Source organism: Erpetoichthys calabaricus, chromosome 3 (genome assembly GCF_900747795.2).
Source record: "Erpetoichthys calabaricus chromosome 3, fErpCal1.3, whole genome shotgun sequence".
Lineage (NCBI taxonomy): Eukaryota > Metazoa > Chordata > Cladistia > Polypteriformes > Polypteridae > Erpetoichthys > Erpetoichthys calabaricus.
In genome coordinates, this window is record NC_041396.2 from 65,548,291 (window position 1) to 66,125,006 (window position 576,716).

At 37.9% G+C, this 576,716-nt stretch overlaps 4 protein-coding genes across 19 annotated transcripts in view; 2 read left to right on the forward strand and 2 right to left on the reverse strand.

Annotated features, from left to right (window-relative positions):
* asap2a (ArfGAP with SH3 domain, ankyrin repeat and PH domain 2a) overlaps nucleotides 1–20,547 on the reverse strand; it is a 220,762-nt gene extending 200,215 nt beyond the window's left edge. For both annotated transcript variants that reach the window (XM_028796885.2, XM_028796884.2), the window contains exon 1: nucleotides 19,959–20,547. In XM_028796885.2, the coding sequence (XP_028652718.1) occupies nucleotides 19,959–20,084 (126 nt within the window). In that variant the 5' untranslated portion in view covers nucleotides 20,085–20,547. The remainder of the gene's footprint in view (nucleotides 1–19,958) is intronic.
* Nucleotides 20,548–112,966: 92,419 nt separating this feature from the next.
* On the reverse strand, nucleotides 112,967–164,743 carry e2f6 (E2F transcription factor 6). The gene is made up of 8 exons (XM_028796887.2): nucleotides 164,134–164,743; nucleotides 139,380–139,498; nucleotides 131,570–131,622; nucleotides 122,096–122,306; nucleotides 120,772–120,930; nucleotides 118,857–118,971; nucleotides 114,953–115,109; nucleotides 112,967–113,786 (listed from the first exon to the last, which is right to left on the reverse strand). Exons 1-8 carry the CDS (start codon nucleotides 164,608–164,610, stop codon nucleotides 113,752–113,754), a joined length of 1,326 nt encoding a protein of 441 aa, XP_028652720.1. The 5' UTR covers nucleotides 164,611–164,743; the 3' UTR covers nucleotides 112,967–113,751.
* Nucleotides 164,744–165,074: 331 nt separating this feature from the next.
* On the forward strand, nucleotides 165,075–426,201 carry mboat2b (membrane bound O-acyltransferase domain containing 2b). 3 transcript variants are annotated; one of them, XM_028796886.2, is made up of 13 exons: nucleotides 165,075–165,299; nucleotides 323,598–323,743; nucleotides 331,889–331,966; nucleotides 375,520–375,615; nucleotides 380,874–380,929; nucleotides 386,342–386,396; nucleotides 393,521–393,704; nucleotides 402,962–403,154; nucleotides 406,004–406,107; nucleotides 406,203–406,267; nucleotides 410,231–410,363; nucleotides 411,323–411,474; nucleotides 419,873–426,201. In XM_028796886.2, the coding sequence occupies exons 1-13, from the start codon at nucleotides 165,222–165,224 to the stop codon at nucleotides 420,060–420,062; spliced, it is 1,530 nt and encodes a 509-aa protein (XP_028652719.1). In that variant the 5' UTR covers nucleotides 165,075–165,221; the 3' UTR covers nucleotides 420,063–426,201. The 3 variants fall into 3 exon arrangements, with proteins under 3 accessions (XP_028652719.1, XP_051780883.1, XP_051780884.1); XM_051924923.1 differs by lacking the exon at nucleotides 165,075–165,299 and adding an exon at nucleotides 289,703–289,781; XM_051924924.1 differs by lacking the exon at nucleotides 165,075–165,299 and adding an exon at nucleotides 313,308–313,407.
* A 27,864-nt stretch (nucleotides 426,202–454,065) lies between these two features.
* kidins220b (kinase D-interacting substrate 220b) overlaps nucleotides 454,066–576,716 on the forward strand; it is a 171,521-nt gene continuing 48,870 nt past the window's right edge. For 11 of the 13 annotated variants that reach the window (XM_051924905.1, XM_051924908.1, XM_028796888.2 and 8 more), the window contains exons 1-24: nucleotides 454,066–454,212; nucleotides 478,548–478,703; nucleotides 479,825–479,923; nucleotides 486,038–486,136; nucleotides 488,753–488,851; nucleotides 491,749–491,850; nucleotides 493,869–493,967; nucleotides 505,058–505,255; nucleotides 506,285–506,383; nucleotides 506,536–506,634; nucleotides 506,734–506,832; nucleotides 507,503–507,680; nucleotides 512,071–512,235; nucleotides 514,502–514,681; nucleotides 519,518–519,683; nucleotides 528,020–528,171; nucleotides 528,605–528,894; nucleotides 533,281–533,421; nucleotides 540,069–540,306; nucleotides 540,403–540,491; nucleotides 543,289–543,433; nucleotides 544,810–544,972; nucleotides 566,838–567,016; nucleotides 568,563–568,792. In XM_051924905.1, the coding sequence (XP_051780865.1) occupies nucleotides 478,596–478,703; nucleotides 479,825–479,923; nucleotides 486,038–486,136; nucleotides 488,753–488,851; nucleotides 491,749–491,850; nucleotides 493,869–493,967; nucleotides 505,058–505,255; nucleotides 506,285–506,383; nucleotides 506,536–506,634; nucleotides 506,734–506,832; nucleotides 507,503–507,680; nucleotides 512,071–512,235; nucleotides 514,502–514,681; nucleotides 519,518–519,683; nucleotides 528,020–528,171; nucleotides 528,605–528,894; nucleotides 533,281–533,421; nucleotides 540,069–540,306; nucleotides 540,403–540,491; nucleotides 543,289–543,433; nucleotides 544,810–544,972; nucleotides 566,838–567,016; nucleotides 568,563–568,792 (3,417 nt within the window). In that variant the 5' untranslated portion in view covers nucleotides 454,066–454,212; nucleotides 478,548–478,595. Of the gene's footprint in view, nucleotides 454,213–476,908; nucleotides 476,927–478,273; nucleotides 478,413–478,547; nucleotides 478,704–479,824; nucleotides 479,924–486,037; nucleotides 486,137–488,752; nucleotides 488,852–491,748; nucleotides 491,851–493,868; nucleotides 493,968–505,057; nucleotides 505,256–506,284; nucleotides 506,384–506,535; nucleotides 506,635–506,733; nucleotides 506,833–507,502; nucleotides 507,681–512,070; nucleotides 512,236–514,501; nucleotides 514,682–519,517; nucleotides 519,684–528,019; nucleotides 528,172–528,604; nucleotides 528,895–533,280; nucleotides 533,422–540,068; nucleotides 540,307–540,402; nucleotides 540,492–543,288; nucleotides 543,434–544,809; nucleotides 544,973–566,837; nucleotides 567,017–568,562; nucleotides 568,793–576,716 lie in introns of those variants that run through there. The other 2 variants (XM_051924906.1, XM_051924907.1) reach the window with 2 other exon arrangements.

Below are 576,716 nucleotides of genomic sequence, written 5' to 3' on the forward strand. Positions count from 1 at the left end.
CAGCAATTTTCTACCCTCTGGGGTTCAGATAACAGTAGCATTAACCCCCTATACAGTCTATAAGAGTTCTTGATGGTGAGCCCAAAAAACCTGTGTTGGGAAAAAACAAAGAATCACTTCATCCAATATAGAGATTGTTTTCATCAAAATAAACAAAAATCTTGATACCATCTGTTCAAAAAGTATCAAAATTTTCACATAATTTTTAAACCGCCTTTATCATGTCACCATCAGCTATAGAGTTAAGTCACACCACACTTTAGCTCTGGCAGCATATTTATTCACTCCTTTATTCATTTCTTTACTCACTCATCCCTCCATTTTCTGGATTTTATTTTCCACTACAGGTTTTTAGAGAGCCAACAACTATCTTGGCTTGAAAATTGGACATATTTTGGTAACTTTTAATGCTTTTCCTCCGTGCCCTCTAGCCTACAATCTAAAGCACCGAGATAGGCAAGATTTTTTTTAAAAGAAAACACTTAACTTTAGAACACAATTTTGTATAGCAAATGTTTATTTACCACCTTTGTGAAGAAATAATGTAGACTTCAAAAATACTGCACTTATCCTTTAATTGTCCATATTTAAAGAGAGCCCCTTCCCACTGCCAGGCTCCAATTTTCCAAGTGTTTTGTTGTTTAATAAACATATTACTCCAGCACAAAAAAAATCACTCATTTCTACCATCAGGCATCCAACAAAGGTAACAATACTACTTATCACAGTAGAAGTGTTTTAAGTTTCTATAGAGAAGGAGAAAAAAAGGACACTGCAGCCAAATGGCCTTCAAGCACAATTCTGGCAGTCTTGGTATTCTTTCAGAAAGTAAGCAGAAATAAGAAATATGCACCATGTCTGCTCAAGCAACCCACTGGGAGACATTTCACCCTACTTAATAAATGAGGACCATTTCTGTGTGTTTTGGAAAATAGGGATGGGTAAAAAGGGTCTCCATACAAGTACAATGTTTTACAAAAGTAAGCAAAATTGTTCTGCTGTCCTTCAGACTTCTGAACAGGTCTTTGTTCACTTTTTTGCCTAGTATGATAAGTTTATCTATGAAACCTATGAAAACAAGCTAATTTTCTTTTTATCTTATCTCCATATGTTTTTAATTCTCTTGATTCAGTCATCCTTCCGGGCACTAGGCCACTGCCTCAGTTCCGCTCCCACACCTGGACTCATAGAACAGCTATCAAGCAATTTTTTTATACATACTTCACATGAAATATTATGCAAGAGATGTATTGCCAAAGTTAGAAGTCACAGAATGTAGAGAAAAGCCTCTTAAAAGTCACACACTTCATTACACCCCTAGTCAGCAAATACAACTGAAAAGTCCAAGAAGATTAGAGCATATTCTGGATAGGTCAGCCATTCCTTTCTGAAGTGCCCATTACCCATTTACAGCTTCCCATGAAATTAAGTTTCAAGGGATTCCATGACTTTACCAGTGTGAACAGTTTGCGGATACAATGCTAACAAAGTCAGAAAGGGAGACACATGTTAGGCAGCAGGGAGACATATGTTAAGCAAGTCTCCCAACAGCCACTTAACAGCAAGTGAGACCCTAGACATGCTTCACATTGTCCCCCAGTGTCCCAGCTTTACACTAGAGTAACCTGCAGGACTCTAAACACAATACTATGGCATAGTACTCCCTTGCCAATGGTAGTCTTTTGTCACTGGCAATGATAATATATCCAGTGTTCTTCACAGCTTTTGTTGCATTTACGATCACTGCCAGGTCCCCCACACATAAGTTACTAATTTAGCCTAAGGCATTGGATCATAATTTGACAATGTAACCCTGAATAAATCACTTTACAGGCATGCAGAGTAGTCTAATAGCTAAGACTTTGGACTTTAAACACTTGTTTCAAGCATTGTATGTGACTGACTGAGTGACTCCAAGCAAGTGTTTGAGCTCCAGCTGTAAAATATATGTAAACAACAGTACATATCTCTGCACCTGTAAAGTGCCTTGGGTTGTTGAAAGGCCTAATCTGATCTTTCAGTTGCTTTTGGTAAAGATGTTTGCCAAATGTGAAATCATAATTCTCATAACATCAAAAATTAATGTGAATAATTGTTTGCACCTAAATGTACCATCCAAACAGATGAATGAATGCTCTCTGTATGTGATAATTTAATGCTGTACAAAATTCTGGTTTCATGTGCTTTGTAAAGTTCCATCTGAGTGTCTTCTCTGTGAAAGGTGCTATAAAAATGTAAGTGCATAAGTGGACTTGCCATTTTTAGAAATCTAGCAATAAGTATATAGTTTGTATTGGCTATGTATGGAACAATCTGAGAAGAATACACTGGTCACATCCATAGTCACAAGCACAAGTGTGACAAGTCAGGCTGCTTCTTAAGCAGTCAGCCATAAAAATGCATTAAAAGCACTTCACCACTGCTGCTTCTGAATGCACAGTTTCATCCTTATAAAATGGCTCCAGCAAAAATATAAAAATAGCAAAGTGTTCTATTTCTGACAGTTTAGTTGCATTCTCAAACAGGCAGGCTCCAAAAGTGCTAAGATTAATCTTTAAGTTTAAGACACTGCTTTCAAAAAAAATCTGTATGTTGTGTGTTGTCTAAAGTGAACAGTTATTACTGTTACTGATTTTGCATACACATTTTACTAAAGTAAGCATACATTATCTAAGTGTATTTTTTACAATAAAACCTGAGGCAAGTTATCCTCTTCCTCAGGGTCACACAGTGAATGTAAGGCAGAGATTAAAATAACACTTCTGAGATTTAATGTCTAAAGCACCAGCCACCAGTATGATAAATATACACCGATGCGCAAAACATTATAGCCACCTTAAAACACCTTAAAGGTCTGAAGATCAGTACCATATAAACATTTTGTACATAGAGTCCAAATCCTGGTATATTTTCACACAATAATGTTACAAATATTACAGAAGGAAACAGGCTTATTTTTTCGAAAGAAAGAAAAATTTCTAACCATTTGTGTGTGGTATCTTTTATACGTGTTTTCAGTTTGCATTGTTATGAATTGCACCCTTGCTGCTTTACCTGCACCTCTGTCTGCCAGTCACTAAACACTGGATTCTCTCTCTCTGACATTCGTATATAAGACACAAAAATGTTCCTGATTCAGTACTAAATCACAGATACTATATTTACATAAATTATATTTTATAATTTACATCTTTTGTAACAGTTTCAAGTACTTACATATATGATCTTTTTCATGTCTGCATGAAGTGTGTGGGTATTCTTTTGATAACATTCACCAGCATATTTGTGGCTGGGAAACTCATTTTTTGCATCTAGTGCTTTAATAGCTGAATTCTTCTTTCTCTGCAGTATAGAAAGGTACAGAAATTTATAGGATTGGGGCCAGGGAAAAATCTATCAGAGGGCTATTAAAATTTTGATGAAGAAGGTCGTTTTTCAGTGGAAGCAAAGTTGTTATAACTACATAGTGAAACTTTAAGTTCAGTTTCAATCAGAATAAACAGTGAAGTAATTGCAAATACTCAGTAACACTTCAGGCACTGCAAAAAGGCATCTATTACTTATTTATTCTTATGTAACATCAGCTTAACAAAGACTTTTTTGTTTAAATAACACAAAGCATCAGCAAAGTGGTTAGCCATCTGTACAATGTGGCATATTAAAATAATTTTAATTTGAGGCAGTAAGAAGTAGCTTAAGTGATACATATTTGTCTTGATATTGTATACTTCAGAAAAAGACCTGTGAATCTTTCATATTTATAAGTCATTTTACCAGCAAATCAAAGGCTCTTAATATGCCAAATTGCACAGGGATTAATAACCACTTTAATGATGCTTTGTAAGTGTTATTAAGACCAAAAAGAAGCCTTTGTTAAGGTCCTATTATGTAAGAGCAAATAAGTGATAGATGCCTTTTTGCAGTACCTTAACTAAAATGTTACTAAGTAAGGTAAATACTCTCTATTAAAATCTGGTATTATAAAATCAAACAGATTCATTTTCCATTTAATTTATACACAGAGCAAGATGTAGAGGACAGGAAGATATGGAAAAAGATGATCCGCTGTGGCGACCCCTAACGGGAGCAGCCGAAAAAAGGAGAAGAAGAGGAAGATATACTGCCTGGACAAAAAAAACTCACCACCTGGATTTAACAAAGCAAAAAGGTAACAGCCTTCCAATGGATAAGTACTGCAATGATTCATTTGTTTCAGTTGGCAGCAAGTTATTTAACTCTACCTGATGCAGTGAGTAGCTTCTCATTTCTTAAACAACTATGTCAGAACACATATTCTGTGGTCGAGGAAAAGAAGTTACGCTGTTTCAGAAGGGTCAAATTATTGGCCTACATCAAGCAAATAAAACAACTAAGGGTCTGCTGAAACTACTAAACTTGGGTTAAGAACTGTCCAACACATTTTTAAAACCAGGAAGCACAGTGGTGAATCATCATCTTACAGGAAGAAATGTGGTCAGAAAGAAATCGTGAATGATTATGATTGGAGATCACTTAAACGTTAGGTGAAATCAAATCATAAAAAAATCAACAGAACAACTCACAGCTATGTTTAACAGTTGAAAGTAAGAGCATTTCCACATGCACAAAGTGAAAAGAACCCAAAGTACTAGGCCTAAGCAGCTGTGTAGCCTTAAGAAAACATCTTATCAGTGAAGCTAATTGGAAAAAAGGAAGTATAAAAGATAGATAGATAGATAGATAGATAGATAGATAGATAGATAGATAGATAGATAGATAGATAGATAGATAGATAGATAGATAGATAGATAGATAGATAGATTATTAATCCCAAGGGGAAATTCGCAAGAATTACATTATATTATGGAGCAATGGAAAAAGGTGATGTGGTCTGATGAGTCCAGATTTAACCCTGATTGAGAGGGATAGGAGCATCAGGGTAAGAAGAGATATGGATGAAGTGTTGCATACATCATGCCTGTTGCCTACCGTACAAGCTTGTGGGAGCAGTGTTACGACCTGGGATTGCTTCAGTTGGTCAGGTCTGGGTTCAGCAATGTTATGTCCCCAAAAAATTAGGTCAGCTGACTGCCTCAATATATTGAATGGCCAGATTTTCCATCAATGGAGTTTTTCTTCTCTGAGGGGATAGGCATATTCCAAGATGACAATGCCAGGATTCATCAGCCTCAAATTCTGACACAGTGGTTCAGGAAGCTTGAGACATTTTCACACATGGATTGGCCACCAGAGAGTCTAGACCTTAACCCTATTGAGAATCTTTGTTATATGCTGGAGAAGGCTTTACACGGCTGTGCAACTCTCTCATCATCAATACAAGACCTTGGTGAAAGATTAATCCAGTTCTGTCAGGGAAAAAATGTTGTCACATTGCATAAGCTTATTGGAATGATACCAGTACAAATGCATGCAGTAAACAAGGTTAAAGGCGGTCTAACAAAATATTTTGGCCAGGCAGTGTATTTTATTATCCTATCAATAACCTTTACTCAAAAAAGTAATACGGTTTTATTTTTTACTTCCACCAACACATTCCCTTCATATTAATGTATAGGTATTAATATTAATATGTTCAACATAACGTGTTTATCATTTTATTGCAAAATGTTCAGTATATGCTATTGCAATTATGAAAGCTTTATTCACTTGTTAAAGAAACAATACACCTTTAAAATGAAAATAAAATGGCAAGTAATGCTCTTTATCCCATAACTGATACACAGACGTTGAGAAATTCACACCAACGATTGTTTGACAACTATGAGTGAGAATTCGTAAGTTAACCCTCCTGTTCAACAGGGGCAAATCTCTGAACTTAGGTTCAAGGTTATACTCAAACATGTGGTGTCAAACTTGGCATCACATAGAAGCATAACAAATTAACCAACTAGCTAATGTTCCAATCTAGCTTGTAAAGGTTAACAAGCCTATTCAGAGTTTCGATCAGCATGTAGACATTAGATTATTAAACCTGCTTGGTATGTTTCGTCTTTCTTTAAATTGTTCAGAGAAGTGCCACCACAGACTAAAGGACTTGCAATTCATCCAGAGCAAGTTCCAGAGTTTCATCTATCTTTTCATTATAAACTCTGTATTCCAAAGATGTTCAAATGGATTAATCAGGCAAATGGACAACCCAGTCCTTATGCCTAAAATGTCAGCACAATCTGCAAGGAAATGGGTTTGACTCCCAGTCTGGTTGCTCCCTGCATGCATTTATTTTCCACAACTCTGCAGTGGATATGAAAGTAAGTCATAGTACCTGGAGAAATCCCTAATCCCTAGAGCTGGTAAGCAATGCTTTACCAGTTCAGGATGACGACGTGTGGGTGTCCATGAGAATAACCTGCAATGGACAGACATCTTACGCATGATTGGCTCCTGTCTGTACTCAGTGTTTCATGATTTGGTTACTGTGACCTTGTTATGCAAAAAGTGGCTTCATAAACAAATTATGTAGCTATTATACAGATTATCATATACATTGAGAGAGCGGGGCGGAATATTTGCAATTAACTGCAAGCAGGAACATTAAACACAAGCTGATGCTGGACTGATAGTAGTGACTTGGTATATGGGATCTGTATAAATGTGTGTCAATTAAAAGAAAGAATGCCTGCACAGAAACCATGAGACATAAGTAGATTAATAATTACTTTACTTGTGAATGTGTTCTTTGCTCCACCTTACTGTCAATATCTATTCAAATAATTTCTGTTACCAAAAAGCAGTACTCCAATTTGCATGAAAACCAGCATGGTATATTAGCATGGCCAGTTATGCAAATGGCTTGGTTTGCATGTTGATTACGGTTGCAGCTGCTGCCAAAGGGCAATATATCAGAGTTTCTATTAAAAAAACAGAGATAAGTGTGAGTTACAAACACTACAGTGATGTTTCATGCTCTGTGGAGCCCTGGGATACACATAAGAACAGGCTCTACCATGAGGCTAAAAAACTCTGTATTTACATATGGAGACAAGAAAAACACTGGGGAAATCCACACAACATTCCTGAACAATACACTTTTGGTTTAATGGAATACAGCAAAATTACCTTCAATACTGTTTCTTGTTAGTTTCAATGCACAATTATATGATGAAGAGATCACATCACTCATCACATAAGCTTCCCTGTCAGTCCTGCCTGGTGCCATTTTCCAGTAAACCAGTGCCCAACCCCACACAGCAGTCATATTCCTGGAATGCCAATGTGAACCCTGAAACTGATCACCACACAAACCACTGATTATCTATAGGAACACTTGCTCAATGCTTTTTTAACAATGAAGAGCTGCTTATATTACCAAGCATATGTAGGTTAGCTCAGTAACCACCATATAGTTCCTTTGATTTGATATTAGAATAATTTCATATTTGTGTGTCACCAATTCTTTAAGTCAGTTTTCATACAAACTGAACCTCTACTTTAGGATGTATGTCTTTTCCCCTGCAGTGTTTATAAATGATATGCAAGAGGTGTTTATTGATGTTACTTTCATCTCTCTCCTACTGGCAAGCGCAGGCATGACTCAGCTAGTGGACATATTGCTTTGCTTTGTTTTCTACATTTGCTTTTCATAAATTTAAGGCCATTTTTCAAAGAAATCGGAAGGATAGTATTACGGCAGTGATAGGAATAAAGCTGAATCAGCCCCTGTAAAAAGACGCACATCACAATGAAAATATCTTGGTTTACTTGCAAATAAATGCCCCAATATGAAATGATTTTTCAAATGATAAAAGAATATAAAGCTGCAATCTAGTGTGCCCAAAGCTATACTGTGTGGAAATGGTTATCTAAGGAGAATGGCATTTGCAGAATGGTGTAGAAAAATGTGCCCAAATGAGACACAATATATTAACAAGAAAACAAGATCTTCCAAGCTTGCCTTTGAAGCCTACCCAAATGCAATTATGTATTCATTTACAAGCCCATTCACACTGTGATAACAGTATGCTGTGAACTATTAGACAGCCCCTAGCCACTTCCTCCATTTGCCCAGTTTACAGACCCTGTAAAGGTATTAAACAAAAAACAAATAATTAATACAAGATTAAGGGAACATTAGGAATTTGCATCACTAATATAAGATAAACCTTAATACTCCACCATTATTTTGATGAACAAAAGAAGAAAAAAAGCAAGAATCAGACATTTGTGACATCAGAGCTGTGAGATAAGACTTATTAACATCCATGCGAGACATTAGACAGCTGTCAGGCAACAGTCAGTGAAAACAAACTAGAAGATGTCAGCTGTTGCTTCAATACCTCCCACCCCCACTAGACATATGTGGGGAAGAAAAAAAATCAGCCTACATCACTTGTTATTTGGTTCAAAATACAATTGCTTACAGAATCTTATAATTTAAGTACAAGTATATTTGGAAAGACCTATTATGTCTCCCTGACTCAGGCCTGTGACTGAAGTAAGACTGTTGACCAACCTCTCATCAGTGGGGAGATGAGAATTGGGGAAACACAGAGCTATTGAAAACATGTGGCCATTTCTCTATATCAAGTTTTTCAAGAAGACCTTCAGATGGATATTGTACTTGATTGAGAATTTGTTTTTGTTGCACACATGCCATGTTTTAAATGGGAAGCATCTTCTCAAGGAGCTGTACAGAGCATTTAATAAGACTAAAAGATAAAACAGGAGATATACAACTGTACATAACCATCAACTCAGAGTATGTCAAAACTAAGTAAAATTGAATTGGTGTAAGAATTGTAGCTTTATCTGCCATCAATGGCACCTTTTCAGCCTTTTCAGCAAATTACAACAGAAGGAGCACAAACAACTTGTGTTGTATTTCTTCTTGAGCAAGCAGCATGTACTCAGCATCAAAAACTATAATGAAGTATGCAATTTATCCCCAGTGAGATATTAAACAGAAGCATTCTCTAATTATTACAAAGCAGTTTTCCAGACCATTTGGGGTTTAAAAAATTAACAGCGATTTTTCTCAAATGGCAAGATGAAGCCAATCTGGACCTCTCTTTTGAATATACTTTGGGAAACAAGATAGGCTAACATTGCATGACATTTAATTCATTTTCTACAGTCTGAGATATGAAAAAAAAACTGAAATTGTATTTTATGTATATTTCAAATATTACATTTGTCTATTATGTTGCCAAATTACTCAATTTTAGGATCAGGAAGAAATTAAATCAATGTTTGCAGCCACAGGGAAATGCCAGTTGAGTGCAAGTGGCAGATGAACACCATAGTGCTTGCATCAGGATAAATAACAAGACAACAATCATCCTGACCTCTCTGCTTTGGACTGTAAAAGGTGAGTGGACATAACAAAGGGAATCTCTATAAATATGATTAGAACCTGCAAACACCACATTTAAGGCAAACCTGCCAGCAGTCAAATTGTAAACTGGCACAAAATTCATGACAGAATTTATTGTATTTGGGAGGTAATGGAGAAAAATAGTTCAGTGGCGAGAACCAATGATAGCCTGATAAAATGATGTTTATAGATTGGTGGCAAAAGGGAGAATATTCACAGAGCTTGAGGTAATTAGTATGACCAAAGAGACAGAACTCTATTTTCTATTAGGTTCACATGGGCTTATTAGATATTTCTGTCAAATTCATCTCTGTATTTTTGATTTGTCTCCAACTTGTGTAGAAAAGGCCCAAAGCATATATACTATACAGGAAGCTCTGTGACAATACGTTATTCATGTTAAAGTACCTTTTTCATTTTTGTAACATAATTTACATTATTCATGTTAAAGTACCTTTTTCATTTTTGTAACATAATTTACATTCTTGTCAAACTACATTATGCACTGTAGTACAAGAATAAATTGAGTTGCTTGAAAAACTGGTTAAACAATATATTTTGCGCCAATATGTTAAGAAACTGTGGCACATCAGGGTTGGCTTGATTCCCTGTCATCATTTGCTGCCAGTCAAAACCAGATCTGAAAACACAGCCCCAGCTAATCCATTATATAATAGTTCTTTCATCTGCCAATAGACAAGAGATGTCTTCCATTAATTTGCCACAAACCATTCAATTACATTCATACTCTTAGATACCATTTAATGAACTGATCAAAAACAATGGAAAAATCAGGCTGTTACCAGCCATTATGAACAATACTGCACATCCTCTCTTTGACACATTATTATTAAGAACTTTCAATCAACAAAATATTCAGAAGAAGTGCATCAAGAAACACTACTGGGGCTCCTTTATACCAACAGCAATAGGTCTGCATAATGCCTCTCTGTGACTGTGACAACCAAGTCAGAACTTTTCTTTCTTTTAAGTAATTCTGCTGTGTATGACAGTATGTTGTTGTTAGTTATAATATTTATTTATTTATCAAACTTCTGTAAAAATCTAGATTTCCTCCTTGGGTCTGATAAAGTACTATCTTACCACTAAAACAGATGAGATTTTGTGAAATATTGAACATATAGTGAAGAACTCTACAAAAGGAACATCCATCCATCCATTATCCAGCCCACTATATCCTAACTACAGGGTCACGGGGGTCTGCTGGAGCCAATCCCAGCCAACACAGGGTACAAGGCAGGAAACAAACCCCGGGCAGGGCGCAAGCATGCACACACACACACCCACACACCAAGCACACACTAGGGACAATTTAGAATCGCCAATGCACCTAACCTGTATGGCTTTGGACTGTGGGAGGAAACCCACGCAGACATGGGGAGAACATGCAAACTCCACGCAGGGAGGACCCGGGAAGCGAACCCAGGTCTCCTAACTGCGAGGCAGCAGCGGAACATGCCAACCTGGATATAAGGACATTAAATGCAACTAGAATAAAAATTAACTTCAAGTTAAATTCTTTGTTCTGGCCCATACACAAGGTCATAAAAAAGATCTGCAGAATTTCTAAAAAAATACTATAAAAGCAAAGGTTAGGCATTTTTGTAATATATATAGACAATCTTGAAATGTGTTGATTACTAAGCTTTGATGCAACAGTTACAGGAGTGACTTCCATCTGTTTAAAAGTTGGCTGGTGTTGGGGTTGCAAACTCTACTATGTTCAAATGGATTTTAACAGAGTACAGTGGTTTTCATTGCACATTCCAAAGACATATTTGTTCGGTGAATTGCCTATTCTAATCTAGCCTTGACTGAATGTAGATTTGTGTGCATGAACAGACTCTGAGATGGACTGGCTTCCCATTCAGGGTTTGGTTCTTGCTTGTGCACAATATTACCAGGATAGTGGATTTGAGAATATACAGTATCTACACATATTTACTACATTGAACAATATGAAGACTTAGAAAAGGAAGAACCGTGTCCTCAAAACATTTGGACCTTCATTTAATTTCAAGTCTGCTCTGTACATGTTTGTTTAGGTGTCTTCTGGGTCCAAAAAAATACATGGGTGATAAAATAACACAGCAGCACACGCCAATCCACACCTAATCATCTGCATTCAACCCATAATCAATTAGTATCCTCTTCAGAACCAGTTTGTATCTTGTACCCACTACTATAGAGCCCTTCTTTAAGATACCCGGAGTTGTATAAAAAAATTGTATAATAAAAAGAATGGATCTACAGTAGGTGAGCATAAAAAGGAATGTACAAAGCATCTTAATGCTATGCTTGGGACAGTGTCTACAGACAAATATATTACATTCACTATTTTGAATCAATCATTTACAATATGTTTACTTTTTAACCTGCTTTTTCTATTACTGGGTCATGGCAGCTAGGGCCTAGCTCAGCACCACTGCAAGCTAGGTAGCAAACATTTGCAGATGGAAAGCTGTTTCAGACAGTTACTCATTCATCCTCTATCTTTTGTCGGATCACAGTCAGGTTCTCTTCTCCTCAGCCTGTGATGATACCAAACAAAAGAGAGAGGACAACCATACTACAGACAACAGCCTCGTGTGCAGCAGATATGCCAAGGTCTGCCACTCAGGAATCGGTTTTTAAGAACACAAAAAACAAAGCTGCTACTGTACACATGCAAATGAGTCCTTAACCGGATACATCCATTGTCTATCCAGAAAGACTGAGCTATCATCTACTCGATTACTAGCTTAACCTGCACATCTTTGAGATATGAACAGATACCAGACTGCTTTTAAAATTCGACAGAGAAAGAACGTGCAAAGATATAAAAAACAGGTATTTAGGCCTGAAACTGAATGGAGGTCCTGAGGGGTTATGAGGCAGCAGCACTAGCCACTATACTATACAGCAGGGGTACTCAATCACGGTCCTGGAGGTCCGCAGTGGCTAAAGGTTTTTGCTCCAACCCAACTGCTTAATAAGAAGCACTTACTGCTCAAGTAACACTTCTGCTTCACTTTAGTTGTCTTGCTTGTTAAGATTTTGAACCCTTATTGCTTATTTTAGTCTTAAACAGCTGTAGTCTTGGTTTTTAATTGCTCCTTATTAGCAGTAACATGCAAATGACAAAAGAGACCAGCATTTCTCCATTTAGCTTGTTACCATTTACACCTCTGTATTTATCGTGCACTGATTGGTTTAATTAAATATTTGGAAGGAAAGTGAAGAGAAAAAAGTGAAGGACTAAGAATCACTCATCCATTTTAGCATTCAGATCATTCGGATGATATCCTTAGAAAGAGGAAGAAAATCCAGGATATGAGAATGACCTGACATAGCAGAGTAAAAGCACTTACGAGCCATGAAATTAAATTATTGGCAAGAATTGCTTTCTAATTAAGCAACCGAGTTAGAACAAAAACCTGCAGCCACTGCAGACCTCCAGGACCGTGATTGAGTACCCCTGCTATACAGCATAATATTGTTTGAAAATAAAACTTTACTGCTCAGTAACTGACACTGTCATCTGGTTGATAAAATCTAGAGAAAAAGACTAATGAATAAGATGGTGCACATGGTAATAGCAAAATCTAGAACTTAACATATAATAGACACTACAATATTAAATGCCAAAGCTTGTTGTACTCATAATTCTTTTACTTATTCTACTAAATTTCTAAGTATGCTGCAGGGTGAAAGAGGTGTTCTAACAGAATTAAAGTTCACCAAATAAACAAATGAAAATGGTAGACATATTGTTATGACAAGGGCAGCTTATTCCCAATGTGTCAGAATGACTGTATTGATATTAGCTAGGCAAGTAAGCTTCCTATTCCATGTTTAAGTAAGCACAAGCTACTGGACAATTGCTTTACCAAGAAGTTGCATCAAACACAATCTGACCAGATGAAGTGCCATGTTTATAAAACACAAAAATTCAAAAGTTTTCTTAACACACATTTCCATGGCCTGTCACGTCACAAAGAGGTATGTTTTAGGCAGACAGGCAACTTTAAATTGAATGAGCTTGTACCCTGTGATGGGCTTGTTTATCCACACAGATAATTCCTGTTCTGTATTCACACCTTAAAGAAAAGCATCTGCTCCCTGCAGTGCTAAAACTGGACTAGATGGGAGTATACAAATTGATGAGTGAATCCTTAAGTTTTACCAATGGCAGACTGACTACACATTTTGGCCATTACAGATCAGTACTAGGAAGCACTAGTATTATATGCTTTAAAAAGTTTTCTTGTTAAATAACAATGAAGGACCCCAGAAAAGAACCTGTCAATTAAAAAGTTGCATGTACAATGAATGAAAGGCAGAGAATAAGTGCAGTTCAAGTTTGGACAAATCCTGCTTAAATGTTTGTTGTCTCACACATTAATTGTTAATGTTGTTTTTCAAATAATGGCATCTCCTGAGAATTTTCTTTTTCTTCCTGCTACTGATACATTGCATGTGGATTCATTACTGAGTACAAAGGGTACTTCCCTGTTTTTGGTTATGGCCTCTTTGTGCCAGCCACTGAGACCCAATATGCCATCCCCCAAAAAACACCCCAGTCAGACTCCAAAGCAGCCCTTACAGGACACTAAGCTCAAACTGCAAAGTTGGTTTTGGCACATTTATTTGTACTATGGGCAATAAAGAAGAAACTCAGATTACCGGTAAGTGCAACACTCTCGCGAAGCAGCGTTTATTCCTCCGCACCCAACATGCACAGTGTCAGTTTTGATAGCGCAGTTGCCCACACACTGCTTGCAATTCATATGGTAAATTAAAGAAGAGCACTACCTTAATGCTAATGGCTTGTTTTAATAATGAGCTATGCTAAAACCTACTGAAAAATGTATCTCAATAAGTAAAACAACAACCAGTCTGATCCTTTAATGCTGTCCTGTAAATGTTTCAGTGCACCACTTACTGAAAGTTAATTAATGACTTTACTGCCTTTTTATGTATATTTTATTTTAATTACATTGCAAATGAATATAGCCCAAAGAGAAAAATATACAGTGCAGCTTAAATCAGCATAATTACACTGCCCAGGCTGCGCAAGCTACATTTTTCTGGAAGATGTACCAGACTGGAAAGCTTTTAAAAGAAGCTTAATGAAATAATAGCAAGGAATTGAGCACAACAGATTACACAGTATGTGCAGAATGGAGAGGAATGGTGGGGGGCGGTGTAGCGAGACCATCAGATAGGATTGACTTAGGCAAAACAGTCCAATAAATCTGCACACTGCCATTTCTTTAAGAGGGGCAAAATAATCTTGCATTGACCGTTTCATTAAAAGAGAATATGTTTTACAGAAATCCTTTATCCGTGGTCAGCAATGCAAAACGGATTATTACCTGTGGCCTTATGACTTTGTCGAGTTAATCAGTAACGTCAAGGGACAAGGATTTACTCCAAATATCAATTAACAATGGCTTTGCCTTTCCATGAGCATCATATGTTCGCATCAGTAAAGTCCAAACTCTGTGCTTAAACAGGCTGATTATAAAATGCGGCCCAGCAGGTGACAGCCTAATTTCCCAGCAGAAAGGCAGCTTGTCTGGATGATGGGGTGAGGGTACTATTTCTTCAGCTGCTTCACTATTTCAGCTGCTGAAGTAGCAAGCATTGATCGCAGCTGTAATAAACTGGCATCAAGTATTAAAAAAATAAATAAAAATTCAATGTACTGGGTTGGAATGAAGCCGAGTTGAACCAAAGGGAGAAGCTTAGTCAGGCTCCTAATGATTCATTGTCACTAATGATCCAGGAGAAGCTTCATAAAGGCACCTTGCTCTCCAATTGAAAGAAAAAAAAATCTTTAACAGATACTGTGAAGTACATAGTAAGGCAGCAGATAAAAATTGAGAATGACAAGAAAAATTGAATAAAAGACAGAAAAAAACAAATCATTTGTAAACAGAGTTTAAAATACAAATGGAAATTTAAAGCAAATCAATAACTAAGAATGAAATATATATGGCCTTATCATTAACAGTATTAATTATCAATTCAAAATCTCAGCCATTAAGTGTGACCTAAACTACAAAGATACCAGTGTGCTTCTGCCTCTAAACCTGCAGTAGAAAATTAAACTAATTATCATGCTATATCTCTGGCCTATAACATACTTAGTGGGGGTATTCATGACATAAAATATAGATTGTTCATTAATCTTATTTCTTCCATTTTTTTATTCTTGCCGAAACAGGTTTTTATTGTCATTATTGAAGAACACACAAACTGAAACTGAGAAACCACAGACTGTGAAGAAGGGCATAATCTACTCAGGCAACATAAAAGTACAAAAACGCTTGAGTAGGGATGGTTATTTGGGGACCTAATCCAAGTCTGCAGTATTCTCTAAGGAGGAGGAGGAGGTTGGGAGCATTCACTGATACAGTGTGCTGTTGCATCCACCATATGACAAACCACCTTAGGATCCCAAAGTGCAGTTGGTGACACCTCAGCACCACATTAATTCAAATGGAGTTGAACAGTGTGAGGTTTTTTACAGTGGCTGGAGTGCAAATCCTGCCACCAACCCCCAAGTTTTCCCTACAACTTGGAGGACTTGCTGGATGCAGGTTAACGTTATACCCAGAATGGAGCAATTGCAGGTTAAGAGCCTTGCTCAAAGGGCCCACGGAGTGGAAACACTTCTGGCACTTAAGAGATTCAAACTGGTAACCTTCCGATTGCCGGAGCAGAGCCCTAACCACGGACAACCAGCACTTGGCCCATTCTCTAAAATAATAATAAAATTTGATTCACCAGGATTTTATATTTAACTGTGAGTTGTCTACTTGAGGTTGACAATGGAATATAGGGAGACAACATGAGGAAGCATGTTGATGCAGAAAGGATCATGATAATCTGATAATATCTATCCAGTGATACAGATGGAGTGAAGATTTGTTTGGAGTAAATAATGGGATAATGTTATATATCATAAAATGTATTTATATTATATATATGGTATGTATAAGCTTCTAGGACAGCCATTGGTCCTCTATGGTCTTATGTGGGTCTGAGAAGAATGATATGCAATACACAGTACTGTATATATATATACTGTGAATTCAGAGTGTATTCAGACCCCTTTACTTTCTGCACCCTTTACTGTGTTGTAGACTTAATTTTAAATTGATAAATTTGCCATTTTTGCTCATCAATCTACACTCCATCACCAAAATGACAAAACGAAAACATGTTTTTAAAAAGGTTTTTAAATTTATTAAAAAAACTGAAATCTCTCATTTATATAAGTATTCAGAATTTTGAGTTTTCTCAACCAGTGGTGTCATTAGGGGGCTTCTGTAGTCCTCCCTCCTGCATTGTGTAAGGACACTCCACATGTGAAGCCCCCCACACTCTTTGACAGCATGAAACAGATCTTCTATGGTCTGGACTTTGGCGGGACCACTCAAAGACAGTTAGAGACTTATCCCAAAGCCATGCCAGCACTGTCTTCACCATTTGCTTCGGGTCACCGTCATACCGAAAGATAAAAAGATGACCCAAGCTGAGGCTGCCTTGACTCTGGAGCAGGTTTTCTTCAAGGACTTCTCTGCATTTGGCTGCATTCTTCCTTCCCTCAATTCTAACCAGTCTCCCTGTCCCTGCACTGAGGAGCACCCTTATAGCATGATGCTGCCACCACCATGCTTCACTGTAAGAATGATATTAGGCAGGTGATAAGCAGTGCCTCATCTTTGCCAGACATAGTGCTTGAAGATATGCCCAAAGAGCTCAGTTTTGTCTCATCAGACCAGAGAAGCTTTTTCATCATGCTATGAGAGTCCTTTAAATGCTGTTCAGCAAATTCCTAGTGGGAGTTAGTCACTCTACCATAAATGCCTGATAGATAGAGTGCTGCTGACATGTCCATTCTTCCAACAGGTGCTCAGTTACTTAGTATGGCCCAACATTAAACTATACAAAGAGTTCTGGTGGTTGCGCACTTCTTTCATTTCACATATTGAGGCCACTGTATTCCTGAAAACGCTCAAAGCTTTAGAAATGAATTTATACCATTGCTCTGATTGATGTCTCACAACAATCGTACTGCAGAGGTCTACAGAAAGTTCCTTGGATTTCGAGGCTTGTTTTTTGTCCTAACATGCAGTATGACTTATGAGACCTTATACAGGTGTATGCCTTCCTAAACTATGTTAAATCAATTCAATTTACCACAGATAGGCTCCAATCAAGTTCTAGACACATTTACAGGATAAATAAAGAAAAACAGGATGCACCTGACCACAATTTGAAGCGCCACAGTAAAGGGTCTGAATACTTATATATGAGTCTAAAAACTTTCTGAAATTCACTGTACACACACATAAATCCATACACACATGCAGTAAGATTGTGTTTGTTTTTTTTTTTTGGTTTCCCTGCCTTCACCACCTTTTGCAGAAACTACTGCCACCTTTTTAAGAGTTACAAGATCACAAGGAGGTACACATACCCCTCTACATGAGGACAGTGTAAAAGAGAGATATTTGTTCACAGGCTTTGCAAAGGTGTGTTATCCTCCACTACTATTCCCCTGTGTTTTTGCCTTTAGGAAATATTTTTTCATCTTCACTTAAGCATCCACTACAAAAAGTCCCTTCAAGTGTTAGATGGCAGACTGTGGTGCCCATTTCTCAAAACAGAAAACACACGGGATAGATCATGGTTGAGGTTACATGAAGATGATGCCTAACAAACTTTGCAATGCTGAGAAATGGAGACTGATACTGGGTAAATGGCAGTACAAAGGGCTGTGATCAAATAGAATAAAAGCAATAAAATGTTAAAGTAAATTGAGTTAGAAGTTAGAAATAAAGAAAAAAGAATGAACAATGGTAAAAAAAGCATTGAAACAGAAAACCTAATGGATCTCACCTAGTTCATCTCACTGCACAACTAATCATTTGTTGCGGACTTTAAACCAATTGTTCTTAGGGATATGTGTTTCCTTCATGGTGGACTTGATTCCCATCGATAGCTGGCATGGGTCTTGTGTCTGTTGCCCTGTATTGCCAACTACAATTGCACAGGTATGATAAAATAGAAGAATGAAAGAGCTGTCTTTTAGGAATATAAATAGAGGCTGTGAGAAGCATTGTTTCCAAAAGGAATATTTGCAATAAAATATAACTTACTATTTATTTTTTTTTTATTTTTTTATTTATTAATTTTATTGTAATCATTCCATACAAATAGATCAATTTATAACAAAAAAAATTGAAGACATATATCTTACTATAAATATATATAGAAGAATATAACTTACTATAAATATGCTGTCTTTCTTGTTGCAAAGATAAATCAATACTTTTAGGAATTAATTTCATTATTAGTTTCAATGCCCATTTGGCATACATCTTTACCCAAGACATCTTAAATGTATAACTAACTGGTATAGCATGTGCAGATAATTACATGAATGTTTAATTCAGTGAGTCTACACCTAGGAAAAACTGGTTGAAAGTAGCCTGACAATTCCATAACTTGGAGCCCTTTCAACAAATATTTAAAAGGGAAAAAATTAATTACTTATAGTATTAATGTAACAAGCAGTAAATGACAGCCAATATTTTCCCTTTATCAGAGCACTGAACGATAATTAACATTAGATGTGACATGATAACTAAATTATTTGATTTCTCTTTGAAATAAAATACTAATAATTGGAACTAAACTGGTGATTGGCACACTGACACGTATATCTAGTTTCAACGTTACGGTGTATAGTATGATTGGTAATAACTGTCATTTGCAAATTCTTAAAATTTGAGAACTGGCATAACACAATGAATGACTGGTAAAATGTTTACAGATGACGGGGTATTGTGGTCAGATTTCAGCAACACGAATTAAAACATGTCAGATTCGACGAGCTACTTCATAATGTGGGGCATCTCCTTGCGGCCGACAGCTTCCGTGAACGGCACACTTTTTCTCCTCGTCCCGGACCAGCCTAGACCATTTCACAGCTATGGGAATTCTTGGAGCAGGAGGCGGAAGTGTTTGTTTTTCGCAGCAGTCAGTACACGCCCTCAGCAAGAAATGCATGGTGATCCCCTTTTAGAATTTACACTCACCTTTAATCACCTAAAATACACACCTCGCGGGTCATAGAGAGAGCATTTTTTATAACTTTTTTTCAGATTACAGTATCGAGTGATAATCGATTTATTATCGGTTCTGAAATTTTGATAGAAATTTGCCACCAACCTTCCGAAAACTAAAAAAATAAAACGGAAAAATTGTAACCGCTGTATGAATTGTAAGAAGCTTGCCTTCACAGGATCGGGGCGGTGGCGCCAGCCTGGTAGTCAGATAAAGCTGAAAAAGAACTTAAATATTTGCTGTACACCCAATCATCATTCTTCTTTCCATTTGACAAATCGTTTTTATTTTCTACCTGTAGGGCACCTGCTGAATAATGACTACCCAAGTGTACTCTCAACCATTATCGTACTCCTTCCCACCCCATGCGCATATACACACATACTCTTCCCCTCTCTTAATCAAAAGTCACCATTCAAACACTCCTGGCACACTTGCGGTGCCCACTGCAGCGGAACCTGCACTCTCTTCCCTTTTCCATGCACCCCGCCGATTCTTTTACCTCTTCCAGCGCAGCTACTGTGTTCCTGCACTGTGCCATCCGAGTGGTGAAGTTTGAAGCCGTAGGAGATTTGTAATCTTCGTTGGTCTCGGATACAAATTCCGAAATTGATATTAGATCCGGCATTGTTAAATAATGATTTTAGTTCTCCTCCAAAGATCACAAAAAAACGCTGGCTGTTAAATAAAAAATATAATCCTAAAACAAAACGTCCTTAAACAATAGCCCCAAACCGATCATTGCTAGCCTGCAGGTAACCCCAGGGGGAATAAGATATCCCATCCGAAAGTGCAAAATTACGTCCCCTTCTTCAGGCACTTTGCCCTGTGCGCCGTCGCAGCTGCTCGCCCAGTGGATTTCGTTCCTTTTTTGAATGGAAGATTATGGAATTCTCAGAGTGTGAGAAAAAAACTCACACGAAACACGATTTGTTGTATTTAATGTTTGTAATCCTTCAGAACTTTAAAAGAAACTCAAAGCACTGAGAAGGCGATACCATGAAAAATTACGCGCCTGTTGTATTTCAAAGCCTCTTGTCGCTGTAAAGTTGCCACCGCAGACAAACAAGGCTTTTCTATGTAGGCGCTGAACTGACAAAGTAAAGGTGGTGGTCTAGAAGGAGGCGGGAATATAAGGGTGGGACCTTCGTGGAACTCTGGCCAATAAAATTACGGGATCGTACTCCGGATAACCAATCATATGCTGTAGGGTGTGGTTTCAGTGGCACTCTTTTGGTCGTGTGCGTGTGTGTGTCTCCGTGCCCGTGTCTTTTTTTAAGGTGGAGTGCCGAGGTTATGAAAGTTCAGTCAATTCAGGTGTCTACTGAGGGCGTGCGAGCAAAAGTCGACGCTCGTGCAAGCCGGCTGTAGGCGTGGAGAGGCGCGTCACTGGGCTCGTCTACTCGCTGATACACGGGAGGCTGTCGCGTTTCGGCGTCTCTGCAGAATACTAGTAACATATATTTTTTAATCTTCTTCAACACTGGAAGCTTTGCAAAGGAGTTTTCAGTATATCAAGTAGTCAGTCCAAGATTTTCAGTTTTTTGTGACTTGCCTATTTTCTTTTACAGCACGTTAAATTAAAGTTCAACGTGTATTGAGTTGAGTTCAAATAAATGCGTGTTGTGCAGTAGTTTTGCAGTTAGTAATTTATTTAGAAATAAGACTTTTATTTTTAGAATGGTGGAGTACTCTGTGTTTTTTGTGTATTGTTGAATATTGTAGTATGCCTTAGTAGTTTTTGAAATACTAATTATAATGTTACCGTGACTGGTAATGTCCAAACCAACCATTTTTAATGTGGGAAGTTTGATTTCCTCAGAATTGAAGGATCTTTTTTGATAACTGGTGGCACTAATTTGACAGGGTGTGCACGTGACATGTCATGTATTGATGTAGCGTCCTAAGATGACATTGGCCTTGTTCTCAATGGCTTACCTACAAGTATAACACTGAACTGTAAAAGAACATTCAGAAGGTGGAATATTCCTGTCAAATTAGAGTGTAACAAAGACCAGCCTCTGGTCATTTGTATCATTAATAAGCAATTCATTATCAAATGCCATAAAAACATAAGATTATTAAATGTATTGCCATTGATGTAGTGCCATTTTTGTAGAGTTACCACTTATTGCTTAAATAAGACAACTTCAAATTGTATTATACCATTTGCTTTAAGTATCATCACTTTTCCATGAATGTTAGTACTGTTTTTACTTTTTTGTTTTTACCTGCATCTCAATAAAAATGTTTTATTTGTACTATTAACTTCAATGGAATGAACATCTCTTTCTGCTCAGTTTTAATTGAACAGGTTCTGATTCTTAATGAATATATCAAATTACAAAAAAATACATCCAGGGTCTGCCCTGTTTAAATTCAAGTAAAACATCATAACCAAAAAAAAGGCCAATTATTTTAAGATGGTGAATATACAGACCGCAACACAGCACAAGTGGCTTTTATAAAGCATTCTTAAGAATTCTTTAAGCTTTATTTTTCTCTGTGAACTGTTTATGTTCCAGACCTTTATTGTTGTTGGGCTGAAAAGGTGCCAGTGATCCTTCTGTCACCCATAACAGACTAGTAATCCAATTCAGGACACAGGACCTGCTGGGTTAGCAGCACAGCACAAACCGTTATATTCTTTTCTGGAATGGTATTCCCACATCCCTCTTTGGTTGCAGGCTCTCTTTGGACAGGCAGCCAGGGGTTAGATTGTATCTTTCCATGTAGATGGCCTCATACTCATACTTCTATTGTGAACATTGCCTAGAGTCCTACCTTTGACATGAACCCCACACATACTGTTCCTGCACTGACATGTGCAGAATCTTTAGTGTTAATGCCAATGTAGCTGTTTGTCTGTCCTGGAGGTCTGCTGTAGGATTTATCCCTGCCTTGTGCAATAGAAGTGGTGGACTCACCTTGGTGGTCTCTTGCTGTAGTGACAAGAACACCATCTAGGCTCCTAAAAAATAGTTCTTTAATGACAATTTACTGGTTTGTGTAGTTCCTCATATAACCTTTGCTTGACAAAGAACCATTTCATTACATTAATTATTTTTTTGAATATGACATTGTGTGAAAAAACAGAAATCTTTAATGTATAGTAGGCTACCTAGCAGGATATTGACCGATAAAAAAAATCAAACTTAGCCCGTGTTATTATATGCAGCTAGAGTTCTTTTAAAATCAGTAACCCACTGGTAATAACAAATCTGTTATTGTCTTTTCATATATATTTATGGAACCAGATATGGATCTAAATAAATTAAGGTTCTTTCTGGAACAGTTCATGGACAGAGTTCTTTTTGGATCAAAAAATGATTCCCCTATGGCATCGCTCTGAAGAACCACTTTGGCACCTTTCTTTTTAAGATTTTATAGTGTTTGCTGGTGACTTTTCATTTGCCAGAAAGGAAGAATGCAGAATGTACATGTAAAGCACTCATTACAGTCGACCTTTAGGCAGAAGCTGGGTGGATTTAATTGGTAGTGCCATTTATGAATTATCACAAGAATACATTTCAGATGTAGATGATGGCATGTGCTCTTGGCCTCTTCTTTGAATAACTGAACTTTTCTCCTAAGTGCTCTTTGTCTAAGAAGCATTAATGGACTGGGTCTAGTGAAAAAGAGGCATATGCTTCAAGACCTGCCTGTAATGAAGAATGTGGAACCATATAGCTGGTCAAGGTGCATTGTTACCTGTTTGATTTAGGAACCAATAAGGGTAAACTACTAATAAAAATTTAAAGTCAATCTCAGCCGAATATCTCCATTCAGGCTTGTGTGACAGTTTACATGTCATGAAGATGAACAACCTCCTACCTAAAAGCCACAGTCTAACAGTAGTGATTCTCTAAATCCCTCTTCTGAGTACTCTTTCTGAAGCTCTTTGAGGTTATACAGTGGTGTGAAAAACTATTTGCCCCCTTCCTGATTTCTTATTCTTTTGCATGTTTGTCACACAAAATGTTTCTGATCATCAAACACATTTAACCATTAGTCAAATATAACACAAGTAAACACAAAATGCAGTTTTTAAATGATGGTGTTTATTATTTAGGGAGAAAAAAAATCCAAACCTACATGGCCCTGTGTGAAAAAGTAATTGCCCCCTTGTTAAAAAATAACCTAACTGTGGTGTATCACACCTGAGTTCAATTTCCGTAGCCACCCCCAGGCCTGATTACTGCCACACCTGTTTCAATCAAGAAATCACTTAAATAGGAGCTGCCTGACACAGAGAAGTAGACCAAAAGCACCTCAAAAGCTAGACATCATGCCAAGATCCAAAGAAATTCAGGAACAAATGAGAACAGAAGTAATTGAGATCTATCAGTCTGGTAAAGGTTATAAAGCCATTTCTAAAGCTTTGGGACTCCAGCAAACCACAGTGAGAGCCATTATCCACAAATGGCAAAAACATGGAACAGTGGTGAACCTTCCCAGGAGTGGCCGGCCGACCAAAATTACCCCAAGAGCGCAGAGACGACTCATCCGAGAGGTCACAAAAGACCCCAGGACAACGTCTAAAGAACTGCAGGCCTCACTTGCCTCAATTAAGGTCAGTGTTCACGACTCCACCATAAGAAAGAGACTGGGCAAAAACGGCCTGCATGGCAGATTTCCAAGACGCAAACCACTGTTAAGCAAAAAGAACATTAGGGCTCGTCTCAATTTTGCTAAGAAACATTTCAATGATTGCCAAGACTTTTGGGAAAATACCTTGTGGACTGATGAGTCAAAAGTTGAACTTTTTGGAAGGCAAATGTCCCGTTACATCTGGCGTAAAAGGAACACAGCATTTCAGAAAAAGAACATCATACCAACAGTAAAATATGGTGGTGGTAGTGTGATGGTCTGGGGTTGTTTTGCTGCTTCAGGACCTGGAAGGCTTGCTGTGATAGATGGAACCATGAATTCTACTGTCTACCAAAAAATCCTGAAGGAGAATGTCCGGCCATCTGTTCGTCAACTCAAGCTGAAGCGATCTTGGGTGCTGCAACAGGACAATGACCCAAAACACACCAGCAAATCCACCTCTGAATGGCTGAAGAAAAACAAAATGAAGACTTTGGAGTGGCCTAGTCAAAGTCCTCACCTGAATCCAATTGAGATGCTATGGCATGACCTTAAAAAGGCGGTTCATGCTAGAAAACCCTCAAATAAAGCTGAATTACAACAATTTTGCAAAGATGAGTGGGCCAAAATTCCTCCAGAGCGCTGTAAAAGACTCATTGCAAGTTATCGCAAACGCTTGATTGCAGTTATTGCTGCTAAGGGTGGCCCAACCAGTTATTAGGTTCAGGGGGCAATTACTTTTTCACACAGGGCCATGTAGGTTTGGATTTTTTTTTCTCCCTAAATAATAAAAACCACCATTTACAAACTGCACTTTGTGTTTACTTGTGTTATATTTGACTAATGGTTAAATGTGTTTGATGATCAGAAACATTTTGTGTGACAAACATGCAAAAGAATAAGAAATCAGGAAGGGGGCAAATAGTTTTTCACACCACTGTATATTCAAGTCATGTCTTCTGTTATGTTAGTGCATGATATACAGTAAGATTAGTTTTGTTACATAAATTGAATAGTAAAGTACTTTGTGAATATTGTTCACTATGAAAGGAACTATCCAGCAGCAACATTAATTGATTCAATGTGATCACTATTGATGCATTTTGCATTTAAAAATCAATAAAGTGCTTTAGAAGAACGAAACAGTAAGTATGCTGCAAAATTCTCAAGGACAGCCAAAGTAATTTTGACAACACATTCATATGTAGTAGATATGTATTGGCTCCTTTTTAAAATATTTTGACATGCATGATTCCAGTTGTAGTTTGCATCCAAACATAAGAAGCCATGTTTACTATTTCCAGAATTCATGGTGCTGAAAAGACCAGGGACTATAGTTAGTCACAGGTTTTGTTCCCATCTAGTGTGCCTTCAGTGTTTCTTCTTTCATTTTTTCATTGTCTTCTAACACAATAGTTTTCTCTCAGTATCTCTGGAATCCTTCCATTGTTCATATACACATAACTGGGTTGTGAATTTACTCTGCTTAAAACTTGTTATTGTTGTGTTCTCTTTGTTGTTAGCTCCTTATGATTTTATAACAGATAATATAATTGTGAACATAGATGAAACATCCATCCATCCATTATCCAACACACTAGGGACAATTTAGAATCGCCAACGCACCTAACCTTCATGTCTTTGGACTGTGGGAGGAAACCCACGCAGACATGGGGAAAACATGCAGGAAGCGAACCTGGGTCTCCTAACTGCGAGGCAGCAGCGCTACCCACTGCGCCACCATGCCGCCCATAAATGAAACAAATGTGACACATTTTCAGACACATAGATTTGATTTCCGACTCTTCCTGGCTGTCTGTCTGTTTGGAGTTTTTATGTTCTGTTATGTTTTGGCCAGTTTTATGCACAGTCAATTTTTTTACTCACTACACACATCTTGTGAATATAGATGAGGGGTGTAATGTAGATTTCCGATAAAATTTGAGCAAGTTCTAGGTCCATGACCTAGATGACTTTTCACTGATATTGTCAGGTACAGTTTTTAATTGCAGTCGTTGCTCCTCACAGTCTACTCTACCTTCACTCATGAACAAAGTACTGAGAAAGTTATGCCCAACCGGGAAAGAGTCAGGATTTCATCCTTAGCTTGGGTATTTTTTCTATTTAGTTAATCCGTATGTTATGTTCTAAAAATTCTTTTTTAAATGATGGTATTGGTCATGTTTCTGTTTTTATTTTTTATTTATATTTCTTGATTAATATTTTATATAACTTATTGGTTACTGTTAATATTATTTGTTCTTTGAGGTACAGTATGTTGAAAGAAAAAATAAGGGGATGGGCTAACACTACAACTGGGGGACCTCCCCCACCACCATCTAAGAATGTAGTAAATCATCAGATGGCTGCTATGGCATTAGTTAATATTTATGTTTTTTAATACTCTTCTGCATTTTGGTTTTGTAATTTTCAGTTCTTCATAGAATGTGTGCCTTTTTCTGATTTTACTGATTTTTGGACATTAGCTTTGTTCAAGGATAAGATTTTGAAAGTGTAGACTGGATTTGTTTGTCTTAAAGAGTGTTTTTAGGTATAACTTCTATTTTGGTGCTCTCTTCCCTTTTAAATGAAAGATATTTTTGTAAATAAACAAAAAATTGTTTTAATGAAAAAGAATGTTTTTGTTATTGACAACTGGGGTTTTTGCAAGGTAACTAAAGTAGGTATTCTTCAGTCCCTGGCTGTGCCTTGATCTCCTGTCCCCACATATGTTTATGATTTTAACGGCAGTGACATATCCTTGGTGGAGTATTACAGACACATTAAGCAGACTTGACATAATGCAGAGAATGCAAGGGCAAACCTTCATTCTGCAAAATAAAGGGATCTTGCTCAACTGCAGTTTTGAATTCTGTGTACCCAGTCATATATCCATTATATGTCTATACATGTATAAATATGATTGGCAAATTTCCCTTATAAGACCAAAGTTCAGCTGTAGTGTTTGATGGCCTTTGTAGAATACAAAATATTAGGTTCACCTATTGCACTGATATTGACGTTCACCTATTGCACCAGTAGGAATTCGCCAGGCTAATACAGTGGAGCACTTTAAAAAACTGCTGAAAACACATTACTTTAACATGGCCTTCTCATAACTTCACTGTAATTTAATCCTGACACTCTGTATATCCAATTCATTATAATAACTATTCATTCAAAATTTGTACTAACCCCTACTCTCTCTTCTGTTTCCTTTTCCGGTGTCCTATTGGTGGTGGCTTGTGCCACCACCATCTACCCAAAGCACCATGATGTTCCAACAATGATGGATGGATTAAAAGCCAGAAGTCTGTATAACCATCAGCATAAAGTGACTCCGTGAGAACCCTAACTACAAAGAGGACTATTTCATTTATGTTAGGTAGAATGCCCAAAGGGGACTGGGCGGTCTCGTGGCCTGGAACCCCTACAGATTTTATTTTTTTTCTCCAGCCTTCTGGAGTTTTTTTTTTGTTTTTTCTGTCCACCCTGGCCATCGGACCTTACTCCTTTTTATGTTAACTAAGGTTGTCTTATTTTAATTTCTTATTTGTCTTTTATTCTTCTTTTCTTCATTATGTAAAGCACTTTGAGCTACTTTTTGTATGAAAATGTGCTATATAAATAAATGTTGTTGTTGTTGTTGTTGTTGATTTCCAGCACCCTGACCTAAGTTTTCCCAGGTGTTCTTGTAATTGGATACATACCCTTTGATCTGTATTGTATTGTATCTTATTTCTGAAAATGCACACCACTACCCCAGTCTGCCAATTCAGGGCTTCTCTCTCTCACTTTTATAAATACAGGCGTGTTCTGTCAGGTAATCAATTTTTACTTTATGTGTCACACTTCTTGGAGAAGGCTGTGATAGTGTTTCTACCAGTGAATGAGTTCAATTGATCCTAACAAAATATAGTACGATCATTCAATGAATGATAAATCACAAGGATACTAACTTTGAAGACTCCACCAAAGTAAACCTGAACCCAAATAAGTACAATAAGTGCAGCATGGCAGCCAAATTAATGGTTACAAACAAACTAATTGAAATGCAAGAGAGAAGGGGTGCCTTTTTCAAACATGATTTAATGCTGAAAAAGCTTCTTAGATAGACCAAGTTGTGAATTTCCCATTGGGATTAATAAAGTATCTATCTATCTATCTATCTATCTATCTATCTATCTATCTATCTATCTATCTATCTATCTATCTATCTATCTATCTATCTATCTATCTATCAAAAGAGGAAGTTCCAAAAAATAAGATAAACGAGCAGTTGTTGAAAATAGCATATTATGTCTTTGGAATAATAATAAAACTGAGGTCAGACTATGTCCAGTACCTAGGTAATAAATATTAAGCTGGCATCAAAGACATATACAGTAATTTGGGGTGTCAGAATGTATTACTTTGTAAAACAGTATCAAATTTCTGAAGATAATTCAATAGCATACAAGAAGTCAGCATTGTTGAGACATTTAAGAAGTGACATGTTTATTGTGTCAGGTCTGTAACAGAATATTTGTAAAGCTTTTGTCATCTGTTAATATTTTGTACAAAGTCATTTGAAAATTGAAGATTCAGTAGTTTCAAAGGTAATAAATACATAAACTGCAGTCACACTCCAAAACTGTATTATAAGTAAAGAAATGAAACAGTTAAGAATTTCCAAAATAAAAACATTACAAAATGTTTAAAAATTACAAAGGAAACAGAAATTCAATATTCAAAGTTCAAAAATTTTAAAAATGCAAAAGGTCAAAGTAAAAAAAAAAAGAAAAAAGAAATGAGATTAAGTGGAAGTAAATATCAAAAATGGAAAATTAGAACAAAAAGCTCCAAGTTCAAGAACCTCAAGTCCTAAAACAAAGTCAAATTTGTAAAAGCCAAAAAAGCCAAACTAAAGGTCAAAGATCACAAAATATACCATAGATATAAACATAAAGGGAATACAGTGCACAGCTAGAAATTAACTAATTGGTATAAAGGACCTTATATAGTCCCTAGGTGTTACTTAAAGGTTCAACTAGCATTTTAGGTTTGTAGTCCAATTAAGGGTCTTGGCACTCTTTCATCAAGCACACTAGCATACTTAATAGCATAATTAACAGATATCAAGGATAATTTTACTAAAGTAAAAAAAAAATTAAAGAATATGATTAGCATTTAGAAAATAATTAACTGTGTTAAAGCTAAAACAAAATTTTATTGAAGGCAGAAAAAAAAAAAAAAAAAACACAAGCATTAACAAACAACTTAAAGAAGATAGCTATAAAAAGTATGATGCCGTGTTTACTATTGTTTCACAGCTCCAGATCTCTGCATTCAAATAGTGGCTTGGTCATTTCTGTGTGTAGTTACAACATTCTGTTTCAACACTCTCTCTCATTTCTCTGTGGGTTTTCTCATGGTATTCTGATTTTTTCCCCAAATGTGTTAGATGTGTGTGTTAGGATTATTTGTGTCTACAAAGTGGTCCAGTGTGAGTGAGCATGTAATGGTTGGCTCCCATCTTGTGCCAGAACATGCTGTACCATCCCATCCCAACCCCCATTACTGTGTTTTTGGAAAACGGATAGATAGTTAAACAGAGAAATAATACATATTAATTCTTCCTACACCCAGTGCTATATAAAATATTTTGTGTTATGCCTACTTTTACACTAGTGAAATGATGAGCACTGCAAATGTTTTTTGCCCTTAACTTACTGAATGATATCAAATATAGGGCTTCCCAAAATAACATTCAGCAGCAGCAAGTTATTATCACTGTTACTGTTATAATAAATTAATCTGAAAGCTATTAACATCTCTGTTGTAACAAAGTGTGAAAATCAAAACAGTATGTTTTATGTGGCTTTCTAATGAGTATTTGTATTGGACAATGAACAGAGGCATGGTTAACCTACAAGAAATGCTTGAGAGAGAACTCTTGAAAGTGTGTACCACTTCATCTTTTGTTGCATTTAGAGCTGTTAAGTTAAGCTTAATTAAGTTAAAGCTTTACACTTGTGATTCATTTCAAAGGCATAGCACATTATTTTTTTCAGTTGAATTTAGTACATGTGTTGTTAAAACTCCTTTTTTAAATTTCAAAGGTTGTCTTTAACTTGCCTAGTTTTTAACTAAATATACTGTATAAGTTACTGAAAATGTTCTTTAATTGTTTCATAAAAGTAGTCATATATCAAGGTAGTTATACACAAGATCAGCAGTCCTCTGCCTGTGTGGTACACAAACAACTGTCATATGTTATGAGAGAAAAAAAACAAAACGGGTAAAAAGTGGTAATTATAAGGACTATTGCACTCTATCTAACTATGCTCCATCTCTTTCATCCTCATCCTCCTTTGTCTATCACCCACTCCAAATTGATGTTTTTCATTGCTCATATTGGCACTGCCCCTCCTTTAACCGCCACCTTATCGTGGTGGAGGGGTTTGCGTGTCCCAATGATCCTAGGAGCTCTGTTGTCCGGGGCTTTATGCCCCTGGTAGGGCCACCCAAGGCAAACTGGTCCTAGGTGAGGGATGAGACAAAGAGCGGTTAAACAAACCTCCTATGAAGAAAAACAATTTTGGACGGCATTTTCCCTTGCCCGGACGCGGGTCACCGGGGCCCCACTCTGGAGCCAGGCCTGGAGGTGGGGCTCGATGGCGAGCGCCTGGTGGCCGGGCCTGCACCCATGGGGCTCGGCCGGGCACAGCCCGAAGAGGCAACGTGGGTCCCCCTTCCCATGGGCTCACCACCTATGGGAGGGGCCAAGGAGGTCGGGTGCAATGTGAGTTGGGTGGTGGCCGAAGGCGGGGACCTTGGCGGTCCGATCCTCGGCTACAGAAGCTGGCTCTTGGGATGTGGAATGTCACCTCTCTGAAGGGGAAGGAGCCTGAGCTAGTGCGCGAAGTTGAGAGGTTCCGGCTAGATATAGTTGGACTCACCTCGACGCACAGCTTGGACTCTGGAACCAATCTCCTTGAGAGGAGCTGGACTCTGTACCACTCTGGAGTTGCCCCCGGTGAGAGGCGCCGAGCAGGTGTAGGTATACTTATTGCCCCCCAACTTGGAGCCTGTACATTGGGGTTTACCCCAGTAGACGAGAGGGTAGCCTCCCTTCGCCTTCGGGTGGGGGGACGGGTCCTAACTGTTGTTTGTGCGTATGCACCGAACAGCAGTTCGGAGTACCTACCCTTTTTGGAGTTCCTGGAGGGGGTGCTAGAGGGCATACCTTCTGGGGACTCCCTCGTTCTGCTGGGAGACTTCAATGCTCATGTGGGCAATGACAGTGAGACCTGGAAGGGCGTGATTGGGAGGAATGCCCCCCCCCCCCCCGATCTGAACCCGAGCGGTGTTTTGTTATTGGACTTCTGTGCTCATCACGGATTGTCCATAACGAACACCATGTTCAAGCATAGGGGTGTTCATATGTGCACTTGGCACCAGGACACCCTAGGCCTCAGTTCGATGATCGACTTTGTGGTCGTGTCATCGGACTTGCAGCCACATGTCTTGGACACTCGGGTGAAGAGAGGGGCGGAGCTGTCAACTGATCACCACCTGGTGGTGAGTTGGCTTCGATGGTGGGGGAGGATGCCGGTCAGGCGTGGTAGGCCCAAACGTGTTGTGAGGGTCTGCTGGGAACGTCTGGCAGAGCCCCCTGTCAGAAGTAGCTTCAACTCCCACCTCCGGCAGAACTTCGACCACATCCCGAGGGAGGTGGGGGACATTGAGTCCAAATGGGCCATGTTCCGTGCCTCTATTGTTGAGGCAGCTGACCGGAGCTGTGGCCGTAAGGTGGTCGGTGCCTGTCGTGCCGGCAATCCCCGAACCCGTTGGTGGACACCGGCGGTGAAGGATGCCGTCAAGCTGAAGAAGGAGTCCTACAGGACCCTTTTGTCCTGTGGGACCCTGGAGGCAGCTGATAGGTACCGGCAGGCCAAGCGGAATGCGGCTTTGGTGGTTGCTGAGGCAAAAACTCGGGCGTGGGAGGAGTTTGGGGAGGCCATGGAGAACGACTTTCGGACGGCTTCGAGGAGATTCTGGTCCACCATCCGGCGTCTCAGGAAGGGGAAGCAGTGCAGTGTCAACACTGTATATGGTGGGGATGGTGCGCTGCTGACCTCGACTCGGGACGTTGTGGGTCGGTGGGGGGAGTACTTCGAAGACCTCCTCAATCCCATTAACATGCCTTCCAATGAGGAAGCAGAGCCTGGGGACTCAGAGGTGGGCTCCCCCATCTCTGGGACTGATGTCACCGAGGTGGTCAAAAAACTCCTTGGTGGCAGGGCCCCGGGGGTGGATGAGATACGCCCGGAGTTCCTCAAGGCTCTGGATGTTGTAGGACTGTCTTGGTTGACACGCCTCTGCAACATCGCATGGACATCAGGGACAGTGCCTCTGGATTGGCAGACCGGGGTGGTGGTCCCCCTCTTTAAAAAGGGGGATCGGAGGGTGTGTTCCAACTACAGAGGGATCACACTCCTCAGCCTCCCTGGAAAAGTCTATTCAGGGGTCCTGGAGAGGAGGGTCCGTCGGATAGTCGAGCCTCGGATTCAGGAGGAACAGTGTGGTTTTCGTCCTGGTCGCGGAACAGTGGACCAGCTCTATACCCTTAGCAGGGTCCTGGAGGGTGCATGGGAGTTTGCCCAACCAGTCTACATGTGTTTTGTGGACTTGGAAAAGGCATTCGACCGTGTCCCTCGGGGAATCCTGTGGGGGGTACTCCGAGAGTATGGGGTACCGGCCCCCCTGATAAGGGCTGTTCAGTCCCAGTACGATCAGTGCCAGAGCTTGGTCCACATTGCCGGCAGTAAGTCGAACCCGTTTCCAGTGAGAGTTGGACTCCGCCAGGGCTGCCCTTTGTCACCGATTCTGTTCATAACTTTTATGGACAGAATTTCTAGGCGCAGCCAGGGCGTTGAGGGGGTCCGGTTTGGTGGGCTCAGGATTGAGTCACTGCTTTTTGCAGATGATGTGGTCCTGTTTGCTTCATCAGGCCGTGATCTTCAGCTCTCTGTGGATCGGTTCGCAGCCGAGTGTGAAGCGGCTGGGATGAGAATGAGCACCTCCAAATCCGAGACCATGGTCCTCAGCCGGAAAAGGGTGGAGTGCCCTCTCAGGGTTGGTAGCGAGATCCTGCCCCAAGTGGAGGAGTTCAAGTATCTCGGAGTCTTGTTCACGAGTGAGGGAAGAATGGAGCGTGAGATCGACAGGTGGATCGGTGCGGCATCCGCAGTAATGCGGGCTCTGCATCGATCTGTCGTGGTGAAAAAGGAGCTGAGCCGCAAGGCGAAGCTCTCAATTTACCAGTCGATCTATGTTCCTACCCTCACCTATGGTCATGAGCTATGGGTAGTGACCGAAAGAACGAGATCGCGAATACAAGCGGCTGAAATGAGTTTCCTCCGCAGGGTGTCTGGGCTTTCCCTTAAAGATAGGGTGAGAAGCTCAGTCATCCGGGAGGGGCTCAGAGTAGAGCCGCTGCTCCTCCGCATCGAGAGGAGTCAGATGAGGTGGCTCGGGCATCTGATCAGGATGCCTCCTGGACGCCTCCATGGTGAGGTGTTCCGGACACGTCTAACCGGGAGGAGGCCCCGGGGAAGACCCAGGACACGCTGGAGGGACTATGTCTCTCGACTGGCCTGGGAACGCCTTGGGATTCTCCCGGAAGAGCTAGAAGAAGTGGCTGGGGAGAGGGAAGTCTGGGCATCTCTGCTCAAGCTGCTGCCCCTGCGACCCGACCTCGGATAAGCGGGAGACAATGGATGGATGGATGGATATTGGCACTGAAGTAACAGCTCCCTCTCACTTCCATATCTCTTTGAGCCGATCCATGCCAGAATGGAGACTGCCTGGTAACCACACTTATTTTGACATTTGGCAATTGATCGCAACTAAAAATTTGAAGCATTTGACAGCCCAAGTTGCAATATATAAATATAAAGCAGGGTATAAATATAAAGCAGAAGCCTGCCGCCCCAGTTTTGTACTACATGTATGATTACTATTTTGTAGTTTAGTTCAAAAGAAGAATGGACACTACTGTATTCAAGATCATAGTCATAGCTGGCAGTTTTTAAGAGGGAAATCACTTATAAGGAAGGTATGGATTGAGGGTGCTCAGGATAACACCTGGCTGCCTCAGTAGATAGAAACAAAGATGAACTGCTGTGTGAGCCTTAAAGCTTTTTCCATTGAAATCTAGATTTGATTTACTGTAAATGCCTTTCTGAAAAAGCATTCATTTATTGCGCTTGAAATGCTACATATTTCAGCACTGTATGACACTGGGTCACAGGAGACTGGATTCTACTTATGAGCTGTTTGTGAAGAGTTTGCACTTTCTTTTCATTTCTATATGATCCTTCATAATGTACTCTGGCTTTGCTCTCCCTTCCCAAAGTTGTACAGACCATATTTACTGGCAACACTTAACAGGAGTGGTTGTGAGTGTAATTTGCAGTAAGCTACTAACAAATTATACATTAATGTAATATTGATTGCACATAAACTTTTTAACTTTTTAATAGTCAATATATTATTGAAAACAATATGCAATTTACTTTGACCAAATGCAGATGAATCAATTATTCATATTCATGACATTTATTAATTTACAAATGTAGTCAATCTGCAGAACCAAATTATTGTTTATAAACTAAAAATTATTCTTATACACCCCATTGAGGAGACAAAATACTTTTTCATTAATTAAACACTACATTTTTTTATCACTTACATTTTTAAAGACACAAAGCAGAGACTCCAAGTAGCCCCTAATATTTATCTGAAGAGGATAGAAATTAACAAATCAGAAATGAATTAAAGAAAGAAATCAATATCTTATTAAGAGACTGAGCGCATTTAAAAACTTGTAGTGATTGTGGTCTTTCAGGACCAGGACAAGACACAAATGGTCAACAAGCTGCTAACTCCAATAACAGTGTGTGCAGACCACAACATTATTTATTCCACCAGTTTAATGGAGGGATAAGTGCACTGAATAACAGACAAAAGTGAAAATGCTTAGTGACAGTTCTCAAAAAGAATTATAAATGACATACCTGTAATAAAAAGAAGAAACTAAAACATAAAGCTTGTGGAAGTCGGCCCGGACACAGACAGGCGGACACGTTGACGTCACCCACAACACATTTATTAACATTTTACAAAGTTAAGTGCACCACAAAATCCCCCAAAGTCCTGGCCAACACAATGCCTTATCTCCTTACTTCAGGCAGCCTCCTTGCCTCCTCTAGAGACCTCGTCCTCTTCCACCCGACTCCAGCCCTGAATGAAGGGAGGCGGCCCCTTTTATAAGCACCCGGATGTACTCCAGGTGTCTTCCAGCAATCTTCCACCAACACGTCCCAGTGTGGCGGAAGTGCCGGCTGCATCCCCAGAAGCACTCTGGGTGTCCCTGCTCTTCTTCCCCCCAGCACTTCTGGGTGTGGCGGAAATGCTGAGGTCCAGGGCTCCCAAGGCATCTGGGGGCCCCTAGGCAGTGACCACGGGCCCCTACAGGGTTGAGCTTCAAAGCTCGGTACCTGGGGCCCCAAAGCAACCAGGGCGGTTGCCCCCTCGTGGTCTGGAGGAGCCCTCCTCCGGTCCTCCTGAGCGTCCCAGCTGGGTACCACCCCCAGCCCCATGCCACAAGTTATTATGTGGAGTGTCAAGAGTTTAAAAATCTGATTTGGTCAGTACATTATCCATTGTTCTAACAGTACAGTATAGATTGTTAATTTACCAAAATGTTACAAAATGTAGTATCACAGCTGTGTCTGAAAATTTAGAACTTTAATATCGGGTTTCTCTGTGACAAAAACTAGAAATATCAAAAATTCATCTCCATGAAATTTGGGTGATCACTTTATAGACACACCTCAGTAACTTTATAAAGCAGATGCAGATAACAAGATTGCTGTTTTATGAAGTAAAAAAAATATAAAAATAACTAATAGAACATGTGCAAAATGCTGCAAACATCCTACCAAATGACCAACAAACCATGAACCTGACAGTTATAACAGCTGGCCATTAGATGACTCAAAGAAAAGACTTACAACAATATAAATTATTCATATTCATAAGGTGTGTAAAGAGGTTGCAAAAATGATTAGATCCAATTAAACCAGAGAACAAGAACAGAGTTGTCAGTTGTACTGCTTCTGGTTAAAGTAGAATACAACAAAAGATAACGTTTCTGGAGTTAGATTAATTTCAGTTTATTGTTATTAAGAATACTATACAATAATTGGATACAAACATTAAGCTTGGAGTAAATACTGTATATACTCATACACTGCGTACAGGGTGGTGAAAATACAAATTCTAATTATCTTTGTTCAGGTTAATTTCATAAAGGATTTCATACACAAATTAGTAATATTAAAAAAAAACTTCACCAGCATACGTATACAATGCCACTAAGTCTTAGTAAGTAGGTTTATACATGGTTTTATATATTGACTAAAAAGAAATAAACAATTGTTAGAGATATTGCTAAGATCAGTTAATATCACTGTCTAGTATTGATTTGTAATTGAATTGTTTTTGTTTTGTTATTACTAAATAAAACTAAGTCTGTGATGGCACATTGTCTGCCTTAGAGTGGCTGTGTGGTCAGACCTTTATAATCCAAATGAAATTGTCATTATTTGCCTAAAAACATTTTCAAAATGTAACTGACCTAGTAAAGTTGGAGATTGGACTTATATACAATATACATACGTTTCTCAGTTTATCCTTCAACAATGTTTATATTTATAGCATGTTTCATTTCTTTTTTCATACTATATTTAAAATTATTGTATAGCATGCTCAGCTGTTTTTTATTCTAAGTAAATGATGGGTCTCCTAAACTCAGAACCGCTTATAAATATTTTCACTAGAAAATGGAAACCTATGTTTTAACAGCTGTGGTGAGCAGGAACCATCAATGTTTTAACTTTATGTTTTTTTATTAAAAAAAAAAAAAGAACTTGAATATCCCAAGTCACACTTCTATACATTACAAACACAGCTGCAGCAGATGCCCATTTACAATATATTGGTTGGTTTACATTATAAATATTACATGGCTTCAGATGGGCACCAAAATGGGGGTGTTGCAAACTATTGTACGTCAACAGCCCTTCTACCCAATGAGTGTTCACTGTACAAAAATGCATGGATATGTTTACCTTGCAAGGCTGGTGAACTAAATAAATAAGAGCAAATAGTGTAAAAGAAAAAAAAAATAGTAAAATACACCTGCCCAATGCTCCCAAAGCTATTAAAACTGTGTGTACCTGTTACTCACATCTGTTTTTCTGTGCTGTTGACATACTAAAAAAGATAAGAGGAGCGTAGAAAAATGTAGCTAACTGCAGAGGCATTAAATAAATTTTCGTGGCTTCAATAACCAACTGGCTACACCAGTGATAATTTAAATGTTTGATATTAAATGTAGTGAATACTTATGCTATCAATGATTTTGTGTTTTACATTTGTAATTCACTTTGATCACTTTACAGCAGTATCAAAAAAGCCGAATTAAACACACTAGGATTCACTGTATATTCACTGTATAAAGTTGTTACAATATATATATATATATATATATCTGTATATAGTAACAACTCTATGGGACGTGCCAGCCACCCAACCCGACATAAACAGACACTAGAGGCACACTTATAAAACAAAAGATACTTTTATTTTCTTCACCAGGTGGGAAACGCCTTCCCCGTTTCCCACAGGCACCACTTAGTCCCACAAACACAAAAGCACACAATTCTTCTTCTCTTTTACTCCTCCACTCCTCCTTGGCAAGCTTCGTTCACCTTCCACCTGACTCTTGCTCACCAAGTACTGTCCACTGGTCCCTTATATAAGGTCCCTTGAAGTGCTTCAGGTGTTTGTTGCCCTACTTCTGGCAGCACTTCCGGGTGTGGAGGAAGAACTGCCCACATGGGCTCAGGAACAGCTGCAGCGCCCCCTGGCGGTGCCCCCGGATTCCAGTAGGGCTGTACAGGACTCCATCTCCCATGAAGCCCTGCGGGATTCCGAGGTATGGCTGCCACCCAGGAGGGCTGCCATCTAGTGTTTCGGGGAAGGTAGTGTTCTACCCACACTGGCTCCCCTGGTCCCTCCATAGCAGAGGTGTCCCGGCTGCTTCGTTTAGCTCGTCAACCCCCCCTTCTTGCACTACGTGCCAGCCACTTCGCATCTCTGCCATTCACGTATGTGGATTTCACTTTCACCAAAGCACTAATCATTTAATTCTCGCAGATACGCCTCTTCAGTGGGAAGAAACACTACTTTTCCCTGATAGCTACACGAATTAGATGATCTACAAGTCTCCGACTTAAAGTATTAATCCATACAACATATATGATCTCTTTTCGCTTTTCCGTTATTTCACCGAGTAATAATTTCCATTTGTTTGCGCTAATGCGATCTTTACTATCATTTTTTTGAGACTTTCGTATTTAAGTACTTTCATTATCTCTAACCTGCTCTGCATGTGTATCGCGCCAACGTTTTTGAATTCTTTATGATGATCTACTTTGACATCTACTCTTAGTCTTTTATTTGTGGCCCCGGGCATGGTTAAATCTCTTGGCACAAAGTCTCATCTCACAGAACTTGAAAGTATCTCCCTGAAAAAGTCATGTCTCGTCCCAGGATTTTTTTTATGTAAAAGAGATATATAATATATAAATATATATAAATATATAAAATATAATATATATTTAGTGACATATTGTGACAGATGGTTGTGTCCCTTGCCCAGCCAGGAGGCCGAGATACCGGAAGGACCGGGGGAGCAGATGTTCACTGGATACTGCCACCCCTGAAGCGCTAGAGGGCAGCCCCCCTGAGTTGCTATGGCTCCACAGATTCCCACAAAGTTTCATAGGAGTTGGATTCTGTGGGGTCTGCCAGGGAGAGCTGGAACCACACCTGGGAGTGATTTCATCACATGAAATAGCTAGTCCCATATGCTGTATTTTTGTCAAAGTTTTACCACACAGCCAAAGACAGTGGTGATCCATATGCCTAACTGGACAATGCCCAATCACGCATAACTGTTATTTTATTGGAGTACTTCAATGAGTATGCTTTCTTGTTAAACAATGTCTCCAGACCTGTCACTGATAGGGATTGCTTATGATATTCTTTGACTTCAGCTATAGTCTGCTCCACACCATCACATGTTTATTCCCTATCTTGAAGAGTGGTTTCACAGTGTTTGGCATCTGTATAGCTTCATACTATAATCCATAGCTGCTTTTATTGATGATCCTGAGGTTTTTACATTATAGTAATGACCCCAACATCGATGGAGGGAGCTCATTGAAGCCTTATGTCCCACAAGAAATGAAGAGGATTGATTGAATGACCCCAACGTAAGGTCCCATTCTGGACCAGTTATTTTTTTGTTATTTTTTTTATTTTGCTCTCATTTTGGACTAATGTTTTATTTACACATCATCCTTACTTTACAGCTATTTTCATACAGACTGGACAAGTTCTTCTTATAGCAATATTATGTGTATCCATTGGTCCAATAGCTGAGAACACCATTTTCCTTTTCTGAAGCTGTAGCCTAATCAATGAGCTCTGGATGATTATCAAGAACCACAATTGGACAGAACTCCAGTCTGTCTTAGTGTATTCTTAATTTCACATCCCCATGAACACATTCCCCTCAACCTAGTTTAGAGTTGAAAGTTAACGATGCCTGAAGCTCTTTGGGTTGTGGGATGAAGCCACAGTTTCAAGAAAATGTATCCCTTGCACTGGAAGCACATACCGTATTACCTGTGAATATGCACGTTCTTTGAACATGAACTTAACTCTTACAGTACCTGAACACACACTACGCCATTACTTTAAGCTCAAAGGTATAACTTGTACGTCTAGGAAATATTTTCCAGTGAATTAGAAATTGGTGAAGTAGCTCATCATTCATTTCCAAGAGACTCTAAAATTTTGTTTTAATTGATGACTCAGAGGTGTAAAGACAAGTCTTACAAAATACCACAACCTATCCTGTACTTTTCATCACATGAAAGTGTATTAGCACAATGTTTTGCCTGTGCCGCAAACAGAATGTTGTCTCACTGGTCTTTTTTTAGCTGTGAGCAGGAAATGATTAACCACAGAACTGTTGCTGCAGAAAAGCAAGTCTAAACCACTTCAAAGTTAGTAAAATCCAGTTAAAATGTGCAACATGTTCCAATACCAGTTTAGGTGCAATGAGGGCTGCAAAGGCAACCACATCACAAAACAGACAAAAACACTAAAAAACATGGAAAATATCACCATAGCACAATTTGGGGAACTCGGAAAAGCAAATTATACAACTTAAATGGAGTTGTAATTGAGCCAGTTACAACAACTCTTGGGAAAATAAAGAACTAATGTGCCATCCAAAGTGATATACTTCCAACAGCCAGAACTGGCCAAAAGATGAAAAAATTTAAAATGATAATTATTGTTAGACTGGTACCTGTCCAGGACTTATTTCTTCTTAGTGCTGTTGCTATTGGGATACAATTTGACTGCCATGACTCTGAAATGGATTAAGCAGTTTTAATAAATATAAAAATCAATAAAATTATTTTTACTTTAGGTGACTTTACAAAAACAGGGTATACAATATTACAATCATTAGTGTGGTTTTTCTTTACAGATCAAAACTTTACCATATTCTGGTTGAAAAGAGCTGTCATAAATGACTTTGGTGGACTTGCTAACAGATTACAGACTAAATCCTAATTGTATGCATTTTTTAAATAAGATGAACATAATGCTTTCTTTGCCTGCTTTAATCATGTTCACAAAGTGTCTCCTTTGCTACTTCCTGCATCTTTCTCTGTTTTTGTAAATGATGCAGGAAAGGTTTTTAAAGGAGTCAATGGGAATAAGGCCCCTGCTGCAGATTAATTTTCAGGACACATTTAAAAAAATCCATTCATGATTGAAATGTTTAAAATTATGAAGGAAATTAGTACAGTAAATCCCAGCCATTACTGTATTTTAAAATAACATTTTTCAACAAGAACCACAGGAACACAGTTGGAAACTTATTAAGGGCAAATTTCACACAGATGTTAGAAAGTTTTTCTTCACACAAGGAGCCATAGGCATAAGGAATAAATCTCATAGTATTGTAGTGGATAGTTGGACTTTAGGGAACTTTAAATCTCAACGTGATGTTTTCCTGGAAAATCTAGGTGAATAGGATAGGCAAACTTATTGGCCTGAATGGCTTGCTCTCGTCACAATTGTTCAATTGTTATAACTCTTAAAAATTTAAAATAGCCAATTAGCTGGCATTTTCACAGATATCTTTAATATTTCTTTTAGAATTGTATCCTTTGTTTTATTATGTTTCATTTTAGTATATTTTGTAATGTTCCCCATTATTCCCTATGAATGTACTTTGTATTACATGTAATTTTACCCTGATCCCTGAAATTTTAGAAAACAAAGAATTCTTAAAAAAGACCTATGCCTAAGCTAAAAAAAATGCCCGACATCTACACTTTAGAGAGAGGGGTACTGTAAGCAAAATCCCTGAGAAACAAAACAAATAATTCCTTCGTGAATTTTATTAAATAAAGAAAAAGTTTGGAGCCAGGTTGATTTTGTTTCTAGGCCTCATAAAAGAATTGGAGCCTAGTTTTGAAGGTGAAGCCTTCTTTTGAGTTTCATGTGATGCTAATCCTTTATCTACAAAAATCAGGCTATTTGCAACCTAATGTTAATGTTATTTAAGATTTTTCAGATAATATTACAGAAACTGTCCTCTCTCATATTGATCGACTAGACACGATAGTGACGTTAGCCAAGTTATGTCATTTGAATGAAGAATAAGGAAAGGGTGATCTAATTCTGCAGCCCCGAATCTCAACCCCCAACAGGATACCTCTTAAAGCTATTGCCCATTCTCCTGCCCTTGACCTACAATAGTCATCAGGTTCCCCAGAGTCATCTTTAAAACAGGATATTTCTGAATCTAAAACCATGCTCCAAAGTGAAGAAGCCTTTTTTGAACATTTTATAAAAGATGGGAGTCTGAGGTGTTGGAGGTGGGTTTTGTCATGGTTTGAGCTTCATATTTTGCACCTTTTCTACTTAATCATGTCTTTATGTCATTATGGTTTAGTTTGAATTTTGTTCATTTGTTTTATTTATTGGCTACTTGTTTGTAAATTACCCTTTGCTAATTTCTTCTATTAGTTTTAATTATTTTTCCTGAATATACCAATAATTATGTAATTTATTATTCAGAGGTATTTGATGGGGGTGGGGTGAGGCTTTTAATTAGACAACAGGCTCCAGCACCTAGCATACTATAAATAGTTTTCTCAATCACTCCAGGAGTGGATTGCCATTAGATTTTGTCAGTGTTCTTACTCCCCTTTCCTTTTTCACTAAAGTTGCTTTAATAAGTATTATGCTATAGTGGACAGATTTTTTATGTTTTTTCTATCTCACTCTGACAAATAATCACAACAGTCCCAAACACAGATCCAAATCCATCATTAAATTGTCCAGACAGCAAACTGGCAGGAAAAAGTTTTTAGACAAACCAGGGGATGTGTATACAAACAAAAAAAGGGTCAAAGGTGGGTGATATGTAGCAACCAAAATCAGAGGGTGAGACAGAAATCAAGATCAAAAAGGTAGAAGCAAGACCACTGAAACTGTACCCGTAGAAACATGGGACATGGACCTGGTGACGAGTACCAAAAATGGTGATGATCAAGGAATTTAAAATGGCATTTAATGCTTGGTGGTATCTTTTGCAAGTGATGATCTTTCCTTTTGGCATCTGTAGATAGTCACTTGTTTAAATGGTATATTAGAAAACTGCAAGTGCTAAGTTCTGCCTTACACCTTTAAAAAATTCCTGCAAAACTATATGCTGATTCTTCAAGGCTAAGCTTTCAGCTTTTACTAAATTTTGTGTCTGCTGTTACCAAATTCAGTTTGTCCAAAGTCTTAATTGCCTTTTGTTTTCCATATCGTTCATTTATCCTTGTAATAAGAAAACATAGTACATATTTATATGAATATTATTATCATGAGAACTTAAAGTTGACAGTGCTGTTCCGTGTGCTCATCCCAGTCATTTCAAGTTTCTCTTCAAAGTTGTCAGTATAACAAGCTGACAATGAAGGTACAGTATATTTGATCAGTTATTGATCAGTTCTGTTATTGCTTGAAGGGCATCACTTTGCTCTTTAGCCAAATGTATTGTGTAATGAGTAAATGACTCTAGGTAACTGGACCAGTGAGTACTCAAAAAATAAAATAAAATAAATAAATAAATGCAGACAAACACAAAGAATCTGCTAAAAGATAACATCTTGCTCCAGGCTGTCACTTTTTGCCAACTTACATGCTTAAGGTGAACAATTTATAAATACAAGATTTATTATTTGTCAGCTCTCTTCCTATGAGAAACCTCTAGGTTCTTAAAGTGGCTACAAGGTTAAAGTTAAAAAATGCACAGCAACTGATAAGTTAACTTTAATTGGCTTACAGAATCAGTATCCTACCCTGAAGATAAAGCCCTTAAACACCACTCTTATACTGGTGAAAATGTCCTTGAGGAGTGTACATTTTAGGTCACAGCAAATAAATAGGTTAAACTAACCTACTGAAACTTACTTGCTGATTAAACTCTTCAAAGACTGAGTGTTCTGTCCTTGGTGACTATGCACTATAACCAGAAAGTGGTGCCAAACCCCAGACACCAACACTCAACACAGTCCTGGGTTCAAATAAAGTTTTTTGTTTATTAAAGACACTATCTTTACAAATGAACAAGATCCATTTTTACAGCCACAGATGATATAATATTCCTTTCTCTCCTTCCACTCCTCCAGGTCAGTGTCGACTTCTGCCTCCCGACTATTATTCACCTGGATGAGGTCAAGTGGCTTCTCTTATGTTGGACCCAGGAGTACTTCCGGTGCCATAGCACTGAATGGTGGAAGTCCCACAAAACAGGGAGTTCTCCCTGTATCACCCTTTGGTAACACATCCATATTACTAAATGATCCATATTACTAAACGAGAATGGTAAACCGGATATGGACGCAGGGACATGGGCCGTGGACGCAAAAGACGTAGTGCACAGGCGCCACACAAAGCCCCCCTCCAAGCAACGGAAAATAAGAAATGAGGCGCCGCGCCCATAGCACACAAAAAAAAGGAGTCAGACGCAGGCGCCACACAAACCCATGGCACACAGCGCCACACGAAGCCCATAGCACACGAAACGGGACACACAAAAAAGAGGATTCAGACCCACGACACACAAAGCCCCCCTCCACTAACAGAAATAAGAAATGAGGCAACGCGCCCCTAGCACACCAAAAAGAAAGGAGTCAGACGCAAGCGCCACATAGCACACGAAACGGTACGCACACAAAAAAGAGGATTCAGACCCACGACACACAAAGCCCCCCTCCACTAACAGAAATAAAAAATGAGCCAACGCGCCCCTAGCACACAAAAAAAAAGGAGTCAGACGCGAGCGCCACACAAAGCCCATTGCACACGAAACGGGACAGACTACGGACATAGCACCCGAAACGGGACGTACACAAAAAGGAGGATTTAGACCCACGACACACAAAGCCCCCCTCCACTAACAGAAATAAATAATGAGGCAACGTGCCCCTAGCACACAAAAACAAGGAGTCACACGTAAGCGCCACACAAAGCCCATAGCACACGAAACGGGACAGACTACGGATTTCACACACTAACATAAATAAGAAACGAGACACAAAGCACCCCTCCACTAACAGAAATAAGAAATGAGGCAACGCGCCCATATCACACAAAACAGAGCAGTCACCCACACATACGGACAACACAACATATTTGAATCAGATTATCCCCACCTAACAGTGAAACGGGACAGTCTAAGGAGTCCACAAAAATTCACAAATCAGGCCCGAGATAGTACTGACAAAGAGGACTCACACCCCCACACCACAGTTAAACGGGACAAACTTCGGAGTCCTCAAAGGGTCACACATCAAACCCAACATATTACAGAAAGAGATTTGTGTTTCGGAAAATGGCAGATACTACGATAGAAGCATTCGCCTACAACTCGCATCTGAAATCAACGTACAGACTATACAGCACATTCCACGCACTTCTAAAAAGACGCACGCCGACAAATGACGTCATACATAAACAACAAGAGACCGGACTACAATACATATACAGGCACAACACCTGATGGGTAATAATACGAAGAAATGAACAGTCCGTGTTAAACATACGTCATCTAAACACGTTCAAACTATACAGCATAGGTGAATCTCATTACAATGATGCACTATTAACCGTACAACAACAGAAAAGGCTCCATATTAACAGTCAGTGCGATCCTCCTTATTACTTATCCATATTACTAACTAGCAAAATACCCGCGCTTCGCAGCGGAGAAGTAATGTGTTAAAGAGGTTATGAAAAAAAAGGAAACATTTTAAAAATAACGTAACATGATTGTCAATGTAATTGTGTTGTCATTGTTATGAGTGTTGCTGTCTTTTATATATATATAATATGCACACACACACACATAAACATATATATACATAAACATATATATATATACATATCTACATATACACATATCTACATATACATACATATATACACATCCACATAAACATATATATACATATACAAATTTACATATCTACATATATATATATATATATAGACATAGATATATACATACATACATTCACATATATATATATATATATATATACTGTATATATACATATCTACTTATTGGCTCCTGTATTTAGGATATGGCAGGTTGGATAATGGATGGATGGACATTTGTATGCATAGCCCTATTTGCCCATTTTCGTTTTTTTTCTTTCTTCAGTAATATTTCAGCAAACCCGGAGCTTGTCAGTTCAAATCCTGGTACTGACACCACTGTGTGACCCTGAGGAAGTCACTTCACCTGCCTGTGCTGCAAAAAACAAAAGTAATGTAACAAATTGTACTTGAGATGTTGTAAGTTGGTGGAATAAAGGCATAAGTCAAATAGATAAATATGTATTATACACATAGGAACTATTCATTTATTTTCAGTTAAGTCATCTGCAGCAAACTTTTATAAATGAGGGTTTCTCCTTTTTAGATAGTGCAAACTGTTTCTTCTTCATTGACGTTTTCTCTTGGAGAGCTTTTTTAATTTCATTGAAAATGAAAGCAGCAGCTGCCAAAATATGTAGCTTTCTTATTAATTTTTCAACATTGTGTAAAATAAATGTATAAAGTAACATAAAAGGTTTAAATACTGGTTATTCTTTTACACTAAAATATTACTACACAGATACAAAAAAAGTAAAATGGATATGTTCTTTTTCTTTAAGGAGATTAAATATTACTGAAGAAAGAAAAAAAAAATTAAACAGCCAAATGGGGCTATACATATGAACTTAAAAGGTTTAAATAAAACAGAAATATATATTTTATTTTTACTTGGTTAACTTGTGGAGGGTGTATCCTGTAGGAAAGCCCTAACTGTTTTCGTGAAAGCCCGTTTCAGTCAATAAGTCTTATGTGTGTGTTTATGTATGTGTGTATATATATGTAGATATGTGTATATGTAGATATGTATATATATGTATATGTATATAAATGTTTATGTGTGTGTGTATATTATATATATAATATATATATATATTTAAAAGACAGCAACACTTATAACAATGACAACACAATTACATTGACAATCATGTTACGTTATTTTTAAAATGTTTCCTTTTTTTTTCATAACCTCTTTAACACACTACTTCTCTGCTGCGAAGCGCGGGTATTTTGCTAGTATATATATATATATATATATATATATATATATATATATATATATATATATAAACCTGTATATATATTCACGGTATTCGAAGTCTGTGTCACAATCTGTTAGTGTGGGTGGTTACCTACCAGGTAACGCTTTGTGGTTGGCCAGCAATCTGCTAACATCCGCCACGGTGCCCTCAGTTTGTGAAGAGCAGATCATAGAATGGTTGCAATAGTTTTACTGTCAAATAAATGCAAAGAGTACACGACACGTGTTTCGCCCTCATTCTAGGCTCATCAGGTGTACACACTCCACTGCACTCCCTCTCGGGAATCGAACCTCGGACGTCAGCGTCAGAGGCGATGCCCCTAACGTTGCGCCACGGCGTGTGGTTCGTTTATTTGACAGCATGTAGATCGGGGTAATTACATTCACGGCATTCGACGTCTGTGTCACAATCTGTTAGTGTGGGTGGTTACCTACCAGGTAACGCTTTGTGGTTGGCCAGCAATCTGCTAACATCCGCCACGGTGCCCTCAGTTTGTGAAGAGAAGATCATAGAATGGTTGCAATACATACATATACACACATACATGCAGTTTCAATAACATAGAAATCAATATAAATATTAACATCATTATCATATGAGAATATGAAGTAATATATAAGAAGCACATTTCATATAAATATAAATTATTAAACAGTAAAATCTTGTTCTGTAATTTGCTACCGTGGCAATTTGTGTGTCTGTCCAGGATTTTAAATCACCTGTAGCTCGCAAACCGTTTCACCTATTGACTTGAAATCTGGTACACATATAGTACGTCACGTCTACTATCCGCTTTATGGGTGATGATTGTATTACTCTTTTTATGTTTATTTTATTTTATTGTAGAATCAACTCCTATCTGCGCACACCAGGGCGGCCGTGGGCGGATGCGTATGGTGTATTCACTCCATGTTATCGTGCATTGCGCTGTCACTGGTATTTTGATAAAAGAATTTGAACAACATATAAGAAGCGTATAAATTATTAAACAGTAAAACATTAACATTTAAGAAGTAAAGTTAGATTAAGTACTACTGCAGTGCCCTCGGGTATACCTCATTTTTTGTTTGTCCATTACATGCTTAAATGTATACATTTTTTGGTGTACCTACCTGAGAACACGCGACATATAACCGAGCGTGGGAGAAGCATGGATTTTAAACACGCGTTGAGTTCATCTGCTGGTCTCCCTCGTGGAATAACTGGTAATGTTTGAATAAAATCTACAGCGAGTAAAACGACATTACCTCCTTTTTTTTTTTTTTACGATCTCTGAGATGTTGCTTTTTTAGGTTCAAGGCTTCATAAGCTCTTTTATGTTGTATGGTGTACTTATCCCAAACCATCATCTTTGAATGTTGCAAGACTTGCGCCTTGTATGTAGATCGGGGTAATTACATTCATTGCATTCCTAGTCTGAATCACAATCTGATTGTATGGGTGGTTACCTGGCACTGTAGGGTTGCCACCTGTCCTTTAAAATACGGAATCGTGCCGCATTTGAGAATGAAATTGCGCGTCCCGTTTTGAATCAATACTGGACGGGATTTCTCCCGTATTTTTTTTATCATTTTTTTTAAAGCAGCGTCTCATGCAAATCATCCCACACGCATTTTATGAAGATGCCTCCTTTCCTACTTTTGATTGGGTAATACTTGATGTCATCGTTAGTTTGATTGGTCTTTTTAACTGTCCAGTGAGGAGGGCGTGTCTTTTAAGTAGAGTCTGGAAAGTGTTGGCACTGAGATGTGGCGTCAGCGCCAGAGTTGAAGCCCCTAATGTTGCGGTCAGCAAGTCGGCTAACATCCGCCATGTGCCGTCTTTCAGTTGCGAGAAGCAGATCATAGAATGGTTGAAACTGTTGCCCCTAACGTTGCGCCACGGCGTGTGGTTCGTTTATACCTCGTGTCTTCTCATTAAACTTTTATCTCGCGAATATGTTATTGCAATCCGCAGCGGGAGCGTTTCTATAAACTTAATTTAAACTTACGTTTTACACCGTGCTTTGTTTCCCTTATGAACATGCTTGAATGCTTCACTCGCTCCCTTCTCAATTGTTTAATTAATTTTTTGCTCTTCGCTGTTTGCGGCTCTTCCGTCATTTCCCCCTACTTCGTTCTTTTATCTCGCGAATATGTTATTGCAATCCTTAACGGGAGCGTTTCATTAAAGTGATTGAAAATAGTTTTGCATTTACCTTTTTAGTAAAAGGTGAGCTTTTAAGCCTGAGAAATCACCCCGTAAATGCACACGTTTAATTGCACATGTGTTAATATGTATGGTTACACAGTATTAAAAGACAGTGAACAACGTCAGTTACCTTTGTTCCCGCGTTTGATAAAAGGCGAGCTTTTAAGCCTGAGAAATCACCCCGTAAATGCACACGTTTAATTGCACATGTGTTAATATGTATGCTTACACAGTATTAAAAGACAGTCAAAAATTAACGTCATTTACCTTCGTTCCCGCGTTTGACTCGTGCTGTAAATCTCTTCCTTGTTTTTAGTTCACGTGATTACGTAGGAGGCGTGATGACGCGATACGTGACTCCGCCTCCTCCATTACAGTGTATGGACAAAAAATATGTTCCACTTTTGACCATTACGCGTAGAATTTCGAAATGAAACCTGCCTAACTTTTGTAAGTAAGCTGTAAGGAATGAGCCTGCCAAATTTCAGCCTTCCACCTACACGGGAAGTTGGAGAATTAGTGATGAGTCAGTCAGTGAGTGAGTCAGTGAGGGCTTTGCCTTTTATTAGTATAGATCAGGGCTACTCAAATATAAATTTGAAAGGTCCACTTACTAAATTTCCATTCAGTCTGAGGTCCGGAAAAGTGATGGTCAAATTCCAAATAGAGAACTCCAAAAAAAGGCAATCCCCAAACTTTAGAACTATACACAAAAAAATGACATGGTAGGCCTTTTAGTGTGAAAGGTGACACCTTCTTTGTGCCACCAGTTGTTTGAACTTGGGCATAAAAGGTGTGAGGGCAAGGCGGAGGCACTGATGTAAATGTTCATTGGTGAGGGTGTTGCGGTATGTGTTTTTCACCATGTTCATAGTGGAAAAGGCAGATTCACAGCAGTACGTTGAGGGAAACATTGTAAGAATTTGAAGGGCCATCTTCTGCAGGAGAGGAACACCTGCCGCAGTAACCATCTTTGTCCAGAAGGTGACAAGGTCACAGTGAGATTCCTGCAGTGCTAGGTTTTCTTGTAGCTCAATTAACTCTGTTTGCAGAGAAGCATCACTGGCCCATTGGAAGACTTTTGTGGCTTCATTTGAGAATTCTGCAATATTTTTGACAAGAAATGGATTTTCGATGCACAGCAAGACTTGTTTTCCCAAAGGGAAATCTTCAAAGCGAGTTTGGAAATTTTTAATCAGCTTGTCCAGGAATTCAGCATAATTGTGATGGTGATGTTTTCCTGCAGTCTGATCCAAAAGTCTTGGAAAGTGAAGCAGGTCCTGCTGTAAGTCACATTTGAACACCTCCAGCTTCCTCTGGAAAGCACGGACAGCTAACATGAGGTCACACACTGTGCTGTTTTTGCCTTGGAGCTTCATATTAAAGTCATTAAGATGGGAAGTAATGTCCGTTAGAAAAGCAACAATTTCCATTTTCTCGTCATTCTTCATGAAATCCACAAACGGTTTGGCTTTTGCACTCTTCTGATCCAACAGAAATGTCTCCAGCTCTTTCCGCAGTGCCCAAAAACACTCCAGTACCTTGCCTTTACTAAGCCACCGGACATTGTTGTGAAGGAGCAAATCATCAAATGTTGCATTCACCTCTATTAGAAATGAGCGCAATAAACGATGTTGCAAAGCAGAGGATGCTCTCAGATAATTCATTAGTTTCATGACTGTTGTCATGACTTCTGAGTGCCTTTCTCCAAGGCTGGCACACAAAACCATCTGGTGAATTATGCAGTGGTATGCCATGAGGTCAGGGTGGTGAGTTCTCAAGCGTGACACTAATCCCCTCTCTTTCCCAATCATACATGGTGCGCCATCAGTAGCAATGGAAACAACATGCTTCAGGTCTATCGCTCTGTCTCTAAGCATCTGTGTCACTGCTTCATAGATATCATCCCCCCTTGTGTGTCCATGGAGGTTTGTGAGACCCAAAACATCTTCATGAAATTCTCCCTTTTCTTCATCAAAAAATCTGACAAAGACCATGAGTTGTGCATTGTCCGTGATATCTGTGGATTCATCCACAGCCAATGAAATGAATTTGGCTTTTTTTATAGCAGAACTAAGTTGTTCAAGCAAATCATCAGCGAGTATTTCAGCTCGTCTTGCAGCAGTGGAATCAGAACAGGGTATTTGGTTTATTTTCTGGATTATTTCATCCTTTTGAGTCCCTTCAAACAGAGCAGTCACCACTTCACTCATACACTCTTTGACTACTTCAGCATCAGAGAAGGGTTTCTTGTTTTTTCCCAGGACCCATGCTACTCTAAGTGAGGCTTCTGTTGCCCGCTCCTGTTGTGTGGCTGATCTAACTATTACACTGCTTGTAGCTTCATATGATGATTTCAGCTGGTTTATTTTTATGGTCTTTACCTCTGAGTTCTGAGGGTAATTTTGTTCGAAATGTACATGCTTGGTTTCATAATGGCGTTTCACATTACCACTTTTGATTATTGCTACCGTCTCGTTGCAGATTAAACACATTGGTTTTCTGCTTCCCACGGGGAGCACGAACGCATATTTTTCTGTCCATTCACTCTTAAATTCGCGGTTTTCAAAATCAACTTTTCTTTTCTTATCAATGTACTGTCTTGAGCCAGCCATCTTCACTTTCAGTCAGCAAAAAAAAATTCAGTTATCGAAATTTGCACTGCCTACGAGTGATGAGACTGCCTGTTCACCGGCCTGACCCAGAGCACGTGACCAGTACATAAATCTGGCTGCCGTGAATGAGCGAGCGAGCGAGCGAGTATTGGGGGGGAGGCGGGGAGTAGTGGGAACGATACTGTTACAACTGCTGTGATTGGACATAGATGAAGCAACCAAACCGAGTAGAAACCTCAAAGATATATCGCGCGGAATCACAATTGCGCACTTCATTGAGAACTCATTTGGATTATGATTAAATTTGCATGTTTGTTTTGGCGTTGGTCCAGATTTAACCGTATTTGGGTCCGGATGCGGACCGGAGTCCGCCTATTGAGTACCCCGGGTATAGATGATAATGAACGAACAAGTCATGAATTCACGATCACGGGTACAAAACGATACGGCTCGAGTAACGGGACCACAAACACGAACCCGCATGAAAAAAAACAATAAACGTCGGCGCCTACAACGTGCTTCTGAAACCGCGGAAGAAAAAATGTCTCGGCTCCAAAAACGCATGTCACTCCTTATTCAAAATACCGGTCCCAATCACAGAAACATCGGTATCCACTATGAAAATGAACAGTAACAATGCACGTGACATCCGTCTTGCAAAACTGTTAATTATAGATGAATGTACAATAGCATCCAGTCACTTACTCAACACCATTAATAAACTTCTACAAACGTTGATGAATAATAATATTCCCTTTGGAGGAAAGGTACTTTTATTAGGAGGAGATTTTACACAGGGCTTAGCTATTGTTCCACATGCCATGCGCTCAGCTATTGTTCAGTCCACCTTAAAATACGCGGACAATTGGCATTGCTTTCAAAAGATACAATTGGTACAAAACATGCGATGTCCAGATCCAGAATATAACAATTGGTTATTACAACTGGGAGATGGGACACTCACCAATACAGATGGACTTCACCTAGATATTATTACAATTCCTCAAGCCTTTATCTGCGACGACTTAGTTACGGAGATATTTGGAACAACAATCTCATTAGACCAAATACCCCTTTTAACACACCGGACTATATTATGTCCAAAAAATATTAATGTTGATCACATAAATAACCAAGTCATTGCATTACTTCCTGGGGGGGCACGGCTCTTTCTAAGCTCTGACAAAGTTGATTCTGATGACGACAATGACCATCTTAATTTCCCCTTACAATATTTGAACGCTATTAACCCGGCCGGATTACCACAACACAATCTTAACCTTAAAATCGGAACAATAATCATGCTATTAAGAAACCTTAACACTAAACAAGGTTTATGCAATGGTACACGTTTAGTCATCAACACCATGACACACAATGTTATTGAAACAACAGTTCTTACAGGATCACATGCTAACAATACTGTTCTTGGCCTTCTCACGAGTTCGACGTTCATCTGACGTTATAGTTAAGGTTATAAATGATCCATGCCAAGGAAAACTCATTCAAGGACAACACACCATCTTAACTACTAATGTTGTGTACAAGGAAATTTTCCAATAAATCTTTACACTGTGCCATGCAGTTTATTCTTTGCTTCCTATATGCGTCATCTACACCTTCACACTATGCTATATCTCATACATACATCACGGTATTTGTAATTACCCAACACCAGGGGTTGGCGAGCGAAGCGAGCAGGGGGCGGAGCCCCCTAGTACCGTACTAAGACAGGGTTGTCCCTCAGGACTGCAAATCCCACTGATCTATCTGTTGTATTGGGGAGAAATTGTTCTGGATAGAGAATCACCCCCTGTCAGTCAACTATGGCCTCCTGGCCAGGACAGGCACCATCACCCAACCTAGTCTCTCCATTCAACTTGGCACCTACAGCACCTATGTTTTATGATAGGGGTGTCATCAACCAGAAGAAGAGTTGAAACATCCATCAGCGTTTGAGATTATGTACCTATTACAACTGACTGGCCAATGTTATTGCACTTATGAAAATCCCACTATCTGCAGCAGCTAGTAGCTGACTATTAGTATGCCTTCACAGATAGAGAAATATTCTCATCCACAAATTAACGGACCATTTAGAATAAAGAAGGTAGGGTAGGGTGTGTTGGCTTAAAACTCAAGATATTCCAAAGTTATCAGTAGCAAGTTTTGTGTGAAATGATTCTCAGGCTTGTCTTTATCAATATCCCTAAGAATATTCCTCCAGCATTCTAGGTTGTTATTTTGGAGTCTCATCAGCTTCTATAATTGTTCAAGTGTCCAGACTGGTGCTGACCACTCAAATATCTACCCAGATGATAGTTATTCAATTTAAAAGTGCTATTGTAAGCACTCATGAGTATCAAGGTGAGATACTGTTCTATTTAAATCTTTTCAGTTAGTTTGGGAATTTTGAACCATACCACAGGGTTGGCATTTTTCATGTGCTCCTTGAGATTTAGTCAGGTGGTAATAGGAGTAGTCATAAAAAAATTTTCAGAATTTCAAGGAACCCACCCACTCTCAATACTTTGTTAGCTGCACTTGACCCATCAGTTCCTCGGTGGTCGTGGTCATTATCTCTGAACCATCAGTCAAATTGTTCTGAATGGTTTGTTTGCTTTGGGTAATGATGCTGTAACTAAGAGAAAGTTTGTTCAGTTTGTGGAGGACGCTGTCGCATTCATTTTGAATTAAAGACATTTCATGAGTGTGCCGAAAGAATGAGTTTCATTATGCAAACAGGCTACAAATAGTTACAGGCAACATTTGGAATAACATTTGCAGGTACAACCAAGTGCATGATCTTTACCAGATTTATGCAGAATTTCATTTGTTTGCAGTGATAATTTGCCATGTTGTGTCTAAAATCTTGTCACTCATCTATAAGTAGTTGGTGAACAGTGCACTGAATAGGGTCTTGGAAGGATATTTGAGAACATGTCTGGTCAGGTTTTTAGCCTGACTTGATGCTCCAGGCCTCAAAAGGAATTTTGCCAGAAGACAGGTTGGTACTTGATTAGACCTTCTTTAGCCTGATGTTCACATTCAAGCTCTTTAGAGAGAGCAAAGAATGCTGAATGGCCAGGAGGCAAGTCACAAGTTGCAAGCTTTGTCACTGTTATTTGACCGAGTGAGCGACTTCTCAGTAACAAACAAAATTTCCTTTAGAGAGAACACTAATGCTCACTCCCACATGCACGCAGAGTCTCCATTTAGGTTAATGGACCTGTCTTTAGGAAGTTGAAATAAAAGCAGTCTATGCACATGGATACAGATAGTAAACAGGCCAGGATTTGAACCCAGGACTCTAGAGCTAACCGCTAAATCCTGGAATCACCCAGGTTCAAATTAGTTTAAAACAGCTATGGAAAACAAATGTTCAGGGGACATTCAATGAAGATAAACGTTTACAAAGATACGTACTTAACATAAAACAGAGCTCCTCCTGTGAAAGATCCCATAAGGGACATAAATATAAGAACTACGCTGAGTACAGTTTAACGGTTCTTGCTGAAATACAGGTTATAAAAATCCTTTGTTTTCTAGGCTTCAGGTGAAATGTGACAGTGTTTTTGATAGATTTTGGCAATCCTAGTCAGAAGTGTGTGTTTATTTTTGTTTAGTTTAGTAAATAGGAATGGCCATAGCAGCTTAGTGGTTATTTCAGAGCTCCACGGCACTTGGTTTGAATGTTGGCCCCAGTATTCCTCCCATAGTCCAAGAGTGCTGTTTCCATAGCATATGTAAAAAAAATGTCAATGGGTGGTAACATACAGTATATGTAACAATTGAGCTTTTGAAGCATTGGACCTGCCAACACCATAGAGCAAAAAATGGCCTTGGACGTACCCAGAATGTCAAAAAGCACCTTACCTACGCCATGGCACTTAGACCTTTACATTCTGAAAATCCATGAGTTTTTAAGAGCATATGCAGTTCTGCCTGATTTCAGACAAACACACTGTCCAGTGGGCCCCTGTAGCTGCAGGTTTTTGTTCCAACCAGTTTCACAATCAGTGAGTCATTTTTAACATTATGGGTATCACTGTTAAATTAGCTCTCCTTTTTAATTCATCTCTTATTTTCAATTCAGAATAGTGTATTTGTGTTAGATTTACATTTATAAGAAATTAAGACATTTTTGTTTTATTTGTCATATTAATGCTTAACTCTGCCTTTTTCCTTTTGTAATTCACTTTTTCTATGGAGTTCACTTTTTTAATTGTGTCCGAATTCTGATAATAAATGACAAATATACTAGACAACTGATTCTGTCTGTTAAAGAGAAGCTATTTTAGTATTATAAGTTTGTGTAATTATTAGTAAATAATGACATAAACTAATATGAAATCAAAAAGATGAAAATACTAAAAATCATAAAAAAATTGTATGCAACTAAATTCCTATTTCAAGAAGTAAAAAAAAATAACATTACCAGATTTTTTTGTTTTTTGTTTTTTTGTATTTTCTTAACTGATGCAAAACACATTGGGAAGTAACAGTTTCTTTAATTAACATAGAAGTTCAATTAAAAATACAAATTGGTTGGGATGAAAGCCTGAACATAAGAACCACTACACAAATATTGCAGATGTTTAAAGTATATAGTAGACACATTTTGCTAGGTCTGTCTACCTTTTTGTGTCACTTTGTAAAAGCAGACATTAATCACTTTTTGATAAAACAACATATGTTTTTGCTATACTGATCCCAAAAAGTTTAATTCAATAAACTTGTTTTGGCCAGGTTGCATGTTTTTACATTTTATAAGAATACATTTAATAATGGAAATTCTTTGGATTTTAACATCAGCATTTGTTTAATTTGGACTGTTAATCTGAAACTCTATTGCAGTATTTTCTGCATTTTTTAGTAAAAATTGTTTTGAGTATCCCTAATTTGTAATGTAGTGAAAAGTCAAGCAAAATGACACCTTTTATTGGCTAACTAAAAAGATTACAATATGCAAGCTTTCGAGGCAACTCAGGTCCCTTCTTCAGGAGCCTGAATAAGGGCCCTGAGTTGTCTCGAAAGCTTGCATACACGGTACAACACCCTAGTACTACCTAATTTGTAATGTAGCACAACATTCTTAGTCCCGTTTAACCCACTTCATGTTTATAAAAGGTCCAGGGCCCATGTTACCATAACTTTGCAGTGCCAATGCACTCATGCATTTACGACTCAGTCAGCATCTACAGCCGACCTAACCTGTACTCTATATCTTTCTTTCTGGGAGGAAAGCCTACATTGACACAGGATAACATGTAAACTCCACAAAAACTGGCGTGGGATTTGAACCCAGAGTGCTGAATACTGAGCTTTGGCACTTACTACTGTGATTATCATTACTGAAGAAAATAATAGACAAAACTAAAGCTTCATATTACAGAGTGCATGAAAAGCAATACATTATTAAATTGTAGTTTTAAATTATTTAAAAATGCACTAATAAGAAAAAATCAGTTAATTTGTAATACACATATCTACAATGACCAAGTTGGCACTTCAGAGACTTGGTTAATAACAAAGTAAAGAATTTGTTCAGATAATTAAAATCATGATATATTTTTTTCTGAAAATGTTACAGTGCACCCATCTTGAATATGCAGGCTTTCTTATTAGAGTTAATCCAAAAATAGCTTAGTCCAATACATAGTTGTTGGTCAAAAAATAAAACAACATAGGATGACATAAATTAATATACAAAAATAATTCTTTGAGAAGCAGAAGACAGTACAATGGTGTTTTTTTCAAACTCTTTCAGTAGGCTTAATCTCATCAACTCAAGCGAGGTTACTCAAGATCTGTTAACCAAAGAAGCTAAATCTGCTAAACACCTCCACAAGTATCAAACCGATGGTCGCTTACAGTCCACAGTGAATCCCTATGTTCTATGATATTGCAGGAAGACAGCAGACCACAAAACGCCATCCCAAATCACAAAACGCCATCCCTTTCATATATGCTGCTCTCACTCTTCAAGTAGGCCCATCTTCTGGGGATCTTATGCTAATTCTTACCCAGAAAACAAAGTCCTAAAAGTCAAGTTATTTTATAAGTCCAAAGATAAGTGGTGATTGTTAAGTTGCATACATTTTTTGGTCACTTATCACGTGGTATAGGAGCCAAAAATAAGGGAGTATTGTAAAACCTGCAGTGTGTTTTTTTATTGTTGTCATAAAGAATCCCTGAACAGTTAGTCTTATTTATTTTCAGCTGTTGAATGACACCTTTATTGAGTTCTCCAATGTAAAATATCCATTAGTCCAATATGTAGATGTCCTTCTGAAAATGGTTGTACATGGGGTATTGTAGTAGTTATTGTTGCATATTTTGCTGCCACTTTACCTAAGATGACTTATTAGATCATTTCAATTTTTTACATTCTTTTTTAACATTTGGAGCACAGATAAGCCACAGTAAGTGAATTATTCAGACAAAAACTGAACTGGCAGTCTGGTGAATGACAAGCCAAAGCCTTAGCTACTATACTAAATTGCTAGCCTGCTTAGTGGAGGTCTTCATCTGCTGAGCTGACCGAGCCTTTACATTTAACGTTTAATTGACAGAGGCTAATGAAGTAAGTGACGTGCCATGGTTTCACCAGTCAGATGTCCCAGGGCCAAAATGCAATTAGAAGGTTCACATAACTGGCCTGACAGACAAATTCAGACATGCTTTGGAGGCCGGCTCTGCTGTATTTCTACAGTATATTGTTGCAGAACTCTCACAAGTGTTTAACACTGGTTAATTATGTGTTTTCAGTTAGTTAACCTTTGATCCCTGAGTACTACAAAGATGCGTCCTCCAGGAAATCTCCTGACTTGCATATTAAGGTGGACCATATGCAAAGTGAGTCTTGAACCAGTTCACTGGCCTCAGGAAAATTACTTAGACAGCAGAAAGAACTTTTTTTTTTACTTGAAAATAAAACAGCAAAAATCTTAGTGTGCTGTAGGGTTGTTGGCATTTTAATTACCCAAACATCAAAAGCTATTTAGTTAATCGCTACTTTTAAATATTAGAATTCAGGTTTCACAGGCAAAAATGCTTATTTTATCCAGCAGACTAACACTAATGGTCGTCCTTTAGCACATGAGGATGTAGTGTGTATTTCAATTCATTTTCACATTAGCTCTTTGAAAAGTGCTTTGTTTTACCGTTGATTATAATAAACATTCATGTATTGAGTGGTGGCTAAACAACTAATGACATGCTTTAACCCAGCTGGAATGAGGTTTGCAATATAGCCCTAGAAAAAGATAAAACATAATAATGTAATATATATTCTTAGTAAAAAATGCAAATATTTAATTCTAATTTAAACTCAAAATATATTCATCAGTTTTGTGCAGAAGGAAGGTGGTAGTTGAAAAATAAGTTAATGTAATTTATACACAATATTTGGGGTTCACTAACAAAATTGATGCATGTGAATCTTGGGTGTATGACGAGAGACATTTCTTACAGTTGCATCTTTTGATATCACATCATGGGATTGTGGGTGGCATGGCTGCCTCACAGATCCAAAATCCCAAATACGGCACGCCAAGTTATGGTTTAGTGATATCTCAAATTGAACTTCAGACATCTTCAAATGCTGCTCATCTTTTTAGAAATCTGAAACTGAAATAGATATCTCAAAATAAGTCAAATTACATTTTAAGATATTCAAAATGAAGGACCTATGAAAAAGTATTCTTCCCCTTAGAAGTTTTCACAATTTATTATTAAAAAAAATTGAATCACAGTAGATTTAATTTGGCATTTTTTACACCAATCAGTGGAAAAAGACTATGTAATATCAAAGTAAAAACAGATCATTGCCAAGTGGTCTTAAAAAAGGTATCTCAAGTGCATTTTAGGACAAGATATCACAAACTGACTTTGAATGCATTTTAAGTTATCTGAAATGAACTCAAAGTCACTTTCTGTAAAATTTCCCATTTTTTAAATGAGACTTCCTGTCTTTTTTAAAATATCTTGAAATGCATGTGAGATATATGAAAATATCTGGAAACACTTTTAAGATATCTTTAATCAGATGTCTTGAAGTGCATTTTAGGATATCTCAGGTGGAGCAACGATCTACTTTAAGACAGGTGAATTTGAGATATTTAATAATATGTTTTAGATATCTCAAACATCATACACTATCTTGATTACATTTTGAGATATCCAAATAATATGTAGACCATTTTGAGATACCTGAAATGCAATTCGAGATATCTTATAACCAATTTCTTTATAGTTCACAATCTCAGAAATTCATTTCATGGTATCTTAAAATGAGAGGAAGTCCCATTTAAAACATAGTATCTTTTTAAGGTAGATACATTAAAAGTCACAGGAACGTATGTCAATACATCTCAAAATATTTTTTGATGTTGTAAAATTCATTTCAGATATCTATTATTTTGAGATTCAAAGTCAGTTAAAACATGGTTAACTGAAAACTCAGTCACTAGTCCTAAAACTGACTGAAAACCTGTGGTGTTAAATGAAGAGAGTCATTCATAAGCAAGCACAGGAGGATATTAAGAGTCTGGAAATTTCTGCATAGAGCAATGGTTCAAGACCCTGGACCTTCAATGTGATTAAACATTTTGGGGGAAGAAAACTTTGTTTTGCCCTTCATGGCAGAGGATGTTGCATCAAATGTAAAAGACAGGGACTGGTATGTTTTGAAAAATACATCCATCCATCCATCCAGTTTCCAACCCGCTGAATCCGAACACAGGGTCACGGGGGTCTGCTGGAGCCAATCCCAGCCAACACAGGGCACAAGGCAGGAAACAATCCTGGGCAGGGTGCCAACCCACCGCAGGACACACACAAACACACCCACACACCAAGCACACACTAGGGCCAATTTAGAATCACCAATCCACCTAACCTGCATGTCTCTGGACTGTGGGAGGAAACCGGAGCGCCCGGAGGAATCCCACGCAGACACGGGGAGAACATTGAAAAATACAAATAGTGTTAATTCAATTAAACATAACTTTTAAAATGATCACATTAAAATAAAGATTAGTAATTTTAAAATTAAAGTATAGCTTACTACCCATACTGTTTTCTATTTTCATTTTTATGAAGCTTGTCAATACTTACTGTGGTGGGCTGGTGCTCTGCCCAGGATTTGTTCCCTGCCTTGCGCCCTGTGTTGGCTGGGATTGGTTCCAGCAGATCCCCGTGACTCTGTAGTTAGGATATAGTGGGTTGGATAATGGATGGATGGACGGATGTCAATACATATATGCAAGTGCAACATTGGATGGAGTTTTGATGCATACTGTACTTGTGTGCAGTCTATTGCACCAGTGACCCTTGGTAGGTTGGCTAGCTTGTAAGACCCTTGACTAACTTTCACTTGCCTTTACCAAACATTTGAGAACTGAATGTAATCCAACATTAGTGTTAATTTACAGTTAAGTACTCCAGGTAGTATGCGGCTCATAGATGTCTCAGAAATCTCAGACCTGTCTACAATCTCCCACTGAAATGTCCCTGTAGCCAAAAAGACAAGTGTCGACAGGACTTGCAGATGTTCAGGTATGGTACGGCTTCTTGTTGTTTGTTGCTCTTTTCAGAATAGGATCCATAATAGTGCATAAATGCACCAGAATGGGTCTGGGTAGTCTAAAACAAGTAATTAATCATTCTCTGCCAACACATGAGCACAATCCTGTAATCTGCACTCTCTCCACAGTGTGCCCTGGGCCAAATCATACAGGAGTGCGAGATCACACATTATTACGTTCGGTCAAATCAGGTTCAAATTGATGCTCTTTTATAGGAAATACACTCAATTAAGTACAGACCTGTGTGATGTGTTTACTGGGAAACAAAATAAGACCCCTGTGTTGTTGAATAATCATCAGAGTACAGTAGTAGCTAATTTGAAGGATGTGTTATCTTGTAATTTATATTTCACACATTTACACAGTATTTATTTTATTCATTTAAAATGTGTTTTGTGCAAATAACATTCATATATCATGCTTTTTATTATTTATACATGCACCACACATGTGTGAGACCCGTTCATTTTTACAAACAGACAGTCCTTACTAAAACATTGATAAATACCAGATTTTCCCCTTAAGTATGCTTTATGAACAAATTTCTTCTCCTCTCTGTGATATCCTCCAGAAAACCACACGATGAAGAGACACCAGCAGGTTTCCATCAAACAACTTTAATTTGCCATAATTCAGCTTCACATCACAAACAAAGTCTCTCGGCCTTCCGAAAAAACAATAACTGACAACTCCCCCCAAATAATAAAGAGCAAATACAGATAATGATCTGTTATTACCCTCCACGTGATTGCCCCCTAGTGACAACCCTTTACTGTGCTCCTTAATAATGCTACACTCATGTTTCATGAATGTGACCCCTCTTTTCTAAAGTGGTCTCAAACTTGACCCGCAATGTCTTCTAAAATTTGTACCTTTCTCGCTAGCCCTTGAAGCACTTGTTTTATTTCAGTTTTTCCCTCTGCATCTGATCCCCCTTCCTGCAGCAGTCCCTGGTAACATGATGTCAATACCTGCCTGTCTACAGTCTTGGTCACACAAGTTTTTCACTTAAAAGATACGTTATCTAAATAAAACAGTCAAATTAAATATTATGAGGTCTTATTTCATAAACTAAAAAACTCAAATTTTTAAACCCCATTACATATATTTAGTTAGTATTAGTGAATCTTTCAACGTACAGAATAACAATTTGGTCCTATTAAATAAATTCTGACAGAGGTGAATGCAACAGTTAACTATGGATCTCCTGATATTCTGGCTGTTGTCTTCTCCAGATGCTTGTAGAGCATGAAAACATTTGGAGGGTAGAGGGTTACAAAGGGTCACAGTTTTCAAGTTCCTGGTTCAAATAGGTCAGCAGCTATGGTGCTCCAGTGTGCCTGTATTTCAACAGTAGTGAGGTCTCAGGTGTAAGGGTGTGTAGAAATATTTTATCACAACATAATAACGAAAACAAAAGCAAGAATGTATAATAAAAATGAAAAGCAAGCAATGTACCATAATAATAATAAGTAGAAATAGTGAATAATATTTCATGTGGGTTAAATGAGAGCAAAGGGTATTAAAATACATAAACCACGGTGACATATTGAATGTTAATTAAAGTAATTAGCCTGACTCAAGTCTTTGGGAGACAATGAAGTAAAAATTGTGTACATATGATAAAAAATGTGAAACTGAGTTTCTCTTATTTTATTGATACTGCATGAAGCAAGCCACTACTGCAGGCAACCAGGAAACCTCTGCTGCAGGGCTGTTTATGTTCATTTCAACAGGACACTTGAATTCATCACCAGCTATTGCAAATGTATATTTTAAATCTGTGGGGAATCCTATTATTTTCCACTGTCACAGGAGGCTGGGGTACAGACCCAGCTGGGACGCCTGGAAGGACCGGAAGGTGGCATATACGTCCTCCGGGCCACAAGGGGGCAACCGCCCTGGATCTTGAGGGGACCACGGGAGAAGTGGAAGTGCTGCCGGAGGGGCGTCATCAGGCAGCTGGAGCACATCCGGGTGGAAATAAAAGGGGCCGTCTCCCTACAATCAGGGAGCTAGAGTCGGGAGTGGGAGCAGGACGAAGCTCCTGTGGAGAGAGGAAAGGCGGCCCACGGACATTGAAAGAAAGGCCCGGATTAGGGGTGATTAGTGCTGGGAGCACTATGTGCTGTGCGGGACTGTGTTTATTGGTGCTTAATAAAACGTGTGCTTTTTGGAAAGATGTGATCTCAGTCTGATGGTGTCCTGGCATGTCTCACATCCACCAACATCATACAAGAGAAAAATCAGTTTAAATATAGTCTCACATACTTACAATAGGTATAATGTCCCTCCACTGTCACGTTGTTTTGATTCCTAGGAAATAAAGTGATATTACACCTAAGCAGTACTCCTGGAGGCACTGAATTAAGCCACATCCTCTACAGTTCATTAGATTGATGATTACTCTGGAGGGACATCTTCTATATGCTGAATTATTTAAAAAAAAACAAATTAAAATCATAGTATTGCAATGACCTGAAAAGTCCAGGGTTGTTGTTTTAAATACTCTAAGGTTCAGGGTGACTTTTACTTGTGGTTGAAACAACTGACTATGAAGAATGCCTACCCACTCCCAAAGATAGAGGAATGCCTTGACACATTGGAAGGAAACATCATGTTCTCCACCCTCGACATGTAAAGTGGGTATTGGCAAACAGAAATACAAGCAGAAGACAAGAGAAAGACTGCCTTTATAACCAAATATGGACTCTATGAATATACTTGTATTCCTTTTGGATTATGTAACGCACCTAGCACCTTTCAAAGGGCCATGGAGCTGGTGTTACAAGGACTGCAATGACAGACTCTATTAGCATATCTGAATGATGTCATTGTTTTAGGCAACAGTATTGAACAGGGACTTCAGAATCTTGCAGAGGTCTGCCAGCATCTAGAAGATGTGGATTAAAATGAAAGCTTTCAAAGTGTCATGTTATAATGAATGAGGTTTAGTTTCTGGGACACATAGTGAATGGTCAGGGCATTGCCACTAACCCAGTTCTTATACACTTCTTCTTTTTCTTTCAGCTGCTCCCATTAGGGGTTGCCACAGCAGATCATCTTGTTCCATATATACCTGTCCTCTACATCTTGCTCTGTCACATCCATCACCTGCATGTCATCTCTCACCACATCCATAAACCTTCTCTTAGGCCTTCCTCTTTACCTCTTGCCTGGCAGCTCTATCTTTAACATCCTTTTCACAATATATCCAGCATCTCTCCACTGCACATGTCCAAACCAATGCAATCTCACCTCTCTGACTTTGTCTCCCAACCATCCCACCTGAGATGACCCTCTAATGTACTTATTGCTAATCTTGTCCATCCTCGCCACACCCAAAGAAAATCTTAGCATCTTTAACTCTGCTACCTCCATACAAGTACAGCATGTAGTGAAATAACCGTCAATTTGTGCCAGCATTTGCAGAAATTGCCAGTCCAATAACTCCGCTCTTGCAGAAGGGAGTAGAAGTCAAATGGAGTCAGACTTAGCAGCTAGCATTCAATGAATTGAATGAAAAGTTAACAACAGCTCCAATATTGGCTTACCCACTGCATATAGGGACATTTATACTAGCTACAGATGCTTCCAACTTTAGCATCGGTGCAGTCCTCTCCCAGCTGCGAGTGGAAGTTGAAAGGATCATTGCATATGCCACCTCATGCTTACAAAGCACCCAGCAGCATTACCGAGTAACAAGAAGGGATCTCCTTGATGTGGTTTACAAAGCACTTCAGACATTATATTGGCCGTTGTTTTCTCAATTGTACTTATCATGACAGTCTTACTTGGCTCTTCTGATACAGACATCCAGAAGGACAGTTAGCCCACTGGTTAGAGAAACTCAGCCAGTATGACTTCCAAATTGAACATCTTGAGGGTATACAACATGCCAATGGAAGGAAGTGAAGGTCACATGTGAGTGCTATCAAGCTGGAAAAGTTCTTGACAGCCTGCCATACAGTGGCTACACACATTATCAAAAGCTGCAACGGCATTGGAGTCGCTTTGATAGTGATTTGGATGATGTGATCCCTCCTTGCAGTGTGGGGGAGTGCACCTGGGTGTGGGCACACTGAAAATGAATTCTTAACTAAGGCAAATTCAATAGAGCACAATGAAGTCAAGGAAGTGTCTCAACCACTGGCTGTGCTAGAAACTTGCAAGCAAGCAGCAGTTCGATTAGGTACAAAGGAAGGAACATACTCTATCCATGCTTCACTGATGGAAGGATTAAGATAGATAGATAGAAAGATAGATAGATACTTTATTAATCCCGATGGGAAATTCACAATTAAGGGGAGTTTCCTGCCCAAGAGGAAGTCTCACTTGAGAGCCCAGTCATTCACAAATATTGGTTGTACTGGTCACAGGTTAAGTGCTACCAAGGGCTTCTCTACTACCGCTGGGAAGGCACACTGGAAATGCCTTCTTCCCCCCAACTGTTAGTGCCTCAATCTTTACAAGCAGAAGTCATCCACTTCTGCCACAGCCCACCAAAGTCCAGCCATCTTGGAGAAGGGAAGACACTTTACAGGTTTCGACATCATTACTTCTGGGAGAGTATGAAACATGATATTTCTTTTTGTTAGAAACTGTAAGCAGTGCCAAGCTTGTAAATCTGTTGGGGTAACAGGAAGAGTCCCCCTATAAGCATATCAGGCAGGGGCACACATGGATTGCTTACGCATTGATGTGCTGGGGTCCTTTCCAGTCTCCAGTATTGGCAACAATTACATCCTGGTAATGATGGATCAGTTCACACAATGGGAGGACACCTTCTATGGTCCCTGATCAAAGCGCTGAAACTACTGTAAAGACATTAGTGTGCGAATTCATTGCACATTTTAGAACTCCACTGGAAATTCATACTGATCAAGGCCATAATTTTGAAAGTGACCTATTTACGGAAGTTTGCCATCTGTTGCAAATAACTAAAACAAGGACTAACTTATACGATCCAGCAATGGTGAGGTGGAACACTTTAACAGAACCCGCTTGCAGATGGTTAGGTGCTATGTTGATGAAAACCAAAAGAACTGTGACCAGCACTTGCAGCTCCTCACTGCTGTATGCTGAAGTTCACTACATTCTATTACTGGGTTCACTCCAAACTGGCTACTGCGGGGCAGAGAAGTCCACCATTCCCATGTAGTCCCCCAGTGCATTAATCAGGCTAATGCACATACAGTTTATCCGGAAAGTATTCACAGCGCATCACTTTTTCCACATTTTGTTATGTTACAGCCTTATTCCAAAATGGATTAAATTCATTTTTTTCCTCAGAATTCTGCACACAACACCCCATAATGACAATGTGAAAAAAGTTTACTTGAGGTTTTTGCAAATTTATTAAAAATAAAAAAACTGAGAAATCACATATACATAAGTATTCACAGCCTTTGCTCAATACTTTGTCGATGCACCTTTGGCAGCAATTACAGCCTCAAGTCTTTTTGAATATGATGCCACAAGCTTGGCACACCTATCCTTGGCCAGTTTTGCCCATTCTTCTTTGCAGCACCTCTCAAGCTCCATCAGGTTGGATGGGAAGCGTCGGTGCACTGCCATTTTAAGGTCTCTCCAGAGATGTTCAATCGGATTCAAGTCTGGGCTCTGGCTGGGCCACTCAAAGACATTCACAGAGTTGTCCTGAAGCCACTCCTTTGATATCTTGGCTGTGTGCTTAGGGTCGTTGTCCTGCTGAAAGATGAACCAAACGTGACGCCTGGCATTCACACCAAAGAGTTCAATCTTTGTCTCATCAGACCAGAGAATTTTCTTTCTCATGGTCTGAGTCCTTCAGGTGCCTTTTGGCAAACTCCAGGCGGGCTGCCATGTGCCTTTTACTAAGGAGTGGCTTCCGTCTGGCCAATCTACCATACAGGCCTGATTGGTGGATTGCTGTAGAGATGGTTGTCCTTCTGGAAGGTTCTCCTCTCTCCACAGAGGACCTCTGGAGCTCTGACAGAGTGACCATCGGGTTCTTGGTCACCTCCCTGACTAAGGCCCTTCTTCCCCGATCGCTCAGTTTAGATGGCTGGCCAGCTCTAGGAAGAGTCCTGGTGGTTTCGAACTTCTTCCACTTACGGATGATGGAGGCCACTGTGCTCATTGGGACCTTCAAAGCAGCAGAAATTTTTCTGTAACCTTCCCCAGATTTGTACCTCGAGACAATCCTGTCTTGGAGGTCTACAGACAATTCCTTTTGACTTCATGCTTGGTTTGTGCTCTGACATGAACTGTCAACTGTGGGACCTTATATAGACAGGTGTGTGCCTTTCCAAATCATGTCCAATCAACTGAATTTACCACAGGTGGATTCCAATTAAGCTGCAGAAACATTTCAAGGATGATCAGGGGAAACAGGATGCACCTGAGCTCAATTTTGAGCTTCATGGCAAAGGCTGTGAATTCTTATGTACATGTGCTTTCTCATTTTTTTTATTTTTAATAAATTTGCAAAAATCTCAAGTAAACTTTTTTCACGTTGTCATTATGGGGTGTTGTGTGTAGAATTCTGAGGAAAAAAATGAATTTAATCCATTTTGGAATAAGGCTGTGACATAACAAAATGTGGAAAAAGTGATGCACTGTGAATACTTTCCGGATGCACTGTAGATCTGAAATCCCTGAATATGTGAAAAATCATGATAAAGGGATGGATCAGGTACATGAGATGGCCAGGAAGCACCTAAAGGTGGCACAGATTCATCTGAAGAAGACATATGACTTGCGGGTTAAGGAGCGTCCTTATAAAGTTGATGATTTAGTATATGTATGGGACAGTACCAAGGAGGTGGGTCACATTCTAATGTTCCAGGCACCATAGTGTGGACCTCAGGTTATGTGAATTTCCCCTTGTCTGTCTGTCTGTCTGTCTGTCTGTCTGTTACTAAATACCTTGGCCCAGTTTTGTATCAGGTCTGGAATCAGCACAATTCAAAGGTTCTGCATCATGATTGCCTACTTCCATACACTACCGACAGTGTTCCAGGGTGGATGAGGAGGCCACTCCATTCTATGCTGTAGGAGGGAGAACCCTTACAACCTGATACATTCAACCAAAAGGAGGATTCAGGCCACATGCAGCTTCTCTTCACTGAAGACACTTCCAGCACACTAACACCCAAAAAAAACAGACAGTGGTCAATTGTAGGCATCATAAAAAAAGATGTGAATTGATTTATTCTGGGCATATAGTTAAGCTATTACAGTGGTGAAATGACTCAGCACAGCAGAATGAAGGGGACGTGTAATGACCAGAAAAGTTCAAGGTTGTTGTTTTAACTACTCTAAGGTTCAGGCTGACTTTTACTTGTGGTGCAGTTATCTTGGTTGTCATACGTAGTATAAGCGCGGGTTAGTTGATTGCTCCCAGGCCTGGTGTATGGACACATGCTAAAAGCACTCTGTACTCCGAGTTAGATCAACGACCTGTTAAGCAGCATCTGTTTAATTAAATTCAATGTAAATGTACAGCTTAATACTCCTGGATACCGTGCAGCTAAGTATTAATGGCTTCCTGACAGATATCTTTGTCGTGGACTAGTTTTTACCCACGCCACACAGAAAAAAAATGACAACAGTACCATTTAACTCTCAACCCATTATGCCAGTTAAAAACTGAAGTTTTTCTAGGTAGCCCACTTAGAAAACCAACTGAACAGTGGTGCAGTTAATATTGGCGCATTCATTCAAGATAATATATTTTTAGATTTAAAACCTCAATTAAAAAACAGATACAGTTCTGTACCTTAACAAAATCAGTAAGCTGTAGAAAAAGATGTCTAAAGAAATTAAACACCTGATAACAGTGAGTAGTTTAGGTCATTCACAAAACAAAGATAAAACACCAAGTGTTGCATTTAACCAAAGTCCCTAAGCAAGCATGAATTCATAGAAAAAATGAAAATGACAATCAATTAAAAATAGCAAATTAAAACCACATGCTTTGACTATTTAAAAGCTGAAAGAGGTCAATATCCCTTCTTCCCTCAATTTACTCTATGTGATTTTAAATACCCGGATTTTGGTCCAGCAATATTGGCTGCTCAACTAATCATGCACTGGTCATCAGTCTTCACTGAGCACTTTTGGACACAGCCCCATAGAGTCCTCATTAACCTAACACACATTTAGAAAAAAGGAGCAGGGTGGACAAGCAGAAAAAAAAACCATGTGGACATGGATGGATCAAGAAACAACCACATGGTCAAAGAATGATGCGAGAGTTGAAATCAGTCCTAATATGCACCAAAGCCAAATCACAAAATCAAAGTCAAAAAACAGTGTGTGATATTTGTGAATAAGAGTTTATGTAGAAAGCAGGAACGCAGTTAAAGGGTTTCAGATCTATCCAAATAATGGGACAAAGAGACTAGTGTGGCAAAGGCCTACATAGTATCCTGCTACTGTTGTCACATCTTACAATTCCGAGAGGACTGGCCTAGCAAATGAGATCCATTTTTTTGCAGCCACTATTCAAAATGGTGGTGCCCTTAGGAAAAATAGAATGGTGTCAGTGGAATGCCATAGTATAACACTAAAATAAAACAATAACTCCAAAAATATCTCATTCATAAAAAACAAATATGCCATAAGATTCCTCATACTTCAAAACCAAAAAAATCAACATTAGAACAGAATAAAGAAAAATATGTTCGTCTCAAAATAAATGCAGGAAACAAAAGCTGACTTAACACACAAGAGGACAATGTTCAAACTGAATGTAAATGGTAACCATTCCATCATTTGGACCCACATTGGTAGAACTGTGAAATAGCAATACTTATGACTCAACTACTGTGTTGCCCTGAGAACTAACATACATTTTATCTTATTTTCACCATGAAAGTAGGAGTTTCTATTTTCTTTTTGCAACTGCATGCTTCATTTTCACAAGACATTAATAGATAAGATTTAAGAGTCCACTGATTCCATTTTATTTACAGTTAGTAGCAGCTGGTTCATTTTCCTGCTAGTCTGGCTTCAGTCTGTTTTGGTGTTTCACTTGGTCTGAGCCACCAGGTGGCACATCATTCAAACTGTGGTAAAAAGAAAGAAAACAACCCAAAAGTATTCTCTGGGTCAAAATTTTGGGTCGGGACATAGTATATGGTCTTCCTTTGATCAAATGAGGAAGGTGTGCACATTTTGGTAGAGATTGGTCCAATGGTGGAGATTTGTTTAAAGGAACACACAGTACATATACAAGTGTGTATATATATGTAGACATGTCTCGTTTAATGATGGCATATGGTTCAGACCAGTGCGTTGTGTGGAACGAGCCCCGGACACAGACAGGCAGACATGGTATTATGCATTACCACACGTTTATTTATAATCCAAGAGTGCACACAGACAAACCCCAAGACTCCCCCAAAGTCCAGGCTTCTCCCTGAGCCTTCTCTCTCTCTCTCTTTTCAGACCTCTCCTTGCCTCCTCCCAGACCTCATCCTTCTCCTCACCCGACTCCATCCCTCAATGAAGGGAGGCGGCCCCTTATATAGGCGGCCGGCTGGGTACCATGCCCAGCCGCGTGCCACAGTACCCCACCACAAGCTGAGGCCCCTAGGGGACCGCACATGCCCCTGTCACCTCAGTCTGCTGCGGGGTTTCCCTCTGCCTCCGCAGAGGGTGGCCTTTCTCTGGACGTGAGTTCCCAGCATCACGTCCCTTCGTATCGGAGGAATGGGCTCTCTTCCCCCGATTCCTCCTCTTTCTCTTGGACGCCGTGATGGTTTGGGTCTGCCTGCGGCAAAAGTACAGACCTTGTCCCACCTCCGTCCCTACAGACTGACACGGGGTTGCCGCTGGCTTGGGGCATAGGGCGCTAGGACCCGGGGCACACATCAGGCCACGTCCTGCCTGCCCTGTCAATCTCATCCCTACCGCCACGCGGGCAGCCCCCGTGGCCGCATCCATTGTCGGAGACCCCCCTACTCGGTTCCGATCACGTATATCACAGGCCTTTTTGGTTGGATCTCCCCCATGCTTTATGGGGTTGGCTCTACTCACTGTCCCCGCAGTACCCCTCCGGTCGAAGGATCCAGCGTTGTGTCGTTCTGTTTGCGCATGCAGAGCCTGCCCTGACGCGACTGCCTTCCCCTCCAGTTTCTGCACCTCTGCTCGGAGAGCACATAGCTCCTGTGGCGGTGACCCAGCGGGCAGCAGGCGAACCTCCAGCTCCCGCAGAACTGCTGCTAAGGACAGAAAGCCAGCTGACGGTGAGCTTACCTGTCAGTCAGCGTCACACACCGGCTACTTCCTGTGGGCCTTTTCCCCTGGCCCAATTGGGTCTCTCGCTGGCACAAGACAGACATTTCTTGGTCCCGCCTCCATCCAATCGTTGGCGGGCACACAAGACACTCCATCCAATCCCGTGCCTGTCATGAGGAGGGACTTCCAGTCCGCGGCCATCTTGTCTCCCCTCCTGATGCGGTGACGAGCCTCCGGGCAGCTCCTTGGCTTCCGTGGCTGTTTGAGCTACAGCGTCTCCTTTCCGGCAGCTCCCCCTGCTGCCGCCGCGTCAACAAGGTGCCGCGGATCGACATGCGCCCGCCACCGACGCGGATCCGGGCAGCCCCTGCCTGCAACATATAAAACACACTCAGGCCCACAGGGCCGGTTGCCAGCAAGCAGGGAATCTACCTCCCAGGTCCCGTCTGTCCGGGGAAACGTCCCCGACGTGGCCTCGCTAGGCAACATGCCGTCCCGGCCGCCTCCTGCGGCAACGTGCTTGCAGGAGCCCGCTGCACTCCGGCTATTCTCGTCTTCCTCCCGCACCAGTGGAAAACGACCCTTCTGCGGTCTGATGGCGGTCCATGGTGCGAGTCTGTCTTGCAGGGCTGTGTGCACGCTGCTCTTGCGGCAAGTGGATGGGCTACCCTGCTACACCAGGCCGTCCACAGACTCATTTGTTACTGCAGGTCCTCGCCTTGAACCAGGCGGAGCATCCTGTCGGCTACGCCACTGTGGAACGAGCCCCGGACACAGACAGGCAGACATGGTATTATGCACCACCACACATTTATTTATAATCCAACAGTGCACACAGACAAACCCCAAGACTCCCTCAAAGTACAGGCTTCTCCCTGAGCCTTCTCTCTCTCTCTTCAGGTCTCTCCTTGCCTCCTCCCAGACCTTGTCTTTCACCTCACCCAACTCCATCCTTCAATGAAGGGAGGCGGCCCCTTATATAGGTGGCCGGCTGGGTACCACGCCCAGCCGCGTGCCACAGTTGCTAGTTAATTTCATTGTTAAGCGTATTGATACACATTAAGAGAAGCAGGGGCAGCCTCTATGTCTGATGTAATTTTCGATATACTGACCTTAGAAACTAGGAATTAAAGCTTGGATGCCTGGTTAATGGAAGCAGCTATCCACCACATGATGTCAGGGGTCAAATAACAAGTGCATTACATGCCCAGTAACTCTCCAGCACACAAGTGAGTAGACAAACAAAATGGCAGTGATCATACAAAAAATTAGAAAAAAAAAACACACAGAATTCTGGCACCCATGGAAGACAGTGATATTGCAAAGATAATGACAGAAAAATTAAAATAACAGCATCCTAACATCAATCATGTCTTCTGGTATGTATGTGTGTATGTCTCTCTCTCTTTCTCTCTCATTCTCTCAAAGGGTCCATCACTATAAACTACCAGAGCTGGCAGTTTGTTTCTGGGTCAGCATTATGTATTGCCTTGATGTACTGTAGAACTTCCAGCTGGAAGTTTATATAAATGAACCAACAGGTGAAATGAGTTCTTCAGTAATATATTCAGTGGTTAACAAAAAAGGAGAAATGTATACTGACTTGATAACAATCACTTTAAAGCCGTATCCCATTACATGTTGTAATATATTGTGGCGGACGGCTGGGGCCCTTGCTTGGCTGGGACACCTTCATTATGGAAGGAACGGGAGAGAAGCAATACCTCCTCCAGAACATGAGAGGGCAGCCCCCCTGGATTCCATCGGGGCCACCGCTAGGTGACACCTGGACAGTATCGGAACCTTGGAATGCAGCATTTCCGCCACCCTTGGAAGTGCTGCCAGAAGATCTGGGTTCACCTGGAGTGCTTCCGGGTGTCCATGCAGCCCTTCCACAACACCAGGAAGTGCTACCGGATGATTGTCAGGAAGCACCTGGAATGCTTTCGGGTGCAATATAAAAGGGGCCGCCTCATTCCATTCAAGGAGCCGGAGTCTGGAGGTGGAGGACAAAGCTTGTGTGGAGGAGCGGAGGCGGCCGAAGAAAGGCTGAAAAACACAGAAAGAGGAAGAAAGGAAGAAGAGACTGAGTCATTGTTGTGGGTGATTTGTGCATTGTGTGCTGTATAACAGAAAAAGCAAATTAAAAGTGTGTGTGTTTGCACTTGTGACTCTATGTCTGTTTGTGGTTGGGTTAATATTCCTTAATATTTATGCCCTACTTTTCTGCAAAAACTGGAATAAGGAAATTTCCACATATAAGCTGCATTTACTGAGTAAACAAGGGAAAACAGAGAATATGAAAAGGTGTAAGAGTGCATTTCGAAGACATTAAAGTGACATAGGTCATGGCAGGTCACACCCCCCTTGTGACTAAAACCTCTAAGGTACAGATTCTCCTACCCCAGGCTACTTGAAAACGTGAAGATTATTTTTTCAGTCATCGGCAACAGCAACTCATTTTCGAGAACTGTGTGTATCCAGTCAAACCTGTGTTTGTTTTTTAAAAGAAACAAACAATATGGAACGGTGGCCAGACCTCATTTGGAAAGTAACATGGTGGGATAACAAATCAAGGTCAGGTTTATCAGGATTTTGTTTTGCTCAATTTTAGTAATCCTGTCATTTTTGTCTTTCTAGCTCACAGTATCCAATAATCTGAAGATTATTTTTGCTGATCCAGACAGACATGAGCCATAAGGCTACATGATCCAGCAGTCTTCCTAACCCACTTATCCAGGGCAGGGTCCCTGGGCAGCTGAAGCCTATCCCAGCAAACAAGGCAGGAGCAACACCCGTAGAGGGCACTGGTCCATGACAGGTCAAACACAGAGAGGCTAATTTAGCAAAGCCAATTCACCTAAGATTTATGTCTTTGGATAGTGGGGGGAAGCCCATGCAGGTACAGGGAGAACATGCAAACTCCACACAAGACAGCAAGAACAAGAAACTCCTACTGCAAGAGAGCAGCATTACCACAGTGCCACCCAAGTTACATGATGCCTACAATAATTCATCTGTGGTGAATGATCTATCCACTTATCTGTCTTACTCGGGCTATCAGGACTGCTGCACCTGGTGTTAAGAGAGAACACCATTGTAGAACATAATATATAATCATTACTTTAACTCTGGAAGCCAATGTTCTCAGTATCAGTCAAAGTATTATTTTTCTATTGTATCTCCATAGAGATTTTACAGAAACCGTTATAAATGTTGCAATTAAGTAATCAGAGAAACAACACAGAAAACACTAAAGTAAAATGTGCAAAAAGTACCAGAAATAAAGTCTAGTGAACAAACAACATTTCACAATAAAATCAAGCTCCATCACATTTCTGTATAGAATCTTGTAAAAAGAAGCTGTCTAAGTCAATTATCTTTGGCTACCTTAAAAAAGATAATAATAACAGTAAAAAGAATCCACTGAGAGGCAGAGTTCCCAGTGGGACTGACCTCTCAGTCTTCATTCATCAGGCTTACAAGCATGCAATTATTGTAATGGATTTAATGGCAGCGCGACTTGAGTCTCTCTAGTGGTCTTAGCAATAACTCAATGAAGGGGAGATACTGTATGTCGATGACAGATATGTTCAAAGCAGATAATCCTGCGGGTCAGCCGAGACATATGGCTGCAGGGTATTGTGAATAGAATTTGAATATGCCCAGCAGGTCTTATTTATGAATTTACAAAAACAAGCAAAAATTCAAATCATTAATCTCCTTTACCCATACTAAACTGGAAATGTATTAATCTCATCTATAATCATTCAGCTTCTGTATCTCTTTTAAGTATTGTGTTAAAATACTGTATACATTACAGATGTTGTAGATGTTGGATTTTTGTATAAAAATGTGGATTAGGTTATATTTAAACTAAAAGCATTGTTTGTGTATGGTATCTGATTAGGCACATTGCATTATACACAACACATGTTTGTCTCTTTACATCACCAGTTTTAATGTTTATGAAAAGATTTTCTTCTTTTCTGTTATTTACTAATTATTTCCTATTTTTCTTTAAGTGACACATTGTTAATAATTGCTATGTCCCTCATGTGTTGCATCGAAACACGTTTTTTTGCTCTTTTTCATGCTGTTTTCAGAATTTTTCAGATGTTCATGAGCTAACAACCATTTTCCCTCATAGTTTTATTTAGAGTCATTTGGAATTTGAGCTCCTGTGATGTGACGTTATCCTGTGTCTTCTGAAGGTGACTAACCTACTATCCTTATAAGAACTGAAAAAATCTGACAAACAAGAGGAGATCATTCAGTCCATCAAGCTTGTCTGTTTAGCTAACAGCTAAGCTGTCCCAGAATCTCATCCGGATACTTCTTAATGGTTGTCAAAGTTTCTGCTTCAACTACATGTCTCGGTAGTTTGTTTCAGATTCCTACAACTCTTTGCATAAAGACGTACTTCCTGGCTTCAGCCCTAAATGGATTTCCCCTTAACACCCATTGGTGTCCTTGAGCACGTGATTCACCAAGTTGAAAGGATTCTGCTGTGAATGCCTCTGAGAATTTGAAATACCTGGATTAAGTACCCACACTGTCTCCTCTGCTTGAGACTAAACAGATTTAATTTTCTGAGACTGTCAGAGTACGATATGCCCTTAATGTCATATCTCAGCCAGGGGTCCTCCTCTAATGTCTCTTTTGTTCATTTTTGATTCATTAATTTATATAATTATGTTCATTCTTTATTTTGGTTTTAATTATGTTTATATGTAGCCTGTGTTATGTACCATGGAATTTATATGCTTTTGGGACTCTCAGTTTACAACACTTAAGTTCAGGGATGCACTTAGATGCTCTCCTCTGCACAGATCCAAGTGCTACTCTGTCTTTTTGTAGCATGAACTGCACACAATACACCACTATTGCATTATATAGTCTGAGCATTCTTTGTTTTTAAGGCTATGGACTTCAGGTCTAGATAACATGGGTTCAAATCCCATCACTGACATTATGTGACCCTGACCAAGTCGCTTCACCTGGCAGTGCTCCAATTGGAAAAAGAAAAGAAATGTAACCAATTGTATCTCAAATGTTGTAAGTCATTTTGGATGAAGGCATTGGCTAAATGAATAAATCTAAATGCTTAGATGTTGAAAATGATGTGTCAACATAACCCCCTAAATCCTTTTCAGAGGTTGTTTCCTGTATGACACTATCTCCCATACTGTATTTATAACTGATGTTCCTTTTGCCCATGTGTAGCACTTTGCACTTTTCTTCATTAAAATATATTTTTCGTGTGTTCTGAAGCTTGTCCAAGTCTTTCTGAATTGTGTTTGCTGCCTCCTCATTGTCTGCCATTTTTACAATTTTAGCATCACCTGCAAATTTCACAAGTTTACTAAATATACTGGAATCTGTCATTAAAGTAAATTAGTGAAAGTAACAGTCCAAGGACAGACCCCTGAGGGACTCCACTAGTGACCTTACTCCATGTCGTCTCCTGCCAGTGAAATCCAGATTTAGAGAAATAAATGCATGAAGCCACATTTCACAAAAACAACTGCTTCTCTCTCAAGTGTTTCCAATACAGGCCACAGTAAATTATTTTTCTTTTGTCTTTTTCCACTGATTTATCTCTATATATATAAAATCCAATGTCCAAATTTCACTCAGTTGGTGGAATGTGTACTAACTAAAAATTGTCTTCTGCCCATTTTCATGCAAGCAAGATCTGGCTGTTTAACATTTGTGACGTTTTCAGAATGTTAAATTTTACTTTGTATTTATTTTTAGGAACATGTTCTAAATGTCTAAAGTCTAGCAGTGGTGACAAATAAAAACAAGTCTGTGATAATAAAATTTGAATAAAGGGCATTAATTCTGACTTTCTGCCTGTCATTAGCATTATCTTAGGAGCCAGTATTTGCAACATCTTGAAAAAAAAATATGTAGTAAAAAATTAAAGAACTTACAAATAAGACAGCAATGTACTGTATTTAGTGGTTACATTTTTATTTAGGTTGATGAAAATGAGATTTCATTAATTTAGCTTTTATTAGCCAGTTTGAGATTGCTCAATGGCCTTTTGTACAGTATACTGTATATGTTTGATCATTAAAGACAATGACCATGATGCCTACTTTATGGCTTATGTGCAGCACCAAGAGACACAGTTTTTTTATCTTTTTTAGATTTGGAAAAAATGAACAAAATATTTTAAAACATATTATTTGCCCACATACTGCTTACTTTAACACACTGCATTTTTACTTGTGTTTATATTTCATGCTGTCTTTAAACTTTACAATCCCCATTTAAATTTGCCTGCATCTTTCTAGAGTCATTGTCTGGGGATAAGAATATTATAGTAATGGTAATTTAATTAATTAATTATAGTCATTAGGGCTTTAATTATCTGAATATAAACTACGGAAACCCAACAAATGACAAGAAACAGGAAGAGGGAGTCATTCTTGTATATTTTTGTAGCTCAGTACATCAGAACACCAACAAATTTGGACTGTATTTCCAATACAGGCCACGGTAAATTATTTTCTTTTGTCTTTTTCCATTGATTTTTCTCTCTATATATAAAATCCAACATCTGTCTTTCTGTATGTCTGTCCGCTTTTCAGGAGAGAACTACTTAACAGATTTAGATTGGTTTTTTTCTATAATTTGCTTGAACATGATTTTGCGACTTCTCTCATCACGCTAAGTGTCATAGTTCGCTTGCGGTACCAATTTATTTGCACGAATCTGAGAGAGACGCAGCGGGCTGTGAGGAGGAAGGTGAGGCCCTCCTCACACTACGTGCCAGCCTCGAGGCATATCTTACATCCTTTTAGCTAGTGAACAAGAGAACTACTTAATGGATTTAGATCAGGCTTTTTTGTAGAATTTGCTTGAACATGTTGGTTGATTTTGCGACTTCTCTCATCATGCTAAGAATTATAGTTTGCTTACAGGAGCGATATATTTGGCCTAATCCGAGGCAGAGGCTGTGGGCCGAGGGGAGAGGGAAGCATGACATCAGGAGTGGGGAGCCGGGTGGGGCCCTCTTCACTGTCATGTTTCACTTCTACACGGGCGAAGCCGCAGGGGACGGCTACTATATAATACTAAATTATAAAAATACTAGTCATTTAGCCCGTTACAATAACGGCCGCTAGAACAGTAATGCATAAACATTAGTAGGAACAGTCTATATTAAATGGCAAGGGACTTTGACCTCATTCTTTTTGCTTGGTCGTATTTTTCTTTCTTTCAGCCTTTCTTTTGTTGATGTTTACTTGCTGAGCTGACCGTTCTTTGTGGGCTGCAGCCGTATATTGTGTGTCTTTAATTTTCTGTGACAGTAATACTGTCTTGTACGGCTCTATTCAATAAGGGCGCTTAGATAATTTAGTTCAAATGGCTCTGGAATATGTAAAGAGCAATAGGTGCAGATCTTTATTTACACGCGCCTTTATTCGCTGCGCCCAATTGAGGTCGTCCTTTTGAGGCTCGCCTTTTTGTGCGCATATATTGTGCGCTGGCTTGTACGTCTGTAATATACCTTTAATTTTCTCTGGCGGTAATACAGGCGTGCGCATCGGTAATATTCCTTTAATCTCCTCTGACAGTAATACTGGCTTGTATGTGGCTGTAATATGCGTCACTGTATTGTGTACCTTTAATTTCCTCTCGCAGTAATACTGGTTTGTATTTCCGTAAAACGCCTCTAACTTTCTCTGACAGTAATATCGCGCATCGCACCGTGCCCCGCGCATGCGCACTTCACCAGAAGACACCCACACACGGACACCTGGACGCACATAGGGATTTTATATATATAGATATACTATTTTTCAAAGAAATGTGTTAAGGAGTTAAATGCTAGAAAATATCTGTGTAGAAGAAGCAGATATATTCTGTAAACCTGTGACTCTCAAGTTTACCCACCCACCCCCTTGGCTGTGGGTTTTTGTCCCAAACAATTTTTGTTTTTAATTAGACTCTTACCATAATCAAGCAAACTGTTATGTCTAGTTTCTATGGTTCTGTGTTAATCCAGAAGTAACAAAACAAGGTTTGTTAAATTTCTATTTGAATGAAGTAAACAGATAATTTAGTGTTTATTTACTTTGGTTTTAAGATTTTCATCCTCATTGTGATTTTTATTCTGCTTTTTCAGGTGTTGTAGTTGTTTATAGTATTGTTTCCTAACAAACACAGTTCTGGATCTGATACTGAAGGAATTGCAGGCTTTCAGCATTCCGTTCCATTTGACCTGGTGTCTACTCATCTTGTCATTAATTGTCAATAATAGTTAAGCATTTAAAGCTATGGAAAAAATACAAATGTATTTCTTATCAATGTAAATCTCGTAATAGTGTGTTTCTCTAAGTAAAGAATGGGAAATTAGAAAATAGACCAGCTAATTAAAGAATGAGCTCAGTCTGAGTAATTGTGAAACTAAAACCTGCAGCCACAGTAGGCCCTCAGGAATGAACTTGAAAAGCGCTGCTGTAAAGTATTTGTGCAAATTGCCTATTATATTCTTTGACCTATGTCACAGATGCTCTTTATTTTAAAAAATCCTTCTAGTTAAGACATAATGGCATATTTTATTTATTTTCCATTCAGGGAGAAAGTAGGATACTGTTTGAGGTTGATAGTGGTGAACAACACGGGGCACCACATGGAGCTATCCTGTCTGTCTTCCTCTTCTCACTGTACTGTACACAAACCCCAATGTATGTCATCAGCAAAAGTTCTCAGGTGACCCTTCCATTGCACAGTAAACAGTATCAACAATTGAAATGAGGAGAAGTATAGAAAGGTGATGCAACGAGAAATATCTGGGTGGATTTCTGGCATCCCAGGGAGCACCTGAGATACGTCAAAATAATGGAGGATGTAGAAGAGTAGGTGGAGGTGACGCAAGCTTATAAATATCAAGGTGTGCTTTCTACCATCAGACTGGATAAATGGCCTACCCATGCAACCCATGTACAAAAAAGTCAATGTAGACATTTCTTTCTGAGGAGACACAGGTCCATTAATATGTATAACAGACTTCTGTTAGTGGTCTGTCACTCCATGCTGGTCTATACTGCTGCTGCTTCTAATACCAACTCAGTGCATATCAAAATAAACTAATCAGACAGGTCATTTGTATTATGTGAGTGACCCTGGACAACATGAACACAGTGGCAGAAAAGGGGATGCTGTCTAAATCATGTCTAATGCTGTCCATTTTCTCCACTACACCTTTCCTAGAAGCACTTTTAGTCACTGGTATATTCTGCTGCTCTTTGCCAAAAGGTATTACTGCTGCTTTTTTCCCTTAACTTACTGTGTAATGTCTCCTCCCATAATACCGGTCTTAATCCTTGTCAGTTATAACACCCATGCTGCCATAGGGTCAATATTTCTCTATACAATTGTGTCATTTTTATTATGTACTGTATAGTTAAGGGCCCTGTACTTATGCAATGGTTTGCACTTTGGTTTTACTGTTTCACACACATTTTATTATTTGACAGAAAAACTGTTGCTTGTAATTGGACTCCTGTACCTTGAGAATGAAAATTAACAACTCTTTATTTTGCTGACTTTCCTTACAATGCCTGCTTTCAGTCTCTTGACATCATTCTACCAGAAGCCTCTTTTGTAAAGAAAAGTGAGGAAAGACATGCGGGGAGTTGATTTTGAAAAGTCGTGGCTGCCCTCTGCTGTACACTTTATGTAAAACAATGAATTGGCCTACATTACACGACTGACAATGAGAAAAACAGGTGCATGGAATTTCTGGGGTGGAAAAATAAAACGCTTAGTGACATATAGATTTGGCTATTGACCCTACATTATGTGAACAACTAAAATATTGTGTATCAAACTTTTTTTTTTTTACGTTTTTTTAGAATTTAAATTAACTTGACCAATTTATTCCTCTTGCAGATATATGCCAATGGAGTACAGAGTTGTTTTCTGCCTTCCATTTGTTTCTCTGCATTCTATGGAGTGGATTCTAAATGTTACAGAAGAAGGAAACTAATAAAAATGGGACCCCATGATGAGGTACATCACACACTTGTCTGTGGTTTTTCTTATAACTGAGGACATCTTCTTGAGTCTTGTCTAAGGTGCCATTTGGGTAAGAATCATTTAACACTGTAAACATTCTTTCACTATTGTATTAATATTTTGCTAAAATGTATTGCTTCATTTGAGCTTTTTACTTCAGGAGGGAGGATTTTTTCAGATGGGGACAGGTGGCATACTCTTCAAAATGGGAGAGTGTGACAGATCAGTGCATAATGGGGTAATGATCATTCAAAAAATACAATATATGCTAGACCCAATAAGCAAGCATCAGTGTCAGATATGGTCATGAGTGCAAGTAATTTGATGAACAATATCATTATCTCCCAGATCTCTAAAGGCATGAGGCCAACATACACATCTGATCACACAAGGTTTGCAGTTAATTGGGTGTTAAATGAAAGAAAAGTGTTTCAAGCACAGTGTCGATTTAAGAACTGCTATCTAGTGTATGTCTTACCATTTCTAAAAAAAACTAAAAGTGCCACTTTGTCTATCCATATTACTAACCGAGAATAAACCGGATATAGACGCAGGTACACGGCGATGGGACCATGAGACGTACTGCGCAGGCGCCTACAGCGCACGTCTCATAAACCGCAAGCGAAGGAGTCACGGCCCAAAAACGAAAGAGCTCAACTAACGTGAATGAATAATGAAGCAACAGCGCACCCATAGCTAACGACTAACGACACAGCCACACAAAAAAGAGGATTCTGCGCAGCACCCCAGAGTCAAACGGAAGAGGCTACGGAGGCCCCACAGGTCCACAAAGATAGTACAGAAGGTGCAGGAAAGTACGAAAGGCGCAGGTGTCCAAAACGCGCTTCTGAATAGGACATGAAGCAACAATTCGCCCATAGCTAACGACTAACGACACAGCCACACAGAAAAGAGGATTCTGCACTGCACCCCAGAGTCACACGTAAGACACTACGGCGTCCGCAAAGGTCCACAAAAATAGTAAGGAAGGCGCAAGAAAGTACGAAAGGCCCAGGCGCCTACAACGCGCTTCTGAACTAAACGTCCACACTACACAGCATGGTCCAGGTAATGAGAATAAACAAACTCTCCGTATTAAACGTACGGCATCCTCACACGTCCAAACCATATAGCATATGTGAATCACATTACAGTGATGCATTATTAATGGTACAACCACAGAAAATGCTCTATATTAACAGTAAGTGCAATTATCCATATTACTAACGGTAGACAACAGAAAACTAATAGAGTCACGGTCACGGCTCCAAAACGATCCAGCTCAACTAACGGCGCTAAAAAAGCGAGCCCGCATGGATAACAAAAGTAGACGTAGGTGCCTACAACGCGCGTCTGAAACCGCAGAAGCAAAACTGTCTCGGCTCCAAAACCAAACAGCTCCGCATGAACAAATACAATGTACATAGATGCCTACAACGCGCGTCAGAAACTGCGGAAGCAAAGCAGGCACGGGTTCAAAATGAAAGACCACAACTGACGGAGATACAAACACGAGCCCGCCTGGATATAATCAATGAACGCAGGCGCCTACAGTGCGCATCTGAAATGCCGCAAGCAATGCAGGCACATATCGCATACATTCATCAATGTATTTCGGGTTACGCCGACAATAATCTCTTTCAAATCTATTTCGGGTTACCCAAGACCAGGGGTTGGCGAGCGAAGCGAGCAGGGGGCGGAGCCCCCTAGTGTGTGTCATGACTAGTTGCTTTAAATAAAGTATTTACCTTATTTAGAGTTTTATTATCATCATTACAAGCAGCTGTGGTGGTAGTAACAGCAGTATTTTCACATGTTCAGAGTACGGTGAAATCCTTACTTTCATGGCCGACCAACATGCAATATGTTGCCACTTTCAGGCACCATTATAAACAAGAATGTTTTAAAGTAGAGAGCTTCATTATACTTAATAGAAAACACAAATCAGCTTACCTGATGTACTAATAGTATTAATTTTTCAGCTAGTGCTTTGTTTAAGATTTATTTATTTTAAATTATATATTTATACACTTTGCTGTAATAAAGAAACCTGATATGACAGCTTTATTAAAGTCAACAAGATTAAGTAGTTCAATAAACTTGGTCAGCAGTTCCATTAAAGAATGTGAATTGTTTGTATCTTTTTTTAATTTATGATGGTATATACAGTAGTTCTTTCATGCATGCAAGCATTGTTAATATCATCTCTAATGCCACATTTATTATTTGCCATTTCATATACATCATACTACAGTCAGAGCTTATAGCAATATATCCATATTGTGCTGGCCTACAGATTTTGCTCTCATTACATTGGCCTGGCACTTCATTTATGATCTCTTGAATTCTAAGAAAAAAATTGATAATTTTGACCAACTATAATGAAACATTGCAAATGTTTTAGATAGATAGATAGATAGATAGATAGATAGATAGATAGATAGATAGATAGATAGATAGATAGATAGATAGATAGATAGATAGTGTGATGGATGGCCGGCTAAATATTCTGGCCCACCCCTCCAGGCCGCCAGGTGGAGCTCTCCAAACAGCATGGAGGTTCCCCGAATTCCAGCAGGGCCTCATGGACCTTGTAGTTTGTATGCGCAGCCCTGCTGGATACCATGGGGGCCACCAGGAGTCGCTGTAGGGAGGCTGTCAGACTGTTATGTGCCCTATAACCTGGAAGTACGTCCTGGTCACATGAACAGGAGAAATGACGTACTTTAAGGTTGAAGAAAAGGACTTTGACTCTGACCCGGAAGTAATAAGGACTTATGGATTGTTGGACAGGATTCACTTCCGGGTCAGGGGGTGTACAAGGACTGTGGGAAAGCCCAGACACTGAGCTGAGCTGGGAGGAAGGGTGGCGAAGTGTCTGGGAGAGGAGGATTGGTATTTGTAGAGAGTATTGATTATTGTATGTATAGTGTGGAGTGGAGGGTGTCTTGTGCACGTAATTATTATAAAATAAATAAGTCTTGGACTTTTACCTGGTGATTGGCGTGGTAAACCTGAGGGTTCAAGAGGTCGATAACAACCTCTACTGCTACACTGGCGTAGCCAGCAGGATTCTCTGGCCATCGGTTGGCAGGGGACCTGTATTTAAAACAAATATTGTGTGGGCAAAAAATCCTAAGAAGGTCACGCTCGAACGCACGGAGGTGGAAACACTACCCTCTACGGAGAGCGCTGCGACTGTAAGCCTTAATAGACTTCGGACCGCGATGGGGAAGAAATTCGGCAAAAAGAATGGGAGTCACCCAAAGGAGCAGACCCTAATGGACGCCGACCGAGTGTGGACCCAGGGCGCTGATTAAAGCCGAGCAAGCCCGAGCGGCACGACAGCAGGAATACTGTTGGAAATCGGACACGCTGGACTGCCTAAAGGACCTTGGAACACACCATCAAAAGCCGGAGGTATGTGCCGAGAAAACGCCCGTTGTGCCGGGACCTTTCTTTAATTATTTTGCAGAGGCCTGCCGACGCAAAGCGGACTGTGAATCGGACACCTCATACCTAGGCAAGATGGCTGCGACTCGGAGAAGGCGAACCACTCTAGGAGTCTGCAGGGGAGCCTATTCGCTGAGAACAGTCACGTGATCTCGCGCGAAGGATGTCGGGAAGGAGAAGGTCACTTTTGGTCCTTCGGTGAGGTCGGTTATTCCCCGACGGATCCGAGCTCCCTGAAAGGGAAGGGGGAGACGAGTGAAGCAGTGTCAACAAGGACAAAAGGTAAAAAGGAGCGGGAGGTGACCGAGCAGTCCTCAGATAAATTAGAAAAGGAGGATTGCAGTCGGCCGGTAGCGACCACCCGATCCTCTACGGACTCCAAGTCCCAAGAGCTTTTGCGCGACCCAACCGAGCACGTGCCAGGAGCAGACGTGCTCATTGGCTCCCGGCCGGCAGGTAAGGAGAAGGCGGAAGCAAACTTACCTCCAGCCGAAGTAAATAACTTTGTGGACGTGCGGGCACTCGAGGAGGTAATCGAGCCCGTACGCAGTTTATTACAGATGCTGCTGGGACTGAAAAAACAAGTAGAGGAGCTGGGAGCAACAGCCGAGGTGCCGCTGAGGAGAATGGAGGAGTACCTGAGGCGATTAGGCCGAGAAGCCCCGGTCCTGATTAATGAGGTGGTACAGGTAGGTCCAACCCGTACCGTACAATATAAATGGACACAGTGTGATCCGGCCCCACGGTTAATAAGTAGCGGGTGCCAAAGCACTGTGTGCCCTACAAAAGAGAGTGGAACGATAACCGAGTGGTCAGGGGAAGGACCGATCGAGCTGGGGCAGCTGTATGAGACGGCTCCCCGGAGCGATGCAGACCTCAAGACCCTGACCCGTGCTATACGGGAGTTAACGGTGGTAATAGAAGGGGCGGGGGAAGCGTCGATCGAACCGGTGCAGCTGAAAAGTGCTGTCACCCGGAGCGATGTGGTGCTGATGACGCCGCCTCCGAATAAATGTAGGTCAACGGGCGTGCAAACAACAAAGGGGCTCTCTTCTTCCAATAGAGAGACCCAAACTGTGCACAAGCCCCAGAGTAAGCAGGAGATCCCCAAAATAAAACGCAGGTCTCCTGACAAATCGGAAGGAAGGGCTGAGTGTACCGAGGTGGCCTTAAAACCTCCCTTGGCGGAGAAAAGGGCGGAGTTGACGGAGTTCCCGCGGTGTTTCCAGTCTCGCGGAGGAAGACTACCAGGAGGGCGACATCTTTGCTACAACTGTTGTCGGCCGGGACACGTGTGGCGAAGTTGTCCTTGGAGGACAGGGGATCGGAGGAACAGCCGATACACCGTTCCCCCTAGGTTCTCTGGGGAGTCTCAACAACACAGCCAAGGCCCGACTGATGGGCTCTCCTGGAGGAGGACGTCCCTTGCAAGGCTGGACGCTCCACCCCTGTGGGCTTCGCTAAGGGGAGGGAACTGTGATGGATGGCCGGCTAAATATTCTGGCCCACCCCTCCAGGCCGCCAGATGGAGCTCTCCCAACAGCATGGAGGTTCCCCGAATTCCAGCAGGGCCTCATGGACCTTGTAGTTTGTATGCGCAGCCCTGCTGGATACCATGGGGGCCACCGGGAGTCGCTGTAGGGAGGCTGTCAGACTGTTATGTGCCCTATAACCTGGAAGTATGTCCTGGTCACATGAACAGGAGAAATGACGTACTTTCAGGTTGAAGAAAAGGACTTTGACTCTGACCCGGAAGTAATAAGGACTTATGGATTGTTGGACAGGAACCACTTCCGGGTCAGGGGGTATAAAAGGACTGTGGGAAAGCCCAGACACTGAGCTGAGCTGGGAGTAAGGGTGGCAAAGTGTCTGGGAGAGGAGGATTGTTATTTGTAGAGAGTATTGATTATTGTATGTATAGTGTGGAGTGGAGGGTGCTTTGTGCACGTAATTATTATAAAATAAATAAGTTTTGGACTTTTACCTGGTGTTTGGCGTGGTACCTGAGGGTTCAAGAGGTCGATAACAACCTCTACTGCTACAGTAGAGGCTTAGCAAAAGACTGTACAGTAATCCCTCGCTATATCGCGCTTCGCCTTTCGCGGCTTCACTCCATCGCGGATTTTATATGTAAGCATATTTAAATATATATCGCGGATTTTTTGCTGGTTCGCGGATTTCTGCGGACAATGGATCTTTTAATTTCTGGTACATGCTTCCTCAGTTGGTTTGCCCAGTTGATTTCATACAAGGGACGCTATTGGCAGATGGCTGAGAAGCTACCCAACTTACTTTTCTCTCTCTCTTGCGCTGAGTTTCTCTGATCCTGACGTAGGGGGATTGAGCAGGGGGGCTGTTCACAAACCTAGACGATACGGACGCTCGTCTAAAAATGCTGAAAGATTATCTTCACGTTGCTACCTTCTGTGCAAGCTGCTTCATGAAACGACATGCTGCACGGTGCTTCGCATACTTAAAAGCTCAAAGGGCACGTATTGATTTTTCACTGTTTGTTTTCCTCTCTCTCTCTCTCTCTCTCTCTCTCTCTCTCTCTCTCTCTCTCTCTCTCTCTCTCTCTTTCTCTGTTCCTGACGGAGGGGGTGTGAGCTGCCGCCTTCAACAGCTTTGTGCCGCGGTGCTTCGCATACTTAAGCCAAACAGTCCTATTGATTTGTTTGCTTTTGTCTGTCTCTCTCTCTCTGACATGCTCTGCTCCTGACACACACTCCTTTGAAGAGGAAGATATGTTTGCATTCTTTTAATTGTGAGACGGAACTGTCATCTCTGTCTTGTCATGGAGCACAGTTTAAACTTTTGAAAAAGAGACAAATGTTTGTTTGCAGTGTTTGAATAATGTTTCTGTCTCTCTACAACCTCCTGTGTTTCTGCGCAAATCTGTGACCCAAGCATGACAATATAAAAATAACCATATAAACATATGGTTTCTACTTCGCGGATTTTCTTATTTCGCGGGTGGCTCTGGAACGCAACCCCCGCGATGGAGGAGGGATTACTGTATAGGTATTTACTGAGTGCAGTCATTACAATTGCACATATTTATCAATTACAAATCTCACAGTACAGGATGTCTGTCACTGACGCAGTATATTGCCAGATAGCATCGTTGTCTGTTAAGATGTCTGCTAGACCAGCTCAGTACCATTCAGCAAAGAGGGCATAATGACAGCTGAGGGTAAAAATGACCTCACATGGCGCTCCTTAGTGTAATGCAGGTGTCTCAGTCTGTTTCTAAATGTCCCCTCTGTTTTAACTAAAACCTCATACGGGGGTGATAGTCGCTGTTGTAAGTCGCTCTCACTGTTGTAAGTCGCTCTGGATAAGAGCGTCTGCTAAATGATGTAAATGTAAATGTAAATGTAGTCAAAATGCAGCATAGTAAACAGATTGCTATGTGGCCATGACACATCTCTAAGTCTTTCTATAATCCACAGTGTTTGGGTTTTATTTGTATTTTCAAATTGAAATGGACTGGATTTGCCATGTTTGAAAAGTAATCTATTTGGATACATTTACAATAATTTCATCCCGAATTCACTTAGGGGTTTTTATTTTCATAAGGTTGCAATTTTGCTGAAAAACTCTACTTTTGCTCAGTTTTGTCTTTTATCCCTCAGAAGTGTCCAAGAACCCCACACAACAAATATCAATTTCCTGTGATAACTGGGAGGCAGTGACGAGATAACCTCGTTTTTCTCCACATTTCTTATTTCACATATTCTGCCATGTTCTTTGTGGTTTTTTTTCAAGATTGTTAGGTACATACTCTCCAATCTTCACTCAATAATAAATTTGCTCTATCGTACAGTAAAACCTTTTATAACATTGTACCTTTCAACTATTTCATTTAGCTTTTCCACTGTGAGAGGGTGAATATTTTATAAATATGAAAAAGTAATTCCCCTTGTTCTGATTGACACCATTTTTGATAAGTAGTATCATATCTTACATTCATGATTGTTGTGGAAAGCCCCACTGAAGCAACCATAATTATACTTGTGATTTCACAAGTATTTCAGATTTACATTTTTCATAATTCCCATGGATTTCAGGGTCCTCTGTCATATTAGTTTTTAAATTATTTTTTTTATGTTTCCTTGATAGCACACGTATCTGTCTGTTTACTACATGCTGCAGCCAGCCTATCTTTCACATTTATACAACCTCAAAGGTGGTCATTTTCTGACAGGTCTGTGTGGCCTTGGGTGAGCGTTAGCATTTCCCATCTCTTCTGGATTATATGCAGGCTCTCTCAGGGACAATTCATGCTGTGCTAAATCCATTTGGTGGACCAATCATTTTGATCATTTTTCTGTTTCTTCTTCATTTTTGTTCCCTTCTTGAGCTATCATACTGTACAACAGTAGTCTATTCAAATCCTAAACGTCATGTTAATCAATTTCTCCATTGGAGGTTTCCGATTTAGCTTAGGACTTTGAACCTTTGGACTTTGAACCTTTGTGGTTTATAAACAATCTCTCTACATTCCCACTGCTTTGCAGCTGCTGGTATTGTACTGATGACCACAGTGATGCACACATCCATAAACCCTCAGGCAACATTTTCTGCAATTACCCTTTCAAAATCACCATAAGGTAATAACACAAGGGACATGTTATTTCCCTGGCCAAATAACGTTTCTGCCTGATTGACTTCAATGTTTCGGTCATACAATGCAGGAAAAATGGACAGATTTAGGTGTTCCATAATGCTTGCTTGACATTGAACAATTCACCTTCTTAACTTCCAAAGCATAAAAATTATGTTTTTTAAACTCACTAGGTGCACAGCATCACATTGCAATATCAACTTAGCTATTTTGACAGAAGGGTTTTTAGCTTTTTTCTTTTAAATGATACTGACGTTTGGGACTGGGGTCCACTGGTATCTTTGTATGAACTAAAAATTGTCTTCTGCCCATTTTCATGCAAGCAAGATCTGGCTCTTTAACATTTGTGATGTTTTCAGAATGTTAAATTTTACTTTGTATTTATTTTTAGGAACATATTTTAAATGTCTAAAGTCTAGCAGTTGTGACAAATAAAAACAAGTCTGTGATAATAAAACTTGAATGAAGGTCATTAATTCTCAGCTTCTGCCTGTCATTAGCATTATCTTAGGTGTCAGTATTTGCAACATCTTGAAAAAAAAATATGTAGTAAAAAATGAAAGAACTTACAAATAAGACAGCAGTGGTTACATTTTTATTTAGGTTGATGAAAATGAGATTTCATTAATTTAGCTTTTATTAGCCAGTTTGAGATTGCTCAATGGCCTTTTGTACAGTATACTGTATATGTTTGATCATTAAAGACAATGACCATGATGCCTTCTTTATGGCTTATGTGCCACATCAAGAGACACAGTTTTTTTATCTTTTTTAGATTCGGAAAAAATTAACAAAATATTTTTAAACATATTATTTGCCCACTTTGCTTACTTTAACACACTGCATTTTTACTTGTGTTTATACTTCATGCTGTCTTTAAACTTTACAATCCCCATTTAAATTTGCCTGCATCTTTCTAGAGTCATTGTCTGGGGATAAGGATATAATAGTAATGGCAATTTAATTAATTAATTATAGTCATTAGGGCTTTAATTATTAATAATTTGCCATTCTTAGACTTAAAAATGTTGTTAGGAAAGTTCCATTTTTGTTGAAATATCATGAATAAAGTATGCCATACAAAGTTTTGAAATTTCTGAATCTCCGAGTGACAAGCATTGGTGAATTTTCAAATGTCTATTTGACAAAAACAACATTTATTTGTATATCACATGTTCATACAAAAGGTGTAGCTCAAAGTGTTTTAGAAGATGTCACATGCAAAGAAAAAACAAAATGAAATTAGATAAGAATAGTAATCAATAAATATGTAGTATTCAAAAATAAATAATGCACACTTGCATAATATAGTGTGGCAGGCGGCCAGGGTTCATGCCCTGCTGGGACACCCCTGCACTGTATCTTCAGGGGGAGCAGCCCTGGACGGTGCAATACCTCCCCCTAGACGCTAAATGGCTGCCCCCCAGGGTTGGAGAGGTGCCTCGGGTTCCCACAAGGCTCCACGGGAGTTGGAGTTGTGTGCAGCCCTGTTGGGTCCTGCAGGCACCACCAGGGGGTGCTGCAGCTGGGACTCCTGATCCCCTGTGGGCAACATTTTCATCACACCCGGAAGTGCAGCCAGAACACGGCAATCAAGCACCTGGTGAACTGTAAAAGGGGCCGGCAGCCACCACTCCAGGAGCCAGAATCTGGAGGAGGAGGATGAGGTTGCCAGGGAGGAGTGGTGGAGAAGAGAAGGAGTGTTTTGTTTGGAGTTGGTGCTGTGATTGGGACTGTGTATTGGCTGTGGGGTTCACGGGGAAGATGTGTCCCACAGGTGAAGAAAAATAAATAGTTGTTTTATTTTACCCGTCCCTCCGTGTCAATCTGTATCGGGTCGGGCGCTACATAGCGCCTTATCACAATAGATATATAATTAAGAGAAGTATAGTCCTTAAATATGGAATTGTTTTTTTAAAGTAACTAAATGCAATTCTATTGATTAGGTCAGGGTGGACAATAAAAACCAAAAAAAAAACTCAGCTAAGCTAGAGAAAAAAGCAAAATCTGTAGGCGGTCCAGGATAAAAGACCCCCCATGCCTCGCTGGGCATTCTGCCTAACTTAAATGTTCTCACGTTGATCTCTGTTTTTTTTTGTTTAAGGCTTTGCCTTAGAGGATTCATCACAGTGTGTCTCGTGGCAAGATGTAGTATCTGCTTTCGTTCGTTTCATTTTAAAAGAGAAACTTTCTGTGAAGCTTTAGTTATGGATTGATTTTTTCTGTTTCAAAATTCCCTTGACAGAGGTCACTTTAGGTTGTCTATTTTGTACATTTTGTTCTTTTACTTTTCCAACATCCACTCGTGATAAACAAAATGGATGCCTAATATACATTACTCAAATGCAGACAAGCCACTGGTACACCAGCTCACTTCTCCTGTTGTTTGAGGTAAGTTAATTGTAAGAGTAAAAATAAAAAGGTCACATATTTAGAAATGAATGTAAAAGGAAAGGGATTAGGTAAGCATTGCTCGTAAGTATTGAATGAACAAATAGTGTACACATTGAGTACTTACATTACACTAAAAGTAACCTCACAACTGATTATTATCAGATCATTCAAACAATTCACTATTTGTCTGGCATTATACTTTATTGGCAAAGCTCCAGCCAGTAATTTCATCTTGAAAAATGTACATCTCGCCTGAAGAAGGGGCCTGAGTTGCCTCGAAAGCTTGCATATTGTAATCTTTTTAGTTAGCCAATAAAAGGTGTCATTTTGCTTGACTTCTCACTACATTCATAATGGCTACAACACCCTTGTGCTATCTTGAGACTTAGACATAGATCTTAACTGTCCATTGAGAACTTCTTTCAAAATGTCAAGTTTAAAAAATTTCAACTAAAACTAGTCACACACCACTGACACACATCAATCGATGACATTTTAACATCACTTGAATTGTTGTCTGCTGTCCATAAATGCTGTTGAGCCACCAACGCCTATTTGAGTTATGTTTTCAACTAAATAATATTGTAAAATACCATTTAAAATTTAGTCTACAAAGGCATGGACTTGCATTTTATTTCACTGTTAGTCACCATCATAAAAATATTTAATAACTGATTCTGAATCGATGTAGTAACTTAAAATGTGAAAAAATGTTAAATACTCCAACTTTCAAATCAATTAACTAACTCTCCAAATGTCCCTGAATGTTATGCCATCAGTAATTTTTTTTAACTTGTTTATAAACAGGAGGCACGGTGGCGCAGTGGGTGGCCTCGCAGTTAGGAAACCCGGGTTCGCTTCCCGGGTTCAAAATGAGTGGAGTTTGCATGTTCTCCCCATGTCTGCATGGGTTTCCTCTCACAGTCCAAAGACATGCAGGTTAGGTGCATTGGCGATTCTAAATTGTCCCTAGTGTGTGGGTGTGTGTGTGCGCCCTGTGGTGGGCTGGTGCCCTGCCCGGGGTTTGTTTCCTGCCTTGCGCCCTGTGTTGGCTGGGATTGGCTCCAGCAGACCCCCATGACCCTGTAGTTAGGATATTGGATAATGGATGGATGGATGTTTATAAACATAATTCTCCTTGTAAGTGGTGTGCATGACGTTGACAGAAGGTTTGTACAAGCTGTTGTATTATCTTTTGCAGTGTATGATAAATTTTTATGTGAATATGGTTTGATATTTAACATTCATACATTTATTTTTATTTTATGTATTTATTTTCTAATTGGTTCACTTTATCCTAACATACAATGGTCTCATTGAAACTGTTCCACCTCTATTTGCATAGATCAGAGCTTGAGGTATAATTAAAAAAAAAGGTTTCTAATTCTGCTGGACTTCGCTTTTTCAAAGTCCTCAACTCCAAGAGGCACTGGTTAATTTTTTTTATTGGCTTGCATTATAAACAAGTCTCTCAATGGAATAAAGCCATGCGTCATCATGGGCTGGTGAGAAATGTACTGCTCAATGGAGGGATTTCACTTTAGTCTGTGGATAGAAAGGAAAAAGAATGAATGAGTGAATGAATGAATGAGACTGTGCTTGAATGCTCTAGAATTCCATTTCAACTTTGTAATTATCATCAAATGAAATGGACCAAAGCTCTGAAGGGGTTTGACAATAATGGTTAAGTGAAATTCCAAGCCATTATCTAATTTAACAAGCATGTGCGCATTGCCTCAGTGAACGCTATAATGCTCATTTCACACAATGGCCCCCTCAACACACTTAATGCTGCATGTAGGGAGAAGCCACTTCCAATAGTGTCATGTCAGCCTCCAACAACCCCTCTGACTTTTGCACTTCTTCTTAATTTCCCCAAATTGGTGTGACATTGTGGTGTAGCAACATAAGAAAACTGGTGTAAACATGAGGCAAGACCTTACAGTCCCAGTGAACGATACTGACCAAAAGATACATATGAATTAAAGCAAAGCCTGCCATTGCTGCTCACTTTACAGACATAAGGGGAAATTACACCACACTGGACAATAAAGATATAAAACTCACCTTTAGGACAAAGACTTCAATATGGAAGCCAAACAGCCAATGTGCCTTACAATACCTAGGATTCCAGGACCAAAACTATCATGCTGTTCCAGTCTTCATGTGCATTTTCATTAAGGAGTGCAGTTTCTTTCATTTCATTGGATGGATTTGTATGTTTGTACAAGGAGTCTTCAAAAGACTTTTTGGTCCATGATGTTAAATTCACACAATGGTTTCTGTGACTTCAGAGCGCATCGCAAAGACACATCATCTGCGTTATGTCTCATCTGTTCTACTCTGTTACTGTAGTGGGCCACAGTGTTTCTGGTCCTTTACTTTACCCATTTCTTTGTGCTTAGGCTGTCACAGCCATCACACTCTCACCTTTTAGCCTGGATGTCCTTCACGCAGGTTGAATCCTTCTACACCCATTGCTGTTTCAGTTTGGTTCTAATAACGCATTATGTCATTGACACATGTTGATTATCTTTGTTTAATCATGCACTGGGTGATAAACTGTACATACAAAGTCATCAAGTTTTTATCTGAAAGTGATCTATTTCTGAATATGTGAAAATGAAATGCAAAAAGTTCTCACATTTAATTTTTTTGGAAAATCTGCAATCTGCTCTTTTCTACTCACACAACAGTACAGAAGACGAAAAATAAACATCTAAGACACTTTTGTATTAAACTGAGGGCAGATCAGACTTTTGCACGAAATTGTAAACATACATATACTGCAATGTATGTACAGAGATGGGGTAGTTACTGAAATAAATTCATCCAGTATAAATTACTCAACTTAAATAATAACATGGTTACGTTTCTCACTATTTCCTGGAAATATAATCACATTAGTACACTAATTACTTGACTTTTATGTTACTCTCTAAACTGATGCAAATACGGACCTGTTGGAAAGTGCGAGGATGAGACCCAAATGTCCTGTCAGTATCTTAATAAGGATGAAATAAACAGTAACAGTGAATGTGAATTTACCAGTTAAGCAACTTATCTACACATCTTACTGTATATTAGCACTGTGACATTTCAAAAACAAGAACCACCAAGTAATAAAGAATTCTTAATAAAAAAATAAATCTTGATAATAAAACTGACTTAACTGAACTGAAATACCTGCAAACAAGGAGTCAATAAATGGTAAAATATTTGCTAGTGTGGTGTCCAGCAGACTGAGGACTTATTGATTGGTTGGGTTAGGATAGCCACCCGCAGTGTTTATGGTGTAACACAATCAATATGTCCGTGTCTGAGCGTCTCTACAGCTCCGGTGCTTACCATTTGTTCATTTGATTGGATATTTGAGACTTTTTCGCCTCTGTAAATGGAATTCCTTATTAACTCTTTGATCAAGAGGCTGTACTTGTATATCACAATGAACAGAAATACTAGGTGTCATATATTTCATTATATTAGTTTCCTGCAGTTCATTTCATTTCATCTCCCTTAAATTACAATTAAATTCTGTCTGTTAATCAGATGCTTTCAATGTGTTTTAAAATTGAAAGTAAAACTGAAAAGTTATTATCTTTCAAAGTAAAATGCTACATTTTTATTTCATATTTAAGACAAAGTCATCTTCACTACAAAACGATCTATGAAGCAATGCAGTACAGATCTGACAACATTGTAAATTCAGTATACTGTACTGTAGTCTGCATGAAAACAGTGCATATGTGAAGTGTAAATCAGGCAGAGGATGCAGATTGGGAAGACACGTTCACCTCCCTGAAAAATACATGAATTGGAATTCCTTCCTTTCTAGACATTTATGGCATGATGTACATATTGTTTAGAAACATACTGGCTATGTAACACAAGTAACGAAATTTTAGTTACAGTGGAAGTCAGTAACTGTACTGTGATTACAAGAATTTAATCTGTAACACGTTACACTACCTCATTACTGGTAAAAGTGATTAAGTTACAATATAATGTTAATTTGTTCTGCATTACCACCAACTCTGTATATGTAGGATATACTGTATATTTATTTTTGATAATTAGGAACAAACCAAGTTTGACTTTTGTGCTTTGGCTTTTAGTTGAGGGCCAGAGTTCTTATCCGCATTTCTTCCTCTCAGTTCTTATCTGTATTGATTTTTGTTTTAGAGGAGGCATGGTGGCACAGCTTATGAGTCCATATTTCAGTTATTGACCTGGCACTTTCTGTGTAGTCCTTGCATATCCTCCACATGTCTGTGCAGGGTTTCTTCTAGATATTCTCGTTTTACTCCCACATCTAGATTGTTGATTTGCAGCTCTCAGCTGTCCCTAAATGAGTGATTGTGAATATGAATGTGAATCCCCCCTGGGATGTACAATGGACCTGTGCAGGTTTGGTTCTTACCTACCTGCATAGGTACTGGCATCCTGCAACTCTGAACTGGGTAGGATGGACTAGAAAATAAATAGATAGATTATAGGAAATAGGATGCCAACACCGAAAACCAGATGAGCCAGTGCAAAGCAAAAACACTATTTTGTGTTACTGTAGTTCCTAAAATGGTGCCGGGAAGGCTGGAGGAAGGGGGTGAGAATGATGATTACTAGCTGTTCTTAGAAAAGCTAATAGGCCAACAGAGTTGCCAAACACCAGCTCATAGCTAATCTATTCACATGTAAAAGACAGGAATGATTCAGCACCAGCCACAAAAGCACAACTCTCTGTCTGTCTGTCTGTGTGTTGGAAATCCCAGATTATGACTCATCATAGAATTCTCTCATTTCAGGGGGGGAAGTACGAATACAAAGACTACTAATAATGTCAGTACCAGCTGTGTGGAGCTCATTTTATTGTCTGTGGCAATCACTAAATCAAGGTGCCAGCTATGCAGATTTTTCTCAGTTGGTCAGTTTATCACAGTTTATCAGGCCATGCAGTTATATGCAAAGCCTAAGAGGGGGCCTGATGTCCCACAAACAGCCCCTTCTCTTATAATGCTTCTTGGTCACTTAAATGTGACACCTCCGCCTAATACAGAACACAGTCTTTGTCATGATTTTGGTTAATTTTAAATATTTTTTTTCTCATTATTTTCTACATTTTAGTTTACACTGCAGGTTTTTCTGGGCCACTGACTCCAATTCTTATATTCATAGTTTGTTTTAAAGTTTCAATGAAGTCATAATCTTGTCAGCTTTTTTTCTGACATCACTTTATTTATTCATGGGTGCTACCATTTTGTCATTTCTTTGTATACTACTATTATCTTGGTTGCCAACGATAGATTACTTGAGTTTGCGAGCTGTGATGTAATCTAAGGTCAACAGTGTAACCATCAGCACCATACACTATCTGTACATCGGAGTCTCCAGTTTCTATTAAAGACTTTTTCTTGAGTTTTTCTTTGCTCAACAATTCCCAGTTTAGATTCTTTTACTTTCTTTTCTTTACTATGTTTCAGCCTTAGCGTTTTGTCTTCATTATTTGGATTAACTGACTTGCCAGTTTTTGATTTGATTTTGATATGATATACTTTGTTAATCCTCAAAGGGAATTTTTGACTGTGTTTCATCTTTTAGCTCCAAAACAAATCACAGTGGACAGAACAGTCTTACTCTGAAACAGACAAAATTAAATGCAGCATTGAATTACACTACACTAGACACTTTTATTTCCACAAAAAGGATTTGCCTAGAGAGTAAGACAATCCAGAGCAAACACAGTCCAAAACAATCACAAATCTAAAGCAAATTCAAAACACAGGGCAGAAGGTCAAAAATCAGTCATATCAAAAAAGCAGCAATAGAAACGCAGAACCTCTCCAAAACTCCCAAGCTCATTTGAATTGAACCCACCAGGAACTGTGGAAGACTCTCTGGATTTATAGGGCAAGGGGCAGTTCCTAGTTGGTGACTTGCAGGTGGCTGTGCCTCTTGAGGACCACCCACAAAACACATGGAATATTACAGACAGCTTACAGACAATATCAAAAACAAAGTATAATGTACATGATCAACAAAGGAAACATTAACATAAATAAATGAAGACATGAACAAACAAGCAGGCAGCAGAAGCAGTATTAATCAATGTTTATTCTGTTCCAGATAATACTACAAAAGCTGATCCCCATGCTGGGGACTGTGACTCCATTCGAGGATGATGATGATGATGCTGCTGCTTTGCCGAGCACATTGTCAGGCGCTGGTTGCTCACACACCCCTGCCTTGGGAACCGCTGGGCGACCACCTGGCTGTGTGCTGACAGATGCTGTTCTGGAATCACAAAATGCAATAGTAGATGCTATAAGAGATGTTGCTAATGAACTATGGAATATAAAAGCAGTACTATGTAATATTAAACAGAAATCAAATGAAAAGTTTAAAAAATAAATGATGCACCTACTTACATTCTGCTAATTACATTCAATATTAATGCTGTCCAATTTGGCTGATAAGTTGGTGGGTCAGGGTCAGGTTCATTATACGGCATCTCCTCAGGTATGGGCAAACCATGATGGTGTGCCACATTATGCAGCATGCTACATGCTCGCACAATGCGACACACTTTCTGTGGACTATAGAGCAGCACTCCAGCAGTTTTATCCAGGCAGCGCCAACGGCCCTTAAGCCGCCCTATAGTACATTCTACCAAAGGCCAAGCCCAAGAGCGGAGGTCATTATAACGTCATTCTTGTTCAGTCAGTGGATTGGCAAGTGAGGTGAGAAGCCACATCTTCAGAGGGTACCCCCTGTCACCTAAGTAATCATGCTATGTAGATACATCATTTAGATAATTTACAAGATTGACCAAAGGGATAATATTAAATGTCTTATCTTACCTAGAAGCCGGCTATTACGCACAACACCATTTTCAAGTTTTTTCCCAAAACTACTATTTCTCAGGATGAATGAATCCTGAGTTGAGCCAGGCCATCTCGCGACAACATTAATCAGATGAATTTTCGCATCACAGATAATTTGCACATTAATAGAGTGAAAATGCTTTTTATCTACATAAGCACATTCACTCTGTGATGGTGCCTTTATAGCAATGTGTGTGCAGTTAAACTTTGGAAAACTGCACGTTGCTGCGAATTGCGCTTTACTGTCTGCCTGTTCAAGCACAGTGTACGGAAGTCTTATATATCTGCTTGACAAGTGGATAATACCATCCCATACAGCTGGCATGGCGTGACTCAGTTATGCCTGAGAAATACCCGACTGGTCAGTCAGTTTACGCTGAAAAGCTCCTGTGGCTAAAAACCCGAGAGTGGACAGAACTTACAAATGAGCAGGTAGAGCACAATTCCTCAAAGTCTGCCTTTGTAAAGCCAGCACCAGTTCACCACACACCTTTAAGAGGATAGCTCTTGGAAATTGAAATTGACTTAGAAGCCAGTCATCATCATGTGCCAGTAAATCAGTATGATCTCTAAATACGCACTCTCTTCTGATTCGTCTGTTTGCGATGTCTTCTAAAAATGCTAAAGCAGTCATGGTAGTTGGAATGGTTTGGCCATTCCGCGCACCCTTATATTGTTACAGATTGATTACAATCAAGTGCCTTCAATTTGTAATGATAATGCAATTCATTTCGGTGTGATTGATACAACCCGCATCATGGATGCAAATCTGAAAAAGAAAGGGAAATGAAACAGAAACAATAGGACTGCTTTGACACTGGGTGCCAATCAGTGTGCAAAACCGAGCAGAAAAGTGCGTACATCAGGTGAGGGGCTGCTGTGAAAATGTGCGTGGCTTTGCGCCAAGTTTACTTTTACACTCACAAGAGTATAAAAACTTTTTATACTCACTTACAGAGCTCAGGCCATTATCTAACATTTCACATGGAGGCAAATTTTAGCTGTCCAGGAAAGGGTATCTGAATTGTCCATAGGATATGTGTGATAAACACAGTGCTGAATTTCACCCAAGTAAGATTTTATCTACACAAACAACTACTAAACCAACAGATAGAAGGAGATCAACAGCACACAAGCTTTGGTATGCCTGTGAATTTCCCCTTCAGCTTCTAATCACTGTTGCCAGCTGGAAAGAGACATGCCAGCCCGCCTGTCGAGCTGAAAGGAAGAATGGAGTAACACTCCAATAGGGCTTTTCACCAACTGAAAATGAAAAGGCTGATCTTTCTTATTAGTCAAAAAGCTGTCCATTTTGTAGATGAAAAAAAGCTAGCCATGGAGCCAAAATAGAAATATAAGAGAAGTTGATTTGAAAAATACAACAGCGTTGCATCCGGAGTAATGTAAAGCTAACTGGAGGCATTCAAATTTTATATTCAAATTTTGAATATTCAAATTGTACTACATTTTTTAATGCATGAAATTTGAATATGAAAGTGACAGCCTGTGTTTATACTTGATTTCCATATGCCAATACTTGCAGATTGCTCATTTCCTATCAAGCTCTTTCTTCCTTGAGCCCAAATGTTTAGTTTAAACGGGGACAATGAATTTTAAATCAGAATATTCACAGACATGCTCATGTTCACAGTTGCCATTGCACCTCATGCCAATAAAGAAAAGCTGAGCGTACATTTATCCTGTTCTCACAAAAGAAAAAAATATACATTCATTGCACTACCTAAGTGACTTTAGAAGTAATGCCTTTTGTTATGCAAATACCAAACAGGATCAAATAAGAGCAAAGTCTTAAAGTCCGTTTTTCCCTCCTACTTCAGCGTCAATGGGAGAAATGTCACCATATAAAAGATGCAACGCTATATCCAAGCTACAGGGTCGGGGGTCTGCTGGAGCCAATCCCAGCCAACACAGGGCGCAAGGCAGGAAACAAACCCCAGGCAGAGCGCCAACCCACCGCAGGGTGCAATGCTATATTGTCTCCTAATTATCAGCATGCCAATTTGGAAGCACATGCCCAGCTTGTTTACTTTGACTTTTACTGTATATTTCAACCTCACATTAAATATTTTTAATTCCAATGTATCAGATGTCACCTCTATATGGCAGATAATTCTCCATGCTAAAATGCTTGCCAGATGTTATTTGTATTGTTGTGAATTCACAATGCCATTACAAAAAAATCAGGAGTGGTCTCCCCTAGACTTTCTCGTATACTCCAATATAGGGATGGATATTTGAGGAGTAAACTGCAAGACAATGATTATATTTTTATTTTATGTACATTAAAGAACCATCAATAACAAATCAAATCAAATTAATAATATATTGAACAATTATTGTAAAAGTAAAGTTGAATAAATCAGTCTCTGCAGCTGCATGAATAAAACATTTGCCATGATAATTTTATTTTGGTGAACAATTCAGGTAAATTACCACTTGAAGTAAGCGGAAGTTGGTCAAAAGTTGCAAGAAACTTTAGTAATGTGTGTAATGTAATACTTGTACACAAAATTTCATTTACGTAAAGCAAAAACGTTCTCAAATATGTATGTATTACCATTTGAATGTCAAATGGAAAATTGTGATTATCTGGAAAACCAGTCGTGTTTCGAAAAAATGCAATGGGACAAAAAATGCTTAGAATGTGGTGCTTTACCATAGTATGATGTGGAATTATCATATTTTTTATATTTTTACGGAAATGTTTTAAGTAAAGTACAACTTCCAGTTAGCGGAAATAGCTCAACAGTTAATAGAAATCTATATACAGTACTTGTATGCAAAATTTGGTTGACCTAAGTAAAGGTGTACTGTACTCAAATTGTCATTTTTACACACACAGACACACACACACTGCCTCCTGACGACTGTTTCTGATCTGTCGAACAGGTGTTTGGGGCTTTTCTTTACCGTAGTGAGGATTCTTCTGCCAACAACAGTGGATGTCTTTCTTGGCCTTCCAGTCCCTTTGCGATTACTGAGCTCACCAGTGTGTTCTTTCGTTTTGATGATATTCCGGACAGTTGATTTAGGTTATCATAATGTTTTACTGATGGCTCTAATGGTTTTGCCCTTGTTTTTCAGCCTCATGATGGCTTCTTTGACTTTCATTGGCACAGCTCTTGTCCTCATGCTGAACAATGGCAACTACAGACTCCTAAGGGTAGAAGCAAGTTGAGGCATCTTATGAAGCAATACAACACACCTGACGAATCACAAACACCTGTGACGCCAATTGTGCCAAACATTATAGTGCCCTGAAATTAGGGCGTTGGGGCATACATATATAAAGTGTTGTCATTTCTACATGGTGTGACCAAAATACTTGCAGATACCCTTAAATGAAAGTCTGCAATGTGCTCTTTAATCACGTCTCAATTGTTTGACTTGTAATTTTAAACTGTGGTGCAGAGGAGTGAATCAAGGAAAAATGTGTCTTTGTCTCAAACATTATGGATGGCACGGCACTTATTCTGAAGTGCTTCTGACGTGCAAAGTTGTGACGTCAGAAGTTCTTCTACATTGAGAGTTGGACAGGACCACATGGGAGGTGTGGAAGGAGGAGAGGGATCTGGAAATTGTAGTATATTACTTTGGAAGAGGATTTGGATGTGTATGGAGGTTTAGTGCACAATAAAACATCTTGTGTTTGAAGTCAGGACTGTGATGTCTAGTTGTGTCTTGGGTTTTGTGGGGGGCTGCTGTATCCCCTGGTGGTCACAATTTCAGTAAACTAATTCCATTTAAAGTGCAATTTGAAAAAAAGTTGTGATTTACAGTGAAAGGCAAAAGCAAAATGAGGCAAATTAAAATTCTTCTTTTAAAGACAAATTTTCAGAAAAGAAGCGGCTACGTTTTTATTGGCAGATTCTGTCCTTTGCAAACAATTTCGGTATCAACAAGCACTTGTTTGTCCAGTACAGGGTCCAGCTGTTAACTGCTATTGACAGTAGGCGTTAGTGTTGGCGCGGAGGTTGTGCTCAGCACCTGAAAGTCTTTCTGTAAGCTCCCTCTCTGAAGTGTTTTCTTTGTGCAGCAATTGGCCTAAAAATCTGCATTCTGAACGCTCAACCTCAGCAACTGCGGGCATGTTGCTATGGCGATGGTAAACCTTACAGCAGACCCTTATGTTAATTAGAATTCCTTGCTTATACATTTTTAAAATCCAAAGATTCAAAATTCTGGGATTCCTTTAGTCCGCCTTGCGCCTGATAATGCTGGGATAAACTCCCACAAACCATGAACTGGATTAAGCAGGTTTGGGAATGTTATGGTTTATTTGTTATATGCCAGCTATTTATGTTTTTTTTTTCAGCCTTTTTTACCAACCCAATGTCACATTTAATTAGTAAGTCACTTTACAAAGTGAGGTAAATATCTAGTGTGGACACCAGGGGGCGCTCTGGATGCCCAAACCTGACACAGACAGACGCAAGGCACAAGTCCAGCACAACACACGTTTTCATTTACAAGGGGGAAACGCTTTTCTTTTATTTCCCACAGCAGAGTACCAAAACTAAAGCGCACACAGCACTTCTTTCTTTGTCTTTGCCTTTTCTTCTCTCTCTGCGTCTGTCTCCTTCCACCTCCACTCCTCCTCCAGCAAGCTTTATCTTCTCCCTCCTGACTCTGGCTCACTGAGTGAAGTGAGGTGGTCTCTTTTATGCTGCACCTGGGATGGAGGTGGCCCATTAGCATGATCCAGAAGCACAGAAGAAATAGGGCTCGGTGATTTCTGCAGCACCCCCTGGCACATCTCCAGGACCCAACTGGGCTTAGCCCACAAAGAGAACCTTAGGTGCTATCACAAGTTAGGGGTCTGCCACCTAGTGCTACAGGGGAGGTAATGTCCTCTGCCCTGTGGTTTCTTCCCCGTCCTTCCATTAACTTGGCATCCCGGCCTCCACATGAGCAAGTTTAAAACTATGGACACACAGTTTACTAAACTCTGACTGTGGGTCCACATTTTAACTGAGGACCTCCTAAAAACACTCAGTCAGAAAAAAGAAAAATAATTTTTTTTGTGGTGCTGAAAACTAACAAGCTACCTGTGCAGCTCTAGCTGACCAAATAGTCAGAAAGCACTCCCAGTACAGAGTAGTGGCCAAGTGACTGGACCTCAAACTGAGAGGGCACTGGTGTGAGTCCTGCTGCCTGACCCCGAGCAGTTCAATCAGTTGACGTGGCCTGATTATGGAAGTCCCCTTGGATGAAGTTGTCAAAAAGCCCTAAGCTGCTTGTTTTCTTCTATCAATCACAGGGAGCCAAAAACTAGCCTTAGATAAGGCGGTGTGGTCTACCGCAAGGCCTGCACATCCACACTCGCTCGCTTGGTAATGGACATTCTGCTTTCTTCCTTTCCTCTTTTTAATGATCAGAAAGTGATTTTAGAACACCCGTTTTAGTTCATTCTTGGAACTTTTACTGTTGTGTTGTTGACTTTTCTTTAGTGTTACTCCTATCCATCGGCTGATTATTCACTACAAAAGACTTGATTGGTGATCAGCAAATTGGCCGATCACGAAAAAACGATTATTGCAGGATCTGCTTTTCTAAGCTTTACGGTAATGTAGTTGTCAGCCTCCTTCGTGCAGGTATTATGGTGGGTTGAGTGAGCACATCAGTCTCTGTAAACAGAGAACAGTAAGGCAGTCTTTACCAGAGAGAGAGAAGACTGTTATATCAGCCTTTACAATAAAAAAGAAGAAAGTGATGAAAAGGAATCAGAGAGTCTTGTGCTTTGCAATTAGACAAACAGCAGAGACAAGCTATAGTAATACATTTAGATGTTTTCGTTTTATTCTTTAATTAAAATGGACACTGCTTGTCTGGGTTTGGGATGGTGAGAGAGCTTGTGTTTAGTACATCAGCTGACATTTTCAATTAGAAACAGATCAAGAAAAATTTGAAATGGCTGCTTAGTAAACAATACAGTAGGCTTGTTAGCTTAACAGCAAAATGTGTCTATTTTACTTGTAAAACTTCTACAAGAGGTGACTAGGAAGGCAGACAATTCAGAGAGCCAAATAAAAGTTGGGGTACCACCCTGCAACAAAAATGACAGCCAGTAACGGCTCAAACGAAAAGGTCACAAAGAACGACTTCAAGACTTGAATAAGCTCTGTCCTTGGCTAGAGTCCATTTGGCATCCGGCGGCACCTTCCCAGCTTTACAGGGCTGGCACCAGAAGGGGCGGAGCTTCCTCAGGGTGGTGAGGCGGAGTCACTCGTCCTCTTTGGATGTGGAGGAGGAAGCAGAAGATAATGTTAGGGTCAGCGCCACCTCTCGGCTCATTAGAGCCAGGAAGGTGGTCCCCAGACACACATGTGTGGCACTTGTTAGCATCTTCTTGATAAACATTTGATAGATGTGTGACCTTTTTAAAAGGTTTGTACTGCGTTTATTATTTGCTGCTCTGTGTCATGCAGTATAATTTTTGGTAAGAAACAAACATTACATAATTAAAATGGTAATCATTATTTATAATTACACCTCAAGAATTAGGAATGTCTAGCTGATACACTTTTAAACAAAAATGGTATAAAGACAGTGGTCAGGTGAGGTCCGCGGCTCATTGCCTTTTAAAATAAATAATTGCTGCACTTGTGGCTTACGGAGGGTGCGTGGTATTGTGGTTGGACTGGTTCCTGGGTGCAATGCGGCGTGGATGTTTCCGCACTGAAGTGCACAGCTGAGGAATCATCCGTGTCCATAATTTATGCCAGGAGCTGCTAATCGCCTTGAGAGGGAGGGTAGCACGAACAGGCCCCTGAAGGAGCGTAGGTTGTGGCACCCACTGAACAATGGCGTGAAGTGGGGCGAGCATGGTGGATGACCTCCTCAGGGCTCTGAGGTACGACAGCGGGTGCGTGAAGGATGATGGGAGGAGTGCTGACCTCAGACGGTCTGGCTGTGCTGTGAAGAGGCAGAAAGATGGGGGTCAGGGGATGGAGTTTGTGGCTGCTGAGTATCTGCGAGTCATGGAGGGGGGCTGGGATTATACTGAAAGGAACATGAAGGAGCCAGTGATTGCATTTTTAACCTCTGCTTTTAATTGATTTATTTATTGTGGTTTTTATCGCCCACTATTCACTTGTTTTTAAGGATTATTTATTCATGGAAGTTTTTGAATCACTGCACTATTTATTTGGCCACTGTTTTGATTTTGGTTGCATCGTCTCAAACACAGTAAATATACATTAAAACAGCAAAAGAAAGCTGTAGTGCAATTAATGATTGAAAACAATCAAAGCCTACAAGTGCATGTTTATTTATATAGTGTTTAACTGCCAATGTCATTTTAATTGAATCAATGTGAGAGAATTTATATATTGTTAAGGATGTCCAGGGACCTTGCCCCACCGGGATGTCGAAACTACAGGAGTACCGGAAGAAGGGCAGTGTTTTCCCTGGGCTACAAAGGGGCCACTGAGATGGGGGATCCAACCCTATGCTCCACTGTGGCCTCCGCCAGGGGGCGCCTGGATAGCCCCTGGACTTGAATATGCAGCACTTCTGCCACACTTGGGAGTGCTGCCGGATGTTAATCAGGGGCAACACATCCAGGGACTGATTAAAAGGGGCCGCCTCACTCCAATCAGGGAGCCGGAGTCGGGTGGGAGAAGGACAGAGCTTGCCAGTGACGAGTTGGAGGCGGCCAAAGAAGCAGAGAGGAGTCCTAAGAGACTGTGTTTAGGTGATTGTGCACTGTGTGTTGTCTTGGGGGGTGCGGGTTGTAATAAACGTGTGTTATTGAAGACTTTCTGTGTCAGCCTGTTGGTGTCCGGGTCCAACATGTCCACAATATATAAATATAAACATAAATATATACACACACATTTTTTTGTTAGACAAATGGTGAAAAGTACTTTTTTGAACTTGAGCTTTGTTTGTATTGATAAATACTTTCTCTGCAGTATATATTTAATTAGTTAAAAAATAGGTATTGTAAGAGAATTTTCTTTATTTTAGTATTTTTATGGTCATCGAACAATAAACGTACAGAATTTCATTTTTTTAACTCTAACCCTGTGGTCTATAGTTTAATTATAAAAATTCCCAAGTGAACACTTTAATATAGGACACAAGGGTTCTTCGCTTCTTTTTGTGTTGGAACTTAGTGTAAAAGCTTTTTAAAGAGATAAAGAAAAAAAAAATCAGAATCAGCTGTCCCAGTAACATATCGGTGACTAGTATTGGCCCTAAAAAATTCTGTTTGGGGCATCCCTGCACTTCATTATAAAGTCTCATTATTAGATTGACTCATTTAGCTGCACTTTGGCTCCAATCCATATTACTAACCGAGAATGGTAAACCGGAAGGCACGGACCCAGGTACACGGCGATGGACGCAGGAGACATAGTGCGCAGGCGCCTACAGCGCGCGTCTCATAAACCGCAAGCGAAGGAGTCACGGCTCAAAAACGAAAGAGCTCAACTAACGTAAATAAGACATGAAGCAACAACGCGCCCATAGCTAACAACTAACGACACAGCCACACAGAAAAGAGGACTCTGCACTGCACCCCAGAGTCAAACGGAAGACACTACAGAGTCCACAAAGGTCCAAAAAGATAGTATGGAAGGCGCGAGAAAGTACGAAAGGCGCAGGCGCCTACAACGCGCTTCTGAACTAAATGTCCACACTACACAGCATGGTCCGGGTAATAAGAATAAATGAACTCTCCTTATTAGACGTACGGCATCCTCACACGTCCAAACCATATTGCATATGTGGATCACATTACAGTGATGCATTATTAACAGTACAACCACAGAAAACGCTCCGTATTAACAGTAAGTGCAATTATCCATATTACTAACGGCAGACAACAGATAACTAATGGAGTCACGGTCACGGCTCCAAAACGATCCAGCTCAACTAACGGAGCTACAAAAACGAACCCGCATGGATACGTAGGCGCCTACAACGCGCGTCTGAAACCGCGGAAGCAAAACTGTCTCGGCTCCAAAACCAAACAGCTCGACTAACGGAGCTACAAAAGTGAGCCTGCATGGACAAATACAATGAACATAGACGCCTACAACGCGCATCTGAAACTGCGGAAGCAAAGCAGGCACGGGTTCAAAACGAAAGACCACAACTGACGGAGATACAAAAACGAGCCCGCCTAGATAAAATCAATGAACACAGGCGCCTACAACACGCGTCTGCAAAGCAGGCATTATGGACTGCATTAGATCCTACAATAGTTCATTTGCTTTTGCATGTACCGGGGTAAATATCTGGCCACCAGCTGGCAATGGCCCATACTGCTTTCGCGTATGCGGACAAATATTACATCGGATTGGAACTGTGCACCCTGAACCACATCACGAACGCAAATATGCACAGATCTACGTGTTAGATCCAGATGACGCAATCTATCAACGAATGAACCTTCCTGAAAACAAGCAATGCACAGAGCTGATAATGAGAAACGTCGCTGAAGTCATAAACAATCACCCATTAGCTAAGTCTATAAAGATGAGGTTGAAAGGGAGGCCAATACAAAAGCAGATGCAGAAGGTGTAGCGCCAACTACAATTGCTTTAGTGTTAATATAGGACAAAGAACACGATCCAAGACGATCCAATCTTCCCATCGTTAATGAAGTTGCAATTGTCTTTCAAAGTAAAGATGGTGAGCCTCCATTTGACCGCGATATTGTCCTGCATTTATGTCCTGATGGAACCAACAACTTTATGTAGCCTTCTCAAGAGTTCAGCGTTCATCTGACATTACAGTTAAAGTTATAGATACTCCATACCAAGGAGAACTCATTCAAGGACAACACACCATCTTTACTACAAATGTTGTGTATAAAGAAATATTCCAATATTTCTAATGTACCATGCTATGGGTTCTTTACTTCCTTTGTTCGTCATCTACACCTTCAATATATCTCCTACATAAATCAATGTATTTCGGGTTACCCAACACCAGGGGTTGGCGAGCGAAGCGAGCAGGGGGCAGAGCCCCCTAGTGCTTAGATAAGCAACAGAGAATAGAGTTTGTGTTTAGATGGTTTACATGTGACAGCCCCCCTGCCTGCTGAACAACTCTCCTTTCAGGTGGGGCTCAGTGGGGGACTGGCAGTTGAATGCTGACCAAAGAAAGCAGTTGAAGTTTCCAGAACACACTGCAAGAACAAGTCTCATTTCAGATTTGGTCTTAACATCTGACCAGTCTAAATGAGTGATCATGATAGAATTCACTGTTCCCTGGGAAGACCGGAAAGAGAAAGCAAACACCTCAAGCTGGTGCAGAAATGTAGGAGGACTGGGAGGAAGGCGTGATGCAAGCCCAACGAGGTGGGCTGCAGGGGGTTTACAGGGCGGCCTCTACATTGGACACTCAGTCTCCTTGGCATTCGCGGGTTTCAGGAAAGAAAAGCCACCAAGAACATGATAGATGCTGGAGAAAAAGCGTCAAGGTGGTTTTGTGGTTCAAGAGGGGCGATCCGTGGTGTAGCACGTACTTGGACACAATTATTGATAGGCAACGCAGTTAGGGGTGACCAGAGTAAAGGTGCCTGATGACCTAAGACCCAAAACACCTTATGACCCTGGCTTCATAACTGATGATTTGTCCAATTTGCACCAGTTGATGTATGAAGAAACTTTGGTGTATCCTTCAAGTCCAATGTTTTACATCAGTCTCTTAAAACCCTCAAAAGTCCATTCCAAAAAATGCATTTAATAGTCCCATTTAAAGCCATCAATCAGCATGCAGTGCCTCAAAAGAGTGTTCACCTTTTTGGAAGTTTCCACATATTATTATACAACACTGAATCACGGCAGATTTAATTTGGCCTTTTTAACATTCACCAACAGGAAAAAGAGGCTCTTTATTGTCAAAATAAAAACAGAAGTCTACAAAGAACTTTAAATTTATTACAAATAAAAATGTAGAATAACTGATCTCATTTGTATTTACCCCTTTCAAGTCAGTATCTAGTAGATCTGAGAGCCTCGAGTCTGGTGAGGTTGCCGGAGGATCGAGAGTGAAGAGCAGTTTTCAAGTACAGTCACAAATTCTCAGTTAACTAGAGATCTGCACTCTGACTTGGTCACTCCAGGACATTGACATTGTTGTTTTGAAGCCATTTTTGTCACTTTAGTTTTATACTTCAGGTTGTTGTCTTGCTGGAAATCAAAACTCCCAAGCCACAAGTTTCTTGCTATATCAGGTTTCCCTCTAGGATTTCTTTGCGTTTTGCTGCATTCATTTTACCCTCCTGCCTCACAAGCGGACTCTGGAGTGATCAGTATATTCAGGTCACATCATTTCAAATGGTCATTTTGTCATTTATTGTTTGACCTGTGATCTCCATGCTGTGTTTTAAACTACTTAACTTGCCAAGTCCGAGAACTGTCAGATATCTAGAAGCTACTTTTTGTGATTGACGTACGGTGTGTAGTATTTTAGGTTGTTATTATCATCACTGAATCACAAACCTGTCACTTTATTGTTGAACTGGTGACTATAGCTTCTCATTTAACAACACTGGTCTCCTTTTTACTGTTGCAGAGCTGGGGTTTTTTTGCCATGGCACAGTATTGTGTGCTCTGTAGCTTTGGTTTCTCATTCAGTATTGTTACATTACTGTACTGTTAATTGTACCATTGCTGGTTTTATTCTGCACATAAGAATTTCATTGTACTTGTATCCTCTATATATGACAAAGCTTTGACGGATTAATTTATTGCACAGATTTTACATTAAATGTTTTCAGCTCTTCACCCAATGCTAGATTGGGGCACCCAAGTCAACAAACAGCATTTTTTATTTATTAATTTAATGAACTAACCGCCATCACATGAAAAAGTAATTCCCACCCTCAATAAATTAAGTGAATTAAAAGGATTATTAAAGTCAGCCATTAAACAGCCACTCATGCTCAATTTAAACCTCTTATTATTACTTTTACCATCAAGAGCAGGATTCATCAAGCACATAATTCCTTGATCAAAGAAATTACAAAACAAAAAAAGTTATTTCTCAGTCTGTGAAGTACTACAAGGCTACTTCTAAAGTTTCGGTACACCACTGACCGACAATTAGAGACACAACCTCCAAATTGATAACGTTCTGAACTTTCCAAGGAGTGGCAAAGTTTCCTCAAAGATGTAGCATAGAAATCCATCCCTGCATTCACCTTCTTAACCCTCTCATCCAGGATAGGGTCATGGAGCAGCTGGAGTCTATTCTGGCACTTGCGAGGTGCAAAGTAGGAACAATACCTGGACAGGATGCCTGTTCATCTTAGGGTGAACACACTCAACTCTAGGGCCAGTTTTAGCAGCAGCCAAATCTGCTAACTTTAGAGGTCTTTGGACTGTGAGAGGCATCAAGCAAATCACAAAGGTTTGTCAAAATCCATCCAAAGAACCGTATTATGCAATCATAAAAACATAAGAAATTTGACAGACAAGAGGAGACCTTTCAGTCCATCAAGCTTGTTTGTTAGCCATTAATTAAGCTATCCCAATATCTTATTCAGATTCTTCTTAAAAGGTTGTCGAGGTTTCTGCTTCAACTACATGACTTGGTAGTCTGTTCCAGAGTCCCACATTTCTTTTCAGTCTTAAATGCACCTCCCCTTGATTTCCATTCATGTCCTTTAGTATGTGACTTGCCATTTAGTTTTAAGAACTCTGCTGGATCCAATATCAATACCCTTATGAACTTTCAAAACCCACAGGCTCTTCTGCTCAAGGGTAAAGAGATTCAGTTCTTTAAAATTATCAAAGTTTGATGATCAAAGAACACAGAGGAAATGGCCTTCAAAGAGTAAAGCAATAAGAACAAAAATGCTCATCTCAAATTCACCAGGATGCACCCTAAAACCTTTAGAAGAATGTTCTATAGGACCTTCTGTCCCCTTATGTCTGACGCAAGGCAAACACAGCTTTGTACCTAGAGTCAAATATGGTGGTGGTAGTGAGATGATGAAGGGAGGAGAATATACAGTCATCCCATTGCAAGTTGAAAAACAGTTAAGTCATGAAACAAGACACTAATCCAAAACACAAAAGCAGGCATTTCTGAATTAAAGCAGCCCTGTGAAGTAGAGTGGGCTAACATTCCTCCACCGTGATGCGATACACTGATGAAACACAGCAAGCAGTTACTGTAGTCATTACATCTAAAGGTTGGCACTGGACACACAAGTAAAATAAATCAATCAATCAATAAATGTGCTATTTGTTCTCTAAAGTGCCCCCTTTATATATCACATTTTAGATGAAGACCTAAAAACGCTTGGTGAGAAAAAGGAGAAATACTGTTTTTGTGGCGCTGTAAACAAACAAGTAGAGTTTAGGTAACAGCATATCATACAAGCATAAGACGACACAAAATCCACCAAACTGCAGAATACGTTGCAAGGCTTGACTAACATCTATAATGCACATTTTGTAATCTGCAATAATTTAAAATAAAAAGCGTTTATCAGATATGAATAAACAAACAAACAGCTTTGCCTTTTTAGTGAATAATGACTTTGGGATTTTAGCATTTTATTCACATTAACTGACATACATAAACTGAAGAATATCAATTCACTTTAGAGAGTCTGGTAAAGCTGTGCCCATTTAAGTTAACCACAACACTACTGCCTTTCCAGTGGCTTAAAAATAGACTACCAGATAGAACACACTTAAAATAAAATCTTAAAAACTTAATGGGTGATTACATTCATCATAAGACAGTTTTAACAACTGTCACACCATATTCATTCTGAAATTAAAACCAGAGAGCATAAATGGGAAAGGAATAGCAGGCCAATCTCATGAGTACTTTGCACATCAGCTCTTCTTTCCATGCTTTATACAAAAATGTGAACTACAGGAGCTTAGTAAATTAGTTCTGACATCCACATTAAAAGGATAATCTGTAGCCTTTTATTCTAACCAGGTTAAGATGTGATGAACTCCTAAACTCTGCCCTGACAAGGTATGTCAAATAAGAATGAGGAAAGGAGGCTTTGGTTTTGTTTAATTAAAAAAAAACATTACAAAATATTTTGCCATGTACATTATTTACATATTAACAATGTAAAATTAATTTACAATACACACAAATGTTACTAGAAATCTAAGCAACAGACCTTTAATGCTATCTGGCAGTCTTGATATTTACATTAGGATTTCGATCATATCATCACAGACTCATACCAATAACAAACTCATATTAAAAGAATATTCACTTTCAAACCAAATTACTTCACAAGTAAAAGTGGAAAAAGTCACTTTAGTCATTTACATGTTATAGTAGACTTCTTATAAGTTATAGCGAGTAAAAACTGCATTTCAAGAGCTGTTCAATACACAATGGTAACATATGCTGCGCCCCCCCCCCCCAAAATCAGTATCAATAAAAGTGATAGCAGCGTCATTTATTGCATCATTTTTAATGTAATTAACATTAGCTTTGAAAAAATTCTCTACAAAAAAGAATGAATAACAAATGAAATAAACAGACCAAAGGTTCAGGGGCTCCTTCCTAAACCTTTCAGATATAAAGAATACTTGAAGGAAAAATAATCTCAGCTGCATTACCGCTCATCTGAGGAAGAATGTACTTCAAGTTAACTGTCTTAGTGCAAGTATCACCATGGCTCCATCTCTGTTAAAGGAGTTTCAATCCATACTGTTCACAAATGGGCACAAATGAGCAAAGTGCCCCCGTCTCTCCAAATTGGAGAAAGGTGGAAAAAAAAAAAAAAAAAAAACCCAGCAAAGGACAAAAAAGAAAGAAAAAAAAAATCACTCAATATTTCCAATGGAAACTCTCTTCATATCTGAAAAAGAAAGACAAACCTTTTAAAATTTTTCTTTAGGTAAGCAAATCTCTTAAACATTAATATCAATCTACTTATCACAACTGCTACAGTTTTAAAGTAAATAAATATATTTTTATTTACTAGCTACACAAATTATTTTTATTTAAAATGTACTTTATTTTAAAAAGTCCAAACAATGATCTGCCAATGGAGTAAATAAGTATTCACTTTCAAAGACAAAACTGGGGGCCGTATACCCTCTACATGCCACCTAATGCCACAAAAGAGACAGAGAAAGAGAGAATGAGAATGGTGAACTGGGAAGATACTCGATGACAAGGATACCTGACAATCTTTGTAGCAAGGCAACAATGTCATGGATGACTGGGAAAAGATCAAAATACTTCAGACCTGACAGAGGATAACATGGGGCCAAAACAGTCAAAATCATTTCTTTGTCCTGGAACAATAAAACCCTGGCAGAGGCTAGATTTGGATGTCTAATTTCAGCTCAGTACAGTTGATGACATCCTGTTACTGGCCTGTAATTTGGTAATAACACTCATTACTTTAGTACACCTCAGCATAAAGATTCCGCCGATTTATTTTTTTCTTGTTTAAAATTGATCAATTAGTGGATTTTTTGGAATATTTTAAGAAGTTTTCACTGAATATACTAAGGCTTTGTGTTTTTAGTAGGATGTACTCCTGTCAGGACCAAACATGGGCCATGTCTTACAACACCTTAAGAGCTATTTCAGACTGTCAGAGCGAGAAAGGAGTGGAGAACAATTCTGAACACATTCAACACATGAAAATACGAGATCCACAGAAGAGAATGCTAACACTGCCCACAATCATTTAATAAACTCCAGTTATAGCTCTACTGTGTTCTGGTTATAAGGTGCATACACCCAAGTCCAATAAGTTGCTAACATTTTCAAAACTGACCATTCAAATTACAACATTTCAATTATCAAAATATAGCTCTACAGACTTTTTTTATATGTAGAATAACACAGTTCAATAGTTGAACAAGTACCTTTCCATCAGATACCATTTTGACTTTCTCAGATCAGAAAAACAAGTTAAAATAAACTAGTCAATCAAGTCATCGTATGTCAACTGCAATATCCAAGCACTCAGCTAGCCAAGCACAGTCACATATACAGCATATACAATACCTTTATCAGACTGAACAAAACTCTTCTCTATTGAAGAAAATATCCATGAAGCTTTTTTACATTGTCCTTGCTTTTGAGATTTGATTGTTTCATTTGAATGACAAAGAAATACATTCACAGGACCTTTGGTGCTTTTAATGTTAACCTGAATGCTGTCCTAAAGTTAGAAATAAAGACATGACTTCATTAGTAACAGGCACAGCTAAACTCTGGATACATTTCTTTAAACACTCCCCTTTTTAAGAATAAGGGCATATGAAAACTCAGAATTTAAACAAGTGTGATCTTCAATATCTAAAATTAAATGATAATTAGAGGCTATAAGAAAAATAATTGTAAAAAGTGTCTTATGCAAACCAAAAAAATATTTTAAACCTTACTTAGTCAGCAAGTGTGCGTTTGCTCATGATAGCACTATTTTAACACAAGAAGAAAATTTGCATTCCACTATATAGTATATATCTCTCTATTATAAAAAACAATCCTGGGAGAGAAAGACTAGGGAGACAAGACGTGATCTTCAGATCACGGAAGACACTTAAAAGACCCGCGAGACGAAAGAAATTGGCCACGGAGTGTCTCACGGGGACCTAAAACATGAGACTTTGTGCCAAGAGACTGACTCAGGACTGTCTCGCGGGGACGTAGAACATGAGATTCTTGCAAGACACACCCTACTTACAACCAATATCAAATAAGACCACAGGCAGCAAAACACTCAGTTGTGTCAAGGATTTGAGCACACACAGATCCAGGGCTCTCAGGGCATATAAAGTGTATAAGGACAATACGTTATAGATGAAACGTTGATGACTAAGGAAAGAAAAAAGAGCAGCGTGGAGAAAAGAGACTCAAAAGCGTTGGAGAGAAAAAAAGGCAAAAAAGAAAAAGAATAATCTAGGTGCAAATTCAGAAAATAAGGAAAGTAATCATCAGCCCGGAACAAGTGGAACTGAAATAAAAGCATTTCCAATCGGGCTCAGAGACAAAGTAGAACTTCATAAAGACTTCAAAAATGTTGGTGCTATACATATGCAGAGCAAGTTAGAGATTATGAAAGCAGTGGAATTCGAAAGGCTCAAAAAAAACGGTGTGATACCAATGCAGGGAAAGTTAAAAAATATGAAAGCAGGAAAATTTGAAAATATCACAAAAAAAAAAGTAAAGATCACAGTAGCACAAAAAAACGGAAATTATTACTCAAAAAAAGGGAAAATAATCACCACGGACCTGGTGTCATTGAAAAAAAAGTAGGACAAAGCGAGGAATGGAGATTGAATATATGGACATAGGTGATATGTCAGAAGTATGTAAATATTGTAAGGCTTTGAAGTTTAAGTCAGACAATTTCAAAAACGGGGTTTACCTCACATGCATTTATTGGTTACTTTGCAAAAAAAAATTATTAACTGCTGATCGTTTTGTCTGTGCTGAAATTCCAAACAGAGAAACCTATCCTGAATTATAGTACAAAGTCATTAAACACATGTCTCATGGACCTAATTTAACAGATTCAACATGTTGGGACTTGAAAGATTCCAAATATTGTTTTTAATGAAGTTCTGAAATAAAAGTGAAACTAATGAAATACCAACAATTCAAAGAAAAAAAAAAAAAATCTTAAAGTGTGTATCCGGAAAACCAAACACGGGGATTGGCAAATGAAGCAAGCAGGGGGCAAAGCCCCCTAGTACGTGTGCGTGTATATTATATATACATATATACATACATACATATACATATATATACACATATATATACATATGTATATGTAATATACACACATACAGAGAGAGAGAGAGAGAGAGAGAGAGAATATATTCTGTATTCTACACATTAATATGAACTACTTGTATTTTCCAAAAACGTATTTGTGTCTTTTGAAATTGCTGGAACAACGCAGGTTAGGATCACAAGCCTTTATTTCACTTTAGCATAAATAAAAATCACACTTGCATCAATAAAGCTATAGTCGGCACACAACGGATCGCCAAACCAAACTGTCCTAAAAAATTTAATGAAATTGCTCTCACATCCTCAAAGATGTGTAAACTAGGCTGAATGGATTATAGAAATCCCAAATGTGGATATGTGTAAGAGGTGATGATCCAGTGATGGACCGGCCTCCCGTTCAGGGCTGTTTCCTGCCTGAACTAAATAATGCAGGTCTGACAACATGTGCAAGTTGCTTATGAGTATCCATCCATCCATTGTCCAACCCGCTGAATCCGAACACAGGGTCACGGGGGTCTGCTGGAGCCAATCCCAGCCAACACAGGGCACAAGGCAGGAAACAATCCTGGGCAGGGTGCCAACCCACCGCAGGACACACACAAACACACCCACACACCAAGCACACACTAGGGCCAATTTAGAAATCGCCAATCCACCTAACCGGCATGTCTTTGGACTGTGGGAGGAAACCGGAGCGCCCGGAGGAAACCCACGCAGACACGGGGAGAACATGCAAACTCCACGCAGGGAGGACCCGGGAAGCGAACCTGGGTCCCCAGGTCTCCCAACTGCGAGGCAGCAGCGCTACCCACTGCGCCACCGTGCCGCCCGCTTATGAGTATCTACAGTTCATTTCAACTGAATTATTCTGATGTAGAATTACGATTTCATTGGTTTTCAAAAGTTGATATCACATTTCTATTTTTATCTTTCAGCAACTGGAGTAAAAATAATTTTATACGTTTTGCTAGAATTTTCCTATTATAATAAAATAAAATGTTTTTGCTAAAGCCTGCATTTTTTGAGCAAATTGCTTTCTGCTTTTATACTTAAACTGTTAATGACTCAAGCATTTTTTTCAAATGTTCACAACTTATTCTGACACATCAAGGAGTTTATTTTATGTACTGAAAATTTATGAACTGGCAATCTTTCAAACTCTCAGCTTCCTCCTCTAAAATTTGTTATTGGCAGACTGGAAATATTAAGACTTGACAAATTATATGTCCTCTGATCAGAAAAAGGAAGATCTGGAGAAGAAAACAAAGGTGGCTTAAGAAAGAGTAATAAGGTTCATATTAATGTACATGCCTATTTTCAGCGTTGTGGAACTTTTTCTAAACACTATTAAAATTCATCATGTTTTACATTCAGGAAAATAATGTAATACCAAAAATGTATTCTTCTACTACAATAATGACCCTGAAAACAGTAAAAACACAATTAGGAGCGACACAGGTTAGAACTGCATGAGGTTTGAAACTTCATAACCTTGAACTCTACAGTACCGTGGGTAATGTGGGCAAGGAAAGGAACAAAAAATAGCCAAAGTTACACAAAAAAAATCTGCAAGAAGATTTGAATTACTTACCACAGGAGTACTTAAATAAATAACTACATAAATAAAACAAGCAGTCATGTATCCAAAGCAAACTCCTTTGGTTTTACATTCTAAAAAGAGGCCTCACAAAATGGAAACTTGTCATTTTTTTTTGCTCTTACACACAATGTCAACAGTGGGACCTTCTATAGACAGGTGTGCACATTTCCTAATCATGTGCAATTAACTGAAAATACATGTCCCTACATGTACTCCAAAAAATACATCTCAATGATTATCAATAAAATGGAATGTACCTAAAACATATTTTAAGCAACAAAGCAATACTTGTGTCAAATGAATATTTGAGGTTTTTACTTTTATTAAATTGGCTAAAATTTCAAAAATCCTGGTTTCACTTAGTCATTCTGGGGTACTGAGTGTGGTCTGGTGGTGGTGGTGGTGGGGAATGAGTTTAAATGATTTTAGCACAATGCTGCAACACAGCAAAAAGTAAAAATGTTAAGCCTGTGAATACTTTCTGAAGTCACATTACATTATAACATTTTTTACACATGCCTACACCTAAATACATGGAAGAGTTTTTATTTTGCAGTTATTTGACCCCACCTCTTTTGGCCTGGGAACTTCCAATTTTGTTTCTTCAGGTGCTTTGACAGCAATTACCACTTGATCTTTAAAGGCTTCAATATTGTGAATATCCTGACTAGTGACATATGCTGAAGTTTTTAGTAGTAAAGGAATATTTAAAGTAGAATTTTCTGTTGTAAATATGGAACACAGAAAACATGGAAGTGAAAAAATAAGACACAATTTACCAAAGTAGCATCTTAGGTACTTACAAACCATATCCAGGACATATCAAGAAGAATACAAACAAAGGAACATATTAATGTAAAATTAATTTCTTCATATGGAATAAACATAAACTTGAAATACTCCCACTATTTTAATAAAAATGTAACTTTCCCCAAAGGTCGATGTATCTAAATTAAATGTGCTTTGAATCAAATATGTAGCTATAAATTCAATCTACTGTTATAGAATGCAAATGATCTTATAATAATAAAGAGGGGATGTTAAACCTCTGTAGACCACAGGAGATGTTACACAAAATATAAGCAGTAAAATAACATCCATCCCAAATTCAAACAACTTTGCCTTGAAAGCAAATTTCTAAATACTGTAGAATCTCACATAGATAAAAGTTAAGGTTTTTCACTTCTAGAGTGGTATGGTATGTCTTTCAAGAAACAGAATTAGTAAATTGCAAGTACTAACTTTCACTAGTAATACATTTTCTTCTAAGAAAAAAACATATGGATGTTCTTTATAAAAACCAAGCATTACATTAAAGTATTTAATGAGGCAGCATGAAAATGAAAATATGGTTTATGGTTTATTGCACTGACAGCCAGCATGCATTCATTTAAATGGTGAATTTGAAATCGGAGGCAGCAGAAGCCTTGTATTTTTCTTCTGTAGTTTAAAAGCATGGAATATGTTGCACAGTAGCCAGGATTGCTATTCTATAACTACGGTTACTATTATGAACTCAAATTCACTGTAAATAAATGATGTTCAGGTTAAGTTTCAATCAACTCACTCTACACAAACAATTTCAGCCATAACATTTTACAAGCTTGTTATGATTTTGCTAAACAAATATAGGCTGGACTAGCTTCAAAGTTAGAATTAACCTACAATTAACATCTGAATAATCAACAGTAACAAAATTTTGTCAGCAAGTTTATTACACTCTACTGTGAAGTAATGCCAGAATTTAGGATCAGTTTACATAGCTTACACATGTGATTTTACTGTGAAGTAGGCAAATGCTTTATACATAAAATCAGATGTGCGGCTGTATAAAAGTAACAGGCACATGGACTGTAAGCTAGGCATCTTAGCAGTGGGCAACACAAAGTACTTCAAAACAGCTTCCTGCATTCTATTTTAAATCTGGTGATAATTCTTGACAATTAATTAATTACAGGTAGATTTTAAAAAAGAATTCTTCCGATTTGAGAAATCTGGCCTTTTTAATGGATGTCTTATTTTGTTGCTGTAGGAGTTTGTGGTTGGGGGGTACTGAAAATATCTGAAGTTATGAAACAATATGCACTGTGCAGCTGAAAATCTTTGATGTCTCTGTACATAAATAAAATTCTATCATGAGACACAATTTCAATGTAAATTTATCTTAGTGATTACTTTTGTAGCAGCACTCATCACAAAAAGGACAGTTTATAGAACCTTGTATGCGGATTCTGTGGCCATTTAACAAACCCCAAGGTCACCATACATCATAACCATGTTAGGGTTTTTTCATCAGACACTGCTCCAAGCAAAGAACGTCACAAATATCATTAGAAGGCTGATACTAATAAATAAAATATGCATCAAAACCTAATTACCCAACACAGAACCATGATAAATAAAGAACATTTTAAGAGAATTCACTTCATACAGGACAGTTTGCAAGGAATCACATTGCTCAACACATGAATTGGTCAAAGGATATTTAGCATTTTCTTTGTTGTCTGTTAATTCAAATAATTGATGTGAACAGACTTTGATCAGCTCATCTAGTGCTTCTTCCATTGTAGATAAATTAAGCAGCTCATTTTTTAAGCACTTTCTTTTAGTGTCGTACTGTGCAGGCGAATCTAAATTAGTTCCTCTGTAAGAAAAAAAAAGAAAAGAAAAAAAAACAAACTTTTTTTTACTATTATATACAGTGTAAACAGGCGACAGCTACATTTATCAGTTAAATTTTCAAGATAGACATTTTACATTTTAAATGTGTACTTACAGTGAAAGGACCTCAAAGAAGCAAGTCTAATTATTAATCAATGACTATGCAAGGTATGACTGTATTTTGGCCACAAGTCTTGCTTGTATACAAGTAGGCTACGGTTTTACAGGATGATCACCTGCTGAGGGTATGGCATTAATACCAGATACTGCATGGCCTACAAGTAGGCCCATAGTGCATTCAGCCTAACGTGTTTGGGGTTCTCTTTTTGTTACACCCTTGAGCTTATTCTTCTGCGGGTCTTGTTAGTCAAAGCTCAAGATTTTTAAAGCAAGTTTTCTCATTGGATAAAACTTCCCGAGAGGTCATGAAACTTGTACTGTGTTGTATCCAAACCTCATGTACCACTCTTTAGGCTTTTAGCCTTTTGCAATAGTAAATTAATTACTGCAGAGACCCTACTAGGAAAAAAAACTGTTTCAATTAATAAAATTAAGATTTTAGAGTTATAATGGACTAACACACAGTTAATCCCCATATTTTCCACAAGAACAACAAAGAACAAACAATAAAACAAATAATAGCCACAAAGTGGAGAACCAATGCCACCAAAGGTTCTCATCAAACCTTTGAATTATCCAATAGTATTCTGACTACAGTAAATATTTTGGAAGATGGTTGGATGATTCATTTGATGACTTTCAACATGTGTTGACACTCAAGTACAAACTATCCTTTTAACAAGTTGGACTATCAGAAATTAGTAAAATCTGTTTATTAATTTAATGTCACTAGCATTACAGCTCATTTCTACATTAAAGGTGTTCTTCCCAGTTTTATACACCAAGAATCGTATTTGTGACAATAAGCTCTATACCAAGATTTCAACTTACAAATATCTGCAAGCCTTGGGTCAGACAACCTCCTAATTTCCTAATTTAATGCACACAGCTTCCACCTTCCTCCAGCACAATGAAGGTTTACTTTAAACTACAAGAAACCTAGATTATTTAAATATACAAGCACACAAACACAACACTAACATGTTTAATAAGAGTAGAAGAATGAATGCAAAAAAGAATACACTTACATCCACTGAATATGGTTTTTACTCCTCTTCTTAACAAGTTCAATTCCATCAAGGACATTTGTAATATCATATACTCTTCTCTTCCGTACTCCTAATGTTCGAGCTGCATTATTTAAATCAAGAATGCCCTCTGGAGCAACCTGGATCAACTCCATAAACCTTTTTGTTAACTGCACTAGTGATACATCTGTTCTTTTTCTAGTGCCTTTCCCTAGTGGATAAAAAAAGGAAGAAACAGATCAGTAATAACACAGGATAGTTTTAATTGTACAACTTCCTCCCCCAAAATGACTTTCAGTAACTGCATAAAAAAAGTCAAATTTTTGCTCCTGTTTTGTAATGTAAAGTCATCAAAAACAATTTAAAACTACAATGACATGAACTTTAATAACAAAATAATACAACTTGTTGGGCAAACTTTTTATTGCAATGTATTATCAATAAGCTGAAGACAGGTATTGTATTTTCTGGACACCATAAAATACATATCTGGTGTGACCATCCTTTACCAATTATCTTTGGTCCAACTTGAATACAGTTTCTGAAGGTGTGGTAGATTGTTCAAAGCTTGGAGAATATGGCACAATTCTACTGGAATTTGTGCAAGTAATCCCAGACTACCTCAATAAGGTTGTCAGCAGGGTTCTGCGGGGGCCATAGCATGTGTTGCAGAATTCCGGGTCGCTCTTTTCACTAGATATTTTTTAAATGATTTTGGCAGTGTGTTTTGAGGCGATGTCATGCTGCCTAATGAAGTTGGGACCAATCAGATGTCTCCTTGATGGTCTTGCATGAAGGATGAGAATCCCCATGTATTTCTTAAAATTGGAAGGGGGGGGTCATCAATTTTGATCAAATCAAACTTGCAGAGCAGCACCACTTGTATTCACTGTGGCCTCTCTGTTGTTTTCCAGTCCTTCTGTGCACAAACTGCCCTCTGCTAGAGCAAGAGATTTCAAATTTTGACTCCTCATCATCACTACCAACTACCCTTTTTTTGCACCCCAGTCCCTGTGTTTTCAAGCATAGGTAACTTGTTTGGCTTATTTCCACATCAGAGAAATGGCTTTTTGGTTGCAACTTTTCCATGACGACCACTTCTGATAAGACTTATACGGTACATGCTATTGATGGGTGTATCAGTGTCCCAATGGTTTAACCAGTCCTGAGCCAAGAGCAGTGCTGGATAACTGATTTTGAAGGGAAGTAAGCTTGATGCATTTGTCATATGATGGACTCAGTTTCCATGGTCCACCACTGTGCTGCTGGTCCTCAACCAAGCTTGTTTGTGCTTCTGCAGAAGAGCTTGGATATCACATCAGGAAACACCTGTCTGTTACAAATGCTCTGCTTGTAGAGGCATTGATGATACAGGGTGACACATTTACTGCAACCTTGCCCTTTTCAGTCTGATTGTCCCTTGTCCAGTTTTATTCTCTAAACAGCTATTTCTTTTAATGACTTTGGTTTAATCAAAACATCACTTGTTTATTATATTTGCTTACAATCAATCATCTGGCTGCATCTGTAAAAGATCTGTTTTTTCAAACTGAAAAGTGCTCTATTAATGTGTCAGTATCTTTCTTAAAGACATTCAAATATTTTATTGCATTGCTTCACTTTTTGGAAAAGGAATGTTTGGAACTCTAAAATATGCTATTTTCTATTGACACACTACTCCAGATAACATTAAGTAAAATGATTCTATTATAATGAGTATTATCTTGTTTACAACAATTTCTATCCCTAGCCATTTCACATTGTTTGTTCAGAACAGGCATAAATCATATGCTGGGCATTAAAATTCCATGCTTGCCTCATCTTAATTATATAACATACACAAAATTAATAATTAAAATGAATAACATATTAGAATAAACCAAATTTATAGGAATGTGAATCAAACAAGCTTAACTGCTATAATGTTAGGTACTAGTATTGACTGAAGGTCAGTAAATTTTAGATGGGAGGCTTTATTTTGTAACCTTTCCCAGATGGCAGCACTTTTTTCTTTTAACATCACACAAACTGATTTTCAGCATACTAATTTAAACTTATTGACTGAGACAACAGCCAGGCCAAATATCCTTGCATTTCTGAAGGTCCCTTTGATAATCCTGATTACCATTTATACTCATTTATAAGTCGGGTCTTGAAACCCAAAAAATTGATTATAAAATCAGACTCCGACTTATACGCCCATTCAAAAATGCGACACTTAATTTTTTTTTTTTTTTTACATCTTCTTGCCTCCTCCAATCTCGCACCAGTTTCTCAGACGCATCGAATTTTGTTGCAGCAGTGCAGTTACCAATTTCTTTCGCCACTTCACTCACGTTTAATTTAAAACCAGCTTCATATTTTCTTCTGAACGAACATTCCTTCGTAGATAAGGGATGCTCTTACGATAAAGGTGTATGAGGGTATGAGATACAAATAACATCACTTTGGAATAGTTTGGGTATTACCGTGTGGTCACACAGGCACACTACATAGAAAAAAAAGGCAGTGTGCTCCGTGGTTACTCTCTCAGGTGGGCATTAGCATATCATAATCTCTTGGACCAATAGCGCGAGATTTCCGCATTCGACTTATACGACCGACATTATAAAATACCAGAAATGGTACGGTAAAATCAAGTCCTGACTTATCCGTGGGAGAACTTATATGCGAGTATATATGGTAGCTGTTTGGAAGCAGTGCCTGGCATGCATTCAATTCCTATATACAGTGGAATCTCGGGTCATGACCGTAATTAGTTCCAAAACTCTGGTCGCAACCCGATTTGGTCGTGACCTGAACTAATTTCCCCCACAGGACTGTATGTAAATACAATTAATCCGTTCCAGACTGTACGAACTGTATGTAAATATAAATATATATATATATTTTAAAGATTTTTATGCACAAAAATAGTTAAATTATACCATAGAATGCACAGTGTAATAGTAAACTAAATGTAAAAACATTGAATAACACTGAGAAAATCTTGAAGAGAGAAAACTAACATTGTAAGAGTTCACGCTACAGCCTTACAAACCGCTTGCTGTAAACACTTTTTTTAATGAGTTTTAAGCACAGGGGAAAAAAAGGAAATTTGAAAAATCCTTAATTTATACAAAAACTAACCATAAACAACCAAGAAAACTAACCTTGCATGAGTCGAGTTCTGGCATGAAGGAAGTGAAGAGGAAGCTGGGTGGAGAGGAGGTTACAGTTTTGAGGGAGAGTCCCTCTGCGTGATGGAGGGATGTTCTCCTTCAGGTGTTTTCTCTCTTGTGATTTCTTGGGTTTCTGGTGTTTTTACCTGTTTAGCTGGTGGATCAGACTTCGCGAAATTGCGGTCTAATGTGACTTGCCTTTTCCTACGCATTACAATTTTTCGGAAATGCAAGACGACATGGTTGTTCATCATGTTTATCACTCTGTTCGCAACCGCTTTGTCAGGGTGGTTCTTCTCGAAAAAATCCTGGCACTCATTCCATTTTTCCATGACGGCTTTTATTGCATCACTTTTTATAACCGCCCTTTCCTCTTATTCGCCTGAGGACTGCTCCTCGGTGAGCAACTTATGCTGCTCCTGCTGGAGTTCAGCGAGTTCCTCCGTCATCAGCTCCTCCTTGTGATCCAGGACCAGCTCCTCCGTGTCCATGCTCTTGCCCATGGACACAATCTCATCCACAACAGGAGGCTCAAATCTTTCTAAATCCTGTTCAGGAACGCATTCAGGCCAAAGTTTCTTCCAGGCCGAGTTCAAGGTCTGGTATGTGATGTCTTCCCAGGCTTTAATCGATGAGGTTGACGCAATGAACGATATTAAAACGCTATCCCCTGCAAGTTGCTTCTCGTTCAACCATACTAGCAACAGTTTTTCCACCTCTTCCAGCACTTGAGGCCTCTGCTTGGTTAACACTGTAACTCCTTTTGCAACATCAGCTGCTTTAATGGCCACTTTCTTCTTTAGAATAATCTAAATTGTAGATTTTGACTTTTTGTACTCGGCAGCAAGATCAGTAACACGAACGCCATGCTCATACTTTTCAATAATTTCTTTAATTCGATTTCAATTTTCTTCGAACCTTTCTTCTCACCAACACTATCACTCTTCACTTGCTTAGAGGCTATGGTTAATTGCAAAATGAATGCAAAAGCACACAAAATAAAGCACAAAGAGTTCACAGCGAATGCACTGACGTCTGACCGAGAACAATGTACAGGGAGAGACTGAACACGTGCGGAAATCATCGGCGCATAAGAACCGGAAGGGAAACTGGCTTGTTCGTCACCTGAGTGTGTGGTCATGAACAGGTGCAAAATTTTGGCAAACTTTTTGGTCGTAACCCAAGGTTCTACTGTACAGTAATCCCTTGCTATATCGTGCTTCGACTTTTGCGGCTTCACTCTATCGCGGATTTTATATGTAAGCATATGTGAATATATATTGCGGATTTTTCACTGCTTCGCGGATGTCTGCGGTCTTTTTATTTCTGGTACGTGTATACAGTATGCTTCCTCAGTTGATTTGCCCATTTGATTTCAAACAAGGGACGCTATTGGCGGATGGCTGAGAAGCTACCCAATCAGAGCATGCGGTTAAACTCTTGGGTGCTGACTGGCTCAGCGACGGGGAGCGCAGAATTTGATTTCGCTTAAAGCCGGCATCTCGTCTCGCTCATTCAGCATCAACGTGTTTCTTTGTGCGTACTGTAGTCAAGCCCTTCGTTATGTCTACAAAACGATCTACTCCTGCTACCGCTTCTGGGGTCGTGCCGAAGCACCAACGGAAGATGCTAACAATTGCTGAAAAGGTAAAATTGTTGGACATGTTGAAGGAAGGGAAAAGCTACACCGCTGTAGGACGCCACTACGGCATCAACGAGTCCACGGTTCGTTATGTTAAGAAGGAGGAAAAGAATATACGATCTACGGCCACAGTGTCCTTTAACCAGGACGTGAAACGAACTGTAAGTGGACGTAATAAGGCCGTAGTCCGGATGGAATCTGCTTTAGGGATTTAGATCAAAGACTGCTGGAAGAAGAACATCCCCGTGGACACCAATATCATCCGAGAAAAGGCCAAGCAACTTCTTGATAGGTTTGCGGATGCCGGAGATGTTCTAGACGACGTCCCTCAACCTGGAACTTCTGCTGAATCCCCCAGCGAGAACCGTGAATTTACTGCCAGCAAGGGCTGGTTTGAAAAATTCAAGAAAAGGTTCAACTTGGCCAGTGTTAACCTGCAAGGGTTTAAGGCTCACAAAGATCGCATCACGCTGGTCATGTGCGGCAATGCTGCGGGCTTTATGATAAAGCCTGGGCTCATTTATAAGTCCAAAAACCCCCGGGCCCTGAAAAATAAGAATAAAAACCTGCTACCTGTGTACTGGATGCACAACCTGAAGGCCTGGATTACGAAACGCCTAACGTCGGATTGGTTTCACCAATGTTTCATCCCGGAGGTAAACATCTATCTGGCAGATAAAGGGCTGGATTTCAAAGTCCTTTTACTTCTGGACAATGCTGGAGGTCATCCCTTGGATCTATCCTACCAAGGCATAAAAATAGAGTTCTTGCCACCAAATACGACATCACTGATTCAGCCAATGGATCAAGGAGTTATCCGGGCTTTCAAGGCATTGTACACAAGGAACAGCCTGCAACACATGGTCGAGGCAATGGACACGGACGATGACTTTTCCCTGAAGGAGTACTGGCGTAAGTACATGATCACATCGTGTATGGTGAACGTGCAGAAGGCCCTTAATGATATGAAGAAAGAGACGGTTAATGCCTGCTGGAAGAAATTGTGGCCAGACGTTGCGCACGACAATAAGGGCTTTTCTGCAGAAGAAATTCATCACTCATTGGTTGACAAGGCAGTCAGGCTGGCAAAACTGCTAGGAGGAGAGGGATTCAAAGATATGACCTGTGCTGACATCAATGAGCTGCTCAATGCCCACTCCGAGCTGCTGAGCGATGAAGATTTGGCCGAGATGACCAAGTCAGCGAGCAAGGAAGAACAAGACGACTCAGCAGAGGAAGAAGATGACGCCGGCCTGACTCTCGAGCGTCTCGCGACCATTCTATGAAAGATCTCCAGACATCAGCAGAAGAATGGGACCCGCAAATGATTCGTTCTTTGCAATTTAAAAATGCTCTTGACTGCGCCAAGGAAGTGTATAAGAACCTCTTTACACAAATGAAAAAGCAGCGCCAGCAACTGCCCATCACGATGTTCCTTACCCGCAAAACACTGCCTAGTACGCCTTCAGTGGAAGACGACGGCGGTGCTACACAGTCGCCTGAAGAGGCTCCTTTAGAAGAGCTGTGACAGTGCAGTAAATGTCATCATTATCTGACAAGTCGTCGTGTCATTGTTGGTGAGTACCCATAACTATTTTTCTACGTACTTAGTACATGTACGTACGTTTATTGTAACTGTGCACACATTTTATACAATTTTTCTTGCATTGTAGGTATTTATTGCCGGTGGCCTGTCTATCGTAATGGCTGTAACAAATGTGATATGGGAGACGCTCTACAGTATCTTTAAAATAACATTTTGGTTTTATGTACAGCATTTACATGTTATAGATTTTTCACTTATTTTTATATTACCTAATCAATTACAATATGCTTAAAACTGTATTACGTATTAAATAAAACTCCTCAATGATATACGATATGTATGTTTGTGAGTAGTATATAAACTGTGTTTACATACATAATTTCAACAAATCTTACCTAATAACTAAGAGAATATACAGTACATCCGGAAAGTATTCACAGCGCATCACTTTTTCCACATTTTGTTATGTTACAGCCTTATTCCAAAATGGATTAAATTCATTTTTTTCCTCAGAATTCTACACACAATACCCCATAATGACAACGTGAAAAGAGTTTACTTGAGGCTTTTGCAAATTTATTAAAAATAAAAAAATTGAGAAAGCACATGTACATAAGTATTCACAGCCTTTGCCATGAAGCTCAAAATTGAGCTCAGGTACATCCTGTTTCCCCTGATCATCCTTGAGATGTTTCTGCAGCTTAATTGGAGTCCACCTGTGGTAAATTCAGTTGATTGGACATGATTTGGAAAGGCACACACCTGTCTATATAAGGTCCCACAGTTGACAGTTCATGTCAGGGCACAAACCAGGCATGAAGTCAAAGGAATTGTCTGTAGACCTCCGAGACAGGATTGTCTCGAGGCACAAATCTGGGGAAGGTTACAGAAAAATTTCTGCTGCTTTGAAGGTCCCAGTGGCCTCCATCATCCGTAAATGGAAGAAGTTCGAAACCACCAGGACTCTTCCTAGAGCTGGCCGGCCATCTAAACTGAGCGATCGGGGGAGAAGGGCCTTAGTCAGGGAGGTGACCAAGAACCCGATGGTCACTCTGTCAGAGCTCCAGAGGTCCTCTGTGGAGAAAGGAGAACCTTCCAGAAGGACAACCATCTCTGCAGCAATCCACCCATCAGGCCTGTATGGTAGAGTGGCCAGACGGAAGCCACTCCTTAGTAAAAGGCACATGGCAGCCCGCCTGGAGTTTGCCAAAAGGCACCTGAAGGACTCTCGGACCATGAGAAACAAAATGCTCTGGTCCGATAAGACAAAGATTGAACTCTGTGGTGTGAATGCCAGGCATCACGTTTGGAGGAAACCAGGCACCGCTCCTCACCAGGCCAATACCATCCCTACAGTGAAGCATGGTGGTGGCAGCATTATGCCGTGGGGATATTTTTCAGTGGCAGAAACTGGGAGACTAGTCAGGATAAAGGGAAAGATGACTGCAGCAATGTACAGAGACATCCTGGATGAAAACCTGCTCCAGAGCACTCTTGACCTCAGACAGGGGCGACGGTTCATCTTTCAGCAGGACAACGACCCTAAGCACACAGCCAAGATATCAAAGGAGTGGCTTCAGGACAACTCTGTGAATGTCCTTGAGTGGCCCAGCCAGAGCCCAGACTTGAATCCGATTGAACATCTCTGGAGAGATCTTAAAATGGCTGTGCACCAACGCTTCCCATCCAACCTGATGGACCTTGAGAGGTGCTGCAAAGAGGAATGGGCAAAACTGGCCAAGGATAGGTGTGCCAAGCTTGTGGTATCATATTCAAAAAGACTTGAGGCTGTAATTGCTGCCAAAAGGTGCATCGACAAAGTATTGAGCAAAGGCTGTGAATACTTATGTACATGTGATTTCTCAGCTTTTTTATTTTTAATAAATTTGCAAAAACCTCAAGTAAAAATTTTTCACGTTGTCATTATGGGGTGTTGTGTGTAGAATTCTGAGGAAAAAAATGAATTTAATCCATTTTGGAATAAGGCTGTAACATAACAAAATGTGGAAAAAGTGATGCGCTGTGAATACTTTCCTGATGCACTGTAAAGGGTTTATGCTGTATAACTGTGCGGGGAATATTTATAAACCATGTGGGAGAGTTTATAAGGACTTAAAATATATAAAAATAACCATATAAACATATGGTTTCTACTTCGCGGATTTTCACTTTTCGCGGGGGGTTCTGGAACGCAACCCCTGCGATCGTGGAGGGATTACTGTACTAGCAAAAATGACGCTTTTGATATTGTTGGTTTTTAGCATTAGTATTTTTTTTTAGTTTAACAGGATCTTTATGTTGAACATTAAATATTTAATGTTGATGCTTCTTTAATAAGAAATATATATTTAACTTTTATAATAAGTATAGTCAGTTGGAAGTTAATTTCTTTTTATTGTACTAAAGGATTTTTAAATTGTATTTTTTTTAATTTAAAAATGCAGTTTATCAAACATTTGTTTAAAATATTTAACATCTACCTAAAAAAAAAGTGTTTTCATAAGGGACTGGAAAATATCAAACCAAAGTATTTACACATACCATTTAATTCAAACTGTTAGTATGCCATCAATTTAATATTTGGTTTTCTATTTATCTTAATAGGTGTGCTAAAGCAAGCAAATATTATTTGGCTACAGTATTTACTTATATTATTATTACAAAATAACACTTATGAAAGATTACTTCTCCAACCTCTTTAAGAGGTAAAAGAAATTATGAGCACCAGAAAAGGAGGTATCTTTGCCACAGACTTGTTGGATACAAGTCCCATATCAATGAATACATATCTCTTCAGAAGTACTGATTATTAGGCCAAACTATGGCATGTTAACAGGCAGTCTGCTAGAAGAAAAGAAATCACAGAACTCTCAACCTGGCATGTTTAATAAGAGAAACAAAAATCATACCCCTATTTGAAAGAAATAATCCTGGCATAATATAATCAAAAGAATTACTGCTCACTCCTACTTGCCAGTCTAAAACACAAAAGCATAATACTGAAACACTTATTTACATAGATAAAAACATCACATGTATAATAAAAAACATGACAATTTCTAAAGGGTTAAATGCCTGGGTATTAATACAAAGAGCACAAAAATACCAATAAAAGACAAACTTACTTTTACTGTGAATCTTGCTGTTTGGACTACACTCCTCGTTTGTGACTGGAACACTTTGGAAAAAGAACATTAAAGTTGAAAAAATATATTCTGGCATCAAGACATAACATTTTCAGATTATTTGGGAGAAAAATATTTAATACTATACACAAGTGCATGAATTATAAAGTCTTTCGAACAGCACATTATCAGCTGATAAACAGGATTCCAGATGTATTTTAGGAAATACACAAATACTCTTCAATAACATTCAGGCTTTATTGTATATAATCCCTATGGCTATAATGTCCAATTAATGAGATTTATATACAAAATCTAAGGAAAAGAAAATCAGGCAAAATTATACTGGATTCATACTTCCAATACAACTCGGAGTCCTGCCATGTGCAAAAGTTCGCTGATGACACTGCTATTGTGGGCTGCATCAGGAATGGGCTGGAGGATGAGTACAGGGATCTAATCAATGACTTTGTTAAATGGTGCGACTCAAACCACCTACAACTGAACACCAGCAAAACCAAGGAGCTGGTGGTGGATTTTAGGAGGCCCAGACCCCTCATAGACCCCGTGATCATCAGAGGTGACTGTGTGCAGATGGTGCAGACCTATAAATATCTGGGAGTGCAGCTGGATGATAAATTAGACTGGACTGCCAATACTGATGCGCTGTGCAAGAAAGGACAGAGCCGACTATACTTCCTTAGAAGGCTGGCGTCCTTCAACATCTGCAATAAGATGCTGCAGATGTTCTATCAGACAGTTGTGGCGAGCGCCCTCTTCTACGCGGTGGTGTGCCGGGGAGGCAGCATTAAGAGGAAAGACGCCTCATGCCTGGACAAACTGGTGAGGAAGGCAGGCTCTATTGTTGGCATGGAGCTGGACAGCTTAACATCTGTGGCAGAGCGAAGGGCGCTCAGCAGGCTCCTATCAATTATGGAGAATCCACTGCATCCACTAAATAGTATCATCTCCAGACAGAAGAGCAGCTTCAGCGGCAGACTGCTGTCACTGTCCTGCTCCACTGACAGATTGAGGAGATCGTTCCTCCCCCAAACTATGCGACTCTTCAATTCCACCCGGGGGGGGGTAAACGTTAACATTTAACATTATACAAAGTTATTGTCTTTTTTTCACTTGCATTATTATCATTCTTTAATTTATTATTATTTATTGTATCAGTATGCTGCTGCTGGAAAATGTGAATTTCCCATTGGGATTAATAAAGTATCTATCTATCTCTTAAATAACAATTTGTTATTGTAAATTGAAATCTAGTCATGATGGGTAACTGCCTTACCTTGAGTAGGCGACCACTACTAGGGATGTACGCTACTAGTCAAAGTTTTCAGAACACCTCAGTTTCTCTTTAAATTTAATGAGCTGAAATGCAATGAATGACCTAAAATGAATGGTGTGTGTCTTTGGAAGAACCTCTGATAGGAAGAAATCTGGCAAACCCAGTTTCCAATTGCCTTTGGATTGTGGAGGACACTGTACTCACCGACGCTTTGATTTATTTTTTTTGGCAATTTCTCTAAATGAAAGGACTACACTTCTAAAGGTAGTAAAGCTCCGTCTCATTTCATTTGTGAATTGCCATTTTCTTTCCATTATCATTGGAATAGTGTCCAAGTAGTAATTCAGAGTTTGTAGTAACACAGTCTGTTCCAACTCTGCTTTAAATCAGACAGAGGGTTTTTAAGAAATCAACAGAAGTTGTGACATCTGTGCAGATTGTTTGCTTCAATTTGCAAGGCTTAATTTACTTTAATTGCTGCAGAACGTCTGTATGTTTTAACCTATTAGTTGTTCCTGAAGAAGGCCCATTTGTAAATTTCTGATATTTCCTATTTTTTTTCATTTTTTGCTAACCTAAACTTTCAATATAAACCTCTGGCACTTTTCTGCTTACCTTTTCATCATTTTACGTCATTCATTGCATTTTAACTGATTGAAAAAACTGAGGTTTTTCTAAAATGTTTGACCTGCAGTGTATGCTTAAAGATTTTTATTTTTTGACAACCCAATATTTCCCCGTCTCAAGATACAGGGACTACTATGTGACGCTGACAATGACAAAGGTCCTGCTTGACGACACATGCTGTACCATCTTGATTGTGTTAATTAAGTATATACTACAGCAGCAGATAATTTCTTAATTGTGAAAAATGAATTAAATCTTGAAAATATTGATCGTATTCCATGCATCTCACCTACATCCTAAATCAGTGTTATTATTCTTTCCTTATATTAAGCAAAGTTTCACTAGATGGAGCTCTTTTCTTATTTCTTAAGTCACAGAAAGTGTTTAATAGCGTCTGAACATTTGAAAATGAAAAAGAAGCCCAAACTAACTAAAAATGTAAAATGTCTCTCACACATTAGGGCCCAAAGGATCTATCGAGTCTATCAGACAAACTTCTCAAAGAATAAACTGAATTTACCAATTTATGCCTTGGACTTACTGTTTGCTCAAATTACCCAAATTTTATTCAACCTTGGCAACCCAAAATTTACAAAAAACATTTTTAAACATATATAATTCATTATTGTAACTCAAGTAAAATTTTGCTACCAAAAACTCTCAAAAGTACATTCCCAGAACAATTCCAATTTATTTAATTTTGCTGGCCTTTGTCAGTATGTACTTTGAAATTATTGCTTTGTGTGTTACTGCCTTGTTATTTGTTTGTTTTCTAATTTGCTTATCCTGTTTAAAGTTGCATAAAGATGCAATCAATGTCAGAAACATTGTGTACAAGGTGGAGACCAAAACTGAACAATGACAATAATGTGAATGTAGGCTCCACTTACATAATAACCCACACTCACTCACATTAGGCCAGTTATAGTCACTAATCAACCTGCTAAATACGTTCTTGGGACAGGAGAGGAAAACTGGCATATTATGACATACACAATGGTTTACTTGAATTCTACTGGCTTTGGTGTTGTACAGTGTGCTGATGTCATCATCTGCTGGTGACTGAGAGGAGCTTGTACTGGTTTCCATCTGTATTTGCAGCATTTTCTCCTGAAACCTTCCATTCTGGTTGACACTAGTATTTCATTTTCTTAACAGCTGCACAGAACTAAGCTTGGAAATCGAAGCAGCTAAAGGTATTTTGTATTTACGCTGGAGTAGAGAGTGGGGTAACACCCACCCTCAAATACATTCACATTAGGGTTATTTTATAGTTTTTTAGGGTCATTATTGTCATGTGCACCAAGTACAGTGAAATTCTTACTTGCATGTGCTAATCAACATGCAACATGCTGCTATTGTTTGGTGCCATGTATGTGTAGAAGTCGTATTTATAAACCAGGTTTTATGCCAAGTTGATCAAGAAGCACATTTCTGACATTTATTCTACAACAGTACGTGTGACATCAATGATGTTTTTTCAACAACCTGAGAAAAAGCATGTCAGGTAATATTGAACATCATGACTAGTGTTGATCAGTGAATTTCGCCAATTCATTTTTCACAGTGAATTTGATGCATACCCATTCGTCCTTGTATGTTGAATTATTTACCTGATAATTTGGCCAGTTTAGGCGATTTTTTTTTTTCTTCCAATACAAGCTCTCCATTATGCTTTGCGAGGACAGTGTGACATCCTCTGGAGCTGTAACAGCCAACATTGGTGGGACCGCCCCCCCACTGGGTATATAATGCCGATCATTTGCATTACAGACTCTGTAGGATGAGTTATATGTGCTTGTAGCCAAATGTGCAGGTCGATCTTTGAGTTCCATGTCAACGTAAGAGAAGGATGTGTGTGCCCTGTGCATGCATAACTGGCCACATTAAAAAAAACAAACCCTGAGGGAGCCTCATGAAAGCATAGGAGACGCTATAAAATAATAATTAAAGGTTTATTACTATTAAGATGTTTCTATCTTTTTGATGGAAGAAAAAAATGCAAAGCATCAGCACAGACAGTTTGGAGAGCCTTCAGCACAACTAGGGGGGTGGGGGGGAATGAGCCAGCGGCTTCAATCATGACAGCCACTTTGAATTTTCTTTTTGACTTTTGACTACGATTTAGGCATTTCTACTCTTGTTTTGATGGAATATATGATTGCGAGTCTCTAACTGCGCTCTTTCTTCTTTAATTTCAGAGAGCCATGGTGGTTCAGTAGTTGGGCCACAATAATTGGTCCAGTATAGTTGGCAGACATTTCCTTAGCCCTCAAGGACACTTTAAAGGCAATTTCTCCATTATAATCCAGTCAAATCTAGTTCAGTTGGTCCTTCCCCATTGACTTTAATGCATTTCGCAGAGTTCAGCGAAAATTGCAAACGTTTCTGTGATTTCGGGGGAACTCATGGCGAAGTGAACTCAAGTCTTTATCTGTTATGGAAAATGTATGGTGTTTGCTCTTCACACCATGTGAATCACTTTCTTTATGTATTGGAACCACGGCTGGGGCTAAATGTGACCAGGTTATAATATTAAATGCAGAAAAACAAGTAGGAATTAATTGGCATGTTTACGAGTTCATGCCAACAGCTGATGCTGCACCAGAGCCAAAATGGTAGTGGCAAGTCAGTAAGCAGTCCTGGGAAATTATGTCTGAATTAGCAGTTGACCAGATTAGCGATTTTAGAACTTCAGTGCATTTTACGCCAGGGTAGTGGTAGCTGGTAAAAGGAAGAATATCACTGTATGGGTCCAATTAAATTTTATGGAAAAAAACAAAAATCCATTTGTCCAAAGCCTCTTATTTCAAGTTTAAGTTCACAGAGGACTAAAAGTATATCCAGACTGCCCTGCGGACAAAACTAGGACCAACAATAGACAGATTGTTAGAACACTGCAGAGCACATACATGTGCACATCAAAACTGGACTAATTCAGAGTGACCAATTAACCAACTTTGTTATACAGTAATCCCTCCTCCATCGCGGGGGTTGCGTTCCAGACCCCCCCGCGAAAGGTGAAAATCTGCGAAGTAGAAGCCATATGTTTATATGGTTATTTTTATATTGTCATGCTTGGGTCACAGATTTGCACAGAAACACAGGAGGTTGTAGAGAGACAGGAACGTTATTCAAACACTGCAAACAAACATTTGTCTCTTTTTCAAAAGTTTAAACTGTGCTCCATGACAAGACAGAGATGACAGTTCCGTCTCACAATTAAAAGACTGCAAACATATCTTCCTCTTCAAAGGAGTGCGCGTCAGGAGCAGAGACTGTCAGAAAGAGAGAGGAAAGCAAACAAATCAATAGGGCTGTTTGGCTTTTAAGTATGCGAAGCACCGCGGCACAAAGCAGTTACAATGAAGGCAGCAGCTCACACCCCCTCCGTCAGGAGCAGAGAGAGAGAGAGAGAGAGAGAGAGAGAGAGAGAGACAGAGAAAAACAAACAATCAAAAATCAATACGTGCCCTTCGAGCTTTTAATTATGCGGAGCACCGTGCAGCATGTCGCTTCACGAAGCAGCTGCACAGAAGGTAGCAACGTGAAGATAATCTTTCAGCATTTTTAGACGAGCATCCGTATCGTCTAGGTTTGCGAACAGCCCCCCTGCTCAATCCCCCTACGTCAGGATCAGAGAAAGTCAGTGCAAGAGAGAGAGAAAAGTAAGTTGGGTAGCTTCTCAGCCATCTGCCAATAGCGTCCCTTGTATGAAATCAACTGGGCAAACCAACTGAGGAAGCATGTACCAGAAATTAAAAGACCCATTGTCCTTAGAAATCCGCGAACCAGCAAAAAATCCGCGAAATATATTTAAATATGCTTACATATAAAATCCGCGATAGAGTGAAGCCGCGAAAGGTGAAGCGCGATATAGCGAGGGATTACTGTACAGTACCACAAAAACCCAGTCAAGAAATAAAACATTAGTATTAAAATTGATTCTAAAACATGTATACAACAAAAAGTATAGGCATTTATAAAATTACGTTTATATTTTGATTATGGTAGTTCTGTACTACTATTACAGTGGGGGAAATAAGTATTGAACATGTCAACATTTTTTCAGAAAATATATTTCCAATGAGGCTAATCGCATGAAATTCTCACCAGACATTGGTTATTAACTCAAGAAGTCCACAAATAAAGAATTCACAACATTAAATGCCATAAATAAAGGTATGCGTCTTCTGTAATGTACTAAGCTGAAGCAAAGCTTACATTTTTTTATTTTTTGACAAAAAAGTTAAGTATATACAGTATTATTCTCACAAATTGATACAATTAATTGATACTGGCAGTTAAACACTGCCTAAATGTAAATATACACACTTTTAAGGTTTTTAACCATTTTAATCATTACCGTACACTCATGTATAATGTAGGGTCTAGAAACCAGAAAAATCTATCATAAAATCAGACCCCAACTTATACGCCCGTTCAATAATGTGACACTTAAATTTTTAATTTTTTTTTACATCTTCTTGTGTCCTTCAATCTCACATCAGTTTCTCAGACGCATCGAATTTTGTTTCAGCAGCGCAGTTACCAATTTCTTTTGCTACTTCAATGACGTTTAAATTTAAAACCAGCTTGATATTTTCTTCTGATTGAACGCTCCATCGTAGATAAGTGATGCTCTTACGATAAAGGTGCATAAGGGTGTGAGATACAAAAAAAAACAAATCAGTGTAAGCGTTGCTTCGAAATAGTTTGGGTATTACCGTGTGGTCACATAGGCACAATACATTGAAAAAAAAAAAAAGGCAGTGTGCTCTGGGGTTACATTCTCATGTGGGAGTTGGCATACCATAATCTCTTGGACCAATAGCGTGAGTTTTCCAATTCGACTTATACGACTGACAATACCAGAAATTATACGGTAAAATCAAGTCCTGATTTATCTGCAGGAGAACTTATTTGCGAGTCTATACGGTAATTGCAGTGCAGCTTTTTTGCTGTTAAAATATACATTTGCTATATTTATTACAGGTATTTTTGTACCAATTCGATATTCCTTGTTCTTGATGCATAATGATATTAACTATTAATTAATACTAATTACCAATTTTAATTATGCAATACTTGTTTCTCACCAAAACTTGTACTGTACGAGAAACAAATAATAAACACAGTATAAACTCTTAAAAAAAAGCTGAAAATCTATCAAATGTTCATGTTTATCAAGAAGATAAGGCTACCATGCTTAGGTAGTTTTGCTTTTAAGCTAACAAGCGTATTGCTTACTAGGCAGCAAATTCAAACTCTTCTTTACTTTTCCAAATTAAAAATTAGAGTTGCTGCACTGAACACAAGGCCACTCACAGTCCAAACTCAGACAAGTAATGTCTGTTTTAATTAAAGGACAAAATAAAAAAGTTCTAAATTCATTAAAGTAGCTTTTCTTTAATTCCATTAAAGTAGCTTTTCTTGTTGTTTGTCTTTACTGCACAGAATGACTCCCCGGATTCCTTTTTATCACTTTATTATTCCACTTTCTTTAAAATAAAGGCTGATATTCTGGTCTTCCCTCTCTCTGGTAATTTACAATATAGCTTAGAACAACTAAAAGTTACTGTAAAGCTTAAAAAAGCAGATGAAAAAATATTTTTTTGTGATCAGCAAATTTACCAATCACTAATTGACTCTGTTATGAAGAAAAAATAAATAATAAAAACAATTGGCTGATCACAACAGACTATACCACTCTGCTCTAAAATTGCTGGTGAATTTCAATATGTTTGTATTAGTTGCGCATATAGCATATACGTATTAATGTAAAACAGAAAAACTGAATTTCTAAATAAGCAAAGCACGCACCTCAAAAAACTTCCCAATATGAATAAAAAAATCTAACATCACAAAAACAGAAGTTGAGCTCACCTTGTTACCAGATTGGAAGATCCAACAGGAACGAGACTGTCAATTTTCCACGGAGGAGACTGTAGTCCTGAATGCTCTGTACTTTTGCCATCAGTCCTTTCCTTCACTTCTTCAATTTCCTTTGAAAATAAGAAAAATTACATTTAAAGCAATTTACAAATTGAATGTACGAGTAGTTAGACATTTATGTTTTTTTAAAGAATAGGACACAAACACAAATTACCCAAAACAGGTTGTATATATTTCAGATGTTGTTTGTGAGAACATTACTTTAGACCTCAGGTGTAGTTTTTCAGGTTCCGGGCTAAGAACATTAGTGCTGGAAGTAAAATTTGATCAAATTCAGAGTGACTACTCACTGAAGCAGCATATCAATTTTTTTGTTTGAAGTCATCTAAGATGATGTTCAGCTCCTGCAAAGCAACAGACACTTGAAGACCTTAGCATGATTTCAAATATGCCAGTAAGCAAAATTGTCTGCAAAAGATTTTGTGAAAATCAACTGCAAGAATGGGGAAATGAAAGAAAGGACAACTGCCTTGGAGTTGTTAACACATCCATTAAAATTTAAACCCTATGTTAAATGCAAAAGGCTTCAGACAAATGTAATACAAGGATTTTACATTCACCTTAAAATAAGAAGCTACCTGTGTTTTGTCCGTGTTGTTTGGTTTTGGAAAGCATAAAAACGAATGCATTATTGTACTGGACAAAAGAAATGTTTGTTCAGCCTGAAAAGCTATAGTTACTCTCCTCAGTACTGGGTAGGGACCTCACTTTCAATGCATAATTTTAATAACAATGTAATCCAAAAAATACAAACACAATATCATCACTGGAGGGGCACACTGACAGTGTCACAGATCCAGCAGCGAGTCCCATGCCCAGGCACCATGTCTGTGGAGTTTGCACATTCTCCCCATGTCTATCTACAAGGGTTCTCCTCCAGTTACTACATTTTTACCTACATCCCAAGAAACACAGGTTAGGTTAACTACACTGCGGTGGGTTGGCACCCTACCCGGGATTGGTTCCTGCCTTGTGCCCTGTGTTGGCTGGGATTGGCTCCAGCAGACCCCCGTGACCGTGTTCGGATTCAACGGGTTGGAAAATGGATGGATGGAGGTTAACTACATCCCAAGAAACACAGGTTAGGTTAACTGGTGAATTCAAATTAGCTCCAGTGTGAGTTTGGCTATGTTCATAAATGAGCTGTGTGATGGACTGTACCCTGTCCAAGGCAATTTCTGACTATGCACACCACAATGTCAGGATAGGCTCTTTTTGCAGGATGACCTTGATTTGGCTGAACCAGGTCTGAGAATACTATGTTTACTGCAGTCACTTGGGAAGAAGACCACTGCTCTATCTTCTGAACATGATTAACTACATGCCTGCAGAACAAGAAAAAAATACTGCAGTGTACACATTTTTGTTTTTGCCTGCAGTTTTTGTTTTTCTCTCCAGGCTCTCTGTATTACTCTGGCATGCCAAGGATGTGCAGGTTATGGAGACTCCATGTTAGCCTGGTATTTGTAGCTGTGATTGCATATGTGAGGTTATTTGTGATATTCAATATACTAGTACCCTATGATCATTGCTGCTGGGATTGATTCATATATTCCAAAATAATGTAATCAGATATGGAAAATGGAAAGGTGAATATTTTAGGATATTTGATGAGGACACTGTTGTCAATGGCAAGAGAACAGCTCCAAAACCAAAAATGATCCACTGCCATAATTATTTCTTTGCACAAACAATGTTACGAGTATCCCAGTGGTATATGAGGAGCTTGGCAGGTTCTATTTTTTTTTTTTTTTGATATTAGGGGTGTTCTTTTTATTGATTTTAAAGAAAACATTTCATACTTTGAATAACAACAAATGTTTTCATAAACACTGAATGTGATTTTACCTGAAGGAATTAACCTTAACTATTAAAATCTACCCCCACCATCAACACACCACAGAGTGTCAACAACATTTATACCAAGTACAGTAACAGTTGACAAAAATAGCTTATGGTAGTAAGATTTCATACTACTATCTATATTATTTGTATTAACAATTTAAAAGAACATGAATAAATAAATATTATAAATAAAATACGTGAAATATTACTTTTTTCTTTGTTCTATTAGCTCAAATCAGGCATTACCTCAGGAGAAAAAGCAAAGTAAATAAATTACATTAGCAGACAAAAGGCTTTTAAATCATGTTGACATTACAGAAGTACAATCTGCATAGAACCAATACAGATAAGCAAATAAAAAAAAAATTAAACCACAGTTAATAAGTTATCTCCGAATAAAAAAGTAGAACACTGATGAACAAGCTATGGTAAAATTCTTGCGATTCCATCTGCTTTTGTAAATTTCAGGAACTGTTCTTGTTTTGGGATACAGCTTACACAGCATAATCAAGCTGTGTCTTAGTATTGCTGGTACCACTATACCAAGAACTTGCCACTGCATCTTCCACTGTACAGGTATCTTCTGTTGCAACAGAAACAAAGTCACTGGAGACAAAATACAACTTTGGAATTTCTACAGTTCATATTCGGGACAATTACACTGTGCTATGGCGAGATGTATAAATCTTACTGAGTCAGAGAAAAATGCACCGCCATTACGTCATTTACTGAAATACTTCAAGCCTCCAGATTATGACCTACGACCCAAACTGCTTGGCCACTATGAACCCCATATTTTGAACACTGCCAATCATACTTTGTAATGACCCATCTTGTATATTTATTTAGAAACAAACATTACATGTTCTTTTTAAAAGAGTAAAAATTTTGGTATTTAAAAATCATTTAAAAAGTATAATTCCCTATACAATCTACTCAAGTATAGTAACAAATATAAATGTAAAAATTTGTTAAATTCCACCACTACAAATACAGGAAGAAATTGTAAACACCCTGTTCAGAAAAATGAAATGAGGAAGAAGAGAACGAGAACTAATTAACATAAGAGAAAAAAAAGAAAATTGACTGAAATTTACTTATGTAATGTCAGGACTGGAACGTCATTTGATTTTTGGCTGGTGAGGTAACTTACAAGATCAACTACAATAGTTATTCATATTTTTTTTTTTTTTTAAAACTGGAGCACAGGCAAGTTAGATGACAGGTTTGCACAGTAAGGCAGAAGTGGGAATCAAACCAACAACCAGTGCCCTAACCACCACGCATTATGTAAGTAACATAAATAAATTGTAAGTTGACATAGTACAAATTGAAAAAGGGGAAACTGAAACAAGGAAAACTTGGAGAATCTAAGAAAAGCAAAACAAACAAAAAAAGTAGTTTATTACAGATTATTAACTATATTACAGAAATAAGTAGAGAAAATCCAAGCAAAATGACACCTTTTATTGGCTAACTAAAAAGATTACAATATGCAAGCTTTCGAGGCAACTCAGGCCCCTTCTTCAGGCAAGATGTAATACAGAAACTGGAGTTTCCTATGTTTATATACACACTCTAGGACAAGAAACAACATTGGTAAATACTTAAATGAGAAATTTTGAATGTAAAAAATTAATAGATTCATTCAGGCTAGGGTTAATTTAACAAGAGAGAAAAGAACAATGCATTGTCAAGATCTCTGGATAAGATAACTGTCCAACAAAGTCTTTTGAAGTTTGCAACGAGTTTTTTCAAAACAATGTGGGTCTGTAGACAGGTTGTCTGTCATTCTGAGAGATGTAAACAATCCTCATATCTGGCCATAAAACTCTTGTCTTTATTCAATCCATGTTGTAAAGTATTAAATTTTAGCATGAGTTTAACTTCCCATTCTTTTCTCTCTTGCTGTGTTTTGAAGTTGCCCATAAGCACTGTGACTTTAAAGTCCTTCTCACAGTGTCCATGGCTGTTGAAGTGGGCCGCCACAGGAACATCTGTGTGGCCATGCTTAATGTGGAACCTGTGTAAATTCATTCTCTGGCGGAGTGTTTGTCCGGCAGTGTGACTTGAACATCACATTAAGGGATCATTTTCCTGCAGATCATCTAATGTAGTCTACCTAATTTTTTGCATGAAATGTCCTGACACTGCACTCTATGTGGGAGAAACTGGACAAACACTCCGCCAGAGAATGAATTTACACAGGTTCCACATTAAACATGGCCACACAGATGTTCCTGTGGCAGCCCACTTCAACAGCCATGGACACTGTGAGAAGGACTTTAAAGTCACAGTGCTTATGGGCAACTTCAAAACACAGCAAGAGAGAAAAGAATGGGAAGTTAAAGTCATGCTAAAATTTAATACTTTACAACATGGATTGAATAAAGACAAGAGTTTTATGGCCAGATATGAGGATTGTTTACATCTCTCAGAATGACAGACAACCTGTCTACAGACCCATATTGTTTTGAAAAAACTCATTACAAACTTCAAAAGACTTTGTTGGACAGTTATCTTATCCAGAGATCTTGACAATACATTGTTCTTTTCTCTCTTGTTAAATTAACCCTAGCCTGAATGAATCTATTAATTTTTTACATTCAAAATTTCTCATTTAAATATTTACCAATGTTGTTTCTTGTCCTAGAGTGTGTATATAAACATAGGAAACTCCAGTTTCTGTATTACATCTTGCCTGAAGAAGGGGCCCGAGTTGCCTCGAAAGCTTGCATATTGTAATCTTTTTAGTTAGCCAATAAAAGGTGTCATTTTGCTTGGATTTTCTCTACATTCATAATGGCTAACACGGTACAACTCCCTAGTATTACAGAAATAAGTAGAAATATACAAGACATTTTTGAAATACAAGTAAAATTAAGGAATGGAAAAAATTATACATTGAGAAAATTAAAAATGAGAGAGAGAAGATAAATCTGTTTATGGTTAGAGATGCATCTAGAGAGAGTACACCACAGGGACCTGTTCAGCAGTATTTTTTTTTTTTTTTTGTAATTAAACATCCGTTTAAACAAATGATTGCCAACTTGCCTTATAAAAGGAGTTAATGAAGTCAACTGGTCTAGTAACTTCGAGGTCAAATGCCTGTGTGTAACAGAACTGTGGGCTATTATCCATAGAGCATAGATTAGTCATGAGCATGACAAGAATATCAGTGGACCTAGATTGGGAAAACTGGGGTATATCGATGCAGGTGGTTTCTGTTGTGCTCTTCTGTAAAGCCAATTAAAGCACTGTACTGCAGCAAAAGGATTGTATACTCGATCCCAGAGGATAAAGAAATCCAGTACTTCCTTACTACTGAATGTCTGCATGAGGACTCTTGCTGCAGAGTTTTGAAGTAGAGCTAAAAACAGATTAGAAGGACTGCTGCCAAAACAGAGTTATAAAAGTCAATGTGAGATGTGATGAAAGGATAGATGACCTCTTACTATCAGAAATAGGTCAGGAATGAACGTGTAACCTGCGGTGGGCTGGCGGCGTGCCCGGGATTTGTTTCCTGCCTTGTACTCTGTGTTGGCTGGGATTGGCTCCGGCAAACCCCCGTGACCCTGTAGTTAGGATATAGCGGGTTGGATAATGGATGGATGGATGAATATGTAACAGGGTGCATGCCACAACAAAATTGAGAAGGACAAAACCACAAAGCAACAAATCCACGCAAGTACTAAGCTGCACTTTCCATCTTGGATAGCTGCTGTGGAGAAAATTGCAGCAATTTTATTTAGTGGACACATATAAAAATGACAAAAAGGCTCTTTTAAATGTTAAACTGTTAGTAGTTTTATGTTTTGGGCCTTCTGATTATCTGACCACTGTTTGTGAAAAACATGTCCCATCATAAAACATGCATATTCGTGCATGCAAAAAAGGGAAAATATAATTTTGTCAGTGTATTAGTGTCTTTGTTTATGAATGGCACCTGTAAGAACAGAATAGAATATTTGCCAGAGTATTTGAACCTGACTGGCAAGTTGATGCTGGCACTGATGTCTTATAACTCTGCACTGGATTAAGTGGGTATGACAGTGTATGTTTAAAGCTAGGTATTTGAAACAAAGAGCGACAAATAATAGGAAGAACCTGTGGGTCCAGTTCTGTGCCTGTTCAGATGCAGTGTGAGCAGGTGAGAAAGAAGCTGCACTTTATTAGTTCAAGCAAAATATTTTATTAAATTTGAGAAAAAATGTGTTAAAGGTGTTTTGAATAATAAAGGTGTACATTTCAGTCTGAAAAGTATTTACAAATACATTATGCTGGCATCAAACAAACCTGTGAGAATTTATCACTAACAATATAAAATAGATTTTTGGACAGGTCTGCCTCTCTACATTAAAATCAACACATGTCCATCTTAACTGCCTACAACTGTTTAAAGGAATATATAGACAGGTGCCTATCCAGTGACCCGAGACGAAGACTGGACTCCTTCTGTATGGTGTCTCTTTGGAGAATCCTTGGGTACTGTTGGTTTGACTGTGTCCAATGAGCGGTTAGGTCCGTAATGAGGCACATTACCTGCATTGTGAGGGAGCGTCAGTTATGGCAGTAGGCCATGTGGTTTACAGGTAATTGTTGGATCCTGGTTGTTGAGGACCTGAGCAGCTGGACCAGGCCAAGGGATAACTACGTAATACCTGGCTGCAGCAGATAGATGATCATTTCTGGGGGGGGGGTGAGACTGGACAGTGTGTGTGCCTAGGGGGTTGCCAACCAAGATATCGAGCTGTTATGTCGTGTGATTGGTGCAGCAACGCGCTGTACCAGTGCATGCTCCCCAACCTGAACCGACCTGCCTATTTTAGACTTGTTTTGAGGGACTGAATAAAATGTGGCACAATAAACTGTACAGTTACCCATTTATTTACATGATTCTTTTCTTGCTGCTTCTTGCTCCTAATGTTATGTTTTGCTTTGTCACATTTTCACTTCATTATTTATAATAAATAATATTGTTCATGAAATAAAGCCCAAAATAAAAGCTGAGAAGGGGTTTGATAGATCACTGTGCACATCTGTACCACTTTAGTGCAGAGCAAGAAAAAGACACGAGTAAGATGAAAATTATTGCTAAAAGACACCCAGGATACGCTCCAATCTGTACTAAAATATTATGATTGCTGCTATGAAATGCTGTACAAAGGTATACTGCATAACTATCCAGCACCCAGAAGTCTGACTGAAATTGTGCCTTTATTTTATGGGAATTTAGGTTATTGTTGAGCTGGGATACACTTGAGAAAGCAGAAACTAGACTTTTAACTGCAATTACTAAACCAGCTTCTAAATCAGCACCAATAGGACTTGATTAGGGAATCCCACATTCCATTCCCGGGAATCCCGGGTGCCCGGGGATGACACAGTGCACCTCACATTATTATTGTTATTTTACTGATATTGAAAAGAAGAAAAAAAAGACTGTTTAAATAAGGAGCTGGTGAGGTGAATGTAAAGAAGAAGCCAGCGGTAAAGCAAGTGAGACTCCGTAATAAGGATGGTTGGGTGCACGGAGAAGGAGTGCCGGGTAACCTAGAAGGACCTTCGGAGCACACGGCTTTACTTTGCTTTTATGGTGTGGGCGTCTGCCACAGACGGACACCAACGCCGAGACACCCGGGTGAGACAGACTTCTTCCTTCAACAAAGGAATCGTTGCCAGGCCGGTGAGATCGCTTCTTTTACATTTAAATTCAGTATACGAGTCAGCGGAACGTATCTGACTTGATCACTGGATTCATTGCAGATTTCCCAGGCTGTGTGAATTTAAACTTTAAAACAAGAACGTGCCGTTTGTAAATAGGGTAATTTTCCGTTTCTTTTCCTTGCTTGCTTTCTTTCTTTCTTTGCTGTTTCGCCGTTTTCTGGGGAGTATATTATAGAGTGTTTAAGGGGGTGGCATATTAATTAGGGTTTGTGTAGTTATTATAGATTTGACAAGGATTTAAAGGGTGTTTATTGTTTTGTTTGATTTATAATATATTCTTTTTTGATTGTTTAAAGAATTGTTGGGGGGATTATTTCCTTTGTATAAATTCATAAAAGACAACTCCAGATGAGGATATCAAATTGGGGCTAAGATTCGGTTGGGTTCCGTACTTAATAGAATTAATTTTCCTAAGAGTAAGAGATTTTTGTGTGTGCTGGGCTCCTCATTCAACTTAAGAGGAACGCGCTACACCTTGATAGTAAAAGAGATGAAGAAAACAGCTTTGCATCCTTTTACTTTTTAACTACGCCGAGCTGTAAACAGTGTGAAGACAAGACCGCCTTCAGCGGCGAGGGGTCATAAGAACAAAATGGACACTGGGAGGCGCGGAATGTCAGGCTGTTCCTCCTGGTCAACAGCTTTGCAGTTTCGGGCAGCGTTCTCTCTTCTTGCACTGTTTGTCACACTTCAAGTGCCCCGTCGGCTCCTGGGACAATGGAAATCTTTGCGAATAACTGTAATCGGTGCTATCGAAGCGGGACTCTCTTGGTAAATTGCGGTGCACGGCTACTTACTGTCCCTTAAGATGAATTTGGGTCACTAAAACCCCGCAACATTCAAGGTTGCTTTTGTGATGAATTCTTTTTAGAAAATGGAGGATCTAAAAAGATGTACTGACCTCTTTATGTTAAGTATTAGACTTGGGAATTCTTTGGACCTTCTGCCTGTTAAGCACGGAAAGGCAGCGTCCACATTTCTCAGAATAATTTTTCGCTTAAATCACAGGCATATAGTGCAAGGTTGACAAGCAGGTAGTTTGCCCGAAACCACTGCAGTAGTACTCAATGTATCTTTACTTCTTAAATGTTAATGTTTGACTGTTTAATAATTTATACACTTTTTATATCTTCTTCAAATTCTTTTATCAAAATGTTTTACTACTTAATAATTAATATTTATATAATTTCTATTTATTGTAAATGCTCTTTATTTGTTCAAAAACAACATTGGTAATTAACAAACTTATTTTATAAATACTACATTTTAGTTTTTTTCCCTTGCACTCAGTGAGCAAAGCCACTAGGTAATCAGCTAGTTTTTAATAAAACTACTGCAATATGTTGACACGAATAAAAGACTAACCTTATTTACAAGCAGTTCATGCTGTCATATAAGTACATGAATCTTTAGTTGCGGTAATAAGAGCGTAGAAAGCACAACATCCTCACAGGTGGCGCAGTGGTAGTGCTGCTGCTTTGCAGTAAGGAGACTGTAGAAGATTGTGGGTTCGCTTCCCGGTTCCTCCCCGTGTGGATAGCGCTTTGAGTACTGAGAAAAGCGCTATATAAATGTAATGAATTATTATTATTACCAATGTGTCCAGCATGCGGTCGTCCAGGCAAGAGCGTATCTTCGTGCAGAAGTATGCCAGCCGCTGAGAAAGCAAGCTCTGCCTCCATTGAAGTAGGCGGCACAATCATCAGATACTGATACATTTGTTCTAAACAATGCCCGTGCTTGCCGTTGCTCTGAAACACCACCATTTCAGTTTTTACTGATGCATCCAGATTCTTGTCATCATTCTGTGATGGCAAGTTTCTTGGCACAGATAATGCGGATGCAACAGACTGACTCATTGCAATTTCAAGTTGCTGTTCAAAGCTGTTGTCTGATGAAGTGCAAGCTGCAGCAATGGCGCCACCTTAATTATTTTCAACTATAACTCTGTTATTTCTTTTTTTTTTTTCTTATTTCAATTTTTACACACTATATATGCCAGCTTGGCCGTTCCCGTTATCCCGGGAATGAAAAATGTCCGGGAATCCCGGGGTCCCAGTAATCTGGAGCCTGGGAATGGATTCCCTAGACTTGATGCAATTGTTACGACAGCTAGATCTAAATATATTAAGGAAAGGTTTGTAAAGTTTGAAGTAGTCTTTTACCGATACCATTTTTTTTGACAACCGATACTGGGTACTTAGTATTTAGGCAAACACAGAACACGGAAAAATTAATTTTTTAGGGAGGAAAAAAAAAACAATGATGCTAAATTTTCATCAACATGCATATAAGAACAGTACATCTTTTTAATTGGTGATAGTTAATTTTTTTTTTTTTTGAAACATAAAATATTTTCAATGGTATCTACAAAAATTTACTCTCAAATACAGGATGGCATGCCTTATCTGCGAGTATATGGTTCTAGGACCCCCTGCAGATGGGCAAAAACTGTGGATGCCCAATTGCATGCAGGAAGCGAACACAAACGCTGACACAGTGGGACTGAGGGTTCGCTGGGCTTGGATATGCTGTTCCTCAGCAGCATCTTTTAATCAAGAATATTCTGGATTATTGTAAAAGGTAATTTCGAACCACAGCGGATCAAAACCCTGTCAAACCTGGGGATAAGGCGGGACGATTAAATTTTTAAGTATTTGGTGAACAAGATACATACAAAAAAAGAAAAACTGCAGCCTAATTGTAACTTTTTGAAACTGAACTCAAATATCAGAGACAGATTGTAAAATATGGCACTTTTACAATGATATTCAAATGCTTTTACACTACATTTTGTTTTTCCTTTTCTTTTTTCAATATAATAGTGACTTTTCCAATAAAAGCAGTAGGAAACTGAAAGGTCTATAAATTGTTTCTTTTCTGTCATAAAATTTATAATGACCAAGAGGAAATATTTGACCAATGTGAACCCTGTCATGTTAAACCAAAAATGATACAAATAAAAATGGCTGGGAATAAAAAATATCTACAGGGTTTGAAACATTTGAAATTATCAGCAATTTTTGAGCATTATTTGGAAGAAATTATCAAACCACTGGCAATAAAGATCCAACCATGTCCATTCAGCAACACCTGACACATCTTAAGTGCTAGAGATTAGGCATTTATGTCATATTTACTTATGCCAAGTAAGTAGTGATTTTAGTTTTGTTGTTTATAAATATATAATTATATAATTTATGATGTAGGACAGATGTAAAGTCACTAAGTGCGTTTACATGCACACACTTAAACTGGGTCAAGTTGAATAACCCATTTAAGACAGAAACCTGGTTTCTTAAAAATCCATGATTACACATGCAAGTAATCTTCTTGAGTTCTCCTTTGTGAAAATGCTCTGACATCATTAAACTGCATAGAAAAAAATGAGTTAAATGTCATTTTCAGCCGTGAATCTGAAAATAAACATGATAATTTTCTTGTATTTTTCTAAATATGGTAAATCAAATTCAAGCTTTATGTATTGGTTTATGTTACTGGATTGCATGCAGCACACTCTTCTCTGCTTGGCTATGTGCCGAGTCTTGCAACAGACCAAGAATGTGTGCTTCTTGACTTTTACCTATTGCTGCTGAAATAATAACAATACAGTTATTGAAGAAAAAAATAACTAAGTATTACATTAGGTAACTCATCACTTTATAAAGTAATCAGACTACATAATGCATGTTACTTTTAATGTGCTACCCTATGGCTCTTGAGATTGTGTTGCTGAGTTTAGCGCTGCATATTTATCTTATTGACAATATAGTGATTTCTGAAATATTGAGACAGATTATTTCAGCCAGGAAAACAATGTGATCGCCAGAACATTTGCCTCTGGAAACTTATTTTGTGGATTCTTCTACCAGTGGCTGCTGAGAGAGCATGCAAAACAAACACATACAGGCTGACAGAGTGCAACAAACATAACAGTAACTCAGTTAACGGGTTTACATAGCTACATAATAGACATATTTGTGGAGAAAATCAAACTCTGTTAACCTGGTTTCTCTGATCAGAGTATTGATGGAAGTTGCATGCCACCAGGCCAAGGCTTTATTACTTTTCTAATTCCAGGCATTCATGTACAAAACACTTTGTCCTAAAAAGGTACCCAAACCTGTTCGTTACCAGAGTTAAGTTATATGGAATAGCTAAAAGATTAGGACAACTGAAACATTGTGCCCCCAACCAGGTCCTGGCCCCCTAAAAATAGCAACCATTCTCTGGGTGAAAATAAAAATAAAAGCAAATAAAAAACCCTAACTTTAATTGGTAAGATTAATTTTGACACTCTGATTGCAAAATTGAGTCATATGAACTAAGGACCGCAATCACAGATAACTTGAAAACTCCAAAGACAAGTGAACAAACATCAAAGAAGCTAAAAGAAATGGGGATTATGCATAGCTTATAACCATGCAGAGAACAAAATTGAAATAAATAACATTTAGCACAATAATAATTTCCTCTCTATTATTCATGCAACTAGGTGAGCAAATATTCATCACTTATGTTTAGCACTATATATGTACATGTAATGTCTCTTTAAGCATTAATATTTGTAATGCAAATCATCGTGAATCAGGGTACTGGGGAACTTGATATTGTCACAAATGGATGAATGTTTTCATTTGGAAAAGTGTAATGTCTTTAATAAGATGTAACTTATTATATCTGTACACAAAATTTAGTTCTGTAAACTATAAATTATACAAGTTGTTTTAAATTTAACTACTGTCAGTTAACATATTTGTAGCAGATACAGAAAGTAATCATATTCCTTCGCTTTCTGAACACTTTATAGTGTTGTAAATTTAATTTTAAATTGATAAATGTATAAATGAAAGGTTTTAGAAAGGTGTACAAAATTATTAAAAAATGAAGAGCTGAAAACTCTAATTTAACACAAGCATTCAGCCGATTTACTCAGTTCTTTGTAAAAGCCCCTGTTAACATGAATTTCAGCTATGAATCTTCTTGGGCAGCTTTTACAAGCTTTGCACAAATGGATTTGGGCAGTTTATCTCATTCTTCTCAGCAGACCTTCTCAAGCTCCATTAGCTGGGGAGAGACGTATCTGTAAACCGCCATCTTCAGGTCTCTCCTCACTTGTTCTGTGGGGTTTAAGTTTGTGCTTTTGGCTGGCCTACTCAAGGTCAGTCAGAGACTGTTCCCAAAGCCACCATAACATCATATTGAATGTATGCTTTGGACCATTGTCCTGCTGAAAAGTGAACTGTCACCCCAGTCTGAGGCTACATGCACTGTGGAGCAGGTTTTTGTAAAGGACCTCTTTGGATTTGGCTGCATTCATCTTCCCTCAATTTTGACCAGTCTCTCTGTTCCTGGTGCTGAGAAGTACCCTCAAAGCATGATGCTGCCACAACCATGTTTCACGTTAAGGATGGTATTAGGCAGGTGATGACCAGTGCCCGGTCTTCTCCAGACACAGTGCTTAGAGCTATGCCCAGCGAGTTCAATTTTTGTTTCAGCAGACCCAAGAATCTTTACCCTTGTGCTATCAGAGACCTTTACATGCTCTTTGGCAAATTCCAAGTGGAACTTAGCCATTCTGCCATAAATGACTGTAATTCTACTGAGAAAGGTGTCCTTCTCACAGGTTCTCCCATCTCAGCAGGACTTCATAAACCTCTGAGTGACCATTGTGTTCTAGGTCAGGCGTGTCAAATTCACTACCATTGGTGGGCCGCTTCGACTGCCATACGTGCGTCAGCGGGCCGCACTGTAACAAATACTATTATACAAAGTTACTGTAGCTTTCTTTCCAATACTGAAAACTTTAAAAAAAAAATGTAACATTTAAAGTTTAAAGAAAAGCAATTTATTTCCATACAGTCTCCATACAACAGTGTAGAATTAGAGTCTTAGCCTCTTAGCTAGGTCCTTATTATATTCATAGCTTATATAGGAGCCTTACAGTGTGAGATTTATTTCTTTTGTCCTGACACTTGGCATCTCTTGTTAGTAACCAGTTCGTCAATATCAGGCTTGAAATCTTGTGCAGCTGCAACTTTTATGAGGGATGAAAGGTGCTCGACGGTAAGTCTTGAGCGATGTGGGGTTTTGGTAGCTTTCATTAACGAAAATAATTGCTCACAAAGGTAAGTGCTTCCGAACATTGACAGTACTCTCGATGCCAACTTACGGATCTGCACATACGAGGGTGGCAGGTAAGCATACAAGCCTGGCACACCAACTTCGTTGTATTTTGCCTTCAGAATAGAATCTGACTGCACCTCAGTCAATTCCATTTGGATGTTCTCAGGCGCATTCTCAACGTTGTAAGAGAACAGCGCAATACCCTGTTTGTGTGAACTGAAATCACGAAAATGCTCAGTAATTCAAGTTGGAAAACGAATCCTCCAAAAATCAAATTTTACTTTACTAAGTTTACTTCAAAGTTTAAATTGTAAAATAAGCCGATATGCAAAAAGCCACCTGACCTACAATAATTTTACAAACTCAAAAATTACAAAAATCCATAATACTAACCGAGAATGGTAAACCAGATATGGACGCAGGGACCTGCCCGTGGATGTAGGAGACATAGTGCGCAGGCGCCACACAAAGCCCCCCACCCCAGAGTGAAACGGGAGAGACTACAAACGTGCGCAGGCACCACACAAAGCCCCCCCGCCCCAGAGCGAAACGGGAGAGACTACGAACCGTCTGACATGCCGCAAGCAGGAAAAAGCGAGGTCAGAAATAAAAGACAGGGTAGGAAACAAAGTAAAACGTCCTAAAGAGGTTAAAGAATGGGGCCAAACACATGGAGAGCAGGTTACAGATGATGAAAACTGGAATGCAACAGCTTCAAAAAACCTAGGCACGAAACACATGCACAGCGAGATACAGAATATAAAGGCTGAAAAAACAACAGTTAAACGTCCACACCACACAGCGGAGGCAGACCCGGAAGGTGCAGGCGCCTACACAGCATGGTAAACCCCGACATAATACGGAAGGTGCAGGCGTTGCCGCCATATTGTGAGTGGCACTACTGCGTAGTGAAGGCGCAGGCGTCACCGCCATATTGTGCGTGGCACTACTGCGGAGTGAAATTAGGAATAATGTGCTGCTTGGGATCGTACAAAACGCCGAACGCGACCCACCGTCTGAAACTGCAGAGGCAAAGCAGGCACGGGTTCAAACCGAACGAGCTCGAGTGACGGATATACGCCTACAACGCGCGTCTCAAACCGCAGAAGCAGGGCAAGCACGGGTTCAAAACAACGCAAGCTCCTACAACGCGCGTCTGAAACTACGGCTGCCCAGCGGGCACGGGTTCAAAACGCCGGGGGTAGGCGAGCGAAGCGAGCAGGGGGCGAAGCCCCCTTGTATGTTAATAAACAACTCACCAACTTCTTGCGTCCACTTCAGATCTTCAGCTGTAGTCTGCACTATTTGTTACAATACTAGCACAAAATTACATGAAACTAGAGCAAAAAAACGTGAAAATATGCGAGCTATTACTACAGTTAGTTCCAGTGCTGCCGAGAGTAGCAGCCTTTTCAGCAGCTCCGTGTATGACTGTATGTGTATGTGTACTTTTCTAATTTTATTTTTCTATTTTTATGTATTGATCACTCCCATCACTTTATTTTATGTGGATTCGTTCCCTGGACACACTTACTTTTACAACGTGGGCATGGATTTTTACATGCCGAGCCTCGTCTATTCAAGTACTCAACTTCGAGTGCTGAGAACAAATGTCAGTGCCGGTGTGGTTCCCTATTTACCCGACGAGGTAAGAAGAAGGCAGTATCGTGGCAGCAGAGCCGGCACTAAGCTAAAAATGAAGTGGCTTGCGAGAAAGTGGCGTTTTAAGCCTTCGGTGCCTTCTGTGATTCTGGGAAATGTGAACTCAATCTCAAATAAGATTGATGAACTGGCTGCGCTAGTGAAAAATGTCAGAACCTACAGAGAATGCAGTTTGTTGTGTTTTTGCGAAACGTGGCTAACTACCACCGTCCCAGATGCTAATGTGGAGCTACCCGGGTTTAGCACAGTTAGAGCGGACAGAGATGCAAGTACCTGTGGGAAACACAAAGGAGGAGGACTCGCTCTCTATGTTAATACACAGTGGTGTAACTCTGGACATGTTAACGTCAAAGTCTCCACTTGCTGCAGGGACATCGAACTGTTGGCCGTAAGTTTGCGTCCCTATTACTTGCCCAGAGTGTTTGGACACGTCATCGTTGTCATCGTGTACATCCCTCCTTAGGCGGACGTGGAGACAGCGAGTGACATCATCCATTCTGCTGTTGCTAAGTTACAAACGCAGCACCCTGAGGCGCTTGTGCTAATTGTTGGAGACTTTAACCATGTGACGCTGGACAAAACATTACCTGCCTTCTCCCAGTATGTGGACTGTAACACCCGGGGAAATAAGACTATTGATTTACTGTATGCAAACGTTAGACGCATACAGCGCCACCCCGCTGTCTGCGCTTGGGAAAGCAGATCATAACCTGGTTCTGCTTCAGCCTCACTACAAACCAAAAGTGAGGGTCCTACCTGCAACCACACGATCATTCAGGAAGTGGACCCCGGAGGCAGAGAAGGCTGACAGAATGTTTTGGAACTACAGACTGGGATATCCTGCAGGGATCACATAGTGAGAACATTGAGGAAGTTGTTGACTGCACTACTGACTACATCAACTTCTGTATGGACATTGTAGTTCCAGTAAGAACTGTACGCTGCTATGCTAACAACAAGCCATGGATTACAAGTGACATCAAGGGCCTTTTGAACCAGAAGAAAGGGGCTTTCAAAGACGGTGATCAGCATGAGCTTAAGCACGTGCAGAAGGAACTTCGAGTCCAGCTCAGGGCCGGCGAAGGAGCAGTACAGTTGAAAGCTGGAGCAGAAGTTGCAGAATAACAGCATGAAGAAAGTGTGGGAGGGGTTGAAGATCATCACTGGCTGCAACTCGAAGCGGGTACCACCATCGAGAGAGATGTGAAGAGAGCAAACCAAATGAACAACTTCTTTAACAGGTTTGACCACCCTAACCCACTCTCACTCTCACCTCGGAGTATTGCACCCTCCACAAATCCTTCTGCTGATACCAGCATAGGAGACATCCCCACCCATAATTACAACAGCGCAAGTGAGCAGAGAGCTGAGGAGACTTTGTGCCAGCAAAGCAGCGGGTCCAGATGGAGTATCGCCACGACTGCTGAAGGTCTGTGCATCGGAGCTGGGGGGGTCATCTACAGCGCATCATCAACCTGAGCCTAGAACAGGGGAGAGTCCCGAGGTTTTGGAAAATATCTTGCATCACCCCAGTCCCAAAGGTATCACGTCCTAGTGAGCTGAATGACTTCCGGCCTGTTGCTCTGACATCACATGTGATGAAGACCATGGAGAGGCGGCTGCTGCTGCACCACCTGAGACCACAGGTTCAACACGCCCTCGACCCTCTGCAGTTTGCATATCAGGAGAAGGTGGGAGCGGAGGATGCCATCATCTATATGCTACATCGATCCCTCTCCTACTTGGACAGAGGCAGTGGTGCTGCAAGAATTATGTTTCTAGACTTCTCTAGCGCCTTCAACACAATCCAACCTCTGCTCCTTAGGGACAAGCTGACAGAGATGGGAGTAGATTCATACCTAGTGGCATGGATCATGGACTATCTTAAAGACAGACCTCAGTATGTGCGTCTTGGGAACTGCATGTCTGACATTGTGGTCAGCAACATAGGAGCGCCACAAGGGACTGTACTTTCTCTGGTCTTGTTCAGCCTATATACATCGGACTTCCAATACAACTCGGAGTCCTGCCACGTGCAAAAGTTCGCTGATGACACTGCTATCGTGGGCTGCATCAGGAGTGGGCAGGAGGAGGAGTATAGGGACCTAATCAATGAGTTTGTTAAATGGTGCGACTCAAACAACCTACACCTGAACCCCAGCAAAACCAAGGAGCTGGTGGTGGATTTTAGGAGGCCCAGACCCCTCATGGACCCCGTGATCATCAGAGGTGACTGTGTGCAGATGGTGCAGACCTATAAATACCTGGGAGTGCAGCTGGATGATAAATTAGACTGGACTGCCAATACTGATGCTCTGTGTAAGAAAGGACAGAGCCGGTTATACTTCCTTAGAAGGCTGGCGTCCTTCAACATCTGCAATAAGATGCTGCAGATGTTCTATCAGACGGTTGTGGTGAGCGCCCTCTTCTACGCGGTGGTGTGCTGGGGAGGCAGCATTAAGAAGAAAGACGCCTCACGCCTGGACAAACTGGTGAGGAAGGCAGGCTCTATTGTAGGCATGGAGCTGGACAGTTTGACATCTGTGGCAGAGCGACGAGCGCTCTGCAGGCTCCTATCAATTATGGAAAATCCACTGCATCCACTAAACAGTGTCATCTCCAGACAGAGGAGCAGCTTCAGCGGCACACTGCTGTCACTGTCCTGCTCCACTGACAGACTGAGAAGATCGTTCCTCCCCCAAACTATGTGACTCTTCAATTCCACCCGGGGGGTAAACATTAACATTATACAAAGATATTGTCTGTTTTTACCTGCATTATTATCAATCTTTAATATTGTTTTTTGTATCAGTAAGATGCTGCTGGAGTATGTGAATTTCCCCTTGGGATTAATAAAGTATCTATCTATCTATCTACTCGTGATGGTCAGTTCTGCCCAGTGGCCAGTCTCAGCAGCCCAGTCAGTAGTGTAGCCTTAGCAGGGGCGGCTCTAGGCTCGTGGCGGCCCTGGGCAGAGAAAGAATCGGTGGCCCCTTCGCCTGGCAATGTCAATATGGTATCTTATGCACGGCGGATGGCCACATCCGTTGCGGACACTGCATAGCCGTCTCGTGCTCATGACACTCTTCTATATACGTGTGTCCGTAACTTGAAAACCAAGTGGCAGCCCATGATATTCTCATTACGGCAGAACGTTATAATACTACATATAGCTTACTGCTCCGACTCTAGTAAATACAGCCTACTAATTAACAAGAAACACAATGTTTTTCGGCAACATTGCCGCCAGCTGTGTCGTTATCTTCTCTTTCTGTTTTATATTCAATATATATTGGGGTGGCGGCCCCTGGGATTTGGCGGCACTGTGCAGGTGCACAGTTTGCACATGCCTAAGACCACCCCTGCTGCCCGCTGCTGCAGCCTAGCACTTCAGTTGTGACGCTGCGGCTCATTAACTTTGGTCAAGGCTCGTGGCTATACTAGTTGATAACGTTTCCGGTACCGTAATGCCATGGGAAAATGCGCTTTTGTCAGAAGGCAGAAGTAAGAAAAGTCAATAAGTAACACGGAAGATACAGAATGATTCAATCACAAACGGTAGTAATCATTTTGTACAAGTTCAGTGCTAACTAGGATCTGTCATGCGGGCCACACAGATTTCTGTTGCGGGCTGCGTGTTTGACATGCCTGTTCTAGGTCACCTCCCTGACTGAGGTCCTTCTTGATCGGTTACTCAGCATGGTCAGACAGTCAATTCTAGGAAGAGTCCTGGTGGTTTCAAATTTCTTCTATTTCTCAATTATTGAGGCCACTATGTCTTGGGAATGCTAAAAACATTAGAAATGGTTTTATACCTTTGCCCTGATCTTCACCACTGTTTGATGACAGAGGTCTAGAGAGTTCTATAGACTTCATGACTTGGTCTGTATGTTGACATGCATTGTGATTTCTTGTACCTTATATACACAGATATGCATCTGCTAAACTATGTGGACTCCAACCAAGTTCTAGACACATTTCTAAAGCAAACCGGATGCACCGAACCACAATTTGGAATGACAAAAAAGGCTGAAAACTAAGAGATTTCAGTTTTTTATTTGTAATAAATTTGCACAACAGGTGTTCTGGTGTAGAAGCTAAAGCTTTGAACCTCAAATTCTGAGGCTGTGGGTTCAAATCCTGCTATTGACACTGTGTGCCGATGAGCAAGACACTTCACTTGCCTGTGCTCCAACTGCAGAAACAAAAAAATGTATTTGCATCTCAAATGTTTTATGTCTCCTTGAATAAAGGTGTCAGCCAAAATAAGTAAATTTGCAGACCTCTCAGAAAAGATTTTTTTACTTTGTCATTATGAGTTATTGAGTGTAGAACAGTGGTTCCCAAAATGGGTGCCATGTCACCCCAATATTAGACATCTTTTGCAACTGTAAAAATTCCAAAAATAATTCAAAATATATAGAAATAATAATACCACAGTTAGAAGAACAATATCCAACCCTTTTTCTAAGTTAAGTGTTTATCTGGTGCTATGATTGGTTTATTCATAATAAATGATGTGCCACTGATGAGACCAAACAGTATCATTTTGAGAACAGACCCAAATGAACTCATCCAGATGTCAGACAACAAGAGTAGATTCTTATGAATCAAATGAATATAATAGGCTTGTTCAATCAGTGATGCATGAACTATTCAGGGCCAATTAACATGCGTAAAAGAAGTCAGATGGTTGAAATTTGTGTTTTCTGATTGGTGCTTGTACTCCAATGATAATCGCAGTGTCTGTGTTCTTATTTATTGAAGATTGAACCCCCTTCATATGGTGTTATGATCAAAGTAGTTTCTAAAACTTGTTCTTGTTCTCCTAAAAATGGACAAGTTTTTATAAAACTTTAATAAGTACACAAGGACTGAAAATGAAGAGGATGCACCACAAAAGAGTGGTAGGTGTGTGAAGAAGTGGAAATATTGTAAATATGATGACAATTATATGGATTTTGACTTTATATCAACAAATATTAATGGTGAATAGAGACAGCTATGTGCAGTGTGTTTGAAGATTTTGGCTCCAGATTGCATGCTTCCAAGTAAGCTAAAATGCCATTGAGAAACCAATCATTCAAACATGGCTGTAAATTTTGCAAATTCTTTACCATAAAGTTTAAAGATTTACAAGGACAACAAGATACTTTTTCTCAGCATTTGTCAATACCAAACAATGCTCTACTGGACTCATACAAGACAGCATATAGAGTTGCTAAGTGTAACCCTACACCATTGCAGAACAACTAATTCTACCGGCTGCTAAAGATTTGGTGAACATTATAATCATCAAAACTGCGGGGAACAGAATTCAGCAAATAGAGAATCTCAATGATCAATAAACTGAAAAACTGAAAGTAAACAATTTGGCTTGCAACTGGATGAGGCCACAGACAATAACAAGGATGCACATTTGATTTGCTACGCAAGGTTCGTAGATGGTAATGACATTGTGGAGGACCTTTTTTTTTTGTAAAAGTGTGACTGCAAGTACAAAGGCTCAAGACTTGTTTCAGATCCTGGATACATTTATAGTTGAAAATAATCTGGAATGGATAAAGTGCATTGGTGTCTACACTGATGGTTATTCGATGTCCGACCATTATGGGGGATTGCAGGCGCTTATTCAAAACAAAGCTCTGGATGCACTGTGGACCCATTGCCTCATTCATAGAGAAGCACTTGCATCAAAGTATTTCAGCTCTTCATTGTATCTGGTTTTAGAATGTGTGGTGAATACGGTAAATTTTATAAAACCTCAGCCAGTGAAAGGAAAGTTTTTCAAAAAATTGTGCCAGGACATGGGAGCCAAATACACATCTTTGTTGTACAACTGCCACTCATGATGGTTTTCTCGTGGCAATGTACTGTCACGCACATTTCAATTATGGCAAGAAAGCTACATTTTTCTTGAAGAAAAAAAAAAACAAAAAAAAAACACACAAGTATGCCAAACAATTTGTAGAAACAGATTTTTAGTTAAACTAGCATACTTGTTTGATATTTTGGAAAAGTTAAATGCATTGAATCTCTTGCTGCAGGGGGGCAACATGAACATTTTGAAACTGGCCAAGAAGATTTTAACTTTCAAAGAAAATAAATTTACAACTATGGAGAAGAAAAATGGATGAAGATAGTGGCAAAGACTGGTCTCCAATGAAGTTAATTTCTCTTGCAATATAAAATCTGTTTCTTAGGCAATTTCACAATCAACATTTCCTTTGTACATAAGCAGAACCCTAAAGTACCTGAACTCTTCAACTTTGGGCATTTGCTTGTATTTTGCTTTTGCTGCATTATACAGGTGAAGTACGCCACACACCGACAGAAACAATACGTCCTTTTCAAGGGACAGGTGTCTATTACACACTGATAGTGATCACATGGTTACAGAAGGATCAGTTGACTTTTAATCTGACATGAAATCATACATGGAGTGCATCATAAAAAAATAATAGTAATTACTCTGTTCAAGGAGTTTCCCGATCTTTAGAAAATCTCCATAAATCAAAACAAGGGCGGCCATAGCTGGTACAAACAATCTGCAGTTTCTTGGAAGGTTGCTATTTCTCAGTGGGGTCATACCATCTCAGACTTCTCGCAATTGGGTAGCTAAGACTGTGACGTTTCCAACGACACATCATATGGTTTGAAGAAAGGAAGCCACCCAGCTTAACTTAATGGCATCCCGTCTCATCGTGTATATCTTAATTTTCGTGTGTTCTCGCATATAACTTTGCAAAACAACAGCAAATATATACAAGTTATAAATAAAAATTTAGAGCAGGTGTTCATGAGCAAAACAAGCCCAAGCCCAACCACGTTCTTCTCAGGTGGACTGATCGAGGGTTATCCTCTGTAAAAGAACACCTGGGCACGGCAGGCTGCAAGCTGGTATTTCTGGATGGGTGGCTCTGGCTCAGTGGGTCATGCCATCGTAACCTTTATAGCTGCAACTGAGACATTTCCAAAGATAGGTAAAATGCCCACGTTTATTAAAAAAAAAAAAAAAAAAAAAAAAAAAAAAAGGAGAAAAATCAAAGATGAGCAAAATGAACAAAAATGTGATTTTTTTTTTCTGTATGGGTGTGTGTGTATACATATGAAATAAATATATGTGTGTGAGAAATTATTTATATTTTAGATAAATATATTATTTTATTTACACTAATATTTTGGGCATCACTGCCTGGAAAGTTTCTGTAGGTGGGAATGGTGCCCATGTTGCCAAATGCTGTAACTATTTTTTTTAAGTTACCAACATGAAACTTTACACAGGTACAGTTGACAAGTCTGTGAACACCTCAGAGATGAAAAAACTCAGCTGGCATTGCATGTACATGAGATATACAGTACTGCATCATAAAACAAAAATTTGAAGAAAAAAAAAACTGAGCTATTTGTGCAGCATTTTGTAAGTAAATGAATGTTTAAATATGATACAAACACAAATTCTGCCACATTTGAGAAGTTATGTCAGGTTTTAAGGAAAATTTGACTTGTCCTTCCTTTGTTTATTTGAATAATATGGTTTTACTTTGTTCTCCCCTCAGGTAGAAACTGCAGACAAATGGCCTCAGGTGGTAAGGGGTGAGAGTTGGACTGAATAGGGAAGACCACTATTGAAATCGTTCAGTTAAGGTTAGCTTATTGCTGTTGTTTTTAATTTATAAGTCTATTTTTATTGTAATTTGTAAATAATCCTATTTTGTGTGTCTCAGGAGTTTACTTGGGATTAGCATGCTGTGGAGGGGAATTTGGAGAAATCCTATTCTTTCAATTTTATCAGAGATTGGCAATGGTAAATTTAAATACCATTCTTAAAAACAGTATTTCTAAAAAATAAAACCCCGATTTAAGTGCATTTGCTCAAATTAGCATACTTGGCAGGGTGAGAGCAGAACATACTGAGATTGCAAGCTTTAATACTGCAAAGCACAAAATGGGGAGAAGAGAATGGGGTGTTTGCAGAAGTCTAACAGATGCATCATCGCTAATGTAATATTCGGTGTTAACTTCCAGGAACATATGAAAATAAAGATTCTGTCTATGAGGGCAACTTCTGACAATCTACATAAGTGTTTATCTTGGCAGCTCACTCTCCAACCTTAATACGTAAATGTCTGTCCGGTTGTTATGTCTCTGGCATTCCAATAGATGGCGCATCATAAATACTTTAAGTAATAAAATGCATTGCATTTGTCATTGCAATACATGGCGCATCACCAACATCAATAATGCTTTTATGAATCCCATACCAAACACTATGTAAAAGATATAAATTGCATGGTGCAGTACAAACTTAAACACTGACGGATGAGGGTAGAAAAGACTGTTGCACTGCACTGAGTAACGCAGTTGCCTCAGTCTGTTATGAAATGTGCTCCTCTGTTTAGCAAAAGCCACATACAGGGGATGACAGTCATTGTGCACTATAGTAAGCATGTTCCCAAGTGACTTCTGTTCTACCAGTTCCTCAGCCTGAATCCCAACATTAAACTAGCCTTTACAATCCACCTATTTAATCTGTTGGCATCAGCTGCGTTGTCATTTGCCCACACACTAATTCATAGAAAAATAAACTGGCAGCTACTGGTAGAAAGGTAAAAGTGGCCTGCATATACCAAAAGACCTCTCAAACTATCAGGAATTAAAGGAGTCTGACTCTTGTACACTACCAGTGTTGATACTCCACTCAAGCCTTTCGTTCCGATGCACACTGAAGACCTTGTATGTCTTCACCACCTCCAAACCGTCACTATCAATGAACAAGTAGCCAGTATTGGGACCAACAGTAAGGCATGCAGATGATTGTATGCATCTCGGTAATACAGAAGGTAGCATTATGGATTATGTTTTTAATGTGCATTCTGTTGTTAATTTTTAAGTCTTTACCACTATACCTATATCGTGCCCTAGCGAATTCTTTTTTCCATTCATTTTTTACCACCCGATTAGCCAGAACAATTTTCGATCCAATCGTCATCACACAAGAAATAAATCTAGATGGGACGACCGTCCATTGGAGAACACATGCCGACGCTTCGCGGGACAATATAAACTTGAAGATCAAGCGAGGATTTTGGACAACCGGAGTTCACAGTGTTTACAGCAAGCAAAACCGCTGTGCCACCGTGATCTCAACGTTATAACGCGTGAGACCTGATAAATAATTTTTAGTGAATCCATGTTTTGGCAACCCGACCGACACTGCTTGCTGTGCGACTAACATTATAAACGTGTGTCTACCGATTTTAAAACTGAAGTTGAAACTCTCTTAAAGACAGAGGTCTCCTTTAATAAAGTAGCAATTTCGTACCGTTTCTTCTTCATCATCTTCGTCCTCCTCCTCCTCCTCCTCCTCTTCGACATAATCTTCTTCTCCTTCATCGTCCTCTTCCGATAGCTCGATAGGCTCAACCGAGTCACCCGCTGGCGGTTCGTCCAAATAAGGCGTAATGGGGATGGCATCTTTCTTTACCCCATAGCGCGTAATGTGAGTTTTAAGAAAATGGTCCTCACAGATACGATGATGGTCGGAGGGCACCCGTTCTGCTTCCCTCAGAGCGGCCAACCATATCTTCACACGACCCGGGTCACTCGGAAAGCTAAAAAACCGCTTGCGAGGTCGACTGGAAGACGAGTTTTTATTACTGCTTCTGTTTGAGCAGCCTCGCACGATGCACTGAACCATGATGACGAAGACGCGCGCGGGCTTTGTTTGATGACAGAGACGAGTGCGATCGGAACCGGAACCACTATCAGCCACGTGACCGCGCGGCAGCGGGATTTGCATCCACGCTGAGAGCCCAAATAAAGGGGAGGGGGCAGCCAGGACGAGAGGCGTCACTCATATCTTAAGTAACTCAAGAGGGAGTGGGAGTGAATGATTTAAATGCGTTGTTTCTTTGAAGTCGACATGCTTTTGAAGCAAGTTATGCGTTAGGTAGTGGAGCAAACTGGTTATGATCTTATTATTTCAACACGAAACTTTCAGCGTACGTGATAAATTTAATATCCCTCTCAAACTAAGTAACAGTGGCGCATACGTTACAACACAACAAATCATGCTTTGATCCCGCTTCAGACAGGCAATCCTGTCAATTACTTTTCTGGGGTTAGATAATAACACTCTTAGATTTGCTTATCCCCGTCCGTTACGCACTCATTGGTTCAATGTAATAGCAATCTTTGTGGCTAAGAACCAATAATGAAGCGCCTCGCCTTGCGTGGGTCGCGGCTAGAACCCGCCTTCGCGGAGTGAAGCTGCCTGTTGTGACTGAAAGCAACGGGCGGCGGTGCTGCAGCCTGATAGACGGCAAGGAGCAGTAAAAAGCGGGTGGGTAGTTGCTGGATCCGCTTGTCAGTTGAGGAAAAAGGGAGCGCAAAAGCAGGGCAGTTGGAATCATGGCTTCAGCTAAAACGAGCACAGGCTCAACGCTACTGCAGCCACTTAGCGACATCACCAATATCCCGATTGACCAGGTACAGCACTTCTTTTCCTTTTGCAGGTTTTGTATTTAATTATTTATTTATTTACCATATTTTTATCTCGTGATTTGGCGTTAAAATGACAATAAGCGATATTGACGATGCAAGAAAAAACGACGAACTCCCATATATTTCAAACGTAGTGAACCTATAGCGCTTCTGTCAAATGCATCGACGCTGCCTAGGGATTCTTTTTCTCTGTCTTATGCATTGCACTTTGCATTGTTATGTCCTTTCTGAGTAGCACTGACGTTGGAGGCAGGGGAATGCGCTCTCTTTACTTTCGCGTGTGCTCTGTTTCAAATATGGACGGTTTCCTCGGGCATCCAGGAGCAGTTTTCATTCATTTTTTTCGTGGCTTTCCCCGAAATGATGTCCCGCGTGTATACTGTGTATTCAGTTAAAATGCCCTGTCACAAGGTGGGCGGGGGTGGAGGTGGAGGTTCGGCTGGGGTGCCGAATCAGTAATGTAGGGTTTTTTAATTCCATCCCGATTCCAGAGTTTTTAAGTAAAGGACACATGAATAGTGAATTCATAAGTAGCAGCCCTGGGTACAGGGATTGAAGTCTTCAGCAGACCCATTTTGGGAGCTTAATGGCTGTCTTCAAGGTCTTGTTTGGATGTTGTTAAGATAACTAACTACACGATAACCGTCAACAAGCTCAGAAGAGTACTTGCCTTTAATTATCATTAAATGTCTTCTTGTTATCCGTCACAAAAATAGTGATTTGTTTTGGTCATTATTAAAACCTTGATTACAGGAAGTTCATGTGGACTTGCGTGAGCAATCAAGTCAGAATTCTACAAGGAACTTTAAAATATACTTGGAGAACCATCGGGTGCATTTCAGGTTTATACGATCTGTGATACCGTACCAGGTTTAGAGACCACAGTATCTTTAATCTTCAGTAGAGAATCTGCTTCTAAAATCAAAGTTTTTGTAATTTTCACATATTACAGAACAGTGAGATTACATACTGTGTCTCCCAGTTAAATATTGAAACATACTTTGTAGTGGAGGATATATGCTGCCAAATAAAGTGAAATTCTGAACAAAACACTGGGAAAATGTCTCTACACAAAGGAAGTCTCCTTAATGTTGTTAAAGTGGATACTTTGATAATTAAGTAGAGATTAAAGTAAATGATGTAACAAATGCGGACTGTTTGTACACTGTCTAGACATGGAAGTACAGTATAGCAACTTATTATGCCATTGGTGTTAATTGGAACAGATACCGATCACCAATGTTGATTGAGTTTTCCCCATTTTTTCTTAGCAATGCGCGTCTGTGAATTGTTAGGCCATCGTTTTATTTTATGCACATGTGTTTGAGGGTCAGAATCGAGAACAGTTTCTGTGATGGAGATCATGGTACTGGAAGCCCTTTTTTTCGAGATGTTTGAGCAAGAATCAGTTGACATTTTCTGCAAACCAGAATGTCTGATTGCATGGCTCTGACCAAATAAACAAAACAAAAAATGTTAGGTGTGAATTATGAATTTACTGTCCTTGTCTGCATATAATTTTCTTCTGGTGCTCCAGTTTTTTGTCCAAACCTCAAAGATGCATGTGTTATATAACTGACAACTTTGTCCAAATTAAAGTGGGTGTGGGCACTAGTGTGTGTGTCTGTCATTAGCCTGGTGCCATGTCTTGAGGCAATTCCTGCCTCCAGTTAGTTGCTGCTGAGGTAGACTCTTGCCTAAGAACTTAAATATTAGAATTAACGAGTTTTACAAAATGGATTAATGGGTTAAAGCTGATTGTTTCCTGAACCTGAACAGATTTGAATAAGATATGGTATAACAGATCTTACTGATGTTTAATCTGTTCATTGAAGTAAAATCTTTTAAATGAGTAAAATTTATTTTAAAAAATGGTTAATTTTTTAGGGCATGATGTAAAACCTCCTCAATAAAAAATATTTTAAAAATTAGTTTCTGATTGTACTTTATACAATATAAGCTTGCTGGCAGCTAGCATTTCTTCATAAAATTAGACATAAGATTGGAAAATATCATGATAAGAGAGTTAGTCAATTACAGGACATATGTATACACCTTCAATCAAAATTAACAACATATCTTCAGATTGCAGGAAGAGATTAGTGTTTAGAGGCAACTTTCATAATCCAGAGAACTCCACCTAGAGACAGATACAGAAACAGAGACAATGAACAGGCCAGGCCCCCTGGAGCTCTGAAGGAGTAGCTCATGGCAAAAACTGAGACTCGCATAAAAAAGTCACCATAGAGTACTTTTAATCAGAATGTCACGTAAAATTTCACAATCATTGTTTCTATTCTTATTTCTGTTAACAAAGAAATATACATTTTCAAGGTGGACATTAAAATATCATTTTGATTTTGTGAGTTGCTCCTATCTATCAGTTAAAGAGGCCTAAATATTCTTCAATATGTAAGTGGCAAATTCAAACATCTGTTTGGCGTAATTGTTCAGGCTGCTTTCCCCTAATTACTGTGTCAGTCCATATTTTTTGCATTTTTAGTTTAATAAATAATATTTAGTTTTTGTTTAATTTTTTTCTTAAGGATTTAGCCATTTCTCATTTTGAATTACTGGTATAACTCAATTAAGTTACACCAAAGTAAGCTATTTATTTAAATATATCTTCTATAAAGGAAATTAGTTGGCACAAAGGTCATCTACTTCAAGTAACTCGTATATTGAAGATAGGAGAACTCAACAAATGTATACAAATCTTTATTGTTCAGCTGTTTGCCCAGCATTGAAATGGTTTTGTTTCCTTTTAGTAATTTTTCTGAATTTGTGTTGCATTAACAGAATCAATGATTTTTTTCCACATTGACCTATCAAAATGCTTCTGTTTTAGGCCATGAAGTGGTTTAGAATTAAACGTGTTGTTTTGCTGCACTATTATTGCTTTAAATCCACTCTGGGCCATCTTTTGTGGACAATTTTATTTGCTCTATTTGTGAGAGTTGCAATGTTTTTTTTTTCTGGCGCCTTGGTTTCATCCCACTAGCCACACAGTGTTTGACTAGCCATCCTGATCAACTGTTTAAAAGTTTGTTTGCCTCCTTGTGGCCCAGGCAAACAATGATTAAAGTGATTAAATACTTCTCAGGAAGTAGTGTTGCCCAACTGGTGTTAACTTGGAGCTGCCACTGATAGAGTGGGCTATGAGTTCAATTGTAGTCTGTAATGGACTTAGCTAGAACTGAAAATTAATATATAATTTGATATTTTTACTTGCTAGTGGCAAATTGATTAAATCATAAGACAAAGATAACTTGATTCTTTTCATTGTGAACAACATCCAAAAGAAACATGAATCCCAGTGATTTAGGTACTTTGCACAGAATGTACAATCTGAATCTGTTTAGAATAACAAATCAGACCAATTTTTGGGATCTGTGCTTATGGTTGCAAAATTTAAGCCCACCTCTTTAGTGGAAGACCTGTTTAGAAGAACATTTCTTTATTGAATGCAAACCTTTAATGTGTGTTTTGTGTCCTGCTGTCAAAATATGGTTTTAATATCAGTAGTAAATGACGGTGGCCAATATTGGAAAAACAGACCAAAACAGGCCACTTGTGCTGTTTCTATTGTTTCTTTCTTACATTTTTTAATAAAGCTGTCATCTTTATGGTAGTTGATTTCAGGTACACATAATAAAGTATGGTGTATATTCGTAAAAATATATATTTTGTGTTGTATTTTATTTACATTTAATAAAGTTTGATGTTTAATGATCAGAGAACACCATAATTACCTGTTCAGAATTCATAATCAATTGTATGTATAATGTATTGGGTGGATGTGCTTTTATTACAGTAAGCTTTTCTAGCAACCAATAAAATGGCCACTTTGTTCCCTTAACCTGATATGTTTTGAATTTTCAGACCATATTATGCTATGTTCATGATTACATCTTGCTTGTCTATGTGCTTCATTGTCTTTCCTTCTGATTTTTGTAGTTATTTATCATTTAATCACCTTCTGCTATTTTTTTGATACTCAGCAGATGACACTGCTTTCACTTGGATTTTCAATCATTTTGCTGTTGATGCACAACTACAGGTCATTTTGTTATACTTTATGGGTCACCAGGTTGATGCCACCTGCATTTTTTTGAACTTCCAGAAAATATCAGGTCATAAAATTTCAAACAAGACCAAGATCAAGGTTCTAGCCATATTAGTTCATGAGTAATCCTGTGACACACGGACAAACCTTAACATTTATTTTTATAGACATAAGAAGAAGTTTTAAGATACAAAGGTCAGTTAATACTCGGATCACAGTATGGATAACAAAGATTGCAGTTTGTTAGTAGCTTATTTGTGCAGTTTCTCTTTCATATAGGTAACTGTGATTCATTAATTATTATATATAGAATTAGTTTAAACTTCAGAATTAGGGATGAATTTAGTAGTGATACAGTATATAGTGATGCTTTGATTGATTGGAATCAGCTGATTTTTCACTACAAATGACTTGATCAGCAATTGGTAAAATAGCTGATCACAAAAAATTATTTTTTTCAACGTGATTTTCTAAGCTTTATGGTAATTTAGTGGTAGTTTAGATGTAAAGTATTACAGTAGTTGAGCTAGTGCATGACTTTTTTTTGTGCAGCAAACTTCCTGTAAACAGTGCAGTAAAGAAGACTTTACCAGAGACAGAGAAGACAGGAGTATTAGCATTTACATTAAAGAAAATGGAGTAGTAAACTGTGAAAAAGGAATCAGAGTTATGCTATGCAATTAGACAAACTGCAAAGAAATCTACTTTAATGAATTCAGACCTTTTATGTTGTCCTTTAATTAAAACAAATACTGCTTGTCTTAAGTTTGAATGGTGAGTGAGCTTGTGAGCTGCTGTACTTAGAACATTTTCAATTAGATAAAGAAGAGGTAAAGAAGTATTTGAAATTACTGCTTAGTAAACAAAAGGCTTGTTAACTTAAAAACAAAATTTGTCTGTTTTACTTGTAAACTTGTTAAGCATGTTAGACATGATAAACATCTTATCAATGTTTTAAAGATTTTTGGCTTTTTTGAAAGTTTGTACTGTGTTTATGGTTTATGTATGTTGTCCAGTACATGTTTTCGTAAGAATCAAGTACATGTTTAAAAATGTTACCGATATTTATAATTGCACCTCAAGAATTAGGAATGTGTAGCTGATACTTTTGGGGGAAAAAAACAATAAAAGCCTGCATAAATCTTTCAGCTGCTCCCATTAGGGGTTGCCACAGCGGATCATCTTGTTCCATATCTTCCTGTCTTCTACATCTTGCTCTGTCAAACCCATCACCTGCATGTCCTCCCTCACCACATCCATAAACCTCCTCTTAGGCCTTCCTCTTTTCCTCTTACCTGGCAGCTCTATCCTTAACATCTTTCTCCCAATATACCCAGCATCTCTCCTCTGCACATGTCCAAACCAACGCAATCTCGCCTCTCTGACTGTGTCTCCCAACCGTCCAACTTGAGCTGACCCTCTAATGTACTCATTTCTAATCCTATCCATACTCGTCACACCCAGTGCGAATTTTAGCATCTTTAACTCTGCTACCTCCAGCTCTGTCTCCTGCTTTCTGGTCAGTGCCACTGTCTCTAACCCATATAACATAGCTGGTCACACTACCGTCCTGTAGACCTTCCCTTTCACTCTTATAGTAAATGTATATTTTAACAGCAAAAAAGTTGTAGTGCAATTAATGATTAAAAATGCTTCAGACCTATAAGTGCATGTGTATTTATTTTTACTACATAGATTATTAGTTAAAAAAGTATGCATTTAAAGAAAAATGTATTTATTTTAGTATTTTTATGGTCACTGAACAATAAGCCTACAGAATTTAATTTTGCTAATAAAAAATGTACAGGTAACACCTGTGGTCTGTAGTTTAATGATAAAAGTATCAAAGCTAACACTTTAATAAAGAATCTAAGTCTTCTCTACACCTGGTTATGCAGGAACTTAGTGTAAATAGTTTTAAAAGAGATAAAGGAAAAAAACAATGGAATCGGTATCAGACTCGGCTGATCTAGTAACATGATATTGGTGATTAGTACTGGTCCTAAGAAAACCCAACCAGAACATCCCTAGTGATTTGTATTTTGAAGTGTAAAGTAGGCCTGAGCTTAATAGAAAGTTTTACTTTTCCGATTGTCTAATCTGTGCCTATCAACATTTTGCAGTGCAGCAGAGTGGGATGTGCAGCAAGTGCATAGCCTGTGTCTTTATACAATGAATGTGGGAACCAGCAGAAAAAACTATTCTGACGTTGTCACACCACATTTTTCTGTCTACCAAGATAATTTATGCATTATTGAAGTAATGCAGATATTATCCAAGTACTGTAAACATGTTGTATGTTCAAATGGGTCAACTGTTGTCTGTAAATATTCTTGGATTATTTCTTAACTATTACTTTCATAATTTATTCTCTGATCTTGTATTTCCCACCTCAGTAATCCAGAAGTGTGAGGAGCAAATGTAGAGTACATGAATTCTCACCCCCACAATAACTCAAACATGATCATTTTAGAGTGATGAATCAACTTAACCTGCATAATTTAAGGATGTTGGGGGAAAGCACAGATGTGGGGCAAACATGTCAACTCTGTATTTAGGATTTGGGCGAGAATTTGAACCTAGGACATTGAAGGTTTGGGACAGCTGGAGCTAACCACTTTATTTAAATACCAGTATATATTGATTTTGTAAAGATAAAATTAAATATTTCTGATGGTTCTTCATAAAAAGATCATCCAAAAAGACAATTTCCCCCTCAAGGATTAATACAGTGTACATGTACCAAATAGCAAAAATAAATAAATAAAAAAAAATAAAGAAACCACATTCTTTCTTTTGTTTCTTGTCTGTTTTTTATTAATTTCAGTAACACAGCTCAGAATAAAGCTTGTTTCTGGTAACTGTCTAGTTAATTATTAGCTTAAATAAGACATTATTTTTTTCCTGACCTAAATTGCAAAATTTTGTCTTTCTCCAAATTGGTAAGTCTCTGAAAAAGTAACAAAATAAAATTGTTCATCATATGAAGCATTATAATGTGTTCACTATAGAATATTAAACATTTTTGGTAAGCATAATGTTATGACTTGAACTTGACATGAACTATTAATAAATATAACTGTCAAATTTTAACTTTGGACTACAAGTATATATATATATATATATATATATATATATATATATATATATAATATATGCAGTGTATATATAAAAGGAGTTGAAGTAAGCTCCATGAGATCTCTTTATTCTTTATCTTTGTTAAGCTAAAAATCATTAGAAACTTCCCAGATAAAATGGCAGACATTCTGTTCATTTCTTTTAACATGTTGTCAGAAAGGTATCATATAAAGTTACAGAAATTGGAGAAATGAGCAAAACCAGCATGCATTTAAAGTGTAGCTAATATTCTGCCTTTGTGGAAATATATAGCAGAGTACACTGTTATAGTGTACTTGACTGCTGATTTCTTGTTTCCATATGCCAGCTTGATCTTTGATATGCTAAGATACAGTGTGAATTATTTACCAGGATTCCTCAGGCACTGTAAAATCTAAGCTGTAGTTTAATTCTATAAAGCTTGCATTCTAAATGTAGAATGTTTAATACTACTGCTACTACTACTATTGCCTTTTTCTGACATCTACAGTAATATGAATATGAAACAGCTGAAATAGTCTTATGTTTAAAATAGTGTCAATTAGGTATTTCTCAGATGTGTAATGGAATTATCACTCCTAATCATATACATTCACTATGAATGAAGATAGATGATACCTATTACCAAAGTAAAATGTTCCATTTGGGGACTCCAGTCAAGTAAGATGGCTTCTCAGTTATGGACTTTAATTATGAGTGAAATGAATTTTCTAATAGTGGTAGAATACATTTTTCACTTCTTGAATGTGTGATTAGACAGGTAGTTAAAGACTCAGAACAATACTCTTAGACGGCCAGATTAAGCTGAACACATTGTATGTTTACCAGGCAATTTTTGTTAAGAATTTGAACCTACTTGTTTTAGTTGAGTACCATTTTCAAAAAGAATGAAATGTATTTCATTTGTAAACTCAATATTTATTGGGGAAAATTTGAGCTTTTGAATTGATGTCATCTTGTCATTAAAATATAGTTTTTTTTAATAATTACTGAAAAAATAGACATATACTGTAATTCATGAATTTCCTGGTGTTTGACTAACTGTATACTTTTAACATTCACAAAGAAATTAATTTACTCTATATTAAAAAAATCTGATTGTTTTAAATATACTACATGTTTTAAGTGTCATGCTTTTTTTTAAATCTGGAACAGCAATAAAGGTACTTCATCCTTTCTGGGTTTCTGCAGAATTATTGCAAATTAGTTCCTGTTACTGTAAATCAATATTGAGGTCCAATATGATGTAGCATAGCATAGCATAATATTCTCAAACCCATGTAATCCAGTTGAAGTTGGGGGGGGGGGAGGGGTCCAAGTCCTGGATGGGGATTTACTCTGGAAAGAGTGTAAGTCTAGTGCAGAACTCCTTCATCAACACTCACAGTCAGTCTAGGCTAATTTAGAATTGGCAGTGAACTTAACACGAAAGTCTTAGGGAAGTGGGGAGGACTATGTGCCTGGGGTAAAACTCCCCAACATTGGCATTGGCATTAAGCACTGCACCATTCTGATACCCTAGTAGGAGGACGAAATCAACCTTAAATTATCTTCTGCTATTGAAGCAGCTGATAATTGTCATTTTTATTGGTAAATGTTATAAATGCACAAATGCACAAGTTTAAAATACTTCTTTGTATAAAATAATTCATAATGTCACTATTCATTTCAGGAAGCATATACATATGCTAAAAATGTAGAATGTATTCAGCTAGATAGCCAGGCAAGAAAGAAATGTCTTTAATTTGTACATTTTGACACATAACTTATCATTTCATTATCAGTATACTGTGAGTTTTATTGATTTGTCACATATGTTTTTACTAGTTAATATAATATGTGGACAGTCATTTTTCGGCTGTTATGAATGAGAAAATGCTCAACTCTGTAATATTATTATAATTTTAAATCATTTAGTATTGTACAGTTTTAATTTAATAATAATAAAACCTTCAACAATATAGATAAAATACTGCAGCAAAAATGTAGAAACATCAGACTTTTTTTACTTACAAGTAAAGTGGGATAATTTGTAATTTGCCAGTGCTTTCTGAAACAATTGAAATCGAAAATATTTTTTTAAGAAATTTAACTATGTACTTTAATTTTAATTAAGCCTATTGCTGGTATATCTGCTTAATGTTTCATAATACAGAACAGGGTTTTGTCTTTATTTAAATACCTGCTTTGTAGTGGTTTTCAGCCATCCCTCACTCAGTTTACTTTGTTCATGTTAGTAGAAAAAAAGGCTCTAGCTAAATGTACACCAATGAAGGGAGACACAAGCTTGCTTTTGTTTCCCTGAGAGAGCTATAAACTTGACAAGTAATTTGATATTTATTCTTTAATGTACAGCATTTAACAATATCCATAGTGAGACCACTTTATTAGGCATACCCTTCCTTTTAGAAGTATACAAATGCTAGGTAAGTAACAGCATCGTACAACCACAATTCCAATGAAGTTGGGACGTTGTGTAAAACATAAATAAAAACAGAATACAATGATTTGCAAATCCTTTTCAACCTATGTTCAATTGAATACACTATAAAGACAAGATATTGAATGTTCAAACTGATAAACTTTATTGTTGTTTTGCAAATCTTCACTCATTTTGAATTTGATGCCTGCAACACGTTCCAAAAAAGCTGGGACAGGGGCATGTTTACCACTGTGTTATATCAACTTTCCTTTTAACAACACTCAATAAGCGTTTGGGAACTGAGGACACTAATTGTTGAAGCTGTGTAGGTGGAATTCTTTCCCATTCTTGCGTGATGTACAACTTCAGTTGCTCAACAGTCCGGGGTCTACGTTGTCGTATTTTGCGCTTCATAATGCGGCACACATTTTCAATGGGAGACAGGTCTGGACTGCAGGCAGGCCAGTCTAGTACCCGCACTCTTTTACTACGAAGCCACGCTGTTGTAACACATGCAGAATGTGACTTTGCATTGTCCTGCTGAAATAAGCAGGGATGTCCCTGAAAAAGACGTCGCTTGGATGGCAGCATATGTTGCTCCAAAACCTGTATGTACCTTTCAGCATTAATGGTGCCTTCACAGATGTGCAAGTTACCCATGCCATGGGCACTAACACACCCCCATACCATCACAGATGCTGGCTTTTGAACTTTGCGCTGATAACAATCCGGATGGTCCTTTTCCTCTTTGGCCCGGAAGACACAATGTCCATGATTTCCAAAAACAATTTGAAATGTAGACTCGTCAGACCACAGCACACTTTTCCACTTTGCGTCAGTCCATCTCAGATGAGCTCGGGCCCAGAGAAGCCGGCGGCGTTTCTGGGTGTTGTTGATATATGGCTTTCGCTTTGCATGGTAGAGTTTTAACTTGCACTTGTAGATGTAGCGACGAGCTGTGTTAACTGACAATGGTTTTCTGAAGTATTCCTGAGCCCACGTGGTAATATCCTTTACAGAATGATGTCGGTTTTTAATGCAGTGCTGCCTGAGGGATCAAAGGTCACGGGCATCCAGACAGATAGATAGATAAATACTTTATTAATCCCAATGGGAAATTCACATTCTCCAGCAGCAGCATACTGATACAATAAATAATATTAAATTAAAGAATGATAATAATGCAGGTGAAAAACAGACAATAACTTTGTATAATGTTAAATGTTAACGTTTACCCCCCCCGGGTGGAATTGAAGAGTCGCATAGACTGAGGAGATCGTTCCTCTCCCAAACTATCAGTGGAGCAGGACAGTGACAGCAGTCTGTCGCTGAAGCTGCTCCTCTGTCTGGAGATGATACTATTTAGTGGATGCAGTGGATTCTCCATAATTGATAGGAGCCTGTTGAGTGCCCTTCGCTCTGCCACAGATGTTAAACTGTCCAGCTCCATGCCAACAATAGAGCCAGTGTTGGTATTCAGCCTTGCCGCTTACATGCAGAGATTTCTCCAGATTCTCTGAATCTTTTGATGATATTATGGACAGTAGATGATGAAATCCCTAGATTCCTTGCAATTGTACGTTGAGAAACATTGTTCTTAAACTGCTGGACTATTTGCCCACGCAGTTGTTCACAAAGTGGTGAACCTCGTCCCATCCTTGCTTGTGAACGACTGAGCCTTTTGGGGATGCTCCTTTTATACCCAATCATGACAAACACCTGTTTCCAATTAAACTGTTCACCTGTGGAATGTTCAAAACAGGTGTTTTTTGAACATTCCTCAACTTTCCCAGTCTTTTGCTGCCCCTGTCCCAGCTTTTTTGGAACGTGTTGCAGGCATCAAAATGAGTGAAGATTTGCAAAACAACAATAAAGTTTATCAGTTTGAACATTTGATATCTTGTCTTCTTAGTGTATTCAATTGAATATAGGTTGAAAAGGATTTGCAAATCATTGTATTCTGTTTTTATTTACGTTTTACACAACGTCCCAAATTCATTGGAATTGGGGTTGTATATGCAAATGATACAATTTAATGTTGGTAGGCAGTTACCATTGAATCAATTTTGTGTTTAAGAAAACGGGCCTGACTAAAGAATTAAGAACCTTTGTGCATGGCATAGCAATGGATGGTAGTTAACCAACCGTAATTACATAAGGAATAGCAAGACTGCTGTTTTCATGCATGATAGTGTAATTTGGTTTACAGTGAAAGGACTGCAATCCAAAGAACAGCCATCCAGTAGTCTTGTGGCTAGGTATTTGGATTACCACATGCAAGTAAGAATTTCACTCATAACTGTGACCGTATATTAGAGGGTGATCAGTATGGTAAAAAATGTATACTAAAATATAATTAAAAATTCGTGGTTATGGTATATATCATGGTATCCTCCTATGTAAATACTTTTCAGACTGAATCCAGGTTAGGTGCAACTTTTGGCCAAGTTTTAAAGGATAACAATTGGTACTTCTGCTATGATGTTGTTGGTTTTTTTTCATAAGGACCTCTTTAATCAACTAAAGTAATAATACTAAATTTTATTTATTTAGCACCTTTCCCATGTTCAAAACTCTTAACAGAATTTCAGAATGAACAACAGGGAAAAAGCAGAAAAAGATCAAATATGAAATACTGGATACAAAATCATATCAGCATAAAACACTAAAGATAAATATAGAAAACACAAAATTTTGAATTAGAGTAACAATAAACCACAATAAACTACAACAGTACAAATACTACAAGATAATCCTGAGCAAATAACATAATCAGTAATACATACGCAAATCAACCTGAAAACCTGGGCAGAGAAGTAAATTAAAACAATTGTCATAATTTTCTGGCAAATTAAGTGTTTGCTTGAACAAATGAGTTTTAAGTTGTTCTTTTTAACAATGATTTAAGTCAGATGATGTCTTTAATTTATATTCAAAATATGCAAAATTAAAAAAAAAAAAGAAATGAAAAAGAAAAAGCAACAAATAAACATATATTGTACATAGGATACATCGTCTTTGAAAATGAGTACACTGTGGACTATATAGAAAAAAATTAAAAAGACTGACAATGAAAATACTATATAATCCAAAGAACTATGCTTTCCAGTTCCTTAGGTTCTCCATTGAACAAATATATGCAAACCTAACTAGTCTCTAATACTGCCTTCCAAAAACATCTTTAAGAACATGAAGAAAAATTCTATAATGACAAACCAAAGAAAAGATACATAAACACAAGACAAATGCAAGGCAGGTAAAAAAGCTATACAATACTGTAAGTAGATAAATAAATAATAGATGAGTGAATAGAGAGTAACAGTTTGAAAAGGGTAGTAATACATAAACAATAACAACAACTGTAAGTAAAAAAACAGTAGTAACAAGTGCAACACATGTACTACATATAAATAAGTTTCTATGAGCGAATCTGAGGGCTGGGGGGCAGTACAGAGTTCAGAGTCCATAGAACCAAGTAGTAGAAGCTGTTCCGGAATATGTTAGAACTGGTTCTACTGCCAGAGAGAAGTGGGACAAATACACCGCTTTTTTGGGGGGGGGGGGTATGGGGATGAGGGAGCAGTCATTCACAATGCTGTAGGCTTTGCAAATGCATCACTTTATATAGGTGATGTTTCCGACGTGGACTATCTGGAGTCTGTCTGTTGGAAAGTCCTAGAATGCAGTTGCATAGGGAAGTGTTGTAGCCTAGCAGAGTATATCTAGTATACTGTGCACCACTACATTATATATACTTTTCATATAAGAATGACAGAGGCTGACACAACTTTGCACAATAAAACTACTAACTTTACTACACTTTCATTTAAAAATGGTGCTTTTATTTGAAAACCCTGTGTGTCGACACTAGCATTTTCAAAATTTTTACAAAAGTATCTCTGTCTACGCTAAGAGAACCAAAATACATGACATATACATTCACCTACACTAGACATGCATGTAAATTCTTAAATGTATGGTAATGTATCCAGCCATGGGATTTATGGCAAAACTCTTACGACTGGTAAAGTATGTCTTCTGTGCCTGTATGCAGCGGTCAAACAATCAAGGAAGGAGTATGTAATAAGAACAAATAAATCAAAGTGCAGTTAGAATCGGCGTTTTAAAAAGTCAACATTTTCATCTGTCCACCTTGCAATGCCAAATCAACATTTTCAGAAGTGTACAGCTCTGGAGAGCATTTTCATAAGTCTCTGTTTTCAGGAGTTGAAAACGCTGGGGTAGTGTAGATGAAAGGTGAAGACAGAAACCCACAGTCTGCGTCTTTAAATGATGTGATAGCGTGGATATAACCTGATTTTTTTCAAAAGCTAAAATATGCTGCCCATTGAAGTCTTCATAGGCCTGGGTTTTGTGCTATCCCTTTAATTCTATTTAAAAATTTGAAGGTCAAATGGAGAACCATCACACTATTACTTAGATGTATCTAATAAAGTTTATACTTGGTGTATTAAGCATTAAAAACCTGTTTTTTCAATGAAATTGTGTTTAAAAATTGAATGCAAAAATATTTCTATCATATGTATGTCAAATTAAGTACAATATGTGGTGCATCTTAGCAGCAAAGTATTTAGGTGTTTCCAAATTATGTTTGTAACTTTCTTATTTAGGCCATGAGCAACATTACACTGAAACAAATCCGTTAAATATAGCTTCAAATTAAGTGGTAATATGGAACTGGTATAACACCTGGAATATTTAATAAACTGACTGCGGTGAATCTTGATTAAACAAATGTGAAGAAACATTCAGCTTCCACTTACAAAACAAAAGATGCTCTCTTTGCCTTGGAATAGTTGCTTCCCTGTTTTATCAAAAGTATTCTTGTTTGTTTCAAAATGTAGTATTTTTCTGGTATTTTGTACTCTCAATCAATCTGCACACTGAAAAGTCAAAAATATATTTTAGCAAATGTGGTGTTGTCATGTCTTACTTGTTTCAATCTAAAATATGTAGTTGAAGGCCAACCTAATAGAATTTGAAAAGAGAACTTTGAGTTAATTGCTTCCTACAGTTACTGAATAATGTGAGAGGCCTGCTGAGGGGTTTATATGCTGATTTTTTTAGTAAACTAGTGTGCTGCTGAACACCATTAAGAAAATCTTGTATCTACATATCATGTGAAACAAGAGGAGGGTATCTGTGAAAGTAAAATCAAAAATCAAAAATAAATAAAAAAGCAGGATTTCTTCTCCTTTATCAGGTAAAGTTTCATTTTTTGATAAGAGTGTACTGTATCTGGTAAAATGGAACAACTTTTGTAAAAGATATTTTTATATGTCTCTTAGTCTAATGGCTTGGATCTTTATTTCTTATCTTGTGCCATGATTTGTTAGTTAAACGTCTTGAAAATAATGTAATTTTGCGTTGTAAGTAATTTGAATATTTTATTTTTGACATTGGTTTAGATCTTTCTGTTACATTTGTCTATTTTATGCTTTTATTTACGTGCATGTACTATATATTGTGTCTCTTATTTGCAGCCGGCAAAGTAATATTCACAGTAAGTGTATTTTGGAATATTATACTGTTATGTTTTATAAGAAGGTATAATAGGTACATTTTAGAATGTTATGTTTTTTTAATGAAATGAAGGGCAATTGTTGGTTTAGATTAAAGTATTTACATGATAATTTGCAGTGGTCTTATGATGCTGCTAATTATGCGAGTTTGTCATACCTGAGCTGTGTCAGTACATCTGCTAGATGATAGGTAGTGCATTTTACTTTCCTTGGTGCTGAAGAAGACGTTACTTGCTTTCAGTCCTGAAGAAGGAATTAATTAAAGCTAAATGTATTTTTTATATTTCTTTCACAGTTGATTGATGGGCTTCCTATGATTTGTTTTTCTTAAATAATTATTTTGTGTTAATAAGTTATCAGCAGATTATATTATTAGCTCAATGCATGTATGAACTTGTCACAAAACTGATAACAATCCTTTTACACAGCAGGGGAAAAAATAGACGTACTTTGGACTTGGAAGAATGTTCAGGATAGAGAAATATAGATTATTATTGACATTGACATTATTAATTTTAATTTTGTCAAATACTTCCAGATGAAGGCCTATAAATACTACTAACTTTAAAGCACTTTTATTTTACTAGTTGGAGATTTATGACATGGATAGAAAAGTGGTGGAATGGTTAGCATTGCTGTCTTACAGCACTGAAAGACATGGTTAGAACAGGCCATTCAGCTCAACAAAGCTCGCAAGTCCTATCCACTTAATTCTTCTAAAAAAACATCAAGTCTAGTTTTGAAAATTCCTAAAATCGTACTGTCTACCACACTACTTGGTAGTTTATTCCAAGTGCCTATGGTTCTCTGTGTAAAGAAAAACTCCTAATGTTTGTGCAAAATTTACCCTTAACAAGTTTCCAGCTGTGTCTCCTTGTTCTTAATGAACCATTTTAAAATAACAGTCTCGATTCACTGTTCTAATCCCCTTCATAATTTTAAACATTTCAATCATGTCAACTCTTCCATCTTCTTTTGCTTAAACTGAAAAGGCTCAGCTCTTTTAATTTTTCTTCATAATTCATTGCATGCAGCCCTGGAATGAGCTTAGATCTTATCTAGCACTGCTATGTACTTTTTGTAGCTTGAACACCAAAATTGTACACAGTTCCCCAGATGAGGCCTCACCAGTGCATTATAAAGCTTGAGTATAACCTCCTTGGACTTGTACTCTACATATCATGCTATATAACCTAAAATTCTGTTAGCCTTCTTACTGGCTTCTGAACACTGTTTGAAAGTTGATAGCGTAGAGTCCACTACAATTTTCAGACCTCCCATTGTGTATTCAGACCTAACATTTGTACATCCTATGTGTAATACTTTGCATTCACTGATGTTAAACTTCATTTGCCACAAATCTGCCCAAGCCTGTATGCCGTCCAAGTCCCTGGGAAATGATTTAACACATTTCATATTATATGCCAATCCACCTTTCTTGGTATCATCTGCAAACTTAACCAGCTTGTTACTTATAATCCTATCCTACTTATTTATATATATTAAAAATAACAGTGGCAATAAAACTGACCACTGTAGAACACCACTATTAACATCAGCCAATTCTGATAAGGATCCTCGCATCATCACCCTCTGCTCCCTGTCTGTGAGCCAATTTAGCACTCATCTACAAACAACATCCTAACCTCCCACTTCTTTTAGTTTGATGCCCAAATTCTCATGTGGCACCTTATTAATTGCTTTCTGAAAGTCCATATGAATAATATAATAAGCTCCACCTTGATTGTACCCTTTTGTTGCTTCCTAATAGAATTTCAGCTTGTTAGTAAAATATGAAACGTTCTTCTTCAGAACCAATGCTGACTGTTTAGAAAAACACCGGTTCTTGCCATGTGCTGCTCAATCTTATCCTTAATAATTCCTTCCATTAATTTTTCTGTTATACACGTTAAGCTTACTGGCCTATAGTTCCTTGGATCTGCCTGGTCACCCTTTTTATATAACAGGATAATATTTGCCATTTTCGAGTCTTTCAGAATTTCCCCATTTCGTAGTGACTTAATAAAAATATGTGTCAAGGGTTTGTTTATGTACTTGCTTTCCTCCTTAAGAACTCAAAGGTAGAATCCTGGCCTGGTCACCCTCTGTGTGGAGTTTGCATGTTCTCCTTATGTCTGCATGGGAGTTTCCTTCCCATATCCCAAAAGTATTGGTTTTAAGTTAATTGGAGGTGAAGTGTCAGTAAGTGTTTCATACAAAGAACTGGTTCTCAATTCAGAGTGGGCTCTTGTTTCACACTCAGTGATGCTGTGATAGAGTGCCAGATCCCCCCCCCCCCCCCCCTCCAGTATAGACAGTGATTTAATGAATCATTATTAACAAGGTTTATTTTTAAAACTGATGATATTATTATTATTATTATTTGATTATTATTAAAAATAATCTAAACATATCCACTATTGCAAGTTTTTTTTTTTTTTTTTAATTTGGAGACAATACCCAAACATCTTTGCAGTTGTCTTTATGAAATTATTCAGAATTGTTTGACTTGCTTATAAAGACAGGTATTTTTGTTCCAGGTAGTCCAACCTTTGGGAAAATTCACAACTGGTCTCCTGTCCGGAAGCTGATTTCTTTTGTTATTTCAACATTTATCATAGAAGTTACCCTGAGCAGAAAAAAATTGAATAATCTAAAAGTTGAATAATGGGTATTTTTTTTATCATTTTGGTATTACTAACACAATTTGAGATTGTTTATTTAAAGAACTGTTCACATTTTTTTTCATTGCTTAGAGTACGGAGAAAACACAAACAAAACTATGCAGAAACATGTCCAAGACTGTTAACCAAGATGTAAAACAACTGAGGATATCCAGTCTTGGGATCAATTTTTAATAATACCATTTTTCCTTTCTGCTTTGAGGCCATATGGTATAGATACAGTAAAAATTGCTTTGCCAAGTTAATTGTGATTCACTGGAAACAGAAAATAAAATGAAAATGTAGCTGAAGCTATAAATGAGGTAACCAGAAATATGCTAGTAAACAAAATAGCTGAAGCTATAAATGAAGTAACCAGAAATATGCTAGTAAACAAAATATTCTAAGTACAATAAACAATTAATATACAATGCAGTGCAATATACCCTAGTCATAAAACATACCCCTACACAGACTTTACAAACGCTGAAGCAATACAGAGTCATCACTCAGACTAATAGCATGTCTGTTAGCAGAGACAAGTTCCATGAAGAAGCCTAGGAGAGCATAGGGGGACTATAAGAGTTCTTTGTAAAGGGCACATCCAGCCAGAAATCAAATTGATGTCAAAGCATCATGAGGCCGCAGTGCAAGTAACATCATTAGCTGTAAAATAGCTTACATGGAAGATTTTTCTATGTGGTAAAGGGTTCAAGTGCTTTATTGTTGAGTGAGACATTTCCAATTTAATTTGATGATTTGAAACACTGGCTCTTAACCTTGGCTTAGGACTTGATCATTAGTATGAAGGTTATTGGTCAGTTTTTCTTAAGAACGTCCATGTCCATATTTTTATTATTTTCATGTTCCTTTATATCTTAATGCTTGCATGTAAGTTAAAAATAAGGAACTACTTCAGTAAGCTGTTTTGTTTTGATATATTCTTTATCTAAGAGGTGCTTTGTAGATGCTTTAGGCCACACTTCAACTCTTGTATATATATTAGTACTTCAAAGCTGAGCTGTAAAAAGTACTCTGAATTGACACTTGAGTAAAAGTAAAATTACTTTGTAATATGTCTACTTAAACTGAAGAAGTATTCCTGTTAAGAAAAGTACTTGAATAAAAGTACCCAAAAGTACCAAAGTACCAAAAGTAAAAGTACAATTTATAAAAACAAGATTGCCTTGTTTAGAGAACAATTTTTTTACATTTTTTAAACAGATTTTTTCAAAACATATTCCAGAGGGGTTCATTATCTTTAGCATCCTCTGGTCAAACAGCTATCCATCTTACTATGTGAGTTCTAATTTCTATAGTACAAATACTGTAAATGTGTTGTCACATAAAAAAAAAAGTCTGATTTTAGGTGGACGAGAAAAATCAACAATGATTTTCATGCCCACATGTCATTGATATGCTTGGAAAAGATATCAGGATTTTTTTTTCTTTTTAATTTACACCTTCTCTGGGATATAGTAGCAACTGTAATTACCAGAGAAGAAGGATAGGAATCCTTCCTTTATCCCAGCCAGGAAGCCATAATGGAAGGAGCAGGTGGATGGGATCACCAGGAGCAGATCATTCCCCCACATGACAGGAGGTGGTGTCCCTCAGAGTTAAACCTGATCAGGACACCTGCTGGGTGGCATGGGAGTTGGAGTCAGGAAATACAGCTCTGTCGGGGTCTTTGGGGACTGCCAGGGAATTACTGCCCTGGTTTTTGCATGACCCTGCAATGTTCTGGATGATCTGGACAGTAGACTGGAAGAAGTTCCTGGGTCTAGTTTAAAAGGAAGTCCATTACCTTACTTAAATTGAGTCAGAATCTGTAGGCAGTAGGAAACACCCTTATGAAAGAGGCAGGAGAAACTGTGAATGGTTTATTTGGCTGGTAATTGTATGTGGAAGGCGTTCTGTAAAATAAAAAAAATATTTATTTGAACCTGGAATTGTGTTGGGTATTGCAGTGCGTCTGATAGTTTCACGCACAGATCTTGTTGATGTAATCTGAGATAGTTGAGACGCGCGCCCTCTGTTTTAACATACGCACCTACGACGCACTGTTGGAATAGTTTGCCACTGGAGTGCAAAATACTAAATGTATTCCTCATTGCTAATCTGTACATGTAAAATTGCCATTGAGTAAGCCTTATTCGCTTGGTGGTTCTTTTATCTGGAACATGTTGTAAATCTTTGTGCCAGCCAATGTCTCTGTAAGGGAATAAAAGTGGGTAAACCATAGGATCGCAATTCATATTGAGCGTGGAAATCTGTTTACAGGACTTGCCTATGGGATAGATGCAAATGTCCCTTTCGGCAGGTGGTTTGCCATCTTCTCCGACGAAAATTGCTGCAACATCGGTGTGACATGTCGGGACATTGTATCGTCGTAAATCATGCCTAGGGTTTTCCCTGAAAACCATTCGTACAGATGCTGTTGGATTGGACTGAGCGATTTCATGCATGTGTTTGTATGATTTAGCGAAGGGGTTGATGGTTCTGAGCATGGAATCTAGCTGGAGAAGTAAATTTTCGCTGCATGCAGAGTTTGCTTTATTTTGTAAGTGTACTTCAGTAGCTTGCGCTGCGTCAAAAACATACAACCGTCCATATCCTGGAGAGGTAGAAGTGTTAGCATATAGTGGAGAGATTTGGTGATAAATTTGCCTGTGTATTTTAAAACAGTATGGTCCGTAGCCAGGAGGTTGAGTTATCTGTGCACTCATGGAAGCAAACGCTAGATAAGAGTTGTATTCTCGAATATGTTCACGATAATTTGTAGCTTCTGATGTTTGCTGTGTAAGAAGCTGTTGTAAAGACACAGGAGCTGCAGGCAGCATGGGGAAGGGTTTGGAAGAGGACGAATAGGAATCTAGAAATGCCGTGTCAGCTGTGTGTGGGCGGGACTGGTTTTGAAGTGGAAGCAGGACGAACCAGAAGAGAAATATATATAAGAGATGGTTTGAGTCCTGTTTTTCTTTTTTTTGCCTGTAACAATGAGACTGAAACTGTAATTTGCTACATATTAGGTAACTGAATAACAATACATAAGGTAATGTAAATGCAATTAAAAAAGTGGTACTGTTTTGTTTGTAACCCACGTGTCATGGTAATATCATAATGTGGAATCCGTGGCAATTTCAATGCCTAGTGTTGATACATTGCTTTGAAAACTGAACTAATCCATATTCATTTTAGCAAAAAAATACGGTCTCAGCTGCATAGCTTTTATCTTTAAATAAATGTGAAATTAATGTGCTTCAATATTTTGAAATATGTTACTAAATAAAGCACCTCTCTTAGCAAGTTTTAATCAAAACTTTAAGGTGTTTTCTTAGTGTAATTGGCTTGTTTTTACTGGTCAGTGTGGATTTAGTATTTCTTCTTACAAACCACTATAATTCTGTCAGTTAATTGTTGGTGTGTGTATGTGTACGCACCTTGGAGTAAAGAGACAATTTGGCTGGGTAGGGTACAGCTTTCTGCAACCCTAAACTGGTTTGAGTCATACAGTCAGTGGAGGTTACTTTGCAGATTAGCTATTGCCCTGGGGCCAGCTATTATTGGATGCGTAGTTTTCAAGATTAGATTAAAGCTCAGTTGAGTCTAGTCCATTGGTAGTCAGGTTCAGCCCATGCTTCAGGTTTTAATTTGAACCAGTTTCATAAATTTAATGGGTCATATTTGTATGTAATTCATATATATTTTTAATTAGTTAGCCTTTTTGCAGAAAGGTATGCTAGGATGGTATTTACATTTAGAAAAAAACTCAGGCAATTCAACTTCCAATTAGTTAAGCCTTTTTCTTACTAATCAGCAGACAAATGACGTGGCTCTGAAGTAGCAGCTGTGTCCTATACTGCTTGTCACTAATTGTCAGTATTTAGATACAATTAAGGGAGCAAACTCCACTGAAACAGGTGAATTAAAAATGAACTGGTGAAAGAAAGTTAAGTGTTTAATGAGAAGAAGAAAGTATGTCTCATTAAACTATATGATCAATTAGAAAGAAGGCTGCAAGTGGTTGGGATGAAAACCTGCAACCACTGTGGTATCCAAAGGCTGAATTTGAGAAGCCATGGTTTAGTCCTGTGGAGACTGGCCCGGACACAGACAGACAGACTAACTCATGTCACCCAACACACGTTTATTTGCACTACTATTTACAATTATTGTGCCACAAACCCCAATCTTCCCCAAAGTCCAGGACAACCACTCTGCCTCTTCGGACTGCCTCCTTCTCTCTTTTCTTGAACCTTATCTTGCTTCCACCCGACTCCAGCCTCGAATGAAGGGAGGCAGCCCCTTTTATCTGTACCTGGATGTGCTCCAGGTGTGCACCGGCCATCCTGCGGACATGCCCAAGTGTGGCGGAAATGCCGGCTGTCCTCCCGGAAGCACTCCGGGTGTTCCCTCTTTTCTTCCCCCCCCAGCACTTCCTGGTGTGGCGGAAGTACTGGGGTCCAGGGTCCTTCAGGCAGGGGGACGCCCCCTGGCGGTAACCACGGGCCCCTACAGGGTTGGGCTTCCAAGCCCTGTACCCGTGGCCCCCAATACAACCAGGGCGGACGCCCCCTCGCGGTCTGGAGGAGGAATGAGCCCTCCTCCTGTCTTCCTGGGCGTCCCGGCTGGGCATGAGCCCCGTCCGGGTGCCACAGTCCATTCAATATTTTTGCTGCATCTGAATATTTGACATACACCACCAAAGACTGGAAAAAGGTATTGACCCTACCAGTCTTGCAACAAAGCATAATTTTTAAAAAGTCAGCAGTAGCGTTAATTCAGTAATTGATGATGATAATACTTTAACAAATACCCATAAAAATGAAAGGTAATTAATTAAACATAAATTTATTTGATTTTTAATTTCCAAAAACTGCTTCAGTTTGCGGCTGCTGGCTGGTTGTGCTTGAATTGCAGCAACTTCTTTAGGTGTTTGACATATTGTAGATGTGTTGCAGTAACTTCTTTAAGCGGCTGATTATTCTGTTTAGACTGAGGAAGCTTCCTTGTTCTTTAAGATTTTTGAAAATCATACTTATCAGCATTTTCTAGTGTTTGATTTCTTCTTCTTTGATAGTGTGTTACTCTCATTATCTGAGTGGTGCAGTCCAAATGGATGAGTTTGGGCTTCCCTCTGCACTCATTTTGATTGACCCTGTATCTGTACACAGTGTATGTTTAAAAAGAATTTACAATGGTAAGGCATAGACAGTGTCTGGTACATACTGTTTCTGTGAATCATTGTTAGTCCCACTTTCACTTGTTAGTGGCAAGACTTTCAGATTCTCCATGGGTAATCCCAAGTTCTCTGTTAACATCAGTTTGCACACATCCTTAACATATATTTTAAATCTTCTCTAGAGTACTTATAATACCTAATATAATGTAAATATTATGTAAATAGTTGTTATGCTGTATTGTTTATGGAGTAATGACTTGGACATGCAACATGACACTTTTTTGAAAGATCTAAGATTTTTATTGTCTTCTCGAGAGATAACACTTTAGGCTCCCTTTTGGCTTTCGAAGGATTGCTTTGATCACTTAATTGCTTTTTAAGAGTCATTTTTTCACAGAAACAAAGGGTGTACCATGTACAAACAGTGTAATGCCTAGGGCCTTATAGTGCTTTACAGTTGGGATTGCCAACTGAATGGCTTTTGTTTAAAGAAAAGATGGGCAGCACTTGTGCCTGTGCATGCATGTGTCTTATCAATGTTAATGGTTTTGTTGGTTAAAACTTTAATTTTTAATTAACAGTGTACTGATTACCTACAGGCAGTCTGTGTGTGTACAAGCCATTTCTAGCCTGCACAGCTTTTTGCACGCAGGTGTGTATAGATAACCTTACCTAAGTTTAAAGCTGGTTCCTTGCCCAGGTTTCTGCAGGCTGATGGACAGTCTCACTTTGATTGACTTGGAGAGGAACAATGGTTTAAAAAATTCTAATTTTGGGTACTGATTGTTTTTGTGTATCTTTATTTACCAGAATATGTATATGTCTTTTGTGTTTCGTGTTTTAAGTGCTGCAGTTCTGCGGAAGTGTAAAGTTGGAAACCATTTCCCACCTTGGGAATTGATAGTGCTGTGATAGGTGAGTGAGAAAGAGCTTTCCTTTAATAAAGGAAGCGATTGCTAGAGAACTGGGTTGATCGATCTACAGAGTAGAGCAGGGGTGCTTCTTATGAGCAAAGCTAGCCAACTGAAGAGCAGTGAGGTGGCTAAGCAATTGCTGCCTTAATAGAGCTATATGTTTACTCCTGTGAGCCCTTTTATTCAATTCCTATGGTGGGAGCCTACTGCAGGGTATGCTTACAGATTATTTAATTTGCACTGATTCAGCGTAGTACTTGGATCAGGGAATTTCAAGTTTTGTTTTTAAAATTAGAATTAGAAGCCTTTATTGTCATTATTATACCATGTATAAAGAAATTACAGAGCAGCTACTCATTCAGATGCAATCAAAAAAATGAAAACATTCTAGTATTTTTACAGTAACTATAAAGTACTATTTATAAAACTGCTAAATAAAAAGAAAATGTAAAAAAATACTAATTAATAAGTAATAATGCAGAATTGCTAAGCAACAAATGTGGTGTTACTAAACAACAAGTATTACTGATCATGCAGGTATTGCGCAATGTATTACCCATGATATGAACATTACACAAAGAATACTAATAACATAAAATATTGCACATAGAACAAATAGATTAATATTGCACTAGACTGTGATTATTGCAGAGGATTATTACACATTCAAAATAAAAGATGATCAGGGGAGGTGGGGGAGAGAGAAAAGAGAGAGAAATAGAGACAGAGGCACAAAGCAGAGAGGGGCACTCAGTGCATGTTGAGATTCAATGTAGTTATGGCTTTGGGAAAGAAACTGTCCCTGAGTCTTTTTGTTCTTGATATGAATGACCTGTAAACACCTACCAGAGGACAGTAGGTCAAACAGGTGAAAACCAGGATGTGAGGTTTCCTTCAAAAGGTTTTTTGCCCTGCCAAGGCAGAGGGAAGTATACATGTCTTTTAGAGAGAGCAGCCTACAATTTTCTGAGATGCATTGATGACATTCTGAATCCCCTTCCTGTCTGTTTCAGTTCAGCTTCTGTACCACACTGTGATACAGTATGTCAGTATGCTCTCTATGGAGGACTGGTAAAAGTTCACCAGCAGCTTTTGATCGAGATTACTCTTTCTAAGCAGCCTCAGGAAGTGAAGTCACTGTAGTGCCTTTTTAATGACCACTTTGGTGTTTGCAGTTCAAGACAGGTCAGCAGAGATGAAGATACCCAAGAAGTTAAACTCTGGGACCCTCTCTACACAATCACTGTTGATGTAGAGAGGGGCCAGGGCTGTGCTCTTTTTCCTGAAGTCAAAAATGATTTTCTTTTTCATGGTGTTCAGTGTCAATTTATTTGCTGAGCTCCACGCTGATAATTTCAGGATCTCCTCTCTGTAGGCAGACCCATTACCCTCAGAGATGAATCCAACCATCACAATGTCATCAACAAATTTGATGATGGTGTTATTAGGGTGGGCTTGACTGCAGTCATAGGTGTACAGGACAAACAGCAATGGACTCCGCACACAGCCTTGTGGAGAACCGGTGCTGAGTAAGCAAGTTGAGGAAACGTGGGGGCAGAGTCTCATTGTCTAGGGTTATTGATAAGAAGGTCCTTTATCCAGGTGCAGAAGAGTTGGGGGAAGCCTAGGTTAGAATATTTACTGGCTAGAATATCTGGAATAATTGTATTAAAAGCTGAGATATTGTCAATAAAAAGCATCCTCGCAAACTTCCCCCGTTATTCCAAATGGCTCAGTGTAGTATGGGGAATTATGGCTATGGCATCCTCAGTGGACAGGGTTACTCTGTATGCAAACTGGTATGGGTCAAAAGTAGAAGGGAGACAGGCTTTGATGTAATGTGAAACCAACCTCTTGAAGCACTTAGTCATTGAGACTGTCCGTGGCTGATTTCTTGGATACAGGAATGATGGTGGCTGACTTCAGATAGGGTGGAGTGAAGGCTTCTCTCAGGGAGTGATTGAAGATGCTGGTTAAAATGTGTGAGAGCTGGTCAGCACAGGCTTTTTGCTCCTTCCCTGGTATTCTGTCGGGACCAGCAGCCTTCCACGGGTTCATTGACTTTAGTACCCACCTCAGTTGATGCTCCTGTAAAGTAAATGTCTGGGCGCTAAAGTCTAAAGGGGACAGAAAGAATGAGACCGGATGTTGATGTACTGTCTCAAAACGTACAAAGAAGCAGTTCAACTCCTCTGCCAGTGAGGACCCCCAAGTCCGCAGATGTTGTATTGCAGTGTCTGTAGTTGGTGATTTCCTGCCACACGTGCTGAGGGTCATTTTCTGAGAGGTGGACTTCTATCCTTCTCTCTTGGCTCTAGCAGCACTATATAGAGCACTGTCACCTGATCTGAAGGCCAAGTCACAGTCTCTGGAAACAAACAGTTTTTGGAATTTTCTGGATTTTTTGTAATATGTTCCATCTGTGATTGGTTAATTCTATGGATGCAGAACCTGCAGATATGAATGGCCAACTGAACATTGTTTATTTTTTCCTGTCAGTAAGCATTAGGTGCAGTAAGCTATTCCCTTAGTCAGTGACACCTTACATTTTGAAATAATAAATGCCAAATATAGTGAAGCAAGTTATACTGTATGTAGTGATGTATTCTTAGTGCCTGAACCTGATGATTGAAAGCAAAATATAATGTTGTTTGCTAGAACAAAGAAATAATTAACAAAGCCACATTTCTGCTCAGATAAAAGGAGCACTTTGTGTAAGAATTCTCACAACATTTGCAAGTGTGTGGCATTCTAAATATAAACATTTGCAAACTGCCAAAAATGAGTAGGCAGCAACCAAATATTATGTTGATAGCTTAATACCATACTATCAACAGTAAATTATAAAGAAAAGTTATTAACATGCATATTGTACAGTAAATATATACAGTAGCTACAGTTTCTTTTAAAATGTCTCTGAGACTAACGTAGTTCAGAAAAGTAAACTCTTTCAATTCAGTGTTTTATTTTTTTATATACATAGATTTGTTTCCATATTGTAAGCATGTTTATGATTTATGCTGCATTGGAGTTAAAGAGCTTCTATGTTATTTTATTTATTTATTTTTTACTTCCTACTAAATTTGAGATCAGATTTATGCCAGTGTTTCACTGTTTCGTAGTGTAAAAAGGTCTTAAGTCAACAGTAAGGTGAAGTGTGACAACTTTGTCATTGACAAGCTTGCAGTGTTTTTCACTGTAGGCATTCCGGGCCCCACCCATTGGATGGTCCAGTGGCCATGTGTGTTGCTGTAGCAACCCCACTCCCAAAGAAAGCTATATGTAACATCTGGGTTAGGGTTAGTCATGCAAATATTATAAAGCAAAGGCATACATCCTCTCATTATCCATTAGAAAATCTTTTTTTCCAATATTAAACAGGCCTTTATTAACATCTGGCTTATTGGCCAGGATTTGTAGGAAGCTGAAATGTAGGCAAGACAAATGAGGGGAAAAAAACAAAAGAAACTTTTCTCCATATGATGTGAAAATAAGTTCTTTAGATATTACAAAGCCTCTGTTTGCACAGTCACTTCAAAGGAACAGTCACTTCTAATAATCACACATTGTAAAACATTTTTTTTTATTATTTAAAATGTCCTCTGTCTACATAATGAGATATCTTGGGGGCATCCTTGATCAAGTAGGGAAGTGTAGCCAAACATACTAATTGATAACTCGTGTATAATAATTCATATCACTGAGCCGTTATTAAATTGTTCATGGACGTGACAAACCCTCCCTTCCTTTTAAGAGGGCCAATTCTACATACTGTATTGTACTGAAGAACTTTAATGGTTTTTCATCAGTTTATATAGGTTACCTGTTGTCACTTCTCAGAGAACTGGATGACAGGTCAGGAGTATCTCAGCCAGGCTTCACTCTGCCATGCCTGCTGTGCTGGAAGCCATTTCCTGGCTGACGAGATGCTACATTAAGTTTTCGTATTGAGGTGTAGTTTACGGCTATGCAATGTCTTGAAAGCTCACATCATTATTTCAAAACATAGACTATGTTGATATCAATGCCAAGGGTTTTGGACAGAGGGCATGATGCTTGTGGATTATAAATAATTAGCTGCTTTACCCATGTATCCACAGAATGTGTCTACACTAGGTGGTGGTGGAAGAAAGGTGTGTGGACATTTTACCTCGAGACACAATAGTTTTGTTGTCTCACAGATTGCTACAACTCATATTTGGTTATGTTATTATGATGTTTCAAAAGTGATTCATTACAAGTTCATTTAATGTTGCTATAAATTGCATTGCTGTATTGGCACGACACTCTTAAATTAGATCTGCCTGGATTTTAATTAATGTCTGCTAGCAGGAAACTAGAATTTAATAATGACTTTTCTCACTCAAACACGACATCCACTGTTCACTTTCCACAATCTGCTGAACAAAAAATGCGACTTGGCATTTGTAATAGAAAAAAATCATTCTTCGTTGTTTCATTGTGGCTTGGCTATAGCACAAATTTTGCCTTTTGTTATCATGTGTGCGTAACAGTGAGTGTTGATTGTTACTGTGACCTTGCATAATGCGATATGCATGCAGAAGGACAATGACACTTGCTTTAAAAAAATGTCAGGCACTGCTTTAATATACAGTGCAATCCGTTATTTCAGATTTTTTATATTGTGTGCATGGTACAGTTACATTCCTAATTGCCAACAAGCAGTGCTTCAAGTGGAGCCAGATTACTGGCAGTACTGTGTTTAGTCAGTGTCTGGTTCTTCCCTCCAATTCATTGCTACTTTTACACAATGGGTTGACGAATTCCCCCTTGGAGGCCAGAGCATGTGTATATTAGTATATGTTATCGAAGGTAGGGTGATCCCTATGAAGCATTGAGTGCCGCTGGTACCAGCCCACTTCAAGCACTTCCCACAAGACCTTAAGAAGCACCACCATACTACTAATTTCCTTGTCCAGTACCTGATTCTCATTGCTCATAGGGTAGGTAACATATATAGATTGTAGCTGCACTGCGATCCTGACCAGGAAAAGTGGAATGGGGAATGGAGGGCAAATGAAAAATATTATAACACTGCTGACAAACTGCATTATTCTGGGGTTCAGTCTCCCACCATATATGAGCTTGTGACGGATGGCCGGCGTTTCAGTCTGGCCGGGACGTCCCTGAACAGAAAAAAGGAGGAAGAGCAGGCTTTTCAGGGCACTGCATCCCCCGGGACGCTAGATGGCAGCTCCCCTGGACGGAAATGGTTCCCCGGATTCCCTTAGGGCATCATGAGACATGAAGTCCGTTTTCTCAGCCCTGTTGGGTGCCGTGGGTGCCACCAGGGGGAGCTCACAAGGAACCTACTGTTATTACGACCCGGAAGTACTTCGGAGGCACGAGGACAGAAGCCTCCGGGCTACTTGAAGAATGATGTGGTGTTTGACCCGGAGAAGGAACACTTCCGGGTCATGGACTATTTAAAGGACTGATCAAAACCCAGCAAGGAGAGCTAGAGTTGGGAGGTTGGGTGACTAAGCTGCTGGGAGTGGAGGACTGATTTATTGTATTGATTACAGTAATCCCTCGCTATATCGCGCTTCGCCTTTTGCGGCTTCACTCCATCGCGGATTTTATATGTAAGCATATTTAAATATATATCGCAGATTTTTTGCTGGTTCGCGGATTTCTGAGGACAATGGGACTTTTAATTTCTGGTACATGCTTCCTCAGTTGGTTTGCCCAGTTGATTTCATACAAGGGACGCTATTGGCAGATGGCTGAGAAGCTACCCAACGTACTTTTCTTTCTCTCTCTCTTGCGCTGACTTTCTCTGATCCTGACATAGGGGGATTGAACAGGGGGGCTGTTCGCACACCTAGACGATACGGACGCTCGTCTAAAAATGCTGAAAGATTATCTTCACGGTTGCTACCTTCTGTGCAGCTGCTTCCTGAAGCGACATGCTGCACGGTGCTTCGCATACTTAAAAGCTCGAAGGGCACATATTGATTTTCGATTGTTTGTTTTTCTCTGTCTCTCTATCTCTCTCTCTCTCTCTCTCTCTCTCTCTGCTCCTGACGGAGGGGGTGTGAGCTGCCGCCTTCAACAGCTTTGTGCAGCGGTGCTTCGTATACTTAAAAGTCAAACAGCCCCATTGATTTGTTTGCTTTTCTCTATCTCTCTGACATCTGCTCCTGACAAGCACTCCTTTGAAGAGGAAGATATGTTTGCATTCTTTTAATTGTGAGACGGAACTGTCATCTCTGTCTTGTCATGGAGCACAGTTTAAACTTTTGAAAAAGAGACAAATGTTTGTTTGCAGTGTTTGAATAACGTTCCTGTCTCTCTACAACCTCCTGTGTTTCTGCGCAAATCTGTGACCCAAGCATGACAATATAAAAATAACCATATAAACATATGGTTTCTACTTCACGGATTTTCTTATTTCACGGGTGGCTCTGGAATGCAACCCCCGCGATGGAGGAGGGATTACTGTATTCTTTATTATTGTTATTGGTGAATTGTGGAGTGTGCAGTGCTTTGTGCACTTTATTTGAAGAGAATTATTAAAGATTCTTCTTGGTGCTTTTTATAAGTGTGTCTTGGACGTCTGTCTGGTGGGTTTAGCGGGGCAACAGCACCTCTAGTGTCCACAGCTGATATTCTATCACACAAATGGGCGGCTTCAGGGGACCATTTAAAATGAACAAAACATTCAAAGTCTCAAAAGGATTCCATCTTGAGCAGGCATAGTGAGTGATCATTTTAAGGATAGTTACCTAAAACAGCAATCTAAAGAGAGGTGCTAAACTATACCTGCTTTCTTCCCATTCAAACTTTGTGTACTATGCACTGATCAGGCTGCCTTCTCTCAAGTTACAACCACTCCTGCTAAACCCAAGAATCTCACACACTTCCTGCTGAAATTTTTGAGTGTCTGACAGCATTTTTGTGAGATGCACAAAATTAAAAACCAATAGTGACAGCTGCAATTTGGCACTTTGTGGAAATTTCTGCAAATGTTTGCAGCCAATTGACTTCTTGTGTATTTACATCAATGATGTGCCCAACTAGTCGACAATGGACGATATTATTGACCATTGGTTCAACCCTAGTGGGAGTGTACATACAAAAAACATAACAGGTTTTTGCCAGTGTAAAAAATGACAACATAAAAAGGCAATCTGCAGCAGTGTCTTGTTTTTCTAATTTAAATAAAGCAATTTCCTGCACTCATACTATAGTAAGGGCACCTAGCGAGTAACATTCCATTAACGCATAGCAGAGGTGTTTGTAGAACCTGCTACATAGCTTAAACCTAGCATTCAGAGTGAATAAACCTGTCTGGAATCTGTATATAGGTTGTTCACATCCACTCAAGCGTCGAAAAAAAAATTAGAGGGAACATAGGCATTGTCATGTTGGTGCTAAAGTGTTAAATTTTGGAATTTTGGATTAGGGATACCCAACCAGTATATTAATTTTTCCACTTTTTAGGGTTCCTTAATAAGTAAAATATGGTGTCCATAGTTTCATTGTTTTAGACCTGAGAGTATCTATTAATGGCAGCATTAATTTGACATCAGTTTCTGTGATTTGTATCTGAAGAGGAACTTTTGCTGTACTACAACTATAATTCTCATTTTCAAAACACAAAAGTTATTTGTCAAATTTAACACGAATACTGCCAGTGCCTACGAATACTGACTACAAATTACATACAAAAGGACAAAGGATTTTTCACTAATATTACTCTAAAATTAATTTCTTTTTCCAGTTTATCTTTCTTTTGATCATAACTTTACGTTTTGTGCAATGTGCAAGTACAGTAAATGTCAGGTTGTAGTTCATACAGACTTTCTAATTTTTGATAAAGGACCCCTCTTCTTACACAAGTTTATTATAAAGTAAATACCCATAACAAGAGTTAAACAAGTAAGATTTTTCTTTTCTTTTTTCTCTTTCCGCTTTGTTGCATAATATTGACCTTTCTTGAATTTTTCAGATTACAGAAGTGTATGTAAAAGTTACTTGATTAACACAGCCAGGTTGTAAGCAGGGCTGTGTTTTAATTTAAAAAATAGGAAAAAATGTTAAAAACCCGATACGTGTTTAAAGGTATCAGTAAAATTTAGTTGCTGTTTATTATAGTAGTACAGTGCAATAAGGAATAATACACCATAACTCTAAAAAAGCTGAAATGAAACTCATGGTGTGTGAATTCTTAAGGTAACAGTTTATAATCCTCTCTTTTTTTCTGATAATTGCGCATTTTCTTTGAAAAGTCCTGAAACCTTTTACTTGCACTAGTTCTACACCATGTGGTATAGGTATACCTAACATTAGTTTGTTGTGATACAGTTGTAAACATTTGTTCAAGGACATTCTTAGAAAAGATCAACCTCATTTGTTTCGCTGATAATTTCTTTAATAGCAGTTCTCTTTATATAATTAGATGGTTAGGTAATTAAGTGAGAAGATGTTGGCACTCAAAAGGTTTCTTGTTCAAATTCTAATGTACTCAATGACTTGTAGTGTGACCTTGAAATTATTACCCTTCCCCTGACATGAGGATTGTGTTTCTGTTGTGTGACTATAATTGAAGATAGGTTATATGTGAATGTTTGAATATGTACAGTACACTGTCCTTGGTGATTTAACACACTTTTTAATAAAGTATAAAGATTACACTTTTAGAAATGGGGAAACAGACGAAGCAGGAAAAGAACCATCTCTGTTTTACCTCTCAGTTTGCGATATCTTTAACTTAAAAAGTTAATATCTTAGTTAATGCTGGAAATGTCTGCACAAAAGAAACTATTGCTATTATATTTATGTGCAGGTTGGACTGGGCGCATGCGAACAATGAACAGAATTCAATGCATACGGTATGTTTAATGTGTAGCTCATATAATGCACAGGTCTTTCATTGCTGGATAATATTTAACTGCTTTTTAAAAATGCATGAAGAAAATTGCCTAGTGCATTTCATTATTTTTGCATGGCAAGTATGACTTTTCAAAAACAACAAAGTGTCATTGGGTGTATTTATCACAGCTTTGTTAAGTCACATTTCTTTGTGTTGGAAGTTAAGTATGAATGTTATTTTCCAGTTTGCTTCTTCTGTTGGAATATTGATTGCCTAGTAAATTTCTGCAGCTGAATGTTACAATATTAAAGGCTTGACTGAACAATTATGTAAAAAGACAACTTAAGTTTCTCATGGTAGCTATATTTGTGTGTGTTCTTTCCATTACATATTAGTATTTTGATCTGTTTACATGCAAGATACATCAACTAAATTACATAATTCGAGGGAGACTTTTTTTTTTTTGTTTTACATCTTATTATTCATAGAAAATAATACATTATCATTTGATCCATTAACCTGAGGAAGATTAAGTCAAAAATATATTTGTAACCTACTGCTATCATAAGAAACCAAAGCATTATAAAATGTAGTATTTTAGAGGCTAAGGTACTGACCTTAAAGCATAATATTGCCAGTTCATCTCACTTAACCTGACTGACTGTGCTTTAACTGTAAAAATATGTGAAAACAAATGTAATACATTGTGGTCTTGTAATTCATCTTCTATAAGCCATCAAACAAAATATATAATAATGATAGTATTAATCATAAGAGATTAGTGCCAGTATTTTGTATCTCCCTGCATATGTTTTCTATACCTATTTGATTAAATGTGTGTCTTGTGAAAGCATTTGTGTTAGATAAGAGAATTAATCTGAAGTGAGTCAACCCATACATAGCCATGCATGGAATACACTATAGTTCTATATGCACCACTCATTCCATAGGTCTTTCATTCATTCCAAAGGTCTTTCATCGCTTGCATTTATTTTGTTAAAATTGTCCAAAATGTACCCAGAGCAAGACCCAACATGAACGCTGCTCTCTAACTCTAGCATCACTAGGCCATATGTTTTAGGAATTAACTAAATTAACATAATTCTACACAAAAATCTTTAAATACTTCTCAAACAGCCTCAGTGTTAAAATCACTCTTAATCTATTAACAGCAATATTTGGTGTACTTCTGAATGGCCTTAAAGTGGATAGGGATAAATTGAGTAATAGCCTATACCTCTCTATTAGCACACAGACTATCTTACTCAACAGGAAGAATCCCAACTTTTTGTGGGTAAGTGACATTCTATATTATCTCAAAAAAATCAAATTCAAATTTTCTTTTAGAGGACATTTACAAAACTTTTAAAAAATATGGCTAGAATTTGCCAATTTAGAAAAAGCATGTTGGGCTTGTGATTGTCTGTGTTATGTTATTAATTGTTTAATCATTTCATTTTATTTTTTCATTTTGCATGTGTCCCTCTTCTTTTTCTCTTTCTTTTTTGTGGGGCCTGAACCATGTTTTACTTGTTTTATTATAATTTTATTATGATATATTTAATTGAGCAGAATGTGTTTGGAATGTTCTCGTTTTCTAGAATAAAATATTATTAAAAAATGACATGACCAGCAAATCTACACACTATGAGAAAAATTTGGCATTGTTTAAATTTGTAATTTACTCCTATAGCTCAATGTTTAGTTCACACAGATTTCTTTGCAGTGTTGTGGTTTAGACATGTAGTGATGACAATCATTAAATAATCATAAAATTTGCTGTTTATTTACCAAGCAGATCATGCATGCATTCTGCTGGAAATGCCACTTTTGAATCTTGCATATGTTGTCATTTTTGTTAATAACAAGTGTCACATTATGAAACGTAAAAGTGGTGTTAGCTCTGGGTTTAAGATAGGATCCAAGTTGTTATACTATTCTGAAAGAGGCTTTACTAAAAGGCAAGGCCTGACTGTAAAGTTGATGTGTATTTACTATAAGAATAAAGTGTTTTATTACTTGAGGTTCTGTTATATCTGCTCAATTGAAACAGATTCAGATGATTATTCCCTTTATAAGGAATCCGTGTGAATGGAGAAAAGACGCTTAAGGTTATGTCACATTACATGCCTTTTCCAGCACGTTTCACCTGTAGCCTTCATTTACATAGTCTACCAGTCCCTACTGCTTAAATCAAATCAACAACATGACGCTGGGACCACCATGCTTCACTGTTGGAAAAGTATTGCACAAGTGCCTGGTTTCCTCCAAATGTGACATTTGGAACTGAGGCCAAACAGTTCAATCTTAGTTTCATCAGATCAGAAAATCTAGTTTGTCATCATCTGGGAGTCCTGTAGATGTCTTTTTGCAAACTCCAGTCAGGCTTTCTTTTGTCATCTGGCCACTCGGTCATAAAGCCTACATTAGTGGAGTGTTGCAGTGGTGGTTGTCCTTCTGGAAGTTTCTTCCATCTCCACACAAGTTCTCTGGAGCACAGCCTGTGTAGCTACCAGGTTCATGGTCACTTCTGTTACTAAGGCCCTTCTCCCATGATTGCTCATTGTAGCCAAGTAGCCAACTCTAAGAAGGGTCGTGGTTGTTCTAAACTTTTTCCATTTAAGAATTATGGAAGCCCTTAAAGCTGCAGAATTTTTTGCAGCCCTCCCTAGGTCTGTGTCTTGACACAATCCTGTCTCTTAAGATCTGAAGGCAATTTCTTCTACCTCATGGCTTTGTTTTTGCTCCGATACACATTGTCAGCTGTGGAACCTTCTATAGATATTTGTGTGCCTTTCCTTATCATGTCCAATCAATTGAATTGATTACAGGTGGACTCCTAGCAAGGTTCAGAAACATTTCAATGATGATCAATAGGATAATATGCACTGGGGCCACATTTCAAGTGTCATAGCTAAGGGTCAGAATACATGTGTCAATGTGATATTTTAATTTGTTATTTTTAATACATTTGCAAGTCCTAAAATCTGTTTTCGCTTCACTAAAGTCTGTTTTTACTTTGTCATTCAGGGGTGTTATGTATGATGGTTTGATGAGGGAAAAAATAAATTTAAGCAATGTTAGTGTATGGCTGCAACATAACAAAATGTGAAAAAAGTGAAGGGGTCTGAATAAATTGCAAAGGGACTATATCTAAAATATTACTTGTTTTTAGAACATCAGTAGGCTATTCAGACTGTCAGTGAAACCACATGTTAGCTCAGGCAATGGAAGAGTAAAAGATGTTATAATAGTAAAAGTAAAACCAGAAATATGGCATTTATTTTACATTTTCATTAACGATAAAGGAAACCAGCTTTTGCTTGCTACCACATAAGCTTAACAGTTCTAGCATAAAGCAGCAGTAAGTCATAGATCTCTGGTTCATGAGTGAATTGGAGCAGAACAATAGTTTTAGAGTACCAGAGAAGTATTAGAAAAATCTGTTCTTAGTTCATCTGTAAGATTCAAGGATAGAGAAGTGAGGCTGAAAAAATGTCTTAAAATTTTTTGAAAAGGGTTGGGTTTTAAAAAGTACAAGTTGTGTCTGTTTTATTAATTGCATTCAAAATAATGAAAAGGCTGATCATGGAAGTGATGTGCAAAAACAACATTTATTTCTATAGCTCATTTTCATACACACAATGTAGCTCAAAGTGATTTACAAGATGTCAAAAAATAGTAACAAGAAAAGAAAAACAAATTATATAAGGTAAGAATGACCATGGATAAGTAATAAAAAATAGATTGATACAAGTTTACATAATATAGATATATAATTAGTAGGAAAATAAAGTTCTTCTATATAATATCACATCATAAGTCTCTAAAGATGAGTCTGATGATAAGGTCAAATGGCTTGGAGGACAGAAAAAACAAAAACTCCAGGTAAGCTCTTGAAAAGTTTCAAGACCAAAAGACAACCTAGCCCCCATTGGGCATTTTACCTAACTCGTTCCTCATTGTTTCCAGGCTTTGTCCCAGAAGATTCAATGCATTAGGTCTCATGGACAGCTGGGGCACCAGCTTGCTTCAGGCATCAAAAGTGGCTGCACAGCGCCTTGTTCAGGTGTTGGTGGTGCAAAATGCCACCACAGAAAACTGGAAAGGAAAGCAGTGAAGAATAGAGATTAGTAACACGTGCCAATCCCTGAAAAATATGATAATTTTATACGTGTATAGTCTATAAGGAGTACAATTAAAATGTAGTTACATAAAAGCCAAATTTAAAAAATATGCTTTTAGGAGCTTTTTTAAAATGTTCCACAGTATTAACCTGATGTATCTCTATTAGTAGAGTATTCCAGATTTTTGATGCATAACAGCAAAAGGCTGCCTCACTACTTTTATTCTTAGCTCTTGGAATATAATCAGACCACTATTAGAAGATCTAAGGTTACGACTTGGAATGTAGGGGGACAAGCACTCCGAATTATAGGAAATGGCAAGATTATTTAAAGCTTACCATTAGTAGTATTTTAAGATCAAGTCTAAAAGACACGGGTAACCAATGTAACAATGCTGAAACTGGAGATGCGTTCAGATTTTCTTTTTCTGATTAAGATTCTTGCTGCTGCATTCTGAACTAATTGCAACCAATTTCTGCCATTCTTACATAGTCCACTTACTAGTGAGTTACACTAATCTAGTCCTCTAAAAACAAAAACGTGAGTTAATTTCTCAGCATCTTGCATTTTTATAAGTGGTCTAATGAGTGAAAAAATGCTATCCTAGTAATATGGTTAATGTTCAGTTTAAAGTTTAGGTCAGAGTCCATGATTACACCTAAATGCTTTACCTTCACCTTGACTTTTAATGCTAAGGGATCAAGTTTATTTATAATACTCTCATTATTTCCATTTTCTCATCTACTAAGATATCTGTTTTTTCTTATTCGGCTTGAGAAGGTTACTAAACATTCATAGCATCAGGATCAGTGGGTGCTATAGATAATTAAAGCTGCATATCATCTGCATAAATGTAGTAGTTCATATTGTGTTTCAATATAATCTGGCCAGTAGAAGCAAGTAGACTGAAAAAAAGCAGCAGGCCCAGAATAGATCCTTGTTGTACACCATATACGATATTATGGACCTCTGAACTTCAATCACCAAAATTAACGAAGAATTTTCTACCTCTTAAATAAAACTGGAACCTCCTTAAGACAGTAACCAGAGAGATCCACCCATTGTATAAGGTGATTTATAAGAATACTCTGGTATATGGTGTCTAATGCAGCACTCATGTCTAAAAGAACAAGAACAGATACATGGCCTGTGTCTGCGTTAACAAGCAAGTCATTTACAACTTTAACCACTGTAGTTTGTGTACTATGATTTGTTCTAAAACCTTACTGAAAATGATCCAAGATTAGAATATTTGCTTAAGCAACCATCTAACTGCTGAAAAACTTTTTTCTAGAATTTTATTTAAGAAAGGCAGGTTTGAAATAGGTCTAAAGTAGTCAAAGATAGAGGAATTGAGATTATTCTTCGACAGTATTGTATTGTGTATGTGAAATAACATGATGCCAAAATTAGTTTGAGTTACAACCAATCTGCTACATTTAAATTTCATTTTTTGCCTATAAGTAAGATTTTTTTATATTCGAATAATGACTTTTGATCTGACAGCCCTAATTATCACAATACTCCTGCTTTGTTCTGTTTTTAAATATTTCTGTCTACAATTTCATTGCAAGGCTTCCTTCTTTGCAGGCTTTGTGGTTTTTGGGTAGTTTTCAGGTCCACACATTATTTAGATTTGTCTTTTGTGCTGCTATATCACTTCAAGATTAATTATTCATAGCCTGTTTTAAAATGTCTGTGGTTTCTGAATCTCTGATGCAAATGTTTATTCATGTACAGATAATATGCAGTTAAGTTATACTTGCAAATGCAGGATTTGAATTTTAAATGTGTCTGTAGATTAAAATCTTTACTTTTTCTTTGCTTTGTTAGGAGGCCCTAAGTGTGATGAAGTGCATCTCATTTGATGACTAGCATATTGTTCTCTAGAAAAGCCACAATCCTACAATCTCCACTAGATACGAACAGACTGCTTGAAAATCTTTTGGTAGTCAAATTTTTGCAGTTTCATTAGACTGACAGAATTCTGTATTTACTAAAGGCAATATCTAATTGTCATCTTTGGGAGGCCAAATTTAGATAGAAATGTTTAAAATTTGGAAATGCAGGCATGGGCCTTGGAGGCAGTGGCAGAATATGGACTGATTTTGATGAAAGATATTTTGAGTATTGTAATTAGTGGAGAAGTGGATAATAGGAGTAAAACTGAGTAAATGGTAGAAAGCAGAACTGCTATTTGTTGTTGTCATATTAACATTATACTTTTCACATGATTTAAAATCACTGAATTCCCAAACATACATGCTTAAGCAGAATGCTGACGTTTTATGAGCTGTTGCATGTAAATTGTTAGGCAGTAAACATTAATGTAAATTTCAAATATGGTCACTCCACAATACCATAGGTTAACAGCTGTAGCATTTTGGTAGTGCAGACCTCCAGCAATGCTCATTATTTAAATGATAAAAGTGAAAAACACAACATGTTTTTACTCAACAGGCCCTTGATTAAAGATGACACTTGGCGACTCTGCCTTTGTCCACATAGACAAATATGGAAACTTGTGCTTTTACTAGTTAGTTTTTATTAAAATTGATCAATATGACTCTACAGACCTGCTTTGACTTCATTTTCAATGACTGCTGTTCAATAAATCATTTGTCACTGCTTCATTTAAACACAGTTCAGGTTTTGATTTAAATGCATCCTACTTGTGTATGTGCTACTTCTAGAGGCTGAAATATAAATCATAATGAAAAAATTAGCTGTATTGTTATGATGTAGATGGCACACTGCTGAAGTGATAAGAAGTGCTGGTTCACATCTTTAAGAGGCAAGGTTCAAATCCCAGGAAGGTTACTTTCTGTGTTGAGTTTACATGCTGTACTTTAGTCTACATGGGCTTTTGTCCTGCAGGTTTTGTTTTCCCTGCCACATCCCAGAACCATAAATATTAGTCTGAGTGGTAGGTAAGGCTTTGGACATCAAATCCTGAGGTTGTGGGATCAAATTGTACTACTGACACTGTGTCCATGAGCATGTCACATCATCTGTCTATGCTCAAATTGAAAAAAGAAAAAAATGTAACCAATATCTTGCAAATGTAAATTGCCTTGGATAAAGGCATCAGCCAAATAAGTACAATAAATAAAAATAACAAAATAAATGTACCTGGTATATGTAAATGCGGATGTGTACATGAGGTTGTCCTGATATTGACTGAATTCTGGTTGAATATTCATTCCTGCTTTGTGTCTAGCATGTCCAGCGAGAGGCTTCAGTTTTGGGCACCAATATAATCTTCGTTCATGTGTTTTGAAGGTTGATTTATAGAGACATGGTTGTTTCCTTCATTTATAACGACAAAAAAAATTCGGATGTCAGCGTCAGTAGACTTTACTCTCTAGGAACCAAGTTACTCCGAACTATTCTATAACATTTCAGCAATTATTTACTACTCCGATGCAGATCTTTCTGATCATAAAATAGGTCATTTTGATAGAAATTGATGAGTAGAATTCATAATTGACTACAGAATTACAGTATTTGAAAGTTCATTTAGAGTGCCTCTTTCACTTGCAAGATTTAAATCAAAAACTATTCAGCACATCATCATCTCATAACAGGCTTAAGTTTCAAGTTTGGTATTTTTCTGTCCAGCTGTTTTAGCTCTCGATTATCCTCAAGGAACTGTGCCAAACAGACAGATACACACACACACAAAGACAGACACACACTACTGTGATAGCAGTAAAAAGTAAAAATGTTTATGGTTTATAGGATAAAGCCTTCATTTTCAAATACTGTATGTGTTGTATACTTGACAGTGTAACATGGAGAAAATGCTTGCCCTAAAATCACAAAAAAGCAAAAGTCACTATAAGTGTCTGTATAAAGCTGAAAATGTTAAATAGTAGAATTGCATGAACACGTATGTTCATTAGAATTTCAGTTGATAACAGACACAAAATCATGTAATACATTGCACCATTAAATCTATTTTAACCTAAGATTGCGCTCAATGGAGAGCAGAATTTAAAAGATAATTGAGGACTGATGCTGTGCATCCAATGGCTTCTGCTTAGTGTTAGTCCCTGTTGACTATGGAAACACCATAGCTCCTTTTAGCATTAGTCCCTGCTGAACATGTGTCTCCTGTGGCTCCTGCTTGCTTGAAATAAAAATGTCTGCAGTTTCCAGCTGAGAAAACCCACAGGCACTTTTGGGCTTAGGACCTAAAAATATATAGGAACTGTTTTATGTATTGCAAGTTTTAATATTTTTGTGACACATCTTGTTATGGGCTTTCTTGATGTGAATAGAAATCTGTTAATTTGCAGAAATGAAATCCATTGTTGGTATAGGTATTTTTATTCTTAATTCAAAGTTTGAAGCAGAATTATACTTTAAATAGTAATATTGAGTACTGAGAAACAAAATTTGTACCACACTTGCAAAGTTTTATTTTTACAACATTCGGCCATCCATACATCATCAGTTTTCTTAACCTGTGTGATGCCCTAACCCCAACACAAACAGGCAGGAGCCAGGTTTAGCACCCAGTACATGGTTTATTTATACAGTTTACAAATCACCAACACAAAAGGCTCACAGAGCCCAATACAGTCCCTTTTGCCACCAGTCCTTCCATCTCCACTCCTCCTCAGGCTTTGTCCTCTTCCTCTCGATTCTGGCCATTCACTTCTGGTGACCGGCCCCTTTTTATAGGGCACCCAGAAGGACTCTAGATGCCCAACAAGCTTCTTCCGGCCGCACTTCCACGGGCCACAGTGGCCACAGGCCCCAGCAGGGTTTAGCTCCCATGCTTATGACTCCTGGCCCCGCTGGAAACCGAGGGGTCTGCTCTCTTTCGGTCCGGAGGAGAAACTGTTCTGGAACTACTCTCTCCCCCAGTCCTTCCATACTCAGGGTGTCCCAGCCAGGTAAGGGCCATCCACCACACCTGTTTATTCCAACAACAGGGTTGCATATAGTAAGAGCAAGGAATGTCAGACTTAATAACCATTCCTGCAATGAACAAAAGTCACTTGCAGAGAACATTTCTTTATGCACGCACAAACGCAAACCTTTTTTTTTTACTGGCAAAAAAGCTTGACATTTTTTATTAATAATGGATAAAAACAAACATAAAATGTTTTGATGCCAGAATGGGTCAAGTACAATGTCTGTGGACACAATTTTGGATTAAAGTTGTCTTCACTCATAGCAGTATGACTATGTAAGGTGCAGCTGCTTGATAGCTGGATGTGATTTCCAGGTCAGTCTCTCTTCCAGAACTGCATGGGCCCAGTGTTAGTGAGTGTGAGCAAGAGTGTGGTCTGTGAGGAACTGTTCACTCTTTTTTTCCCCTTGATTTCCACCCAGTTCATAAGCTCTGGCACCCCTTAATCTACCACTTTTAAAACCAGTATCAGAAAATAGATGCATAAGTAAATGGGTGAATTAAATATTTACTTAAAGTTCATTTTTTAAAAAGTCAAAGCTATTTCTTCACAATCATGGTATATATTTATTTGCTACATAAAATTGTGTTCTAAACTGATTTTTTTATTATTTACTTGGATCAATACTTAATAACATTTTGTCTTGAAAAATGGATGTATTCGGTAAGTTTTAAGGCCATTTTAGTCACCTATGTATGCGGTACCCATTAACCCCATTGTAAGCTGCAAGAACAGACAATGTATTTTTAAAATTTATAAAAAATGCTTCACAGTTTTACGTGGCAAATTAATATACGAGTATATCATGATCATTAAGTAATAACTTCAACTTGAAAAGTAATAAACATTCTTTAATCATTTTAAAACTGAATAATTGGCAGAAAAGTTTGGCATCTTTACAAGAGTCAATATTTTTTTCCTGTTATAAAACCATAATGCAGTTTTATCTTGTTGTTTCACCAGACCTCACTTTCCTGATTCTGAGAGTTTGGGGTAGTTTCACTGTATCGATAAATAATAAAGGTAACGAGCACATAAAAACTGAATGAAAGTGAATGCTTTGGTTTCCAACTCCCAAGTAATTATCTCTTATGTTTGTACAGATGCTAGCTTGCCAGACCTGTCCACTGAATTTTCAAAAATCTAATATTTATTCTTTTGGAGTATAATTTGTTTTCCAAAGTGAACACAATGTTCAGTATACTGACCTCAGATAAAAATAAGTACCAATAGGAGTTTGTTTTTGTTAGGTTTTTATCACGAAGTATGTGTCTGACAGTTTATTTTCAATGGAACTAAAACATAATATTCTAATAGTTGCATATTGTAAATAAATTATTTTATTTTATTTATCTAATGTAATTCACAAAGTTTTCATATACACAGAAAATGTATAGAAGTATATTTAATTCTGTTACACAGAGAAATGTTATTATATAATACTCATCTCTCTCTCTCTCTCTCTCTCTCTCTCTCTCTCTCTCTCTCTCTCTCTCTCTCTCTCTCTATATATATATATATATATATATATATATATATATACATATATATATATATATATATATATATATATACATATATATATATATACATATATAAAATCCAAAGTCTATCTGTCTGTATGCCTGTCTGCTTTTCATGAGAGAACTACTTAATGGATTTAGATTGTTTTTTTTTTTTTATAATTTGCTTGAACATTCTGGTTGATTTTGCGACTTCCCTCATTGTGCTACGTATGATAGTTCGTTTGTGGTACCGATTTATTTGCACAAATCTGAGAGAAATGCAGCAGGCTGAGGGGAAAGGGGTGGGCCCCTCTTCACTCATGCACTAGCCTCGGGGAGTGTTCCTTACCTCCACTTAGCAAGAGAATGCGAGAACTACTTAACAGATTTAGATCGGGTTTTTTTCTATAATTTGCTTGAACACTCCGGTTGATTTTGCGACTTCTCTCATCGCACTAAGAGTCATAATTTGTTTGTGGTACCGATTTATTTGCGTGAATCCGAGAGAAATGCAGCAGGCCAAGGGGAGGGGGAAGTGTGACGTCAGGAGTGGGTTTTTTCTTCTATAATTTGCTTGAACATTCCGGTTGATTTTGTGACTTATCTCATCGCACTAAGAATCATATTTTGTTTGTGATACCGATTTGTTTGAGCGAATCCGAGAGAAATGCAGCGAGCCAAGGGGAGGGGGAAGCATGATGTGAGTGGGACCTCACTGTCCTTTTTGACTAATATACGGGGGGAGCCGCGGGGCACGACTAGTTCATTAATAAGAGTGAAATTACAAGATCATTCTCTGGAAATCACATTACAAAACAGAAGCCAGCTATATTGCATGCTTGTAGCTTTGCATATTTCTTCATTTTTGTACCTTAAAAAAAGAAAGAAAAAAACAGAAAACAACTGAAGTAAAAGTAAGTGTTTATTCTAAGTTAATAATAAAATCCCAGATATTGTTGGGGGAATGGATGACACAGCTTGTTTTGCGATAATGTGAAATTTTAGATTGTCCAGTTGACTACTTTGTAAAATATGATTTTTTTTCCATTGCTTTATATTTTTATTAACTTTATTGCATTTTTCAGGAAAGCTTTCTTGTGGGTGTTATATCATGTAATAGGAGAAGGCCTTAGAAAGAAAATTGGTCTGATATTTAACCAACCATTGCACATAAATTGTTTTATGCCATTCTCCATGACTTTTCCCTTTATTAAAAAAAAACAACACATTCATTATCTATTCCTCAGTGAGATATCAGCTGACAGTCTGCACTGGTCTTTTTAGATTGTGACATCACACACTGCTTCATTTGCTAAACAAGATTGTAATGATACTAGGGGTGACAAAGTGAAGTGTTTAAAAGTTATGATAAAGTTAATGTTTTCTTTGGTTATTATTTATTAACAAATCATGTAATTGGTGAAACTGATTAAAACATGTTACTTTTATTGATCTTATGTGAAACAAAGGGTAACCTTTCTTGTATTTAGAACAGTATATGTGTTTATAAAGCTGAAACAGCAAACTAATACTGTGGTTTTAATGAACAGTGATGCATATTTCCCATGATTTATTATTCAGTCGGTACTGCTGCATACACATGCCATTTTAGTGGATTTATATTTAAGGGTCTAATGCCAAAGGTTTAAATTTTGATATTTTACATATTTTTACTTATGTGATTACATTGGCCAACTCTGTATATATCTTCAGTACAAGGAGTAGTTTGGTTAAAAGTACCGAAAGTATTTTTGTTTCATAAATACCATGTGGATATCTAAAACTGTTTGTATTTTTTGTTTTAATTTACATGGACATGGAGAGAGACTACAAATCCCATAATGACTGGCCCAGAATTCAAACCATGTTTTTGCATTTGTGAGGAAGTAATGCTAACTACTCTGTCACAATGACACCCTAAAGGATTTAATTAGAAAACTTTACCATGCACTAAAATAAATATTAACTTCTGCCCACATGCAAATAGTTAACCTCTAGACAAACAGAACTGTCATTTAATAAGATGTTTATAAAACTACATGTATGTATTATAACTAACTTAGCTTTTCTTGGACTACTCTTACAAAACTAAATAGTAAAGCCTTAAATGCTGAACTGCTTTTCCAGATGGTACAAAACAAGATACATGCCCAGTCACCTTGAGGCATTCTAGCATCCTCAGCATCAAAGATGAGTTGACATGTCAGCCGCTAGCATACTTTGACTGAGTGCAGTTTGTGGCAGCACCAAGCAAGCAAATTAGTTCAAAAGGCTACAACATGGGGAGTCTTCAAACTGAAAGAATGCTTAAAGTAAGCGTTAATCAAGTAACTATAGTCATTTGTTCAATTTAAAAAGAAGGGTAATTACCGTACTTTAGATTCTCTCTTAGTCCAATTCTTATCCCAGTTCTTTTTTATGCATGAAGTTAAAATGTGAAGTGATGCTGAATATAGTTGGAAAAACCATGAGAAAAATTCCAATATAGTTAAATAAGCCTTAAAAATTGAATATAAGGTATTTGCCACTAGTATGTAGAATAGCATAAATGTTAAGTTAGGCAGGAAAAATACATTAATTCATAGAAATTATATATTTTATTAACCTTCTTTATAGATGTGCTTGACTGGATAAAAGTTGCACATGAGTGGCAACCAGTAGGTAATATATGCTGTATATAAATTATTTAGATAGAAGTATAAGTAACAAGCTGGTTAAGTTTGCAGATGATACCAAGATAGGTGAATTAACAGATAATTTGGAATCAGTTATATCATTACAGAAGGACTTGGATAGCATACAGCCTCAGGCAGTTTTGTGGAAGATGAAATTTAATGTCAGTAAATGTATAGTAATACACATAGGAAGTAAAAATGTTAGGTTTGAATACACAATGGATGGTCTGAAAATTGAGAGTATGTACACCTCATGAGAAGGATTTAGGAATTAAAGTGGACTCCATTATAGGAATGTCCATTTATGATAAACATTAAAGGGAAAAAATCCCTAAAATAACACATTACATATCCTGTAATTTATATATGCACCCATCTATCCGTCCTTCCACTGAATTACTGATTTAGTTTTTTTCTAATTTCATTTACTTTTTTCCCTAAAAAATTTAAAGTAGTATGTTTTGATTTCAAAGTACATATAGAAACACAAGGTAAAAAGTAAAAATTTTAAATCCAATCACCTATTATGAGATTATTTAACAACTTGTCTGTCAGGTTAAAGTAATCAACATGAATATGCTTTTTATTAAACAGTAGTCTTGAATTATTTTGTACATATTAGATAGCTAAAATACACTGAATGAAATGGATGCACTTTATTTTTGTTTATTGCTTCATGGAATGCATAAAGGCTTATGTAGTTAAAATTGAATGATGAATTAAATCAATTTAAAAAATGATGTGAGTATTGATGTTGTTTATTTCCTAGTCCAGAAATCGTGTTTTCTATGAAGTACTCTATGTTGATTATAATATTATAAAAATACTTTTACCCCAAAAAATTATCAGATGCTTAAAAAGTATCAATCAGTGTTGTTAATGAGCTTGATGTTTACAACCTGAAAGTATAGCTTGAACACTTCTTTTTAATCTTAAGGAAATCCATCCATCCATCCATTTTCTAACCCGCTGAATCCGAACACAGGGTCACGGGGGTCTGCTGGAGCCAATCCCAGCCAACACAGGGCACAAGGCAGGAAACAATCCTGGGCAGGGTGCCAACCCACCGCAGATCTTAAGGAAATCCATAAGTTAAATGCAATTTATTCATTTTGAACAAGAGTGATTTCAATTTAAATAAATGTTTGGGTGGAAAAAAATTCTTAATGCTTGAACTGACAATGTTCCTTTTATAGCTTTATGCAACATTCCAATTGTGAAGACAATTCAGTGGGTTGTATATTGAACATAAAAATGTGCAGTTCAATAGCCCACTGGTAATGCTGAACATTTGTAGAAAAAAAATACTGTGTTTACGTATGTGTGTGTATATATACAGTATGTGTGTGTGTGTGTGTGTGTGTGTATGTGTATGTATGTACTGTGTATATTTATATATATTTATATATATAATATATAATATACTTTCACATTTATGCAGATTACATCATATATGAGTTTTGTGTCTTTTATCCATTGAAATTAAAAAAATGAAAGATAAAATTGAATTGCAGTCTGGAGACATTGTTAGCAGTATCTATCTATCTATCTATCTATCTATCTATCTATCTATCTATCTATCTATCTATCTATCTATCTATCTATCTATCTATCTATCTATCTATCTATCTATCTATCATTGAAAGGATTAACTCTGTAAATTACTCAAATTAATTATATTTAACCTTAAACCTTGTACAACTTTGTCATATTACAGATTTGAAACAGAGATATTATATCACTAGACAAAAATCCCGTTTCGACAACGTAAGATGAAACGGGCACGAGTTTGTGTCAGTAGTGTATGAAGAACAAATGATAAGTAAGAAATAAATAAGAAAGTGATGTAAGTAATGATAATTAACTAAGAGGTTTGGGATATGTATGACTTTATCACAGCAAAAAATACTGTACACTTAAAAAAGACATGCTATCTATGACAACGTTTTTTGTTTGTATACTGGAGGCCTGTCGGTATGCAACTAAAGTTGTAAAATCTCTCTGTAGACTACATTTTTTGTGAAGACACTCTCGCTGTTTGGTAGTAATTTCCCTTGATGTGGCCCATCTTTAACTTGCACCTTCACATCACTCGCCTGCTGAAAGTACTTAATAATAATATGTTCTTACGTATTATTTTGAGTGTGAGGGTTGGCTGTGATCGGGGCTAATATCCTACGCCTGGGCGGAAGGATTTGGGATTTCAGAATAATAATCCCGAAATGCGTAGGCTAAATCCGCTGCCTGCCGCGATGAAGCAGATTTTCTCTTTAGAGGCATTTGTATAAGTTGGAAGTGAGACGAACTTTGAAATGTTTAAGTCATCAATGTACCTGTTGAAGACAGTTGTATAATGCGTAGGCTAAATCCGCCACCTGCCGCAATGTTGGGGTTGGACTTCAGTCTCGTAAGGTTTTTCGGGCATCGGCGCAGAAGGCGACTGCGCATTCGGCTTCGGACTGACGTCAGTGAGTGCGCAGAAGGTGACTGCGCATTCGGCTTCGGACGGACGTGAGTGAGTGAGTGAGTGAGTGAGTGAGTGAGTGAGTGAGTGAGTGAGTGAGGAGACAGGCGAATTATGTATTAAGGTGTTGCTGTATTGTTAATTCCTTTGCTAATTCCATTACTATTATTAATAGGTAATTGTCTGATGTGTTTTATGTTTACAAGGTTTGCTTCACTATTCCTTTTGGTATGGTAATCTACTTTTTTTTTCCTTTTATGCGCTGTGTAATAGGTGGTGTTCATAATGTGGCTGAGCTTGAAGGATTCTGGCACAGCAACCTGTGGTTTACACCTTAATTATTAACAGCTGGGAACTGTTGCTTCTCTCAGGAATTGGGTTTCTGAGTACCCTCTGCCTCTTGAGAGGAACAGCTCTTTTTCTTTCCATTAACTCAGAAGGTACAGTTGGTGTGAAAAGAGCTCCCTGTAGAAATTAAACTTTGTAACAACAAAACAATTAAGAAGAAACACTTAGTCACTGAGAGCCAAATTGGCTGGTGCAGTCTGGTGTTTAATCAGCCAAACTTTTATTCAGCATTTTCAAACATGTATTTTTGATAAGGGTATACATACTTTTAACAGATAATAAATGTAAACAAAATATTATCATCATTTGATAATATATATTTTTATTTTTAAAACTTTACTGGAAGAGACAATGAAATATTATTATATAACTTGTATATACAAGGGCGGCATGGTGGCACAGTGGGTAGCGCTGCTGCCTCGCAGTTGGGAGACCTGGGGACCTGGGTTCGCTTCCCAGGTCCTCCCTGCATGGAGTATGCATGTTCTCCCCGTGTCTGCGTGGGTTTTCTCCGGGCGCTCCGGTTTCCTTCCACAGTCCAAAGACATACAGGTTAGGTGGATTGGCGATTCTAAATTGGCCCTAGTGTGTGCTTGGTGTGTGGGTGTGTTTGTGTGTGTCCTGCAGTGGGTTGGCACCCTGCCCGGGACTGGCCCTGTGCCCTGTGTTGGCTGGGATTGGCTCCAGCAGACCCCTGTGACCCTGTGTTCGGATTCAGCGGGTTTGAAAATGGATGGATGTATATACAAATTTAATGCACAGTGGAAAGAGATTGCATTATTCATGGATGTAGTGTATACTGTATAGCTACTTGCAAACAGCTTTGTGCTTTTTATAAGTTTATTCTTGGAATATAGATTCAAAAGAAATGGTCAAGTATGGAAGGAAATGGTGGATGATAAAAAAAGAAAGCAAAACAAGACAGGGAGTGCTTGTGAGGAGCGATATGTATAATAGGACACATCCTTTGCAATGAAAATTTTATCTTTGGTCATAAAATATTCATGTCATGGGTGGAGAAAGAGCTGCAGCAGATGGGCCAATAATGAGTGAGGGCCAAAATTTAGAAGTAACATGTGGTCAAGGCGAATGGCTTTAGGGCAGCCTCAAAGATGTTTGGTTAAACCATGAATGTTGTGGAAAGGGTAGACCAGATATCACTCAGGTTGAAAACATTGAATTTGTCTGTTAATATTAAGATGGAGGGAACATTTTGATAAAGTCTTGATCCAATAGACATCACAGTGAAAGCAGTGCGTAAGCTTTAACTCTGGTTGGTACTTTAACCTGACAGATCGATTCTTATAAGGAAGAATATGCAATGAGAGAATTAAAGGTATATTCAGATTAAATTGTTGGAAAACTCATAGTGAAATTAACAGACAATGTCTGAACAAGGTAATCAACTAGTTAGGATCTACTTATAAGGTGAAAACAATATACAATGAGAAAAAATAGTTCTGAGTCAATTACTGAAATTCTGATTGTAATGGTTAATGTTCATTTTACTTAAATAAGTTGGTTGTTGAGATGTCACATGCTGACACAGGCTTGTTGTCAATTGTAACAACAGTGTAACTCCAAACATGGTTCCAATGACTTCATTGGTATGCAGTACTGAAATGCAAAACATGAACAAAGATAGTAAATACGCAATCCTCTTTAATAAAATCCCTGTGTGCGTCCATGTGTCCGTGTGTGTGTGTCTTCTGGTGAAGTGCGCATGCGTGGGGCACTCTTTAATAAAGGACATCATTGCTGGGGAGAGTGCTGATTGGGTACTGACGGCCGCGCACATAAAATCCGTTATTGGGGAGACGCCACACATACAATAATGAGCTGCACGCCAGCACAGATTAAAAAACTTGCTGGGGAACTGCACAGTACTTGCTGGAGAGACACAACAGCCACGATTATCAGATGCACGCCACACATTACATCAGTTCCTGGGGAGACTCTGCTGATTGCCCACTGTTGTGACAAAAAATTAAACGCATATTACGGACAAGGCGGAAGTACAGGGAAGGGCAGAATGAGTGGCAGATGCTTCAAAGGCTGCCTGACGCGTCACACAAGACAGAGAGGGCGGACCTATAAAATATCGCGCGGCAGATCCAATCGGATTTCGGTACATGAGGTAACACCTAAAACATAAGGCACGAAAAATCCAATCGGGTACTGAGACGCGGAGACCAGCTTCCCCAAAGAGGTGGGATTAGTGTTTGTTGTTGTGCAAGTGTTCACTTTGAGGATGTCAGATTTGCAATTAAGAAGCTGTCAGTCGTTGAAGGGGTTTTCCTAAATATACGAATTTTCATGATACAATAGGATGACTTTTAAAAGTAGATTTATTTTCGCGTACATAAAATCCGTTGCTGGGGAGACGCCACACATACAATAATCAGCTGCACGCCAGCACAGACTAAAATACTTGCTGGGGAACTGCACAGTACTTGCTGGAGAGACACCACAGCAAGATAAAATAAAGAGAGGCAGGATAGGAGATCTTCAAACAGACACAACACATCAATCAACAGCCACAGAGGAGAAGATAAATGTAATATTAATTATACTTACTGTATTGTCATATATGTTTCTATTTTTTTTATTATTATTTTACTTTAGGCTTCTTGCAAAAATATTTTTGACAAAAAAAAATTAAGACAAGAAACAGAATGAATCAAGGTCCCTTGTCATTTAATATAGACTGTTCCTACTTATGTTTATACACTACTGTTCTAGCGCCCGTTATTGTAACGGGCTTAATGTCTAGTATATTAATATTCTGTTACAAAAATAAATGACTGTTTAAAATGCTTATCCTTGATTGTTTTGTTATTCTGTGGATGAAGTCTGTGCACTGATTGAAAAGCTCTATATTTAAAATTCAGCAAAGTCTAGTAGGATTCCAGCCACAAATTCTGAAACTACTGAATCATATATAAGTAACATAAACAACCCCCTGTTCAGTGTTGTGTGGAAAGTTAGATCATAACATTTAGGTTATAGTCCAAGAGAGGTAGTCCCTCATTTTTAGAGGAATTGCCACAGAATGTGTTCCAGTTACAGTGGTGTCATGCTGCCAAGTGTCTCTGTCATAAAACTTGGCAGTTTTTTGAGACTTTTAATACTTTCATAATCTCTAACCTGCTCTTCATGTGTATCTCGCCAAAGTTTTTGAACCTCTTTACGACGTTCTACTTTGTCTTCTACTCTTTGTCTTTTACTTCCTACCCTGCTTGGATCTGAGAGAGCAGGAACTGTGTCTGACAATAGCATTCACATGAATGAGAAGTGAGTGGACCATGGGCGTGGTTATAAATGTCTGAGAGGAGGGTGGGACTTCTCAAAATCCATCCATCCATCCATCCATTATCCAACCCGCTGATAATAGAGAGATTATGTTTCTTTTAGCCTTTCTATATTCATTCTGTTTCATCACTGACTGTAAAGTTTTCTGATTAATACTTGTATGTGTTATTTTTACTTTATTCTAAGCAGACAGTAGTAATACAGTATTTTCCTAAATGATACTTTACTATAATAAATAGCAATGCATTATAGTAGATAATACTAACTTAAAAACTTTTTACAGTTTATTGGCTTTGTATGTCAGTCTCCACATCTTTTTAAAAGGATGTACAGTATTTTAATAAACTTAAGCTATCTTTCTCAAGCTCCCATTTCTCCCCCCATTCTCAAACCTCAAAACCAGTCCAGATTACTTTATAAACACAGCTATTTTATATTTTCTGTTTGTACCTTTTGGTCTATATGAAGTAATGACACACCACTATGCATTTTTTTATTTGCTGTGGTTGATGCAGCTGATATTATGTTATTGATTCAGTCAGTCAGTCATTTTCCAACTCGCTATATCCTAACCCAGGGTCACGGGGGTCTGCTGGAGCTAATGCCAGCCAACACAGGGCACAAGGCAGGAACAAATCCCGGGCAGGGCGCCAGCCCACCACAGGGCACACACACACACACATACACACACACACACACACACACACACACACACACACACACACACACACACACCCACACACCAAGCACCCCCTAGGGACAATTTAGGATCACCAATGCACCTAACCTGTATGTCTTTGGACTGTGGGAGGAAACCGGAGCACCCAGAGGAAATCCATGCAGACACGGGGAGAACATACAAACTTCACGCAGGGAGGACCTGGGAAGCGAAGCCGAGTCTCCTTACTACGAGGCAGCAGCGCTACCACTGCACCACCGTGCCGCCCAACGTTATTGATTCTTGGCTTCTTTGTTTAAAAACACTTCCTAAAACTAAGAAAGCAGCTCTCTTATGTGGTGCTGCATGACTTTGTTATCATTGTCTTACTTGATCAGGACTTTTAGTTTGTGATGTCTTTTTGCAATATATTTTGCTGGAAAGCAGGTATCTCATTTAAGTTTGTCTAATGTCCTAACAGGGAGGAAACACTGGGGAAAGCTTACTGCTGCTCCTCTCTGTGAATAACACTTTTCATTGAAATTCGTGTTGAAACTTGAACTTTTTGCATTACTTTTCACTTTGTCTTACTGTGTGTTTTTGTTCATGGATGCAAACTGCTGATCTTTTTGTTGTGAGTTTGGATGTATGTCTTGGCTGGGTTCATGGCCTCAGGGACAGTTGATTTTTGCCTCTGTGTGGTTTACTGGGTGAAACATTTTTGATTGCCTGTTGATGCCTGATTTGTGAATATTTTTCTTTGTAATGTGGTGATCTAGTCTTTGGGTATGTTCTGTTTTCTTTGATATATTGGATTGCCCACACCACTGTCAGTATGTGCTTCAACTAGAGAAATGAACTAATGTCCACTCTCCCATGTGAGTCTTTCATAAATGCCGTTGTCCTACTGGACAATTTAACTGCTTCATGCTGTGTTTTGTGACTTTTATGTGAATTGTTGCCCCTTTGCACCAGCCTTTCCTTGTGGGCTTGTAGTGCTAGGATGATCGTACCTGTTGATTGCTCATGGCAGTGTGGTGGAACCTCCATGCTCTGGTATTAATTTTTATATGCATTTTATATTAATTCCATACATTTTTATTGGATCACATCTTCAATGTCATCAGTTTGTGTTTCTTCTAGACAGGTGTTGCACTGTAGTCACTGCTGATCTGCGCCCCACAATCTTACCTTCCTGTTGTACTGCTCTACTTTTTAGTCAGCTTGCTATTTCTCAAGTACTTGCTTTCCACTATGCTGAAATACTCTCGTGATAAACTTCTACATATTAAACAATTTGCCCACTGGAATGTCCTAAATGGCATCGGTATTGTGCAGAACCTGAAATATGTACACCGTGGATCAGGATGTCGCCATCGACAGGCTGCAACTTGAAGTTTATTAGCAGCATTTGTTCTGGAATATGCTGTTTTATACAGTGTTTTGGGAATCAGGATCTAAATGTGCCAAATCTGAACTACATTGAAATCAAATTTGGATGTGGATCTCTGTACAATGAACTATTAGCCATGAACATTGCCTTGTTTAACACAAGGTCTGACAGTGTTAAATCACTGGTATCGACAGAATTTATTTTAGACTGCCTTGATATGTTATCTTTGACTGAAACTTTGCAAAAACCAGATGAGTTTGTGTGTGTAATCAAGGCAACTCCTGCTGTTTATGTTTACTTTACAGAGCCTCAGAGCTCAAGACAATGTATGGGGTGGGGTTATATAATTTTTTTTACAGCCAACTCTTACTCTTATATGCAGATGTTAAATTTCTTTCAGAAACTGACGTTTAATGCTGGCTGTGTGCCAGCTTCTTTTTAATGTTGGGGTTAAGCAAGCAATTAATTTTCAAAGTCTGGTTTTGACACTGAGAATCTGAATAATTCTCTCACTTAACTTTTCTGTTGAAAGTTCTTAAGTGTGTTTTAGCATCTGAACTCATTAGGTACTTAACTTGTAATAGGCTAATGGTACCTTTTCAGTCTAGTTTCAAAACATTGCACAACTGCAAAACTGGTCTATTTCAGGTAGATAATAATTTGCTTATAGAAGCAGACTCTAGACAAACCAGTATATTAATTCTATTAGACCTTAATGCAGCCCACTGCACTCAGTCCCAATCCAGGTGGTTCATTGTGTGGTGGGTGTAGCAAAGTGCTATCAGCGCATGTCCCAATCCAGGTGGTTCATTGTGCGGTGGGTGTAGCAAAGTGCTATCAGCGCATGTTTCCTGACTATTCTATTCCATTAGTGTAGCATTTGATACTGTCAATCATGATATTCTATTGTCCAGAATGGAGAACATTCTACGTAACTCTGGCACTGCCCTCCAGTGGTTTAAGTCATATTTAACTGATAGGCAAGAGTTCCAAGACTCTGTCCTTGGCTTTCTGATGTTCTGTATCTACATGCTTTCCCTTGGCCATAGTATTCATAGCTTTGAACTGAGTTAACATTTTCATGTGGATGATACTCAGATCTATTTCAATAGATAGAGTTTTCTCAGCTCACAACTGGCCTCAGTGAAATTAAAACCTGAATGGAATACAAGTCTTTAAAACTAAACTGCAACAAAACCGAAGTCATACTATTTGGCACTAAAGCTAAGCTTAAGGAAGTGAGCTTCTTTTCAATCACTTATGTTCATCATGTCATTAAACCTTCTTCTTCTTTCAGGAATCTTGGTGTCATTTTTATTTCCTCCCTTTCTTATTCTACCCACATAAGCCACATTAAGAAACTTTCTTTCTTCCACCTCTGTAACATATCTTGCTTATGCTCATTCCTCTCTTTTTATAATGCTCAGAAGCTTGTCCATGCTTTTATTACATACTTGTCATTTAGCCCGTTACAATAACGGGCACTAGAACAGTAGTGCATAAACATTAGTAGGAACAGTCTATATTAAATGGCAAGGGGCTTTGACCTCATTCTTTTTGTTGGTCGTATTTTTTTTTCTTTCAGCCTTTCTTTTGTTGATGTTTACTTGCTGAGCTGACCGTTCTTTGTGGGCTGCCGCCGTATATTGTGTGTCTTTAATTTTCTGTGACAGTGATACTGTCTTGTACGGCTCTATTCAATAAGGGGGCGCACAAAAAGGCGAGCTTCAAAAGGGCGACCTCAATTGAGCGCGGCGAATAAAGGCGTTCGTAGATAATTTAGTTCAAATGGCTCTGGAATATGTGAAGAGCAACAAAGATGCAGATCTTTATTTATGCGCGCCTTTATTCGCTGCGCCCAATTGAGGTTGCCCTTTTGAGGCTCGCCTTTTTGTGCGCGCCCTTATTGAAGGATACCGTCTTGTACGTCCGCTGGCTTGTACGTCTGCTGGCTTGTACGTCCATAATATACCTTTAATTTTCTTTGGCGGTTATACAGGCGTGCGTGTCAGTAATATGCCTTTAATCTCCTCTGACAGTAATACTGGCTTGTATGTGGCTGTAATATGCGTCACTGTATTGTGTACCTTTAATTTCCTCTCACAGTAATACTGGTTTGTATTTCCATAAAATGCCTCTAACTTTCTCTGACTGTAATATCGCGCATCGCACCGTGCCCCGCGCATGCGCACTTCACCAGAAGACACCCACACACGGACACCTGGACGCACATAGGGATTTTATATAGATAGATTGCTAACACCTTCCAGAAAAGTGTCAGCAAAGTACATTTTACTGAGAGTGAAGATCAAACATTTCTGTATTAAACTTCAGAAATTGTATTTAGTATGGGATATTTTATTTTATTTTTTGCCAATGTGTTGGTGTTTCTATCCTGTTAATTGCTTGTTATACCCGCTGAATATACTGTATATATTGTGGTTTAGTATTTGTAAAAAAAACTGTGCTCAGTATGAAAAACACAATAAAGATAGGTCTACTTGTTTTGAAAAATAAAAGATGCTTATCATTTGAAATTATTGTCATTTGTAATAAAGTTCTGAACATCTATATGAAAAATAAGATAATATGGTGAGAAAGCTAAGTACTTTTAGGACTAGGAATAGAGGGGCAGTGTTGGGTAGAGAACAGTAAAGACAAATTCAATGGTTGATTCATAAAATAAGGTAATGATTGCAAAGTACATTTTAAGGAATTAAAGTATAACCAGAAGTATTATCATGAGACAATTGTATCGCTGAAATTGCATTTTTTGGTACCTTGCATTATTAAAATGCTCTCTTTTTAACACACGGTTTTTCTAAAGTAATAGTATGTATATGCAAGTAATAGCTAAACAAAAATAGTAAAGCCTAATTCTTTAAATGAGCTGTCTGACAATGTGCTATTTGAAGATTATTTAAAAATAGCTTTTTTTATTTTTCTTTATTATCTTAATCTGTATAAAAATCAGTGTTATTCCATTCCCTATGATATTAGTTCAGAGACAGTAGGTGTGTCTATAGATTATTATAGATTTTATTTATGGCTGAATGCATACAGTGATGGTAAAACAATAATGCTTGTATTATTAGTGTTGGTACTATGTCTAAACAGGCCTAAAATGTTTAGATTAACTTTGCATATGGCACTATTTTCTGTCAACTAGTTGAAAACCAAAGAGGGTCTCTTGTGACTCATGTTTCTAGACCTGTGTAGTAAGCATTCTTAGGCTCTGTGTTATTAATAAATAGATATAAATAAATACAGATCTCAGGATTACACACTATTTAAAAATATCCCCACACTATGTGGCATTGTGTACTCAGGATCCCCTCCAACTCGCAAACCACCATTATTTTTTTTAACTAACTGTTGGTATCTTTAAATGCAGTTGAATTTAATCTGAAGTGGATTTGATAGTCTTATATAATTAAAAATAATATCACTGTATATCAGCATATTTGCTGTTCTTTGTCTCTTAAATGACAGTGTTGTGCAGTACTTTATAAAAGGCATATCACATCAGAAAATGTTTCTCCCCATTTTATAAACCTCTCCAGTTCTACAAGTTGTTTACAGGCCAAATGGAGTTTGAAGACTGTTGAGGCATAGTCAATATTTAAAGGAGTGTGTGCTGCGAATGCGGGATTCCTTTTGACAGGTTTATTGTTTTTTTCCCCTTTTTCACCTTTAATATTTTGTCCTATGTAATTTGCCATTCATCCATCCAGTTTGAGATTAAACTGAAATTTGGCTGATGCTGTGAATAGCTAACTTGATTTTAACCTATCATTGGCTTTTTTTGCTTCCAATGACCACAAGCAGCCTGGTGGTCAGTGTGGTACATACTATGTATAATATATTTATACACTCACTGGCCACTTTGTTAGGTACACCTGTTCAAGTGTTTGCTAACACAAATATCTAATTAGCCAAACACAAGGCAGCACCTCAGTGCATTTAAGCATGTAGACATTGTCAAGACAACCTGCTGAAATTCAAACTGAGCATCAGAATTGGGAAGAAAGTTGATTTAAGTGATTTTGAACGTGGCATGGTTGTTGATGCCAGACGGGCTGGTCTGAGTATTTCAGAAACTGCTGATCTGCTGCGATTTTCATGCACAAACATCTGTAAGGTTTACAGAGAATGGTCAGAAAAAGTGAAAATATCCCGTGAGCCGCAGTTCTCTGGGCAAAAATTCCTTTTTGATGCCAAAGGTCAGAGGAGAATGGCCAAACTGGTTTGAGCTGATAGAAAGGCAACAGTAACTCAAATAACCACTTGTTATGAATGAGGCATGCAGAAGAGCATCTCTGAATGCACATCATGTTGAACCTTGAAGCAGATCACACCAGGTGCCACTCCTGTCAACTAAGAATAGGCAACTGAATCTACAATTCACTCGGGCTCACCAAAACTGAACAATAGAAGATTGGAAAAACATTGCGTGGACTGATGAATCTCAACTTTTGCTGTGATATTTGGATCGTAGGGTCAGAATCTGGCGTCAACAACATAAAAGCATGGATTCATCCTGCCTTGTTTCAACCGTTAAGGCTGATAGTGGTGGTGGTGAAATGGTGTGGAGGACATTTTCTTGGCACGCTTTCGGCCCTTTAGTATCAACTGAGCATCATTTAAATGCTACAGCCTACCTGAGTATTATTGCTGACCATGTCCATACCCTTGTCACCACAATGTACTCATCTTCTTATGGCTACTCCAGCAGGATAACATTCCATGTCACAAAACTTGGATCATCTCACTGGTTTCTTATAATAATGTACTTGCATTTTTAATAGTTATATATTATTTTGGCATTTACCATATATTAATAAATTAGATTGGTGTAACGTAAGTGACAAGATATGAAATAATACAAGGTAGAAAACATTATACCATTGATGATTCCTATCAGGAGTTAACATTCCAGGCACCCAATGTGGGCAGACCATGCTTATGTTTAAGTATTTGTGAAGAGTGGATTTAGCTAATCTGTGGGTAATCCCTATAGTTTTTGCTGTCTCATGTTGCATTACTCTTTGATTCTCTAGTATGATTTGCTGTGTTTTGAAAACCATTGAATTAGCATAGGGTCTGACAATGGGTCCTAGGATTTCATCCCGATACCTAATGTCAGTCAAGGTGCCTTTGTCTAGCCTGTAGAGGTCTGTGCATCCCTCCATGGATATGCCTCCTCAGACCATCACTGACCCACCATGCTGAACATTATTACAGGCACCATAACATTCTCCACAGCTTCTCCAGACCCTTTCATGTCTGTCACATATGCTCTGGGCGAACCTGCTCTCATCTATGAAAAGCACAGGGTGCCAGTGGTGGACCTACCAATTCTGGTATTTTATGGCAAATGCCAATCGAGCTCCATGGTGTCAGGCAGTGAGCACAGGGCCCACTAGAGAACGTCGGACCATCAGGCCACCCACATGAAGTCTGTTTCTGATTGTTTGGTCAGAGACATTCACACCAGTGGCCTGCTGGAGGTCATTTTGTAGGGCTCTGGCAGTGCTCACCCTGTTCCTCCTTGCCCAAAAGAGCAGATACCGGTCCTGCTGATGGGTTAAGGACCTTTTACAGCCCTGTCCAGCTCTCCTAGAGTAACTGCCTGTCTCCTGGAATCTCTTCCATGCCCTTGAGACTGTGCTGAAAGACACAGCAAACCTTCTGGCAATGGCACGTATTGATGTGCCATCCTGGAGAAGTTGGACTACCTGTGCAACCTCTGTAGGGTGCAGGTATCACCTTATGCTACCAGTAGTGACACTGACTGTAGCCAAATGCAAAACTAGTGAAAAAACAGTCAGAAAAGATGAGGAGGGAAAAATGTCAGTGGCCTCCACCTGTTAAACCATTCCTGTTTTGGGGGTCATTTCATTGTTGCCCCTCTAGTGCACCTGTTGTTAATTTCATTGACACCAAAGCAGCTGAAACTGATTAACAACCCCCTCTGCTACTTAACTGACCAGACCAATAGCCCAGAAGTTTCATTGACTTGATGCTATACTCTGATTAAAAAGTGTCCTTTAATTTTTTTGAGCAGTATATTTTCTTGTGTCACTGATGTTGAAGGCTGGGTAGATGTTAGGTCATAAAATCAAACTTGTGCATCAACATCAATATAATATCCATTTTCTATTTTATAGAAAAAAATTACTTATTTCTTATAATAGTGATAAGTATTTAATACTTGATTATTTAATACAATAGGTTTGTAAATTTTAAAAAACGGTTAACTAGGACTTTTATTTTCTAGAAAAATGCCAAAAACAAAAAGAAGAATGTAAAAACAAAAACAGTAAATTGTTTTCTTTTCTTCTTTAGTGGTGATAATAATTCTTTTTCATAGATTTAACTTGACAAAAGTACTGTTTATGAACTTAATCTGTTGTTACTCTATTGTAACTGTAGTTAAGCTCTTCTTTATGCACTTCTCTTTGTCTTGCCAGTTTTCTAGACAGCCCCATTCAATACAATGACAAGAGTTTGAAACAAACAGCACATGCCCTTGGAGCTTGTTTTTTAAAAGGCGATGGTTTTAAGTCAGTTGAACAAAAGCTTGGGCTTTGTTTATCACCTGTTACTACGATATTTGTTGTTTTGTTGCTTAAGGGATTGTTTATACAGTATATGCGCAGTGGTTGTTTCTTTTATATACTGCTAGCAACTGTTTTTTAAGTATGTTCATCCAAAAAAAATAAGATTTCAAAAGTATAACTATTTTATCCATTTGTCAGTTATACATAACAGTTTAGCTTGATATAAAAAATTTGTTTTTCTTCATTTTACTTTGAGAGCAAAATTCAAACTGTTCTGATGATGATAGGAAACTACTAGAAAGTTTAAAAAACATTAAGGAATGCAGAGATTTTATCAGTTATATCCAATTACAGTAAATAAGATATTGTTTAAAAGACCAATGGTACTGCCTCACTTTTTCACATGGAGCAATCCAGGTTTAACAAAGAGGCCTGAAACAGTTAACAATTTTCACAACTTCAGACTTCAGACTAATGTCACTCAGGTTGTAATTTCCTAATTGGGGGGAAAACACTGAACAAATACACATTTTAATCTTAAGTACCAAAGCAACATAAAAAATATTTTCAAACAGTCAATGCTTTATTTAGCAGATTTGATTCCTATCTGGAATGTCCTGTGTAGACTCTATAGCAGGGGTCCTCAATCACGGTCCTGGAGGGCCGCAGTGGCTGCAGGTTTTTGTTCCAACCCAGTTGCTTAATAAGAAGCCCTCATTGCTCACGTAACACTTCTGCTTCACTTTAGTGGTCTCACTCGTTAAGATATTGGACCCTTATTGCTTATTTTAGCCTTAAAAAGCTGTATTCTTGGTTTTTAATTAGCAATAAATGCAAATGACAAAAGAGACCAGCTTTTTACCATTTATTGTGTTACCATTTTCACCTGTGTGTATTTATCATGCACTATTGGGTTTAATTAAATACTTGGAAGGAAAGTGAAGGACTGAGAATTGCTCCTCCGTTTTAGCCTTCAAATCATTTGGATGATATCCTTAGAAAGGGTAAGAAAATCTAGGATATTGGAATGAGCTGACATAGCAGAGTTAAAGCACTAACCAGCCATGAAATTAAATTATTGGCAAGAATTGCTTTCTAATTAAGCAACCGGGTTAAAACAAAAACCTTCTAGCCACTGCGGCCCTCCAGGACTGTGATTGTGGACCCCTGCTCTATAGTTCAAATTCCTACTTGCACAAAATTATTTTGGCTCTGTGGTTTTTCTCCCCTGTCTAGTGACACATTGTCTGGTTGAGTGGCATCTTTCTGAGTATGTTTTATGTGCCTCTAAATTGTACCAGTGTATCTTAATAGAATCTTTAAAAAAACTTCCAGGCTTGCAAACTAAGCAGATATACTACACATATTTTTCTAAAGATAAGGTATAAACAGCAGTTGACATGTGTTCTTGTAAATGAATGGTTATTTTCAGTTTCAGGATCATTTTCTGTATCTCCCCACTCTGTTCATATTAAGTCACACTTTTCTACTCTTAACCAGCTGTTTAAATCCTTAGTCCAGGGGTGGCAAACTCCAGTCCTAGAGGGCCGCAGTGGCTGCATTTTTTCATTCTAACCATCTTCTTCATTAGTTTTTGCTGCTAATTAAGTTCTTTTGCCTTAATTTTAATTAACTTGATTCAGGCCCCTTAGTTGTTTCTTTTTCTTTAATTAGCTGCCAAACAATAATGAGACACAAAACAAGGTGCCACATGACCAGCTCACCCGTGCCCATCACACAATATCTGAAAATAAAGAAAAGTGAAGGTCTCAGTAAGGTTGATCTCTCAGGTCCCCAAAACATTTTAGATACATAGATAGATAGATACTTTATTAATCCCAAGGGGAAATTCACATATTCCAGCAGCAGCATGCTAATCAAGAAAATATTAAATTTAAAGAGTGATAACAATGCAGGTATACTTAATAACTTTGAATAATATTAACGTTTACCCCCCCGGGTAGAACTGAAGAGTCGCATAGTGTGGGGGAGGAACGACCTCCTCAGTCTGTCAGTGGAGCAGGAAAGTGACAACAGTCTGTCGCTGAAGCTGCTCCTCTGTCTGGAGATGATACTGTTTAGTGGATGCAGTGGATTGTCCATGATTGACAAGAGCCTGCTAAGTGCCCGTCACTCTGCCACGGATGTCAAACTGTCCAGCTCCGTGCCTACAATAGAGCCTGCCTTCCTCACCAGTTTGTCCAGGCATCCTTCTTCTTTATGCTGCCTCCCCAGCACACCACCGTGTAGAAGAGGGCGCTCGCCACAACTGTCTGATAGAACATCTGCAGCATCTTTATTGCAGATGTTGAAGGACGCCAGCCTTCTAAGGAAGTATAGCCGGCTTGGTTCTTTCTTACACAGAGCATCAATATTGGCAGTCCAGTCCAATTTATCATTCAGCTGCACTCCCAGGTATTTATAGGTCTGCACCCTCTGCACACAGTCACCACTGATGATCACGGGGTCCATGAGGGGTCTGGGCCTCCTAAAATCCACCACCAACTCCTTGGTTTTGCTGGTGTTCAGGTGTAGGTGGTTTGAGTCACACCATTTAATAAAGTCCTTGATTAGGTCCCTATACTCCTCCTCCTGCCCACTCCTGATGCAGCCCACGATAGCAGTGTTGTCAGCGAACGTTTGCACGTGGCAGGACTCCGAGTTGTATTGGAAGTCTGATGTATATAGGCTGAACAGGGCCGGAGAAAGTACAGTCCCCAGTGGCGCTCCTGTGTTGCTGACCACAATGTCAGACCTGCAGTTCCCGAGACGCACATGCTGAGGTCTGTCTTTAAGACAGTCCATGATCCATGCCACCAGGTATGAATCTACTCCAATCTCTGTCAGCTTGTCCCTAAGGAGCAACAACAACAACAACAACATTTATTTATATAGCACATTTTCATACAAAAAGTAGCTCAAAGTGCTTTACATAATGAAGAAAAGAAAGATAAAAGACAAAATACAAAATTAAAATAAGACAACATTAGTTAACATAGAAAGGAGTAAGGTCCGATGGCCAGGGTGGACAGAAAAAACAAAAAAAAACTCCAGACGGCTGGAGAAAAAAATAAAATCTGTAGGGGTTCTAGGCCACGAGACCACCCAGTTCCCTCTGGGCATTCTACCTAACATAAATGAAATAGTCCTCTTTCAATAGCAGAGGTTGGATGGTGTTGAAGGCGCTAGAGAAGTCCAGAAATGTAATTCTTACTGCACCACTGCCTCTGTTCAAGTGGGAGAGGAATCGGTGTAGCATGTAGATGATGGCATCCTCTGCTCCCACCTTCTTCTGGTATGCGAACTGCAGAGGGTCGAGGGCGTGACGGACCTGTGGCCTCAGGTGGTGAAGCAGCAGCCGCTCCATGGTTTTCATCACATGCGACGTCAGAGCGACAGGCCGGAAGTTATTCAGCTCACTAGGATGTGCTACCTTTGGGACTGGGGTGATGCAAGATGTTTTCCAAAGCCTCGGGACTCTCCCCTGTTCCAGGCTCAGGTTGAAGATGCGCTGTAGAGGCCTCCCCAGCTCCAACGCACAGGCCTTCAGCAGTCGTGGTGATACTCCATCTGGACCTGCTGCTTTGCTGGCACAAAGTCTCCTCAGCTCTCTGCTTACCTGGGCTGCTGTGATTGTGGGTTGGGGTAGACTCTCTCCTATGCTGGTATCGGCAGAAGGATGGGTGGAGGGTGCAGTACTCCGAGGTGAGAGTGGGTTAGGGTGGTCAAACCTGTTAAAAAAAGTTGTTCATCTGGTTTGCTCTCTCCACGTCTCTTTTTATGGTGGCACCCCGCTTCGAGCTGCAGCCAGTGATGATCTTCATCCCATCCCACACTTCTTTCATGCTGTTATTCTGCAACTTCTGCTCCAGCTTTCTCCTGTACTGCTCCTTCGCCGCCCTGAGCTGGACTCGGAGTTCCTTCTGCACGTGCTTGAGCTCATGCTGATCACCACCTTTAAAAGCCCTTTTCTTCTGGTTCAAAAGGCCCTTGATGTCACTTGTAATCCATGGCTTGTTGTTAGCAAAGCAGCGTACTGTTCTTACTGGAACTACAATGTCCATACAGAAGTTGATGTAGTCAGTAGTGCAGTCAACAACCTCCTCAATGTTCTCACTATAAGATCCCTGCAGGATATCCCAGTCCGTAGTTCCAAAGCAGTCTCTCAGAGCCTGCTCTGCCTCAGGGGACCACTTCCTGAATGATCGTGTGGTTGTAGGTAGGACCCTCACTGTAGGTTTGTAGTGAGGCTGAAGCAGAACCAGGTTATGATCTGCTTTCCCAAGTGCAGGCAGCGGGGTGGCACTGTATGCGTCTCTAACGTTTGCATATAGTAGGTCAATAGTCCTATTTCCCCGGGTGTTACAATCCACATACTGGATTTTGACAATGTTCTTAGAAAAAAAACAGAAAATCAACAGTTATGGAAATGTCTGCTGTGTCAGAATGAGAGCAGCAACAAGCCATAGAATTAAATAACAAGTTTAATTAACAGCAAGAATTGGCTTCTCATTAAGAAACTGGTTGGAGTGAAATTAGTTGGAGTTTGAAGCCCCAATTTACCTGGTCAACTGTTTACTTGTTTCACATTTGATTTCTGTTTGGCTGTCATTTAATGAAGAAAATAATTAATTCAGAGCACTGAATCCTTAAAAATAGGGCTATTAAAATGAAAGGAAAAAGAAGTTTAATTAGCAGTGAAAACTGGTCACTGATTAGGAAAAGGGTTAGAATGAAAACCTGCAGCCACTGCAGCACTCCAGGACTGGAGTTTGCCACCCCTGCCTTAGTCCTTTTAAATCATAAAGACTTTTTCTAACTCCCTTGCACTTGATAGATGGTGATGTTTACCCTGTGCCAAAGTAGTAAATAAATCAGTCAAGGAAAACAAGTAAATGTCTTTTGTCCTGTACTTGAATATAATATAGTTCTGTGGTGGAAGGCTGTGATCCATAGTACACGCAATGTTTTCTTTGCTTTTATCCTTGCTTGCTGTGGAGACAACTGCATAAAGCATTTTAGCTATTTGCTTACCTTTTGCTTGCTGTTTTCCTGTTTCCTTGCTCCCTTTGAATCAACACATTAATTATTATGCTAGATTATGCATTAATCACCGTATTTCCTAAACAAAATAAGGACTTGTTACAATGTGCATCATACAGACCAATTTCACTCCTGAATAATGATGTTAAGATACTCTCAAAAATCCTAGCTAGAAGGATGGAGAAAGTACTGCCCTCGGTAATATCACAGGATCAAACTGGATTTATTAAAGGCCGACACCTATTTTCCAGTCTCCGACGCTTGTTTAATGTTATATATTCACCAGCAAAATCAAACACCCCAGAGATATTATTATCATTAGACACAGAAAAAGCATTTGATATGATTGAATGGAATTACCTTTTCACTGCATTGGAGAAATTTGGGTTTGGCCCGAATATTTGTGCATGGATCAAACTACTGTATACCAATCCAGAAGCTTCAGTTTGTATTAATAACATTTGCTCAGACTACTTTAAACTTGAACGTGGTTCTAGACAAGGATGTCCCTTGTCGCCACTGCTGTTTGCAATCGCTATTGAACCACTGGTGGTTCACTGCCGAAATTCTTATCAGATAAAGGGGATTGTCAGAGAAGGACTGGAACAGAAAATTTCTCTATATGCAGATGATATGGTCTAATATATATCAGACCCAGAAAACACTGTCCCTGCTGTTTTAACAGCACTCACAGAATTTCAAAAGATATCTGGTCTTAGAATTAATCTGAATAAAAGTATACTCTTTCCAGTGAATTCACAAGCATATAATATTAGATTAGACACCCTACCTTTTACCATAGCAGATCAGTTTAAATACCTAGGGGTAAATATCACAAGTAAACATAAAGCTCTTTATCAACAAAATTTTGCCGTCTGTATGGAAAAAATTAAGCAAGACTTGCATAGATGGTCAACCCTTCATCTCACTCTAGCCGGAAGAATTAACATTGTTAAGATGAATATCCTTCCTAAACTTCTCTTTTTATTTCAAAACATTCCAATATATATCAATAAATAGTTTTTTAAACAGTTAGATTCAACAATAACCTCATTCATTTGGAACTCAAAACACCCACGTATCCGAAGAGCGACCCTACAGAGACCTCAGGCAGAAGGTGGCATGGCTTTACCTAATTTTCAGTTTTATTACTGGGCAGCAAACATACAAGTCATAGAAACATGGACACAAATAAATGAACATACACAGGCTTGGTCCGCAATAGAAGTAAAATCCTGTAGTACTTCTTTATAATCCTTGCTCTGCTCTCCAATAAGTGCAAGTTATCGCAAATATACTAATAACCCAATTGTGCTTTACTCACTCAGAATATGGAACCAAATCAGAAAGCATTTTAAGATGGAAAATCTTTCATCAGTGGCACCTCTGCAAGAGAACCACCTCTTTCAACCTTCGCAAGTATATCCAGTTTTTAATACCTGGAAAAGTTTTGGGATTAAAATGCTCAGAGATCTTTATATAGACAACATATTTACATCTTTTGAACAATTACGTTCCAAATTCAACCTTGTGGTGGATTGCCGGCTTCTTACTCCGACCATCACCCCCAGGCCGCCAGGAGGAGCTCTCCGGACAGCATGAATGTGCCCCGAGTTCCAGCAGGGACTCATGGACTATGTAGTTTTTATACGCAGCCCTGCTGGATACCTTGGGGGCCACCAGGAGTCGCTGTAGGAGGACTCGGAAGGTCTTATGTTCCCTATAACCCGGGAGTACGTCATGGTCACGTGACAGGAAGATACGATATGCTCCCGGGTTGAAGAAAAGGACTGTTTGCCCTGACCCGGAAGGAATAAGGAACTGTGGACTGATTGGGCAGAAACACTTCCGGGTCAGGGAATATAAAAGGACTATGGGAAATCCCAGACGTCGAGCTGAGCTGGGTGGAAGGGTGGCAACGCGTCTGGGAGTGAGGAGGATTATTGTTATTATTGATTTATTGAGTATTGTGGAATGGAGAGTGCTTTGTGCACATTTATTATTATTATTATTAATAACAAACTATTATTTGGACTTTTATCTGGTGTCTGACGTCTAGTCTGAGGGTTCAAGGGGTCACGGAGCCCATAATCTGTCACAGTTGGCGTAGTCGGCAGGATTCTCTGGCTGTCGATTTTGGCAGAGGACCTGTATTTAAAAAATTTTACTGTGGACAGAACCCTAAGAGGACAACGTTCAGACACGCAGCAACATCGCCTGAACCTACCTTCATCATGTCCGATATGGGGAAGAAGAAGGACAAGCAGAGCGACATCGCCAGCGGGAGAGCCACGCTCGTAATGGCCGATGCCCGGGAGGAGCTACGGAGCAGCTACACAAGTCGGGAGAAACCTCCATGTACAGACGATCGCTCTAAGGTACGTGCCGGGAATTTAACAAATAATCCATTTAAAATAACTCACTTTGTCCCGTGCATGTACCTCGGAAAAGATCACTTGGAGGCTCCGCAGAAAAACGGAGATATTCCCAAAGATAGTGACACGCTCCTGTTCGAGCCAACGAGCAGTAAAGGCAACTTCCGCATGTCGACGGCCGGCGAGGAACACGTGATCGACCCCGGTGTGTTCTGGGAATGAGGAGGTCCGCGTCCTGCTGTTTGTGCCTTCGTCTCTGAAGAGACGGACTTGGACTTTCCGAAGGGAATGGGGGAGGCGAGCGAAGCACCGCTCACCCCGCAAGAAGGTAAGGAGGGCCGGGAAGTAGCTGATCGGTCTGTCGACAAATTAATAAAGACAGGCGGCAGTTTGCCAAAGAAGGCAACCCGGCCCTAAGACGAAAAAAACTCCAAATCCCAGAAGCCTACGCGAAGCCCGTCAGAGCACGTGCCGACAGCGGGCGTGCTCATTGGCTCCCAGCCGGAGGGTAAGGCTAGTGATCTCTTGAGCATACCTCCGGCTGAATTAAATAACTTTTTGGACATGCGCGAGCTGGAGAAGTTGCTTCAGCCCGTGCACAGTTTCTTGCAGATTGTGGCATCAATAAAGAAGATTGTTGGAGAGCTGGGAGCAGCGGCTGAAGCGCCATTACGAAAGGTGAATGAATACCTACGGCAGTTTGGTCGTGAGCGTCCCGTGTTATTTGATTTGGCGGTACAGGTGGGTAAAACCGGTACCGTATATAATGAAATAGGGACGCAGTGTGAAACGGGCCCGCATTTGATAAGTAGCGGGTACCAAGTCACTGCGAGCCCTACAAGAGAGGCGGAAACATGGACCGGGTGCTTGATGGAAGGGTCGATCGAGCCGGAGCAGCTGAATAGTGCTGTCTGCCGGAGCGATGCGACCCTGAAGACACCAACACCGGTCATATGTAAATCGAAGGGGATTCAGACAGTAAGGGGGCTTTCTCATACACATAGAGAGACCCAAACTGTGGATATACCCCAGATTAAAAGGGCGGTTCAGGTAAATAAAACCTGTGCCGTACAGCATAAGGGGACACAGTGTGATCAGGCACCGCGTTTAATTAGTAGCGGGTGTCAAAGCACTGTGAACCCGACAATAGAGCGTGGTACAATAACTGAGTGGTCGGGCAAAGGTCAGATCGAACCGGGATGGCGGTATGAGATGCCTGTCCGGAACGATACGGACCTCGAGATCCCGACCCGCGTGAAGTGGGAATGGTCGTTGCTTACCGGAGGGGCGGGGGAAGCGCCGATCTCCCTGGTACAGCTAAACAGTGCTGTTACCTGGAGCGATGCGGTACTAATGACGCTGCCTCCGAAACAACATAGGACAACGGGCGTGCAAACAGCAAAGAGGCTCTCTCTTTTCCATAGAGAGCCTCACGCTGTGCACAAGCCCCAGAGAAAGCAGGAGATCCCCGAAATAAAAAGCAGGTCTCCTGACAAAGTAAAGAAATGGGCAGAGAGCAGCAAAGCGGCCGTAAAATCCTCCTTAGCGGAGGAGAGGGTGGAGCTGACAGAATTCCCGAGATGTTTCAGGTCTCGGGAAGAGAGACTACCGGGAGGGCAGCGTTGGTGCTACAACTGCCGTCGGCCAGGCCACTTGTGGCGAAGTTGTCCCCGGAGGACAGGAGAGCGGTGGGACAGAAGATACACCGTTCCCCCAAGGTTCTCTGGGGGGCCTAGACAACACGGCCAAAGTCTGACTGATGGGTCCTCCTGGAGGAGGACGTCCCTCGTGGGGCTGGACGCTCCGCCCTGGTTGTCGTCGCTAAGGGGGGGGAATTGTGGTGGATTGCCGGCTTCTTACTCTGACCATCACCCCCAGGCCGCCAGGAGGAGCTCGTGAATGTGCCCCGAGTTCCAGCAGGGACTCATGGACTATGTAGTTTTTATACGCAGCCCTGCTGGATACCTTGGGGGCCACCAGGAGTCGCTGTAGGAGGACTCGGAAGCTCTTATGTGCCCTATAACCCGGGAGTACGTCATGGTCACGTGACAAGATACGATGTGCTCCCGGGTTGAAGAAAAGGACTGTTTGCCCTGACCCGGAAGGAATAAGGAACTGTGGACTGATTGGGCAGAAACACTTCCGGGTCAGGGAATATAAAAGGACTATGGGAAATCCCAGACGTCGAGCTGAGCTGGGTGGAAGGTTGGCAACACGTCTGGGAGTGAGGAGGATTATTGTTATTATTGATTTATTGAGTATTGTGGAGTGGAGGGTGCTTTGTGCACATATATTATTATTATTATTAATAATAATAAACTATTATTTGGACTTTTATCTGGTGTCTGACGTCTAGTCTGAGGGTTCAAGGGGTCACGGAGCCCATAATCTGTCACAACCTACACATTTCTTTTACTATCTTCAAATTAGAAATTTTGTTAAACAGAAATTGCCCGATTTCCCCCACCTTGCACCCTCCACAATTCTGGAAAAAATGCTGCTCAGTTTCGAGGAATTAAACACTATTTCCGCATTATATAAAATCTTATTAGAGTCTCTACCTTTCAAAGATCCAAGAGGACATTGGGAAGAAGATCTCTTAATCAATATATCAGAAAAGGAGTGGAAGGTTACAAAGCAGAGAATTCACTCGAGTTCTATATGCGCAAAGCATAGAATTATTCAACTAAAAATTATATATCGAGCTCATCTGTATCGCTTAAAACTGTCCAAAATGTTTCCAGGGCAGGATCCAACCTGCGAACGCTGCAACCAAGCTCCTGCCTCACTGGGTCACATGTTCTGGGCCTGCACCAAACTAACATCATTTTGGACAAAAATTTTTAAGTGCCTTTCAGACAGCCTTGGGGTCACAATCCCTCCTAACCCATTAACAGCTGTGTTCGGTGTTCTTCCAGATGGACTTGAATTGGAGAAGGACAAGCAAACGGTGATTGCATTCACTACACTTATGGCACACAGACTTATTTTGTTAAATTGGAAGAATCCTAATTCTGCTCTTATAAGTCAGTGGGAAACCGATGTTTTGTATTATTTGAAATTGGAAAAAATCTAATTCTCGGTTAGAGGATCTGTACAAAATGTTTTCAAAACCTGGCAGGATTTAATCAGTATTATTTTAGAATAAGAGAAATAACTATTACCGCATTTAATTCCCTTCTCCATCTCTTATTTACATATATATTTACTTCTCCCTTTCCTTTGTTTAATGTTGCCTTATTAAAAATCCTTAAGCAATTTTCCTTTAGCTAAGCTCTCCTTCTCTGGGGTGGGGTTTGATTTGTCTTCAATTTTGTTGGGTTATAAATTGATCTATTTGTATGGAATGATTACAATGAAAATTAATAAAATAAAAATATAAGTATTATGCTAGAATTACAGATGGTTTAGGCAACAATTCTTTACATTGACCACTATGTCATGTGTATATTCTGACATTTAAAAGGAATATAATGTATAAAAAACACATGAAGGCTTCAATGTTGCAAGCAAGTTGGACAATGGGCAAATAGCTATAAGCAGAAACATTTTTGTTTTCTCTGCAATTTCAACAGTGTTATGACAATGACTAATAACAATGCACTTGCACATTTAGAACCACCTTTGCTCCAGAACAGCAGCAAATATAATACAGTAATCCCTCGCTACTTCGCGGTTCACTTTTCGCGGATTCACGACTTCGCGGATTTTATATGTAAGCATATCTAAATACATAACGCGGATTTTTCGCTGCTTCGCGGGTTTCTGCGGACAATGGGTCTTTTTACTTGCTTCCTCAGTTGGTTTGCCCAGTTGATTTCATACAAGAGATGCTATTGGCGGATGGCTGAGAAGCTACCCAATCAGAGCACGCAGTTAAGTTCCTGTGTGCTGCTGATTGGCTCAGCGACGGAGTGTTGCATTAACCAGGAAGTCTCATCTCACTCATTCATCATTAACGTGCTAATGCTTCAGGGGCCATGTCCAAGCACCAACAGAAGATGCAAATGATTGCAGAAAAGGTAAAAGTTTTGGATATGTTGAAGGAAGGGAACAGCTACACCGCTGCAGGACATCGATTCTTTTTATTTAAAAAGGAGGAAAAGCATATAAGATCTACGGCCACAGTGTCCTTTAACCAGGGTGCAAAATGAGTTGCAAGTGGACGTGATAAGGCAGTAGTCTGGATGGAATCTGCTTTAGGAATCTTTGCAACAAGGTTGACGACGTCATGACCGCCTACAAGCTGCTACGTGTACTTCACTATACAGTAAGTGTAAACTTATCTACCGATTTCATATTGCTTAGCAGTTGTCCCTGTTTTTAATAGAGTAAATGGTGGGTTGTAAACAATGCAGGGAGGGTTTAAAAACGTCCAAATACACGTTAACTAATTAAATAAATATAGTGTCCCTACTTCGCGGAAATTCAGTTATCGCGGTTGGCCTTGGAACCTATCTCCCGCGATAAGTGAGGGATTACTGTATTCTAAAGTTGCAATGATTCCATAGCAAACAACTGTAGGCAACATAGCCAAAGCTGTCAACGTGACTTAGTCCTCTTTCAGTTGTGTATTTTGAATTAATTAAGTTCCTTAGCTTAGAAATTAATTAAGTTGTTGGGCCACAACCAACTGAAATGACGGTTACTAAATTTCTTTAATTTTTAGAAGCATTTAACACCATGTTGTATGATGTGTGAGAGTTTTTGAAACAGTTGCATGGATGGTTTTTGCCATGGTAAAATGACAGCTGACATTGCATATATGCTATATGAAGTGCAGTATCTGAAACAGAAAGAGAGAGGGAGAAAGAATTAATTCTTCATACAGAATAACTTTGCATGCATGAATTTAATTGTGCAAATTGGTTTTAATGTAGCATACATTGGAATCCAGACTGTCCATAGTGAAGTAACATGTTGCCTCCAGGAGATACAATAACTTCATAAAACCACTAGTTTGAAAGCAAATTCTTCAGCTGTACTGATAGCTACATTTTAGACAAAAGAACAAAAAATGAGAAATGTTAAAAAAAAAAAAAGCTGAAAATATTAAAAAACATATGGATACCAGGATTTGGCATCTGTCATCCTAATAATACTGCCACTTGTATATTGTAAAAGCAGAACCTCAGATAACGCAAGATGTTCATATAAAATTAAATGCTAGAAGAAAATGCAACTGTTACACCAAAACCACTTGCCCTGAGGCAATTGTAATCTCAGTAAACTTCAAAAAATGAGCAAAGTGATGCATGCAATTATGTTGACTGGACATTTGTAAGAACAATGATGGCATTTAAGTAGGAAGAACACAGCTGGATAAAAAGGGCTGTTACTCGATTTCCTGCCAGTGTCCAAAAACTGTACAATAGCCAGTCCTGGCACAAACTTAAATAATGAATAACGTTTTATGCCTTTCAAGAAATGCAGCTGTTTTTTTTTTTGTGATCACATTTTTTTTTTATTTTTCATCAATAAAGATAAACAGTCAAAAATCTTCAAATAAAAAAAAAACCATACCACTGAAACAGATCTCTAATCCACACTTTTCCCTCCCAATTTCATCATGAAATTCACACTTCAAAAAATTAACAAAAACAAACCCAACCCCTACAAACACATACCCTGATTCTTGAGTTTCAACTATAGACATGACAGACTACAGAAGAAGTGGGCAGTAATGAAAAACAACAAAGCAAAAATAAATAAATAAAGTTTATAAGTAGTTTATAGATACGATTTTAGTCCTTTAGGAGCCAGTACTCACAGATTGATAGATTTAGTAGAAGCATTATTATATGTTTGATATGTTGAATGCCACGTTAATGTTGTGTTTTTGAAAAATAAACTTAAAAAAAAAACCAGTGTTGAGCATCTTGGGTTTGAGCCATGTGCCTTGTTGCTGTTTGTCTGGAGTTAGCATATTCATTTTGTGCCTGCATGAGCTTTTCTCTACAGTAGATACTTCAGTTTTCCTCCCACATTCACCACAGTGTGGATTGACTGGGTTTGAGAATGTTTGGATGTAATGTTATGCGTAATTTGAAGTAGAATATTTATCAGAGGACAGTTTCTTAGTGGCGTTTTTGCATCCTCTACCTCATAATTAAAATTAATTTACAAATGCTAAACTGAGTAATGATCAGAGTTTAGCTCCAAGATATACACATTCCACAGGAGTTTTGATCCCCTCTCTAGCTTCCATGTTAAATTGGACAAATTGCAAAAAAGAGAGACTGGAACATATCTATCAATTAGTATGTACAGTATATTCCATCTTTTCCACATTTTCAGGAGGTTTAAAAAGCACTGATTATGCCTTACCTTTTCTCTTACCTGTGTCTGCAGAAACTTTTTCCCTATTAAAAAGCAACCAGTTTAGAAACAAAGTTTTTTTTTGCAAACATCTCAAAGTTGTAAAAATGTTATTAGATAAAGAGCTTAGGGAACTAAATTCTTATTTTCAGGATCTTCTTAATGTAAAACAGATGTAACCAATGCAGTAACTAACCAACAAGAAATGTGATTTAGCAGTTGACAACCTGCGGATCATGTTGCCTAAGATTTTTGTAACAAGCTACCCACTCAAAATTCATCATTTACTACCAAAGAAACAACTCTTATATAATTGCAAAATAATATTTTTTTGTGTTATGTAGTGAGAGAAGATATGGCTTTTTGATCTCTGATTATAGAGTACAGTATGTGTTCTATGTTAACAGAACTTAGCAGCTACTGCCAGTAGTTTGCATGTTAAGGACTTAAAAGCCTACACAGATCATACTAAAGCTTGATGTTGAGATCTGGTCAGAGGTGTTACTTTTAGGATTTATTTACATTACTGTACATGCTTTATTGGTATTTTCAGATGTAAACAATTGCATAATCTCTCTTTCACTCTCTGTTTCTGTGTGGTGGTGTTTTTGTATGTGAATCTCTCGCTGGCTATGTCTAATATACAAATACAGCACTGTGCAAAATTGTTAGGCCACACCAAAAAAATTTTTTAAAGCTAGTTATCTGTGCAGTAAGTAGTTACTTAATGTTGATAAAGTTTTTATTCAATCTTATGTGAAAATAGTTCCAAGGGTCCCCAATTTTTTTTCTAGTGTAGGCTTTCATCTTTCTGGTTGATAAGCCTTATTAAAGCTTGCTTACACTTCTCATTTAACCAAGAATGTAACTGTAAACTTTTATTTTTATGACCACTCCATCCACTTAGATGGAATGCCTGCATGTAATTGGTCATACAGTCATCCGTACTTACTTACATCAAACTAATTTATAGTGAACAACCAAATTAAGATTCACATGAAAGTGAGAACTGTGGTGGGTTGGCACCCTGCCCGGGATTGGTTCCTGCCTTGCGCCCTGTGTTGGCTGGGATTGGCTCCAGCAGACCCCCGTGACCCTGTGTTCGGATTCAGCGGGTTGGAAAAATGGATGGATGGATGGATGAAAGTGAGAAATTGAGACTTTGCATAGTTTAAATAAGTTTTGTTTTCCAATTGAGGCTCAGTCGGTTCCATGATTGCCAAATGTCTCTTGTTAACTCAAGTCGGGCATTGGCAGTCCATGATTATGTGCTCACTTGTGATATTTAAGCAGCCCTGTGAACCGAATGTTGATAACATCTACCAGGGTGATATTGTACCCTTCTCTGTGCCTTTTGACAAAAAAGATTGCTATAGACTCCAGCTGCAGACCTCCACCTGGACTCTTCTTGCAATATCAGCAGATGAAGTACCTGTGACTTTAGGTGTGAAACTGATGCAATGTGTGTTGTATTATTGAACAGCTTTGAAAATTTAAGAGCTTTAATTGTCATCAAATAGTGTAATGGCACTGATAAGTATGAGCTGCTGTTACATCATCAGTGGCAGGGGTGCCTATATAAATGGCAGGCCTGCAAAGTCACATGCTTTTCCAACTAGTGCGACAAAACGCAAGCAGTTCTGTTAAGGATCGCAAGTCCTCTCAAAAGCCATGTGAAGAGCAGAGAATCCATCCATTGAGGTACTCGGCACCAACGCTACAATACAAGAATAGATAACAAAGATAGTGGCGGTCTTTTCAGCAGTTGATACTAAAAATAATAATTGAATTGTAATTACACAAAAAAGGAAATGTGTCTGCTATTAAGAAAGCTAGAGAGGCTGCTAGGCAATCTTTAACAGACTTATGCCTGAGTGCATTATGGTTATAATGTCGTCAGTCAGTCAGTGCATTGCATAATTATATGTTACCAGGATTATTCACATTAAAAAATATCAGTATATTAGTTTGAGAATGTCATACTTGATACACTTAAAACAAGTAAGTATTCAGCAGCCATATGAAGCACATTTGGCAGAAAGTTAAAATTATATACAAGATCATATTTCCAGAAATACTAGAATATACAGTGCATTCTTATATGCCTACATATACTGTGCATTCAGCAACCAACAGGAACGCTTCAGCTTCTGACACTTGTGCAGTGCTCCATTGCCACTCCTGCTGATTAGTTTGTCCTCATCAGAATGTCAGATTGGACAAATACTGTATGACTGATCATACACGTCATTGTTGTTTAACAGGACTGACCTATGCACTGATGCAACAGTTTGATTTGTATTTTATGTATTTGGTCTGTAATTAGCTTGACAGTGCTGTTATTCACCCTCAAGTGCAGTCTGCTGTGTTTTATGACGTAAATGGTTTGCACAGAGGTCTGGCATTTGCTGCAGTGAGTTGACAATGCGATATATGGCTTAAACTAATTGCACATAAAGTTGTTTTTTCCAATTCTATAGTCTATAGGAAATTCTAAGGAATCTGTGCAGTTGTTTAGCCGTTTGTTACAAACAATGCAACAATGTTTGTTGGGAATAGACATGCCATGAATGATCCCACAGAGATATTTTTTTTAAAGCAAACTGACTTTTTTATGCATTGAATGCAATCACAACCATCTGTGTAAAAATCATCATCATGAGTACCAGACCAGACTTGACAAACTTTATAATGAGTGTTTTTTTTTTTGTTTTTTTTTTTTTTTTGCGGCATATTTTCAATTACTGGGACATTTTGTATTTTTAATATTTTACTAGTGTCAAAAACACAATATGGGCTAGTATACATTAATTATGAGGTTGAATTAATTTAATCATTGAGGTGTGCTATTGATGTATGTTACTCTTTATTATTTTACAATGTACATACACATACTCTCATGACTTCTATCAAAAGTAATAGTGGGCTTTTTTTTGTAATCCTCATTTGTGCTGGTGCTTTAAAGGCTGTCCACAACACACCGAGGTTGATCCTAGAAAGTGTTGTGATACGCAGCCCGGACACACACAGACGGACACCATATTATTGTCCACCACACGTTTATTATACATTCTATTTACAATTATCTTGCACAAACCCAGTGCACAAAGCACCAATCACCCCCTTTTAAAGTCCTGGCCACAACACAATGCCTTTTCTCTTCTCGGTCCGCCTCCACTCCTCTCCAACACGCTACGTCTTCTTCCTCCCAACTCTCGCCTCGACTGGAGGGAGGCGGCCCCTTTTATGTGCCCCGGATGGGCTCCAGGTGCATCCTCAGGACCTCTGTAGCCACACCCCTGTGTGGCGGAAGCTCCCAAGGAGAAGCCGGAAGTCCACCGGGTGCCCTCAAGTCTCTTCCCCCCAGCACTTCCCGGTGTGGCGGAAGTACTGAGGGACAATGTTCCCAAGGCATCGGGGCGCCCCCTGGCGGTGACCACGGGCCCCTACAGGGTTGAGCTTCTAAGCTCCGTACCCGTGGTCCCCAAAGCCACCAGGGAGGATGCCCCCTCGTGTCCTGGAGGAGGCACAAGCCCTCCTCCACTCCTCCTAGGCGTCCCGGCCGGGCATGGACACCCGCCGGGCACCACAGTGTTTAAGAGCGGTATTTTTTCTTGTACATTGGAGGTTTACTGACTTACAATCGGTACCTTATTATAACAAACGATTTTAATATTATTGAGCACACCATTTTTTAATTTAAATTATTGCTATATGTTTTCCTTTTGTCTCTCGCTGAGAAAATGCAATGGGATGAATGACATTATAATTTAAATGTGATATATTATTGATTCTTGACATTTTTCAGTGAACAGTGCAGCTTTTAATGTTTTACCACTTTGCAATAAACATTAGAATAATTTAAAACCTAGTGTAACTAAGAATGCAGCAATATCAGATACTAGACGACGCCCGCCGTAGCATATGGTGGTGTAAGAATAAGAACGGAAAACGGTGAGAAAGGAATTCAGAAATCAAGAAGAAATAAATACTTCTTGAAAGACGCAGTTGTGAATAGGTGTTTTGGTGGAGACGACAGATAATGAAGAGAGTATTTCCAGAATTGTAAATGCAAGGCAGGATGTTGGGGTCATGTTTGAAGTAAATGACAATGGTAGGATGGAGAATCTCGGAAAGAGCTTGAATTTCAGCTTCACCACCATAAACTCCAGATGTTGCCATGTATTGATAGTACTCCTGACTTGTTGTGATAACTTGACTTGCGTTGGAAAGAACAACAGGAAGAACGTCTCCAAATCTGTCTCAATGTGATGCAACGAAATCTACTGCCCACAATGTCATAGTGAGAGTGCATTACCTTCGTCAACCATTTGTGTCAAGAAATAACCCACTGATAGGAACAGGCAGTTGCCGGATCCCGGAATAGAGATGACATTGTACAAAAACCCGTTGACAAAGAAGATACTGTTGCTCATTTTATAACAAAGGCTTAGGCAACAACCGTCGCAGTATAATGAAAATGCGAATGAGTGAAACCAATGCCAATGATTGACAGAGTATCTTTCTGTAGCAGGCTATGGAAAAGACTCCTAGGCGCACACATGGCTGAAGTGAAAGGTCACGTGGTCAGGCTAGATATAGGGCAGTGACATGACACCAGTGGGGTCATGAGAGAGGAGTGGGGAATGCGGTAGTCTGAAGGAGGAATAGGAATCGAGAAAAGCGGCGTGGGGGTGTATGGGAGGCCTCAGGCAGCGTGGAGAAGGGTTTGGAAGAGGATGAATAGCAATCGAGAAATGCCGTGTCGGCTGTGTGTGGGCAGGACTGCTTTTGAACAGGAAGCAGGACGAACCAGAAGAGAAATATATATAAGAGATGATAAAAATCCTGTCACTAACAAAAAGTAGGTAATGAATTACTTAATTAAATGTGATTCATTTTCAATTGATAGTTTAGGTTGCCATGTTTTACCATTTTGCAACAAGCATGTAAGTTTAATTTAAACAACAATTTTGCAAATGTATGCCACAAAAAGTCCGGAACCTTTCTCTGAGGTTTTGTTTCTCACCAAACGGGGAATATCATGAACTCTCAACCCACAACACTATACTGAGCTTCACTTTTATCCTGGTACAGTCCAGACTAAGACATGGCGCTTAGTTGCCTCGGTTACCAATAGTGCTCTAATCGTCTTTGGTAGAACTGAAACTGACTCACATAAGCATGGCATCTTGAGGCTTCCTTACTAAGTGCACTTTGTGGAATACCCCCATGGTGTGCTGCCTATTGTTTTATTGTACTATATATGTTTTGTGTACAGTTCTAGGGCGACTGTATTCTTCCCTTTATACTTTGTATTATGTAGACCTTAACAAAATGTCCCCAAATCCCTGCTATAGCCTTCATGTCTTACATTACCTTTTTGTATTATGTAGACCTTAACAAAATGTCCCCAAATCCCTGCTATAGCCTTCATGTGTTACATTATCTTTTAAATCTATGACCTTGGCCAACAAGACAGAATACCAGAACAGGCAGTGGAGATTAAGTTGCACATTTATTTCTGTATTATAGATGATATGCCCAAAACATAGGCAGGGTTCAAATGTAATTGGTGGTAAAAACAAAAAAACCCAATATTAATACACCCTGGGTAATAATAAGTTCATCTTACTTCGATTACCAGGTGAATTGGACTTGATCGTTGCTCCAACGTGGCCTTTGAAAATTTGGTAAGAGAGGTGGTCTTCTCCTATCTATCTATCTTCCATGGATGGAAAAAGAGAGTGGGAAAAAAGAAAAAGAGAGAGACCAAACCTATACTAATTCTTTGGTTTCCTGTCACACTTCATGCACCAATGTGACATCATAGTACAAGGTTTCTCTCCTGATTCCGTGACCAATTCTAATCAGCCACAACCCATTTATCCAATGACAAATGGAGTAGGGGGACTCCTTTCAACATGATTATATTCCATCTCTAGTTGAACCTTCTGGTCGTTTCATCTCAGGCTAGCTGGCCAGTTTCAAAGGTTTACTTGTCCCTTCCTGGGGGTTGCTCATAGAATATTCCTGTAAAACTGGTTACAAGTAGATTAATGAATGCCTCCAGCCCCTCTACCACAAATTACATTCCTACTAGCCAACCCGCGGCGTAACATACGCCACATAATTATGTATTGATGGGTGAACACTTGCTGAACGACACAGTTGTCCAAATGGGGTGGGTTTGTGGATACCACTGTGAGTGAATGAAAAGATGGACCTCTGGAGAGAGCAACATACAATTGTCTGTGACTGAAAGCGGGATCGTCTGTGACGATGGAGGCCACGCTGGTGAAAGTTACTTCGTCGGTAGGGATAAGTTTCAGCACTTGTTCATTAAGGTGTAGCGAGTCTTCATTGTTGACGCTTAATATAGCTTGCGTACTGAGTTGTTCCGGAGTCACAGTTGAGAAACACTTTTTTAATGTCTTTTAAGCACAGGGAAAAAAATTAACATGTGAAACATCCGTCATGTAATAAGCCACCAAGAAAAGTAACATTGCAACAATGCATGCTACGATCCGATCGCTGTAAACAGAAGTGAAAACAAAATCGAGGCCGGTGCATTCTTTAACTGCCTTGTAGCGCAATGGTAGTGCTGCTGTTTTGCAGTAAGGAGACTGTGGAAGATTTTGGGTTCGCTTCCCGGTTTCTCCCTGTGTGGATAGCGCTTTGAATACTGAAAACACCGGTATATCAATGTAATGAAGTATTATTATTCTTATGTGTCCAGCGCTCTCTCTCTCACGCACCTGTATGCGTGTGTGTGTCGCTCGCTGTCTCTCGCTCGCTGCACGTGTTCCTGCAGGCATACCAGTAAGTGAATAAAAAGATGGAACTCTGGAGAGAGCAACATACAACTGTCTGTGACTGAAAACTGGTTTTGGCAGATACATGCATATCTTTTTGAAAGTTTGGCCCTGTGCCTTATTAATTGTCATTGCAAAGGCAAATCTAACAGGAAATTGTCTTTGCTCAGATGCAAGGACAGGCTCTCTCTCTCTCTCAGCAGCACAGGAGCCTTCCCAGCCCCCCCCCCCCCCTCTCTCTCAGCAGCATGGGAGTCCCCTCCCCCTCTGTCTCTCAGAAGCACTCGAGCCCTCTCTCTCTCTCTCTGTAACATTGCAGCAGTTGTATAAACACTTTTTTTTTAAATGAGTTTTAAGCACAGGGGAAAAAAAGGAACATTTGAACAAATCCGAACTTTATTTAAAAGCCAATCAAGATTGTAACATTGCAGGAGTTCACCATTTTTAATCAGGCGACTGACAGTAGTGGAGTCAGGCACAGAGAAGGTCAGCTGCTGAGAAAGCGTCTCGACTGTTGCAGGGCGGTGAAGCAGGTGAGACGCTAATGAAAAAGAGGCACAGGGCTTATTGGTTTTTAAAGACTGCTTCCTTCATTGTGTTTTAACCTCAGTTTTAAAGGATTGCGCGGCTCTCTCTGTCACGCTGCCTGTGTGTGCGCGGCTCTCTCTCTCGCACTGCCTGTGTTTGTGTGACTCTGTCTCTCTGGCGCTGTCTCTGTGTGAACCAAGGTTCCACTGAGGTTGACTAATGAAAAGTCAACGTGGCTCAGAGCTGCATGTGGACTGTGGCACAGACAAACAGAAATGACAGCATGTTTTCTGAGGCGTCGCGTCCGAGTTGGTGGGCGTGGCTCTGCGAGTTGTCGTCGTATCCAATGGTCTTAGAGTTGGTGGGCGTGGCTCCTTCCTGCGTGCGCCATGGGTGTCTTACTTGTCGGCGGCTTAGTGAATCCACACCCCTTCCGGCGTGCTTTCCATGGGTGGCAACTTGTCTTCTGGCTTAGTGAATTATATATATAGACTAGCCAACCTGCGGCGTACCATACGCCGCATAATCGGGCCGCTTTTTTAATGATTTTTAAGCACAGGGAAAAAATTGACATTTGAAAAATCTGGAGGAGAGGGGAAGGACGCCCATTACGCCCCATCCGTCATGCTAGTCTGCTGATTTCTCGTTCAGTAACCTGTGAGTAGTGATGGGCGGAGTGAAGCCTCACGAAACATCAACACGTTTGAAGCAATTGTGTCGGAAATCGTATCGAAGCTTCGAAGCATTTGACACTCACGTCTCTCGTGACACCTCCTGGCCATTTTCATTAACGTTACAGAAACTTATGATACACTTCAATGACGTCTGTTAAAAGTCGTATTGCTTTTATTTTTTCGTAGCTACAGACTGACAATGAAGAGAAGGGTTCGTCAGCAGCTTGTAGAGTGTGATGTCTAAAAAATATAAATATAACTAACGCCGACAGGCAGAATGCACTATACGATAGCAAGAGTTAAACAAAATAAGACGCCTCACCTCATGCATTCCCGGCTCTTTCTATTAGTATTTACTTTTGCACTGTATCATTATAATCGCTCCTGTTATTAGTATTATAATTAACCCTGATCTTTTCTTGAGATCACATTTAATAGCCTTAAATGTTTTCTTTGGTCTGTCTTAATTAAAACGGAGTAGACAGAAAATAAAGGTTTATCCCTGTACTTTGCCATGATATAGGTAAGCACATTTGAGAAAGAAAATGTGAAATCCTTAAATCACAGATGTCATTATTCAATCAAGTATTAAAATCTGCAGTGCTTCGAAAGCTCAACACAGTGTCGAAACCTGAGTATCGAGCGGCCCATCACTACCTGTGAGTCACGTAGAGTTTTCATTGTTGTTTGCGATTCTGGCTGCTTTTCGCGTACTGAGTTGTTCCGGAGTCACAGTTGAGAAAAAGTTTTTTAATGTCTTTTAAGCACAGGGGAAAAAATGAACATGTGGCCCGGTGCATTCTTTAACTGCCTTGTGGCGCTGTAGTAGTACGGCTGCTTTGCAGTAAGGAGACAGTGGAAGATTGTGGGTTCGCTTCCCGGTTCCTCCCTGTGTGGATAGCAAATTATCCGCGACAAACAAACTGTTTTACACGCTGCAAACCAATCCGCACCGCTTTTTCAATGTTTTTTAAGCAGAGGGAAAAAAATGAACATTTGCAAAATCCATAACGCTGCTTTCAGTAAGTACAATGCACACGCGTTTAATTTGTCAGCCACTTTGTGCCAGGCGTCTTTTCTGGTTTGGGCCGCTTTTGCAGTGTTACCTCTTGTGTATATTATATTTTGAAATCCGTCGAGTTGCAAATTAACTAACTAACACCCACCCACTCAGCTTGTGTGAAAAAAATGCACCCGTTCTTTCATCATTTTATTGCAGCCTATCAAAGACTTGCTGATCATGTTTTGTAGACTCAATATATATTGGCTTTTCACTCAGTGCGAGGGCGCGCATTCATCTCGGATTATTACATCTTGCTAGACTAATCTGCTACACGGCTGCGTTTGAAAAACCGACTTATCCCGGATGAGTTTCACCAGCATTAATGATTTGGTTGGAACAAAACCCTGCAGCCACAGGGGTTCACCAGGACCGAGTTTGGTAAACACTGCTGAACAGAGACGAAACCGACTCAGGTGAGGAGTGGGGGCGGGCAAAGTAGTTGCAGCTATTGATTATTCAGTGTTGTTTGCCTGGGTGTCTGATCTGCGTTGACTGACATGGCTGTTTTCTGCGTATCCCATGGTTGTCTTCCGGCAGTGTGAATGCCTCGAGAGACAGGACGTCCTTGTGTGGTGAGTTTGTGACCACGGGGTTATTTTTCGTACGTGGATTAGTCGTTTAGCCGGATGTAATTGTTGACGGTTTGGCCTGATCCTGGATCTGTCGGTTTTTCGAAACTCTTGCTGGAAGTGTTGTCATAGCAACACATCCTAATCTGCAAACCTGCTCGGAGCAGGGTGGTATTTTTCGTACGTCGCTTAAACCATCCGAGATCAGGTGCCTCATCTTGGATGAGTTAACGCCAGTGAAACTCATCCAGATAAGTAGGTTTTTCAAACGCAGCTGTGTATTAGATTAGTGTAGCTGGATCTAATCATACGAGATGAATGCACGCGCCCGCGCTAAGTGAAAAGCCCATATATATTGAGTCTAGAAAACATGATCAGCAAGTCTTTGATAGGCTGTAACAAAATGACGAAAGAACGGGCGCATTTTTTTTTTCACACACGCGGCGCAAGACCTTTTATTCGAAGGACATGAAGAATTTCAAGATTTAATATCCACAAGCGGTAACACTGCAAAAGCAGCCCAAACCAGAAAAGGGGGCTGGCAAAAAGTGGCCGTCAAATTAAATGCTAAGTAGTGTGCATTGTACTTACTGAATGCAGCGTTTCATTTCCTATGTGTCAGATTAATTATTATTTAATATGTCATAATTCCAGATCAAACGTGAGCACAAGGAGAACATGGGAACAGGTTAAAGTGAAGTACAAGAATATCCTTCAAACTGGTAAATATTGGTATATAACTATTTAAAGAATTGTTGACATAAAGAATCATATATAATATAAAAAAACATTAATTTTAAAGCTAATAAGGAGGCAGACAAGCAAAAAACAGGTGGAGGTCCACGCGGTCCAGACCTAACCCCTGCAGAAGAGTTGGCTCTCCAGCAAAATGCCCATCGCCCTGTTTCTGAGGGCATTCCAGGGGGAAGCTCCTCCTCAGAACCATGTGGCAGGATGCAGTGGTCACTTCATTTCAGGTAAAGGATGGTCATTGCATATATTTGTCCTCAATGTGTGCCATAGGTATGTTTCATATAGCCGTCTTTTTTTGTTGGGTCAAAAAAACGGGGTATTTTTCGTACGTGGATTACTCGCTTAGCCGGATGTAATTGTTGACGGTTTGGCCTGATCCTGGATCTGTCGGTTTTTTGAAACTCTTGCTGGAAGTGTTGTCATAGCAACACATCCTAATCCGCAAACCTGCTCGGAGCAGGGTGGTATTTTTCGTACGTCGCTTAAACCATCCGAGATCAGGTGCCTCATCTTGGATAAGTTAATGCCAGTGAAACTCATCCAGATAAGTCGGTTTTTCAAACGCAGCTGTGTATTAGATTAGTGTAGCTGGATCTAATCATACGAGATGAATGCACGCGCCCGCGCTAAGTGAAAAGCCCATATATATTGAGTCTAGAAAACATGATCAGCAAGTCTTTGATAGGCTGTAACAAAATGATGAAAGAACGGGCGCATTTTTTTTTTCACACACGCGGCGCAAGACCTTTTATTCGAAGGACATGAAGAATTTCAAGATTTAATATCCACAAGCGGTAACACTGCAAAAGCAGCCCAAACCAGAAAAGAGGGCTGGCAAAAAGTGGCCGTCAAATTAAACGCTAAGTAGTGTGCATTGTACTTACTGAATGCAGCGTTTCATTTCCTATGTGTCAGATTAATTATTATTTAATATGTCATAATTCCAGATCAAACGTGAGCACAAGGAGAACATGGGAACAGGTTAAAGTGAAGTACAGGAATATACTTCAAACTGGTAAATATTGGTATATAACTATTTAAAGAATTGTTGACATAAAGAATCATATATAATATAAAAAAACATTAATTTTAAAGCTAATAAGGAGGCAGACAAGCAAAAAACAGGTGGAGGTCAACGCGGTCCAGACCTAACCCCTGCAGAAGAGTTGGCTCTCCAGCAAAATGCCCATCGCCCTGTTTCTGAGGGCATTCCAGGGGGAAGCTCCTCCTCAGAACCATGTGGCAGGATGCAGTGGTCACTTCATTTCAGGTAAAGGATGGTCATTGCATATATTTGTCCTCAATGTGTGCCATAGGTATGTTCCATATAGCCCTCTTTTTTGTTGGGTCAGTTGCAGGGAATGTCATATCCCTTGAACCTGTGTCTGACCAACGAGATATTGACGAAGGTCAAATATTTGATGAAGACACTGTGTCTGATTATTCATGAGGAGGAGAGGTACATTTTCCAAATAATGTTTGATCAAACTCCACTCTGATCAGTCCCATGTGCCTCAATCACATTTGGAAATCCTTGGTAATGAGAATGTTAGGCTGATTGTGGGATTCTTTATGGAACTGTGGGTGTTTTTGCCTGTGTATTACCTACCTGCAATGGCATGATACGCCTCTTTTATTGTCTGCACACACAGGTGTCCAGGAAACACAATGAAAACCCGAAGGAAATGTTTCAGAGCCAAACAGACTTCACGAATTGCCTGGCAAACTGCACTTTTCGATAGATGTTCCGCATCGCCTACAGTATATAAAAAAGTGCCCCTTGCAAGAAACCTCAAAGCAATGCATACTGTCTGTGTGGTTGTGAGAGCCCGACTTCGCCGAGTTTGACTTTGAATATACGGAGCTAATAAATCTTTGAGGTACAATATTCCCCATCGGCTAAAGCGGTATCTTTCGTACAGAATTTCCTCCGGGAGCAATAAAGGATCTTGCCGATTGCGCAAAACCCTCTCTATATGAAAATCTCTTCGTATAATTTGCGCACCAATATCAATTGGTCGCTTATTCATGAACGGCGAAGCCATGACTGGATGACTTCCACGCACCGTCACTGATCACGTGTGTAAACTAATCCTTGTTTACGCAGAACAAACCTGCTCCGAGCAGGTTTGTGGATTTGGATGTGTTGCTATGACAACACTTCCAGCAAGAGTTTCAAAAAACCAACAGATCCAGGATCAGGCCAAATCGTCAACAATTACATCCGGCTAAGCGAGTAATCCACGTATGAAAAATACCCCCTGTTTTTTTGACCCAACAAAAAAAGAGGGCTATATGGAACATACCTATGGCACACATGGAGGACAAATATATGCAATGCCCATCCTTTACCTGAAATGAAGTGACTACTGCATCCTGCCACATGGTTCTGAGGAGGAGCTTCCCTCTGGAATGCCCTCAGAAACAGGGCGATGGGCATTTTGCCGGAGAGCCAACTCTTCTGCAGGGGTTAGGTCTGGATCGTGTGGACCTCCACCTGTTTTTTGCTTGTCTGCCTCCTTATTAGCTTTAAAATTAATGTTTTTTTATATTATATATGATTCTTTATGTCAACAATTCTTTAAATAGTTATATACCAATATTTACCAGTTTGAAGGATATTCTTGTACTTCACTTTAACCTGTTCCCATGTTCTCGTTTGATCTGGAGTTATGACATATTAAATAATAATTAATCTGACACATAGGAAATGAAACGCTGCATTCAGTAAGTACAATGCACACTACTTAGCGTTTAATTCGTCGGCCACTTTTTGCCAGCCCTCTTTTCTGGTCTGGGCTGCTTTTGCAGTGTTACCCCTTGGGCATATTAAATCTTGACATTCTTCATGTCCTTCGAATAAAAGGTCTTGCGCCGCGTGTGTGAAAAAAAAATGCGGCCGTTCTTTCGTCATTTTGTTACAGCCTATCAAAGACTTGCTGATCATGTTTTCTAGACTCAATATATATGGGCTTTTCACTTAGCGCGGGCGCGTGCATTCATCTCGTATGATTAGATCCAGCTAGACTAATCTAGTACATGGCTGCGTTTGAAAAACTGACCTATCCCGGATGAGTGTCACCGGCATTAACTTATACAAGATGAGGCACCTGATCTCGGATGATTTAAGCGACGTACGAAAAATACCCCCCACGTCGCCAACATTATCCCAATGTTGGCAAACAAAGACAACAGCCATGTTGCGAAGTTTGAGAGCAACAGTTTCGTCAATGACATTTTTAATCCAGCTAGTCTGCTAGACTAATGTGCTACACGTCTGCATTTGAAAAACCGACTTATTTCGGATGAGTTTCACCGGCATTAATGATTAGGAATCTGGTTGGAACAAACCCCTGCATCCACAGGGGTTCACCAGGACCGAGTTTGGGAAACACTGCTGAACACAGACAAAACCGACTCGGGTGAGGAGTTGGGGCAGGCAAAGTGGTTGCAGCTATTGATTATTCAGTGTTGTTTGCCTGGGTGTCTGATCTGCTCAACAGGATCATAAATAAAAGGAAAACAATGTGAAGGCAATGTCACAGGTGTTCCTGTGGTATAGCTGGTCCACAACTCCCCTTCAAAAGCCCATTTTTAAATAAATAATCATCGCACTCACAGTGTAGCGAGGGGCATGGAAGTGTGGCTGAAACGGTTTCCGGGTAGACTCGTGCTTCGGGCATTTCTCCCCTGTGCAGTGTGTGAGCGAGTGAGGAGAGAGAGAGAGAGAGACAGAAAGCCGGTACGTTACAGTGAGCGAGAGCAGGCTCGAAGGCAATGTGTTCCTGTGGTATAGCGGGTCCATAGCTCCCCTTCAAAAGGCCATTTTTAATCTGCGACTGACAGTAGTGGAGTCAGGCACAGAGAAGGTCAGCTGCAGAGAGAGCGTCTCGACTGTTGCAGGGCCTGAAGCAGGTGAGACGCTAATGAAAAAGAGGCACAGGGCTTATTGGTTTTTAAAGACTGCATCCTTCATTCTGTTTTAACTTCAGTTTTAAAGGATTGTGCGGATCTCTCTTGCGCTGCCTGTGTGTGCCTCTGTCTCTCTGTGGCGCTGCCTCTGTGTGTGTGCGTGGCTCTCTCTCGCTCGCTGCCTGTGTGTGCGCTTGTCTCTGGCATTGCCTCTGTGTGTGTGTGTGCGGCTCTCTCTCTCGCGCTGCCTGTGTGTGCCTCTGTCTCTCTCTGGCGTTGCCTCTTTGTGTGTAAGTGTGCCTCTGTCTCTCTGGCGCTGCCTGTGTGTGCGCGGCTCTCTCTCTCACGCTGCCTGTGTGTGCCTCTGTCTCTCTCTGGCGCTGCCTCTGTGTGAGGTTGACTAATGAAAAGTCAACGTGGCTCAGAGCTGCAAGTGGACTGTGGCACAGACAAACAGAAATGACGGCATGTTTTCCGAGGCGTCGCATCCGAGTTGGTGGGCGTGGCTGTGTGATTTTTTCGTCGTATCCAATGGTCTAAGAGTTGGTGGGCGTGGCTCCTTCCTGCGTGCGCCATTGGCGTCTTACTTGTCGGTGGTTTAGTGAATCCACGATCCTTCCGGCGTGCTTTCCATGGGTGGCTACTTGTCTCCCGGCTTAGTGAATTATATATATAGATGTTCTTATCAGTGGTAGCATTCCTAAAACTTTTGGGAGTTTACAATTACTTGTTTAAAGGAAGCTGTTTTTTCTTTAATGCATTAACTAATTGTTATAAATGACAAGGGGGCTCCGCCCCCTGCTCGGATACCCCCGGCGTTGGGTATCCTGAAATACATTAGAGTACCCAAGCAGCACATTATTCCTAACTTCACTCCGCAGTAGTGACACTCACAATATGGCGGTGACGCCTGTGTCTTCACTCCGCAGTAATGCCACTCACAATATGGCGCTGACGCCTGCTCCTTCTGTACTTTTTGGACCCGTGGGGCCTCCGTAACCTCTTCTGTTTGAATTTGGGCTGCAGTGCAGAGTCCTCTTTTTTGTGTGGCTATCAGTAGTCGTTAGCCATGGGCACGTTGTTGCTTCATTTCTCATTCACGTCAGTTGAGCTCTTACGTTTTTGGGCCGTGACTCCTTCGTGCGCGGTGGATACAACTTCGCGTGCGGTTTATGAGATGCGCGCTGTACGCGCCTGCGCAGTACGCGCCTGCGCAGTACGTCTCATGGTCCCATCGCCGTGTACCTGCGTCTATGCCATCCGGTTTACCATTCTCGATTAGTAATATGGATAATATACACATTTAATAATAATACTTTACTTTCTAATATGCTTTATCTTACTATCTGAAAAATGTCTAACTATCTTGAGAAATTAGTTTTAACAGTGATATTATATATATATATATATATATATATATATATATAATATATATCACTTTTTCCACATTTTGTTATGTTACAGCCTTATTCCAAAATAGATTAAATTCATTTTTTTCCTCAGAATTCTACACACAACACCCCATAATGACAACGTGAAAAATGTTTACTTGAGGTTTTTGCAAATTTATTAAAAATAAAAAAACTGAGAAATCACATGTACATAAGTATTCACAGCCTTTGCTCAGTACTTTGTCAATGCACCTTTGGCAGCAATTACAGCCTCAAGTCTTTTTGAATATGATGCCACAAGCTTGGCACACCTATCCTTGGCCAGTTTCGCCCATTCCTCTTTGCAGCACCTCTTAAGCCATTTTAAGATCTCTCCAGAGAAGTTCAATCGGATTCAAGTCTGGGCTCTGGCTGGGCCACTCAAGGACATTCACAGAGTTGTCCTGAAGCCACTCCTTTGATATCTTGGCTGCGTGCTTAATGTCGTTGTCCTGCTGAAAGATGAACCGTCGCCCCAGTCTGAGGTCAAGAGCGCTCTGGAGCAGGTTTTCATCCAGGATGTCTCTGTACATTGCTGCAGTCATCTTTCCCTTTATCCTGACTAGTCTCCCAGTTCCTGCCGCTGAAAAACATCCCCACAGTATGATGCTGCCGCCACCATGCTTCACTGTAGGGATGGTATTGGCCTGGTGATGAGCGGTACCTGGTTTCCTCCAAACATGACACCTGGCATTCACACCAAAGAGTGCCTTTTGGCAAACTCCAGGCGGGCTGCCATGTGCCTTTTACTAAGGAGTGGCTTCCGTCTGGCCACTCTACCATACAGGCCTGATTGCTGGATTGCTGCAGAGATGGTTGTCCTTCTGGAAGGTTCTCCTCTCTCCACAGAGGACCTCTGGAGCTCTGACAGAGTGACCATCGGGTTCTTGGTCACCTCCCTGACTAAGGCCCTTCTCCCCAGATCGCTCAGTTTAGATGGCCGGCCAGCTCTAGCAAGAGTCCTGGTGGTTTCGAACTTCTTCCACTTACGGATGATGGAGGCCACTGTTCATTGGGACCTTCAAAGCAGCAGAAATTTTTCTGTAATTTCTGTAGATTTGTGCCTCAGAACAATCCTGTCTTGGAGGTCTACAGACAATTCCTTTTGACTTCATGCTTGGTTTGTGCTCTGACATGAACTGTCAACTGTGGGACCTTATATAGACAGGTGTGTGCCTTTCTAAATCATGTCCAATCAACTGAATTTACCACAGGTGGACTCCAGTTAAGCTGCAGAAACATCTCAAGGATGATCAGAGGAAACAGGATGCACCTCAGCTCAATTTTGAGCTTCATGGCAAAGGCTGTGAATACTTATGTACATGTGCTTTCTCAAATTTTTTTATTTTTAATAAATTTGCAAAAATCTCAAGTAAACTTTTTTCACGTTGTCATTATTGGGTGTTGTGTGTAGAATTCTGAGGAAAAAAATGAATTTAATCCATTTTGGAATAAGACTATAAGATAACAAAATGTGGAAAAAGTGATGCGCTGTGAATACTTTCTGGATACACTGTAGATGGATCATCTTCTTATCAGGGGTAAGTTTTGTAACAATTGTGGTTGTCATTCTGTGTGCCAGTCTTCAGGCCATGGCCTCCTTGAAAGGGCCTATTATGTTTGGCTCTGCAATTAGTGAATGTCAGTTTTAGCCCAAAATAACATTTTGTGTATATTTAAAACTTCACTAAAAGCTTTTCAGCCAGAATTTTTATGCATGTAAAAGAATGTGACAGAGATGATACCCACTCATCTTTCACTCATTTTTTTACTCATTTTCAAGTATGAGAGATGAGCCCAAAACACAGCCTTTAAATTAAATGTATAGTATTATCTCTTTTGATTCGTGTTTAAGAATCTCCTGGTTTAAGTTGTTATACTTTCTATAGACATTTTAAAGACCTTTTATGATTTGTATCATACATTTTAATAATCTCTAATTATAGTGTAAATTGTTTTTTTTACACCTAAAACTGAAATGTATTTGCAGGATTTTTTTCTACTAAATTCCATATCTTCATATATTGCACTGCATAAGCATTTTATAAATTAATGTGCATTTTTTAATCCAATTTTAAAATTATTTTTGAAAATTGTTCAGCAGAAAATATTATATCCTGTAAGCTGTGCTTTTTTATTAATCCTTGGAGGCTTATATGTATTTCCTCACTTTGCAATTCACGCGTAATATGAATTGGCAACTCCAGATTAGTCTGTTGTGAGTGATTATGGTTGTGTACATGAATGTGTGAATGAGTGTGCCCTATGATGAAATAGAACCCCATCTTGGGGTTGGTTCCCACCTTTGCTCAATGCTGCCAGGTTAGTCTGGCTTCCTCTGACCCTAAAGTAGTAAAAATTGAGAATTGTTTGGGTGGATTCCCTTGCTTCCATTCCCTACCTCACCTCTAAAGTGTTTATTAATACATGAAGTGCCTCCTCTTTTCATTGTAATAAGTTGGTTATGTGAGATGTTGCTGTGTAATAGAAGTTAATATAGTAACAGATCATGTGTTTTCAATAGTCATGTGTATTTGGTAAGCAAATGACCAAACAGACTTGTGACAATGTGAGGTATACTCTGCTTGCTCAGCTCTACTGCTTATCTTTCTTTCTTTTCTAAAGAGTTGCTTATTCTCTTGGTTTGGCCTGCTCAGTGTTTATATGGAAATTGAATGTTCTCCTGGTGTTTTTTTCTTTTTTAATTCTGGATTCCCAAATAGTAAAGTGTTAGGTTGTTTGGTGACTTGTCTTAAGTGAGTGCTAGATAGTAGTTTATAATACTTGGGATGTGAGAAGAAGCCATAGTCCCTAGCAAGAAAATAAAATAGTGGGCTAGTAACCACACACCAGACCAGGAAACTTTGAACTTGTAAATTGGTGAAGTTCAATCCACTGTCCTTCACTGATGCTGTGGAACAAGATTTTTCTCATGGAAGATGTTATTCTGGCTGGGAATTATTTTTTATTATTTATGGAAAGTTTGAACATAAAAGGTGTTGTTTACAGCCCTCATCATGTATGTATATAGGGTAACTAATAAACAAACCACAATACCCACAAATCCTAATAAACAAACCACAGTACCCACAAATCATCAATACATGCCAATTCCTTTCTTAAATAAATATCCCCCAATTATTTTTAACAGAAAACAAACTTTACATGAGACATACTGAATGCAAAAAATTTTAATGTGGCATCGCTACATATTTATAACACTTTTTTTTTTTGCGTTGAACAGCTGCTGATCTTTTTTCATTTTGACTTCAAGTATGTCTTCTCTGGCAGTATTGTGGTAAAGTACTACGGTTGTCATATCCTACCAAATTGCTTCTCCTTCTCAGGGCTAATCTTTAATTCAGTGGACTGTGTAGAGATCAATATCTGAGATATTTTGTGTATTTTTAATCTAAAATAATTGGCAAAGATAGCTCCATCAGTGAAAGAGTTGTAACTCTTTTGTCTGATTATGTAACAAGATCGGGCAAGTTGAGGTGTTGGCACAATACTTACTATGCTTCCTCTATTGTATATTATTTGATAGCTGACAAATAAGCTACAGGTAACAGAAATTATCAGCCATCTGTCCATCTATCCATTTTAAAACCCGTTTAATCAATGCGGAATTATGTTTTGCGAGGCTAGGGCTTATGGCTGACAGTACCCAACAGTTATTAATGGAGTAATTCCAATTCTACCAATAAAATATGTTTTCAAATATTTCATTCAGCCTTGTTTCTTGTTGAAATCTTTAGAGATTGGCTATAGGGGCCGTTGACAAGTGCCATAAAAAGCAGATTCAGAAAATGGATGGATAGTATTACATTGTTGTACACACTTTAACTAAGTTATTCCTCTAAGGGAGCAGAACACATAGACTAATTATGGATTGATATATCAATATTTTTTGTTTATTTGTTTTTGTGTTGTTTACTATGATTTGTAAGTGGCACTTGGCAAACGCATCTGCTAAAGAACATAGTAGTGTATTTGAAACAGATAAATGTTTTTATCAATCATACAGGTTATCTTACTCTGTGTATTTTAGCAAAGAAAACAAGATGAAAAAAATAAAATTATATTATTTTTGATACATGTTTGTCATTTGGTTGGCATTTTGCATTTGAGAATGCACAGTAGCAGCTTTAATTTCATGTTTTGCACTTCAGTGCAATTCTCATTCACTTTTGTTTTCTTGGTTACAACTGGAGTCTGATTTAGCTGTATTGCACTGAACAGATACCAGCCAAAGTTATGGTGCCAGTCCTTTGGCTGGCACATCCACACAAACAAATACATTGACACTTACTCATACAGTGTCAACATGAAGTCAATATTTAAACTAACACACATGGCTTTGGCATGTGAGAGAATGTTTGAATAGCTGGTGAAAAATGCCATAGTCACAGAAGGCTGTGGTAACTCAGTACAGACAAGAATTTAACAGAGACTTCTAAGGCTGAAAGGCAGCATTGCAAAACATTGTGCCAGCCTGACACTAATAACAGTTTTAAAGGAAATTAATACTTTGTTGTTTTGAAAGAAGCTAGAGAAATTAGCATTTAAAACATTTGTAGTGCTTACTTAGGACAAAAGTTAACCGAGCCTACATGGTTTTATGTTCAATAGACATTTTGCTATTTTATTGCAATATCCTGTGTTATATTGCTTTAAACCTTTATCAGTTTAGAGGTTTTACATGCAATAGAGTACTTGGAGCATTTGTCTGGATAAAATATAATACTTTGCTAAGAAGATTTGCAAATCAAATGAGGTTTTACAGTTGTCATGTAATTTGCAGCACTGCATGGTCATATTTCAGTAAAAAGCTATAGTAGTGTATTTAATATATCATTACAAATTGTATCATAAATTAAAATTAAATTAAAATGCAAGTGTTTGGGACTGGTTTGTTTTTTATACTGTTCTTTATGTTAAGCATTATGCATTCATTTCTTGATCATATAACAAAAAAGTTTGAAATATAGCAAATATTGAAAGTGCTAACTGTACCTTAGGTGCAACTGATATAATAAAGCCTACAGTTAATTCTCTAAATGTGCTGCCATTAATGTTCTCAACAAAACTCTGTGATCAGATTTATTGGAACTGAGTACAGTAATCCCTCGCTACTTCGCGGTTCACTTTTCGCGGATTCACGACTTCGTGGGTTTTTAAATACAAGTGATTGCCCGTCTATCGCGGAAGTTATGTTCCAGACCCATCAGCAACAGGAGAAAATCCGCGATATAGAAAGACCATATAAATAAACATTTTTATAGTTTAAGCCTTAAAATACCCATCCCACATGCTTTAAACACATGTAAACTTATAAAACACACTTTGTTAACACATATGATATGTGGATGTCGGGCTAAGGATATGAGTAACATCTCACTATTATAAAACATTTTAACTTCACGCAAGACAAGACAGTGAGACAGGAAAATTGGTGATGTACAGGCTTTTAAATTATTGACACGCAGAGCGACAAGCAGCACAAAGCCAGCACAAAGTCCACTTCTCCTTAGCGTTCATTCAGCTCCCCACTCCCTTGACAATGCGAAGTGGCAGGAGCGTACTGCGCTTCCGGGGAGGGGTGGGGGGGTTTGAGCGAAGGTGCGTTCAGCTCTCACATACCCACACACACACACACACACACTCCTCCTCCTTCTTCCGAACGCGCAGAGCGACAAGCAGGCATTTTGGCAGAAGCAGCACAAAGTCCATTTCTGCTCAGCGTGAGTTCAGCTGCCCCCCTTCACAAAGCGAGTGCAGACACATTGACGTCTGATCGCTGCGTGCAGTGTGCAGTGTTGGTCTGAGGTGTTTAAGAATGTAGAAAGTGTTTAAGAGCATAGGAAGTGTTTATAAGAGCGTGGGAAAGGTTAACAAGAGAGTGAGAAAGGTTTATAAGAGTGTGGGAAGGGTTTATAAAGCCTTAAAATATGTATAAATAATAAAATAAATATAGGTCGCTACTTCGCAGATTTTCACCTATCGCGGGGGGCTCTGGAACGTAACCCCCGCGATAGGTGAGGGATTACTGTACTGATATTTGTGTGAGAAAAATCCAAAATTGAAATTTTTGCTGGAAATATTTCTTTTTCATCTCTCCTTCCGAAACTGGTATTCTTTATGTTTGAGCTTATAGAGTTTATTGTTTTCTCAGATTATTTTGTGTTTAATAAATTCTCTTTTGCCTTGCGATTCTGTTTCTTTCTGAAAGAGTTGCTGCAAGAGGAGAAAGTTATAGTAAAATACAGTATTTCATGCAGAAAAACCTGTTTTACGACAGTAGATAGAAGACAATAGAAGGTCTATCATGCTTTGTTGACACAAGCACACTGTCATAACTTTAAATTAAGTACAGACAGACTTGTTTATTTTAACCTGTGTCAGAGGTTTATGTGTGTTGTAGACGGTGTGAGGGATGGCTGGCCATATATTCCGGCCAACACCTCCAAGCCACCAGATGGAGCCCTCCCGGCAGCATGGAAGTTCCCCGAATTCCAGCAGGGCCTCATGGATCTTTTAGTTGTTACAACCAGCCTTGCTGGATACCATGGGGACCACCAGGAGACGCTGTAGGGAGGCTCAGGGAATACTATGTGCCCTATAACCCGGAAGTGCGTCCTGGTCACATGGACAAAAGGAACGACGTGCTTCCGAGATGAAGAAAGAGTGGTTTTTATCCGACCCGGAAGTGCTAAGAAATCACATGGACAGGGGTTCGGGAGCACTTCCGGGTCATGAACTATAAAAGACTAGGAGAAACCCCAGACGAGTGAGCTGAGTTGGGAGGCAGGGTGGCTAAGCGTCTGGGAGTGGAGGATTGTTTATTATTGATTATTGTAGTGATTATTGTTTATTGGAGTAGTGTGTAGTAGTGGTGCTTTGTGCACTTATTTATAATAATAAATATTATTATTGGACTTTTATCTGGTGTCTGACGTCTGATCTGAGGGTTCAAGGGGTCAACAGTGCCTCTATTGTCACAACGGATAGTTAGTTAAAGCCATGGTCAGATGTACTACATGCAGATTCTAATAGCATTAATTATCGGGAGACTACTACATTTATAGTAATTGACCTAAACAAAAGTCAGACTCAGAATTCAAACTGTAAATTGATAGCTCAAGAGTCTCTCGTGAGGTCTTTTCTTCACCTTACCACAAATTTGGATGCATCTTAATGCAGACAGCCATCTTTTTTAACATGCCCTTCATGATGTCGTGGATCATGTGGCATGTGCATTGCATGCTTATCAACCAGCAGCATCAATGAGGCAAAATGATGAGGCTAATGCAGACAAGCAGAAAACAGCAACAAAATAATGAATTATCTTAGTTTGTTTCTTCAGGCAAGATGTAATGATTACATCTTGCCTGAAGAAAGGGCCTGAGTTGCCTTGAAAGCTTGCATATTGTAATCTTTTTAGTTAGCCAGTAAAAAGTGTCATTTTACTTGACTTCTCACTACATTCATAATGGCTAACACAGTACAACACCCAAGTACTACTTAGTTTGCTTTGAAAGAGTGAGCTTTAATTTTAGGAAAGAATGGTCCAATTGAAATTTTTATTTTTCTTGTCTCTGAGTCTCTGAGCAGAACAGTCCTGCTAATTCATACAACTCATGCTAAAGCGTTCAGTATGTGGTTGAAAGTGTCAATCCATCCATTCTGTTCCGCTTATCCGAGGTCGGGTCACGGGGGCAGCAGCTTGAGCAGAGATGCCCAGACTTCCCTCTCCCCGGCCACTTCTTCTAGCTCTTCCGGGAGAATCCCGAGGCGTTCCCAGGCCAGCCGGGAGACATAGTCCATCCAGATTGTCCTGGGTCTTCCCTGGGGCCTCCTCCCGGTTGGATGTGCCCGGAACACCTCACCAGGGAGGCGTCCAGGAGGCATCCTGATCAGATGCCCGAGCCACCTCATCTGACTCCTCTCGATGCGGAGGAGCAGCGGATCTACTCTGAGCCCCTCCCAGATGACTGAGCTTCTCACCCTATCTTTAAGGGACTGAAAGTATCTGCCTGCAAAATGCATTTGAGCAGATTTGTTTAGGTGACAGGTAGACTTGCTAATCTTACCTCTTCCAGGCATTTCTAGAGGTTCTGTAAAGTCACTACATACCTCTGATCTAGCAGCAATCCTTAAAAAAAATAGATCAAGGAAACATCTGCTTCTTTGCATTATGTCAGTCATAATGAAGTATGAAAGGGGGATCTCGTTGCTAAACTAATTAGCCTTTTTCAAAACTTGCTTTATTGAATGTAATGTGTTTTTTGTTTAAAAAAAGAATTTCCCTTTCATATCAGTTGCAGTGAAGGTTCAGTGATGCAGCCAGTACTATTGAATGAACCTGGCAATGGGTGCAACTTTATTTAACAGTTTATTAATTTACATCTCACTTGTTCTCACTTGTGGAAGACAAATGTGTGTTTCCTCTAGACAAACCTTTTCCAAGCTGCTGTCTTTTTTGAGTCTTGCCTCCTGTTACATTTCAATATTGGAGTTGAGTAACTAAGTATTTCACTATATATTGTGCTGTATGTGTAATTTGTACGTGATAAATACAGTTTGATCTGATTTAGTGAGTGGAATCATTTACACCAGCAGAGTAATGCTTTTGTGTGTAAGCTAAAGTGACTAAATGTAAAGTCCTATTAATGTTGAAAATGCTTCTCTTCACTTGCATAACCAGTTAAGTGCTTCATTTTCTTTTGCCAATACTTGTGTCAGTTGGCTTGAAGTTTCATTACCCACCTTGTCATACAGGTGGTAGCCTTATGCATTCAATCACAGTGATCCTGAAAAGTTTAGAAAAAACACACTTAAAATAGCTTGGCTGCAGTCACTGTGAACCTTCACTAGTTTACTGGTAAGTCGCTTTGGATAAAAACATTAGACAAGCAAATAAATCTGATGGTACATCATTTTCTCAAAAAGTGGTACTAATGTAGAAGTTTTATGTGTCAGCCAGGCTTCCACCCTGCTTGGGGTTCAGATTTCTCATTTATATCTGTTTCATTTTAAAAATGAACAAAACTGACATAAATGAGAAATTTGAACCCATATCCCTGTCTGAAACATAACAAGGAGTAGCTGAAACGTTGTTCTCAGCAGCTCATGTGTATGAAAGCCATACACAGTTATCTGTCATAATTCACATGGGTTAGGGGCGCAGGTCCTAATGTGAAAATCCATAAATACATTTTGGCCCCACGATTACTGAACATTCTAAGTCAGTCAATCAGTCATCTTCCAACCCGCTATATCTTAACACAGGGTCACGGGGGTCTGCTGGAGCCAATCATTGTACCAAATTAGATTAAAAAATTTGCAAGAAACCCAAGAATGATTACTGTGCAAGCAAATCACGTTTTTGAGGCTGGTTGCCAAGACAAAGATGCATGATATCCCCCACACAAAATGCGTAGGTCAGCAGTTCTTTGGTGAACTGTGGGTTTTTACAAAATTTACCTTAATTTAAAAAATTACTGTGTATATGTACGGTAGCAAATGGCAAAAATGATTAATATTACAGATACAAAAGAAATCCAACAAAAAGCTAAATACAAAATGATAATCATGACATAGTCCCATTTTCACAGATACAGATGATGGTGGTATAGTTATGAAATGAAAACAACCTCCTGAAAGTTTTCTCCTATAGTAATGCTGAAGTTAGTGAAGATTTGTAGAAGTTGGAAGAGCTACCCAGACAAAGATGATTTCCAAACCAATCACATGAACAAGCGAGCTCAGAACAAGAAGATAAATTCCGAGAAAACTATAATCTGAGGGGTGTAATTGTAATCCACCAGTTTTAAAGTTCGCTCCTTTATCTTGTTTCTCTCAGCAGCCCCCATGGCAACTGTCGACTCTTTCTAATGTTGCAGTACCCCTTAGTTTGTCTGGATTTGCATTCTATTTTTAAGTAGGATTCCTTCAGCATCTTCTGCAGTTTTTTTTTATGACAAACCCGCAAATCATAAACCTTCTAATCGCAAGGTCCAACCTGTATATTCAGCCATCTTTAACCTACAAGGTTTTTGAAAGTTGCTAGGAGATGGGATCTGTAGAGTACTCAGTCTAGACAATGTGTATGCATCCTTTGAACTACTATACGTAAAATACATTCTTCCAGTAATATGCTGCTTTTTCTTTGTATGTTAGATAACCTGGAAATTTGCCCACAGTATCTGTATGGTCATGGAAATACACTATATGATGATTATTTTTTTAACAAATACTGAACTAGGAACTTTGCAATTCAAAACCAAACACATAGCTCAAACAAATATCATGGAACTACATTGATTAAACAGCCAGCAATTAGACCACCACTGGAATTTAACATCCATCCATCCATCCATTATCCAACCCACTATATCCGAACACAGGGTCACGGGGGTCTGCTGAAGCCAATCCCAGCCAACACAGGGCGCAAGGCAGGAAAAAATCCCGGGCAGGGCTCCAGCCCACCACAGGGCACACACATACACCCACACACCAAGCACACACTAGGGACAGTTTAGGAACGCCAATGCGCCTAACCTGCATGTCTTTGGACTGTGGGAGGAAACCCACTCAGGCACGGTTTTTCAGAAAAAGCTTATTGGAACTATTCCCAAACAAATCATAAACTCATTAGTGCTAGGCAGTAATGTAAACATTTACACACATCTCAAACAAATCCTTGTGTAGAAATATGTGCATCTTTTAATGCTATGTCCTGATATAAACTCTCTCTTTACTTTATTGAAGCTTTTGTCTTTTAGAACTTTCTTTTATAAAAAAGAACAATGTGGTAGACCTATGTTTGGAATTTATTAGCCCAGGGAAATTAGGATTAGAAAGGACATCAGCCAGGGAAAGAAAACACAGATATATTACAAACATGTCTGTGGTACTATGATTATTGATTTTTTCATTAATCCATATTACTAACCGAGAATGGTAAACCGGATGGCATGGACGCAGGTCTCTCGCTAAACCGGAAGGCACAGACGCAGGTACACGGCAATGGAGCCAGGAGACATAGTGCGCAGGCGCCGAACACACAGACACGAGTCCAGATGGAGGAGTACGGAAGCGCACACAGACACGAGACCAGATGGAGGAGTACGGAAGCGTACACGCCCACACTACACAGCATAGTCAGACCCGACATAGTATGGAAGTTGCATGCACCTACAACGCAAGTCTAAAACACCGCAGACACAAAAACGAAAGAGCTCAACTACCTAACACACGGTGTAAAACACCGCAGCCACAAAAACGAAACAGCTCAACTAACTAACACACGGCCCCAGAGAACGGCCACAGAACAAACAAACACAGCAGGATTTGGCGCCCCGCCCAAAGTCAAACCGGAGAGAGTACGGATGCCACACACGTCCACACTACACAGCATAGTGAAACCCGAGATGGTACGGAAGGCGCAGGCGTCACCGCCATATTGTGAGTGGCACTACTGCGGAGTGAAGTTAGGAATAATGTGCTGCTTGGGATTGTACAAACCGCTGAACGCTTTACACCAAATCCAAACACAATACAGCTCAACGATACACACACGAGCCCACCTGGATAAGATCAATGAACGCAGGCGCCTACAACGCGCGTCTGAAACTGCGGAAGCAAAGCAGGCACGGGTTCAAAACGAAGGAGCTCGACTGACGGATATATAAACACGAGCCCGCCTGGATAAACAACGCGCCCATAGCTGAGGACTAACGACACAGCCACACAGAAAAGAGGATTCTGCACTGCACCCCAGAGTCAAACGTAAGACACTACGGGGTCCGCAAAGGTCCACAAGGATAGTACGGAATATATAAGAGCACACCCATCAAAAAAAAATCAATCGTGAAAAAGCACATAGTACACACAAATCATGTGCTCTCAGCGCATATAAAGCATATAAGGACAATATGGAGAATAGAGACCCAAAGGCATTGGAGAGAAAAAAAGGCACATAAGAGATTATGAAAGCAGTGGAATTCGAAAGGCTCAAACAAACGATGGCGCGATACACATGCAGACAAAGGTACAGAATATGAAAGCAGTAAAATTCGAAAGTATTGTAGCGTCCCAGCCAGGTTGAGGGCTTTTTGGTTTTAAGTGACTGTTAGGTCCGATTGAGGGAAGGCGGAGTACAGCACGGAGGACTGATAGCGGGGTATTGATTTGATGCGGTAAGGGGGGGCGTTGGAGAGGGTGCTAGAAAGTTGTGTTTGGGGTTAGGAAGTCGGCGATTGTTCAAGTAAAACTTTTGTGACACTTTATCATGTCAGTCACTACAGTATCAAAGAAAAGATAGAAACGATTGCATTACCACAAACAAAAGGTGATTAATCATCAGAACCAGGTGTAATTGAAAAAATACCAGGACAAATTGAGGTCTGAAACAAAAGAATAGACAACAAAGTCTTTTCACATTCGCATCATTCAATAGACAAAACGTGGATTTACACAATAATGGACCATATGCTATGAGAATCTGTGGTCCCACAACAGTTAAAGGAACGACAAGTTAAATTTGAAAGAGTACACAATTCGGTCGGGTGTATATTGATGATCTCGGAGAAGCGATGCAAATTTTAACAGGCAAAGAGAAAGGTGATGTATATATTCCGTGAATAACATTACACTCAAAGGAGATTGTGATATGCCATTCGTAGTAAAATGTTTACAGTTTACTGTGAGAATAGCTTTTGCTATGACAATCAATAAATCACAGGGACAAACAGAAAAACTTGGATTATTTATTACAGAAACAGAAACAATATTCACTCACGGGCAGTTATACGTTGTGTTGTCACAATGTGTCTCCAAAAAATATTGTTTTTAATGAAGCTTTAAAGTAAAAGTGAAAATAATGAAATTGAAACAATTCCAAAAAAAAAAAAAGTACAATTATATATCCAATTAACCAAACTCAGGGGTAAGCGAGCGAAGCGAGCAGGGGGCAAAGCCCCCTAGTTATTGCTAAGTTTAAGTGAAGAAAGGTCTTTTTAAGTGGGATGCATGGTCCGCATAGGCAGGATAACAATAACAGGAGAGAGAAGGTTGTCACCCACATAAGATATTTGAATTCCTAAAAGAAATTAGAAAGACCTCTATGGATTAAAGAAAAATCTAAAGCAGTTCTGCAACCAAATTTAGAAAGATTCATCTTTATCTTTGCATAAGTATCTTTCAATAAAATGTTAAGGTATATTTTTTAAGAGCATCTAGTGTAAGTTATTGCCATATTTCCACAGGGGATTGTAGCTGAGGAGGGATGCCTCAAATAGAAGGTAGCATAGTAAGCGGGCACCTGCTTTGGTGAATGGCACAGTTATAACTCAGGTCTGAAGGCAACCGTTTGTTCTGGTTATGCTGAGATAGCAAGTCTCTTTGCATGAAGCTTTTGTTCATGTGCAGATAAAACTGTACATGTCAGGTGCTAAAAAGTAGATATATCTTACACTCATGCAAACAATATAGTTAACAGTAACTATAATGTAGGTGAACCAAAGCAATGAACATAAGAATTTCCATAATAATGTACTCAAGGCGTAGTGGTAAGAGCACCTGGTGTGGGTGATTGCCATATTCCTGCAGGGGTTGGAAGCGGAAGAGGGATGCTTCCAGTAGAAAGTGGTAGGGAGAGTGGGCACATGCTTTGGTGATGGGCACATGTGTAACTTATGTGTGAAGACAACTGTTTGGTCCCCTTGTAATGAGCTAGCAAGTCTCTTTAGTTAAAGCAGCTGTCCACTTGAAAGCATGGCTGTACACATGGGGTTCTATAAAAGATCTATACTAAAGTACAGATAAATTGCCATGATAATACAGTATTTTTGCTGAAATCTAGGTAGTGACTTAGTCAACTTATTTCAAAGAGCATTCCACTAGATGATATTAGTCATTGATGGGAATGGGACCTTACAATTAGAATCTCAGGTAAAGAATAGAATTCAGCCAGTGACAAGATTATTATTCTGGAATCTTGTATTAAGGTATGGTATATTTTTTCTAAAAATTGTATATAGCACACATCTGCTATGGCTCAGATATCCATCTTGGGTACAGTCCAACTTGTAAAAGATGTCATCAAGTACATGCCTTATTATGTCATGTTTTTTGGGACTTTCCCACACTATCATCATTTGAGGAAGTGTTTACGTATTTTTCTGATAGTCTTCAATTTACAGTTGCTCCTCGACCTTTTAATAATGTTTTTTGGAGTAACATGATTGTCTTTGAAATGGACAGAGTGTGGTCATTATTAATATTGATTAGACTCTTTGCAGAATTTGCTTCCCAGCAGCCCTCGGACCCTAGACCTCCATACAACTTTTAACTGTACTTTTTATTGCCAGTATGGTGCTCTATAGCTCTTTAATTTGTCACCAGTTGTTTGAGCTGTAAAAAGTATCTCCACCTGGACTGAGTCCACCTCCCCCAACCCCCCCCCCCCCCCAACTCCCAACCTACTCGCCCCCCCCACTTTGCCCGACCCCCAAATGGGCTGGAAATCCCAAAAGCTAGTCTGTTTCAGAAATTTGATTGCCCTCTTTTGCAAACATCTTCATTGCTTACCGTCAAAAAAATTTTTGGGGGGTTTTGCTCTCACCACTTCACTGTCAGCTCAATTGTATTTTTTGATTTAATTCTTCAGCTCTTTTCTACCACATTATCTGAGTTGAACATTTTTGACTGTAAATCTTCATCTTTCTCACAGAATTAAAAAGAGTGTTACCTAGTCTGCTGACATAAATCCTTAACCCTGGCTCACTTTGTTGCTCTTGAGGTTACAGTGACTGTTATAAAACTTTCTGTGCACTTGGCTGCATGACAAAACCAAGGTATTAAATGGCACAGCATAAGCTATATTTACTTTGAAATACACTTTTATGTAAAAATATCAGCAATCATTAATGTCCCAATGTAAAGATGTTAATAACATATGGGAACTGCTTAACATGATCTGCTTCATTTTGCTGTACAATTATTGCTTACTTGCAGATTGGAACAAAAAAATAAGCAACAAAAAAGTAAATATTGCATATGCAAAAGTGCATACTGTAATGCCTGGGTTGCCTGTATTTGGCATTATCTCTGTTAACCTGGCACATCGACAGACATAAATTGAGATGGACTTCAAAATAAAGTGTTCCAGGAATCAAGTAAAGCGCAGTTTAGCTCTTCAATGAGTAACTAAATAAATAAATAGTACTAATAAAAGCAGTATTCAAGTGGAGATTAAAATGCTAATTAATCATCCATCCATCCATCCATCCATCCATCCATCCATCCATCCATCCATCCATCCATCCATCCATCCATCCATTTTCCAACGCTCTGAATCCGGACACAGGGTCACGGGGGTCTGCCGGAGCCAATCCCAGCCTACACAGGGCACAAGGCAGGAACCAATCCCGGGCAGGGTGCCAACCCACCGCAGGACACACACAAACACACCCACACACCAAGCACACACTAGGGCCAATTTAGAATCGCCAATCCACCTAATCCGCATTTCTTTGGACTGTAGGAGGAAACCGGAGCGCCAAGAGAAACCCACGCAGAGACAGGGAGAACATGCAAACTCCACGCAGGGAGGACCCGGGAAGCGAACCCAGGTCTCCTAACTGCGAGGCAGCAGCGCTACCACTGTGCCACCGTGCCACCGTGCCACCCCTAATTAATAATCCAATAATAAAAAAATCCAAAACAGTTAAAAATTCAATGTTAACGGTCAGTGTCAATTTCTCTAAAAGCCATTATAATTTTTTGTGCTTCCTTCTAAAATGACCATCTCCTCTGCTCACCCTTTAAGGTCTCCTCAGCAAGAGGAGACATCTACTGGCAATCACAGTCATCCTTCACTCCGACTCATGTCCCTGTCACCATCCCTTGGCATTCAACGTGGAATGCCATGAATACTTCTCCCTCATCCTGCCATCATCCCATGGTATTCAACAGGTGTTGGTCAGAGCGGTTGGTTGCTCCTGCTCCATGAGCACTCGGCAGGAGTGATTTTGCCCCATAAACACTGTCTGCTCATTCCACCCAGGGCCACTTCATGACCACATTACCTGTCAGATCCACAATATTCAAAATATTTCAAAAATCAAGGATAGTTCAGAACGCTGTGAATAAAATTTATAAATATCTATACTTTTTAAAATTTTTATTTGGAAAGAAGTAAAGTAGGTTCCGTGTAAAATGAACCGAAAAAACAGATTGTGCTTTGGCATCTAAAAAAGCATAACATGATATGTTGTGCAATCATGGGTCTTAATGTTTACTCATATCCTCTTGGAAACAAGTGTGGACATCACTAAAATAATCAGTCTTGTGGTATTTATTTCTGCTAGTCATGTGTACCAAGTGCTCTGTAATTCTTTTTTTAAAGAGAGATTTTAAGTCCTGTTATCAAGAAAAGTAAATAAAGGTCTGTCTCTTTGCTACTGTATGTACATTTGTGTTTTAGAAATGAATTAATTATTAATATCTTATGAAACTCTCCTACTCATGGCACTTGCATCATTGTAAAGTGTAGAGTTCGTCACACTCAATATATTAATCTTATAGACAAATCGATTGTTTAGTCATGAGTTAATGGCCTTTATTTCATATATGAAATTATTTTATGTATTTATTTCCAGTGACAAAGTGTTTTAGTGTGATCTATTTTCATATTTTTTATTCATAATATTCTTATAGTTATAAATCATCAGTGTTCTGATTAGTCAGCCTTACTGTTTTCCTTAGGTCAAAAATAGTTCCTCTTTTGAATATGTGGAGCTCACACATGGCATTACTGTCATCACTGGGTATTTCCTGAGTGCCAGGATAGAGTAAAGGCTCTTGCCCAACATTGTGTGGAAACCTTATACCTTAGGTAGTGAGAGTATTTGGTTTATTTATGATTCATAATTGGAGCTATACATTAACCAAGAACAGAATAAAAAAAGATGTTGCCAGATCATAAATCTTATTATAATGTTTTGGAGCATGAAGAACCTTCTGTTTGAAAAGGAAAATGTAATTGATCATATGCTGAACCCAATAAAGCAAAATGTGCTTGTCAAGTGTGATAAGGAAATTGGGAGTGATCTAGTAACTTTTGGTTTTATATTGCTACAAAATGGTCATAAAATCAGTTTTATTCTTCCATGCCGTCTGATTTATTTTAAGTTTTTTGTGGTGAGTCAATGGTTTCATAGAGGACATATACAAGAGGGTAGACATTAAAGCTACACATTAACCTGAAAACGCTGCATATAAAGATATTTTAATAGCAATTAAATGTGATTCTTTTCTCAGCTTATTTCTGTTGTACACAAAGTGCTCTTTTTTGGTACTGTTAATGTGAAGGTTGAATTGAGTTTTAAAGTCTTTCTTCCACTGTAGTAATTGTCAAGCCTTCCACATATCTTATTTAATCAGTAAGTCATTGCTCAAGTGTATAAAAGGGTGTGGTGGCGTAGGCTCATTAAACAGTCACTGTCTTTGTGTAAATAGCCACTCCCCAGCTTAAATCACAGCCACTCCCTGACTTGAATCATTAAGGCAAAGCATGTTTAGCATATTTGAAACTCTCTGTTTAGACCAGATAAGCTGTGTTACAGAGTGTACAGTGTCTGCTCTGATTACTGAAATGAGTTTAAATCTTTATTATTGTATTAGTATACTGCTCACAAATAAGAGGCAGCAAACGAGTGCATAAGCATAAATAAATGAATTAATGAAGTTAGCAGTATTCTTTTCAGCCTTTTACTAATACATACTCTAGTTCCAAATTCCTCACTCTAGTGCAGTTGACAGGCTCTCCTGCCCATCACTCCCCTTTATTCCACTCTAACCATCTACTAAAAAATTGCTGAATGTTATACCAGGTCAAGTGTTTGATTATGTGTTTCTAGACTTGGTGCAGATTTTTTCCCCAAATAATATCAAATATGGCACTGCAGCTTCAAATGATTTTGTAGTAGAATTGAGACAATAAACACCTGCAGCATTATTATACAGTTGTTGAATAATATCTTAAAAATAAATTGAACCACCATACCTGAAAGCAATCTTCATGAAATACAAGAAATACAATTGTATCTCAACATAGTGGTAATGGTTGCATTTAATGTAATTGTCTAAAAGTTGTAACACTTTCTTAAGTTAGTTAATTTATAAGACTTATTCAAAAATTAAATTGTTTTATTAATTTCACTGGGACATAATTAGTTCTTCAACTCTTAATGTATTTATGCCTAGAATGTATGAAAAAAAAAACGAATCAGATTTAGAGATGTATAAAACAGCCAAATGTTGAAAAGCAGATTAGTTATCTAATTAGTCAAAATTAGTAAATTGGTGCCAGCTGAACAGGAATCCTGTCGATAATGAACCATCAAAATATAAACTGCTTTATTTAGTGGAGCTAAAACCTTTGCTTCAGAAACTTTTTTTTTCTTCAATTAAATTATTCTCTTTTTATCCTCCACCAGTCCTAGCTTTTTTCCACTTTGGGACTTCCTCTGCTACAGAAGAGCGCTAGAGTAATTCTGTCTTAAATTTAAGATATTGTTTCAATATTTATATTTTTGTTCAATGGTTGAATACAGTATATCTCTTAACATGTATACATATTTTAATAGAAAAAGTATGCCATGTAGGGCGGCACGGTGGCGCAGTGGTAGCGCTGCTGCCTCGCAGTAAGGAGACCTGGGTTTGTTTCCCGGGTCCTTCCTGCGTGGAGTTTGCATGTTCTCCCCGTTTCTGCATGGTTTTCTTCCGGGTGCTCCAGTTTCCTCCCACAGTCCAAAGACATGCAGGTTAGGTGCATTGGTGATCTTAAATTGTCCCTAGTGTGTGCTTGGTGTGTGTGTGTGTGTGCCCTGCGGAGGGCTGGCACCCTGCCCGGGGTTTGTTCCTGTGTTGTGCCCTGTGCTGGCTTCGATTGGCCCCAACAGACCCCTGTGACCCTGTAGTCAGGATATAGCGGGTTGGAGAATGACTGACTGACTGAGTATGCCATGTACATGTGTAATTTACTTAACAAGGATAGTTTTTTACAGTTAAAAACATTAATCCTTTATAAACTACATATATACAGTGTTGATACCCACTAGAATGTTCATTTTCACTGATGGAGTCATCTAAATTGACATAATTTTTAAAATTTTGAGCACAGCAGAGATTATCTAATATTATTTTGAAAAGGTGAAAGATTAGTAAAAATCACAAACTACTTTCTATGCATTCACATGAAGTTCAAAGATCATTTGTTAAAAGCAAAATGCTAACCAGAATTCACAGTCAAAAAAATGAAGCTAAATTCTTTGGTAGAAGAACACCCTGTAAAAAATTCTATATCTGATTATTGAGAGTTGTCACAATAAGTAGGCTTCATTCATTTACATTGCTGTCATGCTGATGCTGTACAGTACTCAGGTACACACTATATTAAAGGGCTAAGCAATGCACTATGTATGCACAGCTTCATCACCCATTGAAAAATGAGAATGCTAAAATATATTTTTAAAACATTAAGGTATGTGGAAAACAAAATAAAATGGGTGAGGCAGATACCAAACATGTTTTTAACACCCTGCATTTTGTATGAGTGAAGTAGCTTGGCTACTCCAATTACAAAGGACTGGTGCTGTGCCCAGAGCTGGTTACTGTCTCAAAAATTCCAGGATAGGTTGTGGACCCCTGTATCCCTGAATTGGACAAATAGGTATGAAAAATGAAAGGAAATTCTTGGCACAAAATATACAACTGCTTTATGTAGTGGAGCTAAAACCTTTGCTTCAGAAACTTTTTTATTTTTCATTTAAATTATCCTCTTTTTTATTTATTATGGGGTTGCAGGCATCAAATCAAGATCCCCTGGAGTGTTATCATCCCTGGAGAACATCATGCCTGCTCTGTTGAAGAACTTAAGAACAATTTTGAATAGTAGCTTCTATCAGTGTCCCCTGTTCTAGTGGAATAGTCATTTTAAAGTAACAACTGGAATCTGTTGTATCAGTTCCCGTGGAAATTTTGAACAATTCTATCTTGTCTCCTCTTAACCTCCATTTACCTACAACCCCAATTCCAAGAAAGTTATGGAAAATGCTAATAAAAATGAAAAGGAATGATTTGTAAATTTACTTTGATTTGTATTCATATAAAAACAGTATGAAGACAATTTATGTCATGTTTTACTTTAGCAACTGCATTGTTTTTTTGAAGATATACTTTTATTTTGAAATTGATGCCTGCAACATGTTCCAGAAAAGTTTAGCTTAAGACTAATAACAATATGAAAACTTGAAATAAAACGGCGGTGTAAAACAGGTGAAGCCATCTTGTTAAAGTATATAAAGACCCTCCAAAAAAGCGCTAATCCTTCAAGAGTAAGGATGGGTTGAAGCTCACCAGTCTACCAACAGGATTACATCTTGCCTGAAGAAGGGGCCTGAGTTGCCTCGAACGCTTGCATATTGTAATCTTTTTAGTTAGCCAATAAAAGGTGTCATTTTGCTTGGCTTTTCTCTACAATAATGGTATATGTAATTTTGTCACATAAAATTTTCTATGCTGTGGAGTGCTGGGCTGGTATCATCACTTCTAGAGAGGCCCACTGAATCAATAAGCTAATTAAAAGAGCAAACTCGGTTATAGGACAGACTATGTATCCCCTGGAGGTTGCAGCAAAGGAGTGAATTAAAACAAAACTGAGTGCCATTATTAACAATGCTGCACATTCTCTATCTGACACACTAACACTGAATTCTTTCATGAAGAAATTATTCATCAGAGGTGTCCCAAGAAACACTACTGGGACTCCTTTATAGCAACATGTCTGCATAATGCCTCACTGTGACTGCGACAGCCAAGTCAGAAGTTCTGTTTCTTTTCAATTTCCTTGATTTATAGTAATTCTGGTGTGTGTTCCGACCAAAGTGAGTGTGTATGTGTATATGTACAGTATGTATGTATGTATTTACCTATTTCTATATTTTTTTATTTAAAGAACTTCTGTAAAAAATCAAATTTCCCCTGTGGGTGAATAAAGCTCTGTCTTAAATTGTCTTCTAAATGAAAGCATTTTTTTAAAGTTTAAAAATTCTTAGCTGTAACTTGCACTTTAAAATGGAAATGAAGGGTTCTAGTGTCCAAATGTAAAAAAAACACCTTATCAAATAAGTCAATTTTTAAGACAAGAGTATTAATATTAGGTATTGATTCAGATCCAATGATTGAGCACATATTGCAAAACAGCACATTAATATTGTTTCAGGAAGGATAAAAGCAAAAAACAAATCATTTTTTTTTACATTCAGCCATGTCCTCTGTGTCAACCCTTCAGTTCCAGGGACACATTTCCATTTTTTCAGAGGTAAATAAGATCATTTTTACAGTTAAACACACTGACAGATATCAGTCAACCTGCAAATACATGGAGAGAATATGCAAACTCCATGTAGACCCTGGTGCTGTGAGGCAGGAATGAAGGCTCTGCGCTGCAACTCTGTCTATGTTAACATACCTTTGTTAAACTTGCTAAACTTCAGCCTGATTAAAACTAACTGCCTATAACCTCTGTTAAGTTTTTGTCACTTGATTGCATGCTATGTGTGTGCTCAGTCTCTCTTTGTCTAGCTGCCACTAGAATACTGTATATAAGTACACATGTGCATGATTACATTGGCAGTGGCAGGCAAAATTTCTGCAAAGTAACAGTGTAGCTAATATATAATTGTATAGTAATATTGTTACCTAACAGCATTTTGTTTGAATGGTGAGAATATGCTTCCTCTGATTCAGTATGTGTGTCAACAATGGAGCTACACCCATGGGAGGTGTCAAATCTCCACTCACAACCACTCTGAGCAGACAAGTGAGCATGAAACATGCTTTACCTCAACAAAATAGTGCCAAGAATTTGTTGATAAAATGTATTATTTCTGGTTTACTTTTGCTGTCACAAGCATGCCTCAGAAGAGCAAAAGGCGTGTTTTCTTAGATCAAAAACTTTGCTGCATCAAAGTGGATGTATTCAGCAAGTTTTAAGACTTTTGTTTTCATATTTGGACTCTGGCACCCTTCATTACCATTTTAAAGTACAAGAGCAGTCTAGCTATTTAAAAAAATTATCAAAAATACTTAATTTTAGAGCACAATTTCCTGTGATTAATTAATACTGTATTTACAATGACTGTGAAGAACTTCAACTTGACAAATGCAGAACTTTTCCTTTAAGTATTATTATCTCTTAAATTACAGCAAATTGTGATTTAGTCTGTATTGTAAAGACATCAGCCACAGCAGAGAATATTTACATGTTATAAAACCTCTCAGAAACTGTATGGGGCATTTTCAGATCATTACCAAATCCAAACAATACCCATCCATCCATTATCCAACCCGCTATACCCTAACTACAGGGTCACGGGGGTCTGCTGGAGCCAGTCCTAGCCAACACAGAGTGCAAGGCAGGAAACAAACCCCAGGCAGGGCACCAGCCCACCGCAGGGCGCGCACACACACACGCATACACTAGGGACAATTTAGGATCACCAATGCACCTAACCTGCATGTCTTTGGACTGTGGGAGGAAACCCACGCAGACACGGGGAGAACATGCAAACCGGGAAGCAAACCCAGGTCTCCTAACTGCGAGGCAGCAGTGCTACCCACTGCGCCACCGTGCTGCCCAACAATACCCATGTAAGCAAAATATATAAATTTAAGAAGGTTTTTAGTATAATGCAAAAGGTTACATACAAAAGGAAGAAAGCGAGGTGCTACATAAATAAACCACATGTGTTCCACAAGCCAGCTTATATAAAGAGAGTTCCCAACTGCGATTTAGGGAGGTTGGGTCACTTAACCAGATGTCATGCATGTACTTTCAGTGCTCACCTTCCACCAGTACATCTTCCCCATAACCCTACTAATTAGTTCCTTATGCCAGCCGAACTCTTGCCAAATACTTGACTCCCCACTCCAAGCTGAACCACCATATGGCTAGAAGCTGCTTTTGAGTTCCAGCTTTGAACTGATTCTTTAATTGCTGTTGCTGTGTAAAAGTCCTTGTGTTGTGTACTTTGAGCTCTGTCTAGTAGTCCCAGGTGTTCCAGCAGTGCTGTACCCCAAAAATAGAAATAATGTGGTTCAGTGCTGAGTGTCTTAGGAAAATGTAAGTGTACTTGCCATGTTATTTTCATTGGGAAATGTTCAGTTATAAATATAGGCAGGAAACAAACCCCGGGCAGAGTGCCAGCCCACCACAGGGTGTGCGCGTGCACACACACACACACATTAGGGACAATTTAGAATCACCAATGCACCTAACCTGCATGTCTTTGGACTGTGGGAGGAAACCCACGCAGACACGGGGAGAACATGCAGACTCCATGCAGGGAGGACCCGGGAGGTGAACCCAGGTCTCCTAACTGCAAGGTATCAGCGCTACCCAGTGTGCCACCGTGCCACCAACCTGACAATGCATCCAAGGAAATTACTTGATTTCTTTAAAAGAGAATCAGACAGATACAACCTGGAAAGACATTGTTGGTGTATGTGAACCTGAGCAATTCATTTAATGTACTTGTGTTTGAAATATAAAAAAAATAATAAAAAATAAACAATTACACTATATCCTGAATTTGTAACTCTCCTTGAATACTGTTGTCAGCCAAATTGCAGTAATAATAGTAGTGTTAGGTGTTGAAGGATTTTGGGGGTAATGTTTGTTTGCTTTTTGTTTGGCAGGTAAGTTTATTTCCAAATCCAGTCTTCTGTTATATTTTAGGTATAAGCTGTGCTTAGGTTTTATGTGTTTGTAGCTTTGAGCACCAATTTAGTTTATTTTCCTTCAGCTGGCATTTTGAATTCATTATTTGGGAGTGTTGTGGCCTGTCATGTGTTATTTATCCAGAGCTTCCAAGTCTGATGTTAAAGAGCAAAACGCAGCCAGCATTTTTCCTGTCATCTCCAGAGCATCTGAGTAGTGAGCTAATGTAATACTCCTCTAACATTTAAATATTAATTGCTGGTCTGCTTACAAAAATAGATCATTGACATTGACTTTCAGCATACTATGCATACAATGAAATGCCAAATTGTTAATTTGTGTGAGGGTTAGGGAGTTTTAATTAAATAATTGGTGTTAACAATCAGACATGCTTATTGAAAGCACTAAACCAAAAACGTGGAGTACCTTTTGTAATGCAACCACTGCCATTTTTTCAATTTATGCAGTGTTTAACTGGACATTTCATTATCCTTGCTTCCCATGGTGAATTGTATTTCTATGTTCACCTTTAACTAATATTTGGTTAGCCATAATTAATTGAGAGCCTCACAATAGATTACTTGTCAGAGTGTAAAAAAAGAATTTCAATTATTCATAGCCATTACTCCTGCGCTTTAGCCTGAATAATGCATGCTCTGCTATAGTTTCATACTGACATAGGAAATACTGGCGAGAGAAGCCCATTAAACAAACCCAGGCTTGCCCATTATTGACTAGGTTACTCGGGTAGAGAATTAAGTAAAAAGTGTGTATTGATTACCTGGGGGTTGCAAAACCTTTATAAAACCTCACCTTCTATGTGAAATGAACCTTGCATTTCCTTGTTTTTCATTGTATTTTTTTATTCAGTTTTCAGCATAGACTTCAGGATACTTCAAACCCTATTCAACCCAAACTACTTAAATTCTTCAATAAGTTATACATGTCTGTCTATTGTTGGGTGCAGTGTTCACACTATGGGACTAAGCTAGTGTATGATTTTTTTTTTTTTTTTTTGCTGTGAGCAAAAGGTTTCAGTTACATTGCCATTGAGCACTTCAAAGTGCCATTTTTAAAATATTATTCAAACCCATGTTGTTTATTGATTAATTCATTCATGAAATTAGAGAAAACTGCACAGGCAATGTCCTTAATTTAAAATTAATTTAAAATTTACAAATAATAATTTATATTGGTCCCCGTGTCTGCGTGGGTTTCCTCCGGGGACTCCGGTTTCCTCCCACAGTCCAAAGACATGCAGGTTAGGTGGATTGGCGATTCTAAATTGCCCCTAGTGTGTGCTTGGTGTGTGGGTGTGTTTGTGTGTGTGTGTTCTGCGGTGGGTTGGCACCCTGCCCAGGATTGGTTCCTGCCTTGTGCCCTGTGTTGGCTGGGATTGGCTCCAGCAGACCCCAGTGACCCTGTGTTTGGATTCAGCGGGTTGGAAAATGGATGGATGGATGAACTTATATTGGCACCAGAGTGTGAAAGTCACTTGCCAAAATTACTGCCAACCTAATGTTTACATCCATCCATTCATTTGTTCCAACCCAATTGTTTAATAAGAAGCACTTAATTGCTCAAATAACATTTTCTGCTTCATTTTAGTTGTCTCGCTTGTTAAAATTTTGAACCCTTATTTTTTATTTTAGTCTTAAACAGCAGTATTCTCGGTTTTTAATTGCTCCTTATTCGCAATAAGATGCAAATGACAAAAGAACCTAGCATTTCTCTATTTAGCTTGTTTCCATTTACATATGTTTGTATTTATTATGCACTATTTAATTTAATTAAATACTTAGCAGGAAAATGAAGAGAAAAAAGTGAAGGACTGAGAATTAAACATCTATTTTAGACTTCAAATTATTTACGTGATATCCTTAGAAAGGAAAAAATCTAGGATATGACAATGACCTGATATAGCAGAGTTAAAGCACTAACAAGCCATGAAATTAAATTATTGACAACGATTGTTTTCTAATTAAGCAACTGGGTTAGAACAAAAACCTGCAGCCACTGTGGTCCTCCAGGACTGACTTTGCCAACCCCTGACCTAAACCAACAAAACCTAACTCAGATATCCAGAGTATGTAGAACAACATCAAAAACACAACAGAAATCAAATCCAGATACAAAAAGTTATTTAGTTCTCAAAAAAGACAATAGTAATATAAAAATATGAGGAAAAAAGAAATTAAAATACTGCCCCACCAATCAAAGCATTTAAGCACCTTCAAAATAAGCTTGTCAATCCTTAGTTAAACGAACAGACTTCCTGTTCTTAAACCCAAGATCTCTGACCATCTGCTGCTTCATGCTTGAAGCATCCATCATAGCAAGCAAAAGCTTGATTAGTTTGTCATTAAAGACAATGGAACATAACTGCCATATTTCTTATTTTCCCTTTGTTATTATAACAGCTTTTGAAGAGCCTTTTCAATGTGCACAGTTTCTAACAATGTGCGCCTTTAGGTGACTTGATGCACAATGTCTAAAATATTCAGGTCACCTGTATTACAATTTTGCTGTAGATGTGAAAAAGGAAAAAAAGAGAAATTGCCCTACAGCACTCAACTGGCATCCCATGCTGCAAACTAGCAGTTTGGATTGTCTGTGTCCAATCTACCAGCTGCCTTTTTTCCAGTCTATAGCAATAAAAAAGATGATTTGATTAATGACTTCATTTAACATGTTTGAGCAAGCACAAATGATTTCATGTGGGTTCCTTATATGCATTATAGGGATGCTTTCTGAAGTTTAACTCAGTCCTCTTCCTCGTTGATGAGAATCCTGTTTTCGTTATGGGCTGTGTTTTCAACTGTCACATTCACATGAAGGTTGCAGTTTTAACTGACTTCTTTAAGTCAAAAGCATTTCATGCTTTCCACATGCACATTGAGGGCATCTTAGCATAATGAGCATATTAATAATAAAAAACACTAAGAAAAATGCATATGATACAAATGTCTATGTAGCACCCAGAATATTTAACCAGTGTTCTAATATGGATAATCTGACAGCACCACTTCAAAGCAAATGCGTGCCAATCTGCACAAACAATGTTCGCAAGCAATAAGAGTGAGTAATGGGGTCAATTTAAGATATATTTTCAAAGGATTCACATGTGTGCCATTAGGTGCAAGTCAGAAATCATGCCCACATCCTCATCAACTCATTTCAGATCAATTTAGAGTCGCCAGTTAACCTAATCTGTATACCCGTCACATGTGGGAGGAAAATTTATGTATCTACAGAAAGGTACATGAGAGAACTGTTGACTGTAAAGAAGGCAGCTTTCAGACTTAAATTTAAGCTAATTCTTCAGCAACAGCAGTAATGCTAACCACTGTGCCATCCTTTTAGAAAATATAGAAGCATAATACTGATTAAGCAAGGCATATATTTGGCTAATATTGATTAAGACAGACACAACCTACTAAAGTGTTCAATTTATTGGAACTGTTCTTGTCAGTGTAAATATTTTAGTATAAAGTTATTATTATAGTGTGCATTAGATCAGTTTAGTTTTTAATATTTGCAGGGATGGACAAAAGTAAAAAGAAATTGTATTTAAAAGTGCTTTGTTACTATAAATGTTTTGAGTAGCCGTTACAGGACAGAGCACTCAAAAGCAAGGCTTTCCTTAGCTTAGCTGCAAGACTGGTTTCCAAACAATTTGCCTTTGAAGTACAGGGGAAAATCTGGAAGACAACTCACATGAATTTTGGAAAAATGTATTCCTAATAGGTTCAATTGCTGTAATGCTAAGCCTGTAACTGTTGTTTCAGCATTGTTACCCATAAACAAATACTAAGCTTTATTTATGTAGCTCTTTGAAAATGAGCACAAATAAACCTTTGCAACAATTTCAAGTAAAAAACATGACACAGTACATATAAAAATATGTAAATCAGAAGTTTAGCAGAAACATGGAACAATAAACCAGTAATGGTAATCTCTGCTACCAGCAACTGCTTTTTTCATCTTGTCAGCTGTATATTGTGTGAAATAGGTGCTGAGAGGTAGACTAAAACAAAAGCAAATTTACTATTTTATTTATGTAAGGTACTGTACAATATTCACACTGTTGATCTTTCTGTGTATATTTAGTAACAGACTTTTGCAATGTGAGCCACCAGGCTGTTGACAGATAGAAATTATGTAAAGGGCAGCCTTTCAGCTTTTGGTAAAGAGACTGCTGTGGGTGATTGTGACATAGGATACTCAGTAGTGAGGGATCATAACAACCTACCCAGATCTCTTTTTGTGTGACAGATCATCATACCTTTCATGAATACTTATTAAAGCAAACCTTAAATGCAGCACACTCCACATCTTATGAGCAGTACTTTTTGTTACACAGTATCCTACACAAATGAAAACTAGTGAGAAGTCCTTATAGATAGATAGATAGATAGATAGATAGATAGATAGATAGATAGATAGATAGATAGATAGATAGATACTTTATTAATCCCAATGGGAAATTCACATGGTGGAAACTTTGTTTATACTAACTATCCATACATGGATGATAAAGTAGGACCAGAATCTTAAATAAAATTAATATAAGATGTGATAGTTTTTTTTTTATTATTACAGCAGAGAATCATTTGCCTTCCTTTTCATTTAAAATTTTAAGATCAAAGGAACCTTAATTGCAGTGGAGTGTTAGCTTCACTATTGCAAGTAAAGTTACACAAAATGATGACTACTGTATATTTTTCCTTATGCTTTTCCTGTTGTAAAAAATAGAAAAAAAAATGAAATTATGGTTGGATTCTTCTAGTTTGGTTTACTGAAAGAAAAAAAAACTGTTACCCAGGAGTCATTCCAATTCATGTTCATAAAAGAGATTTACATATAATATTTGTCATTCATTTGATTTCTTTTTGAATTAGAAGCCTGTTTAATAAAGGCAAAATCAATGTCTGTCAACATTAGTTGCCCCCTGCTTACTGTATGTAATATTAAACACTTTTACCATTTGTATTATTCTATGCGTTATCTCTTGGTGGATACACAATGTTTCAAATCCTGCATTAGACTGCATTTGTGTAGTTGCAGTTGCTTCCTTTTCTTTTGTTTTGATCTCACAATTTTGTCCCTTTGCTTGTCCTAACTACAACGTTGTCTGCATACAGTGGCATGCAAACGTTTGGGCACCTTTGCTTAAAATGTCTGTGAGTAGTTAAGTGAGCAGAAGATGAAATCAGACAAATGAGGTGCCATCTTTAACTTTATGCCAAAAGGCATAAAGTTAAAGATGACACATTTCTTTAATATTTTAAGCAAAATTACATTTTTATTTCCATCATTCACAGGTACAAAATGCCAAAAAAATGAAAAGGGCCTGAAGCAAAAGTTTGGCCACATGACATGGTCAGTACTTAGTAACACCCCCTTTGGCAAGTATCCCAGCTTTGAGTCTTTCATTTCTTACTTGGGGTATTTCCACCCATTCATCCTTGCAAAAGGCTTCTACTTCTGCAAGATTCTTGGGCAGTCTTGTATGCCCTGCTCTTTTGAGATCTATCCAAAGATTTTCAATTGATGTTTAGGTCAGGGAGAACAATGATGTTTAGGCCCATTGTACATTTTGAGGGTTGTTTTGGATCATTATCTTGTTTTAAGACTCGTCCTCTTTTTTAACTTCAACTTCTTTAAAGATGGTGAGATGCTTGCTTCCAGAATTTGCTGGTATTTATTTGAATCCATTCTTCCCTCTATCAATGACTACCAAAAGTATTATGACTAATGAGGGAAGACACGTGTGAATACTCCTAATCCTCTAATCACAAACATTAAAAAAAGATATAGAAACGGATGAGTACCACTATGTGGTGTACTAGAGTTATTTCATTTTTATGCAACTAAGACTGCTCTTTTTGCCTTTAGCCAAATCAGAAGTTCTTGTTCTTTATAGTTTTTTTCTTTTTTATTAGTAATTCTTTATATGTACAGTATTTGACTGAATATTTACACATTTATTTATTTACTTGTTTGGGTTTTTACAGAGGCTCAACAAATTTCCTCCTTGGGACAAAAAAGTTCTATCTATCTGTCTGTCTATTGATACGAATTGCATGTTACATTGTAACCTTCTGTGTCTTGTAACATTGTGAAAACCAGAATCATCCATATCACTCGACTTAATGGTGTTCAGGGCATTCTTTGTTAGAATTTGCAGCAGTGCTAAAAAATAGTTTCTTTATTTCCACTGATTGCCTGACAAAAAAAGAAATCATGATATTTGTCTTCTGAATGTTCATGAAATATTAAACAAAGTGATATGGTGTGCAGTGGTAGTGCTGCTGCCTTGCACTAAGGAGGCCACGGATCACATCCCAGGTCCTTGTTGTGTGGAGTTTACAAGTTCTCACTGTGTATGCTGAGGTTTCCTCCCACAGTCCAGAGACATGCAGGTTAGGCGACATGGTGACACTAAATTGGCCCAGGCATATGTTTGGTGTGTGTGTGTGTGTGTGTGTGTGTGTGTGTGTTTGGGGGGGGTGGGGGTATGGTCTTTTCAGTTTTATTTGTTGTAACTGTTATTTTCTACTGTTTATTTTTAAAAAAGTGTGAAAATTGAATGCTGTGAAAAATCATTAGTTTACCTCAGATAATAATGAGTTTATATGCATCATTACTCTGAGACAACAGACAATTATTTAAAATAATTCACAGTCTTCTCATCTCTGTTTTTAAACTTCCTATTCTTTTTGCTGATCATAATGTGTTCTAGACTTGCTTAGCAATTACAGGATATGAAATATGACTATGCAGGTGATTATAATGTTTTAAAATTAATTCACAGGCATTGGATTAAAGAATAAAATACAAGATGAAGAGAGCTTCAAGCCATAAAAGCATTTTTTACATTGGAATTATTAAATAAAGTCTTTCATGTTGAACCTAAAGTAGTATTTTGATTAACACCCCCAAAAATTACATGAATCAATTAAGGAGAATGTGTAGAGAGAGACAAATTTATGAAAGAAATCCAAAGCCAAAAGGGAGACCCAGAAAACAAAGTCCTAAGATAAAGCCTAAGTCCAAGAATTCCTAACAACAGCTTTCAAAGAGGACTCTGCCAAAAAAACTTTTTAACTATGGTAAAGAGAAAGCACAATCAGAAAATGAACCACAAACACAATTTTTCATAGCAATGGTACAGCGGTTTTCAAGTGGCAGAGAGGTGTCTTTTATAGCATTCTCACGTAACTGAGGCTCTAGTGGGGACCCACAAAATGAAACATAAACAAGACAGCTGTTAGGGAGAAGGGAAAACGACAAATGCAGAGAAAAAACATGCATGGATGAGGCAATCAGATCTTTTTCTTAATTTTAGTAAAAAAATATTTTTTTATTCATAAGTAAAGGAGTTTTCAACTGATTGAAATTTTACTAATTTGAAAAGTAAACTAATCAATCGGAAATTGAGTTTTAAGAAGATAAAATTCAAAGACGTGTAGTCATAACCTTAAACATAAATTTGAATTACCTTCAATATAAATTACTTGTGGGAAGCATTACCTGGACAGTTTAGGTTATGTGGTTATTTGCAGATTTCAGTAGGGGTGTATAATCGTATAGCAGCCGCATTTTCTCCTTCTTTCTGCCAACAATTTATAAAGCACTCTGTGAAATCCACTTGTAACTCTGAATTACTTTATAATCCATGCGTGTGGGTTTGTTTGTACTCTGGTTTGGATAGACAAACGTTTGAGGTATGATCGATGAGATCAAGATCAAAATATTACCTGAAAATGGCAAATATGCTAACTTTAATTTTACTAGGTGCTTTTGTTACTTGCATTTCTGAGAAGGAGATATCCATCAGTTTTAGAGGTTTTCTGAAAGTTCCAGCCATTTCTCAAAGTTGCCATACAAAGTTACTTTTTCACCATCTTTGGTGAATAGCCTGAGAGATGTCTGTCCGTGTTACTAAGTGGTTTGTCAGAACCTCATTGTTGCCATTCAAATGTCATTCACCATTGACTCACAACTGCTTTTACACATTTTTTATTTATACCCTGCCACAGCTACTACTTCTTGCTCTACCTGCAACTCTTATTCATATCCAAAGACACATTTTTTGCTAACATGACACAACAAGCCACTTACTTCTCAGTTTCCAATCATGACAAACACAGAACACCTTTTAGCTACAGCTGATCATTTGGTCTCCTTGTTCCTGACCTCCTCTGAGGTTTAAGAAGAAAACTCTTTTGAAGGTGTAAGTTGCACTTATCCTGTACAGAAGCATTTACTTGTTATTTCCGTGACACCCTGAGTACCCAATTTCATCTACCAGTTGTATACAACCTTGGTGCTATTGTTTTGACCTGTTCACCACCTGGTAATGATCAGTTGACAGTTTAGCATCTCTTCTTATTCTAATGTCCAGAAAGTACCTTCAGACTAGGTTAAATTAACTACAAAATCGATCATTAAACCAAGACATTCTTGTGCTAAATATAATAATGAGCCAGCTTCAGTTTAAATGTAAATCTTTGGTAAGGACAATCCATGATTGGATTCAGATTATGCAGGCCATTGCTGTCAGTCAGTGTGTGAGCAATGAAGTTACAAACTTATAGGATTGATAGTCAGTCAGTCAGTTAGTTAGTCATTTTCCAACCTGCTATATCCTAACACAGGGTAACATGGATCTGCTGGAGCCAATCCCAGCCAACACAGGGCACAAGGCAGGAACAAATCCCTGGGCAGGGCGCCAGCCCACCACAGAGGATTGATAGTATCCTTTCAAATAAAGAAACTGCTGTTTCCAAAAATTTAGAAGTACTGTGAGTAGATGTTGATCCATACACTTGTATTTCTTCAAAGTCATGTATTTTGGCATCCAGCCATGGGCTTGTGCATCACCACACTCAGCTGAAGCTTCTATTTGTAGAGAAACTTCATAGCAGGAGAAATGTTTACAGATCCTGTACTTTCAACATCCCACATGAACTTCCTCCACCCCAGCTGTGGAAGTGAAATTTCATGTCCCAAAGTCAGCTTCCACAACCAAAGCGTAATACGTCTGTACCATACATCCTTGTTAACAAAGTGGTATCTGAATTTACACCTCATCTTTCACCTTTTGGGTTATACATTCAGTTGTTATCTTCTCGTGGCTTATTTAGGCTAAGCACAACCGTATATGTGTATCATATACACCTGCAGACAAGCTTCAGTTTGTTTAGCATGGTTGTCAGATTTTTTTAATTCCACTTTGTCTTACTCCTACCCTTTGAGCAATTTGTCAAGGATAGACCTACTAGGTGCACAAGCTTTACAGTAACATAATTTTAAATGGTCGAGACCCTACACCATCCAAGAGTACTGCCCTTCAAAGGCTTATAAGTTTTACTATTTAAAGTATTGATTTTATTTTTGATAATAGATCTATAGAAGGAACTTCAGAAGGATTTTTTTATTGTTCTGTGGCATTGAGAAACCACTGACCAAAGCTTCAACTTTTACAAAGGAATGAGGACCATTACTTAGTTTTGTTTAGATGCATCATTTTCTTAATATACAAAAAGTTCACAGCAATTGTGGAATTTTTCTCTCTAACAAATTACCCATCAGGTTGATGTTAATATTTAAATTAAACCTTTAGAAGCGCCATATACCTAATAGCTAACATAATTTCACTGCTGTGCTTTAGTGGAGGTCAGTTGATGGGTTAATTATAAAAGTAGTTTAGTTTAATCCTTTCCCCAATTCAGTAAATTTGGTCTTTGACTTTCCCTGAATATAATAATCACATGAGTCTAATTGAGAATTCATTTTCATTACCAATACAAAATAATATCACCAACACATGTTTCGTTATGACTCTGGAGTGCATTAGTGAAATTATGTCTTACTTTTTGTTTAATTTGCACAGCTGATAGGGCTTTATTGTTTGTGCTGTAATATGTTTTAATAAAATATGCATGGTGAGATTAGGAGAAAGGTAAAAAAAATGGTCAGGAGTTTTTAAAAAGTCTGTGATGCTGTGTAAATTGTTGTCTACCATCTTTATTTTTGCATTACAGTAGGGCCTCATCAGCTGGCTATTTTAAAGCACAGTCATTAACACAAACCCTCCATCTAATACTGGGTCAGTTTAGAATGATATAAATGCAATATTTATTTAATATATTTTTAAAAACTATGTAATTGGTAAAATGCAACACATATATTGTCTGTCAAATATGAAGTATAGTATTGTTTGACTTATTCATTTTGAGCTTCGCAGAAACTGTATATTTACTGTTGTTTGGTTTTCAATTAGTAATCCATAATTGCAGGCCTTTTATTTTAAACTTACTATCAGAGACTTTATGTTGGTGCTCTTCAATTATGGTGATTATTAAGCACTGTTTTCTTTGTAATGGTTTTGGGTGCATAGGATAGCAACTAAGAATGAACTTGAACATCAATATCTAAGGCTTCAATTGAACATTGCATAAAATATTCAGTAAGTTATTATTGTTATGAATTCTTAGTCTTTTATTTGCATATTATAGTATGTCTGAGAAATATTGTTGCAACAACTTTTTTATTTGAGCATGGGAAAATTATATATAAAATATAAATATATATGTGTAAAATGTATTATTATTTAAACACTATTTCTGTATTTTTGCACTATGCATTAATAGTTCAATTACAGTGGATTCAGAAAGTGTTCAGACCCCTTCACTTTTTGCACACATCTTTGTGTTTTAGATTTAATTTTAAATGGATAAATTTGCCATGTTTGCCTATCAATGGATGCTTAGTAATCCATAATTAAAAAGTGAATATGTGTTTTCAGAAATGATTAAAAAAAACTATTAAAAATCAAAAACTTAAAATATCTCTCATTCATACAAGTATTCAGCTCTTTAGCCCGTTGGCAGCAGTTACAGCTTAGACTCAGTCCATACTGCTTAAACTATGAATAAAATGGACAAAGCAAAACTTAAACAATAACCCTTTGATTGTACTTTGTTTTGAGCTGCACTTCCACTCTCGGTCAAGTCTTACCAAACACCCCACTGAAAAACTGCACAATTGTCCTTTTTTATATTGGAGAACCCACTGGAACCCCTAGGGTCAAACGTTTCACTTCCAAAGCTCACAGGTGGCACAGTGGTAGTGCTGCTGCTTTGCAGTAAGGAGACTGTGGAAGATTGTGGGTTCACTTCCCGGTTCCTCCCTGTGTGGATAGCGCTTTGAGTACTGAGAAAAGCGCTATATAAATGTAATGAATTATTATTATTATTAATTATTTTTATTATTATTATTAAAGTAGTCTCGCTTGTTCTTATAGTCCTACAGAGCTACTATACAAAATGTAGAGTTACACAGCGAGTCAGAGGCAGGTGAATAAACTAACAGCTGCAGTCACTTATTCACATTGCCTGCATGATAAGGCTAGCATTTGCCGGCTTTATATTGTATCAGGAAGGTGTGATACCTTTAAATCAATTCAAGTTTGGTGAGAGCTTTTGGACAGGTAGGGGAGTTGACTTGGACAGGCATAGGGTTAACATTAACTGCAAGTGTGAACAATCTCGTTGTAAAAATTGCTTTATATTAATGAATTTAATATTTTTGGATCTGATTCCCTTTTTATTATCTATTTGAATTGTAGGCTTTATAGACTATTTTATATGCAGGTTTATGAATCCCATTCAGAACAATTTGTGCTCACTAAGGCCAAAAATCTGTCACAGCTTCAGTATTCATACAATATATTCCTCCTTCCTTCCAGCAATATTTTTTATCATTATTTGTAAAATGAAATGCCATTTTTTCTGGAAAATAGGTTTATGATAAGTCTTCATAGTGTTTTAAGTATGCAGTTGTAATGTAAACTGTTCAAAATAATGGTCTTACAACATGCTTGCCGTGGAACTGCACTTCCTACACTAATATGTAAAAAGTGATTATGATGTAAATACTTTACTTGAAATAGCTTCACCATTCAATGTGTAGAACATCTCAAATTTGAGATCAGCTTCTTAATTGTCTTTTGTTGGGCAAATCCTTGTAATTGTTATTTAATGTGTAATTTGTCTGACCTAGCAAGGATGTTTTGCCAGCAATTTGTAGGAGTAATTCTGGATGCTGCTGTACGTTCTCAGCAGACAGATATTTATTATAGCAGGCTATTCTTAAAGGTGCAAGGCATTTAATTTAATTTAATTTAATTTAAGTGTTTGCTGCTGCTTCCAAGGAATCGCCCATCAGAGTTAAGGAAGTAGGCAAATTTTATTTTAGTGGCAATACTTCATTGTTGTTGCCTTAAGCCCAGGTCTCAATTTTTAGAAACATTAGCCCTTCAAATTCCATAACTTTTCACTGTAAAGCTACTAAATGGTGCAATTAGAAAACTAAAGCTTACAAATAATAAGCTTTAATCAGCTATTCAAGTTACTAAATCTCCACAAATTGCTGCTGCCATTTAGACTATGCATCAACATTACTTTCCAATGCAATTTTAGGTTCTCAAGTCAAAAGACAGTTATATATATCTTTAAATGTCGGTTTATTTGAGGTGTTTGAGTGTAAACAGTAACATTTTTTTAAATATAACATTATATTCATTGGTCTTTAGTACAGATGCCAGATTCTTTCAATTGTGTCAAATAAAGTATAAAATGTTGTATAGTGAAAGAAACCTTTCTATAAATAAATTTGTTCTCCTGGTTTTCTGCAGAAGCAGGATTCTGACAGTAGAATGTACAGTATGCTTATCTGAAACTCCAGGAGAGAACTGTTTAAACATAGTCAAACGCCGAACCAGCAGTACAACAGGCGCCAAAACTAAAACGAATTATCAAGAATCTTTTATGTAGGAAACATTAACCTGGAGTTCTGAATACCAGAAGATCACCCAAGAAAAATTGTTCTAAGAAAACTCCAAAGAAAATGCAATGGTCAGAAAAAATAGTAAAGTTTAACAACTCTTAACACCTGTTGTCTCTCCACACTCAGAATGATTTCAAAGAGCCTAAATGTGTCAAAACTATTGTGTTAATTTAAATAGTAAAACACAATTAGATAGATAGATAGATACTTTATCAATCCCAAGGGGAAATTCAGGGAAATTAAAGGAAAAAGATGGTTACAAGGTACAAAGAATCATAACTAAAGTGATAAATGCCCCTGCTGGCTTGCCTGTGCTTGTTTTTGTTTTTTCTCACTGGTATGGTGGCTCTTCACTTTACACAACAGTACAGTGCTGCAACATTTAATTGGCAAAATGGTCCCAGCTTTTCTGACCTATAACCATGTTTTGCCACTCGTCGTCCTGAAGGAGTTGTGCCACTCCAAAGCCCTCGGTACCCTACACCTTCTAAGTAAAGTAACTGTATAATTTATCTAAGACCCAGCCATACCTCTTCTCTAATGAACTGTATAGTGTAAAAGTATTGTGTGAAAGTAAATCACCTGCCTGAAAAGCATTGTATTTCTTAAATACTGTACATCATGTGATCATATGAAAATCTGATCCTTTCTTTAGTGCTGCCAATAAATTCAGAATTCTGCCTAAGGAAAAACTACCAGGTATGGAAGTCGGATGTGCAGTTACTATTTATACCCCTTGAAAAAGGAATAGAACAAATGCTTACATAATAAACTTTTAGTTTTATTGCTTGAGTTAGGCCATCTTGATCTGCAGAGAGAGAGAGAGGGGTTGGGAGCATGCACTGAGAGCACGCTGCCGCACCTGCCACACAACGAACCACCTTGAAATCTGTAGAAAGCATGAAAATAATGCACAAGTTCACATATTTGCCATATTTAATAAAGAAACACTTCATGTGATGTATTTTTTTCTTAGAATTGTCAGATCTTCTAGATGGACCTTTTAAAGAATATATTTTGTTGAACATAATGAATAATGTTTATTTAATGAAATAAAAAGATATTTTTAGAAGTAGCCTGGCGTGCAGGTATACAGTGTATCATGAAGTTTTCAGTCAGAAAAAATTTCTACTGTTTCCCAGTTAAAGTGAACCCGTTTCACAGTAAAATGCAGATGAGCTGAACTTTGTGCCTTAAGCTACAGTATTTCTTTTTAATATGGGAAGCTGTTATTGGGATTGAAGCTGAAAAGTGCAGACCAGAGTTACTTAACGAGTGCATAATAAATACAAGAGTGTTTCTTGTATGTATAATAAATGTGCCAAGTAACTGTGGTATGTACAATTCACATGTCTCAAATATTACACTTCAGTGTTAGTGTTAATAATGCAGTCTTTACTCTAACAAACCCTAAAAGAGGATTACTGTACTGCTAAAGCTCTTAGCTGCTCCTGCTTTTTATACATTAGCACTCTCCACAGGGTCTGTTACTATTATTATTATTAGTATCCATCCATCCATTATCCAACCCGCTATATCCTAACTACAGGGTCACGGGGGTCTGCTGGAGCCAATCCCAGCCAACACAGGGCGCAAGGCAGAAAACAAACCCTGGGCAGGGCACCAGCCCACCGCAGGGCGCGCACACACACCCACACACCAAGCACACACTAGGGACAATTTAGAATCTCCAATGCACCTAACCTGCATGTCTTTGGACTGTGGGAGGAAACCAGAGTACCCGGAGGAAACCAGGGGAGAACATGCAAACTCCACACAGGGAGGACCCAGGAAGCGAACCTGGGTCTCCTAACTGCGAGGCAGCAGCGCTACCCACTGCGCCACCGTGCCACTCATTATTAGTATTATCATTGTTATTATTATATTTGACTATTTATTATTATATTTGACTATTTATACAAGATGACTTACACAAGATACAAGTTCAGTTATGGGGGTCCCTGTGACTGTGGGTTTTTTTTCATAATTGGAACATCATTCTTATTTTTAATTGATCTTATTCTTTAGTGAGCTGCCCTTTTTTATTTTCTTATTCTAAGAAATTGTTAAATATTTGTATTTTTGCCATAATTTTAAATGCTTGTTTTTCTTCATTTTTACTATAGGGTTGCTCCTTTAATTGTCCAAATGCTGTCAACACTCAGTTCTAAAGGAGAGCAATTAGTGCAGTGTTATATTCAATTGTTTGCTCATTTGTTAAAAAACATTTCTTAATGAGTAAGCAAGTGAAAATGGAAGTGAAGTAATCGCTACGTTTTAACATTCAGTGTTGTTTGTATGTGTGTCAGCATTGGAATCCAACTATGGGGTGGGGGACTCTACAAAAAAGTGTAAAGAAAATGGTGAAAGAAACAAAGCATTTAAATCTGTGATAAAGAATACAAATATTTATACGTTTCTTAGAAATATTTCTAGACCAGATAGCAAAACAGTGAAATCAATGTAAAAAGTATGAATAGCATACTGATTGTGAAATTGGTAAGAATAAACACGGGCCACCATGGGTGTCCTTCAGAATTGAATTTAAAAACCGCTAATTTACAAGATTAGGATTTAATAAATTTGTTTGCCCATTTTTTCCCGTTTTAAAGCATAGGTGTGTTAAGTGACTCAAGTCAGTTGGTCATTGGTGAAGAAATAATCTTGTGGTTTAAATGTTTAAAGTTGATTTATATGTGAATAGTATGTTTACTTTTTCAGTACAGTTTCCAAGAAAACAATATGGTGACAGGAGCAGGAAAAGACCCAACAATGATTAGGACACATGACCAGCACAGGATACACATTAGATATTTTGTGACATCATTCTATTGTATATAAAGGCATTAAAGTCTCTATATGTGCATACAGGGTAAAATATGCAGGTTTTATACAAAAGGCACCCCTGTTTGGCATTAAACTGTTTTTTAGGGGCTAGATGATGTTTACGGTGTCATTTAAGGCACCACAAATTTGCCTTGAAAGTAACATTGTTTGAGTATAATATTAATACCATTGATGTAGCAAAATCAGACTTAAAATGGCTGACTGCCTTTTCGGTTTTTGAAGAGAAAGAACTACTTGGAAACATGAATTGTATTTAGATTGTGAGTTTCAATTATGCGAATTCTTAACAAAAATAAACAAATTTTACACATGAAACTGTAGAATTCCAGCTTAACCAGAAGTAATATTTTCATAGTGATATTTGAAATTTGCAAATCAATTTCCATGAAGTTTAACTGTAGATGGGATAGTTATTGTCTAGTGGTGACTGTAGAGACTAGAAAGCGTTTCACTGTCCAGCGGCGGCTCGCATATAGGCATTGTGGAACTGCAGCACCCCCTATTTCCACTTGATATTATCGATAACATTTAATATAATGAGTCCTTTTTTCTTTAATTCTTTCTTTATACTTGTACAATATATAATCCTTAAGCTTAATGTCAGCAGCCATCCCCCAGTTTATGAAAAAGATACAAAAATCTTTGTATGGAACTGTACGCTTCACAGTTCCAGCGGCGTGGTGTTTGGCTGTTGTGTGCATGCGCACATAGGAAGCAGCACGCGAGGCTGCGAGGGAGAGAGAGCACCGTCGCTCCCACAGTGCAGACCCCTGCTTTCAATGGAGAAAAATTTCCTCAGTTGTCATCCAGAGATCAAGGAGAAAATTATTGATCTTTTCGTGCAAATTAAAACAAGAAGAATGGATTTCATTTTTAAATGAATAGATCAAGCTTGAACTGTAACAATTTAGGATATAGTAAGAAATGTTTGATTTTGTTCTTTTAGGATTTTCTTTTTATACATGTTTGTTTCCTTTTACACAATTTTAAAACAAAAGCTAAAAATTTTCTGGAGCAGCACCCCCACTAATTTTAGCTAAGAGCCGCCACTACTGTTGGCAAAAATGTGCAGGGTTTAGAGAACCAAATGACATTCACAAAGGTTTTGTTTTCTATTCAGTATTTTCTTTAGAGACGAGAAAGACAAAGAAACCATAGGCTCCTTCCCCATTGCTAGAGTAACTGACTTATTAGTGGCTGAGTTGCATAAATATTGGCCTCTCTAAAACTAGCTCTGTAAAAAAAATTGGGATGAGGCTAATTCAAATAAAATACAGTATGTGCTACCTGCTAAATAAGACATTGCTGCATCTAAAGAACCAGAAAGAAAATTCAATTATAAATAGTTTTATCACAAATCCATAGCTGTTTCCTTGCCATATATGTTTATTTTTTGATTAATGTTAACTTCTTCATGCAATGTCATTTCAGTCTTAAAACAGTACAAATTGTGTGATTTACAAAGAAAAACTTGAATCAAGGGCAGTGCAATTTGACGAAACATGATGGATTTACTTATATTAGAGATCTTTTTGTTGTACACTGATATTCCATGATAACCAATCACTTATGAAAACAGTTATTTATGTTATTTACAAATTCCATTAACATTAGAATCTGATTGGTGTAGAATCTGTAATAACTTATGTTATGATTTAGTAGTGAATGGCACAGTGGTTAGGACTGCTGCTCAACCCTTTCAGAGTTCTTTGTTTTGACATTCTACTCATGTCTCCATGGGTTTTTTCTCCAGGTGCTTTCGTTTAACTTGCAAATTATGTGTGTGTTAGGCTTAATGGCAGCTGCTGCTTAGTCTGGTGTGAATGAGTGTGGTTTATCTGTGAATATGACCTGAGATGGGTCAGCACTCACTGCTGCAAATATAGGCAATACTAAACTGATTAAATGGGTTTGATAACGGCCAAATGGATTATTTGGCAGACTCTTGTCTTTCAGAAATTGCATAAATTTGACCTCTGTAGGGATCTGGTCTTTAATTTGCAGAGAAAATTAAAAATACTCTGAACAAAGTGAAACAATTCATTTTAGGGGGTATAGCCTCAACTCACAGCTTTGTTCAATTAAAATACCTTTTTTATAAAACCGGCTGTCTTTGGCTCTCAGTATTTTGGGCTACTCTATATGTCGGTTGCTTCATATAAGTTTTTACTCTGTTTAAATGTGTTCTTGCCCACAGCTTTGCAATTATTCAGTCTCTAGTGCAGTGCGATTAATAATGTTGATTAAATATGCTTAATTAGGGCATATTTACAAATCCTTACAAGACCTTCTGTAGAGAAACAATATATTTTATGTTATCTTTCACAAATGTATGTCCAATCTAAACTCTATCCCAATGTTTCAGTGTCAATGGATAAAATGAACACCTCAATTAGCTATAAGCACTTTATATAATTTAATATCATATACAGTAGCAGAAACAATACAATATTACAGTCCACTGAGAAGTATCTGTTTTTAATCCCCTTTTATGTTAGAAATCCGCTGTCTGAAGTAAGTGCTTTGACAGTGTCCGCATTCAGATTTGTGCAACCTCTGTGCTTTATGACAGAACAGTCTTCACTATGCTGCCGCACTCTTCACGGTTGATAGAACAGACCATTGCTCATGAAATTAACTATACATCAAGACAGAGATGTTTAAAGTGGTGGACTTTGACGAATTGGAAGGTGTTTAGTAATGCAAAGTTCATACATGCTTTGAAAACTCTTGTTTAAGACACTTCATCAGTCATTTTGTTACATCCTTGCCAAAACAGACATTATGTTCAAAAAGTCAGCAGTCCTTTTAAATGCCTAAAACAGAATACACTGTTTAATAGATTATACTTATTTCATATACACAAAAAATGTAAAATAATGAATATGGTACTTTGTTACTTGCATAATAATTAATGAATGAAGAGTAACCCATTTTATTTTTCAAAGGAATATGAGATGGAAATTTGATTTTGGAGTAAACCCACATAGAATCTTGACCCATTATTTAATTTATATTGCAGTAAATTGCAGCAAAGTGATTCTTCCTTTGCCAACAAAGAATTTCCTATATGTACTTTAGCATTCTCTGCCACAATTGTTAAAAAAGCATACATTTTAAGGTAATTGACCAAAGTGGCCAATATGAGTGAATAAGTGATGAGTATGTGGGAGTTTATTGTGTGATCTCCCCCAGTGCTGGTTCCAGTCCTGCTACCCCACAATGAAACAAGCAGATTTGAAAAATTAATGAATGAATATTGCTGACAGCAATTAATTTTTGGTGGTTATAAACCCCTATCTCTCTTGTAATGGTGTTTTTCCTCTGTGCAAGTGCCATTCCATAATTGCTTGTATAGTGTTTTTCTTTTTCCTCATTCTTTTCAGTTTATTATTCTTACAATGTCTTTAAATTGCAGTATGGTCAACATAGAAAAACATGACATAAACTTCTTAAACCCCCTTGATATTTAAAATGTAGCATTAACCTAAGACTTACATTAAGCATTGTATTGTATTTGCAGTTTTTCTGATCTTTGGTCCACCTACAAACATTGTTTGTTTGAAATTGCTTGTAATTGCAGCTAGCAGTTTCACTCTTTGCCAGAAGAGACCAATGAATTTATTTCAAACAGTTCTCTCCTCTTACTGAAGTAAGAATAATGCAGTTGATAAACTGCATGCACATAAACTCACGCCAATAAAAGAAAGCTTTTGTGTTATTATTTTTCCCTCAGGTAAAGCTTTAAGAAGAAGTACTCAAATACTCTGGGAAAATCGATTTGGACTATTTATTATCACCATTTAGATGCATCACTGTTTTACATAGAGATGTTTGAACTTACTACTTTCCTGAAGTTTTTGTGTGTCACTCATCTGTTTGCATATATTTAGTATAAGCATGATTTTGCTTTAATTTTTTTATGAATCTTACCTTAATTCTCTTAATTCAATGAAATCTTGATCACTGAAGATATGTAATAAAGGCAAGTATGGATAGTGAAAAGAGAAACCCTGACTTCCGATATTTTTTTAGTATTGTTAGTTTTTTTTTGGTTCTATTCAATAAGGGCGCGCACAAAAAGGCGAGCTTCAAAAGGGCGACCTCAATTGGGCGCAGCGAATAAAGGCAAACGCAACAAAATGATTACAGAAAATTTATTAGATAAAGGCAATGATTGAACGTATAAAAAGGCGAAAGCAAGAATATTAAAACATCCAATTAATTAATGCATGAACTTCTAACAAACTATTTCTAAAGCTCTCTATATTTTGTTGTTTTCTGCTCTTACTCATTGTTGTGTTACACTTGAAGCTGTAGATTATGTGCAATGCCACGTAGATATTTTATTATTATCTACTATTATTATCTATCTATTATTATCTAAATTATCTACGAACGCCTTTATTCGCCGCGCTCAATTGAAGTTGCCGTTTTGAAGCTCGCCTTTTTGTGCACTCCCTTATTGAAGGATACCTTTTTTTTTAATACAAGTGTAATATTTTTGTCTTTTAAATATCAACTGAAAATCTGTATATGGTCTGCTCTCATACGCTTTCATATTTAATAGTTTGATGCACAGCATTGGATATCTGTAAACATTGCTTATTGTGATGGAGCAACATTTGTATCTTTTTCCTTGTAAAAAGTCTGTAGCTACGTCAAGTTTAGTTGGAGGATAGTGACAATTAAACTTGATTGGATTTTCAAGTTGGTACTCTTCCTGGTTTCCTCTTGAAGACATATGTATTCTTCATTTTAAATGTCAGAAATGGGCTGGGACTTCTTCCCTAACCCATCTGTTTAACTGCCTTTTGCCCCAGGACCTAGCTGTCTGGGTCCTGTTGCATAGCAACACTAATTATACAACAGTCACATGATATACAGTGCATCCGGAAAGTATTCACAGCCTTATTCCAAAATGGATTAAATTCATTTTTTTCCTCAGTACTAGGGTGTTGTACCGTGTTAGCCATTATGAATGTAGAGAAAAGCCAAGCAAAATGACACCTTTTATTGGCTAACTAGAAAGATTACAATATGCAAGCTTTCGAGGCAACTCAGGCCCCTTCTTCAGGCAAGATGTAATCACATCTTTACATCTTGCCTGAAGAAGGGGCCTGAGTTGCCTCGAAAGCTTGCATATTGTAATCTTTCTAGTTAGCCAATAAAAGGTGTCATTTTGCTTGGCTTTTCTCTACATTCATAATGGCTAACACGGTACAACACCCTAGTACTACAGATATACAAGACACCGAAATGTACCGCTACTACATGGAACGATTACATCTTGCCTGAAGAAGGGGCCTGAGTTGCCTCGAAAGCTTGCATATTGTAATCTTTCTAGTTAGCCAATAAAAGGTGTCATTTTGCTTGGCTTTTCTCTACATTCATAATGGCTAACACGGTACAACACCCTAGTACTACAGATATACAAGACACCGAAATGTACCGCTACTACATGGAACGATTACATCTTGCCTGAAGAAGGGGCCTGAGTTGCCTCGAAAGCTTGCATATTGTAATCTTTCTAGTTAGCCAATAAAAGGTGTCATTTTGCTTGGCTTTTCTCTTTTTTTCCTCAGAAATTTAAACACACAACACCTCATAATGACAACGTGAAAAAAGTTTACTTGAGATTTTTGCAAATTTATTAAAAATAAAAAATTTGAGAAAGCACATGTACATAAGTATTCACAGCCTTTGCCATGAAGCTCAAAATTGAGCTCAGGTGCATCCTGTTTCCCCTGATCATCCTTGAGATGTTTCTGCAGCTTCATTGGAGTCCACCTGTGGTAAATTTAGTTGACTGGACATGATTTAGAAAGGCACACACCTGTCTATATAAGGTCCCACAGTTGACAGTTCATGTCAGAGCACAAACCAAGCATGAAGTCAAAGGAATTGTCTGTAGACCTCCGAGACAGGATTGTCTCGAGGCACAAATCTGGGGAAGGTTACAGAAAAATTTCTGCTGCTTTGAAGGTCCCAATGAGCACAGTGGCCTCCATCATCCGTAAGTGGAAGAAGTTCAAAACCACCAGGACTCTTCCTAGAGCTGGCCGGCCATCTAAACTGAGCGATCAGGGGAGAAGGGCCTTAGTCAGGGAGGTGACCAAGAACCCGATGGTCACTCTGTCAGAGCTCCAGAGGTCCTCTGTGGAGAGAGGAGAACCTTCCAGAAGGACAACCATCTCTGCAGCAATCCACCAATCAGGCCTGTATGGCAGAGTGGCCAGACGGAAGCCACTCCTTAGTAAAAGGCACATGGCAGCCCGCCTGGAGTTTGCCAAAAGGCACCTGAAGGACTCTCAGACCATGAGAAAGAAAATTCTCTGGTCTGATGAGACAAAGATTGAACTCTTTGGTGTGAATGCCAGGCGTCACGTTTAGAGGAAACCAGGCACCGCTCATCACCAGGCCAATACCATCCCTACAGTGAAGCATGGTGGTGGCAGCATCATGCTGTGGGTATGTTTTTCAGCGGCAGGGACTGGGAGACTAGTCGGGATAAAGGGAAAGATGACTGCAGCAATGTACAGAGACATCCTGGATGAAAACCTGCTCCAGAGCGCTCTTGACTTCAGACTGGGGCGACGGTTAATCTTTCAGCAGGACAACGACCCTAAGCACACAGCCAAGATATCAAAGGAGTGGCTTCAGGACAACTCTGTGAATGTCCTTGAGTGGCCCAGCCAGAGCCCAGACTTGAATCCAATTGAACATCTCTGGAGAGATCTTAAAATGGCTGTGCACTGACGCTTCCCATCCAACCTGATGGAGCTTGAGAGGTGTTGCAAAGAGGAATGGGCGAAACTGGCCAAGGATAGGTGTGCCAAGCTTGTGGCATCATATTCAAAAAGACTTGAGGCTGTAATTGCTGCCAAAGGTGAATTGACAAAGTATTGAGCAAAGGCTGTGAATACTTATGTACATGTGATTTCTCAGTTTTTTTATTTTTAATAAATTTGCAAAAACCTCAAGTAAACTTTTTTCACGTTGTCATTATAGGGTGTTGTGTGCAGAATTCTGAGGAAAAAATGAATTTAATCCATTTTGGAATAAGGCTGTAACATAACAAAATATGGAAAAAGTGATGCGCTGTGAATACGTCCCGGATGCACTGTAAGGGCTAAGGACTACAAAAGTGGAGCCTAGGATAGAGCGATTTCAAAAGTCCCTAAGTAGAATTTACTCTTATTCTAGTGATCTTGTTTAGTGCTGCTTGACCTCAGCTTCTTTTGAAGGAATTTCAAGTTTGCTTAAAGATTCTTTTTTGCCTGTTTTAGAATGTTGTTTTTGACATCTTGCCCTCTCTGCTTTTTGTTTTGTGATTTTATTTTTGCTACTTCTATGCATGGCCTCATGGTGTATTTCTGGACTTTGCTTTTTGGATTGCAGATTGGATTGAGTTAATCACTTACCTTAATATGCCTGCTTCTTTTAGAGTTCACCCATATCTGCTTTCTTATTTTGGGATGTGCTGTCTGTTGCCTAAAGTGGTCTGTTGTGCAGCATCCACCCACTTCAGTTGTTGTAGCCATGCTGCGTGCCTCTTTGGTTGTGGTGAGTTGACCCATGCCTGACATTATTAAGCAACACCACTTAGAGCCTGGCAATGTCCTTTGAATTATTGTCCTCTTAAAAATCACACCTATTTCCTCATTCCATTTTTCTGCCTTGGGGCAAAGTTATTTTATTCAGCTTTTCTCTATTTTGTTGCCAATTTGTCTTTCTGTAATTTCTGAGAAAACTGCCTTAGTGGAAATAATGTGACCAGGTGACCTGCATATTTGCTGTGTATTATTTTTGCCACATACCGGTATGCTGTTTAATATCCAGGTCAAAATTTCAGTTCACTCTCATCGGACTCTCATCGGACCTAAAGGCTTTACACTACGTATCTACAGTATCCTGTAGGTAAAGTCACACAAAACACTTAGTGGAGTCAGTCAGGGCTTGTTCATTGTCAATTTCTGGTAATATTCCCTTTTTACAGAATACTTTGATGGTAGCTAATCCATGAACATCATTTTTAATTGCAGACCCTGACTTGTGTAATTTATTTAGTGTCATAGCTGGCCTTATAGTAGCTTTCCTAAGACTTTCTTTTGTTGCCCATCAACTAAGAGGGAACTGCAAGAACTATGAAGTATGGCAGTAATTTTGTTATTATTCTATCTCTGTACTGCACTGTGAACCCCAAGCCAAAGGGGTTGTTTTTCAGAAATTTTGGATGCCTGTTTTTTCCAAAGTCTCTTCCACACTCAGGTACAGAAATGAAAAAGTATTTAGTAATTTGAAACTAGTAATTCACTAGTTTCCCTCACCAAGGACTTCCACAAGCAGTAGAATAGATCTGAAAAAAAGTACACTTGTAGTTACAAAGGAAATTAATACTTTTTAATCTGATTATTTCCATTTTGATCTTAAATTTGGGTAAAGGGTTAGAGATCTTTGAAGAAAAAATCCCTTTTAAATCAAAATCAGACTCAAAATCTATAATGAGAACAATGTAAAAAATATGTTCTTAAATACTTTTTAGGTTACTGTATTTGTTTTTTTATAGATATCATAGATTATCTGTTTACAACTAGAAAGAAATTAAATCTTTTCTTTTGTTCATATTATGACATTACCTTTTACAGTGTTTGTTGATAAATATTTAGAACTTGCCTGCGGATATAAGTTAGGTCCATAAGTATGAGGACAGTGACATAATTTTCATAATTTTGGTTCTGTATGCCACCACAATGGATTTGAAATGAAATAATCACATGATTGAAGTGTGTGCTTTCAGCATTAATTCAAAGTGTTTAACAGAAATATAGTATGAGCCATTTAGGAATGACCACTGTTTTTATATATAGTGTCCCCATTTTCAGGGCACAAAAGTATTTGGACAAATAACTGATAAGCTATTACATAGCCAGGTTGAAGCAGTTCCCTCATTATTTCATTAATTATTAAGGAAGTAGAAGGTCTGGAGTTGATTCCAAGTGTGTTTTCATTTGGAAGCTGTCCCTGTGAACTCTCAATATGAGGTCTAAAGAGCTGTTTATGCAAGTAAAAACAGGCCATCATTATGCAGAGAAAATAAAACAAACCCAACTGAGAGACAGCAGAAACACCAGGAGTGGTCAAATAAACTATTTGGTACATTCTTAAAGACAAAGAACGCACTGGTGCTGCGGTGGGTTGGCACCCTGCCCGGGATTGGTTCCTGCCTTGTGCCCTGTGTTGGCTGGGATTGGCTCCAGCAGACCCCCGTGACCCTGTGTTCGGATTCAGCGGGTTGGATAATGGGTGGATGGATGGAACGCACTGGTGAGCTCCGCAACACCAGAAGGCCTGGACAACCATGGAAGACAACTGTGCTAGATTGCAGAATTCATTCCTTGGTGAAGAAAAAACAATTTGACATTTAGCCAAACCAAGAACACTCTCTGGGTGGTAGGCCAATCATTGCCCAAGTGTAGTATCAAGAGAAGACTTCACAAAAGTAAATACAGAGGATTTACTACAAGGTGCAAACCATTGGTAATCCTCAAGCAGAGGAAGGACATATTAGACTTTGTCTGAAAATATTTTTAAAGAAACATTCCAGTTTTGGAACAGTTTTCTTTGGATAAATGAAATTAAGATTAATATATACCAGAATGATGGATACAGCAGCATATATGTAGAAGAGGAGGAACGGCTCATGATCTGTAGCATACCACATCATCTGTGAAACATGGTGGAAGCAGTGTTATGGCATGGACATGCGTGACCAATGGAAGTGGGTCATTGGTGTTTATGGATTATATGACTACTGACAAAAGTTGCAGAATGAATTCTGAAGTGTACAGGGCTGTACTGTCAGCTCAAATTCAGACAAATGCTACAAAACTGGTAGGATGACACTTCATAGTATGGATGGAAATTGAGCCAAAACATACAGTGACAGCAAACCAAATGCTTTTCAAGGCAAAGAAGTGGAATATTCTTCATTGACCAAGTTAATCAAGTGACCTCATCCCAGCTGTACATGTATTTTGCTGTAGACAAAACTGAAGGCAAAGAGTCCAATTAACAAGCAGCACCTGAAGACAGCTGCAGTTACGGCCTGGTGAAGAATCAGCAGGGTGGAAACCCAGCACTTGGAGAAGACCATGGGTTCCAGAGTTTAGGCAGTCATTGCCTGCAAAGGATTTTCAACCAAATATTGAAAATGAATGTTATATTCATGATTGTTAGTTTGTCCAAAAACTTCAGAGCCCCTAAATATAGGAGGACCATGTATTAAAATGGCTGTCTTTTCTAAATGGTTTATACAGTGTTTTGTTAAACACCATAAATTAAAACTGCATGACTTTTACACTTTAGTCACATCTTGATTGCTTCATTTCAAGCAGACATACAGTAAGTAAATAATTTTTTGATATATTGTATGTTTGGAAATGGAGTACTGGCTTCAATACTGGTTAATTTAAAACTTAGGCAGTTTGAGTGAGACCAATTTTTTTGAAATTCTTAATTAGCACATTATACTGTCTGATTTCAATAATATATTTTAATTATCAGAGTTATGTCCTAAATACATTTTTCGTGAAAAGTCCTGCTCACTTCGCTTGCCAAGCCCCCCATGGCCTGCGCTACGCGCCTGCCACTTTGCGTCTCTGCCGCTGGCGTTGTGAAGAGGAGTGCTCCAAAGAGACACGTTCACTCCTCCGAAACCCCCTCTTAAACGGTGATACAATGGGAAACAAATATTTTTTTTTTACCTCCTCTTTGCTCAATCAACTGCTGACATGTTGCATGATCTGCATCTTGCGTTGCGCTTCAAACATTTAAAAGCCTGTATAGCAGCTGTCCTTTAGTCTCACTGCCTTGTCTCTCTTCTCCCCTAGACATCCTCTGCTCCTGTTGGGGGTCCCGCTCCCGAGGCGTGCCCCTAAGAAGAGGAAGATTTTCTATTCTTTTAATTGAGAGATGGAACTGTCCTCTCTGATAACACATGGAGCTCAATTCACTCCTGAAAGAGTCTTATGTTTGTTTGAAGTGTTTGAAAAACGTTTTTGTCTTTAAAATCTCCTTTATATCTGTGCAACTCTGTGACCCAAGCATGACAGTATATGTGGATTTCACTTTCACCAAACAATAAATCTTTTAATTCTCACGGATACGCCTCTTCATTGGGAAGAAATACTACTTTTCCCTGATGGCAACACAAATTAGACGATCTGCAAGTCTCCGACTTAAACTTTAAAGCCAAACAATATATTTGATCTCTTTTCGCTGTTCCGTTATTTCACCGAGTAATAATTTCCATTTGTTTGCGCTAATGCGATCTTTACCATCATTTTTTTTTTAGTTTAGTTTTTTTAGTACTTTCATTATCTCTAACCCGCTCTGCATGTGTATCGCGCCAATGTTTTTGAATTCTTTACGACGTTCTAATTTGTCATCTACTCTTTGTCTTTTATTTCTGGGCACGGGCGTGGTTAAAACTCTTGGCACAAAGTCTCATCTTGCGGAACGTGAAAGTGTCTCTCTGAGAAAGTCACGTCTCATCTCTCTTCCCAAGATTTTTGGGTGGCACAGTGGTAGTGCTGGTGCCTCATAGTAAGAAGACCAGGGATCTCCTTCTGGTTCCTCCCTACGTGGAATTTGTATGTTCTTCCCATATCTGTGTGGAATTCCTCCAGGTGCTGCGGTTCCCAAAGTCATAAAAGTTTAGGTGAACTGGCGATGCTAAATTTGCCCTAATGTGTGGGTGTAGTGTGTGTGTGTTTGCCATGTGATGGACTGGCACTCTGTCCAGGGTTTATTCCTGCTTTGTGACTTATGCTAACTTAGAAAGTCTCCTGCATCCCCCATGTTCCAGCCCTCCATGACCCTGGTCTGGATTAAGTGGGTTAGAAAATAACATGATATTTTGTACAATGTATTTCTGCATCCATCCTCCATGTTGCAGTTCCCCTCTGTACATACTTCCACTCACCAATTTAATTTTAAATTTAGTTTACAGAGTGGTCCTAATAAATGAATTGAACCATCTCCACATACCTGTGGCATATCACCTATTGCCATATTTCTATATATTCTCATATACTGTATACAGAATGCTGTCATGGGAACAGTGCAAAATAAAGGGTAATAATGATCAAAATGTTCAAAAGATTAGGACAGATTAAAAGATGAAAAAATCCCTGGCTTGCACATTACAAGCAATCACTATTTTTGTATAGAGATACTGTATAATGTTCATCAAAAAGCACTACTGGATAAAAAAGAGCACTGATGATATCAATAGTTAGGAAATTAAATGTAATCTCTTGTTGCATGAAAAAAGCATTAGTGCCAGGGCATATTGTATGCAAAGTACTACTGGTGGAAAGTAAAAGGCGTCTGTAGTAGTAGTCTGAAGTAGTTCCTGAAAGCCCCGTGAAACAGGACCATCCACGTACTATTAGTCATGAAATAGTGGTAATATGTATATCATTAACAGTTAAGGAAATTGTTCCATCTAAAGGAATCGGACGTCAATTACAACAGATACTTGTCTCTAAGGGACATATAAATAAGTAATTTGAAACTAGTGATTACGTCAATGCACATGAACTTCATATAGCTACACAGTCCTTTTCACATTGGCAATCCCAATAGTTTAAAAGAGTGCAAAGTCATATAAATATCACCATAGCAAGGCTGTATTGCAATGCTTACATGACAAAGGTTAACATCTACCTGACAAAACCGGTGGGTAGGTGCATGAAGCAGGAATCCACTGTTAGTATCAGTGGTGCCCAAATTTCAAATTATAATGCAGTTATTTGAATTTTCTAAAAATCGAGTGCAGCATGCATATACCATTTTTTGAACTAGAAGAATACAAAAGCATCTCTCTTTTGCTTAAAAACGCCTGATGAACCCGCATACATGGTGGGTGTTGCCTCAAGAACCAAGAATTAATAAATACTTTAATTAGTGGCCAAAATCAGCCATGAAAAATACCACTCAATCAGGGCATACTTCAGGAAAAAGATTATATACCTCAACATTTGTGGCACAGTTTATTGATATAGCTGTTGCAAGGTCAAAACTTTTTAACTAATGTAAGCACACCGATATAATACTGCTTGTTGTCATCTGAAAATTTTTACACAAAGGAACTATAACAGGAAATATAAAGGGTTTAGAAAATTACACTGCGGTGGGTTGGCACCCTGCCCGGGATTGGTTCCTGCCTTGTGCCCTGTGTTGGCTGGGATTGGCTCCAGCAGACCCCCGTGACCCTGTGTTCGGATTCAGCGGGTTGGAAAATGGATGGATGGATGGATGGATAGAAAATTACATCGAATTACCTGTGTCTACAGAGCCAGATTGTACTGTATATTAGGATGCCTAAAACACCTAGTTGAAGGAGGGCAATTGGCCATTAGTTTCAAGTGTTCTACATTTAGCAGCACTTTGAAATTGTGGTAGAATCAGATTAGAAGGATTTGTAGTAACAAAAAGATTCACTGAAGGCCTGGTTTAGATTAAGCCCCCAGACTACATATTGATATCCCACTGGTGTTATGTATGCTAACCCAGGGACCATTTAAATTCAGCACATATGTCAATAAAGTACCTAATGCACAAAACATTGTTTTTTTGGTGTCTATAAAATTGGATTTATAAACCAACTAAGAGCTCAAGTCATGCTGTAGACCCATCATAAGCACAGGTGTTGAAGAAAAAGATTTTGTGCAGAACTCAAAAAGCTTTACCAGTGCCTAGGTAAAACGTAATCTTAAACAAACTATCATAAATCCATTATTATATCTGTTAGCAGTGAATGAAGGAAATAGTAACTACATGTTAACAAAAAAGGCACAAACTTCCAGACAACTCTTGGCCACTTAGACCAGAATCTAAAACCACAATACAACATGCATTTCCCCAAAGGCAGTGATATTTGCATTAGAAATTTATTCAGCCCAAGATTTTAGAAATTACTCTTTTATTAGATTCAAATCAATAACCTGAATGTTGGTTTTTAACGAAAAAGTTATGTTTGAGTGATTTTGAGTATAAGGATATTCCCATCAAAATTTTACAATGAAAGGGGCATAGCTGTTGGCAAGTACATAACCATCACATTTCTAAAGATTCAGTGTTTGCTAAAGAGCCCAAAGGCGGTGTATTTTGATAAACTTTTCAAATATTTTTTAAAACATTTTTATTTAAAATTCAAAGTAGATACATTAATATACAGGTAGTTTTGCAATCCCAAAGGAATATTTTGTATTTAAGTTCCTAGAGATAGTCCCAAGTTTTTACATTTTGTCAACTATTCCAGTTTATGTGAAATGAAAATCTTCCTAAGAACTGCGTCCAGATCTTATTCATACTGTTTTTTTCTAGAGTAAGGTACAATGGATGTTCCAGGATGATTATTTTTGATTTCTCTTCAGAAAGAGAATGTTTTATCAGGTAAGAAACAGGAGTCAATCACTGCACAAACTCATACAACTGTCCACATTCACTTATACCAAGCCAATTTTAGGGTTGTGCATTATATAATGCTTATTTATCTGAGGGCTCAAAATGCAGTACATTCATGCACCAACTGGTATCATTGGCATTGGGCCATATTCAGTGTCTATTAAATCGCATGTGGCGACAATGGGGTGTTTTCGATGCCTCAGATATAGAAATATGACATTGGCTGCAGGTCTGGGGCTTCACTGTATTGTATGTCTTCAGTGACATTCAGTTTTTATTAACTTACATTTTACCTCAAATGGTACAATTTTTACAGAAATTAAATTGCACAGTATTGGATACTGGTAATGTTGCAGATAATTAAGATTTAATTACAGTCATTTTACCTTTTGAATTTTTGGATCTACAGCATTACTTCATCTCTTTCTGTGGATTCTTACATACACCACACTAATGTCGGGGAGATGCAACACAGGCTAGGTAAAATATTGCAGTACTTTTTATTGAAGTACCTTCATTAAATGGACTGGTTACTTAAATTTGATTTAATTGTGCTTTTCATGATAAGGTCCAAAGACATTACTTACTGTTAGCAGTGACACTGTACTACAGCAGCATTCACACCCTTGAGCAGGCACATTGCTGTGAAATTACACTGCAAATGAAACAAGGCAGAAAGCAGCTCATAACATTGTTGGAGCTGTGGACCGTATCAGAGCCTTGTAATATCATATCAGCTATGATGGCATTTTACAATTTATGTTTTATAGGTTCGATTTCCTCTGGGAGTGATAGCATTATGGACTAGAATGCTGTAGATACGCCCAAATTGACATTTTTCACAAAAGCAGCAGGACAATAGTTGAAAAGAGAACAATTTTATTAATGTATAATACACTGTAATAAAAATCAGGGTAATTTTATTGGATCTGAAGATTGAATTAAGTTATGACAGAACTGCAACTCTGAGTATAAATTATTATATTCCCAAAAGAATGGGCCACCTTAAAGGCATATTGCTCACTGCATGTCACATTGCACAAAGGATGTCCACAAGGATGAAATTGATTTTATTGTTAAACATTCTGTATGATGCCATACTCAAATCAATTATTCAAATAAAATGCTGTTGTTTGTAATTGTATGCTGAGGGGAAAAAAAAACTTGCAGTGCATATTTTGCATGCTTCCTTTTCATTTAGTTTTGGTCACAGAAATCCTACCATCAAATGTTGGTGTAAAGGCTATATAAGATATATACACTCACCGGCCACTTTCTTAGGTTCACCTTTTCAGCTGCTTGTTAATGCAAATATGTAATCAGCCAATCACATGGCAGCACTTCAATGTATTGAGGCATGCAGACATTGTAATGACAACTTGCTGAATTTCAAACCGAGCATCAGAATGGAGAAGAAATGTAATTTAAGTGGCATGGTTGTTTTAGCCAAATGGGCTGGTCTGAGTATTTTAGAAACTGCTGATCTACAGGGATTTTCACAAACAACCATCTGTAGAGTTTACAGAGAATAGTCCGAAAAAGGGAAAATAATCAGTGAGCACCATTTCTCTGGTCGAAAATGACTTTTTGATGCCAGAGGTCATTGGAGAATGGCCAGCCTGGTTCAAACTGATAGAAAGGCAACTCAAATAACCACTCGTTACAACCAAGATATACAGAGGAGCATCTCTGAAACTACAACACGTCGAACCTTGAAGCAGATGAGCAACAACAGCATGAGACCACACTGGGTGCCACTCCTGTCAACTAAGAACAGGCAACTGAAGCTAAATTTCACATGGACTCGCCAAAATTGAACAATGGAAGATTGGAAAAACATCTCCTGGTCTGATGAGTCTGGATTTCTCATACTACATTTGGATGGTAGGAAAGAATTTTCCATCAACAACATGAAAGCATAGATGAATCCTTCCTTATATCAACAGATCAGACAGGTGGTGGTAGTATAATGGTGTGGGTGATGTTTTTTGTCACACTTTGAGCCCCTTAATACCCATTGAGCATTGTTTAAATGCCACAGTTGTTGACCATGTCCATTCCTTGATGATCGCAATGTACCCATTTTCTGATGGCTACTTTCAGCAGGATAATGGTCCATGTCACAAAGCTCAGAGTTCACTGTACTCAAATGGCCTCCACAGTCACCAGATGTCAATCCACCAGAGCACCATTGGGATGTGCAATTCTGCAGCAACTGTGTGATGCTATCTTGTCAATATGAACCAAAATCCCTGAGGAACGTTTCTGCTCCTTTTTGAATTGATGCCACAAAGAATTACTGTAGTTCTGATGGCAAAAGGGGGTCCAACCCAGTATTAGCAAGGTATACCTAATAAAGTGACCGGTGAGTGTATATTACATCAGCATTGGGTGTAAGGCAGCACCTAACCTTGTTTAGGGCCTCATTCCCACATAGTACCCACTTATTCCTGTACCCACATTTACACTGACAAATTTGGAAATCACCACCTAAACTAACACGTACATCTTTCTTCAAAACAAAACCAAATGAAACAGACACGGAGAGCATGTGCTATTCAGAAAACAACTTGGTGTGGTATTTAAATCCAGAACACTTGATTAGTTGGTCACTTTCCAAATCATTTTCCTCTACACTATGTGGTCCTCTCAATCCTTTGGGGCGAGACAGAGTCTTTTTATATAATTTGACACAACCTCCAACCACATCATTTTTGGATTCCCTCTAAGCCTCATTTCTTCCACCACCACCTTTTTGTTGCACTTCTTTGCCCTATCATCATCTTTCTTTTGGTACACATGTCCAAGCCACTTCAGTCTGTTTCTACTCAGTACATCTATTTATTGCTTCCACACCAAGCCTTTCACTTAACTAATGATTCCTCTTCCTTTCACTCTTTAACATTCTTCTTATCTATCTGACCATTCTCTTTGTTGTTCTTTCCAGCTCTGCTTCATACCTTTATCAGCTATGTCTCACACCCACAGAGCACGCACTAATCCTCACACAGCTTTATAAACATTTCCTTTCACTAACTAAGAGACTTGTGTAGAAGTCAGAATAGGGGACAGTCCCCAGGTTTCTTCCATGTACAGTATCTCTCACATTCTCAATCACTGCTGTGCCCCCACTCAACATGCCACCGAGGTAGCAAGACTTAACTACTTTCTCCACAACAACAATATTCATTTGCTACCTGTGCGTTCAGTACCCCTTTCACACGATTTCTGCAAACAGAGGTCTCCCTTGCTGCGGGCTGCCCTTCCCACCACCACTACGTTTTTGTACAGACAACTCGTACATTTGATTGAATCTGAATTTTTTCCAATGTCTTTGCTCACATGCTGCACAGTCATGCATGCACCTTTATACATGCTTCCTGGCTACAGCTCTAGTCATTACCTCAGTCTTTCCTGTGTTTACCATGAGGCATTTTGTTTCCTGATTAATTCAAGTCACGGTGATAGGGAGCTGAAGCATATCATGGCAGAATCAGGCACAATGCAAAAACAGCCATGTTGGTTTGAGGGCAAGGAAGTATGTACAGGCCATAAGACAATAAGATGATGTAAAACTAAAAAATACAGTAAATAAATAAGAGCATCCGAAGATAAATACTGTAAGTAAAACAAGTGAAAAATAGAACTGTACAGACATATAGATTGTTAAACAGTAGGGAAAAGAAAAAACAAAAGGAGTTGGCAGTGCACATGAAACATACAGTACAGTTACACATAAACTGTAGAACTGTGGGCACAGTACAGGGCCGGTGAGATTTGATTACCAAAAGTTCAGTGGCCTGGGGGAAGAAGCTGTCCCTGAGGTGAGTGGAGCGATTAGCGAAGACCAGAGAAAAACGCAAACAGACATGTGGAAAACATGCAGACTTTACATAAATGGGACTTAAGTTGGGACTTAGAACGTAAGTTGCCAGGTCTGTGCCACTCTAACATTTTTTTTAAAGGAGTTATACATTAATCAGCATTGCAAGCACAGAAGAATGATACTAACTGATTACTCTAAAATCTGTTGTCACTGAGTATTTAAATTGTATCTTACTGCTGGGGTGTGCACTTTGAATTTTGTTAGCACCATCTGCAGCACTTGAGAGTGCACAATTGACTCTTCTTTTAGAAGCTTAACAGCCATCATTAGAGGGGAAGTAATCCTTTGTAGCATTACTGAGAAAAGCTTATGATGAAGATTTTAATGGAAATGCATTTTTGTGTTGTTAAAAGGATGAACAAACTGTGACAGCAACAAAATCTAAGTTAAAGCTACAAATTACGATCAGATTGTTGGCTTTTATGCTAATAGCTACCATTAGCTAAATATTAAACAAGTAAAGATTTCCAGTATCCTTTGAGTTCATGAGCATTTTTAACTTCTGTTAACATGATAATATTTTATTAGAAGAAAGATTAGCTTTCTACCAGTGTGGTAAAATCAATATTCTGGCTTTAACTGACTAGCTATATCCGGTAAAACCATGGTTAACATGGTTAGAACAGAAAGCAGGGTAAGAACAGAAAAAGCTGCTTTTCAGTGAAAAGAAAGTTTAAGCAACCATGTTAATTATATATCCATGCCTAAAAGCAGATTTTCAGTGTGGAGAAAAGAGAAATCTGCACCTAATTTTCTGTATAAAGTATTATTATTCTTTAATTTGTTTTCTTTACTCTGAAATATGTACATTTAACGTTTGAAAAAAATCTGCTGATCCTTTTATAATTGAAATGTAAACAGTTTTTCATTGATGAACAAAAAGCTCAAAGCTACAAACGATTTTTCTTGCTTTATATTCTTGTTAAAAAGCTTAATTGTGAAAATCATACCTTACAACCCAACCGATTATTCCTGTGTTTTACTGAATGTTATTTGTCTTTAATTGTAACTTTATAGTGAGCTTGTCAGTGGGAAGTCCTAACTTAGGCCTTGAAGAAGGCAGCCTCCCAACGTTTGTTGGATACTCATGGAGAAGCTCCATCTTACAAATAATTAACGTGTTACCTCCTCTGGATATCTTATTCCTTTATTCATTATTCCTATTTTTTGGTTTTGATTGTTATTACCTATCCTCTGTACAATTATATATTGTTACACCTCTGATATTTTGTTTTAATTTTTTTATTTTAAGTTTATCTTATTTTTCATTATACATAGATATATTTTAGTGTTTGTTTTCATTTATTTTTTTATGTTATTTTTGTTGTAATATAGTTCTATTGTTTTTTTTTTATGTTTTCATTTTTGATTGTCACACACTTACAGTCATTATGTTTCTGAGTTATACTATTTTTTTAGGATTGAATGTTATCACTTATCCGGTTATGTTATGTCTTCGATGAGGGAGACAAAAGAACATGAAGGGGACAGGAAGATAAGACATGCGTAGTATTGAGACGGGGAAAGGTTTGTTTCCGTAAAGACTAAATATCAATTGTTAAAGCTAAAAATCTGTGCAAAACTCATTGGTAAATTGAAATCAAAAATCATAATTGTGCAAAGAAATAACATGGTAATGGCATTTAGTGTGGTTTATCTTGAATGACCAGCAAGTGCAAAATGCTGGCCTTTTAAACCATCTCATTGATGACGTCACATGCTGCGCATCTCCGGCCGTCCCAGAATGGCAATGCCTTAGCCATCCTTTAGGTCAAAGTAATGTCGGAAATTAATTTAACATGACTTAAAACCCATAGGTATGAGAAAAAACACATAGAAAAACTATTGAAATGGGAGGAAAAATATAAAACATCCACACCACATAACACCTTTTAACCATTATATTATTGTTTTTTTTTTTCATTTTTCATTATGATGATATTTTTAACTTTGTTTTCGTTTGTACTTATTTATGGTTTCTTATTATATATAATTATCTCTAAGCATTGTATCTCTTTGCAATGTAGTTTCTGATACTTATTGCTTGTACTTGCATATTAGCTTATTAGTCCTGATTGAAAAATGCTCTTCACACTTTATATTTTATTATTATCAGCCTTTTTTAACACTCTAATATTGTTTAACTAGTCTCCTTCCCAATTGTATAGAACTACTAGCCGTTCCCGTGTAGTAGTGAAACAGGACAAATTTTAAAAATCAATAAACAAAAAGGCATCGCTAGCTAAGCAGAGGCAAGTTACACTCCAAAAACACAGAGGTAAACCAACTCCCCTCTCCTGACGTCACGCTTCCCCCTCTCCTCAGCCAACAGCCTCTGTCTCGGATTAGCGCAAATATATCGCTCCTGCAAGCGAACTATGATTCTTAGCGCAAAATCAACCAGAATGTTCAAGCAAATTATAGAAAAAAAACCCAATCTAAATCTGTTAAGTAGATCTCTCGATCGCTAGCTAAGCGGATGTAAGATATGCCCCAAGCCTGGGGTGTGATTGAGGAGGGCCCCGCTCCCCTCCCCTCGGCCCGCTGCATGTCTCACGGATTCGTGCCATTAAATCAGTTTTGCAAGCGAACTATGATACTTAGCACGATGAGAGAGGTTGCAAAATCAACTGGAATGTTCAAGCAAATTATAGAAAAAAACCCGATCTAAATCTGTTAAGTAGTTCTCTCGCGAAAGCGGAAAGACAGCCATATATACATACAGATAGAGAGACGCTGGATTTTATATATATATATATTTTATGTAAAATCCAGCGTCTCTCTATCTGTATGTATATATGGCTGTCTTTCCACTTTCGCGAGAGAACTGCTTAACAGATTTAGATCGGGTTTTTTTCTATAATTTGCTTGAACATTCCAGTTGATTTTGCAACCTCTCTATATTTTATGTAGGGCGGCACGGTGGCGCAGTGGGTAGCGCTGCTGCCTCGCAGTTGGGAGACCTGGGGACCCGGGTTCGCTTCCCGGGTCCTCCCTGCGTGGAGTTTGCATGTTCTCCCCGTGTCTGCATGGGTTTCCTCCGGGCGCTCCGGTTTCCTCCCACAGTCCAAAGACATGCTGGTTAGGTGGATTGGCGATTCTAAATTGGCCCTAGTGTGTGCTTGGTGTGTTTGTGTGTGTCCTGCGGTGGGTTGGCACCCTGCCCGGGATTGGTTCCTGCCTTGTGCCCTGTGTTGGCTGGGATTGGCTCCAGCAGAACCCCGTGACCCTGTGTTCGGATTCAGCGGGTTGGAAATGGATGGATGGATGGATATTTTATGTACAGTATATATATCTGTGTCATTAAAATTGCAAATGGACAGTATTTGAGTATTAAACTGAAGCCTGTCATGAGTTATTTCCTAGCTTAATTTTGTATTAAGTATATTTACAAAGGGTGGATGCATAGTGGATGTAAGAATGAACAAATTATGAGAAATTGCAAATTTTGGCTATAAACTACTGACTCTAGTATTTTTCAAAAATGGTGTAAAAAATTCTTTATCAATAAAACACCATTTGATTTTTGATCTTTATACACAAATTTTAATTATGATCAATTTGTTATCAAACAATTTGAAGAAGGTACAGAACAATTCAAACCAATTTAAACAAGTAATAAAAGCCATAAATGATACAGCAATCCACAAAAGCCATGAAAAATTAAGGCCACTGAGAGAGAGAGAGAGAGAGAGAGAGAGAGAGAGTAGAAAAAACATCAAGAGTTAACAATTTGGTGTAGTAATGCTGATCGCTGGCTACCCAGCCCTAAGCTAGTTGCACCATAGACAGCCATTCTTCTTCTTCTTCTTCAACCGGAAGACCTGTTAATCCATGCCATGGAAAGCTCAAGAATGGTTAAATTAATTTGACAGGAATTCAATGCATTAAACGAAAGATCATCCAAAAATGTCTAGTCTCAAGCTACCAAAGCTTTTTCCGTTATTGTTGTTACGCAGAATAGCCTTTGATGGAAATAAGAAGATATGTCCAGGAGGAGAAAGATTTGTGACAAGAGGGAAAACATAATTTTTCTAAGACTCTGTGCAGTGCCTTGAGCATGGGAAAGGCGCTATATAAATAAAATGTAGTATTATTATTATTATTATTATTATCAAAGGAATAGAGGATAGAAAACTGGAAACTGCAGATCAGAAAGCAAGCACTGGAGAGCACTTTCAGAACATACAATATGTGATAGTGTGGATAAGTGACAATAGGTGTCCTTGGCCAGCTCCATAGTGTGATGTTTGCCAGAAGTAAGATATAAATGATGCACATATTTCAATTTTAATTGTTGATGGTTTGGTTTTTTGAAGGACCAAAAGATTTTAAAAATAGATTTGCAAGATAGCAAGGGTGCCAGACTAAGGTTATTGGTAGTTTTTTTTTTTTTTATCCCACCTTCAACAGAATCATTTATAGTGCTGCCTCAGTCTTTAGGATAGGATAGAGTTAGAAATTTTAAGTAAAGGATTGGTGGAGATAAGATGAGGAGAAAGATATGTAAATCAACATTTTCTTTCAGATCTGATTTTAGTTGGAAATAGAAAAAGGAGAAAGTATATCAAGTTCAGACCTGATACCCCTTACATACAACTTAGTTTTTGTATCACGCTCTTCACCGAGTGGAGGCGCAGAGCACCCTATACAATTCTCAGTTAAAATACAAGAATAAATTATACTTATTACTAAATATAGAACTAGTACACATATAAATACAGATTTGTTAAATACACTGAGAACAAATTAGAAACTGATAAAACATAAATGAAAACCAGCAATATCTCTCAATTGATTGATAAGTTATGGCCAGGTGACAACTGGAGAAGATTAAAATTGTAAAAGCGAAAGTCAAAAACAAAGTAACAGTCCTGAAGCCAAATGGCTTTGTTTCTCTTCCTGTGTTTTCTATAGTGGAGTCTGTGCTGCCCATCCAATCTAGTGAGAAAATCTTTTCATCTGATGATTCTAACACTCCTTTATCCAATACTAGCAAGCCTGCGATTCTAGAATCGCAAATCCAAGAATGGCAATCACTTTCTGTTCCCTCCGATATTTGGAGGGATGAAATATCATGGAGGGTGGGTGCGTCCTGGGAAAGTTCATTTCAACGTGCTTCTTTTATTGTTTTTATTCATGCAGTCTCTTTTTTGTTTTTCTATGGCTGTGTCGTCGTATATGCGGTGGTATGGGCGGTCGCGTTCGGGCGGCTATACAACCTGGTGTGCACGCTTTACCTCAGGTTTAGTTCACAGGTCGTAGCCATGGTAAAGTTTTCATTTAATTAAATAAACATATTTGTACTAAAGCGGTTTCTTTGTGTGGGCGCCTTCGTTCATTGTTTTTATCCATACAGGCTCGTTTACAGGTCGTAGCCATACGGGCTCGTGTTTGTATTACTAATCGTTGAGCTCCTTCCATTTGGAGCCATGCCTCCTTTGCCTCTGCTGTGTCAGAAGCGCGTTGTGGGCGCGCTCGTTCATTGTGTTTATCCATACAGGCTCGTTTTGTATTTCCGTTAGTTGAGCTCTTTCATTGTGGAGCCGTGACGTGTTTGCTTCTGGTGTGTCTGAAGCGCGTTGTAGGAGCCTTCGTGTATTGTTTTTATCCATGCGGTCTCGTCTTTGTTGTTCTGTGGCTGTGTCGTTAGGTAGAAGTCGTTTACTGTTAGGAAGCATATTCCAACTTACACTGACTGCTGGCACAGTGGATTAGAGCAGGTGTAGTTTACAGGTTGTGTTGTTTGGGCGCCACGCACTGACTCTGGGAACTACGGGCTCGGATTTGTATTACAAATCGTCGAGCTCTTTCCATTTGGAGCCGTGACTCCTTTGCCTCTGCTGACACAGACCGCTGGCACAGTGGATTAGAGCAAGTTTAGTTTACAGTTTGTGTTTTTTGGGCCCCACCTACTGACTCTGGGAAGCCGCTGTGCCGTGCGGATGCTCTTCGGTGCGTCCGCCGTGCAAAGTATCAAGTTTAGGAAAACAAATGTCCACGCGTTGGAATTTAGGTTGTTTGGTTCCATCAGGACGTAAATGCATGATAATATCGCGGTGAAACGGAGGCTCACCGTCTTTACTTTGAAACACAATTGCCACTTCATTAACGATGGGAACATTGTATCGTCTCGGATTGTGTTTTTTGTCCTTTATTAGCACTAAGGCAATTTTAGTTGGTGCCACACCATCCACCTGTGCTTTTGTATTGGCTTCCTTTTCAACCTCATGTAGCATCTTTATAGAGCTTGCTAATGGGTGATTGTTTATGACTTCAGCTACGTTTCTCATTATGAGCTCTGTGCATTGCTTGTTTTCAGGAAGGTTAATTCGTTGATAAACTGCGTCATCTAGATCTAACACGTACATTTGGGCAAATTTGCGTTGTTGATTTGGCGTAGGATCTAATGCATTCCATAAAGCTTTTACTTTTGGGTACATTGTTAGTCAAAAGCTTACGTAAATATTCAGGATATTCATCCAAAGCAGGCAGCTTAACTTGACCTTTTTGACAACAACGTGTAAACTCATCAGTTGTACTGTCAGTTTTTTCTTCAAGGAAGTTAAGTGAATGACAATGACTACAAATGACAGTCATTAATCCCAATGAATTTTCATGAACAGTGGACTCATTATAGAATGCATTCTCAGCTAACTGGCGGAATTGTTCAGCGTCTGTCCGTCATTCCTGTCTTTGTGTTTTTCTTTGTTGGAATACTGACCGACTTTGTAGCCCTTGTGCAGTTTCTTTTTGGATCCGTGCCTCTCTTGCATGTAGTGTTTTAGAAACGCGTTGTAGGCGCCTTCGTTCATTGTTTTCATCCGTACGGGCTCAGTTTTGTATTTGTAACCGTTGATATTTAACTGAATTGGTCAGCAGGAACAGTGGAGGACACATCTTCTAAAAATTAGCCCTATTAAATTGAAACCTAACAGTTTCAGTTCTTGAATGGGTACTTTGCCAAATGTATTATAACAAACCCACTAGATCCTAATGGTACCCCTGAATTTTACTTTGATTACTCATCAGAGTTCTCATCTGAATTACTTTAGTGTAGCCATGTATCTGTGATTGCTATCACATTGTTATTTTGTACAACTGCTCCAGCTTATGTTATTCTTGAAACCCCTATTTTTAACAAGCATGACTTCTTCAGTTCAGATGAAGAAAACTCCCCTAAATGGAAAAAAGTGGTAAAAAGCACTGCATGGCCCATAAGTGGCAACCAAAAACACATTTTTAGGAGTGAATGTCTTAATTATATCCAGGTATCCACTTTAAAATTTCTGCCTGTAAATGTATAAAACAGCTGGACTAATATTATGCTATCATATAAAAAAACTGACTATATTCTTCCTAGTGAATAACAAAAAACGAGTACCAATTTGCAACACATTTTCTAAACTGAATGTGCCATACTTTGCAAGTTAGTCATTTATTTTATTTTCTACATGTATAGAATGAAAGCCAAATAATTGTGATTAAGCACAGGCTTCCTTGTTTTCTTTTTATGTACTAAATAGCCCAACAGCTTAATTGTATCTTTCTAAGATTTGTTTTCACTTGTTTTACATCAGCCGGAGGAAATGCTTTTTAATAGATCTTTTCCGATTTGCTGAAAAACAGTTCAGTAAAAGGAAAGATCATTTGTTTTCTTTTTTTAGAGAAGAGAATGTGTGGTTTGCAACATTTGCTTTTCAGTTTTTTGCAAGTTTCAGCATGTGCCTCCAATTTTGGTATAATTAGAAGCAAGCATTACAAATTGTTTTGTTCGTCAGTGAAACATTTCTCTTCAAAGTCATTGTTCTCTGATATCAGTTTTATATTACCTTTCTTGGAAGTTCAAACTAATTTTCTTTTGTGATGGTTTTTTATGCATAGTGTTTATACATGAGAGCTGTTTTAAATGTCTCCCAGCAACCAGTGTCTCTGTAGAAGACCCAGAAAGATAAGCAGTATAGTACATTAAAAGCTTTTTATTTTATAGTCTTAGAGTGATCTAGATTTACAATTTACTGAACATAGCGAAATAAAATAAACAAATAGAAAGTGATTGTAATATTTTACTGTATCAAAACTTGTATCAAAAAATTGTCTTGTGTGTGGTTTTTTTGAGCTACAAAATAACCTATGGTGTGTTAGTCAGGGTTGCCTCTGTAGCTGTTAAAGGTAAGGTAAATGGAGTAAGTAATTCAGAGAGGGACATTGGAGCAATGGTTAGTGCTTCAGCCTTACAATTTTTCCTTGCTCCCTAAACTTTTCATAGTGGCCAACTTATTAGGTGTAGCTATCTAGTATCTGAGAGAATCCCCTCTTGCCTCAAGAACAGGCTAAGCTCTTTAAGAAACCGATTCAGTAAGGTTGTGGAAACTTTCCTTAGGCATTTTAGCCTATCCTGACTACATAGCCTCACAATTTTGTGGCCGCAGATTCATGCTGTAGACCTGCTATTCTGCCTTTTCCCCATGTTATTCTGATATAGGGACTGTTCAGGCCATTCAAGTATACTGAAGTCGATGTTTGTGAAACCAGATTCGGAAAATGCATGTTCTGGACATTGATGTTTGAAAAGGAGAATATTGTGGCTGTAAAGAGAGGCAAGTGGTTTACAACAGTGCCTAGCCTGTGGCATTAATATGATTTTCAGTTGGTATTAAGAGGTCTTGAATGAACCACAGAAATACTTCTCATATCATTACACAATCACCACCAGCCTGTATTGTTGATATAAAATGGGATGGCTCCATGTATTTAAGTAGTTTATGCTAAATGTTATCCCTACCATATACTGTACGTTTAGCCGAAATAGAGAGGTGAAGTTTTTCCTGCCATCAGTTATCCATTTTTGGTAATCATTTGCCATATTTACTCTCATTTTCCTGTTTCTGACTGTTAGGAATGAGACCCAATGTGGTTTTTGCTGCTTTACCTCTTCTGCTTCAGTGTCTGACATATTTTGTCTTTAAAGATACCATCTCCCATCTTGTAAAGAGCAGTTAATTGAGTATCTGTGACCTTTGTATTAGCTTGAACGTGTCAATTTCTTTGATCTTTCTCATTAACAAGGTGTTTTTACCCACTAGATGCCTTTTAGTTTATCGCACCATCCCTGTAGAGACTGTAGTGTGTGAACATTGCAGGAAAGCAGCTATTTCTGTGATACTGGATCTGAACTGTTTGACATCAAAGTCATATGTTTATGTATGTGTATACTGTATATATATATTATATACATATAAGAGAGAAAGAGATAGCAAGCAACATGATTGGTCATTTCTGAAGCAGGAGTGTCTCATAAAGTGAGCACTGAGTTTGTGTATGTGTGTAGGTATGTATATACATGCATGCAAACTAACAAATTAATGAATGAAATAAGAATTAAATGGAAAAGGATTAAAGGCCGAAGATTGCTGTGGTTATTGAAAAAGAATAGTCCAAAAAGGGTTGCCATATCATGTGTAATAGTAGTCCTTTTGAGTAAACTTTATTTTTTCCAGTTTTAGATCATTTTCAAAAATTAAATTAGCTTCTGAGAAACACATGGTAAAGTTCTTCTTGATTGTTAAAATTAAAATTAAAATTCTTTCAATCACTGCTTCAGTGCATCCAAAGGTGTCTTGTTTTTTAGGTTTTGGTGAGATTTAGAGAGTACACCTTTGTCTATGGCATTATTTAGCAACAATGACCCTATAGTTAAAATATGGTAGTTTAGGAAATTGAGGTATTTTAAATTAAATAAATATTTCTTTGACAAAATTTGTTAATATCACAGTTATTTAAGTGATGTAAAATTGTAAATGTATGGTCTCTGAAATTTTCTGTTTCTTGTTTAAACCAGAAATGAAATGCTGTTTATTTCAAATAAGAGAACCGTACATGTGCTAATCTCCATGTTGCATAAAATATCTAGTGTTGTGAAAAGAAAAAAGAAAGAATTAACAAGATATAAAGTGTCTGGAAATAAATAATGATTCTTCTGCCCTGCAAAATGTATTTTTTAGACAGCAATAATTTTGTTAGTTTTTACTAACCAAAAAAGCAAGATTACAGTGCAGTGAGCTGTGCTGTGAATGATATAAACATGTTGGTGTCTGAAAAATGGGCTTTTATCCACTATATTAGGTATGGGATGCAGTGGGGAGCACAATTTTCTTAATATTATGAAAGCTAAAATTTGTTGATACTTTGTAAATACTAACCGAATACATGTTATTGCTTTTATAGGTGAACTTCGTAGTCTGCCAGCTGTTTGCCTTGTTCACAGCCATTTGGTTCCGGCTTTATCTTCATCCTAGTAAAACCAGCACTTTTGTCAGACACGTCGTGGCCACTCTTCTGGGATTTTATCTTGCACTATTTTGCTTTGGGTGGTAAGTATCTCTTTACTGTGGGAGAGAGTGTGTGTGTATACACTCTATCTATCTATCTATCTATACATACACACACATATATACAAAACTAATTGCAGTGTCAAGTGACTTCTGCATAAATAATATTTTGTCCAACAATTTAATAGGTTTCTGGGTGTTCTTGATATTGCTTAGATTTGTCACTTATAGGAACTGGTTATGAAGTCAACAGTAGTATCATGATATATTCCAAACCTTGAATGAAAATCATGTATGTTACGACATATACGGTATTTTAAGAATTAAGTAAAATGTAAGCCTTTAGATATAAAATAAAAGAAATCATATTACAAAAGGGGCGGCACGGTGGCGCAGTGGTAGCGCTGCTGCCTCGCAGTTAGGAGACCCGGGTTCGCTTCCCGGGTCCATCCTGCGTGGAGTTTGCATGTTCTCCCCGTGTCTGCGTGGGTTTCTTCCGGGCGCTCCGGTTTCCTCCCACAGTCCAAAGACATGCAGGTTAGGTGGATTGGCGTTTCTAAATTGGCCCTAGTGTGTGCTTGGTGTGTGGGTGTGTTTGTGTGTGTCCTGCGGTGGGTTGGCACCCTGCCCGGGATTGTTTCCTGCCTTGTGCCCTGTGTTGGCTGGGATTGGCTCCAGCAGACCCCCGTGACCCTGTGTTCGGATTCAGCGGGTTGGAAAATGGATGGATGGATGGATATTACAAAAGGTTAGGAACAGATTTATAATTATTTTTCTGTATGTCTTTTCTTTTTTCTTTCGAGAAAGGTACTACTCACATTTTCACAATTCAGTTTTTGAATTTTACTTGACATAATGGAAGAGATGCTCTGAATGAATTTATGAAAAAGTGTTTTTAGTTGTGCATCCAGTAGGAGGTGCATACTCTCTGGGAAGAGGTTCATTAGAAATTTTAGCCTTTACTAAACCAATATACAGTATATATATATATATATATATATATATATTATAATATATAGCAGTACATTAGTGTTACAGATTCTTTCTTCCTTTAAAATCACTGAAGGTAGATTACACTTTAGCTTCTGTTTAATATCAGCTTAACACTTACAATAATATAATAGTCAAAGGAGAGCTATGCTTGGTTAAAGCTTTGATGCAATTGGGTTTTCCTGTAATCTGCCCTTGTACAACTTTGACAGAGTGCAGAAAAGCATTTTGTCATTGACACGGGCTGGATTGAAGTCTTCCATCCATCCATAGATGTGCTCTGGGATTCTGTGCATTTTTTATTCTTTCTCTTTGAACATACAACCTCCAAACATGGCTAGGTTACTGCAGAGGTTGCTTGCTTGGCAGTATTTGTTAAGGAAGCCCTGAATTAGCTGACAGCGACCCTGGCCATAATATTGACCATTACCAAATAGGGCATAGCAGTACTTCAGAATTGTATAACACTTGACTCATCTTATCTCCCTGTCAGATTTGCCCTGTTAGTTAGATTCTCACTGTAAGTAAAATAATGTGTATGAATATCCTTATCCAAGTTGATAATATTAAAGACACCTTTAAACAGTGACCATGAACAAATAATCATTTTGAGCTATATAACCTTATGATTACACTGTTTCAAATAAATGTTTCTCACCTTCAGCAAGGCAAACTCATTAATTTTGCATTTCAAGGTAAGATGCTTAGCTATTATATGATGAAGGGTGCCGAGATGTACAGAAATGTTTAGAGACACAAGCAAACACACAGAGATACTTACTAAGGTACACAGTGAATTTTATGTGAGGTTCAATATTGTAAATAGAATCCCTTTTTTTTCCAATAACATAAATAATCCAGGCATGTTTTCTTATGTTACTATTCTTCTTCATATTTTACAAATCCTTTGTGCTATTATTTGAATTATTTCCAATAAGTAAAATGTTTCAGAAGAGCAAAAAATCTGTATACAACAGTCTGATTTTTTTTTTTTACATTCATCCCAGATTAATAAACATTTACTGTGGGTAAGCTGCTTAATTGGTATAGCAATACCAAATCTACTCACAGTTACAAAGAAATAGAATATTCTTAAAAAAAATGTAGTGCTGTTATCACTCTCTGCCTTCTCATGGGTGCATACTGTACATGGAGTATTTTTATGTATAATATGCGTAACCATAAAATAGATATTAAAACATTGGGAGGGTTCAGGGTTTTCCTTTCAGTAGTAACTTAACAATTTCCAGGGCTTTTCTAGCTCCCTTTCACACTAGATCAGTTCACCTCATTTTGTAACTGAGTTTTACAGATAAGAATATTTCGTATAGCCCTCATTCTACTATGATTTTTACTGTGACTTATTTATACTGATAATAATTTTAAAAAATGAACTGCTTTCATACCATCCAGTTTGTAAACCCTTGATTTTTGGAGTCTATCTTGGCAACAACAGAGAGAAACAAGGTATAAATCAACCCTGGAAAGAATGACAGTTTATAACAGGGCACACTTTCCACACATCCTAACTCAACTACACTAGACTAGTTTGGAGTGGCTAGTCAACATAACCTCCATGTCTTTGGGATATGGACGTTTTTAAAAAAAAAAAAAAAAATTTGGGGAAAAAAACCTACACAAACACATGTAGCATACGCTAACTCCCATGTAACTGCTTCCTACGCATTGACTTATTTTTAACAAGTGATCCAGAATGCTGCCCATTTGCAAATATTATGTAAGCATTAATAACAATAAAGAAGTGCCTAATTAAATATATTTAGGAGAAGGAAGTTGTAGTCTGTTCAAGAGTTATCGTGAGAAATACTGTACATTTCCCCTAATGTTTTTGTTTTTAATTTTTTTTTGGTGTACTGTGCAATTTACTGTGCTTTGTAATAGCACAATACCAGCATATTGGTGAGAAGCAGAAGAATTTTTATAGCTAGATGTAAATCAATGCCCTGATTTTTGAACATTTCATGATTTAATGGGCCATTTTAGTGGTGTAACAACTGTATAGAGACAGAAAATTATTTTTTACCCTCTGCTAAAATATATGATAAAAATATTTTTAATACATGCTTGTTATTCACTGCACATCTGGAAGAATTTGTAAATACAGTTCAGGCGGGTGCCACCCTCCCTGGAAGATACTCAATAATATAGAAATTCAGCAAAATATGGTTTCAAAATTAGATTTCTGGAAGCACAAAAAACTCTATAGTATGCCTGGTCTGTTATTTTCATTGAGTGGTCAGTTTGCAGGTACATTATGTAACTTTATTTCACACAGATATGTTGCTCTGGAATGTTCTTGTTAAACCTTGTCTATTAAAGCATAAACAATGCATCCTTGTAGAGTATTTTAAATTATTGTGAGCTCTCACCACATAATATTCTAATGTGACTAAAATGCATACGTTGTATTACTATTGGTTAATAGTTAACATATATTTCCTTCAAAATTACTGCACAAGCTACAGCTACAAGATAAAAAATTGCGAATATAATTTAAAAAATGCAATAGTTACTTGGTTTTAATTAATTCATAAAGTTCACACAAGCAGGCCAAAACTCGAAAAATAAACTTGTATTGATTAAATAACTGACTATTAGAAATGTTTGTCTTACTCTGGGCTTTATATCCTTGAATTCATTAAGAAATATTCTTATTCTTTTTTTTTTAAGAAGTTTCATTCTAACTGCCTTAGAGTAACAAGTGTAGTAATCATGTTGCTCTTTAAGACAGATGTTTTTACAAGTAATATGCTTTATTTTTGTTTATTTGTAGCTCTCTTCGATTGGGGCAATCAAACAAGTTCCTCAAGTGTTTTCTCGATTGCAGAGCTTAATTGTTAGGAATCAATAATCAGTAGTTGTACAACCCGATGTGAAACCTTCATTTAATATTTTTTTTTGTAAACTAGTATAAAGATTGTGTCATATTCATACCAATACAAAGAAGTGCTTGAACAATTTAAAGTTAAATAATCAAATGATAATAGCAGCTATAACCTTTAGGACAATTATACTAATAACTATGTCTGCGTTTAAGAGGAATTAATGCAGACTTGTTTTGTTTTACATCATAAGGTAACCATCCCTGATACTGATAAGACTAAATCTAAACTTGCTTGTTTCAGACTTAGGGAATCTACTTGAAAATTGAAAAGAGAATTAACAGTTTATGCCTGCAATCTTCTAAACAAATTTAATCAATATATGAAATGTATTTCTTGCATTTAAGGTGCTGAACAGTAATTAACAAATTTTCAAAATTGCCTGTTTCTTAATGCCCACTAGAACTACCAATCTACGAGGAGGCAGTCACCCCATAACTTTCCCAATTGAATACGAAAGTTTGATTAATCTAACATTATTTCTGATTTTTTAATTTAAAGGCAGAAATAATGTAATGAATTAAAAAAATTAATTACTAAATTGCAAACAAACTAAAGAGGAAAAGACGGACGGAAAGACAGAAAAAGAAGAACAAAATTGAAATACTAGTGTGAAATTCAAAAGACCCAACTAAAACTCCAAAACTAAACTTCCAAAAGTGATGGAACAGAGCCTGAAATCAGAAATTTAATAATACAGATCAAATGGCATAAAATAAGGCACAGAAGCAGTCCAAAAATCTTAAACCAGACAGTTAGAATGATCAAACTGTTCAAAACTCAAGAACAGGGTTATTGATAATGTGGAAAAACTGAGGCAAGTGATGGTGCTTTTACAATGTGATAGGCCTCAGATGATGCAATAGTCAGCAGCACACTTGTGTAATTGATGGCAGTTGGAGAGCCTGTGTCCTTAAGGTCAATTCTTAAGGGGAACAGGTCAAAATAGTTAACATAAAAGAAGCATAAAATGCAGAAAACTTATAAAGGAAAACAATTAAATAGATTTGTTGCAGTAAAGCTCAATAACTTAAATTTTGAACAGTAGAACAGTTTTGTCTAGAACAGTCTGTTCATCCCAAAAAAGCTCATCAGTCCTATTCAATTAATTACTCCAAAATACAGTTACTTCAAATAACAGTAGACTTTGTTGGTTGTTTCAAAAGACAGCAACACATGAAATAGGCAGCTTATACTGACAATTCAAATACTGTATATACTCACTTATAAGGCGGGTCTTGAAACCCAAAAAATCGATCATAAAATCAGACCCCGACATATACATCCGTTCAAAAATATGTCACTTCTTGCCTCCTCCAATCTTGCATCAGTTTCTTAGACACATTGAATTTTGTTGCAGCAACACAGTTACCAATTTCTTTCGCTACTTCAACAACATTTAATTTATAACCAGCTTCATATTTTCTTCTGATCAAACTCTCCATCGTAGATGAGGGATGCTCTTACGATAAAGGTGTATGAGGGTGTGAGATACAAAAAACACAAATCAGTGCAAACGTTACTTCAGAATAGTTCGGGTATTACTGTTTGGTCACGTAGGCACAATACAGAGAAAAAAAAGGCAATGTGCTCCGTGGTTACTCTCTCAAGTGGGCATTAGCATATCATAATCTTTTGGGCCAATAGTGTGAGTTTTCCGCATTTGTCTTATACTACCAACATTATAAAATACCAGAAATGATACAGTAAAATCAACTCCCGACTTATCCGCGAGTATATACGGTAATCAATCTATTCTCATTATGCATAGGTTGTTAAATGTAAATCTCTATATCTACATTTCTCTATGTCTGTATGTCTCTATGTCTGCTTTTCATGAAAGAACTACTTAATGGATTTAGATTTTTTTTTTCTATAATTTGTTTGAACATTCTGGTTGATTTTGCGACCTCTTTCATCGCACTGAGTATCATAGTTTGCTTGTAGTACCAATTTATTTGTGTGAATCCGAGAGAGACGTAGTGGGCCAAGGGGAGGGGGGTGGGGCCCTCCTCACTCTCGCTCCAGCCTCGGGGTGTACCTTACCTCAGCTTAGCTACCAAATGAGAGAACTACTTAATGGATTTAAGTCAGGTTTTTTTCTATAATTTGCCTGAACATTCCGGTTGATTTTGCGACTTCTGTCATTGCGCTAAGACAGAGGCTGCAGGCCGAGGGGAGGGGGAAGCGTGACATCTGGTGCAGGGAGCCAGGCAGGGCCATCCTCACTCACGTGCAAGCCTCCGTTCGAGTTCTGTTTGTTTATTGATTTTTAAAGTTTGTCTTGTTTCACTACTATGTGGACTGAGCCGTGGGGTTGTCTGCTAGTATAGTATATAATTATGTGAGAATTATGTGTTTACAGAAAAAAAAATGTTTTTGTGCAGAAGAAAAAATTAAAGATTCATTTTCCAAACCTATTTAGGTGTGTTGTAGCAAGAGGAGTTTTATTTTAGTTTTCTATGGATTTTGAAAGCACCTTGCTGCCTAACGGCTTTGGGATACTGAATTTAAATCTCAAACTAATCACTGTTTGTAACTAATAACTGTTTGTAAGAAGTTTGCACACCCATGTCAGAATGTTTCCCCCCCCCCAAGCATTGCAGTATCTTTACTGCCTCTCACAGATCAGCATTTTTAGTTAATGGTCAACTCTACATTGGTTGCATGAATGTGGGCCTACCAATGCATCCCTTGAAGAGCTACCTCTCTATTCAGAGCTGGTTTCCTGCCTTACACTAGATATTGCCAGAATTAGTATATTTTCATTTTGACACCACAGAAGTCCACCTTTTCTAAAATAGTCAGTTGTAGGATGTAATTTACCTGAGAGAATTGTTAAGAATATTTAATGAAATTAAAATTTTAAGGGTTATTGCCTTGCTAGGAGCCAATGCTTGTCATGCTTGTATGGATTGCTGCTGTAAAAACATTCTTCAGTTTATTTGCAATGTCTTTGTGAAATCAGGGCATAATGCAACTTTGTTATCTCTGGGAACAGATTTTGAACTATTTATATTGGCCAGTTTATGACAGTAGACAGAGAAGTGAAAATTCAACAAATGTTGAAAGCTTATCTTGTATGTAAATTGTTCTGTGCACTGTGAAGTGACAAGTGAGATTACATTTTACCCATATTTTTATGGTAACAGGTATTGCACTGCATCTAAACTTTGAAAGAATGCAAAGCAAACTTGTTTTCTTTATTGTATGTAAGTACAGTCTACAGTTATGTCTATTTAGAGAGAAGCATGCACCATAGTATCTTCTTCAAAAATATCTACATTTAAAGAAATGTAGGAAAGTAGCTTTTACAGAATGAAAATGTAAAGCACATAAATCGTTTAAAGATCAGTCTTACTATGACTGATGTATAGGGCAGGACCCAGAAATACTTCTGGAGTCAAGAGTGTCTTATAGAACTCCTTGGGCAGTTCTGCTGAATTTCCATTAATAGCCCCAGATGTCCCTGCAACTATAGACCCCAACTTCTTCATAAAGGGCCATACCAACCCGAGGTCACCTGTCCATTATACAAGAAAGAAGGAATCCATGTTTAAAATAATAGGTGTCCCTGCTGCCACATACTTGCTTGTGAGTCTCTTTGTATTTCTCCATATTGTGGCCAAGAGGGGTGATTTATCTTCAAGACTATTATGATCTTCGTTTGTGGTCCCAGGATTGTGGAAGACTGGAACCTATTGTGGCAATATCACGTGCAGATCAGTAAAAAGCCTTGAACAGAAAACTAGTCCATCATATCATCTATGCCTGTACACAACCATGTCCATTACTCACAAGGGGAGTAATAACTAAGTAACCTAAAACACACTTGTTTGAAATGTGTTAGGATAACCAGAAGAAGAAAGACATTCATCTTTTTAATGGGAAGTTTTTATAATAAAATGTATTGTATTTTGAAGGAATTGAAAGGTTCAGTTATTCTTCTTATATTTTTAGTTATTCTGCCAGAACACAGCATCTGAGAGCATAGAATGTTGGAATATTTTCCTAATATTTTCCTAATTCCTTTTGGGGAAATACCCTAATAACTTAAAAAAAAAACTCATGAAAAATTAAAATAAATTTGGAGACAGGAGTTTAAAGGCAAGTAATCCTCAGGTGGTGAAATAGGGCATGTTAAAATACTCATCTTATGGGGTGTGTCAAATGTCTTCAACAATATTTTTTGAAAACCAGATAACGTACTTTTCATAACAAGCTTTTTTTCCTGGCTGTTATAGTATTAGCTAAACTTTAATTTTATCACTGTGTTTTTCTGTTATTTTTGTAGGTATGCCTTACATTTTGTTATTCAAAGTGGGATTACATATAGCATCATTCTTTTAGCAGGAGAAGAGAACATGCACAAGTAAGAATAATTTATTTTCCTTAATTTGGAGAGCTGGGTAATTTTTACTCAGTTTATCCTAGATTGTTAACAATATCCACAAATTATGTTTTGTTGAATGCATAACCTGATAAAAATGTCAAAAGTATTATGATATGTCAACAATTTTTTCATAATAAAATGATGCTGAAACTGCATTATTTTGAAGTGACCTTGTTAAGGATATCTTTAGATATAGCAGCATTTTTCATCTCAAAAATATATATTGCATCTTGCTGCAGTCGTATTTGTGCTTCAGTCTGTAAGTCAGTTCCTGCTAGGTGTTTATGACTTAGATTAAATCTCATTTAGTGTTTTTTAAATTTATTGTGATTTGCTCTCACTTTTATTAAGTCTTCTTTGATTTTTTGTAGTATACTAGAAATATTTTAAATTGCAGGTGTTTGTAATTAAAGTAGTTCTCCTACAACATATGTGGTAACATTTTGTGCATCCCAACCACTTTTAACCACTTTTAACCTCAAGATCGTTTCCATGAGCAATATTTTTAATTTACAACATTGTTTTATCATTTTGCCATTTGACATATATATATGAATGGAACATGCTTTCACGTAGACTGTTTTTGTGTGGTCATAAATACCAGTTTTAACTAGAGGTATGGGCATCTTGATTTTGATGCTTAAATACAGTAGCATATTTTTCCCTTTTCCATAAACCAGAATTATCAAATAACATGTTTGTTGACCATATTGTTGTTCTCTATCATTGTATATAGTATGTGGCTTAAGCAGCTTGATTTTGGTTTTATTTTTAATGTTTGTTTTTTTTTCTGCAGTCATATATATGGTGTATATCTTATATACTGTATATAGTAAAAAGGCAAGAAACTAATTTAAATTCTGTTACCACAGTTTAGTTCTAAGTTATTGCTATCTGTCAATATATAATGTGTATTTAATGTTTGCTTGATTGATAAACACGGAGAACAGAAAGTTATTGGTATGATTTTTAAACCTCCTTAGCATTAACCCTGTGTGTGACCCGGTTATTTAAAATTGTGGTTAACCATGAGTCAGACATGGCGCGACATTTAATGATCCTTTACATTTTTAAGTACAAATAACACTTAGGATATTATTCTTCTGCCATCTAATGGATGAAATAACATCAAGCTGCAAAAATCACAAATATTTCCATGCATTATGCCGCTTTAAGGTAATTCATCAGTATTCATGAGTGGGGCAGAGCCTTTAACTAAAACACAGTGGCATTTAAACAAGAGGCCATAAAGTAAGTTTTTGAACAAACTGAAACTGAACCATTAGTTTAATCAAATAATAGTAATGACAGTGATCATCAGACATTAACACAGATAGTGAAACTGATGCGTACAACCAAAAACCTGCACTATGCCTTGTAACTTCAGTCTTGTAATGCTACAGCGGGGTGCAGTATTTGTGTAGCAAAAAGGTGAAATGATTGTGATCAAGTAAAATGACAAGAAAGACATTGGCACCCTAATCACTGTTCACAGTGCAGCAACTGTCAAGGTTCATGGCATGGAAATGTGGAAGTCACTGAGCTTTGTACTGTGGAATTCTACTTGTATAAAAGCAGAAGGGGTGCGTCGATTGTGCGGATCATACTACATGCATACTACCTTTTATACATGCATATATACTTTACATATACATGCATACATTCTATTGTGCGGATCATACATACTACCTTCGAATGCACAAGCAACAGAAAAGATAAGAAAAGTGCACAATAAACAGGCTCGTGCTATCCTGAGTGCAATGTCGGGTTATGTGTTGGTATTTTAAAACATATCACTTGAAGGACATGTACTAAATCTGCATCAGTACAGTGTGGGCACTAAACATACTTTCCTACTATATGCAGTATATGTCGACATTTTGGTATTTACATGTTTCTGTTAACGCAATGTTTTTTGTTGTTGAAAAAAATTCAACATTTTTGGCTTGTTTTTAATGGAATGAACATAACACTATGGATGATGAACCCTTTCTCACCTCACTACATTTATACCATAAAGATAGCATACAGGATTCATATTTTGTAAAAAATTATTAACCATAACACTGTTGTATTTGCACTACATTTTTTTGTTTTTTTGCTTATTTAGTTATTATATATATTTATAAGCAAGATACACAGGGAGGTTGTCATGGCACATTATTTGTTTGTAATAAATTCATTTATGTAATGTATATGACAGAATATTGTTTTATTTTTGGCAGTTATTTGTCAAAAATATATAACAAACTTTTAGATGCTCTTAGCTTATATACAAAGCTAATTGGTGTTTCCAAGTAATTATTAAGTTGTCTCTTTGAGCTTTACTCCTGGCTGGATGTTTAAAATGGAAATGATATTCAACACATCAGTTGTCAAATGTTTTTAAATGTCTTTGGCATGGTAATTTCTAGAACAAGCTTTCCAGCAGTCATGCAGTCTGTCCTCCGGTGTCATTTCTATTTTATGTCACTGCTCATTTTCATGGTAGGCCTGAATATAGTAAGTCTTTGACGTTGCTTTGAAAAATGATCCACAGGCATTGCCTTAACCCTGCCAAATACATTTTTCCACTTTTTAGAATGGAGTGAGAAAACCAATTAATTATGTATAGACTTAAAATGATTACATCATATCATGTGTTTGTGCAGTTGTTTCATGGTAGGTAGCATTTTGAATGCTCTGATAGTTGTCTAATTCAGAGAAAAACATCAAATCTTTAAAAGCTGTTTTCTTCCAGTTGAGAAATGCCAAGAGTGTCATTTTGCACTAGTATTTGAAAGAGGCTATGTAAATTGGTCATTTATCACAGTTTGCTTCTTATATATGAAGTACTCTTATTTCCCTAATACTTTTTACAGATATTAGTTAAAATGAAGATCTGCTAGTTGTGTTCATTGTCAGAGCTGAAGTCATGGCTGGAACTACATACAGACGACACTAAATACTTTACCATTGATTGGGACTGTCCCCTTTAATTATTGTGAAAGTCAGGTCTCTTCAGAAACCAAGTGAGGTTTGAGTGTTGTTACACAAGAGGAGCTGCAAGAAGAAAAGTGTACAAAGTGTTAAAAATTTGTAGCTATTGTTGTGGGTAGTGCCTCTGACAGATGCACAGAGGGTTAATTAAATGATTTTTGGATATAGAGGTGGTGTGTTGTCTGGTTAGATCTGCACAGTGTAGCTGCACTTCATTAATTTACCTTTTTTGCATAGTTTATGCTCATACTTTCTGATATCTTGGTGATTAGTACTCTTGTTTCACAGCTCTGAGATAATTTTCCATCCTGGTCATAGCCAGGGTGCAGTATGTGTATTCTCCACAAGTCCTTTTCCAAAGTCTAAAAAGTTGCTTAAATTTTTAATAAGAATTGTTTAGATTCTTGAAAACATACATAATACATGGAGGAGCTCATTTAAAGTATAACAAGTGATGCAAATGCAGAAAGTCTTGTGCTTTAACAATTTTGCTAATAAGTTTATTTTCTCCCATGCCATCTGTTTGAATGGATGTTTAGTTTATTCTGATGATCTCTGGGAGTGATTGTGTGAATGAATCAGCTTTCACACAGAAAGAAAGCTACTACGGGCATGTTACTTGAGTCAGATATACAGTAGGTAGGACAAAAGAAATCACTTCAACCAGATTTATGAGCTTATATGGTGCAGTCAGAAAATAACACAATTCAAGCATAATATACATGAAAAAAGAAGGAGCTTTTGCTGAAGTTGTCAGGATCAGCTTGGGATTTTGTTTTGCTCTTAGTCTTATTTTATTTTCTCTTTTTGTTGTCTTTTTCTCTGCTATTTTTCAGCTTTTTGTATTTGTGCTTAATGCTGTTAATTAGTTGCTTTTAGTATTTGTTAATTATTTCAGATATTCTGTATAGAATTGTGGTCTTCAGGTGCTGCGGCTGCATTCACTTCAGGAAAATATAAGACACCTGTTTTGTCAGTGCTCTTTGCAGTATCATTTCTAAGCTTGCAAACTTCCTTTCCTCACAGCCTTCCTCCTAGAACTTGTCTCCAGAAGTAATTTTGTTTTATTTAGAACTGATTTTTTTAAATTATACTTCTGCTTTGCTTTTGAGTTGACATTTTCCTTTTTGGCTTAGATATTTTTATTTGTTGATAGTTGGATTCCAGACTTTGGCTTTGTCCTTTGCTATTGATTTGCTAAATAAACATTCTTATTATTTCATTTTTATTTTTCTTTGCCTTTTGCTTTTGCTTTTAATATTCTCCCATGCATTGTTAGTAATGTATTGTACAAACAAAATATACACTGAGTGGCAGAATTATTTTAACAGACAGGTCTATTTAAAGCCGATAATCAGGTATGTGCTGTTCAGAGAGAGAAGGGAGGAGATTAAAGATTTAAGTCATTTTGAATGTGCATGGTAATTGGTGTCAGATAAGCCAGCATAAGTCTGTTGGAAACAGCAACCCTGCTTGAAGGTGTCATAGGCATTTCAACAAAGAGTCAAAATGCAAAAAACAATCAACCAAACCAGTAGTGTTTATGTGGTTCAAAGGAGACTGCTGATGAAATAGACCAAAAGAAGCTTTCCTGGCTTCCTAGGCACTAAAGAAGAGGGAAAACATTAATCTCTCTCTTCTTACTGAAATATGTTGATTATGTGTAAAACTCTGTTTGGCAGATTGTCAATAGTATATGCTAATGGAGTCCATGCAGTTGTTTGAGATGTGTTTTCATAGTAAAATTTGTGTCCCTTAATATGACTAGAACAATGTTTGAATACCATAGGATATATGAGCATTGATGATTGCTGATGAGGTGCTTTTAAATATTCTTCAGATTTGCTAATTTGACACATTAGCAAAGATGTCCTGACAACATGCAATTTCAACTAAACCTGTACTTTGCATTTGGATGGGATGACAATAAAGAAAGGTGAACTTGAGATAAGAACATAAGAGCACAAACACTGAGGAAACTGAGCTAGACACAAAATAATGCAAAATGACTTTTACCAAAGCAGAACTAAACTTCTCTCATTTTCTTGTAACTCCTCCCCACCTGTCATATGATTGCTGAACAGTTAGAGCTACCAAGAAGCAGAACATCATTGTAAGATTCTGAAGCAAGCAGCATGTGAAGGGAAGAGTGCAATTACATTTTTCAAAGCTGTTTAAAAACAAAGTGTGTGGGAATATATTTGTTTGTGATCCCTTCAATGGACTGGTTCCAGGGATGTTACTGCTTCCATGCTATGACCTTATTATTTGCTTTAAATGGTCAGTGCAAGTAAAGTAAATTCACTTTTTTGTTCAGGCTTTACTACTTCTTGGAGTTTGGATTAGTTCTACATTTGTTTAATATTAATTATACTGAGGCCATTTTGTTATTTTATTAATTTTCTCAGTGACATGGAACATGTACAGGTACATTCAAATGCATATTAGACATCATACCTGGAATCCTTAAAGACTGCATGTTTAGAGCACATTACTACAAGAAATCAAAATACAGAGGATTTAGAAAGAGTTCCATCCCCTTAATTTTTTACATGTTGCTCTTTTGAAGCCTTGTGTTAAAATCATTTAAATTAATTTTTCCCACCATATTAAGTAACAGTCTACCCCAGAATGACAATGTGAAAAAATGATTTTAGAAGTGTTTGCAAATTTATTTAAAATATAAAAATGAAATATCACATTGACACAAGTATTCAGACCTTTTACTCAGTGTTTAGTTGAAGCACCTTTGGCAGCAATTGTAAACTGGACTCTTCTTGGGTATGATGCATCACATACCTGGATTCAGATATTTTCTGCCATTCTTCTCTGCACATCTTCTCAAGTTTTGTCTAGTTGGATGGAGGCTATTGGTGGACAGTTATTTTCATGTCTGTACATTGATGTTTGATTGAGTTCAAGTCTAAGTTCTGGCTGAGCAACTCAAGAACATTCCTAGAGTTGTCCTTAAACCACTCTTGTGTTGTCTTTTGCTCATTGTTGTCCTGATGGAAGGTGAACCTTCAACCCAGTCTGAGTTCAGAGAGGAGCAGGTTTTCATTAAGGATATTTCTATACTTTGCTTCATACAGCTTTCCTTCAGCCCTTTCCAGTCCTCCTGTCCTTGCCTCTGAAAAATAACCCTGCAGCATGAAGCTTCCCCCACTCTGCTTCACTGCTGGAATGGTATTGCACAGGAAAAGAGCAATGCCTGGTTTCCTCCAATCATGTTGCTAACCATGATTTTGTCATACCAGACAATCTTGTTTCTCACAGTCTGAAAGTCCTTTGGGTGCTATAGTGCAAACTCCAAGTAGGCTTTCATGTATATTTTACTTAGAAGAAGCTTATGTCTGGGCACTCTTCATAAAGTAAGATTGGTGGAGTGTTGCGAAGTTACTCTCATCTCCAAACAGGTTCTCTGGAGCTCAGCTAGAGTGACCATTTGGGTTCTTGGTAACATCTCATACTAAGGCCTTTCTCTCCCGATTGCTCAGTTTTGCTGGGCAGCCAGCTCTAGGAAGAGCTTTGTTGTTCCAAACTTCTTCCATTTAAAAGTTGAAGGCAACTGTGGCCTTTGGAACTTTTAATGCTGCAAGAATTTTTTGTAACTTTTCCCAGATCTGTGCCATGACACTATTTCTTTCTCTATGTTTTGCAGGCAGTTCTTTCAATTTCATGGCTTGGTTTTTGCACTGATACACACTGCCAACTTTGGGGCCTTTTATGGACAGGTGTGTAACTTTCCTCATTATGTCCAATAAATTGAATAGACCACAGGTGGACTATAGACAAGGTGTAGAAACATCTCAAAGATGATCAACAGTGTGGCTCACACCTAAGACATATTTTAAGTGTCATAGCAAAGGGTCCGAATATTTGTGTCAGTATTTTTTTTCAAATCCTGTTTTCACTTTGTGTTTCTGGGGAACTGAATGTTGCTTGATGTGAGGAAAAACAAATTAAAATGATTTTAGCTCAAGACTGTAACATAGCAAAATTTTAAAAAAGGGAAGAGGTCTGAATACATTCTGAATCCATTGCATATTTCTTTTTAACTTCATTATTATTCTTTTCTGTTGAAATGGCTGAGTGATTAAGGATTGTCAGTAATTGAAAGTACTATCAAATGGTTATTGTATAGCATCTTAAAATTAACTCTTATACAAAAATGTATTTCCAGTCAGTTTTTGGTAATATTTTCTTATACATTTAATTTAAGCATATCATTACAATAATGAACATATTATACTTTGATCTGTAGAGTGCTACCATTTGCTGATTTGTTACTTCATGAAAATTTTCCTGTCGATGATCAAGATAATAATAATAATTGAAAGCTTTTTATTACTATGTTACTTTTATTTTCACTAGCTCATGATTCAGTATAATTTGGCACTGGAAATTGTGAGACAGCGTAACTATTTTTAGCTGCCTACTCTTAGAGCAGCGACTTGCAGCCTTATTTTCATTCATTTATTTATTTATTTTTTGTAAAAACAAAAGTTTTTAAGATTTTAAGGAATATAAACTCTCTGCTCTTAATGAAATCCTCTGTGCTTGGCATTTTCAAGTGACAGTCTTTTAGCTGTCATTCCTTTTGCATATTATGCAAGGAATAATTGCTTCTTAGAGTGATGCATATAAGACAGATGACTATGCATACTTCAGGTACATGTTTCAATTCACACTTTTCAAGGTCCAATTATTTAAAAGTTAAGAAGAATTTAATGATTGCTTTTATCAGTTTGCACCCTGTCAAGGGATTGCTCCTGCCTTGAACCCAGTATTTGCTGGGATAGGCTCCAGCTTCCCTGTTACACTGCACTGGATGAATTGGTTTGGAAAATGGATGGATAGATATTAGAACCATCTTTCTAGTTTTAACATTTTTCGTGTTGGTAAGATTATTATTAGTCAGTGATGTAAACACAAAGTGAAGTTTTATTTGTGGAGAGCAAGCTTTGTCCAAACTGTTTGTCACCCTTTTACATCACTTCTCCTTCATATGTTTTTATATTTGCTTAGAAGTCTTTACAGTAGACATTTCAACTGACGTTACAGTTATTAAGCTTTATAAAAGTAAAATTGTATGCATTATCAGGGCCAGAAGGCAAGGCTATTGGTAAAAACATTGGGGGAAATTTTATCAGCAGCTCTTGTTCATTTGTTTAATAGTTCCTTTGGGGCTGTTTTTTCTTTGATGAGAAAAACAATGGTTGACTTTCCCTGTATTAATTTCAGAGAATAAAACAAATGAACTATTGAGAATAATTACACTTTTCCTCTGATTTTGTGTCTCTTAAATAAAAAAATAACATAATATTTAAAAAATTACACCTTAGTAGTGCTTGTAATCACATTCATATCAAAGAAGGGGATGAATGGAAGATTGCATTTAACTCCTCCTTTGGCCATTATAAGCATTGTGTCTTGTCATATTGGCTTGACAATGTTTAGGCAGTTTTTCAGTTGTTTGTGCAAGATATATTTTGAGATACTCTAGGACATTTTGTAATAGTTTACAGCAATGATGTACAGAACTCCTTCAAGCTCAAAATATTTTCTCTCTCTGTCTTAGTTAAGAAATAATAATTTATGTGTTAAGATGGAGAAATATAAATTAAAAAAATCATTATTGTTTTTTGATATGAACAATGCCAGACCTCCATACAATTTTTTTGTTTATCACATTTCCAGACAAGGAAATTGACATAATTAGGATTCTTGCTATTCAGAACTAAAATGTATCTAGATGCATTTAGCATCCAGGTGAGTAAACTCTTAGCGATTTTTGGATACAGGAAAACAGCACCTGTATGTATTTTTCCCCAGGGGGCTCTGTTCAGCTTGGCTGAATTATGATTTGGGAAACTGAGAATTGCTATCCATTAAGTTGTTCAAAAAATTGGAGGTATTGGGTAAAGGGTATACAGAGTTACCCTTCTTGGTTTTCACAAAAAAAAATCACACTTTTAAATACCGCCATATGACTAAATGCTAACTAAAAATAATGGCAATTGTTTTTTAGTTATTTTAAGTTATTTCTTCTCAACCTGATGAAAACAATGTAAAAGCAAATGCTTTATGTCATTAGTTTTTAATGTTCAATTTTAATCATGATATTCCAGATTTGATTATGAAAGATATCGAAAAAAATGTTCATCCTGAAGGAGAACTTAGAAGTATAACAATTAGAAGATAATACTTTAAGTTTTTGAACCTGAGAAAAATGCTGCTTCAGTTTATTTATTAGTGAAAACTGTCAGAAACTGCCCAGAAACTTATATTGTACAACTCTAAACAAAATCTAAAATTTGTCACTACTGCCTTTGTCAGTAGTTATTTTAGACATTGCTTGATGGATCCAGAGAGTAACTTTGAAGGTGCTCTTAGACAGTATTTATATGTTTGTGTATTGCAGCCGGCCCTCTGTATTCACAAATTTTGCATTGACAGATTCCGCCAACCGGGAATCAAAAATATTTGGGGAAAAAAAAAAATAACATTTGAAAAAGCAAAACCTGAATTTTCTCAGTGCTGAACGCTATGCTGAATCTATGCAAATGAAATGATCCTTAAGCATACCTTGCTGTAGTATCCCACCATAGGAGGTGAATGGCTCATGGTACCCATATGTGGTGGCCAATTGCTTAGCCATCTCTCTGTTCTTCAGTTAGCTAGCTTTCCTCACACAAACCACACTTGTTCTATTCTGTAGACTGATCTACCCCATTCTCTGGCAAATTCTGCCTTTATGAAAGAAAAACTCTTTCTTACTCACCTATCCTACCTCGGCTTCAGAGAGCTACCATTTACTAAGGTAACAAACAATTTCCACCTTTACACTTACTGCATCTATTAAAACAAAAGACATACTAATTACATTTGAACAAAGGAGACTAAAAACTCATTAACCAAATAGTGAAACTGAAACTAACCCCATTGTCATCAAAGTGAGCCTGTCCATCAGCCCACAGACACCTAGCTAAGGCACCGGCTTTAAATTTAGGTAAGGTGATCTATACTCAAATGCGTGTAAAAAGCTGTGCAGGCTAGAAACAGCATGAACACAAACAGACTGCCTGTAGGTAATCAGTACACTGTAAATTAAAGACTAAAGTTTCAACCAACGAAACAGCTATTATTGACAAGGACACGTGCACACAGCAACAACTGCTGCCTGCCATTTCTTTAAACAAAACCTCTTCGGTCTTCATTCTCCACTGTAAGGTGCTAAGCAGACCTTGGGTCAAATTGTGTGCCTCCTTTGTTTCCATGAGAAAGCAATTAAATGGTCAAAACAATCCCTCAAAGGCCAAGAGGGAGCATAAACTGCTATCTCTTGACGAGAAAATAAAAATCTTAGATCTTTTGAAAAGTGGCATGTCACTTTCTGAAGTCTTTATTTTCTAAATAATATAATATAACATCTATTTAAGTAGCATTTACATTGTATTAGGCATTTTAAGTAACCTTGAGATGATTTAAAGTATACTGGAGGATGTATTTAGGTTGTATGCAAATAATATGCCATTTTATATAAGAGACTTTTGAGTATCCATGGATTTTTGTATTCCCAGGGGGAGCTTGGGACCAATCCCCTGTGGAGATGGAGGGCCGACTGTACTTCTTTTAATATTTTGTTCTCTTGTCTGAGTGTTATTTTTTTATCATAGTTAGTTACAACACTTACTGGCTACACAATAGTTATTTAGCTCTTTGAGTAATACTGTTGACAAAGCATTTAAAATTTCTCCAAGTCAAATAGTCAAAAGTTTATCTGTACTACTGCATCATGGCAAGGTGACCCTGCCATAGTGTCCTTAATATCAAAACTTTTATTTTATGTCTTTAAACTGATTCCTGCTTAGACAAAGGGATAATATCTGTGACAGGTTTGTATTCTTTCATATCTTGACCTTAGTATCAAGTTTTTAAGCATTTACAGTATCTACCTGTAAAAAAAACACATCAGTTGCACTTTTTATATATTAAAATATCTTTTTCATTGTTCTTACCTAGTTAGTTGCTTCAATTGCTATATATCACTAGTTCACCAGAATTTACACTTATGTTTACAGTCTTTTAGTTTTTTTCAATATATGTTCCATGACAACTGTCTATATATATATATATAATTCACTAAGCCGCCGACAAGTAGACACCCTTGGAAAGCACGCAAGAGAGCCACGCCCACCAACTCGGACGCAGCAACTCACAGAGCACAGCGTCATTCGCATTCGTCTCTGCTACACTCCACATGCACCTCTGAAGAAGTATGTTTGTCGCGGATGTGAATCGCTGTATGTGGCGTGTAGAACAGTTTGCGAGGGGTATCCCATGGTCTTACAGTTGGTGGGTGGGTCTCTGTTAGTTGCTCTTGCGAGGTTCAGTTTCTCCCTGTGAATTTCCTGTGTGACACACACACACACAGAGGCAGGGCGAGACAGAGAGCCGTACACACACACAGGCAGCGCCAGAGAGAGACAGACGCACACACACACACAGAGGCAGCGAGAGAGAGAGAGCCACGCACACACACAGGCAGCGCCAGAGAGAGGCAGAAGTACACACACAGGCAGCGCGAGAGAGAGACAGACGGACACACACAGGCAGCGCCAGAGAGAGAGCCGCGCACGCACACAGGCAGTGCCAGAGAGAGAGCCGTGCACGCACACAGGCAGCGCCAGAGAGAGAGCCGCGCACACACACAGGCAGCGCGAGAGAGAGACAGAGGCACACACACAGGCAGTGAGAGAGAGACAGCCGCGCACACACAGGCAGCGCCAGAGAGAGACAGACGCACACACACAGGCAACGCGAGAGAGACGCACACACACAGGCAGCGCGAGCAAGAGAGAGGGCTGGACTCATAAGGTAGGAAGGCAGTTAAAGAATGCACTGGGCTTGATTTTGTTTTCACTTCTGTTTACAGCGATCGGTTCGTAGTGTGCATTTTTGAAATGTTACTTTTCATGGTGGTTTATTAAATTAAGGATTTTTTCAAATGTTCATTTTTTGTTGCTATAGCTCAAACTATTGCAGTGTTAGTTTTCTCTGTTGTTCAAGGTTTTCTCAGTGTTATTCAATGTTTTTACATTTAGTTTACTATTACGCTGTGCATTCTATGGTATAATTAACTATATTTGTGCTTAAAAACTTACAGAAATATATATTTACATACAGTTCGTATGGTCTGGAACGGATTACTTGTATTTACATACAATCCTATGGGAGAAATTGCTTCGGTTCACGACCAAATCTGTTTACAACCAGAGTTTGGGAACGAATTATGGTTGTGAACCGAGGTTCCACTGCATTCTTTTCGGTTTGACGCATGACCGCGTCCACCATCGCAAACTGTTTTACATGCCATCGTCTTAGAGTTGGTGGGCAGGTCTCCGTGAGTTGCTCTTGCGAGCGGGCACATGACCAGGCGGTGTGTATGCTTCGAGAACGAGGGTGGACGCGGCAGGACCATCTAAGAAGAGGCATGTTTGTCGCGGATGTGAATCGCTGTATGCGGCGTGTAAAAGTTTGTTTGTCGCGGATGTGAATCGCTGTATGCAGCGTGTAAAACAGTTTGCGAGGGGTATCCCATGGTCTTAGAGTTGGTGGGCGGGTCTCTGTTAGTTGCTCTTGCGAGCGGGCACATGACCAAGCAGTGTGTATGCTTCGAGAGCAAGGGTGGATGCGACAGCACCATCTAAGAAGAATCATATTTGTCGCGGATGTGAATCGCTGTATGCAGCATGTAAAACAGTTTGCAAGGGGTATCCCATGGTCTTAGCAGTGTCTATGCTTCAATGTGAATCGCTGTATGCAGCGTGTAAAACGCTGTATTGTATGTTGCCCTCTCCAGAGTAACATCTTTTCGTTCACCTACAGTCATATCCTCAAAACCAACCCCATTTGGACAACTGTGTCTTTCAGGAAGTGTTCATCCATCAATACATAATTATGCGGTGTATGCTACGCCGCGGGTTGGCTAGTACAACATAAATGACTACCTACAATTATGAATAAAATACAAGTCATTCAGCAGTATTACAGGACTGACTGTTACTATTAGGATAAGGTGATGGATTGGTGTGCAGGTTCACATGTTAAACAGCCCTGTTCTCAAAGCTTGTCCTGACAGAGCCCAAACTCTAGAGATGTACAGAAATCCTAATTTTCAGGATAGCTTCCAAAGCAACAACTGAGGTAGGTAGAGCCAAACCAGCCCTGCAAAGGGGAGATTTACAAAAAGGCATTCTTCTGGAGTGGCTGCAGTTTACACAATGAATGCTTCTCCCCATATTTCTTTCTAGCCCTCTCTCTCTGTTTGTAAGAAGCTTTTTATCTGATGGGTTAGGCCTGGGTATGGAATCATGATTCGCAGACTATATCTCTGTTCGATCAAAGCACCTGGAAGCCAATTTTCTTTATAGGCCGCATGAACATAGCCAATACCCTAAAGTTTCTGAGCAGCACAAACATTTTAGTTATTTAAGAATAGATTTAAAATACAAAATAAAATAAAAACAGACAAGACTGAGAATGTAAAACACAAGATGTTACCATTTTAAATTTGCATGATGTATGCAGTGCCTCTACAAACCTAAACTTTCAACCTGTGTCTCACCTCTCTCCTTGTACAGCATTTTTTCTGTCTAACAAGTTTTCTTTTTTGCACACTTTAAATTTAGCAGCATCTTTAAAACAGTGTATACTATTTTAAATTATTAAAAATTAAAATGAAAGATCTCTGTCTTTTCTTTCCACAAACTGCTAGTAGAGGTGGTAGCAGTATGTATAGTAACATTCTTATGCTTAATTAGCAACTCTAAACTGACCTACTATTAGTGAGTAGAGTTATATGCTTATGTGGGACCTGAAAAAAAAGTGAGGCCCTGTTCACGGTTGGTTCCTGTTTTGAATCTAGAGCCACTTTATAATCTCTGGCTCCCTGTGACCCTGCACAGCATAAATCAGTTATAGAATGTCTAAATGGATGGACATCCCAAATTATAGGCATCTTTCTGTGCTGAAAAGCCTCAAACTGCACCAACATAAGCTGTTTATTGCAAATGCAGAGGTGCTTCCTGATCGGCCTAAGTGTACTTTACAAATCCTGCTACTATGGCTGGATGCCCAGTAATGGCTTTGGTACATCTTCACAAATCTAGGTCAAGCAACAAATAAAAAGTAGATTCATATTCTATTGTATTATAGTGTGTTGTACACTGCTTATATCATGTTAATTCTGTATACTGTACAAAGGCAAGGACATACCTAGAACAGAATGACTGGTGAAATTGGAAATTAGTCGAGGAAACTCAATGTTTAAATTCAAATAATGCATATAACTCTGACTTCCCTATTAAATGTACTGTAAAAATCATGAGTTTATGTATTTTATTATATTAGATATCAAAGAATTAAGTGTTAAAATCCTTGCTGCTCAATTAAAGGAACCCATGATTCTTTGGTTCAAACTTTGAAATGCAGCAGTGATTTGAACCTTAGGAACCTATTACTGCCAAAATGAAGGTACTATGTTTGTATAAGGATCAGACTTGGAAACTGTCATACTAAAAAGTTGCAAATTGTACTAATGTCAGTCAAGGATTTCAAATGAAAATGGGAGTTTGCCATTAATAAAAAGACTATCTGTAAATGGAGATAATGATGTGAACATAAGTGGTTATTGGAGTGTTTTGGACCAAAAACCACTTTGCTAAGTTAAACAACCTCCGGCCAACAATTATTTCGTAGTATTAATTCCATGTTACAATAAACTAATTTCTTTACAATTATTTATGTAAAACATACATTCAAATCCAACATTGATGGATTTGTGTTTGAAAGTTTTTGATTTTAGCCAGTAATTTAAAATAAACATACTGCCAGGAAGATGGTATATTGGCAGACTGATAAATAGAGTCTGAGTTTGAAGACTTGTTCAGAAAGAGAGAGAGAGAGAGAGAGAGAGTGAGTGAGCAATCACTATGTACAGGACCAGAGAAGGAGTTTAATAAAAGTGAAAGTTTTATCCTCTATAAGAAAGTCATACAGAGTTCTTTGTGGTGACTGTTATAAATAAATGAATATGTCTGAGTAACAAAGGGCTCAACAAAATTTGTCTGTGATGCCATAATTTTTCTTCTCATTTCTTGGTTACATTATTTTTAAATTACATTAACTTTGCTGGTTGGATGTTGCAATAGCATTAAATAAAACTGTATTTGCATAGATTAAGTTTAACTATTAACAGGCGATAAAGCATAAACCACAGATGAGTGGACTAAGTGTTAAAATGCTACTGCAGCACCATAAAATATAGATTAAGATAAGAATTGATGTTACTACATTATTTTTTATAGAGGCAAAGTTGCATCAGGTTAATGAAAAATATAATGAAAAAAAACATTGTCTCAGACAATAAAATATATGTAGGGATGGTCATTTTCTAGACTGATCTTTTCTACAAGGACTGTGCTCACCTCTTGGAGTGATTTATTGGAATGATAGGGCAACCGATTGTGATGTTGTAGAGGATATAAAAGGAGGTGTCATTAGTGGGTCAGAAGTGACAGACAGGACATAAAGGGAGGTATTATCTATGTTTAAATTGGAGATATAGGATGAAACAGTTTTGGCTACTAAGCTGGATAAGATATAGTGTTTATTGTTTTAGAGGTGTTGCCCATGGCCATAATAGCAGACAAGTTCAGGGAGGTGCTCCACAGCCTGATTTTAATTAAATTCTGTTCCATTCCTGAATTACCCATGTTGATCATAATCTTTATTTTGATTTATTTGGGCAAACAAAAAAGAGAATGCCAGCAGCCTCAAGTTGCTTTGAATAAAGGCAACTGCTAAATAAATTATTGTAAAGAGAAGTAAATCCTTAAAATCATCACAATGAAACATTTAGAGGCATGTGCTAAATAAATTATTATAATGAGGAGGAAGTAGTTAAAATCAATCACAAGGAAGCATTTTGTACAATCATTTGTTTCGTTTGTAAAACACATAAAGATTTGTTTGTAAAACACATAAAAATTTGTATACTGCAAAGAGAGATGCATAGGGACTTTCTTCTTTACCTTTATGAGCAGAAGAACAATATCCTGGAAAAATGGACAAATTTGATTATGACTATGGTTAACATGTTTGAGCAATCACAAGTAATTTTTTGTAAGTTTCTTATGTGCATTACAGGTAACTTAACTCGGTCCATTCCTGACTGCGTGCTGTGTCTCACTTCAAGATACATCTTAATGTGAAGTTACACTGGTGAAGAGCACATGGTTGTAGAGGCATGTAAAAGTTGACAGCTTGCTACACTATTGCCACACAACCTATTGTATAAAAATATAAAATTTGAACATTTTTATGCCAAAAATAATGATTATATTTTGTTTTAAGAAGTAGAATCATGGAAACTTAGTTTCTAGCTATGCAAATCTCGGGCAACCTAATATTTTTCTGCATTTAAATACGTTTTGCTGTCTGCAGTGATCAAAAAGTTATATACTGCACTTATACTGAAATTAAAAAGGGCAGTATAATTGATTTAGGTTGTGGTCTCTCTGAAGAAACAGATGGTCTTGAGGATAATACTGTGACCTACTATTTAAGATATTTTCAAATAAGTAGTGTTTTTGTTCATTTTGGTTTCTAATGAGGAGTTTTCTTAGATATACCTTAAGTTTTGAAAAATATAAAACTACCACATCCTTCCTAGGTATATGATTATAGATGGGTAATTTTTTACTCACATGGTTTGCACATTTGATTACTTGACACCCTAGATATAAAATAAATATTTTGCTTTTCCAGTAAAGCTGTTTAAATGTCTGGTTCCTCATTGTTATAATCCTCTTTTAAAATCAATGTGTGCTTATATACACTAATACACTTTATAGGTTTCTTTCAGCTAAATCTGTCATTTTCAACTTAAGTTTGTTTCATGAGCTTAATTTTCTTAATGTCTCCTTTTTTATAGCCAATTGTTGATCAGTATGTTTTGTGTTCTTGCAATTACATTTGATATTTATATCTGAAAGTGGCAATCTGTGTATTCTGAATGAGTTCAAAGCTCAGCTCAAAGTTAAATTACTTCCTTTTGGTGATAATCGAGGTGTTTGAATGATCAGTCTTTAAGTGACATAACATTCGGAAGTAGTAGAGTCACATCTAATTTTGTCTACACCTACACATCTCCATTTTCAATTATTACTTTGAAGCTGTTACACCACAGTCCTTCTGTCTGACTTTTTATGGTAATTCAGAGCTGCTGGAGCTGTTGCCATGTTTTTTTTTTAATTTGTAGTCCTCTATGTAAATTCTTTGTAGGCATAATTTAATAGATAGTGTGGTGTAGGCATAGTTCAATAATAACAGAATACTGTAGAGTAGTTTATCCTAAATAAAATGTTTTCATTATATGCTAAATATTTCTTCTTCATAGATAATATAGCTGTAAATATATTCAGAACCTCACAGACCAATAATGTCTATTTCATCTTTTCTAACTGTATCCAAAGCTTTGTAATTGTTTTTGGCTGTAGCTTGAAGTTCTATCCCAGGCCAACTGAGACTAAACAGAATGGTTATAGATTTGAGACCAACTCTTCAACACATTTTTTAAATAAAAAAATTAATGCAAATATCAGTTCAACTTGCAAGGCATCATTAAATTGGCATTCAAATTTCTCACAAAGCTTGAAAACATAATAAGGACATACCTCCCTGTCTAATTATTATTTTTTGAAAAAGATCACCTTTGGCATGATTGCATTAGTAAGAAAAAATATTATAGTTGTTTCTTTGTTTTTCACTTTCAACAAAAATTGATTTTTATTGTGAAATGATTGATCCAGTCAGCCAAAAATGCAAGGGCCAGCATGGCATAGTTTTTAGTTATGCTCATATTCTTAGAAAAGTCCTACCTGAGAGAGAGAGTGGCTGGGAGCGTGTGCTGATAGCGTGTTGCCACACCCACCACACAATGAACCACCTGAAATGAGACCCGTGTGCAGTGGGTGACACCTTAGAACCAGGTTGGATTTTTACAGTGGCTGGAGTGCCAATCCTGCCACCAACCCCCAAGTTTTCCCTGTAAATTAGAGGACCTGCTTTGCTTGGCTGGATGCAGATTAATGTCATACCCAGGACGAAACGATTGCAGGTTAAGAGCCTTGCTCAAGGGCACAACGAAGTAGAGTCACTTCTTGGATTTAATGCTTCCATTGCCAGAACAGATCCCTAGCCTCAGAGCCGTCACTCCACCCTATCTGCACAGAAACAATATAAAAAAAAATCACACTAAAACAAATGCTTATGATCTCAAAAAGATTTCCTTAACATGTTAATTATTTGCTCCTATAGCAACTGTTATTCATTAGGAAGTGAAGGACTCTGCTCTGAAATTTCAGGCGTTAGTTTGGTTCTGTTTTTATTACTAATAGTAATATGTTTGTCTGTTTTGGATTGTCGTTATCAGGCATTGATCAGCCTTTGATCACCTTTGCCACTTTTTGACTTTATAGCGGTTTATCTTTTTTTATCGTCAATTGTATTTTAGCTTGAGAAGTTGCTTCTCAGAAATATGGTGCACACATCTTTCATGTCATGTATTGTACGTTTTCTTGCATACCAAAAGTATGATGTACAAAGAATCTGCTTCATTAAGCTGTGTTCCAGTTTTTATACATTGAAACAGCATAGGAAATAATCAAGGGCCAAGTGGTAAATCTCCTCAAATTAAAAAAAAAACCTTACCCCAAAAACACAAGGGCACAGGTATAAAAGTTTTCCAGAATTACGTATAATATTAGTATTAATAAATACTACTTCAAGTTTTGCACTAAAACTGACATTGACACTCCAATTCCATGTAATATTATGTTTTTAATCATTTTTTCAATCCTGCCTTAAAATGCTTACTAAACAGGATAATAATGTCCTAATCATCTAAACATGGAAGTTACATTGGCTTGATGTAAAGATTCTTTTAAAATACCTCTGATATATTGCAAAGCCGGCCCACAATAGTTGCAGTGCTGCTGCTAATTTCATGAAGGGCAGAGAAAAAAAAATGTCTTACAAGCACCAATTGACTACGCATTACAGGTGAATGATGGTTAATCTTACTGGTCATTATTTATGAATAAGTAAATTCATATAGCTAATAAGCTGGCTAATGTTAGCTAAAATATTACTTTAGCGATTCAGTTTGGAAGCTTTTATTAGTGAATCTTAAAGTATGGTTCAAGAATTTTAGCTAAGGGGTTCACAACATTAATATCCATTGTATCAAAGCAAAATGGCTTTTAATTTGCTCAGATACATAACTCTGTTATTTTGGTATTTATTTATACATGACAGGCTGTTGCCTCACATCTGTGCTATGAAATTGACCTGTCCCTCATGGAACTCAGTTAACTACCATCATGAAGCACACCATTCAACTTTTTTTTTTTCACCATAGTGTTTCATTAACTTTGCTGTGTGGGCATGTGGACAAGATGCATAATGAGCCAACAGCATTAATGAATAAGTGAGAACTTTTTATTAAAGAAAACCAAATGTATGCCTCTTTTTATGCATAGGTTCCCTCCCTCACTTTTCAAAGCATGTCATGCAATAAAATATAGCCAGGGTTCTCATGTTTAGTCCTGGAGGGCCACAGTAGCTATTCCAGTCCAGTTTCTTAATTCAAAGTCGGTTATTGCTGCTGAAGTTCAACCAGTACTTTATTTTTGTACTTTATTTTAATTAACTCACTCTTAATCTCTTATTTTAGTCTTATAGAAGTGCATTTATTGTTTTTAATTGCTTCTTATTTTCTTAACCAGTTGAGATACAAATAAGTTCAGGTTTAGCTCTGGGAGCCCACCAGGGGTTTGGCTATGGGCAGGCATTGCAATGGGTGGGCGTTGTTACTGGTAGACGTGGGTATCACAAAAAATCAGTAAAAATAAAATTTTTGGTTATTTTGACATTTAGTTTCTCTTCCTACATTTCCAAATGCCCACTCCAGGATGACATCCTAGTACTGCCATTAGAGTCCACTGTGGTTGCAGGTTTTTCTCCCAACCAACTTTGGCTTTTCATTGGAATTCTATACTTAATTAAGCAAGATCTTATTCCCGAATTTTTATATTTTGGTATTAATTCACAAATTACCAAACTAGGTTTGCTGAAATTTTATTTGAATGTGCGTAGTGAGAAGTTATGCAAGTTACTTGATGATAGTGTTTTTAACTAGATTTTAGTATTTTTTTCAGCCTCATTTGCTCTTGTGTCATCTCTGCTCCTTGTTGTCATTGTTAGATTGCAATTAAAGAAGTAAACTTCCAGAAGAAAAGGCAAGATAATAGGAAAATAACGAAATCAGTTTACATTTTGGCTATAGTTTTAAATGCTTTAGATTTCTATATCTTCTATAAATGTAAATCTCACACTACTGAACTTCCCTGAAGACAAAAAAGATCATCTGACAATCAGAGTTACAGGTGAAAGAAGTCCTTGATTACAATACTGACTGAAACAAAAACTTATAGACACAGAAGACCGCCAACTGTGCATACTGAACTAGAGAATGAGCTCTTTTAACTTGGTCCTGTTTACACATGGGTATGCTCTTTGTGAAGTATCTTGAATTCTGAAATATTTGGAATGACATGAGAGAAAAAGTGAAGAACTGACAATTACTAGATTATTATACTATCTTCATGGCCAAGGGGTTATTATGGATCACTGGCTGAAATTTGGGGCTTTGAAATGCAAATCCTGCAAAGCTGGACTTGAATTTTATATCTTTCACATAAATACATAGAGTAAAATACATGTGGTAATTGGAACATGGAATAATGCTAATTAACTGTTAAAATAGGTGGTCCACTACATTTTTGACCTTATCAAATTCATCCTTGGTGTGAAACTCTTTAGGTACTAATCCTAGCATTATTATCACACCACTTTCAGGAAAGATTTTTGAGGTTAGAGCAGGTTATAAAATCTCAGAAATATCAGGTTAGAAGAGTTTTCTGAAGGCATCTAAGACCACTGTACCTCTATAATGAAGTGAATAGTTTAAAAGGTCAGGCTTACAAGGTAATAACCTTCAGGGTTTCTACACTCTGCGGTGGGTTGGCACCCTGCCCGGGATTGTTTCCTGCCTTGTGCCCTATGTTGGCTGGGATTGGCTCCAGCAGACCCCCATAACCCTGTGTTCGGATTCAGCGGGTTAGGAAATGGATGGATGGATGGATGGTTTCTACACTTTTAAATGGGACACAGAGCCCCACCAATTCAGTTCAGAGTACTTTGTTCAACAGATTTTCCTAACTTTCTACCTGTTGTCCATAGTCTGTCTTTTTATCTCATGGCCTAAATGGGACCTTTTATCTTGTGCCACCTTTTCCACCTTTGTAGATGTTTATATTTATAAATCCCTATAAGACAAGCTTACAATATCTGGAAATTGATAGCTATGAAGAACTCTGAAAACATCAACAGCAAACATAAAATATCTGGAGCTCGATAGCTCTGAAAATATTTTTTGCAAATTATTGTACTTCTTGGAGATTGGAGATTTGCCTCATTTTCTGGCATGGCCAAATGTTTTCTTATTAGTCAGCTCACAGCTTGGAAGGAATCTGGCAAGTTCACAGATTCACATGCTGAAGCTGTGTCAGTGTGGTTTACGTTGCTATTAAAAGCTGTTGATAGCTTAAGGCAAAGACAAGCTAGAGGGCAGAATTTGGCCTAACAGTATGAGACGTCCGTGGCTTTTGTGTAGCAGCTACACAGTTTTCATCCAACACTTCCATGGTGTTTGGCAGAATGGTTGTGTTTCTGAGTAGAATGGACTGTATCACACATAGCTTAACACTGTGTTAACATATGTGTTTAACTCAAAGAACTCTCAAATTAAACAGTGTACTGTATGTTTTGTAAATAAACTACATTAAAAACACATTTTATATGTATTAAAATGTCTGGAGAGGGCTCCAGTCAATCAGCCTATTACTGTTTCCTGCCTTGATACATTTTCTGCCACACCCACATTCCACATCAATCATGTTATTAAAAAAATAAGTTATTCAATTTGGTTATTAAAAAAGATCCCTATACTGTATTATCTTATGACCCATGTTTCAGGATAATAATGTATAATTAGGTCCATGTCTGTTTCAAACCCTAATAAGTGTTTCTCTCTCTTTATGGTTTTTACCAGTGTGTCATCTTTTTTAATGTTTGCTTTTTGGATATGATTATGTGAACAAATTCAGCAGGTGAAAGTAAATTAAAAACAGAAAATGGTAAAAAGGAAATTATGTATTTTAAAAACCATGATGAAAAATACAAATCTTAAACTTACAGAATGTGAAAAAAGTAAATTAATTAAAAAATTAGATTACTTAAAAGCAGGGATGAGTCATTTATTGCGAAAGTGGTTTAAACTAAAAAAATAAAGGCACATGGTTACTCCGTAACTGTTTTGTTCCATTGGAGGTGTAAAATCTATATTAGGTGTGCTTGTCATAACAGCAATAAGACAATGGAAAACGTTCCAATCCCTGGAAAAGCTATTGTAACAGGTACACCAAAGAATAGTATTCTATATACTGAGCAAAGTGGGTCATATAAAATTTTTCCTGATTATTTAACTGAAGTAAACTCCTTATCTCCTTGAAAGAGCTTTTAAACGTTTAAAAAGTAATGAAGATTGTTTTCCACTGTGTGGTTAAATGTGATGGTGAAACATTTTACACCAGGTCCAGCATACCAGCTAATTCCCAGCAGCACCTTTTTTCCACTTCAAGAATATTTTCTCAGCTGTGCTTAAGGCTCAGCAGTGGAGAATACACTTGGCAGACATAGAAAAAATGCTTACACACATTGCATTTGTCAATATGTCATCATTTTTTGGAAAAAAAAATTGATTGTTCTATTTCCTCTAGGTTAGGGCTAGCCACATCATTTAAAAGGAGACCACTGACAATCACTATGTAGCCAAAACTATCTCTTAGTTTTAACAAAGAATATCCAGTTTGTTATCAGCCAGTCCTGGTCCAACAATGAAGTAAAGACATTTCATAGCTTAAGTTGCATATGACCCATGATATTTGTTGCCGTTATTTGTAAGTGACCACTGCAAGAAACCAAAACAAATTGTGCTTGTTAGCTTTGTCATTTCATTTTAATTAATAATAAACATTATTAAAAACTATGGAAAAATATTAGGGAATCAATAGAGTTTTTGTAGTTGCAAGTTATCTCTTTCAAGGCAGTTGTTGTAAAAAGTCAACCTAGACAACAGAAAGAAAGGGTCGAAAAAAGTTGAAATCAAGGGATAGAAAGCTCAATGCCAAGCAAAGTCACCTAGAATGTGTGAAAATATTGTTTTGTTTATTCTGCTAGATGGCAGCAAAGACCATGAGATAAACTGAGTCCTGTGCTCTTCATGCATTCATTTTCTTTACTGCAAAAAATGCCAGCTGTCATTCTTCTCTGAAGGAATTCTCCGAAAAAGAATGCTTTGTGTATTGTTTGTGACTCAGATTTTGCACTGTGAGATGAGGACTTTAAGCTGTCAGAAGAAAGTTACAAAGAGTGCTCCTAAATGCCTTCAAGCTTGAGTGAGAGTGAAATCACCATCTTTCAATTCACAAAAAGTGTGTTTCTCTGAAATAAATTCACCTTACGGCCATGATGAAAAAAGTAAATTCAGACATAAGAGATAACCTGAGGCCTCATGCATAATGCCGTGTGTAGAATGCACACTAACATATGGATAAAAGGCGAAAAGTGTGTACACACAAAAAAAATCTAGATGGATAAATCTGGGCGTACGCCAACTTCCACAATTTGCCTCTACATAAATCCCGGCCAGCATGAAAAGTAACGCACATGCACGTGCCTGCCACACCACCCAGACTCCTCCCAGAATTATGCCTCTTTGAATATGCAAATCAATATAAATAGCCTCTTATGTTTTGCGTTCTGTGAAAAGACAATGGCAAAAGCGTGGTGGAAAAAGAAGAATTTCAGCAAATACCAAATGGAGGCAAAGAAAAACGTACTATTTGTTGGTTTAAGCAGTGACATAAACATTAAAAATGGATGGATGGAAAGCATACTTCAGTTTTTCAGCCAAGTATTTGTTATTTTTATCATTAACTAGCTGGTTACCCAGTGGCTTCGCTCACTGAGTGCAAGGGAAAAAAATAAAATGTTGTCTATAAGTTATTAAACAGTAAAACATTAACATTTAAGAAGTAAAGATACATTGAGCACTACTGGAGTGCTTTCGGGTAAACTACATTTTAAAAACGGTATAACACAACAGGTAAGTAGTACTAACAGCAGCTAAAATGTATTTGGATCATCTGTCGGTAGTAGATCCCTTGTGAAAGGCGCTACACGACCGCTGTGGTATAGAAAATACATTTTCTATGTGATCATCCAAATTTCTGCCTGACAACCTTGCACTATGTGCCTGTGATTTAAGAGAAAAATAATTCTGATAAATGTGGACGCTGTCCTTCCGTGCTTAACGGACAGAAGGTCCTAACAATTCCCAAGACAAACACTTTACATGAAGAGGTCTGTATATCTTCTTAGATGTAAACTCTCCATCTTCTTAAAATAATTGATCACAAAAGCAACCTTGAATGTTGCGGGTTTTTAGTGACCTGAACTCACCTTAAGGGACAGTAAGTAGTCGTGCAGGGCAATTTACAAACAGAGTCCTGCTTTGATGGTGCCGATTACACTCATTCGCAAAGATTTCCACTCTCCCGAGAGCCGACGGGGCACTTGAAGTGTCACAAACAGTGCGAGAAGTGGGGACGCTGCCCGAAACTGCAAAGCTGCTCTTGACCCGGCGGAGCAGCCAGACATTCCAAGCCTCCCAGCGTCCACTTTGTTCTCACGACCCCTCGCCACTGAAGGCGATCTCGTCTTCACATTGTTTACAGCTCGGCGCAGTTAAAAAGTAGAAAGACTCAAAGCTGTTTTCCTTATCTCTTCTACTATCAAGTACTGCCAACTAAAAAAAAAAGTTACAATGTGGCAGTTTCCGCGACAGTCACGTGGACGAATAAATAAAATGTCTGTCAGAACGCGCGGACGGCTCAGCGCTGTGGTCCAGAAAGGAGGGCTGGGAGCGGGTGACGTGGGACGCACTTCAATGGGATAGATCGGCGCGTTTGTGTTTACTTCTTTTCAATATCAGTAAAATAACTCTCACACAAATAATAATTCGTAAAGACAATATAAAAATGGTGTCCACAAACTAAGTGATTAGTTCCTGTATTATAATATGTTGTGTGGTCATACGTAATTTCCATATCACGTGGTCATACGTAATTTCCGTTTCATACGTAATTTCCATATCGCGTGGTCTTATGTAATTTCCGTTTAAAACGTGAAAAGAATTTTATATATATAGATAGATACAATAGATACAATATGGAATTTGTCATCTTCATATGGGTCAAATGTGTTCGTTCATATTAAGTCTATCATAGTGGTAACTGAAGCTGAACCCCAATGTTTATGGATATATTTTAGAATGGTTTTAAAATGCTTTACCTTTCAAATATAACATTGTAAATATGGTTTGAAGGTCTACCTAACCAGAATAACAGCATGTATTCCAGTCATGCCTCATGTGAGAGCATTACTACTGGTGATTGTTACAGTATCTCTTCCCTATGAATGTGCCAGTATTTTTAAAAGAAAAACTAAGCCAGCACCTAAATTTGTTGCCTGAACTTTTTATTGCTAGTACTTCAGTCCTTCACATCAAGAGATTTATAATGTCTTTAATTCAAATTAGATATTTTAACAATTGTTTACTTGTATCAGTCACCTCTGTTAATGAGTTGCCCAGTTTGTTTTTCACATCCTTTTTTGATACATTAACAGTGAGTGATATTTTACAGTTATATAGTGTTATTTACAGATGTGCATTTCCATTAATATGGGGTACGGAATATAGAAAAAATAATTGTTTACTACAAAGAATTTTGCTATTGGTATCAGTTTGTCGACTTTCAGTGTTCTAGCACTGTCTATGTGGGTTTGTCTTTAGCTACTCAGATTTTCCTTGCATATCCCAAAGATGTGCTCAAACCTGGCTGAATATCTGAGAGTGCAGATACACATTCAATCTGTGCAAAAGCCTTAGATACCATTGTTTTTTTATATAAATTTTGTCTTAGATGTTATTTTATTTTAGCTTATCTGTAGGAAAGAGCAAGTTTCAGATTTGCAAGCAATGATTTTCCAAAAAATGTATGTTACAGAATAATTTATGTATTTTATTTAAGAAAGTATATTAATAAATGAATAATTTTTCAGATGAAAACCTGAATTGCCTTGTAAATATATCACCCAGTGCATGACTAAACCAAGGTAACAGAGGCTAATGGTCAGTGACATACAAACTGAAAACTAATGAACCAAAACAGAAGCCAGTGTAGAAAGAATCAATCTGAGCAAGGACAAGCAGATTCTCATCTGTCATGCAATGCCATCAGGGAGGCAACTGATTTGTCCCAACTTCATTCTGCCGCAGTACAGTTACCCCAACACATGGCCAAGGGCACAGAGAACTGTCTTCAACAAATAGAACAAAACAAGTTTTGAAACAGATGGTATGGCCACATAATCCCAAACTCAACATTTTCAAGGCAGTCTGGGATTACCTGGGGAGTCAGAAACAGGTGAGACAGCCAAAGTCTACAGATGAACTAGGTTTTCCTAGTTCTTCAAGATGCTTGGAACAGCTACCAGCTGATTTTCATTTAAAAATGCATACAACATGCCTAAGAGAACTGATGCAGTTTTAAAGGCAAAGTGTTTCACCACACACTGATATGATTATGTTTCTACTGTTTATTTCAATTTATAGTAATTTTTTATATTTAGTAACGTTTCATTTCCTTTTTTTCAAATGCGTCTTTGCGTTACAAAATTGTTTTACATGCGCCTATGACACTTTTGTCCAGTACTGTATATAGGTATGTCCTGTGATACACCGACACCCCATTCAGAATTTGTTTTTTGCTTCATATCTGATGTTGCCAGGATAGACTCTGACCACAGAAATCTTAAAAAGAATCGAGATAGATGGAAATCGTTTTGCCTTCCCCATTTGATTAAAGTTTGAAAATCTTTGAGGATCCCACAAAACTATGAATATAAGGTTTATTGCTAAAGCCAAGTTATTTTTTTCTTAGTAGCTATATTACCCTTGTGGCATTCTTAATCTGTTTTTAGAAAGGATTACAATTAATAGTAATACCATTATATCTTCAAATTAGAGCCTTTTCTGCATCATGTAACCAGCCATCACAGTGGGACAGTAGTGATTTAATGCTATGAGAAAATCGTTGTGTAAAGCCAAAATGGGGAATTTATCAGGCTTAAAGTGCAAATAGACCTGTTGGCTTAAATGTCATGCAAGAATTCACTTAACATAATTTGCTTCATTATTTTGCAATTTGGAAGCATTGAACACTGCTCTACTTTAAGGCTATCCTGAGCACTGACAGAAATAACTTGTCAACTGTTTAATAATGAATTTAGTTTTCGTGGGAAATTAAAAGCAAAATGTTAGGTGTCTCAATGAGAACAGAATGAACATTTGTATTATAAATTCATTAGAATTCTGGCCCTCCAATTGGTCTGTAATTAATCTGATATTGAATAGATAGCCCAGGTCAATGTTTCTTTGGTTTTGTTTAAGCTATCTGATCATACATGTAAGTAATATTTGACAAGGTTCTGCAATCAATGTTTTTATCAAATTGCTTGGTAATTTACTGAATTTTGTATAATTACAAGGAAGGTTGAATTATGGTTAATAAGTAGAAAGTTGAAAAATGCTAGAACACTGTAAGTCATGTAGACAACCACCACAACTGAACATTACCAAGACAGAGTAGTTCATTCTGGACTTCTGGCATGCTTGGGATACCCTTAGAGTAGTCACAATAATGGGGGAGAAAGTGGAACTAGAAGTAAAAGTAGAACTACATTATAAGTGCCGGTCAGTCCGTCTCCATCTGAAAAGATAGGAATTTATGTATTCTAAACTCATTTGGGTGGTCAGCATAGAACTATAGAGCCGGTTATTTTTTTTACAGAGGTCCAAAGCCTTTCATTTGTGCATGAAGCTGTGGGGGAATTTTTCATCAGTCCACAGTTGCCAGTATACTGTTCTGCAGGGTGGTTTGCATGTGGAGCAACATCAGCTCATGGAATGCTATACGCCTGAATAAACTGAAGAGAAAGGTCTGTTGCATTATAGGAATGACCTTGTACCCTCTAGATTCACTGTCATAAAAGTGGATAACAGCAAAATTAGAGGTCATAATGAGTATTGCTACCCATTCTCTTCATGATGCATCATTCTGGATGGTTATTGTTACCCATTACCTCATCCCAGAATGCTGTACTAAGATGCACTGCTTCAGCAGCTTTTTTGTCTACTGTCGTTACCTAGATAATAGATCAACTGGCATTTAGACAATATTTCTTTAGTGGCAATCTACATTAAATGTTCAATGTGTATATTTTTGCAGATAGTTCTTCATATTGCTTTTGATTTATACAACAATTTGCACCTTGTTTTTGCTTTTTTAGCCTCAATATTCTATATACCTACTGGAGCAAGAGAATTTCCCCCAGTTCTCTGTCTGCCCACATGTCTGCCAACTGAAAAATATTTACACTGTTTCTGTGTTGGTAACCACTTTTTATTGTAGATCAAACGGTATATTTATAAATTTATGTTTAAATAAACAAGACAGCAAAATTGCACTAACGTGAAGATTTTATTGTGTAGCTAACAGTTGTTATTGCTTTACCACAGGGTATACTGTATGCTTTAGTTTTACTGTGTTGAAGTCTCTGTAACTGTGCCATGGCAAATTGTTTCTTATAAATTTAGCAGAGCTGTTTTTTATTTTTTTAAAGTTGAGTACAGTATACTGTACTATGTGTGAATGAAGAAGCAATTCTTAATTGATTAAATCCCATATGAAGTTTAAATTGTACATGTTTATGATACAAGTCAATGATTGATGGCAGCTTCATTTATTAATGTAAAAATAACTTGGGCCTGCAGTTATTACTCTAATCAGTCACTATGACATTCTCCTTGTTCCATTTTGATTTTGCATACTGTACTGCTTTGACAGATACGTTATATGAAAATTCTTGCTTTAGTAAAAATCATACTTCAGCTCTGTGACCTCTAATTGCTTCTAAAACATAATTTGTTAATTAAATTATTTCTGTAGCATGTCTTCCAAAGGAGTGTGATAGGCTTAATAATAACTACATCACAGAATCCTTTTTCATTCTTGCGGTCAGATTCATGGTTGAGCCATAAGGTAAACTGAGGAAGCTATGCAAGTCGCAATGACCTGTATATAGTATAATAAATAAATAAATAATAATATTTAATAATAAATAAAGAAGGCATCTCAGATACATTTATGTTTTCCTGCTGCAGTATCTTTAACATTTGCTTAGGAGAAACGTAAATAGGGCGGCACGGTGGCGCAGTGGTAGCGCTGCTGCCTCGCAGTTAGGAGACCCGGGTTTGCTTCCTGGGTCCTCCCTGCGTGGAGTTTGCATGTTCTCCCCGTGTCTGCATGGGTTTCCTCCCACAGTCCAAAGACATGCAGGTTAGGTGGATTGGCGATTCTAAATTGGCCCTAGTGTGTGCTTGGTGTGTGGGTGTGTTTGTGTGTGTCCTGCGGTGGGTTGGCACCCTGCCCGGGATTGTTTCCTGCCTTGTACCCTGTGTTGGCTGGGATTGGCTCCGGCTGACCCCCGTGACCCTGTGTTCGGATTCAGCGGGTTAGAAAATGGATGGATGGATGGATGGATGGATGGATGGAAACGTAAATAATTTTACCTATTACACTACATCTCACACAATACTGTGTGTGTTGGTGTGTATCTGTTATTCCTCATAGAAAAGAAAGAAAAATATTCTTTCTAGGATGGCACAAGAAGTTACACATTTTATTCTTAGATATTGTACTTATCTGTATTATATTATTAAAGTAAAAAGGAATGAACAGAGTAAAATAGTGTGTTTGTGTGAAAGAGTTCTGATAGAAAACATAAAATTGAAAGGGAAGACAGAGCATAAACAATACATTTTGTGCAGCTCTCTGTGCTGAAATGGCATGGTGGGTTCATCAGTGTTTTGTGTATGTTGTAATCTAATTCAATACGGTGCTATTTGTTATATATTTACTCATTCAGAAAATATGGTCATCCTGACCTATTTCGTGTTAATTTACATTAGGAGCATCTGGAATATTTCTTTTGTCTTCCTGGTATACCTGTATTTTATCTTTTCTGTCTTTATGTATGTATCTATAATATGTCCTTTATAATATGGTAATCTCTGTTACAATTAATTCATTTAGTTAGTGGTCTGTCAAGATGTTTGCATATGATCTAGACCCACATTAAGGATTCCGAACTGGCACAAGTGTAGTTACATTTGACATAGATTATTTAGTTAAGTTAGAAATTTCACGATTTTGGGAATTATGGTCCTTCTTCAGACCCAAATTCTGGGAAAAATCTATGCTGCAAGTAATAGTATGTAGTGCAAATTACTGACAAAAACATACATATACTGATATTAGTACAGTACTATTCACACTACAACAGATGTTCTGCATCATAAGCTTCTACAGTATATATTGATTTCTGTTGTTCACTGCTAAAATAATATTCTTGGATACTTCCTTCAGTCAGAGCCATACAGTTTGTAATTTTTAGTGCTGTTTTCATAACAATTAAGAATATAAGAATTACGTTTGAGTTTGTCACATTATTACTAGCCATGGGAGAAAAAGTTGATACAGCATAATGCAAGACAGATATCAGGATTTGCATTTGAGCTTACACAATACAATGCATTGCTTCTAAAATTGCTTAGGTGACACACTAAACTCATGGTTTTCTTATTTGAGAACTGAATTAACATGAACAATTGTAATTTATTTGTCTAAGCAATGCGATGAGAACCACTAATGTTAGAAAGGCTGCAGAAATTGAGTTTTGGGTTTATTGTAGTTTTCAGAAGGCTGATTTGAAATGTGCCATTTGGAAGATTTGTCAGATGAAAATCAAACACACCTGCACACAGTTGTTACATTGATATTTTAATTTAGAGTATTCAAGTGTATATTACAGTTTGAATATTAAACTTTGACCTGAACATTTTGAATGTTAACAGCTGTATATTTCTTTTTCTTACTGAAACCATGCTACTTGCAACAGCCAATCTGTAGAATTTCCTCCAACTGAATAGTCAGCCTGGTAAGAGCTAACCTTGCTATTGGTTCTATATTACTACGCATTGACTAGTAGGTCTTCAAGGTCCTTGCTTTGCCCTCCCTAGTCTGTGATTGTAGAGTGTCAGGTAACATTGGCAACTGCTGCTTTGCCTGCCCTCTAGTGTCCCTGGAAAATATTGCATGCTTCCCACTAGACTCCTTCTTTGCATGTATTGCAAATCGACTACTTCTACTTAATAAACAACTATCAGTAAACTCTTATCAAATATTTAAATAAACATTTTTTTTATTTCTAAATGTTTTGGTGATCCTCACATGCCACATTTTGATATTCAAAGCAGAATTATTTAAAAAGGAATAATCATTACTAATATGGACACAACTATTTACTTTGATTGCTAAAGTATACAGTACTAAGCAGGTGTTAATATTATTTATTCACTGGAGCTCTTTATTCTGGAATATGCGAGATACAATTTCCCAAGAGTAAAACATCCTTGCTGTAGATTAGTTCTTGCTTTTCCTAGTGACTGATCTTTAGTTTTGTTGATGATCATTGGAAACACCATTTTATAGGAAACAGTTCTTTTAAGTACAAACTGGTAATTTGTATGAGTAATATAAATTTTGGGTTTAAATTTAATATTACCCTGTACAAAATCCTATGAAATGGTAGGTTCTATCAGATTTCAGTGTAATACTTTGATCTATAATCTTGTACCATTACAAACTTTTGGACGGTTTAGATCAAAGCAATATATAATGAATTTTGGGCTGCTTTAACTTTTTACATGCAGCACTGATGATTACAGGCTGTGCAATTATATAGCCTATGCTATGAATTGAATGTTTTAAGAATTGTACAGAAAAGGATAAGTGAAAAGAAATAATACTATGAACTAGTGAACTAGCTTTTGTTGTACTCAGGGGTGGAACTGGGATGGTACTCTGTACCTGCATTTCCCTGTTTCTGCTTTGCAGAGCATAGTGGCACATCACGATCTGACCTCCTAGGGGAACCCTCATTTCTCCACAGTATCACCTGTTTTCACCACCAATGTCTCCTGTCACCCATCCCGTTCTTATATATATATATATCCAAATAAGCATGCTCAACATTCCGTGGGCGATAACATTCCCATCCAACTCCCATCAAATTTGTATGTATTTTATACTGCATTATGAGGTCAGTCAACTTTGCATTTTCTAATATAGATATAGAAATATATAGATTTGCAGTAATAGTAAGCTGACCACACATTATTCTAGGGATATGCCACTTCACCTACAGGGTCATCAGGTCAGGGTGGGGAGCATGCACTGGTACAGTGAGTTGCCACACCCACCACATGATGAAACAGCTCAGGATCTTGGTTGGCAATGCCCCAGGCAGACATATGGTCCAGTCCCACCCTCTGGAAATGACCCTCTGTCTGCCACAGCCAAGTGTTACATGGGCATCCACTTGGCCTGGTCCCGCTGCTCAGGTCCTCAACAATAAGCCGGATTGCTAGCCAGATCACCCTTGTGGAATCGTGCCACAAATGAGGCTCCCTCACAATGCAGGTAATATGCTCATTCGACACAAAGTCAAAAAAACAGGAAGCACCAGCCCTCTAAAGACTCGGACCTTTGTCCTTTTGCCTATTTATCAGGAGCACCACACACCTCTTTCCAGCAACCTCATGACCACCCATGCTCTCCCAGTCTGTCACCAGAGACATGAATGTCGCTGCTGAGATAAGTACAGTAAACCTCTCCACAAGGTGAACTCTCTCCCCGCAGACAGGCACACTGCTGATGGCTGTGCCCAAGAGGTCATCAGATGCCTAGATCTTGGTTTTTATCCAGGCCCAGACAGTCAGACTCCTCACTCAGTCTCTCGAGACCCCCGATCAGAGCTTCCATTGACTCTGCAAACATCACAGCATTGTTGGCAAAGTCAAAATCAATGAATCTCTCTTCACCAAAAGATGCCCCATAGCCACTGGACCCCATGATTCTGCCCAACATCCTGTCCATGCAAGTATTGGAACAGAGCTTAGGAGCATGAACACACCCATGACAAACCCTGGGAAAAACGCATTTACTCCTTAGAAGTCTACCATTGACTGCATCCTGGCACACAGACTACACTGCACAGAAAATCACGTCTCACTCATAGGAACTCTCAGCTGTAGTTTGCTAACTTGTGAAATAGCATATTAATTATTCAAAAAAGTACATTTTCACAGCATAAGTCAATATATGGCCACAGGGAAAGTATAAGAAAGCACTTTGGAAGTTGAGGTATTAGGAAAAAACAATTTCAAGATAGTCAGTTTTCTGTTTTCCTCTTGCCACTATGTCATGAGACTTCTACTTTTGCTTACTCCTACTGAAAGTTTTAATGAGTAAAATGGAGGAGAGATATATTTATTAGTGACAATATTAAATTGTTTGATAATTTCTTGAAACTTTTGGATTATGGTTCTTATTGTTTCCTGCCTTGTGCCCTGTGTTGGCTGGGATTGGCTCCAGCAGACCCCCGTGACCCTGTGTTCGGATTCAGCGGGTTGGAAAATGGATGGATGGATGGATGATTTTTTTTTCAAACTGCAGATTTGGTTTGTTTTCAAAATGTTATTTTCTGTTCAGTACCTGCAGTCTGAACTGGATATACATTTTGGCAGTTCCTTTAGTTATTTTCACTACTATTGGACACAATAATGTTTCATTATTTTTATGGTTGTTTTTGTATTTGTAATTTCTTTGATCCCAACACTTTCCATAGAACATAATTTCAGAATATTGTAAAACGTAGATACATTTTATAACAATTACAGAACATTTTTTACAATGTCCTTTGCTATACCCAACTGCAAGTCCATACCCCTCATTCATGTGCTAGAGTTATAAATGCGAGAGCAGACAATTAATACAGTTAACATGAGGTTAGTGATTAATTATGATTGTTGTGTTTCTCCATAGCCCCAGGGACTTTGTGGAAGCATCAGTAATGTTGACTGTAGGCTTTAGCCTCCCATGACCCTAAATTGAATTAAGTGAGCCTGTAAATGTATGTACAGTATGTGCTATAGCCAAAAAATAGATAAAGGTCATTTCCATGCTGAAAAGAAGATTAGAGATGCAGCATTTTGGCTATATACTCATCATCAATTGAAATATTGTTTGTCTTTCTTTTCTTGTTTTTCAATTAGAAAATAAACTTTATTTTTTACTATTGTAGCTGCACGCTGCTGAGGCCCTTAACTAACTGTATTTACTAGAACTGGTCTAAAGTAGACACAGGAATAAATAAAAGGCCTTTAGACAGAATATTTTAAGAAAATTTTCTTATGTTACTTACTTAACAGTGTATGATAAATCACAAATTAGCAATGCTACACTGGAAGGAAAGGCAACCCAAGACAGAGAATGAGTAGAAGAAAGTAAAGGCAAGAGAGTAAGGCACATGTCATGAGAGCCCTATAGTGAAGTTTAATGTATCATTTTTGTAATCATGGTTATTACCTTTTATATTTTATTTTAAAAATGTGTTTTTGAGAGACATGTGTTGCGTGATCTAGCTATTTGGAATTATTTATAACATAGAATTCATTATATTCTTGTCTTTTTGCTCAGATCATACATTTTTTTTTATTTTTTTTAGACTTACATAACCATGTTTTACCTTCCTCCGCAAAACAATATAGTTAATTTAAAAAGCTAGTTATTGCACAAGCCTGTCATATTCAGTATCTATTTTTCTAAAACAAAATATAACTAGGGAGTTCTTACTTTTAATTAGATGTTAGATGCCAATGCAGAGTTTAACCTTATTTCTTAACCATGGCCAGATGGTAGCAACTGTCGCCTTCAGGGAAATAGTTTTGCTTCAGTGGCCACAGCATTCTGGCAGTTACATGTCAACAATAGTTCATTCAGCTTTATTAATGATTTGCAATCTTGTTGCTGTCTCCTGCTGATGATCATTAAGCCTTGTATAATGAATTTCATCGAGGAGAACACAAAAGCTAGTGTTCATAGTATATGGTTAAGAAAGGCAGACCTATCAAAATAAAGCTAATTGAACTTTTTATCACAAACATTAAATTAATTTACAATATCAAGTTGATTTCCTATATACTGTCAATAGCAGCTAATTTAAAATTTTCTATAGATTTATTTTTAAAGTAAAACTTAGCGTAATGTCACAGGAGAAGGTGCCCAGGTGGTGTCTCTTCACACTTTGGAAGGGGATGTACAAGCATTAAAGATGGTAAATAATTCCTTACATTTATATAACACTTTTCTTACTACTCAAAGCACTTTAAAATAATGCATACAAAGGAGGGAAATATGAAAAAGGACTTTAGAGTACCCATGGAAGAGAAGACCAAAAAAAAAAATTTAATGTTGCTTTGGGCCTTTTTTATAGGAATTTGAACCCATTTCTGTCAGTAAAGCAGTCCCTTTTCACATCCCATCTTTCTTTTGTTGTTTCAGCCCAACTTCTCCATTCCACCAGTACGCATTTCTCCATTTTCTAGACTGAAGTCTGATCCTACCAAAAGACATAGTTAAATGCCATTCTGGGATTACTTTTGGTCAAGTTACCAGATGTTCTAGACCTTGCTCTTGATTTTGACAAGCTGACTCCTGGCAAAGTCATTGTCCTACCACCTGATTGTACTATCATCTCATGGTCTTCCATGCCCTCACTCTCTAAAGAGAGAGTCAGTCATCTATTAGACTTTATTGACATCCAGGGTTTGTATTGTGTTCAGCTCAGTTCATTATGGCAAGACTGTCTATAATATGATAGAGCTGTCTTTTATGAAAAGTAGGAAAATTTGCAAAACGTCCATTTGAAAGACATCAGTTTATACTAGTCAACATACAGATAAATAGTATAATCCATATCCCACCCAGGGAAGCATGTAGCACAGTGTAGCGCTACCTTGCAGTAAGGAGACCAGGGGTCACATCCTGGGTCCTTCCTGTGTGGAGTCGGCATGTTCTTCTTGTGTTTCCTCCGGGTGCTCCAATTTCCTTCCACAGTCCAAAGACATGCAGGTTAGATGGATTGGCAATCCTCAATTGACCTTAATGTGTGGTTGGGTGTGTGTGTGTTCGCCCTGTGATGGACTGGCCCCTGTCCAGGGCTTGGTCTTGCCTTGTGACCTATGCTAGCAGGGATGGGCTCCAGCACCCTCAATGACCTTGTTCAGGACTGAGCGGATTGGTAAATGACAAAGTTACATGAAAAATCCCCTACACCCAATCTTTATGGATTTAAAGGTCCTAAAGTAATTTATTAGGTTAAAAGTCCTTGTCAAACCTCTTATCGTTAAATAATACTACAAGAGGTGAAAGTTATATAATCTCCTGTCCTTAATGTACAGGAAATGGTGGGTATAAAGGAATCCTGGTTACATTTAGAAACACACATAAAATGTTTCCCCATCAGTTGTCCATGGCCCCACTAACCTCACTTGACAGTCATTATGCCCTTGGAAATTAGTCTACCTTAATGACATGTCTTTCTGCAGCTGGTTTCTAATCCTCAGTGGTTGAAAAGCATAACAACCTGTAAGACCTGAAAAGTTCCTTGGTCCTTCTCCCTGTCTTTTCCTGTGCTCAAAGCCTTTACATACCAAGGAGGATGAGAAAGAAGAAGAGAAAGAAGGAACCGTAACAATTTAGGTTTAAGGAAAAAAAAAAACACAGTATCACTTGACTGAGCACTTTTCTGGAGCAGTTTGTGAATGTTTTTATTATTATTTTTTAATGTCACCATAGTTGTGGTAATAAGAATGAATAGCACTTAATATGGATAAGTTACATTTGGCTCTTTTTTATTTGTGTTTTTAATAGACTTACACACCCTTTTTAATTGTAATTAATATTACCAAACCAATGTCAGTAACAGGACATTAGAAATGTATCTTTAGATTTTTTTTCTTCTTCAATGCGTAATAAAGGAACACACTCTTGAATTTAAATTATACATACAGTATTAGTTTATAATTTATTTTTCATATTATTTTTGAATTTGGGGGAAAATATATTAAAATGAATTTTAATTTTCTCACACACATACATTATGTATTCATTAAGAACTCATTACTACATAACATCTTCCCCGCAAATCATTTTTTAATTAAAGTTGCAACAGTTTCACTGAAAGATACTAGATTTGAGCAATTTTTCCCTCAATCCCTGTTTAGACAAGCAAATATTGTATGTAGCTTTAGAAGAGATGGACAATGAAAAAGTAAACAGGTAAAGAATAGGATCTGGTTGCTACGCAGCTCGACAGTTTTGGAACCAATGACTTCCTAATACTTATTTTTATGAGGTAATTCTATGCATTATTGTGAAAATTATTAGTTTTCATTTTTGAGTAATTGCCATTTAATATTTTGATAAATATTAATTGACTTAGGAACAATTTTGAACATATTCAGAAAATGAAAAAACCTTCACAGGAGATTTTCATATAACTAGTGAAACACATGGACCCGCAGTCCTAAAATAAAATGCAAATAAAAACCATGTTAAAGGTAAAGATCTGTTCATACTTCATATGTTTTCAAAGTAGTTTCTTGTTTCTGTTCCTGTAGAAGTTATAATGTATTTTATAAGTTTTGGTGACTTAAGTAGAGCAAGCTGAACTTGGAATTGCAGGGACCCTATAAATAATTTAATAAGTAATTGTATTATTGAGAAAATTAAAAATACCTGAAAAATACAAACATGAAATAATAAATGAAATATATTACTTCTTGCTTGTCTGTGTGCTTCAGTGTGTTGTCTCCTTATTGTTTCTCATTCGTCATCACTTGAGTGCCTTCTGCAATTTGCTTGACACTCAGAAAATGTTGCCACTCTTCTTCTTCTTCTACTTCTTCCTGTCATTATGATGAATAGCACTTTATTTTATGATCACTTTGCCATAATGGCACGATCACAGACAATTTTGCAGTTTTTTTATTAGCGTTTATTAAAGTTCAGTGTTTGATGATGAATAAATACAATAAATTCAACAATGGGATGTTGTTTTATAAGCACATTGATATTATAAGGTAAAGTTAGGAGCCTTTCAAGTTAAAGAGGGAGTTGTTTGAACACATAAGTACTTACACTTGATCATGTATTTTGAACATGTAACTTGCAATTTTCTCGGTTTTCAGCATGCATTTCTGTGTCTTTATCATTAATGTATTCTGCATGTGATGCTCATCAGATGTCACTGCTCTTCTTCTTCTTCCTTTTATGGTGTTCTTCATCACATAATCATCTTCTGTGATTTGCTTGATGCCTAGCAAATATTGTTACTCTTCTTTTTCTTTCTGCCTTTATAGTGCTCTGTGCATGTTCAGACTGCCCATAAACCAACGTGAGCATGTTGCATTGCGTTAGCTTCTATTTATTGCAGTTACTGCATAATTTTCAAATTGTCTTTACTTTTTCCATTTACCCTTGCATATAGATTTTTGTTTCAATAAATACTCTATAACCATTCAGATATCTGTAATGTCAAAGTGAATCAAAGTGTATGGATAGTTCCAAACTCATATTTAGAAAGAAATGGTTGACTCTATTTTCTCTGACATACTTAAAAAGACTCAATTGAAAGCTCATGCCTTTTGAGGTTGAATGGAGCCCAACTTATGTACACATTTCTCTGAAAATCCCCACAATTCATTAGTATGCCAGATGCACCATTAAAACATCACAACAGGACTTTAGTGTCAATGTGTAAGGTTTTTATTCATTAGCAAGGAATATAAGGATATACATTTACATTTCCTTCGGTATACATTAAATATATACATGCACAAAGCAAGAAAAGAGCTGAGCAAGTTAAATTTGACATATATAGAAAAAATAGTGTGTTGCTCAAATATTATATTTCATACTTAGCAGTTCAAAGGATGCACATTGGCTACAGAATGATCTAAACACCCAGATATCTAATGACATCCATAAATTAAATGCTGAATAGATAAAAAGTAGTCAGGATATATGTGATTATCATGCATGGGAGCAGCTGATAAGATTATCTCAGCCTTTAAATATGTCCTACATTGGAGCAAATCTTGAATAGGTGCTTGTTATGACTTCTGGGGCATCCTATGTTATGACTTCTCAGATTGTATATTTATGTATTTATTTGATTTTATTAAAATCAAATAACATTCCATACAAATACTGTAAATCATGTTTTACAAAAATAGGTTAGAAACAAATCAACCCCCACCACTGAGAAAGAGCTAGGCGTACAGCGTAAAACTTTAAGCTAGTAAAAATAAGTAAATAGATAAATTAATAAATGAATAAAGATAAATGGAGTAAAAGAGGGAAGAGAACCTGCTTACTCAATTTAAATGCTTATTCTAAAATGTTATTGATTAGATCCTGCCAGGTTTTGAAAAAGGTTTGTACAGATCCTCTAAGTGAGAATTAGATTTTTTCCAGTTTCAAATAGTATAGAACATCAGTTACCCACTGACTTAGAATAGGAGAGTTGGATTCTTCCAATTGAGCAAGATAAGTCTATGTGCCAATAGTGAAGTAAAGGCAATTACAGTTTGTTTGTCCTTCTCCGCGTTAAGCCCATCTGGAAGTTCACCAAACACAGCTGTTAGTGGATTAGGAGGGATTGGAACACCAAGGCTGTCTGAATGGCTTTTAAAGATTTTGGTCAAAGAAGATATTAATTTGTTGCAGGCCCAAAACATATAGCCCAATGAGGCTGGAACTTGATTGCAGCATTTGCAGGTTGAATTTTGCCCTGGAAACATTTTGGACATAAACAAGAGAGATGCACTCAATTATAATTTTGAGTTGAATAATTCTATGCTTTGCGCATATGGAGCTTGAATGAATTCTGTGCATTGCTACCTTCCACTCCTTTTCTGAGATGTTGAGTGTGAGATCCTTTTCCCACTGTATGCTGGGATCTTTGAAAGGGAGGGACTGTAAAATAGTTTTATATATTACGGAAATGCTGTCTGAGTCCTCAAGACTGATCAGTATTTTTTCTAGCATAGAGGTAGGTGGGAGGTGAGGAAAATTGGGCAGGTTCTGTTTAACAAAGTTTCTAATTTGAAGGAAGTGAAAGAAATGTGTTGCTGGAAAGTTACATTTGGAGTGTAATTGTTCGTAGAATGTAAAGACATTGGCTATGTACAAATCTCTAAATGATTTAATCCCGAATGTTTTCTAGACATTAAAAACTGCGTACATTTGAGAGGGTGGAAAAAGGTAGTTCTCGTGCAGAGGTACCACAGATAAAAGCTTCTCTATCTTAAAATACTTCCTACATTGGTTCCATATTCTGAGTGAGTGAAGTACAATTGGGTTGTTGTTAGCATATTGGTGATAACTTGCATTTATTGGGTTACAAAGCAAGGAATATAAAGAAGTACTACAGGATTTTATTTCTGTTGCAAACCAAGCCTGTGTATGTTCATCTATTTGTGTCAATGTCCAGGTTTTTATAGATTGTTTATTTGCTGCCCAGTAATAACATTGAAAGTTAGGTAGAGCCATGCCACCTTCTGCCTTAGGTATTTGTAGGGTCGCCCTTTGGATACGTGGATGTTTTGAATTCCAAATAAATGAGGTTATGGTTGAATCTAATTTCTTAAAAAATGATTTATTGATGTATATTGGAAACCATTGTTTTGAAATAAAAAGAGAAGCTTAGGAAGGATATTCGTCTTAACAATGTTAATTCTTCCAGCTAAAGTGAGAAGAAGTGTTGACCATCTATGCAAGTCTTGCTTAATTTTTTTTCCATACAGACAGCAAAATTTTGTTGATAAAGAGCTTTATGTTTACTTGTGATGTTTACCCCTAGGTATTTAAACTCATCTGCGATGATAAAAGGGAACTTCTCGGATTTTTAGCAGTATTTTTTATACAATTTTGATAACTATTATTTAGGGATATCTCCTTTCTTTTCTTGTTTTTATGGTCCAATTTTGTTCTTATTTTCTGTCTCTAGGTCATTGCTATTTAGGGACTCTTTTCTTGGCGGCAGCCTTGTTGTTAATGGTTGCTGCACATGTATCTAGTCACTTGATATCGAAGTGATGAGCTACATCATCACTTCACTGCTATTTAAGGTGGTGGAAAGAATGGGCCTATATCCAAGCTTTTGCCTAAAACTAAAACAACAACAACTAATCCATGCTAAACTTTATAATATTTAATGAAAGGAAACTTAGTTATTGTTAGGATTTATGGCTTCAGTATTTTTACCTCTTGATTAACTCTTTGATTTTGTTAATAGTCTTCATCTATCTTTTTTTTGGCACAAACCCATGCTAGTTTTTTTGGCAATGCAATTCCGTTTTCCCCTTTTTCTGTCACTTTTGGACTAGGTTTTTCCAACTTCGGCGTCAGTTAATGCTTGGATCATTACATGTCAGACCCCATGATGAAAGAATAAGAAAAGAGATGGAGCACTCCAGCCCATCATTTTATATTGTACAAATAGGTTGAGGAGCAAGTATTAGCAACCAAAATGGTATTTTATGAAATTTTAGCTTTATTATCAGAACTTAAAGTCCTTTCAATAAATCAAAACTTATGGAACAATAAGTGTATTGTTACAAAATTTAAGAAGGTAGGCTAAAGTAAAGAGGAACATAACAGATGTTATATGGAGGGCATTTTGTTTTGTTCCGGTGAGTCTGGGCATTTATTAGTCAAATGTCCCAAATGACATAATAAATGGAAGACCGCCAGGATAAAACCCAAGCAGACATGAGGAGTACATGCAGGGCGCACCCAGGATTCAATGCAAAATGTTCCACAGTATGATTGTGACTTCTTTCTGGCAGGATGCCTAGGAATTAAAAAGATAGTCAAATTAATTAGGTAATACTTTTGGTGACCTACTATGAATAAAGAAATAAGATTATGTAAATTATTGTGAAATTTACTGTAAGTTCACAAATTTCTGTAGCAGTTCTACTTGATTTTTACAATCTATTCCTCCATCTCACAGATCTTGGAAATAAAGTTGATTTTATTACTGATTTATCCTATTTCAAGAGAAAACTAGTAAACCTAGTATTTGTCAATTGTTTTCAAAAATGCTCAGTTTATTTCTTTAAAGACATTAACTATAGCTAAGGAATTTACTAATGTGCGTATTAAAAAAATGCATCCTTTCCAAAAACTATAATTTCGAATTACTTGTTACAATACACATAAAGTTATTATGTAATTTATATGATCATGTAGGAATTCAGTTACAAGTTCAGGGATCTTGCCAGCATGATCACAGAAAAGTTATTTTATGAGAAAGAAGTTAAACTGAGAATTGCAAGGAGTAAACAACTAATGAAAACTCCTCCTCATACAGACTGAATAGAGAACTGAAACAACAAATGCTCAAAGCACTAGTGTGGTGTATTTTCTCTAAGAAAGCAGAGATTTGATCATTAAGGAAAACATGTTTGAAATATCGTGAAGCACTACTGAAAGGCAGTATACATTCCTTGACCAAGACAAGTAGGACCATCTTGCTTCTTTAAAACATTCAGCAGGGGAGTTGATCTAGAGATTTGGCCTTTGTAGGCTGTTGATGACTTACAAATACAATGATACTGGTTTCCATTAGAAGGATCTCTAATCCCTTGCCCCTGTAGCCAAAGTAAGGGTCATCACTGGCCCAGAAACAGGCAAATGCTTTTGTGGTTCTAGAAAAGTAGGCAACAGGGAGAGCCACCCTACCTAATAGACAAGGATTTAAAATCCTGTGGCAGCTAAGGACAGTAGGTCAATCGGAGTTTTATTTTACCTTGTCTGATTAGTTATATATTTTTTACTATTTCTCTTTGTGCTTTATTTGGAAAATGAATGTATTAATTTTGAAGAAATCAGAATGTTTCTGTATTTTTCTAGGTGTGGAGAGATTCAGAGGGTGATCTGTTCTGTTACAAGATAAATAGTGAATTTTCCATTTCTGTGTAATCAATTATGTTTAAAAAATTATGCTGAAAAAGTGAAGGAATTAATTATCATGTAAAAATATGTCTAGAGCTATTATTGTGTATTGAATTCATTTTTAATTTCTCAAGTTATTATTAGATGATTAAATGTGTTACTACAGATAAAAGAAATAAATTTTCTTCTCTGAGATAATCAGTTCTAGCTGCCAGATAAACAGCTACACTAATGTCTGTGTTTTCATTTCAGGTACTGTTTTATAGTTGCTCTGGGATACCTCAGTCTTTGCCAGATCTCCCGTGTCTATATTTTTGATTATGGACTCTATTCAGCTGATTTTTCTGGGTAAGTAGAGTTCAGCAGTTGGTTGCTCATTAGTTTAAAAAGACCCTGGTTGTAACAGATTCTGTGCAAGGCTTTTACTGCTCTGTAAAGACATTGGAACATGGGGACGTTGACTCACAAACACTTCCCATTTCATTCTTGTTGCTCTTTCTTGCAGTTACCAGTTCAGGGAAATTTTGAATTAAAACTCCAATTTTTCAATAGCAAGCAGTCTTTGAAATTAACCAAAAATAATTAAAGCTTATAGTATTTAAAATTCATAACATACGTGGATATAACTGGGAAATAAACCATTATTAGAATATAGTTCCTTAAAAATAAGCTAAATCAAGTATGTCAGAAACATAATAGTAAGGTCAATTTTTCATTTTTTACCAAGCACAATTAACATTGTAAAGAGTAAAAAGTTATATATTGTCAGTGGGTAACTCTTAATTAATCTTTCTCCTTCTTTCCATTTTTGCTTTAGTTGGTTTGTTCTCCCTCTTTATATTAAAACATCAGAAATCTGAACTAGTTGCAGAAAGCCACCTTTAAACGTGAATACAGGGCACAAAAGTAGCAATGAGTGGGACACCAGTTTCTCTTGATAACTTCAATAATAACCACACTTGCAATGTGGTCAATTTGCAGTCTCTGGCATGTCGTTTGAATAAGAGAGGAAATCCAAGAGAACAAAGAAAATATAGAAAGTCCATGATTGAGACATCCTAGCCAGAAATCAAACCAGGGTGCAACACTGCTCTTAAATTGCAGTGTTAGCTGCTGTACTGTTTTGCATCCCATCAATACATTTTCTCAAATCTTATAGTAACAAATGCACACATTTTAAGTTGTCTCATATAAAAAAGAATTATCACTTTTTAGCCACGTTATTTTAAAGCAGTTGATAGAAAACACTCAGTATTGTAAAACTTACTTTCCTTTTATCAGTGACAGACATTGCCTTACCATGTAATCCAGTGGTAACACTTTTTTCTTTCCTTTTATTATATTGAAGAAGCTGTTTGTAGACATCAATCTGAAGTGTGCTGTTTCTGCAGACAGGATTTTCATTGGGAGATATGTTCAATTATCTGGGTCATTGAGCTTCAAGTATGAAAGAGAATCTAAATCTCCACTTTACATTCTAATTTTTTTTTCTTACACATCACATTCACTATAGAAATCTCTCTTTTGTTTGATGCATCAGCTACTAAGTGAAAGTAACACTCCCTCTTGTGGTTTACTGTCAAAAAGACAGAAAAATATACATGGCTTAGCAGTCATTGTGTTACTGTTCTTAATATTTGTAACACAACCTGTGAAAAGATAGCCTATATTTATTTTACCATGATGCAAAATTTATTTGTTGTTCAAAACTGATGAAGGCATTCAAGAAAATAACAGTTCAAGTGTTCTATTCGACAGCTAGCAGTTTTTAAATATCATAACTTTAAACCACATTTCAGATTGTCCTACATTATATTTATCTCAAACCAGAACAGTAGGTTAGCTTAAAACTGTAGTAAGAAATTGTATCACCCAGAAGTTATGTACACAAAACCATGTAATGCATTTATTGCACCCTAATCATGTGAATTCACCACATGGATTAGCTCTCCTGAGCAAGGTGAACTGCCTGTTGTAGGTTCTGTGATAGCAAAACATCAAAATGCTATTTGCCACTGCTGTTTTGTAATGACTATTTTTTATATTCAAACAAAAGATTTATCACAAAAAACATAAAAACAAAGGTATATCTTCCATATAATTAATGACATCAAACAATATGTGAATTTTAAAGTAAATTGGACTTCAGATACCTGAACAGATGTCTGGGTGTGCTTGCATCAGTTGTTCTACCAATCATTTGCTTGGTTACTCCTGCAAAAACTATTGCATAATTATTCCCATATCCTGGATATCTGAACTGAGCTGTTGAATGTGTGGCAGTGTTCCGCTCTTAAATCTTGTACGAAAGTTAGCATAGACATCAGAATAATGTACATTTTATTTGTTACTATACCAAATCATTTATGTGTTTTTAATGTATGTTGCTGAAGATATAATGTGTTTACCGCTTATACAGGTATTATATGTTTTATAAGTATTATAGGGTTTTGTGTGTGTGTGTGTGTGTGTGTGTGTGTATATATATATATATATATATATATATATATATATATATATATATATATATATATATATATATATATATATATATATATATATATATATATATATATATATATATATATATATATATACACTAGCCATGTGCGCCCAACTACGTTGCGCGTGTTAAAGTTGTCTGTGAAGGGCTCCATGTTTAAATGCAGCTGCCAGTCGTGAACTGGGCCCTTCGTCGCACAGCATTATGATTTTTTATAAGGGAAACAAAATTACAATAGAAAACCCTTGGACATTGATTCGATAGGATCGGCCTACTTGGAATCACTGTCCGAATAGTAATTATGTGGTGGTGTAGGAGCATTTCTGCTTCTCTCCGTTCACAGTCCGTCTCGTTTTCATGACACTGTCGTTTCCTCTCACGATCTCTTCTCAACCTTTCTCCAATCTTGCAGGTTGCTTTGTGGCAATCCAAAGAGTAAGGCAATATACACGGAGCAATGGTTATAAAAGGGGGACACACAGGTATCCAGGCTCTTTAAAGCATAAATAGGGATCACTTCACTGACATGTGAGCAAGCCAGGGTACAACTGTGAGACGCGTAGCACTCGCCGGCTACAATGTAACAATAATAATTTCCGGAACGTGCTGTCATTCATTTTACCCACTGTCTTTCTTTCATTCATATGTTACATAGGCACGTACCTTTTATCTTCGGCAATCTCATTCTCTAACCAGGCCTCAGGAGCTAACCAGCGTAACACTGTCCACCACCCCTTTCGTTATTCCGGCACATTGTTGACATCCGTGAGTAACAACAACGTACTAAACTGGAAGGTGGTCTATGCATGTGTGGAATTCGCGGACAAACAAAGATCAAGATCCAAATGAAGATTATATATAAAGATTAGTTAATTTAAAGCACAACAATTTGTTTAGTTTGAATGTCTGTGTTTTGAGGTGTGACTGGAGTACTACAGTCTTCAGTAGTATAAGCCTGGAGGAGATTCTTAATGCAATGCCTATGTTTTAGCTGTCTCTCTACTGCCATCTAGTGCTTCTTCTTCTAATTCATTCGCGGACAAACAAAGATCAAGATCCAAATGAAGATTATATATATATATATATATGTACACACACACACATACACATATATATATATATATATATATATATATATATTAGTATATGCACACTCATGGGCCACTTTGTTAGGTACACTTTGCTAGTACCTGATTGGACCCCTTTTGCCTTCAGAATTGCTATAATTATTCATGGTAGAGATTCAACAAGGTGCTAGAAACATTCCTCAGGGATTTCAGTCCATATTCACATGATAACATCATGCAGTTGCTGCAGGTTTGTTAGCTGTACATCCATTATGTGAATCTCCCATTCCACCACATCCCAAAGGTACTCTATTGAATTGAGATCTGGTGATTCTGGAGGTCATTTGAGTACAGTGAACTCATTGTCATGTTCAAGAAACCAACTGAGATAATTTGAACTTTGTGAAAGGGTGCATTATCCTGCTGGAAGTTGCCAACAGAAGGTGGGTACACTGCAGTCATAAAGGGATAGGTATAGTCATCAACAGTACTCCGGTAGGCTGAGGCATTTAAACGATGCTCATTTGGTACTAAGGGGCCCAGAATGTGCCAAGAAATTATCCCCACACCAATATACCACCACCACCACCAGCCAGAACCATTGATACAAGGCAGAATGGATCCGTGCTTTCATGTTGTTGATGCCAAATTCTGACCCTACCATCTGAATGTTGCAGCAGAAATTGAGACTTATCAGGTACCAGGCAACACTTTTACAGGCTTCTGTTGTCCAATTTTGGTGAGCCCGTGGAAATTGTAGCCTTAGTTGCCCGTTCTTAGCTGACAGGAGTGGCACCCAGTGTGGTCTCCTGCTGCTGTAGCCCATCTGCTTCAAGTTTCGATGTGTTGTGCGTTCAGAGATGCTCTTCTGCATACCGCGGTTGTAACAAGTGGTTATTTGAGTTACTGCCTTTCTATCAGTTCAAACCACTCTGGCAATTCTCCTGTGACCTCTGGCATCAACAATGTATTTTCATAAAGAGAACTGCCTCTTACTGGATATTTTCTCTTTTTCTGACCATTCTCTGTAAATCCTAGAGATTGTTGTGCGTGAAAATTCCAGTAAATCAGCAGTTTCTGAAATACTCAGACCAGCCCGTCTGGCACCAACAACCTTGCCATGTTCAAAGTCACTTAAATCAAATTTCTTCCCCATTCTGATGCTCAGTTTGAACTTCAGCATGTCATCTTGACAATGTCTACATGACTAAATACATTGACTTGCTGCCATGTGAGTGGCTGATTAGATTTTTGCATCATCAGTCAGGCACCTGCTGTATGAGCAGGCCAATACCTGGAAGTGAACTAGGTGCTTTCATCTTTCTCTCTCTCTCTCTCTCTCTGATAGACTGCAAGATCCCTCTCTCTTTATGGGGCGGGTAGGTTACTTTCCTTGGAACTCTTGGAATTGGACACTCAATCCCTGTGAACTACCAAATGATTGAACCCAGTCTAGGACAGGAAACCTTACTTCATAAATCTTAACACATAAACTCTTGGAAAGCTAGCTATCACACTAACTAAATTCTTGTATGAATTCAACTTTTCTTTATTAAGCTGCAGGGAACACATTAAAAGTTAATATGGTATTAATCAATAAATTGTATTATTAGTTTATTAAAATGAGTGAGGTTCAGATAAACTAACAAATTAACGTCTAATTTTACAAATATTAATGAACCTACTTTTTTACAGTTAGTTGTGAACATACTGTATGAGACCAAGTGTCTAGATGTTTTTTTAGAATTATAAAGCTTGACTCCAAATTGTTTTGAAAGGTCTAGGTGACTAGAAGATGATTAGCTATTTTTAGATGAATTACCTATTTTTGTCAGTTTTTATGTGCTACATGAATCCAAATGTGAAAGCAGGCAGTTAAAAGTTGAGCAGGAATTTTTCAGTGATGAACAAATAAGTTGGATTGATCTCCATTAGGGACATGTGTTCTACTGGACCTAGGGATAAAAATCACGTACTGTAATTATGGTATTTACTGTGTCCTGACAAATATTTTGTTTTTCGTATTTATTTTGTAGCCCAATGATGATAATAACACAGAAGATAACCAGTCTGGCATTTGAGATTCACGATGGTAAGAATAATTCATCCAAATCATATTTTTAGATTTCATATAAGTGTTGTTCTCCTTTTTAAAATTATCTCCTGTTATAGTGGTTTGAAAGAGCAATTTTACATATCATATACAATCAAGATATTTTAATTTGTCATATTTGAGTTATAGTAATATACAATATGTTATACCACCAGCAATACCACCTACACTTCAGAACAGTTAATCCACCTGAAGCTAAACATGTTTTTGCCTGGACAGTACTTGGATGGGAGGTCATCCAAGTAAAAGCATTGGTGCTGCTGGAAAAGGTGCTGTTGAAGTCAGGTGGGAGCACTTACCCTGTGGTCTGTGTGTGGATCCCAGTACCCCAGTGCAGTGACAGGGACACTGTGCTATGAAAATTGTCTCCGTCTTTCAGATGAGATGTAAAACCGAGGCCCTGACTCACTGTAGTCAGAAAAGATCTTTGGACATCTTTCAAAAGAGTATGGTGTTTCCTGATATCCTGCCTAAATTGCCCACCATGGCCTGGTCATTCTGGCCCCCTAATCATCCTCTGTCCATTATTAGCTAACTATTTCTCTCACCCCTTCACCATCTATTAGCTAATGTGTGATGAGCATACAGACACAAGAATGGCTGCCTAATGAAAGTACTTTTAGAAGATTTGAAAAGCACTCTATACATGTAATTAATTAATTAAATAACTAATCATTCTTGAAAAATTCAAGCTGAATTAATGTATGAAAGGCAAGTGTGCCTGTTTCTCAGCATTACCAGCTGCTTTGTAAAGTATGTACACCTGTCTATTATTTAGAAGCTGAATAGGAGGTAAGGAAAATTTAGTGTTGTGGAGGACTTCTGGCTGCTTGGTGCTACATTTGTATCTGAATTCTCAACTTTATGCTTAAGAAAATATATTATTTTAAATATGTGTTTAACTATATACTCAAAAAATGTTAACATCATTTACTCATTTAAATGTACTTCTGAACTTCTTTAGTATACTGCAAAAATGGTGATTAATTTATATAGAATTTTGCTTGAGCTTGTAGATAGCACCATAATGTACATAAGTCTGCACATTTAAGTACAAATTGCAAAAGTATTAGACTCAGCATTTTAACTAACCTGATTTTAAACAAAAATACAGTTCGCACAAGCTTAGTTTTTTCTTTCAACGCTATTAGAGTCAAGACCTTATACGGTACCTTTGCAACCAACCACTCTTTGGCTCGTTTCTCCAGAGACTCCAGTTTTATATTGAGTCCTCTTAAGTGCTTTTACTGCAGAAGTACTGGATTCAAGAGATAGGCCAATGCTTTTGTATTCCTAGGATGGCATTCTCTGTAGTGGAGAACTCTGACGTGTGTGCAGTGCAGCCCAGCAGAGACCTAGATGGCAATCCCAAGAGAAAACTGGTACACTAGGCTTAGTAAATTGCTGGCTGTGGTTTTTAGTTCAACATTAAAATGCAGTGTTATAGTGAGTAAAGGAAACACAAATCTGCAGCAGTTTAAAATGAAGCAACACAAGTTGCAAAGATTTCACTTTATTCATCCTATTACATAACGTCATGGTTTAAAAGGAGTGTTTTAATTTGTATCCTATTTATTGACAGTATTAATTGACCTTAAAGATAATGGATAACATGTTGACTGAAATCAGAATTGTAACTGTCAGTCAGTCAGTCATTTTCCAACCCGCTATATTCTAACTACAGGGTCACGGGGTTCTGCTGGAGCCAATCCCAGCCCACCACAAGGCACACACACACACACCCACACACCAAGCACACACTAGGGACAATTTAGGATCGCCAGTGCACCTAACCTGCATGTCTTTGGACTGTGGGAGGAAACCAGAGCACCCAGAGGAAACCCACGCAGACACGGGGAGAACATGCAAACTCCACGCAGGAAGGACCTGGGAAACAAACCCAGGTCTAACCATTTGAAAAACATGTTTTACAAATTCATGTTTGATGTGAAAAATAATGACATATTTGAATATCAGAGTAGGTAATTTTGTTGTGCTTGTGCTTGATGCTTGCTTGGATAGGTTACAGCTTTCCTTGCAGTCCTGTTATGCGTAAGAAGGTTAGAAAGATTAATAGATGGAGAATACCCAGTTTGTGGGACTCACTAACATTTAGATTTTAACTGTCTACTTGAGTCAAAGATAAAATTGACAAAAGGAACCAAATGCTCAGTGATTGTTTACATAAAGTATTGCTATTTTGTGAAGATTTTAGATGAATCAGATTAAAGAAACATCTTTCTTTTTATAAGCTTAAGCTTTGTGTTAAATGGTCAGAGACTGTGACTGGAATTGACCATTGTTACTAAGTCTGGGTTGTAATAATTTTGTTATACTATTCCTCTGTGTAGTACTAGGGTGTTGTACTGTGTTAGCCATTATGAATGTAGTGAAAAGTCAAGCAAAATGACACCTTTTATTGGCTAACTAAAAAGATTATTCCTCTGTGTAAATTTAAAAAATATATATTAGAAATAAATTAACCTATTGCACTCTTTAAAATGAGTTTTAGTATATACTATGACAGGGTGCCATGTGGGTACAGTGGAGCCAGGGCTATAAGGTACTGGGATGAGAAGACAACAGGTCTGTAGCTGCTAGAAGGCTATCTAGTTTTGAAAAATATGTTTGAAGGAACTCACAGTATGGGTGGGCTGCCAACAGATGTATGCACACACTGCAAGTTTATGACATGCCCTGGAAGTAACTACTAGATTAACAGGGAAGTTAGTATCCCCAGAGCATGAGGTGTTACCTCTGGGCTAATACATGGTGCAGATGAAGACCTGTGCCTTGTTTTAGAGAGCAGGAAATCTTCAGAGAACATATCATACCCCAGAAGTAAGACCAGGTATTAGTCTGAGAGTAACATCAGGGTAAGTGAAGTTTTATTGTCAGCTTCCTCTTGAAGTTAGAGTTAAAGGGTATGTTAAACAAGGACAAGAGCCTAGCAGGAAGGCAGCTTGGCCAGAACAAGGTAAGAACAGGGTTGTAGAAAGTGCTTGGACGTATTGTATGCTTGAGTAAGGCACAGTACTTGGTTACCTTTTGACATAAAGTCTTCAAATTATTTCATTCTATTTCATGAACTTTTGAAATTGTAAATATAATGGTGGGTGAAGCAGTAGATTGTACTGTGAATGTTCATCTAAGTATTAACATTAGCACAAAATAACATCAAAGTTGTAACCCTGTTACCAAATTTAAATCTATCATTGATTTAAAAACCTAGCTATCAAAATGCAAAAAACGCCTTTCATTAAAATAGCTTTAAATCAATTTTATCTAACAGAAACAAGTCTCTGAAATAAAACCAAAGAAAAATCCAGATGAGATGTAAGATTGTACAAAGATAAGTGAAATAAAATGACACAATCAAACTCCAAACTGTATTTTGTTCAAGTGTTTATTGTTTCAGTGCCAGACATGTATTAGTAAGCTGAATGTTTATGGGACTCTTTTGTTGATCCATAGTGCATCTGCATGTACTGGTACATACTGTTTGTGCCATTAACTGTATACTAGAATTTTTTATTTTCTACAGCGGTAAAGAGTCACTCACAGTAGTCAGGATTACACTTCTTAATGAAAGACTTACTTCAACTGATTTTATGATTTTCAGCCATAGACCAAAATTAGCCACTAGTTGTAACAGTACATTCTGGTAAAATACTTCCTGAGATTATTTCGTGAAAATTTCAAAGTAAGACTGGAAACTGCAGAACTGGTGATATGCATTTGTGAAAAGAAAGGTTAGTGTGCATTCTGAAATTAAGCTGGCACCCACAAGAACATTTTCAACTCATATTTTTGAAAAAAAATAAATCTATGAGTACACCAACTAACAAACATCAGTGGTTTAACTCTGCATTACAATTACAATGTTTAAAAGGATTATTTCATGTGGATAGTGGGTTCTTTAAACAAAAAAAAAAATTATGTAGTTCAAAAATAGTCATTCAGCAATGTTGAAATAGTTAAACATTAAACATAAACAAGTTATTATGATTAAATAATGATACAAATAATAATTACTGCTATTAATGTAAATTCTGTTATGTTACACTTAGTAATGTATGTTTTTTGCTAAAATTATAAGTGAAATGCTAGACAATTCCCCAATTTTAACAAAACTGCATAGTTTCATACAAAACTTTATTTTTTTGTTAGTTAAGACATAATTTTGACCCACCCCCTCCCCCCAGCCAAGAATGGGTTTATTACAGGCAAGGTGCCATGGAGGGAGGTAGATCAAATGGCAAGTCAGTACAACTTCAAGAATCTTGACTTGGATACTCAGAAATCAGTGAAATAGTTGTAGATTATTTGACACTCCTCACCACCACTCCACTATTTATAAATTTCTTGGCACAGATCATTCACAGTCTGAACTGGGATGACAACATAACTTTGCTTATCAAGAAAGCTCAGCATCATATGTTTTTTTTATGTCCACCAGCTTAAAAAGTTTAACGTGTCCCAGTCAGTGCCAGTTCAGTTTTATCAATCTGTCATTGAAAGCATCCTCACCTTTTCCATAACTGTGTAATATGGCAGTGCTTCTGCTCTCTCAAAGCATAAACTTCAGTATGTCATTTAGTTAGCAGAAAGTATTGTGGACCTGAAACTGGACTCTGTCAAGGACCAAAAGGTATCCTGGTTCATAAAATATGCTGGAAATATAACTAAAGTCTACACTCACACAGGTAACCATCTCATTCAGTTATTATCATCACGGAAATTTACTGGTCAATAAAGGCAAAAATTACTAGATTTTCCTACTGCATTCACTCAGGTTAAACCCAGTCTCTGCTTGATGTCTGTTTCTTCCTAATCTCAAAATTATTTTACTGTATAAAGGTTAACATTAGATATTGCTGGGCAATTCTGTATCTTGAATTTGTTTTTATGTATTTGTGCTTATGTGCAATATATCATTATTTCCTACAGGTGTGTATAATGTTGAGATTATGTCATGTGCTGTACATTGTGCTTTCCGCTGTATTTACTTTTGTTTATGTATGGATGTGACACAAAGAGAAATTCTTAGCACTGTGTGGCCAGGCAATATAGTTCATATTCAATTCAAAGTCACTGTCAATGCAAGGTTTGTAACTTTGTATGAGTAATACATTAATCTTTAATGAACTGAATGCAAGTTTTCAATTATTATTTTTTGTTATTGTTAAGTTTCCTTGGTTATTAAAGCATATATCTAGAAGTTATGCTTTCCGTATTTTTTCTGCTTTTTTCCATTGAAGGATATACAAACATAATATGCAGCATCTAACAATAATGTGTCTCTTTAGAAAAAAATTTAATTTTTGTACCTAATTTATTCAATTTGAATTTATCTGAATTAACTCACGTAAAGTCTTTCCATATGTAAAGGAATCTCAAAGAAAGAAGAACAACTGACACCGAGTCAAAGAAGTTTAGCTGTCAGGTATGTTTTAAAGGTATGTTTGTTCTTCCATGTGTAGAAAAAAACTTTTGCTTTGAACATTTTCAGGTAAATTGTGCATATTTAAATAATTGAAATTTCTTTATAGCATGACAAATTTAATCCGTTAAATTGCTTTTGAAATAGGTTCAGATTTGTTTCATGACTTGTTTCTAGGTAAATTAAAATTATCTTCATAAAACTATTCTGTGCAACAAGTATTTCTTTGGAAAGCTTATTATGCAAATTATAACATTTCAGTTCCCATGCAGTGTCCGAGACTATAGTGCAGGGCTTCTCAAGCTCAGTGCTGGAGTACCTCTGTAGCTACAACTGGTCAGCCTTAGTTCTAGTTGATCTAAAAATTTAATTAGCTTGCTTTTCTCCTTCTCTTATTTTGCATTCAGAAAAATGTGCAAGTGTGATATTTACATTTAGAAAAAAATCCATTATTTGTGTTTTGTAACCTTAGCTTGAAATGCCTAACTTTATTTTACCATATTCTTTTAAATTCACATTTTTTAAGTGGAATTTGCTTCTTTAATTTTATCTAAATACTGATAGTGACTAGCAGTTTCTTCATTTTATATCTAAGAATTATTTTTGTAAGAACAAATTACAATAAAAAATCCCATTCCAATCCAAAAAATAACAAATTCAATAATTTGTTCTGGAGAAAATCCATTAAGGTCAACTTCAACACTCAGGAAAAATTCAATTTGAAATCGGTCTCCTGTTTAACTTTGCTTTAGGTGAAAGTACTGTTAAAACATTTAGGCATGCTAAGCAGTTAGCTAATTTCTCTCCTTGTAACTTTCACATCTTAACACTGGCTTTATGTGGTCTGTACATGTAGAGATATACTATTTACATTACACATGACATCTGGTGACTGTAGCAAGAACTATATATCATAAGAGTTTTATATACAGAGAGATCAATTTCTGTTTGACAATTATACAGAAAATACAAGTACTACAGTAAATATTTACACATTTAGTATTGATGGTATGTAGGCATAAACATTGTTTAATCAGTTTTCCTTTTGCAAGTACTGTGATACATTACAATTTTACATTATCCATCAGTCCTTACTTTTTGACCTACTTAATCCAAATCAAAATCACAAGGAGCCAGAGCATCTCCTAGTAGCCAGGAACTCAAGATAGTTTGTACTCTAGGACACTGAGCCAGTTTATTGTAGGACATGTTTGTGCTCACACACACTGAGTCACACTTGTTCAATCTATTTAACGTATGCATGTTTGGTATATGAGAATACCCATTTATATTCAAATTTATTAAGTATTTATAACTTTATTAATTTATTAGTATTTGTTGAGTGTTTTTAATCTATTTTTAAAATTTATTTACAATTATTATTAATGGTTTAAATGTAATTAATGAATGTTATTAATTAGTAATGTTAAGATTTGGGCTCTGGCTTGTTACCATACATTTTTGAATACATTTTTAAACTAAACTGAAGAGATGCTGCTGTCAAAGCAGACACCTGCACTGGCCCACCTCAACTGCCACTTAGACAAGCTGCAAACTTGAGAAATGTCACCTGGTGAGCATAAAAGAACTAATGAATGCCTATGTCTGTAACATCAGAGAATATAAAAGGCTCTAAAAAATGTAAAGTTGAATGTATTAAACATTCCCATAATTACTTGGTAGCACTGCGATCACCACTGAATAAAGAGCCCTGTTATGCCCTGTCGAAGTGCTGCTCGTCCGTAAATTAAATTGGGCAAAAGGGCGAATATCCGGAGCGAGGATAAAAGTTACACGCTTATTCGGAGATGGAAGAGGCAAAGATCCGGAGCAAGGACTAAAGTAAGGTGGAAAGGATTCAGACCTGGGCTGACTTCATATAATGAGAAATATTCTATTGTTTTCATACAAGTTGTTTGAACTGTTATATTTCATAGTGAGTTGTGTCAAGCTCAGGTACTGTGCTATTTGGGTACTGTGGAGAACTGGGTTACACCTTATTTCAGACACTATTTTAATGCTGGATATGTCTGATCAGACTTTTGGTAATGTGCAGTGATGAAAAAGGGAGCACAGCATAATTAAAATTAAATGTGTTATCCTGGCGTTGAATTGCGGAGCAAATTTGTCCATGTCACTGCCAGGGAAAGTAAGTTGCATCATCCTGGCTGACTCAGCAACATAAATAATTCACTCTGTACCAATGTCTTTTGGAGGAATCATTCCTAATGCTGGTAACTTCAAAGAAGGAATCAAGGCCTATTAGGCCTGTTCCTTTCATGGACACTGATCTATCCAAATTTTAATGTCTTTAAATATAAACTTGTAGCACAATCCCAGCAGGACTGACCTCATCTTGCTGCAATTTACAAGCCTTTATTGAAAGTAATTGCTCTTTGTTACTCAAGCCAGACGTTTTTGTGTGCGTTGTGGAGTGTGGGGATTGGGTTTGTAGTTTGTTTTATTGTATTTATTTTATTTATTTTTTTGGAGCTTCTGTAAAATTTTAATTTCCCCTTGGGGCAAGTAAAGTATTATCTATGTATCTACTTACTATTTAATGTGAATTTAGAATTTTTGTCTGATATTTTATTTTGTATAGTATTGGCATGTTAACTTAAAACTTTAAAAAAACGGCTTTTGCAAATGCATAGCCCATTTTCTTTATTCATTATAAGAATAAATTGGAGTTAAACAAATATTAAACATCAATAGGTGATCCATAAAACTTTATGAAAGTATTATGAGCATGCAAATACTTTCATTAATAGCTACAGCAGGATTCTTATGTTAAAGTCTGGTACTTGTGATCTATTTTTTCCTTGTTATATATTAACACAAAGAAAGAATGAATAACTTTCAATAAAACAAACAAAGAAAAAGCTTGAATGTTTTCATCACTTCATTAAAATAACATCTCCAAGGATACTTATATTATAGCCAGATAAGAACAACTAGCCGTAACAGCACCTCCTGCCATCTGTAGATTAAAGGGTGTAATATCGGACGTGTGCACAGTATTTGCAGCTGTAAGTGAAAAAGAATAACAAAAAAATAGATAAATAACTTATACATTTAAATACTTCTATATACATGTAACTTGTGTACTTAAATGTTTGTTGTACTTCTTTGTTTATGCAACTTTTTATTTAATTAAATCATATATTTTAGCAGAAAATACTTCCTTTACAACAGGGGTGTCCAATTCCGATCCTAGAGGGCAGCAGTGACTGAAGGTTTCCATTCTAACCATTTTCTTACTTAGGGTCCAATTTTTGGTGATAATTAATTTTTGCCCTAATTTTAATTGACTTGTGATTTAAGACTTGTTTCTTTTTTCTGTAATTAGCAGCCAAACAATAATGAAATGCAAACAATAACTAACACATGTCCTGCCAATTTATGTCCATCATATAAAATCTGAAAATAAAGGAAGATGAAACTCTCAGTAGCGTTGATCTGCTCAGGACCACAAATCATTCTGACAGTAGTTTTACAAAATAAGAAAATCAATAGTTTTTTGAAATATCTGTTGTGGCAGAATGAAAGCACCAACAAGCATTGGAATTAAATAACAGGTTTAATTAACAACAAGAATTTGCTTCTAATTAAGAAACTGGTTGAAATTAAATTGGTTAGAGTTTGATGCCCTAAGCTTAACTTGGCTGTCATTTAAGGAAAAAAAAGAAGCATTTCAGAGGACAAAGTGTTACAAAACAAGGCAATTAAAATGAAGGGGATACAAGTCAGTTGACATCAGAAGTTGGTCACTGTTTAAGAAAGTGTCACGAAGCAAAACCTGCAGCCATAGTAGTTAAATATTACTCTTAGGTCGCTGTAGACCAACAAACATGTTTGGTTGTGTGTAAGCACTGGTGACAATAAATAAATAAAAAATAACTATTTTAATTGTAAAGATTAAAGGCAAACACATCAGCATGTGCAACTGAGAATTACAAAGGAAACCCCTTTTTCCTAAAAAATGTTAGGTGTGGTTTCAATAATCCAACAGCTTTCCATTACTGGGTTAAAATGTAATGGTTTTATAGATAGATAGATAGATAGATAGATAGATAGATAGATAGATAGGTAGATAGATAGATAGATAGATAGATAGATAGATAGATAGATAGAAAAATAGATAGATAAAAATAAAAGTTTTAAAAAATAAGCACCCTAAATTTTTTGTCAGTACAATAACAGCAATACTGTAGAAGAGAAATTAAGCAGTTCCAAAGTATTTAATGAAACTGTGCATTTTCAAAAGGCACCAATAGGATATTGTTGAGCAATGCAGTTTTTTCAGAATTTGAACAATCTGCATGTGCAGCACATATTGTTTAAATATATACACTACCAGTCAAATGTTTTAGAACACCTCAGTTTTTTCAGTTTTTATGGAATTACACACAGTTTAATGTCTTAATGTTTCATGAGATCATGGCTTATAACAAATAAACCATTAAGTGTACAAAATGTAATTAAAATTTTTGACTCATCAAAGTAGCCACCTTTAGCTGATATAACAGCCCAACTGTGGTAATCCTTCTAATTTAGAATGCCAGAATGCAAGTCACCAACTCTGCCTTCAGTGAAAAAACCCCAGACCATCACGCTTCCTTCTCCAAGTTAGACAGTTGTTGTTACACAGTGAAGAAGCATCCTTTCACCAACTTGATGGCGTACAAACACCCTGTGTGATGAACTGAAGACTTCACGTTTTGATTAATTGGTCCATTCCAGTCTGCAGTAGTCCACAGCTGGTACTGACACTTACCCTGTCAAACCTGGAGCACAAAGTTTCATCCTTACAGTAGGAACTGAGTCTTGCTTTTTTCATCCACTGTTAAACTGTGCTTGAAGCTGTTGTGCTGTGAAGCATCTATCACGCAAGCTGGTGACCCTTGAATCTGCTAGATCTCTTCTTATCAGAGTTTCTTCCAATTTCCAATTGCCTTTGGATTGTGTAGGCCTACACTTCTAAAACCAGGTTTATACTTCATGCGACGCAACGCATGTTCCAGCAGACACCACTGCTACGAAAGTGTTTTACTGTTTATACTTGTGCGTGTACTTTCCGTAAATCTGGAAGATTCCATCAGGTGACAGTGCGAGATATCATCACAGTGAGAAAACGTTTGGCTTCGCTGTGTTGTGAATTGCCTGAAACATCCATTAAATTCCAAGGACACCTTGCCACAATATCTCTGAAAAGGATGTGTAATGATTACATCCATCAATCTGGGGATGTGCCCATTCCAGCAAGCATCAGGCGCGAGAAAGAAATAAAATTCCTTGATGGGGCATCAGCTTATCACAAGGTGAATACAAGCATACACATACACTAGCATCATTTTAGTGTCACCAAATTCCCAAAACTTCATGTCTTTGGAAGGAAACCATAGCACACTGTGGAAACCCACCAGAAAAACATGCAAACTGCAAAATGCTATGGCTCTGCCACCGTGCCGCCACAACATGTGTAATTATTATCAGTATTCATTATTTAAACGAAATTAACAATTTATCTGTACAATGTAACATACATACTTTAATGCATTTCATCATAAAAATGATATCAAGTATAAATCTAAGGATTCTAAATGTGCAGAGAGCTGGAATATCATAAATGCAATGTGTTCTGTGTGTAGCGATTGCTGCTGTCAGGTCAGGAGGAATCCCCAAAGCACATAGAGATTAACAACTGGATCGGTTATAAGATGATGTTTACGACGGTCTACTTTAATGGTAAAGTAGAATTAGTGAATTTCCCCTTGGGATTAATAAAGTATCTATCTATCTAAAGTAAACTACAAGGTTAAAGTGGACATTTCAAGATTAAACCCAAAATCACAAATAACACCTTTTCACTATGCCCTTAATTTTTTTCTCTGTGGCTCAAATACGCTGTTGTGAAGGTGAAAAAAAAAACAAAAGACGGCACAGAAGATGGTATGTGAGACTTTTAAAATGTATCATGCCACTATGTTGGAGAACACTTGAATTTAAAAGCACCATGAATGCATTTGCTTCACCACATCGAACCATTCATCAAACATGGAAGCACGCACATCGATCCTGGAGGATCTGCATAGTGGCTTTCTGTCACATGTAGATAGTAAACAGAGACTCTGAAGTCACATTCTGACTTATATCACACTGCGCCCCCTGACTTTTTGCCGGTACAGCAACTGGCGCATGCGTTGCATTAATTTCTGAAGACGTGCTCAGAGGACACGTCAAATAAATGCTGGGAACGAGTGGCAGCCATGATGCATTCATGTTCTTAGCATGAAGTATAAACGAGACCTAAGGGTAATAATACTCCATCTTACTTCATTTATTAATTGCTGTTTTCTTGCGATTATCACTGGAATTTACAACTTTCTACAGTGTAATATCCAAGTAGTACTTCAGAGGGTGTAGTAACACAGTTCTGTTCCAACTCTGCTTTAAGACAGTCAGAGGGCTTTTAAGTAATCAACAGAAGTTGTGACACCTGTGCAAATTGTTTGCTTCATCTTTCAAGGATTAATTTACTTTAATTATGGCAGACCATCTGTAGGTTGTAACCTATTAGTTGTTTCCTGAAGAAAGCCCATTTATAATATTTTGGTCCTTTTTTTTAGTTTTTGCTAAACTAAACTTTACATTTAAGCCTGTGACAGTTTACTGCTTACCTTTTTAACATTTCTGGTCATTCATTGCATGTCAGCTGACTGAATTTGAAAAAAGTGGAAATTAAAATCTATTAAATTGACCGTGTGTAACTGTGTGTGTGTGTTTCTCCCTTTTTCCCAATACTGCTAGAATAAGCTCTGACACCCCTGCGAGCTAGCACTGGAATAGGCAGGTTTGAGAATGTAATATATTCGTGTGTGTCTTTTTGTACTTGTGCTAATTTTTCTGTGTTGACATGTTTTTCATTTCTTCTGAAGTTAGTTTCATGCATTGCCTTAGAAATAAATAAGCAAACAAATGACTAAAGAGCTAAATAAAAAATACAATAAGTATAAATACAGAAATGACTTCTAATTGTATATAAAGAGCACATTTAAAAAGTAATATAAATTTATTAGCTTTACAATATTAACAACAGTTTTTTTTTTCTGGAATTTGTTTTTCAGGAGAGTGCCAAGTTTACTGGAGTATTTCAGTTACAACTGTAACTTCATGGGCATTCTGGCTGGTCCTACATGCTCTTACAAAGACTATATTGCCTTTATTGAAGGTTCATCTTTCCATCTGAAACATGCAGAAACAAATGGAAATGAAAATGGGAAATACAAGCAGGCTGAACCATCACCAAAAGTAGGTCTCAAGATATTTTAGTATGAAATTACATCTGTTTATCAAATACATTACTGTAAATACACTGTTCAAGCTATAAGATAAAATACATAAAATAAGGATTTGGCAGGTAAGAAAATATTAATAACCTCACTGAAACATTTAAGCTAGCAACATGTTTAGTACAGTAGTTTATTTTGGGAACATATAATAGTTTCTTATATAAATAATTTCTTATATAAGTAATTATATTTTCATTCTAACTGTAAACCTGAATTTTAAAAATTGCTTGAGAGTGCCCTTAATAGCCAAAAGAGATTTTTTATTGTATTGCCAGTGCAGAAATGTTTTACTTAATACATAGAAATTCAATTAAAATTAAAGGTTGCTTTTGGAAAAGTACCCCATATTATGTCACTTCCAGAGCACATCTTTAATACAAATGAAATCCTACAGAAAATAATTGTAGAAATTTATGAGTGAAGCAAATCTATTTGAAACTTTCCTGCTGATGAAACCTTTTGCAGCCTGAGAAGCTCCTGCTGCTTTCAGATATGAGGCTGCTTATGTCATCATTTCTTGCAATGGCTGTAAACTTTGTAAAGTTTAAACAATAATCATCTTGAGCACTTTTGCAAAACAGTGTTATCTTCCTAACATATACCGTAGCACAGTAAAGTTTTTTTGTAAACTATCCATTGTCTTTAGTTACACAAAAAAGCAGTCTTATTTCAGAGAGATCCTTGGAAATGTTACTTTGTAATCCTTCTGTTCATTAATTTTAAGCCTACTTAATTAAAGTTGAGAATTGTGGCAAATTGAGGAGACAAGGCAGTAAACAACAGTGGACTGGGTGGTTACTCACTCAATGCTGGACAACTTAAGAGCTTCCAAGCTTCCAAACTTTGTAACTTTGTAACTTTGTATCTTTGTAACTTGCAAGGAGAAACTGGAGTATACAGGGAAAAACTAAAACAGACACAAGAAAAATATAGGCTCCATACAGAGTGCCTGCAAACCCCATTAACAACCCCATGTTAACAATTACAGTACCATCATACCAAAAATTACCCTTTGGCAATATTCATAATTCCTATTATTAAATAAGAGAACTGTACTTTAGTAGGCTATATTCCATGAACACAGTATGTGTATATATGTATATATATATATATATATATATATATATATATATATATATATATATATATATATATATATTATATATATATATATATTATATATATATATATATATATATATATATATATATATATATAAAATACTGTATATATAGTATCAGTATTTACAGAGCAGGATCCATATTACTAAACGAGAATGGTAAACCGGATATGGATGCAGGGACCTGCCCGTGGACGCAAAAGACATAGTGCACAAGTGCCACACAAAGCCCCCCCCCCCCAGAGTGAAATGGGAGAGACTACGCACGTGCGCAGGCGCCACACAAAGCCAAACCCCCCATCCCCCCCGCACCAGAGCAAAACGGGAGAGACTACGAACCGTCAGAGTAGGAAACAAAGTAAAACGTCATAAAGAGGTTAAAGAACAGGGACAAACACATGGAGAGCAGGTTACAGAACATAGCCCCCCTCCCCAGAGTAAAACGAGAAAGACTACGAACCGTCTGACATGCCGCAACCAGGATAAAGCGACGTCAGAAATAAAACACAGAGTAGGAAACAAAGTAAAACTTTATAAAGGGATTAAAGAACGGGGACGAACACATGGAGAGCGGGTTACAGATGATGAAAACTGGAATGCAACAGCTTCAAAAAAACCTAGGCACGAAACACATGCACACCGAGATACAGAATATAAAGGCAGAAACAACGACAGTTAAACGTCCACACCACACAGCGGAGGCAGACCCGGAAGGTGCAGGCGCCTACATCGTGTGTCGGAAGGCGCGGTAAAGTACAAAAGGCAAAGGCGCCTACACAGCATGGTAAAAACCGACATAATACGGAAGGCGCAGGCGTCGCCGCCATATTGTGAGTGGCACTAATGCGTAGTGAAGGCGCAGGAGGAGACATAGTAAAACAAGAGGAGTCTACGCCCCGCCCCAGAGTGAAACGGGACACACTACGGAGTCCACAAAGGTTCATACATCAAACCCGAGATGGTACGGACACGCGTCTGAAACCGCGGAAGCAAAACTGTCTCGGCTCCAAAACCAAACAGATCAACAACTAACACAGCTTCGACACCGAGCCCGCGTGGACAGATCTAATGAACGTGGACGGCTACAACGCGCGTCTCAAACTGCGTAGGCAAAGCAGGCACGGATTCAACACGACACAGCTCGAGTGACCGAGATACAAACACGCGCCTGCCTGGATATAATTAATGAACGCAGGCGCCTACAACGTGCGTCTGAAATGCCGCAGACAAGGCAGGCACTGCTCCAAAAAGAAAGAGCTCGACTAAACGAAATACGAAGTGAAACGGGAAACACTACAGAGTACGCAGTGCTCCACAATGCACCGCATAATAGTTCGGAAAGAGCTTCGTAGTAACAGTGGGGAGACCCAGAGTGACACGGGCGAACGCTCCGTATTAAACATACGTCATCCTCACACGTCCAAACTATACAGCATAGGTGAATCACATTACATTGATGCATTATTAACCGTACGATAAACATCACAGTATCGCAAACAAATGAAAATTATTACTCTAAAAAGGGAAAATATATTCACCCCAGACCAGGTGTCATTGAAACAAAAGCAGAATAGAGCGAGATCAGAAATGAAAGACAGAGTAGAAAGCAAAGTAAAACGTCATAAACAGGTTAAACGAGGGGGCCAAACACATGGACAGCAGGTTACAGATAATGAAGACTGGAATTCAAAAGCTTTAAAAACAAAAGCTCGACTGACCGAGATACAAACTGAAACGGGAAACACTACGGGGTCCGCAGTAGTCCACAATGCACCGCATCATAGTACGGACGGAGCTCCGTATTAACAGTGGGGGGCCCCAGAGTGACACGGGCGAACGCTCCGTATTAAACGTGCGTCATCCTCACACGTGGCTGCCCAGAGGACACGGGTTCAAAATGCCGGGGGTAGGCGAGCGAAGCGAGCAGGGGGCGAAGCCCCCTTGTTTGTATCTAAAAGAATTCCATAACCTGCATGTATCTAATCTGTAGTATCTCTTTGGTTCAGAAGTTCAGTAAAAGCATGGGAGATCATGGAACTACCATATCATGATTATTTTATTAGCCAGAGCAGAGCATCATTTTCACTTCCTAGTCTGAAACAGATAGCAAGAGAGTAAACATATGTTTGTGTCCTTGAAGCTCTGTTATGATATGGTCTGGTATACCTTTAATCATGGGTTTATCTGTTCATTATTTATTGTCCCTCAATGCAGTTCTCAGATATTAAAAATCATTTGAATCTAGTCAGACCATTCTTTTTTTTCTCTGTACCTCAACATGTCTTGTCTGCTAGTCTTGTACTAATCTGACTCTTAGTCTATTGAGATCATTCTTCTTTTCTTCTACCCTGTGGATCTTAAGTACAAGCATCTTCACTCTGCTGATCATGACCTCAGTAAGAAAAACAGGTTCTTTTTACATGAAAGACTGCTTCATCTGTCCAACCATCTGCTTATTTTAAATAAGATGAAAATGGAGAATATGGCCATTCAAAATTTAGAATAAAATCTTTAAAGGTGAATACTGTTGATTACACTCACTGAAACTCAAAGTGTATTTGTTTTGGGAACTGTTTTATGTTTAACATATGTTTAAATAGAAATCTTAATTTTTACAATATAATCTTACTATATTCTTCTATGATTTCTAATTTAACATTTATTGTCATTTAAATCACAGGAAGCCTTTTTGCTTTCATCTTTTTAAATTTATTTTTTCATGCCTCTGTTGTTAGATTGAGTTTTGAATATAAAATGCTTTAAAAATAATCTTTCAATCTCTTAAGTGTTCAAGATGCATTTTATAATGATGTGCACACATGCTGTGCTTTTAAAAGCCTGTTATCTAAACCTGAGATGTCAAAATATATCTAAAAGGCACTTACACAAGTGTGTCATCATAAAAACATGGTTTGTGTGATCTGCAATGCTGAAGACAAATATACATTGTGACAATGACAGATCATTTTATATGGTACAGCAAAAAAATACTCACTATTGACCACAGGATTCATATATGCACCACTGTTAAATTAGCCAGTAATTCTAATGTTGTGAAAATGCTTAAGAGTCAAAAGTAAGATTAATTGATTAAACCATTCAAATTGAGTGACATCTCTGCTTAAAGAATCTTGATTTAGATTTTTCCTGCTTTGTGAATAGGGGAATTGTATTTCAGAAATGTCTTATTTTATTTAGGTAGGGACTGTTTTTCTTACAAGTAATAAGTCTTAGACACAAAATTAATTTAAATTAGATTAGAATGTTTACTACATTCATTATATATATCATCTCTTTACACCTTTTTTACACCTTTGATTTTAATAAAAATAAAATCAGTATCCGCATGCTAATTCTTATATAGAGGAAAAGAAGACTCACAGATTTATATTTTGCAAAGGAAATCTGATGTTGGCATTCATTAACAGTGTGCACGTCTCAGCTGGACAGGCTTCAACTCCATGTTCTCTTTGTGTGCTCATAGCCTTTTCCTGGGAGCGCTGGCTACTTTCCATAATTCAAAGACATAGAATCATACAGCCTACCAACTCCTAAATACCTCACTGGGTGTGGGTATAAAGGAGGCTTGAGTTTTGTATTGCCTTATAATGAACTTCCTGTCCTGTCTTGGTTTAGTTCAAGCATCGAGCCTGCTGTTGCCTAGATTTTGTACTCCAAAAGTATACTCAAAAATTGACAACAATTTTGATATTGATTAACGAATTGTGGTTGTCATGAACTAAGATTAGTCTTTTTTGTACACCATAAATTAATAACAGAACAATGTTGAAATTAATAGATTGTTTAATCCAACGTACAGTATCTCATCTTGCCCTATTTAGCTAACACTTTAAAAGTACTTTTAGGCTGCAACTGAAGTCTGAAGAACGTCACTGTGTCACTTGCAATGTAGTTTTATTTTCAAATGTTTGAAATGTACACTTGACCATCTTCTATCCCTGCCTCATAATCTTATTGACAGCAACATGTAGAAATATACCCAGTAAGCACAAAGTGTGTGACTCTCTACTTTTATTGTGTCATTTTCAGTGTGATGAGAAACTAACATTAATTTCTGCATGAAATATAGATCGGCATTCAAGTGTGACCCTCCCTGTACTCTGATATTTACAGCTGGGTGACTCGGCAAGTTGAATGACAGTGTAGAAATAATTCAGAATAGAACACTACAAGGCAGTTTGTGTGTGACAAAAAAATACAACTCTTTCTAACCAGATAGAAGGCTGTTTGTTTCATCGATACCCAACCATGTGAATTTCCCCTTGGGATTAATAAAGTATCTATCTATCTATCTATCTATCTATCTATCTATCTATCTATCTATCTATCTATCTATCTATCTATCTATCTATCTATCTATCTATCTATCTATCTATCTATCTATCTATCTATCTATCTATCTATCTATCTATCTATCTATCTATCTAAAAAAACTGCTACTTTTCTTTATAAACCACTTTATGATCATTCCTTTTATTAAAGTTTCTATATATTCAAGACCACCTGATCTTTCAGATGAGTGACCTAGACAGTGTCATGATTTAAGTCCTCAAAGGCCATTGTTCAGTCCACTTCCACCACTGCTAGGGGCGTGTCCTCTGAGGTCGAGATCCATGCATAATAGATGAGGCAGCATAAAAGGGCGACAATGAGTGCAAATCCTATGGATACCACAATTCTGAAGTATTCAACTTTTATCATTGTTCTCTTTCCTTGTACATACTTTTGGTTCTGACCCTCTTGTCTCTTGCATTGGGTTTCGGTTTAATTTTGCATATATCTTTTTTTGTTTTGTTTTTTACACATATCTCCTGGTTTTTACTTGAAAGTATGTCTACCAATTCGCTGTCCAAACAGGCAGACGTTAAAGTAGTAGTAGTAAAACAGTAATAAAAAACAGGCCAACAAAATGGTCAAAAAGAATTGTCAGAAAGAGGCTAAGAAACGGACAGTAATTGGTAAACTTGACTTTGGGACATAATAAAATAGAAATCATAAGCAAATGTTTATTAAACCAGGATATTTTCCTATAAGTCAGCGATGCTCTGATCAATTGGCCGCCAATCTAATTTGTCTGATGTTGTACTACAGATGACTATGGTAGTCATATGGAGATAGTAGTGCTCCTTTACCTGATGTATTATGGTAATTTAGGGAATTTATTTATTTTCAATTTTTTTTGGCCCCTAAACATTAAGCCAACCAGAATTTAACTTTGTTAATAAAAAATAAACAGGTAACACTTGGGGTCTGCAATTTTATATATAAAAATACCACTTTAATATAGAGCATAAAACTTTATGCTGGAACTTAACGTAAAAGTCAGTCAGTCAGTCCAGTCATTAAAAAAAATGTAAAAGATAAAAAAAAAAAATTGCAGTCATTATCAGAATTGGGCAGTTATTGTAAAAGGAAATAGGTGATTGGTATTGGCCCTAAAAAACCCTGACCAGAGCATCCCTACCAGAACTGTTTTAGCTTTTGATGAGTACCCTGTATGTTATGAAAAGAATACTACATCCAAGTATGATACTTTTTATGTTACTTACCCCATATACTTTGCAGTGGTGGCTGAGAAAACTTTTCAGTCTTCATGTTTTCATGCAGAATGGAAAGAAAGAATTTTATGGCATAACAGAACTCAGCAGTGACTAGTGCTGTACAATGGCAAACAAAATGAAACATTGCCTTGAAAAAAAAACAAAAATCTCACATCACTCATTTTGCATTATCCACAGAGGACAGAGAAATTGCAGCTGGGAGAGAAATGTTTTCAGTAAATTATTAACATTTACAGTTTGTTTTCCTTAGGAGTGACAGTCTGATCATGAATATTTAACTGTTTGCATATTCTTTGTCAGTTGGAATACAAATAAGTGAGGTGACTTGTTTAGGGTTTCACAAATAGTTATTGGTGAGGCTTGAATTGGAAGCCTTGTTTTTTTGGATTATAGTCCAATCCTTTACCCAATCAATTAATGGAGATTACCATGGTGACACAGACTAGTCCTTCTACAGTATGTGCTTTCTTAATTTATGTGGATTTTTCTTAATTCCTACTTTTATTTTCCTTTGCTTTCTCAAATACCTTACTCTCATGTGAATTGTAAGGGAAAAGTCATAAGAAATCATTTTAAATATATAGAACTTTGGTCCGATTACTCCATTTCTATTGGCACCCAGAGGGTTCTCTTTTAAATTAAAGCATTTATCATACTGGAACCTACATTTGCACAATTTAAAAGCTTCACTGTCAGAATGTAGCTTCCATGGCATATACAGTAGTTGCAATCATCTCACCCACTAATACACTTCCTGAGTATTTCCTGCTTGTAAATAATTTGTTTTTCTCCTCTCTCATATTTTTTGTTGTCTTATAGGTGCTTAATATTATTAAACTATAAAAAAAACTACAGCTCTGAGGCAACAACCTTATTTTTTATTCTACAAAGTAAGGGAAATGCTAATTTATCATTTTTTAATAGGATGTTGTTACCCAGGTTTTAAAAAAGTCAAATTTTCATCAATAGTCATATAGTAGGTGTGAAATGAACATGTTATCACATTGCCTTGAGATATAGCATAACATAAAAGTATACAGTATGAGGAAAAGAAAAATTAATTACAAGAAAAGGAGAAAATTTAATCATGTTCATGTGAGGAATGTGCTGGTGCTGTGTTGCTTACGCTTACCGTACAACAGTCACACGACACAGAGCATGAAAATAAGAAGGACAGCTTCAGATTGACAAGCATTCACATGTTAGCCATTGTCTAATCATCCAGAGTCCCCCTGTTTTTTTAGTTTACTTATTATGGGTTGTTTGACCTTACTATTTTTTTTTGGTTCAGAAATCTAGGCTTGTGCTTCATTCCTTTTTCTAGATCATCTGCATATTATTTTTGACATTACTTAGATTTACCCTTTTGGAGTTTATCACTTTTTCTTTTTACCTCTGCTTGCCCATTTATGACTTTCTGCATGCTTTTTTAGATTGTGCCATTTGGATAATATACTTGCTTATATAAAATTATTTTTACTTAAAGTAGCATGTCTGCTTCATTGTTGATGCACCCCAGCCTTCTGTCTAATGTCTGATAAATACTGTTAGTGGCTGTGTTTCCCTCCTCAGTTAATGGTGTTATGTGCACTCCCACCTTTGCAAGTGCATCAGGCTGGCATGCATCTGATAGTCTGGCACATTTTAAACAGGAGCTTTCAATCCATTACAGAGCATGTTCATGTACCCATACTGACACATAGGGGACCTGTCTAGGTTTAACAAGGGATTTATTACACCTCCTTAAAATTTCTAAGCAAAATCTGAATAAAATTTCACCCAGACAAAGGGAGTGCATGCAGATTTGCCTGTTTCAATATTGGTTACATAACAAAGCCTCAGAGAGAAAATTGATTCATTCACATCTGATCATCACAAAATGTTATCCACCAACTATCCACCTGGCAGTCCTAATTCATGATTTTAGTATAAGCACCGATTTTGACATCTGTTTTCTTACTGAAATGTGGTTCAGATATATAGCATCCATTCTGAGGAGTCTTTCGTTTTGCTATAAATCATTTACTAGATCATTTTAAACTTCAATTAAGAATTCCACATATCATGAAAGAAAGAATGAGTCAAAAGTGTCTTTAAGCTCAGAAAAACTAGGAGTTCTTATTGTGGGTGGTAACTGATGCCATTTACAAGGCTTGAACTTCAGTTCTGCTAAACCCACCCAAAATGTAAGTGTAATCTTTGACACTGATTTCAACTATCGTCATAACTTTACCACTGTCCTCTTCCATGATTACAGCAGAAATACTTCCTTTAACATATGCAAGTTAGTTTGACTGTATTTGCCATAGAGCAATGTCAGTGTGGGTGTGCCCTGCAGTGGGCCAGTACCCCTTCCGTGATCCCAAATTTGATCAAGGGGATAAGGAGTGTATGTATGTATTAATGTATCCATGTGTATATTTTTCTCTTTAGGAGGAAATGAAGAATAATATGAATTGCTATAACTTTCAGAAGTTATCTTTTAATTGTTTTTTATACCTCTTTCTATTTCAGGCAGATGTGATACACAAGTTGTCAGTCTGTGCAGTTTCTCTACTGGTTTACCTCACTGTCTCGAAATATTTTTCAGTGGAACACACTATTGATGACCACTTCATTTCATCAACACCATGTTATATCCAAGTTATCTATTTGTATATCGCTATGCTGGCCACTAGACCCAAATACTATTTTGCATGGACTCTTGGTAAGTGCTGGATTAAAACATAGTAAAAACAAGTTGCCAGTGCATAACTTTGTCTAAAAGTAAGTTTGTGTTATTTCTTTCACATTAGACATTATCTAAATACAGCTGATCTGCACCCCAAATATGAATAAGATGCTAATGTTATAAAACCTTTGAACTATAGGTTAAACTTCTTTAATCTTTTTTTTTTGTGTGTGTATTGACTGGTGTCCTATCCAGAGCTGTTTATTGCTTTGCACATAGAACTGTTAGGATAGCCTCTGGCACCTTGGTCCCTGAATCAATTACGTGAGTTTGACAATGTGTGCGTGTTTTAATATTATCCTTAATGCCATGGATTATACGTGATAAATGGAATCGACATCAACTATTAATTATTTTATAACTTTTCTGTCAGCTAAACACAGAAATAATGTTTCTTACTAGTTCTTGACATGCAGGACAGTGAAAATCATTGGGCATCGGTCAGAAGAGACACATTTAAAAGATTTTGATGTGTAAATAATTAGTGTAGGTAGAAGACTTGAGCAGTCAAACATATCTGGTGAAGCATCTCTATTGAGACAGACATACAGTAACAGGCTTAAAGTGAAGTGAAGATTTCCATGCTGCATGTTTAAGGTTTGACCTTTTTATGGCAGGTAGATAGTACTGAAGTTCATTTGTTTTCTAAATTGCTAAATATGTGAAGTTATTTAGTGTGACAGTATTTTCAGATACAGCATGCTTTTAATATGGGTACAAGTTTGATTTGTGGAACATATGTTGTAAGCATTTGCCTAGGGAGAGGAATCAATGTGAAAACAATTCTTTTAATGGTAACTAATAATGCATCATTGTGTTCTTCAAAACAAAAGCTGGTACCAAAAATTAATTTTCTCATACTGTACATTTTTTACATTTAAAGTAGATGTATAGAAATTAGAGATGTGGGTCTTGTGCATAATGAAGTAAGATTTAGAAAGTGTTAATTTTATTAAGCAGTGTGTGATGTTTAGATTTTTAACAAATGTTTAGTAATTAAGTTAGGCAGATTTTTAGATTACAGTAGTTTATTTGCTGCTTGCTGTCTTGGTGTTGCTGGGTTTAGTTGTTTGTTTGTGAAACATGGTTCAAAAGTAATCATTCTTCTTTAAAACAAAATTATGAGTGGTGTTTCAAGCATTTCACAAATTTCTTTCTGTTTTTGAAGAGTTGCTTTCACTAATTTTCAATTCACAAACAACTCTGTTTGCTGATGCCACTTAATTTTTGTCACATTCATTTACCTCTTCAAGATAAAGACACAAGAATGTTTGTTCCATGTTTATCTACAAGCTTAGTCAATTCACTGAAAATAAACTGTATTTTTGAATTATGGAAAGCAGATATCATATGGTGAGAATGATACGGTTATAACAAACATACTAGAACTCAACAACCAGGCTACCCTAAAGATTTTTTTGAAAGGACACACTTAAGGTTCTTTGGAATTATCTGCTATACTGAACAGGCTGCAAACTTATTTATGAAAGTCATTAACATGATTGTTTCCTGCCATCATATCATTGCTTATGATTTAGTAAAATAGGCACTCTATTCATATTGATTCTTTCCATGAGTATACTTTCAGTTCTGTAGCAGCAGCTAAATAAAAGAACTGCAAAAAGGAGTGATACACAAGCAATCATCTGGTGACTAACAGACACAGAATGTAGCTTTGTATGGGAACACTGTTCTAGCCAAGACTGGATTACAGTTTTCTGGAAAATATTGGCTTAAGTCTTAATTTGGTGCTAGGATTGAACTCTTGAGCTTGGCCACATATAGCACAGCACAGTAGGTATAATACCATGTTCAGGATATTCAGTTCTTTTATATTTTCCTTATGAATTGACTTACTGCACTTGCCTGAGCCTACACACAATTGCATGACCTCTTACGCACAGAAGTTCTGAATTTAGGCATCTATTCACTTTCAGTTTTTTGGCAGTGGTTTATTTCAGTCTTACTTTACAGGATTCAGTTTCATTGCTTTTATTTCTTTTGAATGAATCATATTGTTTAAATCTTAGTTTGACTTTTGTCACAGATGGAACAAAACATACTTAAATTATGACATTTGTTTTGTAAATGATTATTTTTTTTACCCTTTTTTGAGATTTGTGTGTTTGATTGTGGCTGACCTTGTATGCTTCAGAGAAAAACTACATATAAATTTATTTTCAGTATGTTCAGAAATATGCAAATCGATGCTGCAAAAACATGCAACAACCTAAAGTGACTGATTAACCACAAGCTAGTAGTTTACAACATTGGTTAATTTGAAAGGTTTTAATTCTTAACTACAGAAAAATTACTGTATATTGAATTATACTGTTGTATAAGTTAAGAAAGATGGAAAGTAAAAAATTTTAACAACTAAAATACAAAGTGATTTGTCACAAGAGAAACATATACAAGCAGATTGGCAGCATGGTAAGGACATGCCAGTCTGTGATGTCCTTCATTTTCCTTGGTAACTTCTTCATAAGATCAGAGACAGCTCATTTTAGTGAACATTATTTAACCTCTACACTGACCCTAGCAAAAATTCTCTGCAAAAGACAGTGCTGTTTCTGACAAAAATAAGTTTAATCCAAAATGATTGCGTAAATATTTTAATCTCAACACCTCCCCTGAAATTCTGGGTAGGCATAAAACATAATATTAAATTATACAGTACATACATCACTCGATTTAAGATGCCTCCCAGACAAAAAGTGACTTTTTATATAAACAGACTCAGTAAAAAGAATGTGCATTCATCTTATTTGTACTGTATCAGTCACAGGGTTTTATATTGAGTTTGCCTTTCCCTTTTTTAACAGCTGATGCAATCAACAATGCAGCAGGCTTTGGCTTTAATGGGTACAAGAAGGATGGAACGCCACGCTGGGACTTGGTATCAAACTTAAGAATAGCTGATATAGAGGTAATGCATTTTTTAGGATTACAACTTTAATGTATAATTTTTTGAAAGTAATAAACAGGATATTTCATTAACTAGTTGTTTTAATTCTTTTGCAGTTGTCTACAAGTTTTAAACTATTTCTGGATAACTGGAATATACAGACATCACTATGGCTGAAAAGGTATACAATTCGAATGGTTTGGAAATAGCTGGCATGCAAATTTGTTGTGCATATGCGGTGCCCTTAACAATTAAGTAAATCTACAAAATATGTGAATAACGATCACAGAATGAAAACAAAAATAAATTAAATGATTCCCTGCATTCCTTGCAATATTCATCTCTTATTTCTCAACCTTTGCTTTAAGATTCCTCACTTACTTTCCATTCAAGTCTTCCTTGAGTCTAAAAGCACCGACGCTCCCTCCGTCTACTTGATTTCATCCCATTATTTTTAAGGGTGGCTTGAAGTTAATGTATGTATGTATATACAGTAGTATCTTATAAAAGTATTCTGTCTATATAGTTTCAAACATTACTGAATACTAAATAATAAGTTACATATTGTTTTCTTTAGTTTTTATAATATTTCAGGCCTCACATGTTTAAGAAAAATAATTGTCTATAATTGAAATAAGCTGTTTCCTTAGGTATTCTGAAATGAACACAATAATATTTGCTTGAGCTACCTTTTCCTTCCATAACAGCTTTAAGTAATAAAATAATAATAACAGATTTTATTTATATAGCACCTTTCTGCACCTTTCCTTTGCTCAAGTATTTTGTGGTAGGAGTCTACGAGCTTTGTATGTTGGTTGGGTGTGATTTCAACTCACACAGATTCGCAGATTTACCTACTATAATGACACTTTTGGACTACCATTTCTAAAATGTGCCATACATTCTCCTTGGATTTGTGGTGTTTGATTTGTATGGGCTTGTCAAGCATTGACTTACTCCAGTCTTGCTTTGGTGAATTGCTCTACTGAAAGATTAATATGCTCTCAAGCTTCGGTTATTTTAGCACACTGTACAATGCAGTATTCTTCAGAACTAGTTTCCGTCCATTCTTCCTTTAGCTTCGGTAATCAGAATGACTTCTGAACAAAAACAGGTGCTAGCTCATAGATTCACAATTAATGTCACAGACATTACAGCTTCTCAAATATCCTCCACTTGACTATGTTACAGACTTAAAGGATAATGTGTCACATACTGCAGCTCATAAAATATACAAGTACTTCAGTATTGTTTTTAACCATGGCGTAGGTGTGATACAGTAAAAATTTGGTAACTTTTTGCATAACATTTTTTTATGATCTCACTGCTCACAGGTGATATAACTCCATGTTTATGTCCTTTGTGCCACATGTCAGTTTCAAATAAAATTAAACACTCACTGGAAGTGAGAGCAACTCTGCCATCTTACATCTGATTCTATAGACGATTTTTGTTTCCCAGGCACAGAAAGACATTGGTGCTGTAACCCTAAATCAGTATCAAAAGGTTGAAGACAGAGCCAGGAAGGCAGGGTGTGACTGTTGATAGTGGTGCAACATTGTGATATTTTGTAATGTAATAACATGGTCTTCATTTTGCATTTACACAAATTACTACAGTCTGCACATGACAGGTGAAACCTGAGACAGGCTTCTCAATATCACTAAATATGCACCATCAGCATGAGCACTAAAGGGTACATACAAAGAGAAAAAAAGGAAAAATTCATTGTCATCATTTGTGGGCAGCTGTCAATGTTTTTTTGCTTTAATGAGATGCAGGATTGTTGCATTTATTGTGTGATTTTTAAAGTAAAATGTATGAGGCATTGTATACAACATTGTGATGTCAAAATATTTTACATTTGAAGAAGCTGGATTATTCATTTTTCCATAGAAAATTCATATATAGCATTATGCATTGATAAAGTTCTCATATACAGTATGTAGATTTTCCTGTAATGAAAATGAAATGCAATCACATCACACTAGGACATATAGTTAAATTTACATTTTTGGCTGATGCCTTTATCCAATGTGCCTAATAGAATTTGAGACACAATTGGTTACATTTCTTTGGTATTTCCAGTTGGAGCTGAGGCTGGTAAAGTGACTTGCTTTTGGGTCACACAGTATCAGTAGTGGGATATAAAGATTTGAACCCACAGCCTCAGAGTTTGAAGTCCAAAGCCTTACCCACTACAGGGAAGGAAAATAAGATTGAAACTTTGTCATCAGACAAATGCAGCAAAAGTGTCAGGTGAAGGCAAAGAAGATGCGTTGTTAATTTGTAGACCTTCCTAGTGAGGTGGGCATAGAGAAAGGTAGGTGTGGATAAATGGCTAGTGACTGGTGATGCAACTTATTGAGGAAGCACAAACAGTGGCCAGGACAGCAGATGAGGATAGTAAAAGTTTGAAGGTGAAGGTGGGGCTGCACCAGGATTTGCTCTGAGTCAATTGCTTTTGTGATAGTGATAGAGGTGTCAACCAGAGAAGTGTGTGAAGGATTTTCACAGGAGCTGTCTTACTCTGATTGTCTAATGTTAAGGTCAAGAAGTGAAGCTAAACTGAAGAAGATACTTAAATGGAAAACAATTTTAGAAGAAAAGGAAAGACCAACGTGATGATTTGAGGAGATGGAGCAGGAGTAATGAAGGAAATGGATGTGTGGCCATGTGGTGTGTAGTGGAGGCGTTGGAAGAATCAAAAGTGGGTCCAAAAATATCACTGCTGTGAAAGGTAGTCTGTAGCCGATGAGTGCAACATTATGTTATAAAGGAAACACAAATGAAGGGACGTTCCACTACTTAGGTAACATGTTGGTGCATAGATAAAATTTTAGGAGCTGACCTCTATTCTGACTTCTAAAGCAGTATTTTGAATTGAAGAGAAAGGTTTATGAAAGCTTTATAATGAGTAGTAAGCTCTGTAGGAATGATACACAATAGATGAAAACAGAATATGAAACAAAACTGGAAAGAACTAAGATTAGAAAGATAATGTGTGAGAGTCAAGAGGTAAAGAGGTGCAGCAAATTGGAGGTAGAATGTAACAGATTTGAGGGAAGACTTAGCCGTCCTGGGGTAACTTGGGCAAGGAATGTTAAACTAGTCATGATGATGGTGTTGAACTGAAAGTGCATTATATTGCATTTTTCATTATTCCTAAAATACGGTACTGTATTTCTTGAAAGTTGTTTTTGGTTTTACAATGTGCCACGTTGGTTAATGGTGTTGTTTCACACTATAAGGTAAGGTAACTTTCCCACCTTACTCATTGCCACTTGGAGCATTTTTTTCCCTGTCCGCATGTTTTTTTTTTTTGGCAATTACTGTACTTTGGTTTCCTCTCATAGTGAAAAATATGTTTTATAATTTGGTTGATTGGATGGATGACTGTAAATCCTGATTTCAGTGAGTTAGACTAACATCCTCCCAGTGTTGGTTACTAATTTTAAGCTGCTTAAAAGCATTTGCTCAGGGTTCTTGGGTTCCAAAAATGATATTCATTTAAAATATCTTAAAATAGGTTAAATGACTTTTCAGCCTTCCACAAATGCATCACATTAAATTTCTTAAATACACACAAATATAGGAAATAGAGATGGATACTTTGGCGACTTAAACTCTTGAGGGCCCTACTTAGTAATACTGGATTGTGACACTCCTTATGATAGATGTGGCCCTACATTTATATTATGTTCTTTTGTGTCCTGCAGTTGTTTCTTAGCTGATCCATTCATCCAAATCAACTTTCATGTAACAAGTTATTGGACACAAATGTGATATAAAATCTACATGCAATAAATTATTGTTATTCTCTGGTTAATCTGGTCTGTAAGTGATAGTTAATGGAGTGTACCTGTGATTAAATAAATGTATTTACACACCCATTGCAAAAAGTAGAAGAAATTACAGAGTGAATTTGACAGTAGGTGAAGGATAAAGAAATAAGAAGGCTCAATAGTTTAAAAGGCAGCATTAGGATATTAGAATTAGATGGGTGGATGTGTGGGTGAATGGATGGAAGGGTGTTTGGGTAGGTACTGCTTTTTGAGGCTTGTAAGTGCATGTATACTATTTAAGAAGTGAAGGCATTGGAGAGATGGCAGTGTCTAATTCTTTGCTTTTTTCTGCTTTACAGAGTGTGTTATGAGAGATGTTCGTACAACCCCACAGCTGCAACATTCTTGCTTTCAGCGATTTGGCATGGTGTTTATCCAGGATATTACCTAACTTTTTTAACAGGCATATTTATGACAATGGCAGCACGTACAGTAAGTAATAAGAATATATAAAACAGCGTTTAATTTTAGGTCATTGGACTATGGTTTCTTGGGATGTGGAAAATACATCATCAGGAGGTGGGCTTTTCTGGGGCAGAACTGGAAGTAATGTCTTCTCGGGCGGAAGCAGAAGTGACATCATGGGAGACAGATGGAATTTCCCGCATTTGGTCTGCCACTTCATGGTCTAACTGGGAATGATCTTCTTTTGAACCCTTTAGCTGCCTCCCATGTGCATGTGTGTAACAGGGTCTACTACATTAATTGATAACATTCAATTATACTCTTAACTATCTATCTATCTATCCATCCATCCATCCATTTATCCATCCATCCATCCATCCCAGGTGCTGCCAGAATAGACTTTGGCATCCTGTGTCTCAGAGCTGTTTTAGAACAGACATATTGAGGTTTCACTGGTAATATTTAAGAAAAATATAAAAAATTGTGGCCTGTTGTAAATATATATTCTAAATATTTTATAAAACCTTAACGTTTTCTGCACTGGGGTGTGAGGTATCTAAGTAGTTATTTATATAAAGTCAGTTTTCTTGGCTTTGTGATGTGTTCAGTAATTTTCACATTTATTAGTGCTCAGTACATGTGAAAGAGTGTTACTTTATTTGCCGTTAGACAGAAGTCAAAATACTTTTACCATACTTAATTTCAGTTTCCTGTAAATGCAAGGAGTCTCTGAACCAGTATGACAAGTTAACCTTAACCTACTTCTATTTTAACAGGAAATCAATACAAAGGCCACAGAATATTGAATGTTCTTTGTGATGTGGATACTTTTAAACCAGGGTCATTGTAATATAGATTAGATGAAAAGAAAGACAACAGAGGTGGTCTAAAATCCATCATAAGGTTATATCATTTTGGTAGATGTAGTAGCTATCTGAATAAACCCAAGCTATCAGAATGTAAACCTGCTCTTTTTTTTCTTCTAGATAAGAAACAATGTGAGACACTATTTTCTTGGCTCTACCACACACAAATTAATTTATGATATATTAACGTGGGCAGCAACTCAAATAGCCATTTGTTACACAGTAGTGCCATTTGTATTGTTGTCTGTGGCACCATCTCTGAAGTTTTACAGGTAAATATTTAAATTTTTTCTCCTTTTTGGAAGAATTATATCTCAAATTATGTATTTCTACAGCAACCATCTCTGCTCAAATATTTGCTTTTCTTTACTTATGATGAACTTGTAATTGTCTTACATGTAATAGATTAAGTGTGCATGTATTAGCCATTTTCCATCTATAGTCTAATGCAGTATACTACTTTACTTTGCTATGGATTACTTGGTCAACAGTTTTCACCTTGTGAATGAGCAGCCTCCTGTTCTAGAGGTGATAGAATACGACAGCAGAATATCTCATAAATCTGAATAAGCAAAAACATATTTTAGCAGGCTAGCAAATTAATATTGCTAGTATATGATTGGAATGAGGGATAATATGGGATTTTGTTATTTAATTGAAAATGTTATTTGTGACAGCCATTTGAAAAATGAATCTAAGAGAGACACAGTTTTGAATACTGAGATAGTTGAGTAGAAGAATTGACTCTTTAATTATTTGCAAAAATAGTAAATAGCCCCAAGTCCATCTACAGTGAGTTAAAGCAGAATGGCAGAAAACCAAGTGTGAGAATGCAAGAAGCAGTAGTTAATAAATGGGCTGCAGGCAGAAAGAGGAATGAAAAAGTCAGTATTTTCATTGACTGTCATTACTTTTTTGATTTATGGACACTTCAAAGTGTCACATAAAAAAAACTATACATGTGTGGACTGAAATGTTTTCTGCATATAAATGCCATTCTCTTATATGAGTATGGTTATTTGCCAGTTTTTCCATCTAAATAGCAAATACTCAAATATATTATTTAAAAAATTATAAATCATAGTCTGCATATTTAAAACCAAAAGGTGCATCTCTTTAAATGTATAAATTACAGTTTGGTGGTTCTTTATGTTTTGTTAGCACTGTTAATTTTGCCATTGAACAATTCATAAATTTCATATTGGCTCAAATAAATTACCTGTGCATCATTATTCATTATCTCCATTTAAAGTCCTGTTTGATCACTTGTTAAATATGAACACGGGGCCTGTTAATGCTGCATCATGTGACTAAATTGAAAATCTGTCTTTTCAGTGCACACACATTCAGTACATGGAACAGACTGCTCTGCAACCATTTATTTAAAGAGCTCATTGTAGAAAATGTGAAAGAGAAAAAATAACATTTGGTCAAGTAGTTTATTAAAAATGTTAAAACGAGCACCCAGTAAAATGATCCAGTTGAATATCAGCTGTGGAAAATAGGTTCATATGTGACAGTCACAAAAAATACCTAATGAGTAAGATTACTGTGATGAAAGATTTAAAACATTATTATAAAACATTTATATTAATACTGCAGTATCAATCCTTTTCTCAAAGAACTGCTTCAAAATATGCAATATATTAAATAAATTAATTGGGTATGGTACCATTTAATTTAATGCTCCCCACAGTAGTGTGCACCACTTGTTTGTTGCTTTTTAAAAAGTATTTATCTATAAGGTGAATTTTAATAAGAACATTTTGTACCGCCAAGTGCCAGAATAGACCTTTTGCTCTTTACATGACTCTTTTAGATGGCTCTCCAATCTTGTAAGGATTGTCCACCATTGCCACATTGCTGCAACTTTGCAGGCCTGATGTACAGTATTTATAAGCTTCCCTGCTACATGTGTTGGAATGTCATCTCTTTCTATGGATACTGTCTGATGTAACTAGTTAGCGGCCTACATAACCCACCCTTTGAAGTCTCTGTCCTCCGCAATGAAATTCAACTTTCTTGAAACGGTGCACGACTCTTGAAAACATTGAGGTGGTCTTTGTTTCTGCAGTGATCATATGGCTGGTGACAAAATCACATCAGCATGGGTCTTGAGTACTTTGGTGTTAGGTGGCACAGCAGGGTGGAGAAGCATTACTTGAGCTGCAGTAGTAGCAGTCTTTCATCTGTCTTCTCCCCTGTCATGACAATGCAAATAGTACTAAAGATTCCAGATCTCAGTCAAGACTCTTCCAGCAACTCTTCAGAAGAACGAAGCAGGTCCACTGCTGTGCCTGTGGCACTTGGTGCTTTGCTAAATCAGATGTTAGGTCTTCTTTTCATCCCACTCCCGACACCAGTGTAGTGCTGACCCCAACATGGATTTTCTGCTGTTTACATGGCTGTTTTTGGTTGCTTGCTGTGCTTAAAAGGGCCGCTCACTGTTGGTGCACTAGATGGAATTCTGTAAGTGACTTTGAAGGCTCATCCCAGGCTAATGTAACTTGTTAGCGCCATTGCAATATTATTCTTAATGAGCTGTGTCGGATGTCAGCTTGAATTGGATCAGTTTTCTTTAGTTTTCTCAGAACCATTAAAATACAACATATCCAGAAGTTAGAGTCATAAAAGAATTTAAATTGCAGTTTGTTAGTAAGTATCAAAGGATGCTTAATACATAGTAATTTCTCCATCTTACATTAGCTGGGAGAATGAATTAATTAGGTTAAACTTTGAATGTGGATGGAGGTGCATGTTCACTGGTAGTAATTGTGCATTGAAAGACGTTCCTAAAGGCATCCTTGAAGACATCGAATAAGAAAGGTTTGTGTAGACTAGGCCACAAGGTTTAATCTCATGTGGGGCTGTGAAATTATGGAAGTAAGTGAAACAGAGATTAGCAGAGAGATCAGAGATAAAGCTAAAGTGCAGAATTTCACCGAATGAAAGAATTGTAAATGCAAAGTTGGCAAAAAGCAATATAGGTCAATGTACTATAGCTTGGGCATTTGGTGTGAAAGGCCAGACAGTGACTAGATGAAGTTATGTACAATTGTATGAAAAACAGAGAAAACAATTCTTTGAGGTAGAAGCCAAATATTCAATGTAGAAAAGTATTTTAATCCAGTTTTATAGCACAAGTGCCCTTTACCATTTTTACAAATAAAAGTCCCTTCTCCTTATTTATATATAACAAATAGCACTTATCTACCACTAGATGGCAACAAAATACGTGAACAAGATCAAATGTAACATGGCTTAATTATTCGAAATTCATAATGGCTGCACTTTCTGCTTCTCAATAAATCTGTTAGACAGGCAATAAAAGCAATAGATACAAAGACTTACAGTATGTGAATTATAAAATGGCAAAAAGTAGCATAATAAAAGAAAGCAATTATCTAAGTATTCATTAAATACTACTGAAAATTTCTAGTCTTTAGTAACATTTGAGTCTTTTAGACATACTGTATATGGATCATCATTTAGAATTCACTTGTTTGCATTACAACCATACATAATATATAATTTCTGTTCACTGATTGTATAAGATGGATGGTTTAATTTATTCATTATCTAGTATAATTTATTTGTGTTTGTCTTTGTTCTTTCTGTTCTTTATATTTCATATTTAAAAATGATTTAAAGTACATTTAGGCACATCATGATGGTGCAATGGTTTGTTATGCTGCCTCATGGTTCCTTGAAACTGTGTCAAGTCCCCAGCTGGATTCAAATCTATTTGAAACTTGTATGTACAACACATATCCTCAAGGGATTTCTTTGAGGCACTCAGGCACCCTTACACTTGTAAAGATGTGCATGTTACTGAGCTACTGATGGGAGCTCCAGGGTTGTGTTATTGCCTTAATCCTTGAGCTTTTGGGATAGTTTATGGTTCCAAACAATCCTGAATTGGACTAAGCGAGTTAAAAAGTGGATGGATAAGTTCATTTAGTATTCTGAGAGAGGAAAATTCAGGTTTTAAGAAATGAACATTTTTTAGTCACTAAAGTAATAATGATTTAAATTATATCTATAAGAAAGAAGCCAAATGCAATTCCACCGTCGCTGTCAGACTTGTGAACTTTGCCAGTCATATTCATTGATGTCATACATAAATGTCGTAATGACAAAGAGTTTTTAGATTTTATACTTTACTTCCTTACTGCCATTAGCATGAAAAGATACATTGGCAGAAACCATGAACTTCGGAAATTAAACATTATACAGAAAACAAACTACCCAGGTTAGCATTTGGATCAATTTATGAATCCCATCTGTTTTATGAACTTCGTTTTTAATTACATGGACAAGAAAAGCCACAGCATATTCCAGCAGCTTCAGGCACAAGACCAGAAGCAACCCTGGACAGATGCACATGCGTCTCATGACATTTTCACTTTTCCACTGACGCTTTAGAGTAGCCTGTTAAGATAACATATGCATCTTTGAGAGGTGAAAAGAAATTTAAAAACCCAGTAAAAACATAGACTTGGATAGAACATATATACATGAGTGCTAAAGTCCAATTTAAGAATCTTCCCCCATAAAAAATCTAAATATCAAAAACATCCATCTTAGTGCTACAAATGCCACAAAGCCCTGATTTTATATCCCATGTGAAAACTGGGGCACTGTCAGAACACATTATGGTGTTAGTATTGTAACGTGATCTAGAGATTCCAAATTATGCATTAAGTTACCTGCCATAGTTGTGTAAAGTTTCATCGTCATTTACAGATCTGTGGAAAACACATCATTGTGTTCATAAGAGTTACTTATGAACACATTGATATCATCACTTTTTTGTGGTTCCCCCTATTATTGGTCCTCTAGACCCAAAACATCTTTCATTATTAGGCCATTTTAGGACCATATTTTTGCAGAAAATTACACCCTTATGATAAAGACTAACCTAAAAGGTGTTTTAAGCAAACAAAACAGGTTACAAAATGACATGGAAATATGTTTAGACTTTAAACATTTACTTTGAAGCACACATATTATTTGATGCAGCTATTCTTGTTTATTATGTACTTGTACCTCATGAAGTAAATCATTACATTTGTTTTGAACACCAGGCTAATTCATATTTATTTTTATTTGAAATCAAATATTTGTCGTAACAATTTGTTGCATACTATAATTTATAAGACTGTGCATATTTTAAACGAGGTATAGTTAAATAGAATATTAAATAACATGCAGTATGGATACAGAAATATACAAACATCAAGACTTCTTAAACTATGTTCTTGTGTGTCTAAATATAAAAAGATAAAGGGTAAAATATGAATATGTTATGACAAGGTTAGTTAGTAATTGAAAAGAGAAAATCAAAGATTCCTGTTTACACAGCTTTCATTAAAGATAAGTCTCTGGAGCATTGTAGGGAAAAGTAGGCTCAAAATGTCCAAATTATTTTTAAAACTAGCATAATAATAGGCTATACATTTTGCATATAAGAGTTATTAGGAAAATCAATTCTGTAATTGAAATAAAAAAAATGTTAAATACAAAAAAGTAATGAACATAAGCTGCATTGAATTATTTAAGGTCAGTGTGTCATCTTCAACATTTTAGTTCCAATTTTCCTGGTGAGATTCATGGTGGCAACACATTGAGCTGGGCAGAATAGTCCTTCCAGACCCCAGCATGTTCCTCCATCCTGACCTGGAGAATTCCAAGATTCTCCTAAGCCAGTTGAGACACATAATCTCTCCAGTGTATACTGGGTCTGCCTTGTACCCCTTCAGAAGGAGGGACCTGGAAGCATCCTAACTATATCCCAAACCACCTCAATTGGGCTTCTTTTGATTTTGAGAAGCAGAGGTTCTACACAGCAGTACGCTCATATACATATGTATCCCAACAACCTGTAATAGAAGCTTCATTTTGGCCAATAGTGCTCAACATCTCATTCTTGTATTAATTGTAACATATTCAGAGCACAAAGAGTGCTAACATTCCCAAAGCCTTAAAACAAAAAAACTCATGGTTCTTGAAATTTGTTATTGCTTGTTCAGCTAGTGCTGCCTGCTCTGTATGTTATCCATAATAAAAGTTAACTTTTGTGCCAAACCTGAGTAACATTTTATCTCACTTACTTAGACAGCTGAAATTATGTTTTAGTAGAGCTTGAAGGGGTTAGTGGTCTTCTTTGATTAGTGCTGTAAGAATATGTGTTTACATGTATAGATTAAATTATGTCATATCTTTTTTGAACTGATGTGTATCATTCACCATTACTATCACAGTAGCTGTCCATTCACACATTTTATTAAAAATGATAAAGCCAGCAGTGCCACCTTGTGTATGCTCAAAAAAAATGGAAAATACAAACTTTACATGAGAGGTGGACATTGCTAGTCTTGGATGATTATAGGCTTTTGTTCCATTCAATTTGTTAAATTTAATGACGATCAATGTTAATTTTATAATCATTTGATCAGATGGCCCACTCTGGCTCTTGCTATGTCAGAAATTAATAATAATGAGAAATCCTTAAAGATGCTTACTGCTGTCACGATAAGGAGATAAAAATATACTTCGCAGTATCTGGATGTTCTCTTAAGCCTGTGTTATTAATTATTCTTCCAAATGTAATCGTGAAGTGTACAGCATTTTTAACATTTTTTTAACTTTAACCATTTAATAAAAGATTAAATGCATAAATAAGGTTTTGAGAGCCTAGTTAGCATTCAATTTATTAGGTGTGTAAATATCTGAACTTTATTAACACCATCACAACAGTGAGAAACTCCTGCAGCAGCCTTGTACAAATCATATGACAGGGAGTGTGGCCTAGTAGTTAAGGCTTTGGTCTTCAGACCCTGAAGTTGTGGGTTCAGGTCTCACTACTGACACTGTGTGACCTTGAGCAAATCATTTCACTTGCCTGTGCTTCAATTAGAAAAACAAAAGAAATATAACCGATTGTATCTCAGATGTTGTAAGTTGCCTTTAATAAAGAAGTCAGTCAGATGAGTCAATGTAAATTAAAAGGCCCCCTCTCCAAAGTGCATAGTTTCACTCGGTGCATATCTAAAAAATAAGTGAGGCTAATAACCAGAACTCAAGACTTTTAAAGTGTGCAGTACAAGTACTTGGATTGTTTAGTGTGTGAAGCACAAATGCAGTCTTTAGCATGGCAACTGACAGAATTTTGAGTATATTTGTGAATTATAAAACAAATAAATTTCTCATGATTCCTTTTACATGTTCTTTTTCACTTCTCAGATGACACCTTTCCTCCTTTTCCGACAATGAAAAATAATCCAAATTAAACTTAGCCCATCTTAGCACATATTAACCAATAACAGACCATCACTTTTTGCAAATATGTACAGTACATACTGGTCATGATAAGAAGTCTTTTGTGTTAAAAAACACCACCAGTATTACTATCTATATAAACATAAAGCATGGTTAGGATTATAGCTACAAGAAAACGAGATATTAAGTAGACCTCCAGAGGTGAAGCCATTATGTGTTTCCCCGTATTTTTTTAATGTTTCTTCTGTAAATCTCCTTAAAATCACATTTTTGCTCTGAATTATAAGTACATTTAACATTGCCTTATGAAGATTGAAAGAAATATAGAATCATTATAATTTTTGTGTATTATTGTCCAACATACCGTCTGCCCAGTATAACATACAGTGATCCTGTCTCTTAGCAAACTCGATATGAACCCAGTCCATTCTGAACAAAGACCTGCCAAAATATGACAAAGATTTTCATCCTGTTTATAATTTGTTTAGATATATTACAATAACATTTCACAATCTTAATTTCAACCTCTAGGATACATCTCACATTTATATTAGATTGTTCAGTTGCATGTGTGAATGTGAAATACATTCAGTTTGCTGTGGATTTTCAATAATGTACACAATCCCCAGCAATACTTGTGGCTTTTCCCTCTTTAGATGCCTCTTTCATATCCTCCATGACTTTTTGTTACGTTATGGATTTACATATCTCCTTATTTGTAAACACTGTTTTTTTTCATCACTGTTCTTAATTTCTGATCATGAATCCTCCTAAAAATGTCAAGGCTAATTCAAAGGCTAATTCAGATCAAAGCTGGTTAGATTTTGAGTGCTTACAGTTGCTTTTTTTTCAGTAGTTGTCACCTAAAATGAATGGTTATTGAAACACCCCGCCCCCCAATGATACATACAAAGCATACATAATGACTATATGCGTCAGTTTGATACATAAAAATGGAAAGTACTACCATTACAAAAAATACAATTTATTATTTTGCCACTGTCCACAGCTAAAAAAAAATAATGGCTTATATCAGGTGACGGAATGTCTGTGATTCATTCTGCTTGTCATGTAAAGAACTAATCTGGAAATATTCATTTTGCTTAGTTACTTATTTTTTAACAAATTGTGCTGTTTTATTAACATTCTTGAGTAACGTATTAAACAGTATTTTTTTAGATATGATAGCTAAAGGGCAATATGATAAATACTGTACAAATCGGACATGTTATGAATTTTAAAGTTCAATCAATAAGTTTATCTCTAAGCCTTATTGCTTACAGTAGGTGGAATATGGTATGAGAGTTGAAAGACAATGTTATTGTTTCATTTTTAGTTTGGGACCACAGTTAATGATCAGTCAAATAACCATGTGAATTGTCTTTGTAGGTCCTGGTACTTCTGTCTACACATTGCATGCTTGCTGGTTATAGTTGTGTTGCCTGTTAAACCAAAGCAAGTGTCAAGGAAAGATCTTGGGAACAGTCGACAAGCGGTGCATCTGCAGAAACAGCAGGCAGTGAGCAATAGCCATGCCTCCACAAACAACAACTGCAATCAGAAAAGGAAAGAGACATGAAGATACGCCTTGTGAAGATGTAGTGCAGAGATTCCTTTTCTGTTTTAATAAATCAAGGAAAAACCTAAAACTTCCAGTAGTGCTATGGAGAGGGACCACATTTGACAGAAGAAAATAATGAATCTGGGTGGAACTGATACAGAATTTTAATGAAAGAAATGTAAAATAATATAAAAATGCATCAATTTAATGAGGATAAAATTATTGTGGTCAAATTACAGTACAAGATCTAGTCTGCTGAAAGTATGCAAAATATTTTTAACGTTGCCTTAAACCCTCTATCTACTAAAATGGTAACAGATAACCATCTCAGCACTAAAGGATGATAGAAGTACACTGTAGTGTCTTTGTGAGAGAAAAAAGGCCCTAGTGGTACGTAGAGGGTTTTTGTCCAAAAAGAAATATGGTTAAACCTCTCCAGTAGGAAAATGTATATATGCGGATATAAATTTGTCATATATATATATATATATATATATATATATATATATATATATATATATATATAGGAGACAAATTAAGTCAATAAGTAAATATATTGGTTATTCTTTGTTTGGTAATATGTTTAATTATTGATTTATACACACACACATACACACAATATATACAGTATATATATATATATATATATATATATATATATATATATATATATATATATATATGCACATGTGTAGTTATGTATATGTTAAACTCCATATATATATATATATCTATATATATATGAAGTTTAATATGCACATGTGTATATATGTGTATATATGTGCAAAGTGCGTGTGTCCATATATATACACATATATAAAGTATAAATAAATGAGTTGTATTACTCTTTATGATGCCAATTTCCTCAGCTAGGCCTTAGCTTCTCTACATGCCATTTTAATTTTGTTTTGTAATCTGTTATTTATTCTCTAAATTCTTATCTTTGTCATTGGTATTATGGCTGTTCAAAGAGGGTTACAATGTTTTCATGACACATTTTAAGGGCTCATTCAGTTTTTTATTTTACTCGTTTTGTAAAGTGGGTTTCAGGGGATTGCAGGTTTCTTCAGAATGGTAATTATTTTACTGTATCCATAGGATAAAAAGCTTTTTCTTAAAGTCAGCAGTTAGTAATCCAAAATATGCTTTCTGGTTCATATTAATGATTTTTTTTTCCTCGTAAGAATCAAAGTTCTGCTTTGGATGAGTGATTCCTGGGACAGCAGCAATCAGACAGTAACTGTGACACTCATCCTTGAGTTTTCCAGATCAAAAGCCACCTTGTCTCTGTTGTTGTTGTTGTTAAAGGACTGAATTAACCTGCAATTAGTCTTTTGGTCTGATTCCGATTTGTATTTGATTTTGAATTACCTTAATAACACTGTACCTGCATCTCATTCAGAGGATCTACTTTAACTGAATTAATTAAAACTACTACATTTTGTTTTTCATGTTTTATGTTCACCACTCGTTATGTTCTACTTGTGTTTGTATTCGTTTTAGGTAAAAAGCCAAAATGAGTTCAATGTTGGCTAGCAAGAATGTGTTTTTTTTTTTTCTCTTTTTCATGTGGCACCGACTCATTGTACTGTACGTGTGGGACTTCATATTATAATCCATATAGTAAGATTGTAAATTTCATGACGGTGATGATTTTCTGGAATTTTGTGTTAAACACGATGCAGATTTCTAGATGTTCGAAATGCACTTTGATAAGTCATTGCCTTGCAAATGTATTTTCAGTACATGCAATAAAACAAGAGTAATGCAATAATCTGTAACACTCTTTTAAGAGAGCATAACCACGGAGAGTAGTTGATCACTTCCTATACATTCCAGAGGAGCTTCCAGTAGTGTGCAGGGAGAATCCCAACAGTGGCCAGGTAACCACCCTCAAGCAATGACCAAATGTGGTGTTCGTTCTTTAAATTTTAGGTATCAAACACTTTCAGAAAAAGGATGACTTAATAATATAATGAATACATAATTCCTTTTTTATGTAAAAATGGTAACTCAAATAAATTTACTTCTTGTTTATGTTTCCTATTATCAGTTAAATTATCAAAAAAGTAACAAGACAGGCCAGTTCTTACTAATAAACTCAAATTAAGGTCAAAGATTGTAGCAGAATTTGGAGAACAACTGTTGTCTTCATGGACTCAGGGATTTCGAACATCTAGAACACTGTATTATAGTGAGTGTCAGACCGTTTTGTGAGACTTTGTAACCCATAGCATAAAGAATGCACATGAAAGCTTCAAATTGGTTTTGGGGAGACACAGTTGACGGGTTTACTTGTAGTTGACCTCAGAAAGAGATACAGTGTTTGTTTAGGTTTCATCCAAATCCTGGCCATGTCTGCTATAAGGTCATTACCACTACAGCAACACAATGCAAATGTTTTCAATATACGAAGTGCCAAACTGCTAACGTAGTCAGGGTCTGTCTCTGTCTTGTTTATCGAAGAGCGGCGACAGAGTCAATTTACAAAAAGCATACTAAAAACCGGAGGGTGGGAGTTTTACATAGTTTATTCTGAGAACTACTCACAAATGTTAATTTTTAACAATTCTGAGATTTAAAGTTAGAATTTATTATGTCTTTGTGCATTGTAAGTAATGCCACACAGTGTTACTAGTTGAGCATTGCAAGGGTATGGGGAGTTAGAATGCCAAAAAAAATCACAAAGCAAACTGTTTCCGTTGTACAGGTTTTAACTACCATACTTGAGTCGTTTTCATGCAGTTATCCAGAACAGCAGGTGTTTTCTTTGTTTTCCTTTTGGTATTTTTGTAGCTGTTTTAGGTACATAAAACATTACATATAATACATGTTCTAGATTCAAGCAATGTGTTTCAAAAAATAACTTTTCTCTCTTTTATTGAGGATTTTAGCTTTACTGCTCTCTGTAACCCTGTGATGGGGCACACTCTTCACTTATTGCACTGATGTTTTTGCTGGTAAATGGTGGGCTCTGGCAATGCAAATGGACTAAATGCCATCACTTATGTGTGTAGATTTCTCTAGACGGTGGGCTGATTTTCAGCCCAGGCCTTCCTGCACCAAACGTTACAGGTCTGCACAATGTGATGTCCTCTGAAGACCACAAGATCAGCCTTTCCCTTGTCTCAAGTGATCCTACCATGCTTCTTGTGAACAAACTTCAAACTAAAGAATTTTTGACAAATTTATGTTTTAAGTTTTTCTTTCCCAATAACTTACACCAGCAGGCTTTACAGTCTGTTTGAAAAAAAAATAATAATGAAATTAATCATTGTGTTATTTATACAGAGTTTTCTCTTAGTTCACAGTTAATAAACTAAAATGGAGTCTTGAAACAGGAATAAGCCATACATTTTTTACACAATTAACAACTAATGTGAACATCTCACCATCTCAGACATTATTTTTCATTTCATCAGAAACTGTAAACATTACAGCATTTATGTAATCCTGCTTTACCTGTGATTCAGAACCTTTTGTGTTTGACTTGGAATGACAATCCATTAATGTTAATTGCAGATCTCATTTCTACAGTATGGCGGCCAAAATCCCTCATTCAGTTCTATGCCTCCTTTTCTTCTTTATGACCTTGTGGATTTAATTAATTTATTAACTGCATTTAAAAAGCGCTTTTCTAACTTCGGAGCACTTTACCTAGACAGTGGGGGAACCACTTCAGCCACCACTGATATGTAGCATCCACCTTGATGATGCAACAGCACCCATTGTTGCTCCAGTACACTCACCACACATTAGGTCTTAGATGGTGAACGGGTGAGGGAGATAGTAGCAAATAAGGGAGAGGTGATGATTAGGGGTCCATGTTGGGCAGTTTTGCCAGGACATTGAGAGACACCCTACTCTTTTTGAAAGATGCCCACAGACGTCTTTTATGACCACAGAGAGTCAGGGCCTTCGATTTTAATGTCTCAGCCAAAGGTGAGCACCAATGTTTACATCAGTGTTCCTGTCCCTGCACTGGGGTATTCAGCTCCATACAGAGACCACATGATAAGCACCCCTTCCTTTGAGAAGTCCAGCTTCCATGCTCTAGCTGAAAGCACATTGTTGACTAAATATATATCTTTACAATCTGTATTGATTGGGGTCCATGTGTTGTCTCAATATGAACTGACTTTTCTTGACTTCTTTAATTTGTACTTTAGAAAGGTGTAATTTACCCAGGGTTGTTGTGTCTCATAACAGTAAGTCAAAAAATTGAATGATTTTAGGCTGGCCATGATGGCGTTCTTGATGTGTTTAACCTACATGTTGGCTGAAACGGTTTGTTCTTGGTGAAAGTGTTGTGAGATCCTTCACAGAGCTCCAATACAGTACTACTATACAGATTATTGTTTGCTGGCTGTTGTAGAGAGTGGGAAAGGCCTTAGTTCTAAGGTTAGGAGAATGTTATGTGTTGTAATAAAAGACATAAAACAGATGAAGAGTTGGGCAAAAAATGGAAAAATTGGCAGGGGAAAAAAAGAAAACCCAGATAACAGGTGATCATGTGCTGATCCTGAAGGTAATGTCTTTGCAGACGCAAGTGTTTTGACTGACTCGTCTTAGATGGCTCTGGGTTTTAAAGGTGTCATGACGGGAAGAGGCAGGGTTATCAGCGGAAGCAGAAGAGATGTCATAGGTCTTGTTGTCAATGGTCTTCAGTCCCGAGGATGGGAAACAGAAAGGCATACCCTCATGGCTCGAAGTGATATTACAGCTATTATACGAGCCTTAAAGCTGTCCCCTAATCACATGTGTGCCAGATACATCTCATCTGGACAAAGCATTTTTTCCTGGACTTTGGCTGTAAACCCCGTTTTCTACTATATCCAGTAGATTTAGGCAACAATTAAATCAAAGATGTGGCCATTTTTGATTGGCACTTTTTGCCTGTTTTTGTACTCTTGTTAGGACACACTTCCTCAAAAGAAGGCACCTGCAAAAAAGTGTTTCACAAATTTTTCTTCAAAGCCTTTTGTGCAAATTGTTTAAAAATTGCATTACTAAAATTAAACAAACATTTCCTTTTATGGATTTCTGAGCTATGAAAATAGAGCATAATGGATACAGTCTACTTTATACCAGTCAGTTGCATTTTGTTTGTGGGTATCCTGTGCATGACATAGCAAATGAAGCCTCCTTAGAAAATGTGTGCTTGTTCACTTTCTCTGAGATTAGGCCACTTTTTTCAATTATGTGTTAAGTATGCTGCAACCTTAAAACCGCTGCCAGAAATCCCTTAAAAGTAAGCATTTCTTTAATCCTTCCATTTAAACAAGCCACTCATTCTTCCGTGTGATCCAGTCTAATAGGTGAGTTTGCCTTCTTTAATGTGCTTTACTTTCCTCATGCCAACATTATGTTGTTGATTTTGCTTAAGAATGTAAAGCCCCGGAAATTTTGTCCATTTGATTAGGGTTTTGATTTGATAGCCATTTAGCTAACTTTTTGACAAATGTAATACAAGTTTTAAAAAAAAAGTAGCGCAAAATGAAAATCTTTTATCTCTCAAATGTGTTGTTCTTACAAACAAGTTTAATCTGACGTGGACTCTTACCTAACCTTAAACTCGCGTTCTCCTTCCTTCACAGCTCAGTGAACAGAGCAGCTTTTTGCCTTTTTAGTCCCTGCCTTAGTGCAGTAAACATGAAGCGGTTTCTGTTTGGCAAGCTAAGCCACATGATGAAGAATAAGGTGACGGGTGACCTGAAAACAGGTGAGGTGTCGTGAGTGTACAGAGCAAGGGACCTGCCAGATGGCTGGATGTCTCATTGCCATTGGGAAGAAGAGATTGCTTCTATCCAGGGTTATGTGTTTTTTATGACTTTACAATGAACATTTACCAAAATTTGCCTTCCCTTAATTCACCTGACTGTTTTAATTTCTTATTTTTTTAATTAGTGACATATTTAATCTTATGTGCAAAATTGATTTTGGTGATGGTGTGATCTAAATATTGTCACTATGTCAACACTGTGATGCATTAATCACAATTTTGTACTTTATGGTAATATTGCTTTCTTTGTAACATTTTAGTGGCTGTTTTAGGAGCATTTGTACCTTTTGTCTAAATGTTTCATTTGTACTTCAAAACGTTTGTCAGTGTGTGTGTTTCTTGGCAGTGCTGATTAAAGCAGCAAATGAAAACTCAGTGAAGAGTGGTGTTGTTCAGTTCTGGGTACGCTTTACCTGGACTTGTCATAGGCGCCCCACTTTCAGCACTATCGTCATATGCTTGGCCACATCCACAGAAGTGCTCCGATGGCCAAATAAAAATATATCAAAAATTTTGTCAGTCTGTCTGAATATGAATGACTAATCTTCTCAAGGCATGATAAGCAACACTATGCATGGTGTAGCCTCCTGAGGTTCTAATCTAGTTAGGTGGCCTGTTCACTGCTGGTTCTTGCCTTGTGCCTAGTGCTGCTGGGACATGTTTTAGTTCCCCACTCCCCTGGAGGCCTTGACAATGCAAATTCATATAACTGATGGGTTGGCCAAGGTTAACTTTGAGCTGAAGGTATATTGTGAACCTTGCGCTCTTTCCAGTTTCCATTATCATTCTTGTGCCTGCGCTATTTCACCATCATGTTTCAAAAGAATATACTGACAAGCTTCCATAACAGTTGACAAGAAACACTCAAAGTTCAGCTCCACTGAAGGTGTAAGTTGAGATGCAACCTTAGTTTGAGTTGTCACTGCCCTAATGGAGGCAGTGTGGCGAAGTGGTTAAGGCTTTGAACTTCAAACCCTGAGATTGTGGGTTCAGATCTCACCCCTGACAGTGTGTGACGCTGAGCAAGTCACTTTATCTGCCTGTGATCCAATTACCAAAACAAAAGAAATGTAATCTTAAAAGTTGTAAGTCACTTTCAATAAAGGCTTTGGCCAAATAAATAAATGCAATGGTGACATTCGCACAGTAACACTACCAGTTAACCCCTCATTGATTTCTACTTACTGTAAATAGCTGTGTGGTGGCTGTGTGAAGATAAAAATTTATAGAAATGTACAAAACAATAGAAATGATAGGCCAGACCCCCTGCCGTCCACTGTTTTGTACCAGCCCACCCCCCATGAAGCCATCACAATTCATCACCACTGTAATACCACTCATTAATCTGCTAGTTCAAACTGCCTTCCACAAAAAGGTTTATGTGTCAGACTTTGCATTTATTACTCTGTAATCCACCAAATTACTGAAAAGTAATCCAGACAAGGATTCAGTTACCATTAAAGTAAGAATGCTGTTACATGTTGTAGAATGAATATGTCAGTGAGGTTGCATCATCAGTAGTAAACAAACACCATACCCTTTGTGTGTTTTTAGCAATTTAATAGTTAAAAATGTGAAAAATAAGTGAAGGGACCATTGAACATCAAAATGGTCACCCTGGTTTAGTCAAGAAAGAGAGTTACCGTGTGGAAGGTAAAGACATGGACTGGAATTCGTTATCCAGAACTGTCCAAACTATGCTGGGCAGATGTTCAGCTGCTGGAGATATCTATTCATTGGGTGATTACATCAACATCGACGCCAGCCAAAATACAGAACAGATGAGGACATTGATCAGGCAGCACCGAATGAAGCTGATGTGATCAACAGCAGTGAAGAAGAAGAACCAGACCCATTGTGAAGTGTGACAATCTGTGTGAATGTTGTTAGGACACTGTGAAGCTGTCAGAGCAATGCAACTGGAAACAAAGGGGAATCGAAATGGTTTAATTCTGACATATCAAGCCAAACAACAATAAAACCAAACCAGTAATCACTGGGACCACTAGCTCGTTTTAAAGCTCATAAAACTTTAATAAGTGACTCAGACTAAATGTTTTATATGGCTTGTGCAAGCCTGTCTTCATCACACCAACAACATGTCCCACAGAGGTAGATCTTCTGATTGGGGAATTGGTGGTAGTCACACAGGGCCATGTTTGGAGAGTAGGGTGGATGTGGCATCTCTTGAAATCCACAGTTTTGCAGAGCAGCCTTTGCAGCCCATGTAGTGTGTGTAGGAGTAGTGTGCAAAACACAAGGGAGATGAAACTGACCTTTGAAAGCATGTAATCAAGATGGACTACTGTACATCCTTAACATCGTAAAAATGTTACATGAGATCTTGTTAACACTGGCTTGAAACTTGAATGTCTCTGGTATTGGAGAAATATCATGCTTCCATTGTTTGGACGCTGGGTCATATTGATGTATCCAGCTAAAATACATCCCCCCAGCCTGAATTCACTAGCTCCACATGTTTAATTGTCCATGAAGTATGGATTCCGCTGACCCATAACTAATCCTCGTAGTGTTCTCTGTTTGAACACACTGTCATTCTTTGATTTCTGTTGTGCCCTGTGGTGGTAACATTTTCTTCTGTCATTGATGTTGGAGGCTGGCCAGATCTTGGGTCATCTTTGAAAGACAGAATTCTGGAGCCCATTGTCTTCCTGTAGCATAAGAGAGCATGGCTTCATGTAGACACTGGTGAGGGGAGAATGGACCTCCAAGCTCTTATTGTTCTGTACTAGTAAAAATTTGATAATTGCATGAAACCTCCAAGTTTTTTGCCATCCATGATAAATGAGGTCTGAAACCAAACCCATTATAAAATGCTAATTTTAGTACACAGGAGTTCATCTTTGGCAGCTTATAAAACCACCACAGAATCCCCTTTTGAGGCTCCAAAACATTTTGATCTGCCCTATTTCAATGTTAAATGAACTATAGAAAGGGTACGGTAAACAATCAATTAAAAGTTCAGTTTGCCATACGTACCTTACAGTAGGATTCCCAATTAGCCCTTTTCAGGGAATTCCGAAGCAACAGAGTTAGCCAGTAATATGTGGTGTTTATTCCTGCTCTCGTCTTTCAAATCCACAACTCGATTTTAGCAACTTAAGATGTATCTTTGAAAAGCACTTCACAACAAAATCATCAGAACTGGACAATGGCTACATATCTTTTCATACAGGAACTTTGTTATAATTGCCAAGGAAATGTGTTATCTTTCTTATGCTATGATGCTAACAGTGGACCTGTCTTTTTATATTTTGTGTGATTCTTTATGGCAAATGTCAATATATTGTCGTACAGAATAACTTAGGTAAATTACATAGCTGCAATGTTATAACCTGACCATATTTGATTTATGTTGTGACCATTTATCTTTGTATTGTTTCAAAAGTTTTTCATAATTGTTGTATATGAGTAAAGTCTTTGTTATGAAATGTGCAGACCTACAGCACTAAGTGTAGTTTTAAACTTACGATTCTTATAGAATAATTTGATCACATCGCAGCCCTGTTCTGTTGTGTGGAGTAACCAGTAGCAGGTGCATTTGCATTGTCATGTTCCATCGAGAAGGGATCGGCCGCCTTTTTATATGCATGCAGATTCTCAGACATCACCTCCAAGATGAGCATTTGCCCCTTCAAAAGCTGAATCCCGTGTCAGTAGCACACCAAAGCTGTTCGGGATAAAAAGGCTTGGCACCGCACCAAGGCACAAGGCAGCTTGTAAACTTGATGTGCCAGTTACAGGCATATGTGCTGCCATAGCATCAGTGAAAATGTGGTCAGCTTTTGATGGCTTAGATCCATTTTGTTCTCTGTGATTCATCAGTTGGAAAGCTGTGAAAAACCAGGTAACAACACAGAGAGACCTTTTGCGACTCCACCATTGTTTTGGATAACTAAAAGAGAATTTACCTGTTGATGACGCCTCATGGAAGAAAATACATGGAAGTGTGAAAAGAGCTTGAGACCAGAATACAAACAACAAAGCAAACACAAGGCCAGGATGTCAGCTTCATATTGCTTTATAATTATTGCACTGTAGTTTTTTATTGCAACTGCCTTATTATAAACTGTATTAATAATTAATTAGTGTAATGAATTAATTAGGCCTAACTGTAGTAATTAGATTTTACACCCCATTCAACGAGAGAAGTGATGGTGGCGAGCTGAAACAAGAGACCTGAAGGCGGGCCGCTGTTTTGTTGTTCTGATCCAGGTGTGCACTGGAGAACCTGCTGTTGTCCTGGCCTTTGATGATGTTCTGTGAGGAAAATGAAGACTCACTGATAGAGCAGAGATGTAATCGCTTTTGTGCATTTCAATTCATTCACACTAATGTCCTTGTGTTCCTCTTTAAGCAAAACTGATTTTGACATTTCTGAGATCTTCTGATAAAGAGATGATTCACTTAAGGTTGTCAGTAGACTTTTGGCCTTAACAGTTCACTGGTGATCTGCAGAAACAGAAAATGGCTGTTGTAGAACCGCGAGAATATCATTTGAGAGATGAATCCCTTGAAGTGCCCTTTGAAATTCTCTAGCAGTCTTGCTAAGAATGCATACGTTTGGAAATCTTTTCACATTTTGTTTTTCTTGCTGTGTCACTGCAGCTTTGAAAAGTGAAACTTTTTTCTCACAGATTGCTTTTTAACAGAAGAAAGCTTTAACTGCCTCCTGTGTCTGAAATTGTGAATTACTGTATGCTGATGAATGGGCAATGGAAAATGCACACGTCACTTTTTGCTGTCATTCAGAATGGCGTGGGTCTTTTGGTATTAGATCTCAGAGTTCACGCCCTCTGCCAAACACTAGACCCCTGCCAAGCCTGTGCACATCATTAGGCAGCAACAGTTTGTGCTGTTCGGCTGAAGAGGAGATTTCATAAATAAGTTTACAATCCTCATCACTTGACGTCGTCTTTAGGTGTTTCGACTGAGTGCATGTTCAAAAACTAAAATAGCTACGTTTAGTTTTAGAACAGCAAACTTCGAGCACATGCAGAAAAGTCTAAATAAAATAAATTGAAATAAGGTTTTAGGCACAGAAACAGCTGAGTAGTGTTGGTAGGCAAATATCACCATAGCGTTTTTCGCAGAGAATATGCTGTTTTTACCAGTAACCTTATTTGCAGAATATTTTCCTAGAACTTCTCAGTGCGGCTGGTTTAGGCAAACTTTTTTTTTTTTTTTTTCCCCCCCCCCAAATGCCCCATGATGCTTGGCAAGAGTGACATGATATGACAGAGCTGTAGTAGCCATGCACAGAACTTTCATACATGTCTACTTTAAGCTTGTTGCTGACGTGGCCATGTGGTGTAGCGGGTCCACAGCTCACGTCAAAAAGGCCACTTTTTAAATAAATAATCGCTGCACTCGCGGCTTAGCCAGCGGGCGTGGTATGTGTGGCCAAGGGGTGCACAGGTGAGGAGTCGTCCACATCTGTAATTAGTGCAGAGAGCTGCTGATTGCCACATCTGATCCACGTCCCTGTAATAAATAGAAGCGCAAGGTGGCTAGGAAAGTGGAAGGAAAGAGGAAACAGAGGGGAAAAGACAGGAAAAAAGAACGTGAAGGGAGGTTAATGGGAGAAGGAAAGAGGAAACGGAGGGGAGAAGAGACAAGAAAAGAACATGAATGGAGGTTAAGGGTGAGGGCGACAAGAAGCAGGACGGAGAAAGCCGATGAGAGCGAGCGAGCGCAGTCTCGCGGATGTAAGCAGGCAGCTGGGAGAGACGAGGCCTAGCAGGTGTATGGCAAACACCCGGGGCCAATGGTACTGGTCATACCTGCTGAGCATTTGTTGGGAGCAGGAGTGACTGGGAGAAGGTTGGCTCACCGCAGCGAAGGCAGTGGGAGTCAGGGACTTGGGAAGTGGAAGCCCCAGTGTGAGCGTCCTGGTCGCTGGGGAGCCCAAGTCTTGGTCTAGTGAGAGTTGAATGGAGCCAGGGACCGAAAAGCTTATAGACCAGTCAAGTGAAGAAGGTCATCTGCAGGTAGGGAGGCTCCCCTGTTGCATAGCCTGGATGGGAGAAGCAGGGGAGTCGCCAGTAGAAGAATGCACCGGGCTTTGTGTTAAAAAGGACAGCTTCCAGCCATGTTTTAACCTCGTGTTTTAAAAGGATTTATGTATTGGATTTTTAACTTCCACATTTTTTCCCAGCTTTTATTGGATTATATATTTGACTGACTGCACTATTTATTTGAACACTTTTGATTTTGCTGATTTTAATAAAAGCACTTTGCACTTTTTGCACCATCCCTTTGCTTCATTGTTGCACCTCACTGCCTAGCTCATCGGTGACATTACCGACGGCATCGGGTTCAGAGCTCCCAGAAGCCGGATGGGAGCATGGAGCAGAACCCGCATCATCACAGGCCATTGCTGTGTCCAGGCACACAAGGAAAAAAGGTGCTGTTCAGCTCTCTCACCTGGTCCACTGAACAGTGCTGCACAACATTTCTCCCCATGTCTAACGGCACCTATTTCTTCCACTCACGGCCTTTGATTGTTGTATGTGGGTCTTCAGTGAACTTAAAAAGATAAAAATGGGTCCCGAAGCCACAAAGGTTGTGAGACACTGCCACCAAAATTGATGTTCTCCCAGTTCAATGATCTATATTTTATTTACTTATTGTTAGTTTGTAGCCGTTTGTTGTATTTTGTTTGTGTTTATTGTTCTATCTGCGTTTTTTGTTGTTTGAGTCATAGTGGAGCAGTGGTTAGCACTGCTGCCTCACAGCTCAGATCACATCTTTGGCCACAATAATCGATCCAGAATTGTTGGCAAACTTTTCCTTATCCCTCAGGGACACTTAAAACACTATTACACCATTTTAATCCACTCAATAGTTCAGTTCCTTCTTCCCCATTGACTTCAATGCATTTTACAGAGTTTGGAAAAGTTTGTGAACATTTCCATGATTTCTCTGAACTTGAGGTGAAGTCAATGGTCACTTATCACGACTAAGGTAATGTGTGCAGGCTTGAAAGTGTTTTCCATACAGTATAATACAACACAATTGTATTCTGTGTTTTGGTCAGTGTCACCATCTCCAACCCATATAATATAGCTGGTCTCACTACCGTTCTGTAGACCTTCCCTGAAAAAATTCAGTCTCAGTCCCACCAGGCACAGGTGTGGTTCTCTTTCAAACACTGCATATGTGAATATCATTTGCTCCAACCATACAAAGTACTGGTCTGTGCAATTTTGTTCAATACCTGGTGCTATCAAATTACCAGATTAACGAAACTACCAACAAATACAGTGGAACCTCGGTTCACGAACATCTCGGTACACGTACAACTCGGTTTACGACCAAAAAGTTCACCAAACGTTTGCCTCGGTTCATGACCACACACTCGGTATACGAACAAGCCAGATTCCCTTTCGGTTTGTACATGTTCAGTCTCTCCCTGTGCATTTCCTGTGCAGCTAGCAAGAGAGCGCGACACACACACACACACACACACACACACACAGAGGCAGCACACACACAGGCAGCCCGAGACAGAGAGAGCCACGCACACACACAGGAGCGCTCTAGAGAGACACACACACAGGCGCTCCAGGCTCGCAAAAGAGACGCACACACACAGGCCCGAGTAGAGAAGGCTTGTTTTTGTTTTCAGTTCTATTTACAGCGATCGGTTCGTAGCCTGCACTGTTGTAATGTTACTTTTCTTTGTGGTTTATTAAATTACAGATTTTTCAAATGTTCATTTTTTCCCTGTGCTTAAAACTCATTAAAAAAAGTGTTTTTAGCGAGTGGTTCCTAGCACTATAGCGCAAACTATTGCAGTGTTAGTTTTCTCTGTTGTTTAAGGTTTTCTCAGTGTTATTCAATGTTTTTACATTTAGTTTACCATTACGCTGTGCATTCTATGGTATCATTAACTATATTTGTGCTTAAAAACTAAAATATATATATATATTTACATACAGTTCGTACGGTCTGGAACAGATTAATTGTATTTACATACAATCCTATGGGAGAAATTGCTTCGGTTCACGACCAACTCGGTTTACGACCAGAGTTTTGGAACGAATTATGGTCATGAACCGAGGTTCCACTGTACCATGTTCATATATCACCATTCTTATTCTTCTTTCAGCTGCTCCCATTAGGGGTTGCCACAGCGGATCATCTTCTTCCATATCTTTCTGTCCTCTGTATCTTGTTCTGTTACACCCATCACCTGCATGTCCTCTCTCACCACATCCATAAACCTTCGCTTAGGCCTTCCTCTTTTCCTCTTCCCTGGCAGCTCTATCCTTAGCATCCTTCTTCCAATATATTCAGCATCTCTCCTCTGTCCAAACCAACACAATCTCGCCCCTCTGACTTTGTCTCCCAACTGTCCAACTTGAGCTGACCCTCTAATGTCCTCATTTCTAATCCTATCCATCCTCGTCACACCCAGTACAAATCTTAGCATCTTTAACTCTGCTACCTCCAGCTCTGTCTCCTGCTTTCTGGTCAGGGCCACCATCTCCAACTCATATAACATAGCTGGTCTCACTACCGTCCTGTAGACCTTCCCTTTCACTCTTGCTGATACCCGTCTGTCACAAATTACTCCTAACACTCTTCTCCACCCATTCCAACCTGCCTGCACTCTCTTTTTCACCTCTTCCACAATCCCCATTACTCTGTACTGTTGATCCCAAGTATTTAAACTTATCCACCTTCGCCAACTCTACTCCCTGCATCCTCACCATTCCACTGACCTCCCTCTCATTTGCACACATGTATTCTGTCTTGTTCCTACTGACCTTCATTCCTCTCCTCTCTAGAGCATATCTCCGCCTCTCCAGGGTCTCCTCAACCTGCTCCCTACTATCGCTACAGATCACAATGTCATCAGCAAACTTCAAAGTCCACGGGTGCTCCTGTCTAATCTCGTCTGTCAACCAGTCCATCACCATTGCAAATAAGAAAAATGATGTTAAAAATTACAATTAAGTCAGGAACCAAGATAGGAGGAAATTAATGCCTTTGTCAAATTCCTCAACCTTAGCAACCCCAGAGTAGTCGTCAAGAAGTCCCAAACATTTCTCAGAAAAGTGTAAAAAAAATTATAAAGAATACCAATCACGATAGGTTATATCTTGACTGCTGCAGACCACAGTGCTGAGAATCAAGCTGAAGATGAGACAGCTGATATTCCCAAAACAAGCTGACATAAAATGTTTAAAGTCCGGGGTCCTCTCACCCCCAGCACATCTCAGAGAGGGGCATTTTGATGTCCGAGTTGCCCTCAGCTGGCATCAATCCCATGAATTTAGGACATGGATACTCATGAGACCGAGATGGACCGGGCAAGGAGGACAGGTAAGAGCAAGAGTATGTGCATGAAAAGTGCTCAGTGCTTTTATTATTCCAGCAATGTTCAAATCAAAAGTGCAGTGCTTCCTTCATATAAGTAAGTGATTCCCAATAATATAAAAAGTGTTTATCATGGACGTTAAAAGTTAATAAAATAAACAAATCCAAAACTTGTTAAAAATCAGGATCCATTCTTTAAAATCCTTCATGAGCCTCAGTGCTTTATTTCTAAAACAGGCACCTCATCTGCTCACCCATTATGGTCTCCTCAGTAAGAGCTGATGTCCTGTGGCAGGTGCAGTCAACCCTTAAACTGGCTTGTGCCCTCGCCACCATCAGCGTCAGCAAGGACCCTGTGAGCCCTGCTCCTTTCTACTGTTACTGTCCCTTAAGCGCTTGGCAGGAGCGACCCACCTCCATGAACACCATCCGCCTTGACCGGCTCTACCATGATCCTTCCGATTTCTTTCTTTCTTTCTTTTCTCCTCCTTTACCATCCATCTTCTTTTTCTTCTCCGTTTTTTGTTCATTTCTTTCTTTTTCAACTCTTGCAGCTTTTATTCCTGTGGTCGCAGGTGCCTTAACTGGAAACCCCAAAAGTGCTAACAAAGAAACTGGCTGAACGGCACATGAATGCTGGTCCAGCCAATTTCTTCATCAACACCAGAGGGCCACACATCCATACTACCACATACACCTACTTCCATCTTGGGCCTGAACATATTGTTTTTAATGAAATGTTTCACACTGTGCTTTACCACAGGCCTGTCACCTTTATTAATCTAGGATGTACTTAAACAATCTTTACAATATTTTATGATTATCTGCTCATACTTTGTTATGATATTAGGGACCATGCACTCTAATGCTGCTTGCTCTTTTTGCTTTTCTGTTGTTCATTCATATTTTCTCCAAACCTTTTAAATCCCAGCTCGGCCTGTGGCAAAGTAATTGCTAAAGAGGAAATTAATAATGTAAATGTATTTATTAAGAAAATTAAGGAATAAGCCAAAGCTTCATGTGAAAAGAAAGTTGCTTTGAGTTACTAAGTGGAGAAATGGCTCCCGCCTACTAACACAGAAAGACATCAGAGGATGACCCATGTGACCTTCTTGACCTAAGTTTCTTATTTGAGGTCATCTCAATGGAGTTTAGGCTTGGACTTTGACTAGGTCACTACTACACTCCAGATTTCTTTTATTTTGACAATTCTGGTGTATAATTGATTGTTTATTAAGAATTATTGTTGTGTAGCCTGGTTTTGCTGCTTTGGTTCAAGGATGAGTGGCTTGGCAATCTCCTGAAGATCCCACCACTTCAGGGCAGACTTCATGGCTTAATGCTAGTAACTCCTCAGGTCCTGATGCACCTAAGCACCATCAAATGAGAGCATGTGTGATCTGATAAGAACCCACATTGGACATTGTGTAACTGCTTTGCCAAAGAAACGTTAGTGTATTCAGGGCCGAGTACATCGTGCCCCTAGCCAGACTCCATTGCAAGTGTCCCAAAAAAAGAAGAGACATTTAAAATAGTCTCTCTTTTAGACGCCTGCAGTTCAGTTTGTAACTGAAATTGACGAGCAGGGGGAGAATGGCACCCGCAAGATCACATTTGAAATTGATGAACAGGGGAAGATCGGTGCCCCTGTGATTGTATTTGAATTCGATGAGTTCCATCCATCCATCCATTTACCAACCCGCTGAATCCGAACACAGGGTCACGGGGGTCTGCTGGAGCCAATCCCAGCCAACACAGGGCACAAGGCGGGAACCAATCCCAGGCAGGGTGCCAACCCACCGCAGGAATTCGATGAGTTCCCCTTGAAAATCTGTGCCCTCATGACCATATTTGAAATCGATGAGTGGGTGAAGATCAGTGCCCCCTGTGATCATACTTGAAATTGACAAGCTACCTTTAGAAATTGGCGGCCTCACAACCGGACTTGAAATTGAACCGCTTGAACATCAGTACTCTCACGACTGCATTTGAAATCGATGAGCGGGTAGGGTGGAATCGGTGTGATCGCATCTGAAATCGACAAGTGGAGTGAGATCAGTGCCCCAAGATTGTATTTGAAATTGACAAGGTTCCTCATGGAGATTGCCCACCTCGCAATCACATTTGAAATCGATGTGTAGGAGGTAGATTGGTGCCCTCGCAGTCATATTTGAAATCAATGAGCGGGCGGGGGAACAGTGCTTATGAGATCATACTTGTTAGAAAGTGGTGGCCTCATAACTTGGAAATCGATGCTCTTGTGACTGTATTTGAAATCATTGAGCGGGGGGAGGATGGTGTCCCCATGATTATATTTGAAATTGATGAGCTCCATCTTGGTGCCTGTATTTGAAATCGATGAGTAGGGTGAGATTGGTGCCCTCACGACCATATTTGAAATCGACACATTCCCCCTTGGAGATCGACGCCCTCCCGGGCATATTTGAAATTGATGAACAGAGGAAGATTGGCACAATTGTATTTGAAATTGACAAGCAGAGGGAGATCAGTTCTCCCATGGTCGTATGTGAAATTGACAATCTCCACCTTGAAGATTGATGCTCTTACAATCGTATTTGAAATCAACTTTTTGGCACAACCTAGGCCAGTGCCCAATTGGCCTATGCCTGGCGCTGGCCCTGGATGTCTTGTTCCACCACTTGATGGAGTACTGGCTGGCAGGTAGGTGGTTTGACATAGTGGATAAATATGGATGTGAGCCACAAGGATGCTAGTTCAACTCCCTTCTTTACTTCACTGTGTGACCCTGAGCAAGTCACCAACCGTAAAAAAAAATAATCTTTAAACAGCTGTGCAGTGCACTACATGTGTATCTGGAAAGTGCCTTGGGATGGTGTTTGCTATAGAAAGTTGCTATTTAAAATAAAGGTTTAAAATAAACATTTTCCAGGATTAGCGGGGACATGCAGCAGTAGTAAACAGGTGGGGAATAACGAAGTTTCCCAGGTTTGTGTCTTAATGACACTAAATGCACAAACATTGGTGTCTGAGCGATTTTACCCAGCAATGAGGTAGAGCCCCATGCCCATCTGGTTCCAGCCTGGCCCCCACTGTTGCTTGGATATTCTCTGGACTCCTGCCTTGCCAATGACACAAACACATACTGTATTATGTCTTGATTTTTGTGAACTGCAATGCATAATTGTATGTGGAAAACAAAATCTAGTAGGCAAGAATAATATTTGAAGTCATTTTCAGCTATATGAAAGGTAACAAAAATTTACCATAATACCAAAATAGAGAAGGCAGTAGCCTGTGACTAATCTGGATGCATATGCCTCCCATGGCTACAACATAAAAGAATAAGTGATGGAGTGCAAATTATAGACCAGCGTGCAACCCCCCTTTTCATTTACTCATCTCTGGCACATGTGGGTGTTGGATTCGGATGCTGTGTTGCCATGGATACTGCATCTAAAATGCAGACGACCTTCACTTCAGATTGCACCTCCCACCTGAGGGACAGAGATAAGGTTTGTCAGCATCCACTGTATCCAGACCTGGAGCTTTCATTGTTTATTTGGTATTTATTATCACAAATGCTTTACGTTATGTTCAAAAAACAATTTAATCCAAAAGCTATTGGAAGTCAGCGTAGTTATTCCTGCTAGCATTTTCAAGTCTTATCTCCCTGACAAGCCTTCCAAGCATGACTGTGGCACTTTTAAAGTCCATGGTTAAATTACAGATCACGTGCAGTTATGCAGAAATGGCGTCAATGCGAGCCCAGCTAGCACACATTCAAAAGACAATGGGGGGAAATGTGACTGTAGGAGCTGCAACTGCTCATGAATCTTCAGTGATTCTTACAAATGTGCATCAGGGCGGACAGCAGCATGGTAGAACAATAGTTAGTGCAGACATCTTGGATTCAGATGCTGTACCTGGTCATTGTTCTGACCACAAAGGGGCACCCCAGAGCTCCCAACACCAGATACAACTCTACAAAACAGTCCCAAATTGAAATATCCATCCATCCATCCATCCTCTTCCACTTATCTGAGATCAGATCATGGGGGCAGCAGCTTGAGCAGAGATACCCAGACTTCCCTCTCCCCGGCCACTTCTTCTAGCTCTTCCGGGAGAATCCCAAGGCGTTCCCAGGCCAGCCGAGAGTCATAGTCCCTCCAGTGTGTCCTAGGTCTTCCCCGGGGCCCCCTCCCAGTTAGACGTGTCTGGAACACCTCACCAGGGAGGCGTCCAGGAGGCATCCTGATCAGATGCCCGAGCCACCTCATCTGACTCCTCTCGATGCGGAGGAGCAGCGGCTCTACTCTGAGTCCCTCCCGGATGACTGAGCTTCTCACCCAATCTTTAAGGGACAGCCCAGACACCCTACGGAGGAAACTCATTTCAGCCGCTTGTATTCGCGATCTCGTTCTTTCGGTCACTACCCATAGTTCATGACCATAGGTGAGGGTAGGAATGTAGATCGACTGGTAAATTGAGAGCTTTGCCTTATGGCTCAGCTCCTTTTTCATCACGACAGACCGATGCAGAGCCCACATCACTGCGGACACCGCACCGATCCGCCTGTCGATCTTATGCTCCATTCTTCCCTCACTCGTGAACAAGATCCCGAGATACTTGAACTCCTCCTCTTGGGGCAGGATCTCGCTCCCAACCCTGAGAGGGCACTCCACCCTTTTCTGGCTGAGGACCATGGTCTCGGATTTGGAGGTGCTGATTCCCTTCCCAGCCACTTCACATTCAGCTGCGAACCGATCCAGAGAGAGCTGAAGATCATGGCCTGATGAAGCAAACAGGACAACATCATCTGCAAAAAGCAGTGACCCAATCCTGAGTCCACCAAACCGGACCTCCTCAATGCCCTGGCTGCGCCTAGAAATTCTGTCCATAAAAGTTATGAACAGAATCGGTGACAAAGGGCATCCCTGGCAGAGTCCAACTCTCACTGGAAATGGGTTCGACTTACTGCCGGCAATGTGGACCAAGCTCTGACACCGGTTGTACAGGGACCGAACAGCCCTTACCAGGGGGTCCGGTATTCCCATACTCTCGGAGTACCCCCCACAGGATTCCCCAAGGGACACGGTCGAACACCTTTTCCAAGTCCACAAAACATATGTAGACTGGTTGGGCAAACTCCCATGCACCCTCCAGGACCCTGCTAAGGGTGTAGAGCTGGTCCGCTGTTCCACGACCAGGACAAAAACCACACTGTTCCTCCTGAATCCGAGGTTCGACTCTCTGATGGACCCTCCTCTCCAGGACCCCCGAATAGACTTTTCCAGGGAGGCGGAGGAGTGTGATCCCTCTGTAGTTGGAACACACCCTCCGGTCCCCCTTCTTAAAGAGGGGGACCACCACCCCGGTCTGCCAATCCAGAGGCACTGTCCCTGATGTCCATGCGATGTTGCAGAGGCGTGTCAACCAAGACAGTCCTACAACATCCAGAGCCTTGAGGAACTCTGGGCGTATCTCATCCACCCCCGGGGCCCTGCCACCAAGGAGTTTTTTGACCACCTCGGTGATCTCAGTCCCAGAGATGGGGGAGCCCACCTCCGAGTCCCCAGGCTCTGCTTCCTCATTGGAAGGCATGTTAGTAGGATTGAGGAGGTCTTCGAAGTACTCCCCCCACCGACCCACAACGTCCCGAGTCGAGGTCAGCAGTGCACCATCCCCACCATATACAGTGTTGACACTGCACTGATTCCCCCTCCTGAGACGCCGGATGGTAGACCAGAATCTCCTCGAAGCCGTCCGAAAGTCATTCTCCATGGCCTCCCCAAACTCCTCCCACACCCAAGTTTTTGACTCAGTAACCACCAAAGCCATATTCCACTTGGCCTGCCGGTACCTATCAGCTGCCTCCAGAGTCCCACAGGACAAAAAGATCCTGTAGAACTCCTTCAGTTTGACGGCATCCCTCACCGCCGGTGTCCACCAACGGGTTCAGGGATTACCGCCACGATAGGCACTGACCACCTTACGGCCACAGCTCCGGTCAGCCGCCTCAACAATAGAGGCACGGAACATGGCCCATTCGGACTTAATTTCCCCCACCTTCCTCGGGATGTGGTCGAAGTTCTGCCGGAGGTGGGAGTTGAAGCTACTTCTGACAGGGGACTCTGCCAGACATTCCCAGCAGACCCTCACAACACATTTGGGCCTACCAGGCCTGACCGGCATCCTCCCCCACCATCGAAGCCAACTCACCACCAGGTGGTGATCAGTTGACCGCTCTGCCCCTCTCTTAATAATAATAATAATAAATTTTATTTATATTGCACTTTATATTTTAGCAATCTCTCTCTTCACCCAAGTGTCCAAGACGTGGACACAAGTCTGACGACACGACCACAAAGTCGATCATCGAACTAAGGCCTAGGGTGTCCTGGTGCCAAAGCACTGCCATCTTTCACCCTAAAGGATAAACTGTCCCTGATAACCAATATCCCCCTGTCCATCCATTATATAATTGGTTTGACTGGGTTAGGAACCTAGAGCCATCCACTTACATAATTCACCTATTATGGCCTCACTCTCTGTGCCAGTTGGCATGCTAATCCATCCGTTCAAGAATTTACAATGTATAGAGTGTTTACATCATCCCGATATCATGTCTGTTTTCTGCAAGGTACTTCACCTGGTCCTCCTATATCTGAAGGGATGTGCATATTAGGTTCATTTGCAATTCCAAATTGGTCAAGAGTGAACATGTGTGAGTGGCCCTGTTCAGAGTTGATTCCTACATTGTGTCCAGGGTGTTGAAACAGGCTCCAGCTTCCTGCACCCTGGAGTATACTAAGTAGGTTTGAGTGTGCCATCATGTGTTATACTACTGTATGTAAAATAATCTACTCTGTAATGGATTTGTTTTTACCGTTGGTGCTGTGATTGATGCAATGTACAGTACAGTAATCCCTCGCTATATCACGCTTCGACTTCCGCGGCTTCACTCTATCGCGGATTTTATATGTAAGCATATTTAAATATATATCGCAGATTTTTTGCTGGTTTGCAGATTTCTGCAGACAATGGGTCTTTTAATTTCTGGTACATGCTTCCTCAGTTGGTTTGCCCAGTTGATTTCATACAAGGGATGCTATTGGCAGATGGCTGAGAAGCTACCCAAACAGAGCGAGTATTACATATTAAATAAAACTCCTCAAATATATTGTGAGCACAGGGGCTGTTCGCACCCCTAGAGGATACGGCCGCTCCTCAAAAAACGCTGAAAGATTACCTTCACATTGCTCTCTTCCTTGCTGGGCTTACATATGGCTGCTTTGTCAAGCGATATGCTTCCTGCACTGTGCTTCGCATACTTAAAAGATCAAACAGCACGTATTGATTTTTGATTGTTTGCTTTTCTCTCTCTCTCGCTCTGACATTCTCTGCTCCTGATGGAGGAGGTGTGAGCAGGGGGGCTGTTTGCACCCCTAGATGATACGGACGCTCGTCTAAAATTGCTGAAAGATTACCTTCACGTTGCTCCCTTCTGTGCAGCTGCTTTATCAAGCGACATGCTTCCCGCATGGTGCTTCGCATACTTAAAAGCTCGAAGGGCACGTATTGATTTTTGATTATTTGTTTTTCTCTGTCTCTCTCTCTTTCTCTCTCTCTCTCTGACATTCTCTGCTCCTGACGGAGGGGCTGTTCGCACACTGGCCTAGAGGATACGGACGATCCTCTAAAAAATGCTGAAAGACTACCTTCACATTGTACATCCTTGCAGCTGCTTTGTCCGGTGGTGCTTTGCATACTTAAAAGCCAAACAGCCCTATTGATTTTTGATTGTTTGCTTTTTTCTCTCTCTCTCTGACATTCTCTGCTCCTGACGCGCACTCCTTTGAAGAGGAAGATATGTTTGCATTCTTTTAATTGTGAGACGGAACTGTCATCTCTGTCTTGTCATGGAGCAAAGTTTAAACTTTTGAAAAAGAGACAAATGTTTGTTTGCAGTGTTTGAATAAAGTTCCTGTCTCTCTACAACCTCCTGTGTTTCTGTGCAAATCTGTGACCCAAGCATGACAATATAAAAATATCCATATAAATATATGGTTTCTACTTCGTGGATTTTCACCTTTCACGGGGGGGTTTGGAACGCAACCCCCGCGATAGTGGAGGGATTACTGTAAACCCTCGTTTATCACGGTTAATCCATTCCAGACTCTACTGCAATAAATGAATTTCCGCGAAGTAGGATTCTTTATTTATAAATCGAATATTTTCGCAGTTAGAGCATAGAAAACCTGTTTACGGCCTTCTAAATACGTTTTTTAGCATTATTAGAGCCCTCTAGACATGAAATAACACCCTTTAGTCAAAAGTTTAAACTGTCCTCCATGACAAGACAGAGATGACAGTTCCGTCTCACAATTAAAAGAATGCAAACATATCTTCCTCTTCAAAGGAGTGCGCATCAGGAACAGAGAATGTCAGAGAGAGATAGAGAAAAAAGCAAACAATCAAAAATCAATAGGGCTGTTTGGCTTTTAAGTATGCGAAGTACCGCTGGACAAAGCAGCTGCAAGGAAGGGAGCAATGTGAAGGTAGTCTTTCAGCATTTTTTAGAGGAGCATCTGTATCCTCTAGGCCAGTGTGCGAACAGCCCCTCGGCTCACACCCCCTCCGTCAGGAGCAGAGAATGTCAGAGAGAGAGAGACAGAGAAAAGCAAACAATCAAAAATCAATACGTGCTGTTCGGGCTTTCAAGTATGCGAAGCACTGCATGGGAAGCATATCGTATATCATTGAGGAGTTTTATTTAATACGTAATACGTGCTCTGGTTGGGTAGCTTCTCAGCAATCTGCCAATAGCGTCCCTTGTATGAAATCAACTGGGCAAACCAACTGAAGAAGCATGTACCAGAAATTAAAAGACCCATTGTCCACTGAAACCCACGAACCAGCAAAAAAATCCGTGATATATATTTAGATATGCTTACATTTAAAATCCGCGATGGAGTGAAGACGCGAAAGTCGAAGCGTGATATAGCGAGGGATCACTGTATTGTTACTTGCCAATAACTGTTCCAGAACATGGATAGATGATGGCACAGGTTGCCTACTCCCTGAGGTCTGACCACAGACACAAGCATAAATTGTCAAAAAGAAGTAGTCAGATCGGGGAGGAGCAGTTTTAACAGGCAAGAGGCTCAGATGTTAGATGGCACAGCCAGGAACTGATGGCTTTCTGCAGACAGACAGCAACTAACGCAACATATGCCTAGTATGCTTGACCCTCCATAAAAGGATAAAGAAGAACAGAGAGACAGAATAAGGCCATTGGACACATAAACTGTGGAGGCTGTTCATAACAACTGGACCAACAGATTGCAACAGACAGCTCTTGTTTGAAATATGTGAAACCCTACAGGCCTAGAGAGAGAAAGAGTGGGAAACAGTATGAGAAGGAAAATACCCAGGAACAGCAGGAATTGCAGGAAGAAAATCTAGCCTGGTGTGCTCAAGGCCAAGAAGGTTGAATACAGAGCTTGGCAAGAAGTAATCAAGGAGCTGGGTTTAGAGCTGCCTCATGCTGGTGTGTCATTGGACTTGAACTTGGATTTGGAGATACAACTGTGTCTTTCCTGGAGACTCTGCTGAGGAGTGAAAGTTGAAGGAGAGGTGAGGGGGAATCCCAGCATCTATCAAGGTGCAATAGAGGGGCAGATTGTTTTTTATTGTTTTGTGTTGCAATTTCTTCCTCCATCTGTGAACCATCTTTTAATTTGTTTAATACCCATCCATCCATCCATTTTCCAACCCGCTATATCCTAACTACAGGGTCATGGGGTCTGCTGGAGCCAATCCCAGCCAACACAGGGCGCAAGGCAGGAAACAAACCCCGGGCAGGCCGCCAGCCCACCGCAGCTAAATTGTATCCCTTTCTGTTATTCCAGGCTAGAGCACACAGTACTGCTCCAGAAGGCAATGGATACAGCAATACATAAAGTAAAACTGTAAATCAGATGCAACCCACCACAGTACCCCGCTCCTCGAGCTTCCAGCTAGCACAGACAGGAACACATATCAACCTGACACACAACTAACTGAACACCAGGGTGTGAGTCATTGCGCTGCCGCACTGCTGCAAACAGACACCAAAACTTATAAAACACTCCAACCTTCACCCCATAAGAGAGAGCGGTTAGAAGCAGGCGCTTATACAGCGCAACCCACCACACGACAAACCAACTCAGGATCCAGATTAGGACCCGAGTGCAGCCATGCAACAGGTGACACCTCCATAAGAGCAGTAAAAAAACATGCACAGGACAACAGATCACAATACACATATCAATTACAACCAGTCAAAATTGTTTAAGTCTAATTGTCTACGTGTATACCTTAAATCAGTCCTCTTCACGGGGCACGACTGCACTCCTCCGCACCATCCTGTTTGCTTACTCACTGCCACTGATCCATCCCACCACTGCCACCATCATGTGATGCCCAGGTTGCCCAGAGCTGACATATTCAACCTGGAACCTGAGACATTGATAGTCATAAACTAATGATGGACTGATCAATGAGGACACATAATATAATCCGTGTTTTTATTCAAAACACTGTCAGCAATAAATAAAGTGCAGTGCAGTCATCTATTAATAAATAATTCTCAATAAACAGTCCCAAATGAAATCGATGCTTGTAGAGGTTAAAATCCAAATAAATAAATAAATACTCCAAAAACTCACAAATTCTGGTTAAAACAATCGGGATCAGTCCTTTTTGAACAAGCCAAGGGCTTCAGTGCCTCCTTCTTATCCCACATCCCTGCTCTTCACCCTTACAGTCTGCTCAGCAAGCAAAGACATGTAGTAAACCTTTCTATCTGACTTGTGTCCCCGTTGCTGTCTCTTGTTGTCCTGCGAAATCTTTTGGGGCGACACTACTCTATGAATGCCGACTGTTTGTTCTTCTCAGGGCATCATCCCCTCCACCACTTCCCTCCACTCAGCCTCCCTGGCTATGTCTTGAGCCAGACTTTTCCTTTCTTCTTTTCCTTTAACCTTCTGATCTTTAGATAGATAGATAGATAGATAGATAGATAGATAGATAGATAGATAGATAGATAGATAGATAGATAGATAGATAGATAGATACTTTATTAATCCCAAGGGGAAATTCACATACTCCAGCAGCAGCATACTGATACAAAAAAAAAACAATATTAAATTAAAGAGTGATAAAAATGCAGGTAAAAACAGACAATAACTTTGAATAATGTTAACGTTTACCCCCGGGGTGGAACTGAAGAGACGCATGGTGTGGGGGAGGAACGATCTTCTCAGTCTGTCAGTGGAGCAGGACAGTGACAGCAGTCTGTTGCTGAAGCTGCTCTTCTGTCTGGAGATGACACTGTTTAGTGGATGCAGTGGATTCTCCATTATTGACAGGAATCTGCTCAGCGCTCGTCGCTCTGCCACAGATGTCAAACTGTCCAGCTCCATGCCTACAATAGAGCCTGCCTTCCTCACCAGTTTGTCCAGGCGTGAGGCATCCCTCTTCTTTATGCTGCTTCCCCAGCACACCACTGCGTGGAAGAGGGCATTCGCCACAACCGTCTGATAGAACATCTGCAGCATCTTATTGCAAATGTTGAAGGACGCCAGTCTTCTAAGGAAGTATAACCGGCTCTGTCCTCTCTTGCACAGAGCATCAGTATTGGCAGTCCAGTCCAATTTGTCATCCAGCTGCACTCCCGGGTATTTATAGGTCTGTACCCTCTGCACACAGTCACCTCTGATGATCACGGAGTCCAGGAGGGACTTTATGTCTTCTTTTCTTCTCAGTCTTGCTCTAACCTGTTCTAGCGGGTGCAGGTGGCCTGATTAATACCCCAAGGAATGCCAACGAGGAAACCGTCTGAACTGACTGTGCCTGCATGTAAATATGTGGTTTAAGTGCCACACGGGATGGATGGGCATCCCGAGCAGGAGAGGAGATGGTTCCTTAGTCTCCAAGTGGACAGACAGGTATCCCAGCCAAGGGAGAGAAAGGTGCCATACTCGAACAAGACCTCTCAGGTGGGTGGATGGATGGATGGACATCCTGACTAGAAGCGAAGAAAATTCCTTACTCAGACAGGAAGCCCCAGGCAGATGGACAAGCATTCTGACCGGATATATTTGTAGTACCTCCCCTGACAAGGATGAAAGAGAAGGACAGGGAAGGGATGTTTATTCCCCCAGACACTAGATGGCAGTGGCCCTGGATTTCAGTGTCTGGTCAGAAACCAGCAAGGAATGCCGAGAATTGTAGTCCAGAAGCACAGTCCTGCTGGGGTCTGTGGGTGCTGCAAGAGGGCAATGCAGAGAGATACACTCCTTGTTATTCAGGACTTCTCTATGACCCAGAAGTGCTTCCAACAGGCCAGAGCCCTAGCACCAGAAGTACGTCTGGGTCTTTAATAAAAGTAACTGCACTGCCTTGTCCAGGTGAGTCAGAGCTAGGGGGATGGCAGGCAACACTCCACTGAAGGAGAGCAGTGCAGCAGAAAAAGGGAATGTGAGAGAAGGAGAGATGACTTGCTTTTGTGCTTGTTTATACAAGGTATTTGTAATAAACACCACATTTATTTGAACCTGGGCCTGTGTCTGTGTGTTCGTGTTTGGGGCTCACTGGCGCCCCCTAGCTTTCACAATGGCCAGTCAATTTCCCCATTAAACACTCTGGGAATGCTAGGCTATGCTACCGCATGCAGAGCCACACCTACTAAGCTTGAACACACTGTCTTTCTTTTTAAACTTCACATTGCCACGGACCCCCAAATGCATATTACCACACAACCCTGGATTGGATTAAGCATGTTAAGGAATGCTATGTTAAATAAAGTCATCTTATAGCCTGCTTATCCAACTCAGGGTCATAGAAAAGACTGACAAAGCAACAAGACCCTGTGGCTTGAACTAGTTAGCCTGTGAGGTCTAGCAGAAAGTTACAGAACAGGAGAAAAGTCTAAGACTATGCTGGCTTGACTGGACCCCCATCCTGGTAACGATGCTGATTCCAATGGTATACAAATTGTTAAAAAAAAAAAAAAAGCTTTTAAGGAAGATAGCACTCACTATGAGAATTAAATCCTCCATTGTGACAAGTATGTGTGTGCCGGGGTCCTGCATTTAATGTCTGTTTAAAGACATTTCTAAGAGTTACAAGGCCTTCACTTTGGAGGAATGGCGGTATCCAAAGAAGTGTTGATCACTGTTATGAAGGAGCAATCAGGGCACTAAAATCAACAGCTGGACAAACATGGTTAGTGCCTTGCAGAAGCAATATGGTGTTCATGTTTTTAAGGTTATGGATTTTGGTAAGTTTAAACTGGGATATCGATAGGTATTCAACATATGGTTTGAAGTCAGGTTGGATTCAGTTTGGTTTTTTGACTATGAAGCATTAGTATTGTGCTGACCTGACAATTCTTTAAAGAAGCTTTCACACCTAATTAATTTCAGTAATATTTGTTTTAACTCTGTTTTTTTGGCAGGTGTGAAAACCTACAGTACATTGGAACTTGGCTTGTAACAAAATGTTGAAAATGGTCGACTGAAAAAATTCCGTCTCAGTCCCACCAGGCACAGGTGTGGTTCTCTTTCAAACACTGCATATGTGAATGTCATTTGCTCCAACCATACAAAGTACTAGTCTGCGCAATTTTGTTCAATACCTGGTGCTATCAAATTACCAGATTAACGAAACTACAAACAAATACCATGTTCATATATCACCATTCTTAATCTTCTTTTGGCTGCTCCCGTTAGGGGATGCCACAGCGGATCATCTTCTTCCATATCTTTCTGTTCTCTGTATCTTGTTCTGTTACACCCATCACCTGCATGTCCTCTCTCACCACATCCATAAACCTTCGCTTAGGCCTTCCTCTTTTCCTCTTCCCTGGCAGTTCTATCCTTATCATCCTTCTTTCAATATACCCAGCATCTCTCCTCTGTCTAAACCAACACAATCTCGCCTCTCTGACTTTGTCTCCCAACTGTCCAACTTGAGCTGACCCTCTAATGTCCTCATTTCTAATCCTATCCATCCTTGTCACACCCAGTGCAAATCTTAGCATCTTTAACTCTGCTACCTCCAACTCTGTCTCCTGCTTTCTGGTCAGGGCCACCGTCTCCAACCCATATAACATAGCTGGTCTCACTACCGTCCTGTAGACCTTCCCTTTCACTCTTGCTGATATCCGTCTGTCACAAATCATTCCTGACACTCTTCTCCACCCATTCCACCCTGCCTGCACTCTCTTTTTCACCTCTCTTCCACAATCCCCATTACTCTGTACTGTTGATCCCAAGTATTTAAACTCGACCACCTTCGCCAGCTCTACTCCCTGTATCCTCACCATTCCACTGCCCTCCCTCTCATTTACACACATGTATTCTGTTTTGTTCCTACTGACCTTCATTCCTCTCCTCTCTAGAGCACATCTCCACCTCTCCAGGGTCTCCTCAACCTGCTCCCTACTCTCACTACAGATCACAATGTCATCAGCAAACATCATAGTCCACGGGGACTCCTGTCTAATCTCGTCTGTCAACCTGTCCATCACCATTGCAAATAAGGAAGGACTCAGAGCTGATCCCTGATGTAATCCCACCTCACCTTGAATGCATCCGTCACTCCTACCGCAGACCTCACCACTGTCACACTTCCCTCGTACATATCCTGTACAACTCTTACGTACTTCTCTGCCACTCCCAACTTCCTCATACAATACCACAGCTCCTCTCGAGGCACCCTGTCATATGCTTTCTCCAGGTCCACAAAGACACAATGCAACTCCTTCTGGCCTTCTCTAAACTTCTCCATCAACACCCTCCGAGCAAACATCGCATCTGTGGTGCTCTTTCTCAGCATGAAACCATACTGCTGCTCACTAATCATCACCTCACTTCTTAACCTAGCTTCCACCACCCTTTCCCATAACTTCATGTTGTGGGTCATCAATTTTATTCCCCTGTAGTTGCTGCAGTCCTGCACATCCCCCTTATTCTTAAATATCGGCACCAGTACACTTCTTCTCCACTACTCAGGCATCCACTCACTTTCCAAGATTCATTATTGTCCGTATATTGATTTGTCAAAATTTTACACCAGATGCCCTTCCTGACGTAACCCTCCCCATTTATCTGGGCTTGGGACCGGCACGAATAAACACACTGGTTTATTCATCCCCTGTGGCTGGGTTATGTTCATATATCACCATACGGAGGTATATTTAACTTTTTTTAATTTTCAAATTTTTATCAATGACTGTGTCCGTGTGTAGGACCGTGTACATGGGCTTCTTAACAAAAACAGTGTAATCATGTCTCATTCAGATTTATTACTTCACTGCTGAATTATACAAAGGCTCACATGGCGCTTTATGGAATCAAGATGATTCAGAACAAAGATGGATGTGTAATACACTAGCTGTGCTACCTAAGACAGGTTGAAATCTAAGTAGTGAACACAGACCTCACCGTTAACGTTTGTAGTGCACCATGCGAAGCGTATGTCTCTGTTATATGCCATTTGGTATGAGATTCGTAAAAGCAGAGTTAATGTTTGTGATGCACCATCTACTGGAATGACAAATGCAATGCTTTTACTGCTAACAATGTTGATGATGCACCATCTTTTGGATTGAAAGAGATATAACAACTGGACAGGCACACACTGACTCTTATTCTTTTATTAATGTGGATTTTGTGCCTTTTCTAAATGTGATTTCTGATATATACAGTATAAGTGAAATGCAGATTTACTACCAGTTAATAACATCATGTTCTGGAGTTACAGAAATCGAAAGGAGCACATTAATATACTGTGCATTCTTTTAGAATGTGTTCATTTGGAAGTACAAACAAAATGTGCCAAATGTTCCACATTCACAGACAGGTTTGTCTCTTCTTTAATAACCCATTCATGACTGGAATTTAAACCACGGAGGATGTGCCATGGTGGTTTTTGAGGGCTTTGAAAAATAAAACCCCTGACTGCTACTTATCCCTGTTGTAACTATTTGGTACCATTTTTTGGAGGAACGGACAACGCACCCCACAAAAATATCAACAGCTGCCTTTGCCTACGGTAAATTTGAAAGGCACCTCAGAGTTGGTTTGCTCCAGTTTTCAAGCTCAGGATTCTCTCTCTCTCTCCAATGCTGTCTCTATCCTGAGATTATAATCTCAATTACTTCAGATATTGAAGTATTTCTTTAAAGTGTAGCCTGTAAATGGAAATATCATTTTCCTGGAGTTATCTGTCTTGCCACAGATGCTGCATACTCAAATGAAGGCTCAGATGTTTATTATTTTCTGCACCAGGAAAAAATTATCATGCACTGTGCAGTTAGGCCTTTCTTTGTCATGTTAAGATCAAAACAGATTCCGCCAGGTCTAAAGACCGTAGAATACCTGTCAAATTATTGCTCTTCACAAAGACCAAAACTTTGCATACATATGACACTTCCATCCTACAGAGATCTGAATATTACCTTCCACTACCATATATCCCTGCAGACTGATGACATTTTGGCAGTTTGTTAGCTCTGTGTGATTCTACTCTGGTGCTAACAACAGGAAAGGCATGGACAGACCTAAGAAATTTAACCCAAATGGTGTACTCCAACTGATAACAGTTCTCATTTAAGTAGTCTGTATTAACTGACAACTTTGGCACAGCCACAGTTATCACTCCATATGTAGTTAAGCTTTTGCATGAACCACAGCTATGCACAGGCAAACTTACTCTTAAGCTATTATATTACCTATTTGGAATCACTGATTCTTCTCTGCTGAGATTGTCTCTCAGTTTGCCACCAATTTCAGCAAAATATTTTCAGAGGCTGATTTTCAGAACAGGTAGAAAGATAACAATGGCTCATTTCACTGGTCTACAACAGAATCCTCCCACAAAAAACAAATCTGTGTACTTTATAGATTTAGGTGTGCAGAATCCATTTCTAAAATTGGAACATCTATACCACAAACCATTTCCATGAGCTACAAGATTCAGTGAAAAAAGGCAGTTTAAAAAAAACTTTTTTTTTAATAATTTACATTTGTTTCATGGAATAAGTATTTTTCATGATGGGACTAAAATGCAGCAGCAACTATCTTCCTCATAATTTGTGGTCGAGTATTGATGTTATACTGCATGTGACAATTAATCAGATCACTACAAATCACTTTTAAATTGCTAAATTATGATTGCTATGGTTTAAAAATGACTGATTATGGGGATCAGAAAATATTAACCTTATTGTAAAGCCTAAGGACTTATAACGTAAATTAAAGCTGCCTTCCACTTCTTGCTGCAATGTGGTATATTCAAGTATATTTTGAGCTCAAAATGGTAGTCCTCCTCATTCTTAAAGTTAGATGAGGTGGAAACAACCCAAAATCAGATACTGGATTTGATACACATTGTTTGCTTTCAATCAGTGTTTTTTCTCTTTTCTTATTCCTTCAAAATAGCCAGAATGTACATTTAGAAGGGTATTGTCCAGAAGAGACAAAGCTGCTGTTTAAATGTTTTTACAGAAACATGCAAGGTTAGCCTGGTCCATCATCTTGACCAGGTAACCGGTAAGAAAAGAATATGTACCCTTACCCTTTCTTTATTGGGAAAAAAACCATGTGCCACAATTTCTTCAGGAAATCAAAGGCAGAAAACTATGTGGAAAGAATTGAATCCTCCCTAGCAATTGAGTGTAACATGTCTTTAAAAATTAATTTCCTATGCTCTCATGTAGATTTTTTCCTTGGAGAACATGGGAGCGGTCTCTGATGAACCTGAGGGGATATTCCATTGGTCATATGGAGAGACGCTATGGTTGGAAGTGTAGTGAATCTATATTAGAAGACATCTGCGGGGCAATCGACAGTGAAACAGCATCAGAAGATTATAAGATGAAACAAACTACAAAGTCACTAAGTTCTGTAAGTAATAATTATATTTAAAATTATTATATATGTAATTTCTAATTGTGTAAGTCTAATATATTACAGTTTTTCTCTAAAATATATATTTTTTCATTTTAAACCTTCATCTCTCAAAAGCAAGATGTGATATGGCGATTCTGGTGCCCAATGTGGATTCAGCACGCTCAAATCTATAAAGCACACCTATATTTTTAACTGGATTTTTTTTTTGCAGACCCGTTTTAATTCTCAAGCTGCTAAATACACACGTGGAACCCAAAGCAGAGATTCAGCCCACTAAAGTTAAGGGTTGCCCATACTCGTAATAACCACCACCACTCATCCATCCATCCATCCATTTTCCAACCCGCTGAATCCGAACACGGGGTCACGGGGGTCTGCTGGAGCCAATCCCAGCCAACACTGGGCACAAGGCAGGAACCAATCCTGGGCAGGGTGCCAACCCACCGCAGGACACCCACACACCAAGCACACACTAGGGCCAATTTAGGATCGCCAATCCACCTAACCTGCATGTCTTTGGACTGTGGGAGGAAACTGGAGCGCCCGGTGGAAACCCATGCAGACACGGGGAGAACATGCAAACTCCACGCAGGGAGGACCCGGGAAGCGAACCCAGGTCCCCAGGTCTCCCAACTGCGAGGCGGCAGCACTACCCACTGCGCCACCCACCACCATTCAGCCACACACAAATGCACACATTCAGAGATACAGTACTAGAAAAAAGACGGCAGCACAGAACAGGCAGGGGTATAAAAGTAAGTCTAAAAACAATTGACCTTTGCTTCTTCTATACAAACTTTCGTTTTAACCTCAACACAAATTGGTTGGTTAGGGCTTATTAACAGATACCGCTGAAAAGGATGATCCATTCCGACGTCGTTCATCGCGGCACGTCCCGGATTGTCAGCGTCCCCGGTCTTGGCTCCTGCCGTGACGTCACACACAGCGGACGCCGTCACGTGACGGAGCGGCTCTCTCGCTCTGACATACAAGATGGCTGCGGATGGATAACAGTGAGCGAGTGCTAATGAAGGAAGAATCATTTCCTCTCTGAAGCTACACAAGGAAGAAGCAGATTTATCTTGCTCATGTAAAGGTACTGATATTTTCTTTTTTAAATCAAATAGATCAGCAGCTGTAACCAGACATCCACTGGTCCTAGTTGGCGAAGGAAATAGACCTTTATGACCATTTTGTTTTTCTAATAATTATCAGGGTTTACCTTTATGTCAGTGATACTTTGTACTGGTTACGTGTAATGTAGAGGGGACAATAGACTACATGTCTTGCTGGAACACATATGGCATTCGATAAAATAAATTGATGTGCACACAGACAGCTGTCAGTCGTGTAGCGGCTGGGGGCGTTGGATGCGCTGTCGAGCGAGCGGTGGCTCCTTACTGAATACGGAGACCGCGGACACTTGTGGTTATCCTACCGGTGGCCACATCCTTCCTCCATGTCAGTCGGCGTTTGAAAATGAACGGGCCAGTGGAATCTTAACGGAATAAACCTTTTTGCGTGATGTTTTTATTATTTTGTTACTATTACAGTAATAGCCTGGGTATTCACGATGCTGAAGGCTAGTTATTCAACTGTCGTGGCAGACTGCGAAGCTCGGTTGATGCTGCAGGTGTCTAATCGCTGGAATTCCGTTTCATCTCTCCCAAAGCTAGTGGTTATTATGAAGAACTAGCTGTTCACCTGGTAAATTTACTAAAACAGCGGGCTTAGGGTATAGTGCCGAGAGTTATTCGGATGTATCAGAAGTACCGTGTAAGTACACTAACTACGTTTTTTTCTGTATACAATAATACACTCACCGGCCACTTTATTACGTACACCGATTTAACTGCTTGTTAACGCCAGTACCTAATCAGCCAAACAGATGGAACCAACCCAATGTATTCAGGCAGGTAAACATTGTCAAGACGACCTGCTGAAGTTCAAACCGAGTATTAGAATGGGGAATAAAAGTGATTAAAGTGACTTTGAACGTGGCATGGTTATTGGTGTCCAAGTATTTCAGAAACTGCTTATCTACTTGTGATTTTCATGCACAACCATCTCTATGGCTTACAGGGAATGGTCAGAAAAAGGGAAAATATCCAATGAGTACCAGTTCTCTATAGGTCATAGGAAAATGGGCAGACTGGTTTGAGCTGGAAGAAAGGCAACACAAACTCGACTAACCACTTGTTACAAATAAGGTATGCAGAAGAGCATCTCTGAGCGCCACTCCTGTCAGCTAAGAACAGGAAACTGAGGCTACCATTCACATGGGCTCACCAAAATTGAATTATAGAAGATTGAAAAAACGTTGCATGGGCTGATGAGTCTTGATCTCTGCTGTGACATTTGGATGGTAGGTTCAGGCTTGTGGTGGTGTTGTAATGGTGTGGGGAATATTCTCTTGGCACACTTTGGGCCCCTTAGTACCAACTTAGCATCATTTAAATGCCACAGCCAACCAAAGTATTGTTGCCGACCATGTCCACCTCTTGATGACTGCAGTGTACCCATCTTCTGAAGGCTACTTCCAGCAGGATAACTTGCAATGTCACAAAGTTCAAATCTCACTGGTTTCTTGAACATGACAATGAGTTTAGTGTACTCAAAAAGCCTCCACAATCACCAGATCTCAATCCAATAGTGTACATTGAAATGTGGTGGAATAAAACAGGAGATTTGCATTAGTGTAGCCAATGATGCTATAATGTCAATATGGACCAAAATCCTCAAGGGATGTTTCTAGCAAGCTTTTGAATCTATGCCACGGTGAATTACAGTAGTTCTGAATGCAAAAAAGGGGGTCCAACCCAGTAGTAGCAAGGTGTACCAACATGTGTATAATATATATTCCAACCCCAGGTCTTATATTAGTTCATTGGAGCTCCTTAACTCTTGAACATACAATACAAATTTCTAAGACCACTGCATTTGCTGGTCTTGTTGTTTGAGAATGTCAGATTACACAAGTTAATATTGTGGGGGATGACAAGTTAGACAACTGTATGATTACTTTTCGGAACAGTGTCACATTTCCAAAATATTGTGAGCAGGCCATTTTTCTGACAGCCAATAATGTGCTGCCTGGAACAGCTGTCTCTGTACGAATGCTTCCTGGGTCCTGCAAGGTCAGCCACAATCTCTGCCCTTTTTCCCCCCTTATATACTGGCATAGTTTGTAAAACACAAGACATCTTACCAATTAGCCAAGCTTTTGTTTGCATGGTCCAAAACACCAACATTCCTTATTACAAGTGCCTGCATTGTACGTGTAGTTGAGCGCTCATTGGTTGTTAACTCTTGTATACACACAAACCCATTTCTATGATTTTTGATTTTGTTAGGTTAAGTTTCAGACTGGTTCTACTCAGTTGCTGTGGATATTAGACTATACAGATGGGGTCATGGGAGTGTGACGCGAGTGCTTCTGTCTTGCCAAGATTAGGTAAATGACTAAAAATGACTGGAAATCTCATGTAATACGAAAAGTCCTTTATGTGATTTAATTTCCTTAAGGTATTGTCACATTTCTTGATATTCATATTATGGAAATGTGAAACTATGCTGGAAAGTCATCATGGAGTCATCTAATTTGTCCTTCCCTGTGATGTGCTATTCGTGTAATCTCTCATCCTCAAATGTTGAGATCAGTAACTGCAGTCACCAAGTTTGACTTCCACTGACCAGAAGTTATGTAAATCACAATAGCAGCCTAGTATGGCATAGATACCAGATTGAGTGAAATGGATATTTGTTTGAGATTTTAGGACAAAGTGAGAATCTTTTAAAATGGCAGGTTTAGTATCCTCCATCTACCTGTGATGCAATCTGCTTTGAATATTTCAAGGTTGCATGTGGACAGGGCCTAACCTGATAGCATCAAGTGCAAGGCAGGAATGAGCTGAGGTCATTGTGTGTGTCTATTGTAGGGTACGCTCACTGATGTCATCCCATTCAATCCAAACAAATGTGGAGATTCAAGTCAACTTAACACACCTGCCGGAGAAACTGAGCAGAAACCCCTGCTGACACAGAAGATCATTCAAATTAGCTGGTATTTAAACCCAGAGCTAGGGAGCATTGAAGAAGTAAATCTGCAAAATATATTCAAATTAAGTACTGTTTTTTTTTTTTTTTTTAAAACCATACAAGTTTATGTTTTGAAGCATTCTACTGGGTTGTAAGATCTGGAGTCTTATCTTGGATCAGACAAGCAAAAGGCAGGAACCATGTATAAACAGGACATCACAATGTGTAATATTTATATCAGTAAAACGAGAAAGAGGAGGAGGTTAATTCCTCTCCTGGGATGCATAAAACACCATAGGAAAATTAGTTTGTGTCTCAGATGTTTAGTCTTTGCAAGCTGCCATTTTACTCAATATTAATTAATCGGGTTTAATAAAGTGATGCATGAATAGTCTAAAGTATTTTATTTTCACGTATTGTCTGTGCCCACAGATATGTGGTAAATACAGGTGACTTATGAATTATTTTCAGTTTTAATACAAATGACCAAAAAATAATTTAAAATCAGCATAGAAAATAGGAGAATTTGATATAAAAAATAGGCATTTGTTACTCTATATCACCAGATGTCTAAGAACGTGGAAATCTAGTGAAGCTTATGTGTCAGCACTTTGGTCAGCGGCTGTTGTATATAAAGTGCTTTATAAATAAAGTTGACTTGACTTGACTTGACTATACTTGCTCACCTTAGTGATGTTTTGTGGATAATGTGCTACCAAGGGGCAATTTACCAGATATGTATTTTAACAAATTTGATAGTTTTATGTAGAATTGTAAGGAGTTTATGTTGCTGCTGTATTAATATTTATTTAAGTCTGTGTGCCAAAACGTGTTTATGGCTAGTACTTGGTTTTATGTTTTTTTCAAATCTTGGTACTTTTTCCTTACTGCATTTCAAAAGCAGTATTACTCTAGAGCCATAAGATGTCAGTGTTTTAGCACTCTTTGACATCATTCTCTGAAAAGAAATAATGCATCCAAAGCACCTCCCACCTGGGGAAAATGCTAGCTTCATAAACATCATTTGTTCATAACAAAACTGCGAGAATCTAGGGTAATGCTTTTATTTGAATTCCGTCCATCTTCTTTGAGCTCTGTAATCACTTTAAGCTCTTGTTTCATAATGACCCCCAGTTTTCTGTCCATTTACTCTATATGTATCTGCTTCTTTCTTCAAGAATTTTTCTGTCACCATATGCTGTCTTTTTTTTTTTACGCTTTCTCTCTGTTGTCTTGGTTTTGATCTACTTTCTTATACTAAACATAAAACAAATACAATTTACATTAATAAACTAGTGGTTTACTTAAGGTTATTTTCAGCTCACTTTACCAACCCTATTAATAGTTTATTGTTCTATTTATTATGATGATTAGTTTGAATTTTATGTATGACAAAAAAGAATAAAACTTTTCATGAAATAGTTAAATAGAAAATAGTAAAAAGTAAGAAGATGTTGAACGTTTTATATTTCTAATTATTTTAATAAAGATTTATAAGTATTGAATAATGCAAAATAATACTTGTCACAGAATTAAAGCTAATTAATTAATTGATTATTTTAATATTTGCCCAAAAAATCAATTATCAGAATATTAATTTGTTGCAGATCTACAACCATGTAAACAAAGCAAAAGACCTTAGACCTTACCCACTACCCAACCGAGACTGCAACTCCTGTTCATGGAATGCAGATCCGTTAATCAAGGCAGCAATGGTGGAGCCTCCCACAACCCCCTAAAGCAACAGAGATGAGAATAACATGGCATAAAACATCCCCCAACGTTTAGAATTATTTTTGGTCATTAGTTAATATTTATAGCTTGGAAAGAATTAAAAACATTCACCGATTGCTTTTAGTTCAAAGTCCACATATCTTAAGGCATGTAATACCGTAAGGAAAATTCAGCATGGTGTAGTGGTTAAAGCTTTGGAGCTCAGACCTTGAGGTTGTGGGTTCAAATCCTGCTAGTGACACTTTGTGACCATGAGCAAGTCACTTGACATGCCTGTGCTCCAACTGACAAATCAAAAGAAATGTAACCAGTTGTATCATAAATGTTGTAAGTTGCCTTAGATAAACAGTGTCGGCCAAATATGTAAATGTAATGTAAATATATTAATGTTATTCACAATAATTACTCCTTATTTTAACACTTCTTCACAGTTTTTGCTTTCCACAGCTTCAGCAGTTTAATTTTAATGTCTTAAAAGTATATAGTCTGAGCCTCTGAGCCTCAATCTTATATAAGCTAACATTCTCAGTCCTGCTTTGTCCAGCTCTTGGTCACGTGAGGTTCCAGAGCCTATCCCAACTAACACTTGGTGCATGGCAGGAAACTGCCCTGGACAAGACACCAATCCAGGTTAGCACCACGAATACTCTTACAATTGCTAAATTTTATTTTATGGTGGCAAAGCCACTGGATTAAAGCTATTCCTGTCAGCATTTGCAGAGATGACTATCTGCTTCAAGTTCATTTGCGTATATGTCTCCAATAACCTCAGGTCACATCCAGGAGACCCCAACAGACCCATTACTAGATAACAGCTTTTGCTTACTGTTATTTTTGTCATTTGTGTTGTTGTGGAGTTATGTAGAATTTGTTCTTAATTTTATGCTTATGCTGTACACTTTGTTTCTGCTTATATTTCCTTTCTGTATCTCTCCTCACTAAGTACAGGTTCAAAGTGCAAACACATATTTACAACTATAATACAATAAAAGAAAATTCAGATATGAACAGTTGACAACACAGGACAGAATAATCAAAACTTCCAATTAATTTCTTTCCCAGAGACAAACTTCTGGATGGGTTAGGACAGACAAAGGCCCATAGGGCCTTACCTCTTCGTCCAAACTATTCTACGGAATCATAAGCACACTTTGTAACACACAACTGTATAAAGTTAAGTAAAATAAGATGGCCTGATGTTGCATCAGTAACTGATTAATCCATTTTTTTTCTCCAGTCACAATGATGCATCATTCCATGGACAGGAACAATAGCATGGCAAATTGGCAACGTACTAGCTGGCTACGAAAATAGAAACGGAATTGAGGGTCAGTAACAAATGGTTCATAATAAGTGCTATATATTTTAACTTTATTTATATGGCATATTATTAACAAACAAGTATAATATCAACAGCTCTAGTAGGATATACAGTTGGGCAAAAAAGTATTTAGTCAGCCACCAATTGTGCATGTTCTCCCACTTAAAAAGATGAGAGAGGCCTGAAATTTTCACCATAGGTATACCTCAACTATGAGAGACAAAATGAGAAAAAAAAATCCAGAAAATCACATTGTCTGATTTTTGAAGAATTTATTTGCAAATTATGGTGGAAAAAAAGTATTTGGTCAATAACAAAAGTTCATCTCAATACTTTGTTATATACCCTTTGTTAGCAATGACAGAGGTCAAACGTTTTCTGTAAGTCTTCACAAGGTTTTCACACACTGTTGCTGGTATTTTGGCCCATTCCTCAATGCAGATCTCCTCTAGAGCAGTGATGTTTTGGGGCTGTTGCTGGGCAACACGGACTTTCAACTTCCTCCAAAGATTTTCTATGGGTTTGAGATCTGGGGACTTGCTAGGCCACTCCAGGACCTTGAAATGCTTCTTACGAAGCCACTCCTTCGTTACCCAGGCGGTGTGTTTGGGATCATTGTCATGCTGAAAGACCCAGCCACGTTTCATCTTCAATGCCCTTGCTGATGGAAGGAGGTTTTCACTCAAAATCTGACAATACATGGCCCCATTCATTCTTTCCTTTACACGGATCAGTCGTCCTGGTCCCTTTGCAGAAAAACAGCCCCAAAGCATGATGTTTCCACCCCCATGCTTTACAGTAGGTATGGTGTTCTTTGGATGCAACTCAGCATTCTTTCTCCTCCAAACACGACAAGTAGAGTTTTTACCAAAAAGTTCTATTTTGGTTTCATCTGACCATATGACATTCTCCCAATCCTCTTCTGGATCATCCAAATGCTCTCTAGCAAACTTCAGATGGGCCTGCACATGTACTGGCTTAAGCAGGGGGACATGTCTGGCACTGCAGGATTTGAGTCCTGGCGGCATAGTGTGTTACTGATGGTAGCCTTTGTTACTTTGGTCCCAGCTCTCTGCAGGTCATTCACTAGGTCCCCCCGTGTGGTTCTGGGATTTTTGCTCACCGTTCTTGTGATCATTTTGACCCCACTGGGTGAGATCTTGCGTGGAGCCCCAGATCAAGGGAGATTATCAGTAGTCTTGTATGTCTTCCATTTTCTAATAATTTCTGGTGTCCTTTGACAGCTCTTTGGTCTTGGCCATAGTGGAGTTTGGAGTGTGACTGTTTGAGGTTGTGGACAGGTGTCTTTTATATTTATAACGAGTTCAAACAGGTGCCATTAATACAGGTAACGAGTGGAGGACTGAGGAGCCTCTTACAGAAGAAGTTACAGGTCTGTGAGAGCCAGAAATCTTGCTTGTTTGTAGGTGACCAAATACTTATTTTCCACCATAATTTGCAAATAAATTCTTTAAAATCAGACAATGTGATTTTTCTGGATTTTTTTTTCTCATTTTGTCTCTCACAGTTGAGGTATACCTATGATGAAAATTACAGGCCTCTCTCATCTTTTTAAGTGGGAGAACTTGCACAATTGGTGGCTGACTAAATACTTTTTTGCCCCACTGTACTATAAAAAAGAGTGACTCTTCAGCCTAGATTTAAATGCTTAGACTGATGGGGCATCCCTGAGTTGGACTGGGCAAATTTTGAAAGTATTATCTTATGATAGGATGGATGTATTTCCCTGAAAAGAAGTTGCGTTGCTTCTCAGTGGTTACTGGGAAAGTGCGATTGTTTAATTATTTTTTATTTTCTGAGTTCCAGCATGTAAGCCGTTTTTACTGTTTGAAAGAATAATAATTAGACACAGTGAAACAGGATTGCTACTGTGCTGGTCACTTTTATTTTTGCATTATTTAGTCTATTTTTAATTTAATTTATAGTACCACTAAAATAAAGACCATTGATGACTGAAACTTAAAAGTAGTCTGCTCTATGTAGGTATTATTGTTTTTTTATATCTTAACCTAGCTCTATCATAATTAATACTGGGGGGCTTCATCCCCTGCTTAATTCGCTTGCCCACACCCACCTACGCTACGCGCCAACCACTTTGTGTCTCTGCTGCTCACGTTGTGAAGAGGTGGGCTGAACGCACCACAAGGAGACATGATTGCTCCTCCGACATCCCCTCTTAAACGGTGATACTATGAGAAATACATAGTTTTTTTTTTTTTTTTTTTTTTTTTCTTTCTTTTTTTTTTTTTTCACCTCCTCTTTGCTCGATCAGCTGCTGGCTTGCTGTTGCTGCCGTGCCACACGATCTGCATTTCACGCGGCGCACTTCTGTCATATCCCCTATGTCCGTATATTCAATCTATTTTTGCTTTAACCTTTTCATCAATGTCGCATTGAATTTTGATTCCGTGTTTGGAATTACATCGTTACATGCAACGTATAACTGCCCATGAGTGAATATCGTTTCTTTCTCTCTACAAGAAATGTGTCTGACATAACCACGCAGGACTTCCAAATCTCTTTGCATAAACACTTGTCTCACGGGCCTTCCGGCCCCGGGCATGGTTACATCGCTTGGCACAAAAACTCGTCTCACGGGACGTGAAAGTGTCTCTGAGAGAATCACGTCTCATCTCCTTCCAAGATTTTTTTTTTATATAATAGAGAGATAAGGCACTAGATATTGTTACTTTAGCCAATGCATTAGCTTCGGTTAACAAAGTAGATGGCGTGCTGGGATTTTAGTTAGTTATGAAAAACTTTGTTATTTGAGGTAGATATAACATAGGTGGAATATGGATGTGTATCGTAATGTGCAGAGATGAGGGGTGGTGGTTTGAGCAAGTGTAGTGAGGCTCATGCTCTCTGATGTACTGTAGCTTGTGTCCTTCATTGGCTATCATACAATAGCACTCCCTACTGCCTGATTTTATTTGCACAGCTCCTTACATGCAATTCTCCAGTCGAATGTGTTTTGTTCACTGTTCGGGTGCTACTTGCACATTTGAGCTCAGAGGCAACCCCCGTCTGATACCCCTTCCTCTTCCAACTCTGTGAGATGATTTAAGTCTTGAACGTGACTGGCTATTGGCCACACACCCAGACTAATAGAAGTATTTCTGGAGTCATTAACAGATGTGTGCGCTATCTCTACCAAGCTCTACAATGGTTCTTTACATGAATGGGTGTTAACCCGAATGATTCTGGTTTGTGGCATTTTTTTTCTCCAACTTCTACTCTATTAATTATGTGTATTTTAGCTTATAGAGGTGCTACTTTGCATTTTTATGATATACTAGCCAAATTATATTTATTACTTTATAAAAAAAAATGTTAATGTTATGGAGTGCAGGAAAAAACTAATTTTCTCATGTATAACTTTGCATTCTGCAACTCACACAGTATCAACGACTGATGACAATGATTCATTGTAAGGAAGTTGCGTAATGTCGTCTTCAGCACTCTACTAGACTAGAACTTGCATTTATACATGTGCCATAGCACATTTTATGCAGTCCTCATTATGAAATAATAACATCATACCTAACCAGCTGATCAAAAAACTCTATGCACTAGGACTTGCTCTGTCCATATGCAACTGGTTACTGATTTTCTCACCAACCACCCCCAGTCTGTCAGGATGGGCAAACACACATCCTCCACCCTTACCCTGAGTATTGGTGTGCCGCAAGGATGTGTACTAAGTCCCCTTCTCTATGCACTCTTCACCCATGACTGTCAACCCATCCACCAGTCAAACATTATTGTTAAATTTGCAGATGATACGACTGCCATTGGGCTTGTAACAGACAACAATGAAGCTGCATATAAGGAAGAGGTTCAGAATCTGACAGCATGGTGCAACACCAACAACCTGGTCTTAAATGCCAAAAAGACCAAGTTATTCTGGACTTTAAGGATCACTAAAAAGACCAATCACAGTCCGATAAGAATCAATGCAGATGCTGTGGAGAGAGTTTCCAGCTTTAAGTTTCTGGGAGTCACCATCTCAGAGGACCTGTCCTGGGCCGACAACTACTTGGCTATACTAGGCAAAGCACAACAACGCCTCTATTTTCTCAGGAAGCTAAGGAGAGCTGACCTCCCCCAGAAGCTGCTGGTTAATTTCTATAGATGCACTATAGAGAGCATTTTAACTAACTGCATGATGGCCTGGTACAACAACTGCACCAAGGCTGCTAAAGAAGACCTGCAGCGGGTCGTAAAAACACCAGAGGCCATTGCTGGGACTGAACTGCCATCATTCAAACTTTTGTATAAGACTCGCTGTATGAGAAGGGCCAAAAACATTCTCAAGGACAAAACTCATTCTGGAAATTCTTTGTTTGAGCTCCTCCCGTCAGGGCAGATGCTTTAGGTCAATCCATTTACGCATAGACAGACTAAAAAATAGCTTTTTCCCATCTGCCATAAACTTTCTGAACTCTGAATCTCCTTAGTCTAAGATCATTTTTAATTGAACATGTGCAATAAGCTATATTGGTAATGATAGATAGATAGATAGATAGATAGATAGATAGATACTTTATTAATCCCAATGGGAAATTCACATTCTTCAGCAGCAGCATACTGATACAATAAATAATATTAAATTAAAGAATGATAATAATACAGGTGAAAAAAACAGACAATAACTATGTATAATGTTAAATATTAACGTTTACCCCCCCTGGTGGAATTAAAGAGTCGCATAGTTTGGGGGAGGAACGATCTCCTCAATCTGTCTGTGGAGCAGGACAGTGACAGCAGTCTGTCACTGAAGCTGCTCTTCTGTCTGGAGATGACATTATTTAGTGGATGCAGTGGATTCTCCATAATTGATAGGAGCCTGCTGAGCGCCCTTCGCTCTGCCACAGATGTTAAACTGTCCAGCTCCATGCCAACAATAGAGCCTGCCTTCCTCACCAGTTTGTCCAGGCGTGAGGCGTCTTTCCTCTTAATGCTGCCTCCCCAGCACACCACTGCGTAGAAGAGGGCGCTCGCCACAACTGTTTGATAGAACATATATATATATATATATATATATAGATACAATATATAATATTTAATGCACTATTCATTAACAGGTGCAATAACAATTTATGCTGCTATACTTTGAGCAGTAATAATTTGCTCTGGTTACTTGATCACTTAACACTGTATACGACATATTTGGAATTGTACCTTGGGACTGTCACAAAAAGTAACTTCGTTGTGTTACGCAATGACAATAAAGTGCTTGAACTTGAAATAGCTTTGTTCTCAGAGGATTTGATAACCAAGGTATTACTGCATTTCATAAAACTTTGGTTCAGTATATTCACATGGAGATAGCTGAATAATTATCTTGAGGAAAACATGCTGTAAAAATTTATCAGGTTTGCTCAAGCAATATTTCATGGTGCTTTTTAAAGAGGTGCTCATTGCCTAAGTGCAAATATTGTACACTTTCTGACCATCTCAGTCATCAGCCAGAGTCCTGCTTAATAAGCTAACAAGAAGGGCCACTTTTATAATCTGCTGTTTGTTGCTGAAGGTGCCATGTCAGTACTCTCAGAATGTGCAATTTTTAATTGGTGGTGGAGGGTGGTTAGCTGGTTTGCCTTCTCTCCAGTACACTTTCAGACTTGTCCAGCTTTTTTTCCTCTGCTGCCATTGTTTTGTTGTAGAATTTTGCCATTGGAATCGGACATGATAAGAAGAATTATAGTTTATACTTGCATGAAACCAACTTTTAACTTTTTGCATGCTTCTGTTACGAAAGTCCAAAGTTAATCTGTGTGAGAGCTGCAGTGAAACTTCGTAAGCTAAGGAAAAGAGGCTGGTGTGCTTTAAAAACATAAATGAGTTGATGTGAAGCATGAACTAAACACTGTGCCGCAAATGTATGGTAACTTGTGTATGAAAGTGTATTATAAACATACTATGTTAATGAGCTCCATGTATGTCATGGCAGCACACATTCACACAACTCCAAATATATAAGGTTTGAGTTGATTGTAAATGTAAAAAACATTTTAAATATGAAACATTTTAAGCTCTCATTCTTATATAAACATAAGGACACACCTATAGCTAAATTTCAACAATGTGTTTGTGTGTGTTATTTAACTGAGCCTTCCCAGTCATTCTATGGACACAGATTTCAGACATCCTGACAATTTCTACATCTTAAAAAATTATTTAAATGAGATGAACTGAGTGAAGGATTTTTCTTATTCAGTGTAGTTGAGTGATACATTTTTTGCGTTAAGGGAATGCTTTCAACTTTAAGTCATATTAAAAAATAATTTATTTTAATATATATATATATATATATATATATATATATATATATATATATATATATATATATATAATATAATTTTAAATATACTGCATCATAAGTCATGAGAAAGCTCTATATAAATGTAAAAGATAAAAACAAAAAATTGTAGTATTATCATACCATGACCCAGCTAGCTGAATATTATTGCATTGTGGACACCCAGGCAATTCCTACTTGTCAGTGCCCTAAAATGTGCTTCCATTCAGTGAAACGTTTTTCATAGGTAAATGTTAACATGTGGTTTGGTTTGGCAAATACCATTTTAATTTTACTGGTAATACTGATGCTGAAATTACTGATATAATATTACTGATAGCAAGGGTTACAGTGTTTACATTGATTGAAAGCCTTATAGCTTGCTTTGTTAATATAAATATAAGCCCAGCTAAAAATATTGATTTCTACACTCCCAAGAACATTTTTTCAGAATGAGATTACTATATTTTCAGATTTGGATAAAGTGTTATTTTCAGTCATAATGAGAAAAAACAACCTTATTTAAATGAAAGTCATTTTTAACGAAACTGCTATTCTGCAACATTATAGACTTAAGTTTTACCAAATGTTACTTACATTACTTCTAGTTTTTATTTTTTGTGTTGTTGTTGTTCTTTGTAAAATGGTAGTTTTTTTATGGAAAAAGTACCAACTCTAAATATGTCATTGTCACGTGTGTGTGTGTGGGTATGTTATTTATGTGATATGTTTATATTATAAAAATGTGTGAATGTTTTTACAAGCCACCAATAATTAATAATGTTTATATTTGTGGTGGGATTCAGAAGTTTAAATGTACAAGCATTTGTTCTGTACTGCAGTCAAATACTTTAATGCATTTAAGTCTTGGATATGCATACCACTTTAAGAGGTTGGTTGCTGTGTCACAGCAGAATAATTAATATGCATATGTCTTAATCTTAGGTGTCAAGCTTTTTCAGTCAGTAGTGATGGCAACCTACTCATTGTTGCTTGTCAATGTGAGATCTGATAGTGCTTACCAGCAAGGCTTGGTATGGACAAGGTAGACCTAAAAGAGAACATTTTAAAGTCTTTTAGAAAATATTATTGTCAGTATTCAGTAGTCAATGTTTTCTGCCTTGACACTAAATTAAATTATAAATACATTAAAATGTCCACCAAAATGATGAGCCTTTTCCTGGTTTTTATTTTCTTCTTTAATTGCTTGCCATTTGTATAGAAGAAGCACTTGCTTCACTTCAACAGAAAGATTTCATTGTGAGATGTTATTGATGTGCTTGCTTACTAATCATAAACTGTTGCTAAAGTAATCTATTTAAATTAATATTATCTTTGTGCTGTGGATAAATTAGTCTCAGATTGTGTTTTCAATGTTACAAGTAAATGTTATTTGTTTATATGTACAAATGCATAAAAGGAAATTGAAATATCTTTTAAGGGAACTGTATATAAACTGATAAAACTACGGTGCTTGGATTATAATTGACTTTTGGCAAGAAGCCATTAGTGACCAAGGCATATATTAAACACCTTTATCTATACAGAATATTAGTATATGTTTTTGCTTCAGAATCTGAAATTAAATATTTGGATTTGTGTGATGAAAATGGATGTGGTTTTAAAAAATGTACAATGTGCCTGGAAGGGACTGCCAGGGTGCACTTTGTTTACATGTGCTCTTTGTGACCTGATTTGTGCTGGTGAGGCTGGGCGTTGCAGTACCACCTCATGCATTATTCACTGCAGAAGAGGGATTTTTAGCTGAGTCTGATGAGACAGGGCTTGTTGATATTCTGAGCAAGCTACCTATTATGTTGAATTAATCATTGCATAAAAAGGTAAGTTTAATTTTAATGTATTAAATAATAAAAATGTTGATGACATAGACTCAGAAGTTATTTAATACTTGGCTACTAAAACCTGTGTGTTTTTATTGTAGTTTATGAAGTTTTCTACATACTTTTAATTCTGTCTTTTGCTGAAGTCCATTTCATTTTTTTTTTATTTAAAACATTTTCATAGCCTGCAGTCCTTATAAAGCAAATGGGAAATATAACATTTTAAAATGTTTTAAAACTGAATGCCGTGTGTAGTCAGTAGTTTAAAAGACTGGCTATTTTTCAAGAGCTGATATTTCAAAGATGCCTATCTATAGTTAATATCAGAAAAATTGGAATGTTTTCATTCTTAAGTTATCATGTGTCTAAAACACATGATTCTGTTCTGTTAGTATTTTCATCTTCAAATTTAGAAACACAAAGAATATTGCTTTTGATCGGTTCTAGGTCTTATAAAATTACATAATGGAATCAATGAAGGTCTGTTTAAGCATAAATCTGCAAAAGGAGAAAAATGTGAAAGAGATTCCCATGCAAAAAATGGGAAGAAAATTCAAGACGAAAATGGACTATGGTTTTTATATCGAACTTACATTAGGTAGCACAAGAAATAGCAAAAGAAAGCTGTTTTTTGTGAAGATTTTTTCCAAACACATAAATTTACATTAATTGTGTTAATTAATTTTAAACTGGTTAAATTTACATTAATTGTGTTAATTAATTTTAAACTGGTTATGAAAGTCAAATCCATACTTGCCTAATTATGCTGATGTTTTCTTTTTTGAACCCTAACATTAGATTTTAATTGCTTACCATTTCCATAGTCTCTTTTTTTTTTTTTTTGTCACCTTTCACGTTTATGTGCAATAAATCTGCTTACTGCAATTCTGAGTTTCCAGAGGGCTATAAACCATCTCAAATGGGGCACATTTCTCAATTAATAATTAAATGTTTTTTGAGAAACAGTGCATCATTACATGGCTATTTTTCTGCTTTCAACACATCACTATCTGTACCATGTGTTTTTGATATCTTATTAATACCTGCAGATTGTATTCAAAACTGCACCATGCAAATCTCTACAATAACATCCAAAACTTAAACCATTATTTAATAAATACAGTATTATACAAGACACATTAAAATGTATTAGATACAGACATCAGTGAAGAAGCAAACCTAGTGGTTGCATTTATAAAAGAAATTTTCTAATTGTTTTGGCTGTACATGTGAAGCTGTTTTCCCATGAAAGCCAATTAAGAGATGTATATATATGAGTGTCCTGCTTCTGCCATTATATCTATATTTGGAAATGACAAGTACATTCCAGTTTAAATATATATAGTACAGGAAATTTTTATGTTCCATGAGTCAGCTGTCTGCAATCCTACAGTGTTTCAAGTCTCTTTTTGATATGTTGTCAGAATTCAGAGGTCAAAAAAAAAACACAGATTACTGAAACCACATTTTGATTTGCACTTTAAATGTTAACTGAATTTATTTACTTTATTCTGCAGTCCCAGATACAATGATCAGAACACATCCAAAGTCGCCATTCCTCTCCTTTGCCATCTTTAGACTAACAGACTCAGCTTTTGCAGGCAGTTCATACGACAAATTTGGCATACGTTGCTTTGCCTCAACTTCACTTAAAACTTCATGAGATGTGAGAGAAATTCATGAATAACTCCAAAGATGTTCTGGTTGCCATTTTGCTGCTAAAAAATCACATTAAGTTATTGGGCCCAATAAAACAGTTACTAGTTCACCCAAGGTACAGTATTTGGTATATGCTCTTGCATGATCCCTTTCATCTAAAATTTAATCTATCATTGCAATAAATATGCATCATATCAGAAAACAAAAGTGTTCATTGTAAACTGTGTTTATGTATGCGTGTGTGTGTGTGTGTATATGTATGTATTTATGGTATGTATGTATATATATATATATATATATATATATATATATATATATATATATATATATATATATATATATATATAATATATATATAATATGTGTGTGTGTTTGTATGTCTATATATTTTATTGTTATTTACTTCTACTGCTTTCCTTTGCAAAGTGATGGACTAGCCTTCCGATAGGATGAACCCTGCCCTTGCCTCAACCAGGAAATTGGCATGACATGTCAACATGGATAGATTCCGGACAGGGTTGGATAACAGATTCTAATCTGTCTGTCAGGACAGTATAATGGAAGTGCAGGGGGAGATAGCCTGTCAAGACTATATACTGCCCTGATACATGAGGTGGCAGCCCCCCAGAACCAGTGCATCCATGTATGAGTGCATGGGGCATATTAGGAATTGTTGTCTCACTGGACAGCCCACTGTGTTCCATGGCTGTTGCCAGAGGGAGCTGAAGGGAAGGACTGTTCCTACTTTGGAAGGCTTTTTGCCTGATCTGGAAGTACTTCCTTCAGGCAGTGTCCTGGCTCCAAAAGTACTCCCAGGTCCAGGGTAAAAGAGGCCACCTCACTCAGGTAGTCAAAGTCGGGAGGTGAGTAGAATGATACTCACCGAGGGAGGTTTCAGTGAAGGATGAAAAGGAAAGTAAAATGTGTAAAACACCTATTCAGAGATACTGAGCTTAATATAATAAGTCTACTGGAACCCAAGACTTGTGTGTGGTTTAGTTGTGTGTGGTTTTGGGGCTGTGCTACACCCACTACAGATCATGTCTTTCAAGAGCAAAAAAAAAAAATCCCTTGAAATTTTATTGGAATCATTTTAGGAGAAATAATAAAAAGGCAAAAGTAAATATATGCAAATATTAAAAAGCTATGGCAGCATAATTTGTGTGAAGGTTATAAGAAATTAATAGTCTTTTCAGCTTTCTTTCTTACATTCAGGGCCAGTACTTCCAGTACATTTTGATTTTTTTAAATTGATTCCTGGTATTTATTTCATTTTAATAGTTTTGGTTTGTTATAACATTCTTTATTAGTACAGGCTTGTTTCTTTTATATAGTGTTGTTTTTTTTTTTTGTTTTTTTTGCTGACACATTTGAAAAATGATGGAAAACTATGACTGGTTATAATGTGTAGCCATATACTATGGTAAACATTCAAAAGTATACGTGAAACTTCTGAGTGCCACAGTTTCTAATTCCTGAAAACAAATAAAAAATTTCCATTAATCTTTGAATCATTGCCATCTCATGGTTGACATGTGGCATAGGTGACTGTATGCTCACAGTTTTCAGGAACAAAATGTGATTAAGAAACAGCTAACAATGATTAATTAAGTAGTTTTTTTTTTTTTTTGTTTTTTTTTTTTTGCAATTGTTGGGCTAATGAATTAGAAGTAAAATTGATATTTATAGGAAAGGAAACCAGTCAGTTTAAAATGTTGTGCTTAAATATGACCAGATGCATGTGTTTGTACATAAATACTTTGTTTATAGGGCATAAAATACCTGCATTTATCTGTTAATATAAACTTGTCATTTTTTGCTTGTAAAACAGAATTATGTCGAATATTTTATTTTAGATACTGTCTTGATTTATTTTACTTTATTGAGTCATTGCAAAAGGTGCTTAAAATGATCTGAAGTTTATTTTATTTTATTTTTTTTACCAGGGAGTATCAAACATATTTTACTTACACTTTATGTCCCAATAAATAATGCAGTGGTAACATTTGGATACTCTGTACTAAAATGTGGTCCTGTAAAATCTAATTATTTATTTTATTGTTAATTTATTAAACTGTTAATATTCTCTGTTCAAACAAAATGCAATAGGATGGTATCTTTGACTTGCTCCAGCATTTACCATCGTTAGCAGATTCAATATTTTGCAACAACATGAGATGTGGGGGCGGAAGAACTCACACAGACTCGCAGACAAAAACGATAGTTAATGGCCTTTGGAAGGACCATTTATTAGTTCTTTTTCTGTTGGAGACCTGGGATGACTTACACTGTCAGCCTCAGAAATGCTGGGTGAATTACTTAAATTCCTCTCCATGCTACCCATCTTTTGGAATTTTTCCAGTCTGACCTACTGGGCTACCGTATATTCAGCACAGCCTCTTTTGTGCCATTCTAATACATATGGATCTGTCACCCTGCAGATTTTCACATGTATATTTCCTCATAGGTCAGAGTCGTAAGAGTATTTATAAATGTTACTGCAAAATAAGTAAGTTGCACGTGGGTTATTCGTAACTGTTGTGAACTGAACTTGAATTCACTTACTGAAGAAACAATAGATTCAAAATTACTAGTAAGCACTGATACAACAATAGATTCAAAATTACTAGTAAGCACTGATGCAACAATAGATTCAAAATTACTAGTAAACACTGATGCACAGACATTGAGAAATTATTGCAAAAGTTTATTCTAAAATATGAAATCCATCCATCCATTTTCCAACCCGCTGAATCCGAACACAGGGTCACGGGGGTCTGCTGGAGCCAATCCCAGCCAACACAGGGCACAAGGCAGGAACCAATCCTGGGCAGGGTGCCAACCCACCGCAGAAAATATGAAATTCTGTTTTTATTCTTCCTGCAGTTTTGAAGTATAAAATGAAGGTGGTGTGCCTATGTACGCTGAATTTATGCAATGCAAGTTAGTTAAGTGAAAGTGGAAATTGTTTTACACTGAAGTTTTTGTCATGTATAAAAGTGACACTAAATTTTTTTAAAAAGGTCTGTGTGCTGGAACTGAATTTTATGTAATGTAGCATAATACATATATATGCTTTTAGCAATTTTTTTACAGTTCAAAGCCTGCAATTTGTCATTGTGTACTTTGTGTGTTTCTAAGTTAAAAAAATCTGTGTGGAAAACTCTTAAACTAATTTGCTTTTAAGTTTATCTGTGGAAACCTGTATTTTTGATTTGATGATATTTCATAAATTGAATCTTGGTTTTTGGGCTCATTTCTGGTTTGTTTTACTGAATGGTGTGGGATTGACTGAAATTTCAGTCTGCAGTTTAGAGTGCAAAAGCAAGAATCAACCCCTATAACAAAGTCTATATTTTTATTTTCCCTGGTAACATTATTAGAAGCATATGGTGACTGTTGTTAGGAGCTTCAGTTTTTCATGTCACTCTAAATCCCATATTTGTATTCACCTATACACAATTATAAAGGTGATTTGCTAAGCATCATTCATTTTCTGTGTTTTTTTTTTGTTTATTTAGAATTTGAAAATTATTTTTTAAGAAATATTAAAATAGAATGGGGAAAGTAATTTCAATATTCCTAACATAGTGCATATTTAATCTCTTGATTTATTAGTTTTAAATATTTGTGTTATTTTTGACTGTCTTTTATTATCAACTTGCACCAGTTATATGTCATGCTGTGAAGGTTTCACATGCTTCCCTTTGCATGTTGTATCTGTAACATTAAAAATGGGGCACAATGTAAAATATTTTTGGGAACCAGTGGGTAGTTCATTTAACTTAAGTTTTTTTTTTTTAAATAAAGTTTTAATATCTTGTTGTGTTCTCTTTTATATAGTCAACTCATAAACAAAGCATGCTGGGATACCTGTGTACAGTGTTAAGTATCTGTGAGCATCTGCATTATGGGTATGTTTAGCTAAATAGATAGATATAGAAAGTGTGCATAATTAGTATTGCAAAAAATTGTACAAATGCACCAGTTATTTAATATTACAAACAAGAAAACCTGTAATCCAGTTTGTGACCTTCAAAAGGTAGATGATTACAGTCATATGAAAAAGTTTGGGAAACCCTCTCAGCCTGCATAATAATTTACTTTCAACAAAAAAGATAACAGTGGTATGTTTTTCATTTCCTAGAAACATCTGAGTACTGGGGTGTTCTCCGAACAAAGATTTTTAGTGAAGCCGTATTTAGTTGTATGAAATTAAATCGAATGTGAAAAACTGGCTGTGCAAAAATTTGGGTCCACTTGTAATTTTGCTGATTTGAATGCATGTAACTGCTCAATACTGATTACTTGCAACACCAAAATGGTTGGATTAGCTCGTTAAGCATTGAACTTCATAGACAGGTGTGTCCAATCATGAGAAAAGGTATTTAAGGTGGTCAATTGCAAGTTGTGCTTCCCTTTGACTCTCCTCTGAAGAGTGACAGCATGGGATCCTCAAAACAACTCTCAAAAGATCTGAAAACAAAGACTGTTCAGCATCATGGTTTAGGTGAAGGCTACAAAAAGCTAACTCAGAGGTTTAAACTGTCAGTTTCAACTGTAAGGAATGTAATCAGGAAATGGAAAGCCACAGGCACAGTTGCTGTTAAACCCAGGTCTGTCAGGCCAAGAAAAATACAGGAGCGGCGTATGTACAGGATTGTGAGAATGGTTACAGACAACCCACAGATCATCTCCAAAGACCTGCAAGAACATCTTGCTGCAGATGGTGTATCTGTACATCGTTCTACAATTCAATGCAATTTGCACAAAGAACATCAGTATGGCAGGGTGATGAGAAAGAAGCCCTTTCTGCACTCACACCACAAACAGTCGCTTGTTGTATGCAAATGCTCATTTAGACAAGCTAGATTAATTTTGGAACAATGTGCTTTGGACTGATGAGACAAAAATTGAGTTATTTGGTCATAACAAAAAAGCGCATTGCATGGTGGAAGAAGAACATCACATTCCAAGAAAAACCCTTGCTTCCTACTGTCAAATATGGTGGAGGTTCCATCATGCTGTGGAGCTGTGTGGCTAGTTCAGGGACTGGGGCCCCTGTTAAAGTCGAGGGTTCGGATGAATTCAACCCAATGTCAACAAATTTTTCAGGATAATGTTCAAGCATCAGTCACAAAGCTGAAGTTACGCAGGGGTTGGATAATCCAACAAGACAGTGACCCAAAACACAGTTCGAAATCTACAAAGGCATTCATGCAGAGGGAGAAGTACAATGTTCTAGAATGGCCGTCACAGTCCCCTGACTTTAATATCATCGAAAATCTATGGGATGATTTTAAGCAGGCTGTCCATGCTTGGCAGCCATCAAATTTAACTGAACTTGAGAGATTTTGTATGGAAGAATGGTCAAAATAACTCCATCCAAAATCCAGACACTCATCAAAGGCTATAGGAGGCGTCTAGAGGCTGTTATATTGGCAAAAGGAGGCTCAACTAAGTATTGATGTAATATCTCTGTTCGAGTGCCCAAATTTATTCACCTGTCTAATTTTGTAATGATGCATTTTGCATATTTTCTGTTAATCCAATAAACTTAATGTCACTGCTGAAATACTACTGTTTCCATAAGGCATGTCATGTATTAAAAGCAAGTTGCTACTTTGAAAGCTCAGCCAATGATAAAACAAAAGTCCAAAGAATTAAGAGGGGTTCCCAAACTTTTTCATATGACTGTATGTATGTGGGCAGCTGCAACATGATCATGTGACCTTCCAACAAGTGATGTATGTCCATTGCAGAATTTTATATTAATATCTGTCCACTGCTATCCATTAGTCAAACCTAACTTATCCCAAGTCTGTGAGTTTCTGAATACAAAAACGAAAACTGACATGCAATTTGCATTTTTAAAATATTCAGTGTTACATTGAGTGGCTCACAATGTTTTTCTACTAGCCAAGATGACAATCTTAAAAGTTTGCAGGCTGGATTCAGACCTTGAACCTTTTTAGAGTGGCCTGCTTCATTAATATTTAACACATGTTATATACAGCCTCAAAGTCCCCCTTTAATTTGCATTTCAAATATAGATTGTATAGTATATAATTTAATCTTGTCACATTTACACCTAGCTAGGCCTGAGCCAATGGTGGATGCTATCAATAATTGCTGATTGGCCGGAGGCATTGTCGATATTAATAAACATTGGCTTTTGGCTCCACACATTTTTATAGAATTTTACTCAAAGCACCAAACTGCAGCTGATTTGTTTAAATCTTGCACACCCCACATGAAATCTGTTCGGCTCTCATATTTTCAGCATGACGCACATGAGATTCCTGTGCTTGGCATATTTAGGAGGAGTGCACTGTAGTTCAGGGAAGGCAGCCTGATCAGTGCATCATGCACAAAGTCTGAATGGGAAGAGCTGCTGTGGTGCTCGCAGATTCAGTGTGCTTGAAGTGGGCTAGTACCAGTGGCTATCCAAACTTCAAGGGGACCCTCTCTCCCTTTGATATCTTATATTAATATACATGCATTCTGATCTACAATGGGGAGCCCACCCCATCATGTAAAACTAATAGTGCATTGGAAGGAGGAATAAGATGGTGCCTGTGTATATGAGATAGTAAATATGAAATAAACTGATTACGCTATATATCAGCTCAGTGCCTTGCATTATTTTCAAAAGACCGTACCATTGCCTTCCTGCATACACATCATACATTGCAAGCCGCAGTACCAGTCAACACTCAGCTTTATGTAGCTTTTATGGCCTGTCATTTGCACATATAAGAAAAAGCAAAATATGTGCTACAGTGAATCTATGAAGTATGATTTTTTTTTTCTATAACGTGTGTCGAGTCAGTTTTTTTTTTTTTTTTCAGAAAATGATAGAGAAGAACACAACTGAGGAAGTTGTGTTTAAGTGAGTAAAAGCAATTAGTAACTTCTACTTTCCCAAAAAAAAAACCTTCTAGTTTCCCTTTGCTTTACATTTATTGAAATCCATTTTATGATGAGGCAGATGTAATTTTAGAGTTTCCTGAAAATACGGCATCATGATTTGTGGCCTTCTTAAATGTGGATCGAATAACATGTGAGTCATCATAGTTACATTACCAAATACTTTTACACGTGCTGAGTTGCAACAATCTGTGAGACAACAAAACTATTGCATCCTAAGTTAAAATGCCTGTGCGCCCCAAACAACGGTATCATTTGTCGTCAATATTTTAAAATAAAGATGTGAACTTTTAAGATATCACAGCCCTACACCTGCCATTAAAATGCGTCTTCAGTGTCTGCTTGCCTCCATGTTCACAGCAGAGCATGTCACAGCTACTAACCTTTAGGTAGAATGGAAATTGGCTGCTCATAATGACCCAACAAGAAAAAATGAAAAGGAATGCCACTCTGCCATTAGAACGTCAGAGTTTCAGCATGAAGCCTAACATTTAACATTCTCCTGAAAAAATGGTAGCTTGACTTCACACACATACACACACAGCAGCTGCCACTCCGCTTACTTTTTAAAATGGGAAAGGTGTTAAAGCATATCACTCTTCTGGGATTTGCCTAACTGCTGGCACCATCCTACATGATTCTTCTGCCTTCTCCACTGACTTAATTGTTGTATGTGGATATAAAACACATTTGCATTGTCAGTTAAATGTGAGTACTCTGCATTTCTGACCAATTTATAATGTGACCAGATGCCATACGATTATGATGCACATTAATGCACATGTAAGCAAATGTACTTTACTTTAGCTACAAATTCTCATATGCGTCTGGATCATGGCTCTCACTTGACTTAATGTGCTCACAACATTTTTTATTCTTTTTTTGGTCCTGTGGCTGCTGTTAGCTTTCCTAACACACCACAGTGTCCAAGACAGTTTCAAGAATTTAAAGGTCTTTTTACCATCATGCTGAACTAAGCTATATATTACAGTAGTTGCCACAACATACTGTTAACCCTCTTAGAACCCTGCAACATACAGATTGAGATCAAGAACTGATTAAGAACTGATCTACATTATGTTAATTAGTAAACTTAACACAGTTTGGATATATCCAGTTAATATTGCTCAATATTTCTGCCATAGATGTACATGTATGTGTTTGTTTGGCTCTAGGTCACGTTTGGGTTTTCGCACTGTAAAATATATATTCATATATTTTTTTTCAAATGTAACATATACTCATGTGAGTAGACACTTTTTTGTGCACTTCTAAATGGGAAAACTGTTGTGTTCATATTGCCTTATAGGTTGTCAGATCCCCATGTGTTTATCTCCATGTGGATTATATGGCATGGTATAGGACAGTCACGACCTTGGTGCTGATTTAAGACTAATGCCTTCATTAGATGTATTTTAGGCAGCTGCTGATTTTCAGAAAATGTAAAGGTCAGCAACCTATATATATTTTTCAATTTTATATGTATATATATTTTTCATAAAGGTACTTTCTTTTCAATTAACCTTTATACAGGGCAAATATTTTATTTATTTATTATTTTGTGACTATTTTATTTCTTTCAGTAATACTACTGTCTAGCAACACTGGGAACTGAATAATAGGTATTGAAGATGGCAAGCATTATGGCTCCAAGCTTGCTTACCTATGTTGAAGAAGAGAATGTGGCTGGTGTCAAAGCCTTTCTGGAGAAGTGCAAGGAGGTGGATGAAAGAAATGAGGTATTGAAAATATAGTGTTGTGTATATTTTTAGATATTAAGCTAACATACAATTAAATTTTTTTTAGTTAGTTTTTCCAGTTCATGTTAAAGATAAGTGGATGTGAAACCATATTGAAAGTATATTACTAAAGCTAGATTTTTAAGTTATTTTTCACTGTATTAAATATTATTTTGAAATTTATAAAAATTACCTAGAGGCTAGTGATTCTTTGATTGATATTAGCCAGAATAGTTGAACAATTTTTTTTTTACTAAAAATGTTTTCTTGTCCAGCATAGTAAAAATATGGCAAAAGTTCATATATGGTACTGTGATATTATAATTTTTCTAAACAAAAAAAATAAGAAAAATGCCTGTATTTTACAAGGTAAAATGGCATCCTTTTCTTGACTGTTTTGTTGTTTGATTCTTTCCATTTTTCCCCCCAATAAAATTCATTATACAGCAAATCACAGAAAAATGTCATAGGTGAATACCTTCATGACCTCAACTGAGGCTTGAAAGTAACATCAGACTGAGTTCATGCTGCAGCTGTTTAACGTTTTAGCATCTATTCCACACCAGGAATAAACTCTGGATGGAATATTACTTGCATATTGCCAGTTTAGAGAAGGAGGTCAAATTAGCATACTTTACACATCTTCGGGGGAAATTAATCATAAAGATCTGAGTTAGCGTACTTGGAGTAACAATATTAGTTGCTCAACAAAAATTGTTGATATCAGAGTAATATGTTTTTTTAATATCACTGAATTAAAATGATCAAACTATGTACAAAGGTGACTCATCGTAAATTACTATTCTAAATGGACAATTTTAAAATTGCAGACTCTTAGTTACATCATTTATTCATAAGCATCAGTGGTTAGTCTATCTGTTTGAAAATAAAAGATTTAATTTTCATTACCCTGAAATTACATTTTAAAACAAAAAATCCTTTTAATTTTAAAAGTAGAGTTATGTTGAGAGAAGCTCTGAGGCTTTCATTTTAAATATGAAGAATACTTTTTAAAGTACTGTTAGTAATTAATAGTTTAAAAGTGTGTTCTTGAAGTGGAAATATATGTAGATAAAGGATTAACCTGTTCTCAAGTTCACTTGGTTGTTTTTCTTTTGTAGAATGGACAAACCCCTTTAATGTTGGCTGCAGAACAAGGCAATCTTGAAATTGTCCAGGAACTGCTTAAAAAGGGAGCAAATGTTAACCTAGAAGATGTTGTAAGTATAAAAACGTATTTTTAAATGAATAATTGTTAGGTGACATTTGTAATAAGGTCAAATTTTTCACTTTCTTTTTTTATTGAAATTTTATTGAAAGTTTTGTTGAAACATTCCCTGTTACATTGTAGTAATTGTTTTAGCTTTTAATAATGCATTCATACACATTGTTGAGCTAGCATTGTTAAAACATTACATTAAGAGAAAGATTCACATCCTTTTTCCTTGAAAACAGATTATTCTCAGCTATTACACTTCCTACCTCACTGATATTTCACAGAACATTTTCAAAGACATTAGTCTTGTATCCTTCCACTCTTCCATTTATCCATCCGTTTTCCAACCCGCTGGAGCCAATCCCAGCCAACACAGGGCACAAGACAGGGAAGCAATCCCGGGCAGGGCGCCAACCCCTTCCACTTTTCCAAGACCTTATTTTTGCAGTTATATATATTTCCTTTATTCTTTTTTTCCCCCATATTTCACACAAATCTATTACAGAAGCATTTGTGCTTTGTTGATAGATGTGGAATGGATACTTTTCTAAATCACGAACTTGAACAACATCCCACAATTAATTTTACTCTTATTTTTCTAAAGACTCCTGAATAGAATGGCAAGCCATCTGTCCTTTGCTGAAGTAGTATTTAAGATCGGGCATGTGACATGAACATGAAGAGAACAATACAAACAGTTGTACAAAAGAATACTTGAACAAAAAGAAATTTTCAGCATTGGAATGAGTATAGTCAATGATGAAATGTAAAACCTTACTAAGATGTTATGGCAGGATCTGAAAAGGAAAATTCATGCTCTGAAACCCATAAATGACATTGAGCTGTAGAAGTTCTGCAAGTAGCAGTGGAGTAAAAGTCATGTTCAGTGTTGTAAGAGACATGCCAATGTCTATGAAAACATCTGGGGAAATTGGCGTTACAGGTGTTTGTGATTACCAGAGAAGATCGTCCTCACCTGGTGATGTCTATGAATTACAGACTGTAAGCAGTCATTGCATGCAAGAAATAAGCAACAAAGTACTAAATATGACTTCTTTAATATACCTACCATTGCTATGTCCCACACATTATGGTGCCCTGAATTCGGAGGACCATATAGGAAAAGTGTTGTCATTTCTACATGGTGTGACCGAAATGTATGCAAATACCCTTAAGTTATAGACATCACTAGGTGCGGAGTATCTTCTTTAGTAATCACAAACACCTGTGATGCTCATTGTCCCAAACATTATGCAGATACCCTTAAATTTAAAGTCTGCTGTGTGAACTTTAATTACGTCAGAATAGTTTGATTTGTAATTTGTGGAGTAGAGGGTTAAATCAAGGAAAAATGTGTCTTTGTCCCAAACATTATAGAGGGCACTGTACTTATAGTACATTCTAGTATATCACAGAAGCCACTGGATCTTCTGAATGAACAAACAAGTAAGGATAGTGTGATTGTGAAAATATTCCAATCATTGCCCCCTCACAATTTATCAATATACAAGTGGACTTGATCACTGTAATTGCAACAGTGAAATGTGACAAAGTACTAATAATATCAGTACAAGAAAGTTAGTTATTCCTGAGCCACATAACTCCTTGAGTGACCTTGGTGGGAAGTGCAATACTGTAATGCTTAATTTGCAATCTTGCCTCTGAAGAGATACCAGCTCCTATATATTGTACATATGCATGGAGCATTATCAAGAAAGACAAATGTAAACATCTATCTTGTCTTTGAGGTTAAGATATACAAGATAGGAGTGTAAGAATTATAGTAGCACATGTCAAATACCATATTTAGACTCAAGGTTTAGTACATAAGAATCAGCTGCTATGAGAATAAAGGGCTAAATTAGTTAAGACTAAGTCTTAAAACTTAGAGAACTTAATTCTGAAATATATCATTCAAAGAAGATGGGAAATTCTGAGGCTTATGGAAAGATAATTGCTTTCTCACTCAATTTACCTCCGTCCCAATAGTGGCAAAACACCTGTATCTGCCTGATTTGTGACCGATGATCTAAGCAACAATCATTTCACAGTAAGTTTAAAATTGCATTTGATAATACACAGGCATCATCCATCCATCCAACCATTTTCTGAACCTATATATTTCATATGAGGGGTGAATGAAGCATTGACCTTTCTGGTAACAAAATGAGCAAGAGAGTGGCTAACCCTAGAAATGACACCATTCAATTCAAAGGCATAGTCTAAGGCCAGGTTTATACTTCACGTGACGCAACGCATGCTCCAGCGGAAACTGCTACACAAGCATTTTACTGTTTATACTTGCGCGCGTACTTTACATAAATCTAGAAGAATCCACCAGGTGGCAGTGTGAGATATTAATCATGGTGAGAACAGGTTCGGCTTCACTGTGTTGTGAACTGCCTGGAACACACATTTAATTCCGATGACACCTTGCCACAATATTGTTGAAAATGATGTTTAATCAATCCAGGGATGTGCCCATTCCAGCTGGCATTGGGTATGAGGCAGAAACAATCCCTGGACAGGGCATCAGCTCATCGCAAGGTGAATACAAGCACTCAAATACACTAGCGTCATTTTAGTGTCACCAAATCTGCATAACTTTGGAAAGAAACTGGAGCACACTGTGAAAACCCAGCAGGAAAACATGCAAACTCCAGGCAGGGAATACCAGCGACGTGACTCCCTGTGAGGCAGCAGCGCTACTGCTCTGCCACCATGTCACCCCATGTGTGTAATTATTAACAGTACTCATTATTTAAATGAAATTTAACAATTCATCTGTAAAATGTAACATACATACTTTAATGCATTTCATCATGAAACTGATATCTAAGGATTCTAAATGTGCAGAGTGTTGGAATATCATAAATTTAATGTGTTCTGTGTGGTGATCTATTGCTGTTTGCCGCATCTGTCAGGTCAGGAGGAAGCCCAAGAAGCTCATAGCGATTAAACAACTGGATGACGTTTACGACGGTCTGCTTTAATGATAAAGTAAACTACGAGGTTAAAGTGGTCATTTTGGCTTTAATCTCGATCAATGTACTTTAATCACAAAATACACCTTTTCACCACGTCCTTAATTTTTTTCTCTGTTGCTCAAATACAGCACTGTACATTATGTCGATCGGGAATATGCGACGCTTGAATATAAAAGCACCATGAATGCATTTGTATTTTACGTTTTGCTTCACCACATCAAACCAGTCATCAAACATCAAAGCGTGCACATCAATCCTGTAGGACCCTCAAAGCGGCTTTCTGTCACATGTAGATAGTAAACAGAGACTCTGACATAACATTCCAACTTTTATCACACTACGCCCCCCCCGACTTTTTGCTGGTACTGCAACTTGCACAAGGGTCACGTTAATTTCTGAGGACGTGCTCAGAAGACGCGTCAAATAAATGCTGGGAACACGTGGCAGCCATGATGCGTGTGTGTGTACGTGTTCTGAGCATGAACTATAAACGAGCCCTTACGCTTACCCAAACTTACTCATTCTGGACCAATTTAATTTAACAATTAACCTGTCCTCATATCTTTGAGGTGCCGCAAGAAAACCAAAGTATCTTTAAACAGAATTAAATATTTCGACCAGTTTTCCACTAAAGGAGATGTAAGTAGAATGCCTAAGATAAAAAAAAAATTACTTCTGTTTTATGATATAAAGCAAGTATCGGATAGGGCTAGCTGATGACTAGTAAATCCATGTATCTGATGGTATGTTACCATTAGTACTGGAAGAAATGATACTTTTAAAGTATGAATAAATATCTTTGTAGGCATTCACACTAAGTTCAAGTTCTTACAATTGTGGTGTGCAAAATACGAATAGTACAGGCACATGATAAGCACAAAATCATTTTGGTACTGAATACTGTGAAGCACACCATCACCAAATAAAGTCTTAAAATATAGGGGTCTCACTACTCATACTCACAACATCATTAACTGCATGACAGTTGGATGGTTATATATGTTACATAAGGATCCACAAACCATGTCTTAGATGTCATCTTGTGTGCTATTGACCTTTGCACTTGTGAATGCTACAAAATGAAATAGAAAAGGTTCCAAAGTTGATGTATAACAGCTATTGGCAGCAGTATCTGCTCATGTGTTATTCAGTAATTTGATCTCAGTAGGCTATATGAGTGCTTACTGTTCTGAAAGGTAAATATTAACTTCTAAAATGAGATGGAGGTACTGAATGCTTATGTTCAGTGATTCAAATTAGGTTTTAATACCCTATAGTTCTTAATAGGGCTGTCATTGTGACAGAGCTAAAAGAATGAGCCATAAGCCAGTTGATCCCATGACCTCATAAATTAATCGCTACTTGGTATAAACATAATTCTTGGACATAATACGGCCAGTAATTCTTCCAAAAGTTATAATGGAATTTTATTTCAAATGAACTGCTGCATTGCCATCTTGTTAGGCAAAACTGCCCACATCTGCCACAGAACTGCATCACTGATATATCTCTCTATTATATTAATAAATCCTGGGACAAGACAAGACTTTTTAGCCTGGGATGAGACGTGACTTTTTCTGTGAGATACTTTCAAGTCCCGCGAGACGAGACTTTGTGCCAAGAGATTTAACCACACCCAGGGCCGGAAATAAAAGACAAAGAATAGATGACAAAGTAGAATGTCGTAAAGAATTCAAAAACGCTGATGTGATACACATGCAGAGCAGGTTAGAGATAATGAAAGTACTAAAATTCGAAAGTCTCAAAACAATGATAGTAAAGATCACATTAGGGCAAACAAATGGAAATTATTACTCTATGAAATAATGTAGCAGCGGAAAGAGAGCGAATATATTTTTCAGATTTAAACTTTAAGTCTGCAACTTCGTCTAATTTGTGTTGCAATCAGGGAAAAGTAGTGTTTCTTCCCAATGAAGAGGCATATCTGCAAGAATTAAAAGATTTGTTGTTTGGTGAAAGTGAAATCCACATATGCGAGTGGCAGAGACGCAAAGTGGCTGGAGCGTAGCGCAGGCCGGGTGGTTGGCGAGCAAAGCAAGCAGGGGGTGAAGCCCCTTAGTGACATTATATTAAAGAGTAAGACACTCAGGTTAGCTAAAGAGTTGTCTTTTAACTTTTCTGAGTCAGGCTGCATTTTTTTTTTCAGCCTGGCTTTGTTTCACAACATATTTTGAGCTATTGCATGCATTTCGTTTCTTGTTGATATTTTCAGCAATGTTTTAAAATAAACTTGAAAGAAACATGCATTACAGTACTGTTCTTGATTGAAGAATATATACACATTTATTTATCTACAGTCTTATTCTTTTTTTCCTACTTCTAGTGCTGTATAGTACCAAAAACCAAAATGATTAAGGAATATGTGTGTTGGAGCCTGTTTTTTCAAGATATTTAATTTCTTAATTTAGTACCTTATGCTACTGTTATAGTGTTATACCTAATAAAAGTTGAAAAATAATTTAAATTACATTTTTTAAGATAATGGAAACCTTGCTGAATCTGACATTCTTCATACAGTTTGGAAATGTGATAGCAGGTTATGGTGGTATTGACTGTCCTCTTTTCAATTTTAATTCTGTATTAATCATGTAGATTTTAGGAGAATATAGTTAACGCATAACTGACTTGGGAAAGGCAAATGTATCAGTGCAAGTACTTTTTTTTTTTTTTTTTAATTTTTTTTTAACTTTGCATATTTAACAATGCAGTTTTACTGAATAGATATTTCATTGGGGCTGAAGATTTAGGAGGATTTTCTGAAAAGAAGAGAAACCATTACATTAGACTGTGAATTGTCTCACCTTTTAATTTTACCTGAGGGCTGAACATGTCAGAATTTGACATAACTATGGGGCGTATACTACTGCAGCAGGCATAAATCTCATGACACATACTTTCACGCGCACTGAAAGCAGAGATTAGTGCCTTTCAGGTACTCCGTTTTAAAACAGTGTCAAAACATTTTAACAGTATAAATGAGCACCTGGTATGACCATTTGGTATGTAGGATGTTAAATTTCATTTAATATTCTTACATAATTTTGTTCAACTAATGACTATCATAATATAATTGAAAATGCAGAGTAACGACATTTTGTCTACTGCCTTAGGATAACTGGACAGCCCTCATTTCTGCATCAAAGGAAGGACATATCGATATTGTCAGAGAACTTCTCAGCCACAATGCTAACCTTGAGCATAGGGATATGGTAAGTGCAATAACTGTTTGAGTTGCATAAAATTATTTTATGGTGACTTACAAGTAACCTGTGGGAATACTTTAGATGGGTGTTTATTTTTTACTTATTTGTAATAAATGGCTAATTTGATCTTACCGTTTCATATGTTCTGTTGAGAAAATTATAGATATTTTCTGCTGCTATAGTAATTTGGAAGCTGCAGCTACCTGTACATTTGGAAAGCAGAGATGTTACCTTTAAGACTTCATGCTGTGTTAATAAAATAAACTGAGCGCTGTTTTAATGTAAACACTTTCATTGCCGTTCTTCTAAACGGAATTGTTTTGTTTATGTTACATTTTCAGGTCCTTACTGATTACTTAAATCTAGGGTTTGCCGCACACATTGTCTAAACTTGTTTTCTGTTAAGACCTTAATTTTAACCAGAATTGTATGTACTTCATTTACAATTTGCTTTCTTTAGATAAGTTATTTTAACATTCCTCATATTTCTTAATATTTAATTTTGCAGAACATCATTAAGATTACGCATTTCAAGATTCTAGATTTGTCCCTAACAGACATTTACAAGCAATGAAAATCTTAAATACATGCAAAATAGAATTGACTGCAATGCAAGCTAAAGTTACTGTCAACTTTGTAATCACAGGCATAGGACAGGATATGAACAATGTGTCTTGGATATATGACTAAATGATATATGATTATACTTTACTGCTTTATTCTTGACTTGGTGAACATATTTTATTTTAATTTTATAAAGAAGGCATTTAATTTGTAAAATGATATAAATCACTTTCATGATCATGAGTTTTTAATAGGACAGTTGAGACCTGTTGCTGACTAGGAAAACATGATTATTGAAACATTGCATTGTTTATATTCTATTCTATAAAGTAGTGTATACAGAATACCTTTGCATCTATCTATCTATCTATCTATCTATCTATCTATCTATCTATCTATCTATCTATCTATCTATCTATCTATCTATCTATCTATCTATCTATCTATCTATCTATCTATCTATCTATCTATCTTCTGATGACATGGTATTATTACTTTTCATGAACTATTCCAACAAACAAAGATCAAATATCTTTTATGCTTTTTAATATGATCATCATATATTTTATTGAAAAACTGTGTACATCCATCCATCCATTATCTAACCTGCTATAATCCTAACTACAGGGTCACGGGGGTCTGCTGGAGCCAATCCCAGCCAACACAGGGCACAAGGCAGGAAACAAACCTCAGGCAGGGCGCCAGTCCACCACAGACTGTGTACATTCTTGTGTGTTTATTTAACCAAATAAACTTCTTGTTTAATATTTGCAAAGCTTATTTTTTCCTAGGTGTTACTTTTAGTCATCTCTGACTAATGCCTAGTATGAAAATATCCATTAGTCACTGTAGAAAAGCTCAAGTGCCACTTTGAAATAACTTAGCATGGTGGCAGTGATTCCTCCCAAGGATTTTGATTTTAGAATAGGAATCTAACGTAAAAATATTACAAATTAGTTTTGAATAACACTAAGCTACAATAAGGAATGCTAGTATTTTTTAATATTATAGTAATCATTAATGACTAAAATAAATGTAGGTTAGTTATGAATATGTTGTCTAGGGTTTGTTTTAGGCCAGAAAGTTTCACTACTCCAGAGACAAAAAAATTTGTACTGTACTTTTGCAAGGCCTGGGATATAAGTATGTTATTATATGAAGCAAATTTAAGAATTTGCATTTAGAAAATAAAAGTATGTAATATGCTTTTGACCATATTTCTTACGTATTAATAGAAAAATTAATAGAATTGCTATAAAAGAAATCAGTCATAGTTTGTTTCCATTTTGAAGTAAGAAATCTTTTTTTGCACTCCAGCTCATGTGGATCTTCTGCAGGTCACTTTTGTTCCCCTGTAGTCCAAAGATTTGCATTTGGATTGACTAGCAAATGTAAACAGGCCCATATAATGTGTCTGTTTATGTGATTGTGCAGTGTAATTGATTGCTATGCACATTTTTTTCAGGATAGACTTGTGCTACAGGTTACTAAAATGCTCAGTAGTCAGGTACAGAACTGGATGGATCGATGAGCTTATCTAATAATGTTGGGTTAGATGTGTTGTGCGATTCTATAAACTGTTGTCTTATTTTCTTCTTTGTGCCTTGTATAATAGATGGTAGCTACTGAGACTTGTGTACAAACGTTAGTAAAAAAGAGCAAAGATTACTTAATATTACAAGTGTGTTTTATTGTGGAAGTTACAATATTTATTTACATTTCAGAATTTTTGAAAATAACTCTTAATTTTATTTCAAGAATAAGATGGTACTTTAAGGAAGGAGCTTGCATAATTAGGTCCCGGTGATTTTCAAATCTTGTCAGGCAGAATGGATAGTAAACTTGGGTGGGATTCTCTTGTGTCTATCTTAATAGATTTTAGTACAGTTGTACATAGAATTTATAGTAAAATACTTTAGAAAGTTACTTGTTTTACTTGGGGCAAGTTTTTTTTTCTTGTGTCTCTATATTTTCATTATTTGAATGAATATTATTTGTATTGTAGCTGCTGTTATTTGATGAAGATATAAGCATGGTCTTTTTTTGTCTTTTAAAAAGGGTGGATGGACTGCTCTCATGTGGGCAGCATATAAAGGGTGCACAGAAGTCGCAAAGATGTTGCTTGAGAAAGGTGCAAATCCAAATATTACTGGTCAGGTAAGCAGTATATTCTAGTAAATAAGACACTGAAGTTTTTCACTTGATGCATTTTTAGTCTAACTTTAGAACTCTAGAATAATCTAGACGAGAACAGGCCATTCAGCCCAACAAAGCTCGCCAGTCCTATCCACTTAATTCTTCTAAGAAAATATCAAGTCTAGTTTTTAAAGTCCCTAAAGTCTTACTATCTACCACGCTACATGGTAACTTACTCCAAATTACTATGGTTCTCTGTGTAAAGAAAAACGTCCTAATGTTTGTGTGAAATTTACCCTTAATAAGTTTCCAACTGAGTCCCTGTGTTCCTGATGAACTCATTTTAAAATAACAGTCTCAATCCATTGTACTAATTCCCTTCATAATTTTAACACTTGAGTCATGTCACCTCTTAATCTTCTTTTGCTTAAACTGAAAAGGCTCAGCTCTTTTAGTCTTTCCAGTTCATCCCCTGTATCCCTGGAATCAGCTTAGTCTCTCTTCTCTGGTCCTTTTCTAGCACTGCTATTTTCTTTTTATAACCTGGAGACCAAAACTGCACACAGTTTGTGTATGGTGTACTTCTCAATTCAGGGATATTTTGAAACTTACATTAACAGCAAGGGCTAGATGAGGATGTATATTGCCAGTGACTAGCACGATATATAGTAGTGCAACATGTGGGCTACAAGAAATGTGGGTGTCATTTTTCAAGTCATTCTAATTTAAACATATTAAATGCCATGTTTATATTGATAATAAAAGATTTGATTGATCTATAGCTAGATAATTGTGGTGAATGTGGAAAAGCTGACCAGTTTACCTTATTTGCAGACAAGGTAAAATGGTGCTTTTTTATTGTAAAATGTTTTTATCAGCAGTTTTACATTTATAACTAAAGATTTTGGTTGAGAAGCCAAATGAAAATAAACATATGGAATTGTGTGCTTTGTTTTGTTCTTACAGCATATAGTGAATATTGTGGTACACAAAACATAATTCTGGTACTATTTTTTTTCCCTTATTAATTTACTCATGTTTTATTATCCTTGGAATCCTAATTTTCAACCATTAAATAAAATGAGACACAATTTCCAACTTTCCTACAGGTACTGAACTTGTTTAACTAAATATGTGATGCAGGTAATATTCCATGTTCCATGCAAGTAAAATTACACAAAAGAACTTTAAGGGAAATTAATGGAGTGTTAATGGCCTGAATGTTTGCCAGAATAATTTTCCACTGCTTTATAAGAAAGCAATTAGCATAGATAATAATCAAAGTAATGATATGCAGTTGGCAAAACATGCTTACATTAAATTTTTGTTCCCCTCTCCCATTACGTATAATTTAGAGAAAATTAATAAACTTTAAAATTTAAAATGGCAGCTGTTTTGTCAAAAATTTTTCATAAATTTGTGATACACATCTTATAGCTAATGACCTGCATTGTTAACAGAATATTGTCAAAGCAATAAAGTACTCATTTTAAATGTAATTTAATTAAAAACTGAATAACAAATGAAGTGCAACCTGTTGCTTATCTTATAATGAATTTTAGAATACATATAATAGTAAACCACAATATCAAAAAAGCCATACTATTACAACTCCACTTATATTTAAGAGAATTGTAATAACCAAAATGTTAACACTGATAATTGGCTTGGAAGTATGTTTATATAATTTTTAGCTTCTATATTTGATATTCATTTAGGATTTATGCCAATTAAATGCTGTGTTATATTAAGGTTTGGTTTAGAAGTCACATAACTATAGTACTTAAGTTGCTCCATATTTGAAAATCTTATTACGTTCCCTGATATTTCAGATTAAGTGGGTAGGTCAGAAAGTATCCACAGTATATTGTTAAAATAGATACAGAAAGAATACCAAGTTACCTGGACATCACTTTCCAACAAGTTAATACATTTAGTCCAATGGTCACATTCTATTTGACAGAACTATTACACAGGCATGTTCATTACTATCAATAGTAGAGGACATGGATGGGCAGTCAGATCATTTTTCATCAGAGACTCTCAGTTTACTATTCTTGAACTTTTTAATCCATTCATAGAGACAACTTTAGGCAAATTGTTCCTTTTATACTGTGCTGTGCAGAGAGTCAGCAATGAATCTGTATTCATGATAAACCTTCAGTCCACAAAAAAACGATAACAGCATGCTGCTTGTCTTTATTACACACAGAAACAGAGCAGCCATGTTAACAGCAGTTTAACTTGTCAACATTTAACCCGACCAATTCAAATCTATGTAGTAGAAGCTTGGATAAACAATGCTCACACATGCATTCAGAAATACCACTGCAGCTAACACTTCAATAATGTAAAGAATTATTAGAGATCTTTTAACTTGCATTTTAATTTATATGTCTGCATAATTTTTTTTTGTTTTTACATTCATGTTGTTATGACATTGATTAGGAAAGGTTACTCTTGTGCTATGAAGTACTGTATTTCTAATGTAAATAGATTTAAAAATTACAAGGTGTTTGTGCCATAGTTTAGGAATAACGTATTTTTCTAGTGTGAATGAGTTTGAATATCTGTGTGAATGCGTACCATTGTGGCTATAATACCATTAATTACATGTACAAATAAATGAGAATATTAAATAATAGTGGACTCTGCAGTAGATTGGAAGTGTCGGATTGGCATCTTTTGCAGAGTATGACACCAACCCTGAAATGGACAGAGCAGGTCAGGAAACGTTATGTTATACTGTATGTGTAACACCCATACAAAAGTTGCATCTAAAAAAATTGGATTTAAAAAAATGTATTTTAATTTATAGTTAATACAGTTTTATTTTAAAATCTTAGTTGTTATCCGTTTACTTAAATATTGTTTAAAATATTTGTTTCCTCACTTAATACTTTTTGTGTTCACTACAGCAATTTAGTGTTTATCCCATCATCTGGGCTGCTGGACGAGGGCATGCAGATATTGTCCACATTTTAATTCAGCATGGTGCAAAGGTTAACTGCTCTGACAGAGTAAGTAGTAAAACATGAAATGTGTACTTTAATTTCAGGATTCACTGCTTTAATCTCTGAATTTACATGAGAAGTATTACCATATTTCATGTAATTGCATATTGTTCAAGTTCAACATGGTGATGTATATACTTAGCTTACCATTTGGAAAATGCAGTGCTACAATCTTTTTTTTTTTTTTTTTTTTTTTTTTTTTTAACTAAAAATGATTCTCAATTTTTACATAGTTGACATAATAATGTGCAGTTACACTTGTGCTTACTAACATTTGAAAAAAAGATTGTTTTCAGTAGTTCAGAATCTTTAAGATCAATGACCAGTGATTTAAATGTGATTGGAAATTTTAAAATTGACAGTGTTTTAGTGAGTTAAGAATGGTTTACTCTTGTGCTGTCCTACTATCCATTTAAATGATTAGTGTAGTTTTAAATAAAAAAATATATATTTTTAAAAACAAAATATTCACACCTATGCTCTAATTCTACTGCATAACAAATGCCAGTGTTTGTGATCATTGTCTTGCTGAAAGATTTACTCTTCCAGGCTTCAGATTTTTTGTTTGGAAACCTGAATAATGATCTCTTAACTGTTGAGGGTTTATTCAGAAAATTTGGCAGTTAATCGTTTTAATGATTAGGTTTTTTCACCTGTGTAAAGTTGGGGCCTCCACAACAAAGTGATTGAGCATTTGTGCAAACAGCATGTTTCATTTTTAATATTCCTATGGATTTTGCCTAATATTAAACTATTTTGCATTATTAAAATCTAATTTTGAGTTTCAGTGATTTAAAATAAAAATATCACAGTTAACATTTCAGTACGAAATTTGTTATAAAGTAAAGGTTCAAAGATCTGTATATGTTTTCAAGGCACTGTGAACAACAAGATATTGTGAAGGATAAAAAAGTGTACACAGGTATTGGTAGAATGTTAAACCTTTTTTAAAATGTTTATTTAATTTTTTTTCAGCAATGAATCCCGGACAGGTTTTGTTCTTAAAGATTAATCTGTGTGTACAAATTTTGCATTAGGATAGTTTTTTTTTTTTTGTTCAAACTTATTGTCAAGACCACTGAACAGTCAAGATAAGTTACTGCACCATACATAAATGTTTCCACCAGTCTCATTTTGTATGTGCCACCACTTTTCATTGCTATAAGCATCATTTTAATCAAAATAGGATTAATGGGTTGCACTCCCATCCTAAGAAAAAATTAAACATAATCTGTAGTAGACATATTTATAACTTGTGGATAAAAAGTTTCAGTTTAAAGAGTGTATGGTTGTGTCACTTCTTGCCAAAGAGCCCCGTAAGGTCCACAGAAAATATACATGTGGTACTTTCTTAAGAACTACTGTATTTAAGCAAAAGAATAATGGTCATTAAGCAAGTACAACTGCAGCTACAAAGGCAACAAAAATTCAAATATTTCATATGTCCTCAAGCTGTGGAGTTAATTTTAAATTCAAAGACTGTGTTGTAGGGAACAAGAAGTATAAATTACAAAAATGCATTGAAAAATTTATTAAGGTGAAGTGTAATAACATATGCATAGTCTGTCATAAAAATAATGGGACTAGTTAAATATATACTTTTACTATGTATAGGAGTTTGCATTATTACATATTGGCTCATTAGCACCTGTAAACATGTTTGAAAAATGTCTTCAGTTAGATACTGAAGAGTCATAATTGAAATACAGAATTAATTCATTTCGTAACAGACTTTGTAAGCTTTATTATCAAAATAAACGATATTCAAACCTCTTCATCCCTTCCATTTCTGTCAGTTTTGTACCCAGAAGGCTATCTCAAATTAGGAAGAATATATACTTCATTGTCTTAGATTTGGCTGATTATAAACTCTTTGGTGATGTTATTTTTAAAAGTGTTCTCTTGAATCTGAATATTAAATATTGACAGCGTGTTATTGGCTGAATGCTTAATTTTTTCAGCTGTCAGTGTATTGGCTATTGAATGCTATTGGCAACGTTCTAAAATTAATTTTTCTTTTAAAGTATGGAACAACCCCTTTAATCTGGGCTTCCAGAAAGGGCCACTATGAGTGTGTTATGCATCTATTGGAAAATGGAGCTGATGTGGATCAGGAAGGAGCTGTAAGTCTTTTTTATACCTTTTTATACTAATGCTTTTCTTTTTTCTTTTACATCAATTTGGTTTGATCATTTAGTCTTCTCATATATTTAAATGATATTGAACTTTATGCAGAATGCAAATGTTTAAAGGTACACTTGGGTTTTTGTATCTATTATAATTATTTATCCTCTTTTAGTTCATAATACACAGATAGTTGTAGTAGTGGGTAGATTCTGAATAATATTTTAATATGGAAATTGTTCTTTTTTTCATTTTCATGACTGTAGTTTTTACTTTCACTGAATTTGTAGGGGCTAGCATGGTGACATAGTAGTTAGCTCTGCTTTCCCACATCTATAAAAAATTTCTGAGTTCAAATTCCGCCCTAGGGAGCTGCATATATGGATTTTCTTAAGCTCTTCCTTTATCTCTGTGGATTTTATTTGGGTGCTGCAGTGCCCTTCCTGCATTCCAAAAATATGCATGTTACCTGAAATGGCAACTTTACATTGGTAGGCTCTTGTTAAGTAAGAGTAAGACAGTTTGCATGTGTTTGTCCTATAATGAACCACAACCCTGTCTAGTGTTGATTTGTGCCTTCTATTCCGTTCCCCTGGAAGTGGATAAGAAGATTAAAAATGGAGGAACATATGGAGGAACATATGTGCATTTCACCCTTTTTGTCATTTTTGCTTCAGTAACTAAAAAATGTGAAGTTTGGTAATAAGGAAATTACTTTAAACATCTTCAACTTTATATGTAAATTATGAGCACAGTTTAATCAGGGTGTATCCAAGCTGTTGACATAAACTATTTACAAAACATTAAATATTGCTCACATTTTCTCGTATCCAAGCTGTTGACATAAACTATTTAGAAAACATTAAATATTGCTCACATTTTCTCAAGTACAATATAATTTGTTAACATCTCTCTTTCCAGATATAGCAATTGGGCTTATAAATCAAATGAGAAAGAAGTTTTTTATTAAACATGTAACCTACTGTATTTCCTCCTAATATAGCAAACAGCTGTAGGTTAAATGACATGCATGTAATGGTATATTGTGAAGTTTTCTTTTCATTAGTGAATCCCACTATCCTAGTGACACATGAAGTTTTAATAAGCATAACTATACTTCCCCTGTGTTACATTGTTATTAACGAGGAAGGCTGTTTCTGAGCAAGTTGAATATTTAATGGTTACTCTGATGCATTTGTAGGTTAATATACTGTAGTATTGTTGACACTGTTTTTTATTTGTTGTTTTAAAAAAGTAAAATGTTGCAGTGTCAGTATTTCATTGACAGCTTTATGTGAATAAAGTAATCTCACACTCCTTGAATGTTGCAAGGGTTTATAGTTGTTAAGTTTTCAAAAGCCATGTTGCATTTTTGGCAATATAAGTTGGAAAGTGTAATAATAAGCAACTACCTTTATTCTGTGATGAAAATTAAACTTAACTTACATGTGATATTTATTGTATAGTGAATTTTGCATTTAAATACAAGACATTTAAAAGTCTTTGACAGCTTGTAAACTGGTCATACTGCTAGCAGCAGTGTTTCCTCCAAGATGATCCTGGAGTTTGCCTGCCAATACATATGAATATATTATAAACATAGATTTTAAATGCATTTGGATTAATTTTAACTTTGGTTAGCAGTGCATCTCACAAACAATGTGGGAAATACTTAATTTTCCACATGACCTGTAAATATTGTCAGTACTGTAAGGCATAAACTAAAGAATAATATGAAGGGATTGACAGGTATTCATGTGCAGGTAATTAGTTGTTTTTTTATGAAAATACAAACTGATTTTGTACATTGTGTAGGATTATCAAGTGGATGTGCTGTGCAAGCTATAATGTCATCTTTTATGTTGGCATTATATGAGAAGGGCGGACAACTGTAATCAATTTTTATGTGTAAATCAAACTGATTACTTACCAATATTGTTCAGTAAGAGAAAGTTTAGAAGCTAAACAGTTCAAACATTATTAACTGTATTTGTAGTACAGAGTGCAGGTAAAGTAGCCAGCTATGTGGACAAAAGTATGTACTTAACTTGAAACCTTTGACACCATATAATCTTTTGGGACAGAGTGTTGCTGTCACATTTTATCCATGAAGCAAATGCAGCCCACAGACTATGGTTTGGCTACTGAAAGCTATAAATGTCTGACTTGCAACCAGAGTCTCTGTTATTATGAAATGACTATATTTTATATTGCTTACCATGTTTCTTAGCTTTTGTTTTTGTTTGTGCAGTTCAATTATACCTTTAATGTCTTGCACGCCCAAGCATGTTAAACTCTAAGCAGCTTTGTGTTTGGTTTAGTAAAAATATCTCTTTGGTATGGGGTAATTAAATATAAGTATATGTGTGTGGTAATTGACCAAAATAAATCTTCTCTATACTAAACAATTTTCACAAACTGCTCTTTTAGGCCTGTTATGCTGTATCTGGTATATAGTCTGAGAAAGTCCAATTTAAATACATGGGCTCTTAGGGAGAATATTTACCTTGCATATGAATTATAGTTTGTATAAAAATAGCAGTTCAAACACAGTAGTGATGGAAAAAACCTGCATTGCTTTGTATGCAGTATAATTTACTAAAGCTAGCATTTCAGTCTTTCAGCTTTATCATTGAGGCTGTCGCTTTTATGCAGCTGCCTATCATAAATATGTTAGCATTTTCACTAAGAGCAGTGTTTTATTCCTTAAATCAAAAGAGATGTGTTTTTGCCTTTAAATTACTTTGCTTTGATTTTTAATTTGTACTCATTTTTAATTTGTGGGATAGTCTTTTTTTCTTTTCTTGCCATCTTTTACATTTTTTGCTTTACTTCTCCATAAGGGTGGGCAAGTTTGGATTATTATGCTCAGGTGGAGCTTGGCATACCTGTTATGTTTTTATCTGTCATGGAAATGAGAAACAATTTGTGATCAAGATTATGATTTTGTTGTATATACATCAGAATACAAATTTATGAGTACTAGCAAAAAATTCTCCAAAACAGCGAAAGGACATAGTTGAATTTACAATTTTAATGCAGTACACCCGATCCATGTGCTCACTGCATGCCATCTTGTGTGTCACGCTCATGCTTAAGTATCTACAAATTATTTACAGATAAATAATTTTTATTCACTTGCAGCTTCATATTGTAGAAAGAAGGTTGGGTAACCAGCATTATGCAAGCTCATAACCTTTAACTCTTTCAGGGCTGATGTCGACTTTTGTCAAAAGGAGGAGTTGACGATGGTAATCGACTGTAAACTGTGACAAAACCAACCGTTATGTTTTAGTTGGACTCTCATTGCTAGAAGGAAAGTTAGATTTATTTGATATGACGGAGATTTCCTGCGCTCGCGTGAGTAGCAAGGTGCAAACAATGGCAAAAATGGCCCTGACATCTGGCGAGAGATCAAAGCGAATGCGTAAAGCAAAATACTTCGTGGACAACGTTTTGCCTATTATCTTTGAACTGGACTATGACTTGTCGGACTCAGATTTTGATACAAGTGATTAAAAACGAATGTGAGGTTCCAGCTTCAGCTGATTGGTCCCCAGCTAATCGTTGTACTGACATTGTTCGCCAGGGAGGACTGCCACTTAACAATAATAAGAGGTAGAAACCAGATTGCAATGCACTGCAACTTTGTCCCAGCCACGCAAAGACAGCCTGCCGCACATTCTTGGCAAACTGGCAACCACAGCATGCAGCAACAGATGTTTTATGTTGATTTCTGTGTGAAACCATTGCTTTTCAGAAACTATGTTTTTTGGAAAAAAATATTCAGCCCTCAAAGAGTTAAACTGAATAGATAGATAGATAGATAGATACTTTATTAATCCCAATGAATAGGTCACTTTATTCTTACAGATCAAAACATACTGTTCATAAATCTTGGTCTTTTCCATAAAATGCAGTCAGCAGTAGCTGAAGTTACTACCAGAATGTAACTGGTTGTTGGATGCAGACAGTCTCTGCCAGTATGTGGCAAACGATTTTCAGTATCAAATTTATTATGCCATCACCTCAAATTTTGTGATATTACCATACCATAACCCCGCGATTCTCGAAAGAATCGCAGATCCAAGAATGCCAATCACTTTCTGTTCCCTCCGATATTTGAAGGGATGAAAAATCATGGAGGGTGGGTGTGTCCTGGGAAATTTTTCATTCAATTAAATAAACATATTTGTACTGAAGCGGTTTCTTTCTGGAGCTGTGACTCATCTGGTTCTGGTGTTTCAGAAGCGCGTTGTAGGCGCCTTCGTTTATTGTTTTAATCCATGCAGTCTCGTTTTTGTTTTTCTATGGCTGTGTCGTCAGCTAGAAGTCGTTTGCTGACGGCGGCGAATTCGCGTGCTGAAGTGACGATGGCGGTGGACCCAGGCTTGGAGGGGCACAGTACTAAACAAAGGTGGTATATGTGGTGGTTTGGGCGGTCACGTTCGGGCAGCGGTGGTAGTGTGTACGGCTTGCCTGTTGCCTCTGGCATCTGTGCATATATACTGTACAACCTGGCATGCACGCTTTACCTCCGGTTTAGTTTACAGGTTGTATCCATACGGGCTCGTTTTTGTATTTCTAATCGTTGAGCTCTTTCTTTTTGGAGCCATGATTCCTTTGCCTCTGCTGTTTCAGAAGCGCGTTGTGGGCACCTTCATGCTAGTTTTTATCCATACGGGCTCGTTTTTGTATTTCCGTTAGTTGAGTTCTTTCTTTTTGGAGCCATGACTTCTTTGCTTCTGGTGTCTCTGAAGCGCATTGTAGGAGCCTTCATTTATTGTTCTTATCCATGCGGTCTCGTTTATGTTTTTCTGTAGCTGTGTCGTTAGGTAGAAGTCGTTTACTGTTAGGAATCATAATTCAACTTACTTTTAATACTGAATTACCGTTATGTGATTCAAATACGCCACACTGACTGCTGGCACAGTGGATTAGAGCAAGTTTAGTTTACAGGTTGTGTTGTTTGGGCGCCACCTACTGACTCTGGGAAGCCGCTGGGTTTGACACTGGGGTGCTGAGGCGCTGTGCGCATGCACCTTGGTGCGTCCTGCTTCCGGCGTCCGTGCATATAATTATACAACTGTGGTTTAGTAATATACTGTAGATTATCATTTTTTGCATGTAAAAGATAATATCCATATTACTAATCGAGAATGGTAAACCGGAAGGCACGGACAAAGGTACACGGCGATGGACCCAGGAGACATAGTGCACAGGCGCCTACAGCGCGCGTCTCATAAACCGCAAGCGAAGTCTGATCCACCGCGAACGAAGGAGTCACGGCTCAAAAACGAAAGAGCTCAACTAACGTAAATAAGACATGAAGCAACAACGCGCCCATAGCTAACGACTAACGACACAGCCACACAGAAAAGAGGATTCTGCACTGCACCCCAGAGTCAAACGGAAGACACTACGGAGGCCACAAAGGTCCACAAAGATAGTACGAAAGGCGCAGGCGCCTACAACGCGCTTCTGAACTAGACGTCCACACTACACAACATGGTCCGGGTAATGAGAATAAACGAACTCTCCGTATTAAACGTACGGCATCCTCACACATCCAAACTGTATAGCATATGTGAATCAAATTACAGTGATGCATTATTACCAGTACAACCACAGAAAACGCTCCGTATTAACAGTAAGTGCAATTATCCATATTATTAACGGTAGACAACGGATAACTAATGGAGTCACGGTCTCGGCTCCAAAACGATCCAGCTCAACTAACGGAGCTACAAAAACGAGCCCGCATGATACAATGAACATAGGCGCCTACAACGTGCGTCTGAAACTGCGGAAGCAAAGCAGGCACGGGTTCAAAACGAAAGACGACAACTGACGGAGATACAAATGAACGCAAGCGCCTACAACGCGCATCTGAAATGCCGCAAGCAAAGCAGGCATGGCTCCAAAAAGAAAGAGCTCGACTGACGGGGCTACAAAAATGAGCCCACCATGCTTCTCAAACAACGCAACAAAAGGAGTCACGGCTCCAAAACGAAACATCTCAACTAATGGACATACAGAAACGAACCCGCCTGGATACAATTAATAAACGCAGGTGCCTACAACACGCCTCTCAAACAGCAGGGGCAATAGATTAACGGCAAAGAAAGGAACGACAAACAGCCGCTAAACAATTCCGCCAATTAGCTGACAACGCATTCTGTAATGAGTCCACTATTAATGAACATTCATTAGGATTAATGAATATCATTTGCTGTCATTGTCATTCACTTAACTTCCCTGAAGAAACAACTGGCAATACAACTAATGAGTTTACACGTTGTTGTCAAAAGGGTCAGGTTAGACTGCCTCCTTTAGATGAATATCCTGAATATCTACGGAAGCTTCTAACTAACAATGTACCCGAAAGTAAAAACTTTATGGATTGCATTAGATCCTACAATAGTTCATTTGCTTTTGCATCTACTGGGGTAAATATCAGGCCACCAGCTGGCAATGGCCCATACTGCTTTCGCGTATGTGGACAAATATTACATCGGATTGGAACAGTGCACCCTGAGCCAAATCACGAACGCAAATATGCACAGATCTATGTGTTAGATCCAGATGACGCAATCTATCAACGAATGAACCTTCCTGAAAACAAGCAATGCACAGAGCTGATAATGAGAAATGTCGCTGAAGTCATAGAGTTCGGCGTTCATCTGACATTAAAGTTAAAGTTATAGATACTCCATACCAAGGAAAACTCAATTCAAGGACAACTCACCATCTTTACTACAAATGTTGTGTATAAAGAAATATTCCAATAAATCTTTCTAATGTGCCATGCTATGGGTTCTTTACTTCCTTTGTTCGTCATCTACACCTTTACACTCCAATATATCTCATACATACATACATCAATGTTTTTCAGGTTACCCAACACCAGGGGTTGGCGAGCGAAGCGAGCAGGGGGCGGAGCCCCGTAGTGTAGTTAGAAAGCAACAAAATGCCCTCAAATGTTTAAGCATTTTTCTGTTAATTCTAGGCAAAGAAAATATTATAATTGGCTGAAGTGTAAAGAAAAATTCAGTATAGCACAAATAACTCGGTTTACAGGACTGTGTTTAATATTAAATTCAGAAAAATCATGACTCTTTTATGTGAGTTATTAGTGTGCAGAGAGGAAAGTGTGACCTTGGCAGCATCTGGTGCAAAGCAAGAGTCAATCCAATTCAAGTTTCCAAATCCAAATAACAATAAATGGTAAATTACTTTACAACCCCCAGTTACAGTTGATTGTTATTCGAAAGAAAATAACTAGCTTCAGTCAGTGGAATTTTCATATTGCCTATGTTAAAATACAAACTTAAAAAGTTAAAAGTGTGTTGATTCTGCTTTTGGCTCATATTGGATTTTTGCAATTGTTGATTTTAGTTTTACAAGCTTTCCAGGTCTATTATGAGTGCATACTAATATCCATCCATAATTTGCATTGCTGGTGCAAAATTAATAAAAACAAATCCAGCAGATAGATGTAACCAAATAGAATGCCATGAATACTAATAGCATACTGACAGCACACGGCATCAATATTCTAATCCATCTTGCTTTTCAAAGCAAAAGTGTGATGAGACTTGCGTAAAAAGTGAAGTAAAATAGTGTACATTTTCAGATATTTCTTATTCAAGTATTTAAACACAGTTTGCATGCTAATCATACATTTCTGTATTAGATTTAGCACCACATGTAAAAAGTGATCCAAATCTTAACTGAAAAGTTCTGATTATGTGAGTTTATACTTTTATACGTCTCTAAAAAGAATAGATCTGTGTCACATATGAGTGAAAAAAATCTGAATTAAAATTTGGTGATAATGTAGCCTTTTGGTGCTTTAGAAGTAGAAAGCATTCAGAAATCAGATGAACTGTGTTAAGTCTACAAATAAGGAAATAAATACTTAGAAAAATAAACAGCAGAGTTCATTGTTTCATATTGTTTTTAATGTGTGAAATGGTCCATAACATGTCAGTAGTTACAGGTAATGTTACTAGGATTGAAAAGATCAAAGGAAATACATCATTATGACAAAATTTTCACAAGAAAGCTCAAAGAAGCTGGTGATCATTTACAAAAACATTAGCATGATTTTTTTTTCCCATTTTTATAAGTGAATTTTGAGCTCAAATATTTTTATGATCCATTTTTTTATTAAACCAGAGAAGTAAAGTAAAAATTTTGAAAATGTGGTGACTTTCTGTAAGCTTCAGTATGAAAAGGCTTTGTGACTTAATTTGTGAAATGTTAATCCTAATAGTTAGAATACAAGAAAGCAGTATAACTAGCCGATCTTCCAAGTCCACAGTAAAGCATTTACAGTACAATGTAAACCTTCTAAACATGGTATATATAAAAACAGAATTTGCTCACAGAATTCCTTGCATAGCTTTCTGCTCCACCTTGTGGATAGAAAAATATTGCAATGTTTTTAATACTAGATGAGTAGCTAATTAAGAATGGGAATTATTCTAGAGTGGGACAATTCCAGATTTTAACCCTGGAATATCTTCACCCAAAGTTGTATATGGATACTTGCTCCAGCTTGCTCTACTGTGTTATGAAACAAGTTATGTAGTAAATGCTATATATACTGTATAATATAGTATTTTCATGCATTTTACGTGTTGAATTGCACTTCATTTTGGCAAGGATAATACTTCATATTTGACATTTTAGCTAAGGCATCAAGTTTGAACACAGTTATGCCACTGATATTTGTGAAAAGCAATTTTATAAATTTTACTTCTTAGTTATTTTGCCCAACTGTCTCTAAGAACACTACAACAGCTTAATTTCAAAAACTCATCAGGAGCAAAATTTCAGGTTTCTGAGAATAGAACAATTTTGATTAGAACACCCCATTCTGCCCAGCAAACCTTGTCAGTCCCATTGCCGTAATTCCTCTAAAATAACATTAAGTTGATTTTTGTGGGTCTGTAAAGTCCTACTGTATATCACACTACTTGTTCAAATAATACTTATATAAATAACAACTTGGAACAGTTGCACAAATTCCAATAATGTCACTCTTTAATCTCTATGTATTTGAATGTAAATCAGAATTGGTCTAGTTGCTCTTCTCTGTGCATTCTTTAATGCTAGCATGTCTTTTTTTTGTAATATGAACACCATAACTGTGCTTAGTATTCCAAACAAGGTCTCACTAGTGTAATATACAACTTAAGTGTAACCTCCTTTGACTTATTCTGTATAACGTAACAGCCTATTAGTTGATGGCTTCTGGATGTAGAAGGTGAAGAGTCCAGTATAATTTCTCATAAGATGTACTTCCAAATGTGTCAAACCACCAATTTTGTATTAGAATTTAGCTTTCTTAACTTCCTGTATGCAATAATTTAAAACCATTTATATTAAAATTTATTTGTTACAAATTTGCCCACCAGTTTTAATAGCACTCCATTCTGAAGAAGTACCTTGCCCAAAACCCTTTGCTTCCTGTTTTTAACTAATAGGTCATGCCTTGAACTGTCACTTTTTTAGTTTAGTCACTAGCCTCTCTTGTGGGACCTTATCAGAAGGTTTGTGGAAAATCATTATAAATAATATATACACTTGTCTGATTTTATTCTTTTCTACTTCCTCCTAGAATTCACTTTATATTAGTGAAACATGATCTCCCCTATGTTGACTGTTTACTAATTCACCTATTGTTGACAGTTTGCTCAGTTTTTTCTTCAATAATTTGTTTAAATAATTTTACAATGATGGCCTCAGTCACCTTTCTTGTATAATAAGGTGTGACGGTCCAGGTTGGCTACAGCTGCCATGTCTCCTTTGAACCTGGAATTGTCAAAAGTCATGTACTGAGATAAGCCAGGGCAATGAGAAAATGTACGAAGGCAAAAGTAAGGTGCAAAGTGCAAAGCAAGTGCAGTGCACCTTCCATTAGATATGAATAAATAAGTCAATGAATAATCTTCAATTAAAGCAGGTGCTTCTTTGTGAAGGATAAAACAGAAATAAATAAGCAATTCAAGTTTTCTTGGAAAACTAAGGCTAAAAGAAAATTCTGGTAATAAAAACAAGCAAGATTGGAATTCTGTTCATTAACCTGGCCGCCAAGGTTCCGCTATTATCGTGACCATGGATGCTTGCCTCGACTAGTGTTCCAGTACCTCCACTCCTGCTTCCATGGGCATTCTAGTGATTTAAAGTTCACCAGACTCCTGGCCAACTTTCCCTGCGATCATGGGTGCTCGCCTCATTTGTCACTCCAGTTCTCCTAAGCCAGCTTCTGTTGACTCTCTACCGCTCATCTTCTCTCTCCATACCTTCCACCCAGACTTGCTCACTCAGTGAAGCAGTCTCTTACTGAGCCAGCACCATCAAGATCTATAAAATTATCACTCCTTTTTGTTTCTGTCTTGCCCTTTTCTTCATCTATCTTTTTGTGTTTCGCTGTCCTGCTCAGGCTTTTCTTTATAATGCTGTTGAAGCATGTGCAAAGATGACTCCAGAGTGCTCATAAGACAATTGACTGAACCACACACGTCTGTCCACGAATGCACAATCAGCCAATCGCCCAACTAACCATGCTCTGCCATGCTACCGCCCACACCTTCATCCCTCTGGAGCCCAAGCTTAGTTTGTATAGTTAAAACTGTGCATCATAGGTCATAACGGACCCTAAAGTCCTTCACCACATGTTTCATTTGTTATTTTCCAGGCAGTAGGAATTTCCCCCATGTATATTGATTTTTAAATATGCACATCACATTTTTATCTATGTACTTACTAACCTCCTTCTGCGCTCTAGAATAAATGTTATCCTCTTGCAGTGACTTGTCTTTTAAATGAGCAGAACTTGTCTGTCTGCATTTTCCAATTCAGTGAGTACCTCCTTAATAGTCTCTGTATAACCAGGGAGTTTATTGTTGAATTTACATGTAAAATGTTGGTAGTTTGGTAGTCCTTCATAATATTGTAGTTCTATGCATGACTGTAGAAATTTATATTTATATAGTAGTTGAATACATTTTTTTGAGATTACTAGTAAAGTTAAATGCTTATTTAGATCCATATCTAACTGTTCTTTTTTTACCCCTAGAATTCCATGACAGCTTTGATTGTTGCTGTCAAGGGTGGATACACAGATGTTGTAAAAGAAATCCTCAAGAGAAATCCAAATGTCAATATGACTGACAAAGATGGAAATACAGCACTTATGATTGCTGCAAAGGAGGGTCATACTGACATTGTACAGGATCTCCTAGATGCAGGGACTTACGTCAACATCCCAGACCGAGTAAGTTCTGTAGCATCCTCCAGCCTGCTGTTTGTTCCATGCCAGCTGCATCACCAACTGTTTGATGTTACTCCTATTAATTAATAAATTTGAGCAATTTTAATCTGTGTGTGAAACGTGTTGGGCTGACAAGATACCACATTGACAAGTTATGGTGATATAAATTATTAGCAAGTATAAATTATTAGTACGTTCTTCAAGAATATCTTGTAAAACTGAGCTTTTTATTACTTTCTTTATCGCTAACTATATTTTTTTCTGTGTGTGTGTGTATATGTATGTGATTCTCCCCCATCTTAACGAAGGAGGTATGAGATTGTTACTTGCAGTGGCTATGCTGCATGAAAAATGTGTGCAGGAATAACTTTTTCATATTCCACTAATTGTGTCATGTGCAATTTTTGCTGCTTTTAGCGAGGCACTTGTGTTTTTTGTAGAACAGAATGCAAGGTTCACAGTCCTTCACAAAATACAGTCTTGCCTGCTTGCTTAGCCACAACCTTTGTATTGTAAATTGCAGATTAGATGCAGAGGCATGGATATTTACCTGATTTTGGATTGTCAGCTTTTGACTGTGAACATACTTACTTTCCTCGTAATTTATAAACGTTTATGTGCACATTAGTACCAAAACATATTATGTATTGGTTTATTTTTTCAAAATTATCTGAGTTCCTGTGCTGTTTTAGTGCATGTTTTATCTGTACCATGTGTGTTTAAGTTCTAAAATAAACTGAGAGCTGGTGATGATTGTGCTCCATTCAGGGTACTGTTTTGCTAATTTTTGTGGGTTGTGTGACAGAATATATAGTCATTACATTAAATCATCATCCTTGCTTGCTATTAGTAAGGACAAGAAAATCATAGTATAATGCTGATAGACATTAGAGTATGATGTTTTTACAATGATTCAAGATACCTTTTCTCTTTTTGGTTAACGTAATCACTTTTTGGTTAAATTGTTTTGATCATAATTATTATTTGCACCACTAGTTATTATTAATAACAAATTGTATTGTCTTTTTTCAGAGTGGAGATACAGTACTGATTGGAGCAGTCAGAGGTGGCCATGTGGAGATTGTTAGAGCTTTGCTTCATAAATATGCTGATATTGACATCAGAGGACAGGTAAACAATTGATTTGTATACTTGCTTTGACGAAGTGTGTCTGTTATGCATTAGTTAACAATATCTTGTAAAAAAAATGTGCTTAAGTTGTTATTATACATTTCTTAAAAGATGGTGCTTTTTATCTTTATCATCCTTGTCCTGTTTTTTAGGATAATAAAACTGCATTGTATTGGGCAGTGGAGAAAGGAAATGCTACAATGGTGAGAGATATCCTACAGTGCAATCCTGACACAGAAATTTGCACCAAGGTATGCTATATTAAACACTTTTATATTGATACCACAATTTTACGCTAAAAAGGACACTAATGTCATAAACTTTAGAGTATCTGATCTCCTTCTTTTCAGGATGGGGAAACGCCATTAATTAAAGCCACTAAAATGAGGAACATTGAAATAGTAGAACTTCTGCTTGACAAAGGAGCAAAAGTATCTGCAGTGGACAAGGTATTATTTTATTTAATATGGCAGATAATAAAATAAAGAAATATGCACTTAATCATGATAGTAGTTATATCTAACATAATACATTATTTTAGGCTCCTATTAAAATTTTAAAATTCAAAAATTATGACATTCAGGTTAAACTCTGACATTTGACTATAAAATGAGTACAATTTGCACAAAAATGTTAATACTTTTGTGAATCTAGGCTACTTTAATAATTAAAATTTAATATTAAACTAAACTGAAATGTTTCCTGGGATGCACTTAACAGATTAAGAAAATAATCAATCTGTTGTACAATCATTAATATTTTTACTTGGGTTTATTTACCAATAAATATAGTCTTGGTTTATAATACCAATAAATGCAACTTCTTCACATTTGTCCTTCTGAGTCAATATTTGTAAATCCATTGCACAGGAGCCCAAAAAGTTGCAGCATATATTGCTTTCAGTCAGTTTTATTGTATTTTATTGCAAACTGGACCACTTTGACCAATAATATGACATGGTTAAAAATGTTTATTTTTCTTATGATTAATTTATTTTCCATTTGATTTTTTTAGAAAAATATTTGGCACCTTATTATATTTTAATTGAATTAGAACAATTGTTAAAACTCCTTTTTGCTAATCAAAAGGTTACTTAAAAATGCTTGACTTGTTTTGCAGAAAGGAGATACTCCTCTACATATTGCTATTCGTGGGAGAAGCAGAAGGCTAGCTGAACTGCTGCTACGAAATCCAAAAGATGGGCGACTTCTTTACCGTCCAAATAAAGCAGGAGAAACACCATACAATATTGACTGTACCCATCAAAAGAGCATTTTAACACAGATTTTTGGTGCTAGTAAGTTCAGTGAATGTATAGCTATGTGGTGGGCTATCTTGAATCTGAAATATTAACTTTTTTATGTTTATTATGGTGAAAGTACCTTCAGAATACTGCTGGATACCAGATTCTTGCTTAGTACATATTATTGATTTTGTGTATGTAACGCTTTTCTAAGCTGTGGTAGTCAGGCAGATGTTAGTCTGTGCTGGATTCATTACTTGTGGTTACAACACTTGAGCAGTGACTTTAAGAATAAGATTAAAGTACAAGCAGTCAAAATTAATTTCCTCTAAAGGGCAACAAGACTTTTTCTGTCTATGGTAGACAGGTGCTTAGGCGCTGCACTAACAGGAGGAGACACAGGAGCAGACTTAGGATTGTCTGGAGTGAATGTAACTTTGAGATGGTGTGGAATACTCACTGAGGAGATGCATTGACATGCAAAAATGTGGGTACCCATGCTTAAAATGTCCATTACTGTGAGTAGTTAAGTGAGCAGACGATGAACTGATCACCAAAAGGCATAAAGTTAAAGATGACACATTTTAATTCAGTATTTTATGCAAGATTAGTGCTTTGTTTTTGTTTTGTACAATTGTACAGTGAAAAGAAGAAAGAAGTACCATGCAAAGGTTTGGGCACCCCAAGATATTTGAGGTCTCGCATAACGTTTACCAAGGTCTCAGACTTTAATTAGCTTGTTAGGACTATGGCTTTTTCACAGTCATCATTCGGAAACCTCAGGTGATGCCGATTGCAAAGCTGTATAAATTCTCCTACTCCTCAAACCTTGTCTGAACAATCAGTAGCCATGGGCTCCTCTAAGCAACTGCCTAGAACTCTAAAAAATAAAATAATTGATGCTCACAAAGCAGGAGAAGGCTACACGAAGATAACAAAACGTTTTTAGGTAGTTGTTTCCTCAGTTTGTAATGTTAAGAAATGGCAGTTAACAGGATCTTTGGAGATCAAGTTGAAATCTGGGAGACCAAGAAAACTTTCTGAAAGAAGAACTGCTCTTTAGATTTCTAGAAAGATGTATAAAAACCCACGTTTGACTGCAAAAAACCTTCAGGAGGATTTAGCAGACTCTGGAGTGGTGGTGTACTGTTCTACTGTGCAGCAACACCACAACAAATAAGATCTTCATGGTAGAGTCAGCAGAAGAAAACCTTTCCTGCATCCTAGCCACAAAATTCAGCACATGAAATTTGGAAATGAACATCTAAACAAGCCTGATGCATTTTGGAAACAAGTCCTGTGGACAGATTAAGTCAAAATAGAACTTTTTGGCCACATGAGCAAAGGTATGTTTGGAGGAAAAAAGGGTGCCAAATTCCAGGAAAAGAACACCTCTCCAACTGTTAAGCATGGGAGTGGATCGTTCGGTCATGCTTTGGGCTTGTGTTGCACTCAGTGGTAGAGGGAAGAATGGATTCAAATAAATACCAGCACATTCTGGAAGCAAACATTACACCATCTGTTAAAAGGTTGAAGTTAAAAGGGGGATGGGTCCTACAATAAGTTAATTACTGGAAACACACCTCAAAATCTACAATTGAAATACCTCAAGAGGCACAAGAAGATGGCTTTTCCAGTGGCCCTCACAGTCACCTGACGTAAACATCATTGAAAATGTATAAATTGATCTCAAAAGAGCAGTGCATGCAAGATGGCCCAAGAATCTTTCAGAATTCGAAGCCTTTGGCAAGGACGAATGGGAGAAAATACCCCAAGTAAGAATTAATTGGAAGACTCTTAGTTGGCTACAAAAAAGGCTTACAAGCTGTGATACTTGCCAAAGGGGTTGTTACTAAGTACTGACCATGTTCGGTGCTCAAACTTTTGCTTCAGACCCCTTTCATTTTTTTTTTTGGTATTTCGTACCTGTGAATGATGGAAATAAAAATGTAACCTTCCTTAAAATATTAAAGAAATGTGCCATCTTTAACTTTATGCCTTTTGGTGATCATCTTCTGCTCACTTAAATATTCACAGTAAGAGACATTTTAAGCAAGCCACGTACATCCCACTCAAAAGCAAAAAAATGATTTGTCTGCTATTCTCGCATCACAAACCCTCAATAGACAATGTGGTCTGTGCATTTTGATTAGGTGATTTTCTATCTGTGGGTTTCTTATATTTTCAAATAATGTTGCAGCTATATAGCCAGAATTTTTAATTAATAATAATTTTATAAACCACTTTATTTACAGTGTGCATTACAAGCTTTAAGAAAGTTGCATTGCATTTAATTACTATTTTATTATGATTTCCACTGTAATAAAATAAATGAGGAAATGTCTAAAATATGCAAGGTACCAGCTAAGATGAACACCATTTAATTCACCTTGCAGCAAATAATGGTAAGTAAGATTACCCCCTGAATTGTTTTCTCTCACCAAGCCAATATGCCAGACAGCATGTAAACCAAAATTAAAACCTAGGCAAAAAGTAAACTGTCACAAGCTGAATTAAAGAGCATTGTTTTAATAATTCAGTAAGTAGATGAAGGTTCTGAATCTTGAATTTAAATTTATTGGGGCAGAGTGTTTGGAGGCATATTACCTAAAGAGATTTTTTTTAAAGTGAACTGCAAAACATGCATCAACAATAGAACAAATAAATACCCTCCCCAAACTCTAAGAAAAAAAAATGGTTATACTAGTCATTTAATATGCCATATTCCCTCTTCATGTGCTTTTAAAAGTATAAAAACGGGTATCCCTTTTTTTGTAAGAAAGTCAGCAAGCTGCTTCTTTGTAGATGACCGCAAAACACATTGGACCTTTTGATCATAAATAAATTATTTTGTCCCAATTAACTCTAGATTAAGTCTTTTCTCTGTAACAGGCTTGGTGGACTGAATTGCCCCTACTAAAGAGTCTGTAAAACAAAAGACCTAAAGGGTATTTTTTTTTTTTTGAACCATTGATTGCAATCTTTGAAAAAAGTGTAGAAAGAAAGATTGGACTCTCAGTGTCACCAAACATTGCCAGGGTTTCTCCTGCCAAGTACTAAACCCGAGAATAATTGAATGTCCTCTTTGTGTGCCACCATCAGGAAGATTCCCAAATGAGGTATCAATGAAAATAACTAATCTCATTGACTTGCCTCTTCCTAGGTGTTGAAACTTCAAGGCAATTTTCACAGAATTAGGCTGGCTTCATATATTCTTTACACAGTAACATGTTTTGTGCTGGATGTTAAGGTGCAGGAATCAAACATTACATCAGGTCTGCTTTGTCTGGCAACCCAGAGAATCTGTCCTATTTTTGATTTTAGGTGTCCCAGTTGTGTACACTGAGGTGTGGACTTCTCTCTTCATGGCTCTAGAAAGTTATATGGCAATGGGTTGAAGATTCTGTGTTTAGGTTTTTTTGCTATATACCTGTACATATTAATATTACTATATTTGAGACTTACGATTTCCAGGCCCACATAGTCGAAGTGATCATACCTTTCATGACCATACCCTGGATGAACTGAATTATGGAAGGACAGAGACAAAAAAGTTAATGTGTACCTGCCCATATAAAATCATCAACATGGCATGCAAGTATTCCAGTCACAGTACCATCTTCATTCAGCCAGCAAAAAACTACAGGGTCAACTTGTGAAACATTTCCACCTGTCTCCTTTACTTTATTATACCAGTAAAGTGATGCATCTGTGAGACCATTCACACATTTTCTGAGCCTTAGTAGGTGGTTGAATATAAATATCCCAAGACATTTGATGTTGCAGTGGTACAACATCTTTGCTGTTAGCCATAAACTTTATACTCAGCCGGCCAAATACACACAAGTGTGCAACACCCAAGAAAACCTGCTCATTCAAATACCCTGGCTGTACTACTCCTAATAGGGATGCAGTACCATAATACTATAAATAGGAGCAAATATATAAAATATAGAACTTAACACCGCCTGACTCTGGACTGCATTAAGCAGTTTAGAAAATGACATGACAAAATGCATGGATCACTTTACATTAAGGTATCTGTAGACTTACAAGCATGAAATCTGTGTTTGGCTCAAGTATTTTCCCTTAGATCTGGTAAAAAGTAAAAGCATTTTAAGTGATGCCGTGAATTATTATGACAAATGTGTATAATGCCTCAGATATGAATCATTAATCTCATGCTCTAGTTTTAGCAAAGTTATGCTACAAATAGAAATTAGATATTACATTTTTATTGTCTAGTGAAGAATTCATATTATTATTATTTTTTTCATGTTAAACATTAAACAGATTTGTGTTTACTGTGTATATTTTATTAATATGAAAATAAAAGTATTCCAAACATCATTGATACCTATACCTAGAAAATGTTTTACTGTACTGTTTGTTTTGTTCTATCTTGGCACTTCAGTGTAATAACGAATATGCTTTGATTTAACAGGGCATCTTTCACCTACTGAATCTGATGGGGACATGCTTGGTTATGACTTGTACAGCAGTGCTTTAGCTGACATCCTTAGTGAGCCAACTATGCAGCCTCCTATTTGTGTAGGTCTGTATGCACAGTGGGGAAGTGGAAAATCTTTTCTTCTTAAAAAGCTTGAAGGTAAGTTTGTCTTGGGACTTGTGAAATTTTTAGATTTTTCTGCTTCTTTATGTTAGAGCTTATTCATATATTCTGTATTTTTGGGGAAATACTGAGTAAAAGATTCAGTAGTGCAAATTTAAGAGTTTATACTAGGCAGTATCATTTAGTTATAATGATCATTGTCTGTCTGTGGCCATGCTGACATGCTACTCCCCACATTCCCTTCATCATTTTTCCATTTTGTTAGTAATCTTTAATGATGAAACCCATTTTTATGTTTGCTGCTTCTTTCATGCAATTTTGTTTTTGTCTGTCTCTTAGGCCAATTTTATCCACTTCCATGTTACTTGCACCTTTCTATTTAAGTAATGTTATGCAGTATACTGGTACTAAAAATGTACCGATTTGCCTAATTTGAAAAGGGTGCTATTACCAGCATTATGCAAAATTTGGTAATCTTGCTACATGAAAATGTGACTGACTGAGACTGCTTTATGCTGCCTTTAAAAAAAACAAAAAAAAAAACACACACACACAGAGTACATAGATGTGATAATTCTTTGCAAGGGGTGTATGGAGTTGGATTCTTACAAAGTAAGTTGTGCATGGAGTTTTGGCAGTAGTCTAATTGCATAGCAATGCTGCATCTGTGTTACTTACAGGAGGCAACACATTGAATTTCTCCAAGTATTTAGACTTTGCTCACCCCAATGTCTTTCATGGACTCAGAAATTGACAGGTGTGAAATAGCATTTAGAGTAAAGCAAGAAAAGTTAAGATTAATGTATTTCGATCACAAAGAAAGCTTTCCTGACCTTGTTTAATGAATAAACACAAATACAAACTAGTTCAAACCTAACTGTTGTGATTTTGGTAAGTGTGATGCAACACGTCATATTTAATAGCGTTAATCTGCAATGTAGACCATGCATTGCACACACTGTTTTTAATTACTGCGCATTTCACTTATATGTGTGAGTATGAGAGGGAACAGCACACGTCTGCCGGTGGCTGAGGGGGGGTGTGTTGTATATCATGCAAGAGTAGTGGAGTTGGACACCCAGGGAGGGAAATTTAGGCTTTTTACAGAAGCTCTTTAAATAAAAAAGATAAATATATCCATACATAAATAGAATTATGCAGACGTGTTGCTGTTGGTATAAAGGTGCGCCAGAAGCGTTTTTTTGACACACTTCTGCTGAATAATTTGTTGGCTGAAAGTGCTCCTATTTATCAGCACTTTTTCACTGCTATATACTATACAAGTATTAGCACAGGTTCATTACAATTTTCCATCACTGCCAGAAATGCAGTATTAGAATGTCTGACAGCTTTCTGAATCTTTTTGCAAGTGTCTGACTTCCTGGCACTCTCTGCCAAATATACAGTGCTTCTTCACCATTAAAAGGCCTATTTTCACATTCCTGGCCTTGGCAACAAAGATTGTGTCCATTAGTTCTTTTTAAGCATGAAACTGTATCTCGGTTCCCCATTATACCGAATAAACTTTATTTATTATCTTTTTCTTCTGCTGTGAAACATGCTCACAACTCACTGTATATGGTTGATGTTCATTTTAATTGGTTATATCTATGTAGAGAGAACGTTAGTTTAATATGGCTTGAATCTCACGTTTTGATCTAGTGTAAAGTATTTTTAAATATTAAAATTGAAACTATTTTTGTTGGTAATAAAGCAAACAAAGTGTGCAGATATTTAGTTAAAAAGTTGTTTAAAGATCAGTTGAGGTTTAAAAAAAAATAATAAATTTTGTTAATATTGAGCTGGAAGCTGTATACAAAGGATTTGTATCCGTTTTATTTCCATATTTGAAAAAGCAGGTTTCCTGTTCATTTGAAATTGACACAAGAGCATTAATCTTAGATCAGTCTTCAAAATCTATAATAGCAGAAGTGCCTGATAAGGGAAGATAAGAGCACTAGTTAGGCTTAGAATTAAGTAACTTGATTCGTTATCTGCAGGAACTGCCTTCTAAAGTAGAGATTTCTTGGTTCAAAACCTGTAACCACTATGGCCCTCCCTGATCTGGAGTAAATGTTTTAAATAAGAACAATGAATTTAAAACAGAGGAATTATAAAATTTTAAATAATAACAATTATTTTTGTCCACTCACATACTGTTTACAAATGTATATTTCTTGGAAAAAATAGTAAGCAAATATAACCTAAAATCCTCTTGCGTACTTTGTTCTCTAAATAGGAGTATAAGAGTGACTTAGGAAAAAAATATAAGCATTTAACTGGAGCATTTCTATTTATTTAGATGAGATGAAGACATTTGCTGGACAACAGATTGAACCTCTGTTCCAGTTTTCTTGGCTGGTTGTGTTCCTGACATTACTTTTTTGTGGAACTGTTGGATTCATCATTGGCTTTGCAGTGGACCCAAAACTTGGAACTGCTATAGGGCTCAGCTTGCTGGCAATGTTATACATATTTTTTGGTAGGTACCCATGTTTATATATTGTAGTTATATTGAAGTTATTTTGCACATGTGGCAACTTGGAACAGCTCTGATTATTGTTGTCTGTTACAGTTAGAATACCTTGGACTGTCTTGATTCCTGTATGACAGACCCAGTACATAATTATTCTCTCATTCCTATTGGCTCCCAATTTTTTAATAATGGCAAATGTATCAGGATATGGGAGTTATCCTACCTGCATTTCTGCCCAGGCAGTGAATTGAGCATTTGGTATTGTTTTTTTGTAGTCAACACAAGGCAAACCATGAAACTGTTATTTATAATAAAGTAACTTTCACCTTTTGATTCTTTCAAACTTTAATTCATGATATATTTAATTAGCGTGAAATGTTCCCCATGTTGACTTTATTTGCCTGACCCATGATCATCTCCAGGCTGGAGTACATCTGTGTTAAATCTGCATATTATTTCTGTATATGCATGGAAATATGCTGAAAGTGTGGTTTCGTCCCACTGTCAAGCAAAAAAACATGTTAATAGAATTCATGAACTGATGAATTGCCTTGGTGCATTCTTGTGACTTTAAATGGGCTTGCATCTGTTTTTGAGTAGGTTACTGTCTATGGCCTAGTGCAGCCAAGATAAGCTATGGCACTCCATGATTCTGTCATGGAAAGACAGGATCCAGAATTTTGAGGGATGGGCGGACAACCTACTCGAACGGATACATTTTTAGTAGAATTTTACCTCTGAATTTTTAAACTGTTTATATATTTTTAGCCAAATATTAACACTTTGTGGTTGATTGCATAAATTCCAAGTCAGTCAGGGGTCTGAATTCAAAGAAACCCCAAAAATCAAAGTGAAAAAATGATGTGGCAGGCCAGTCCGTTTTGCCGAAATTTCATTGCAGCAATTCAAAATCGTACTCAGTAGTTTGTATGGCACCTGCATACTTGTATGCATGCCTGACAACGTCCTAATGAGATGACGGATGGTGTCCTGGGGGATCTCCTTCCACTGAAGGCATCACTGAGCTCCTGGACAGTCTGAGGTGCAACCTGGCACCGTCGGATGGACTGAAACATAATTTCCCAGAGGTGTTCTGTTGGATTTACGTCAGGCGAGCGTGGGGGCCAGTCAATGGTATCAATTCCTTCATCCTCTAGGAACTGCCTGCATGCTCTCTCCACGTGAGGCAGGGCATTGTCGTGCACCAGGAGGAACCCAAGACCCACTGCACTAGCATAGGGTCTGACAATGGGTCCAGGGATTTCATCCCAATACCTAATGACCGTGAAGGTGCCGTTGTCTAGCCAGTAGAGGTCTGTGTGTCCCTCCATGGATATGCCTCCCCAGACCATCACTTATCCACCACCAAACTGGTCATGCTGAACGATGTTACAGGCAGCATAACATTCTCCACGGCTTCTCCAGAACCTTTCACGTCTGTCACATGTGCTCAGGGTAAACCTGCTCTCATCTGTGAAAACCACAGGGTGGCAGTGGCGGACCTGCCAATTCTGGTATTCTATGGCGAATGCCAATTGAGCTCCACTGTGCCGAGCAGTGAGCACAGAGCCCACTAGAGGACGTTGGGCCGTCACGCCACCCTCATGAAGTCGGTTTCTGATTGTTTAGTCAGAGACATTCACACCAGTGGCCTGCTGGAAGTCATTTTGTATGGCTCAGGCAGTGCTCATCCTGTTCCTCTTTGCCCAAAGGAGCAAATACCGGTCCTGCTGATGGGTTAAGGACCTTCAACGGCCCTGTCCAGCTCTCCTAGAGTAACTGCCTGTCTCCTGGAATCTCCTCCATGCCCTTGAGACTGTGCTGGAAGACACAGGAAACCTTCTGGCAATGGCATGTATTGATGTGCCATCCTGGAGAAGTTGGACTATCTGTGTAACCTCTGTAGGGTGCCTGTATCGCCTCATGCTACCAGTAGTTACACTGACCATAGCCAAATGCAAAACTAGTGAAAAAACAGATGAAGAGGGAAAAATTTCAGTGACCTCCACCTGTTAAACCATTCCTGTTTTGGGGGTCATCTCAGTGTTGCCCCTCTACTGTACCTGTTGTTAATTTCATTAACACCAAAGCAGCTGAAACTGATTAACAACCCCCTCTGCTACTTAACTGACCAGATCAATATCCCAGAAGTTTAATTGACTTGATGCTATACTCTGATTAAAAAGTGTCCCTTTAATTTTTTGAGCAGTTTATATGCTCACTAACTTAATTGAGCACTGCAGGATAAATGTTAGCTGGTAACGACAATTTGTTCGATTTCTGCTTTTTTAATCTAAGTAATGTTTTTCCTCCTCTAATTTTTCTCAATTTCCAAATTTCTAAGTACCTTCCTAATAATTAGTCTGTGTAGCTGCTGGGAAGATAATGACTTCTTCAAATGTGAAAAGTTAAGAAAAATGCAAATTTAGAGCATTTATTAGTTCACTCTCTGTATGTTCTAGTTTGCCCTTTGTATTCCTAATGTACTTCCTTCATGACAAATATATTTTACCAAATGCAGAACATATTTCTTTGTTTCTATTTATTTCTGCCCTTCCATGAAATGGGATAAACTTGTGATTTATCAATATGTAAATTAACATAGCCAGAATGCAATCATTCTTTATATTCTACTAACTGGACTGATCCACAGTAAGAAGTGAATTATTGGTATATTATTTAAATTTAGGTTCAGAAGTGTGAGCTAAGCTCCCTTAAATTGTTGCAAAACTGCTTTCATCTTCAAGCTATGCTTTGTTTAATTGTAGATGCCAGACAGGCAGGCATTGGCTTATAGAGACAGGTATTGTTTTTTATTTTGTACAGTACTGCTTGAAAACTTTACTGTAACTACAAAGTGAAAAAATGAAATTAACGTTTAGACTGTATACTATTTGTGATAACACTTTGTTATGACATATGGGTTACAACTGTTTGAAGTGGTTCCTTAGTATGGTTTCAAATACAACACAGAAAACCAGTGAGCTTGTTTGGTGTAATGGTCAAGGACTGTGACCCAAATTGTAAAAATAAATAAATAACTCCACAAACTATTTTGCCCCTATCCTCTCGACAAAGTATAAGAAAAATGTTTGATTAAAGAAAAAGTTAAATCAATTAATGGGAATCAATCCTGGATTAATGGCTTCAAAAGAAATTAGGCTAACCATTGTGCCACCTTTGCAAATTGTCTAGTGCTGCATCTTGGTTGACATATCACACCATAATATTTAATTGATAACTTGTTCTGCCCTCTCCATCCCCCAGGTGGCCATTGCAGTGTTATATAACCTATACTCTAAACTGGACTATTCCTGAGTTATTCCCTACTTTTCATGAAAATCTGTGCTGCCATTTTTATATGATGCTTGAACAAACATCCATACATACAAACTCAAACCGATGCCAACATGGTTTTATTTATATAAATTTGTGTTTGTGCACATATATAATATGAAATTAGTTTGAAGTTTGAAAAGCTGAAGAGTGATTTTTAATTTTGTAGTGTGGCTCTGTTGATAGCACATGTAAATAGAGTTGAACCTGGGATGGCATTGGGTGGAAGAGAAACCACCAGCACAGGGAATGTGTATGCTTTAGAAGTTTGCCTCTATATAAAAAGTATAAATCTGGCTTGGCCTATAATATGCTCTCTGTTGGAGTTAACATCTGTACTATGACCTGAAGCTTGTAAGAAAGGTTAACAAATAATAAATTTGAAAAACAGCATATTAAAAGTCAGTTTTCAAGTTGCACTGGAGGTGTGAATGCAGCCTCTTTTTTTTCCATCCCACATATTAATAATGTTGGAGGAATACAATATGAAAACTTTCTAATTGTTGTTATGAGCACAGGTGACAGCCTTCGCAGAAATAATAATCATTTTTATTACAATTATTTAACAATGGTATAACTTTTCTTGAGGTAGCATTGCCATATATACTCAGCACAGGTTGCCTACAGTGAATATAGAAAAATAATGCCCTCTCCCTAGATACATGAGAAATCTTCAGCAGGATGTCCTGTATTTACTACATCCTTTTGTATGCTCAGGTATGCAGTTCCAATCAGGTGTACAAAAGAACCAAACTGAAACGGGAAAAATGTCATGGCTGAGTGCATTTTTAAAGATGACAAACTACAGAAACCCTGGATTTTAGCTCTTTCCACTGAAGTCTTTAGAATCATATTGTAGTGCCTGTGTCATTATAAATAATGGTGTGCTCCCTGTCATGGAGCCATTTAAAGATTTCTGGGCTATACCTGCTTCTGCCAACTTGTTAACTTTATTAATTATTTATTCCTGTATTACTTATTGTCGATGAAACATTCTTAGTGATTGACTGGCACAAGGTAGACTCCAGCTATTCAGATAAAAAGCAGCACACAACTATGAGCTAACAAGTGCTTTTTTCCTTTACCAAGTTAAGTTATGAGTTACAACTGTTAATAAGCGGTGTGGAGCTTTAAATTTTGTTACACTTTTTTCTACAACAGTTTAGTGAAACAATTTATAGTAACAGTATTTACTGCAGTGTGCAGAATCTGATGGACTTAATTTTTTCTTTTATTATCTGAATATTTTATCTTGTTTATTCCTCAGATAATCTTGACCTTTCTATTTTTTGTTTATTAAATGCAATCTTATGGTATATTGAATATTTTTAATAGTATTAAAATTGAAGATTTTTTGTGTATCATGTTCATGGAACTGACTTTTTATATTTATAATTAGTGTTACAGATGATGCCAGTTTAAAGGAAATTATTTGTGAAAACATGTAAACAATACTTCTACATTACTTACAATCTGAACATTTTAAACTGTTTTCCTTATATATAGTTGTGGTGTATTTTGGAAGCCGCAGAGAAGGTGAAAGCTGGAACTGGGCCTGGGTGGTGAGCACTAGGCTTGCAAGGCACATAGGCTACCTGGAACTGCTTTTGAAACTTATGTTTGTAAATCCTCCAGAGCTGCCTGAGCAGACTACCCGTGCTTTACCTGTCAGGTATGATGCTTTTTTTTTTCTTTTTCAAAAATCTACTTATTGGTTCAATTATTTCATTTGTCAGGCATTCATATTGTACTGATAGTTAATGTAGTCACAGTACAGGAGAACTGGGAAATTGTAGTCCGGTCCATAAGTATATGGACAATGACAGAATGTTCATAATTTTGGCTATGTACTCCACCAAAATGGATTTGAAACAAACCAATCAAGATGTGATTGAAGTATAGACTTTAGCTTTAATTCAAGAAGTTTAACAAAAATGTTGTGTGAGCTGTTTGGAAAAGACCAACATTTTTACACACAGTCCCTCTATTTTCAGGGGCTCAAATGTATTTGCTTGCAGTCTGAAAACTGACCATCTCCAGGTGCTGGCTTTCCACCCTAGTGATACTTTGCCAGGCTTTTACTGCAGCTCTCTTCATCAGATGCTACTTGTTTGTTGGACTTTGTATTCCGCAAGTGAAATGCCTGTCCAGTTGGGTTGAGATCAGTTGATTGACTTGGCCTTTGAAGAATCTTCCACTACTTGCGTTGAAAAGTACTTGGTTTGCCTTTGCTGTTTGTTTTGGCACATTGTCCATCTGTGCTGTGATGCACTATCCTATCAGTTTTGCAGTACTGTATTTGGATGAATGTGAACAGATAGTATAGCCATATATACTTCAGAATTCCTCCTGAAACTTCTGCCAGTTAGTCATACTATATACACTAGTGACTGAGTTCCCTTTGCATGATCATGCCTTAAAACTGCGTGTTTCACAGATGATGTGGTATTCATTGGCTCATGAGCAGTTTCTTCTTTTCTTCATACTCTTCTCTCTCCAACATTCTGGTATATATTGATCTTAGTTTCCTTTGCCCAAAGAAAATTGTTCCAGAACTGGACAGGTTTTTAAAAAAATGTTTCCTGTTTTAAAAAAATGTTTCCTGGCAAATTCTTACCTGTCCTTTCTATGCTTAAGGTGTACCAGTGTCTCTTGAGTGTAGACTTTGGCAATTATATGTCACCTCCCAGAGAGTGCTCTTAGTTTGGCTAAATGTTGTGAAGGGGATCTTCTTCACCAAAGAAAGGATTCTACAATAATCCATCACAATTGTCTTCTATGGTTTCCAGACCTTCTGGTTTTGCCAAGGTCACCATTGTGTTCGTTCTTTTTCATAATGTACCAAATAGTTGATTTGACCACTCCTTTCTGCTATCTTTCGAAAGGGTTTTTATTTTCTCAACGTGATGGACAGCTCTTTGGTCCTCATATTGAGTGTTTGCAGTGACCGCTTCCAAATGCAAATTCTACACTTGGAATCAATTCCAGACCTTTTACCTGCTTACTAGTTAATGAAATAATGAGGGAACTGCTGCCACCTGGCTATGGAATAGGTTGTCAGTTAAATTTCAATATACTTTTGAGCCCCTGGAAATGTTGGGCTATGCAGAAAAATGGCTGTCATTAAGGGTAAACCCCTTAAGTTAAAGCTTATAAGTCTATACTTCGATCACCTAATGATTGCTTTATTTCAAATCATTGTGGTGGCATACAGAGCCAAAATTATGAAAATTGTGCCACTGTCCAAATACTCATGGACCTGACTGTAAAATGCATCCGGAAAGTATTCACAACGCATCACTTTTTCCACATTTTGTTATATTACAGCCTTATTCCAAAATGGATTAAATTCATTTTTTTCCTCAGAATTCTTCACACAACACCCCATAGTGACAACGTGAAGAAAGTTTACTTGAGGTTTTTGCAAATTTATTAAAAATAAAAAAATTGAGAAAGCACATGTACATAAGTATTCACAGCCTTTGCCATGAAGCTCAGAATTTAGCTCAGGTGCATCCTGTTTCCCCTGATCATCCTTGAGATGTTTCTGCAGCTTAATTGGGGTCCACCTGTGGTAAATTCAGTTGATTGGTCATGATTTGGAAAGGCACATTCCTGTCTATATAAGGACCCACAGTTGATAGTTCATGTCAGAACACAAACCAAGCATGAAGTCAAAGGAATTGTCTGTAGACCTCCGAGACAGGATTGTCTTGAGGCACAAATCTGGGGAAGGTTACAGAAAACTTTCTGCTGCTTTGAAGGTCCCAATGAGCACAGTGGCCTCCATCATCCGTAAGTGGAAGAAGTTCGAAACCACCAGGACTCTTATTAGAGCTGGCCGGCCATCTAAACTGAGCGATCGGGGGAGAAGGACCTTAGTCAGGGAGGTGACCAAGAACCCGATGGTCACTGTGTCAGAACTCCAGAGGTCCTCTGTGGAGAGAAGAGAACCTTCCAGGAGAACAACCATCTCTGCAGCAATCCACCAATCAGGCCTGTATGGTAGAGTGGCCAGACGGAAGTCACTCCTTAGTAAAAGGCACATGACAGCACGTCTGGAGTTTGCCAAAAGGCACCTGAAGGACTCTCAGACCATGAGAAAGAAAATTCTCTGGTCTGATGAGACAAAGATTGAACTCTTTGGTGTGAATGCCAGGCGTCACGTTTGGAGAAAACCAGGCACCACTCATCACCAGGCCAATACCATCCCTACAGTGAAGCATGGTGGTGGCAGCATCCTGCTGTGGGAATGTTTTTCAGCGGCAGGAACTGGGAGACTAGTCAGGATAAAGGGAAAGATGACTGCAGCAATGTATAGAGACATCCTGGATGAAAACCTGCTCCAGAGCGCTCTTGACCTCAGACTGGGGCGACAGTTCATCTTTCAGCAGGACAACGGCCCTAAGCACACAGCCAAGATATCAAAGGAGTGGCTTCAGGACAATTCTGTGAATGTCCTTGAGTGGCCCAGCCAGAGCCCAGACTTGAATCCGATTGAACATCTCTGGAGAGATCTTAAAATGGCTGTGCACCGACGCTTCCCATCCAACCTGATGGAGCTTGTGAGGTGCTGCAAAGATGAATGGGCGAAACTGGCCAAGGATAGGTGTGCCAAGCTTGTGGCATCATATTCAAAAAGACTTGAGGCTGTAATTGCTACCAAAGGTGCATCGACAAAGTATTGAGCAAAGGCTGTGAATACTTATGTACATGTGATTTCTCAGTTTTTTTATTTTTAATAAATTTGCAAAAACTTCAAGTAAACTTTTTTCACATTTTCATTATGGGGTGTTGTGTGTAGAATTATGAGGAAAAAAATGAATATAATCCTTTTTGGAATAAGGCTGTAACATAACAAAATGTGGAAAAAGTGATGCGCTGTGAATACTTTCCGGATGCACTGTATATACTTAAAAATTGTGGCTCGTATGGATTTCAGCTCTTCTTCATGACTGCTTTTATGGCTTGCTGGCCCAAGAAGGAGTTTCGCATCCAGCCACTGATAGAATGACAGCAGTGCAGGTCCTTGGTATTTTGATGGTTCTTATCTTGTATATAAACATCTACTTGTGGAAGTTGTGTCTGTCTGTCGAGGCGGCCCGGAAGAGCGAGACTACAGCATGAAGCTCAAAGAAAGTGACTTTATCGCCAAAGTGAAACCACTGAGAAAAGAGAAACTTGCCTAGTCGCTAATACACAAGCAAGGCGAGCACATCAGCAATACGAAATCTCCGAAGAGAGAGAAATCTGCTTTGCTGCTGATAGACAATGTAGGGAAGCATGTTGGCAAAACGAAACTACCGAGGAAAGAGAACCTTGCTTAGCTGCTAATGCACAACCGATGCAATTGATTGATTGATTGAAGTGCCAGAGTCCATAGTTTCTAGGAGGCCGAGCTTTTTACAGCACAGGCTTACACAGCTAGTATTTAAATAAAACTTTTCTGCCTGAGTACCTCTTACATTTGTTGTTTTTTTTTTTTTTGTTTTTTTTTTTTTTGCTGTTTGTGTTTGTTCCTGCTGTGGCTGCTGATGTGGCCATTAACATAACCATAAAGTACAAAAAAAGCACATACAAATGTACATGTAACGTCCAGAATCGATAACCTAAGTTTGAATGTATTAAAATGTTTATTTATTTTTAATTGAAATATTTGAAGCTTATTTTTTTGACTGATTAGACAACCTTATTGTGTTGTACCAAAGAATAAGAAAATTATTTATAAATATTTTTTGTAGGAGTCCAAATGAACGTTTATTTCAAACTGAACAACATACACCATTTATTGTGTCACAATTCTTCTGAATTTAAAACAATGCAGAAGTGATTTTTTTATATTCAGTGTTATTAAATAGATCTATTTTCACATCAAGCAAAGGAAAAGAATTATGACATGAAGAATTTTCATTTTAAATTCAACAACAGTAGAACCCTGATTATCCATTCCCTGCATTACCAATGTGAAGTTTTAAGTGTAGTAAATTACTTTTCTTATAGTTCATAAAAGCTTTGCGTGAATGCTTTAGTGCTCCCATAAATACTATATTTTTAACCTCGACTGTACGAAGTGAGCTGGCAGGAACTAATGACTGTGGGAATGTGGGCATGATTCACTCCCCAGCTGCACCCCCTTGGCTACTGTCAATGTGACACCTGCGTTGACCATGTCCCAGTGTTTTGGTCACTTAGGATTTTTGTGTTTATAAATTTCAAAGCATTGTGGTGAACCTGTGGTAGGAACTGCAAACCTGTGTTCTCTTGCTCAGAGGTGAGCATTTTGCAACCTGAGCTAAATGGAGAGGTCCATCCATTGGCTGCACAGAGTCTTTCTGGGACCACTATTAGTGCTATAATCTGATCTGTCTCTGTGTCAGCCCCCACTTTCTCTGTGCAGCATCGCCACTACATTCGAAATATCCACAGCACAAATCCCACCTTTATCGTCAATTGAATTTCTATGGACACCACAAAGTATCTTAGTTCGAAGGTTTGTGCTGTGGTGAAGTGCCAGTGGTGAGCTCTGAACAGATTTTCTCTAGCCATAGAGCCCATCTCCGTGAGCAGTGTGCTTTTCTGGTGACATCAGCTGATCTTACTCTGCAGCCGTATGTCTTATCTATGTTTTTCTGTCCGCATTACTTGGGATATTTGGGGATTCTACTGTAATTACAAGAATCTCCACACACTTGAGGAATGCATTGTAGCTATGCAAGTTTGTTCTAATTAATCTGCATCGGCTTTTCAACAGCAGTTAGAGAGTTTTTGAAAAGACTGCAAAATGTTGCTTAGTAAAAAAAAAAATTACTTTTTAAAGGATTTTTTTATAATTAAATTATGTATGGATTTCATTTTTGTAACCAAAAGAACTTCTTTTTTGGTGTTTCTTGAAAATAAATTGCTAATAAATGTTCTAGCTTCAACAATTCTATGGATAACTTTCTAATCATTTGTTTTTTTATGTCACTGAGAAAGTAATAATTTGATCATCTTAATTTTTTTTTATTTTTGCTAGTAAGAGAGCCTGACACTTGTGCTGTGCAGTGAATATTGTTATTTTACATTGAACATGAAAATACCCTAGGTTTGGCTTCTTCCACCTATCAGTTTTAAACTAGAATCTTTACCTAGCTTCAAACTACTACAAACCCCAATTCCAATGAAGTTGGGACATTGTGTAAAACGTAAATATAAACAGAATACAATGATTTGCAAATCCTTTTCAACCTATATTCAATTGAATACACTATGAAGTAGACAAGATATCGAATGTTCAAACTGATAAACTTTATTGTTGTTTTGCAAATCTTCACTCATTTTGAATTTGATGCCTGCAACACGTTCCAAAAAAGCTGGGACAGGGGCAGCAAAAGACTGGGAAAGTTGAGGAATATTCAAAAAACACCTGTTTTGAACATTCCACAGGTGAACAGGTTAATTGGAAACAGGTGTTTGTCATGATTGGGTATAAAAGGAGCATCCCCAAAAGGCTCAGTCATTCACAAACAAGGATGGGGCGAGATTCACCACTTTGTGAACAACTGCATGGGCAAATAGTCCAGCAGTTTAAGAACAACTTTTCTCAACGTACAATTGCAAGGAATCTAGGGATTTCATCATCTACTGTCCATAATATCATCAAAAGATTCAGAGAATCTGGAGAAATCTCTGCACATAAGTGGCAAAATATCAACACTGGATGCCCGTGACCTTCGATCCCTCAGGCGGCACTGCATTAAAAACCGACATCATTCTGTAAAGGATATTACCACGTGGGCTCAGGAATACTTCAGAAAACCATTGTCAGTTAACACAGTTCGTCGCTATATCTACAAGTGCAAGTTAAAACTCTACCATGCAAAGCGAAAGCCATATATCAACAACACCCAGAAACACCGGCGGCTTCTCTGGGCCCGAGCTCATCTGAGATGGACTGACGCATAGTGGAAAAGTGTGCTGTGGTCTGACGAGTCCACATTTCAGATTGTTTTTGGAAATCATGGACGTCATGTCCTCTGGGCCAAAGAGGAAAAGGACCATCTGGATTGCTATCAGTGCAAAGTTCAAAAGCCAGCATCTGTGATGGTATGGGGGTGTGTTAGTGCCCATGGCATGGGTAACTTGCACATCTGTGAAGGCACCATTAATGCTGAAAGGTACATACAGGTTTTGGAGCAACATATGCTGCCATCCAAGCGACGTCTTTTTCAGGGATGTCCCTGCTTATTTCAGGTTTTGGAGCAACATATGCTGCCATCCAAGCGACATCTTTTTCAGGGATGTCCCTGCTTATTTCAGCAGGACAATGCAAAGCCACATTCTGCATGTGTTACAACAGCGTGGCTTCGTAGTAAAAGAGTGCGGGTATTAGACTGGCCTGCCTGCAGCCCAGACCTGTCTCCCATTGAAAATGTGTGGCGCATTATGAAGCGCAAAATACGACAACGGAGACCCCGGACTGTTGAGCAACTGAAGTTGTACATCAAGCAAGAATGGGAAAGAATTCCACCTATACAGCTTCAACAATTAGTGTTCTCAGTTCCCAAACGCTTATTGAGTGTTGTTAAAAGGAAAGAAGATATAACACAGTGGTAAACATGCCCTTGTCCCAGCTTTTTTGGAACGTGTTGCAGGCATCAAATTCAAAATGAGTGAAGATTTGCAAAACAACAATAAAGTTTATCAGTTTGAACATTCGATATCTTGTCTTTGTAGTGTATTCAATTGAATATAGGTTGAAAATGATTTGCAAATCCTTGTATTCTTTTTTTATTTACGTTTTACACAACATCCCAACTTCATTGGAATTGGGGTTGTACTACTGCTACTGCTTCACCAAAAGCATGTATTTTTTCACATAGCTCACAATATGGGGATTAGTGTTGATCAGCGAATTTCGCCAAAGTGTTATTTGCAGTGAATTTGCTGCATTTGCCCTTGTTCATCAGATTATTTACTGATAATTTGGCCTGTTTAGGCGAAATTATTTATTCATTTTCATTATAGACTCTGTGGGATGAGTTTGTCTGTGCTTATAGCCAAATGTGCTGTTCAATCTAGAGTTCCACATCAGTATAAGAGAAGGAGGCGTATGCCCTATGCATACATAATAATTAGCCATGTGGCTCAGCGAGAGTGATGATCCCCCAATCCACCAAACACAGGAAACTGTATGAAATATTAATAATAACAAAAAATGTTTTACTAATTACAAGATGTTTCTGTCTTTTTGATGGAATAAAAAGTGCAAAGCATCAGCACAGACAGTTTGAAGAACCTTCAGCATGACTTCAAAAAATAGAACAAGCCAGTTGAATATTCTGCCTTTAGAAGACCTACATATTATTTCTGACTTTTGAGTATGAAATTTCCAGTTCCACTTTGTTTTGATGAAGTATATGATCGAGTGTTTCTGACCTCGTTTTTTTCTTCTTTGATCTCATGGAGGCACAGTTTGCAGTGGTTGGCACTGCTACCACACACCTCAAGACACTTTTTTAGCCACAGTAATCGGTCCAATATAGTTGGAAGATGTTTCCCTAGCACTTATGGTCACTTTAAAGACGATTGTGCCATTATAATCCAGTCAGATATAGTTCAGTTTGTCCTTCCCCATTGACTTTAATGCATTTCGGCAAGTATGGCGAAAATGGTGAACATTACCATAATTAAGGGGACTTCACAGTGAAGCGAATTTGGTAATGTTTGCTCACCAGTAATGGGGATATCAACATTTTACACACTATTTTTCAAACCCATTTATCCATGACTAGATCGCATGGCAGCTGGAAACTATCCCAGCAATTCATGGGTACAAGAAAGGAACAACACCAAGAGAATGCCAGTCAATTATAGTTATGCTAAATATATTTGACATGTTCACTATCACTAATACTTTACTCTCTTTCTCTGTAGAGCAGATATTAGGTTTTTATATTTTTTTTTCTTAAAAAAAGGCATTGTAGTTGAGTGTTTGCAAAGGTAAATCTGTTTTATTCTTTTTGTTAGATTCTTATTTACAGATTATAACAGGCTGTCAAGTGTCGGAGGGGAAACGTCAATGGCGGAAATGATAGCTACTCTCTCAGATGCCTGTGAAAGAGAATTTGGTTTCCTGGCAACCAGGCTTTTTAGAGTCTTTAAAGCTGAAGACACCCAAGGTAATAAAAAAAAAAAATTCTGCCCATACGTTTTTTAATCTACTTATCCAGCCAAGGGACATCAAGAGCCCTTTGCTTATCCCAAGAGCATTTTGGACAAACTGGGAACCATAATCCCGGGATTGTTAGCTAGTCCATAGCAGATTACACTTGTGAGCGCACACCCATTCCAATTCATACTGAGCTAATTTGAAGTCTTCAGTTAAACTTGTGTGCAGATTTTTTGAAGTGAAAGGATAACTGTAGTACCCAGAGAAAAACATTCATACACTCAAACTTAACCACAGTGTGAGGCAGCAGCACTAATAACTGGAACTTTGTGTCACACAAACTTAATTTATTTGCATTAAATTTCATATTAATTCAGATATATTCAAATGTATATTTTATTTCATAATGTGCTGAATGTGTCTTTTCTTTATATATTGTACAGGAAAAGCGAAGTGGAAGAAAACTTGCTGCGTTCCTTCTTTTGTTATTTTTATATTTATTCTCTGCTGCCTCATTACTGGAGTTGTTTTGTTGGCAATATTTAAAGTAGATCCAAAGAACATGACGGTGAATGCCTTCCTGATCTCTATTGCCTGTGTTGTTGGCCTGGTCTTGATGCTGAACTGCCGAACTTGGTGGCAAGTACTTGACTCAGTCCTGAATTCCCAGAGGAAGCGACTCCACAGTGCTGCAAATAATCTACACAGACTCAAGAGTGAAGGATTTATGAAGGTAGATTACTTCTGTTTTAAATCAAACTGCTTTTTATTTTCTGCTGAATTATGTGAAAAATTCTGTTTTGAAATTCTTACAGAAGTGACCTATGTGTAAATATGAAATGTTACTTAAGTATTATTGTGACATAAGATTATTTGTATGTATCTAAAACCTGTATTATTAAATTGTAGGACAATCCTGTTAGCTCCCATTTCACATTAAACGACAGTGGGCTTTCTTAAATTAAAGGCCATTTAATAATATATACAGTTAGGTCCATAAATATTTGGACAGAGACAGCTTTTTTCTAATTTTGGTTCTGTACATTACCACAATGAATTTTAAATGAAACAACTCAGATGCAGTTGAAGTGCAGACGTTCAGCTTTAATTCAGTGGGGTGAACAAAACCATTGCATAAAAATGTGAGGCAACTTAAGCATTTTTTTAACACAATCCCTTCATTTCAAGGGCTCAAAAGTAATTGGACAATTGACTCAAAGGCTATTTCATGGGCAGGTGTGGGCAAGTCCGTCGTTATGTCATTATCAATTAAGCAGATAAAAGTCCTGGAGTTGATTTGAGGTGTGGTGCTTGCATGTGGAAGATTTTGCTGTGAACAGACAACATGCGGTCGAAGGAGCTCTCCATGCAGGTGAAAGAAGCCATCCTTAAGCTGTGAAAACAGAAAAAACCCATCCGAGAAATTGCTACAATATTACGAGTGTCAAAATCTACAGTTTGGTACATCCTGAGAAAGAAAGCAAGCACTGGTGAACTCAGCAATGCAAAAAGACCTGGACGCCCACGGAAGACAATAGTGGTGGATGATCACCAACTACAGGAAACCATCTCCCCATACTGAAGAGAACCATCAACTGGCCAACGAGCTGAATTTGTTCTACTGCAGATTTGATAATCCCTCTTTCACACCTCTCACCCACGCCAATCAAAATACACTCCCAGCACCCACTACCAAGCCCCTGCCCCTCCCCACTGACACCATACCTGCACTCAGGATCTGTGAAGGGGGCGTGAGTCAGCTCTTCAGGAGGCAGAAGATCAGGAAGGCACCAGATCCAGATGGTGTGTCACCCTCCTGTCTTAAAGTCTGTGCTGATCAGCTGGCCCCCATATTTACACAGATCTTCAACAGATCCCTGGAGCTATGTGACGTTCCCTCCTGCCTTAAGCGTTCCACAATTATCCCGGTTCCAAAGAAAACCTCCATCGCAGGGTTAAATGACTACAGGCCAGTCGCCCTGACGTCTGTGGTCATGAAATCCTTTGAAAGACTGGAGTTGACCTAGCTGAAGGACATTACAGGCCCCCTGCTTGACCCCCTACAGTTTGCTTACTGAGCAAACCGGTCAGTGGATGATGCAATCAACATGGGACTGCACTACATCCTGCAACATCTCGACTCTTCAGGGACATATGCTAGGATCCTGTTTGTGGACTTCAGCTCGGCGTTCAATACTATCATTCCAGAAGTCCTCCACACCAAACTCACTTGGCTCACTGTACCAGCTCCCATCTCCCAGTGGATCACAAACTTCCTGACAGATAGGAAGCAGCAAGTGAGACTGGGAAAAATCACATCCAGCACACGAACAGTCAGCACTGGCGCCCCCCAGGGATGTGTCCTCTCTCCTCTGCTCTTCTCCCTCTACACAAATGACTGCACCTCAAGAGACCCGTCTGTTAAAAACCTTGAAGTTCGCAGATGATATGACAGTCATTGGCCTCATAAAGGACAGTGACGAGTCTGTATACAGACGAGAGGTCGAACAACTGGCCCTCTGGTGTGGTCAAAACAGCCTGGAGCTGAACAAGCTTAAAACTGTGGAGATGACAGTGGACTTCAGGAGGAGCCCCCCAGTGCTGCCCCCTCTCACACTACTCAACAGCATTGTGTCTGCTGTGGAAAACTTTAGGTTTCTGGGATCCACAATTTCCCAGGACCTAAAGTGGGAAGTAAACATAAACACAATTGTTAAAAAGGCCCAGCAGAGGTTGTAGTTCCTGCGCCAGCTAAGGAAGTTCAACCTGCCTCAGGAGCTGCTCATCCAATTTTACTCTGCAGTAATCCAGTCTGTTCTCTGTTCATCTATCACAGTCTGGTTTGGCTCAGCCACAAAACAGGACAGGAACAGACTTCAACGGACAGTCAGGATTGCAGAAAAAGTCATTGGTGTTGATCTGCCCTCCATTCAAGACTTATACAGATCTCGAGTCAGGAAACGGGCAGAAAACATCATTGCAGACCCATCACACCCTGGTTACAGCCTTTTTCAACTTCTTCCCTCTGGTAGGCGCTACAGAGCACTGTACGCCAAAACTACCAGACATGTGAACAGTTTCTTTCCTCAGGCCATCACTCTCATGAACACTTAAGTCAATCCCACAGCATCAGGGACAATACTAGGTAAAACCGGAGTCCAATTCCTTGTATGTGTACATATACTTGGCCAATAAAGCTGATTCTGATTCTGATTCTGGTGAAGAGAAACCCCTTCACAACAGCCAACCAAGTGACCAACACTCTGCTGGGGGTAGGCGTATTGATATCCAAGTCTACCATAAAGAGACGACTGCATGAAAGTAAATACAGAGGGTGCACTGCAAGGTACAAGCCACTCATAAGCCTCAAGAATAGAAAGGCTAGATTGGACTTTGCTAAAGAACATCTAAAAAAGCCAGCACAGTTCTGGAAAAACATTCTTTGGACAGATGAAACCAAGATCAACCTCTACCAGAATGATGGCAAGAAAAAAGTATGGAGAAGGCATGGAACAGCTCATTATCCAAAGCATACCACATCATCTGTAAACCACGGTGGAGGCAGTGTGATGGCTTGGGCGTGCATGGCTGCCAGTGGCACTGGGACACTAGTGTTTATTGATGATGTGACACAGGACAGAAGCAGCCGAATGAATTCTGAGGTGTTCAGAGACATACTGTCTGCTCAAATCCAGCTAAACACAGTCAAATTGATTGGGTGGCGTTTCATGATACCGATGGACAATGACCCAAAACATACAGCCAATGCAACCCAGGAGTTTATTAAAGCAAAGAAGTGGAAAATTCTTAAATGGCCAAGTCAGTCACCTGATCTTAACCCAACTGAGCATGCACTTCACTTGTTGAAGACTAAACCTCAGACAGAAAGGCCCACAAACAAACAGCAACTGAAAGCCGCTGCAGTAAAGGCCTGGCAGAGCATTAAAATGGAGGAAACCCAGCATCTGACTTCAGGCTGTCATTGCCAGCAAAGGGTATTCAACCAAGTATTAGAAATGAACATTTTATTTCCAGTTATATAATTTGTCCAATTACTTTAGCATTGTGAACAGTGCTAAGGAGGCAAATGATCCCAAGCATTTTGTGTTTTTGCCTCACAGCTACTGTACCACATTGTAGTCACCAAGCCTGTGACGGCACTTTAGTCGTACAGTGCCATATGCATCACTTATCCTTTGAAGTAAAATCTCAGGCAGTTCAGCTGAGGTATAGAAAATAATAAATATATCCACTCTCAGGACTGATCTGATGTAGAATAAAAATGTGAAACATGCATTTTAAACCTTTTTATAAGTCTTTGTGTTTTTCTTGTTTTATATTAATTTCTTTTTTTGATTAGTTCTGATTTACAATGATGGTCCTTTCTGTAAAATGAAACATTGAGTAATTTAGAATTGTTTTCTACTTGTCATTTTTATCTTGCATGTTGTTTGTATTTATTGTTGGAACAGGCATGTTTACAAGGAGGTTTTGTCTAAAATTGGCAGACATAGTCTCTAATTATCTCTAACCTCTTATACAATTAAATGTTGTATTTTTTTTCCTGAAAATAATTTGAGAAAAAAAAAACCTTGCACTAAATTCGTTAAGAGAATAAAGTTGGTTAGGGAATCCTTACAATATAATGCAATGTAAACTCTTTATGGATTTAAAAGGAGGCCCAAAGAAAGCATAAAAAAGGACAGAATTTACTATCCTTTGCTGACCACAAAAATCCTGTGTAGCCTTAATGCCTTGGTAAATGTAAAGGGTAGTGTATTTAAAACCTTTCACTAAACAATTACATATTTATATTGATGTTATAAAAAAATTTCACTGTGCAAGTTTCCTGTTTTTTAATATTTACTTACTGAATACGTTTCATCTCATATTTAAAGATGCAAGGTTACAGTGTAGTTTATTCAACCCCATTAAAATATAAATAAAGCTTTCACCTGAGGACATGATTTGATATCTCATATTTCACACTTAAATTAATATTCAGTTGCCTGCTATTGAGATTATAAATTATGGTAATAAAAAGCATAAGGCAGCAAGCCAGCACATTGAAATTAACTTTCCATGTCTTCTTAATCTGGTTCATATTGTCATTTTAAAGGTTTTAAAGTGTGAAGTGGAATTGATGGCTAAGATGGCTAAGGCAATCGATGGTTTTACTCAAAATCAAACCAGGCTTGTAGTTATAATTGATGGACTGGATTCCTGTGAACAAGATAAAGTCCTACAAATGCTTGATACAGTAAGTTTTTTTTTTTCCTTTATGAATTTTCAATACTAATTTTAAACAAAAGAAAATAGTATTTTTGCACGAGTCCAAGCAGAAAAAAATTAGGATGTGAGATCCTGCCATTTTAAATGGAATAACCAAAACAGACATCAAGTCTTAATAGATTATTGAAAGTTGCTTATATAACATAATACTTAGAGTAGTGTCTGAATTTGTAATTTCTAAGGGAATCATATTTAGATAGTGCCTGGATAAATAAAACTATAGCTATATAAATGCAAGAGGCTAAAGCCTAACCTTACAGTATCAGCCACAGAATAAAAAGTAATCCTGGATAGCCAACCATTAACTAAGAGCTACTTCACACACATATCGACACCCAAATTCACACAAGCTCATTTCATCATCACCAGTTAATCAGAATATCCACATTTCTGGGAAATGGAAGGAAGATGTGCGGATAGGGAGAGAAGATGTACACTCCATGCAGACAGTAAAGGAATCATGAGGCAGTGATGTTAACCAGTGAAATATCAGTACTTACTGTAAGAAGAAATGTAATACAGGAAAGTGATTTTTATATCTAACCATGCTTGCTTCAACTTCCACCAACCCCCTTAGGCTGCTGTTCAGTTTTATTTCCCATTTATAATCATGCTTGTTTCTGCATGTAGGTCACCACTGAAAATTACTAGGTAAAACTGAGTCTTGAGCCATAATGGTTGTGAGACACTGACCTAAACCATTTGCGCAGGTGCCAAAGCAGAGTGTCCAATCAAATTAAACATCACATGTTTGTTATGCAGAACTCAGAAACCGTGGGGGTTGAGGGTGAAATTAGAACAATTAGAAAATAAATAAAAAATATCTCTTGGTGCTGTCAGTACCTTTAGTGGAGGTGGTGTGCGCATCGGGAAATATACTGTGAACAAGTCAGAAACAAGACATGGTAAGCAGTTATGTCTGTCTTGTATACATCTGTGACACAATGGCATCAAAATATGGGTTGCTATTGGCTATACTGCTCATTTGTGTTTGCTGTTTGTGAATGGGATATCGACCAGTACTACCTACATCAGGGACAACATCCATCTGGTCCTGGTCCTGATCCTGATCCCATTCTTGCATTATTTGAGAGATACCTCTTGTAGCAAGACCACGCCTGCCCCCACATTTCATCCGTGCAACTCAGCATGCTGTACAGGTTATTTGTCAGCTCCCTAGGTCAAAAGGACATGGACACACTAACTCAGCTGGCTCTTCTTGATCTGTAGAAGCAGCAATTATACTGTTGAGATCCTCCTGTGTTGCCAAGTGCCTCTCATTGTCACCGTGTGCGACACCAGCATCCCAGCTCAGGTTGAGTGTTTTGATCACTACTCAGAGCGGATGACCAGAAGTGAGTATGAGGGATGTACAGTGAGTGGTAAAATGATTGCTTTCTCACTGCTGCATGTAATTTTGCCTGAAACGGCTACCGTTGTTTCAGTTTTTGGTCAGTCTCAAAAACACCTTTACCATCAGTTGTCAGCAAGACCCTGGTGCTTTAGCTTCAACACTTGAGGCAGCTAGTCATTTTTTATGCTCAGTGAAATTACAATTCTTTTTTTTGAGAGGGCACAATGACCTCAGATTTGAATTAGCTAATTCTCATGCCCTGCTCAATACTTTCCCAGTACACACCATAGATTACAGGCTGATGAGGACAACAGTGCCTGCAAAAAGCAAAGATGCAAACCTTAGGTTCTCATGCTAGATCTCCCTTAAAACTCTACATCCAACCCACTGGATACCCTCTAAACGTTATGCTTTCACACTTGATGTTAACTCGTTCAGTCTTCTATTAGGCAAGCAAAACTTAATAGTATGAAGCAATCTTTCTGGAATGGCGCACTTTTGGAAAGCCTATCTATGGAAGGCCGTGTTGTGGTGTTAGGTGAGAGCATGGGATATTGGTTTGCCTTTCTATGTAAAGAAAAGAAGAGATGTGGTGCAGCACATGATGCTGGCACGAGTGGCTAGACAGCTGCATAGGAGTGCTTCATGTGTGGAGGTAGTGGACAAGCAAGTGTGAGCATGAGAGATTTATTGCGCCACACATGCACTCATTGGTGGTACCAACATCTTGGTGGCACGCCTTAACTTGTTGAGGAAGAGTGGCAGGTGAGCCTGGGAAGAGTTCAGGAGAGGTTTGACCTGAGCAAGGTTCAGGAAGGGAGACTAGATTGGGAATCTGGATTGTGATTCAAACCTTCATGAAATAAGAAGTGTAATTAGAAGATTGAGTGCAGCAATGCAAACGTGAAGGTGTGTAAGCCTATGGGTGGGGTTGTCTGGCCAGGACTGGCTGCTGACATTCCTCAAGGATATTAGAACATGCTACCAGGGCTAGTGATGGGCAGAACTTCTGTTGGTGTGGTGTAGTTATTGGCTAAAGTGTAACAAACATCTGCAAGCTCTGAGGTAGGAGAACAAGGTGATGCTTAGTCTGGATTTAAGTTCTATGAGGAAGAGGCAAGACCCAGGGAATGTCAGATGCTGCAGTTGCTATAGGGAATTCAGTTTGGCTGCTTATATTCTTTGGACAGTCCCATGATGGGAAAGAAGGTATGACAGTCCTACAAAACTGAGTCCTTTGAAATTCCTATGAATTTCAGGCAGTATTGTGAACTAGTGGTCCATGATCAGTATCCTGTTGAAGTGCTCAGTGAAGTCGCTTTGCCCTGAGTAATCTTAGGAAGGGTAAAGAGTGAAAGAACTTGAATATTTTTTTCATCTTTATTTATTGATATACTAGCCAACCCGCGGCGTAGCATACGCCACATAATTATGTATTGATGGGTGAACACTTTCTGAAAGACACAGTTGTCCATGGGGTTGGTTTTGAGGATACGACTGTAGGTGAATGAAAAGATGGAACTCTGGAGATGGCAACATACAATGCTGCATTTTACACGCTGCATACAGCGATTCACATCGAAGCATAGACACTGCTAAGACCATGGGATACCCCTCGCAAACTGTTTTACACGCTGCATACAGCGATTCACATCGAAGCATAGACACTGCTAAGACCATGGGATACCCCTCGCAAACTGTTTTACACGCTGCATACAGCGATTCACATCCGTGACAAATATGATTCTTCTTAGATGGTCCTGTCGTGTCCACCCTCGCTCTTGAAGCATACACACTGCCTGGTCATGTGCCCGCTCGCAAGAGCAACTAACAGAGACCCGCCCACCAACTCTAAGACCATGGGATACCCCTCGCAAACTGTTTTATACGCCATATACAGCGATTCACATCCGCGACAAACATGCTTCTTCTTATGGGGTGGGTTTGAGGATACGACTGTAAGGGAACTCTGGAGAGAGCAACATACAATTGTCCGTGACTGAAAACTGGAGGACCACCACCGCGCCCCCACCTCCCAGAGCGAGGGACGGGGCTGGATGGCAGTCGCGCACGGAGGGCGGAACGGGGTGTGAGGGGAAGGACGCCTAGTGAGGACGATGTATTGATGGGTGAACAGTCAGCTCTTAGTCATCGTTCAGTACGCACTGCCTGCTCATGTGCCCGCCCCCAACTCCTCACCTGAATTGGTTTCGTCTGTGTACAGTCCACATGCACTTGTGAGTCACGTTGACTATTCATTTTCCAAACACCGCCTCACTCATTCAGTTTCGCATCTGCTACAGTCCACATGCACCTCTGAGCCACGTTGACTTTTCATTGTTCTGTTTGTCCGGTGAGGTTTCCAGTGTTGAGTGTAATTAAGCCAAAGGCCCCACACCTGGTGGTGCCCTTCTGTCAATTCCTTTAAGTTTCAGCTTTGCAACCATACTCCCCCCGGAACCCAAAGACTTTGGTTGCCCAGCAGATCATGGGAATAACGCCACCAGATCGCCAGTTGGCATCGTTTATGGTCGGAACTACGACGGTATGTGATCGTCTTCGAACCTCCGACTTTCGTTCTTGATTAATGAAAACATTCTTAGCAAATGCTTTCGCCCTCGTGCGAATTGTTGGTGGACGGGGCTCTATTGTGCGTGTGCCATGAAGACGAAAGCGACTTTCGTGGTGTTTGTTGCCTGGAGAGTGAGGGTGGATGCGGGCCAGGGAATAAGGAGTATTATGAAGACAAACGTTTTCTGTGTTCCTGCAGGACCATCTAAGAAGATGCATGTTTGTCGCGGATGCGAATCGCTGTATGTAGTGTGTAAAACAGTTTGCGATGGTGGATGCGGTCGTGTGTCGTAACCGAAAAGTCAACGTGGCTCAGAGGTTCATGTGGACTGTAGCAGAGACGAATGCGAATGACGCCATGTTTTGTGAGTTGCTGCGTGCCAGTTGGTGGGCGTGGCTCTGCGAGTTGTCGTTGTATCCAATGGTCTTAGAGTTGGTGGGCGTGGCTCCGTCCTACGTGCTCCATGGGTGTCTTGCTTGCTGGCGGCTTAGTGAATTATATATATAGATGCACTTTACTTTTTGATTGTGTCCATGCATAACAATTTTATTCATAATGTATTACTTGGCACAAAACTGTGATTTGGCACACATATAATAAAACAGCTTTTGTATTTTTCTTAAGAAGCTTTTGTGTCTGTGTCTCTCTTATGTTGTTACTCTGGTCACTTGGATATGACTACAGATGCCTATAGAATGAACAGTATGCAAGAAGCTGAGGCTGAGGGTACCACAGTACCACAAGGTATAGGTAGTTGTGGACTTCTGACCACATTTGTTTCCGGCAGAGCGGTTGTAAGTAGATCTGGACGCAAGATGGACCGTGTATACAGTGGTACTTGAAAGTTAGTGAACCCTTCAGAATTTTCCGTACTCCTGCATAAATATGACTTAAATCCTCATCAGATTTTCATACAAGCCCTAAAAGTAGATATGGCGAACCCAACTAAACAAATGAGGCAAAATTAACATACTTGGTCATTTTATTTATTGAGGAAAATCATCCAGTATTACATATCTGTGGGTGGCAGATGTATGTAAACAATTTCAGAGGATGGGGTGGGGACCCCTTTCAGAGTTTATAGATGCAAATGTATGCTATAATGGAGTAAGTGAGGGACCCATTAAGTTTAAACTTGTGCCATCTGTCCCCCTTGTCTTGGATATGAGGATGCCGATTCTGCTTCTACTTCTTATTCTCCCTTTTAATTTCAAGGAGTGGTTCCTTTTATCTCTTACTCAAGAGTACTTCAGCGAAAGAGCATTGCTCACAGGAAGCACTTCTGGATTAACTGAAGTCCCATAAAATAAGGATTACGAATCCCTGCAGCACCCCCTGGTTGAACTCACAGAATCCACCAAGGCTGCCCTATGAAACTACAATTTCCAGAATACCCTGTGGGTGTTTGATTGGGTATCAAAGCCCATGGAGGCTGCTCTGTAGTGTATTGGGAGAACAAGTGGTCAAAGCAGATGTTCTTCCCCTGTCTCTCTATTATAGTGGCCTCCCAGCCAGGTGGGGGAAATAATTATTTGATCCCTTGCTGAATTTGTAACTTTGCTCACTTACAAAGATATGAACAGTCTGTAATTTTTATGGTAGCAGAGGATCAATAATTATTTCTCCCACTGTAAGGAACCTTGACCCATCCCAGTAGGGACACCCACCCATGCATAGCATCCATCACAGCTGGAATATTTTACTCATGCACAATTATGTACAGCCTGTTGAAGAGTAAGTTTTGCCAGTTGGAGCACAGGCAGGTGAGGTGATTTGCTCATGGTTCCACAGTATCAGGATCTGAACCCATAACCTGAAGTACTAGATCCAAAACCTTAAACACAACACCACACTGTCTGTAGGTTTTTACCAAAGGCTAATATTATTGGCAAACACTGTACAGTATACAGAAAAGTACTTTGTTACATAGTACTTCTGATACATCCAGTTAACTGATGGCACCATTACTGAGGCCCATTGTCTCATGAAATGTTCTGGGTGAAGCCAAGTAAAACAGCTATTTATGAGGTAATTTACATTGAATGCTCTGGTACCTGTTTGGATAATGATAATATTAATATTAGCTCATAGAACAATTGCTTAAGTACCTTGAATGAATGAACACCTTAAGCTGTATAGTTTTTTTTCTTGCTAATAAAATGGTATTGGTTAAAATATCTGGTTGGTGATATTAATGTAAAATTTAATTTTTTACTCTTTTGTTTTGGTTGATGAAATTTGCAGTTTTGTATAAATTGATATATTTTTTAATTTAAGAAAGATGATGTTAGTTGGCACTTGAGTTTTTGATGATATATTGTCATTGTCTTAGTATCTTTTAATTAATAATTGTAGTGTATCCTGTGCTATGCTGAAATGTAATGAGGTTTAATGATCTTCCTTCTCTAGTTTTTCAACATAACACCATTTGTGCATTAAGTTCAAATATGTTTTAAGGTATTAATGAGTTTCCTGCTTTTTTTATCTTGGACCTGAACCTGATAGTATACCAGTCTATCACAGGGCATATACAACCTATCTTCATCTTAGAATTAATTTGTGGGGTCCAGCTAATTTCAGTATGCCACCTTGTTAAATATGTGTTAGCATTTTTGATTAAACAGGCATGCTATTTACTAGTAGTTCTCTCATTTTTAAATTACTGACTTTTTTTTTTTTTCCCCCCAAGGTGAGAATACTCTTCTCCAAAGGTCCATTTATAGCCGTCTTTGCAAGTGATCCTCACATTATAATAAAAGCAATTAATCAAAATCTTAATAGTGTGTTGAGGGATTCAAACATTAATGGCCATGACTATATGCGCAATATCGTCCACTTACCAGTATTCTTGAATAGCAGAGGGCTAAGCAATGCAAAGAAGCTGTCTGTTGCAGCTCCGAGTAATGGAGATGTCACAAATGCAGAAGGTAAGAGGTTCTGAGAAGTAATTATTTGTTTTACTGCAAAGAAAACTATTTTAAATTGCCTTTATTTTTTAAATTTTATTTTTTCCTTTTTAAAAGGCATCCATGAAGATGTTGACCGAAAGCTTTCTCAGCATAGTCTTGGAGAACTTACAAAGCTTGGCAGCAAAACAGCTCTTAATAGAAGGGTAAAGTTTTTTTATGTAATTACCACCTTTAAGAGGCTGGTTTGAGATAAGGCTGTATTATAGTTGAAGGGGTTTTACTTAATGGTTTACTGTGTGGTTTTATGTTACATATATATAAGTGCATCCAACAAAATAGCTCAATAAAATGAGTTGTGGATTTATGTGCTACCACTGTTTTGATTTTAAAAATGACCCATTTCCAGTGTGTTGTATTCAAATGTATTACTGGCTGCTTTGAGAAAAATAGTTTTGTCAGACATGATCGTTTATTCTCATTAGTTCAGCAGTTTATTCTCATTAGTTCAGCAGAGGACTTCAGGGAACTTTGTTCATATTATTACTGTATATAATGTAACATATGGTGAGATAAGTAGTAATTTATTCTAGATTGTTTGAACTGAAACTCTCTTCAAAATGTAAAAAACTGAATATGTCTCGGAAAGTTGTCAAAAAAATTAATCGGGCATTATGTTCATCACCCAAATTACTTTGGACCAGTAACTGAAATTTGCTTTGATAATGCACTCAGTTTAATTTAAGATGAATCATGAACTGAATGAACTGAAAAGGAATCAACGGTGAAACTGGAAATTGTTGAGGGAGAAGTCCTGCTTCGATTAAATAGGCCAAAATCTAACAAGTTACCAGGACCAGATAACATGTATCCTTGAGTGAAATTCCTAAAAACTGGAATCTACCTAATTACCTTGTTATATTAAAAGATTGATTGGGCTAACCTAAGTAATGATAGGCCAGTAAGCTCAACTTCTGTGACAGGTAAATTAATGGCAGCAATTATTAAAGGAAAAACTACTTATTTTTATTAAAGGAGATTAAGAAGTGGCATGATCAAAGTGTTTAAAATTTTGAAAGGAATTAGTACAGTGGATGACAATTGTTACTTTAACATACATTCTGCAACAAGAAAATGGGGACAAGGATGGAAAGTTGTTAAGGGCAGATTTTAAACTACATGGGTTAATAATGAAAGCCTCACTCTGACTTCTGCATTACGACTAATGAGAAGAAAGGGGAGATTTTCATGCTAAAACATTATTTACATCAGTAGCTCAGAATCCGATACAGTTGAAATGAGTATTTTCATTATCATTTAGCTACTTTAGCTGAGTAAGTGGTTGAAAAAAAGTATGGTTAATGCAGAATTTTATCGCTATGCACATTTCTTTTGAATGACAGCTGTTAAATGAGGTTTAACTGCACTTACTGTAACTACTATCAACAAAAATAATAATGATAATGAAGGTCAAAAAAAAGAAAATAAACAAAAAAAGACCTGTATATAATAAAAATCAAAAACGGAGAATCATCCAACAAACGAAAAAGAGAAAAATATTCCAAACAATTTGCAAACAAAATGCAAAAAAGCAACATTTATATAATGTAAGTTAGAGGATAAAGTAATTCATAACATTGTTTTTAACGAGGCGTTAATGTAATTTAATTTTTGTTTTACTTCTTTACTTTTACTACATTTTATTGTTCATTGGTATTTAAAATAGACAATTGTAGCGAAAATATGCAATGTAAAATATAATCTAGTAGCTCAAGCACTTGGACTTCATAATTGGAAAGTAATTAAAGGTTCATCATCGGGGAGTGAAACAACACCTTTGTTCATTGTAGCTCTGGCTACATTTACACTTCACATAGAGACAAACATTAGCTGATCAGGACACATGTGAATTCTGCAGTTGAATGTGACAAGTGATTTGCCTGCATTGTTTCCACCGTAAAATTCTTGAACACTCTCAAAATGTGTGACAAGCAGAAAAAGACTAAGTGTGCATTTCTCTTCTTTGATTTGTGTGCATGGAGAATGCAAAATTATGTGTGTTGAATAAGTAAAATACTGATGCTTTACCTATTCCCTTAATATTACATCTCCAGCTCACTCATTTAAATTCTGAATCATGGAGGGTGCAAAAGCTATCTTAGGTTAGGAACCAGCCCTAGACAGGGCACCAGTCCACTGCAAGATCCACAACCATACTCATACAGGAACCTATATGGTATTGCCAGCTAACCTAACATGCATGTCTTTGAGGATGTTAGAGGAAAACAAGTATTTAGATACGCAGTGAATGAGCTAACTAAGGTACTGTGCCACCTACTTACCCAAGTGTATCAATAACATGACTTGTTGAATTTGTAGTATTCTACTGTTTTTTTCTAACTGGAATAAAAATTATTATACATGATGTAAAGTAGTATTCTATAAAACCTTATATGAATTAAATAAAAATAATCACTAGAGCATTTTAAAAAACTACTTTCTCATAACCACATTGGAGAGCTTGATTGGATTTGAAAAAGGCTAAAGAAGCTAGTCAGACAATACTTTGCAGTCTGTTACTGTTTAGTTTGTATAGATAGATTGTATGCCTATATAATCAAATATTTTTACTAGCGTCTGTTTTTAAACACAAACTATTCCTCCTGGGTGGCAGCTAAACTTTTTCAACTGAAAATTAAAAGGCTAAGAGCAGCTGTAAGTCCTTCCTATCCATTATGAATCTAAGCATCAAATTTCTATAGTTTAATCAACCGTGAACTTGTGGAGAAGTATTTTATAAATCAATTGTGCAGAAGGACGCATTTATTGGCATCTTTAGCCCCTCTAGGAAGTGTGGAGTATACAGTAATGAAATACTGCATATGAAAGTCAATCTATTAATGTTTAGCTCTGTGTTTTCCTGTTTGTGGAACAGTTTCCTTCAATTGCATCCTCATACTGAATTGTATGGTGGTTTAAACAAATATGGTCTCTTTTTCTCAGGATACCTACAGAAGAAGACAAATGCAAAGGTCAATTACACGGCAGATGTCTTTTGATTTGTCAAAGTTGCTTGTCACTGAAGATTGGTTTAGTGATATTAGCCCACAAACAATGAGAAGATTACTGAACATTGTCTCAGTGACAGGTACATCTTTTTGACTAATTTATCACTGCATATAACAGTGGATAGATATTCTTTCTCTATGGAATGTTACAATATTCTTAAAAGTAAAATTTAGAATTTTGTCTTCTCAAAGTAAAATAGAATGTATTTAACAGGTGTCAGATCTCCCGGATAAATTGCAAGATTGACAGACTATTCTTCTCTGATGAGGTTTGACACTGCAGAGTTGTGTTTTTGAAGCAACACACAGATCCACCTTTTTAAATTATTAGGCCAACATTAAATCAGTGGTCTGTCTTACATTCTGCTACCAGTGAACCATGTCTGATACATATATGATGAAAAGTACCAAATGAAGGAGAAGACAGCAAAAAATGAAGTTGATATGAGTTAGAAAAGACTGAAAGTGCATGTGGAAAAGAATAAGGTGAAAAGTTCAGAAAACAAGCTCAAGATCATCAGCCCAATAACCATCAAACAGAGCAATGGACTTGGAATAGACTACTGAAGCCTAGTGAAGTGTCATCTTAAAAAATGATTATCTTGATCTGCCATTCTGATTCTCTTTAACGTTCTTAATACATCACTTGAAATATTAACATTTACATCTAAGTGCATTTCACAAACATCAATCTTTTCTTTATTTTGTCTTTACTCTTTTTCCAGCCATTTCCATGCAAAATTGAAATTAAAAAATTGCATCTTTAGTGTTAATTCAGGAAAACCAATTGGCAAACAATAAACTCTTTCCTGCTTTTATTAAGGGTTTAGCCAAAAAAACAATTTAAAAATTAAGGCAATTAAGAAGATTTTTGGTACACTACACTTGAATGATAGTTTAATAATACAGTTTTCTCTTAAAAAATATGAAATATTATAACATTGCGTAGAAGAAGAGTGTTGCAGGAGTACAGTGGCAGTAAGCTTCTAAATTTAAAAAGTTTTTTTTTAATATATACTCAAATATACCAAATCATGCACAAATACACATTTTAAAATTCATTACCTTACAATCTGTTGTATATTTTCTGTCAATAAACATCAGGGGTGCTTATAGCCAATACCAGACTTACTAATAATGTTGTTTTTGCCACAAAATATTTTACATGATTTTCTTGAGTTATCTACCAGCTGAGAACTTTGACTTTTTTTAAGGTTCTGTCCAGCATTGCCCAGTCAATTTACAAAGTGATGATGACTATTTGTGAAAGTGTCAGACATAATAAGGAGATATTTCAACTGAATCAGAGCTACAGTTATACAACAAGGAAAATCAACATTAATTTACAAAGTTTTATATTATCAACTAGCCAAAAATATTTCTTGATTTGAAGCTTGTCTATTTGAATTCATGTCTACACAGATTTTTGCTAACAGTTATCTGGTGTCTATTGTAGGGAGACTGTTGAGAGCCAATCAGATTACATTCAACTGGGATAGATTGGCTTCCTGGATAAACCTTACAGAACAATGGCCTTATAGAACATCCTGGCTCATTCTGTATCTTGAAGAAACTGAAGGTGTTCCAGATCATGTCACTTTGAAAACAATATATGAAAGGTAACTGTTGTTTATAAATCTGTAACGTATTTAGCATTTTATAACTATTTTTATATGTAGTATGGGTAGTTATTTTAAAAATCTAACAAAAACTAAAACTTGTGTAGATATTTTAGAAAGAGTTTGAAAAAGAATTAAGCGCTGATAGAAGTTTTTGTTTGCAAAAGATGAGAACAGGTGAAAAGTGAATTCTATGAATATACTGTAATTATAAAATTTAGACAGTTTAATGGTGAGGCCTAATGAAGGCTCAGTTGTCTAAATATTCGGCTAATGTATTCATTTTCATTTCATTCCAGCAGGTGTCAGTGTTGCTTTTTATTAAAATTTTTAACTCTTCAGTTAAATAGTATGCAGTGAAAAGCCATTATTATGTACAAAAAATTATACTAACATTCATATGCTAAAAGTTTGGATTCATTCCTTTTATGCTGAAAGGTCATATTTGCTCAGTAGGTTCATAATTTAGTCCTACCACCGTTGTTATTGTTAGAAACTTGTGATCTGGTTTCAGAAGTACATCTTTGATTTTTATCATCTTGGTTATCTATAGCATTGACAGAATTATGTTTATAATATGGGTTACGTTTAACACATTTAATTAGAACAAACCCTTGAATCAGCAAAACATAATTCATTTTATAATCTAACCATGGTAAGTTTTTTATTATTATTATAAACTAGGGGGCTTTGCCCCCTGCTCGCTTCGCTCGCCAACCCCTGTGTTTGGTTAATCGGATATACAATTTAAAATTTTATTTTTCTTTGGGATTGTTTCAATTTCATTATTTGCACTTTTACTTTAAAGCTTCATTAAAAACAATATTTTTTGGAGACACATTGTGACAACGCAACGTATAACTGCCCGTGAGTGAATATTGTTTCTGTTTCTCTAATAAATAGTCTGACGTTTTCTAATGTTTGTCCCTGTGATTTATTGATTGTCATAGCAAAAGCTATTCTCACTATAAACTGTAAAACATTTCAATACGAATGGCATAACACAATCTCCTTTGGTGTGTAATGTTATTCGCGGAATATATACATTACTTTTCTTTTTGCCTGTTAAAATTTGCATCGCTTCTACGTGATCATCAATATACACTTGACCAAACTGTATATTCTTTGAAATTTAACTTGTCGTTCCTTTAACTGTTCCGGGACCACAGATTCTTATAGCGTATGGTCCATTATTGTGTAAATCCATGTTTTGTGTATTGAATGATGTGAATGCGAAAAGACTTTGTTGTCTACTCTTTGCCTTTTATTTCTGACCTTGATTTGTCCTGCTATTTTTTCAATTACACCTGGTTCTGATGATTAATCACCTTTTGTTTGCAGTAATGCAATCTTTTCTATCTTTGATACTGTAGCGACTGACATGATAAAGTGTCACAAAAGTTTTACTTGAACAATCACTGACTTCCTAACCCCAAACACAACTTTATAGCACCCTCCCCAACGCCCCCACTTACCGCATCAATCAATACCCCGCTATCAGTCTTCCGTGCTGTACTCCGCCCTCCCTCATCCTGACCTAACAGTCACTTAAAACCAAAAAGCCGTCAACCTGGCTGGGACGCTACAATACTTTCCGATTTTACTGCTTTCATATTCTGTACCTTTCTCTTCATGTGTATCGCGCCATCGTTTGTTTGAGCCTTTCAAATTTCACTGCTTTCATAATCTCTTATCTGCCTTTTTTCTCTCCAGCACATTTGGGTCTCTATTCTCTGTATTGTCCTTATACGCTTTATATGTGCTGAGAGAACATGATCTGTGTGTACTACGTGCTTTTACACACAGGTTTTTTGGTGGGTGTGCTCTTATATGATATCTTTTGTAAGTAGGGCGTGTCTTGCAAGAATCTCATGCTCCACATCCCTGCGAGATGTCCCTGGGACAATCTCTTGGCACCAAGTCTCATGTTTACGGTCCCCGCGAGCCACTCCATGGCAAGTCTCTTTTGTCTCGTGGGTCTTTTAAATGTCTTCCGAGAACTTCCGAGAAGATCACTTATCGTAGCCTTGCTTTTGCTTTCCAGGATTTTTTTTTTTTATAATAGAGAGATGTCTTTTACTTTTGTATTCTTTTCTTCTTACATATCTGGAATATCATTGGTTGGTCTTTCAGTAGCAAACTGCTGTTTTCCTATTTACTTTGGACAAAATTTGTTTTATTAACTTTTATTAAATAAGTTTTTTTTCTTTCTGTATTCGACACTAGCATTTGGGGTGATATTTTATAAATGAAGGCATCATATAACATTTTTTTGTCTTTGTAAAACACATTTTTAAACATTTCTGTGTTATGACAGAATATTGTCTTTACAATATCTAATTTTAACTATTGCCTATTATATTGCACAATGTGCACAATGATAAATATTGTTGAAACAAAGCTGATCAGTAGGTATGTGGTCCTCATTGTAGTCTGATGAATTATACATCTCAATTTGAAAACATGGTACAAGTTCTCTGTTGTATGGTTAGTACAAGAAATGCTCTGAATATTAAAGTCTCCTCTTTTACAGAATATGATTTAGAAGCCTGTTGACATACAACCAATGTGAACAATCATTTTTTAAGTTCGGGCTATTCACAATATTCACCATTATGTTAGGAGTAAGAATGTCGTGACGACTTTTGTTCAATAACGTACTTTCTAATTTCATGCTTTATGAGCTTTTATTTTAAATTATTTGTAAACAATTATATGTATATGGACATGAAAAGTTAAATCTATCAAATTTGAAGCTTTAAAGAAAACGTATAGTCACCTCTTACTGTAACAGGGGTGCTGTTCCTGGTGTATTTCCCCATGCCCAGAAAAATGCTTAAAATCTGAGATAACTGAGGTTGTGCACTAATTTAATAAACTTACACATGCACATAGATAAACAACAAATAGCAAAAAAATATCTCTCTATTATAATAAAAAACGTCCTAGCACGAGACAATACTTTTTAGCCTGGGACGAGACGTGACTTTTTCAGAGAGATACTTTCACGTTCCGCAAGACGAGACTTTGTGCCAAGAGATTCAACCACGCCCGGGGCCAGAAATAAAAGACAAAGAGTAGATGACAAAGTAGAACATCGTAAAGAAGTCAGATCACAATATTATCAGAAAACATCATAGGCCACTGGGACTGCTGTCTAATCTCATCTGTCAACCAGTCCATCAGCATTGCAAATAAGAAAGAACTCGGAGGCTGTCACCTTACTACTTCTGCTGTAGTTGCCCAGCTATCTGGCAACTCTTCACTGCCACGCAGTGCCTGTCTTACCTCCTCCCTGAACTCAACCTTGTAGTCTTCCTTTTTTTTAACTTCCACCATTTGATCCTTGGCTCTGCCCTCACTCTCCTCCTTCTCTTCTTGATCTCCAATGTCATCCTACAGACCACCATCCTATGCTGCCTAACTACACTTTTCCCCTGCCATCACTTTGCAGTCTTCAGTCTCTTTCAGCTTGACCCTACTGCATAGGATATAATCTACCTGTGTGCATCTTCTGCCACTCTTGTACATCACTCTGTGTTCCTCCCTCTTCTTAAAATACAAATTCACCACAGCCATATCCATCCTTTTTGCAAAATCCACATTTATCTGACCTTCTTCATTCCTCTTCTTGACACCATACCTAACCATCACCTCCTCATCACCTCAATTCCTTTCACCAACATGTCCATTGAATCCACTCCAATCACCACTCTCTGTCCCTTGGGTACACTGTCCATCACTTTATCCAACTCACTCCAGAAATCTCATCCATCACACACCCAACTTGCGGGGCATATGCACTAACAACATTCATCATCACAACTTCAATTTCCAGCTTCATAATCATCACTCTGTCTGACGCTCTTTTCACCTTCAAAACACTCTTTGACATACTGTTCCTTCAGAATAACCTCTAATTCATTTCTCTTCCCATGCACACCTTGATAGAACAATTTGAATCCACCTCCGATCCACCTGGCCTTACTCCCCTTACATTTAGTCTCTTGCACGCACAATATATCAACTTTCCTTCTCTCCATCATATCAGCTAACTCTCTCCCCTTACCAATTATACTGTCAACATTCAAAGTTCCTACCCTCCATTTCACTCTTTACCTTCCTCCTCTCCTTCTGGCTCCGGGCACGTATCCCTCTCTTCTTCTCTTTCGGCCAACAGTAGCCCAATTTCCACCAGCACCCTGTTGGATAACAGTACTGGTGGCAGCTGTTGTTAATCCAGGCCTCGACTGATCTATTATGGAAATCTGTATTGTTGTCCACATATTTATCTGACAAAATTTTACACTGGGTGCCCTTCCTGATGTAACCTTCCCCATTTATCCTGGTTTGGGACCAGCACGAAAAAACAGATTGGTTTGTGCATCCCCTGTTTCTGGGTTTTTTATATATATTTATATATACAGTATACATATATATATATATATATATATATACACATACACACACAGTGTATTTAGTCAGCCACCAATTGTGCAAGTTCTCCCACTTAAAAAGATGAGAGAGGCCTGTAATTTTCATCATAGGTATACCTCAACTATGAGAGACAAAATGAGAAAAAAAATCCAGAAAATCACATTGTCTGATTTTAAAGAATTTATTTGCAAACATTGGGGGAAAATAAGTATTTGGTCACCTACAAACAAGCAAGATTTCTGGCTCTCACAGACCTGTAACTTCTTCTGTAAGAGGCTCCTCTGTCCTCCACTCGTTACCTGTATTAATGGCACCTGTTTGAACTCGTTATCTATATAAAAGACACCTGTCCACAACCTCAAAACAGTCGCAATCCAAACTCCACTATGGCCAAGACCAAAGAGCTGTCAAGGACACCAGAAACAAAATTGTAGACCTGCACCAGGCTGGGAAGACTGAATCTGCAATAGGTAAGCAGCTTGGTGTGAAGAAATCAACTGTGGGAGCAATTATTAGAAAATGGAAGACATACAAGACCACTGATAATCTCCCTCAATCTTGGGCTCCACAAAAGATCTCACCCCGTGGGGTCAAAATGATCACAAGAACGGTGAGCAAAAATCCAAGAACCACACGGGGGGACCTAGTGAATGACCTGCAGAGAGCTGGGACCAAAGTAACAAAGGCTACCATCAGTAACACACTACGCCGCCAGGGACTCAAATCCTGCAGTGCCAGACGTGTCCCCCTGCTTAAGCCAGTACATGTGCAGGCCCGTCTGAAGTTTGCTAGAGAGCATTTGGATGATCCAGAAGAGGATTGGGAGAATGTCATATGGTCAGATGAAAAAAACTCTACTCGTCGTGTTTGGAGGAGAAAGAATGCTGAGTTGCATCCAAAGAACACCATACCTACTGTAAAGCATGGGGGTGGAAACATCATGCTTTGGGGCTGTTTTTCTGCAAAGGGACCAGGACGACTGATCCGTGTAAAGGAAAAAATGAATGGGGCCATGTATCGTCAGATTTTGAGTGAAAACCTCCTTCCATCAGCAAGGGCATTGAAGATGAAACCTGGCTGGGTCTTTCAGCATGACAATGATCCCAAACACACCGCCCGGGTAACGAAGGAGTGGCTTTGTAAGAAGAATTTTGAGGTCCTGGAGTGGCCTAGCCACTCTCCAGATCTCAACCCCATAGAAAATCTTTGGAGGGAGTTGAAAGTCCGTGTTGCCCAGCCACAACCCCAAAACATCACTGCTCTAGAAGAGATCTGCATGGAGGAATGGGCCAAAATACCAGGAACAGTGTGTGACAACCTTGTGAAGACTTACAGAAAACGTTTGACCTCTGTCATTGCCAACAAAGGGTATATAACAAAGTATTGAGATGAACTTTTGTTATTGACCAAATACTTTTTTTCCACCATAATTTGCAAATAAATTCTTCAAAATCAGACAATGTGATTTTCTGGATTTTTTTTTCTCATTTTGTAATATTGATGAAAATTACAGGCCTCTGTCATCTTTTTAAGTGGGAGAACTTGCACAATTGGTGGCTGACTAAATACTTTCTTGCCCCACTGTGTGTGTGTGTGTGTATATATATATATATATATATATATATATATATATATTATATATATATATAATATAGAGTGGCTGGGGGCTAGACCCAGCCAGGATGCCTGGAAGGATCTGGAGTCAGACTATACGTCCCCCGGGCCACGAGGGGGCAACCGCCCTGGATAGTGTGGGGACCACGAGGACGGAGCGTGGAGGCTCAAGCCCATTGGGACCCGTGGCCACCGCCAGGGGGCACCCTGAGCCTCCTAGAGCCCGGGATATCTGCACTTCCGCCACACCTGGGCAGGTGGAGGAAGGACCTTCCAGGAACGCCCAGAGTGCTTCCGGGTGCTAGACATCAGCAAGCACCTGGAGCACATCCGAGTAAATATAAAAGGGGCCGCCTCCATGTAGTCGGGGAGCAGGAGTCGGGAGCTGGAGGTGGACGGCGCTCCAGCAACAGGGAGAAGAGAGGCAGCCCATGGACATTGAAGGCCTGTAGAAAGGTGTTGTGGTGCTGGACTGGGGTTTTGTGTGTGTGCAGGACTGGGGTTTTGGGACCTTTGTTTATTAAAGCGTGTGTGTTTTAAGAACTGCCGGTGTCCTTTGGTTTGTGTATATATAAAGTTTTTTTGTTTTTTTTGGCATTCTTTTCTGAGAAATGGATAGGTAAAAGGTTACATTCTTGTACAAAAATTGCAGTTCACGTATAGTAAATTTTATTTACAGGAAGAAAATTCAGAGCTACTCACATTAACTTCAGTATTTGAGAAATTTAAAAACAAACTCCAAATAATTTAAAAAATTTCTTATTTGCAGTCTAATCTCTCAGTTCTGCATATCTTTGTTTTACAGTAACTACATCAACAGTTTAGTTAACTATCCAGTCTTCTCCCATATTTCTCAGGTAGCAGATGAGTGGCTCTGGCAGAACTGCTGACTGTAGCACTGCAGTGTTCCATCACTTATTTTTGTCACTTAAAGAAATTCTCACTGCACACATTTTGATCATAAAGATTTGGGAATAGCTATATATTTTTACATTCAACTTCAAAATGAGACACTACTTATTGTGAGGATAATCTGGTATCTACTAACTCATGAATTTCCTGTTTGTGTGCAGTTAATTTGAATTTATGGCTAGCTGGCAACAATTGTGCTTTATGCTATGTTTCAAATAGTGTGAGATTTTTGAAATCCTGGCACCCCCCCCCCCCCCCCCCCCCCCCCCCCCCCCCCCCCCAAATACACAGTGCGCTGAATGAAGCAAGTAGCAAGAAGTTGTCCACTGCTGCCACAACTACAAGTTTGTAGGCTCACCATGTAATGTGTTTGATTGTTGATGCGGGGAACACTTAAAACCGGCCACTGACCTGGCCATGTGCTCACTTTTCTGTCATCTCTCCTCCAGAATGAACCTGCTTGGTGAAGTAGGCTGTCTGTTCATTTAAGTCTGAGGAAGGGAGTTAATGCAGGATGACTGATAACATCAGTGTTACTTGCTGTGTTTGTGCATACTGAAGTGACAGCTCCTGTTGAGATAAATGCTTTGAGAATTTTCCTGTCTTAATTATAATAAATCTGATTTTTTTCAGAAACCTGGACTGCCCTCCTGTGCAAGTCTGTGACCCACGCATCATAAGATAGAACTTTATTTGTTCCCAGAGGTTTTTACAAAAGCTCTTTAAGTAAATAAATACATACATAGGGAGAGAAGTAAGTAAATAAATAAATATACACACACGTTGGTCTGGACACATACCAGAATGGCTATGTAGCAAGAAAATTAAAAGAAAGAAAAGTTCTGACTTGGCTGTCACAGACCCAATGAGGCATTATGCAGATGTATTGCTGTTGGTATAAAGGAGCCCCAGTAATAATTGACACACTTCTGCTGAATAATTTATTGGCTGAAAGTACTCAGTGTGTCAGAGAAATGATGTGTAGCATTTTTCATAAAGGCACTTGGTTTTATTTTAATTCTCTCCTTTGCTACTACCTCCATGGGGTCCAGAGTGCATCCTATACTGTAACTGAGGTTGCCCTTTTAATTAGCTTGTTGATTTGGTGGGCCTCTCTTGAAGTGATGTTACCAGCCCAGCATACCACAGCATAGAAAAACACACTGACCATCACAGAGCATAAAAGATGTGAAGGATATCACTTCCCACATTAAAAGAATCCGGTCTCCTAAGGAAAAAGAGCCTGCTCTGCACTTTATCTGGTTCCTCTGTGTTCCGAGAGAAGTCCAACCTGTCATTAGTATGGACCCCCAAGTACTTGTAGGAGTGGACCACTCTACATCCACTCATTGAATAGTGACCTGACATAGAAGCTTTTTGGTGTGACAAAAGTAATTAAGCAATTCCTTGGTTTTGCTTATGTTAAGATGGAGACAATTCTCTTCGCACCAAGAAACAAACTTTTCCACCTGACTCCTGTAATATGTCTCATCCCCTTTATCAACATACCCTATAAGTGCAGAATTATCTGAGAATTTCTGAAAGTGACATGACCTGGTGTTATATTTGTAGTCGTAGGCATACAGAGTGAAGAGAAGTGGGGACAGGACTGTTTCTTGTGTTGCTCATATTCGTATCAGAAAAATAGTCCTCGAGTCTCACAAACTGTGGTCTGCCCAATAGGTAGTCAGTTATCCAGGACACCATAGGCTCATCCACCTGCATATCTCTGAATTTACCCCTTAAAAGGGATGACTGGATAGTATTGATGGCGCTGGAGAAATGAAAAAGTATGTAATCCTTACAGTGCTGCCAGCTTTGTCCAGGTGAGAATAAGCCTTGTGGAAGAGATAGATAATTGCATCCTCCACTCCAATCTTTGTCTGTTAGACAAACTGCAGTAGCTCCAGGTGGTCATCGACAAGAGGACTCCTATAGTCCAGGACCAGTCTCTCAAAGTTCTTCATGGTGTGACACAAGTGCCATGGGTCTATAGTCGTTGGGTAAAGAGGGGCCTGCCTTCCTTGGAACAACAACAATGCGGAATGTTTTGCACAGCAGTGGCACTTTCTGAAGCTTTAGGGACAAACTAAACAGGTGACAGAGGACACCACAAAGTTTGTCAGCGCAGGCCTTATGAACTCAAGGACTAACTCCATCTGGTCCCACAGCTTTTTCTATGAGTAGCTTCCTCCATTGTCTCTTTACATGGTTTTCAGTTATGGACATTCCACACTGATTATCAAAGGGGGACTTGTGACTTGCCATTGCAGTTGATGTGCTAGGTGTTGTTGAGGTAGTAGGGATGGTGTGGGGAGACTGGTCATTGTACGAAGGTTGCTGTGGAAGGGAAAATCTATTAAAAATTGATTCAAGGCATTAGCTTTGTCCACATCCCCTTCTAGCACCTGAGTCCTGAATTACTTAAGTCCCATAATTATACCCTGTCAATTCCAGACATCCTTTATGTTAATTACTAGACATTAAGCCCGTTACAATAACGGGCGCTAGAACAGTAGTCCATAAACATTAGTAGGAACAGTCTATATTAAATGACAAGGGACCTTTTACCTCATTAAATTTTTTCTGTAAAATGCCTGTAATTTTCTCTGACAGTAATACATACTGATGTAATGATGTGCTTGAAAATAAATCTACTTTTAAAAGTCATCGTATTGTAATATCCTGAAAATTTGTATATTTAGGAAAACCCCTTCAACAACTGACACTTTACACTTTACCGGGCCAAGCTTCTTAATCCCAAATCTGACATCCTCAGAGTGAACACTTGCACAACAACAAACACTAATCCCACCTCTTTGGGGAAGCTGGTCTCCGCGTCACGGTACCCGATTGGATTTTTCGTGTTTTATGTTTTAGGTCTTACCTCATTTACCAAAATCCCATTGGATCGGCTGCGCAATATTTTATAGCTCCCGCCCTCTCTGTCTTGTGTGACACGTCAGGCGGCCTTTGAAGCATCGCACCATGCCCCGCGCATGCGCACTTCACCAGAAGACATACACACACACACACGGACACTGGACGCACACAGGGGTTTTATTAAAGAGGATGAGATTGTTTTCTATTTTAGCTTTGTGAGCTCCCTTTCTATCACTCAGCTTTTTCTTTAGTACACAATGTCTTTCACAGCCTCTGAATGTTCACTTTTTCCTCATTCAGGAGACCTTTTAACTCCTTAGTAATCTAGGGCTCATTGTTTGGAAAGTAACGCACTGTCTTTGTGGGTACCACTCTATCAACCTCTGAATGTTCACTTTTTCCTCATTCAAGAGACCTTTTAACTCCTTAGTAATCTAGGGCTCATTGTTTGGAAAGTAACGCACTGTCTTTGTGGGTACCACTCTATCAACATGGAAATTAATATAGTCTGAGTTGCAGTGATAGAGTTCTTCAGTTTTGTCCCCATGTGACTCGCACATCATTTTCCACTCTTTCATTTGGGACCTGTCATTCAGAGACATTTCAACCTCCAGGCTGTACTTCCACACTATTCTGGTGGTACCAGGTTGTTGTCTAATAACATGCTGTTAGCTGGAAATATGATGAATCAGGTTGTGGTCAGATTTACCTAAAGAAGCCAGTAGATTATAGATTACACTTAAAGGCATTTTTAACATTTGAATACAGCAGGTCCAGCTTGTTATTTCCTTGAATGGAACCAGTCACAAACTGATAGAAATTTGTCATCGTTCCTTCCAAAGTCACATGGTTGGAGTCACCACATATCATAACTGCAGGGTTGGAGTGAGTCATCATTAAAAAGTGTTGGTGACAGGACGAATTGTGTCCATTGCTATCTCCCCAGTTGCGGAGTGAGAATTATAAACATTAATAAGGATGATGTAATTTATCACACTGGGCAAATAACATGGATGAATTATGAGAGCCAGAATTTGATTTTCTAAATTACATACTGTAGATTTAAGTGAAATTTTTTTTGTATACTTAGTTAATTTCTGAGGGGAAATTGTCTTTTCGCATGATCTTTGAGGGTCAGAGCACAGGGTCAGCCATTGTACGGCACCCCAAAGTGATTTTCAGGTTAAGGGCCTTGCTCAGTGTCGCAGCGGAGTAGAATATACTTCTTTTTAGTCCATTCCTCATTCACATAGATGACCAGTCCACCTCCTGTATTTTTTCCACACCACACTAGATTTATGTCTGCTCAAATAAGATGAAATCCATCCAGCTTTAAAATAGTGTCAGGTATACTAGGTTGAAGCCAGCTCCTCATAAAGCACAAAATGCCACTGTACTTATATGCTCCATGACCCGCTATATGTGCAGACAGTTCATCAGTCATATTTGACAGTGATCAAGCATGTCCCATTACAGTAAATGGTAGACCAGTTCTAAAACCGTTTTTCCTTGCTTTTTCTCTCACACCGGTACTTTGCACTCTTCAACAGCTCCTGCCATAAAATGTAACTGAGCTGCTTAGGCGCTCACAATCTCAGTGCAAGTAGCTGATTATGGGAGTATTTAATGCACTCAACTTTCATTATCTCACTCTTTTAGGTGTTGCAGGTAGATATAAGGCAGCCATCTGGTCCTCTTCGTGGCTGCATCCAAGTTCACAGCTCATTTGAAGTGCAGTCAAGACAAACCGGCGCCTGGGTTTGCGTGCATTGCAGTGATTCAATAAATTTAAGATCCATTTATCTGATTTCTAGTGGCTACTATCAATGACAAGCCTGAAGTCAGATCAGTTCTAATTTCAAATAGGACTAGTAACTAGAACTTAAGTTAAGTGGAAAAAAAAGAAATACAGTGAGAAATACTGAGCTTCTATAAAAAGGCTGCTGCTTGCACAGCGCCTGGACATTCTGTAAACACTTAGCACTTGAATTAAGTAATCCAGAAAATGAGAGCGACATCGAGCTGACATCAGTTTCATGAAATAATGACTTAATGGAATGTCAGCCTAGCAATGTACAATATCATAGAATTTTTTTTAGAATTCAAAAGTTGGAAAATAATTGTAGCTAATTTTCCCAGCAGTCCCCAAGTATTACATGCTTTCTCCCTTTTGTAATGCAAATCTGTTTCAGAAAACCACATCTTATGGTAATTTTTCATAACATGAGCACATAATTATCATTACTATAAATGGAAACAATTTTAAGCATTTCAAAACTCCAAAAAACACCCTTATATTTGCTTAAATAATACCAAAATATGTTACAATTGTCAGAATATTATCCCTTCATTAAGTACTGTTTAACAAATCTGTTTTAATCTACACTTTTATCACTTGATGTTTTACTTTCAAAGAAATGGCTGTTTAATCTTTTTTTGAGTTCTTCCAACTCTTTCATGATCATATTTGGATACATGATGGTTAAGATTACACAAGAAGACATGTTTGCAATTCTGTGATAAGTTGGTAGAACCATAGCCCATGAATGTAGCACCAGCCATGAGAATGACTGACTGTGTTTACATGTCACTACCATCCACCCCCACTGTACACACTCAGCCTGTTCCACAGGCAGCAGCAAGGTGTATTTGGAATGGCTGTGCAGAGTATCAGGTGCTCATGCTAGGAGAGTGTTTTTGAAAATATTCCCAGTATAGTTTTATTAACTGTGAAAATGTATCTGTACCATCAAAACCTTCATGGTGTTGTTTCTGTGTTGATCAGTTACACTGTAGTATTTCATGCCACTTCTTCTGACCAAGAGACATAATCCCACCCCATGAGATTAAGACTGAAACTGAACTAGACAAAGAACATCAAAGCCTAATTGTAAACTATTATAAAAGGAAGCACTAGTTTGAATGTTAATCAGACATTTGGCAATTAACCACAACAGAGATCTGTGAATGAGTATCCACAGTCTTGGACACCGGAATACATGTGCTGCTGGCACATAAATTGGTGCATTGATGATGTGTGACTTCTGGGACCATGCCATTAGCAGCGAGCCATTGCATCACAACAGTGGAGCCACAAAATGGCATCAACAATGATGATAATGTGATGTTTGTCAAAACATAATAATAAAAATAAGTAAGGTTTCAATCAAAAAGGTATATGCCAACAGTAATAATTTTGAATTCCTTGATGTTCACAACTTCTGTTTTTTACAGCCTATGCACTATGAATAAATTATGAAAAGCACAAATGGAGTGTTTTCAAGCAGCCTTTTTTAAATGCTCAACAGTGTTAGCAGTGCATTACTGTTTCAGTAGATTATTCCCAATTTTAGGTGCATAACAGCAAATAGCTTCCTTACCAGTTTTGTTTTTTGTTTGTTTGTTTTTTTATTTACAGATATTTTAAAGTAAATCCTAAAAAAATATCAGACACTGCAATTATGCTAATATAATTGAAATGTATTGGAAATTTTCTTCCTTTTTCAGTATCTGGAAATGATATAAAAATCAAATTAATATTTAACTTAAAAACTAGCTTTGAATCCATTGTGAGACCTAATTTTCTTTTTCAAAGATCTTTACCTTTTTTACCACAGCAAGTAACTAGAGTGGCTATTCTTTCCCTTGTTTAATTTAAAGATGTCCCTGATCATTCATCCTGTAATTGTAGAAGACAATCAGTGATTTGAGATTGTAGAGGTTATCTAGTGCTATAGATAGGTGCCTTTCCCTTATGTTTAGAAACAATCTGGTCAAAAGTAGGCATGTATAAAGTAAGAATAACAAAGGGTCTAGAATTGATCAATGGGGCATTTGTAACATGCAGAAGCAAAGACAAAGAATTATCTGTTCTGGTTGTTGTGATTTATTACTCCTGAAAATCCAGCAAACTGAGCAATTTGTGTCACTAATTCTTGTCAAAGTAACAGAAAATTCTTAACCAAGCTATTCTATCTAACATAATCAGCAGCTGACCCAGCATTTTTGTACATAAAAAGATGTAAGAAGTGGACCAACAGCCTTACGATTTATAGTCTTCATCTTATCCATTGGGACACTCAGCCTAGGCTTATATCTAAAATCAGAAAATTGAGTCATGGATATATTTTGAAATGACCAGATATGTGGAAAACATCTTAAATATCAGGCTTGATGTTTAGCTGTTTAGAAAATTTCAAAATACTCCATGTACTGTACTTGTAAATGATTATTTGTGTTCAGGAATTTTTGAGCTGTTACATTTTAATTCTGGTTGTATCAAAAGATTGTTTTTGTAGTTCTGCTGCATCTGCAGCAAGTTTTGTTCTCTTTTATGTACTGAGAGCAGTTTGCATGATCAAGCCTAACATAAACATATGTATTGCTATTATGCACATTTAATAATTTCTGCATTCACGAGTTTCAAGTATACATTCAGAGAAAAGTCAAGCAAAATGACACCTTTTATTGGCTAACTAAAAAGATTACAATATGCAAGCTTTCGGGGTAACTCAGGCCCCTTCTTCGGGCAAGTGTACATTCAAAATTATTGCAGTTTTTCTTTTTATTAATTTGCTAATTACTAGCTTTTATTCTGTGTAATTCTGATTTTACTTTTTTATTTCTGTAACACCATTTAATCTAGCATCCTTAGGTTTACAACTCAGGATCTATGACACAAAACTTTGCCAAGTTGTGGGGATTTTATGAAACCTAACCTAGTTTAGTCACTTAATCTGCTGTGGTATGAAATTAATCTGGTAATAACATTAACAGTCTTTTACTGATTAGCTTTTTAAAGTACATTTTATAGAGGATTGGTATTAATTTTGTTGTATTTCTTAAAGCTGCCCTAAATGCAGCAGTCACGAGTTTATAAAGCAAAAATTTTTTAAGAATTCCAATTAAAATGGCTGGTGTTCTGGAAGTTCAAACATTCAGTGTTTAATATCTCACCTCTAAGAGAAAAGTGGATTTAAAGGATTTTTTTTTAAAATTTTGCCTCAGTGGGTAAAGTCAGATCATTTTCTCCATATAAAGACTTCACTACAACTTCTGTAAGACTTACTGTATTTTGCAATATTCTCAGTCCCAAGAGAACAATTCACTTCTCAGTTCTTTGTTAAAATACGGGTTTTAAAATAATTTGTGAAATCATTTAACTTTTAACTAATGACATTTGAAATTAATACTCAAAAGCAATTTTAGCTAATTAGTTACACTCTTTTCTAAGGCATTGAAACATTAAGATGACACACAATTCATTCAGGATTAGTTTAATTGGCACAATTATTGTAATTTACTTGCAATTATTCTTTGAGATAAAAGCTTTTGTATACTGCAGTTACATTATTTTCCTTCTTCTTTGCTGTAATAAGCTGTGAATGACTACTTGCAAATCAGAGAAAACAATTATATTTTTTCACTGCTTTCTAACTTAAAACCTGACATCAGGATTTCTTTTTTATAAGCAAAATGAAGACATTTCATTGTGTGTCTGATGTTGTCATGGAAACATGAATACTTATCAAAGTATTTTTCTTAAAATGAAAAGATTTTAGACTTCAATTTAGAAAACAGGTTAGAACTCTTTGAAGCAGATGCATTCTTTCCCTAAGGTTGTCAAAATACTCTAAGACAGGGTTATAAACCTTGAAGCAAAAAGAGGCATTTTTGCTAAAATTACTTTTTATTTATTACATTGTTAACTCTTAGAAACTAAGTAATAGTGGGTTTAGTGCTTTTCTGGAGTTAAAAGGCAGACACAACACCTGGTCTTTCAGGAGGTCAAACATTTACACAAATAAAACGGGAAAATTACTAACTATTGCGTCAAATTACATTTTTTCTGTTTTATAATTTTACCAATAAAGCATGATTTAAATTTAACAATAATGAAACTTTTCTATTTTTCTTTGTTAAATGATTCTAAGGTAGAAAGTTAAATACATCATTTAGGAGAAAAAGTATTATAACTTTAAAATAGTATTTTGTATCTAAGTTGTGTGCAATTAGAATCTTACATTTTTAGTATGCATGCAAATTTAATTTTGGAAATTTTCAGTATATTAATCTAGTAGTTCTTGATAGCTGTTTAAGCAATATGAAACCACTTTGTCAATTTTACATTTTTTCTGTTTATAATATACACCTTCTCAAATTTTTTACTTGTATAACACTCATTGTTTGTGGTCACTGAATTATAAAGCATTTAGTTGAAGACAGAAATTAGTTCCTGATTGAAAGAATAATTTCATTTTAAATCTGTTTGCTGTGAGTTAAAAATAGAGATCTTCAAAATAATATAAGGTATAGAACACTCCATGTCTTACAGATGTGCAATTAATATAGTTTGTCAGAATTTAATAAGATTTAGTTTAGATATTGAAAACCAAACTGTATTCTTTGAAAATAAAAATGGACAAGTCAGTATAAGCTTTAATATGTTAAATGTGAACAGATATATATTGGCTCAGATATAAGTGTATAAGACTGCGTAACATTACATTTTAGTTTTCTGATTTTCTTCATTATGTAAATATTCCCCAAAAAAAAAGCACTGCGTACGCTATGCAGTGACTGCATATGTTACATTAAACAATGTAGTGTTATTTTTACTGTCAAGCATGTAGAAAGGTTTTGATATGAAGTAGTTATTATTTTATGTAGTGACATTCACACTTTTCATAAAATGCTTTACGTATCAAACTGCATTTTCAGGGTAACACTGAAATCCAAAGAATAATATTTAACTTATGAAAAATAATGTACCAGATAAGCTGAAATAGTCAACACAATCTATGTAGAGCTTGCAAATCCTCTTTAATAAAATCCCTGTGTGTGTCCAGGTGTCCATGTGTGTGTGTGTCTTCTGGTGAAGTGCGCATGCGCGGGGCACGGTGCGATGCGCGATATTACTGTCAGAGAAAGTTACAGGCGTTTTACGGAAATACAAACCAGTATTACTGCGAGAGGAAATTAAAGGTACACAATACAGTGACTCTCATTACAGCCACATACAAGCCAGTATTACTGTCAGAGGAGATTAAAGGCATATTACTGACGCGCACGCCTGTATTACCGCCAGAGAAAATTAAAGGTATATTATGGACATACAAGCCAGCGGACACACAAGACAGTATTACTGTCACAGAAAATTAAAGACACACAATACACGGCGGCAGCACATGAAGAACAGTCAGCTCAGCAAGTAAACATCAACAAAAGAAAGGCTGAAAGAAAGAAAAATATGACAAACAAAAAGAATGAGGTCAAAGTCCCTTGCCATTTAATATAGACTGTTCCTACTAATGTTTATGCACTACTGTTCTAGCGCCCGTTATTGTAACGGGCTAAATGACTAGTATATAATAAGTTTCTCACTACCAAATGATTCTCATGTTTTTCTAAACTCTTTTAATTTGTTCACCCAACTGAAGGCACCCAGACTTGTTATGTAGCACAGAAGTGTGTAATTGAAAAGCAAGTGATAAAATGCAAAAAAAAAAAAAAAAAAAGTTAAAATGCCTTGCTAGATGAGACATTTCAGAGGATCATTAGTACATATAAACCTTGAAGAAAAAACAGAAAATCCAAAGACATTTTATTGAGTAAGCCTCTAATATTTTTCATTCCCTAAAATTTAAATCTTGCCTGTATGTGTATGTAATTTTGCAAACAAAGTGATAGGAGGTAGCTTAATCATTTCATTCCATAATTTCATGGAATTCCATTCATGCCCTCCATAACGTAATTTGGATAGGGTATAGGAACTAAAAATACCATTTTTTAATGATGCTATATTTAAACTTTAAAAAAATTAAATGTCAGGAGTTCTGCAATATTATATTCACTGTGCTCTTTCCAGAGTATTCTTCACAATCAAAATTAAATATTCACAGATGTTTTTATTTAATTTTACACATTATTTGTATTTTTCTAGTATTACACAGTACAGTAGCACAATGGATAGTGCTGTTCCTTTAATGATCCAGTGCTTCGGGCTTAAACACCCTTTACTACCACCTGTGTGTGTTTACTTTTCCTCACAGTATATTTTTCCAAAATAGAGAAAGTTAGCTTTATTGGCCGTTCCAAAGTGAACCTATGTAAATGTGCAATGGACTGGATACCCTACCCAAAATTTCTCCTTGCACCTAGTTTTGATGAGATGGATTCTTCCTCCACCAGTGATACTGAACCAAATTGCATAGGATTGAAAATGTTGTGTGATATTCATAAGTCCAAACATTATATTAAAGTTCTGAGTTGCACTTTGGAGAAATATTAAAATTATTGTGAAATTTGTCTTTTGAGGAAGTGGAATCCTGGTGGAATGGGGTTGGAAGGTGCTGTCTTGCATAAATGGTACCATCCTGTAATTACAGTGGGTGCTTCATGTAAGCTCCAGTGCTTGTAAAGAGGAAACAAATGAGACCCTTTCTGTTTTTATTAAAAACAGAAGATTAAGTGAATAGAAATGTGATGGAATGGGTTTTGAGGACAATGTTAGATTAACTTCATTCTTTAATGTGTACTGAAACTTGTATGAATGCTCCAGTCTCCCAATGGTACAAATTGCTATATCTCAATAGCAAAAGCAATGTGTGCATGAATGTAGCTACCATTCCATAGCTCTTAAAATCAATGGCATTTCCCCATCTCTAGCTATTCAGGCAACAGAGTTTTGCTTGAAAATACACAGTCACAGGGTTTATTTTGTATTAACAGTGTTTTTTGGTAAATTCAGCAGTTGGTTGTAAACAGAATGAATACTAAGAGAAAGCCAGCACTACTAGAGAAAACACTTTGCTACCTTAAAAAGTGGTGGTTGAAAACTCCACATAATCGAGTTCAGACAGTCCATGACTAGCATAATAATATATATATATATCAAATAATAATTTAACACTTGAGATTTAGATGAGGGAATCTTTTAAACTTTGTTTGAAGTCTGCAGAAGGACCAAAGAATGGCATGCATTTGTGTGTCAGGTCTACTGCATATATGTTTTGAAAGGATAAATACTGTGAATAGTTACGCACCTCATACTTGGACCCAACACAAATGTCAAGGTTTTCCTGTCTGCAAGATGGAGAGACAATCGCATTAGTCTGTAGATACATTCTCCAACTGCATGGTACCCAGCCAGGGTTAAAAGGTTATCCTCATTTATGTTCAGTGCTTTACTCAGTTGCAGAGGAGACATCACCCAATTGAAAAGTCAGGTGAGTACATCTGTGTCTAGCCAGTATTTTTCAGCCCCCTCCCACTCCTTGCCTGCCAGGGTATGTCCCAAGATCTACTTTTTGCTGCCAAGCACCATCACTTATTAATAACATTTAGGAGACTACTTGAACTTTAGTGTCGTCTGGGTGCACATTCTGGTAGCTCTCCCTGCACTTTTTCCACAATTTGTAATTCTCACCTTTACTTAATATTTATATAAAAAATGTGCTGCTTATCATCAGGAAATGGAAAGATGATCTCTGCATCAAGGAGGTTTCACATGGAAGTCTCCAGTCCCATAAAGAAGATCATCAAATATGAACATTCTCTTTGATAATTTGAAGCAGTTTGTGAAGTGGGTCAACCAGCTCTTTGTAATGCATGAATCCTTGCAGCATAGTTTTCAGGTTGAGCTTGGCCTCCACATCAAAACAACATGGCACAAGTTAAAACTAAACAGAAGAAAACCTCACTGGAGTATAAAAACACTGACAGAAATGCTTGGATGATGTAACAAGCACCATAATAAGATGCACTGGAAAGTAGGGTGGCATAATTAAATTTAGAAACAACAGAAAGTCTTAGGAATTTAAGAAAATTCTGAAAATGACAATGTAATTGAATATGTGAATAACCTTTGGCCAGTATCATTTCCTAACTTGCGTGATCATTCGCCTATAGTTGAGAGGTGTCATATGGTGTAAATGGCTAATTGTAACTCATCCTCGTAAAGGTCATTAATATTAATGTTTCCCAGCTTTACCAATCACTTTTGCCTCTTGAATGGTCCTTTACTTCATATGTTTTGGAATTATTCCAGTCTTTGCTTTTTCATGGCTGTTGCCTGTTGAACTTCAATAAAAATGCAATTAAAAAAAAAAATGATTAATGTGTTTGAAAGAAGTAAATACAATTACATTTACCAAATAACAATTACATTTACCAAATAACAATGCCATTGCAGACTTCCTGTGCAGTGTTTAAATAGTCCAAAGAAGCAATCTCTAGCAAACACTGAAAAATACAATATGCCTGTTTTAATGTCTACTATGTTACAGATGTAAGTGTTCTGTTTTGATGAGGTAATATGTTAGCATAAGACCCTCACTTTTAGTGTATGACTTCCAAAAACTAACACATGAGAGGAAACTTAAATGAATAATAACATTTGGATTAATTAAATATATTTAACTTACATTAAGAATTTAAACCTTAATCATATTATTTTAGTGCATCTCAGTCAAATTCAGCAGTATTGACTTGCAAAGTGAGAAGTCTCTTCGTTTTAATGTTTTGGTCTACTATGTTCTACAAAAGTAAATGTGCATTGCTGTTTAGCTTTGATGGTTTTATAAACATACTAAGTATAATCTGAAAGTGTGTTTATAGATTGTTCAGAATGCAGGGCTGTCTCAGAATCAAGTATTACATTCACTAGTTATAATGCAAAAGTAAAAGAATTTTATTCTCTGAATTAATTGTGCTGTGCGGGAAGCCTGAATAAGAATAAAAAGGATAAATTGAGCTAAATTTTAAATCAATCAGTAGTCCAAAAAATAAAAGAGGGGAATTTAGTTTGCCATTTAAAAGTGGGTATACATGCTTTAACTGAATGGCCTAAGTAGTAAGCTAATGAAGATATACTATATATTTCAGAATGTATTTTTCTACAGCCTGAACAATGTCAAAAATATTAAATACTGAAAAATGTTACAATACTGATATGAGGATGGAATTGTTGTTTGTTAACTATTTATTGATCTTCAGTAATAAACAAAATTTTTCTCTTGGAGAAAAAATACACATCTTATTGTTTACTTTTACATGCAGCTTTTTAAGTTCTATATGTTGCTTGCATCTCTTTGAATGAAACACTTGACATTGTGAAGTAAATGGCTGGACCCGTATAGTTTCCCTGGCTGCAAAAGGGATTAAGTTTTAGTACAATGTGTACAGGTTCGAGTCCAAAGTAGAACTGCTCAGGTATGGAGGATGAGGGGCTTTTATAGTCGGTTCCCAGGAAGTAATGTCGTCCTGGGCTGGGACAGGCAGTATTTCTCATATTTGGTCTGCAGAGAGAAAGAGAGAGGTTTAGCGCAACCCGCCACCCCCTGGCCTGCCGTGGAATTACCGTTTTCTGGTCCCTTTGGTTGACTCCCAAGTGCACGTGTGTGACAACATACTGCACTCTTTCTTTGGTTAATGTTTTGCAGGTTTACATTTTATATTTATTTTATATACTCTAATACATTATTTAACTTTATTAGAACTACCAGATTTTAAAATAGGGCGGCATGGTGGCGCAGTGGGTAGCGCTGCTGCCTCGCAGTTGAGAGACCTGGGGACCTGGGTTCGATTCCCGGGTCCTCCCTGCATGGAGTTTGCATGTTCTCCCCGTGTCTGCGTGGGTTTCCTCTGGGCGCTCCGGTTTCCTCCCACAGTCCAAAGACATACAGGTTTGGTGGATTGGCGATTCTAAATTGGCCGTAGTGTGTGCTTGGTGTGTGGGTGTGTTTGTGTGTGTCCTGCGGTGGGTTGGCACCCTGCCCGGGATTGGTTCCTGCCTTGTGCCCTGTGTTGGCTGGGATTGGCTCCAGCAGACCCCCGTGACCCTGTGTTCGGATTCAGTGGGTTGGAAAATGGATGGATGGATTTTAAAATATAATGTGACTGTCCAAGTTGATATGTAAAATAAGAACATGAGTGGTAGTCAACTTTTTCTGCTTAATGTATTGTTGCTTAATTATTATGACCTGTTTGACAAATTTTCTCATTTATTTTTTATTTTTAGGATATCAAAGAACATCCCAACCACGAAAGATGTCGAACCTCTACTAGAAATTGATGGTGACATTCGTAGCTTTGAAGTGTTTTTGTCTTCACGAACACCAGTTCTCTCAGCACGAGACATAAAAGTATTTTTGCCATGCACAGTCAATCTGGACCCCAAACTAAGAGAGATTATTGCAGGTAATAAACATTTTTAAAGGAACTGTTTTTAAAAATTAAATGCATTTATGTACATGTTTCTGGTGTCAAGTAAAATATTCAGCCACTTGACCAATTCATTAATTTTACTTAATAACATTCATTCCCTTTGATGTTTTTATTTCAAAGAACTGAAACTTAAAATTATTTCCTTAATATGACATTACCTTACAATTGGCCTGCATGAGTAAATCAATAAAATAACTGCCATTTTCTGAATAAAAACCCATAGTCAAGGGGGGGGGGTTTGTTATTCAGGTTGTGAATCTAAAGAAAAGGTGTGAAAATTAAGATTAAAGAGCATTCAAAGAGGTTAGAAACAAAACAAATGTAATCATTAAGAATGGGAACAAAACAATATACAAATGTTTAAATATTCCAGTAGGCACTGTTTGTTAATTTATTAGAAGGTGCAACCTGCAATCAGGCCATGCAGACACTGCCTAGGAAAGATCATCTCCTGAAAGCTTTGGGTAAACAAGAATAAGATGTTTGAGAGAAGTCAACAATCACTTAAAAGAAAATTCAGATTTCATCTTCATATAACACTAGGCTTGTAAGGGAGGGTGGCACAAAAAAGCCATTACTGTAAAAGACTCCTCACAACGAGGTCATTCTCATGCTTTTTGAAAAAATTCAGATGTGCTGTCACATGAATCGTTTACATACAGTAATGTCTTTTTTTAGATGTGATAAACCGAGAGGATCAACCTAGAGGATCTCTATAAATTCGGCCAAGAAGAATAGGGAAGAATAACTCCTCAACAATGTACAAAACTGGTACATACTTGCCCCAAAAGAATTAAGGCTGTTAGTGCAGCAAAAGGGTTCTTGACAAAACATTAATGTGTAGGGCTTGAATACTTGTACAAACACTAAATTTAGAGTTTTTCTTCTTCAGTTAAATATGTACAGAAAGTGATTTATTTTGACTTTCGAAATGTATTGTTACAGCATAAGGGAGCACAGTAAAAGTGACGAATGCATAAATATGGGTTCCATATCTTTTGTCATTCAGAAAATATGATGACTTTCACTTGGATTGAATACTTTTGCACACCACTGTAAGTGAAATGGGTTATGGTTTAAACAATAACACAGGGACAGGTTTGAGAACTTAAGCGTAGATTTTGTACAAATATTACAAAGTTTTTCTTCACATGAAGACCCATAGATACATGGAGTAAACTACTGAGTACCTAATATGAAGAGTAGAGCTTTAGTGCCCTACACATTTTGATTTGATATTATTTTAGAGAATCTAGTGAATAGGATGAAAGAGTTTGTTGGATTGAATTGCCTGCTCTTTTCATAAATTGTTCTAATGTTCTAAATGTCATTGCTTCTTCAGATTAAATTAACTTTAAAAAATGAGAGTAAATACTGTTGAAGATCATTGTTGAGTAGTTGAAGAAGTTTTTGCTAAGACATTTTTCCTTTTTATAATAAATACAGTTGGATATAATAAGTTTTTCTCCTACCCCTTAGGTCCAAAATTAATATTAAGATATTTTTCTTTTTTCTTTAGATGTTCGTGCTGCCAGAGAACAGATGAATATTGGTGGGATTGCGTATCCTACACTACCTCTTCAAGATGGCCCTGCCCGAGCTGCATCTGTGTTCAGCCAGCCATCTTCTGCATGTTCTCCCACTAATTCTTTCAGTGGCCCATTTAATCCTGCTGGAGTTGTGTCTCCTCAAGTCCACAGCAGTTATTATAGTGGCATGACAGGTCCTCAGCACCCTTTTTACAACAGGGTAAGAACCATATACCTAACAGTATATATTTCCTTTGCTGCTGACTTTCAGTGTTTGTGGTTTCCTGTACTACGTTCTAATGGTCACAAATCACAGTAATCACTTCAGTACTTCGAACAGCAACATTACCTAAGTGTTATGTTTTGTAACTTGCATTACAATGCCTGAGCTAAATACAATGTCTTTTAAAGTTGTTGAATCTATCATTTTAATTACAAAGATAATTATGTACAGGTGTTGCTTGCTGAACAGTCTTCTTAACATTTTTTTGCCTTTTCTTTTACTTCCTGTATGTTAATATCATTCTTCTTGAATTGTAAGACAGTTTCTGCAAAGGTTTCAAGTTTCATTTCACAAATAATAACTTATATGACATGTCATTTGGCATATCTTTGTTCACTGTATTTATCTTGTTGTCTTCGTTGATTTTGTTCCTAAGAGAAGTAGCTGGAAAACTGAAGCTTCATTTTTTCATAACTAAGGCAACTTGTTTCTAAAACCCTAGCTGTGCCTTTTAGAACTTTTGTATTCTTTGAAGGCAGAAGTCGCTTAAGTTTTTGTATTTTTTGATACATTTAGTTTCTTCATGTTCTCTCAAGAACTATTTTTTCGCTTTATATTATCAGATGTGCACGTAATGCAGTATTTTTAGGAAACATTACAAACCAGCCTACCTGGGATTTTCATTACTGGCAGTTAAACACCTTGTTTAAGAGAGGCCGGTCAGGGGAGAACAGCTGGTTGGTAACGAACATGTCTAAAAAGCACATTACTTCAGACTTGAAATACACAGATTATAGTAGCAGGAGTCCATATCAAATTTCACTCCTGATAGCTAAGAAATTAAATATCCTGCTAGTGTAGGTACTTAATCATCAAAACTGAATGATAAATGATTGATAAGATGTCACCTTATCTGACAGTTATTTCCATTTTGAAATGCAGATAGTAGGCTTAGAAATTGGTATAACTTAGTTTCAGTAATACAGGCTGGTGGTATTAGTGCAGTGATGTGGGTAGTGTTTTCTAGACAAACATTATGCATCCTAATACAATCTGAGTGTTATTTAAATGCCAAAGTGTGCCTAAGCATTGTTTTTGTCTGTTTAATATCTCATTCTGGCCACAATTTACCATTTTTCAAAAGGATACTTCACAGACGATAATGTGCCATGTTAATAAGCACTCACAATCTCTAGATTGTTCCACAAACATGTCCCTCAATATTAATCCACTTGTTCACCATTGAAATTAGGTGAAATGGAACTGAAAAACCTGCAGGAACTATGTGATGTTATCACATCAGCATGGACCAAAATCCCAATGGGATTTTTTCAGAAAGGGCTAAATCTATATTTAGATAAATATAAGCAGTTCTAGAAGTAAAAGAGGGATCCCACCAAGTCATGAAAAAAATATTTTTCCTCTTCCTGATTTCCTTTTATTGAAGAAATATTTTCCCACCTTCCTTATTTCCTTTATTATTGCAGAGACAAATGAGGATGACAAATGTAGTACAACAGGCATTCAGTTGACAGGCTGCTTGTTAACACAATCAAAATTGGCACAGAAAGCATTAAGTTTATTAGGAAGGGAGAATTCGGATGAAGTTGGATTAGGTTTTACTTTGTAGTCCATAAATATATCGAATTCCTGCCAAAGTTTGTGTGAATTATTAAAGATGCTATATTCCATCTCAAGTTTACTGCCAAACTGATGCTGAGCCACTTTGATTGCTTTTCTGAATTGGTGTTTGCATTTCTTATATGTTTCCATATCACCGTTTCAAAATGCATTGCTATGTGTCTCCAGTAAATTCCAGATATCAGTGGTTATCCATGGCTTCTTACTAAGGAATACATAGATAGCCCCTACAGTATTTCTTGTACCTCTTTAGTTAAGCACTGCACCACTTTTCTGTCTGGTTCCTCACATTTTAGTCATTTCAGTCTGTGCATGTAAGCCAGCAGCAACAGTAGTATGAGTAATCAGTCTGCCCGTGACTGAGGCACAGTTACGTGCAGTAATGGTCTTTTATTGGGGTGTAGCAATGATCTAGAGTATTGGTACGCTTCATGTAGCACCTACTGGCTCCATGTGAAAATGTAATAGGCCACTTAATAGTAATAGTCTTCTTAATAACTGGTCATTCCACCTTTAGCTGTAGTTCAAGTAAATTAATTTGACTTCAGCCCAGACATTGATGAGTGGACATTTTTTTTTTAAAGAATTTGTTTAGCTAGAGCAAAATTCATGATTCTTTCAATTATAACATGTCATCCAAGTCCTAAGGTAGCAAAACATCCCTATACTATTGCACTACCACCTCCACCTTTGACTTATGAGATAATGTTCTTGCTGTGAAAGCAAAGTAATGGGAGAAATGTTATCCAGAAATCTTTAATATTGTATCATCTGTCCATAGCTATCAAAAGTTTTTGGTGATCATGCTGGTACTTTCTGGCAAATGGTAAACACTGTATTCTATAATGCTACTTTTAATTAAACCCATTTTCATCCAGTGTCTGATTACGGAGGCATGAAAACTGAACATCTTTCATATGGGAACAGAAGTTCTTTGTATTTTTGTTAGGATTGTTTGTGACTTCCTGTATGCTAATCCATTGAAGCAGCTGTGGCAAGTTAGCTGTTCCAAGTGTTTTCCATTTGGAGATTATGGTTCTCACTGTGGTTTGTTTAAATCTCAGCACCATGAGTTTAGAAAAGGCTTTGTATCCCTGTCCAGACTGGTAGGTGTCAACCTCTTTTTTCTAATCTGTTCAGGAATTTCTTTTAATTTTGGCATTATGTGCTTTTTGAATCATTATGGTGTCAACTTGACTCTGATTGTATGGGTCAAATTAATTGAGGCTTATACTGAGCGGAGATTATGGTTATCATGATTGTGGTATTCAATGAACACTTTAATTGGGTTAACTTAGTTAGGAGGCAGTTACTTTTTTACACTGTGCAAGTTAGTACTAGATAATTTTGTTCATTAGATAAATGAAATAAGTTCACTCAGGTGCCCTTTACTGAATATTAGATCCTGGCTGAAGATCTGAAAACATTCAGTGTCAAAAACGTGCAAAATTAGAGAAAGTATTTTAAGGCGACTGTGCTGCTGTATTATCCAGTGTTTTTACCATCAAATCATATGTGCAGTTGTTTTTTATATGATTAATTGAATTTAATGTTTCTTAGTTGCCTCATGAACTTTTACACCTGCAGATGATGTTATTAACAATAAAGATATGTCTCTTTGATAGGCTCAAAAAAATTACTTGATATAAATCAATTTTTATTGTTGCAAAATGGGTAAAATACAACTTCTTGAAGGAAATCTTAGAACCTAAAACTGCAATAGATATCAAATATCTATGTTCTAAAGAAGCATAAGGCATAAAAAACAACAATTTAAATAACTGTGATCATTCATTAAACATCATTAGTTTGAGTATTCTAGGATTAGGAATATAAATTGAAAAAAAGAAAGACTTCTGACATCTTAGCTCAATGATATCATTTAATATATAAACTTGTACAGGTCTCTGCTGCTCATGTTGTAAAGGGGGGGGTGGACTGGAAGCACGCTAAGGAGATGCGGACGGATCAGCTGCTGGCTTGCTGCTGCCAAGCTGCATGTTCTGCTTGTCGCGCTGCACATCGATCATTTAAAAGCCTGTACAGCAGCTGTCCTTTTGTCTCACTGCTTTGTCTCACGGGATGTTAAAAGTGTATCTCGCGGGATGTCAAAGTTTCTTCCAGGATAATACAGTGCCTGTGAAGTTTAGACAAAAAATTGGTGTGGGTATGCCATGTGGCATCAAGTATGCAGAGGAAATGACACACGTTTGGGTGATTGGGGACTGCACTGCTAAGCAATAAAACACATTCAACAAGCTTTGTCCTCCCTGAAGCAATACGATAACACCAGCACAACAGTTCAAAAGTATTGTGTGGCACTGCTCAAACTGTGCTGGTGCACAACCATGCAGTTAAAAGGGACCCTAGATTATAGCATTTCAACATTGCGTTCTGGAGGTTAATAGAATGTCACTGCTTATGGTTAGGAAAAGCAACTTCATTCTTGCTAAGTGCCCTTATTGCAATAGTAGTTCAGTAAATTGATCTGATTACATCGTGAACACCAGACCCTTCTGCAAATTATCTCTTTATGTTGGCAAAAACATATTATGTTTTATGTACATACACTCACACTTTATGAAAACCTGAATGTAGCGCCTTGGTCGGTTGATTGTCTTCCAGCACAGTGGGCATAATGAAGTGAAGGTTGGCTAAGATAATTCTAACCTGTTGGCCAGAGAAGTGAAAACAGGTAGGCTATGTAAACTGACGAATAACCAAAAAAGTTCTTCTTCAGTGCAAATATACAGCAAAAGGGAACTATCATAGAGTCTATATAGTCCAGCAACTAATGTACAAAGTAAAAACTAATCCAATCTCATCTGAATTCTCCCTTCCCAAAAAACTTGATGCTTTCTATATTATGATTGCGTTAGCAAACAGCCTGCCATTTAAATGCCTGTAGCACCACATTACTTATCCTTATTTGTCTCAGCAATAATAAAAGAAATCAGGAAGGGGGAAAATATTTCTGCAGTAATAAAGGAAATCAGGAAATGGAAAAATGTTTTTTTCCACGACTCTGTAGGATCCCTTTTGTGCCTTTAAAACGGCATATATTTATCTAAATATAGATTTAGCCCTTTCTGAAAACTCTGCTATGAGTACCATGCATGTGGTGGCGCACCACTGAGACAAAATAAAGAATGTGATGATGCAAGCTGGCTCTAGAAATGAGGACCCACAGAAAGAGTAATAGGTGGGGGTATGAGCATCTGGCTTAAACCAATGAAAACAGAGATATGAGACTCGCCCAGAGAGCAATGAGAGAGGAGGAGTGTGGTGAAGAGGAAAGTGATAAGCGCGATAGCTTTGCTAGGTGAATGCGATTTTTAGTTTTGCCGTGTATAACAGCCCTTCCAATTAACCGAACCAAGGCAGCTTGGTGAAGGCATTCCCCATGGCCAGAACAGCTGGGAAGACTGTACATAGTACAGTTTTCTGTTTCTTCGGAACCAGTTCTGTCCCTCACCATCCTTGCCTCCCTTGTTTTTGAACCTTCCCCCCTACTAAACTGTTTTGTGTATTTTTATCTATATTCTCCCATGAAGAAGTCACTACAGTATTAACAGTTCTGTGATATAATTTTTTTATACATGTGACGTCTCTGCCACTCCCGACTTCCTCATACATTACCACAACTCCTCTCGAGGCACCCTGTCATATGCTTTCTCCAGGTTCATAAAGACACAATGCAACTCCTTTTGGCCTTCTCTATACTTCTCCATCAACACCCTCAGAGCAAACACTGCATTTCTTGTGCTCTTTCCTGGCATGAAATCCTACTGCTGCTCACTAATCATCACCTTCATTCTTAACCTAGTTTTTACTACTCTTTCCCATAACTTCATGGTGTGGCTCATCAATTTTATCCTCCTGTAGTTACTACAGCTCTTCACATCCTCCTTATTCTTACAAATTGGTACCAGCATACTTCTCCACTTCTCAGGCATCCTCTCATTTTCCAAGACTCCAGTAAACAATGTGGTTATAAACTCCACTGCCATCTCTCCTAAACACCTCCATGCTTCCACAGGTATGTCATCTGGACCAATGGCGTTTTGATTCTATAACCTCTTCATAGCTGTCCTTACTTCCACCTTGCTAATCCGTTACACTTCCTGATTCACTATCTCCACATCATTCAACTTTCTCTCTCTCTCTCTCTCTCTCTCTCTCTCTCTCTCTTCATTCATTAGCCTCTCAAAGTACTCTTTCCATCTTCTCAACACACCCTCCTTGCTTGTGAGTATGTTTCCATCATTTATCCTTTATGACCCTAACCTGCTGCACATCTTTCCCAACTTGGTCCTTGTCTAGCCAATTGGTACAGGTCCTTTTCTCCTTCCTTAGTGTCAAACCTCTCATACAACTCAGCATACACCTTTTCTTTAGCCTTCGCCACCTCTCTCTTCACCTTGTGCCTTATCTCCTTGTACTCTTGTGTACTTTCTGCATCTCTCTGACTATCTCACTTCTTCTTTGCCATCCTCATCCTCTGTATACTTTCCTGTACTTCCCCATTCCACCACCAGGTTTCCTTTTCCTGCTTCCTCTGTCCAGATGTCACGCCAAGCACCCTTCTTGCTGTCATCCTTTCTACTTCTGCTGTAGTTGCCCACCTGTCTAGTAACTCTTCATTGCCACCCAGTCCCTGTCTTATCTTCTCCTTAAACTCAACCTTGCAGTCTTCCTTTTTCAACCTCCACAATTAGATCCTTGGCTCTGCCCTCACTCTCCTCCTCTTCTTGATCTCCAACATCATCCTGCCGACCACCATCCTATGCTATCTAACTACACTTTCCCCTGCTATGACTTTGCAATCTTTAATCTCCTTCAGATTGACTCTTCTGCATAGGATATAATCTACCTGTGTGCATTTTCCTTCACTCTTGTATGTCACCCTATGTTCCCTCCTCTTCTTAAAATACATATTCACCACAGCAAATCCACTATCATCTGACCTTCTTCATTCATCTCCTTGACACCATACCTATCCATCACCTCCTCATCTCCTCTGTTCCCTTCACCAATATGTCCATTGAAATCCACTCCAATCACCACTTTATATCCTTTGGGTACACTGTTCATCACTTCATCCAACTCACTCCAGAAATCTTCTTTCTCATCCATCGCACACCGAACCTCCAGGGCATATGCACTAACAGCATTCATCATCTATCCTTCAATTTCCAGCTTCATACTCATTACTCTGTCTGACACTCTTCTCACTTCCAAAAGACTCCTGACATACTTTTCCTTCAGAATAACCCCTATCCCATTTCTCCTCCCATCCACACCATGATAGAACAATTTGAATCCACCTCCGATCACCTGCCCTTACTCCCCTTCCATTTAGTCTCTTGCATGTACAATATATCAGCCTTCCTTCTCTCCATCATATTGGCTAACTCTCTCCCCTTACCAGTCATACTGCCAACATTCAAAGTTCCTACCCTCAGTTCGACTCTCTTTACCTTCCTCCTCTCCTCTTTCCTCTGGACAATTGAATCTATTATTGTTAGAATAGAGTTTGCAAACAAAGTGATATGTTTGGTGAAACTAACATATTTCCAAAGACTTTTTGCTTCAGGTTTCTGGGATACACAAAGCATAGCTGAGGTGAAAGATTACGTCTTATGTTTCATACAAAAATATATGAGTCTATAACCCAGAAGGGAAACAGAAATAACTCTTTTGAGGATTTTTTTTCCTGAAATCAGCATTCTTTTTATTACTTGGATTTACATAACATAGAGATAACATATCTCAATATTGTGAACACATTATAAACTTCATACATTATCATTTTAACAGTATTGTACTGTTCAAAGCAACCATTTACATATACTGATATTTCACACTGTTTTCAATACATGTTGCATTGATTACACTTTTTTTTACTACAAACTATAATACATCGTCTGACTTTTATTTCTTGTGTTTACAGTTAGCCAGGAGGTAACATTCTGTTAGCCAGCTTGGCAAATGAGAGTGATATTTTATTTCATGCTATTAGAAGAGCATGAAGTGCACAAGCCTCAAGTTATTGTGTGGCTTTTGCAGCCTTCTAGCAGATGCAACTGAACAATCCACTGTAGACAAACTTTGTTGACTTTTAGAAACAATTTCAGGGTCAAATGCTTGATGTTGACTTTTTTTGGCACCCACCTTAGTTAATCACATTTTAAAAATCGATGACGAGTATTCAGAATTTCTGAACACTAAGCTGTTCAAAGGGAAAAAACATTTGATTTTGCATGCAAAAATTATCCTA

Bases quoted from the DNA above. Each gene is read 5' to 3' on its own strand.
- e2f6 (XM_028796887.2), bottom strand. From the start codon at position 164,610: ATGCAAATCCCGCTGCCGCGCGGTCACGTGGCTGATAGTGGTTCCGGT. The intron at 115,110-118,856 runs GTGGGGTCAAAT...TTCTAACTTTAG, and splicing joins AAGTTCCCAGGCCAAAAGAG to GACAGCATTCAGGTTAACAT. The intron at 113,787-114,952 runs GTATTGTATATG...TTTCTTTTTCAG, and splicing joins TTTTGTTCAGTCTGATAAAG to ATATGAAGAGAGTTTCCATT.
- mboat2b (XM_028796886.2), top strand. From the start codon at position 165,222: ATGGCTTCAGCTAAAACGAGCACAGGCTCAACGCTACTGCAGCCACTT. The intron at 165,300-323,597 runs GTACAGCACTTC...TTGCTTTTATAG, and splicing joins CCAATATCCCGATTGACCAG to GTGAACTTCGTAGTCTGCCA. The intron at 323,744-331,888 runs GTAAGTATCTCT...TTATTTTTGTAG, and splicing joins GCACTATTTTGCTTTGGGTG to GTATGCCTTACATTTTGTTA.